The sequence below is a fragment of the Heloderma suspectum genome, chromosome 1, assembly GCF_057233095.1.
Source record: "Heloderma suspectum isolate Gila_16-S chromosome 1, 16-S_ref, whole genome shotgun sequence".
Lineage (NCBI taxonomy): Eukaryota > Metazoa > Chordata > Lepidosauria > Squamata > Helodermatidae > Heloderma > Heloderma suspectum.
Window position 1 is genome coordinate 366,376,882 of NC_139458.1, and position 451,063 is coordinate 366,827,944.

The 451,063-nt window shown below is 42.8% G+C and overlaps 7 protein-coding genes, 2 long non-coding RNA genes and 1 other non-coding gene across 29 annotated transcripts; 4 read left to right on the forward strand and 6 right to left on the reverse strand.

Moving 5' to 3' along the window:
* Positions 1-16,624: 16,624 nt before the first annotated feature.
* Positions 16,625-68,465, forward strand: LOC146359814 (uncharacterized). Of its 2 annotated transcripts, XR_014786792.1 has the most exons (4): positions 16,625-17,310; positions 27,929-28,053; positions 53,641-53,748; positions 67,029-68,465. It is a non-coding gene; the product is annotated as an uncharacterized LOC146359814 (long non-coding RNA). The 2 variants fall into 2 exon arrangements; XR_014786793.1 differs by lacking the exon at positions 27,929-28,053 and having other exon boundaries at positions 16,625-18,618.
* A 35,030-nt stretch (positions 68,466-103,495) lies between these two features.
* Positions 103,496-118,020, reverse strand: TOMM20 (translocase of outer mitochondrial membrane 20). Its single transcript, XM_084828160.1, has 6 exons — positions 117,847-118,020; positions 115,366-115,412; positions 114,670-114,751; positions 112,520-112,662; positions 105,950-106,885; positions 103,496-103,690 (listed from the first exon to the last, which is right to left on the reverse strand). The coding sequence occupies exons 1-5, from the start codon at positions 117,968-117,970 to the stop codon at positions 106,841-106,843; spliced, it is 441 nt and encodes a 146-aa protein (XP_084684286.1). The 5' UTR covers positions 117,971-118,020; the 3' UTR covers positions 103,496-103,690; positions 105,950-106,840.
* Positions 116,194-116,333, reverse strand: LOC146359816 (small nucleolar RNA SNORA14). The gene has a single exon (XR_014787067.1). It is a non-coding gene; the product is annotated as a small nucleolar RNA SNORA14 (small nucleolar RNA).
* A 5,602-nt stretch (positions 118,021-123,622) lies between the features above and the next one.
* RBM34 (RNA binding motif protein 34) lies at positions 123,623-138,935 on the reverse strand. The gene is made up of 11 exons (XM_084828161.1): positions 138,863-138,935; positions 135,340-135,511; positions 131,580-131,719; positions 130,745-130,970; positions 129,563-129,622; positions 128,363-128,406; positions 127,524-127,607; positions 127,262-127,325; positions 127,121-127,163; positions 126,019-126,137; positions 123,623-124,052 (listed from the first exon to the last, which is right to left on the reverse strand). Exons 1-11 carry the CDS (start codon positions 138,901-138,903, stop codon positions 123,771-123,773), a joined length of 1,275 nt encoding a protein of 424 aa, XP_084684287.1. The 5' UTR covers positions 138,904-138,935; the 3' UTR covers positions 123,623-123,770.
* Positions 138,936-146,430: 7,495 nt separating this feature from the next.
* Positions 146,431-279,294, reverse strand: ARID4B (AT-rich interaction domain 4B). 7 transcript variants are annotated; one of them, XM_084828167.1, is made up of 24 exons: positions 279,049-279,294; positions 277,579-277,641; positions 233,095-233,205; positions 230,117-230,182; positions 225,197-225,287; positions 214,574-214,653; positions 212,069-212,160; positions 208,659-208,797; positions 206,506-206,585; positions 201,467-201,540; positions 200,119-200,261; positions 197,008-197,080; positions 195,397-195,491; positions 190,701-190,798; positions 188,911-189,166; positions 186,373-186,536; positions 175,524-175,760; positions 170,021-170,105; positions 168,569-168,761; positions 163,592-164,782; positions 154,621-154,731; positions 153,644-153,859; positions 151,723-151,869; positions 146,431-148,193 (listed from the first exon to the last, which is right to left on the reverse strand). In XM_084828167.1, exons 2-24 carry the CDS (start codon positions 277,582-277,584, stop codon positions 148,063-148,065), a joined length of 3,879 nt encoding a protein of 1,292 aa, XP_084684293.1. In that variant the 5' UTR covers positions 277,585-277,641; positions 279,049-279,294; the 3' UTR covers positions 146,431-148,062. The 7 variants fall into 7 exon arrangements, with proteins under 7 accessions (XP_084684293.1, XP_084684290.1, XP_084684288.1 ...); XM_084828164.1 differs by lacking the exon at positions 279,049-279,294 and adding an exon at positions 278,780-278,997; XM_084828162.1 differs by lacking the exon at positions 279,049-279,294 and adding an exon at positions 278,729-278,997.
* A 109-nt stretch (positions 279,295-279,403) lies between these two features.
* On the forward strand, positions 279,404-290,344 carry GGPS1 (geranylgeranyl diphosphate synthase 1). 3 transcript variants are annotated; one of them, XM_084828170.1, is made up of 4 exons: positions 279,404-279,524; positions 282,556-282,659; positions 288,283-288,353; positions 289,325-290,344. In XM_084828170.1, the coding sequence occupies exons 2-4, from the start codon at positions 282,590-282,592 to the stop codon at positions 290,084-290,086; spliced, it is 903 nt and encodes a 300-aa protein (XP_084684296.1). In that variant the 5' UTR covers positions 279,404-279,524; positions 282,556-282,589; the 3' UTR covers positions 290,087-290,344. The 3 variants fall into 3 exon arrangements, with proteins under 3 accessions (XP_084684296.1, XP_084684297.1, XP_084684298.1); XM_084828171.1 differs by lacking the exon at positions 279,404-279,524 and adding an exon at positions 279,711-279,899; XM_084828172.1 differs by lacking the exon at positions 279,404-279,524 and adding an exon at positions 279,711-279,823 and having other exon boundaries at positions 289,325-290,338.
* An 11,345-nt stretch (positions 290,345-301,689) lies between these two features.
* Positions 301,690-342,118, forward strand: TBCE (tubulin folding cofactor E). Of its 6 annotated transcripts, XR_014786794.1 has the most exons (18): positions 301,690-301,810; positions 307,424-307,561; positions 311,132-311,216; positions 312,434-312,629; positions 317,635-317,719; positions 322,109-322,208; positions 324,179-324,281; positions 325,224-325,300; positions 327,104-327,196; positions 328,114-328,178; positions 328,258-328,322; positions 335,290-335,442; positions 336,131-336,284; positions 339,303-339,371; positions 339,735-339,794; positions 341,194-341,266; positions 341,510-341,601; positions 341,849-342,117. XR_014786794.1 is itself a non-coding variant. In XM_084828173.1 (17 exons), the coding sequence occupies exons 2-17, from the start codon at positions 307,462-307,464 to the stop codon at positions 341,939-341,941; spliced, it is 1,590 nt and encodes a 529-aa protein (XP_084684299.1). In that variant the 5' UTR covers positions 301,690-301,810; positions 307,424-307,461; the 3' UTR covers positions 341,942-342,117. The 6 variants fall into 6 exon arrangements, 4 of the variants coding, with proteins under 4 accessions (XP_084684299.1, XP_084684301.1, XP_084684300.1 ...); XR_014786795.1 differs by lacking the exon at positions 322,109-322,208 and having other exon boundaries at positions 324,226-324,281; XM_084828173.1 differs by lacking the exon at positions 341,194-341,266.
* B3GALNT2 (beta-1,3-N-acetylgalactosaminyltransferase 2) lies at positions 334,657-391,870 on the reverse strand. Of its 3 annotated transcripts, XR_014786796.1 has the most exons (15): positions 391,532-391,826; positions 378,930-379,077; positions 378,075-378,175; positions 377,394-377,587; positions 370,265-370,360; positions 362,640-362,750; positions 359,168-359,246; positions 357,815-357,998; positions 356,622-356,747; positions 352,483-352,642; positions 351,118-351,174; positions 342,936-343,288; positions 340,616-340,726; positions 336,102-336,137; positions 334,657-335,353 (listed from the first exon to the last, which is right to left on the reverse strand). XR_014786796.1 is itself a non-coding variant. In XM_084828177.1 (12 exons), exons 1-12 carry the CDS (start codon positions 391,641-391,643, stop codon positions 343,154-343,156), a joined length of 1,503 nt encoding a protein of 500 aa, XP_084684303.1. In that variant the 5' UTR covers positions 391,644-391,870; the 3' UTR covers positions 340,797-343,153. The 3 variants fall into 3 exon arrangements, 2 of the variants coding, with proteins under 2 accessions (XP_084684303.1, XP_084684305.1); XM_084828177.1 differs by lacking the exons at positions 334,657-335,353; positions 336,102-336,137; positions 340,616-340,726 and having other exon boundaries at positions 340,797-343,288; positions 391,532-391,870; XM_084828179.1 differs by lacking the exons at positions 334,657-335,353; positions 336,102-336,137; positions 340,616-340,726; positions 370,265-370,360 and having other exon boundaries at positions 340,797-343,288; positions 391,532-391,809.
* Positions 391,871-391,972: 102 nt separating this feature from the next.
* LOC146359822 (uncharacterized) lies at positions 391,973-434,855 on the forward strand. Of its 2 annotated transcripts, none has more exons than XR_014786798.1 (4): positions 391,973-392,159; positions 415,127-415,169; positions 417,505-417,564; positions 431,694-434,855. It is a non-coding gene; the product is annotated as an uncharacterized LOC146359822 (long non-coding RNA). The 2 variants fall into 2 exon arrangements; XR_014786799.1 differs by lacking the exon at positions 431,694-434,855 and adding an exon at positions 417,865-422,584.
* Positions 399,721-424,686, reverse strand: GNG4 (G protein subunit gamma 4). Of its 3 annotated transcripts, XR_014786797.1 has the most exons (4): positions 424,423-424,686; positions 415,014-415,122; positions 405,155-405,418; positions 399,721-404,396 (listed from the first exon to the last, which is right to left on the reverse strand). XR_014786797.1 is itself a non-coding variant. In XM_084828180.1 (3 exons), exons 2-3 carry the CDS (start codon positions 415,110-415,112, stop codon positions 405,290-405,292), a joined length of 228 nt encoding a protein of 75 aa, XP_084684306.1. In that variant the 5' UTR covers positions 415,113-415,122; positions 424,423-424,686; the 3' UTR covers positions 399,721-405,289. The 3 variants fall into 3 exon arrangements, 2 of the variants coding, with proteins under 2 accessions (XP_084684306.1, XP_084684307.1); XM_084828180.1 differs by having other exon boundaries at positions 399,721-405,418; XM_084828181.1 differs by lacking the exon at positions 424,423-424,686 and adding an exon at positions 416,014-416,315 and having other exon boundaries at positions 399,721-405,418; positions 415,014-415,946.
* Positions 434,856-451,063: the final 16,208 nt, after the last annotated feature.

Consider the following 451,063-nt stretch of genomic DNA (forward strand, 5'->3'; position numbering starts at 1 on the left):
AGCTCCATGCATAGTAAAAGACAGAGGAAAGAAATGGTGGTTCAGCTATTAAATAAGGATGGCAAAATGATAACAGAGGACAAAAGGCAGAGGCGCTCAATTCCTGCTTTGGCTCAGTCTTCTCCCAAAAGAGGATCTATGATGCCCCCCCCGCAGCAAAGGCGAAGTACAGGCTGAAGGGGCAGGATTGCAGCTTGAGATCGATAGGTATATGGTCAAGGAACACCTAATTACTTTGAATGAGTTCAAATCTCTAGGGCCAGAGGAACTGCATCCTCTGAGAAGAACTCTCAGAACCACTGTCTGTTCTCTTTGAGAAATCTTGGAGGACATAAGATGTGCCAGATGACTGGAGGAGGGCTAATGTTGTCCCTATCTTCAAAAAGGGCAAAAAGGAAGAACCTAGGAACTACAGACCAGTCAGTCTGACATCAATCCTGGGAAAAATTCTGGAGCAGATGATAAAGCAATCCATCTGTAAGCACCTTGAAAACAATGCAGTGATTACTCGAAGCTAACACGGGTTTGTCAAGAACAAATCCTGCCAGACGAATCTGATCTCATTCTTTGATCAAGTAACCTCCCTTGTGGACTGTGGGAATGCTGTACACATAATATACCTCAACTTCAGCAAAGCTTTCGACAAAGTGCCCCATGATATCCTGATGAGCAAACTAGCTCAAAGTGGGCTAGATGAAACAACGATCTGGTGGATCCACAGTTGGCTACAGGATCAGACTCAAAGAGTGCTCATCAGTGGGATCTTCTCAAAATGGGGAGAGGTAACAAGCAGGGTACTGCAGGGCTCAGTCCTGGGCCCAGTGCTCTTCAACATTTTTATTAATGACTTGGAGGAGGAGGTGCAGGGAATGCTGATCAACTTTGCAGATGACACAAAATTGGGTGGGATAGCTAATACTTCGGAAGACAGAAACAAAATTCAAAATGATCTTGATAGACTGGAGCGCTGGGCAGAAAACAACAGAATGAAATTTAATAGGGATAAATGCCAAGTTCTGCATCTAGGAAAGAGAAACCAAATGCACAGTTACAAGATGGGGGATACGTGGCTCAACAACACTACAAGCGAGAAGGATCTTGGAACTGTTGTCGATCACAAGCTGAATATGAACCAACAATGTGATGTGGCTGCAAAAAAGGCAAATGCTATTTTGGGCTGCATTCATAAAAGCATAGCTTCCAAATCCCAGGAAGTACTAGTTCCCCTCTACTCAGCACTGGTTAGGCCTCATCTGGAGTACTGTGTCCAGTTCTGGGCACCACATTTTAAGAAGGATGCAGACAAACTGGAGAAGGTTGAGAGGAGGGCAGCAAAGATGATCAGGAGACTGGAAACAAAGCCCTATGAAGAGAGACTGGGCATGTTTAGCCTTGAGAAAAGAAGACTGAGGGGAGATATGATAGCGCTCTTCAAGTCCTTGAAAGGTTGTCACAGAAAGGAAGGCCAGGATCTCTTCTCCATCATCCCAGCGTGCAGGACACGGAATAATGGGCTGAAGTTACAGGAAGCCAGATTCCGGCTGAACATCAGGACAAACTTCCTGACTGTAAGAGCAATACGACAATGGAACCAATTACCTGGGGAGGTAGTGGGCTCTGCCACACTGGAGGCATTCAAGACAAGGCTGGATAGCCATCTGTCAGGGATGCTCTGACTTGGATTCCTGCATTGAGCAGGGGGTTGGACTCGATGGCCTTGTAGGCCCCTTCCAACCCTACTATTCTATGATTCCATGATATGTGCTTCTTCACACAGCACATCATTAAACTATGGAATTCACTACCACAGGATGTAGTGATGACCACCAATTTGGATGGCTTTAAAAGGGGGTTGGACAAATTCCTGGAGGAAAAGCCTATCAATGGCTGCAAGACCCAATGGCTATGTGCTACCTCCAGTACCAGAGGCAGTGAGCCTATGTACACCAGTTGCTGGGGAACAGGGGTGGGAGGGTGCTGTTGCGCTCATGCCCTGCTTGTGGGTTCCTGGTCGACAGCTGGTTGGCCACTGTGTGAACACAATGTCGGACTAGATGGATCCTTGGTCTGATCCAGCATAGATCTTCTTATGTTCTTATGTTCTTAATACTCAGATAGGTGAGTCCAGCAAAGGTGGAGGGGTTGGTGTCTTTGGCTTTGACGGCTGATCACCGACCCTCTTTTTCTTTTGTTTCTTTAGGCTATCAGATCCTGACTTTTGAAAGAGCTAAAGAGCATCCTGGAGTCAGAGGGTCAAGTCACTCTAAAGCTCTCCTCCACAGCTCTACTTTGAATCTGTCAGACCTGTTCTTCTGTGCCTGTTTGGTGAAAGACTGGCACAAACAGCAAGTGTCAGGTAAATGACCCTCACCCAAGCAAAAAAGGCAAAGAGAGTGAGGGTCCGTGGGGGGCAAATTACTCCCACATTTGACACATTTATGAAACAGGGCCTTTGCAGCCATATGAAGACCACAGCCACAGCAAATGACAAAAAGATGAATGAACAGACGATGGAAAAAAGTTTTTTTTTATGGTAATGACCAAAACAAGAAAAAACAATGAAAATACAAAGACAAAAAAGAAAATAAAGGACCTTGGCACCATTGCGAAAAACACTGACAAAAGTTCTCCATGAATTGAGGAAGCTCGTGAAGAGGCTACCGCTAGGCGGTTGAAAGAGAACTGAGGGAACAGGCAGGAACCCATTGGTGACATGCACAGTGGACAGTAGGGGAGGGTTCCAGCTAAAAACGTTTCGGCTTTAGAAGTTTCCCAAATGAGGCTCAGCGTGAGTGCAGAGCCCATATGTGTGATGCACAGAGACTATGAAGAAGAAACTGAGATTTGAATAATTTTTACAAAATAGACAACTATGCAACAAAGACCATAACACACACAGTTTACTTTTTTGCTTTTAAAAAATATTGAAATAATATATGCAGACAACCTGTGACCCAATGTTATAGTGTATCCTCCCCAGCCCATAACAGGAATGTTACTTCTCAGGGCTCCAGATGCCCTTCCTTCCTTCCTTCCTTCCTTCCTTCCAAAACCAAACTGTACAGTTTGAGGATGGGAGTTTTAAAATTCCATGAGGCACATTCCCAGCCTTAATGCCTGGCTCTAGGATATTAGAAGCCAACACAAGCAGGCCAATCGGCACAACTAATTCCTTCAACATGCTGTTGGACTTGGAAGCCTCTGTGCATCATACTTGTTGGGCTTTGTGTTGGTTTCTTATTTTTCCTCTCTGCTTTAATTTACAAAAAAACTATACCTCTTCACAGATGGGGACTCTCCTGAGTATGCAGAGACCAAGACCTTATCTTTGAATGCCCCCATTTTGATACCAAACTGATCAGCAAAGGCTTAACCTCATTCAAGGCAAGCTGTGGGATGCTCATTCATCCTTAGTTGGTGACAGTCTGACCTTCCTGCCCCACCACTGCTTCCTTCACCTTTCTACACTTTGTACAGTGAAACTGTCATGGTCAGGAGAAAGCCTCATCCATTTCATTATCCCACATCAGTCCTCCCAAAATAAACATTAAAGCAGCCTTCCCCAACTGGTGCTCTCCAGATGTGTTAGACTACAACTCCTGGGAGTTGTAGTCCAACACATCGGAAGGGTACCCGCTGCATTTTTGCCATATGTGTGAGGGTGGACACTTACATCCATACTACACCCTGGATTTTATTGCATGGCCACTTAACATGTGATGAGACAGCCCCATTAAAACTCCATGTGTAGCAGCTCTAACCATTTGGAGGAACTTGTTGCTTCCAGATATGTGGTGAGCTATATGCACTGAGCAGGGGTTTGGACTCAATGGTCTTGTAGGCCCCTTCCAACCCTACTATTCTATGATTCTATGGTAGCAGGCTTTTTGCATTCCCAGATTTCTAAGCAGTTGAGGGAGACTAACCTGGGCGCTGTCTTCATGAGCAGTTTGGTGCGAAGTTACAGCAGTCTGAGGTCCTTCGCGACATATGACATTGTCATCAATCTGCTGCCAACCAGCCACTTCCCTCTTGAAAAACTGCATTTTCTGAAACTCCTTTTACTCTGCCTTTTTTTTCACTGAAAGTGGCTCCATGGCGGTTTTACCACAGTGTGCTATGTCCCCCTGCATTAAATCCTGGGCATGCCTCTGCGACCTAGCCGTGATGTGGTCAAGGAGGTGGGATGTCCCATTCCCTCGTTTCCCCAATGGAAGTAGTTTTTCCCATTGAGAAAATCCCCAGGAGCGCAGCAGCAACCTTGCACATGACCGCAGTAGTGGGGACACTCCTTCACCTTAGGTAGCCTGATTTTAATCTTTAACATATCCCCCCTTCTGTGCATGTTTACTCAGAAGTAAGAAATAAATCTTGCTCCCCTGCACTGAAAGGGTCAAAGGCTAACTTTAGTAACTTGCTCTAAAGCGCTCTTTCACTTCTCTGGTGCTCTCTTAAATTGCTATTGCGATGCTGTGTTTTGATGTTCTGTAACTTCAAGTTGTTTCTCTGTTGTTATGTAAAGTTCCTTCTCCACTTTATTGCATTAACGCAGTAACAATCTTTTGGATTTACGGGAGCTTCTCATTGTGGGCAAGGAGAAGGTGAAAGGGGGGGTTAGAAGGGGGGTTGGAGGCAATAGGTGAAAGTGCACACATGGGAGGAAATGGGGTGGGAGCAATAATTCTGTAGATTGCTTGGATGCAGTGAAATTGGGGTGGGGAGAGTTCTCAGGAGCCTTCAGATGGTGCACTGGAGACCTGGGGATTTTGTTTTTTTCGGGGAAATCTGCCCACACAGGAAAAATTAGTTGCTCTCCATTCATAATGTAGTAGCAGCGGAGAGCCTGGACAGGGCTAGGAAACAAGCCCCTCTCATGGGTTGAGCAGTCCCTTCCAGTTTGATGATGTTCAGTTCTACTCCCCCCACCCCACCCGGAAGTATGTTGCTTTCAAGTGTGTCCCTGACGGACCAAAGCTGCTTCCATGAAAATCCAGGTAATACTCCAACACACTTCTCATTCCATTGTCATGAAGTCCCCCCACCCCAAGTAGTGAGTTGTATCCATTGGTAGCCCTACTTCAAGTAGGCCCATTGACATAATGGGATTTCAGTTAGATTAATATTGGATACAACCCATATACTTAATATTTAGTTAAAACTAACTGCACACTTCACATTATACACATTCAAGGGCATAATGTGGCATTGTATCCCACTTTAGAGACACTCACAGGCACCAGTTCAGATTTCAGAAGGAAGAAAGAGATTTAGTAAGAGGCTAATATTCAGCAAGGTTCAAAGTTCTGCTCATTCACAATTAAATTTGGAAGAACATTTGGTGTGGTTATTTTCTTTGTTTATATACTTCACAATATTTGTAGCAGACTTATCAATATCTGACAAGCCCATTATTTTTTTTAAAAACAATAGTCAGTCAATGTGTAGGACCAGTGAGGTGGGCAGAGACAGAAGTGCTTCTGGGAAATAATCATGTGTGGTCTGAACTGGACCATCATGTGGAGATTCTGTCCTTCCTAAATAGAACCCCTGGCTACACATACTGTCTTCTTTAGAACAAACTCATCACCTCATTACCTGTCCAGGTCACTGAATCATGAAGAGCTAAGGATGTATGAGGAATTTGTTTCAATTTGTTTTTGACCAGAATTTAGTCAGTATGCACTTCCTGGAACTGAACACAGATCTGAACATAATGTGCAATCCAAGTCCATACATTCCAAACTTTCAGTGTGATTTGCAGAACAAACCAAAAAACATGTTAGAAAAATGAGTACTTTTGAAAAATGCAAACAAACACGCTTTAATCAACGGGAGAAAAATACACACTTTAAAAATATGGAAAACGGATGCATACATTTGTGGAAATGTGTGTGAAAATATACACTATTTTTTGTGTGAAAAAAGTGGGGGGGGACAAAGCTCACAGTCTGATATGGACATGAACCTGAATGAGCTTTGGGGTGGAATTTGGAATCAAAATACCCTTTTTTAAAAAAAAAATCATTTTTATTGCGAGTTTCAACAAAACAAAACAAACAAAAACATTACAAAACCAAAAAACTGACAGTATGACATTATTTAAAAAAATTGCAACATATTTTACACAAAAACTTCAGTAAAAGCTGAGCAGATATCCAAATGTAAGTCCATTTGCAAGTGACGCCTATATACCACTCTTTCAAATGTTGCTAGCATTGTTAAGTCTTCAATCCATTGCATTATAGGTGGTGAACTTTTATCCTTCCAGTATCAGTCTTTTAGCAGCCAAGAGGGCACAAAAATCCATTTATGCTGATGTGTTACATTCCAAAAAGCAGGTAAATAGTTTAAGAGAACATGTACATCAGTAAATGTGAAAGAGCTTTCCAATACAAAGTTTATCAGAATGAAAACTTCCTCCCAAAAGGAAAAAAACTATTGGGTATTTCTAAAATATATGAATAAAAGAAGCATTAACTGCATTACACCTCCAACAATTAGCTGAGTTTGACAAACCTTTGTTAAAGAGATATTGTGGCATCCAATAGACCTGAAACAAAATTTTATGCTGAATAAGATGCAACTGGCGGTCCATAGAGATATCAGATACAGGTGTCAAAACAGCAGTCTAACAAATAGACAAAATAGGACATTCCAATTCCCTATTCCATTGCTTCTGTAGACTCCATGTATACAGAATTGTATTTATAAACATGAATCGTGGGTTGATATACCTGTTCAGCTTCAATAAGTGTTTCCAATAGCAAAGGGGACTCTAAGACAGTAAAAGCAGCAGGACTGAATCCAGATACTAACAAATGTTTCAATTGCAAATACTGCCGTTCAGCTGTAGCAAGCAACTCAGATTTATCTCACAAAGTTGAAAATGGCAAAAAATAGCTTGATTAGCCTTGGCTGATATGTGCCTTAAAGAGTTTGGAAGTGTGTGTGTGGCGGAGGTGCCATTTGCTACTCTCCCTGATGCAGCAAAATCCCTTGGACCATCCCTGCTTACACTTACAGGTTTTAAAACTGAACTGAAAACTGAGCTTTTGGGCTCTTCTACATGAGACTTTTAACCCACACCTTTAATGAGGCTTCTGCTTCTAGATTCTTTGTGGGATTAAGATCAGCTCCTTTAGCCGTGTTTTTTTCCAGGGTTTTCTTCTCTGCCTTTCTATATGTTCCATTACACAACCACTAGGTGGCCCTGTGATATAGCAGAATTGTGCAAATACACAAGGCTTCAATAATGCCACTGAGAAAAAAACAGACTTTCCTCATGGGGGACACACACACACACACACGCAATAATGGTTGCAAAGCATGGAAGAGGCTCTGGAGAATGATGACATCATGTAAAGGATCCACAAAATAGGGCTGTACAGGGACCCCCCCACACACACAACCCACTTAGGAGGCTGATTCGGAGCTTCTGAAAGCCTCAACCCAAATTGGCCCAATTCGGACCTGGTACAACCCGCTTCGGACTCTGGATCTGAAGCGAGATCCAGACATCTGAATCAGGGGGCCTGCCCAGCTGCGCAAGCCTGTAATGTTGTGTTCATGATGGCCTTACAGCTGCCATTTGCATAAGATTTAATTTCCGGAAAAGATGAGCTGCCATTTTGAAAGAAAATGGCAACTCCTCAAAGAGGGCAATAGCTGCGGGTGCTCCCCACGGGTCCAGGTAAGGAGCAAGGGGCTCATGCAGCTGGGCTGGTGGCTGTCTGGATCGGCCTGAAGCACTCGAAAGCACTCAGATTGATCTGACCCATTTTGGACTAATCCTGGCCCACTCCAGATCCAGACCAAAGTGGACCGAATTGGCCTGCTTTGGCTCAGAATTCGGATCTAGAGCCAAAGTGGTGCACACCCCTACTGCAAACTACCGAGACTGAGGAATCATGAGTGCACAAGAAAAGCCTCCTGTAGAAAGGCTCTTTAAATGGTTCACCTACACTAGCTTATACACTGCACCGAGTTTGAATTAAGGCCTATACCGAGTTTGCACTGAAGGCTAAACCTACACTTTTTGTTTACAATCTGACTTTTCCCCAACCAGGTCTGCACTGTAATTCATGTCACTGCAGAAGTGCAGATTATTATTTTACCCCCTTTCCACCATTAGGTTTAATCTAGGATTCTGGCTGACATTTAATTCAGACACTCAAGACATCACTGTGAGAGTGGAAAAAATTAGGTTTCTACAAGATTGTCCCCTATAGGATTCAGCTCCCTTTTGCTTAGTTACTACAGGATTCCCACCCACCCACCTCAGGATTTAGCTCCTAGCACACGATGCCCTTTCTGTGACCTTGTTTCAGCTTCAGCTGATGATGAATAAATAAAGTAATCGGTAGTTCATAGGGATGGATGAATCTCTCAGTTTCTCTTTCTCCCACAATCAAATGTTTTAAATCTCAAGTTCTTTCCATTCCAGATATGAGGAAATGTGTGAATCATGGTAAATTCTTATCAACAGCAGACTGAACAAAATCCTCATCCATCTGCATCGCCCAAATTCAACAGGTACTGCTATTCCCAGTATGGATACGACCATGTTGCACCTGCCTGACATGTAGCTTGTCAGAAAAAAGAGCACCACAAACATGATTGAATACAGAGGGATTCATACCGAGACTTTTAAGAGCCAAGCACTCAGGACAGTGGACCTGGGTGAACGAACCTATCAAATTTGCCATCTCCAACACTCAGATTCTTTAAATCACAAGTTTTTTCTGTCTCAAATATGGAGAAATTTGTGAATTTTGGTAAGCTCTTGTCAAAAATGAACTGAACTGAAATTCTCTACTACCCCAAGCCATTTTCCACTTTGGGGATATAAAGACACGCTGATGGCAAAATCAATATATTCTGAGGATATCTTGGGGATATTTTATGCCTTGGGTGTGGTTTTGTTTCCAGAAAGTAAACAGTAAGTAGGAAGAGGCTGAAATTTGGGAACATTATGCAGGTGGCTGTCGTCCCATGACATTGTTGTCTACTGTGTTGTATGTCTTGTTGTTGTTCAGTCATTCGGTCATGTCCGACTCTTCGTGACCCCATGGACCATAGCACGACAGGCCTTCCTGTCCTCCGCTCTTTCCCGGAGCGTGCTCAAGTCCATATTCATTGCATCAGTGATGCTATCTAGCCATCTCATCCTCTGCCGTCCCCTTCTCCTTTTGCCTTCAATCTTTCCCAGCATTAGGGTCTTTTCCAGGGAGTTTTCTCTTCGCATTAGGTGGCCAAAATATTTGAGCTTCAGCTTCAGTATCTGTCCTTCCAATAAGCAGTCAGGGTTGATATCCTTTAGGATGGACTGATTTGACCTCCTTGCAGTCCAGGGGACTCCTAAGAGTCTTCTCCAGCACCACAGTTCGAAAGCATCGATTCTTCAGCGCTCAGCCTTCCTTATAGTCCAGCTCTCACAGCCATACGTTGCTACTGGGAAAACCATAGCTTTGATTATTCGAACCTTTGTCGGCAATGTCTACTTCTGGGTAAATTCTGCAATGTAAAGTGTACTTGGGGTACTTCTGTATCCCCACCTTATTGGAACACGGTTCAGTGTTCTTAGTAGTTTCTTCTCTTTTTTTTGTTAGTCATAGAAATATATTGCATGAATAATATTGGAAATGCCTAAAATGTGGGCATCATAATCCAAGGCAAGTGGAACCACTGTAGAAATCAATAACAGGTTGGGATGTGAAACAGGAGGGGGGAAAAACCCTGGTCCAACAGTCTTGAGAAAAAGGGAGTCTGCTGGAGAACAGACCCATGGTTAGTCTTTGCTTTGCATCTTGTCACACAGGCGTCTTCTGGATTTTGTTTCCCTCTCTCCAACTTCTCCTGCAACTCCCCAAGTAGGAATCATTTAGGGGAGATGAGATTCCTGTGCCTCCCATCACCCATCAGTAGTTCCTACTTCACCTTCTCAGGTCTGATTTAGGACTCAACCCACACAGTGTAAGGGGTGTGCACACACGTGCATGTGTGCATGCAGGCAAGTAATTCCTTTTATTTTATTTATATCCCACCTTTCTGCCCAAAAATGGCTCTCAAGGTGGCCAACAATAACACTGCGATTTAAAACAAAATCTTAATTAAACATAACATTAAAAAGTAAGTTAAAACACAATTAAAACAACAAGAACAAGAACGAAATAAGCAGCACCAACCAATTAAAAAAAAGCTTTCAGCAACAGACCAGCTTATATGCCAAAGGCCAATCTAAAGAAAAAAAGGGGTTTGCCTGCCAGAGGAAGGACAGCAGAGAGGGGGCCAACCCAGCCTCCCTCAGCAGGGAGTTCCAGAGCCTGGGAATGACCATGGAGAAGGCCCCAGGTGGTAAGAAGGTTGTAAGACTCAATCAGCCCCAGCTAAGACTGATGGAGGCAGTTTTCTTCCTCCCTCCCTCCCTCCCTCTTTCTTACTTTGGCCTTTCTCCCTACTTCCAGATCCACTGCCTCTGCCCCTGCTCCACCTCATCTTGCTGCCTGAGATTTCCACCTGCTTTCCCCTCTTGCAATTCAAAATGTCTTCACACTCCTTCTGCCTAGCTACATTGCTCTCCTTCCCACTTCCTCATCCCTATTTTTTTCAGTTCCTTTGATCTTCTCTGTTGTCTCTCGCACCCCAGCTCAGTTTTGTTGGCTGTATCTATTTTCAGTTTCGTCACAGAAATGCGATCCGAACTCTACACAAGGAGGTTTTCCTTTCTTGCTTTCTGCTACATAACCTCTAGGTGGCGATGTGCTATTGTGGAATAGCATAATTAAACAAGTGAGAGAATGCTTTTTTTCTTCTTCACAAACATTACTGCATATTCCCCGCTCCTTAAAAAACCCTGGAAAATGCTCTTAAAAACAGAATGGTAACAGGAGGGTCACAACATTGTTTAAAGAACCCATAAACAACCATGAGTAAGGAATGACAAGTGCACAATAAATGCCTTGTGTAGGAAAGCTCTGAGGTTAGTCAAAGTGCACTATGGTCCAGCATCTTAGGTAGGCAACTGAAGGAATGTCTTCTTCCACACTAGCAAAAGTGGGACTGGTGACATTTAAAGCAGGAAAATCATAACTTGTGAGTGGTGGCATAGCACCTTAAGTGCAGGGGAGAGAACATACCTAAGTGATTATCAGAGAACTTAAAAAAAAACACAACACGTGTGTTTTTGGCCAAGGATAATAGTTAGTAGGTGAACTTGGGCCAAATTTCCTTATCCAAACATTCCAGATATTAAGAAAACTCTTGAACCAAACTTTATGGGGTTTCCTTTCTGCACTGGATAATAAAATATATCTGTTTGTATGTGTTTTTATGATACCTTTTCTATATCTTCTGTGCACTGATTCTTTAAAAACAGACATTTCAGTGAGCCTTTACACCAACCTGGTAGTTTGTTTAATCATAGATGGCTGCCTATCAGTCACACTTAGATGCTTAGATGTCAATCTACACAAGAGTTCTGCCCTCAGTTTTCAGGTGCTATTTTCCTTAATGACCCTGTCTAGGAGGGCAATGCAACCCACATCCTTTTAGTGGAAAAAAAAAGATCAATCAAGACTTGGAAAAGAGACTATGCGGAGATCAGTATTAACTAGAGATTAAAGGCACCTCATTTCTCAAGGAAGGGACCAACACTTTCAAGAGTCCATCATGAATGCTTTAAACTTCTTTAGCAAGTTTCCAGCTAACAAAAATGAGGCAGTAAATCTCAAAGATTCTTGAAAGCTTTGGGCAACAATTTGTTTTTAAAAAATCCTTTTTAATGGTAATTTCCAATAATTTCTGCATTAATCCATTTCAACCACACACACACTGTTTAACCCCAGAGGGATTTTGATTTCTCATTTCTTCCGAAAGCACCATGGCCTGTTTTAGAACTTTGTCATCATAACTGTTGGGGTTTGTGGTTAGCAGGACTGCTGTCCCATGATGCTTAGCATCACTTAAATCATTATACTAATAAGGAAGTAGAATCACATAACCTCAAAGTCAGTTTCTTTTTTCAAGTCCCTAATGTTGTCTCAGAAAGTAATTTTTTAAAAAATAAGGCTCTTTCCTGTTTTTGAGACCAAGGCATCTGCATGGCTGGCAGGCTACTCAAATAAGCTTATCACTTAAAATAACATGGGCATAAATTTCAAAACTGCTTACACCAGATGCCCCCTCCCCTTTCCACATATATATCTATTTACTCACAGGGATCCTTATTTACAGTATCCCCTTGCCAACTGCTGACACAGAAGAAACACAAAACCCGGTTACACATTAAGCTTTATTGTTGAAGCATGCATGCCAGGTACTGTCTAAACACAGTTTTCTGACTGACCTTAAGCCAAGGTAAACCTGAAAAGGAGAGCATTTCCAAATGCAATCTCAAACTAGTCTTTCTTATTGGTCATTCTCACCATCCTCCACCCCCTCATATCTTTTAGCTAGACCGAGACAGTCGAGTTCTTCATGGGATGCACAGTTTCATTTTTAGAAAGTGAAATAACACATAACCAACTCCTTCTAAGGTCACCCTGGAAGAGTTGACTGCGGGGGTGGGGAGCAGAAGTTGTCTTAGTAAACATCTAAAGAAGACATGAAACTGTCCATGGTATGAATCTTGACCTTGAAAACTATATGCAATCTGGAAGTCAGAACATGTTTTTTTTTTTTCCATTTCAAAAGAGAAGGGGGGGGGGAATCCCAAGGATAAAAAGTATGCATCTAGTAAATCCAGAAATTAGCTTCAATATGTCTGTTTTGCACAGCAGCTTTGGGGAAAGCTGCCAAATATAACAGCTTTGTTTGATAGTCATCTCCTGGCTTAACTCCTGAGCTGGCCAGTAGCCATTTGACATTGCACAATAAATGCCTGCAAAATTAATCGTAAGCTCTCTGCTTGGAACTTAGAGTGCTGTTTTCCTGGAGCGTACCTCAGTCCATGCAAGGGTTCTGCCAGCAGTTCTCAGATGCTGTTTTCCTTAATGACCCTGCCTGTGAGGGCAAAGCCAAACCAACTGGATGAAGTTTATCTTTGCTCTTCTGCTTTGCATTAAAAAACAACCCGAGGTGCAAACACTCTGCAACAATCCACATGGCAAGAGTTAAGACAGCAGATATCTAAACTTCACACTTCCGCAGTCTTTTTTTGGCAGAATTAACACTTAGCTCAGGAAGGGAAGAACATGTGTTCTTTAAAAAGAATTGTTGTTAGAAGTGTTTTATTCTTTGCCCACCAGACAAACTTATTACCAGTGCAGTTTAAAGTTCTCAATGTTCTTGTGCTTTTAAATTTATTTTTATGATATGTCGGTAGTGCTGAAGTAGGAACTGAACTGTCCTACTTTATGAACATGTTCTTTTATAAATACACTTGATTCTGTGGCATCGCAATGGAAAGGACCCACTTCCTTCCAAGCAAATATGCTTAAGACTGGAGTGTTGTTGTTCAGTCGTTCAGTCGTGTCCGACTCTTTGTGACCCCATGGACCATAGCACGCCAGGCCTTCCTGTCCTGCGCTCTCTCCCAGAGCGTGCTCAAGTCCATATCCATTGCATCGGTGATGCTATCTAGCCATCTCATCCTCTGCCGTCCCCTTCTCCTTTTGCCTTCAATCTTTCCCAGCATCAGGGTCTTTTCCAGGGAGTTTTCTCTTCGCATTAGGTGGCCAAAATATTTGAGCTTCAGCTTCAGTATCTGTCCTTCCAATGGGCACTCAGGGTTGATTTCCTTTAGGAAAGATTGGAGTGTAAGTGTCCCTTAATATTCACAGCTACTATAACAGCTCATAAAGTACCTAAGGGAAATGCATCAATTATCCCTTCACATATTTTTCATAACACAAAACCGGCCACTTGCACAACTCGCTCGCAAATCTTCTATTGCTGTGTTCTGGGGGGGGGGTGTGCTTCCAGATGAGGCTTTTATGGCACTATCGCCCCTCCTCATCTAAGGAATATTACAGGGGATCCAGATGCCATTGTGCCCTACTCGTAATCCTCCTGTGTTTCCCCATCTTTTTCATTACTGCAGGAAAAAGAAAAAAGATGGACTTGTTGCACAACGCCTTCTGGTTGCTTGTGCTAAGAGTCCTTCACCTGAAAGAACCCTCTTCCTGTGAGAAATTGCCCTGGCTGATTGTGGGTAAATCTCTCAGCAAAACCTTCTTGACAGAGTTGCTAACCAACCTCCCAAAACATGGCCTGGCTCTGCTGATTTGTATGTAGGGTGGTGGTGATGTATGGGGCCATTTATCAGAAAAGCAAGAGGTACAGGACCTGGCCATATTATTCCCCTCTGAGTTGTATCCTCATAGCTGTAGACCCTCTTCCCAGTTTCTTTTTCAAGTAGTTTTATCCCTAGAGGGCCATAGTAACAAAGAAGGAGAAAAGAGAATGCAGGGAAGAGGAAAGAAGACAAAGGCTGGAAGAAAGAGTATGTAAATAAACATTCTGTGTGTGTTCAAGCCTTTCCTATTGTGTCCTCCGTACCAGGAACAAGAATTCAAACAGTTTGTAATGATCATCATCACCATCATGATCAGTACATCTTAGGTAAAACAGGGTGAGTAGAAAGTAGTTCTCCAGACGTTTTAACTCCCAGCATTCCTGACCATTCGCCATGCTGACCAAGGCTTCTGGGAGCTGAAATCCAAAACATCTGGAGATCTGCCCACCCCTGAGGTAAAAAGTCAGCTTTTGTGCTGGCTCCGCCTTAAGACCCACTGGGCTCCACCCCCAGACTGACTAGAAACCTGCTGGGCTCTGTTTTTGGCTTCACCTAGAGATTTTTCTTTGGGCTCTGCCCTTACCAGGCCCTGCCCAGATACTAGGATGTTGTTGTTTTTTATTTCAAGAGTTCACACCTATTTTCTGACAGGGTTGACATGAATCTTAATGAGATAGGAAGCATTTTGTTGATTAAAAGAATGCTGTTAGTACTGATGCAACAGACATTGCACAAGTTATATGGGTTCTGTACTGCATTGCTTCCTTCCCTTCATAAATCCATGGCTGTCAAAAATGACAATTTAGGTTCAATATGGCAGCTTGAAGAAAAACTTGATTGCTTTCTCCACACCTGAAGGTTCTTTGGGGAATACATTAAAGGCCTCACTCTCTGTTGTTATGCCTTTGCCTTTCATTCCAAGTATGTGTTGTTGTATGATACAATAAAGGATTTATCCTTTATTGAAAGCATTTTTACCCTACTCTTCATCTGAAAAGGCTCCCAGAGCAGCTGATAGACCAATACAAAACAGGACAGTCCCTGCCCTCAGGTTTACAGTCTAAAAGATATGACACAAAAGAAAAAAAGGGATGGGGAGGGAAGATGGAAAAAACCAATCCAGGCACCAGCTTTTAAAGTTATAGAGTTCTTATAACAACCAACGAGGATGGAAACTGTTCAGGGAGGAGAGCCGAATGAAGCCGGTCTCTCAGTACAGGCAATGGGGTGGCCCTGCTCCCATCTGTCTCTCTGTTTTACATCCTGATGGAATAGCTACTGCTGGGTAGGGTGGCCACTTAGGCATTGCCAAAAAAAGAGCAACACTTCACCAAAAAAGAGGACAAAAGAAGACACTAATGTACACAACGTTTCCATGTGCAAATGTATATGTATAGGTGCCAATTTAGGAACAATAACTATAACATTAATAGAAATGCAATACATCTCACCATAGTGGAGAAGAGTGACCAGGAGACCTGTTTGCCTGCTCAGTCTGCTGTCTAGGAGCTGCTGATGGGCAACTTCAAGACCCCCCTGCTCTCCCTCCTTATGGTTCTTGGACTTTAAACCAGACTTGGACTGGAAAAACCTCTTCAAATAGAGGACACTTTCAAGTAGAAGGTTGTCCTCTGCCAGCTCTCCAAAACAGAGGACTGTCCTCTGTAAAGTAGGACACCTGGCCACCCTCCGTGACAGTCAAAATATAGATTTAGTTGTAATGATATAGAAAAAATGTATCCAACAGTCATGAGAAAGACATAAAAAATGAAGTCACATTTTCAACCTTTCTTCTGCCACCATGTGTACTGGAAACTTAGCTATTAAAACCCCTCAGAGATGAGTAGCTTTAAGGCAAAGACTACAAAGAATACAAACCAATTCATCCAAATGACATCATGGGTGCCATTTAGTCATTCACATAAGCTAAAGTTCAGATAAATGGGAAAGGGCGGTAAATCCTTAAGAGCATAATAGACAAACATATTGGTAAAATGCACATTATTTGAATAGAATAAATTATTCATTTGGATATTGGTAACAAAATAAGCAGGAATAAAATAAATTTGATTGAATCTAGGAGACATAACTCAATAAGCAACTTGTTACTAGTTTTCTACTTTCCCCCCTATTTTAGCTGAAATAGGCTTTTAATTGAGCACATTCAGCCAGGAAGTCACTGAGACTTTGAACTCTGCCATCTGGAGAGTGGAATCTGTGTTTTCATAGCCTCGGGTTACAGGTTAACTTTCCAAATTGGGTTATTTGCGTAGATAGCTGGGCTCTCTCAGCCTTTTTGTAGACTTTGTCACTGGGAGGATTTCGGTGGCGTAGTAAAGCAGAGAAGGTTATCATTGCCAGGATGTTTGGGGAAGGGGTGGAGGTATAGAAGGGGAAAACATCAAGGCAGTTTCAGCTAATCTAAAATTATCCATTTTATTTCACGAACAGAGGTTGCAACATCGGCTGGAAATTTTGCTTCACACTGCAAGTCAGCACAGACAGGGAAGCGAAAAGCTCTGAGCTTAGAGGCGAAGATCAAGCTGGAGCATGCTCAGCAGACCAGGGCAAGCACGTGATGACAACACAACCCTCTTCCATCTGTTGATGCATTCCTGGCCCCCCTTGGGCACTTTTCCATACAGCCTCACCAGCAGCCGGATCAATTTACTCTTGCCTACAGTGCACTGCACAGGCATGGCTTGAATAATTACTCGTGGAAATCCCCCTCTTGTTTCCACCTTTGAAGAAGGAATTGAGTTGCTTTCAATCTCCCGGCAATTAATAGCCTCTTTGGTTGAGGGGAGCGCAGCGCAAACATGAACTCACAAGCAGCTCGCGTGGTTTCTAGCAAACTGGAGGGACTGGGAGGCTGAGGGGCAGAGTCACATTAGCAGGTACAATGTGGACCGCACTGATGTCAATAGACTGGCCTCACCGTTCTCATCTCTCTTCCTCTCCTAACGTTCGTCACCAAGATGCACGGGGCGCTTGGTTTAGAGACGGAGCTACGCCTCAGACACTTAAGAGAGCCTCTGCTTTTCCAAGAACCTGGCTACTGTTTACTCAGTCATACTGTGAGTTAGAACCCCCCAAAATATATTTTTAAAAATGAATCATTTTAAATGGAGGAGGGTGGAAATCAGCTGGAAACAGAACTTTGGAACCAACTGTACACATTTCTCCCCATTGGTATGATTAACTGCTGTGACTAAGGAAACACTTTTCCTGTGGCTAGGAGCACATCCTCATTCTCAGATTTAGCTAGAAACAGTTGGTTTGTAGATGACCCCCCCCCCCCTCGCCTCTTCTACTCTGGCATAAGGTGTTTAGGATTCAATTTTTATAGCCCACCAGAGATTATTGTTCCCCTTTGATAGCAACCTTATTCAGAACTATAGTCAGTAGGCGACGCATACATGACAGGATACAAAGAGCTGTGGAGTTCCTGGTTCCGTGAACCCAAAAGGTCTTCAGACTGATTTTTTCCTCAGACAGCAGCCTTTCATACAAAGCATGGCAAACTGCATTTGAAACTGGGAGAAGTTTCAAAAAAAAATTGTCTGATGTGGGCAGGGAGATCTGTAATTCAAAGATAAAAAGTAGAAAATTCCACTGGGCTTACGCAACCTGTAAGCCAGCCTAAAAACTCTTTGGGTCCCTGCCAATGGGTGGGGTGGGGGAACCCCACCTCCAAGTTTAACAGTTCAGTCCTATGCATGTCTATGCAGAAGTAAATCCTATTGAGTTCAATAGACGTACTCCCGGGCAATAGACGTACTCCCGGGCAATAGACGTACTCCCGGGCAAGTGTGTATGTGTGCGTGTGTGTGTGTAGGCTCACAGCCTAAGTGTACCTCTAGCAAAATGTTTATACTACTTATTTTTCAATATATCATTAACATAATGCCAGTAATTCATCATGCGCCATAATGCTCCGACAGAAAATAATTGAATTTACAATAATGTACAATGATAGTTACATAACATGGCCTTTAAGAGGAAAATTGAAATCCTGCCACAGCAACATTACAATCCAAATAAAAACTTGCATTTAGGTGAGCATGCATCAACACTCCTGCACTTTGAGCCAAGGTTTTCCAAACCACTCAGAGACAAGACAAACAGGAGCAGCTCGCCCTCCTGATACCACCAGTCACCCGGGTCTGAGGGAGAAGAAGACTGAGCTGCAATTCCTAGGCAATGGCAGGATGCATGTTCCCCAGCTGCAAGGTTAGCTTACGGGATGAACAGGAATGAAGCGATGTTATTAGTTATGGCATACTACGTAGACATGTAATGTGAAGAAGATGGCCTCAGCCTCAGGAAGTGCAGATCCAGACCCAGTCCACAGTGCGTGCAAGCCTACAGAAAGCTGAGAAGACGTAAGTGGCTTGGTCCGTACATCTTTAAGACAAGTTTTTTTCTGCTACATATCTTCGCACCAGTTTCAGTAGTAGCAACAAGAGTCTTGGTGGCAGTGGCTGGAACAGAGAGAGGCCTTGGCTTGGGCTGAGGATATTTATATCAGCCCCTCTGCCTCTCTTTGACACTACCACCATAGGGAACCAGCTGGAAGCAACTAACTGCTGAGTGAACTGAGACTCAATCCATAACACAGGTCATGTTAGTGGGTGGTTTGATTAGCCCTGGCTGAGTGGGGGTCAGCCTGTTTTGAAGAGGGTTGCCCTCCCTCTATAGGATCAGGTGTACCATTTGGGGGTGCTCTTGGATCTAGCAACATTACTGGAGGCACAGGTGGCCTCAGTGACACAGAGCACTTTTTTCAACATGGAGTCCTCAACCTTTGGGGGCTGGTGTCCACATTTGGAATTTTGAGGGAGTGTTGGGGGCACTGTCACAAAATGGCTGCCATGGGATTTGTCTATTCATAAAATGACTACCTTGGTGGGCATGGACAGTCACGAAACACTCATTTCCCTGAAAGGGAACTGTTGAGGCTAAAAAAAAAGGTAATTTGCTCAAGAACCTAAGTATAAGACAGAGATGGGGTCTGAGTTCCAAAACATAAAACCACTGTTTGGAACCCAAATAATGATGGCATTGGAAGATGGCACTTTGATTTGAAGCATGCCAACCTCACCATTATTTTTTTTTAATTAAAAAAAGAACTTTAAGAAATAAATAAAAATCAGAAGGCGCAGAGAGCCTGGCAAGTGCTGAGAGGTATTTCCAAGCATATTGGTGGACACGGGCACCACATTGGAGACCTCAGGCTGGTTTATCAGCTATGACACTACCTGGACAGAGATAGCCTAGCTACAGTTAGCCATGCTCTGGTAACCTCTGGTAACCTCTCATTTGGATTACTGCAATGTCTCATAAGTGGAGATGCCTTGAAAATGATCCAGAAACTTCAGTTGGTTCGAAACAGAGGAGCACGATTGTTGACAGGGACTGGTTGATATGCTCATACTGCACCAGCACTTTGTGATCTGCACTAGCTTCTGGTCCATTCTTAATTCAAAGTGCTGGTATTAACATTTAAATAGGGATGTACGAAACGACTCACCTGTTTCGTTTCGTGACATCTGCGGTGGGGGGGAGGCACTCCTTCGCTCCCCCTGAAATCCTCGCTGGCCAGCTCCACTCCACAGTGACTCTGCGGAGCCGCCGGCCGGCCGGAGCCGCCCACAGCAACATCTGGCCGCTGCTGGGCTGCATAGGGACGCAAATGGTGGCCGCCATAGCCGCCATTTGCGTCCCTTTTTTTCACCGTGATAGGCTATGTAAATATTTACGTAGCCTATCACGGCGAAAAAAAGGGAACGCAAATGGCGGCGGCTACGGCAGCCGCCATTTGCGTTCCCTTTTTTGCCGTGATAGGCTACATAAATATTTACGTAGCCTATCACGGCCTCCGCAGGGACGCAAATGGCGTCCCTGCATTAGCTGTGATAGGCTACGTAAGTATTTACGTAGCCTATTATGGCAAAAATAGTGAAGCGAATGGTGGCCACAGACACGGTCGCCATTCGCAAAGCAGTGCGAACGGCACCAGGTAGGTGCTCCGTTTTGCACAACTTTCACAGGGTGGTGGGGCAGGGGGGCTTCGTTCTGCTGCGGATTTCGGGGGGCCGAATGCACTGGCATTCGGCCTCACTGAGATCCATGGCAGAATTCTCCGCCATCCCTACATTTAAAGCCCTAAACAGGTTGGGGCCAGGTTACCTGAAGGATTGTCTCTTCCCATATATACCTGCCTAGAACTTAAGGTCATCTTCAGAGGCCCTTCTCCAGGTGCTCCTGCCAAATGAGGAGAGGCAGGCAGCTACAAGAGAGAAAGCCTTTTCAGTGGTGGCACCCCAGTTGTGGAATGCCCTCCCCAGAGAGGCTCACCTGGCACCTACGTTGTGGTCTTTGGGGCACCACTTGAAGACCTTTTTATTCTCCAAGGCTTTTTAGTCATTCAGTTTTAAAAACATATGCTAAGTGTGTTTTAAGATCCTTGCACTGCTGCTGGCTTTTACTTTTGTTTTTTTAACTCTAGTTTTATTGTTTTCAACTTTGTCATGTTTTAATATTATAGTTCTTTATGTTATATTAGAGACTTCATTCTAGATTTTTAAGGCTGTTTTATCGATTCCTCTGCTGTTTAATGTTTTGTACTATATTGTATTTTATGATTTCAAATATTTGTATTGTGTTTTATATTTTTAACTGTTCTATGGCATTTTAGTTTTCCATAAGCCATGCCATGCAGGGCCACCCAAGACGGATGGGTTATGGCAGAGAGTTCTGACAAAATGTGGTCCACTGGAGAAGGAAATGGCAACCCACTCCAGTATTCTTGCCAAGAAAACCCCATGGAATGTATCACAAGGCTAAAAGATATGACGCCGGAAGATGAGCCCCTCAGGTCGGAAGGTGTCCAATATACTACTGGGGAAGAGCAGAGGGCATTTCCAAGTAGCCCCAGAAAGCGTGAAGTGGCTGGGCCAAAGCCGAAAGGACACTCAGCTGTGGATGTGTCTGGTGGTGAAAAGAACATCTGAAGCTGTAAAGAACAATATTGTTTAGGAACCTGGAATGTAAGATCAATGAATCAAGGTAAGCTGGAGGTGGTCAAACATGAGATGGCAAGACTGAACATCGACATCTTGGGAATCAGCGAACTAAAATGGACAAGCATGGGTGAATTTAATTCAGGTGACCTTCATAACTACTACTGTGGGCAAGAATCCCTTAGAAGAAATGGAGTAGCACTCATAGTCAACAAAAGGGTGGGAAAAGTAGTACTGGGGTACAATCTCAAAAACGACGGAATGATCTCAGTACGAATCCAAGGCAAACCATTCAACATCACAGTAATTCAAGTCTATGCGCCAACCACTGAGGCCGAAGAAGCTGAGGTTGATCGGTTCTATGAAGACCTACAACACCTTCTAGAACTAACACCACAAAAAGATGTCCTTTTCATCATAGGGGATTGGAATGCTAAAGTAGGAAGTCAAGAAATCACCGGGATAACAGGCAAGCGTGGCCTTGGTGTACAAAATGAAGCAGGCCAAAGGCTAATAGAGTTTTGCCAAGAGAACACGCTGATCATAGCAAACACGCTTTTCCAACAGCACAAGAGGCGACTCTACACATGGACATCACCAGATGGTCAGTATCGAAATCAGATTGATTATGTACTTTGCAGCCAAAGATGGAGAAGCTCTATACAGTTAGTAAAAACAAGACCTGGAGCTGACTGTGGCTCAGATCATGAGCTGCTTCTTGCAAAATTTCAGCTTAAATTGAAGAACATAGGGAAAACCATTCAGGTATGACCTAAATCATATCCCTTATGAATATACAGTGGAGGTGAGGAATAGATTTAAGGGATTAGACCTGATAGACAGAGTGCCTGAGGAACTATGGACGGAGGTCCGTAACATTGTTCAGGAGGCAGCAACTCAATCCATCCCAAAGAAAATGAAATGCAAGAAAGCCAAGTGGCTGTCTGATGAGGCTTTACAAGTAGCTGAGGAAAAAAAGGGAAGCGAAAAGCAAGGGAGAAAGGGGAAGATATATCCAACTGAATGCAGAGTTCCAGAGAATAGCAAGGAGAGACAAGAAGGCCTTCTTAAATGAACAATGCAAAGAAATCGAGGAAAACAACAGAATGGGAAAGAGTAGAGATCTTTTCAAGAAAATTGGAGATATCAAGGGAACGTTTTGTACAAAGATGGGCATGATAAAGGACAAAGAAGGCAGGGATCTAACAGAAGCAGATGAGATTAAGAAGAGGTGGCAAGAATACACAGAAGAACTATACAGGAAAGATCTTAATGTCCCTGATAGCCATGATAGTGCAGTCACTGAACTTGAGCCGGACATCCTAGAGAGTGAAGTCAAGTGGGCCTTAGGAAGCATTACTAACAACAAAGCTAGCGGAGATGACAGTATTCCAGCTGAGCTATTTAAAATCCTAAAAGATGATGCTGTTAAAGTGCTGCACTCAATATGCCAACAAATTTGGAACACTCAACAGTGGCCACAAGACTGGAAAAGGTCAGTTTATATTCCCTTCTCCGTGAGCCCCTGCCAAAGGAAGTGAGGCGGGTGGCTACTTGGAGGAGGGCTTTTTCTGCTGTGGCACCCCGGCTCTGGAATGAGCTCCCTAGTGAGGTTCGCCTGGCACCTACATTGTATTCCTTTCGGCGCCATGTGAAGACCTTTTTATTTTCCCAGGCATTTTAGCTTTCTAAATTTTTAGCTTTGCTGTTTTAAATCTGTATTTTAAACTCCTGCACTGCTGCTAGGTTTTATTGTGGTTGTATTGTTATATTGTGGTTTTAGTGTTCTATATATTTTAAATTGTTTTATTGTGTGATGTTTGGTTTTAATTTTTGTGAACTGCCCAGAGAGCTTCGCCTAGTGGGCGGTATAGAAATGAAATGAATGAATGAATGAATAAATAAATAAATAAATAAAATTCCAGTTCCAAAAAAGGGCAACGGCAAAGAGTGTTCAAACTACCATACAATTGCGCTCATTTCACATGCCAGCAAGGTTATGCTCAAAATCCTACAAGCTAGGCTTCAGCAGTATGTGAACTGAGAACTACTAGAAGTACAAGTGGGGTTTCGAAGAGGCAGAGGAACTAGAGATCAAATCGCCAACATTTGCTGGATCATGGAGAAAGCAAGAGAATTCCAGAAAAAGTCTATTTCTGCTTCTTTGACTACGTTAAAGCCTTTGATTGTGTGGATCACAACAAACTGTGGCAAATTCTTAAAGAGATGGGAGTACCAGACCATCTTACCTGTCTCCTGAGAAACCTGTACAAGAGACAAAAAGCAACAGTAAGAACCGGACATGGAACAACCAACTGGTTCAAAATTGGGAAAGGAGTACGACAAGGCTGTATGTTGTCACCCTGCTTATTTAATTTATATGCAGAGTACATCATGAGAAACGCCGGGTTGGATGAATCATAGGTCGGAATTAAGATTGCCGGGAGAATTATCAACAACCTCAGACGATATCACAGACGATACCACCCTAAGGGCAGAAAGCAAAGAGGATCTAAAGAGCCTCTTGTTGAGGGTGAAAGAGGAGAGTGCAAAAGCTGGTTTGAAAGTCAACATTAAAAAAACTCAGATCATGGCATCTGGCCCCATCAGTTCCTGGCATATAGAAAGGGAAGAAATGGAAGTAGTGACAGATGTTATTTTCTTGGGCTCCAAGATCACGGTAGACGGTGACTGTAGCCATGAAATTAAAAGACGCTTGCTCCTTGGGAGGAAAGCTATGGCCAACCTAGACAGCATAGTAAGAAGCAGAGACATCACCTTGCCGACAAAGGTCCGTATAATCAAAGTTATGGTTTTCCCAGTAGTAATGTATGGCTGTGAGAGCTGGAGTGTAAGGAAGGCTGAGTGCTAAAGAATTGATGCTTTCGAACTGTGGTGCTGGAGAAGACTCTTATGAATCCCCTGGACTGCAAGGAGGTCAAATCAGTCCATCCTAAAGGAAATCAACCCTGACTGCTCATTGGAAGGACAGATACTGAAGCTGAAGCTCAAATATTTTGGCCAACTAATGCGAAGAGAAAACTCCCTGGAAAAGGCCTTGATGCTGGGAAAGATTGAAGGCAAAAGGAAAAGGGGACAGCAGAGGATGAGATGGCTAGATAGCATCACCGATGCAATGAATAGGAACTTGAGCACGCTCCGGGAGAGAGTGCAGGACAGGAAGGCCTGGCGTGCCTTCGTGTCCATGGGGTCATGAAGAGTCGGACACGACTTAACGACTCAGCAACAACAACAAATTGTAACCTGTGTGTATGTTGGCGTTAATGCAGTTATTTCTTACATTCATACCCCCTCTTTCCTCAATGAAGAGAAAACTCCCTGGAAAAGACCCTGATGCTGGGAAAGATTGAAGGCAAAAAGAGAAGGGGACGGCAGAGGATGAGATGGCTAGATAGCATCACCGATGCAATGAATATGAATTTGAGCACACTCTGGGAGAGAGCGGAGAACAGGAAGGCCTGGCATGCTGTGATCCATGGGGTCATGAAGAGTCGGACACAACTTAATGACCGAACAACAACAACAATCCAACCAGAGAACAATAGTTATTGGGCAGATTAGAAATGTAATAAATAAATTTTAAAAATTGTATTTTATGGTTGTAAGTCTTGTTTTGTGAACCGCCTAGAGAGCTTTGGCTGTTGGGTGGTAGAGAAATGTAATAAATAAATAAATAAATAAATTTTCTTCGAAGGAGAGGGTATATTTCCCTGACCCCAAGGGAGCAACACCAAAGAAGGGATGACACCAATGGGGATTAAGCCTTTTGGGCTGTTACCTTCAAGGCTGTGGCAAGGGTAAGGGCGACTCCTTGAAAATCCTCCAGTCAAACCATTTTGGTCCCCATGGCAAGAGGGTGGATGCCATCCTAGAGACAGAAGTATTTAGGTCCCCACCTTCTTTAAGTGTTCAGTGGGGGCTAGATTTTACATATAGCCTTGGTAAAATGGTAGTCTGTGCCTAAGAATCTTTTTTCCTCCTTTCTGCCTGGAGAGTGAATCTGATTGGAGCACCTTATAAGTAGGGGTGGGGGAGAAATGTGTTCATAATGCAAACTTACCAAATTTCATACCTTTGAATCAATGCATGAACCAAAATTCAGTTATGCTTCAAACTTTGCACTTCTCCGAATTTTGCAATGGAGTTTTCCAATCAAAAAATGCATACAAAAATGTGTGTGGGAGGGAAATGTGCACACACAAAAGTGTATATGAGTGAAAATAATGTTCAAAATGCAATACATTAGGAAAATTGTTTGCAAAAACTATGACGATTAGGCAACGTTGCATACAAAAATGCATGTATTGGGAGAAAATGCACACAAAGACGTGTACATATGAATTTTCATGGAATAATTCTTACTGTTTGGGATGAACCAAATGTAAGTGTGGAAAAATGAGCAACTGAAAGAAATCAAAATTAACAGATTTGTCCATCCCTAATGTGAATTCTTTTCGCAGACTAGAGTTAGAATCTCATGAGAGGAGAGCTTCCTTTGGGGAAGAAAGGAATCATATCAATGGAAGAATGGGGGCTATTCTGTCTTGCTGATTATGGTTTAACCTGCTCACTGGAGGTTGCTGCTGAGAGAAAATTTAGTGTTGGGTTAGCCATTTATTTCCCATGCTAATTTTGAACTTGTTTATATATTCTATTGTTGTGCATTAATTCATCAGTTATGAACTGATTAGTAGATTATGTGAGTTTATTTAAGGTAAGGGAATGAGATATTGAATGGTTGATTCTGTGTTTGATGTGAATTTGCTGACATATTTTTGAATAAATTGTTAATTGGATTGTTTTGAAATATTCTGGTATTTATTGTGGTTTTCATGATTTGATGTTATTGTGAGCCACTTTTGGCACAGTACAAACATTCAGCATGTAACAAATTTGACGACCATAACGGGGAGGGGTTGTAGCTTAGCGATAGAGCATCAGCTTTGCATGCAGAAGGCCCCAGGTTCAATCTCCAGCATCTGCACATAGGAGAGCTGGGAAAGAATCCTGCCTGAAACCTTGCAGCACCACTGCCAGCTGATGCCAACAATACTGGGCTAGATGGACCAATGGCCTGACTCAGTATACGGCAGCTTCCTATGTTCCCATGGCTCTCAGACTACCATTTACATATAAGAAAAAGCATGTACACTGTCATGTGGCAAAGATGTGGTCATTCTATACCCATCATTCTCCAACTTTGAGCAGCTCCTCCCCTCCCAAGGAGGTTACTAGGTGGAAATTCCTTTCTGATCCCCCTCCTCTTCACCCATTTGGTGTTTGTGGTGATTCCTTGGTGCTGGATGCTCTTCCAGGTGCTGCAAAGGTGACTGATGGTTCTGAGAGGCTGATGGATGCCTCTTGTTGCTTCATGCAGTCTTTGCTTCCTCGGTTCTTTAGCTCTTGGGCCTAAAAGCAGGGCCGGCCCTCCCATGAAGCAGGGTGAGGTGTCTGCATCACGCAGCGGAGTGGGAGGAGTGGGAAATTGCAGCAAATTGTGCTGCTACCCTCTCCCCCACCAGGAGGGCCCATTGCCGCTGCCCCACCTCCAATGGGTACACTGGAGAGCCTCGCCAGCTGCTCCACCACTGTGGCATTTGCCGTAGTAAGAGAGTGTTCAGCAGGCTTTCTGGAGCAGCCACCCACCCTCTATTTCCCTCATCATGTGCACACTGCCCTCACTTTCGCCACTGCGGCATTGGTAGCAAAGGTAAGGGAAATTTGGCGCATGATGGGGGAGGGGGCACGATGCAACGGCAAGGATCGCGATGTGGCAGTGGTGCATGTTCTCTCGTTCCTCGGGAAAGGATGCCACATAACTCATGCTATGTCCCTGTTCTCTCTTGCATGCACCTTCTCTCTCTCTCTCTCTCTCTCATATCCTCCATGCTTCTGAATCTAAAAGGAGAGCAAATCATTAACAGTTGAGCCGCCTGTATTCCATGTCTCTAGATATCGCAATGATGTACAGTCATTGCGTGCTTGTCTTATTTATGAATTATTACCAGCATCATTGCCAATGTTTACTCCATCAGCCTTCATAAAAAGTTCCTAAGATGGAATCTTTTGCGACCAAACAAAGGTCAGAGTTTCGCCTGTGATAAATCACTGAGAGCCAGCGAGGAGGGAAATTCAGCTGACAGTGTCATCTGATCTGTGCAGCTGTGTACCAAATCTGAACTAGTTCCCCCTGTTGTATCTCTTTCAAGTTAAGCATGAAGCCCGGACATCTGTTAGTTCCTGAGTTGCAGTGCACAGTGCACTTGCATCAGTGGACATGCCCTGCCCTGCTGAGCTTAGATTGTTTCCCAAATTTTGCATCAACTTCAAACATAATTAAACTCTCAACTGAATCACTAAAAGCAGCTGGAAGTTTTGTTGCAAAAACTAAATTGTCGTTTCAGCTCCTCCTTTCCTCTGCCTAAGGTTGTGTGTACTCTGTACTAAAAAAAGAAAGAAATCATTCAGTGTCAGGGTAACCCAACTGTTTTTTGCCAGCAATCTGAATTTTGCACCCAGTAACACCTCCTCCTCCTCCTCCTCCTCCTGTGCTTATGCAGAATTATGGGATTTCTAGAGACCCTGTGTATTTTTTATCCTGCTCTTTAAGGTTATATCCAAACCACCTGGCTTTCTTTTTGTTTTTAAGGTCTGATACTGAGATCTGTGTCAGGAAGCACACAATTCACACCACAACCTGTGATCTGTCGGTGATTAGCACTCCGCTACCTGCTTTCTTGCGCATGTCAAAAAGGTAGAACCCTCAATAAATAGGTACATGTTTTTTCCACATTTGTCCTAGAAAGTAGTCTGGGGTTCCTTTTCCCAACCACTGGCATACCATTTATCCAACATTATTGGACCTATTTAAAATGTTTTATGCTGAATTTACACCATCACAGACATCCAACATTTTTTAAAGCATAATTTTGTGGTCATTCACCAAATTAATTTTGAGACAAAACCTGCTTACTCCATGACTCTAGAATTGAGCTGCTGCATGCTTTTATCTGAACCCACTGTATCAAATTGATTGGGTATTTATGGACACATGAGTGCAATGGTGCAAATTCAGCATGATTTCTGTAACACCGTTGTACCTTGTTCTGTCTTCTCAAGAAAAAGTTTACATTAGTAGGCCACAGTGTTAGCATTCATCATGCTATGGCTGATTTAAATGGGCATAATATAACTTTGCATTCTTCCTTTCATTTTTGCCTTGAGCTTTCTGACTATAAGGGCACAGTCCTATCAGATCCACCCTGGGTACTTGTAAGCCACCGAACTTGGAGGCCTGAGAGTACCCAGAGTAGAGCGGGAGGCACATCACACATCCCACTCTACATTTTCACCCATCTAGCTGAGGATCCAAGGAGGGAGGGAGGCTGGGGGCAGCTGGGGAAAGCTCATATCCCCATGTCCCCAGTCCCCTCTTTTCCCCGCCCACAGGCATGGCCGATTTCATCCCTCCACAAGCTCGTGTTTCTGAACTTGTAGCAGCAGCCAGTACAATTCTCTCTGTGCCAGGTGTGAGGGGCAGCAGGAGGGGTGGGGAGTGTGGTATCTTGGCTCCAAAATGGGAGCCCTGTCTCCAACCTTGGAGCCAGGAAACCAAACCATCCTATGTCCCCCAGATGCTGCCTAGGTGCCATAGGATTGCTCTGCCCAGTGGCAATCCTATACACAGTTACCTGGGACTTATTTCTGAGTAGACAAGTATAGGAGTATGCTCTCAATGTTCATAATAAATAAATAAATAAATAAATATATTAACTCAGGCTCCTGTTCACCCACTGCCAAAAAGAAACTGTTGGGACTCTTGGGCATGAGCTATTTGTACTTCCTCTTTTCATACATCTGATTCAGTGTACAAAGGGGGAACTTGTATAACCATGTGCAATTCTGCAAGCAGAGTTTCCACATATCACCACTGGGGTGTTGAACAAGTTGCACCATCAAAGATGACAGGAGATTAGAAGAGGAGATCTGGCAGTCAGCTTTGTGCAACCTTTGTTAATATGGCTGAAACTGCACCACTTTGAAGATGGGTTATCTACAATTTATCATACTCCCCCCCCCCCGCCCAATAAAAGTTGTTCAGCCATTGTGGCGATTGCTCCCATTTTCCCCTTGCTTTTCACCCTCCTGTTTAGTACTGCAACCAGCTAGTTCTTGGTGTTTAATTTGTAAGCCTGCGTCACCCACAACACAGCCCAGTGAGCCTCATCCTTCTGGGGCTTTGTGCCAGCATTGACTCATACAGCATCACTGAATCATCGGGACCACTTCCTGTAACGTTTCCTTGAGGGCCTCACATTTAACATACACCTAGCTAGCAATTATGTCTAGCTGAGGTTGTTTGTTTGTTTTCTTCTCTAAAACGTGTAATCTCAAGATGGTTCTCTCATCCATCTTCATTTAGCTTCTGCTGGTTTATTTTGAATTTTTCTCCAAAGGAGAAAGTGCCCTTTTCGAAGCCCATGGAATCATCCTCTCTGTGCATACATGACCATCCAATGGACCAAAAAACAACATGTCAAATTTAGAATTATTAGTGGTTCCAGGGCATAGTCTGAAGGCACATGAGGTAGCCACCTTGCTGAAGCTAAGCAGGTCTGGGTCTGGTCAGTGCTTGGAGGGGAGACCACATGGGAACCACATGTAGTCATGATGAGTTCCACAGTGGAAGAAAGGTGGGTTATAAATGTAATACATACATACGTACAATTATGTATTATGTCCCTAGGGAACTCCGTCATGCCCCCTCTTTAATGAGCTTCCGTCGTGCATTAAAAACGTGGTTGTTCAGGCAGGCATTTGGGGTGGGTTAGGGTATTTTAAAAAAAATGTTTATGGTAAAATTTTATTGTTTTAAATTGTTTTATGGTGGGTTGTACATCGCCCAGAGTGGCTGGGTGACCAGTCAGATGGGCGATTAATAAATTTAATAAATAAATAAATAAATTAAATTAAATTAGCATAATATAAGACTGTCCAGCCTCAGTATTCAGTGTAGAGTAAGATCCATCCAGGCCTATTGACTGAACAACAACTCTGGCAGGTAGAGAGTACCCCTGAAATATTAAAAAGTTCAAGCAAAACATTTCATCCACTGTCAGCACTGATCTCACAACAGCATAGAACAGCTGCCCCCACCCTGGTGCCCTCCAGATGTTTTAGACTACAACTCCCAACATTCCTGACTATTAACCATGCCGGATGAGGCTGATGTGAATTGAAGCCCAAAACATCTGGAGTGCACGAGGTTGGGGAAAGTTGCCATAGAAGCTCTGGGGAAATCCACTATGTAATCCACTTTCTTCCCAAACCAGTATTTTATTTTTACTTTTGCATCCAATTTGCTACTAATCTTTATGCAAGAAAGAGGTCAGAGTCCTACACCACTCTCCAGTAAGGAAGATCTGTGTCTTCTCTTCTCTCGGGCATTTGGCAGCGTATAACGAGTCTCCTGATTGTCTCTGGCTGATTGTTTTAAATTGTTTTAGATATATGTTGTTGTTGTGCATGTTATTTGTTTTTTATGTCATTATGTGAATCGTTTTTATATTTTATATATTTTAATTTTTGTAAATCACCCAGAGAGCTTTGGCTATGGGGTGGTATAGAAATATAGCAAATGAAAAATGAAATGAAATAAGGAAACTTCCATAATGTGGATGTAGATGTACATCTGGAAGCACATCCACATCTGTATTGCAGTGTTTGTCCAAACCCTTCTGAACTAGCTGAAGCTGCTGCAAATGGAGATAAATATGCATCCACTTCTGGGACCACCAGCGGTTTTGCCTGGAGAGTTGCGTGCAACTATACCTGGATAGGATCTTTCCTGCATCCCAGAGCCTGCTGCCACCCTTTGGTTCCTCTTATAACCCTCCAATTTGGGGTTTTCTCATGGAAAAGCTTGTATCTCATGAAAGCAGTAGAAGCTTTTTCATGTTTATTGCCTCACCATATCTTGCATTCTCTCTTTTTCTGGCACAACTCATGACATTTATTGGGCTTGTATGTGTGCACAAATGCAAATGTGACGCATCACACTACCACCATCACCACCACCACCACAACCAAGCTTCAAATTCCAAGAGGAGGGAGTGTTTATGAACAGGTCGCAGGTGAAAATAAATGCTCAGATGATAGGGGACAAAAGGAAATCAATTACAAGGGTGCAGGTCTGGAAACAGCCTTATGTATGTCAACAACCAGGGCCAAAGAAATAAATTTCAAGACAACATGTGTCTTCTGTTCTGTTATAATCTTACCCTGGTAAAAGTCAGTTTCCAGCTGCACAGGGCTGTACTGCTTTGATCTTTTCAGCATTCTGTCATTTGACTGCCTGCCCATCTTTGTTCTCCTTTTTTCCAGTGCCTCCACCAAGTACAGGTTGGATTGACCAGTTCATCTAAACAGGGTCTGTTTCAAAAGATCAAACGGCATCACTTGCAACCAACTTTCATGGAACCAAAACAAGAGATGCACCACTGCCTGATGCCATTGGCAGAGGAGGCTGGGGGCTCTGATCTCAGTGGAGCAGTGAATCTGCTCTGGGTTTCAGTCAGAACTCTAAAAGAGCTCCTAAAGACACTTCACACCTTGGATAGCTCCTTTAGAGTTCTGAGTAGTTCTGAGTGAAACTGGAGTGGATTCACTGCCCCAGTGACATTGGAGCCATCAGCCTCCACTGGCCACCAGGGCAGGACCTGGGGGCAAAAATCAAGGACCACAGTCAACAGTCTGAGCAGGAGGGGCCCAAACACAGCATGGCTGGCTTACCACAATTTGAAGCAATGAAGTAGTACCCATTAACACCTAAAAAGCCCCCTCCTCAATAAAACCATTAAGTTCAATGAATAACATTACCTTGCAGTAGCACTGCCTTACCTTGCTGTAGCACTCTGCATGAAATGCAATTCCCAGTAATATAGCCATTTTAAAATGACAATGAAAGACCTGGATGACACTCTTCAGAAGGATCTCAAGTCACATGTTTCATAAATTCCTTACTACGACAGATTTGGGAGCATATTTTTCAAGCCGTCTTTCATTAATCCACACAAATTATTATGCTTTTCATACAGCTGAATTCTTCAGCTCATAGTAAACCATTGGGTCCATTTCAAACAAGATCAGCCATGCATTTCAAAGGCAGAGCAAACTACTAAAAGACACCCACCCATTCCAGTGGCTGACAAGAACCATCCGTGTCTTGCTGGAATTTCAATGAAATATTCTGGATATTTCACAGGAGATGCTAATGAAAGCCAGTGCCTAAAGCCACTAGGACCTTACCGAAATCATCCACGTGCACTTGGCTTAGTGTCAGAGTAGACTTCCCCAACCTGGCTCCCTCCAAATGTTGTTGTCTACAACTCCCATCATCTCAGTCACACAGCCAATAGTCAGGGATGGTGTCATTTGTATTTTTCTCTGGAAGCTACCCAACACCCTTAAAAGTAGTCTAAAAATTGTGTGTGTGTTGCGATCTGGTGGCTTATTCAAACTCTTTGGCATTTAGTGAAGAAAAACATTAGTAGTCATGAATTAATAAAAAGCTTTAAAACATACACTACCCACGGGCACCAAATGCCCAAGAATCTCAGGGGGCCTTGGATAGGGCTTCTGTTGTGGTCAGGTGGCGCTGAAGGCCTCCATCACGCCACACAGCTTGTTCTTTTCACCACAAAAGCTCCTGCCTTTGCCTTCGGGCCTTGTATCATCACATAGCACAGCCATCCCCTCTGGCACCCCTCCCTTCACCTGGGCCAAGCACAAGTCTGATTGCCACATAGTACTCAGCTGCATCCCAAGAATCCCAGCTTTTATTTAAAACAGCAAATGTCTTGTCCAGTTCTTTTATGACTATGGAGAAATGCTAGAAAAGTCATGACAGGGCCTGATGAAATCTCAGAAGCAGAGGGGATTTCCAGTGGTTAGAAAATGTACACTTCAGTGCTCTGCATAGTTCCGTCTTCCTCCCTTTGGGTTAATCAATCAAAACAGATGATTCAGAATGAGCAAACTCCTGCATGGGCTTGGGAATTATGGGAATTGCATCCAAATACATCTGGAGGGACCCAGAGTGAGGAAGGCCAGCCTATAGCTTAGGGTGGCCAGGTGTCCTACTTTATAGAGGGCAGTCCTCTATTTGAAGGCATCCTCTATTTGGAGGGCTGTCCAGTCCAAGTCTGGTTTAAAGATAAAAAAAATCATAAGAAGGGCAAGCAGGGGGGCCTTGAAGTTGCCCATCAGCATTTGCACCTGGGTAGCAGACTGAGTAGGCACACAGGTGGTCACCAGGTCATAGTCATCCCTATTATAGAGATATGAATATTGTTTCTATTAAAACTATAGTCATTATTTCTAAATTTGCATCTATACCTATACATTGCAAAAGTTATGCAAATCAGTGCTCCCTTTGGTCCTCCGTTTGGGTGATGTGTTTCCTCTTTTGGCGGGATGCATAAGTGACCCACCCCATAGCTTTGTTTTGAACTCCCTCAGTCTTGTTGTATGTGGCTGAAGGGAGGGGGCATGTAATGGGAGGGAATTATAAAGGTCTATCCATTTTTTTTCTTGTGCTGTTAAGGGGAGTTGCCCTGTGGAGTAGAAGATTTGGGTTCTAGTCCTGCTTTCCCCTGCCCCCCCACCCTCCTCTTTTTGCATCTCAAACCATGATTGTTGGCAGTCTAGGCAGATGGTGAGGTTTCCTTTGGGAGGTCTCCACCGTCTCCCCAGTGAGGACTTGAACCTTTGTCTTCTGTTTTCCTACTGGGCAACTCCTAGTAGGGCCTGCTCTGATCTTGCGGTTGAAACTTCCATTCTTCCTTGTGGATGCAGCCCTCTCCCTTGCAAAATGTTTGTCCCCCCACCACAATGGAGGGGCATGAGGTCTCCATACAGGCCTTCTATTCACAAGTTATGATACCAGCTGGATATTAAGATTGGAAAACCAGTCCTTCCATCCTTCCGTCCATCCTTCCTTCCTTCACTGTCTTGCAGTGACTTTCTGCTGATAAAAGGGCCATATTTTTTGTTTGTTTTAGCAGGCTGCTAATGTACATGCTACCAGGAGATTCAAAAAAATATTTTTGGAGGGGGGGGGGAGTCGTAGACCTTATGAATGCAGCTGTCTATTGCTTTTCCAGTCTCTGCTGCACTGAGGACAGAAGGCATGGTTGTGTCTCCCTGTCTGACTGCCTGCTTGTATGCTACGTATGTAGAGGGGATGCATAATGGATATGGGGTGTTGACTGGTACTTTTCACAGTACATGGGTATTGTGGGGGCGTTGCTGCACCACATGATGATTGACAAGTGGCAGCCAAGTTGCCATGAACTCAACGGGAGTGTCAGTGTTGCTACATTATTTCTTGTTTCTACTGGTATTGTTTTGCTTTCTGTTTTGCTGCCAGGAATGGATAGGACTGTGACTACATAATGCTGATGTAACACCAATATTAACTCTGGCATAGCAGGGACACAGGATTACTCAGTCCATCAGGAGGCAAATATTTGAGATTTTCCACTTTTTCAAAGCATGCTTATGGGTGAAGTGGTGTTTCTAGTCAGCATTAAGCAATTGTGAGAATGGAACAAAGCGGATCTGTAATTAATTAGTATGGAGTACAAGGACATTATTGTGTGTATGCAATGCAAGGGTTTGTGGGGAAAGGCTCTTATAAAATGATAGGGGTAATTTTGAACCAATGCAAGACTGATTCCTTCACTAGCTCAATACTGATGTCATGGTAAAGAAGGAGGCTTAACCATGCTTTGTTGTGATGTTGTAACTGACAAACCATGGTTTGTAAATGGTCAGCAAACCAGAAATAGAAACTGTGATCTGAAGCAGATTTGTAAATCGTGGTTTGCCTTAACAATAGCATGATGCCAGAATTAACAATCTGCCCCTTCCACACTCCGATAATTTAATGCTAAATAAACAGGGTTGTTAACCTCTCTCAGAAGCTTTGCAAAACTTGTCAGGGTTGGGAACTTGTCTTCTTCTTGCAATACAAATATGAGTGCAGAGGACAGGACAGAGGAGAACTGGCAGATGGGGGCGGCGGCGGAGGTGCTTAACCCTTTCCCCAACTGCTGCTTCTCTGCACACATCCCTGCCAGGCATTTTTAAATAGTCACTTCCCCCAACCAGGCTCTGAAACCAGAAGTGATCCCAACCAAGGGGGAAACAGCATTTGTCGGAAAGCATCAGCAGGTGTGGCAGGGATTACACACGTGGGGGTGCGCGCGCGCGCACCCTCCTGCCAGTCCTCCCCTGCAAGCGCCCCCTTCACATTTCCATGATCTCTGCAACCTGGCGTTTGGATCATAAATTTGCCAATATAACATCCAGCTCTGAGCCGCCCACCCCCCACCCCCATGTGCCAGCTCAAAAAGTGTTAAGGAACTTTCAAAGGTTACACACGCTGTGTAAGTGCCATCATGTGGACATTTTGGACAGCCCCACGAAGGCAGGGGTGTGATGTTTAAACTAGCCTTTCAGCTGAGCAAGAAGAGAAAGTGGGCGACTGGCAGAGGCTTTTTCCGACTAGCCCCAAACTGGCTGTGTGGCAACCTTGTCAGCCTATTTTGTTCCACCCCAGAATTGACTCAGAGGGAAAGCGACACTTATTGCATAATCAGTACTGCTTCCTGTAGCACTCGGGAATTTCCTCGAAGACCTCCTGCCCAGATACGAAAAATCACACTGAAAAACGGCTCGCCTGACTTTCAGGCTCACACAAACACGGCCCCCTCTGCTCTTCAGTGGGCGTGGCTGGTCTCGCTGCAGGCACGATCAGCGAGGTAATGGCCTGCGGTGCAGATGAAGCCTCAATGTGCAACTCATTGCGACAATCCTAAAATAGTTTTAAAGTGGTTAGTCATCTGTAACTTTTATGAGGAGACAATCAGCTGCATGTCACCGAGTGCTCTTTGATTTTTGCCTGCACTTTGCAACGGGGCCATCCTCCTCCGAAGCTAGCTGAGCTGGGTCACACCAGCTGGCTGAAATGGCCTACACCTTTTATGCCTGCCAGTATGGGTTAGAATTGCTAGCTCATCCGTAAATATGTATTTAAAGCAGGGGTGGGCAACTTTGGGGGCTGTAAAGGGTACACTTTTGCCCCCTTGGGCTGCACTCCTGCTGCCACTGTGTCATTGAATGTGGCAGCAGCGGCAAAAACAAAACAATGGTTTGCTGCTGAATTTCAGCAGCGAAGTGCTACAGAGCATTAAAAGGCCAAATTTAGCTTGTTCTCAAACTGCCTGTTTTTTGGCTGCCACAAATTTCACTTTTGAATTTCCTGGATTTTAAGAATGGAAAAGGTACTTAGAGAGCAAAAATGATCCCTTCCCCTAACTGTCTGCTCCCCTACTATCAAAATTCAGACTGTAAGCTCTTCAGGGGAGGAAGCTATCTCTTTATGTCACTTTATAAAGTGTCAGATGGATGGATGGATGGACGGACGGACGGACAGACAGATATGCACAGGCACACACACACAGGAGTGTCATTATGGGTAGGTTGGGGGTGGCTGTGCCCCAGATCTTTTGGGCTGTACCCCAGGTATCACGTGGGAACCAAGGAAGAGAGCAGGGCTGCACTGCTGATCAGCTGAGGGTGCTGCATTTGCCCCCAGCATGAACTGATGCCTCAGATGCCACCACAAGGAGAATGAGAGCACTTAGAAAGCTGATCACAGAGTCGATCATCTTTCTAAAGATGTCGAACATCTTTCTAAAGGGTGCTGTAGCTGCCACATGCTGTGTTCTGGTGCTCCTCAGCCCTGCCATTGCCAGCTTCCCCCACCGCCCCCCACCTTTCCTGGACAGGGGAAGGGCAGAGGGGGAGTGTGATGGGACTGTGGGTGTGTTAGGAAGGCTTGAGGTCTGGAGTCTCTTGCCTTACAGTAGTCCTCATGGGAGGAAAAAAGTGATGGGGGAGAGGAGGGCTGGCAACAGTTGCACTGCCTTGCCTGGTCCTGCTGCCACCACAAAAAGGGCCCTGCCTCTGTGTGTGCGTGTGTGTATAACGTTACATGCTATGATCTCCTCTATCATATTGCATGCATAGCAAGGAGGCATGCTAATTGGCAAAGATGATTGGTTGATGTTTCGTCAATGGGAGCAAATGATAAGAGATGGATGCCGATAACTGATAATCTCTCCCCATCTGTTGGAATGAGATATCCAGGAGAATCTGAGAAGTTGATACCCTTCAGCTAGTGATGGGGTGGGTGGCAGAGAAATAGTTTCTAGCCAGTTTGCAGTTTGATATCTTACCATTTGGATATGTGAGCAGCAAGGAATGATATCAGCTACCAAGAAATCTCATATATGTATGAATTAATGTTAACGTGTTTATTAAAAAAATGTACCCATGTCAGCTTCAGCTTCAAAAATGACTTTTAGATCCAGCAAAAATGACTCTGAATACTGCACACCTTGGATATTTGTGGCCGCAGCTGGAACTGAGGTGGCTGAAACTGAACAAATTTCCACAAGAGCTTCGAGTCAAGTCAGAAATCAATGGTTGAATTCTGTAGTGAAATTCAAGCAGCTACTGTTGAATTTGGTATGTGAGGGGGCTTCAACTTTCACACAGCTTTATATCCTAGCACTCAAATTCAATAGTATCTAACTTTTTCTCTTTCTAATTCTTGTATAACCTACCTAAAAAAGCTAATACTAGATATTCTGGGAAAATGCCCTATTAATTTCTTAATTTAAAATCTAGTCTGGACAAGGCACATACAAAAATTCACTCATGAGTCATGCTGACACAGTGTTATAGAAATAGCAAAGCTGGGCAGAAGCCAAAACATCTTCTGAGCAATGAACATCTGGATCTTGAAGACCTGTGTAAGAGTTATAGTTGTGAAAGAGAATGAGGGCTTCTGAAAAGGGCAGACATCTGGGTGGGCATCTCAGGAGTTATTGCTTTGATATCCGCCACTTCCACAGAGGTCACTTTTCTTGGAAAGGCAACTGGTGGGAAAGGCAGATGCTCCGTTTAAGATTGCTGTGGTATGGAATGACTATTATTATGTTTTAAAAGCCTGGTCTAAATTATGGGCCTGGAGTTCCAACTTGGGCTTTAGACAATGATGTTTTTCATCTTTTGGTTTTATAACACCAGTGTAACTCTTCAATAGAAATGCACAGAACAGTAGGACCTTAATAGCTGGAAGTGATGCATGGGTCACCCAGGCCAACCCCTGCTGTGAGCCAAGAGGCTCCAGATTTCAAACCCTCCTGACAGGAACCCATAGAGCTGTCAGACTCAGCTGTGGGGAGGCTGTGGCCCAAAGGCTTAAAGACTTAAAGTTTGGCTCATTACCACAGGGGTAGCAGCCGGACTGGTGGGCAAGCAGAGTTCATGTTCACTTGTCATGACTTAAATTCAGAAGAATCTATAGACACAGAACAGGAAGCAGAGAAACAAGAGCCCTCAAGGGGCCAGGCTCACTCAGGAAGCAGTGGGAAATTCCAATATGTGTAGCAATAATGTGCAAAAGAGGAAGTCAGAGAAACGTGGCAGTGCAGTGGTCCCAGACAAGGCAAAATTAACTGGGGCTAAATCTATGGGTCTGGGAAGCGAGTGGCCAGGAAATAAATTGCTTAGATCAAGGAGATGTTATAGGAACTTCAGGTCAGCAGCTAGATGGGGATTTGCCTAGCTTGAGTAGTCCTTTGTAAGCAAATCACTGCTGGGACTAAAGTAGTATAATAAGTTTGGGTCCATATTTTAAGAAGATAACATGGTGGTTTTATTATATAGAGTTACAACAACAAACAGTTCTTGGCTGGAGCTCCCTCAGCCAGTCCTGGCTCCACCCCCTCACTCCACTCTTTAGGGATCATCTCCAAATTCCCAATGTTTCTTGTAAGGAAATGTCTCTAAATTACTACAATCACTACATCTCCTTTTCTCTCAACCAACAGTAACAAACACCAATAGTCAACTATGAATTAAATTCTGTAGAGGAGAAGTTACTAGCACATCACTCTAGAATGAATCTTTACCACTCACTTCCCTGCTCTATACCAGGCTGCTCAGCAGGTTTCTATAAGTCTCTGTGGAACTTTCACCATGCTTCCTGACCACTGGGGCATCTCACCTTCCTTCACCTTGTCTTCCATAATGTCATGCTGAGGAACAACTCCTTTTTCATCCTGCTCCTGTGAGCATGCAAGTGGTGCCGATGGACAGCCTGCTCTGTTCTCAGCCACTGGAGCAACTGGATAATTTTTTGGGAATGCTTGGAGATCCCGACAATTATGCCAAAAAGACTCTCCCTGATCTGTCTGCACTAAATGCACTAGCTGCTGGACAGTGCCCCTTTGACCCCAGGTATTGGATTGGAGCTGTAATTTCTCATGCACACTTTGTCACCTGGTTGCAGACCAGGGAGCGCTTTTGCTCTTTTATCAAAATGTTTTTGCAGTTGCTTCAGAGCTTCTTTTCTTTCTTTCTTTCTTTCTTTCTTTCTTTCTTTCTTTCTTTCTTTCTTCATACCTCTATATGGTCATGCCTTGTAAGTAATTCCTCAGTTATGGGTAATGTAGAGTGTATTCTTCCTCCCATGAGTAACTGTGCAGTGGACCAGCCATTGTCCAGTGATGTACTGTAGTAAGCCAATAATGCTTTACATAAATCCCCTCTACTATCAGCTGCCTTTTTCATCAGGTTTTTAACAGTCTGGATGGACCTTTTCACAAGACCATTGGATTGGGGGTAACGGGGACTGGATGTACTGTGATGACAGTCCCAATCCTTTGCAAACTGCTTAAACTCTGAACTGGAAAACTAAGGTGCATTGTCACTAAAAAGTTCACATGGAATTTCATGCCTTGCAAACACTGCCTTCAGTACAATGCTTGTACCATTCAGATTGCAAATCTCTGGATACAGAGAGTAATAATCAGTAGCGGTCAAGTATGTTCGTTAATTCCAAGTGAATAGGTCAGTGCCTACCTTCTTGTATGCCCTCAATGGAACAGGGTGCAGATGCAGAGAGTCTGCCTGCTGGGATGGCTGGAACTTTAAAGAAGTGAAACAGCTTGCTACTGTGTTAGTAATATCCTGGTTGATCCATGGCCAATACATGACCTCCCGCGCCCTCTTCTTACATTTTTCCGTTCCTAAATGACCGTCACGGATCTTTTGGAGCATTTCATGCTGGAGGATCCTTGGAACCACTACCTTGCTGCCTTTGAAGATCACCGCATCTATTACTGAGAGGACATGCCTGCAGTTCCAGTACTCCCATAGGCTTGGATCACAGCTGCAGTGGTCCTGTGGCCATCCGTCAAGTATATGGTCTTTTAGAAAACCCATGGCCTCATCGTTCTCTGTTTCCACTTTGATTTGCTGGAATTTTCTATCCGATATGGGAAGTGACTGTACTATCAGATCCATGTATGCTTGCACCTCCATGTCAGAAATATGCTTTGGGTGTAATGAAGGCTGTATGGGCCTGGACAGTGCATCCACTGTGAACATCAATTTTCCTGGTGTGTAGTCAAGTCATATTTTTATAGTTTGAACATCATCCTTTGGATTCTCAAAGTGCAGTCATTTAATGGCTTCTCAAACAATAGTATCAGAGGTTTATGGTCGGTTTTTACTTGCACTTTCTGTCCATAGATAAACTGGTGAAATTTCTGGCAAGCAAACAGGATGCCCAACAGCTCTTTTTCAGTCTGGGCATACCTGGTTTCTGCCTCTGTCAATGCCTTGGGTGCATATGCCACTGATTGCCAGTTAACACCATGGTCCTGCATAATCACTGCACCCAGCCCTGACTGTGAGGCATTACAAGAAATCTTGAGTGGCTTGAGTGGGTCATGGAATTTAACACAGGGGCTTTGCTAAGTTCATAGAATAGAATCATAGAATAGTAGGGTTGGAAGGGGCCTAACAAGGACATCGAGTCCAACCCCCTCTTCAATGCAGGAATCCAAGTCAGAGCATCCCTGACAGATGGCTGTCCAGCCTCGTCTTGAATGCCTGCAGTGTGGGAGAGCCCACCACCTCCCTAGGTAATTGGTTCCATTCTGTAACAGTCAGGAAGTTTTTCCTGATGTTCAGCCGGAATCTGGCTTCCTGTAACTTGAGCCCATTATTCTGTGTCCTGCACTCTGGGATGATGGAGAAGAGATCCTGGCCTTCCTCTCTGTGACAACCTTTCAAGGACTTGAAGAGCGCTATCATATCTCCCCTCAGTCTTCTCTTCTCAAGGCTAAACATGCCCAGTTCTTTCAGTCTCTCTTCATAGGGCTTTGTTTCCAGTCCCCTGATCATCTTTGTTGCCCTCCTCTTAACCCTCTGTTTGTCTGCATCCTTCAAGTGTGGTGCCCAGAACTGGACACAGTACTCCAGATGAGTCCTAACCAGTGCTGAGTAGAGGGGAACTAGTACTTCCTGGGATTTGGAAGCTATGCTTTTATTAATGCAGCCCAAAAGAGCATTGGCTTTTTTTGCAGCCACATCACATTGTTGGCTCATGTTCAGCTTGTGATCGACAACAGTTCCAAGATCCTTCTTGCTTGTAGTGTTGTTGAGCCATGTATCCTCCATCTTGTAACTGTGCATTTGGTTTCTTTTTCCTAGGTGCAGAACTTGGCATTTATATCTATTAAATGTCATTCTGTTGTTTTCTGCCCAGCGCTCTAGTCTATCAAGATCACTTTGAATTTTGTTTCTGTCTTCCAAAGTATTAGCTATCCCACCCAATTTTGTGTCATCTGCAAAGTTGATCAGCATTCCCTGCACCTCCTCCTCCAAGTCATTAATAAAAATGTTGAAGAGCACTGGGCCCAGGACTGAGCCCTGCGGTACCCCGCTCGTTACCTCTCCCCAGTTTGAGAAGGTGCCATTGATAAGCATTCTTTGAATCTGATTCTGTAGCCAACTGTGGATCCACCGGATCGTTGTTTCATCTAGCCCACTTTGAGCCAGTTTGCTCATCAGGATATCATGGGGCACTTTGTCGAAAGCTTTGCTGAAGTCGAGGTATATTATGTGTACAGCATTCCCACAGTCCACAAGGGAGGTTACTTGATCAAAAAATGAGATCAGATTCGTCTGGCAGGATTTGTTCTTGACAAATGTGTGTTGGCTTTGAGTAATCACTGCATTGTTTTCAAGGTGCTTACAGATGGATTGCTTTATCATCTGCTCCAGAATTTTTCCCAGGGATTAATGTCAGACTGACTGGTCTGTAGTTCCCAGGTTCCTCCTTTTTACCCTTTTTGAAGATAGGGACAACATTAGCCCTCCTCCTGTCATCTGGCACTTCACCCATCCTCCATGATTTTTCAAAGAGAACAGACAGTGGTTCCGAGACTTCTTCTGCCAGTTCCTTTATTACTCTAGGATGCAGTTCATCTGGCCCTGGAGATTTGAACTCATTCAAAGTAATTAGGTGTTCCTTGACCATATGCCTATCGATCTCAAGCTGCAATCCTGCCCCTTCAGCCTGTACTTCATCTTTGCCAGGGGGGTCATAGACCCTCTTTTGGGAGAAGACTGAAACAAAGTAGGAATTGAGCACCTCTGCCTTTTCTTTGTCCTCTGTTATCATTTTGCCATCCTTATTTAATAGCTGAACCGCCATTTCTTTCCTCTGTCTTTTACTATGCATGTAGCTGAAGAAAGCCTTTTTGTTGCTTTTTGCATCCCTCACTAACCTCAGCTCATTCTCAGCTTTAGCCTTCCTGACACCATCCCTGCAATTCTGTGCTACCTGCCTGTACTCTTCTTTTATTGCTTGGCCTTCTTTCCACTTCCTATATGTGTCCTTTTTTGTTTTCAGGTCATCTCTAAGCTTTTTGTGAAGCCACATTGGCTTCTTCTGTTGTCTTCCACCTTTTCTTCTTGTTGGAATTGTTTGTAATTGTGCCTTGAGAATTTCCTTTTTTAAAAGTTCCCACCCATCTTGGACTCCTTTTCTCGCTTGCCATGGGACCTTACTTATCATTGTTCTGAGTTTATCAAAATCAGCTTTCCTAAAATCCAGGGTACGTGTTCGGCTACACTCAGCTTTTGCTTCCCTTAGAACCAAGAACTCAAGAATAACATGGTCGCTTTCCCCCAGAGTTCCTGTAACTGCTACTTTATCCACTAAGTCATCTCTGTTGGTTACGATCAAGTCAAGGATAGCCAATCCTCTAGTTCCTTCCTCTCCTTTCTGTAGGAGGAAGTTATCCTCCACACAAGTCAGGAATTTCCTGGAGGGGCCATGTTTTGCAGAATTTGTCTCCCAACAAATATCGGGGAAATTGAAGTCCCCCATTACTACTACATCATGCTTCCTTGAAACATTGGCTATTTGCTTTTCAAAAGTTTCATCCTCGTTTTCTCCTTGATTGGGTGGCCAGTAGTAGACTCTGACCACCAGGTTCCTTTTATTCTTTGTTCCATTTATTTTGATCCAGATGCTCTTGATGGGGCTACTAAGCTCATCCTCCTGTATTTCTGTGCAGAGATATGTATTTTTCACATATAGTGCAACTCCACCTCCTGTTCTGATCCTCCTGTTCTTTTTGAACAAGTTATATCCTTCAATTGCTGTATTCCAGTCATGAGAGTCATCCCACCAAGTCTCAGTTACACCTATCAAGTCATAATTTCCCTGTTGTATTAAGAGTTCAAGTTTGTCCTGTTTGTTTCCCATACTCTGGGCATTAGTATATAGACATCAAAGACCATGTGCTTCATAGTCTGGCTTTCTTCCTACATATGTCTGAAGACTATTATTGGGCTCTATTAGAGCTGTTCTCTTCATTGCGGTGCATGAGCCTTTGTCCATTGTTACCCCCAACTTTACATCTCCCTTCCCCATAGGATTCAGTTTAAAGCCCTCCTGATGAAGTTCTTCATGCTGTGGCCAAACACATTCTTCCCACCTTTGTGAGGTGCAACCCGTCCCTTGCCAACAGCCCATCTTCCAGGAAGTATAGCCCATGGTCCCAGAATCCAAATCTCTCGTGCTGGCACCACCTTTGTAGCCAGTCATTCACCCAGAGTATTTTTCTTTCCCTTTCTATCCCTCTTCTAACTACTGGAAGGATGGATGAGAAAACTATCTGGGCCCCAAAGTTCTTGAGTTTCCTTCCCAAAGCTTCAAAGTCTGATGTGATTTCTTCGTAGCTCCGCTTGGCGGTATCATTTGTTCCCACATGGATGAGAAGAAAGGGATACCTGTCAGTGGGCTTTAAGAGTGCAGGCAATCTTTCAGTCACGTCTCTAATCCGTCCTCCTGGAGGACAACATACCTAGCGAGTTCATGAGTCTTCGCGACATACTTGGGTTTCCATCCCATGCAGCAAGGAGTCTCCCACTACTACTCCTCTTCTCTTCTTCTTGTTGTAGGCCTGGGTTTCATCGCCTCTGCTTGACTGACCTTCAGCCTCTTGCTCACTCTCATGTAGGGGTGGACGAAAGTCCCTTACCTGTCCTCGAAGGTTGTTCACGGTGGGGGGGAGGCACTTCGCTGCTCCCCCCGCGAAGTTCAGGCCGGGGGGGGAGGTTTCCCGCCTCGCCCCGGCCGAAATTCAGGCCGGGGGGGAGGCTTCCCGCCTCACCCGGCCGCGAACTCGAAAGTGTGTGTGTTTTTTTAAACGCCCCCTGATAGGCTACGTGACGATTAATGTAGCCTATCACGGCTAGATCTGCAAAGTCAGCCATGATAGGCTACGTCAATCGTCACGTAGCCTATCACGGGTGACTTTAAAAAAATTTTTTTTAAAAGCGCGTACGCTAATGGCGGCCCCCATAGGGAGCCGCCATTCGCGTTCCTTATTTGGTCGCTGTAGTCTACGTAAAGATTTACGTAGACTACGGCGAAAATAAAGGCAACGCTATTTGCGTGGCCCTTATTTTCGCCGTAGTCTATGTAAACCTTTACGTAGACTACAGTGACCAAATAAGGAATGGGAATGGCGGCTCCCTATGGGGGCCGCCATTATCCGTAAGCGCTTTTTTTTTTTTAAAGTCACCCGTGATAGGCTACGTGACGATTGACGTAGCCTATCACGGCTGACTTTGCAAATCTAGCCGTGATAGGCTACGTTAATCGTCACGTATCCTATCAGGGGGCATTTTTTTCTTTTCTTTTCTTGGAATGGCGGCGGTGGCAGCCAGTCGAAAGACCAGCTGCCACTCCCGCCCCGCACGAACACCCGACGAACCGCCGGCCGGACCCGCCGCCGGGAGGGACATTCGGCAAAGGTAAGTCCTGTCCCGGGGAGGTGTGGGGGGCGTGGTGTGTGTGGAGGATTTCTCCCCGAAACTTATTCGGGGGGCCGAACACGTTGGCGCTCGGCCCCCCGAAGTTTCAGGGAGAAATTCTCCGCCATCCCCACTCTCATGTGGGTTCCCGTGTAATTCTTCCTCTGCAGGCTGTCCTCCAGTCTCATCCTCAAGTACCTGGAATCGGTTCCACAGCTCCACTGCTTCCACTGGTGCAGAGTAGCATCTAGTTCTTCTTCTCCTGTCACCCTTTTCCAAGGAGTATCCTCTACTCCATTTTTCCTCACCTCAGCATTTCCCTCTTCTGCCTCAGCTTGCTGCTGCTCTGAAGAACCTTCTGTTCTTCACTTTGCTGCGGTAGTTCCACCATTCTGTCCAAGACCTCTTATAGAATCATAGAATCATAGAATAGGGTTGGAAGGGGCCTACAAGGACATTGAGTCCAACCCCCTGCTCAATGCAGGAATCCAAGTCAGAGCATCCCTGACAGATGGCTGTCCAGCCTCGTCTTGAATGCCTCCAGTGTGGGAGAGCCCACTACCTCCCCAGGTAATTGGTTCCATTGTCGTATTGCTCTAACAATCCGGAAGTTTTTCCTGATGTTCAACTGGAATCTGGCTTCCTGTAACTTGAGCCCATTATTCCATGTCCTGCACACTGGGATGATGGAGAAGAGATCCTGGCCTTCCTCTCTGTGACAACCTTTCAAGGACTTGAAGAGTGCTATCATATCTCCCCTCAGGCTTCTCTTCTCAAGGCTAAACATGCCAAGTTCTTTCAGTCTCTCTTCATAGAGCTTTGTTTCCAGTCCCCTGATCATCTTTGTTGCCCTCCTCTCAACCCTCTCCAGTTTGTCTGCATCCTTCTTCAAGTGTGGTGCCCAGAACTGGACACAGTACTCCAGATGAGGCCTAACCAGTGCTGAGTAGAGGGGAACTAGTACTTCCTGGGATTTGGAAGCTATGCTTTTATGAATGCAGCCCAAAAGAGCATTGGCCTTTTTTGCAGCCACATCACATTGTTGGCTCATATTCAGCTTGTGATCGACAACAATTCCAAGATCCTTCTCGCTTGTAGTGTTGTTGAGCTATGTATCCTCCATCTTGTAACTGTGCATTTGGTTTCTTTTTCCTAGGTGCAGAACTTGGCATTTATATCTATTAAATGTCATTCTGTTGTTTTCTGCCCAGCGCTCCAGTCTATCAAGATCACTTTGAATTTTTTTTCTGTCTTCCAAAGTATTAGCTATCCCGCCCAATGTTCTTCACGTTCTCTTATTCCCTCAGGGGTCGACAGTCGCTGCTCCAGTCCTCTTACTTTTTCTTCCAGCAATGTGATCAACTTGCACTTGTTGCAGGTGTAGACCATGTTGTTCTCAGGCAAGAAAACAAACATAGCACACACCTTGCAGGTCACCACCACTGGAGAGTCTTGTCCTTCCATAGCCTCTTTTCCCTTTTTGTGTCTAGCTTTCTGATTGTTCTAGACTAGCCTGTGCCTGCTCCTCTACTCACTAGAGGTTAAAAGCAGAGTCCAACTGGTGTGGAAGTGTGTGTTACAAGAAAAATATTTTTTTAAAAAAAATGTTAGGGGCCTCCCCCTTGACCTCCCCTACCAAACTCCCCTGGCCAATTCCTGTTTGCTCCCCCTGTTCTCTCACTCTGGTCACTCACTCTCTGAGAGCTTGCTTGCTTCTGTAGTCCCTGGACCAGCTGGAGCAGCTTCCTCTGCTCTGCTCTGCTCTGCTCAGCTAGGAGACAGGAAACAGACTCATGTTTTAAGATAGTCCACGCTTCCTCCTGTATTGCATCCCAGAACCACTCATGTTTGTTATCAAGAAGTGCCTGGAGGGGTGTTGCTTTAGATGACAAACTTGGCATAAATTCCCCAAGGTTAGGGGAACCATCCTTAGGAATTGTTGCACATCTTTCTTGGACTGGGGCTGTGGCATCATTTAAATAGCCTCAACCTTCCTCTTGTCAGGTTTTGCCCCCTCAGTAGAGATCACATCTCCCAAAAATGTCAGCTCAGTGACCCCAAATACACGTTTTCTTTATTTAATTTCAGATTTGCTGCTCTTGTTGCATCTAAGACCTTCTGAAGCATCAGATCATGTTCAGGTTTGGCAGAACCCCACACAGTCATATCATTCATTAAGATGTCAACTCCATCAGTGTGTTCACATATCAAGTGTATAGTTCTATGGTACACTTCAGATGCTGAAGACACACCAAATGGGAGCTGCAGAAAACGATATCTCCCAAAGGGGGTATTAAATGTGCAGAGTTTGGAGTTTTAACTGCCAAAAGCCAGAGGATGCATCAAGTTCACTAAGAAAACAGGCATTCACAAATTGTGCCATGATTTCCTCCCTAGTGGGAAGTTTGAAATCTGTTCCGTTTCTTTTTCATAGCTTGTTAGGGATCTTTCGTTCCATCATCCACAGTGATTTGAGAAAGTGTATTGAATCCAGTCCACGTTTTCCGGTTCACTGTTTGCAAACTCCGAAGGTTTGCCTGTGTCTGCCTCTTTTCAAGGAGGGAGGGGAATCCCATTGAAAGCCTTCTGATTTGGAGGTGACTGCCTTCCCACCCAAGCAGTGCCCTAAAGCAACTGCTTTAAAAAAATATCTTAAAAGATGCCAAGCTCTGCCAGATGGTACAATCCTATGCATGTTTAAAAAGTCCAGGAATGCTAGGAGTTGTAGGACTTTTTTTCTGTCTAAACATGCATAGGGTTGTGCCTTAAATAGCCAGTGAAATCCAAACTTTGAAGGCTTTCTCCTGCTTGGCTGAAAAAGAAGACTCCCCCATTCACCCAGGGAGCCAATGTGTTGGGAGGTAAAAACATGGGTACATAAAATAAAAAAGGGATCCTCATACTTTCATATGATTTTTAAACCCACAAAACCAGTATCTAATCACAGAGCACATCTCCCACCACTGACTAAAGTAAAAAAATATGCATCTGCCACCAGTCTACAATCCTGCATTTAAAATGGGGTTTTCTGCTTCTGTTTTAAATGCAGGATCACAACTGACTGCCTTTACATACACTCCCTTACCAACCTCCCCTTCCCGCCCCCTTTTCTCCCTGTAGCTTAACTTCTGCTGTAGCATTTTTCTCAAGGCCCCAATCCTGGGCACTTACTTACTTGGTAGTAAGCCACACTGAACTCAAATGGACTTACTTCTGAGTAGACATAAGACCTGTAAGTCTGCAACCCTCAAGTAAGCCCCTTGGAACTTAATAGGGTGCTCTGAAACAACAGAGGACATTGCTTCTGAGCTTGGTGGGGTGGGAGATCAGATGTGTCTCCCTTCATTGCAGGGAGGCATTTTACCCTCTTCTCCCTCCAACTGAGAAATGCGGAGGCAGGAGACACGATCAGCAGGCATTTGTCTGTATTTGTCCCAGCGATAGGCTAATGGCAGCTGCCATTAGGGTATCACCTTCCAGAGAGCCACTTCGCAGGAAATCCTCCAGAGCTGGAGGTAAGTGATGCCGTTCCATTGCGGAATCCGGAGGTTGGATTCTCTGGAATCTGGCCTCATTTGAGTCCGCAGTGGAATTCTCTGACATCCCTACTCTTGATAGCCTTGTTGAGGCTTCTATGATCAAGACATACCTGTAACTTGCCATTAGGTTTCTCTACAATGACTAGAGAGCTCACCCATTCTGTGGGTTCCTCAATCTTCTCTATGACCTTTAAAGCCTCCATTCTCGAGAGCTCCTCTCTGAGTTTGTCACGAAGTGTGAAAGGCACTCTTCTGCATGGATGGATCACTGGGGAAACTTATTTTTTTATTTGGATGGTACATTCACCTGATAAACAGCCAAATCCTTCAAATATATCTTGATAACACAAAAACAGTGTCTCATATTCTCGTTGCCCATTGGTTTGTATGGCCAGTACCCATTTAACCAGGTTCAGCTTCTCACATGCTGCCAAACCTAGAATTGGAGTCACCTGTTTAGGAACTATAATATACAGCACCCCTTTATTAATAAATTTACTCCAGAATACCCAGTTAGTTGGATACCTGCGGGATGTATTTTCAGCCTTATTGGAGTCTTTCATAATCTTCTTCAGGCAACACATTAACCTGAGCACCTGTGTCTAGCTTAAAGGGCACCATTGTTTAGGGATGTCAGAGAATTCCGCCACAGATCTCAGGGAGGCCGAATGAAAGCGCATTCGGCCCCTTGAAATCAGTGGTGGAACGGTCTGTCCCCCCGCCCCCCCCAGGACGAGACTTACCTGGGGCGGATCTTCCTGGCGGCGGCGGCTCCGGCGGCGGCTCGGCAGCGGCGGGTCTTCCGACCGGCTGCTGCTGCCATTTCCAGGTTAAAAACACCCCCTCCCCCAAAACGTGATAGGCTACGTAAAGATTTATGTAGCCTATAACGGCAAGATTTTTAAAAAACACCGTGATAGGCTATGTAAATGTTTACGTAGCCTATCACGGCTGACTTTAAAAAAAACAAAAAAAATGCGCGTATGCAAATGGTGGCGCCCATGGGCGCCACCATTTGCGTACGCACGGGGGGGGTGTTGTTTTTTTTAGTCAGCCGTGATAGGCTATGTAAACATTTATGTAGCCTATCACGGGTGACTGCAGGGACGCAAACAGCGGCAGCTACGGCCGCCGCCATTTGCGTCCCTGCTAGCCAGCGGCCGGATGTCCGGCTGCTGGCAGAGCCGGCCGGCGGCTCCGCAGAATCGCTGTGGAGCACAGCCGGCCGGCCAGGATTCCGGGGGGGGGGGGGGGAGGAACGGAGCACCTCCCCCCCTGTGAGGATTCCGGGGGGAGGGACAGAATGCCTCCCCCTGCACCATCAGCATAATCCCCGAAAGGTAAGTGATTTTCATACATCCCTACCATTGTTCCTTGTACTTCCACTGGCAGATTCCAGTCCTTCCATTCTCTCTGCCTGATTCCAGGACATCCACACAAAAAACTGCTTCTCCTGCTCAACAGCATGTATTTGTGTTTTTGGGACTTGTGACCTGAAATATTTTGCAAAGTGGTTGTGCTTGCCTCAGTTATAACAGACCTTCCCAAATACAACACACTGGTTTTGCCCATGCTGCCTGCCACAGTTCCTGCAAACTTGGCTCAACCCTCTGTTTCCTTTCCCAGGAGCTTTGCGAGGTGGCTGCTGCACTCTCTCCTTTAGCTTTTGATGACCCTGTTGATGCCTGCTTAATGCATGGACAGTCTCTTCAGCTGGCCTCAGTTCTTTTGCTTGGTCCCTCACTACCTCTGCTGCCCTACATATCTTGAGAGGTTTTTTTTCTAGTGTGAAATCTTCTTCATGCAACAGCCTTTCTCATATTGCATTCTCCCTAATATCACAGATAATCCTGTCTCTCATCCGGGAGTCTGTTAGGGTCCCATAGGCAAAGGTCTTGCTGAGAGTTTTTAGCTCCATAGCATATTGCTCTATGCTTTCACCCATTTTCTGCATCCATGTAAAAAAATCATGCCTTTCAAAGGTCTTTGGAGGTATACAATACTCTTCAAATTTTAACATTACTGCACTGAACTTCATGTTTTCCCATTCTGCAAATTGGAAGTTATTGTAAATCTCTAATGCTTCCTCCCCCACATGAAGCAGTATTATTTTACTTTATCAGGTTTCCCTTCAGCCCCCTGCGGCTGCCAGATAGAGTTCAAATCTGTGCTTGAATTTTCTCCAGTTTTCTGCAACATTCCCAGACATTTGCAGGCTGGATGGGGGTTGTAACAGCTCCATAGTTATCTTTGTGCTGTAGAAGCTGGTTCTGCTGCTAAATCGAGACCAGGCCATAGGCCTTTGGGTAGGGCCCTTCTTGCCCACAGTACTCAGCTGGCCCAAGGCAGAAGAAAACTACACAGCTTCAGAAGCCTTGTGGCCTCCACTTTTGACACCCTGTAATAACCTTGGGTCCATATCTTGAGAAGATAACATGGTGGTTTTATTAAGTAGAATTATCACAAGGAACAGTTCTTTGCTGGAGGTCTCTCAGCCAGTCCCGGCTCCACCCCCTCACCCCACTCTCTAGGGATCATCTCCAAATTCCCATCCCAGTGTTTCTTGTAAGGCAATGGCAGAGAGGTCAGACTAAATACGATCCCTGGGGAAGGAAACTGCAACCCGCCCCAGTATTCTTGCCATGAAAACGAAATGGATCAGTACAACCAGAGATATGCCGGTATACCATCGGAAGATGGGACTCCCAGGTCGGAAGATGGTCAAAATGCTACTGGGGAGGAACAGAGGATCAGTTCAACTAGCCCCAGATGTGATGACGCAGCTAGCTCAAAGCCGAAAGGACGGCTAGCGGCCGACGGTGCTGGTGGTGAACGACGAATCCGATGTTCTAAAGATCAACACACCATCGGAACCTGGAATGTAAGACTGATGAACCAGGGCAAATTGGATGTGGTTATTGGGGAGATGTCAAGATTAGGTGACGGACTCGACCTTGGGGGAGCTAGGGGTGGCAACGGCCGACAGGAAGCTCTGGCGTGGGCTGGCCCATGAAGTCACGAAGAGTCGGAAGCGACTGACCGAATAAACAACAAAATGTCTCTAAACTACTACAATCACTACACTCACCACCTTTGAGCCCAGCAGTATAGTAGCAAAAAACTGAACTGTCAATCCTGAAAAACAAAGCGTGAAGCATCTGTGAAGTAGATCCACAGCCAACCTTGGCTAATCAGTTTTTCAGCATATCTTGGTGCTAATGAATTTACAAATAAGACATATCATCTGATCACTTCTGACTATTCACAAGTAGTTAGCTTAACAAAGGCTTTAAAAAGCCAGCATCCATAACTGTATTTAAGTTATGTGCCTCTTCTGTGTATGAGCCATAGAGAGCACAAGCATGGTATGGCTCGTCTCCAGAATAGGCGCTAGTCTACAGTGGGTGAGAATCCAGGCTTTAATTTTCAGTAAACTCCATGTTCAACCCTGGCACTGGCTAAATGGTGGCCTGTTGGGTGTGTATCAATGTGGGGCCCTCTTGGCTTGGATAAATCAGAGTCATCTCTTCCATCACTGGGCAGTATCCAACTGTGTTATTCCACTAGTGCAACAAATGACGTTGCTCTAGCAGAAACTAGCTTTTGAACTATTTATTTATTTACAACATCTGTAAACCACTTCACATCTAAAACAGATTCTGGAGCAGTGAATATAAAAGGTAAAATGATAAAAAGATAAAAAGAATTAAAACATCATATTAAAATTGTTCTTTTAAAAACAGAATACCAATAAAAACTGTGGCTGGTCAGTTAAAGAATGCTTCCTGGAAGACAGCTGTTTTCAGGAGGCACCAGAAGCCGCAAAGTCTTGGTGCTTCCCTCCAGGGGCAGGGAATTCCAAAGAAAGGCAGCCACCGCACTGAAGGTTCTTCCCTGGGTGGACTCCAAGTGGGCCTTGAGTCCATGTGGAACCATGCGCAAGAGGAGAATTCAACTAAAGTTATGTTTTGCAAGCGTGGTTGAGCACTACGCTTGCTCAACCTGTTGCGCAAGCATAATGTGCAACCGCTTGTTGAATTTGTGGAATGACACCATTGGATACTACCCCTTATCTGCATTTTTCCCCTCTTCAACAATCTGGGCGACGGGCAGTTTCCCCTCATTGTAAGTGCTCTTCCTCAAAACTTTGTTTCAAAGTCTTTTTTAGCACCAGACAATTTGGGATTGCAGAGAGGGAAATGCATCATCTTCCTCCATTCGTTGAAATATATTTGGGGGAGGTGGGAACCAGTGCTGGGCAGGGAGACATTTTTGAATGTGAAGCAAAAAATAGAAAATGCTTGGGAAGCTGGATGCAGGAAAATGTCCTTTGTAAACTTGAAACCTCAAGAACTGCCTGAGTTTGGTTGTGATAGTGAGCTTTTCTACATGAGGCTGTTAATCACTGTATCTACTTTTGGTTTCGTCGCAGAATTCAGATCCAAGTTCTACATAAAGAGCTGTTCCTTTCCTGCTTTTCTGCTATGTAACCTCTAGATGGCACTGTGCCATGTGGAATATAACAATTACACAAGTAGGAAAATATCTTTTATTTTGCTTTCAGAACTAATACCCGATTTTCCCCGCTCTAAAAAACCCTGGGAAAGCACTCTTAAGAAACAGAAGCAAAACTGGAGGATCACGACATCATCTAAAGAACCTGTAAACAACTGTGAGTAAGGATCACGAGTGCACAATAAATGCCTCGTGTAATACAGCTCAGTAAGGCTGGATTGGCTTTAACTCAGATAGCAAGAATTAATGGAGCAGCAGCCCCTAAGCTTGTGGTTTCACCTTCGGTTCAAAAGACATGCATTCAAAGGCAAGTTACAATGAGCCCACCACATTAGTGCCATCCTGAAATACACCCTATTTGCATTAGGTTTGTCTGCCTAGTTGGTTTGCAATTCAATTAAACTGCCATCTTCAACTGAGATACAAAAAAAAGTAATGAAATCATGTAAAACAGACACATACACACACACACACACACACACACATCTGTCTTTCTAGCAAGCCAGCAGTACCAACGTTGGATTCTATAGTTCACACTATTGTTAAGTGGGAATCACATCTGTGGGGTTGCTCTCATATACATTGTAGAGAAGAGACTCTAGTGGAGGTGGAAAACTGTATTTGGGATGTACAGGGAAAAAAAGAAAAAAAAGGGAGACTGTTTCTGAGCTAAGCTAGTTCCTTGTGACTGAACCTACCCCTGTGAGATAATACTTTCAGCTCTTGTTGAATCAATGACTGGGTCTGCATGACACAACAATCCATCATGGGTGGTCATTTCAAACAAGCCATGGTGGGTTGTCACATTCCAGCTGGACCAGTTCCCACAGGATGGCTTATTTTTTGCAAACTAGCCATCCTGAAAACACGTGGCTTGTTCAAGGGGTTGTTTAACCCACAGTGGGTTGAAGTGCTGTCCAAACCTGGCAGAGCCAACCTATTGTGGGTTGCTGCAATTGGGTACAGAGCCTCTTGGTAAGAGCGGCAACCCCCGCCCCCCCCGCCGCTCTTCCCGAACGATCTCACCCATGCTGCAGTGACAGCCCTTCCACCAACGTCCAAATGACACTTTGGAGGGGCTGTCACTCATTCGCCAACCCCTTAAAAAAAATCAGCCTCTGAGATTTGCACAAATGGGACATGCATATGCGCCCCAGGAATTTGTGCAAATGTCATTTTTTATTATTATATTATTTGTCAGTATTTCACAGTTGCGCAAATGAGCACTTGCAGCTGTAAGATATATATAGCCTTGCCTTATCAATGCCCTTGTAAGTTTCATCTGTCAAGGGGAGGAAGTGCAGTAGGAAACATACAAGGAAACTCACAAGGTGAGACTGCATGTAGATTGATTTGACAGCCATTGACAGTGACAGGTCAGGAAAAGGGGACAGGATCAGCCACTTAGCCAGGCGATCCTCAGTAGGGATGTCGGAGAATTTCTCCACGAATCTCCGGGAGGCCGAATGCCAACGCATTCGGCCCCCTGAAATTGGTGGGGAAATTCTCCGACACCCCCCCCCCCCAGGATGGGACTTACCTCACGCGAATGTCCCTCGCGGCAGCGGCAGGTCCCAGCGGTGGGTCCCAGCGGCGGGGCGGCGGTGGCGGCGGTGGCGGCAGCCAGTCTTTTGACCGGCTGCCGCCACTGACATTTCCAAGTAAAGTGTAAAAAAAAAAAACAGTGATAGGCTACATAAAGATTTACGTAGCCTATCACGGCTAGATTTTCAAAGTCAGCTGTGATAGGCTATGTAAATCTTTACGTAGCCTATGACGGCTGACTTTGGGGGAAAAAAGCGCGTACACAAATGGCGGCACCCATGGGCACCGCCATTTGTGTTCCTTATTTGGGCACGGGTAGTCTACGTAAAGATTTACGTAGACTATGGCGAAAATAAGGGCAATGCAAATAGCGTTGCCCTTATTTTCGCCGTAGTCTACGTAAATCTTTACGTAGACTACCCGTGCCCATGTAAGGAACGCAAATGGCGGCACCCATGGGCGCTGCCATTTGCGTATGCGCTTTTTTTTTTTTCCCCAAAGTCAGCCGTCATAGGCTACGTAAAGATTTACGTAGCCTATCACGGCTGACTTTGAAAATCTAGCCGTGATAGGCTACATAAATCTTTACGTAGCCTATCACTTTTTTTTTTTACACTTTACTTTTTTCTTTCGCGGCCGGGGAGACCGGGCGCTCCCCCCCGGCCAGAATTTCGGCGGGGAGGGATGAGGCGCCTCCCCCCCGGCCAGAATTTCGGCGGGGAGGGGTGGGGCGCCTCCCCACCCGCCAAGAATTTCGAGGGGAGAAACGGAGCACCTCCCCCCCCGAAAACAGCTGCGGGACCAGGTAAGGGACTTTCGTCCATCCTTAGTTTTAAGTATTGGGCTGACACTTGTGGGTGTCCTGCTTCCATTTCACACTTCCCTGAGTCTCAGGCAAGTCCTGTTAGGAGAGATTTAACCTCCCCCCCACTATATTTATATAACAGCCTGATTTGAACAAATCTTGAGGGCCAAAAAAAAAAAAGCCAGGGAACGAAAAGGTGGTGCGATTGGAGCAGAAAGCGGGATGGGACAGGCAGACAAGATGGGCTCTGCAACTCTGGGATACCAGGTGGAGGACTGAGGGGGAAGGACAGGGAGAACAACCCACCGTGAGCCCGATCGTCTGTCGGGTGCTCTGTGGGTTGTTCCGAAAATAACTCACAGCATGTAACTTATTTGCAGGGTGGGTTGTCGTGTGGTGTGAACATGGCCAATGTAATCTCCATTCTGGAAAAGGAATGGTTCTTTCTTTCCTTTCAGTTTAACCTGTTACAGTTTAAACTGTAATTGTTTGCTTGAACCAAATTAAACTGGGAAGTTAAATTCAAAATCTTGATAGAAAAAAGAAAAGGAGACAAGCATTTAACATCACAAGGGATATATGGCAGATGCTGCCTTCAAAAGAAAGAAGGCCCGCTGGCACAAAAACAAACCCAAACCCACAGCACACAAACCCCAGACACTAGTGTCTCACAAGGGACACTAATGAAGCCGATGAGGGTTTCCTATATTTATAATTTAAAATCATTTACTGTGATGGATGTTCAGTTACAAATAGCTCTTTACCAGTTTCTTCAGCATAAAAAGGTAAAAGGTAAAGGTGTCCCCAACCAGTCGTGTCCGACTCTAGGGTGCGGTGCTCATCCCCGTTTCTAAGCCGAAGAGCCAGCGCTGTCTGAAGACGCTTCCGTGGTCATGTGGCCGGCATGACTGAACACCGAGGTGCACGGAACGCTGTCACCTTTCCCGCCGAGGCGGCACCTATTTATCTACTTGCAATTTCTTGCTTTCGAACTGCTAGGTTGGCAGGAGCTGGGACTGAAGACGGGAGCTCACTCCGTCATGCAGCACTTGGGTCTCGAACTGCTGAACTGCCGACCTTCCAGTCTGCAGCTCAGCGTCTTAACCACTAAGCCACCGCGGCCCCTTTTCTTCAGCATAGCCATAGTGAAATAGGTACATATGCAATCACAGTATGTGATATAAAGTTTTTCCCTACATAGAAGTGCTTAGGTTGTATCCCCTTAATTCTCATTTCCTTCTAAAATAAAGCATATAACTATCGTTATGTATTTGGGCTCAGTCTATATTACCTCCATAGGTCATTTATCATTCTGTGCTGCTGAATACAAAGAGACTGAGGATTCCCTCCAATGTAGTCTTTTGGGCAAATTACCCAAAGGTTTTCTTGAATTGGTAACCTTTGTTCTACAAGGCCTGAGGGGATAGGAGGAAATGGATCTGGGGGGAGGGGTGAATCCAAGACTAAAGGAGAGCAGCTTTTGTCTTGCAGAAGAAGATTGCTGGTCAGGGGGTTGCTTGGAGTTGTGACACAGGCCTTCATCCTGAGCCCAGTATAAATAAACCTTTATTAAAAAACAACACCACCACAAATCTCCAGTGCCCTCCTTCCTGGAAACCAAAGCCTGAGTGAGTGCTGTATGTTTACCCCTCTTAGAACTGGGGGGCAGGAGTGTAACACTATATTTATAATGTATATTTATATCCCTTGTATCTTGCTCATCCTGTAGGAAACTCAGAGCTGCTTCCATGGGTCTTCCAGGTAGCCTCTCATAAATGTGCTCAACAGGCTGAGGCCTGCTTAGCCTAATGTGCCCCCATATATACCCCTATCAAATGTATATACCATCCAACTGGCAGATCACCATCATCATTTAATTTATATGCCACTTTCCCACAAAAAGTGCCCAAAGCGGCTAACAAAACAGCAATACAACAGCAACATTATAATAGGACCTCATTACAATCATAAACAACTCATTTCACTAATGCTAACATAATAACATTTCAGATTAATTACAAAATAGGCAAAATCAAACATCGCTACACAATATGGAAGGTCGGCTGGTCAGCAGTTCGAGACCCGAGTGCTGCGTGACGGAGTGAGCTCCCATCTTCAGTCCCAGCTTCTGCCAACCTAGCAGTTCGAAAGCAAGAAATTGCAAGTAGATAAATAGGTACCGCTTTGGCGGGAAAGGTAGCAGCGTTCCGTGCACCTCGGTGTTCAGTCATGCCGGCCACATGACCACAGAAGCGTCTTAGAACAGCGCTGGCTCTTCGGCTTAGAAACGGGGATGAGCCCCACACCCTAGAGTCTGACACAACTAGTTGGGGACACCTTTACCTTTACCTTTTTAGTGTGTAAACCAGAGCCCAATAAACTAAATCTTTCCTATGCATTAAGGCTTTAATAAATAAACGCTACAACCAGCAACCCCCTTCATGGATCACTGCCTTGTTGTGGCGAAGGGGCTTGCGTAATTCAGTGAAGCCATAAGCTATCCCGTGCAGGGCCACCCAAGACGGACAGGTCATGGTGGAGAGTTCTGACAAAATGTGGTCCACTGGAGAAGGAAATGGCAACCCACTCCAGTATTCTTGCCAAGAAAACCCCATGGAACGTATCACAAGGCTAAAAAATATGACACTGGAAGATGAGACTCTCAGGTCGGAAGGTGTCCAATATACTACTGGGGAAGAGCAGAGGGAATTTCGAAGTAGCGCCAGAAAGAGTGAAGCGGCTGGGCCAAAGCCGAAAGGACACTCAGCTGTGGATGTGTCTGGTAGTGAAAAGAAAGTCCGATGTTGTAAAAAACAATATTTAGGAACCTGGAATGTCAGATCAATGAATCAAGGTAAGCTGGAGGTGGTCAAACAGGAGATGGCAAGATTGAAGATCGACATCTTGGGAATCAGTGAACTAAAATGGACAAGCATGGGCGAATTAATTCAGGTGACCATTATATCTACTACAATGGGCAAGAATCCCTTAGAAGAAATGGAGTAGCACTCATAGTCAATACAAGGGTGGGAAAAGCAGTACTGGGGTACAATCTCAAAAACGACAGAATGATCTCAGTATGAATCCAAGGCAAACCATTCAAGATCACAGTAATTCAAGTCTATGCCCCAACCATTGAGGCCAAAAAAGCTGAGGTTGATCGGTTCTATGAAGACCTACAACACCTTCTAGAACTAACACCAAAAAAAGATGTCCTTTTCATCATAGGGGATTGGAATGCCAAAGTAGGAAGTCAAGAAATCACCGGGATAACAGGCAAGCATGGCCTTGGTGTACAAAATGAAGCAGGACAAAGGCTAATCGAGTTTTGCCAAGAGAACACGCTGATCATAGCAAACACTCTTTTCCAACAGCACAAGAGGTGACTCTACACATGGACATCACCAGATGGTCAATATCGAAATCAGATTGATTATGTACTTTGCAGCCAAAGATGGAGAAGCTCTATACAGTCAGTCAAAACAAGACCTGGAGCTAATGGTGGCTCAGATCATGAGCTGCTTCTTGCAAAATTTCGGCTTAAATTGAAGAATGTAGGGAAAACCACTAAACCATTCAGGTATGACCTAAATCATATCCCTTATGAATATACAGTGGAGGTGAGGAATAGATTTAAGGGATTAGACCTGATAGACAAAGTGCATGAGGAACTATGGATGGAGGTCCGTAACATTGTTCAGAAGGCAGCAACGAAATCCATCCCAAAGAAAAAGAAATGCAAGAAAGCAAAGTGGCTGTCTGATGAAGCTTTACAAGTAGCTGACGAAAGAAGGGAAGCGAAAAGCAAGGGAGAAAGGGGAAGATATATCCAACTGAATGCAGAGTTCCAGAGAATAGCAAGGAGAGACAAGAAGGCCTTCTTAAATGAACAATGCAAAGAAATCGAGGAAAACAATAGAATGGGAAAGACTAGAGATCTTTTCAAGAAAATCCGAGATCTCAAGGGAACGTTTTGTGCAAAGACGGGCATGATCAAGGACAAAGAAGGCAGGGACCTAACAGAAGCAGATGAAATTAAGAAGAGGTGGCAAGAATACACAGAAGAACTATACAGGAAAGATCTTAATGTCCCTGATAGCCATGATAGTGCAGTCACTGAACTTGAGCCGGATATCCTAGAGAGTGAAGTCAAATGGGCCTTAGGAAGCATTACTAACAACAAAGCTAGCGGAGTTGACAGTATTCCAGCTGAGCTATTTAAGATCCTAAAAGATGATGCTGTTAAAGTGCTGCACTCAATATGCCAACAAATTTGGAACACTCAACAGTGGCCACAAGACTGGAAAAGGTCAGTTTACATTCCAGTTCCAAAGAAGGGCAATGCCAAAGAGTGTTCAAACTACCGTACAGTTGCGCTCATTTCACATGCCAGCAAGGTGATGCTCAAAATCCTACAAGCTAGGCTTCAGCAGTATGTGCACTGAGAACTACCGGAAGTACAAGCTGGGTTCCGAAGAGGCAGAGGAACTAGAGATGAAATCGCCAACATTCGTTGGATCATGGAGAAAGCAAGAGAATTCCAGAAAAACATCTATTTCTGCTTCATTGACTACGCGAAAGCCTTTGATTGTGTGGATCACAACAAACTGTGGCAAATTCTTAAAGAGATGGGAGTACCAGACCACCTTACCTGTCTCCTGAGAAACCTGTACGAGGGTCAAGAAGCAACAGTAAGAACCAGACATGGAACAACCGATTGGTTCAGAATTGGGAAAGGAGTACGACAAGGCTGCATATTGTCGTCCTGCTTATTTAACTTATATGCAGAGTACATCATGAGAAACGCCGGGTTGGATGAATCACAGGTCAGAATTAAGATTGCCGGGAGAATTATCAACAACCTCTGATATGCAGACGATACCACCCTAATGGCAGAAAGTGAAGAGGATCTCAAGAGCCTCTTGTTGAGGGTGAAAGAGGAGAGTGCAAAAGCTGGTTTGAAACTCAACATGAAAAAAACGAAGATCATGGTATCTGTCCCCATCACTTCCTGACATATAGAAGGGGAAGAAATGGCAGCAGTGACAGATTTTATTTTCTTGGGCTGCAAGATCACCACAGACGGTGACTGAAGCCATGAAATTAAAAGACGCTTGCTCCTTGGGAGGAAAGCTATGGCAAAGCTAGACAGCATAGTAAGAAGCAGAGACATCACCTTGCCAACAAAGGTCCGTATAATCAAAGTTATGGTTTTCCCAGTAGTAATGTATGGCTGTGAGAGCTGGACTATAAGGAAGGCTGAGCGCTGAAGAATTGATGCTTTCGAACTGTGGTGCTGGAGAAGACTCTTACGTGTCCCCTGGACTGCAAGGAGGTCAAATCAGTCCATCCTAAAGGAAATCAACCCTGACTGCTCATTGGAAGGACAGATACTGAAACTGAAGCTCAAATATTTTGGCCACCTAATGCGAAGAGAAAACTCCCTGGAAAAGACCCTGATGCTGGGAAAGATTGAAGGCAAAAGGAGAAGGGGACAGCAGAGGATAAGATGGCTAAATAGCATCACTGATGCAATGAATATGAACTTGAGCACACTCTGGGAGAGAACGGAGGACAGGAAGGCCTGGCATGCTATGGTCCATGGGGTCACGAAGAGTGGGACACGACTTAATGACTGAGCAACATCAACAACAACCAGCAACAGCTATGCCAGGATAACAAAGTTCAGAAAATAGCAGCCAGGTTTCTTACAGTCTGCTCTCTCACAGTGGCGCAGTTCTCAAGGCTCCAACAGAACCAAGGGTGGTGGTGTTCAGCCTCTTCCCCTGTGCTCTGGATGTTTCTGCTGCTGCTGGCAGTGTTTAACTAGATGTTGCACAAGTGCTAGTGGGATGATTACCGCAACTAGTGCAAGCCACATCTAGCATAATGAACTCATAACGAGTCGTGAAAATGTTTGCACAATGGCTTGCACAAGCAGAATCAATGTATTGGATTTGACATCATGCAGGGATGAAGACAGGTTTTCTGCAAGTAGCAGAAGCTTTGCAGAATGACACCATTGGATTCAACTCAAACTGGTGCCAGGGCTCAGTGTTATTTATCTAACATGCAGTTAGCCTCTAAGCATGCATTAATTGTGCACCAGATTGTGATCTATGGAATGTGACCTAAGCTTCATTAGGCCTTGGTGCTGCTAGACCTGGGCCTGTAGGACTCAAGCCCCCAATCTATTTCCAAGAGCCTCAAATGTCCCTTTGCAGCCCCCTTCCCCCGTGTAACCCAAGTGCCCCCTCTGCCCCACCAATTTCATATTCAGTCAGAAGAGAGAGTCTGCAGTGGTTGCTGCCACCCAAGCACACTAGAACCAGCAAGAACCTGATCAGGCAGCAGCCACACACAGACTGAGGCCAGGGCACTTGGGGAGAGCCCCTCTCATCTGAAGGGCTTCTCTACATGAGAGTAAAACCCCGCCCTCTTACCAGGGCGTCTGCTTCCAGATTCTTTGCAGGATTAAGATCAACTCCTTTACATGGGCTGACAAAGGCTGTTTTTCAGGGATTTTCCTTCTCAGCAAGTTCTATATGTTTCATTATACAGCCAGTAGATGGCACTGTGATATAGTGGAATTGTGCATTTTCATGAGGCTTCTATGGCAGAATATAGCAGGATAGAGAGAAAACACTAGACTTTCCTCACCATGAAAAAAAGCTGTGATAATGGTTACAAAGACCAGGAGAGGTCCTGGAGGATGGCAATGTCATGTAAAGGACCTGCAAACTTCCATGAGTAACCAGTCTCAATCGCAGGATAAAAGCCCCATGTGGAGAAGCTCAAATTCTGTTAAGATTTCACTAAGTGTCATGAGACTTCACCAAACCTTGCAAAATTTTGCCCTGCTTCCTCACACCCGCCCCATGCAGTAAATATTTTTCAGGAGGTTCATAGTGTATAGGGAGGGGAGGGTGAACTCTTTCCTCTCCAACTGCAACTCCCCACCCACCCACCCAATCACTACCGTCCATGGCATTTAGGTGTAGGGTAAAAAAGTTCCCATCATGGAATTCCATACAACATGTAGTTTGGCCCTAAATTAGACTAACAGGAATTCTAGCCTCCAACTATTGCACTATGACTGCTTGCATATATGCATGCTTGTGATGCATCTGTAGAAGATACTATTGTCCTCCCATCTCCCCTGCAAATCCAACACTCATCATGCCTTCCTCAGTATCATCCCTGTTAGGAAAATCTAGTGTGCTGGAGCCAAACTCACCTGAGCAGACCTCTGCAAGTGGGGAAAGGCTTTCCTGCCTCCGCCTTCCTGCTACAGCCCACCAAGAGCCACTGAGGTTTGGGGACTGCTGTAGGATGGTGGAATTGGCAGAAAATTATTGGGGGGGGCGGCTTTGCGTAAGCTTTCCACTCACTCAAGAGCAACTTTGGTTACAAACCAGTGTCTTCAGTTAAAAGTTCTTAGTGCCTGGGCACCCGTCCTCCATCACGGCAATCTCTAGTCATAGGAGCTAGTGGGTGTGGGTGTGGTCTACACTTTAAACAATTATTATTATTATTATTATTATTATTATTAATATCCCATCTTTTTTTTTTTAAAGCAGCTTACATGATCCTCCTCCTCTCCATTTTTATCCTCACAACAACCTTGTGAGGTAGGTTAAGTTCAGAGTGAGTAACTGGCCCAAAGCCACCCAGTGAGCTTCATGGCTGAGGGGGGACTTGAACCTGGATCTCCTGAGTCCCATCCCAGCACTTGAGCCGCTACACCACACTGGCTCTTTAGAATTTATACAAATTAAGTACCTAAACCATACCAAATCATGTAAAATAAACAAAGGATATAAACATTCATAGTGCGAGACTGTACATGTCTACTCAGATGTAAGTCACATTGAGTTCAATGGGGCTTACTCCCTGGTAAGTGGGTATAGGATTGCAGCTTTAATTGGTAAGAGTCACACTAATGCAGATATGTGCATAGATGATAGATAGATAGATAGATAGATAGATAGATAGATATAGATATAAATTAGATATAGATATATATAGATATATAAAGATGGTTCCCATGTAAAATACAAATATAACGCTTAGGCTGCAGAATCCACTGCAGATATCTGTAATCTTTTGTTGATGGAGGGAAGAGAGGAACAAAGAGATTGTATCAAGCTTTTATTCATGGGTACAAACCTTTGATCAATAATAAATGAAACATAAGAACCTTTCAGAAATGCTGGGGCTGGCACTTATGCACAGTGACTGAGGTAAACAGTGAGTGCTGATTCACGATGCAGCATGCATCATTTGCCAAACAACTTGTATAACTTCAAAATAAGCATGCAAGGTGTAGCAGTTCCTTGGCAAGTGATCCAAGTGCATCTTTTACACACACACGCACGCACGCACGCACACGCAGGTCAAGAAGCAAAACAATATTGACAGAATAGGGTTGCCTCCTCCAACTTGGTGCCTTCCAAATGTGCAAGGCCATACTGGCTGGGAATGATGGGCATTGCAGTCCAACACATCTGAAGGGCACCAGGTAGAGTAAAGCTGGACCAGGGAATAAGCAGAGGGGTGGGGCGTCCCCAAGAAAAATAAGACACTCTATGGAACATGCTTTTTCTATGCAGTGTTGTAAACCTGGTCCAACTATTCGATGAATTGGTTATTGGGTCCAGGTATCTTGGCAGGGCTGCCAGGCAACCAACATCTGAAGTGACCTAGAGATGGTTGATGAATGAGGAACACAGGAACATGGGAAGCTGCCTTATATGATCTCATTTTTTGATCAAGTAACCTCCCTTGTAGACCGTGGGAATGCTGTAGACATCATATACCTCGACTTCAGCAAAGCTTTCGACAAAGTGCCCCATGATATCCTGATGAGCAAACTAGCTCAAAGTGGGCTAGATGAAACAACGATCCGGTGGATCCACAGTTGGCTACAGAATCGGACGCAAAGAGTGCTTATCAATGGGACCTTCTCAAACTGGGGAGAGGTAACGAGCGGGGTACCGCAGGGCTCAGTCCTGGGCCCAGTGCTCTTCAACATTTTTATTAATGACTTGGAGGAGGAGATGCAGGGAATGCTGATCAAATTTGCAGATGACACAAAATTGGGAGGGATAGCTAATACTTTGGAAGACAGAAACAAAATTCAAAGTGATCTGGATAGACTGGAGCGCTGGGCAGAAAACAACAGAATGACATTTAATAGGGACAAATGCCAAGTTCTGCATCTAGGAAAGAGAAACCAAATGCACAGTTACAAGATGGGGGATACGTGGCTCAACAACACTACAAGCGAGAAGGATCTTGGAACTGTTGTCGATCACAAGCTGAACATGAGCCAACAATGTGATGTGGCTGCAAAAAAGGCCAATGCTCTTTTGGGCTGCATTAATAGAAGCATCGCTTCCAAATCCCAGGAAGTACTAGTTCCCCTCTACTCAGCACTGGTTAGGCCTCATCTGGAGTACTGTGTCCAGTTCTGGGCACCACACTTGAAGAAGGATGCAGACAAACTGGAGAGGGTTGAGAGGAGGGCAACAAAGATGATCAGGGGACTGGAAACAAAGCTCTATGAAGAGAGACTGAAAGAACTGGGCATGTTTAGCCTTGAGAAGAGAAGACTGAGGGGAGATATGATAGCGCTCTTCAAGTCCTTGAAAGGTTGTCACAGAGAGGAAGGTCAGGATCTCTTCTCGATCATCCGAGAGTGCAGGACATGGAATAATGGGCTGAAGTTACAGGAAGCCAGATTCCGGCTGAACATCAGGAAAAACTTCCTGACTGTAAGAGCAATACGACAATGGAACCAATTACCTGGGGAGGTGGTGGGCTCTCCCACACTGCAGGCCTTCAAGATGAGGCTGGACAGCCATTTGTCAGGGATGCTCTGACTTGAACTCCTGCATTGAGCAAGGGGTTGGACTCGATGGCCTTGTAGGCCCCTTCGAACCCTACTATTCTATGATTCTATGATATTGAGTCAGATCACTGGTCCATCTAGCCCAGGATTGTTGACACTGACTGGTGGCACTGGCCCTCCAGGGTTCCAGGCAGGAGCTTTTCCTGTCTTACCTGGAGATGCCAGGGATTGAACCTGGGACCTTGTGTATGCAAAGCAGGTGCTCTACCACTGAGCTACAGCTGTGTCCAGCAGCAGTTTAGTAAATGAAACTTAACTTCCCCTGGAGTAGGAACAACCTAGGCTTGGCCAGCTACTGTGTCTGTTCCTACCTCAGAGGAAGCCAAGTTGCATTTACTAAGGTGCTGCTGGACATATTGTTTAACCACCTCCAGGTCACTTCAGAAGTGTTGGGACAGAAGGGCATCCTGCCGTTTCTTAGCAACCATGGTGTGCTTCTCTCTCCCACCAGACCAAGCAGCCTAGCCATGTGACAGGCAAAGGAACAGAAGAGACTGGCAGGCAGGGGGAAACAGAGGACCAGCAGTAGAGATGGGATGTAGTGTGTAAGAGGATTGGGGGAAGCAGGGCTGACCTTGAGTCAAGGCAGAAGAGATGGAGGACTGTTGGGAAGGGAGATGCCCCAGGAAAGAGGAGGGAAAGTGGATATTGCGGCTAGGATTGTGCAGGGTCCTGGAAAGTTGTGCAGTTCCAGCAGGAAGGAGGAAGGAATGTAGATTTGTGGGGGAAAGGACACAGAGCATGGGCCCTATCAAGGACCCCCACCTCTAAGATCATCTCTGGTTGACATGAACATATCTGCAGATATGGCCCAAGTCATTTTGGTGTCTGAGGCAGAAAATCTGTTCCAGATGGTGCCCCTCTATGGTGATCCAAATATAACAATAAACTAAATGAACACTTTGCTGACCTTTCAGTGTGACCCCAACATCTGATTCAGCAGGACTAACCTGGCAGGTACACTCGAATGAACTACTATCCTTTCAAATAAAACATATTTCTTCAATATGCACCTGTCACCTAATAGAATAAGATGCTTTAAACACGTTGACTAGTTAGCAATAGGAGGCATGAGGGATCATTATGTGTTGGGCTATTCATCTGTATTTTCTCCACCTCACACCACCCTGTTTTTTTTTCCTGTTTTTTTTTTTGGGGGGGGGGTATTCCTCAGTTTATGAACTTGAGCATGCTCCAGGAGAGAGCGGAGGACAGGAAGGCCTGGCGTGCTATGGTCCATGGGGTCATGAAGAGTCGGACACGACTGAACGACTGAACAACAACAAATTTCCTCAGTTTTGTTTACTGTTAATATTCTAAGATTAATAGGATAGTATGAGCAGAAGGGTTTGCTTTCCCTGAGAACCCACTATCACTTTTGCTCCTGGCACATTTGTTCTGCTACAAATATGCAGGAATGCTGTTGGCATTTCTCTAGCGCCCATGCAGTGCCAGCTCCAGGTGTTTCAGGGCCCTTGGGCAGGATACCCTCAATGCCCCCCTCCCTCAGTGAATCTGCCTTCTCACTGCCATGGTCACCAGCTGCGATTGCTCCGCCTTCTCGTTCCCATCATCGCTGCCACTGGCTTGCATGACAGAGAGAGAGCCAGTGAGCAAGTAGGCGGTGCCATCTACTGCTCCTCCTTCTCACCACCACTATTGCAATGGCAAAGAGGAGGAGCAATTCCGGGGGGGCCTTGTCAGAGGGCCTCTGACCATGCCCACCTTTGATGCCGGCCCTGCGTCCATCCCATCTTTCCCCTGTAGCGCCCCATGAATCAAGGCCAAGGCAAGAATGCAAGATGCTAGGACAAGCAAAGGACATTCCTCCCTACCAATCAGGGCGCCCCCTGCAAGTTGGATTGACACATGCAATAGTATGAATCCCATAGTGTCCCATGACCCGTATCATGGGGCCCTACAGTCCATAAAACCACTTTTCAGGTGAGGCAAAATCAACAGAATGAGCCCTTTCCTCCCTGCCCACCACGTCTTCAGTGGGAAAGCTGTCGTGTGATGGGTTGTATATGAGGCAATGATCAGTGATGAGTCATCACATGATGACTGGCAACAGCAGTGTCATGCTTTTGGGTTACTAATTTGTACATAATTGTGCAGAGTGCAAACTGACCCAGATGTGCAGAAAATCCTGTGGCCTGGTCTTTTGTACACCATCTTGAAATCCCAATAGGATGGAGCATGGTATATACAGTAAATATATTTTTAATAAATAAAATATTAAAAACAACAGGGCCTTCTCAGTGGCCTTCTGTATAAAGATGAACAAAAAAACTGATTATATCAGCACTATGTGGACACTGATATAGATAGAAAGCAGCACATCCCTGTCTCACAAAAAGACTATACAGCTACATATAGCCAAACTGCTGTAATACTACCATGTTGAGAGCTGTAGAAGGCACCTATGGAACACATTAGACCTGTGAATAAAGAATATTGGTGAGATCATAGTCCATTCAGATTCTAGTTGCTGTCCCCATGTAATCAAGATATTTTGCTAAATATTCAGATGACAAATCAACATGGGCAATATGTTTGGCATGCACTGCTTATTGTGAGGTGGGGGGTGTTAATTAAATGTGGAGTTTCCAAACCAAGGCGTTCATGAGAGTTTTGATGTACTACAAAAGTTGGATTTTCCACTAAAGCTGTGCAGAGGAACTCTCTTCTATCAAGCTCTCATATACCCAGGAGGAGTTGTGTGGTTAAATCGAACAGCATGGGGGTTGCCTCTGCTTGCTAGCAAGAAAGCCAAATCAGTTTCAGCTGGAAATAAGTGCTTCTCTCTTTCCCAGAACCAAGCCTTAATGGAAGGCAAGATACAACTGCTCTGATGAAATCACTAATGTTGTTATTATACAATCGTTTGGAAAGCAGTTGGGGATCCTAAGGGGTGAAAGCAGTGATATGCATGAGAAAGTGGATATCTATTATGATGACACTAAAGGAATGGAAAGAAATCCTCATATAAGATATGAATGGTGGTGGCTGCCAAGAAATGTATCACAGTGTTGGCTTAAAAAGATTATTTAAGTTCTCAGCCATGGATAAAAGCAATTTTAAAGCTACAAAATGTGGTAAGGATTATGCTAAAGCAGGCTTCCTCAACCTGGTGCCCTCCAGATGTGTTGGAATACAACTCCCACAGCTGGCTGCGGGTGCTGGGAACAGCAGTCCAACACATCTGGAGGGCACCAGGTTGTGGAAAGCTGCTCTGAAGAGTTTCACCACTTCTTAATTTGAAAAGATGATCCTACAGGCCTAGTCCTCTCTTACAAGAACTCGGATTGACTTACTTCACTGTCAACCCCCAGAAATTACGTTGTTTTCATTCGGAGGGCTCAGGCAAATCCCCTCATGCCCAGCCCCTCACCACTGACACGCACGCTGGCCATGCCCCCTTCCTGGTCACACACTTGACAGTCTTGGGAAGGAGCTGTGCATGTGCACTGATACATGTGCGTCAGGCTCCTCCATGCAAGCAAGAATCCTGGGCCAATCAGAATTCTTCCTTCTGTGGATGATCCCTATGGCCCTTTCACATGGCCACTGAACATGCAGCCTGCAGGTGCATCAACTAACCTAGCAGGACACATTCTTTGACCATGTGAGGGTGTAATTCAACCCATTTTTCCAGTTTTCTCCCAGGCACTTTAGCTCTGTGAAGGGAGGTAGTGATCACTGAATGTGAACTCTTTGTCCCCTCACGAAGCTATGGCAGGTCTACTGCCAATCAAAGGCGGTTTTAGGGCTCGGGGAGCTAGAAAACCTTAACCCAGCTTTCCCCAACATGGTGCACTGAATTACAGATATGTTGGGTTACAACTCCCATCATTCCCTATGCTGGCTGGGGGTGATAGGAGTTGCAGTCCAACACATCTTGAGGGCATCAGGCTGGGGAAGGCCAGGTTAACCAGATGGCATTGGTTCCCTGCCGCAAGATGCTTTCAAGCAATAAGCATTTTTGTATTTCCAATCTTCCCTGCCTTTGTCGCATGGTTCAGCAACATTCAAAAAAGCAAGAAAGTTAGCACGTTGGGCCTTGTTTGTTCCTGACTCCTCAGCTGTTGGAGCTGTATGCAACATTTCCTGCCAGGAATCCTTTGCATATTTTAATGTATCCCTCTCATTCATTTCCAAAGACAAAATAGGACTGTTCTGCTTCTACATCTGCAATGATCATCCTCAAATTATGACCATTTACATGTTGAGTTTTAGCTCCTCAGATCTTCACAGAGATATACAGCTTCCATATCCAGACATAGCATAATGTCATATGAGTTTCTGCTTGAACACTAGTGCTGTTAATGTAATAATCTTTCTGGTGCGCCTGGCAGAATTGGGGGATTGCTGGCAGTGTCATGTGTAGGAGAGGATAAAAGAGAATCCTTGGCCTTCACTTTATCCTAACCTACTTAGCTCAACTGTGGCTCCCTGCGCTTGCTAACTCATCCTGTGCCTGTTGCCATGGCAACCCTGCAATAGACCATGCAAGGCGGTAGCTCACCAGTGAGAAACACAAAGCACTTGATGAGTCATGCGAGGTATAATAAGTCAAAACAAAAACCAGAGACTGATTAAAGGGAGGCCATTTTTCTGATGCTTTAGCAGGAGTCAATTAATGGCTCGCTTTTCCTACTTCAGTGAGGTAATTTGCTCCCCTTCCTTTCGTTGTGCTTTTTCAAAACAAGACATTGTCCTTGAAAAATATTAAGGCATTTTAACACCATCTATAGAAACACCGCCTTCTGGCACATGAGCCTCTCCGAATACTATGGTCACCTTCAGACCTGTCCAAACCCAGTGGTCATCTTCAGAGGCCATTATCTGGGTCACCCCATGTTCTGAGGCTAAGCAGGTGGTGACTGGAAAGAGGCCTCCGTCCCCCACAGGGCCGTTTGCCTAACACCGATTCTGATGCTGTTTCACTTGAGCATCAGGCAAAGATGTTTTTATTTGCCCTGGCTTTTGGCTTTTTGACCACCTAGATTAGGATAACTCTGCACATATCCCCATCCTTCTTTACCAGGAGTGGGCAACTTTGTCAGGAACGGAGACCCATTTCCCACCCCCAGAACCACTGGAAGCTGCACCCCGCCAAAATTGCCGTCACTGCACTGCCAATTTTGGTGACACATTGGCAGCCAAAAAGGGCCATTTCCCTTGAAAGCAAGGAGTGCACACCTTGTTTTCAAGGGAAATAACCCCCTTTTTTGCCACCGCCCTCATGCCACCAAATTCTGGTGGTGATGGCAGGGCTTGACAACCACAAAAAGGGCCAGTGGGGGCTCATGTGTTGTCCATCCCTGGCCTGTACAGTTGTAGTTCCTTGATGCAGCTGAAAATTCCATGAACTTCATACATTAACCCACAGATCAAGACTCACAGTGATCGGCTTTTTGACAGCAAGCATGCTAGCTGAGATTTAGGCCATTGATGCAAGATAGGATGAGGGCAACCGCCATTTTGCTTAGCTGGTAGCCAAGGAGATGTATGTCATAATAAGGATCTAAGCTGCATGCAAACTGATGTTTGCCACAGTCACAGGGCTGCCATCCTAAGTATATTTACTAGGCCCTGTTAACCCCATGGGACAAGCTCCTGAACAAACATGTTTAGGATTGGACTCATGACTCTGTAACATCACTGAAGTCCCTTCCTTAAGGGAAACGTCATGCATTGGCTGAACAAAAAGATCAGAACCTTAAATTGGGGGGGGGGGTAAAAAGAATTTCTCTAGGAATGTTGGGTATGCTCTGAATGAAGGATGGGGACTTGTATCTTTAGGTTTCCTTTTAAATTACATTTTTAAAAAATTGTTACACCAGCTTGATGATAAAGATCTGCATGGGTAATGCATTACCCTTCCATCTTTACAAATGGTGGCTGTTATAGCCAGATAGGTCAGACAATTTGAAACGACAGTGTAAAGTCCACATTAATGAAAAATGCAACAGTTGCACAGACATGGGCAGAACAGGAGACAAGACATGCCAGAAGAATTGTAGATAAATAGAAGGCAGTTTCTGCATTTGGGAATTTAGCTATTTTTCCAAATATGAAAATACATATGGGAAATATGGTGTTGGCAAGTTCATCATGGACCACGCATAAGATTTATGAGTTTCAAGTAATGAGTCATTTGCAAAGCAATGTGTTACACAAGGTAAGCTGCAAGGAAAGGGACATTTGAATAGTGTTCACCATCTGTCCCCAAATGGGTGTGTTACATTTTCTGTGTCCCAGATCTTACTAGTGCCTCAAGCAAAGAGTTGCCAGTTCTGTCAAATCCAGGATCATGATACCTGTTTGCCTGGTGTTGCTCAGTTCCGCCCTCCATTCTCTACATTTCTAGCTTTGAACTTTATCAAATGATGGCTATCAATGGGGAGGTGTATTCAAGGTCCTTAAGTTCTCATCTAAGTAGGGAAAGTGGTGTTCTGTTTACGTACCTGACAGAAGAAAGTTGCAGAAGAAACTATGAAGGAAACATATGAAGAAAAGACAGGTAGAGAGCAATTAAAGACATGGCCAATGTTAGCTACTTGTCAGGTATCAGAGATAGCTATAAGTTTCTACAGAGAAGGTATCGCTATCCCTGAAACATTGGTGGGCTGAGTGTGTTACTTGGTTTCATAATAATTGTTTAAGTAATACTGAGCACCACATGATATGACAGTCCAGAGTAAGTTGCGTGTTTTTCAAACCATAGATTTATCCTGGTTGGAAGGACAGACAAGCAGACGAACAATAGGTCTGAAATTCAACCATACCAGGAAGGGTAATGGAAAGTTTGCCATATTCATATGTCATCACAAATACTAGCAGAGGTGGGACTTAAAATGGATTCACAATACAGGAACTGTTTGTCAATGGAATAGAGACTGCTTTGGAAAGTGGTGTTCTCCTTCATTAGAGGTTTTTAAGCAGAGGCTGGATGCCTAGGTGCTACTACCAGGGGTACTGTAGTAATGGATTTCCTGCATCAGCAGGAGGCTGAACTGGATGACCACTGGGGTCCCTTCCAACCCTATGATTCTGGTATTCTAACTAATTGCAGCCATCCTGAAACAGAATAGAGCAGGAGAATTAAAAACATAGAGCTAGGCAAGCTTTGAGCAGAAGGACAAAGAAGGTAGTAAGCTCCCTTTTCTCTGACTGGGATAAGTAATGGACCTGTGTAGGATTTCTGCAGAGGAGAAGAGATATTCTGCTGGGCTTTGGTCCAAATTTTATTCTAATAGTGTTTAGTACTACTTACATAACCTGTTGGGTCCATGTAGACGACATGGCTAAGAGTACATTCAAAATTCTTGTAACCAATATCAGACCTGAATTATCCAGATAAAGTTTGTGATCTTGCTGTGGACCCATAAAAGATCATATAACCAGTTTGGGGTGGTGGGAAGGATGGGACACCTGAATGCTCAGGTAGCATCTGTGGATAGGAGTTCCTTTGATCAATTTACAGCATAATCCTATGCATGTTTCCTTAAAAGTAAGTCCCACAGTGTTAGGTGGGGCTTACTCCCAGTCAAGTACATATGGAATTACAGCCACTTCTAGAACAGGGTGTCTTGGCTACCATGATACATGTCTCGGTAATGCCTGGATTGGACTACTGCAATGTGTTCTACCTGGGGTTGCCTTTAAAGACTACGCAAAGGCTTGAGTTGGTTCAAAACGCATCAGATTGCATGCTGACGGGACTGAGCTAGAAGGAGTATATAACCTCAGTGCTGAAAGCTTTGCAGTGCCTGCCCATTAGTTTCCAACTACAACTAAAAGTGCTGGGGTTGACGTTTAATGGTGCCATAGGCCTGAGTACAGGATATCTTCCCCCCTATGAGCTCCCCAATACGCTGCGGTCATCAGCTAAGGCGCTGCTCCATTTACCAGCCTTGCCTGAGGTTAGGAAGGGAGCCTTGGCGGGGTGTGCCGACTCTCAGCTCTCAGGCCAGCCTTCCCTCTTACACAGGTTAGGCTGATTGCAAAGCTCTTCTGTTCTGGACAAACTTACAGGGAAAGCAGTCGATCTGATTTTATTTACCTGGGGATTGGTTTTATTATCCTCCTGCTGTTTTAAACTCATTGTATTTATTGGGGGTTTGTTTGCTTGCTTGTCTGCTTTCTGTTTTGTTTCTATTTTGTGTGTGTGTGCGGGTGTGTGTATGTATGAGAGAGAGAGAGAGAGAGAGAGAGATTGCTGCTGTTTCTAGTGAGCTGCCCTGAGGGGCTGAGTGACCCACATGGCTGGAGATCAAATAAATAAATAAATAAAATGCCTTGCCTTTTCGTTGTGCCATCTCTAATCACTACAGCCCAACATGTACAAAAAGCACCATGTGCTTGAAGAAGTGAAATCTCCCATTTGCATGGGCAGAGCAAGTTGTTCCCAGATAACGTTCATGCCAGGGCTGGCCAATTATAGCATAATCATCCTGAACTTGCCCTCCCACAGGCTAACATGACATTTTTCAAAAATAAGGCAGCAAGCATTCTGTGGAGGTGTCAGAATCTCCACCTACCTATCCTCCAACAATGGTTGCTCCGTTGTTTCAACCCAGTATTTATAATTAAGATTCCTCCTCACTGGTCAGTAGAAGCAGAGGTGAAACAAAGCATGAAAAGGTACGATGAGCAGAGGCAGAACAACAGTAGTGTTTTGCTGTTGTTGTTCTTTAATTAATGGAGTTGGTGCTGTTTTAAAGTTTTTTAATGGTTTTTAAGGTTTTAAATTATTTTTTAAGTTTTCAAATTGTTTTGAAGTCTTTTTTTAAAAAGTACAGTTTTTAACTTGTTGGAAGGTTTAATTGTTAGTCCCTCCATAGGGGCCCCTATACGTTTAAAAATAAATAAAATAAAATAACGGTAGCTATCATCTGTCCTAGGGGGAATGGCACTTGCTAACTAAAGCTGCAGTCCTAAACCCATCTTCTAGGGAGTGAGTTCTACTGAACAAAGCAGAATGTATTTCTGAGAAACCTTGCATAGGATTGCAGTGCTAGTAGACTTGTTAGGCTGCAATGCTATACTCACTTACCCAGGGGTAAGTCCCACTGAATCCAGTAGAACTTATTTCTGAATAGACATGCATAGGATTGTGCTGCATGGATTCAAATCCAGTGGATGTAGCAAGCAGGCTAGGTTCATAGATTCAACCAAGAGTTCCCAGGATGGCTTCTACCCTCAAAAATCAAGGAGCTATGTCTCTGTTGTTATTATTACACATTTTAGTTACAAGTAGACTTAGGGCTTTTCTAGACTAGATTTTTAACCAGCCACTTTGCCGCCACTTCTACTTCTGGATTCTTTGTGGGACTGAGATCAGATATCTACACACAGGTTTCTTCAGGGAGGGGGGTCCTTCTCTGCCTTTCTGTACATTCCACTACTTAACCTCTAGGTGGCACTGTGGTAGAGTGGAATTGCACTACTACACTAGCATTTCATTCCTCCATTCCCCAAAATGTCAGGTTTTCCCCAGTCAAAATGCCCACGAAAATGGTTGGAAAGCACGGAAGTGGCCTGGAGGATGACAACATCATCCAAAGCACCTGCAAACTACCATGAGTAAGGAATGGTGACTGCACAACAAACGCCTCATTTAGAAAAGCCCTTTATTATTAAATAGTGCTGCACTTACCTATGGGTTGTATCCAATTTTAGTCCTACTTAGAGTAGACCAATTGAAATGAATGGGACTTAAGTCCCATTCATTTCAATAGATCTACTCTGAGGACTAATTTGGGATTTAACCCATTATGCCCTTCAGGCATCACTACCTGACTAACCCACATGACTGGTGGGCACTAAAACTGGAGGCAGAAACCTGCACATAATTAATTTTAACATCAGTATCACCACTCTGGAATCTGTTTAGATTAATCTGTGCCAGGTTTTTGCCCCAATTCTAATGCTATTGGTAGGTCTGAGACTAACTGTGGTTTATGCCAAGAAAGTACATGACTAATTATACTTATTTACAAGTGATGGTGACCGATAAGCCTCTGCCACACACCTAGTCTGGCATATGGGAGCCTTTGTATAAGTGGTTTTCTACCTTTATTGCTCTGTGGGAAGATTATCTCATCTGGTGGTGTGTGTGTCTTGGCCAGACTTCATTTACTTGTGGTATAATACTCTCCTCTCAGACATCTTGCCATTTTTCTAGAGCTCCAGAGCAACTTCTCCACTGTGAGTCCAGAGTGGCACCATGCCTAGATTTTGCCAGAAAACTGAAGCAAATGTGACCTTGTAACATGGTAGGTGTGGCTATTAAACAATACTGTGGTGAAATGAAGCTCTTACAAAGGCATCTCCCTCCAGCTCCTTTAGTTTGAAATAAAGGGTGCTCTTCAACAACAACAAAAGTTGTTTCTTTTCCTCATGCCAGTGGTGTACTGGTAAATTGTAAAGTGCAGTTGCTGTAAATTGTAAAGTGCAGTTGTGAATTGTAAAGTGCAGTTGCTCATCATTACAGTCGCTATAGCTTCCCCCTCCCCAAGGAGAGTCCAGGAATGCACGCAGCTGTGTTCATCCATATCAACAAACCAGTTCTAGCAGTTTTAATCACCACCAGGAGCAGGATTTTGTAAAGCTAATGGGTCTTAATGGCCCATTCAACACCAAGCCACCCCAAAATACTGGGAACTTCACCTGCCCTCCTTCTCCTTGTAATAGTTTCTGTTCCATTGTTGCTTCATCTCTGAGCTGGGAGGATGCAGAGTGAGATACATCGAAAGGCTTTCTCAGCTCCATCTCAGTTTTTCACTGAAACTGTAGTGGGACTGGTACACGCAAACCAGACGTGAAGCAAGGCACAGCATATAACAGCCTTCCCCAACCAGGTACCCTCCAGATATTTTGGACTACAACCCCCAGCATTCCCAGCCATTGGCTGGGCAGGGTGGGGCTGATGGGAGTTGATGTGAAAAACATCCGGAGGGCACCAGGTTGGGGAAAACTGGCATGCTACATATTTTAATTACTTTAAAGTGAAATTGACAAATTATCCCTTCATCTCTGCGGTCCAGCTACACAAGATGGGTGGGGCAATGATGAAATTGAGATTTTTTTTCAATTTCACCTCATTTTTGCCTTCAAACTGGTGTGAGAGTTGCAACAGTTTCAATCTTAAAAACTCTATAGCAAAGACAAGGCATTTAGGTGACAGTGGGAAGGCAACCAGGTAATGGAGAGGGGTGGGGTCACATTCTACCATCAGGCACATCACAACCTACACCTCCAAACCAAGTGAGGCAATAGCGCTAGGTTGGTTCAAATTTCAAAGGCCGCTAGTGAGAGGGAAGCTCCAAAAAGAATCCCTTTAGGATAGAACATGAATGCAAGGAGAGGAACAATATCTTGCTTATGAAGAAGAAGGAGAAGGAGAACTGAGTGAATGGGTATCAATATAATAGCGGAGAAAAAGGTTTGTGTGGGATTCAACGAACAGTGTCTGCAGTTGTAACACTGTTGGGACTTATCACACACTGCCACAATAAGTGGGTTGTGTTTTTTTATGAAAGCAATGCATCCAGGAACAATGAATAAAGATGAAATCTTATTATATATTATTTCCCCCTTGAAAAGACACCATGAGTGCAGTCTACTTCTCTGACTGTAATATTCACACAACGCTGAAATGTTTGTGAGATACCCTCTTGTCTACATTTTGATCTAATTGGCCCAAATGAAGATGCAGCTCAGAAAAAAATGTCAAGAGAGGTTTGTTTGTTTGTTTGCTTGTTTAAATTGTTGACTGCTTAATGATTTGGCCTACAAGTACTTCACCAAAATCATTGTGAGCTGAGGATGCTTAGAGCATCTCTGTATGTGAAGAGGACATTAGGAAATCTGAACTTTTCTTTTCTGTATTCACCCAATGTTCTGCAAATGGTAGCTATGCTAGCTGTTTTTGCAACTGGCTTTTTCAACTGAAGTAAATGGAACAGCTTAAAAATCTGCCTTCTGGTAAGGTTGCTTTCTTTGCGGTTAAATAATTTGTGGTGTTCTCATAGCAGGAAACCCGGGAGACACCGGGGGGTGGGGGTGGGGGGAGACAACAAATGGAGTGAATGTGACTGCCTTTCCTGGAAGACTGAAGCAATTGATGGCACACTGAGCTGTGGCACCGAAAGCCATGATGTGCTTTGGGCCTGCAGAAGGCAAATTGACTGAATGTAGCCAAAGATAATTCCCAAGTGCAGTATGTCTAAACGAAGCACAATTTCTCCTTTACTTATCATCATTTTTCCCTCTGTGAAAGGCACCTTATACCAGCCTTTTGTAACCCAGCACCCTCCAGAAGTATTGGACTACAACTGCCATCACCCCCAGCCACAGATGATGGGGTTGATGGGAGTTGTAGTCCAACCAATGGTGTAGTGGTGAATTTTGACGTGCAGGTGCTCACCATGACAGCCCTCATAGCCATGCCCCCAAGGAGAGTCCCAAAATTCAGGCAGGTCATATCAATACACCCATTCTAGTAGTTTTCATCTCCACCAGGAGCAGGTATTCTGTTAAGCAAAATGAGTCGCAATTGTCCATTCAAGACCAAATGACCCCAAGATACTTTGCATTACAACAGGGAGCAATATATTGTTGCTGGGAATGTTCATTTCCTCCTCCTCCACCACCACCACCACCACCACCACCACCAGTTCCTGTGAGGACTGCAGCTAAGTTCAGAGGGAGCCAGGAAGCCTGAAGGGGGTGGCAGATGACCTCAGCGTCCCTGCTAATCAAAAAGTGCTGGCGCTGCGTCCCTGGGAGCCCTGGCTCCACTACACCACTGAGTCCAACACATCTGGAGGGTGCTGGGATGGCGGAAGGCTGCCTTACACATTCCAATAAAATGGAAGCTAGGGTCTTGGAGTGAGTCAAAAGGATTTGTTAAAGCAGTGTGCTGGATATCCATGTTGACACAAGCCAGTTGCTGGAGATACTCTGAGATAGGGAGAATCTCAGAAAGCACAAGTTGTGTGAAGTGTGCGACTTCATGGGAAAGGGACATAGCTTAGTGGCAGAGCACTTGTTTTGCACACAGAAGGGCCCAGGTTCAATCTCTGACATCACCAGGGCCAAATCTACATAGAGACGGGTTTTGAGGCGATTCTGTTTAAGTACGGATTTTCATGAAATCAGGTTGGCTCTTCCTGGGGCAAATGGTAGCCAGTAATGCAGTGTATTCATTAAAAAAAATGCTTGCATGGGGCAAATGGCACCTGAAACCACATTAGCTCAGGGATTGGAAGGACAGAGCGAATGAATGGAGGCTTGCCCTCTGCTCTCCCCATGCCCCTGCCCCACACAACTTTCCCTTCCTCTAATCAGTGCCACTTCCACCAGCCTGTGCTGAAGCCAGCTGAGGTCACACCGACTCCCAAACTCCATTGAAGCCACTGTGATGGCTGGTAAAATCCAGGTTTTGTAAAAAAAAAAAACCCTGAATTTAGGGGAAGAAATGCCACACTACCTATGCGGAGGGGTGTGTGTCATCTGACATGATCATCTTGGGGACAGAGTAGAAAGCCCCATGTAGATTGGCCCCAGGTAAGGCAGAAAAAGCTCCTGCCTGAACCCTTGCAGAGCCGCTGCCAGTCAATGCCAACAGTCAGGTGGACAATAGTCGGACTCAGTATAAGGTAGTTTCTTATGTTCCCAACATTTCCAAACTTTCCAAATAGTTCTTTCCAGCACATCAAGTTGATTCTCTAAGCTGGGGTGAAACCTGCTGAAACATGAACATAATGATTTTGTTACATTGTTGTGGATCTCATTTTAGCATGATTTGGATTTCCTGGATTTTGAACAATCCAGAATAGATTCTTCCAACATGCTCTATATGGAAAAGTCTTTGGAAACTTCATTTATTCCAGAATGTAGCTGCAAGGATGTTGCTGGGATCATGTTACACTAATCCTGTTACAGCTGCATTGGTTACCAATCTGTTTCCAGGCACAATCCAAAGTATTAATGAATATCCTTAAAGCCTTAAATGGCTTCAGCCCATGATACTTTAAGGACCGCCTCCTTCCATATCATCCTGCCACTCCCCAAGATCAGAAGGAGAAGCCTTTCTTTGTGTCCCATCTAGGGTGGAAGCATACTTGAGTGGAACAAATGACAGGGCCTTCTCAGCGGCTGCACCAGATTAGGGAGCACCTTGCCTTTGAAGAGTGGTTGGTCCCTTCCCTTGCTGTTTTTCACCAGTTGTTGAAGAGTATTTTATTATAAAATTTATTTTATTTTATTTTAAAAGTAGACTTTTGTTGTTTGTTGCAGATAAAGTTAATTAATGGGATCTACGTTTACACAGGGAAATGGTGAGGCCCGATAGAGCTTGGCAATGCCCTGAATGAATTGGTGTGCACGCTAAAACCCACTCCAGAATCATCTGCATTACACTACTTTCCAAGGTAAAAAGAGTTATTCAGCAATGGATCAACATAGAATGGGTTTCCTGAAGGTAAAATGTGAAAATGATTGTATGAGAAAAAGTAAGGTGAAGGTAAAGATTCATTTCCATGACCGATTGCATTCATGTTCATCAGGAGTGGGCTACTTGTGGCCCTCCAGATGTGGTTGGACTGCAACTCCCATCAGCCCTAGCAAATGGTGAAGGATGATGAGAGTTGCACAAGTTGCCCACCCCTGATGTACATCTTTTCTTTATTAATCCTTACCCATCTGCCATGCACAAAACTGTCATTCAAGGACCTTTGCATGTGGTCACTCTGTCTGAGGCCAACCATTCATTTCACAGAAGAACTTGAGTTGGACTTTCTCGTAATCTGCATTGACTTCAGAGACTTCCTGTACTAAATCTCAAGGCTGGCCCAAGACATTTTGCTGCCTGAGGTACAGAAAAAGATGGCACCCTCTCCCATTCCATGTACAAAAGCCAACTGAAGTGGCCGTTGAATCTTTCTTCAACACTGGCAATGGGACAGTTTCCTCCAATACACCTGAAGATAGCAGGCTAGGTTAGGGAGCACATGACAGGGCACTTGGTACACAGCTCTCTCCTCCAACATTTTGTTGCTGCCTCCTAGCATCTGCTGCCTGAGGTAACTGCCTCACTCTGCCCAATCATAGGGCCGGCCCCACTAAATCTCCTGCCTCCAAATGAGCACTCTTAGGTTTTCAAGTTTAATCTTTTTAAGGAGCAATCTTATGCATGTTTAGACAGAAAAAAGTCCTACAACTCCCAGCATTCCCAGCCATGGAATGCTGGTAATTGTAGGACTTTTTCCTGTCTAAACATGCATAGGATTGTGCCCTTAATCTCAAGGAACAGCTTCTTTAATCTCAAAGTCCCGCTTCTCTGCTGAGTTTTGCTTGCAGGGACAAATTCGAGCAGGCTAGATTTGGACATAGGCTCACCGTCCTACTTCTGAGCTACCTTCTCACAGTTGTAGCACAACACCATCTAAACAGCTGCAGGGAAACTTCAGGCATTTTATGCATAAGGTAACTTAAACAGCTAAATTGCCTGTTCTCATCAAATAATCCAGACAGGTGGAGAAAACCCACCCCGCAGCATATATCCCCACATCCTGGTCTCAAATTCAGTTGGAACAGCACCCTGAAACTCAGAGACAGCCACATTGCAAAAGAGGCTAGTGGTACAGGTTTGGACTCGGCAAGGGATGCAAATAAATACATACAGACACACATACAACATTGAATAACCCTGAAGGGAGGATTAAAGCTGTCAACCTGTCTCATAATTTAGCCTGCTTTCTCAATGATGCTCTCTGTACAATTGCATGAGTGTAAGTTCGAAGCCATAAGCCATAAGCTATGCCGTGCAGGGCCACCCAAGACGGACAGGTCATGGCAGAGAGTTCTGACAAAATGTGGTCCACTGGAGAAGGAAATGGCAACCCACTCCAGTATTCTTGCCAAGAAAACCCCATGAAACGTATCACAAGGCTAAAAGATATGACACCGGAAGATGAGAGCCTCAGGTCGGAAGGTGTCCAATATACTACTGGGGAAGAGCAGAGGGTATTTCCAAGTAGCGCCAGAAAGAGTGAAGCGGCTGGGCCAAAGCCGAAAGGACACTCAGCTGTGGATGTGTCTGGTGGTGAAAAGGAAATCCGATGCTGTAAAGAACAATATCGTTTAGGAACCTGGAATGTCAGATCAATGAATCAAGGTAAGCTGGAGGTGGTCAAACATAGAGGTGGCAAGACTGAACATCGACATCTTGGGAATCAGCGAACTAAAATGGACAGGCATGGGCGAATTTAATTCAGGTGACCATCATATCTACTACTGTGGGCAAGAATCCCTTAGAAGAAATGGAGTAGCACTCATAGTCAACAAAAGGGTGGGAAAAGCAGTACTGGGGTACAATCTTTAAACTGATAGATTGATCTCAGTACGAATCCAAGGCAAACCATTCAAGATCACAGTAATTCAAGTCTATGCCCCAACCACTGATGCCGAAGAAGCTGAGGTTGATCGGTTCTATGAAGACCTACAACACCTTCTAGAACTAACACCAAAAAAAGATGTCCTCTTCATCATAGGGGATTGGAATGCTAAAGTAGGAAGTCAAGAAATCACCGGGATAACAGGCAGGCATGGCCTTGGTGCACAAAATGAAGCAGAACAAAAGCTAATAGAGTTTTGCCAGGAGAACACGCTGATCATAGCAAACACTCTTTTCCAACAGCACAAGAGGCGACTCTACACATGGACATCACCAGATGGTCAATATTGAAATCAGATTGTTTATGTCCTTTGCAGTCAAAGATGGAGAAGCTCTATACAGTCAGTAAAAACAAGACCTGGAGCTGACTGTGGCTCAGATCATGAGCTTCTTGTTGCAAAATTTCAGCTTAAATTGAAGAACGTAGGGAAAACCACTAAACCATTCAGGTATGACCTAAATCATATCCCTTATGAATATACAGTGGAGGTGAGGAATAGATTTAAGGGATTAGACCTGATAGACAAAGTGCCTGAGGAACTATGGACAGAGGTCCGTAACATTGTTCAGGAGGCAGCAACTCAATCCATCCCAAAGAAAAAGAAATGCAAGAAAGCCAAGTGGCTGTCTGATGAGGCTTTACAAGTAGCTGAAGAAAGAAGGGAAGCGAAAAGCAAGGGAGAAAGGGGAAGATATATCCAACTGAATGCAGAGTTCCAGAGAATAGCAAGGAGAGACAAGAAGGCCTTCTTAAATGAACAATGCAAAGAAATCGAGGAAAACAACAGAATGGGAAAGACTAGAGATCTCTTCAAGAAAATCGGAGATCTCAAGGGAACGTTTTGTGCAAAGACGGGCATGATCAAGGACAAAGAAGGCAGGGACCTAACAGAAGCAGATGAGATTAAGAAGAGGTGGAAAGAATACACAGAAGAACTATACAGGAAAGATCTGAATGTCCCTGATAGCCATGATAGTGCAGCCACTGAACTTGAGCCGGACATCCTCAAGAGTGAAGTCAAGTGGGCCTTAGGAAGCATTACTAACAACAAAGCTAGCGGAGATGACAGTATTCCAGCTGAGCTATTTAAAATCCTAAAAGATGATGCTGTTAAAGTGCTGCACTCAATATGCCAACACATTTGGAACACTCAACAATGGCCGCAAGACTGGAAAAGGTCAGTTTACATTCCAATTCCAAAGAAGGGCAACGCCAAAGAGTGTTCAAACTACCGCACAATTGCGCTCATTTCACATGCCAGCAAGGTGATGCTCAAAATCCTACAAGCTAGGCTTCAGCAGTATGCGAACCGAGAACTACCGGAAGTACAAGCTGGGTTTCGAAGAGGCAGAGGAACTAGAGATGAAATCGCCAACATTCGCTGGATCATGGAGAAAGCAAGAGAATTCCAGAAAAACGTCTATTTCTGCTTCATTGACTACACTAAAGCCTTTGATTGTGTGGATCACAACAAACTGTGGAAAATTCTGAAAGTGATGGGAGTACCAGACCACCTTACCTGTCTCCTGAGAAACCTGTACGAGGATCAAGAAGCAACAGTAAGAACCAGACATGGAACAACTGAGTGGTTCAAAATTGGGAAAGGAGTACGACAAGGCTGCATATTGTCGTCCTGCTTATTTAACTTATATGCAGAGTACATCATGAGAAACGCCGGGTTGGATGAATCACAGGTCGGAATTAAGATTGCCGGGAGAATTATCAACAACCTCTGATATGCAGATGATACCACCCTAATGGCAGAAAGCGAAGAGGATCTCAAGAGCCTCTTGTTGAGGGTGAAAGAGGAGAGTGCAAAAGCTGGTTTGAAACTCAACATGAAAAAAACTAAGATAAGGGCATCTGGCCCAATCACTTCCTGGCATATAGAAGGGGAAGAAATGGAAGCAGTGACAGATTTTACTTTCTTGGGCTCCAAGATCACCGCAGACGGTGACTGTAGCCATGAAATTAAAAGACGCTTGCTCCTTGGGAGGAAAGCTATGGCAAACCTAGACAGCATAGTAAGAAGCAGAGACATCACCTTGCCGACAAAGGTCCATCTAATCAAAGCTATGGTTTTCCCAGTAGTAATGTATGGCTGTGAGAGCTGGACTATAAGGAAGGCTGAGCGCCGAAGAACTGATGCTTTCGAACTGTGGTGCTGGAGAAGACTCTTACGAGTCCCCTGGACTGCAAGGAGGTCAAATCAGTCCATCCTAAAGGAAATCAACCCTGAGTGCTCATTGGAAGGACAGATACTGAAGCTGAAGCTGAAATATTTGGGCCACCTAATGCGAAGAGAAAACTCTCTGGAAAAGACCCTGATGCTGGGAAAGACTGAAGGCAAAAGGAGTAGGGGACGGCAGAGGATGAGATGGCTAGATAGTATCACCGATGCAATGAATATGAACTTGAGCACACTCCGGGAGAGAGCGCAGGACAGGAAGGCCTGGCGTGCTATGGTCCATGGGGTCACGAAGAGTCGTACACAACTGAATGACTGAACAACAACAAAAGTTCGAAGAATGTAAAATATGCAAAGTAGTATCAGTGCTCCCTAAATCTCTAAAAACTGAACCACTTTTCAAAAATGAAAAAAACCCTCAATCTTCTGTTGTGTGTTGTTAAAGCCAATCCACTTTAGTAATGAGCCTGGCCAAATATTCCTCTGAGACTCTTCTCTGTGAGTTTCTCTGCCTTCTGAAATGAGGTGGATGGGGACTGAGAAAAAAGCTTTCTTTCCTTCTTCAAAAAATTCTATCCCACTTTCCTCCTCCAATGGACATGCCCAAAGCAGCTAACAAGATGATGATGATGATGATAGATAGATAGATGTTAGACAGACAGACAGACAGATGACAGACAGACAGATATAGCTTGAAAATGACAATGATCAAATCATTAAAACAATTACATAAATAACAAACACATCTCAAGACTAAAAACAGCATTTAAAAGACCCTGGAGAGCCTCAGCTTAATAATAGTTTAAATAGCAACCGAATCAATGGCTTGTTGAGAAGGAAAATTCTTCAAATGCCAGCAGGACACAAATACAGAGGAAGATGATCTAATCTCTTGGGGCAGGGGGCTCCGCATAGGGGGTGCTGCCACAGAGAAGCCCCTTCTGCAAGTTGCCACCCAATGCATCTCAGAAGGCAATGCCATGTGCAAAAGGGTCACATCAGTTGATCTTAAAGAACAGGCAGATTCACAAGGCAGGAGACGGTCCTTCAAGTAGTTTGGTCTCAAGCTGTTGAGTGCTCTAAAAGCAATAACCACCACCTTGAACTGCACTCAGAAATGAACCAGCAGCCATGAACTGGCTCTTCTATTCTGCAGTTGTGGGATGCTCTCCCCCAAAAGGCTCACCTGGCACTGCCTCGGATACCTTCTTGGCACCAGGTAAAGCCTTTTTTATTGTTGTTGTTATTTTCCCACAGCTTTTAGGGTCATCTTTTGGGTCTTTTTATTCTGGATCGATATGTATTTTTACTTGATTAGCGCTGCTGCACTGGCTACTATATTTATGATTGTGTTTTATGTATTTGCAGCTATTTCAGAAGCTGCTCTGAAAGTCTTTAAACTAATAGGGTGGGATAGAAATAACTATGATAAATAAATACAGACACAGATACACATGTCCCACACTTCCAAGCCTTCTACTATCTATCTGAAACAGCTCCCTGCAGCCAGACCTGAGTCAGACTGTCCTGGGTTCAGATCATAAATTATATCTGTACATTTCCTGGAGTGGAGGGCAAAATAATTCAGCTAGAGAACTTTCAACTTAAAGTAAAAAGTACTTCTATTTTTAAAGAGAAGCTGCAAACACAAGTTTAAGTGGGTAAGGGTGAAAACAACTTACAAAGGTGTCTGGGAAAGCAAAAGGGGAACAGCCAATTTGAAGCAGGGAGAGGAGAAGCAAAGGAAAAGAGGACATCCAGTGGTGTAGTGGCACAGGGGCACAGGGTCGAAGCACCGGGACCTTTTGCTTAGCAGAGAACTTTGGACTCCCCTTGGGGGTGTGGCTGTCGGGACTATCATGACGGGTGCCTGCACTTTAAAATGTACCACTCCACTGGGGATATCAACATTTGATTCTAAGATTGGGGGTGTTTCCAGGCGAGGCTTTTGTTGTGCAATCACCCTGCCTCCTCCACGGAATTCTATGGAAGTCCAGTTGAGAACATCTTCCATTTGTAACCCATCTTTTCCCATGGGTTCTTCCAACCTTTTTCGTACCAGAAAAACAAATTTCCATTATGCAGGGAAGGACGACATAGCTGCCCAGTGCCGCTTGACTAGGGATGTATGGATTTTGTTAAATGCGTCACGTCTGTGTTTTGCAGCTGGTCAGGCATCTTTCATTCTATCGTCCACTCATTGATGGAATCAGATTTTTTTAACCAGAATGTCATTCCACTTGTGCTAATGTGTATTAGCGCTCATTTGCATTAACTAATGCACATTAGTACATTTGTGCATGTGCGTATTAGTGCTAATGTAAGGTAAAGGTGTCCCCAACCAGTCGTGTCCGACTCTAGGGGGTGGTGCTCATCTCCATTTCTAAGCCAAAGAGCCAGCGCTGTCCGAAGACACTTCCATGGTCATGTGGCCAGCATGACTGAACACCGAGGTGCATGGAATGCTGTTACCTTTCCCGCCGAAGCGGTACCTATTTATTTACTTGCAATTTCTTGCTTTCAAACTGCTAGGTTGGCACTTGCACTAATGTGAATTAGTACTAATGTGCACTTGCACTAATATGAATTAGCGCAACCCCCTAAAAGAGAAAAAACGGTCCACAAGTCCATGGAATCCGCATTACTTGTGAAAAGCTGGTCCACTGCAGAACCCACAGGTTGGATTCAGAGAAATCTAAACTATTTTGAATCCTCTACAGATTTCTCTGACATACCTATTATTGATTGGTAGTGCTAGGAACTGTCCATCTGGAAGCCCCTTGGATGTGGGTCATTTGAGATGTGAAGGCAAGGCTAGCAAAGCTAATGTCACAGCCAGGGGCATCATTATAATAAGGCCCACCTTGGCATGGGCCCCGGATCTTTTTTGAGCTGTGCCCCAGATCTTTTGAGCTGTCCTAATTGCCTTTTTTTTTTTTTACATTTTCCCATTGACTTGCCTTGGAAAACAAAAATGGCCATAACTTTTTTAGTTTGTAAGATAGATTCATGACATTTGTAGGTTTGGTAGCCCCCATGGAGCTGATTTAACATGCCAAATTTCAGGCAGTTAGGTCTAGTGGCTTTTGTGCTAGTCACATGTAAAATTTGCTATTTTCAAGAAAATCTGTCAAAGCAAAGAGCTACAATTTTGTTGCGTTTCCACATATGTGCATGAAATTTGGGAACCTGGCAGTCCCCATAGCAGCTGACTGAGCCTGCCAAATTTCAGACAGTCAGGCCTAGTGGTTTTTATGCTAGCCACAGGTAAAATGTGCTATTTTCATGAAAATCTGTCAGAGTAAAGAGCTATAATTTCTTTGTGCTTCCACATAAATTCATGGAATTTGGGAACCTAGTAGGCCCTATGGAGCTGACTGAACCTACCAAATTTCAGACAATTAGGTCCAGTGGCTTTTGCGCTAGCCATGCATAAAGTTTCCTTTTCTCAAAGTCTAAAACAAAAAGTAAAAATTGTCAAGTCACCCAGGGGATTAGAGATCCTAACTGAAGGTGTTTAAGGTGACCATTAGGAGGTCACTATCCCTAATCTCTGGTGTAGGTTTGTTTGTTTAGGTGCAAAAAACCTCCCCCCCCCCCACTTTTCTTTTCTGCTCTTACATGCCCACTGTTGGGAGCTTGTCTGCAATGAATGAAGAGTGAGAAGGAAGGGAAGAAAGAGCTCCATGTGAAATACTGGTATTTCACAGAGCACCTGATTTTACTGCCCCAAACTGGAACCTTTGGCTTCTGCAGAGGTGTAGTAGCTTCAGTACAGCAAAGGATCCAATCAGCCTCCACAAACTTCTTTCCCCCCCCCACTTTAATTCCTCCTAAATAGCTGTAGAACTCAATTTATTCCAAAAGGAAGGTTAGGAATATGTGGCATCATGATCAAGGAACTGCTAAGGCTTTTAAACAGGTTCTACAGTTTAAAAAAAGCTAGAAAAAGCCCTCTACCACCTCACCTCATAAAGTTAATTTAAGTACGTGCAATCCTTGCAAACCCTGCACAGCCTCCTAAATTCCTCTGAAGTACTACCTCTCTGAAAGGAGCCACCTGGATTAGGGAATTCTCTCTACCCCACCCCCCACCCCCCGCCCCCCGCATTTCCAATCACCATTCTTCTTTTCTTCTTCCTTCCCCTATCCTGTTCTTTCTTTCTCTTCTTTATTCCACCCAGAGCATATCATGGGGAATTCTTAAAGAGAATTATCTTCGGCCGGCAAGAAAAGTTCTGAACAGTATTTGACTTTATCCAAACAGACAAGAGGGCTGGTTTTTCTCCTTCTCCTCACTCAAGCCTTTGAGAAAAGTGGGTTCACATGGTCGCAGAGAAACCGATCTGGGGCTGTTTTGTTTGTCAGTTGCCATTATCCAGCAACAGGAAGGGCTGCAGCTCAGTGGCAGAGCACCTGCTTGGCGTGCAGAAGGTCCCGGGTTCAATCCCCAGCATCTCCAGGTAGGGCTAGGAAAGACTCCTGCCTGAAACCCTGGAAAGCTGCTGCTGCCAGTCAGTGTCAACAATTCTGGGCTAGATGGACCCAGGGCCAGGGCCTGAGTCAGTATAAGGCAGCTTCCTATGTTCCTATGAACAGAAAGCTTTAATTTTTTAAAAAAAGTGGTTTATTTTTTCAGTGGAGGGGAGATAAATATTGCTAATTTATGCAATCCTATGTATGCCTACTGAGAAGTCCCATTATGTTTAATGAGGCTTACCCTCAGGAAAGTGTGCGTGGGATTCCAGCACAAGTTACTTTTGCAGGGAGGTTTGCACCTTGATGTTCTGCATGTTTACTCAGAAATAAGTCCTGAGTTGTGAGCATGGTACTGCAAGCCTAATACGATGCTTATCCAATTCTGTCTAATGAATTGACTACCCTTTCAGCTCAGTCCTACAGTACTCTCTATTTAAGAATATAAGAAGAGCTGTGCTGCATCAGACCAAGGTCCATCTAGTCCAGCATTCTGTTCACACAGTGACCAAGCAGATGCCCAGAGGAAAGCCACAAGCAGGACATGACTGCAATAGCACCTTCCCACCCATGTTCCCCTGCTGCTGACACTGGTGAAATATAAATTAATTCTAAGTAATTCTAAATTAGAATGCATATATATCCTTCAGAAACTTTGCAGGTTTCTTGCCTGGGGGACACCTCTAATGACCTGTGCATTTTCATACAAATTTACCCAAAAACTATCGGGGAAGGGGTGAAGGAAAGGGAAAGCAAATCACTCCCTCTCCCAAATTGGAGAACTCCCCGTCCACATGAACTGCTGCACCTATCCTTCTGAAACTTTGCTCATTTCTTACTTAGGGACAACTGTAGGCTGTCTGTAATTTTCAGAACAATGGTCCACAAGGAACATAGGGAACATTCGACAGAAAAAGTCGCAGTCGCATCTGTAATGACAAACCTAAAAAATGTGGTTTTCTGAGAATTTCTGAATGCTATGTCTCGAAGCACAGCCAGAAATATTGATCAGTCAATCAGACTAGGGCTCAGACACAACTCTCTTTGCTGCAGTTGAGGCAGTGGAGGCTGGTGGCTCTAAAGCTATAGCTGCTTTAGAGTACTGACTGGTTCAACTGAAACCCGGGATGGATTCACTGCCCCACTGACATTGGAGCCACCAGCCTCTACTGAGCATAGGCATCGATTTCATGCTAGACCAAGACTCCTCTGAAAGTTACAACCCATCTGAGAAGCAATTACCATATCACTGCTTGACCTGAGATTTAAGGTCAGACACTTTTGGGGATCTGAAATTTCTCAGTCCACCAGTGCTCATTACATTGGACTAGCAGGGATGACCGCTAGTGCAGCAGGAAGCTAGCATTTCCTAGAGCAACCCCGGAAACGAGCTGAAACTAGAGTTTCTGGAACGGGACGGGTCCGTGGAACTCCCTTCTGCAAGCTCTGCAGAGTTGTTCCAATCCATAATTCTCTAACCCAGGGGTAGGCAACTTGGAGCAAAATCCAACCTAAGTCCTACTTAGAGTAGACCTATTAAAATAAATGGAGCTTAAGTTAGTCATGACCAACTTAAGTCCCATTTAATTTCAATAGGTTTACTCTAAGCAGGACTTACGTTGGGTTTTGCCCACGGTGCCCTCCAGATGTTTTGGACTCTCCTGGGCCGTGTTTCCATGACAACAGAAGGAGAAGTGAATGGAGGAGTACTGGGTTTTTTAAAGGGAATCAGCTCTGCTGCACTTGGGTCCATGCAGGACTCCATGAGCAGGTTCTCCGCACCAGTAAAAATCACTTCATAGAGCATACTTGTTGGTGGGGATGGGGGTGGGGGTTGGAGTGAACATCATCTGACTGGCAGGGGCTGCTCAACCAATAAGAGAGGCTTCCCCCCCCCTTTTCTCCTTTCCCCTGAAAATCCAGATTAACCTGCATTTCAGGAGCAAGCCTCATTGACCACAATGGGAATTACTTCCAAGTAGACACACATATGCTTGTGCTGGGAAAAGGTGGGGGGAACACAAAGATGGGAAACCAGCCTCCATTTGAATCTGTGGGATCTCTATAATGAAGGGTCAAAGTAGTTACTTCCTAAGGCAATAAACCAAACAAAGGAGAATCAGAGCCTCAAGATCACATTTTAAAGCACTTAGGGAACTGGGCTTTAAACTGTGCAATGTCCATTGAGGGGGATCTCTGTACGTTCTGATGTGGGCATTCAGAGGGCAAGCCTCATTGACCGCAAGGGGAGTTACTTCTCAGCAGACACTAATTGGTTTGTGCAGACCAGGAAACACACTGGGCTCACAGTGAAAGGCACACCCCTGGGCAGGGCTAGCATACCAGAGGTACATGTGAGGGTTGGGGCACACAGCAACCATACCAAGGAGAACCTGACTTAAGGAAAAGAATCGGACTTCAAGCAGTCTCAGGAAATGCACTTTTTCCCTGACAAGCTCCAGTGTGGCTGCTGGATAGCCACAACATCATGCATCCCTATCAACTTCAGCACGCAACCAGCTTGGAGTAAATTTCTGGTGACAACACCCCCTAGTCCCTGACTGGTGGCTTTGCTGGCTGAGGCTTATGGAAGTTGTAGTCCAAAACATCTGGAGGGCACCAGGTTGCTTACTCCTGCTCTAACCACACTTATTTATACACCTGATGATTTACTTTGAACTCCATAATAGCTGTGCAACTTTTGAGACAGCCAGCCAACAGGAATACTTAAACTCACCACACCCTCACCATCACATTCTCCTCGGCGCAATACTCAGTACACTTCTGTCTTAATATGTTTAAAGCCAAGTTTTCTTTCTTCCCTCCCACTCATATCCTTTTTTAATGGGAGGGGCTTTTCCACAGAAACACACCCACTGTGCCCTGCGGAAAGGATGCCAGGTTGCTTGGAGGTATTCAAGCTCAGCTTATGATTTGATTTGATGGGATGGGCCCCATATTTCTGTGTCAGTTGGTTCGAACTAAAGAGTCTCCAGGGAAGAAAGCATTGACCGCAAGGGGAAAGCAACAGTAGGGATTGCTTCTAGGTCAACAAATGCAGAAAGGTGTATGTCAACACAGAGGAGTGCCATGTTCGGGCAGTTTACACAGGGTTATTCTGTTTTATGAGTGAACAACAGCCCTCTGAGGTAGGTTAGGCTGAGAGACAATGGCTGGTCTGAAATAATGCAGTGAGCTTCCTGGATGAGGAAGGATTTGAATTCAGATCTACCTGGTGCAAGTCCAACACTCTGCATCCACTACTCCACACTGGGGGAGCTTCCAGACAAGGCTTCTGTTGTACAATCTCCCTGCCTCATTCACGGAATTTTATGCAGTGGTCCAGATGCCACCATGTTTTCCTACCATCTCCTCCATCTTTTTTCTTACCACAAAAAATACGTGAAGGAGGGAAAGCCAGATTAACTGCAGGATGCCCTTGGATTGGTAGCACTCGGGCATCTCTACACCAGCCTAAAATCCTGCATTTAGAACAGGGCTTTCTGCTTCCGTTTTAAATGCAGGATCACTACGACTCCCCTTTTCACCAAATTCCTTTCCCCTAACCCCTTTCCTCCTCCTTCTCCCTAAATCTGAGTCTTCCATTATCTTTCATTGATCTTGCTCCTCTTCTTCCTGCTTTTCCTTTTTTCATGGAGGAAACTCAAGTGGAACACAACAGGGTAATTTGATAGCTCATTATCTGCGATCTATTTAAAAATGGAACAAAGGGCATTCAGTGCAGGAGATGCCCTGGGGGGACACGGTGTCATGTAAAGGGCCTGCAAATCCGTGTGAAGAAAGCCCTAGAGCACCCTATCTGAAAGCACCTTGGCTGTCAAGAGCAGCTTGTACCACTTACATTACAGAGGAAACCTGGGCTTGTCTGAATTGGCCACACTTCCACAAGCAAATTCCTCAAAGAAGATACCCCTATTTCACTCATCCAACAACCCTAAAAATATATGCAAATGTGTGTTGGGGTCATTTTACTTCCCCAAGCCATTTTCCAAAGTATTCCAGGGTGCTAAAATGCCTCACAATCTCAAATGTGTCTGTGGTGTCAAAAGAAGTGTGTTTTAAACTCTAAATATTAGAAAAGTATCATAAACAGTCAAGGCCAAAAATAATTATTACTAATATTTATGGGTCATGTGGTGTGTTTTTCTTATTCCATAAGAAATCTGTCTCTGGTGAGGTAAATGTTCCCCCAATGAAATCCCATGACTTGTGCCAACCTACTAACTCCCTGAGTACTACAGCTTGCTTCTCTAGAACAGTTTTCTTTGGGAAAACCCATGGGACCTTTCCACACCCTGGGGTATTGCTTGGATTTGGAGCTTAAAGACACCCCGTTGGCAAAATCAACAGATCCTGGGGACATTTTATGCCTCAGATGTGTTTTTGTTTCCAAAAAGAAAATGGTAAGTGGTAAGAGGCTGAAATTTGGAGAAATCGTGGTGGTGACCAACAATGGTGACCAACCACCCAACAATGTCAATAGAGGACTACGTTGTAGGTTTACTTCTGTGTACATAATGCAATATAAAGTGCACTTGGGATAGCTGTCACCCCACCAGGCTGGAAGAGGGTTTTAACAAAGCCACGTAAGGAAAATGAAATGGCCACCTTCATCTGACAGTATCAATTCACCATTTTTATTCTGTTCCAATGGGGGTGGGGAAAATCAATTAATTTGGGGGGAAATGTAAGATATCAGGCACACAATAGGGCACCTAGCACATCAATGGTGCCCCCCCCCCCATTGCCAATTGGGATAGTTATGAGTAGTACTGTTCCATTGTATTGGATTTTAAAAGGTGCAGATGAATCAGAAAGAAACAGAAGAGTCTTTTATTGTGGTAGAAATAGATGGATATCACCTGAGGGTACATGTAATGCTCCACTGGCACTCCATGACAACAGAAAACCTAACCACTCAGCCAAGCCCCCCCTCCCAATCTAATGATCTTGCTTCTGGCTCAGATTTTCTACAACTCATTGAGTGCAAAATGACCATGAGCATAAAAGTAAGTCTCTTCTCAATATCAGTTTTTAAAGAGACCCAAGCATGGTTCATACAAAAAGGTCTTTGAAAAATCTGTCACAATGATTTAAAGGCAACCCCTCAGCAAAATTGCTATTAATGCTGCAATTTTATGCACACTGACTTCACATGGTTTGTGTTGGGTTGGGGAGGATGAAGGGAGAAGAGAGTTGCTTCTGAATAAACATGAATAGGATTGGGCAGCATCCCCCCACCCATCTTCTCCGACCCACCACAAACTCAGGAAAATAGGAAGCTGCCTTAAACTAAGTCAGACCCTTGGTCTATCTAGCCCAATATTGTTGACACTGACTGGCAGCAGCTCTCCAGGGTTTCAGGCAGGAGTTTTTCTTGCCCTGTCTGGAGATGCTGGGGATCTAACCTGGGACCTTCTGCCTGCAAAGCAGCTGCTCTACCCCTGAGCTATGGCCCCTTCCAAAGAATAGATAGCTTAAATCTGGGACAGAGAAACTTTGACCCTCCAGATGGTTTGTTCTTCAACTCCCAGAAGCCCAAGCCAGCCTGGCCAGTCGTAAGGGTTGTAGCCCAAAACATCTGGAGAGCCAAAGGTTCCCCACCCCTGGCTTAAATGAACAGGCATCACAATTCATTGTAATATTGTTACAAGGAAACATGCCCTAAGATGTGTCTGTTGGACAACCATACTGGGTGAGCAAAGAAGTAAGTTGTTATGGGAAGGAAAAGGAGAGGAGACTGGAAGAAGTAATTTTGCTTTCATATTGAATCACCTGGAAATGTACCACCATGAAAAATATACACATACATATAAGCTTGACTTAGCAAAAACATCTGGCTGCCTGCCTGCTTTATTGAGCAAGTGACCCTACCCATACCAAAAGGCGATCATCACTACCACCTCCCGTCTATGATGTCAGTTCTGGGGCCATGACATCAGGAAAGATGCTGAAAATTGGCGATGGAAATTGGGTTTCCAAAGCTATAAAACACAGCCAATATTCATTGGCTTTGTTTGTTTCCTCACCATCAGGGAAGACTAGACTAATTTTGAGGAGGGATGTCATTCTGGCAGGCAAAGGGATACTCGTCTCCAGCAATTACATGGTGTTGGATTCTTTTATGATATCCGTTAAAAGCTTAACAACACCCATTGATTTCACTATATTTATTCCCAATTTAGGCTTGGTACCATGGAACAGAGTCTTCTGCACTTTTTAGGGAAAGCTAATAGGAGTGAAAACGTCCCTCCTCACACAGTGAAGAACTCAAACAATTTTGAAATCAGGGCTCTGCCTCATTACTACCTGCCTCATTATTCTAGGGCATGCTGGACAGAACCAAATTCAGAACTGTAAAGTTATAAAGAGCTAATTCTAGGTGCAGATCACAAGGTGGCGGGGAGAGGCTGTTATTGTAGAATTAACTGGGAAGGAGCAGCTGCTCTTGTGGTTAAGCTTCCCCTCCAAGTCTTTCGTCTTCATCTTGAACACAGAGAACTTGAAACAGATTGATACTAATATTCTGGCAGTTCGAGTCATCCCGAATATTCAGAGGCTAACACTTTCATTTGTCAAATTTCTAAGACAGCTCAGTTATCACTGGTCCAAAACAATGAGGACAGAAACAAGTTTCAAACAGCTTGGTAGATGGCTAAACACACACACACACACACACACACTTTTTTGGATTGCCAAGTGGTTGTAGGAGAATGGAAATGGTCACCTCGCCATGTGGCCAGAGGTCAGTGATGAGAATAAACTGTGCATTTTACCATAATTCTTTGCAATGTCCAGTGATAAGTCAGGGAGGAATGTTTTTCCCAGACACTGGGTAAGAAGCTTGGCAAGCCTGATGGGAACCCTCGGAGGCTGCATTTGGCCTGCAGGCCGGAAGTTCTCCATGCCTTGCAAAATACTTTGCCAGTACTGTACACTTAAACAGTCATCTGCTATTAAAGTGGGCTGAAATGATCAAGTGATTATATCTGCTAGAAAAAAAAGTGGTCATCATGCCATGGATAGTCACTAACCACTCCCAAGGAAGGCACCACTCCCAAGGAAGGCACCAGTGGAAGCTTTAGGGGACTTAATAGTAAATACTGAACCAAATTCCATTGGGTGGGGGCAATTTCAAGATCTGTACTGGCTGCTCTCGGATCCCTGTGGGGAGGAAGAAAGGTTTCTACTAAAAGATGGTGCCTCAGTATCAGACTTTCCAAGACAGAGGGACAAGTCAAATTGGTATCAAATGCTGGGAAACTGACTTAAAAATACTGCTTCTGGTACCAAAACATATTGATTCTGTTTTTTCAAGTATTTAAGGGAGGCAATTCAGGCAGATAGTCCAGTAAACTCACGTCCCCTTGTGGCAACTTATCTTCTTCTTCGGGGCAAATCTTCTTTTCCCCTCAAAGGTCAGCAGCTGGGTCACTGCTTGGCTCAACTGCCCCTAACATGTGAAATGGGGGTGCCCAAGAGGCAACATGCAATATTTAACTATGGAGTACTGGCACTGCTGCTGCTGGAGACAGAAGAAATCCCCATTCCGTTCCATAGGGACTATTTACCTGGAAGGCCTACACAGTCAGGCCCCACATCACTCGTTTGACTTAGGATCACAGCACACCGGCCTGCAAGTTTGCCAGCATGCTGGAGCCCTTCCCAAGTCAAAGCCTCTAAAAGGACGATGACTTGGCTCAAAGGTATCAGATTACTTTGTTCTTTGAGTTACATTTTAACCAGGAAAGTTTAACAACTATGACTTATGGGCTTTTACAATTGGCAGCAGAAAAATGAGCAGAGGAAGTAATGGAAAATAACCACAAGCAAGGCCATTCCCTGCTATGCACAATTCCTGAGCTCTTTTGTCCAATTGTGTTTGGTGGTGGCGGTGGTGGTGGGGATTGGGGAAAATATTTTCCAGATACACAGGCCTGGCCTCACGAAGCACTTATTTATGCCAAGTTTATAAAAAGCAGCTGCAGACGGGGTTGAATGAAAGGATTACACTGCTGTCTGCTTTCCAGAATGCGCTTTAGTTCACACCCTGTCCCAGGGAGCAAGGCTGATTCCTTAGAACTCCATAAATTTACTTTTACACATGTGTGCATGCTCAACAATAGAGAAAAAATCCCCTCCCTGGCCAGATCGCGCTCTCTCGCTCTTTCTGTATGTGTGTGTGTAAGAGAGAGAGACTATCTGTGTCATAGTAACCACTGTTTCTGCATAAGAAAACTGTAATCAAAATACATTAAGCAAAGACGTGTCAATTTATTTATTTTTTACTAAGCCCTGCTCCTGTGCCTTTAACAGCAGCTTGATGCACAGAAATTAAGCAGATGAAACATTCTCTCAGCACTTGAACTCCATACTGGAAAAATGGCTCAATAGGAAAGTTATTAACGTTATGAAAATGAATGCAATGTACATAGATTTGCTTAATAGTTCCACACTGTGCACCAGAGGCAGCATGCATTCAAATATATTCCCATGTCATGAGGTCTAGAAACATGCTCTAAGGAAATGGGGCAGGGGTGGGGGCAGGAGATAGAGACTAAAGCCAAGACTGCACCAGATGTTTATGATACGCATAGCCAAAGAGAAACCATTCATTGTTCCTTACCTTTTCACTTAGGGCATCTCTACACCAGCCTAAAATCCTGCCTTTAAAATGGGGCTTTCTGCTTCCATGTTAAATGCAGGATCACAACAACTCCCTTTTTTACTTGTTTCCTTCCCCCCTCCTTCCCCTGTATCTGAGTCTTCCATTATCTTTCATTGATCTCACTCCTCCTGTTGCCACTTTTCCTCTTTTCACAGAGAGAACTCAAGCAGAACACAACAGAGTAATTTGATAGCTCATTATCTGAGATCTCTTTTAAAATGGAACAAAGGGCATTTAGTGCAGGAGACGCCCTGGAGGGTCACGGCGTCATGTAAAGAGCCTGCAAGCTTCCATGACGGCGCAATCTCAATCACAGGATAAAAGCTCTGTGTGAAGAAAGCCATGGTGTTCACTTAGCCCACAATTTAATCCAGATTTTCTGAGACTCTAGGAGTGAATGGTCTTGCAGGACTGCAACTTTAATGCCAAATTTCCAACACATGTAGTTATATTATATGTTAGTGTAATGTTTCTTCCTTTTTATGTTTTTTTGAAATTCACAATAAAAAATCAATTAAAAAAGCGTTAATGTTGAACGTGGGGCTGTGATGTCTGCTACGGGCAACAGGCTCAGCCGTGCATTCCCTGGGGTTTATTTAACAGATCTGAATGCAAGTCCAGCTTAAAACATCAGTCCTGAATCCTGGCTGCAGTAAGCAGAGTATGGCTGTTGTATATCACAGGAGATGTCAGCACAAGTGCCTCTCCAGCACCATAGTTCCAAGTTCCAAAAAAGGGAGAGAGTGTGCTGGGGGTGGGGGCAGATTCCACCCACTTTTATTCCCCAAAGGCCAGGAGTGAGCAGTCTGTGGCCCTTGACGTAGCTTCAAAAGCCCTCTGCACACATTTGGTTCAGACCACTGGAAAACACCATCTTTCCCTTCCCTGGTGGCAGGCAGCTTGGCAGAAAGGAAGAGGGACAGAAAGGGGATAGCAGAGACAGAAAAGGAGGTGACAGAAGGGGAAAGGGGGTGAACCGCCTGCTTTCGGCTCTGGTCCGCCCACCAGATGTGGCCCTCCACAGGTCACCCAGGAGGCAGCCCCTGGAGAAAAAGGGGTTGCCTACCTTACCCCTGCTATGCTTTACTGCACAGGGGGTAGGAAGATGCTTGGGAAAGAGTGAGGGCAGGAGGTAAGATATTTTAAAGTGGGAACCCATGTTATTGTTTCCAAAGATAAAGCTACCTGTGTTCTAACCATTGCTGCCCAGTGTTTTAATATTTCAGAACTTGGTGGGGTGACAAAAATCCTCAGTCAGTTTCTGGTCTGGCCCTTTGCAGAACACTGAAATTTCCCCAAGGGATCTGGGTAGTGAAAACAAAACTTTGTGTCTCTTAATACTGACTTGCCAGGGACTGGTAAACCCATTCAAGCTGCCTGAAATTCTTGCAAATATCATGACTTTTCCTAAAACAAATAATCATGAAAGGGAGGAGGGTGAACTGAGGATTAGTGTATGGATCCAAAACCCTGCTGCTTTTGAATGGCTTGGAATAACAATGCTGAGAAAAAGCCAGCATTGCATCAGAAATATCGGTCAAGACAATATTTCCTGGCAATTGTTTTCAGAAAAGCTTTTCTCAGAACTAATTGCTCCTAAAGGAGTTGTATTTACCTGTTTTTGGAAAGGAGGAATTTTGAGCCAGTTTCCTACAATAAGACATAAGAGTGGGAATGGGTCCAGAAGAACAACACTTGTAATGGATCATCAAGCCATTTTTTCCTCTCTCTTGATGGGGTGGTGGGCAAAATTATCAATTGGTGGGGGATAAGTACAGGGGGAGAAAGTGTTTTACAGGAAAGCTGGGGGAGAAATTCATTTCTCTAACTGCAAGAGTGCCACATTGCCATCTAGTGGCGATACTTTAGAACGCAACCACACTTTGCACGGCTTCAGACTACTGATGTGTTCTCCAAAATTCAGGTATTCATGCATATTATTACAGCTCCAAAAACAGGAGAGAAATAATATTAACTACTGGAGTTGAATCTAGGTTTCCCCCCCAATCGCTGATCATTCCGGTGGTTTCCAGCTCTGTGCAGATTTTTCCACATTCTAAAAGGTTGAAATGCTTCTCCTGAGGCTTAGATAGTGCCAAGAAGAGCTTTAAGCCACAATTGGGGGGGGGGGGGATGTGTGTAATTTTTGGCCCCACCCATTTGCCTTTGGCTTCCAGCCCTACCTACCGCTGGAAAGCTGCTCCCAAGGGCTTCCACAAAATTGTGTTCGGCCCTCAGGCTGAAAGAAGTTTCCCACCCCTGGATTAATGGATATTTGGAATCCCTTAAAACGGTTTGAGTCAAAAAGTTGAGATTTGTGATGGGGGGGACAGGACTGATATTCTCTAGCGATTCCTTCTACATAAATATAAATTCCTTACAACCCCCCCCCCATCTCAAATCAACTTTGGGCACAATCCTATGCATGTTTAGACAGAAGGAAGTCCTACAACTCCCAGAAAGTCCTACAACTATCAGCTATGCTGGCTGGGGACTGCTGGGAGTTGTGGGACTTTACTTTCTTCTGTCTAAATATGCATAGGATTGCACCCTTTGAGACCAAAAATAGAAGCTTCTAAGCCCATAAACAGTCAAAAGAGTTCAGTGACTGGATCATAAAACAGCAAGGATAAAGAATTTTAAAATAGAAAATATCTTCAAGCTAATATTTTTAAAAAATAATGAGGTGCTGTAAGCACACACTCACCCCTATATGCTATGGATGTTTACTCTGAAGTTCAATGGGACTTATTCCCGAGTAATTGTGCATAGGACTACAGGGAGGAGAAATGCCTATTAATGTTGTTGTTCAGTTGTGATCTGCAGAAAGGAGGGAGGAATGGGATGGAGTGCCTCGCAGGAATGCGGAGGGCACCTGCCGGCCCCGCCCTGACCTCCTCCACGCAATCCTAGTGCCTGGAAGGAGGCGTGTGCGTGGGGGCTTCCACTGCATGATCAGAGCCTGTGCATGCTGGGGTACAAACACATAAACCCCTGTGCAGATGTTACCAATCAGATGTTATCAATTCGCGGAGGTCTGGGTGGGGCCATCAGGTGCAATCCTGCAATGCCAGTCACAGGTCAGCCAGCTAAATAGGTTAGCAACTTCCAAGAACGCTTCCAGGTGAAATTCATCGTGAAATTCATAGTCTGAACTACAACACCAAGGATTTCGCCCAGAAAATGTGGGTAAGCCTTGCACACAACAGATCTGTGAAAGGAACAACTTTTTCTTTCTTTCACAAGGGGGAGGTCCACAAGAACCAATGGGAACTAGATCAGGGAGTGCCCAGCAGGCCTGGTAGCTCAGAGGGACAAAGCTATACACAAGGAGGAAGGTCCATCCTGAAGGCAAGTGAGATAAATAAGAAGTGAGGGGAGGGGGAGAGTGTATCTGCTAACCCTCATCGGAACAGAAATGCAGTTGAGGCAGATAAGGTTTTTATTGTGCAGCATCAGTGGCTGAGTTCTGAAAGCAAGACATTGAGAGGGGGGAAGCTTTTTGTTCCTGCAAGGCCTCTGTGCCTGAAAAGACTGCACAACAGATGAACAACAGGTACAGCTCCCTAGATGACTGCATCTCCATGTGGAGCACTGCTGTACCTGTAACGTTACTGTCTGTTATAAGCCATGGAGGCCAGCGGCTCTGATGTGTGTGTGTGGGGGGGGGGCGAACCCACTCCAAGTTGCAGTCAGAATAAGTCAGAACACCGCCCCACTGACATCAGAGCCACCAGCCTCCACTGGTTATAAGGCTACAAGAGGCACCCTGCTAGAGCAGCCTAAATGCCTGTCTCGGGGATGGGTAACATGCGGTCCTCCAGATATTGTTGGACTGCAACTCCCATCATCCCTCACTATTGGCTATGCTGGCTAGGACTTGGGGGGAGCTGCAGTCCAACAACATCTAGAGGGCCACACACTCCTCATTCCTGTCCTATGGAAGCAAGCATCCTGTTTCCCCACAGTGACTGACCAGGTGCCTATAGGAAGTCCACAGGCAGGGCACGAGGGAATAGCCATCTCCCACTGTGGCTTTCTAGTAATGTTGGAAGCAGCACAGAAATAACCCAAAGGATTAAATAAGCACACAGTTGATATATTGATACACTGCAGTATGTATGCAAAAGATCACGTGTATATTTTATTCCAAAGTATAGCCAGATGCATCTCACATGGGATCGAAACATGCTGTGCTTGAAAGCTGATTTATATTATACCCCAAGAGATCCAGCAACTACATTGCACATGTATGCTGTACTTAAGGGCTAGTAGATAATATGCCCCAACAAGGGATCCAGAAACTGCTGTGCACACATAGGTTGCTTGATTAGAAGGCAGTGAATTCAAATTCAAGGGATCTACATCTTGTGGCAGAAATTCCGTAGAGTAGCCCGTGTGCTGTGTGAGGTAGTACTTCCCTTAGCGGTCCTGAATCTCCCACCGGTCCACTTCATTGTGTTCTAGTATAATGAGAGAAACATCTCCCTATGCATTCTTAATGCTTTTATACACTCTGTCGCATCCCCTTTCAAAGAAAGGCACAAGAGCCCTGCTGCAACCAAAGGTGGCACCCTCACAGAGGTACAGCTGGCTCTGCCATTGCTGCTGCTGTGACCTGTGCAATGGTGGAGGGGGCAGGGGAAGAAAACCAAAGCCGAGAATGTGCTTTCCTCTGCACGCAGGGGATGGCTGCAGGAAGGAAGATGGGGCTGCAACGAATCATGATTAGCAGATGTAACAGGTAGTTCCTGTGACCAGGCTTTGTTGTGGGGTGGTTTGCAAGTACATGAGAAAAGGTGTCACCATCTCAATCAGAGGTGGGCAACTTGTAGGCCAAAAGATCTTTTGGCCTACAACTCCCATCAGCCCTAGCCATCATAGCCAATGGTGAAGGATGGGAGTTGTAGGCTAAAACATCTGGAAGGCCGCAAGTTGCCCACCCTGCTGTTCCATTTTTGCATGTTTTAGCCTAACCTCCCTTTCCCATTGCTAGCGCCCCCTCCCCCAACTGCTTCTACCTGCTCAGTAAGGGACGGTTGATAGTTTTATTCTACTTGAGGGAAATACTCTATGGTCATAGGTGTTTTGAGTGCTTTGTACATCCATCTTTTTTTTTCTTTAAGTGCTTTAGAACACACTGTGGCATAGTCTCTCCCTCTGGTCAGCCATGTTTACCTGTGCAGGGTGCCGTGTGTCTTTGCATCCAAAATTGCAGCAGTGGATTGAAGATCCCTGGTTGGATCTGGTCTGGACTCCTGCGGCATCGTACCTGTAAAGCACATATGGCCCTTGGCCGCTCCATGGCTTGCAGAGCTGTAGGGTGCCCATCTGCTTTTCCTCACCACCCAGCTGACCAGCTATCAGCTGAGAACAGGGAACAGATCGCTCGGTCATCTTCAGGATCATGGAGGCAGGGGGAGAATAGGCTTAAGCCTCTCCAGGCTCCACCTCCCTAGCAACTCTGATACAGAATATGGGGGCAGGAAGAAGAGACTTTTAAATAGCAACCCAAACCACCACCCTCTCTCCTGAATTCACTAGGGCAAGGTTTAAACTTCCCCATCATGCTAGTCCTAGCGTTTGTTGTGTGAAGCATGCTTTTTACCAGCGTCCCCATAATCAAAATTCATCACTTGTGTACCCCAAGTTGTCTAGACATAAGAAAATGGAACCTCATGGCACACGCCTTAATACATTATGTTTGTTCCCTGACTGGAGCAGATACATGCCTAGGGGTGTGCCATGACTGGCTAGAGTGTTAATTGGCTCTCCTGTAGCAGTGGAGCAGGCAGGAGCTCTCCATTTACTTTAGTGGGAGTGCTTCAACAGTCACTTCTTTTGCAGGCATAACCTTCCACCAACATTGGAGGTGGGACCTACATCTCAGGGAGCCCAGGACTCCAAGTAATCTCCACTCCTTCCCCCACCATAGCCCAAACTCATCTCTTTTTGCCCCTCATACTGGCGGGCACCACCACCAATGCAGCAGCCATGAGAATATAGCAAATCTGGGTCAGTGCCTACTACACCAAACAATGTTTAAGGGATTTAGTAGTGATCCTATCCTCAGGTCTATCTGTCAGACGGTATTGCAGTTAAGTATGACTAATTTTAGGTAGATCTGACAGATGAATACCGAGTCTCCATTCAGGGAATGAGATTAAGAGCAAGATGATTTAATAAAATAATCTCCAAATTCACATACATACATTCAAGATAGTAGGTCGCATCCAAGCAGCTGTCGCACAAGAGAAGTTCCACACATCCTCCTCCCCAATGCAGCCCCATATCCCAAGCTTTTCCTGAGACACCCCCCCCATCTCCAGAAAAGGCTTTTCGGAGGGCACAGGGAGCTGCGCGTGGGGTGGGTGGCTGGGAAATCCCCATCATGCAAGCCCCACTTTGGATGCAACCCAGTATATTTTAATTGATTACTCTATTATAAGCAGAACTCTCATTTTAAAAGCTAATTATGTATAGATGCTAGCATGTCAAACTAATGACAAAACATTCTGAAGGGGAGTGAGGTACATAGTGCTGACTCTATGGACTGGAAATTAATTTCCTAGGAAAGAAGCTTGATCAGCATCTGTCATTTTGCCACTTCTTTAAGATACCGCACTGTAATCTGTCCTGTCAATATTTGGAAAAGTTGGTTCACAAAACAATATAGAAATTTAGTAAGAGCTGCAGGATTTGGGACAAGAGCCCTATTACTTGCAGTGGGTAGTCAAACTGACAAGGGCCACCACAAAACATTTGTCCTTAATCTCCCATTCTCTTAAATAATTCAGCATGCCTGACATTTTTACCTACATAATATAGAGATATTTGACCTATATTTTTGAACTTTACTTTTTGTATGTTAAATGATGCATAGGTCTTGAGGTCTGTTGACTGCACCAATACATTGACTGAATTACCTACAGAAGTTTATTCCCATAACTGTAAACCAGCCACACTCAAACATATCACTACAGCAAATATGAAAAGACAAAGATAATGATGAGCGGTCATGAGATTTTTAAACACTTTTAACAAGGTGATTCTCCAGTAGACTTGAATTCTCCATTCTTCTCTGCCTGTTCCAACTTAAGATCCAAACTTAGCTCCATGTATCTCAGCTGCATGAATCACAAACGTTGCTGGCAGACTGGTGACCATTCTGCAAGGATCAGGTGAACAGAGCTCTTAAACCTCCATTTGATTAAAATACTGGGTTAGAAAAGAGATTTTCATTTCTATTCAACCCTAGTGAGATTTCCCCAGGAGTGCAGTTCTAGTAGATACTGAGATACTTCAAACTGATACACCATGACTGCTGAGGAGCCAGCAGGTGATAACAGCTTTCAGTTTTAAAGAATTTATAAAATAGGTGATTGCATCCATATTTAATCATTTAAACACAACACTATCAGGGTTTTGTTAAGTATTATTGGTACCACCTGCAACATGTTCCACAGATTTTAAAAGAATACTTGGGTCTCACTGATTTGGGAAACAAAATAGTTAATGTTCCTCTCTAACAGCAGATCACTTTTCTTTATTGCAATCCAAGTTCCTGTAGGGAAAACTAATAGACATCAACTATCAACTGAAAGTAGTTAACTGAAAGAACTGAGTTTCCTGTATGAGGTGTATATACAAGAGCCATGATAGTCTCGGGGTAGTTAATGGAGCAATCAAACCAAAAGAAGAAAGGAGGGAACTGAGAGATGGGGACAGAGAGATCTATGGGCTGGTGAAAGGAGGAGACAGAGGAGGGGAAGGATAGTACAGAGAGAAGACAGTTAGTATGGAGAACAGACAGAAAAGGATGTAACCACTTGCAGACACACCTGTGGAGTGGGGAAGCAAAGAGAAAGGGGAGTAAGGGAGCAATCCTATAGCTGCTAGCCAACGGCTAGATGGCCATAGGATATGTGGGTTTCTGGGAACCGACCTTCCCCCCCTTCCGCGCTGCCTTGCAGGCAGCACAGAACGGTCCCACACTCAGAAGAGGAGTGCGGAGCAGCCAAAACAGGGCGTTCTGGGGTGGGCGGAAATGCTGGTACAACACACCCCATGTGTCGTCCAGCAGCCTCCTCCCACAATCCGCCTTCCCATGGCTAGACAGCCAAAATTGGCATTCTAGCCACAAATGCAGGGCAGGAGAAGCACAGAGGGAACGATCCCCTCTGTGCTTCTCTTGCCCTGCATTGGATAGGCAGTCATCTGAGTTTGGAGGCGGCCGCCTATCCCCATAGGATTGCGCCCTAAGAGATGACGGTCTGGAGAGGCATGTGATGGTGGAGAGAGAATAGAATAACCTATAGTATACGGCAAGAAAGAAGGGCATAGCAGATTGGGGCATGGGCTTGTGGTGTTACATGGAGAGGGAACAGAAGGAGCTGAGACCTAAGGTGGTGTGGAGAAAGAGTCAGTGCTATAAAGAACAAAAAAAAGTCACAATTATAATAAAAATGTTTTTCTGTGGTAAACTTAGTAGTGCAGTCTTGTGGAATTAATAATAATATGAAGTAGCCCTCAGAGTGACACAGGTTAACATCCTCCTTTTAATATGATTGTTTTACTTTGGGGTTTTTTACTCATTGTAAGCCACGTTCCATGTATGGTGTACTTAAATGTACTCAATGAAGTTAACAACTTGTACTGAAGTTTCCAACATGATTAAACTCCTTTTAAAAGAATAATCATGGGAAACTTTCAGGACATACTGAAATTTGCCAATAGCCCCATTATACTTCTTTGATATCTGAATGAGCACGCAGACACATGGGAGCACAGATAAGTCTTTAATGCCTTAGCTTTTTGTTTTTCGAAAATGAGCACGGGATACTTTTATGTTGTAGCTTTACATCTTTTATATGTACAATGTTACAACTGTATTGGTAATAAATGGCATTAATGATACTTTTTATAACTCAACATGGTGTATTTATAAAATGAATTTATCAAAATACACTTTGCACTAGATAATAAATAAAGTCCAGCCAAACCAACCTACCTAAAGTTAAAATTAACTCTGGCAGGTTCAAATGTGGTATACAGTCCATTATGACTATTATGCTTGCTCCTTTACCCTGCTCCTCCCACCCACTCCCCATGATGCTCATCTTTTGGGCTAAGGGAACACTTATTTTTCCTGCTGAGATTTCTCATTCCACGTCGTCCTCAGCCAAGCACTGTGCACTTACAATTCTCTGTAAAATAAAATATTTGAACAACCTTAGAGCAATACTCTGAATAGTATACTTCTCTTGCCAGGTGAATTACTGAAATGAATTGTAACCTGAGATTTTCCTCTGAAAAACAACACAGATACTCCTTACCATACTTGGCGCCTAAGAAACTAATAATCAAAGTACTGATAAAAAAATGAAGTTGTGCAGTATTTGGTCAAGCCAACTTCTGCTAAACATTTACTTGGGATCCAGCAACCACCCTTGCATATATTGTCACTGTTAATATTTTACTTCACTGTGTTTAGATGATTTAAAATTAACTGAATTAAAAATACCAGGAAGTCTTAATGATACAGGTCTCTTATGTTAGGCCAGATATGAAGGCACTGAAATAGCCCTTTGCTGAAAGCTAATGGTTTGGGAGCAATTTCCCAAACTCCAACCACAAGATCTTGAAAATCCCAGATTTGATTTGACGTTAAAAAGAAGCAAACGCGCAAGTTTCTAGCCCTTACTATGGCAGACATGGCTGAAAATGTACAAGTAGTGGTTCCAACTTAGGAACCCCTTTGTGCAAATAAGGATTTTTATAGTTTCTAACAGCTGCTCTGCATGCTGTCTTAAAACTATTTTTGAAACTTCTGACATTCAAGAGTAGCTTGTCAATCAGCATCTGAAGCTGCTCTTAAGAAAGAAGTTAAGGATCCTCTGCCTACACAGACCTAGCCACAAGCTTAAAAAAAAAACACAGGACTGTTAATAAGAACATCTAATGAAGTAAAAAACAAACAAACCATGCACATATAAATGCACAATAGCAAAAAAAAAAAATCACTTAGAACAAAATTCCCTTCCCTAAGTGCTTACCTGTCAAAACTGTATCGACCAGCCTCCCCCAAGTCAGTGTGCTCCAGATGGGATGAATTACAACTTCCATAATCCTCGATTAGCATGGTTAGTGGCCATGTTGGCTGAGGGATAGTGGGAATTGTAGTCCAACACATCTGGAGGACACTGGGTTAGGGGATACTGGTCTAGGGTTGTTCTATAACTAGGGCATAACCACCATCAACACCCTGCCCTTGATGCCACTCAGCCTACTACCAAGTAACACCAACACTTGGAATAGGGCCCTGTCTGATTATCTCAGCATGGGGGGAGGGGGAAGTTAACACGGAAGGTTTCTCAGAGGTATTCTGGACCCAAGCCATCTAAGACTTTTAAGATCAAAATGAACACTCTGAATTGTGCCTAAAAACTAATCAGGGACCAAGTGAGACCTTTAGCATAGATGTTATGATCTTCCTCTACCTATTGGTGAGAGTCAGGTGAAACAAGAACTTAGGTGGTTGCTGAAATGCAGAGATATTTTACTCTGCTACTCACATCTATTGCGATATGGTGCAGCACAGGCAAGAACCATTTTATGTATAAATTCTTTATATCCAAATCCATCTGGAGTCTCCTTAGGTCTCCTAAATCTGCCGTCAACACCCTTCAAATGCTTTGGCGGTTTTCTTCTACCTATGTATTGTTCTTCATTTCTGGCAGACCTCCAGTCTTATCCTATGTATGTTTACTCAAAAGTCCCAATGGGTTTGGAGACTTCCGGTTGGAGCCAATGTCGCCCTGGCAGCATTCTGCAGAGCCTCCACGGGACGCTATCTCAAACAGTTTTTAAAAGGTTGAAAAACCTTTTCATCTTCCCCTGGAATGAAAGGGGAGGCAAGAGCAGCATCTGGATGAAGTCTTGGAAGAATAGCCCTCACTGCGAAGCAGCAGGGGGGCTGGGCTCCGAGACTAGCCTGCCAGAGCTTAATCATCGCTCAAAGTTGTTTTGAAACTCCTATCTAATTAGGAGAAATCAGGGCTGACATGTTCCAATGTAATATATGGATTAAGAAATACCAACAATATTTGAGGACCCGCAACATTTGTTTGAAGAGAAGGATGGCTATGTCAAGGAGGAAAAAAGGAGCAGGATCTCCACCTACCCCCCCAATACCTCCCGTGGCAAAGCCTCCGAGAGGCGAAAATACAGAGGAGTTATTTGCTCTGATAAAAACTTTGTCTTTGCAGTTTGCTGAACAGGCTAAGAGGCTGGATACAATTCAAAATTCCATCACCGCACTGCAAGGGGCTTTGGACTTAATTAACACTTCTTGGCAAAAAATGGAGGTGAAGGTTAATGAGCTGCAAGATCGGGTGGCAGCGAACGAAACTGCGTCACAAGCTTTTTATAATAATTTATCTGCCAGAATCTCCCAACTTGAAGCTCCCACGTGCAGGGCAAATATACGCATTATTGGTATTAAAGATCTAGCTACTGATATAAATTTGTCTACTTCTGTAGATAAGCTTCTGCCCTGTGTCATCTGATTATTTACTTGATATTGAGCAGGCATTCCGTGTGCCAAATGCCAAAGGGACTGGTTATACGATTATAGTCCAATTTGCAAGAATTGCCACAAAAAAATTATATCCTGTGTCTGGCAAGAGGGGGTGGAAGTCTTGTTTGGGAATCAAAATGAGAAAAAATCATGTTATTTCCGGATTACACCAAGGAAGTTGCTGATAAAAGAAGGCAATTTACCAAGACGAAAAACCTGGCAAAACAAATGAACTTACAATATCATTTAAAATATCCTGCTACATTTTGCATTTTTTCTAAAGGTCAGATGAAGAAGTTTCTAAATCACGAAATGGCGGAGGCATGGCTAATCGGAAAAACATGCGAGACTTCTGTTCCAGCCCCATGAACTGGAATTTATAAACATGTTTTGTTAACTGGCTATGTTTAGTCTGTAAGATCCAGGCTAGGCCAGAGATAATCGCTCATATATATTCGTCTTTTTTTCCCCTCTTTTTTTTCCTTTTCTTTTAAATCCTTTCTCTTTAAATGGATATGATATACTGTACTTAAATTTACTGTTTGAGGGTGTATAGAAATGTACACACACATTTATATATCTAGTACAAAATACATTAGTGATTGTTGTAAGGTTGATTTTCAGCTTTATTATCATACAACAATATAAAATTTATTAATGATTTCTTATTATTTATCCTCTAATTTTCTTCCTTTATTATTATTACTATCATTATAGTACTAATAATAAAAACTGGTTAGTAACATTTTAAGTTGGTTAAATGGTTAAGCTCTACTATTATATGTTAGGAAAGTAAAGGTTCCTCCTGTGCAAGCACCGAGTCATTGCTGACTCCTAGAGGGGCGCCGCTTTCGCTGGTGTTTTCATGGCAGCCTATAGCGGGGTGGTTTGCCATTGCCTTCCCCAGTCGTGACTACCTTTCCCCCAGCAAGCTGGGTACTCACTTTACCGACCTTGGAAGGATGGAAGGCTGAGTCGACCTGAGCCGGCTACCTGGGACCCAGCTTCTTCTGGGATCGAACTCAGGATCAAACTATTATATGTTAACTGAAGGGCAATATATGGTTATTGGAAATGAATTGTAGGCCTACTTCCTTGCTTTAAGACTGATGATATGATATTGAAATGTAAGGTTGATTATTGATTATTATTATTATTATAAGGTTGATTATCTATGCTGTACTGAATTGTAATATCGCCAATGGTATAGATATAACTTTTAAGTAGAATGGTATTTGAAGTTTGTGCGTAATGGAGTTTAAATTTAATCTCTTTAAGTAACTTTAAAAATATTTTTTCATTCTTTCTTGCTTTCTTCTTCCTGCTCCTGCTCCTTCTCCATTTTCTTTTTTTCCTCTCTTTTTCGTTATTGCTGTGTCCTCTTATGAATACTGTATTGCTGGGAAACTGTAGATACTGATTAGGTTGCTGGTACTGTTTATTTCATTTATAAAGATAAAAATAGAATAAAAAGTGATGTTTTTTTAAGTCCCAATGGCTTCAACAGGACTTTCTCCCAAATAAGCACATATAGGCTTGTAACCCATGGTTTAGGCACTGAATCAATCTAGTTGGAAGAGAAAAACTTGTGTGAAAGCTTATCTCAGTTAGCCTTTCATAGCATATCCATTCAAAGGTTGGTCCTTGCTTGTCTTTGAGGCTAAGAAACAGCCAGAAAAAAGAAACTTTTTTCTTCAACAAAAACCAAGAAGACTCAAGACAGGGCAGGGGGCTGTTTGTCATATGGAACAGAAACAAACCTGGTACCAGAAGGTTAAAGCAAAACACAGTTATGTCAAGAGGCTATAACTCCATTCTATGGTTATATACAGTAAAATCAACCGACTGAAAAACTTTCTGTCAAGAAATCTTTGAACCCTGTTTTGGTTTTAACTGTTTCTCCAAAATGAAATCAGAAGAGAGTATGCATGATAACTGAATGCTCACAAAAGGGTCCAAAATGAAGTGCTGAGTGTGCAATCTCTTGATTTGTAAACTGAAGATTAACAGTTCTATATATTATAAAAGCATCCTTCTGCATGTAAACAAACACTGCCAGTTTCTTACTACTTTAAGAAACCAATAATACGAAATCAGAATAACTACATTTCAATTATGACAAGCAGCCTTACAAAAAAACAAGTTCCCTACTTAGTCAACAAAGCCTGAAAATGCATTGTGCAAACCAAAGTTTGGTCAGAGTAATTTTTGTTCTCTATCAGAAAACATCAATAAAAAGTTTATTTCACTTTTGTGATGGGACTACAATAGTGCCCTAGAAGTAGTAGTTGCCTCTGAGAAGAATAGTTTGGCAGGAAAAAACCCTGACCCACACATTATCTGCTCCAGTCCTGGATTTGATCCCGGGGACAAGTACTATTAGGGTTAGTCTTTGCACCACCATGGTGGCCAAAACAAACAGAACCTAACTAGATGTCAGGTGTAGGATGTGAGAATCTGTTCCTTTGTTCTTGGGTGGAAGGTCTACACAAGGGAATCCACTCCTTCTGAGACTGAACTATATTCATACATACTTGTAAGTCACCCTGAAGGCCTCAACGGTGGAAAGGTGGGATACAAATCCGTTAAATAAAGTAGGACTGTGCACCCTCCTATCCTTTCATTGAGCTCTGGAAACATTTCATTACTATTTGATATCACTCTAGAGCTGGGCTGAGCTACATATGGCTTGCCAGAGCCTAGTTCATTGCTCCCTGGTGTAAGCAACAGACTTGTCAAGGGCAGGCTGCATTACTCCTCTTTGTGGTCCATGTGTCTTAGAGAACTCTGTCATTTTGGCTCATATCTACACCAACTGGTTAATATTGACACCACACTACCAAAAGTGCTTTGATTGCTACAATGTTCCCACTGACAAGCAGTCCTTGGTCCCAAGGACAGCAAGTAGAAATGCAATTGGCACAGCTGCCAGAAACATCTCAGCCTGAACTTTGAGAAATGTCAAACCCATACCACAACAAAGCCATTATTTGCCTGATCCTGACTAGAGTATGTTCCTAATTTTAATGCCACAAATGTTTCCCAATGTGATGAATTAGATACTTGTCATGGTATCAGCAACAGTACCATGCACTAAAGTAAGTATGAGGCTGCAATCCTCTGTACACTTATTTAGGAGTAACCCCATTAAAATCAATAAGACTGCGTAAACATGCATAGTAGCAGGCTGTTAATAATGTTGATACTGACTAATTTTATTATTTCAAAGTGTGAAGAATAATGTAAAATTAGCTTTTCATACCTGGCTAATTGTTGGGAGTTTAGTAAGAAGCATCTGGAAAACTGGTGGTGGAAGGGTCTGCTGTAGAACCTGTAGCAACTGCTGTGGTTGTCCACAGACAGCAATGGCATTTGTCAAGTGATCAACACCCTTTTCATATTCTCCTGTATAAATAATAAGGATGTTACATTGGCTTTAAATTGCATGTCATGAACTTCACCATCAAACTAACTTTAGAACCACCAATAGTTAACAACCATATTTTACCTCAAGTGAAAATAGATTTCAGCAAATGAGGCAAATGTCCCTAAACCATGCTACCTCCACCTCCTCCATAAACTGGTCAATAGAAAAAAAGCCCATCCAAAGAGCAAGTCAATAGCCTGGAACTTTTAGGTTTAACTTGTTGCCCCTATTCGGTTAGTAAGTTTGCTTTTCTGTTTTCAAAGGGAACTGAAATCAAAATACCAATACAGCAACCCTAATCAGGAAACTACAATTTTATTTTCTTGGGCTGTTTGGATGGCTTAGGGAGCAATCCTATAGCCACTAGACACTGTCTAGAGGGCCATAGGATATGCTCTTTTCTGGGAACCGACCTCCCCCCACGTCCACGCTGCCTCGGAGGCAGTGCAGAGAAGCCCTGTCCTCTATGCCCAGAAGAGGAGTGCAGAGTGACTGAAAAGGGGCGGGGCTAGGGGTGTTCTGGGGCAGGGAGAGCGGAGCTGCCTGTACGACACATCCTATACACGCAGCCTCCTCTCTTGGTTGGCCCCCACGGCTGAAAATAGCAGGGCAGGAGAGGTGCAGAGGGAACGATACCCGCTGGGCCTCTCCTGCCTTGCTTAGGATAGGTGGTTGCCTCCGGGTTCGGAGGCAGCTGCCTACCTTGATAGGGTTGTGCCCTTAGTATCTGATAATCTACCAGGATCTCCATTAAATTTACTAATTACTGCTAGAATAGAGAAATGGAAAAAAATGGAAAGCCCTCATGTGGGGAACTGATTAGAGAAAGCATGGAATAATTTATATATGGCAAAGTTAACCCACTTAAGAAAAGGCAGGAAGACACCTTTAAAATCAGGAACTTTTACCTGATTTGGCATCAGTTCATTCAGTACTGAATAGGCACTATAACCAGAATGTACCCTGGGCCATTTTATTATTTTACTGGGAATTCATACCGTGGTGCCTCTACTGTTCCTAACTACATATTCCTAAAGTAGGGTGGTTGTGATAACACTATGTCTTTGGATAGTTAGTAATTTTGGGATTTCTGACTCTTAAGGCATTAATTCTAAATATAATTCATTTTTGATAGTCTGGATAGTATACTGAGTGTATGTTAGATCTTTAAATAATAGCAGGTTATTTTAAAAAATAAGAGATAATTCCTAAGTTTCTGTTGAAGTGTGATAACTTCAAGCAGACGGCTACAAGAACAAAACCTTTCTAAACACAATTTGGACTGCAATCCTATACCCATTTATTTGGTAAGTGCTACCAAATTCAATTGAACTTACTTCTAAGTGTATAGGATTGCACTGTTTACTTATTTGATTTGTATCCTGTCTTTCTACCAAGAAAAATGGCACTCAAAGCAGCTTACAATCATAAATAAAACTTGATTAAAACAGTAAGAAAACAAATAAATTAAAACAATTAAAAACACATAACAGAATAAAAACATCCAACACAACAGACCTGTGTAAATGACAAAGGCCAGCTTGAATAAAACATTATTTGCCTGTTGGCAGAAGGACAGCGGAGAGGGAGCAAACCTAACCTCCCTTGGAAGGGAGTGCCACAACCTAGAAGTGGCCACCGACAAGGCCCTTTTTCGCATCACCACCAAACATGCCCCTGAAGGCGGCAGTCTTGAAGGAAAGGCCTCTCCCGAGGATCTTAAGACCCGGGAAGGCTCATATGGGAGAAGGTCGTCTTCTAGGAGGCCTGGTCACTGTTGGAAGCTGACTAACATTGCAATCCTATATAATCACAAGGGAGTCAGCCCACTGAACTCAATGAGGATTATTTCCAAGTAGACATATATAGGTTTGAGCTACAAAGGACATGTAGATTCTTCAGCTTCCTGGATGATGATTTCAAGAATCAGTATGTAATGCCTTTTACTCCTCCCCTACCCACGAGGTAACAAAATTTGCAACAACCTTGTGCTAGTAGTTCCTCGCCCAGCTGTATCTCTTCAAGGAAGAACTTCTGAACTGCTTCAGCATCTTTTAGGTCAGGCAACTGTAACAATTACATTTATCCAATCAGCCATTTAGACATCATAACAACACATCCACACCACACCACTTTTGAACACAGTACTGTGGAACATTTACATGTTTGTGGGTCTATAACATTAAGAGCTGTCCAAGAAGAAAAACATTTACTAGAAATATTACATATGCAAAATGTCCAACATCCCATGGTTCACTATCTCATCAGCTTATGAGCACTTATATTTGCTACAGAAAGGAACTGCAAGTTGTGAAACGTTATACACAAGAAATATGCCAAAGAAATACAGGCTTGGATCCAGAAAAATACTGGTGGAAGGGGGTTGGCAAAAGTGACTTTCCTGCCCCCTACCAGGCAGCCCCCCGAAAAGTCTCTCTTGGGGGTTGGGGGCCCTTCCTGAATGGGATGGGTTGTGGAGCAAGGGGAAGGGAGGAATGCAAAAAAATCAGCTGGATGAACCTTCCACAGGGGAGGAAGTTGCCTTCTACTGCCACTTGTCCAAGCCAACAAATGTATACTGGAAATGTTGTTAGCTTAATCAATTCAAGCCCAGACTCAATTTGTATACCATGTATAACACAGCACAATAAAAGTCAAACTAAACACAATAAGGTTAATACCTTTGAAAGTCCTGCTCTCTCTTTGGCTAGCTTTTGTTTCTTCCTTCCTACGGATTAAACACAATACACACTTCAATTTATATATTCTATGATAAGGATATATTGTTTTTCAAATCTTAATACCATTTGCACTCATGCACAATGTGAAACATCATATAGATACCCACTTGCAAATTTGTTTCACATTTGGGCAAGGAACAACCTATGTGCTTTTTGCACATAGAGCAATTAAGAATGTATATACAGTTGTATCTGGTGCTGAATGGAACACACTTCTGAGGCTGGCGCTCTTCCCCCCCCACACACACACACACATACACTGAAGGACCTATAAGTGCAACAGCAGGACCACCAGGAAGCCAACCAGAGTTTTTAATATTATGCTCTTCCTGCATCTCTCTTAGCCAGGAACCACATTCCATCTGGCCTATGTGATAAGCTCTATCCCCTAGGGACAGTTAAATCCCATGCTGCCTTGAAGCTCACTTTGGTGGGGGGTGGGGAGCAGGGGGTATTTTGCCTCAGACTCTATAAGAATAGCATCAGCATAGAAGGAATACCAGGTAACTGGAGAGAAGCTTTTAACATCACATGCACCAGCATTTCTTGACTGCCCCACAACCAAGAGACAAGAGAATTGCTTCATGTTATTATAACCTGTTGTAAACCTCCTTGGAGAGATAAATATGTACAGCGCTTGTATAAGCCTCTGAAGAATCTCAGCACAGAGAAAGTAATCAGCTCAAATCTGAGAACACATTTTGCTATCAAGAACAAGTTTATACAAGTATGCCTTGTTAAGAAAGGAAGCTCATATTAAATGACACAAGTACTTGTTGAAGAGGTGAAATAATGCAGAACAACGGGGGAATGTTCAGCATTTTGGATAACGCTACATTTTTCTTTTGCATTCATCCTTATCCTGGAAGTTATAATACCAACAGTACCAGGAGGGTTTGAGAATGCATGATTAGACAGTATATTGAGTAGCTAAGGCAGGGTTGAAGAATCTCAGGCCCGAGGGCCAAATCCAGCCCTCCTGGGTTCCTCAGATGGCCATGCCCTTTCTCCTGACCACCAAGCATTGGGTGGTTTCCTGGCTTTTGTGACGTTCACTTCCCATTCTAAACAGTGGAGATGCCTCTCCTAAGGCTTAGTGACTGATAGTAAGAGCTCTATGCTAAAGTGTGCTGATATTTGTGGCCCTTTTGCCTTCAGCTCTGCCCAGCAATGGAATACAGCCCCTGAGAGCTTCTCCCAAATGAACTCGGTGCTCAAGCTGAAAGAGGTTCTCCACCCCTGAGCTAAGGAGTCACATAGATTAATTTTTCTAATGTCCTCCCCCTATAGCTCTATAGATCATCAACTACGCAGTTTTACCAAGAAGATTAAAAATACAGGTCCATCCCAACACATTCAAACACCCAGATTATATTATCCTACTAGTGGGGCCTGTAACAAAACATTATCATTATCATCACCACCATCACCACCACCCCACCTTTTTCCCAGTAATGGGACGCAAGGTGGCTTACAAAATTAAAACATATACAATTAAAGGGTTTGACTAGTCAGTCATGGCCTGCCCCAGGATACTGTAAATAAGCAGTCCAATTCACTATTTGACTCACCCCTCACTGGCTGGGGAATACCATGAGTAGGATTTTTTTTTTTCTGTCTAAACATGCATAAGACTGCAATCTAAGTTACTTAAAATGTTTTAGAACTCCATAGAATTTTTAAACAGGCACCTAAAGCATACATAAAGCAAAGCCTCAAATGTATAGCAAGCTTATGCAATCTCAGGCTGCATCACACATTATACAGTGACAGGCTCGTGTACACCACTCGGCATACCCACACCAGGAAGCCATAGGCAATGCACTTCTAGGGGGGAAATAAAGTCACACAGTGGTGAACACGTTTGTTCCACTGAAGCATGTCTTGTGTGTATCCAGCACAGACATATACGTGTGTGCACGCGCACATGTTAGGAACGATGTGCAAAGCAGTCCTTATTCCCACACATATCAAACCAAGGAAACTGGGCGAAGGAGGCCTTGGTGATGCACGCAGCCAGAGAGATAAGCCATCTTTCTTAAGCAGAGACAGCAAATGCCACCGAAGGCGGGAACAGGGGGATGTCCAGTTCGAGGCCTGGGTCGCTTTTTGTTCAGGCTCTGGGCGGCCACAAAAAAGCCCTCCCCAAAGAACAAGGCGCCCTTGGGCAGGCCCTTACACCGCCGCTCACCTCCTTCTCCGGCCGCCCTGGGCCTGGGAAGTCTCAAAACGGGGCAGGCACCAGAGCCCTGAAAGCAGACTGGAGAGAGGCGGAGATCTGCTGCAGGCGACCCTCACCCACCCACCGGTGGAGAGAGCGGCAGGCGAGCAACCGGGTTAAAGGGCTCGGGGAGCGGGGCAGGTAGAGGGAAATCCGGCCCGTGACTGCCGGCGCACGAGGGGAGCGGCCGAGAGACTCACGTTCCCGCAGCCGGTTCTTGAAATTGGGGTCGCTCCTCCTCTTGCGGTCGAAGTAGATGCAGTAGCCGATGAAAAGGGCCCCGCAAAGGCCCGCGGCGATGGCGCTGCTCTTCCCGCCCATCATCCTGCCGCGCCGCAGCCCGCCTCGTACTTCACAAGCACCTTGGAGCGGGCAGAGCCGGAGACGAAGGCCCCGCCCACCGCCGCGCCGCACGCGCTGGGGTAGGCGCTGCACGTCATCAGTCCGCGACGGCGAGCCGCTCGTCAAGCCCGCGGCGAACGCCCGAGGAGGACGGGCAGCGCGTCTCCTCCCTGCGCGGCGCACGCGCGCAGCGCGAATTTACTCCCCCTCTCTTCACCGCCTCCCCCGCATCGCGCATGTGTGGCACGCTCGCGCGCCCTCCCCTTGCCCGCCCCTCCCCAACCTATGTGGGAAGCGTCACGTCTCTTTCGGGGCCCTTCGCAGACCGGGCGCGTGCATGTTTCCTCAGAAGCAGTGGAGGCTGGTGGCTCCGATTTCGGTGGGGGGGGTGATTCCGTTTTCGGTTTCACTCGGAACCAGCCAGTACTGTAAAGGAGCTATCCAAGGTGCTGAGCCTTAGGTTCGGAGCCGCCAGCCTCCACTGCTCAGAAAACTCAGCGGTACTTACTGAAAGTGAGAGTTGTGCGACCCTCACCGCACTTAGCATTGCCTGCTATGCTGCTCTTATCTCGGCATAAGTCCAATCTAATGCTGAATGAAGCAAAACAATGGAAGTCTTTTAAAATGCAGTCCAAGATTGCAACGACATACAAAATCCAACAAAAGTGGGTCACCCAAAAGCCACTAAGACAAAACAACAACAACCAAAGAGCCCTACTGTTCCAACGCATTTAGTGTTGGGGGTTAAAGAGCAAGAACTTGAAAACAGGATTATACAGAATTTCTCTTTAGGCCTTCTGTGAGGTCCGAAATGCATTGGAACAGTAAACCTTTTAGAATAAAATACTTCTTTGTCTACCCCATCGCTTTAAGATTAACAGCAATAACATAATACTGTGCCGATAGCCACCAAAGGAGCAAATTAACACCATTCATAGAATAGCGGGGTTGGAAGGGGCCTATAAGACCATCAAGTCCAACCCCCTGCTCCATGCAGGAATCTAAGTCGAAGCATCCCTGACAGATGGCTGTCCAGCTTCACTTTGAATGCCTGTGGTGTGGGAGAGCCCACTACCTCCCTAGGTAAATGGTTCCATTGTCGTATTGCTCTTACAGTCAGGAAGTTTGTCCTGATGTTCAGCCAGAATCTGGCTTCCTGTCACTTGAGCCCATTAGTCTGTGTACTGCGCTCTGGGATGATGGAGAAGAGATCCTGGCCTTCCTCTCTGTGACAGCCTTTCAAGGACTTGAAGGGTGCTATCCTAATCTCCCCTCAGTCTTCTCTTTTCAAGGCTAAACATGCCCAGTTCTTTCAGTCTCTCCTCCTAGGCTTTGTTTCCAGTCCCCTGATCATCCTCATTGTCCTCCTCTGAACCTGCTCCAGCTTGTCTGCATCCTTCTTAAAGTGTGGCACCCAGAACTGGACACAGTACTCCAGATGATGCCTAACCAGTGCTGAGTAGAGGGGAACTAGTACTTCCAGGGATTTGGAAGCTATACTTCTATTAATGCAGCCCAAAATAGCATTGGCCTTTTTTGCAGCCACATCACCATGTTGGCTCATATCCAGCTTGTGATCTACAACAATTCCAAGATCCTTCTCGCGTGCACTATTTTTGAACCAAGTATTGCCTATCTTGTAACTGTGCTTTAGGTTTCTTTTTCCTAGATGCAGAACTTGCCATGTATCCCTGTTAAATTTCATTCTGTTGTTTACTGCCCAGTGCTCCAGCCTATCAAGATCACTTTGAATTCTGTTTCTGTCTTCCAGGGTATTAGCTATCCCGCCCAATTTGGTGTCATCTGCAAATTTGATAAGCATTGCCTGCACCTCCTCCTCCAAGTCATTAATACAAATGTTGAAGAGCACTGGGCCCAGGACTGAGCCCTGCAGTGCCCCGCTTGTTACCTCTCCCCAATCTGAGATCCCATTGATAAGCACTCTTTTGAGTCTGATCCTGTAGCCAGCTGTGGATCCACCAGATTGTTGTTTCATCTAGCTCACTTTTAGCTAACTTTGCTGAAGTTGAGGTATATTATGTGTACAGCATTCCCACAGTCCACAGGTGAGTTGACCTGATCAAAAAATGAGATCAGATCCATCTGGCAGGATTTGTTCTTGACAAATCCATGTTGGCTTCGAGTAATCACTGCATTGTTTTCAAGGTGCTTCCAGATGGATTGCTTTATAATCTGCTCCAGAATTTCCCCAGGGATTGATGTCAGACTGACTGGTCTGTAGTTCCCAGGGTCCTCCTTTTTACCTTTTGAAGATAGGGACAACATTAGCCCTCCTCCAGTCATCTGGCACTTCCCCCGTCCTCCATGATTTCTCAAAGAGAACAGACAGCGGTTCTGAGACTTCGTCTGCCAGTTCCTTTTTTACTCTAGGATGCAGTTCATCTGGCCCTGGAGATTTGAACTCAAAGTAATTAGGTGTTCCTTGACCATATGCCTATCGATCTCAAGCTGCAATCCTGCCCCTTCAGCCTGTACTTTGCCTTTGCCAGGGGGGTCATAGACCCTCTTTCAGGAGAAGACTCGGCTTTTTCTGCTGTGGCACCCCGGCTCTGGAATGAGCTTCCTAGCGAGGTTCGCCTGGCACCTACATTGTATTCCTTTCGGCGCCAGGTGAAGACCTTTTTATTATCCCAGGCATTTTAGCATTTTAGCTTTTTGAACTTTTAGCTTTGCTGTTTTAAATCTGTATTTTAAACTCCTGCACTGCTGCTAGGTTTTATTGTGGTTGCATTGTTATATTGTGGTTTTAATGTTCTATATATTTTAAATTGTTTTATTGTGTGCTGTTTGGTTTTTATTTTTGTGAACCAGAGAGCTTCGGCTATTGGGCGGTATAGAAATAAATAAATAAATAAATAAATAAATAAATAAAGTAGGAATTGAGCACTTCTGCCTTTTCTTTGTCCTCTGTTATCATTTTGCCATCCTTATTTAATAGCTGAACCGCCATTTATTTCCTCTGTCTTTTACTATGTACATATCTGAAGAAAGCCATTTTGTTGCTTACACATCTTGTGTCTGTGGGTGGGAGAGAGGAGTGTCGCCAGAAAAGCAGAGGAGATACAAACTCAAGGCATTACTTGTTTTCGTCAAGAGAATTTTAAAACTGAATGAAAATACTACTTATAAAACACTTCCAAACCAAAGCACAGTATAGGGGAAAAAAAGTAACTACTGGCCCACTGACATGGTTAAACACTGTAAAAGGAATAGTGATGATATAGTATCACTGCAGACTTGGTACTAACTTCCTATGACTTTACAGGCATCATTCACTATGCCACCTTTGCACTATAAATGTTGTAAATAAACATAAAACCCTGTTCAAAAAACAGGTTGGATCCCACATGTCAGTCTTCGTATTCTACATCCTACTGTAACTGCTAAGCTTTAGGAAATGCCTGCCCAGCAGAACAAATTATGAACCAAGCTTAGAGGCATTTTCAGTAGTTTTGTGGGAACTTCCAAGATTTGAGTATATTCTAGAAGTGTATGCCCTTTTCTACTTGAGCTGGCATTTGGTTATTATATAATAACAGTGGGATCAGGGTATTTAATACACTATTGCCAATAAAGTTCCTTCCATGAGTAGTATCCCTGGCTAAAGGAAGAAACAACCTCAATGAGTACATGATTCAAGCATTTCTTTAGCCATATTTAATTATTGTTTGGCAACAACTGTACCTCTGAGAGAAAAAGTGCTGTGGCACCATATTCACTGATCTTTTATGGCAGGCTGAAGACACCATGTGTTTAGTAAATACCAAAATAGTTGCTTGAAATGGGGAGAGGGGAATTTTGGAGGTGAATTGCACCATCCAGGGCTTTGCATGTTGAATTAAAAAAAATTGTTATTAATAAAAACAAAGAGAGCTGAATGCCTATTTTCTAGAAAAGAAATCAAGAAGGTAAAATCATGACAACTTCTACATTCTAGCTTGGCATAGATAGTAGCTGGAAACTGGCCTAAAATCTTTGGAAGTTACTAAGCCAAGTAGTAAATATATCTCAGTATCATAATGATGAAGTCTCTACTCAGGATGAGTAAGGTCTGCCCCTCCATAGCAGGGCAGGGGGTGAGGAAGCGCCTCTGGCCTGGAATTCTGGCACCATCAAGTCTTAAGGAGTGGAATGTCGCGCGCAAGTTTAGGATCAGCCAATGTGAACAGGATTCCTATGAGGTTAGTAAAAATAATATCCTCCAGATGAGCCTTCCCAAACCTAGTACACTGCAGATATTTTGGACTTTCATTCCCATCAGCCCCAGCCAGCATGGCCAGTGGTCAGGAATTCTAGTCCAAAACATCTGGAAGGCACCAAGTTGGGAAAAAGTTGCTTTAGACACTAGAGTCAAACTTCACATATGTTGCTAAATGGTAAAGAGAATCCCCCCGATGGAGTTTCCTATATCAGATTAGAAGTCAAGCAGACAAACTTCAACAAACAGGCAGGGCACCAAGATAGTCCACTAGATAAACTTTGTTTACACTAGACAAATGCCTTCTAAAGTTCCCAAGCCAGTGATATTTAATTTTAAAAAGAATTAATTAACTGGCATTCATATTCCCCAAGTGTGCAAGGCAAGAATGAAGTAAATTAATGCCATTTAGTTATTTAGCGTATTTTTATACCTCCTTCTGACTTAGAAAGCTCTTAAGGTAGTTTACAAAACAAATCACACACAACTTGGATCTGCACTGCTTTTTTTCAAACACCAACAGAGTGTGAACAAGTAGCAATCACAATGCTGCTTTATCAACTGGTTCAAGTTCAGGAATTCTATTTTAAAAATACTCCCAAAGTGGGAAGTTAAACTTGTGTGGGTACGCACCTTCTTTCAAAATGTGGTGGCTTTCAACTTTAAGACCTGGCTTGCACGTAATGACAATCCATAATATGGGTTGTTGAATTGTGGGTTGACTTTATGTGCAAACCTGGAACTGTGGGTTAACAGTGGGTTGTTAACCATGAGGGTTGTGAACTCACTATGCTTCTGTATGTTCAGAAACAATCACAACAAATGCACACACATCTCCAGTAGAAAGGACAAATAATGTTTTGCAAGAACAGGCTTGTAAATAACCCATTGCCTGTGATGAATAAACCTCCTTTAAAGAAAGCTTTATATGAAGGTGTTGCCTTTTTTTTTTTTAGGTTAAGACCCCATGTAACTAACATAGTGACCTGGTTCACACGTAACGACAACCCATCAGTTTAAAACATCTGTTTAAAAACTGATGAGTTGCCAGGGATAGGGTAGGCATGCTGCCTGCAGCATACCCGTCTCTCACACTTTTACTGCACAACCCACAATCAGCTCCTTCCTAGGTTGTGGAGCGTGATGTGCAAGTCCGGACCACTAGGTTATTTAGGTGCTAAATAATCCAGGGGTTAACCCATGGTTTGTTGTTGGGTTAACTGCTAGTTTGTTCAGCTCCCAAACAACCCAGTGTCCAGTTCACACAACATGCTCCACAACCTACAAAGGAGCCGATCGTGGAGCGCGTCCCCAACAACTCACTGGTTTTTAAAACAATGGTTGTCACCCACAGGGCCAGTGGGTGAAGATGGACTAGCAACATTGTTTTGAGTTACTTTCATTGAACTTTCTTTGCTTATCTTCCATTTTTAATATCATTAATTAATCCAGCTAAGCCTGCAATTTGTAACTGTGATAACAGAATATGTAAAAATTACAAAGCACTGCCTATGCAATAAATTTTATTGAAAAATACAATTCGAAATTTGCAGTATAACAGTTTCACTTTGTTTTTTTCAGAGTTTTCTTCACGTTGTTTTTTGACCTTGCTTTTTTCCTCTTTTTTACCGTGGTTGCTTTTTCACCAGCGAAATTACTGGAGTATACTTTTGCATTTTTCAGCGAAGAGCCCTTTGTATATTTCAGTCCAACAGGGCTCTTTACATTCTTGTCTAAACTTTTCTGTTGTGCTTTTTCTCTCTCAACACAGCGTTGTACTCTTAGCTTTCTTCCTTTCAGTTCAGAATTGTTTAGTTTCAGTGCAAGTTGAACAGCATCTGTAGTCTTTAAGGAAAATAAAGTGTTAAATATACAGTGGCACTGATCTAATATTCTACCCATTCACATTCATTCATTCATTCATTCATTCATTCAAAGCCTCCCTTTTAGGAAAACTCCTTACAAGATGGTTTCCTTGTAAATTTAAAACAATAAAACATTGCACCATCAATACAAACAATAAAATCACAACAAAATATAAAATAGATCAGTTTAAAAGTTCTCTCAAAAATCCTATCAGAATACCCAGATGAAAACTAATCATAAAAGGCCCTTTGTTCTATATAGCCATATTTTAACCAAAAACATATAAAAGAGACTTATAGTTACTATGATTAGGAAATACCAGAGCAAACAGTAGCTCCAGATTCCCAGTTCAACATAAACTCTGCTACATTTACCCCCATTTTAATGGAACTTTTGAATAGGAATTCTGATTAAAAATTTAACATGGCATACCCACTAGGAAAGTGACCCAACTGCTTACAATAATATTTTCTTTTCAATTATTTGAAGCAAGACAGGAATGTAAATTTGCTGTTCACAGACAAATCAACTGTAGTTGAGTTTGTGCTGAGGGGAGCTAGAAGTATCTACACAGAGCAGAAATTCAACGTACATCTCTGGCTTTCTAATGCAATATTCTTGACTACTGCAAATGAGAGGTTGGTGTTTTTGACTCTGATCCTGTAATCTTTTTTCCAGGGATGATTCCAGAGAAGGTTTTTATTGGGCAATCACCCTGCCACATTCATGGAATTTTACAGGGGGCCCAAATGATGTCATCTTCAATTTGTAACCCTCCTGTGTTTTCCCACCACTTCTTCTGTCTTTGTTTTTACCAGAAAAAGTCCGTTAACAAAGAAGAGATTGAATAGTTGCACAATGTCTTTTGATTGGTAGCACTAGGCGCCATCTGTCTGGAAGCACCCCTTTTGACCTTTTCACTAAAGAACGACTGTAGATGCCATGTATATCAGTCTTGGATTGTCCTAAATACACTGTGTATTAGAAGTGAAAGTAGTGACACCATCTGCCAACAGCAGGATTTGAATACTGGTATCCTACAGAGTAATTCTAAGTGGAGTTGAGCAGGGACGGGGCGGGGATGAAGTGGCAGATCTCTGGCCACTTCTAAAGCCCTACTGGTTTGCACCAGGCAAGGTGGATGTGGAAGGGGGTGCACTTATCTTTTTTTCTCCCCTGCTGGCATTAAAAAAAAAATCTTCCCACTGGTTCCAACAGGAGGGAAAATACTTTTGCCAGTCTAAGGCTGGCATAGGCTGTGGGTCTGATCCAGGGGCCTCACACGAGGGCAACGGAGGGGCCTTGGATCCAGCAGATCAAAGACGGCTTCCACTCCGACCTCCAGAATGCCGTTTTCAGATCGCCCGCCAGCGAGGACACCACCGGTGGCAAATTTACACCCTCTGAGATTTCCACAACTATACTGCGGGCTTCTGCAATGGATACACACCCCTGCCAGCAGAGCTCTTCTTCACTGGGGGAGGGGCACTTCTGTCCCTAAACTCCCTGCGAAAGTTGTCTGAGGGGTTGGGATGGCTCTCGTATCTGCTGGGCTACAGATTCATGTTTATAGACATTTCGGAGGGGATGGTTGTTGATCTTTATCCTTGCAGCACTCGGTGGCCACATCATGGAAGACTGCCTGCTTTGAGAACAACTTGCATGCTTTCAACCTTGCAGCGGGAATGTTTCTACATGGTGTTCTTCCTTACGCAATTTTAGGGGAGGTGTCTGGATATGATGTCATCATTAGTGGAGTTGGGTGCAGATTCTATTAGCTGTTTAGTGCTTACATTATTATAATTGCAGTGAGAACTTTAACATGGCCACTGGGTTGTTGCCAGGTGAACATATAACACCGGCTACCTTCAACCACAGCAAGCATTCAAAATAACGTAATGCCATGTCAAATTTCTGGTAGAACAGAGAATGACTAGTGACGTACCTCAAAAAGAACATAACCAAATCCTTTGCCAGCGCCTGTGTTCCGATCTCTTACAATTCGCACACCCGCAACGTTTCCACATTCAGAGAAATGGTTTCTTACAAGAGCATCATAAATTTCTGAAAATAAATAATATTTGAAAAAAGTGTACTGGTGTTAAAATCATTGTTTTAGGTGTATGGCCAAAATTCTAAACATTTTCCTTTAAGATTTAAATGGAAGAAGTTTTTACTGCCTGCAATGACTACTTCATCTCTGAACTTGTGGAAGAGTATGGTTGTGTCCACATACAACACTAAGCCAGGATTTAGCATTACATACAACAGCCTCTGTGAGCCTGAGCAAACCTTGGACCCATGCGCTCCCCCTCCCATGCACTTGAGAGGAAGACTCCAGCCAAATTTAGTTTAATTCTCCCTGAGTCTTGGCTTATCGTCATGTATAAACTGAGAAGCATGGTTTAATAAAAATCTGGTCAGTTGCTAAATAAGCCAACAATCCCAGATTGTTTTTCTGCATTTAACGAACTAGAGCAGGGGTGCAAAAAGTGTGGCCTGCCGAGCCGTTTCTGGTGACCTGCCAGACCTCCCCGCATCTGCCGCTGCCAAAAAAGTGTGTGGTGGCACTGCCCTGGGTTTCCCTTGCTAGCACTAGCAAGAGAACCCCTGCCCTTATGTTCCAAATCCAGGCTCATGTTCATGAGCCTTCACAAGAGTCCTCCTCCCAGCCACACAGAAAGAGGGGAGGGGAGTAGGGAGCACACAAGGCAAAGGCTTTGTGCAGACTTGCAGATGCTCGTGCAGGTAATGCTAAATCCTGGCTTAGCCTTACATGTGAACTGGCCCTGTATCTTTCCTAAACTGTCACAATATATAATGAGCATCATTTAACAGTTTGTTGCAAAGCATACAGTTCTTGATTTTGACAGTTTGCCTTTTTTAAAAAGGAGTATACATTTAAGCATATTGCTTAATAGTCTAAATCCATTAATCTGCAAAAACTACAAGAAAATGGATTTCATCAGGCTCTCTGAAATAGTAGCATTTTTGCTAGAATAGTTTACATACGTTTGATGGAGTGTGACATTTCACCTAACACTTACCGTAAGGGAGATTTCCCACAAATACAGATCTCTTGTTATCATGCTATAATAGAAGCAAATGAAAAGATTTGAATCAATAGCCTAAAGAAGAAATGGGGGGTAGGGGTGGGGGTGTCTTCCTACAGCATTTCAATTACTTACAGAAGTGGATTTTGAAGCAAGGTCAACTCTGATGTGGAATCCGCTGGTAAATTCTGTTCCATTGCTATTAAAGCCATAAAAGGAAAAAGTAATCAGAACAATCAACTACCATTACATTTAGGTGGCACACTGCATTATTTTAGGTGGGGGGACCCTTTACAAGTTAAGATTGATATGCTTTCAGTTCTTAAAATTTGCATAAATAAATGTGCACCCTGACATTTTATAAAATCAGACATCACCCGTAAATTAAAAAACATACCGTTTTAAGGCATTATTAGCCGCACATTCCTCCTTGAAAACGACGTAAGCATTAACATACTTCATATCAGGATGCACCTTTCGCCTGAAGAAAAAAGAATTTTTTCTGTACATTTAATTGGAAATTATATTTACACATTGGTAAGACTGGTCCTAGAAGGCTTTAGAACTTACAGCACCATCTCATACTTATTTAGATGCAAATTCTACTGAATGCAATGGGACAGCATACTTTCTAAAGAATGGCCAATTCTTACACTCCAGAGCACATAAAGATCAATCTCTGCTGTACTTCCTCCAAGCCCAAAAGTAGGGCAGTTTTGTTGGGCTGAAGGGGACAGGGTCTCCCTCCTAACCCAGTGGGATGCATCCTATTTGCCTCAAAAGCTATTCTTGCACCAGATCTATGTAATAGTAAGGGACTGGGCAGAAAGTTGGAACTGCTTTGTATTTCCAGAGCTACAGTGCAACGCATATGCAATGTTAGTCTAACTTAACTCCTATTCATTTCAACTGGTCTACTTTAAGTAGGACTAACACTGGATACAACCCACTACTTGCTGCTCTGCCATTTATACTGATCTACAGAACTAGGAATTGAAGAATATCTTCAGTTCCCACTTTGGTCCAGAACAGTCGAAAGGCCACCTGATCTTTAGCAAACTACATTGCTAAGGGTGGTTTTCACAAGCTTTTTGGTTTATTATACATATTTTATTTTGGAAATAACACTGATTAACAAAATGTAACAGCTAGGAAGCAAAATGTTTAAAATATTAAGTTAAAATTTGTGTATAGGGGGTTCCTCCCAAAATTGAAACACAAAGTTATATAACCTACTTTATGGCTGCCATTTTTTTGGATAAAGACTCCTCTGCTGGAATCTTAAAGGGAAAAAAAATAGAAATGCGTTATTTAGTAGGCCTTGTTCAGCTATATAACATATTATGTACGTTTTGGATTTGTTTTTAAATCACAGGTGACAGAACATCCTTATAACTGGATCAGGGATGTTTCCAGCTATGCTAGCACCCAACCTATAGAGTAAAAATAATTACCAAATACTTCAGGAATAAATTAGGAAACCTAGAGCGCAAGCCTAAGATGTTGACACTCAACAGAAAGAGTTTGGAGCTCTCTGCCTATCCAAAGCCCTTCCAGCAAGAGCTGGGCAGGGCAGGGCAGGAGGACAGAGGCTTTGACAGCCTCTCCATCCCCTGTTTTAACAGTTTTCAGCTCAATAGGCCTCTCATACTGTTGTTGTGTCCACTCCTTGATACAAACCCTTAGGATAGGATGAGTAACAAATAAAATGGAGGAAAATGTTTACATTATTAATGTTTGCCATGTTACAGAAAACATTTGCCCTATGACATTTTCCATATTAGACATTAAATTTCTCATTTTAAATCCAGTATGAAACAACCTTAATATGCTTGCAGCTATGATGTTCAATGAATGAACACAGTTCTATCCGATGCACATTTCTGCAGTCAGATACACCAAGTTCTTAACAGATTTGGCAATTTATCGCACCCAAGTTCAATTTCCTATTTATCTGGGACATCCTCTTTTTGATTTAGCAGATAAGTAAAGGCAGTATCATCCAACTTTAGGACAAAGCTTGTACGTGTTTATACTTCACTGAGACTCCACATCTAGATGTATTTATTAAGAAGCAAAGCCATCTAAGTTCTGTGGGACTTGGCTCCAAGTAAACATGAGTAGGATCGGCCAACAGAACAAATCATTTTATTGCAAACCACCACAAAATGGTGAATATTCTTCAATAACTTCCATTGAATATTTGCCCCAATTTAAAACCAGTATTTTTCCCATGAAGAGAAATTTCCACCCAAGGTGATATGACCCAACAACCTTTGCCCAAGGGAAACTATGAAAACAGAGCAGCACAGAGGTAGAAGGTGATAGAGCTGCTACTCTCCCGCACGCAGTGCAATTTTGGCCCTGTCCAGACATTGGAGGCTCTTTCCCCATGAACAGTCATACAGCTAATATGATAAAAAATAACAAACATACCAGAGAGCGGAAGCGAATTGATTCAATTTGTCCATATTCTTTGAAAAATGTCTTCAGCATCTAAATTCAAACAGACTTTTGGTTAAATTGGTTGATACAAACACGACAGATCACAAACAAGCTACGAATATTTTACCTATACAGAGTAAGTGGAACCCCAAGGCCTCCACAGAACTTATTTGATTTACAGTATAAAGAATAGAAAGAAAAGGATATTCCAGTAATTTAGTATTTGTTTTACTAGCAGAAACAATACTAAAGACAACGGGAAAGCTTGGCTTTTCTAAAGCTACGCTTGATCTTAGCCAAAATGCCAAGAAGTGATTCTTCTCTAAAGCTAAGTTATATAGTCTGCTTTAAGATAAAGAGAGAGAAAAATCTATGATGTAACTTGATAAATCAACACAACAAAACTCAAATTTAGGTGCAATTTACCATATTAATTTACTTATACCAGGGGTGGGTAGCACATAGGCCATCCAAATAAATATATTCTTTCTTTTTAGGGTGAAAATGGCATCCATAGCCCTACAGAGAGCCAAAAGGGTCACATCTAACTTGTTTGCAAACAAACGTTGATCCTTTTAGTGCTCTGTAGCTGCTACAGAGTGCCAAAGGGGTCAAATTTTGTTTGCAAACAACCTAAATTTGACCTTTTGGGCACTTCGTAATGGATCCCATTTCAAAAAAATACATACAGTACATTCAGGAGTGTCACATGGACTGCAGTCTTTCCCAATGACCAAGTCAAAATGGCCCCCCGAAATGACCTCCCAAAGTTGCCCACCCTTGACTCATAACCTTCTCCTAATTTACAAGAAAATCTCACTGACGTCAAAGGGTACTGAAATCAGTGCGTCAGAGCGCTGCAGTGGTTAGCACTAGATAAGGACTGAGGAGACCCAGGTTCAAATCTCCACTCAGCCATGACGTATCATGAGTGACCTTGGACCAGTCACTACATCTCAGACTAATCTACATCAGAAGGTTGTTGTGTGGATATAAATGAGGGTGGGGGATGTATACCACCTTGGACTCCTCGGAAGAAAGGAAGGATATTAACATATTAAATAAATAAAAATACTACCTAGGAAGTATGTTTGGTATCACAGCCTTATTTCTTTTTTTAAAAAAGAGATAGATTCCCTCAAAAGATAGATTCCCTCAAACTTACTTACTCACCTGTGCTGTACAACTAACAGGTAAATTCCCCACAAAAAGAGTCCTCTTATTCTTTAGCATCTCCTCAGCCAGGCTGACTTGTGTTTTCTTTTTTTTAATCCCAGCGTCTTGAACAGAAGCTGAAAAATGTTTGGCAACCAACTGAGAATGTCTATTTTTCAATTTTTGTTTGATCTGTATTTCTTTTGTCTCCTCTTCTTCATCTGCCTGATCCAAAGCGCATTCCCTTGATGAACAGTGGAAAAATGCAACTAAGTTGTTAGCAAGGTTTTTTTTAATATAATCACAGAAAATTCTATATTTCAAATCTACCTAGTTACTTAACAAGACCATCCATTGCTAGTGACGCTGGAAAGAACTATATTAAAAGCATGCAATTACTGTCATTCAGTATACATGCAGTCAACGAAACTTTTGAGAAAAATACGTATATGTATATAGGCAGATTAAAGCTATATTCCTATACACAGTTACCTCGGAGTAAGTCCCATTGAAGTGCATGGGGTTACTTCCAAGGAGACATGCACAACATGGAATCCTAGGAGCCACTTCAAATATTACATGTTTAATAACTGTGGGCCTTCAACTTGTTTGAATCTAAGATAGAGTGCATTTACTTTTACAACAGTACCATTCATTAAAGTGTATACTGGCCACAGAAAGAGGTAAATCTCATGCTACATTTCTAAAACTTCTAACTTGCCTCATCCCCAGAGAAGGTAATGAACCAAAAAACCACCAGTTTTTAGACCAAGGCCTTAAGTCCGATCCTGGGGGAGGGTGATGGCTTTCTTTAGTAGATGATATTGAGCTAATTTTGAAGTATTTCATTTACCTGCTCGCCACTCTTTCATCTGCTAGAGAGAGACCTTTCTTGTTAGCTTTCTTTATTTTTTTTAAAGGCTCTCTTTTAATAGATGAACTCTGACCGTCTGTGGCAATTTCCTCTTCTGTATGCTTGCGTTTTTTATTTTCCTGTTAGAAATGAAAGGTGATTTTAAGCAGTTTGTTACGAAGTGTTCAAACATTTTAAAAATGCAAGGCCACCCATCAGGCAGCAAGAAAATGACATATACATTGCAGACAGCTTCCGTTTAATGTCCCTCCCCACCCCCACCCCAAATCCCTTCATGTTCATGTAGTTTTTTATGTTAAACTGCTCACATATGATCTCTAATGCAACAACATGCACACGGAAGTCCACTCGAGCAGCAGGACCTCCCTGTCCTCTCCTTCCCACTGCAGCCCGCAGCACCTCCAACCCCCAAACCTGCTCTAGAGGGTCCCCCAATCCTCTGAATCCGATTTGGAGAATGCACACGGGGGACTGTGGGGGGGAGGGGAAATTTGTTCCACCAGCAGTTTCCCTTCCATTTGCAGAATGACACCACTGGATCCAAATCAAGGTTCATTTATTATATACCAACAATCTTGGTGCCACGAGGTGGGATTACAGGAACCCCAATCCTTCCGGAAAAGACACAGTCAGTGCACTGCTGAATCAACCCATGTGGGAACAGATTTCAGACTTCAGTGGTAAAGTACAAATTCAGCCTCAAACAAAACAGATGATTTTATCCGAAAATCCGAAATATCTTTTATCAGTAATCATACATTTCTACAGACTGTATCAGTAGAGAACACATTTTTATAAGGTAACCTTTTTGAAAGTAAAAAAACTGAACCTGGCTAAAATGTTAATTTCACAAGTTAGATGACATAAGTTGTATATAAATCATCCACAGGGGATTGTTGAAGGCTTTGTCTATAATGCTTGTTGGTGACAAGGGCTGTGCTAATGCCTCTCTGTCACACAAAAAAGTTATTGCTAAGCATTGCTAATGACAGCTGACAAATATATTGCAATAGCACAATAGGTTTTGTGGGCTTTCAGCGAAGCAGCCATTATTAAAAGGTTTTATGGCACTGCAGACTTATCAGCATTAAACAGCTGCTATTTTTTTAGGTTCTGCTAACATTGGCTCAGCTGGTACCACCAAAAAGGATGTATATTCTTCTCACAGATCAATAGCTGTAAAGAAGAACATAAGCATAAACAATGAGAGGGCTATTACCCTCCTTATGTTAATAAAATAATCTGTCATATTTCAATGTCTGTAACATGAATGCAAACAATAGACAAACTCTAGACTCACTTAGAGGCTTATCATGCCAATGAAATATTACTGAACTATAACTGTCACTTACATAGTAGAAGTAACACCTTATGTGAGCTTATAATTGGAGTAGAAAACATATATAACCTTTCACTGAATTCTGCCAGATCTGAAGCTGAAATAGAGAAGCAGCATATAGAGTTCATGCCTGGGGAAGGGAATGGAGCAGTGGCTCTCTCACTCCTTTTAGCCCCAACGACGCCAACAAGGCTAGAAGGACTGTGGAAGAGTCAGACTTCACTCCCCCCTTCACACAGACCTCTCATGGAGAACAGGACATTGGCCAAAGTGTGCTCCAGCAGAGCAGCAATGGGAGAGTTGTACCTGCGAGGGGAGATACTCATTTCAGCAATTCTGTCTGAAGCGTCATACTCTCTGGGCTGTGGAGGCTCTAATGCCAGTGGGGTGGTGAATCCACTCCGGGTTTCAGTCAGAACTCTAATGGAGCTATCCAAGCTGCTTTGCCCCATTGACATTGGAGCCACCAGCCTCCACTGCCTGCAAGGGGAGGTGCCACGGGCACAAGCCCACCTCTTGCTGAGATAAGGAAGTGCTCTCCCTTCTCTCTCAATCAAATTGATTAAGATTCAAACACACTGATCCAAGGCTGCAATCCTAAGCCTACTCTCTAGGGAGTAAACCTCAGTGAACTCAATGGGAGCTACTGTAGAGTACATTCTTAGTACTGTGCTGCAAATCCCACTTTCCACGGAGAATGGTTTTAGTATTAGTACTGGGTAAGTCTCAGTCCTACACCAAGACAAATGGCTATACACATCCGCATGACATAAACTGCATTTTCAGGGGGTGGGGATTAAAACATTCCGTATTTTCCAAGAGTCACTGGATGCCAGATTATTATTATTCAGAACTGGTGAGGCATCCCAAAGATGAGAGACTCAACTGGTATTTTCTATGCTGGAGAGAAATACGGCAGAATCCAATGGGGCACTTACACCTCCACCTATTCTTTTTGGCCCCACTGATTCCCTTTCGCAAGTGGTGGGACCCGCCAACTGCGTTGCGCAAGTGGGACCCACTGCTTATGGAAGGGAGATTTAGCACTTCCTAGGAGAAGCCTCATTTCTGAAGGAAGGTGGGTTGGCAGAGCTCCCTTATGCAAACTCCACCTGCCTGCCTCTTTCCAAAAATCACCAGGGCAGAAGAGAATTGGTTGGGGCGTAAGTATCCCATTAGATTCTGCCCATAATGTACCAAATTCTTAGCGAATGTGTCATTCAGTATTATATTTATATATATTTTAAACAGAATTAAGCACTTTGGTTTTATGAATATGCAAATTTAACTGACAGATTTGCCTAAAAACTTGTCAGTTCTTTGATTAAGATGCAGCCAATTGGGTTGCAGTCCCAGCATATGCTGACAGAATTTGTTTATATTTATATTTTAACCTGCTTCTCAGTCCTAGGCCCTTTAAGGAGCTTACAGGAAGAAAATAAAAATATAACAATAGCATGAAACGGCAGGGTAATAATAGCACAGCATATATTGCAAGCAACAACCAGAATATTAAATTTAAAAACTCAAAGGAAGCAGCAGGGCACTAAGATCAACCACCAACTCCTTAAGCGCAAAAGTCTTGTGGGGGGAAAGACATTTTCAATAACTGCTTGAAAACAACCATTGAAGCAACCTGTCAGGGCTCAGGGGCATCACCAAATTCAACAGTAGTCATAGTTTCTCCCAAGCTTAAATAAGAGGCTTCCCCAACGTAATTTCATGCAGGACCTACATATTGGTTCCAACTCTTGACAAAAACATATAACCCCTCAGCCTCTCTCTCTTCTGCACCAGTCAGGACCGGGCCTAGCATTAGGCAGAGTGAAGCACTTGCTTCAGGCATCAGGCACTGACAGCAGCAGCGAGGTGTTGAAGGACTGGGTGCCTTGCTGGCCTGTGCCTCCTAAGCCAGGGGTGGAAAACTTGTGGTCCTATGTTTTGGCCTATGACTCCAATGAGCCCTTACCATTAGCTATGCAGACTAGGACTGATGGGGGTTGTAGGCCAAAACATCTGGAGGGCCACAAGTTGCCTAAGCCAGGGTGAGCAGAAAGATCTCCAGATGCTTTGGACTTCAACTCCCAGCCTGACCACTGGCCATGCCAGCAGGGGCTTCTGGGGACTGAAGTCCAAAACATCTGGAGATCTACCTTCTGCCCACCCCTGGCCTCAGCTATCCTGCTGCTTGATTCAACTGCTAGTCTGGTAGGCGTCTGTATGTAGAATGTGGCAGGGGGTACCATCTTGTCCTTCACTTCAGACAGAAACATGTCTTGAGTTGGCCCTGTTGCACTCATTATAAACAACCTGGCAATCTGACCACAAGGTTCCAATGGCTTGACACTGGATATTGAGCTCACACGTTTGGGAACAGCCTAGGAAAAGTAATGTACTTACTCTTGGCACAGGAACATACACTGGCTGGGTTTCATCCCCAGGAATGCTGAACAGTTGCACCAGGGAACCTGTACCGCATGCTGTGGGTTTATTTTGAAACAGACTGTTGGCCACTTGCCCCACAGTGTAATCTTCATTTGAGGCAGCAACAGCATCTCTCTCGCACACTTTGCTATTAAAAAGATAATGTTGGTCATCGTTTACTATTTATACTGCTAATGATTTTACATAAAAACATATGCTATGCGACATAACATTTTAAGGAGTTACTAACAGTGTAGTCTTATGTATGTTTATTCAGAGATTAAACCTGCCTGTGTTTAATGGGGCTTACTCCCAGGTACATGTGTATAGGATTGCAGGATAACATTGCAATCATATACATGTCTACTCAGTTGCAAATCCCATTCAGTTCAATGGGATGGCTAGGGAACACTGGGAGTTGTAGGACTTTTTTTCTGTTGAAACAGGCATAGGATTGTGCCCTAAAATGTGCATTTTTAAAAAGGGCATCCAAAATTAAAGGACATTGTCAAAAAGGAACAAATATAAGTAACAGCTTCTAAAAATTATGCTTTTAGTCAACTAAAACTTCTGTTTCCATTACAGCTGCAAAAATGTAAAGCAATAAGGCTGACAATATTAGTTTCTTCAAAATGGTCTTGTAATAACAAGTTCAAGGTAAATTAAATGATATGGCAATACTGAACAGACTTAGAGAGAGTAGACAAAGCCATCCATAGATTCTGGAATAATAACATTCCACATCATATTACTAGTGATGTCATAGGATCCTAATAATCTCATATCCATACAAATCTTGAGAACACTTAAGTGCTATTCTATTTTAAATGTGTACCTTGGTTACACACATTATCAATGTATCAACCATGTATTACATAACTGAAATGTAATGGCCCTGGAAAAGGCCACTGCATAACCAGGACTTGATACTGAAGAAAGGGAAAATATGACAAATTAACTTCAGTTTGCCAGCTCTCAGTAAAACATCAGTATTCTTATACTTGGTGTGTGGATATTTTAAACCTCATGCATGGGATGAGCTTCAAAACATTTCCCAGGCTTGCTTCACACAGTGGGAGTGTTTGCACATAATGACACAACAGGAATCCTAGTTTAATGAACTATGATGTGAACCAGCTGCATGCTAGTGCAAGCAGCCCATTCACTCCTGCTTCGCTCCTCCCTTCATGCGAGCAGGAAACCAAACGAGGAAGGTGATAGCCTTGTGTGACATTTGAACCTTGGATTATGGTTAAATATGCCCAAATTACCAGGATTCGTAAGCCAACAACAAATCCTGGGAGGGTTCCACCTTAAAGGCAGCCTAAAAATACTTTTAAATACATAAACAAACATAAAGCTAGCTCACATCCTGGTTTATATGGGTACACATAGCCATAACCTCGGGTTAGTATGTCACAAGAAGCTCTCCTGGGTTGGTATGTCACGGGTCTGTTTATCTGCTTGCTCAAAGTGGGAGGAAACAGCCTATGTACTCTAGCATGCAGATTGTTCACATCATGGTTTATTAAGCCAGGATTCTTAGCATATTGTTATGTGTGAATGCTATCACTATATTTTTCCTACACAGGGAATGGTCTGCTTCAGACTCAATCCTGGTTTCATATCCTGGTTAGTAAACTAAGATGGAACTACAGTTTCTCAGTTCAGATGTAATGGGAAAGAATGGCTTAATAAATGTTGGAAGTCTTCAATTCCAGCAAGCAAAAGGAGGATGGAAGAGGAAGGAGTGAGCAGGCCCAACACTCTGTCTCAGTTTAATAAACCACAGTTAAGTTGAAATTGTTATGTCTGAACCAGCCTATAACCTCCAAGTAAAACAATCTGTGCATCATTACTTGTAAAGTATCAGTGCACCATGAGTGTTTAAACTGTTATAAACACACAGACTGGGACATGTATGAATACACCTACCTGCTTCCTTATCCAAGTACTTGTGCAAAATAAATATTGAACTTTACAAGTGAGGGTGTACTAATTTTTTCCTACATTTATTTAGCTATTTCTACCTCACCTTAATAAGATTCCCAAGACAGCTTATTAAGCAAAATATAAAAATCATTGCAGAATATGTGGACATTATCTCTATGTAGGTGTGGAAAAAAACACACAGAAAGCAGTCCACAGGTTCTTGCATGATTGACTTTTATATGATCAGAAACAATTTTCAGATATACAGTTGAGAAAAAAGTAATTATCTTGTCTTTCCAAGGGTTGGCAATACTGCAAGTGGTTATTTCTTTTTTATTATTACACGACTATAAAGATACATTGTCATGCCGCAAAATTAAGTTCAAGGGGCACCAAGCACAAGATGCAATGCAATTCACTAGGAAAGAGTCATGCACCATTTGATGCTGGAAATAAATAACAGCAAACATTTTCCTATTAGCATTTATTGCAGATAAACTGGAGAAAGTGAGAATCTAAAGGCCTTCTAAACCAGGGGTGGGAAGAAGGTAGATCTCCAGATTTTTTGGACTTCACTTCCCAGAAGTCACTGCAAGCATGGGCCTACGATTAGGAATGCTAGGAGCTGGAGTCCAAAACATCTGGAGATCTACTTTCTGCCCACCCCTGTGCTAAACATGCTAAATTGAATCAGTATGACAGATTCCCTCTTTTTACTATTATATGAAGTTAATTTATTGAAATAAAAACGGCAACCTAAACCAAGAAATGAAGTTACCCACTTCCACAATTACTCAGTGAGAATCTGTGAAAATGTCATAATTTTACACACTCAGAAGTCCCATAGAAGTTACAAGTCCTGGGAATAACAATGGAGCAAACTAACCATACAGACAACCGGGGGGGGGGGTCATTTTTAAAGACTCCTAGTGCATGTATGCACGATTTTAGATCAAATTTGATATGTGTCTGGAAAGAACCTTTGAGATTAGGTACTATCCAGATATAATTAATTTCAGTGGGGAGAGGGGGCAATGGAGCCCACCAAACCCCAGAGTTTGCCCACCCACAAGATACATTACATGATAGCTCCCATAAATGAGGCCAAAGCTAACTTGCAAACTCTGTAGAGGACTGGGGCCATGGTTTAACTCCAACTTTGAACTAGCCCTAGATCACGTTTTCGATGCTAGGGCTCCGCTGTAAGAGGTGAGGCGCAATTCTAAAGAAAAGAGCCAGTCTGAGCATCTGCAGAGTGCTTTTCACTCAGCACTGAATAATCACCACCAGCGCTCCCACTGCATGCGGCGGCGGCGGGGAGTTTCTAAGGCAAAGGGAGGACAGCCTTCGGGAGGACAGCCCCGAGCCCCGGCACCTCTCCTTCTCGAGGGTGCGCGTGCACACCACCGCGTGCAGTTGGCTGGCCGGGGCGGACGGGGGAAAGGGGAACGGCGCAAACAGACGGCGCTCAAGGGGCGCCCCAGACACGGCGCACGTCATTCCACGGTGGCCACCAGAACGGGGTCGAGGGGGAAGAGGAGGGGGTAAGGTCGGCCGCGTTCCTCACCCTTTGCCCGCACGGCGCTGAGCCGCCTTGGATGGCTCCATCTCCGCCTGGAGCACGCTCCCGCCGCCGCAGCGAAGCACAGACGTCATGTCCGCAGACTAACGCTGGAGCGGCGCTTCCTGTTCCGCAGACTGCTCCCCCCCCCCGGTCCTTCAGAGCAGCTTGCCCAACCTGGTGGCCTCCAGATGTTCCGAAGTCCCATCAGCCTCAGCCAGCACGGCCGACGCTCAGGGACGCTGGGAGTCGTAGCCCCAAACCTCTGGAGGGCACCAGGTTGGGGAAGGCTGCCGTAGGGCGTAGGCCTCGGCCTGAGAGTGAGTCAGACCACTGGCCTGCCTAGCTCAGCATTGCCCTGCCCGGACTCAGGATTGTTTATTTATTTGTTTGTTTGTTTGTTTATTTATTAAATTTATTAATCGCCCATCTGACTGGTCACCCAGCCACTCTGGGCGATGTACAACCCACCATAAAACAATTTAAAACAATAAAATTTTACCATAAACATTTTTTTTTAAATACCCTAACCCACCCCAAATGCCTGCCTGAACAACCACGTTTTTAATGCACGACGGAAGCTCATTAAAGAGGGGATTATAAGATAATAATAAGAGATCAGACAGACTCAGAGCCGCCCCAGCCGGTGCAGTCAATACTGAGGGATATGGCTTGACTCAGGGTAAGGCAGCCTTCCCCAACCTAATGCCCGTCAGATGTGTTGGACTACAACACCCAGTATGCCCCAGCCAGCATGGGAGTTGCAGTCCAACACATCTGGAGGGCACCAGGTTGGGGAAGGCTGATACAAGGGCTTCACCCACACTTACCCGGAAGTAGCTGTATTGAACAGAGTGGGACTTCTGATGATGTATTTATTTTATTTATTAATGATATCTGTTAGTAGTAATATATTATAAATACGCATAGGATCGAGCTGTTTAAAGCACGGGTCTGCACACAACAAGCCTCCTGTACCCCGAGGCTCCTGTGTGCAATTGAGGACTCGATCTGGGCCGAGAGGGGACAATTTAAGTAGACAGACCTTGGCGCAACCTGACGGGGTGTTTGGTGTGAGGGATTTGGGGCTGGGAATCCAAACCAGTCTCCGGCTCACCTCTAACCTATGAATTAACACTGCAGCGGATTACCTGCAGGTCAGCTGTAAACTACTCTCTGCCAGCCACAGCCTTCCCCGCCCCCAAGCTGCAATACGGAGAATAAATTATTGTATTGGTGTTGTCAGGACTTAAAAGAAATTAACCTCAAATTAAAAAAAAAAATCACCGGAAACACGATGTAAGTTAGGGAACTGCAATCATTACTATGACCTTTTGTTTCTGGGTGGACACCGGGCTGTCCAGTCATCGGTGTGCTAAAATCCTGGATTTCTCCATTGAGTTTGATGGACAGCTCTCACTTCCGCCCTGGGGGAGAAAAAGAAAGATGGCTTCCAATGCAAATCCGGAAGTTCCCCCTGCAGACCATTAGATTGGCTACTCTAAATTTCTTATCTCTGTAGCATGCGGCCACTTGGCCCGCACCGCTGGCGCTAAGGGTCGCACACGTGGCTTTAACTTCGACGATGCTTTCGCCTCAGCCGTTCTACTCAAATGTAATAAAAAGTATCTACGATTGCGGCAGCGACGCAAGAGCGCCCCCTGCCGGGGAACGACCGAAACATCAAGTAGACTCAGCCGCGGCATCTCCTCGCCGCTGCGTTGGTACCCCCGCAGTCCGGCGCTGCAAACAGATGCTGCGGGCAGAGCTGCAATACTGGGTCATCTGTAACCCACCCATCCCGTGTACTTTTCCCGCTAGTATTATGTTGGATACAACCCAAGGGACTTCTCTTGTTGTTCAGTCGTTCAGTCGTGTCCACCTCTTCGTAACCCCATGGACCATAGCACGCCAGGCCTTCCTGTCCTGCGCTCTCTCCCGGAGCGTGCTCAAGTCCATATTCATTGCATCGGTGGTGCTATCTAGCCATCTCATCCTCTGCTGTCCCCTTCTCCTTTTGCCTTCAGTCTTTCCCAGCATCAGTGTCTTTTCCAGGGAGTTTTCTCTTCGCATTAGGTGGCCCAAATATTTGAGCTTCAGCTTCAGTATCTGTCCTTCCAATGAGCACTCAGGGTTGATTTCCTTTAGGATGGACTGATATGACCTCCTTGCAGTCCAGGGGACTCGTAAGAGTCTTCTCCAGAAGGGACTTCTCTGGTGCACCCCAAAACACGGAAATTGAAAGCTGAAGCGATAACCTTTAACTTCTGCATCATGGAAGTAGCAAACAAATTCTCGTTTCACGTATCCTACCAACGTAGCCTCCTTGCTCCTACAATTTTCCTTTGGGGTTTTCAGGCCCGGTCCTTTTCTTCTGCAGCTTCAGGACAACATGATGAAGAAGGTAGTCGTTTGTCAGTCTTTAATAAGATAGATACTTTTAATTTCTAAACTTTTAACACTAACAACCAACCTTTTTCAAAGCTTACTTTAAGCTGCAGAATGCAATCTTTTGCATGTTTGACCCCTAGTAAGTATTCAAACATTATTGGGCTTGCAGACTTACTTGGCTTTGTAAATTCTAAAAAAGGTAATTGTTGAAAATGTAATCTATGCATATTTGCTCATACCTTGCTCCTTTCTCTTGCTGACATACGTTGCTCATGATTTGATGCTTGCCTCAAAACTAATGTGGCCTGATGTTCTCTTCAACCTCCATCAGCTTTATCATCCCATATACAGCATGCCTCTATTTACAGTATCAATTAATGCCATCCTCTCTCACTCAACTGAAAGCATATTAAAGTGAGAATAGGATCAACATGCAGCTGGTGGCCACTGCCTTCCTAGTGTCTTGACTTTCAGTGTTCCTTCAACCTGCAGAGGAAGAGGTTTGGCTCAAGGAAAGTGGGAGCTAAATTGCAAGTAAGCACAGCGACTGGGTTCACACAACACGCTAACCCACACTCAGTGGTTGAGTGTGGGTTGTTGAACCGAGAGGGGTTGTGTTTTATCTGAACCCAGGACATTTTCTGCACGATGGCTTGTTAATAAGCAGTGTGGCTTATTTTTCTCAAACAAGCCACGAGAACCTGTGGTTTGTTGTTGGGTTGTTCAGGGTGGTTAACAAGCCACTCTGCAGAAAATGTCCTGGGTTCGACCATTGAGTGTGGGTTAATTAGCATATTGTGTGAACAGCCCCAATATGAGACTGCCAACTGTATGGCCACCTCTGTCTCTCTGTATGCTTATGTGTGAATGGGGTGTTTATGTGCTCCCTGATGACATGTAATTTATCCCCTGGAATGTGAGTGTAACATACCTCATCTAACCAACTTATGAGTTCTGGAATTCAGCTGCCTATATTATTTATTGTTGTTGTTGTTCAGTTGTTAAGTCGTGTCCAACTCTTCGTGACCCCATGGACCACAGCATGCCAGGCCTTCCTGTCCTGCGCTCTCTCCCGGAGTGTGCTCAGGTTCATATTCATTGCATCGGTGATGCCATCTAGCCATCTCATCCTCTGCCGTCCCCTTCTCCTTTTGCCTTCAATCTTTCCCAGCATCAGGGTCTTTTCCAGGGAGTTTTCTCTTCGCATTAGGTGGCCAAAATATTTGAGCATATTATGACAACCCCTAAATTATTGCATCATGGACAAACATCCTGCTTAGAATTTATCTCAGTCAAGTATTATTAGATGCCATAGCCAGTGGTGGATAGAAGGAAATGTGGGCTGAACTGTAATGACTAATATGCAATACAATACTGTTTTGAAAGTAAAGGGAGTTGGATCCTCATGGACTCTTCATACAATTGCCCTTTTCTGTCTCCTCCATCCTTCTACATCCCTAGAAAAGACACATCTGAGAGCCAGGGGACCAACAAGCCCATCCCTTGATGTGGCGTGTTGGGGGCGGGGGGTGGGTGGGAGATGGGGAGTTTACAGCTGGGAAGAATTTATGGAAATCAAGAGATACCCCCTTGCAAAGGCAGACATGAGGGAGAGGCTATGGCTTAGTGACCCATAGCATATTAGAGGGATGGGCTGTAGTTCAGTGGTAGAGAACCTGCTTTGCATGCAGAAGGTATCAGGTTTAATCCCCAGCATTTCCAGGTAGGGCTGGAAAATTCCTGCCTGAAATCCTGGAGAGCTGCTGCCAGTCAGTGTTGACAATACTGGGCTCCATGGACCCATTGTCTGACTCGGTATAAAGCAGCTTCCCATGTTCCTATGTGTTTTTCCTCAAATAGGGAACTGGTAAATCCAATCCAGATTTGTTATATTGGTAAAACCGTAACTTATGTGGTATCAGATCCAAATTTTTAAAACCTCTTGAATTACACGTGCAATCCTATCCATGTTTAGACAGAAAGAAGTCCTACTGCCAGCGTTCCCCAGCCAGCCATGCTTTTTTCTGTCTAAATGTGCATAGGATTATACCTTTAATTGCTACTTGTATGTTTCTCTAGCAACCCTAAGAGGTTACTGTAGGTCCTTCTTCATAAAATGCATAGCTTCATCCGCCCCAACGCTCTTGTAACAGGCTTTAAACAGAAGTGTGCTAGGAGAAGCAAAGGTGAAATCAGAAGAGGATCTGTAACAATTTTTTCAAAGGTGGCTTTTTACATACCACAATGGTAAACAGATGCAATGAATAAGTAGGAATTCGAGAGGGTGAGAAGTTAACTTTCCATATGCTTTCTGAGGCTCCCTTTGAGTTTCTGATTTCCCAGTACTCGAACTGTAGTATGCTGTCATTCGAAACACGTTTCCCACCCCTACATTGGCACATTTTTTTGATGACGGGATTACTAGGAGTTGTATTTCTGCTCAGAAGGTCTGTCTACACCAGTCAACACTGGTGCAGTTCTTTGTTTGGGGTTATCTCTTACAGGTCTTTCCTTTAGTTCAAACAATATTCAGCTGGTAGTTGTTAGAAGGATCTAAATTGCACTTTCCTTGATGTAGTGCAGTTAGTTGTACGGAATTCACGAGTTTCCTGAAGGAGCGCTCCTGTTGAGGGAAAATTGAACTTTTCTAGCAATGATAAACCACAATAGTTTGCTGGAGGGGAAAAGCCATTTTGCCTTCTCCCACTGCTAGTACTTCCATTCAAACTGTGGGTGCTTCCTGACAGAGGCCTCCTAGCACTACCAATGAGAAACCACTGTGCAACTCTTTTCTTTATCAGCTTTTCTGAGGGAAAAGCCAGAAGTAGTAGTAGAAGAGCATGGGAGAGTTATGAGTTGAAGACATCTGGACCCCCTGTTAAATTACATGACTAAGGCAAGACAATGACCCTATAAAAGCCTCATCTAGAAGCACCTTGTATGTGCTCTGTGGAATATTACAGGCATCAGTTAGAATAGTCATTATTCCTGTGTTCCTTGTTGCATTTCAGTTGACTCTCAAATAGGCAGAAAGCATACATATTTAAGAATAGGGGGCACTGCCATGAAATGAGTACCTCTTCAATAAGGTACTAAGTATCCTGCAACAAAACTGGTCAAGTGAGTCCTATGTAGCAATCTCATTTTCGATGAGGTGCAGACTACACAAGCCCTTTATAGTATGTGGTCTACAAAATTATGTATGGTGTGGAGAATGTGGATAGGGAGACATTTTTCTTCCTCTCTCAAAATACTAGAACCTGGGGTCGTCCTATGAAGCGGATTGGTGGGAGATTTAGGGCGGATAAAAGGAAGTACTTCTTCACACAGCACATAAACTATGGAATTTGCTACCACAAGATGTAGTGATGGCCACCAATCTGGATGGCTTTAAAAGGGGGTTGGACAAATTCATGGAAGAGAAGGCTATCGATGGCTACCAGTCCTGATGGCTATGTGCTACCTCCAGTACCAGAGGCAGTGAGCCTATGTACCCCAGTTGCTGGGGGACATGGGTGGGAGGGTGCCGTTGCGCTCATGCCCTGCTTGTGGGTTCCTGGTCAAGAGCTGGTTGGCCACTGTGTGAACCGAATGCTGTACTAGATGAAGCCTTGGTCTGATCCAGCATGGCTCTTCTTATGTGAAGGGACATATCACATGAAAAGCAATTGGTGTAGGTAAACCCTGAATCCAATTTTCCATCTATATTCAGTTGCATTAGAGAGCTCAACACCTAAACAATGCAGTCTCAGATACAAATATCCAATCTAGCTTTGCTATTGATCTTTCCAGACACCACAATTCTATACTCCATAAATATCTGGTTGGTGTTTCTGCTAGCAGCAGCATGTACTGAAATTACTAAACACTGGAAATTGCAGTTTGGTTTCATGCTACAGGGGTGGTATGCAAAGGTGTGACTAATTGCCCTCTTTGAGCAGCTAACAAAGAGCAGAGGACTCAGAGGAGAATTGATGTTTGATGAGTTTATTGAAACCTGGTTCCCATTTATAGTGTTTATGAATAAAAACCCACAAAACAGCCACTTGGTCTTTTGGAAGGATTTAGTACTGCACTAGATGAATAATAATAATAATAAGAGACTGCTACCAAATTGCCTTTATTGTTGCCTGTTCTACAGATTACGTGTATCTGACATAGTCATGTGCTGTGCATACTTAAGTGTTTGTTATGTTCTTGTTGAAAACAATTGTATGTATATGTACACACACACACAGTTTGCTGGGCTCCTCCTGCTCTGGGGCATTCCAAGACCTGGTTATGAGGAAAGACTGTAGTGAGTGCACACTCTGAACAGAACGGCATTCAGTAGCTGCTCTGGATATCATCAACCATTGAGGGAAGGAAGGCTCCAGCCCATTTTGCCAACACCGTCTTCCAGGGTCAAAGGAAAGGGTAGGCTCTGCTAGGGGCATTGCACAAGCAATAGCATTTCACAGTACAGGAGATATTTTTACACAGTAAGGACCCATTTAGGTGTTGGTGTAGCAAGTACAACAGCAGTGACTGCATTGGAATCCAATTCAATTTTGCCAACTAATAACGAGGACTGTAGCTATAGAGATCACCAAATACTTTTTAAAAATCTAACAATATTTTAAGAAGCATACCCCAGCACTGATGACAGAAATCCCTGAATGTGCCAGAGGGCTTGAAAGAGTGGCAGAGTCTTAACTTATTTGTGCTTTTTGGCTGAGATGATAAAACAGGGGGGAACCATAGCACAAATAAAAGCAATCCTTCCTTCTCCTACAAACCCTCTGTGATTATTAGAGGAATTGAGGAAGGGGGTTTGGTGGCAAGGATAATAGTAGCTAGCTAGTAAGCCTAGATCATATCTGTGGAACTTGGAGCAGCTTCATTGATGTCACTGGGACCAACATATTCTTAGATTAAGTGCGCAATCCTATGCATGTTTAGACAGAAAAAAGTCCCACAACTTGCAGCATTCCCCACTCAGCCATGCTGATTGGGGAATGCTATGAGTTGTAGGACTTGTTTCTGTCTAAACATGCATAGGACTGTGCCTTAGATTAACCTAAATTTGACTCAGTTACATTTATTCATCCCAAAAGTGATTGTTGTTATGAGCAAAACTCAGTTTATATCTTGTACTGTTGAATACACTGAAATGCCTTAATTAAACTGGTAGAAACAGAATCCAGTATTCACAAACTATGGCATTTTATTTCAGAGGCCTTTGCTTACATTTGTACAATATATTACATAATTCAATTGTCTGCAGAACCTAATATATATTTTATAGCTTTTCTTTATATGCCTTTCCTTCAATGTTTGTCAACAAATTCTTTTTACAGTCCTGTACATATCTGAATAGCTTGAAACCATTTTCAATAAAATCAGTTACCTTTAAGCACACACTACTAAGACTGAAAATGCTTTTCTTAGAAAAGTCAAATGTAGAGATTCTGACACTCTAGCATGTACAAACAGAATGTTTGAAATTCTTACATATTGTATTGCCAGAAAAAGAAAAGAAAAAAACATGCCAGCCCCCTTAAGTCCAGCCAAAAAAAGTACACAGAACTACAATTAAAACAGTAAAACAATCTGTACAATAAAGTACTGTGTATTAACAGTGCCAGGTATTAAATAGCTTGAATGAACACTTCCGCAATATACAAATGTCTTACAAAGTTGTGTAATTAAATACAAGTGCCAAACAAAAGAGGGCTTGGGATCCATACAACATAAATTCAATAGAAGTGAAAACAGCTGAGTTGATTTTGGATATTGTACAAGGCAATTAAAAAAATCATCTCTACCACTCAGTTAGCTATTTATATTATAAACAACTATCCCTTTGTGGCAATGTTCTTCTCAACAACCATGACTTAATATTAACACAGTTTACTCCTCCTTGAAGACCTCTCAGTTGCAGCTCATAATAAAATAAGCATTACAAATGAAATATTTGTTGCTTTAACTGAAAAGAAACTTTTACAAGAAAACACAAAAATATAAGTGTTATAATTCATTATGAATAAATATACACTTTAAACTGGCTAAATACAATCTTTATACATTAAGATTTAATACAGTTTGTTAGCCATTTTCTGCCTTTTTTCACAATGTATTTTATCAAAATTAAAAAAAATACTGATTCATAGAAAAATGGCAAAGTACAGTAGTTTCATTCCAATTCATGGGTTATTAAGAACCCATAGTAACCTATTTAGCCTAATTCAAACCTGTAAACATTAGTCAGCCTTTTAAACAGAATCCTTATATTTGGTTGTCAGGTCTGATGAGAAACATCCTATTAACAGCAGGTTTGGAATTAAATTACATGTGCTTGACTTGTACAGTTATAGCCGCTGTAAGGCGACTTAGTTAAAAAACAATTATCTTGTAAAAATGAAAATAGGTTCATTTTTCCTAAATAATGGGAAAATATCAAATGCTCCAGCTTTAACAAAATACCAGGGAATACGTGAACAGTAAGCCACTTTTAACACATTAATTAGGCCTACCCAACAACTGTATGCTTACCATACTGGTTCTACCGGCAGTGAACAGCCTCCATTTGCCACAGTGGAAGGCCTTCAACTCATTCAACATACAATTCCCAGACAAGTTGGAAACAATTATTGCTTGAGGAAAAGCAGTTTGTTGTACTTTTTCTTCATAAAAGTGCACTTAAGTGCAAAGTTAGCTTGTCAAGAAAAATTTTAAATACAAAATAGTGCTTGTCTGAATATTGTGCCACTGTGCAGTATAAAAAGTGGCTCTCAGCAGCCATTAAGTGCAAAGTGCATAGGCAAGTCTTGCTGTCACCTGCACTCAACCGACATTCCATTTTGTGATGAACTTGACATGGGTGGATCCGCTAAACTTAACATAACTGCTGCTGTAATGGAACTGGAGGAAGGTGAGGAAGATGATGATGATGTGGTAGCAGCACCTGTAAAACAGAGTGAAGAGTAAAAAAACACACACATCACCCCTGAAAATCATTGTTACTGAAACCAAATAGGATTTGGGACATAAATGTGTATTTTGTAAAGACCTTCAAAGTGCTTTCCTAGTTGCTATTGCCTCTCCAACAACTGTAATCCACTAAAGCAATCTTAAGGTTATTTACAGTATAACCCTATACATGATTACTTTGAAATAAGGCCTACTTAGTTCAGTGGGGCTTATTCCCAGGTAAGTAAGTATAAGATTGCAGACTTAAATCTGGTTCGTACAACACAATAAGCCACAGTGGGTTGTCACCGTGGGTTGTTTAAGGGTAGCTTATTGTGACATCCAAACCTGGAACGGATTTTCATTCTGTGTTGTTTTCCACAAACAAGCCACCCTGAGAACCCATGGCTTGTTGTTAGGTTGTTCAGGGTGGCTTGTTGTGACGTCTGAACCCAGGTGATTTCATCATGGATTTTCAGGAATGGCTAGACAGCCACCTGGCAAGAGTGTTGAAACCCCTGCAGCTCCTTGCGATCTCGCTAGTGTCAACGCCATCCACCCTCATCCCTTGTCAGTGCCCTTTGCCCCATGCTTCTAAAAATCAAGAAGAAAAGACACCAGAGAGTGTCCTGAATGTGATCTCAACCTTTTCTTTTTATTATTATTATTTTCAGTCCTGCACAAGTGCACACATTTAAAAGTCCACTGCTATGAAATTTGCGTAATTTTCCCCTCCGCTTTATTGCTCTGCCATGAAATTTATGTATATTTACTGATCCCACTCACTGCTCTGCCTTGAAATTTGTGTACCTTTACTGATCCCTCTCCCTCTCTGCTCCGCCTTGAAATCTGCATATCTTTACTGATCCCCATCACTGCTCTGTACCTTATATGTATACCTGACAGCTAAAACGGAGAGCAGTGGAGGAAAGCAACAAATGCGATGGGGAGGGGGGAGCCAAAAGCAACTGGCGGCTGCAAGAGGAAGACGGGTGTAATTACTTTGGAAGTACATGAAGCAGCCTTTAAAAAAAAAGACAAAATTGACAAGGACATTGACAAGAGGGAGATATCAGTATGCTGGGCTAAATAGCGGGCTGGCGGCCTTGCGCTCCTGCACATTTGCACAAGTCCCAGAGTAATTCTTTTTTTAAAGGTTTGCAGACGCGTTACCGTGTTCATAAGGGCTCATAAAATTATATGCATTTGGTGACAAGATGTGGGTTTCCCTCATTACATGAGTGGGTAAGAGGAATGAGCGGGAAACAACCCATAGAAAACTGCAATGTGCCCGATTGTTGGAATAACATGGGTTATCAAGCATGGTGGCTTATCTTCAGGGTGGCTTAGCATGATATGCAAACTTGCCCTTAGTGTTGCACTGCTCTACACAAATTGACCCACTTTAGGAAGGTGTATTTATTCCTTGTATTGGATCCATTTCTGTTGCTAAGTGCATGTAAGTTTTCACATTGAAGAGCAGCTCTATGATTCTCAAAGTCTTACAACAGAAGCTGGACCAGTAGAAGATCATCATCTTGCCTATCTATTATATCTAAAGGATTTTGCCTTTGATCCTAAGTCCAGTTACAAAGTGTAAATTCCACTGAATTCAGAAGGGCCATATTTCTATGTAGAGACTTTAGGTTCAGAATGTTTATCAGAATTTATCTCCCAAAGTTTTGCTTCCTTCAGAATTCATTTACCACGTGGGTTTAAGATTGCAGGGTTGGGTAGATCCCATGTTCAAATAATTGCGGCATCTTCCAGTTCAGGCATTATGTTTGATACATGGCAAGCAGCGTGGATAAGAGGAGTATGACTCTCAAGACCTGATTCCAATCACACACAGGGTCATCTTAAGTTATTCTACAGCCCTCGGTGAGGTACAATTTTGGCAAAGACACCCACACCACCAGTGTTAGTTCCTAATCCAGCAGAGCAGTTCTTACTTCAATCCTGCCTGTACCAGCACCATTTTTGTTAATCAACAAACTACCAAGCAAAGTATTAAAAAATGAGCAATGCCTGTTTAGACAGGTAGGTTTTTTAACAGGCACCAAAACACCACCACGATTGGTGCCTATAGCAGGGAAAGAATTCATGACAGGGTGCCACAACACAAAAGGCCCTCTCCTTGGTTAATATCAGATGTACTTGTGCAGGCAAAGGAACAACCAGGAGGCCCTGATCTGTAGATCTCAATGAACAGTTAGGATGATATAGGAGAAGGTGCTCCCTCAGGTAACCTGATCCCAAGTTGTTTAGGGCCTTATATGTCAACATCACTTTGAACCTGGCCTGATAACATATTGGTAGCCAAGGGCAGTATTGTGAGCAAAGGCCTAACACGCTCGCAGTAGGCTACCCCACTCAGCAACCTAACTGCTAAATTCTGCACAAACAGAACCAGTGTCAAGGGAAGCTCCACACAGAGTGCACATTGCAGCGATCCACTCTTGCAGTTACCAATGCATGGATCACTGTAGTCAGACTATCCTTATCCAGGAATAGCTGTAGCTGGTCTACGAACTGAAGCTGGTAAAAGGCACTCCTAAGCCTCCACCTAAGCCTCCAGTGACAAAGACGGTTTGAAGGGTACCCCTAAATTATGAACCTGATCCTTCAGGGGAATACAAACCTGACCAGAACAGGTAACCAGTCTAATTCCTGGACATGGGAACCACCCACCCACAGAATCTCTGTCCTGTCAGGATTCAGCTTCAGTGTCTTGGTCCTCATCTAGCCTTCTACTACTTCTAGGCACTGATCTAGGACATGCACAGCCACACCCGATTCAGATGTCACAGAGAAATAGAGCTGGGCATCATCAGCATACTGATGAAGTGTGCCCCAAATCTCCTAATGACCACTCCAATGGCTTCATATAGATGTTGAATAGCACTGGGGACAAGAAAGTACCCTGCGGAACCCCACAGTACAAATGCCAGGGGGATGACACATAGTTACCCAATGCAGTTTCCTGAAACTAACCGTGCAAGTAGGAATGGAACCACTGCGATAAAGTGCTTCCCATCCTCAACCCATAGAGCTAGTTCTGGAGGATACCATGGGGAATATTATGAAAACCTGCTGAGAGATCAAGGAGAATCAACATGGTTGCACAGGAGGGTAATCCATCAGGGAGACCAAGGCTGATTCTGTCCCAAAAACCAGGTCTGAAAACACAGTTGAATGGGTCTAGATAAAATGTTCTGGAACTAGCTCTGTGCAGGTGAAGTCCCATGTAGGGGCAGATGATGAAGAAAAACGTAATCCCATGCAAACATGTTAAGGACAAGGCATAAGGCTGTGATCCTAAGTGCATTTTCTTGAAAGGAAATTTCAACAGAGATTAATCAAATTTAATTCCAAATCATTAGACCAGGATCAGAGTGCAAGAGTCACCAAAGATTCACAAAGAAGACCTAATATTTTAAGAGACATTCAACACTCAAATTCTCACTTCAGTAATTCTGTTCAATCTTAATAAATGAGGGCAAAAATAAGGCCTAATTGCTTACTTTCCCGCTCTTTTTTCTTCAAACGCTTTCTTCTTCTGTCAATGGAAGCTACTTCAGATTTTAAAGACAAGTAGTGTTTCCTGATTTCTTGAAGCTTTTCTTGAAGGATTGCTATGCGCTCTGCACTGGTCATATTTTCTAGGTCCGCTGCAATGAAAGCAACATTTGTTAGTTTAAGCCAAAATCTTCCTCCTACTTATGAAGAAAGACAGCAAGGGAGAATAAAATAACTTGAAGGGGAAGCAACAACTATACAGTATTACACCTTTTCTAGCTTTAATATTTAAACAAAATCAAACATGCACATGGAGCACTTCTATAATCTGACATATAATCATCAGGTTTTGGAATGTTATAAAAATGCAAATGAATCTTTATAGGCAACTGCCGCAAACCCAGATGAGCCTTGGGATTAAGTGTTTTCCTTTAATTCTTGCAATTGCAAATATAATACAGATAAAAAACAAAGACAGCTATACTGGTCCACAAGAAAAAAAGAATTCAAAATCCATAGTTGGGCAATACCTTTATTAGGACCAATCAAAATGCCACAAAAGACTATGCTAGTTTTCAAGTTCTCCACAAGTCTCCATCAGGCTAAATGGTACAAAAAGCAGGTGTTGGTTTTGTACTTTTGTGTCCTCCCCCACCCCTTCCTGGTTTTTGTACCATCTAGCTTGATGAAGTATTCTGAAGATCTCAAAAGCTTGCACATACTTTTGTGGCATTTTGGTAGGTCCCAATAAAGGTATTGATCAACTGTGAAATACAATGCAGTACATTCAATATGCAGCTACTTCTAGCAAGCAAAAAATGAAGCCAAAACTGAACAAAAACACCACCACCATCCCCGGAGTCTTGTAGCATCTTAAAGACTAACACATTTATTATGCCAAAAGCCAAAGATGGGGAAACAAATTTCATCCAGCCCCCAGGAATTTTCAGGGGGGTTCCTGTCCATCACTATCCAGGAAGGGTCAGTGAGGAGAGCAGCTGATTGATGATTGCTACTGGAAAGTGCTTGCAGCACCTTCCAATAGTAGTGCCCAATGCCTGTTGTCCTGAAGGAAGGGCCACTGAGGAGAGTGGCTGGTTCAGTAATGCTGATGGAAGGTGCTCCAAGTATCTTTCAGCAGTGATGTCCCACCCCCTTTCCTGTTCTGGAGGAAATATTTCCTGATAGACTAAGCAGTCTACAGCTGCCTTCCTCTCCAGGGACAGTTATAGTATTCTTCATGTTAGTCAGTCAATCCCAACCTGAGTAGCCAGAGCTTCAGGAGATGGCAACACCTCGGCACTATCTTTCTAGGCATTACAACATTATTCATTTAAGGTATGTCTACTACAATTAAGAACATATAATACAATTAAGGCAAATTAAAAAAACAGAGATAGCTGATCTGGGCGAGGCGGGGGGAGAAACAGATCTGAGTTACAGCCAGGCTTTCTGTTTTCAGACATGGGGGGTCAGCCATTGCTTCTTTGTCCCAGAATGCTAGGTGTAATTGGACACCTGCAACACCTTCTAGTGATGTATTCATTCTGTCTGCAATCTCCACCCTGAAACCTGAGTCTAAGCTGCAGACCTCATCACCACATCTGGCCTCATCTGTGTGCTTTTTGTCTCCCCTCCCCTCCCCCCAATCCCTTTCTTTTTTTTGCACCATTTAACCTGATGAAGAGTTCTGGAGAACTCGAAAGTTTGCACACTCTTTTGTGGGATTTTGTTTGGTCCTAATAAAGATGGATTTTGGATTAATACAGCTAACCAAGTAACCATTGTGTGGCCCCCTGACTGATATTTTCTGTGAGTCCCTCTTGGTTAATTTAAAAAAAAATGAAAAAAAATTGCCCCTCCCTCTAACTTTGGGGCCTCAATATACTCAAGAGTGCAAGCACAGCAAAATAAATCCATACTTACACATTTGAAAACTCCATTTATACAGTTTTGGCAAACGATTGTTCTGTTCCTTGAGATCTGAATCCTTCTCTCCATTTTTCCCACATTTTCCTGGAGACTGTGTTCTTGCTGGAGATTTCATATGCTGAGACTTCATTCCTGTAGAAACTGATTTTGCTGGCTGAGATTTGGCAATACTTTCTCCAGCAGAAAGTTCTTCACTATCACTGCTGTTTGCTGAAGAAACACACAACAAATACACTGTATAGGTTTAGCTTATTCCTAAAAAATCTCAGCACCTGTTCAAGTGCTTGTCTCCACTCAAAAGAAACATTCCCTCTTAAATAAAAAAACAACAACCCTCCAATAAAAACAAAATGGCAAATTTCAATAGACACATGGAAAGGAAAACTTAGACTTGTACTGCAGAGATAAATGAGAATGTGCCTTGGCTCTTCAAATGGTGAAGGGAGAGGAACTGCATAATCTGCTATGGGTTGGCAACCCTTTAAAGCTATTTTAACAATTTATGAAAACTGTTTTTGCAAGGATGTGGTGTTCTCAGTACAGAGTCCATAAATTCTTTACTTAAACAATAATGTGACATTCATTCAGTTGGGAAGAACTTGAAGAACATTAAAGTTCTAAGCAGACTCCAAACCGGTGCAGCAGTTTAATACGATTCCACAAAACTGGAAAAGCTATTTGAGTTTCATGTACGGAAATTTGCTCTAGTATGTTATATGAAGATTAGGTTTGGTTCCACCAGAAGAAGTGTTCTCTGAAGAGTTCCACTCAGGAGACTCCAGCTGGCAGGAAAGGGGAAAGGATGAGACAATTTTCACTGATACCCCCTGCAAGGAGGGGGGAAATGCTTAGCTGGACCAGAAGCCTTACACAGATAAAAAGAAGCCTTCTTTCTATGGGAGGCAAACCCATTGTACAAATAATAAAGGTCTAAGCCCAAGTTTTGCTCTCCATCTAGTTACCATACTTACTATTTTTGCTCTTCTTTTTGTTGTTCACCACAGACGTTTTGTGATTTCTTTTCTGCTTTTTTGAGGAACCACCTCCCTGGCCATCTTTAAGCCTTTTCTGGCCTGTACAAGCTTTATTGAAATAATAGGAAGAACAATATATTTTACAGCCTGTATTTTACATACCAGAGGCACTAATGTTTAATTTTAACCATCCTACACCATTTGTTTTGACAGTATAAATCTGCTATAAAGTCTTAGCTGGAAATAAAGTTATGATTGATTGCAAAATTATTCCAGTTTAACATACATTTATTTTATTACTATCACACATTCCAAAAATGTACATTGCACCCCACAGTATTGACTTAATTATTTTTACACCAGTTAAGCAATCCTAATTGGAATATTAGGAAGTCCTGGAAGAGGACAGGGGAGAAAAACCAAAACCAAAATATGCCTAAGTGAAATAATGGGGTTGTTTGCATGACACACCACGGTGTGTCATGCAATCCCAGTCACTGTTTGGGTTCGCACAACTGGAGAAGGAAAATAAGCCATGGCTTGCTTCAGGGTTGTGGGGTGGTTTGTAACCCAAGCTCACTGGGTTTGGACAACACAGCAAACTGCACCTCAGCGAGGTAATTATGGTAACGACGCAGCGTGCGACTGGCACATGCAGGGCGGGAAAATAAGCTACGATGGCTTATTTTCCTTCCCCGAATGTGCAAACCCAGTACTGGGTCATAGTACTTAAATGAAAGGGTTCTATGTACCACAATAAATTAATAGGGGTTTTCCCCCTTCCCAAAGAACATTACAAATAAAAAATGATTGCTGCAAGTTTGTACTGTGAGTGTTAACACCTATATAAAGTAAGTCCAACCTGGAGTAGAATTGACCTCTGACAGTAAAATGTACTTCTGTGGTCTCAATGGACCCCTACTGTGTTCTGTAATGGTTCTTTTTGGTGGGAGTGTTGGTACTCACAAGAATGTACAGATTTACTTATTTACAAAAAGAGAAAAAAATGTACTTGAAGCAAAATGTTGTTTTCCCAGTTCTACTTTGAGAAGTTGCTAGGGAGAGAATGGACTCCTATTACCTTGGCATGTGGTAGTTTGACTTCCCCATTCATTACAGTAAGGGTAAATAGGACCCCACTAGCTTAGTTAACTAAACTTTTTTTAAAAAAATAATTGAAACAGTGGGTGGAAGAAACGATGAAACACACATGACAACTGGCCCGATAATTGTTGAGTACACAGAGTATGAAATGGGTTGGATTTGCTAAAAATGTTTTACAAATATTTCAAACAGCCGCTAGGGCTGACCAAATGATACAGAATCTAACTATCTGCTTCTTGGTTCAATGCAAATTTGATGAAATAAATAGCTCAAACTAGGGACATGAGCACGTGGGGGGAAATCACAACCTGAACTCTGCTTCTTCTTTTACCACAGCAGTCTCTACTAAAGAGGTAGGGCATGTTCAGTTCAGAACAGAACTTGCCTGCAAGCTCTGGAAACTAATGTGGCAAAAGCAGGATATAAAGCTATAGCTTTGTGCGTGGTTCTCTCCTGCACACCTATAACCCTTCTTTGGATCCCAGCCATAGAAAATATGAATTTTAGATACTATGAATTAAACAAGGATTTCATTAGGTTATTTATTTATTAAATTTCTTAATCGCCCATCTGGCCGGCCACTCTAGGTGATGTACAGCAATACAAACAGTTTTAAAACAATAAAATTCTACATTAAAACATCATATTTCTAAAAATACCCTAACCCACCCCAAATGCCTGCCTGAACAACCACATTTTTAATGCGTGGCAGAAGCTCATTAAAGAGGGGGGCATTGTGGAGTTCCCTAGGGAGGGAGTTCCACAGAGTGGGGGCCACCACAGAGAAGGCCCTCTCCCTTGTCCTCACCAGCCTAGCTGTCCTAGTTGATGGGACAGAGAGAAGTCCATCTGAGGCTGATCTTGTTAAGCGGCCTGTCTGATGTTGCTGGAGGCACTCCTTAAGATAGGCTGGGCCGGAACCATATAGGGTTTTAAAGGTCAAAACCTTTAATCAGGCGAGCCGCTGCATTCTGTACCAGCTGCGGCTTCTGAACCGCCTTCAAGGGTAACTCCACATAGAGCGCATTACAGTAGTCTAGACGAGAGGAGACCAGGGCATGTACTACCGATGGGAGCAGATAGTCGGGAAGGTAGGGGCGCAGCTGCCGTATCAGATGGAGTTGGTACAGCACTGTCCGGCTCACAGCTGACACCTGAGCCTCCATGGACAGCTGGGAGTCTAAAATGACCCCCAGGCTGCGGACCTGGTCTTTCAAGGTTAGCCATACCACATTCAACACCAGGTCAACATCCCCCAACCTCCTCTTGTCTCCCACCAAAAGTACCTCGGTCTTGTCAGGGTTCAGCTTCAGCTTATTCCTCCCCATCCAGCCACTCACTGTCTCCAGACATTTGGACAGGGATTCTACGGCCAACCTTGGTGAAGATTTAAATGAGAGGTAGAGCTGCATGTCATCCGCATATTGATGACACCGCACCCCAAACCTCCTGATGATAGCCCCCAGCAGCTTCGCATAGATGTTAAATAGCATTGGGGAGAGGATGGAACCCTGTGGCACCCCACAAGTGAGCAGCCACGGGTCCGAAACCTCCTCTCCCAGTGCTACCCTCTGGTGCCTGCCAGAGAGGAAGGTCCAGAACCACCGTAATACGGTGTCTCCGATGCCCAACCCCTCCAGGCGGTCCAGGAGGATACCGTGGTCAACGGTATCAAAAGCCGCTGAGAGGTCGAGGAGAACAAGGAAGGAGCATTCGCCCCTATCCAAAGCCCTCCTCATATCATCCGCCACGGCGACCAAGGCTGCGAAGCCCGACTGAAATGGATCCAGATAATTGGCTTCTTCCAAGCGTGCCTTCAACTGCATCGCCACCACCCGCTCAAGCACCTTGCCCCAAAATGGCAGATTCAAAACTGGGCGAAAGTTGTTTAGGACTTGGGGATCCAAGGAGGGCTTTTTAAAGAGCTGTCTTATCACTGCCTCCTTGAGAGCTGATGGCATCACTCCCTCCTCAAGGGAGGCGTTCACCACCCTGATCCCCTCACCCAGCCTCTCTCTGCAGCTCATAATGAGCCAAGATGGGCAAGGATCAAGTAAGCAGGTGGTCAGCCTTACAGATGAAAGCACCTTGTCCACTTCATCAGAAGGAAGAAGCTGGAACTGATCCCACAAAACCGGTTTGCCACAGACTGCCTCTTGCTTGCTAACTATATCCACGGTGCACGGAATAACACTCCTAATGTGATCAATGTTATCCGCAAAGTGCCTTGCCAAGGCCTCACAGGAGGTTTTAGAATGCTCCAGCAGTTCCGGAGCAACTGGACCGACCAGGCTCTGGACCACTTGGAACAGCCTCCTGGGACAGCACTCTGCAGACACGATAGAGGCAGCATAATATTACTTTTTTGCTGCCTTCATCGCCACGTGATAGGCTGAAGATACAGCTCTAGCCCGTATCTGATCATCTTTGGAGTGAGACTTCCGCCACCGGCGCTCTAGCCATCTCATCTCCTGTTTCAGAGCTTGTAACTGAGGATTGAACCATGGTGCAGTCCGAGCCCTGTTCAAGGGGAGAGGGCGTTTCAGAGCTACCCGCTCTAAGGCCCCAGTGATTGCGGCATTCCACCCACCCACCCAGATCTTGACTGAGTGGCCGTTTGCATGCTCCAGAGAATCCCCAAGTGCATTCAGTAATCCATTTGGATCCATAAGACGCCTGGGGTGGACCATTTTAATGGGTCCTCCATCCCTGCTGAGGGGTTGTGGAACCGAGAAGTCCAACACCACCAGATAGTGATCTGACCATGACAAGGGGTGGTGGATATACCCCCGACTTCCAGATCACTCCCCGCTTCTCCAGAAAAAAGCACAAGGTCTAGCACATGACCGGCTACATGTGTGGGCCCAGTTGGAATAGGGTGCAGCTCCCAGAAAGCTATTTTTCATTAAAACGGAGAGAAGAAAGAACAAGACATATATTAGGTGTGTTAACTAAATATGAAGTATTCTACTATAGTCTTCCCCTTCATGGATCACTGCCTTGTTGTGGCGAAGGGGCTTGCGTAACTCAGTGAAGCCATAAGCTATGCCGTGCAGGGCCACCCAAGATGGACAGGTCATGGCAGAGAGTTCTGACAAAATGTGGTCCACTGGAGAAGGAAATGGCAACCCACTCCAGTATTCTTGCCAAGAGAACCCCATGGAACGTATCACAAGGCTAAAAGAGATGACACCGGAAGATGAGAGCCTCAGGTCGGAAGGTGTCCAATACACTACTGGGGAAGAGCAGAGGGTATTTCCAAGTAGCGCCAGAAAGAGTGAAGCGGCTGGGCCAAAGCCGAAAGGACACTCAGCTGTGGATGTGTCTGGTGGTGAAAAGGAAATCCGATGCTGTAAAGAACAATGAATCAAGATAAGCTGGAGGTGGTCAAACATGAGATGGCAAGATTGAACATCGACATCTTGGGAATCAGCGAACTAAAATGGACAGGCATGGGCGAATTTAATTCAGGTGACCATCATATCTACTACTGTGGGCAAGAATCCCTTAGAAGAAATGGAGTAGCACTCATAGTCAACAAAAGGGTGGGAAAAGCAGTACTGGAGTACAATCTTAAAAACGATAGAATGATCTCAGTACGAATACAAGGCAAACCATTCAACATCACAGTAATTCAAGTCTATGCCCCAACCACTGAGGCCAAAGAAGCTGAGGTTGATCGGTTCTATGAAGACCTACAACACCTTCTAGAACTAACACCAAAAAAAGATGTCCTCTTCATCATAGGGGATTGGAATGCTAAAGTAGGAAGTCAAGAAATCACCGGGATAACAGGCAGGCATGGCCTTGGTGTACAAAATGAAGCAGGACAAAGGCTAATAGAGTTTTGCCAAGAGAACACGCTGATCATAGCAAACAAGCTTTTCCAACAGCACAAGAGGCGACTCTACACATGGACATCACCAGACGGTCAATATCGAAATCAGACTGATTATGTCCTTTGCAGCCAAAGATGGAGAAGCTCTATACAGTCAGTCAAAACAAGACCTGGATCAGATCATGAGCTTCTTGTTGCAAAATTTCGGCTTAAATTGAAGAAAACCACTAAACCATTCCGGTATGACCTAAATCATATCCCTTATGAATATACAGTGGAGGTGAGGAATAGATTTAAGGGATTAGACCTGACAGAGAGAGTGCCTGAGGAACTATGGACGGAGGTCCGTAACATTGTTCAGGAGGCAGCAACGAAATCCATCCCAAAGAAAAAGAAATGCAAGAAAGCAAAGTGGCTGTCTGATGAGGCTTTACAAGTAGCTGAGGAAAGAAGGGAAGCGAAAAGCAAGGGAGAAAGGGGAAGATATAGCCAACTGAATGCAGAGTTCCAGAGAATAGCAAGGAGAGACAAGAAGGCCTTCTTAAATGAACAATGCAAAGAAATCGAGGAAAACAACAGAATGGGAAAGACTAGCGATCTCTTCAAGAAAATCGGAGATCTCAAGGGAACGTTTTGTGCAAAGACGGGCATGATAAAGGACAGTGAAGGCAGGGACCTAACAGAAGCAGATGAGATTCAGAAGAGGTGGAAAGAATACACAGAAGAACTATACAGGAAAGATCTGAATGTCCCTGGTAGCCATGAGAGTGCGGTCACTGAACTTGAGCCGGACATCCTAGAGAGTGAAGTCAAGTGGGCCTTAGGAAGCCTTACAACAAAGCTATAACAACAAAGCTAGCGGAGATGACAGTATTCCAGCTGAGCTATTTAAAATCCTAAAAGATGATGCTGTTAAAGTGCTGCATTCAGTATGCCAACAAATTTGGAACACTCAGCAATGGCTGCAAGACTGGAAAAGGTCAGTTTACATTCCAATTCCAAAGAAGGGCAACGCCAAAGAGTGTTCAAACTACCGCACAATTGCGCTCATTTCACATGCCAGGAAGGTGATGCTCAAAATCCTACAAGCTAGGCTTCAACAGTATGTGAACCGAGAACTACCGGAAGTACAAGCTGGGTTTCGAAGAGGCAGAGGAACTAGAGATCAAATCGCCAACTTTCGCTGGATCATGGAGAAAGCAAGAGAATTCCAGAAAAACGTCTATTTCTGCTTCATTGACTACACTAAAGCCTTTGATTGTGTGGATCACAACAAACTGTGGCAAATTCTTAAAGTGATGGAAGTACCAGACCACCTTACCTGTCTCCTGAGAAACCTGTACGACGGTCAAGAAGCAACAGTAAGAAACAGACATGGAACAACCGAGTGGTTCAAAATTGGGAAAGGAGTACGACAAGGCTGCATATTGTCATCCTGCTTTTTTAACTTATATGCAGAGTACATCATGAGAAACGCTGGGTTGGATGAATCAGAGGTTGGAATTAAGATTGCTGGGAGAATTATCAACAACCTCAGATATGCAGACGATACCACCCTAATGGCAGAAAGCGAAGCGATCTCAAAAGCGATCTCAAGAGCCTCTTGTTGAGGGTGAAAGAGGAGAGTGCAAAAGCTGGTTTGAAACTCAACATTAAAAAAACTAAGATCATGGCATCTGTCCCCATCATTTCCTGGCATATAGAAGGGGAAGAAATGGAAGCAGTGACAGATTTTACTTTCTTGGGCTCCAAGATCACCGCAGACGGTGACTGTAGCCATGAAATTAAAAGACGCTTGCTCCTTGGGAGGAAAGCTATGGCAAACCTAGACAGCATAGTAAGAAGCAGAGACGTCACCTTGCCGACAAAGGTCCGTATAATCAAAGCTATGGTTTTTCCAGTAGTAATGTATGGCTGTGAGAGCTGGACTATAAGGAAGGCTGAGCGCCGAAGAATTGATGCTTTCGAACTGTGGTGCTGGAGAAGACTCTTACGAGTCCCCTGGACTGCAAGGAGGTCAAATCAGTCCATCCTAAAGGAAATCAACCCTGAGTGCTCATTGGAAGGACAGATACTGAAGCTGAAGCTCAAATATTTGGGCCACCTAATGCGAAGAGAAAACTCTCTGGAAAAGACCCTGATGCTGGGAAAGACTGAAGGCTAAAGGAGAAGGGGACGGCAGAGGATGAGATGGCTAGATAGCATCACCGATGCAATGAATATGAACTTGAGCACACTCCGGGAGAGAGCGCAGGACAGGAAGGCCTGGCGTGCTATGGTCCATGGGGTCACGAAGAGTCGGACACGACTGAACAACAACAACTATAGTCTTAAGAGCACTCAGTCCCACTTGTACATTTCCAACAGCTTAATTATTTTCAACTGACTACCAATCTAAGACTTACTATTATTTATTCCATTTCTTTACTGCCCGATTGCTGAAACTCTCTGGGCACTTCACAAAGATTAAAAACCATTATATTACATTATACAAAGTGTGTAAAACCATTTACATAAAAATATATAAACAGACAACACACACACAAGCAACATATATCTAAAAACAATTTTAAAGAACCAAACATAAGACAAATCTAGGACCTGGTTACAAACTCGACATATACTCCCAAATGCCTGAGAGAAAATAAAATCTTAACCTGGTGTCAAAAAGATAATGCTGGTGGCAGGCGAGATCATTCCAAAATTAGGGGGCTACTACCAAGAAGACCCTCTCCTTTGTAGCTGCCTTCTGAGCCTCCCTCAGAGAAGGCACTTGGAGGACGGCCTTAGATGCTGAACGTAGTGTATGGGTAGGTTTACGCTGGGAGAACCGCTCCATCAGGTGTTGCAGTCCCAAGCCGTGTAAAGCTTTATAGGTTAAAATTTTAGGCAATTTTATCCTTGCTTCTAAGTGTGTAAGGGCACAATCCTATGCATATTTAGACAGAAAAAAGTCCTACAACTCCCAGCATTCCCCAGTCAGCCATCCTGGCTAGGAATGCTGGGAATTGTAGGACTTTTTTCCTATTTTGAACAAAAGATAACACAAACGGAGCTAAAGGAGGCAAACTGAGTAGAAATGGAAGAATGGGGTGACAACTGGATAAAGAAGATTTGACTATGCAGTCTGATAGCCTCTCCATTTCTCTCTGTACCTCTCTGCACGGTTTTTTAGCAAAATATATCAATAGTGTACAGTAATTAATATTGTATTGAAATTTGAAACAATTTCATTAGGTTCCATGAGCAGCTATAATCTATTAGATCGTAGTCAGTAAATTGCATTTTGGGGAAAACATTTGAGGGAGCAAAATACTTTCATTCTTATTTATGAATTTTGAGCATAAAATAACATTCTTAGATTTCAAACCCTAACATAGGTCAGTATTAGTGTTCCTACATACAGAATAAGAGACACTGTGAAACATATACAGGGGTGGGAAATTTGTGACCCTCCAGATGTTTTGGCCTATAACTCCCACCAGCCCTCCCCATTGGCTATGCTGTCCAGGGCTGAGGCCAAAACATCTGGAGGGCCAGAAATTGCCCACCCCATACATATATTTATTTATATTATTTATTTATTGTATTTATACCCCGCCTTTCTCCCTCTTGCAAGGAACTCAAGGCGGCTTACATTATCCTCCTCCTCACCAGTGTATCCTCACAACAACAACCCTGTGAGGTAGGTTGGGCTGAGAGTCTGTGACTGGCCCAAAGTCACCCAGTAAGCTTCCATGGCCAAGTGGGGACTAGAACCCGGATCTCCCGGCTCCCAGTCTGTCACTCTCACCACTACACTACACTGGCTCCTACTACATATAAGATTTTTAGATCCAACCTACATATAAGGTTGGATCTAAAGGTTTCTTTATGTTCATGGAGGGGAACCCTTGGGTACAACCCACTGATAACTATATTTCTGAACTGTACAGTTTCCATGAGGTTTAAGGCATCTTTAAGACAGAAACATCTGAATTCAACTAATTTGGAGAACGGATAAATGCGAAATGGCACAATGTTTACCTTTCTCTGTGTGTTCTGGTTGATTGCTGCTGCTGGAGCTGACACTGGCATCGAAGCCTGTAGGAGATATATTTCCTTCAGACTGAAGGTCCTGCAGTTCCCCTACAACACTGTCCACCTCAATTGTACTATCTGTTTCACTTTTGATACTTCGTACTTCTTCTTGATTTGGTGCCAGAGTTTCAGAGACAGATGCAGTCGACTGATGTCTGCTGGATTCTGCTACAGTTACAGATGGGGGTGACTCAGGTGTAGTGGGAGGGGTGTTTAGCACTGAATTACTGCCACTACTTGGGAATTCAACTTTCTTGTCATTCATTTCACTGGGTTTTTCTTCAACAGGTTTAGTATCAGGGTTGACTGGCAAAGGTCTTTCAACTTTAGAATAAGACAAAGAAGTCTCCTTTTCTACAAGGGTTTGCAGGTGCTCCTCTGGTGCTGCATCCTCAGGAGAAGCATGTGGCGGGGAAGCTGCTGCTTCTGTGTCAGAATCTGAAAAAAGTTCCTTGAGGGTTTTTTTAGGCCACTGCCCCTGAATACTTGACCACACGTCTTTACGGTCTTTAGCTCTAGTATTTTGAAGCCTTTCATCAGAGTTTGTTAGAAGCTTTACTCTCTTCTCTGCCACTTCAGAGAAACCTGGATAAAAAGCATTTGTCCGTAAGGATTTCCTTTTCTCGTCCAACCCATTGTACTTCTTACTAGGTGTTATTTTTAATTTATTTTTTACTTCATCTTCATCTGAGGAGCTGTTGCTACTGTTTTCCAAGCTAAGTGTGTCTTTGCCATTTGATTTTTCATCCTTACTATTAGGTGAGCCAGTTTTAAAACATTCCTCTGGGACACAATACCTTCGTTTGCCACGTTTTACTGGTGGCTTTGTTTTATCCACTGCCTCCTTTTTGACCTCTTTCCTCTTCTTGGTGGCTTCATTCTCTCCCTCATAATCAGTATCATCAGATAGTTCTGCCAATTCTTGCCGCGGTCTTTCTGGAGTCTTTGATAACAATTTGGATGCTGTGGCATCTGCAAGAGTTTTAACATCTTCTGGAAAAGAGTTCTGCTCTTTTGGACAGAGTTCATTATTGTCTTGGCTCACAGCCTCATCTTGAGGTTCTTCCTTACCATTGTTATAGACACTTGGAGCACTTTGGTCATCATCTTGCTCACTCTCATCAGAACTTTCAGAAGCTATTGCAGGTAAAAAGACAAGAATATAAAAAACCCACCATCCTCATCACATTTCCAGATATCTTACAAGTATATTGCTACAGAAACTACATTTGTGTTAGGCTTCAAATCATTTTTCTCTATCTGAATTAAAAACAAAAAAAATAAAATGAAGAAAACTACACGGCAGTTATCTTCCAATTAAACATGTTTTTTAATTAACTATTACAGCTACACTGGTGGCAATTCTTGCTTACCTACAATTCTCTGTAATAAAATGCCTCTGCAGAATTATATTAAGAAACTTTATTCTGGAACTCTAAAGTGATTGAGGCCCTGATCCAGACACCTAAACTCACAGAAGCCGGTTGCATGAATAGATGCAAAGATTGTCCTTGTTAAGCATACAGTTGACATCATTCTCTCTTATAGTATTGATCACCTGCTTGACAGAATGGGGTGATTCTGTTCCCAGCATGCAATTAATACTGTCAAACACTACACTGCTGATCACAGGGGGTTTCCTTCCATGTACCACCCTTTTGTATATATGCCAGATGTGAATGAGAACTGTGACCCTTGTGCAGAAGGCTTGTTTCTATATGCAGCTTGCACTTGCCAGACTGGGAAGCAGGCAAGTAAGGTTAGTATTATTTATTTAAACATAAAGTCTGTATGACTTAAGTTGTCAAAGATTTTAAAAATCTGAAATATCAATATAAAAGTTTAATGCACTAAAGTTTAGCTTTTATACCTCCTGTTATTCCCTAGAGCTAAAGCATATAAGTAGGAAAGATAAGCAAAGTATTTTACTACAACAAATTTCAGCCTAATGTTTGTGTTTATTCAAAGGACAAATGGTTTTTGCCATCATTTGCCGACAGGAATCTTTCCCAGCCCTGCCTGGAGGTGACTGAACCTGGGGCCTTCTGCAAGCAAAGTGCATGCTCTTCCACTGATCTATGACCCTTCTGTGGATTCAGTTGGGGTGGATCCAAAGGTTCTGCTCCATGGACAAGCTTTCATTCATGAAATAACCCTTCCATGAGCAGAAGAGGTGCTTCTGTTCATGGAACAGTTCTTTTGGATCTAACCCAGTTATCTTTAAATCAGGACTTTGCATAAAGTACCAAAATGTTATTCCTCTCCCAAATCTTTGGATCAAAAATGACACTTGTTATTTTTATTAATGTAAACTAGACATTTGCATAAGAGTAATAAAAATATTTACACAAACACCACAGAAGGAAATATTATTTTATCAAGCAGTCTAAGACAGCTAATGGATAACACAAATGATGAAACAGACTCAAGAAAAAGTGCAGTAAGGCAAAAGGCAACCCTTCTGGAAGGGTTTATCAGAGACATGGCTTCAAAGAGGAAATGCAATATTCTTTGGAGGATAAAAGTGGATACACATCAAGTGTACTAAGAAAGTGTTGAGTGACAAAAGAAAGGAGAAAAAAGGCCCCCTAAAGGGGCAAAAAAGCTTAGGGGTGAGCCCCATTGTGAAAAATTACAAATTGATAACATATTATATGGGCCCATGTCCAGCATTCAGAGAACTGTGCAATGAATTCCATGTGCCCAAAGAGCTTTAGACTTTTATCTTCTTGATCAGCCGCTTTCTGATCAAGACTGCTTTTAACACTATGAGGAATTTCATGGAGTCTTTCAGATAAATCAGGCAAGAATGCCATTGGGCAAACACAAGCTCTTCGACTCACCTAAAGCAGCTCTTTGGATTCTGAACTAGGACTAAATCCAATTGGTTGGTTTAGGGAGGAATGGAACCACTAAGATGAGGATGTGATTAAACAGAAATGTAAAATGATAATTCCAATCTCTAGTAACAGACAGCAAATCAGAATTGTCTTGATGTATATTTAAAAGCAAACAGGTGAGTACAAAACAAGGAACAGAAGAATGTGGAATGGTAAGAAACTAAAGAAGAAAAAAAACAAACAAGGAGAGAACAGAAGGCATAAATAAAAGTTAACTAGTGAAGGAACAGGAAGAACATGCTTTTATTCTGAAATCAGTCATATTGGCAAGAAGCAGAAGAATAACCATTCATTCTACTAAGAACAATTAACAGATATGAATCTAGTCTAATTAAGAAACAGAAAAACTACAGCAGGCCAGAGCAAGTAATCATGTCTTCCATGATGGTGGAATGATGTTCTAGATCAGGGGTGGAGAATCTTTTTTAAGTTGAGGGCTGGATTCTTTGGGGGGGAAATCTCTTGGGGGCTGCATACCAGGAGTGAGTGTGGCTGGAGTGAGTGGTGGGTAGGGCTGAAGCCAAAGTAGGCAGGCCAGAACTGGCATTGAGCCACCTATTTTCTTTCCACCACCCCTTTTTCTCTTATATCTCTCCCCTTCTCTCTCATTCCCACTCCTCTCCCTGCTTAGAAAAAAGGTCCCATTTGAATGAAAAGGCCCTTCTTTTCCTAAGCCTAACTGCCAAGGGGAGAGGAGCTTCAGCGAAGTTTGCAACACATGAAAAAGGGGGACTTAATTTAGAATATTCCAAATATTGCAACATTACATAAATGTGTCAAGAACATAAAAACCTCTATTAAAAAATGAAAATTCAATCTAGATCAAATGGCAGACTAACATTCTTATGCACTATCCATTCACTGGGGGATGGGGGTGAGAAATGTAACGTCACTGAGCTGTGGCTCAGTGATAGAACACATGATTTGCATGCAGAAGGTTCCAGGTTCAATCCCTTGCATCTCCTGGTAGCACTGAAAAAACCCTGCCTGAAACCCTGGAGAGCTGCTGCCAGTCAGTGTCAACAATACTGGGCTAGATAGACCAATTGTCTGATTCAGCGTAAGGCAGCTTCCTATGTTCTTAACCATTACCCCCAGCTCCCCACCCCGTACTCTGCCCCCCACACCCAGTGCCAATTAGGCTTAGAATAAAAACTCCCATTTGCACAATTGGGCACTTTTTTGTCAGCCTAATTGTTGTAGTCTGTGTGTGTGTGTGTGTGTGTTTATGTGTGTACACAGGACAGTTTCAAAGGTGCTGCCAGCCAGTGGTTTCCCAGCCCTGTTCTAAATAGCTACATTAAAAACAGGCCAGATCAGAAGGGATAGCTTCCTTGAGCACTGTAATCCTAAAGACATGCTAGGGAGGTTTAAGTATGCTATTTTGAAGCAAAATAGAGAGAGTTCAATTTTACTGTTGGGTTACACACATGAAATATAGGGATCAAAAATGAAAACTTGAAAAAAGGTGTTTTTTCCAAGAAAGCAAACAGATGTTGCTATTGGAAATAACTCTTATACAAAATATCATTTCACTGCAAAATGCATGTCGTACACACACACACAGTACTAAAACATTATGTACCAATTACAAGGTAAAAACCAGGGATAGGCAATGTGTGGCCCTCTGGGCATTTTGGCCTATAACTCCCATCAACCAACACAGCCAATGGTGAGGGATGATGGGCGTTATAGGCCAAAACATCTAGAGGGCCACAAGTTGCCCACCCCTCGTATAAACAAACTTCCTCAGCTTAAAAAGAAATTTTCTTTTCTGTGCAACTCTTTAGTTTTGGTTTGCAAAACTTCTTTGCCCACAAAATCAACAACAGAAGGACATTACTAATATGCCTGCCCACACATCGATGCATTAGCCATTTGTGGCTCTTCAACAGGCTCACAGAAAGATTTCTTGCCTGGCTGCCTGAAGATTATTCTTACTCATTACAGGCTATTGCATTCTTTCCCCTAATACTAGAAAAATATTATTCACAGAATAAATTAGGAAGCTTGTGTACATTACCTTGTAGTCCATTAAGGATAGAAATAATCTCTAAAGATTTATTTGGAGCTGGTTCAGAAGTTTTGGCTTCAGTGTTGTCTGGTTTGGATGACATCTCAGGTGATATACTGGCATGAAAAGGTGGTTTTGACGAGCGTCGCAATTTAAACGTTTTAGGAGAGTATTTCTCATCTTTCTCTTTGTCAGCTTTGTTCTAATTTAAAAGAAAAACCCATTCTATTAATTAACCCATACAATTAATCTTATATCAGAGTTAACAATATTTTGAGCATAAAACAAAATCAAATGACAAGATATCACACATGAAAAATAAAATCTAATGGCAAAATTCCCAAGTTTCTGAGTAGAGTTCCATGAGTGGAATTTTATTGTTCTTTGATAATACATTTCCGCCAAAAAACAAACAAAAACATTCAAATCCCAGCTATATGTGCACAGACATGTTTATAGTTCTTGTTGTTGTAAAGAATCCTTTCACTTCCAGATGTATATGTCTAACTTGTTGTTAAGTCGTGTCCGACTCTTCGTGACCCCATGGACCATAGCACGCCAGGCCTTCCTGTCCTGCGCTCTCTCCCAGAGTGTGCTCAAATTCATATTCATTGCATCGGTGATGCTATCTAGCCATCTCATCCTCTGCTGTCCCCTTCTCCTTTTGCCTTCAATCTTTCCCTGCATCAGGGTCTTTTCCAGGGAGTTTTCTCTTTGCATTAGGTGGCCAAAATATTTGAGCTTCAGCTTCAGTATCTGTCCTTCCAATGAGCAGTCAGGGTTGATTTCCTTTAGGACTGACTGATTTGACCTCCTTGCAGTCCAGGGGACTCATAAGAGTCTTCTCCAGCAACTACAGAATGCTAAAACCTATTGCCAGAGACACAAGATTATTATGGCCTACAGATGAGATTTGCTCAACCCGTGGAAATCCGTGATCTAACTAGAGGTGGTTAATCCTAGGCCCTATTCAGGGAACACCTCAAAATATGGTGATAACTATAGGTAGGGGAATAGCTTCTTTATATACCTGACAGTGGAGATGGTCACAGTATGGTCCTAAATACATTCCAATTGTTTTTGGAGTTCTTGTTTTAGATAATGGGGTACTTATATTTGCTTGAAGAAAAACAGTGATGCTGCAAAGCTTGAATGTTAGCTCACTAAACAGTACAGAGGCAGTAAAAACTATCAAGGTGCCTCCTTGAGTGACTTAATAAATAAGATGGTAAACACAATCATGTGGGTCTGATGTAGGACTATTAACTTTATTCACAATCAGCAGAGGAAGCTTGAATACTCTCAGTGAGTTACATAATGATAAGTAAATATGAAAGTATGTCCTTGTTTTACTGACTCTCCCTCCAACTAGAATAGCTGCTATCATATATAAGTCATTATGTAGCCTTATCTCTTCCTCCTATTCATATGAATAAAACTTAGTAGTTCAAAGTGATCTACCTTTATTTTCTTTCGATGCTTTATTTTTGGCACATTTTTATCTGCTGGTCTCACTATTTTGTCTGCTTTTATCCATTCATCATACCTACAAGGAAATAAAATACATACACTTACATTGTGGGAGATATTCAAAGCACGACCTGTAGGACTAACAAATATATATTTCATAATATCCTATGTTCTACAACAATTGAGTGCACTTTTGCTATTTTGTTATATAGTAACAATAATTATTACTTTAGAGCAGGGATGGGCAGACCAGATTTCTGGAATCTACTTTGTTGTTGTTTTACTAGAACTCCAAAGGTGTAGCAACTGGAATCAGGTAAAAAATAATGGGTGCGGGTAGAGAGCCAAGCAAATGGTGGGTGGCTCAGGGAATGGGATCAGTTATCTACTGCATTCTATGACAAAAACTAGGATAGCCTGCAGATACAAGTACAAATCTACATCTGAGTTACTACAGATCAGGGATTCTAAACCAAACTCTAGAACTGGCCAGCAGAGCTGCACAAAGAGTTAGTCAAAGGCAACCTATTAATATTCATTTTAGAGGAACCCTGAAGGCTGGGAAATTAGCAAGCAACACAAAGCCAGCCATGGCAGATTTTGTAAAAACTTGCAATTGTTAAACTACTAGGAATCAGAAAACCTTGCTGATCACACATCACCCAGAGATCTACCAATAGGTACCGGTGTAACTTCTGCCTACCACTGCTTTAGAGTATCCAAAGTCCTTCAGGTATGTTTTTATTGTACATCACCACAAGAATTCACTTAGTGGAGGAGAAATCTAAACAAGTTCTAAATAAATAATCTAACTGACATCCTTAAAAAAAAAAATATTTTAAGGAAGGTCAGTATTATCCCCGTACTGCAGCTGGGGGCTGTTGTGGCTTGTCTACAACAATCAAATTACTTCAAAGGTGATGAAAGACTCAAACTGGGGAGTTACTGATTTGTACATCAGTCTCTAAGCCACTGTGTTACACTAGCTCCCGTTGTATTCCACTTTATATTCTTGGGATACAGAAAGAAGTCTTCTCATTTTGTGACTATTAATGCTCTGGTCTCTCTCCAAATATAGAACTGAAAAAGCCACTTAAATTTGGCATGCTGACAATTGAAACAAAAATCTATGGAGGAATAAATTATGCAGATTTACATATCAAGTGCTTAGAATAAGAATAAAAATCTATTATTAGTAATTTAATACTATCAGTAGATTATCTCCATGAACACAACCATAAGACCTGAAAAGTCTGTTTGAATTACTGTTAATAATGTCTAAGGATACTGATAAAAAACACCTTATAAAATTTATAAAGAATGTTAAATCATTTAAAATTATTAATTTAGATCTTATTCTGTGCCAATTACCCTACCTGTTCTGTGGTTTTACCAATGACATACAAAATTCAAGGTAGTGCGGCAATCATTATAGGTCATTCATTATAAAAGTGCTTCATGATAGCATTTTCTATTCAGAACCTATTTCATACTTTCTTTAAAAGAAAACAACTTTTTCAACTCTTATTGGATCACATATTCATACTTTGTCTTTGTTAAACATAAAAAATAAAAAATGCCCATACTCATTAACTATTCATCAGCACACAACAGTAATTCAGTCAAAATAAATAAATTTTGGGTATGATACTCAGCAGATACCATCCATTCAAGTGCTGTATTCTGGAAAGACCTATTGAATTCTATGTACTGAGTGTACAGTTAGCAGGGTACTGCAGCCAATCCTGACGCTCTGATGAGTGTATCTGTCTGTTGCATTCACACATATTTTTACTCTTTAAAAAACTAACATGTGAAGTGGCTTCAAAAGAAGCCTGTGCAGAGGCTGGTGGCAAATGTGCTTGTGCTGACTTGTCCACAAGGAGATGGAATGCTGTCTCTTTGGGAATAATTTATTGATAAGATGCGATAATAATTTATCTTCATCTAATTAAAACAGATAAATGTCTTGCTCTGTGGTAGTTTAAGAGACCTCAAAGCAATCCAGCACAAAGAGCATTACAACAGATTAGCCTTAAATGTATGAATGATGGAGTTAGACTCAGAGACCTCTTGCCTCGGGCCTCATCAGCAATGGGACGTGTCAGGTGGTAACCCCCACTTATCCTGGCCATTGCCACAACCAGAATAAAGAGGAACATTCCAAGATCTGAAGCTAAATGAGTCACTGCCCCATCTACTCCTCACTGTATTTATTCAAATGAATTATTGCAGTTTTAGCTCAATCCTCTTCACCTACTTCTAACCAACATCAGTTCAGACTCTGTATAACAAGGGGTCAGTGGCAGACAACCAAAAAAGACAGCAAAGTGGTCACCCATGTATAAGTGACACCTGACTAAATTCAAGGAGTTGAACCATTAAAAACATGGGTTCCACTGAGGTTCTGGTTCATCAGTATATTCAAACTCTCTGGTTCAGTTCCAGTTTGGATGTTAACCACAACAAAACAACTTCGTATCCCCACTTTGAGCCACTTCAGATACCTTCCATGTATATTAAATATAGCTTTTCATACTAAATGAATAATACAGTATTTAACCTGAGAAAAAATGTAAACATGTTATTTGAATTTATGAATAGCATATCCTCCAGAATTCTGGCATTCATCTTTGGCCCACTCGGGGAATAGAATGGGCATGGCTTGACATTCAAAATTCAATAGAAAGAGGAAGCATGAGTGAGTTAAATGTTAACACTAGCAGTGTTAAACACATAGTGAATTCCTGGCCCAGGCTAAAGAGGGGTGCATTTCCCCACCTCAGAAACAAAAGTCTGAACAGAAATTGTATGAATCAGGGTTATTTTGTCTTTTCACTTATCCCAGAAGAGAGGACTGCAAGATCTACAATTTATAAAGTAGAAACCCCTAGTCGTTTCTTCCCTCCGAACTACTCCAATCACTAAAGAATATACATTTTACTATTACTGGTACCTCCTAAAATGACTGCAATCCCCTCAAAGCATTCTAACACTCCTAATGCACAACTTTACGGAAGTTGTACTAGAGACCCTCCACCCCTTCAGTCACAGATATGGTGAGAATGTAATTCTGATTATACAAAACTGACAATGCTTTGACTTGATTAGAATTAACACTGGCTCCCCAGCCTAAACAACTGTATAAGTAACAATAAAAAATAAACTTGTGTAGTCTATCCAAGGGTAAAAAACACACCCCACTCCAAACCAACAGTGAAGTGTCTATAATCATGACATTTCTAACTAATATTGTATAATCAGAATGATTATACAAATATATCTGTCTGATATAAGACATGCATCATATATTATAACTCAAGGAACATATGCAGCCCTCCTCAACGCACTCTGGTGTGTTGGACGGAAAGGATACAAAAAAGCACAACAATATGGTTTCACCATAAAGCTGCTTGCCCTTGGAAGATTGAGAGAGCATATAGCAAAGACAGATGAAGCAGTTCAAATGCTGATTGATCAAAAAACACTCTTTGCATGAATACAACTACCAAAGCAATCTCTGTCTCTGTCTCTCTGTCTCTCTCTCTCTCTCACACACACACACACACACACACACACTCACACTCCTATATGGCTAGATTTCAGGATGAAAAGCTCCATTTCATTCTTGGAGTTGGTAATCTGAGGCTGAAAAGCCCAAGCTATACATTTAGGATTTACTTGTAGGAGTTCTACCAGAGCAACATGGCATGACCTTGAGGAAAAATTTAAATTATAATCACACTGGCTTTATATTGATGGCCTACATCCACTGCTGAATATAGCATTATCTCAGGATCACATTCAAAATTAAACAAGTGTAACAGAAGTCCTTGTAAACTCTAGTACTTAATTAACCATTATGTGAATTAAGAGGATTCTGAAGACAATATATTAAATATTATCCCAATATCTCCCTCAAAAGCTAAAGTTTCAAGTCAAAATACATTTAAAGTTCAACAGGAAATACCCAAGCCAACCTCCTAACACCAATATCAATTCAAAATTCAACTACAGCTCTTCTTATATGCCTTTTACTGGCCTATAAATTAAATTGCAAACTCCACTAGTATCATACAAGGCTTTGACTTTTCTTTCACAAGAAAGAAGTGAAGTCTGCAAAATTGAGCTCAAATTTCAACTTCTTCCTAATAGTAGGGAGAAATAAGACTGTTGCTTGAACAGTAGTCTAAAACATACATCCTAAAGGAAACCCCCCTAAAGCAAAGGAAATAAAATAGGATAAAATCAATGGCTTTATGCAAGTTCATTCTGTTAGTATGCAAGTTACATGCTGCATATTCACCATTTATACTCAAAAATAAAACCCAAGATTTCATTATTTTGTAGTACATACACCACTTGGGTTAAAGATGCATGTTAGTCAGGGAACTGCTAAAGAAACACAATACTATAAAAAGCCTAAAATGCAGAATTGTCAGTCTCAGTCTTTTCTTTGATTAATGGTAACTTCATTGAACATAGCTCCATTATAAAAACAGAGAAGGTAGCATGACAAGGTTTTCCAACTATGACTCATGTCAACTGCCTCTGCCAACACTAGAAAAGACTGACATGGCCTCGCTTCAACCTTCTCAAAGTTTACTACAAAAGTAATGCAGATCCTAATGGCAAGCAAAGATGATACGGAGTCCATATGAGTACTAATGAGAAATATGGGGCCTGTTACAAAGCCTTTGCAAAGCACATATCTCTCAAACAAACAATGGAAAGAGCCTGAGGATACAGCAATATGGAAAATGCACAGAACAGAAAACTCAGTTAATGGCATAAAAGACGTCAAGAATATTTTTGGCAAAAGGTTAAACCCACCATTTCCCAAAAGTACTAAATTATGGCAACAAGCCATAATAATAGGAAGATGCTCAGACATTAAAAACAGTAACTCAAATAACTATGCCAAGATGAATCTTCTTCAGAAATATATGGCCCCAAGAAACCAGGTCAGGCCAAGTGAAAGTCAGCTATTTACTGTCCACTAAGATCCACATAATGACCCTGGGTGCTAGGAGAGGCTGGTCGTCTGCATTAATACTAAAAATGAACTCTAGATTCTTGCATGCAATAGTCCAGAAGGAAATCCAGTTTTTCCAAATGAAACCTCACCTCACCTCCAAGTCTTGTTGAAATGTACCTTTGTTTTCCATGCTAGGTATTGAGAAATGTGTAGAGATCTAGCTGTGTTTTGTCCAACATTACAAGACTGAACAAAACAAGGATCTACATGCTATTTCACTGTTTGGTAGTAATTAAAATAAAGCTGCGGCAGTAGTGTGAACAAGATTATTTTTCTTGATATATAAGCTATGAAGCAGCTGTGGTTATATCCTATAATATAAATAATGTTATACAGTACAATGATCTTCATAGAGTAGCAATATTGAAAAAGTTCAATATTCAGTGTGTTTTAAAATACACAAGTGTATTTTAGAAGTATTTTTAAGGAAGTAATCACTAGCTAAATCTCAGTTACCTCACATTCCATCCGCAGTAGTGCACCAAGTAAAGGACTTCTCCACCTTCAATATCAGAACTTTTAATACTAGCTTCGTACATTTTTTGATTTTTCCCTCGTCCATACCGCACTTGGACTTTCATGCCTGGTGGATAACACTCAAATTCTTCCTCATTGTTGTCATCTTCCTCTTCTTCTTCCTCCTCCTCCTCCTCTTCTGCTTCTTCTTCATCTTCCTCCTTAATGGTGTCATCGCTTGAAAGGTTTAAAAAATGTCAGTTAATAAAACTATTGAAAAATGTTCAGTGCCAAATGGCGTATACTGATTAATATTGTGGATGCAGAGGGTGAAGAACAGCAGGCTCCATATATGTGTGTGTGTGTGTGTATGAAATCCGTTAAAGATGAGAATTTTTAAATTAGTATTGTCAACTGACAAGAATATAGCCAAGCAACCAGAATAGTGACAGAAAGATGCTTTAAAACTAACAGAAGATTTTAAAAGATGACTTGGTTTAATGAAAAATGTCTACCACCATCTATGAAGAATAAAGAGATCCTTATATGCCAAGAAGCTATTGGAGCAGACTAACCTTAGCTGAAATATCTTTGCCCCCCATCTCAGACCTATATTTCTCAATATAGATGTATTATCCAGGGTGAATTTTTCACTGTGTGCTTAATACATGACTAGTCTTGAGAGTATAGTATATATTATTATATACATTTTGTTGTTGTTACAGTGGATTAATTTTAAAAAGACGGCTTAGAAAGTAGATACTCTTTGATTGCTAACTCAAAAGAACTGTACAACTAGTTCCGCACACTCAAAGAGGCTTTGGGCTTGTGTTTCTCAAACCATAGCATCACCTCACTCCTCATGTCCAATCTTTTTGAAACTGAAAAGTAGTTTGTGATATGGTGTCTCTTTGGCTCAAAGAAAAAAGTAAAAAGAAAATGTCAATGGGCACACACAAGCCTTTGGGCATGCCTAAAGTAGGTCTTTGGATCCTAGTCAAGACATAGAAAATATTCAAGTTGTGGTAAAAATTTGCAGATTAAAAACTCAATCCAACATTTATCACATTTTAAGACATTTTTAAGACATAGATTTCATTTTGGGTTTCTCCCTCTAGAAGCCATGGACAGGGAGGTTGTCATATTTTCCACTGAATTTAGACCATGGTTTTGAAGAGATGGGCTTCCAAAATTAAAGGATATTTTTTAATGCATAGGCCAGAGTCCAAAGAGGGGACAAACTGGGTGAGAGCAAATCACATGTGCAGCCAAAGCTGCCTAGTTGCTTCTGCCACAGCAGTTTCTGCTGCTGAAGAGACAAGCCTTTGTTCAATATAAAATGCACTTTGTCTCTTAACCAGTGGGAACTGCTGTAGATAGGAAAGCTCCAGCCGCACATGCAGTTCTCTCCTATATTGTGCATGTCCCTTCACTCTACCTTGGCCCTAGCCATTAGCTTCTAATCACAAACTGAATCTGGCAATGTAACTTGTTCATAGTATGTTAAAAACATTTATGATTAATAACTGAGCACTATTTTAGAGAAAATCTCAAAACCACAGTAAAATGTTTTTGACCAGGTTACAACTATACAGAGAGATGCTCTGCTAGGAATATAAAATCTAAACTTTATTTTTTAAATATTTCATGGAAAGAAAAGCCCTTTCTTGCAGAAAGAAATGCAATCGAATCCCCCCTCCCCCCCAAATGGTGAGTGATACAAATTCATTGTAATACAGGCTCGTTTCCCACATAAAAAGGGATTAATCTCCCAGGAACACCAAAGTAAATCTTAACATGACTTTATGTCTTCAACTGAGTTGAAGGTATATATAAAACAGCCTATTTCAGTAACCTGGTTTACCCCTGATGCCGTCATTTGGTGGCAAAGCGTGGGTTAATTAACCCACCATTTGCAAGGATGTGCACTGTGCGCAAGCTGTTTCCAGTTTGCAGCAATAACGTACAAACACTGGGTTCTTGTTAGCATGTCATCCAAACCTGGACACTATGGATTATTTGTGGGTTAAACAACCTAAAGTTAACCCACAGTGTCCAGGTTTGGACATCATACTAACAAGTTAGTAACAACCTACGAATGGGGTTTTGTACATTGTTTTGTGCACTGCAAACTGAAAGCGGCTTGTGCACAGTGTGCATCCCCACAAATTTTGGGTTAATTAACCCACAATATGCTGCTGTGATGTGCCAACAGCCTGTATGTCTGTTATGGCCACTTTCCAGAAAGCTCTTCTCAATTTTGCCAAAGGGATTTGGGGCTCACCAAGCTTGTCTTTTTTTTTTCTTTTCGTTTTTACAAGCCGTCGCTTAAATAATGGCCCCTCATGCTGCATATACAGCTATACCAAAACAATTATCTCAGCAATGATTTGCTGTGCAGCACAGATGGAGGCAGGAGAAGGGGAAAGTAAAAAAGGGGCAAATACTTTTAAAAGCAAACAGAAAAGTGCTATTGGGTGTGCGGAGTTAGTCGTATGATTCTTAGCGTTCTGGAAATTGTAAGAACTGTTATCTAAAAAGGCTCCTTGAAAAACTTCAAGGTTGCAACATTTCTCTCTCACCCCCTTCCCCCACACTTTCTAAACCGCTTAGAGATATTTTTTTTAAATGGTAAGCGGCATATAAATCTGTTAAATAAATAAGAACAAGTTTACATCATCAGTGCTTTCCATTCCTACAAAAGAAATTGATCAAATATAAGACAACACACTGATGAATGAGAGAGATCTTATTAAACAGATAACTCTTTTATATTATGTTTTATGAAACCATTATTTAAACTGGGGTAGGCAAAAGTTAGATTTGGAACTACTGGTAGATCTCTGGGTGACTTGCAGTACATTGGTAAGGGTTTCTTACTTCCAACTATTTAACAACAGAAACAACTAAAAGTCTCTCTCTCTCTCTTTCTTTCTCTCTGGTTGTGGAAACAAAGAAAAGTTAGGGGTGGAGAACTAAGAGTGGAAGCTTGCGTGAAAAGGCTGAGAACTCAGTTCTGGCAGTGAAAACAAATTCCTGGGCTGTGCTCGGAGATACGTTTTACCCTTTCTTTAATTCTAAGGGTATGTCTGCCTCACGAAGCATACACTTTGTGGATCTTGGGGTTCTAGAAAAAACAAAAAACAAAAGTAGATCCCACAATCCTGATGGTGCCCACCCCTGTTTTAAAATCACAAAAAGGTGGAACACAGCCATTATATGTTCCGCTGGCTCTCTTCAGTTCTCTCTCATTTCTTTTTAAAGTGAGTTTTTAACCTTCATTATTGCAAAGAAAAGCTTGCAAAATTATGGAAGTGTGAAAGCTCAGACTAAAAAGCAAATAAAATAATCCTTAAAGCCTCAGAGCAGACTGTAACATCTTCTGGAAGCAAATACGAGGATGCATAAGGAAGTTACAGCAGAGATCATTTTTATGTTTTAAAGTGGTGAAGAGTGATCTGCAATCACAGATGGAAGATACAGAGATGCAACTAAAGTCAAGGATATTCACTTCAGGGAACAGCAGAACTGTCAAGAATAGCAGAACTGTCAAGAATACATGTCTGCATGTTTTTCAATAGATTTTTGTAGATCTGTACTATGAAGACCATAGCATTCTATTCTCAGATTGAAAATCTTGCAGTACAAGTAAGAAGCAAAGCACTGAACACCATGAAGCAGAAGTCCTTAGGAAAATGTAGACAGGGTAGACCAGTATGCCTTTGAGAAACCTTACTTTGCCATGTCTGCAGATAGGCAAAAGCTAGATTTCTTGTATTCCAACTTTGGTAAACCTAATACAAGGAGTATTTGCATAGCAGATGACACCTTTAAGGTCTTAAATAGATTTCGCAAAACTGTAACAATGTGAAGATTTTGGCTAAATGGCAGTAGAAAAATGGTAGTGTTGTAAAGCTGACAACTGAAGGCCCAGAGCGTTAAGAGCTCTAGAATCCAAAGTACATCAATAAGATGACAAGATAAGATGAAGATGTAAGCAGTTCCCACATGTAAACTACCTCAAGCAGTTAAAAGTAAACATGTTCCAAAGAACAGGAGCTTCAACCTTTAGAAAAGGAAAATGAAAGAAACCAGCCAGCAACAACACAAGGCAGCAACTACATTAAAATGCTTATAGGAAATAGACATACTTGACTATCATAAATGTAAATACTGTTAAAAGATCAACCTGAATATCAGTTAAGGTATGTAATGGGATTACTATCCAACGTAGTATGCATTCCATTTATATATGAAAGAAGAAAAATATAAATTGCTGCCAAATCCCCCTCGAGCGTAAATCCCCCGTGTAAATTCCAAACTAGCCTGCTACATTTACATTAGTGGCCTCTCCCCATAATGTACAACATTTAATCAGATAATTTATCCCTTCAGAAACATATTTTGCAAGTCTCCAAGAGCACAAACCAGAGAAAGGAAACGCTTAACTCCTATATAAATCAATGGAACAAGCCCACTGAAGTATTTAAATCCATGGTATTTCAATTTGACAACTAACTTCCTGAGATTTTTTTTTCAAAAATCCACTATGAGAGTAGTATAATATCTCCCATGATGTTTCTTCAGTTCATACTAAGTACACTCAATAACAGTATTTGGTAGAAATCAATGGGACTCTACTAGCATAAGTCATCAGCAGATTGTTCCATTTAATATTGCCACTTATGATATTCATATCTTAATGTGGCCCCATAAATGCGTCTGTGCAAAATGTTTTCCTAACCGAAAAATATTTTGCATTCAGTAACAGTGAAGGTTAAATTTGAAAAAGTATTTGTTTTGACTACCTATGTGGGTTTTTTTTAAGTACACATATTCACAAGGAAAATGCTATTTTAGGACAGAACAGTCTAAATTCTTCTCTTAACAGGAAGACAGTTACAATAAACTCTGCATCTCTATGTCCTTTAAAATGTCCTCGTTACTTTAAATTCTGCCACCACATAATATTCACCATAAAAACATCTAAGAAAACTGTTAGCAAATCCTACTTTCAAAACTACTTCTTTTAACAAATCCATTTTCATAAAACAACTTAAAAGCTATCTAGACAGAAGAGATGGTTAGCTTGGTTCTTATTTCTCTATCTGAAAGTATTACTTCACATTAAAAGTAACTCCATTTGATGGAAAGGAAGCATACTAAATAAATAAAAATGCAGTTCTTTCTGAAATCCTAAATGAACCCTTGTGCCTTTAATTTAAAACCTGGGATTTGATGCAAACACATACCTGAAGGACATTTTTCTGAACACAAAATGAAGAGACAAATTGATTCAAAATTCTACTCATTGTTTTTCTTAAGTTCTACATGAACAGATATTTGTTTTACGACTCCCTATAGCATAACCCAAACTCTCACCCTCTATCTGAGAGATTAATGCAGCAGTGGTATGTCTGCCATCTCTTTCAGCATTAAGGCCAGGACAAAGAGAGGGCATCCACCACAATTGTACTGCCCTGTGATTCAACATGGAAAGTAGCATTACACTATTTGTAATGCTAATGAGCACGTCCTGCTTGGGAAAAGCTAGTGCTACACCATGGCAGTGGGCAAGACAGGCACCAGGAGTGGAAAGAAGACACCCAAGCAGGTGAGCAGGGCAGAGAGACTCTTTTTTTATACAAGACCCTACTGAAGACATTACTCTCCAATGACTCAACCAGCCCCCGCTGCAGTCAATTTAGAATGCAAAATGCTTTATTACACTATTTCTAAAGGTTTAGTGAAGACATTAACTCTGGCACTTTGGAAATCATGACTTGCAATCAGAAGCCAGCTTCTGGAAAATGCAGCACCTTTCTCTCCTACCTCCGCACAAATTTCCCTCCCTTTGTCAGGCTTAACTGCATCTGTGTTGACACTAAATAGTGAATAATCAGGGTTTGCAGTCATCTGAAGTAGGTTTCCAAATTCTATTTAGTATTAACTATGATTGGCGTTGGTGGGGATACAGTGCTAAACTACAGTTAAGGCTGGTAAGGGAAAGAAGGATGGATTCCATGCTGAAGACAGGCTGAGGGATGGGGAGGGGCTCAAGGCTAACTTCCAATTTGCAAACTGTGGTTGCAGGGAATCAGCGTTACATCTGTACAAGTAACACAAAAGTTAGCACAGAATGACCAAACAGTAGCAGGATGTTTCCTATACTTTAAATATAGCCCATGAAAATTGAGAAAGAGAGAGAGAGAGACACTACAGCTACACAGATTCAGTCAGTTTTTGGACACTGAACTTCCTCAAAAGATAGTGGTGGGGAACAGGTATAGTAATTTCAACAACTCCTAATAGTTACAAAGTAACTAACTCCACTTAAATAATTTCCTTTAGTGCAAGAATACCATAAAAATGAAGTACTTATGAAAGGATTATAGTGATAATATATTATGTTAATATTTCAATTAAACATTCCACGGGTTTCAATTATTGCTTCATAGAATTGTTCCTAACATCCACTTAGTAGACTGTCATCCTTCTAAACATTTAATGTCTAAATATGTGTCCAAGCATTACAATATCACATGAATCACAGGAACAAGACATACATCCTGCAAAACATTAAAAGTCGGTTCTCTAGGAAAATAAGGCACACATCACTAAATTGTATAGATTACTAGTCACAAATATAACAGTTCCCGGCAATACATTAATACACTCACTGATATATAGACTAAGGAAGAACCTGGGGATGATGAATCAGAGCTTTGGAATGCTAGAATTTAATGTAGAATAGTGAACAGAATAACACTGTCAAATTATGCGAACACAAGCATTGGATATGTGATATATGCATTATTTTAAAACCATCTGTAAATGTGTGTGTGTGTGGTGTGTGTGTATAAAAATATAAATGTACGTACTATTTGCTTGATTATCATAATATAAGAGCATTTAACATGGTGGGAAACAAAAGGAGGCATTTATACAAGTTCTATTGTGTTTGATAATAGTACGTATTGCTCTTTTTTACAATGAAATCCAAGTTCCCTTTGCTAACTTAGCATGCTATACTGACCAATATGTCCATAAGGCACAATTACGTAGTAGCCAAAATGAACATAAGCATGCAGTTACCTTTTATCAAGTTACGGTATAAGTCTCACCTTGAATCCCCCTATATACTCTAGAACCTACTAGGTTCTAAATGTCAAAAATGTACAAAAAACAGTAAAACCCTACAAATCCAAGACACTGGGGGGTGGAGGCAGTCTGAAAGACCAGAAGCCTAATAACAACTCACACAATAACACAATAGCTATTTTATGTTAATATAACAGTTTGGCTAATAGTTCTTAACCTGTTTATTTTTTAAAAAAAAATACTATACCTCCATAAGGTTTTGATGAAAAAAGAACCACACAAAAGACTATAGTGTCTGCTCTATATTTTTCAATAGTAGGGTCATTACAGACCTCTGGATACAATCTTTGGATATAGTTGTACCCCAGATCTTTTTCTACTTTATGTATAACATACTATAAATTAGATCACAATATTTGTACATGGAAAGTGTTTACTAAGCTGAAGGTTATCTTCAGTTGTTTGTTATAAGTACCTTTATAATACATGGGATCAAACAAGCTCACTTCAATCCTGACTAAATGCCACCAGGGTAATGCATACTACTAGGAATGATCTCAAGCCATGAAACTGAAGCCATGTTATCTCTAAACAAAAGAAGGCTAACAGTGCAAGGCTGCAGGTTCAAACTCAAAGCACTAATGCTTTCTAAGTCATGAAACTGAATTGCTACAAGCTATTAGCTATAGCAAGTGTTAAAAAAAAAAACCAGAATCATCTCTTCAATGTAGGAATATCTTCAGATAAGCCTGTGACTAAGGGCGCAATCCTATGGCTGCTAGACAGCGTGTAGACAGCCATAGGGTTTTTTTGTTCCCAGAAAACAGACTCCCAGCCCCAGCCCCTGCCGCCTCGTAGGTGGCACGGTTCATCCCCAGCTGCATGCTCATAAGAGCAATGCGAAGCGGCTGAAAAGGGGGAGAGGGGACTGCGTTAGTGCCATTACAATGCTTCCTGTGCGTTGTCTGGCCTCCCTCCCCTCCTCCTGCTCCAAGGTCCCACAGCTACACAGCTGAAATCGGCCATCTAGCCATGAACACAGGGTGGCCGGAGCATGGAGAAGATCCTCTCCGCACTCCACCTGCCGTGCACTGGATAGGCAGTTGCCTCCAAGTTCGGAGGAGGCTGCCTATCCCAACAGGATTGCTCCCTAACTCTTAACACATAAAAATGACAAACAGAAGAGCTCTTGAGACATTCCATTGCTCCTGTACCAAAAATCAAGGGAGTGGGAACCAACACTTTAATCACATCACTACCATAGACTAGATGCACAGAGATATTATAGTTGTTTGCCGTTAAGAGAGCAATCTTATGTCCCTTAGACAGCACCTGAGATAGGATGTTTTGGTTTCCCAGCTCCGAGTTTGTAGACAGCACTATGAGCTCATAGCCAGGAAACCATGCTCCCCTCCCACCCGTAGTCAGGGTGGAGAGAACCACAGCAGCTAGCCCTCCATGCCTGTCCGTGCTCATAATATGGACAGGGTGAAAAGGGGGTGGGGAGGGGAGGAGACTGCGGAAGCTGTTTTAGACAGCTTCCTATGTTCTCCAGCCCCGTTCCCACCCACTCCCCGAAGCCACGCTTAGACGCCCAAAATCAGGTGTCTAAGGAAAACTGCAGGGCAGCCAGAGCACAGAAGGAATCCTCTCCTCCATGCTTCAGCTGCCCTGCACTGGATAGGCGGTTGCCTCCGACTTCAGAGGAAGTCAGACGTGACCATCCATCTCTATAGGATTGCGCCTAAGTGAATCAAATCAAAAAGTTTTTGATCGCAAATCTTCTCTGAAACTATGATGGGTAGAAATGTAATTTTAAAGTAACAATATTTGGGACACCCAATTTCCCCTAATTTCAACATGATAGCTTTTACTATTCAAAAGTCACATCAGGCCTTGGGCCACAATTTGCTGATCCCTGAAGTAGAAGAACAAATTATTAATGTTAGGAGAAATTACCAACTGAATGCAGTAAATACAAATTTATGAGGTGCTACTTTCTATGGGACAATAATGTGCATTAATCTTTATAACTGCATCTTTTAAAACAACATTTCTATAGTCAAAGGTTGTAGTACATGCTTATCTAATTCCACATGCAAGAAAAGAGAGCATGCATATTCCTGCTTTCCTTCCTACATAGTTTTTCCAAGGTTCTCCTCAATGATGCTCTTCCCCTACAGTGCTCCCCTTCAGCTGCTTTCTAGAATGGCTCTTTTTACTTCGTTTCACCGCTTTCCTAGCAGCTCCTCAGTACAACCCAACCCAAAACCTCCAACAACAAAACATGTGAAAACATATAATACTGAACTGGTAATAACAGACACAATTCTCACTGTAGTCAAATATACAAATCTAAGGTAGGTACAAACTACTGGTATAAACTGAGAAGTGTGATGAACACATTACACTTCTAAAATCTGAACTGAAAAAAAGCCTATACATTCAGCTCCAGTATTCCCCCTCCTCCTCAAAAAAACAGGTGCCTGAAAGACAAATTCACAATAAAGAAGCATACAAGCTTCAATATAAAAGCAATAAACTGCTTGATAACAAAACATGAGAAAACAATGGGCCAATTCCAACATATTTTTCATGTAAATTTGCATTTAAAACAATTGGTAGCATAATTTTTAAATACAAAATTTATTAATCAATCACCTTATTGCCTGAAAGGCACTCATGCATTAATGCATTGCTGAGTGTCAATTATTCAGATAGGCCCTTAGATTAAGACCAGCCACTTGCATATGATATTCACATTTCAGAGGTAGAATGGCAATACAATAATTTCATCTGGATCTTCAACATTGTTATCAAAGTCTGCTAGCAAAATCAGGGAACTGCTGACAGGATTGATCCAACTACTTGATCAGATGCTTCAGTTCTATTGATGATGCCACCATCATGAGAATCAAATTATGGAGGCTCAATTTACACTCAGTTAATTTCTAGTTATGGAATTGTCTCCTTTATTCTGGCAGATATCAGCTAAGGCAAATCTGTGTCAGTGCCATCTCTGACAACACATCTAAAACCTTTTCTGGCAATAGGGTCTTTTTTCCTAATACCTTTTTCTTTCAACTATCTTCTAACTTTCATTTCTACTCCACACATATCCTAACTTCCCCAGTTCAAGGAGCTCTTCACAACTATGTGTTTAAAACTATAGCCATGCCAGCACTCTAAGATGTAGGCCCAAGATATCATTCCTGGTCATTCTCCAGTTCTCCAAGACTGAGATCTCAACGTTTCTAATTCCCCTGCACACCTCTTTTCTCTACTGACCTCCACACATTCCTCAATTTATCAAACCCTCTACTTTTCTCTCCAAACTTTTGAATTTACACTACTATTTTTTAATATACTTTTGCAATAGCTCCCCAAAGCCACTTCATCTGCTTCTCTCACCCTATTGGTCTTGGCCACCCTAAACATTTTTCTCCAGCTTTCATTTCATCGTGTGTCCCCTTCACTCCTATTGATCTTCTGTTAATCAGAAGATAGAAGATAACTTATCTTACACGACCTCTGTTGCCTTTAGAAGGGTGCAAGTGACCTGGACAGTTAGGCTAATTGCATCCAATAGAGACTCCTAAATAAAATGGAGAGCATCCTAATTAGAGACGTTAGGCGATGAATACATTTCCTTTTTTTAGTTAAATTTTTCAGTGATCAAAGCCAACTCTGATTTGAAACTCAGGATTGCTTCCCTCATGTATTTAAGCTGAAAATAAAAGCTTCTTACTTTGATTTCTCCCTCTCTTCAGTTTCTAGACTAGTGTTCTGATTTTCCAGGTCTTCACTCTTCTCATCCTCTTTATGTTCCATTTTGGCTTCTTCATCTGTTTTTGTTATTCTTAATTCCTTTTCCAGTTCAGTGTAAGATTCTTGAAAACCTTTTTTGCTTGCCTAAGAGATATAAAAACATTGTTGTAGCTCACAAGTGTTAAAAAAAAACTGTGAAGCCATGGGGAAAACATATTTTTCTTTTTCTGGAAAAAAAACCATGACAGTTTGGGAAAAATTATAAAATTATGTTATGTTATTATTTATTTAGTTTACATCCTGCCCTTCCTCACAAGGACCTTTCTTATCAAACCTAAATTTACTGTATTACCCTAAGAACAAGAAATGCATTATGAATAATGGGGCAGATAAAAATGTACTGTATATTTATGTATTTTTTTCAAAATAAAAATAATAATGTAACCGAGGTTTGATAGGAAGCTGCAACTTCTAATCAAACTGTTTCACCCTAACAACATGCTATACATGTCTACTGAGAAATAAGTCCCACTGAGTTCAGTGGGGCTTACTCAGATAAATGAGTATAGAACAGCAGCCTTAGGAATCTAAATAGCAATCAAAAGGAAGTTTTTATTATCTGGGCTTTGAAGTATCTCTGTATTACCATGCAAAACCATTTTTGGTGGAAAATTTCAGAAAGTAAGCATGCCTATAAATTAATTACAGAATCAAGTGCTAGGAGTGCTGTTTGTTTAGCATCCAGTTAAATGCATCTGCAATTCCATCACAAATAGTACTATTCTGGATCCAAGAGATTTGCAGCGGTGAATTGGCTGTAATAATAATGCTTTTAAAACACTGCTTTGAAAAATGTCTCACGCAGTCTAAGAGATTCCCTATTCCAATTTCCCCCCAAATGTCATTTCCCCCCCATTTAGGGCCTTTGCAAATGACAAATGGTTTTTCTTGAATTTTCCCATGTTTCTCCTGGGTCTTTAGATCTGTGTGCAAAGTTGCAGTTTGGAGCCCTTCTCACTACTGAATCTGCTTGTGTGGAAGGTCTCCAGCATGTAGCAACCCAGAGCAGCCTGGAGCCTTACCCACCAAGGGATCTATTTGCAAGGATACAATATGGTGCTTTTTCTTGAGTAATTAATTTCTGTACTGCTGTTTCAGTGAGTTTAATGTACCAGTACAAGGATAGACTTTTCTTGAACTAGAAAGAAATCAGCTAGTACGTACCACAATTTTACTTCAGTTATAATGTCATCATCATTAAAGCTATACATTATTTGCTGTTGTTATCAAGTAATCATGCTGTGATATGAATGGGGCTGTTCGCATGACACAGCCCACCATGGGTTATTTATTTAACTCATGGTGAGGCTGCAGGGCGTGTGCGACCAACATTTTGGATATGCAACCATGCTTGGGGGTTGTCATGTCATGTGTGGGTTATGGCATAACCCATGGTCTGTTTTATGGATATCCAAGGGATGTTTAACCTTTGTGTAACCCACGCACGCCAGGTTCACACAACATGACAACCCCCAAGTGGGGGTTGTATATTCAATTTGGTGCAGCGCAACTCATCGTGGCTTAAATAACCCACGACCAGCCATGGTGTGTTGTTCGAACCTGGTCATTATCTTATAAGTTTTAAACAGAAACAGTAACTGCAAGGTTCTTATGAAATCTAATCCATGCTCCCAAATAATTTCAAATTTTAAAAGGTGTACATTTAGCTTCTCTAATGTTTTCAATTTGAATACAAAATAGCTAGTATACAAGATGAAAACATAAATCTTTACCATCTATCATAGAACTATGATATTGGACCAAATCTAAAATCCTCAAAGTGAACTACATAAAAATTTGCTTAGGTATACTATCTACATAAGTTGCCCAGGTAATGTAGAACCACAAATAAAAGTAAAGGGCATTTAAGAAGAACTAGAGGTGAAATAAGCAACACAGAAAGCTCTCTTATGTTATAGGGTCAAACTACACGATTTTTTTCATGCGATTTGGTCCTTAGTGGCCATTTCTTTTTAAAATGAATAGCCGGGGGGGGGGGGGGGGCTCAAGCTGATTTGGGATCACAGCATGCAGGAGGGGGAATTTAATGCACTGGGTCTGCTGTAGTCCTGATGAAATTGAGGTTGAGGGCTGTGTCTGCTATTTGCTGTGGGAGGAAAGTCTGCATTTGCTCCAAGGTGATCCCAGCATTTTATTTCAGCCTAACAGAACTTTTACGGGACTTTGTTTGGAACTCTGCAAGACCCCTACAAACATTTTGCCTAGTAAATCCTCCAAAGATCCATCCAGGTGAATCAGGACCAAAACAGGTTGTGGTCATGTTAACTCTGCCATTAATACCTTGAGAAATGTAATAAGATTAACCAATAGTACCTTAATGCTAGAATAAAACATATTACTATAGGAGGTTTTACAGTCACAAAGGAGATTTTAACTTGATTTAATAGTATGTAAGATTACATTTTATAAACCAACAAAACAGAAAGTCAGCTCTTACCAAAGAGGAGGATTTATCATTTTCTTTCCTTTCATTCTCATTCTCTATTGGTATGACTTGCTGCTTCATAACTGTTGTTTCATCATCTTTTTCTTCAGTTTCCACTTTTATTTCTTTTATATTTAATTCAGCTTCTTCATACTTTTTCACATCTTTTTCATGGTCTTTACAGGGCTTGCTTGCTATTTTCTCCGGTAATGCCATTTTAAATTCAACACTAGCTGAAGTGCAGTACTCTTCAAAGCCATAGAGGTATCTAAAAAATGACAGCAACATGCAAAGTTCAGTTAGCACTGGTTTTCTTTATGAGGCAACTACTCTTTTTAGAATATAAACAAATTTGCTAAATAGCAATGGTTCAAGATTGATTTGTTAAAAACCTGGTACCACAGCAATAATTTATATATATTTTTAAACTGCTAAAAAGGTTAAGTTGCTCTATAAAGGAAGTATCTGAAGGAGTAATGAATCTGGTCAGCCATACAACATGAAAGCTCAAGAGTAAAATGTAATAAACTTATAGATATATTAAAAAGAGAGCTTACAGTTGCAAGTGGCATTCTCTGAGCCTCTGCAGGAACAGCAGAGTTGATATGCGTAATTACTTACTACACATGGCATGATACAGACAAAATGGGGAAAAGTCAACTTAGTTAGAGCGAATCCTAAAGGGGAAGAATGTGGAGGATGGAGCTCTCTGATCTCAAAGGCTCAGTTCTATCCAAAGCCCTGCCGGGCTCTTGCCAGAAAGGCGGAAGGAATCATGGAAGCTTATGTTGTCTGTTTTTCCCCTCCACGAGACTCCCCCTGCCTTCCCCAAATTCAGTTAGACCAGCCTCAGAGCTGGTCTAATATCCCCTGTGTGTTGGGGACCTGACTGGGGGCTGTAGATCCTTTGAATCCATTTCCACTCCCTCCCCACCCACCAGCATACCCCCAACATTCTCCCTTCCTCCCTTCAATGAGGTTAGAGTTCTGACCTTGAATAGAAGGGGTGCAAAAACTCAGGCTCAGGGGCCCTTCGAGTTCCCCAGATGGCCATATCCCCGTTCCCTGGCTCCACCCCATTTCCCCCAACCACCCATCATTTAATGGTTTCCTGGCTTTTGTGCTGGTTTCCACCTATCCTAAAAGACTGAAGTGCCTCTCCTAAGACCTAGTTACTGGCAGTAAGAGTTATAAACTAAAAAATACTGGTATATTTGGACCAATCCCTTTCGTCTTTGGCCCTGCCCACCACTGAAAAGCACCCCCCAAATGTTTCTCTGAAATGGAATTCAGCCCTCAGGCTGAAAGAATGCACCCGTCTTAGAGGATGTCAATGTGGAAATCTCCACAGCAGCTGGGAGGATCCAACAGGGGGGCTCCAACATCAGGAAAAACCTTCCAAGCTGACTAAGACCTCAGAGGGATTTTCCTGAAGAATCCTACGGTCTCTGGGATGTGTCTAGGGAGCATGGGATTGCTCTCTTAGGGTATTATCTTTAAAAAGAATCACAATAATTTTTTTTAGCTACATTAAATTACATTACATACCTCTTTAAACCTATTGATTTCATTAAGGCTTACTTCCAGGCAAATAGGCTTAGGAAGACAGTTTTAAGAGTAGTAAAGGCCTAGAAATGTGTATAGATTTTTAACTGAGTGAAAAAGCACTTCATGGTATAAACGTTTTTATTTTAAATGATGACAGCTAGAATACATATGCAATGCTCATTTTGGCTGAGATGAAGAACTCTTTTGAGTACCAAAAATGAAACACTGAATGTCATATATACAGAATTACTTACTTTTTGTAAGCACATTTAACATTATATCCAGCAGCAGAGTTCAAGACAGGGATCCCAAGATCCTGGTACACTTGCTTCCAGACTGCACCGCTTTCAATCTATAAAACAGAAATAATTTTATCTTAATTAAAAAACTTCATGTTTATGTTGAAATTAATGATTCTGTGCTGATTAAATAAAAATTTATTCTGAAAATAAAAGGGCCTAAAATTGCACAAAAAAAATATTCAGATGCACGAGAAAATTCCTCATTCATACAATAGTATATTGTTTTATACTAATTTACAATTGCATTTCAAGATTCAAGCCCTATTCCTACATCCTTTCAGTGTGTGCAGATCCACTTCCATCTGCTCTGCCCTAAGGCCCAGCTCAGCTATATACACTAGGTGTAACATTTACAGTATCATGTGAACAATTGGATGAATCTGAAACCAATAAAGTGCAATCTATAGCTGGCAACATCAGAAGATGAGGATTATGCATTACTGCGCTTCTGTACACTGGAGTGTTCCTGTGGCAGATGCCACACATTATGTCCAATCAGCCTAGGTGAGCTGGGCCCAGGGCCATAACGTGTAAAGAAAGGCAAGCTTGGCCTGAGCCACACACAGTTCCATTGCACCTTTGAAGAAACAGCCCTCCATTTTTTAAATTTAGTTTGGTTTTAGAATTTTATGGGGTTAAAGTGTGTGTGTGTGTGTGCTCCTGTGCTAGTCGGTTTCAGAAAAATGGTTAATAGTTTAGAGGTCAAAAGTTTAGCTAGAATGTCTGGGTCAGGAAGTTTGCTCAGGAATCCAAGAAATTACGAAGTCCAACATAAGATTGCGGGGGGGGGGGGGGAGAGAGAAGTATTAACTCATGAAACAGAAGATTGGCTTAAAGAAATGAAGAAGAAACTACCCTCCTGATGGGTTGAGACTGGGGAAAGGAAAAACTAATTTTAAGAAATAAAAGCCTAAGACGAAAAGGAAGAGGAAGGGTTTGCCTACCCCAGGTCTAATAGCCAACCTCCACACTACCTAAAGTAGATACCTGAGAGTTTTGAGGCTGGTTTGGTGGAAGAAGTCAGAGAAATAAAGATTTCCACCTGGTGGCAATGGAAAAGGCCACAGGAAGGAAGGGCAAAGAAATGTGGCCACACTATTTTGCCTGTTCTCCTTTTCACTCACAGAATGGGTGTTACTGGTCTGACAGTAACTATTGGGCTGTTGCCAGTCCACGACTACACCACAGCACGTGGAGACTACACATATCTAAATTTATGGGGGAATAGTGCTTCAATGGGTCACAGTCCAGACTGTCTCAGTCTTTAAAAGATAATTTGATGAGGTTTATAAAGAAGCAAAAAATAGTTATTTACAGTGGTTAGAGTCAAACTGAAGTACACTTGATTCTGCGTATAGAATCCTTGCTCCTTCCTCCCAATTAATTATTCCATTCAAGAGACACAATTCCAACTTTTTGGTTTCAATTTTAGTAGCAGGGGGAGGAAGCTGAAGAAGCTGAATACCTTTCAGAGGCACAATTTCTGAATACCTTTCAAGATAATCTCCAAAACATTTCAGGAATGAATATCATATACCCAGGTTTCAATCATTCCACCTGCTACAGCCGCCTTCCCCAACCTGGCGCCCTCCGGATGATTTGGACAACTCCAAGCATTCCTGACCATTGACCATTCTGGCTGGGGTTGATGGAAGTTGACATCCAAAACATCTGGAGGACACCAGATTGAGAAAGACTGTGTTATGGTAAGTATGGTGGCACTGCCTCTGGCGAACGTAACAACCAACCAACCTTCTGCCCAACTTTTAATTTGCAGAAGTGGGTGGAGCTCCTCTTGGTAGTTGCACAGGGATCCCTGCCACCTCCCCAGCTCCACAGTTGGGAAGAAGGCTGAGAACTGTTTGGCAGCTATGCAGGCAAGGCTTCTGGAAACCCTTAGCCATGCAGGACTAAACTGCCAACCCTCTCCCTACTGGTCTTTCCTGCTCTAGAACAGAAAGGTAGAGGAGTTGGACACTGCAGTCTGAAGGCACTCAGGGTACTACAAGTAGCTGCACTCAACCAGTTACTCTCCCCATCCTCTCCTTCTTTTGTAAGAGTAAGCAGAGTGTTTGAGTTGGATGTTCCTGCCTAAGGCAGCTTAAAGCAGTGGCACTCAACCATCCACTCTCTCCCTTAGGAAGGGCTAGTGGAGGTGTTGCATGCAGTTGCTTAAAGGTGCTCCATACGTCTTCAAGAAGCTGCACCGAACTATCCTTTCTCCCAACCCAGCCTTCCCTCAGAAAGGGGGAGGGGGGCTTGCCTAGGTAGGTGGGGCCGGTGACTACAATTTTTGGCTTGGCCAGCAAGACCAACCAAAATTTGTACATCCCTGCATATACCCTCCTAAGGTTGTATTATTAGGCCTTTTTTTGTTCTTCTGAGCTAGTTCCACAATCTCTGTAAGTTACATTTCAATTGCGGGAGTACAATTAGACTCGTAGATCTGGAGACTTACTCATTTGTCTACTATTAAGTCTTTGAAAGATCAGCAATATTTGCATCTTGGGAACAGTCCAGATTGTACATCACTTGTCTAATGAAGTGGCACACACTGGCCCAGTTCACACGTAACTACAAATCTTGGGATGTTGAACGTAGGAATTGTTGGGGGCCCCACATACTCATCGCTTCTGTTTTTAGTCAACAAACCATGGGTGATTGTTGGGTTAACTCTGAGTTGTTTAACCCCTAAACAACCCAGAGTTCCAGGTTTGGACATCATGTTAACAAGCCAGAAACACGTGTTTCTGGGTTGTTGATTGAAAGTGGAAGTGACAAGCACATGAGAGGCAGTGTGCTTGCTGTTGCTTGTCCCCAATATTTCCTGGGTTTAACAACCCAGGAACTGTCATGACATGCAAACCAGGTCTATAAAGACTCCCTTCTTGCCAAATGGAACAATAATTTTACCATTGTCAACAAATGTGTATTAGTTGGGTCTAGGGGTACTGCAGTGGTTATTGGACCCCTTTTTGAACTGCACACAAGGTAGTCTAGAGGGCTCAGTGGCAACTTTCACTTAGATTTGTTTCAAGCAAATATTTTGTAAATAACTAAATTGGATTTCCATTGTTAAAGGGTATAAGATGACTGTAATAATACCCAAGTCCTCATTTCAGATTAGCCTAATGAAAATTAGATGTGATTTCATTAATACTGAATACATTATTGTAAAGAAGTAGGTCAGCACTTTAGCTTCAGTTTTAAGTACCAGTGATCAGTTCACTCTTTTTGACAATTAGCACCATCCTGTGAAGCTTGTTTCATATGTTACGCTGGCAGCATGGTTGCCACTGCAATACCAATGTGCATATGCTGTTCTGTGTGGTAAGTCATTTCCACTTAATCTGGACCATTTTTAACCACACTTATAATAACTTCCCCCAAAGGTTGTTGTCAGTTTGGAGATTGTTATTTCCATAGACATGTGAGCAAGTTCCATCTTGTCAACTGAGTTATACATCTATGGAAAATCACCTAGAATCCTTCTGCTATAAGCCTTGAATATTAAACATCTGGATTCAGCCCCGAATATGGTTCAAAAATGTAAGTGCTTTCTGCCTTTTCAATAAACCTGCAAATGTATGGGCATAATTTCTATACAACCCTGGGGCAAATGACTTACATTATCTACTCACCCTGGTAAATATTTCTAGAACTTCAGGAAGAGCAAATGCGCCACATGAAAGTCCTTTGGGGGCTATATGCGGTCCATGTTGCTTACCCATTTGACATTTAGCTATAGCAAGCATTCAGAAAAAGTAAACCTAGATGTTACTTTTTTTGAAAGTTGTAACTATTTTCCCAGTAACTAGAATACATTATTGAAGTAGGAGTAGGACAGCACTGTAGCTTCAATTTTAAATACCAAGTAACTGCTTAGAGATGTCTTTCGATATGGTAAGTGTTACAGAAATTAATTAAATTAAATTAATGTAAATAAATAAATCTAACAAAGTATGTATCAGATATGCATTCTATCAGCTATTTGCTTAATAATTTTAATGAAATAACTGGGAATTTATTTCCATGTATGACAGATATATTACATTACATGCAATAAGGGACTGCCCACACATTTTCTAAATCTTTGCTATCATAAGGGCAATGAATTTTCTTTGCAAACAAAAAAATGAAAGTTTATATTCTCAGGAAGCTCTATATGTATTACCAAATCCTAAGATTTTGCTGTTCTTACAGGGAATCACAGAATATATACAACCCAGCTAATATCTCCATACATTACAAATCAAAACTTCATTGTGTGGATAGGTAAGAGGATACATGTGTTAGCTTAGGCACAACTCTTAGGACTCCTTTATCCATTAGTTTTTTTAATGATGAGATTCTTTTCCATGTTAAAAAAATGCACCTTGTAATATTCATTGGCAGATTGAGCATCTTTTTTGTGATAGATACTTTTATCTCCATAAAAGGACAATCTGCTAATCAAATATGACGTCAGGTGCATTCTCTTTTACATGAAGAAGAATCTCAGCATTGGAAAAACACTAGTATGTCAAGGAGACCTAACAGCTGGGTCCATGTCATCTTCTACGTATCTCTTTCCACAGTTGTTTTGAAACTGCACTAAAACTTTTCTTCAGATTGTGAAATTCTTCCTACCCTGATTTATAGTACTTACATTATCAAATCCTCCAAGCTTATGTACAAGTCTGAATAATTTGAAGAGATTCAAGTTTCTGTATCCAAGTACAGGTCGTTTATTAATAGGAGTCCCTGTGAAAGAAAGTGTTTTGAAGTGTGGCTTTTTAGTTTGGCAAGGAAAACTCCTCATATTGAGGTTAATGCACATAAATCAACTCAAGAGTTTCAATCCCACAAACAGACTATACCACATGTATGCTACATGTATTCACTCAGAAGTAATTCCAACCATTTTCAATGGGATTTATGCCCAGTAAGCATGCATAGGACTGCAACCATAGACTTATCTTCCTAGTTAACAAACATGTAATGGAGTGCAAATGAGACAGTTTTATTTAAAAAGATAATTTCCTCTAAATAATGAGAAAAGCCATTTTCAAATATGTGTGGACTCCTAAAGTAGCAAAATAGTGCAAAGGCACATGAAGACTTATCTGATATAAAATGTTTCAAAAACCGATGAATTAATTCAATCCAAATTTCTTTCCAAATAACCCTATGACTAGCAACAAGCAGTTGAGCAAATGACATTATAATACAATTCAAGACCATAACATATTGAATCGCCGATATTCATCCTACAATAATTTTTATCTTCACGCCTGTACAACATGTAACTCACCAAGGGACTCGCACAACCCACCAGCCATGTAGGAGAGCCACCAGGGGCTTAATAAACCCCCTATTTTAGCTGTCTGCTTTGGATTGCAAAAATTGCAGTGAAGTCAAGCACCTCACAGGCTACAACACTTTTCTGGTGGTCTGTCTGGTTTTGGTGGACTACATGTGGTACAGGCCTATTATATTATGCATTATACAAGCACACACAAACGTTTATTGTGCTCTGTTGATCTTTTAAGCACTCTGTTTTTAAATTATTATACTGTTATTCATTATTACATTCTTATATTCTTACATTGATGATAAGTTGGGAACACTATTTGTGTTGAAGATAAGGAATACAAATGGTAGACATCAGTGAATAAATAATGGGTGTAATGCACAGATAATTCACTGGCTATACCATATACAACCAAATTATTTTTTAATGCTAAGGTAACAGCTATGAACACTCTTCTTAAAAGGAACAACTTTCAACTGGCAAAAATGAAAAAAGACAGGGCTGTACTTAGGGATGTCCATCACCAGGAAATCCGGCCCATTGGGGCTCACCGGATTTCCGCAGAGGCGCTGACTCGGTATTCATTTGCGAGCCAAGGCGTAGGTTTCTTCCCGAAAGCTGGGAACTTTTTCTGTGTTTTTAAACGTAAATTGCATAGTTTGCGCAAACTGTGGCCATAAACTGCATAATTTGCACAAATTCTGGCCATAGATTGTGGAAATTATGCAATTTAGGGGTGCAATTTATGCAATATACTTAAAAAATGCCTCCCCAAAACAGGAACTGGCCTGACCCGATCCAGCTTGAGTTGGGCAGCTCACAGGAAGGTGAGGCGAAGTGCAGGGGGCCAAACTGATGAAAGCTCGGCAAGCTCTACCCCGCGGATGGATTCCTCCGATATCCCTAGCTGTACTACGTTCTCGTACATTAAAACAAACTATAAAATGATCCTAACAAAATGCTCACCCCTGTCTTCCATGAATTTATAGAGCTGTTCTAGGAAGTTCTCTCTTTCCTCAGGAAAGGGCTCTACTTCTTCCTAATTTAAATAATGCAATAACAAAGAAAATGTTAACATACTCAGCCATGAAACTTTTCCCTAAAAAAAACTAGTTCAGGGAATAAAATGCATATTTTAGAAGGAAGTTCAGTCACCATCACAGAATGCTTCAATATTTTAGCTGTAAAATCAAATATAATATCTGTATAACTTTAAACGAATGACTCTTATTTTTAAGTTTATTTAGGGAGCAATCCTATGGCCGCTAGACACTGTCCAGAGGGCCATAGGATATGCTGTATTCCGGGAACCAACCTCGGTGCCTGCTCTCTGAAATCAGTTCCCGGAAATCCAACCTCCCCCCTCATCCGTGCTGCCCCGGAGGCAGCGCAGAGAAGCCCTGTCTCCGTACTTGGAAGAGAAGCGCAGAGCGACTGAAAAGGGGCAGGGCTGGGGGCGTTCTGGGCAGGGAGAGCAGAGCTGCACGTAGGACACATCCAATGTGTAGTACAGCAGCTTCTTCTCTCGGTCAGCCCCCTGCCAATAGACAGCCAAAAATGGCTGTCTAGTGAAAAAGAGCAAGGCAGGAGAGGTGCGGAGGGAACGATCCCCCCATGCCTCTCCTGCCCTGCTTTGAATAGGCGGTCACCTCCGAGGTTGGAGGCAGCCGCCTGTCTACTTAGGATTGCGCCCTTAATTGCAACATGTTCACAGAGCTTCACTGTGGGCAGGTATAGAAAATTTAATACATACATACAACACAATCCAATGCATCTTTGCTCAGAAATAAAGCCCCTTGAGTTCAATGGATTTACTCCCAAGAAAGTGAAAATAGCAGGGGTGCAGTGCCTCCAGCCCAAGGGCCAAATGTAGTCCACAGAGGGTTACAATCCAGCCCACAGAGGTTCCACCTGAGGACCCACACCCTTTCCCAGGCCCTGCTCCCTGCCAGGGAAAGAAGCCCCACTGTTATCTACAAGCACTGGGCCATGATTTGGCCAGCACTTGGAGGAGCAGCCCCTCTCAGCACAGACCAAGTCCTTTTCTCCATGCCTCTCTCTGCATTGAGAAAGATAAAATGGGTAAGGCATGTGATGTGGGGGGGGGCCCCCGCTGGGAGGACGAAAAAAGGTTCTGGTGTATAGGATTGCAGCCTTAAAGTGCCACTATCAAAGCTCAATTGGTTTGTTATCTGTGATTTGATTAAAGCAGTCAACTGGAAATTAAATTCTCTCTCCAAAGCCAAAATATCCCACTGTGGAAATGGCAGGTTTTGTTGACCAGCAAACCAACCCCAGTTTCTACCAAAACATGTCAGGCAACTGACATTTTTAATGAAATTTCTCAGATATTTGTGCACTGTTTTCAAGCTCACTTTTTTTTGCTACACTTTTTTATGCAGCTGACTTCTTTAACTTTTGCAGACCAGAAAACCAACTCCAGTAAAAACTTAGAAAAGAAGCAGTGATGCACTCTAGAGGAAGGATTTAGGAAAGCACTATGCTAATATTAAGGTGAGGATTTTTAGCCAGTCACTTCTGACCTAAGTGTGCAGTTTGCAGATCAGGGGGACACACACAATGGATCATTTCAGAACAGCATGTGATTTATTCCCCCACCCCCAGTTACGCATCTGCTGCTAGTTCAAGGCCCAAACCCAAAGGTTATTTGCCGAAATTTATGAATTCCTTACATAAAAAAGAAATCCCTAAGTGATATGCAAATAATACAGTATAAAACCATAATTAAATACTGTATAAAACTTGGAAGAAACAATGGATGGGTTCACAGAACATGACAACCCACACTCGGGCCAGGTTTGGATAATCAGTGTGGAAAACAATGCAGCATTGGTTGTTTCCCCCGCCCCAGCACATGCCAGTTGTACAATGGGCATTACCCTAATTACCCACGCTGCACTGCAGGTTGCCGTGTCATCTGAACCCAGCACACAGCACGGGCATAGTAACTTTTCACTCACCCTACTACCTATGGCTTACAGTTGGGGTTGTAGGGTGGGCCATGCTGCACACTGACTTCAGACAACATGGCAACCCGCAACGTAGCACAGGTAACTAGGGTAATCCCAGTCATGCAACTGACACTGCGTTGTTTCCCTCGTTGACTGTCCGAACCCAGCCTCAAGGTTAAGTATGGGTTGAGTGTGGCTTGTTCTTGTAACGTTGTTTTGTTATGTCAACCCAACTGTGCTAAAAAACCATGGTTTGTTAACTATGAACAACCCATGAAGAGCCCCATGGTTTGTTATTGGGTTGTGAACTGTGGCTTTTCTGTAGCTAGTGCAGCTGGAGTCACAGAATACAACAACCCATGGTTCGATAACAACCCACACTCAACCCATACTCAACCTTGAGCTTGGGTTGTCGTGTTGTGTGAACATAGTCTATAACATGATAGTAAGGAAAAGACAAAATCGTCTTTCTAGGAAAATTGTCAGAACAAGAAAGGTTTCTGTAGCTGCCGAAAATCCAAAGGTTTTGGCAAAGGTTATGACATCAATGGCATGTTTAGTTTAAAAAAGCCAAGTGAGAAATAAAGGACACTACATTTTCGTCCTTTATTCTGGCCAACCACGCTCATTGTTTGCATAGTTTTGTACTGTTTATCTAATACATCACATTGAGAGAGTTCTGCTGTTCAAGGCAACCTAAAAATATTTTTGTATTATTTATATAAATAAATAAATATATATATATATATATATATATATATGCTAATTACTACAACAATTCTACCAACGTCTAGAACTTAAATAGAATTTGGGAGAATGGGTACATCAGGTTGCTCCTTCGCTGACAGAAATACCCATGGTATTTTTTGTTCTGCAGAAGTTCACCTTGATCTCACACTAGTTATCTTTGCTGTGTATATATAAAGCTAACTTAATTCACTAATCAGGGTCAGAAATATGGATTATATGCTAGGAAGATGTATGCTAAAGATAATGCAATATAAATGTTGATATTTTCTGTTCCACCACTACAATTTATGTATCAATATATTCCTAACAGGAGGCGCCCTAACATGAAACCACTAAATGTTAATGCTATACTTGCCTCTTCTTCACTGCTGTTATCTTTTTCTTTTTCATCTTCCTCCTCCTCTTCTGCTTCACTACTGGAGCTTTCCTCTTTCAGCTCAGTCTTCCAGTTACTGGGAACAGTTCTGTTTTTATGGAATTCTAAAGCTTGATCAAAAGCTGTAAATGGAGTTACGTTTATTAATACTGGATTAATAATGCATTAGCTTTGTATACCTACACGCAACCCCTTCGCTCTTGCTTTGTTCCTCCCTTTCCCTGAATGAGCAAACAAGCCAGGAAGCCAGTTAATCATAGCTTACAGACTATGATTAAGGGCTTCCAAACAAACCAGGAAAAAAAGGGGATGTGTGTGGGCATACAAAGCTCATACATACCTTGGTTTATTAAGCCAGGATTTTATTTTTGACATGTGGCCAATGTCAAAAATTAGGCAGCTTGGTGAAAACACAGGGTAGGATCCAACTGAGCCCCAGCACTAGTGCTAATGGTGTTGCACTAGCATAAACCAATGCTTGCACAACATAACTAGTGCTTGCTAGAGCGATGGGAAAAGGGGACAATAGCAGCATGGCTGTTAATTGAATCCAGCAGCTGGGAACATATCTTACCATTACTTAAACAGCTTCACTAGCTACTGATTTTCTGGGTACAATTCAAGGTGCTGGCTTTGACTTCTAAAGCCCTATGTGGCTAGTGACATGAGTATCTGAAGGACCACATACTCCCATACAAACCTACCAGGCTATTAAGATAAAAGGCCTTCCTCGGAGAGCCCTTGCTTCTTAAAGTGTGGTTGACAGCAACATGAGACAGGGCCTCTTCCACTGCAGCATTTCATTTATGGGACCCCCTCTCTGTCCATCAGCCATGCAAGCTCTGATGGCTTTCAGATGCCAGCTGGAGGCACTGCTATTTGCACAGCCTTTAGCTACCACTGGTTTTAAAACTGTTTTAAAAGCTTTAAAATGGGCTTTAATTAGCTTTTTCTATTGATACTCGTATTTTATGATGTTGGACTTTGTTGTTCTTAATTTAATTATATTGTAATTAAATTTCTGTAATGCCTCAGAAATTATGATTGAGAGGTGGGGTATAAATATATTAAATAAATAAAATGAATAAATAATGAAAATTCTGTTGACCGCCATTTCCCCCCTTCTCAAACATGTCAGTTTAGGGGAGGTTTAAGACTCCAGCTGAGCCAGTGTACTCACATAGGAGTTCAAAAAGATTTACAAGGTTTGCTTCATGTCTGCCTCTACAGCAGAAGCCAGAGAGTGGCCATGTGGTTGTTAGGTGGAGAAGCCAATTATAAGTGAACTGAAAAACATTCTCTTTTCTTATTTCAAGGTTATTTATACCTTGTTTTAATGCAGCATCAGGTTTTGATGAAGAGTCACTAATTTCTCGAACATCTTTCCTTGGTACTGAAGAGCTAAACAAAGAGTGATAAAGCATTAAAAAAAAACCTTATAAAACACAAATATGTGTTTAAACATTTGTGCTTTGACTATGGCTTAATTTAAATAAAGTGATTCCTTCTATTATTAACTATCCATGGATCAAGAATCTATTTTCCATACAAAAGAAAAAGGAATTTAAAATCCTGATAGTATTTTGACAAAATGATATCCATAACCATCACATTCAATGTGGGTCTTGTCAAGTTGTTATAATGTTAGCTTAGCTAGAAGCATCAAGAAGATACTGATATAGAGACTGAGGATGTGAAATTAAAAAAAATACTACCAGCTTCTGCTCACAGCTAGCAGAGGTTAAGCTCTCTAATTCAGCATAAAGTCCAGACTGATTCCTAATCATCCAGCCACAAGCCATCCCAGGTCCATTTCCAGAGCAGGTTTAATTCTGCACAGGAGCTTTTAATCTAAACTTGCTATGAGCAGAAGTTAGTGGGAACAGACAATTTTGTCAGTGGTGGAGCATGAGTAGCTGCCTAACAGCACAATCCCATACATGTCTCCTCAGAAGTAAGTCCCATTATGTTCAGTGGGATTATCCCAGGTAAGTATCTATAGGATTGAACCCTATGATTCCAGGCCATTGTTATGTGTTTTATTAGTTAAACGTATAAATGGAATAGGGCAAGCTATGAATAAAAATAAATGAGAAAACTAATAGAGTTCTTACCTGGTGAACTTCTGCTTTTCTCATAGTTATGAGAACATTCCTAGATGAGTTAGGTCCTGCCTCTAGGACCAGGAAGATAGGGCTGAAGAGCCATTTCCTGAGAGGCAGGAACTACCCACAAATCTCCAGGATGGCTAAGCAAGGAGTCAAAAAGGAACATCTGCAATAGACACAGTAACTACAGTAAGGTGGCCAAGACCACCAGCGAACAAAAAAATACAAGAAGGGTGAACCGAGACCTTGTGGAACATGAAGTGCAAGTGAAAATGACCCCCAAACCATGTACTGAAAAAACATGGAAAAGGTAGAGCAGAGTTCCTCTAACTATGGTCCGTGGACCACTGGTGGTCCACACAGTCCATTCAGGTAGTCCATGGAAAGACTGTGGAACAGTCGAGAATATCTGTACTTGGCTCTGACCATGATTTTTATAATATGATGCTGGTGCAGTCTACTAATTTCCATACAGTTTTATTAGTTAAAGGGGCCTTTATCAGTGGCCTGGCCTAGGCCCCATGATTTTCATTACAGAACGCTGGTTCTGACAATAAGATCAGTGAAGAAAAAAAATATTACAATATGAGTTATATATGTGCTTTGATTTGTAGAACATTTTTTTAATTAAGTGGTCCACTAAGACCCCCACCAATTTTCAAGTGGTCCACAAAAGGAGTTTGAGAACCACTGGTTTAAAGAAAAAGACTGTGAAGAATCATAATTTGAGTAAATGACATGGGCAAGTGGAATGTCCTCCAAACCACAAGAAGAACAGTAGTTCATCAGGTAAGAACTTCGTTTTCTCCCCTTCTGGCCTGAAGGATATTCCTAGAGGGGATGCAGAAAGACGTACACCTATGGGAGCGAGAACATTCTGGACCCAAATACACTTGCAATTCCCAAGTCACAGGACTTGAGGACTGTCTAAAGGCCAAAGGCTGCCTCAGCCAAGGTGTCAGTTGCAGTACCTCCTAGAGCTTTGAACAGAGGTCCATGTAGCTGCTCTACAAATCTCTCAAGAGGGTTTTTTTCCCAAGAAGCTGCAGAGGTAGCTGCATCTCTTACTGAATTCACTAGAATATCTTCTGAAACTAGCAGAGTAAGAAGGAGAAATGCACTCCTTCAACCAGCAAGAAAGGATAGCTGTGGAATTTTATTTTACTTTACCAAGGGAGGAGTGCTTAAAAGAGACCCCTGTGTTTATGCAAAGGCCTACTGTGGTCCACAAAAAAGGTACGAGCATAATAGACATCCAAGAAGTGCCACTCTCACTCTCTAAGAGTGGATGGATGACGACAGAAGGATGGCAGAACCAACTCATGTGCCCTCTGGAAGGCTGAATTCATCATAGGGACAAAATGACAGATCAACATGGAAGGTAACTGTCATTTTGAAAGATATGGAGTCCATGTTTTACAGATCGGGCCCCAATCACTGAAACCCTATGTGAAGAAGTGACTGTTACCAGAAAAATGGTTCTAAAGATGAATAACTTTAGAGAAGCAGCTCCCAGAGCTGCAGCAGACTACAGGGGAGTCTAAGAACCACATTCAGACTCCAAAACTATACACTGCAGACTGGAGGAGAAGAGAACAGAAAGGAGGCACGGAGGAACTTTTTGGCCAGAGGGTAAGAACAGATAAGGGGATCTCCAGATGCTGCAAGGATAGCAGAAGAATGCCAAAGCTTGTCTTTTAAAGTTATAGAGCAGCGGCCAGAATCCAGGCCATCTTGAAAGAAAAGCAGAACATGGTTAACCAAAGTGCCAACAGCTGATACATCAGGTGGGCTGCACCACTTCAAAAAGGTGCATACCCACTTTCTGACTAGTATAACTTTGGCACTACAAAACTGAATGTGGATGTTTATACAGTATAATAAGCTCTTGTACTCTATTGTTAAAAGTTTTGTTTATATGTTTAATAGAAAAGTAATAAAACATTTTTAAAGGTGGATATACTAATAGTGGAGTGCTTGTACGAGGCTAGCAGAGTAGAAATTACTCTTGGGATGGCAGCCTAGGTCTAGGAGTGTCTGCCTTTCAATCTCCAGGCATTCAGATGAAACAAATGAAGTTGAACATGCAGAAGAAGATTTTGCTTAAGCAAATCCAGGGACTTCAGAAGAAGCCACGGGTCCTGGACTGAGAGAGCCACAAGGTCTGAAAACCAGGGGTGCCTGAGCCAATGAGTAATGCATCTGCCACCTCCCTAGACGTAGCCTTGTCCAGAGGTTTTTGAAAAAGTTCTTCTTTTTTTAAACAACAGTTTTTTAAAAGTCTATTTTGGGGATGTCTGGAAGGTTCCCTTTCAGACCATTCACTTTCCTCCCTAGAGGGAGAATTGGATCCCAAAGAGGCCACAGAGGGAGATTAGAATCAGATCAATGGGAAACCGATAGGGGGAGAAGGAGGCAGGCCCTTAAGCTTTTTAGAGGCTTGTCTTGGAACACTCTCATAAGAAGCACACTATCCATTTTAAGGGGAGAGGTGACCTGGGAGACCATGAGCATTGGTGAGGCAAGGGTGAAGATGCAGGATTCCCAACATGGCCTTTCAGTGGGGCCTGATGACTAGCCCGACTCCTTGTACTTCTACCACTTGTGTGACGTCTGCTCTAGGAGCAAGACCTTTATTCCACTGGAGTTCCCTAGAATGTGAGGAATAATGGCCATGCTGCTGCTGACTGCTAGACTTCCTCCTCTTGTTCCAAGAGCTAAAAATAGAGGAGAAATATCTAGAGAAGCAATGTTTATCAGATGAGAGCTGGCATTATGAGGGTGATGGGCTATAAGAGCAGGACCTTTCATTCTTGTAAGCCTTGAACAGGCAATATTCCAGTGTGGCTTTTAACCATCCCAGAAATTCATGGTGTACAGTTTTCCCTTCAAGGGCAGGAGGAGGGGGGACATACAGCTGGAACAATTCAGCACCTCACTGTGGCCACCAAAGTGGCAGGGATGCTACCCAGGATTGAGTCAACTGACAGCTGCTCGGTCCCTGAGGAGCAGACAGAGCAAAGGCACATGCCTAGCTTCCTGCAGAAAAGCTTCACTGTGCCACAGAAGGCTGTAGAAATCCCCCAGCCCCTTGATTCTGCCTCACAGAGAGACAGCAACAAAAGAAGTGGAAAAATGCCTGAGGTGTAGCATCATGCCATAGCAAAATCCAGTTCAAGGTTTTCTTAGACCCTTCCCCACCAACCTGGTGCACAGGGGTGGGGGGAGCAAGGTACTGGGAAACTAGAAATGCTGGAGTTGCTCTCACTGTTCCTCAAAACAAGGAATTTTAAATACATTTATTTCTTGCTCCCCCCTGCCCCTGAGCTTTGGGGAGCTCTGCAAAAATACTGTGTGTCAGGCAGGAAGACAGAATGGAGACTGGTGGGTAACTCCCTGCCTCTCAGGAAATAGCTCTTCAGCCATGCCTTCCTGGTCCCAGAGGCAGGACCTAACTCATTGAGGAACATCCTCCTAGCCACGAGGGGAGAGGAATTATTTTTGTAAAACAATTTAATGAAAATCTATAATTACTTTATAAAGGACACCAAACTGATATCTCCTTATTTCAACATTGTTTAAAAAAGAATTACATTCTGCTCAAGTTAAAAAGTGGCATAAATCAGTTCAGAAAGAGGCCCATTGATTATACCATTTTGAAGCCAGCTGAAATAATAACGAGTTGTCATGACGAACAATGATACACAAGCATTAAAACGTAAGAAGAGTCATGCTGGATCAGAGCAAGGGTCCATCTAGTCCAGCATTCTCTTCACCACATGGAGGCTAACCAGCTGCCTGGGGGAAACCCACAAGTAGGACATGTGCATAACAGCACCCTCCTGCTTGTGTTCCCCAGCAAATGGTACATCTAAGCATACTGTCTTTGATATTGGAGGGAGCACTGCCATTAAAAATAGTAGCCATGGGTAACCTTTTGCATCGATTAAGCATGTAAATGCAAAAGCAGACTGTTTAGAAATGCTCAATCATAAAACAAGTCTGTTAAATGGTTATCCCTCCACTCATAGAGCAGCACAAAATTGCAAACTGTTTCCTAACACATATGCTATGCACTCTAGGCCATTTTGACATGAGCAGAGCAGAGGGCAGGATGCACAAATGACTTCTTCATCCTGTCCCTCCCCATTATTTGCATGTGTAAAACAGCTCTGCATCTGCCATCTCTGTCAGTCACCGTTACAAATTCTGTATGACAGTTAGATAAGTAATAACTAGACTGAGAATTTCCACTCACAATTTGCCATCCTTGAAAGACCGAACAAGAACATTATCTTTTTTCACCGCAATTTCATCACTACAGTCTGGACAAACAACCTGCATAAAAAGAAAGGAAATAATGACATTCTCTTAGACTGGTAGCAAATATTTATTGGGGGGGGGGGGTCCACTAAAGCCATTTCTTGCTCAGATGCCAGAGTCCACAAATTTTCTTCCTCCAGGCATGGATGACCACTACAAAAATCCCCTCCTCTGAGTTTTCTGGAAATTGCAGAGAACTTGGGGGAAGGTGTCTTCTACTGTGCCACAGATGAAAAAGAAGAGCCCATTCTTTCCTGGATGCAGAGATGAGGGGAGGGGAAAGGAGGGGATGGTCTCTCATTCTGCAATGGAAACAGAAATGGCAAGAAGACTGGACTCACACTGCTTTTACCTTCTCTGAAGTCCAATGCTAAATGAGAGAAAAGACACAGACATACACCTTTGCTGGACACCTCTGCATGCACAGAGGATTGAAGGAAGAGTTTTTTATCTCACTTCACACTGGGCTTCAGAGAATGAAACAAGCAGCATCCCTCCGAGCTGATTTTCCCTTCCCTAGTGCCTGCTGCAAAGTGAGAGGAGGCAGAAGTATCTTGCTGCTGCTTCTCAGCAGGAACTAAGACACAACTGTCCCCCTCTTAACAGTTTTCTGGAGGACTCAGAAAAGGGGAGGGGTCACAAATAATGGCAAGTTAATAAGCTATGCCAAAATTTGTGCACTGCTTTTATATCTGATCTCAGAAAGAGTTTAAACTGCTGAGAAGCTTCAGCAATATATTATGTACTGCAACGTCATATCAATTGAACCAGTAGTTAAATTACCTTGCCTATTTAGAATTGGCACTTTGTTTCTAAGACCTTTATTTGCCTAATTCCAGCTTCCAAACATGTGACATTATTATGGGTTGGATCCAGGATCTATTACCATGGAAAGAAGGGCTCTGTTCATGGAAGGTGCCTCTGCCTGATTTTCTGGGATGCCCCGTCATCCCCTGCAGTACAACTCAGCCCATTCAGCAGGGTCCCCTGATCTTCTGTGAAGCATTTCCATGGACTGGAGGAGCAGTTGTGGGGAGGAGGGGGTGGGGAAGCCCCCATTCACAAGCACAGTTGCACATGCCTAAGTCATCTATTAGCAGTCAGATCCTTATGTAACCTTCTTCCAGATCATAATCAATTATTCTTTCATACCTTTATCATATGAAAAAAATAGAATGAGCTTTTTAAACCTAATTATGGAACTATTTTTCTGGACCTCAAATAATTTTCTATACCATGAGTGGAAAGGGACCTGCAATTATTCAGTCACTGCTGGTGGCTTAAAATTGGGCCTGGTGACATGAGCAACTGCCACCTGTGGGTACTAAGACTGCTCAGAAAAGAGCAGGGAAGACGTTCTGCTTAGACCTTGCTTGCCCCATAGCAACTTCTTCCCAGCCCTAGTAGCACTGAAGATGCTGATTTGACACACTCCCTTTCCCCCATCCTCTACCAGTGACTCCCCCTCAGTTGTTGGTGCACAACAACTAAGAACGTAAGATTAGCCTTGCTAGATCAGACCAAGGGTCCATCTAGTCCAATACCCTGTTTGTAACAGTGGCTAGCCAGATCCTTCCAGGAAGCCCGTAAGCAGCACATGAAGGCAACAGCAAATCCATGTTGTTTGTTCTACAGCAACTGGTTTACAGAGGTACATCACTTCTGAATACGGAGGTTCCACCAATCTATATGCTTCATGGCATAAGACAGGAACAATGCAGTAGCTGTTGCCTTTGCCCTTTAAAATCCTTCTTCTATGCAGCTGGAAGTGGGACCAATAGCAAGGTTATTAACAGGGATCATGAAATAGTTGAAAAGAAAAAAACAGCTCCATTTTACTCTAAAAATATACTCTATATTATTGTACATACACATATACACTGACTTGGAGTGTCCAATTCCTCTTATCTGGTGTTAGACAGTTTTATAGTAACATGGGCTTTATGGAGTTAGTGTCCTATCTGTACAAATAAACCAAATATAAAAATATTTTGACCCTATTTGTCAATGTGATCAGTGTGATTTCCAGGGCTATTATGTTTTTTTTCAAAACAAAGCTTCTAAATAGTATAAAACACGAACACTTACCAAAGCTGGGAACCAAAGATTTTTCTTTTTATCCACACTAACATAGTCTACGCATACAACTTTTCCTAACAATTCATCAGTTTGTTTCCTGTCATCTTCATCTTCATCACTTGAGGATGAGGAAGACTCTTCCTCTGGGCTACAAGAAAAAGAAGTACCATGTTAAACTTTACTGTATAGTTTAGAATTTTGATTAAGGTTCAGCTGGAAGTGAATGTGGGAAGGGGGTGGCAAAAGGGGAGGCAAAACTCTTCTTCCTTTCTTCCCAACCAGTTTCACAGTGACAACATAATGGAATCCAGGCTGGCAGCCATCATCTTCCCTCTATAATGCCCCTGGAATGCTGCTACATCATTGTGTATCATTGTTCTGAGGGGAATTGTGGATTAAAAAAATATATGGTGGCTACCACTGATAAAAATGTGGCCACTATTTTTTTTAATCCACATTTCACCTCAAAACAATGCTATATGATGATGTAGCACCATTCCAGGTGTATTAAGGGGCCTTTTCAACTCAGCCCTAATTCCAATGTAATAAATTATATGAATTTTAAAATAATGTTATCTAATATCTCTGTTTGCTTCTGGCTTATTTTACTGATGCTGTGTTTTTAACCCTGTTTTCGTATGGATATTGTTTGGACTTTTTGTTGTGAGCCACCTTGAGCATATTTGGTTAGAGAGGCAGGACATAAATTGACTAAAGTAAACTAATCTGAAGCACTGATAATATTTCTTTGAAATGGTTACTGGATTCAAGACAAATCTAGAAATATAGGAATCTAACAAAAATGCAATGCAAATGAGATGTTATTTCTAAAAAATAACATACTGTGATAAAATCATGTGCATAACCATCCTACCACATGATCAGCTGACCTTCAGAAGTATCATGTGGGTAGGCTTTGGGTTATGCTCACCATGTGGGAAACACTGGATTAAAGATAGAGAAATGGGAAATTTTGTGGCTATTCTGCCAGGCTAATGACAGGTGAGGACAGGGATGCCAATGAGATAACTGGGCTCCTATTCTAAAGCCCTTTTCTGCACAGCTGCCAAATAAGGACTTTTAGGAAAGAAAATCTCCCAGGCAAACTCCACACAAATCTAATTTACATTCCATAATTTCCTCCCTCCTGTGAAGTCTTACTTACATGTACCCTTTCATTAGATTAAAATCAATCAATGGAATAACGCACAATCATGTTGCACGAGTGCACTGAACAACTATTTAAAGCATTCAATTTAAACAGTGACAAACATATATCCCACAGAGGTTTTTTCTAGCATTCATCGACTCTGCCTACCCTGCTCCACTCCACTGTCTCCCAACAAGTTTAATTATCTCCTAAAATGTGCTAGCAGGGCCCTGATCAGACTGCCACTGTAAGTCTGATGGAAATGGAGAGCAGAACTTTTCAGTTTTGACTCTGACTTTGTGGTACAGCTTTCCATGGAGACCTGCCATGTACAACTCTACAGAAATTTCACAAACTCTGCAAGACATATCTACGATGCAAACATCCTGAGGTTGTTTACTGGGCTGGGGTGAGTAACTGGACAAAGTATATATGTAGCAATGTTTTAATGCGTTGGAAGGAATGGATTTGTTTGATTCCCAAAGCTACACAGGCCTCATTAACAATACTCATATAAACAAAGACCAAAACCAAAGAACGCTGTAATTTCAAATTCTGTTAAAAACAAATCCAAAGCCATGCAAGCGGACATCTGCTCTTGCAATGGGACTTCCTCCTCCTCTCCCCCTTGCACTCCATCCCCTGAAATCTCCTCCAGAGGGGGTTGGGTCCCCCAACCCTCCAGAACAGATTTAGGGGGGGGGCTGCAGGAGGAGGGGGTTTCTATTCTGCCAGTAGTGTGGTTTATGCTAACCGACAGACACAATTGGATACAACCTCAAGTAGAGGGAATAATTTTATCTGCAAATAAGGGAAGAGTACAGATGAAAGAACACACAAAAAAGTTAGTGCTATTAACAAGAGTTAAAACTTAGTGTCATATAAAAGACATTATCTAAGTGCTGGTATTCAAATCAAATTTGACAGGGATATTTCAGTGTTTCTTGTTCATGTTGCAAAGTAACTCTTTTAATCTTTTCTCAAACAGTGTTTTGCTGCATGCACACACATAAGTAAAAGTATAGTTTAAAACATTTGTTTCATTACACTTGCATTCATGTATCTATTTCAATGTTTGAGCAGCAAAGTTAGAATCCACAGCAAAGATTTCTATCACCTTTCATTCTTTTTAACAACATATAACCCCCTAACTTTAAACAGATGGTATCTATAGTCACCCCTGCTATTTTCTGAGTGTAGACAATGCCCCCAGAACAAATACAGAATAGAAGATAATGGAATAACAAAAACATTTAAACAAAAAGAGCAGCTTGATGCAATCCCCAACTTCTAGATTAAGGGTGGGCAACACATGGGCTCCATGCCCCCTGCTGCCCCCCGGTGTAGCCCCTACCACCTGCCCCAATTCATTAGAAATTGTTTAATGGAGTCTGTAGTGGCTACAGAGTGCCCAAAGGGTCAAAATTAGCTTGTAATCAAGCTAATTTTGACCCTTTCGGCGCTCCGTGGCCACTATGGACATGATTATAAAACATTTATTTTTCAGCACCCATGGGGAGGGGAGCTGTGTGGGGAGTGAAAATGGCCCCCAAACCTCCCCAAATTGCCCACCCCTGTTCTAGATGTTGCAACGCAAGCATCCTGTGCAAGATACACAAGGCAGACATAGATACTTCTGTTCTATCCACCTGTATTTTCACTAGGCTACAACTGCAATTATCCTGCACAAAACAAGAACCTGCATTCACTCACAGAAACTGAATGGCAGCAGATTCAGGACTGACTAAAAAAGAACTTCTTCACACATGCATAACTAACTTGTGGAATTCACCAGCACAACATCTAGAGATGTCCACTGGCTTAGATGTCTTTAAAAGAGGTTTATACAAATGTATACAGGATCAATGGCAGAACCTCGAGTTTCAAAGGCAGTGTGTCACTGAATTGCTAGAGTGAAAAACAGTGCGGGAGGGTTGTTGCCTTTATACCCTGCTTGTGGACTTTCCAGAACAAAACCGCTGTCCCCTATGGGAAAGAGGATGCTGGACTAGATGGCCCTTTGGTCTTATTCAGCAGGGTTATTTTTCTGTCACCCTTAGGCACAAGAGGTCAACGGTGGCTCTGCCCAACTCTGTTCCCAACCTTACAGGATTAAAAAAGCTCTTAGGTTCTGCTCCTATTCCACATAGGGACTTCACAGCAGCACTTTCAGCTTAAAGTATGAATTATATGCTACTTTTTTTTATCAACTTCAAATAATCTGTTGAAAATTTAGATAACACATTAGAAAACAAAAATAAAAACTTACATGTGATTAGATCTCCTTCCTCTATTTGTTTTCTTTCCTATAACAGGAGTCCCAAAATGTTCAGGGTTGGTAAGAGGGAGTTGATCTAGTGTCTGTTGAAAAGGCATTACATGTATTACCATTTGAATTGTCTCAAGAAATTTCACTAATCAAGTTTGTCTGAATATTAATAAATACATTAAACTGAAAAGTGAACCTGTGGAGTAGGCTCTATCACTTACACAGTCCAAACTTGCAACTTACAAGCAGAATGCAAGCAAACGAAATCAAACAGAACTGAGTTCTAAAGCAACCCACCTGTGTAAAGACGTTTATTTATATAGGTCAGGAATTGGCACCTTGACGCTCAAAAGTTCAATCCTGTACATGACTCAGAAATAAGTCCCTTTGAGTTCAATGGGGCTTACTCCCAGGTAAGTGGGTATAGGGTTGCGGCTGTAATACCACTCCTTGCTACCAGTACTCTGTGGCCCAAGAAATATCTATGGCCCCCTCAAGCACATTTTTTTCAAAATAACCTTTGGTCTACATGGAACATTTGGATTTTTAGGCAGTTTCTTAGAGGACTGGACATTTAAGACGTGCTAGTTCAGCACTCAGCCCTTAAAAACACTTAGCAACAGCTTAGAAACAAATTTGCAACAACAGATATACCTCCCTTCCCCCACATTTAACTGGTCCTTCCTCAAAGCCAAGATGCACTTCTCTCCAAAGCAACAGCTGCTCCCTGTATCATCAAGGGGAAATAATGAGGAAGCAAGATAAGGCCATGCTCCTAGACGTTCAGTGGATGCAGAGAGTCCTGGGTGCCATCTTGGAGTAGCCTCAAAATAACTGCTTCTCATTGTGCTAAATTGAAGTTACTTGGTTGTTATTATTAAAGGAAATACTTGCTGCAGAAATCCTAGATAAAATGTGAAAGCAAAACATGACATAAACTGCATAGAATTAGTATTTGGGAACAGATAGGGACGAGCTGTAACTCTGTGGCAGAGCACACACTTTGCATGCAGAAGATCCTACGTCCAATCCCTGGCATCTCTGGGTACAGTTAAGAAAGAATCCTGGCCAAAATTCTGAAGTCGTTGCCAGTCAGCGTTGACAATACTACACTAGATGGAGCAATTGTCTGGCTCTGTATAAGGCAGCTTCCTATGTTCCTACATTTAAGGCTGCCATCCTATACCCACTTTCCGAGGAGTAAGCCCCACTGAACTCACTGGGATGGACTTCTAAGTAGTTATTCATTCATTCATTACATTTCTATACCGTCCATTAGCCAAAGCTCTCTGGGCAGTTCACAAAGCAAAACTTAAAACCATAAAACACAATAGCACAGTAAAACATAATCTAAATTCCTTAAATTTAAAACAGAGTAAAATAAAAATCAAGATAAAAGCCAGCAAAGATTTAAAAACACATTAACACAAATTTTAAAACTGAAGGATTAAAAAGCCTGGGAAATTCAAGGAATTTTCACCTGGTGCCAAAAAGACTACAAACCAGACAACTGGCGTATGTATAGGATTGCTCTGTAAAGGGAGGAGCTCTCAGTTTTTTATGCATGCTCTGCTTTTGTGAAGAAGTGGCTACATGGGATACCAATTTTCAGTTGAAAATGTATAGGCTGTGGAGTTATTTACCAGGTGACCAGGGTGCAACGTATACACAAAGAGTGCATTTTAAGAATAATTTAAAAAATCATCTCACTAGATATCGTAGTTTACTAATTAGTTTGATCTGTTGAACATCCTGTCATATAATTCAGTTATAGTTAGGTATTTGTTTTTACCCTGATTTACATGTGTTTGTATACTTTTAACACACACTGACCTGGTTCAGATAACACAACAGCCCATTGTGGGTTAATTTACTTCTGAGTAGCTGTGGTGCGTGCCATCCACCATTATGAATATGCAAGCTCCAGCCCAATCATGTATTGTCATGTCATCCAAACCCAGGTGATAGGAGCTTTTTGGAGATTAAACAACCCTCACATAACTCATAGTCTGATTTAGGGTTAGGCAAGGATTGTTTAACCCTCAAATAATCCCCACCGCCTGGGGACACAACAAGCTACAGAAACCCCCAGGTTGGGCTAGCATATTCATAATGGCAGCCGGCACACGCCACAGCTACTCACAGGTAAATTAACTCATGATGGGCTGTTGTATCGTGCAAACTGGCCCACTATCACCACTGAAACAGAATGTTAAGTATAAAGTTTGTTAAAACATGTATTTTAAAAATGGCCTTTCTTCTTTGCCTCACTTTCCATTTACAGAAAACTAACCCTGAAGTAAAAGGTATGTTGGCTCAAGCCATGAACACATGAGCATATTTTCAATTACTTTCAATGAAGTAGTGTTTTAAGTGTCCATAGTTCCTTTTCTTTAATCACTGGGTTAACTCAAGTGTGCCAAATTTAAATAGCATAACTAAGTAAAATTCATAATGCATGCTTCTATAAAACTAAGGCACTTCTCACTGATCAAACATACTTACTTCACTTTCAGCAAAATGTCTTTCTCCTTTCAGGCAAAGTGAAGAGCGTCTAAGAGTTTTCTCATCTCCATCATCAAATACTGTTACCAAAAGTAAAAGGAAATACGAATTAAATTTATTTGTCCCATCAGAATCTTTTTAAGCACCTTGCCTTATTACTTAAACTGCCAGTTAAGCATACAGCCAAGTATGCTTTGTACGATTAATTTCACTAAGAATTAACCATTCCTAATTATGCTTTGGCTGCACCCAAAATACGCTAAAAGCTAGATACATATCCATAACAGTGTGCTAATAAAAAAAACAAATGCATTGAAAAGAAGTCTAATTTCTAACTTAATGCCTAGTGAAATCCTTCACTAGGCAAGGTTTAATACTTCTTTAAAAGATCAGTGGCTGACTGATGAGTAACAAGCTATTAATTAAAATGAATGAACAGAAGAGAAACAGGGAAACTCAAGGTGTACTGCTTCACTTTAAAATAGTTTTTGCATATTACAAGAAAATCATTGAAATCTACCAAGCACAATTTGTGAAGTTTTTAAGAGCTCAATCAAGTTAGTTATTAGCATTGCAATGGTACAGCTTAAAACAATGCTTTTGTCATCTAGTAGTATCTTTTATTAAATTCCAGGATTCAAAATGCTAAGCATGCAAGGCCTTTTCCAGTTCCTCATTCTCACTATACCTCTCCCAAGTCCTCCAAAAGTAACTCATGTCAGTCAGGGATCCCACTGGAGCAGAATTTGTCTTGGTGCAAGTGGATGCATCCAGAAGGGAAAATCAGCAAGCCACCTTTGCATGCATGGAAAGGGTTCTTGACATCCCAAACAATATTTATATCATGCAATTAAACTTTGCTTTAACAGCATCAGAAGAAACCAAAGAAGTACAGTCCATTTATTCTTACAAATGATTTGTGGACTTGCAGTGTATTTTGAAGATTAACTGTAATTCCAATTTATAAAATATTATAGCTTCCAAAATAAAAGCAATACTCTATGGAGTCCATAAACGTATCTTCTAGACTTTCTAAATAGTTCAATATTTGTATATATCCTTAAAGTGGGAGTTACTGAAGAATAAAGAGTAGTTTATGCAAAATACAACTGATTTACGAATGTATTATAACAACACATTTGTGTATTTACTATGAACTCAAATACTGTGTTTACTAGGGCGAACATTGAGCAAAAATTTCATAGAAACTTATTACCTCCTTCTTGAATAGTACCAACCAGAACAATTTTCAGATTTTGGGAAAAGACAGGTAGAAATTTTCTTTTCAGTGACCAGCACCAATAATAATTCTCCATATTGTTCAATCAGGGCATTGAGCCTTCACTTTATCATTCAGTCTTTCAAAAAAGGAGAAACTTGTCAACTGATAAGCAAGATTACATATGGGAGGAAACTCCTGTAATCTTAATGTTCATTAGGAATTGTATTCTAGGTAGATATGCTCTGTAGATGTTTTTCCTCTTGAAACACTCTGTTACATTAAAGGGTCTCTTAAATGACAGCAACAAACTGGGATTCTATTTGGTTTATCACATCTTTCCAATATGCTCAAGGGTTGATTCCTGTATTGCATTATCTTTCTGTAGCCCTTTGTATCAGCAATAAGAAAGGCAAAGATTGCTTAAAATTAAGCCTATCCATTTAGATTAAAGCTAAAATGTATTACCTTAGCAAAAATTCCTTGAAATTAAATTGTCAGTTTCATACTCAGTGATTATTTTTAGCAAAATTTCCAGCTAAATGAAATATACGTAACGTTGATTTAATAATACAGCATATATCAAGCTGTAATGCATTATACATAGTGTAATAAGAAGTGAATTTTTATTCTTCTTGAGGGAAAGAGGGCAGTTAGTGTGGGGCCTAGGCTCCTCCTCCAGGAGACAGTCTCCAATCATGTTTCCAAAAGAGGAGTGGCCTCTCTCCTTAACCCCCAGACACTTTATCTAAAGACGTATGCCAGGAAAAGAGAAACTCTAAAGAAGGAACTAAAAAGTCTTGGAGGTAAATAAGAAATTTGAATGGGGCCCCTGAATGAAACTGGCTATAACACAGTTCGTGAGGTTAATGTAAGAAAATATTAATTTCCCTTGCCCCAAAAGGGATACCCCTCACAGACCTAAGAGGGATGTGAAGAGGAAGCAGGAGTGGATGGAATGGAGAGAGTCCCAAACCTTCGGTCACAGTAATTCCTACTGAATGTAAGAAAGTCAAGACAATGACAAGCCCCAGAAAGAGCCAGTCAAAAAGTAGGCAGGCCTAAGGAGCTGTCCTCCTTCCCCTGAGAAGAGCAGACATTCACTGGTAAGTACAGAATTTCCATTTCTCTCAAGTGGAGAAGGACAGCTAGTGTGGGGATGTCCAAAAGCAGTGTATCCCCAAGCCAGAACCATCGTGACAATTCTCCAGAGTTGACTCTCTCCATGCACATACAATCTTCTGCAGCACACACCTCCCAAAGACACCCTTGGGGAACGCAAAAGGAAGTGAGGTTGGTGGCTACTAAGAAGAGGGACTTTTCTGTTGTGGTACCCCAGTTGTGGAATGAGCTTCCCAGAGAGGCTCGCCTGATCTCTACATTTTATGCTCTTTTTAGTGCTAGGTGAAGACCTTATTTTTCCAGGCATTTTAGTATTTGAGCTTCTGTTGTTTTAAATCTATTACTGTATTCTAAATGTTTGCACTGCTGCTAGGTTTTATTTGGTTATTATTTTTATTTTATAGTGTAGTTTTAAACTTTTATATTGTATTTTGTTGTGTTGTATTTTATGGCTTTAATTGTTGTGAACCACCCAAACAGTTTAGGCTGTTGGGAGGTATAGAAATGTAATAAATAAATAAATAAAATAATAAATTAATCTTATAGTGTTTGGTGAAGGTATGAATAAAGGACCAGGTGGCTGCTTTATGTCTCTCTTCCAAGGGGGTATTTTCCTAGAAAGTGGTTGGCGTGGCACCCCTCTAACTGAGTGTGCTACAATGCACTTGAGAAGGCTGCTTGATATGAGGGCTTGAAATAAGCTACAGTGGGCTGTTCAATCGTGTGAATCAGCCTATTGTTGGTGATGTGTTCTAGTCCTGTCAAAAGAATATTTGATTCCTCTGCCCACATCTAAGGAGTGCCATCTCCTTTTGATTGCTGTGATCAGAGGAGAGAAGTATCAGTTCTTGCACTCTATGGAATGCCAAATTACCCTTTGGAATGAAAATAGGGTCTGGATAAAAGGATAGCTCCTTTTCTAAAGAAAGGGCTTTGAGTTTACATTTCTAGTCAGGGTCACCGTCAATAGAAAAAAATTGCAAACTTTTACAGATGCTACTCCCAAGGTGTTCAAAGGGGGGGGGGGTGAGTTCTGGATGTGTCCCTTCAAGATCACATCTGCTCTCCAGGTGGGTATTCAATGGACTGGAAGTGGAATGATTAGGACCGCCCACATGAGGAATCTTTGAACATGAGGCTTGGTAGGGAACCATCTAGAAGCTAGGAAAGTTTCTACTATTCCTGATGGACTAGTATCCCCAGCTCAGTCTCCAGATAGTCAGGCTCAGGAGTCCTGGGTCTTGATCATAGAATAGTAGGGTTGGAAGGGGCCTATAAGACCATCAGGTCCAACCCCAAGATGAAGAAGAGGGCCTTGGTATAGGAGGTTTTTGTCAATAAGAAGGAGCCACAGTTTTACTGCATGCAGGCTGACCAAGTCCAAGTACCTTGGTTGCCTTGGGCACTGTGGTGCTATTAGTATTACCTCTGTCTTCTCTTCCCAAATCTTCCTGATCACTTGGGTGATAAGGGGCAGAGGAGGAAAGGCGTAAGTTCTCACTCCAAACCCGAAACCTTTTGTTGAATCTTGGAGTGAATCTTGAGAGAAGTTCTCTACCTGAGATTCATTGATGTCATCTTTATTATCTAGACTTATGGACAAGAGGCCCTGACAAATTCCACCAGGACTTCAATAACTTTCACCCCATAATCAAACAGTCCACACAGCAGGTAAACTTTCTGGATACAGTGGTACGACTATATAATGGTCATATAAACACCAACCTGTATTGGAAACATGCTTCAAGCTTCCACTCAGAACACACCTCAAAATCCATTATCTATAGGCAAGCCCTAAGATACAACCACATCTGCTCTGACATATCAGACAAAGACTCAAAGTATAAAGATCTAACTCAGGCATTTCTTAGACTACAATACCTACCCAACAAAGATAATGAACAGATCAACAGGGCCAGGCTAATATCCAAGAGTAATATACTACAGACTCAGAAGAGAAAACAGTAGAACACCACCTGTCACTTATGCAGTTAGGGCCAGAAATATTGGAACAAGGATAACTGTTTTGGCAGTTGGCCTCTGTACACCACCACATTGAAGTTGAAAGGAAACACACCCAGACGGGAGTGAAGTCAGGACTTTCAGCTGTAATTCAAGGGGTGTGACAAAAGTGGGGCACTAACCATTCAGGAAGGATAGCCAGTGGCATACACACACACACACCCATCGTTGGTGGCTCATAAGTAATGGAACGAATGGCTGACAAGCAGCTGCCTGGGTATCCCATAGCCAATCAAGTAGATAAAAGGCCTGGAGATGGTTCTGAGTGTTACATTTGCATTTGGTAGCTGTTCACTGGAACTCCCAACATGAGGTCCAAAGAGGTGTCCATGCGAGTGAAGGACGCCATCGTTAGGCTGAGGAAACAACATAAACCCATCAGAGAGATAGCAAAAATAGTGGGAGTGGCCAACACAACAGTTTGGAACATCCTGAAAAAGAAGGAATTAACTGGCAAGCTCAGCAACAGCAAAAGGCCTGGAAGACCACGGAAGACAACTAAAGTGGATGACCGCAGAATTCTGCTCATGGTGAAGAGGAACCCTTTCACAACATCTAGCCAAGTCAAGAATGCTCTTGAGGAGGTAGGCATGCCATTGTCAACATCTACAGTCAAGAGACGGCTTTATGAATGTAAATACAGAGGCTTCACAACAAGGTGCAAACCACTGGTAATGTTCAAGAACAGACAGGCCAGATTAGCCTTTGCCAGCAAACACCTAAAAAAGCCTGCCCAGTTCTGGAATAAGATTCTTTGGACTGATGAAACCAAGATTAACTCGTACCAGAATGATGGGAAAAGTATGGAGAAGGAAAGGAACAGCTCATGATCCAAAGCATACCACATCATCTGTCAAACATGGTGGAGGCAGTGTTATGGCATGGGCATGTATGGCTGCCAATGGAACCGGGTCACTGGTGTTTATTGATGACCTGACTGCTGATAAAAGCAGCAGGATGAATTCTGACGTGTATAGGGCTATACTTTCTGCTCAGATTCAGCCGAATGCTGCCAAACTGATAGATCGCCACTTCTTATTGCAGATGGATAATGACCCAAAACATACAGCAAAAGCTACCCAAGAGTTTCTCAAGGCAAAGAAGTGGGATGTTCTTCAATGGCCAAGTCAGTCACCTGATCTCAACCCAAGAAAGCATGCTTTTCACTTCCTGAAGACAAGACTGAAGGCAGAAAGACCCACAAACAAGCAGCAGCTGAAGGCAGCTGCAGTAAAGGCCTGGCAAAGCATCTCGAGGGAGGAAACTCAGCATTTGGTCATGTCCATGGGTTCCAGACTTCAGGCAGTCATTGACTGCAAAGGATTTTCATCCAGGTATTAAAGGCGATCCTTCAGTTTGAAATGATGCTGGTTTGTTCCATTACTTATGAGCCACCAATGACTGGGGGGGGGGGTAATGCCACTGGCTGTACTTCCTGAATGGTTAGTGCCCCATGTTTGTCACACCCCTTGCATTACAGCTGAAAGTCCTGACTTCGCTCCCGTCTGGGTGTGTTTCCTTTCAACTTCAATGTGGTGGTGTACAGAGGCCAACTGCCAAAACAGTTATCCTTGTTCCAATATTTCTGGCCCTGACTGTAGTTCCCAGCAAAGTCCACTCAGATGTAGCATCAGTGATGTACAACCCATCCTGAACAATGACACATCCCTCTCACAGACCTTTAGCGGTAGGCCTGAACTTGCTTACAGACAGCCATCCAAAGATTTCTCACCAACAACAGACCTCGCAACAGAGATAGCAACATAGGAACCAGACCCTGCAGCAGCTCCAATGCCATCTCTGCCCCCTTCTCTGCCCCTTTATCTACCCTGACAACACTATTACAGGACCTAATAATATCATCCACAGTATCAGGGATTCACATACCTGATGAGTCTCCAATGTGATATATACCATTATTTGCAAGGAATGGCCAAATGCATTCTATAGAAGACCAACAGGCCAGTCTCTGTGACAAAGAATAAATGGGCACAAATCTGACATAAGGAATGACATTGTTCGGAAACCGGGGGAGGGGGGGATTTCAGCCTCTAAGGACATTCTTGTCAAGGGCTTCTTGGTGGCCTCTTTCAGTCTAATCCAGTAGCCAAGTCCAGACACAGACAAAGGGATTCTTTTCAAAGCTTTATACCTTTTTTTACAACTTAACAACTCTACTGTTAGCAACTAGCTATGAGCAGCAGAGTACCTATGCCCTAAGTTGGAACAGTTGGTCCCCGTTTGAAGGAGAATCACTGGCAGACCCTGAACTTATGGGCTAGGGAGAGTCCCTCCCCTTTTCCCTTGGATCCTCTGGGCGGAACCGTTGTTTGCGCGCCAACCGGGCACTACACCTCCTTTCCGCACCCTCCATTTGGCGCCACTCCCTGCATCGGCGTCACGCATCCAGCAAGTCTTCTTCCCGCGCTCTCTCACTCCCGGGTCCGCTATCTATGTCAGGAATGCTGGTGGGAGGAATCTGTGCCAGCTGTTGGCCCTGGGAAGGATGAGCGCGCTCCTCTCCCAGGAGCGGCTGCTCCACCTCAGAATCAGAACTACTCTGGGATTCTATGGGCTCAGTGTCCACCCTGACAATTCTATGAATGACGTTAAAGTGGCCATTCTTGAACAAAGGAATTTCAAAGAGAGATGTCAATGTGAAATCACTGAAGGCGTGGGTTATTTGAGGGCTGTCTGACTCTCAAACAACCCTTGCCATCTGGGTTCAAATGACATGACAAGACAAGGCAAGTCCGATTCCTGTGGGTGCCATGCAAAAATGGCACCCAGCACGACGTGGCAGCCCCCACAGGTAAATTAAGCCACAGTGGGATGTTGTGTTGTGCGAACCAGGCCACTCTGTACCAGAATGATTATTCAGTTATCTTACCTATGTTAATAAGAACAAGTAGGGGTTCCAGTTTAAAAACCAGGCTGGGGGAATGGAGAGTTGAGCTAGATTCTCTCCATTCTGCAAACCTTTGGAAAACTCACCCAGTTCTAACACTTCAAAATACTAGCTTGATCTGCAAGGAACTAAATGCCCCCAAAACAAAAGCTAGAAATAAAAAAGTGAGTGAAGAAGTAACAGAACCTGGATACTTTTCTTCTTTTGTTTGAGTGGGGTTCCTAGTGTCTGGACTCAGGAATGGGCTGGGTGAGGGCTAAATTGTGATACTGTAAGTAGGTAGTTCCAAGATCCAGGAAGTCAGTGTACAACCTCTTTTGGATGGGGTTGCTCTCCCTCTAAAAGAACAAGTACACAGCTTGATGGTACTCTTGGGTTCAACACTGTCACAAGAGGCCCAGAGTACCTTTTACCAGCTTTGGCTGGTTTGCCAGCTGCAGCCTTTTCTGGACAGGGGATAGCCTGGTGATCCATGCTCTGGTAAACTCCAGGCTAGATTACTGCAATGTGTTATACGTGAGGATGCCCATGAAGGAGATCCAGAAGCTTCAACTGGTGCAGAATTCAGCAGCTAGAATTTTGACCAGTTTGTCTAGGTGGAGTCATAGAACACCAATTCTGAAAAAATAACATTAGCTGCCTATTTTCTTCTGAGTCCAATTCAAGATACTGGTGCTTACCTTTAAAGCCCTGGTACCCAAATACTATAAGGGGCACCTTCTCCCATACCAACCTAATCATGCATTACAATTGTCAGGAGAGGATCTTTCCACTGTTGGTGTCCCAACTCTGAAATCTCTTCCTGAGGGAGTTCTGCCTGGCACCAATGCTGCACTCTTTTAGGCACACTGGCATTTTAATTTGTTTACAGCTTAATGTGGTTTGTATGGTTTTTACTGGTTGATGAGTTGCTGTTTTACTCCTCTCAGTTTATGGACTGATGTGTCTTGCTGTGCTTTACTGTACTGTTGATGTGTCATTTTCTCTTTGTACACGGCCCTGGAACCTCCTTTTGTGGGTGAAAGGCAGTTTAGAAAATTAAATAAATAATAAATAATTTAGACGAGTGGTTTGAATGGTAAAATATCTTTGTAGGATTGTTTGCATTTCTAATTAAAAGTGAAAGGTTGCACTTTAGCTGGTTGAAGACGAACTTTTGTTAAATAAATGCTCAGTGTGTTTTACAAGTTGAATCTATGCATGCTTACTCAGAAGTAAGCATAACTGAGTTCAATTGTGTTTACTCCCAAGTAAATGCATATAGGATTGTAGTTTTATTATCAAATTATGTAGCTGGGAACAGTTGGAAGTTAGGCAGGGATTTTAAAGTGGAATACCACAGATTTCGCCTATTGCTTCCCCACCCCCTTGAACAGAGATCTTTAAGCATTTTTTAAAATAACACTTAGAAGTGTTAACTAACTCTTAACAATCCACGCAAATACGTTTTGTATCTTGAAATTTTGGATTTTCTCACTGGGCATTAAGAGCAAAGTGGTATCTGCTTATGATAGCATGATGGGATCAGATAACTTGTCATGGAGGAACTAATCATCATTCTGAAGGCCCTAAATGAAGGAGCTTACATGTCAAAAATGTGGTTTCATCATGAATTCTGATTAAAAATAAATAAATCCCAATGTAGATTTTCTAAATCCCCATGGGCAAAGAATTTCAGTGATTCAGCTTGGAAAAAACTGCATCTGAGACATAAATTCTAGCCTAAGAAAACTCATGCCGCACAAGAGTTTAGTCTTTAAGGTGTGACAGGACTCCTTGAAAAACCAGTAATTCTTCTTTCATTTTTGTAATAAAGACATCTTAGATAGAAAATAAAAATAAGTATTGTACTGGTCTACTTCTATGCTTTCCCCACATTTTGTGGTTGTCCCAGAAAACAGCAATATAAATATTGTTTAATATTGGAATGTACATAAAACATATATATTTGTGCCTGTGTGGGACAATAACAGTCTTAAAATAGTATCTGAAAGGGAAGAAATCCCTGTCAAAAGCTGTGGGATGAATCTCAGGTTAAAAGGAAAAGATATCATCCTACATAAAGCCTGAATTTCATAACTTTAACTGACAAAATCTGTGTTGATAACTTCATATAATATTGTTGCACTATCATGATTGAACTGGAATTCACAGCCAGCTAGCAAAAACTAACACTGGGCTACTAAGCCCAGACCTGATTTATTTATTTTTTAATTTATTGACTTATTTATATGCCTTCTACATCCAATAAAATTCCCAAGTGGTAAACAATAAAAAGGAAGGAAAACAATCAATATACAGAGTTATTATCTTTAAAATCAAGTTATGCTAATAAAACCATGACTGGTGAGTCAGGGAAGGCTTGTTCAAATAAAAATTTCTTCAACAGGCACCAAAACAAAATGTTTGTGCCTGCCTGACATCAATAGGCAAGGAATTCCAGAGAGAGGGAGCCAATACTCTGAAGGCTCTACTCAGAGTGGACTGCGTGGGGGACACAGTGTGTATACAGTGTGGGGGAGGTCCCCATTTGCAGAAGCAGTCTCTGTACTATTTGAAAAGATGACCCCATATATGAGAAAGCAACTGAAAAGCAACCTTCAGCACAGCACAAAAATGAGTTTATGAGAACAAAAAAGGCTTGCACCAGGGTGAGCAACATGTGGGCTTCCAGATATTTTAGCCTATATCTCCCATCACCCTTCACCACTAGCTATGCTGGCTAGGGCTGATTAGAGTTTTACACCACAACATCTGGAGGACCACATGTTGTCCACCCCTGCCTTACACCTAAAAAAACTCTCTGGAGTTTTGAGTTTTAGCTTTTCTAACTTTTCTAAATTAGAATCAACATCTCATTTAAGATTTGTTACACACATTTCAGAGACATTTTACACCTCTCATTTTTAGATCTACTGAATATGCATCAGGTTCTAGAATCATAAATTTAACTTAAACTGAAGTGAACCAGTTATATGTATGAAAGCAAACATTTTTGCAAACTTTGGGAACCAGGCCAAGGATGCTTACTTAGCCCTACCCCCTTCCCATAACTTTATTTAATTCCTTTCATTTTTTCCAAATTATTCTGCTACTATCTTTTATTCTTTTCTTCCCATTTCCATCTCCATGCCTACTGTTTTTTCCTGTTGTTGTTAAGCAGCTTCTGTCCAAGAATATTGTTAAGCAGCCATATATAGATTTCAATTAATGTGATATTTTGAGACCAAGAAAGTGCTCAATAAATTAAAAAAACAGGCCTACATTTCACTGGTTATTATGAAAGAAGATACATTGTTTTCTGACCTGTAAGTTTTGGATGGGTGAAAAATAAAGTTAGTTTTTTCCTTACCTACAGTGTACCAACTAGCATCTGTTAACTTGTTGATGACAGCCTCCTGATAAGTTCCATCTGGATTCCTGACGTCCACCACAGTTCCTACCTAAAATATAAAAGCCAGTTAGATAATTTCCAAGCAGGTACTCATTTAGAAAATAGTGAACATTTCATTTTTTTATTTTATTACATACAATTTCGATTTTCAGAAATCAATCTAATTAACTAAGGGCTCAATCCTATGGGGATAAGCAGCCGCCTCCAAACTCAGAGGTGACCACCAATCCAATGCAGGGCAGGAGAATTGCAGAGGGAATCATCCCCTCCACATTTCAGCTGCTCTGCATTTGCGGCTAGACAGCTGATTTCAGCTGTCTAGCCGCGGGCAGGCAGAGCGGGGGAAGCGGCTCCTGGACGACACATAGGATGTGTTGTACTGGCATTTCCGCTTTCCCCGCCCTGAAACACCCCCTGGAATGCCCCGTTTTCACCGCTCCGCACTCCTCTACTGAGCGCAGAGCCATTCTGAGCTGCTTGGAAGGGAGGGGGGCAAGGTCGGTTCCCAGAAACAGACATATTCTATGTCTGTCTATCCACTGACTAGCAGCCACAGGATTCCTCCCTCTGTATGTAGCTGGATTTCTGAAAAAAGATCTGGAAAAGAACACCAAAGGGCTTTTGGGGATAAAAGTTCGAAATATGGCTTAACTTAATTAGGGAATACCAGTTTTAAAATTACATGGCTTCCAATTTGAATGTTGAGTATTTGGCATAAAACTGGCCAAAACTAAAGCTTCCTGTCCACCTTCGATCTTCAGAAGGGGATAGGTTTTTAACATTCCTTTGAAATAATCTAAATCGAGTAATCTGAATGCCACATTTTACCTTCCAGACTTTTAATATCTGTATTATTTGTACTAAGATGGTGTCTTCTAGAATTACTAACAGGATTATTTTATACATGAATTGTTTTCACTTAAACTAAGAGCACTGTATGTCTTTGGAGGGTGGTCCATACAAAACTGTATACTCCGATGTTACTATGTATCTACAGACTTTTAAAAAAATCTAATGATAAAGTATGTTCTGTGATAAACTTCCAAAAAGGAATGCTTATAAAGCAGTTCCAGGTAAAAGTGGGGGATAGCAGAGTTTCTTTTCTGGCTGCAGAACCTCACAATTCACTGAATGCTAGTCAAGAGGGTAAAAATCTCCAGATTTCCAGGAGTGCCACTTCAGGGTGGAGGGGCACAAGGGAGGGATGAAAAGCCTGATGCAACCCCAGAACATTTTGCATCCCAGCTGCCTGGGTTGCAGTTTTTGTCATTCTGGCTCAGATTTTATCCTGGGCCTGGAAATACATTTAAACATAACTATGTAACCAATGTTGCTGGAAAATTTTCTGAATTCAAATGTTGGGAAACAGTGGTATGGCACAAACTTGCTATGTGCACTACAGGAACAAAATGAAAATCCACAAGTTGAAAAATCATCGGAGAAGCAATCCAAAGAGAAAGAGAGTTGTAGCAGTAGCACTGCTGCTGATGGAATCTGCCATACACCAGTGATTTCTGCCCAAGTGAACATCTAATAATATGACTGTTCAGATGACTGGAAGCAGGTTCCACATCTGGTCCCCATCCTGTCACACACGTTTTTCAATACAAACAGTAAATGGCAATGGAGGCATGTATAACGTACCTGCCCATACATTCAGTGAAACTATAGAGCAAGCAGTAATTTATGAGCATATCTCAGTATATAGAATTATAAATACTGAAGTATGAAAATAAAACAAATCCAATTTGGTTTGATTGCTAGCAATTAACAAATACCATCACATAACTGTTATTTTGGACTAGACCAGAAGAACTTCAGAATTCTGCTTAGAAACAGTGGATTTAAAAAAAAAATAGGGCAGCATGCCCAAAGTATTTTTAAAAGCCAGGTTCTCAGTTTTTAGCCAAAAATGCCCCCCAAAGGCACTTTTCAGATATGCTGATATGCCTACTTACTACTTTCTTACTGCCAGCAGATGGTGAACAAGAGCTAACGGTCAAAGCTGTACACTATAATAGGTGTTTAAAACAAAAGCCAGACAAACTTCTTAGTTCTGTGTCCTAAAAGCCTGAACTTGTATGCACTGCTATTCCAACTCCTCTGAATCTCCAAGAAGATTAAAAGAAGAGAAAACCTCTAATCAGTGTAAAAGCTGTTACATTTTGTATGGGGAAGGGAGAAAATTGCCCATTTTAAAGCTTTCTTTTAAGTGTTCCATTTAAAATTAACATGCTTCTTTTCATTAACCATCATCTTCCCTCTCTGTTGTCTCCACTCTTATGCTCTCTGTAGAGTTCACAGGAAAGGAGCAATTAATATGATAGACAACAAAAGGAAAGGCTACATTCTCTCCATCATAGGGACCGCTCTTGCTTTACATTGTAATGGTAATGAGGAAACATTACTTACCACTCATTGTTTTCAATGAGATAATATGTTTCTTCAGTGTGCATTTTGAATTATTAGATCGACCACTGATGCATTCTATTCACCAACTTAAGGAAACAGCTAGTGGGATACACACCAGTTCAGTAAAACAAGTGGTCATACCTACACTGCTTAGTTCAGGGGCAACTTCTGCCCACATTCCTGTCCATGATACACCGTGAATCCCACCACAATACTTCATATCCAACCCCACACATTCTTTGCATCACATTATGCAAAGTGGAAAATGTTACCAAAAACGTTATAGCAGACACTATCTAGCTGGCATGTTTTGAATTGGAAAAGAGACTGGCAATTCTTGGACTAGGTGATTGCTAGCGAAGATAGGACTGGGCTTTATGAGAAGTCTCTGTAAACTACTTACTATTCTGGACTAAACCAAGTGTGTGACGTGGTATAACCAGCAGCTGCCAGTGAATCAGTGGACTGGGTAGAACTGCCAGCTGCAGCTGCAGGGACAATGGAAGAAGAATTCCTGATGCCTATAAACACTAGGAGGTAATGTTCAGGCAGTGACTGATGCTGAGAAAAGTGCAAATCAGCTGGGGTGGTGGTGGTGGAAGAAATAAAGAATTGTGATGGAGAAGAGATGTGTGGGAAGGGTCAGTCCTGCACACCTCCTCCACATCACATTCCCACACACCCAAACCTAATGAATAATTAGGGGGATTGGGCACCTATAACAGGCTCCAGCCATGACATCCAAAGGCTAGGCAAACTATGCACCATGGGTTGCTCACCTGCGGCCTACATCTTTATTCACCAGAAGGAATGGCTTACGGTGTGGGAAGATATTGTAAACAATATGGGATCCCAAGAGCCCCATGGGTGAACAGAAGGCATTTCTACATCTGTACTGTGGTGCATGTAGCCAATGCCCAACACACAAATTGCACCCCATTCTGTAGTCTCTCTAGCCTTCAAGAGTGGTCTTTCTGGGGGGTGGGGCAGAGGATTCAAAAAGCCTGTAGTGAGAAGGAGAGGCCTGGTGCACTCTCAGAACACCGTGAATGGGTTCGTACAACATGACAACCCATCATGGATGACAAGCTGCAGTGGGCTGTCATGTTGTGCAAATCCAGACTGGTTACCACAGGGTGGCCTGTGTGCAACAAGCCACCCTAACAATGCATGGCTTGTTGTAGGGGCTGTTGAACCCACGATAGGTTGGCGTGTCATCTGAACCCAGCACTGCCAACCCATCATGGGTTGTGAGCATTGGAAAGAGAGCTGCTTGGCAAGAGAGGAAGAAACCCCTACTGCTCTTGCCCATGAATGAGTGACAGTCCCTCCAACGGTGCCCAAACAGCACTTTGGACGGGTTATCACTTATTCAGTAACTCTTTTTCACACAGACTCTTCTTCACAGAGATCTACAAGCAACCTGCTTTTTGGTCCCCTGCACACTAACCAAGGCAACCTGACAGCTCCTTTGACTGCTGTCAAATGTAGTCGTGGCTAAGGTGAAAGAGTGCAAAAGGTGGGTTGGTTTGTACTTCTCTACTGAAACAACATGCTGGGGGATCAGGCAAGTGGGGATTTGAGCCACAGCTCCCCCAACGGCTGGAGCAATACTTTAAACCCTGGGGATCACCCTGCTAAGGGGATGATCTACACCTCTTTCCCCCACCTGTCAATTGTCAAAAGCTAAAAAATCAGCCTATATACTTTGTCCTCTTGTAAGTATGTTTGACAGCTGAAACATACAAGGTACCGGACAAGGGGAACCTATATTCTGGACAGTTAAAGTTGCGCACTTGCACAACTCCAAAAATGCAACAAAAATTATAACAATTTTTAAAAGAGAGCATTTGTGCACACTGCAAGGGCCAAATAAATAAATAACTTTCACCACTGTTTTTGTGCAAATGCCCAAATGCAAAAAAGAAAGAAGCCGGGAACTGCAACATGGTTCCAGTGGCGAGGGCATCTTGGCGGCAGACAAGACAGGCCCTGCTGCTAAGTCCCCTGGAATATCTCCCAGGGCCAACAGGAGAACCAAGGGGAAAGGAGCGGGAGAACAGTCCTCATTGAACCCAATCGTCTGTCAGGCTCACTGTGGGTTGTTCAGATGACAACCCGCACTGCGTGGCTTATTTTGCAGGGTGGGTTGTAGTGTCATGCAAACGCAACCTGTGTATGGTACTTTGGATCCCAATCCATATATTTTCAGAATCTATTCTAATCACTCATGTACTGTGCCAGATACAAGTTACCTCTTCCTAAATTCTACAGCTCCAAACAACTCAACCTCATTTTAATACTATGCAAACTACACTCTATCCAGATTAAATGAAAAATTTTCAGGCTCCAGAAGATAATTTTGATGCCTAGTAAATGAACTGTTCAGTAAGTACAACCTTCATATACATTACTATAAATATACTGATGTGTCAGGAAACGCTTATTATTATGCAGCTATATTACCTTTAAAGGGCCTTTTATATGATCATCCTGAACTTCCACAGTTGACGAATCATGCCTAAACGTTACCTAGAATACACAATTCAAAGGACAATAAAAGCATTGCAAGGATAAGTACAGCTACCATATTTTTGATCTTGAGTTTAAGCAGTCCACAGAAGCTGCAGATTATGCTACTACCAGTCTAATAACTATATCTGGCACATCTCCTCCCATCTTTCTCCTCCCATTCTTCCAGTTTGGAAAAACTCCATTCTGTACTAGTATTAGAGTTTGTAGCAAAGTGTACTAAATAGTGCTTGAAAAAGAATCTGAAATATTAGAATTACCACCATTTAAAAGGTCAATTAAAAGGAACATGAGAGCTAATGTAAAATACAGACTGCTAGACTTGGACTGAGGAAACCTTTCTTCAGATCTCTGCTCAGCGACAAAGTAGCTTTGAGTAAATCACTCTCAGTCTAATCCAGAACTAATTGCTCTAAGAATAAATGGCATTACCACATGTATGCTCCTTTAAGGAAGAATGGCACAGAAATATAATCAATAATAACATAATTACATAGGACTTTACTATTACACACACCCCAATTACAGGTTGTTACCTATACTATGTTATCTTTATGGTGATACTGTCCATACTGTAGGGAAGTGAATCCCTGTCATGGCCCAGAACTGGCATCCCTCAGAGACTGAAGCTTCCAGTGACAGTGACTCTAGGGAGGCATCAGAATACATTTCTGGTCCTTCTGAAGTGGGGACCACTGCCTTGGACTTCATATCTTGTCCACACCACTCCCAGGAGGCTCCACTACCCTCTGAGGAATGGACTTCAGACTCCTCTCGTGATCAGGGAGACCCTGGAGAGCAGTCTTCAACTTGTTCCCCCTTTCTCCACCCTTCATTCCCTAGGAGAAGTCAATGCCTGCAGGAAAAAAGGCTAGTAAGGGGAGACATGATAGAAGTGTACAAAATTATGTATGAAAAAAGAGGATAGGGAGACATTGTTCTCCCTCTCTCACAATACTAGAACCTGGAGTCATCCCATGAAGCTGATTGGTGGGAGATTCCAGACAGATAAAAGGAAATACTCCCTCACACAGCACATAGATAAACTATGGAATTTGCTACTACAAAATGTAGTGATGGCCACCAATTTGGATGGCTTTAAAAGGGGGTTAGACAAATTCCTGGAGGAGAAGGCTATCAATGGTTCCTAGTCCTGATGGCTATACGCCACTTCCAGTATCAGAGGCAGTATGCCTACGTGCACCAGTTGCTAGGGAACGTGGGCAGGAGGGGGCTGATACACTCATGTCATGCTTGTGGGTTCCTGGTCAACAGCTGATTGGCCACTGTGTGAACAGAATCCTGGACTAGATGGACCCTTGGTCTGATTCAGTATGGCTCTTCTTACGCTGGCCCTTTAACAGCCAGATGCAGCACCTAAAGGGGTGGAGTTTCCAGTAAGACTCTCTTGGCCTGACTATAAAAACCTGCCAGTTGTTCTCAGAGTTTGCTGGAGTAACTTGTTATTTCCCTAGCTCCAGGATTGCTGACTAAGGCCCTGAAACCTAACCTTAGCTCCACACGTGACCTAACCATCTTGATCACACCAAGCCTCCTCACCTGAGCTGTTGCCCAAGACAGAAACAGATTCCCTGATGGAGCACGAGAATCCCATAGAATTTGGATGTTTTAAGTGGAATCATGAAAACAGGACTTTAAATGCTTTATCTAATAAATGAAACCATAAGGGCTGGCAACCAATTAAACAGACTTTAGAAGATCAACTGATTTGGATTTAACTGATGAACTAAACTGTTTAAACAAACAGTACTGTATCTCCATACAGGTGATATTTTGAAGAAAATGGAACTAAACAACTGTATCTATGTATTTATACACTGACACAACAAATTATTTCTTCCTAAAATACTTTTCAGAAACAATTAATCCATAACACCAACTGTTCTGCTTATCTTCAACATCTCTTCCAGCTAATGCCAAATTCACTCTTACCTAGCCCACCAAAAGTCCTAAGTGTGACTTCCAAGACAGTCCTGTGAAAGCCAACCAACTGGACAGCAGCAACAAGCTGGAATCAAACTTAACATCTCCCATCTATCAGTGATCCCTAGTTAAAGCCAATTTGGGATAACAGTTGCATAGCAGATATAGCTAGCCCATTACTGCGAGCCATGCTATGAAATGATATGCTAAAAGTACACATGTTGGAAATGTTGGCACTATGGCCCAAACCACAGAAATCCCATTCTGTTAAATGGAAGACCACATGCCTATGAGCTAAAATTAAACAATAAAATATACAGATAGGTGTGTATTGTTGTGCAAGCACTGTATAACAACTGATTTTGGTCCATCTCAGTAAAGTGGCAGGACTCAGAGACATGAGTGTGTGCCATAACAATCCAATCCCACCAATTTCCACTTTATGTGCAATAATACTAGACCACCATACTTAGTAGAGAACAAGCAGCAAAAACAACTGGTGGCTGGAATATTTAAGGATTGTGGAAAACTTTACTTCAACATATGGTAGATCAATGGGGGAGGAGAATCTCTTATCAAACAAATTCTCATGACACAATTTGGTTTGCAAAAATTCTAATTTATGTCTTCCTAATTTGATGGTTACAATTACACATTTTCAAACTGTGATTACTGAACTGATAACATTTTGGAGTTACTGTTAAAAAACAAACAAACCCAACACTAATGCTATGCTGATGCTCTTTACATTTGATGCCCACCACTCGAATAACTTTAAACTTTTATGAGTTCCCAGCTGATAGCAGGTTAATCTATTAGAAGGCAGCTGGACACTCAATCTTAGGGAATAAGTTCCTCCAGCTCTCTCTCTCTCTTCCCTCCCCCTGCTCCGCCCTCAGAATAGCTCAGCATTATACTCACACACTGGACTGCTTTGCAAGATTTTTATTTTAAATATACATACATACCTTGACTTTGACGAGTCTTTTGGCTGTCTTGATCTTGGCCTCACAGAAGGCCCCTCTATATTTTGCACTCACATCAGTACCCACAGTCAAATATGGAGGCTCATCAAGGGCCTAGAAGAGAAGAAAAAGAAACACACTTGGCTTTTAAATCCTTCACAGATATTTTACACACATACCGTCAGTCCTTTACAAAAATGTTGTAATACATTTGTAAAAATAAATTATACAATACTAACTCCAATATGAAAATGTTTTCCTGGCCCAAATTACCACAGCTCTTATAAGTGGGGAAAATCAAACTACTGATCTTTATCATGCCAAAACAATCCATACATGCATAAAAATAATAATAGAAGTTCAAACACAAGATGAATTCTCAAGGTCTTTGTAACTAAATCTAACAGACTTTAAAAGTATATATCAAACAAAGACTTGTGAAATAAGTCATTACATTATTCCAAGTAAATATTTAACCTCATGTAATTTTCTTGGGCTCCAAGATCACTGCAGATGGTGACTGTAGTCATGAAATTAAATCCTTGGGAGGAAAGCTATGGCACACCTAGACAGCATAGTAAGAAGCAGAGACATCACCTTGCTGACAAAGGTTTGTATTATCAAAGCTATGGTTTTCCCAGTAGCAACGTATGGCTGTGAGAGCTGGACTATAAGGAAGGCTGAGCGCCGAAGAATCGATGCTTTCGAACTGTGGTGCTGGAGAAGGCTCTTACGAGTCCCCTGGACTGCAAGGAGGTCAAATCAGTCAATCCTAAAGGAAATCAACCCGGAGTGCTCATTGGAAGGACAGATACTGAAGCTGAAGCTCCAATATTTTGGCCACCTAATGCAAAGAGAAAACTCCCTGGAAAAGACCCTGATGCTGGGAAAGATTGAAGGCAAAAGGAGAAGGGGACGGCAGAGGATGAGATGGCTAGACAGCATCACCGATGCAATGAATATGGACTTGAGCACACTCTGGGAGAGAGCGCAGGACAGGAAGGCCTGGCGTGCTATGGTCCATGGGGTCACGAAGATTCGGACACAACTGAACAACAACAGCAACAAAATTATGCTCATGAACAGTTCTCCAATTATGCAGTTTTCCAGCCATTATCCAACTTTCATCTCTTGCCATCCATGTCATTCAGGACCTGATGTAGCAACTGTTACAGGAAAGTGTATATTATTAGCACTCATTTTTTTATACTAGATAATTTGTTAATTACATCTGTATGCTGCTCCCTGTACATGGAACTCATTACAGAACAGATGGAATTCTCAGGTGGACTTCCACTGAGCCACTGCTCCTCCACCTCCTTAACTTCAGAGCCTGCCTTATACTACAAGTATCACATCAAAAGTAGCCACATATCAGACAGTGTCATCATCGAGCTGGATCCCGACCCCAATTCTGAGGAAACCTCCTCTGGGTGGGGTGGAAGAGTATGGCAGCCCCCAGTGCAGAAGAAGATCTCAAGAAATTCACAGCCCAAGAACCCGCCAGAACCCACCACCCCCAACAGAATCCTATCCAAGGAAACAGGAGACCTCACCGCCTGGGCCCTCACCCTGGTTCTGGAACCCCCCTCCTTGCCACAAGACCCTCAAGAGCAAAAGTGATGATGGACCACGCTTGAAGCTCTGAACCTACAATGAAACACCTGTCTTAATGTCTGTGGTATCCCTTCCTGCAGTGTTACTTGGGAGCAAGGGAAACCAGTGTAGGTGTAGGCCCTTGATTAGGAGCCAGCTGAGAACCAGGAAGGGGTGGAGCAGCCTGTTACTATAAAATTCTGCAGATTCTGCCTGACATGGAACAGATCCTATTGGGCTCTCCTTAGGAAGCCAGTTTCTAAGATCTAGACCAGTGATGGACAACTTGTGGCCCTCCGGGTGTTTTAGCCTACAGTGCTATCAGCCCTACACAGCATAGTCAATGGTGAGGGATCATGGGAGTTGTAGGCCAAAGCATCAGGATGGCCACAAGTTGCCCTTCCCTGACTATTTATTAATTACTAAAATTTATATACTGCCTTATCTGCTAAAAAGCCATCAAGGCGCTGTGACTAGACTGTGTCCAGATCACAACACTGAATCTCCTCTGCATCCTGGGAACAAGGAACCTGAGAGCCAGGCTTGAACTGTTCAGAATCCTGAAGTTCCCGAAAAATAGACAGAAAAGGCTAGAGGGGATCACAGTGAACACAGGGAAGCAAAAGCCCCTGGTGCCCTTCTCCATCTATGGCAGGGATTGGAAATTTGTGTCCCTCCATGGCTTTTGTTTGTTTACTTGTACAACTCCCACAATCCCTCACCATTGGCTATGCTGGCTAGAACTGACGGGAGTTATAGGCCAAAATATATGGAGGGCAACAAGTTGCCCACCCTTGCTCTAAGGATAATTAGCTGTTAATTTGGAGGAGCCCAAAAGTTTGACAAACACTTTCTTAGTAGGTATTAAGAGGTTAAGCGACCATTTGTTGAAAATGTTTTAGATGTGGGACATCCTGCCTTCGGGAAGGTTTTCAGATGATCCACTGGGTCTCTCCTGATCATACCCTTTCCCATAATTTTGTCCAGGGATAGAAAGCAGATGCTTTAGGCAATGTGGGCTGTTTTTCTAATAGCAAAAATGAAGAACTTCTCTTTCCTGTTTAAGAATCTATAAACGTACTGCAAGTTGATACTTCAATTGCACTCTTTTACATTAAAAAAAATCAGAAAAGTAGTCGGACATGATTTAAATCAAGGGACTTGCTTGTTTCAAATACCTGAACAGACTGGACATATTAGTACACCTTTTTTTAAAAGACAGTCCTTTCCAATCTCTCCTTCTCATTTCCAAGGATGGAGGGGATTGGTTTTACAACTTAGTGAACAACACAGCAATCCTAACTTAAAAATCTACTGGCTAGAGGGGGTTAGGATGAGGCAGAAACTATTTTTACCACCAGAATTCCAGATACACCACTTCAACTGTGCTGCTATGCCACCAGAACTCTGCCAGCAATCTGCCAGAACTATGTCAGAAAAATTGCTCAAAACAGGGTGGGGACAAAGGAAGGTCATGGTCCAAAGCCCACTCATTCCCACAACATGCTCACAATGGCAACATAAACTTGTACCAGGACAAGGACTAGTGTAAGTATTTTCTAGATATGCAAAATTTTCAGAAATGTTGAAGCCATTGGGAGGGAAAACATTTTTTTCCAGAGTTTTTCAGAAAAAACCCAGAAATTTTGGGGAAAGGTAGGGGGAGAAAAGCAATACTTATATTTTTAGTGCTCTTTACAGATCTAAAGTCACTTTGTTGCTTTAGGTCAGCCTTCTCCAGCCTGGTGCCCTCCAGATTTTTGGGAATGCAGCTCCCATCAGCCCCCGACAGCATGGTCAATGGTCAGGAATGCTGGTGTTGTAGTCCAAAATATCTGGAGGGCACCAAGTTGGGGAAAGCTGCTTTAGGAACATAAATTATATTGTGTATAACTTGCTTTGCTCATAAAATTATTGTTAAAATTAAACACTTTAAAAATAAACTCAATTAATAAATCTGTCATGATTGTCTGAATAAATATACTTTTAAATTTAATATACCAAACAGGATAACCTTACGAGCAAAGCAAGTTGTACATAATACATTTTAGGTTCCTATTTTATGTCTGATTAGGCATAACTTCAGCAAGTAGTCCCTGAAGTTCTGAAGCATCCTAGAAGCCAGGAGGAAAAGGAAAAACTGGAGGCAGTGGAACACTGATGTACAGCATCTGTTCCTGTTTGTATGGAAGTTTAGGGAAATTTATGAATTTCCTGTTCCTGTTTCTGCGGACGAGTTTAGGTAAACCTGGTCTGAAGGAAGAGCTACTGGGATTTTATTTAGCTGGAAAAGACTCATCTTAGGAATGGTAAGCAACCGTAATTAATTTAAGAACTTTTAAGCAATCTCAACCTATTATTAGGAGAGTGACATTTTATTCACTTTCATAAATCATTTCCATTAATGAACATCGTTTTTTGTTCATTTTGAAAGGTTGTCTCTAGTGGTGGTGTCAATCCCAGGCCTATGCCAGAGGAAGAAAGCTACTGAGTTTCTTTTAGGTACAGAGTGTTTATTCGAGTGGCAGCAGTTAAAAGGTTTTATAGCTGAGGCAGCATTTCCTAATGCTGGGGTCAAATTGAGAACTTCATTAAAAATTGTGGCAGCGAGTTCTGTAGATCCAAGCCTCAAAGTTAATTAAAAAAACATAGGTGGAATAACCCACATGCTGTTCAGTGGCATATGGTGGCAGTGGCAGTGACAGGATAACCTACAGTATTTGTTTCACATGTCGGTTTTAGATTAGAACTACAATGACTGCTGCAGCATCTCACCAGAACAAGCCCAGAAACACAGGACTCTATAGAACAAGCCAAACTGTCAATAATGCACATTTTCTTCCTTATTATGTTATGGTGACCCTACTCACATGTTAGGAAACTGAGCATGACTTGGAGTATCCCTACATCTCTATCAGTGAAAGATATATTAGATCAATAATTTTAATAAGGAATGGAAGAAATAACTATGCTGGGAATTCTTACAGAGAGGATTAGAAAAAACATTTTCCCCCAATGGCTTCATTATTTCCAGAAATCTTACATCTCTAGTCTTTCTATAAAAGTTTTCATAATACATAGTTTTAAAAACCATTTGTGGGGAGTAAAGGCTGGGTAACAACTTGTCATAAATATTTTATTCATAATCCTAAAAGAAAATATTTCACAATCCAAAACAAAAACAGTCCTTGGGGGGAAAAAAACCCAGGGAAAATGTTTTTTTTTCCCAGGCCTTCATATCTCTAGTATTTTCCCTCCCATTTAAGTTAATGGGAATGGAAAACCATTAGGAAGCAGCTCACCACCCACCATGGAATGATTGAGATTAGCATGTGATAGTAACCCAATCACAGCACACCACCAGTAGTATCTAAATTCCACAGAGGCAAAACTCAAGTTACATGACAGGGCACAGAGCTCTATCTCTCCACCCCCATGTTGCATACACGGAGGGAGCAACCCTACGGCCACTAGACACTATCTAGAGGGCCATAGGATATGCTGTTTTCCGGGAACCAACCTTGGAGCCCGTGCTCTGAGGTCGGTTCCAGGAAAATCGACCCCCCCACCACCATCCGTGCTGCCTCCTAGGCAGCACGAGAAGCCCGTCCTCCGTGCTCAGAAGAGGAGCGTGGAGCAACTGAAAAGGGGCAGAGCTGGGGGCGTTCTGGGGCGGCGAGAATGGAGCTGCGTGTATGACACATCCAACGCATCATAAAGTAGCCTCCCCTCCTGGTCAGCCCCCTTGTGGCCAGACAGCCGAAAACGGCTGTCTAGCGGAAAATAGCAGGGCAGGAGAGGCGCAGAAGGAACGATCCCCCCTGTGCCTCTCTTGCCTTGCTTTGGACAGGTGGTCGCCTATCCAAAGGTGTACTCTGGAAATGGATGCTATGGAGAAAGGGCACTTCCCTCATCGCTCGAACAAGGGGTTTTGGCACTTCTAAAACTATCCAAAATGAACAAAAACACTCATTTCCAGAACAGGACAGATCAGCGGAGCTTGCAGAAGGGAGCCCCACTGACCTGTCCCAATCTGGAAACAACCATTTCAATTCGTTTCTGGGTTATTTTTAGAAGCTCCAAAGCCCCATTGTGCAAGTGGTGGGTCCCGCGAGCACAACAGAACCAACGGAGGCAGAGCAGGCCCACTGGATACTACCTAGTACCTGTAAATGTTACTTATGATTACTAAAATTAGGAGCAGAAATTATCAGACGTTATATAACTTAAACAAAAATCCATTATTATAATTAAGAAATCATGTAATATTTAACCAGGTAACCTACCTGAATGACTTTTTCCTTGCTTTCATTTTGGCAAATGTACCAAAGAAATTACCAAAAGAGTAAAAATAAGCCTAGCAAGCTTATTTTCTGCTGATAGCATAATACATTGGTTAAGGGCGCAATCCTAACTAGATAGGTGGCCGCCTCCGGCCTCGGAGGTGACTGCCTATCCAAAGCAAGGTAGGAGAGGCACGGGGGGATCATTCCCTCTGTGCCTCTCCTGCCTTGCTATTTTTCACTAGACAACCGTTTTCGGCTGTCTAGCGGCGGCGGGGGGTCGACCAGGAGAGGAAGCTTCCGTATGGCACACTGGATGTGCCATACACGCAGCTCTGCTCTCCCTGCCCTGGAACACACCCCAACCCCACCCCTTTTCAGTCACTCTGTGCTCCTCTTGCGAGCGTGGAGGATGGGGCTTCTCCGTACTACCTCCGAGGCAGTGTGGATAAGAAGAGCGGTTGGTTTTCCGGCAAACAACCTCAGAGTGCAGGCTCCAAGGCTGGTTGCCAGAAATGAGTATATCCTCTAGCCCACTAGATGGTGTCTAGCAGCCATAGGATTGCTCTCTCTGCCTTTCTTGACCTGTGGGAGATTTAGGATGGATAAAAGGAAGTACTTCTTCACACAGCACATAGTTAAACTATGGAATTTGCTACCACAAGATGTAGTGATGGCCACCAATCTGGATGGCTTTAAAAGGGGATTAGAGAAATTCGTGGAGCATAAGACTACTATTCATGCTGTATGCTACCTCCAGTATCAGAGGCAGTATGCCTCTGTATACCTGTTGCCAATAAACACAAGCAGGATTGTGCTGTTGCACTTATGTCCTACTCGTAGGTTTCCTACAGGCAGCTGGCTGGCCACTGTGTGAACAAAATGCTGGACTAGATGGATCCTTGGTCTGATCCAGCATAGCTCTTCTTAAGTTCTTACGTACATCTTAGGTGATCCTTTACCAGTTTCAGTTTAGTAAAGGAACATTTGCCTGATGTAACCAATGTAACAGAGCATTCTTCTTTATTTTTATGTATTCCATTTATATCCTGTGTTTTTGTTTTCTCTGAAGAGCTCAAAGTAGTGTTGGGGCCTAGTCCTCCAACCCCCAATTCATAGATATTGCTTGTCCAGACTTACAGTCCTCCCCAAGGAATCAATGCAGCACTGCAGCTAGCCTGCAGGGAATACTGGCAATAGGCTACCTATTTGACCCTGTAAACCCACTCACTGCCCTAAAAGTCAAAGGCAAATATCGGATAGGCACTACTGTATATAAGAGAACAGCAGCATAATTTGATTATTTATTATTACAATGAATTGGGAAAACTAAGGGCAGAAAAAAGTGGATAGCAAGAAAAGAAACAAGTACAACTTAACCAAGAATTATCCATGGTTCCATCAGGTTTGGAGTGTTCTGGTCCCGGAAGAGATTATACAGGCCCAACCAGTCACCAGGCTTCTGCTGCAAAAGTGAAACTGTTTCTTCCAGTTCACTCACATACCCTACATGCTGGATTGCCTATTAAATAGTTATAATACAACATGCATAACCCTTTTTGTCCAGTAGTCTTAGAAATATGAACCAATATACTGGGGACCCTCAACCTTGTGAGGCCCTGAGGGAATTTGCCTCTAACCCATTCTGCACCCCTGGCCAAACCTGCAAAAAGGTGGGTATGGGCTTCTTAGAATGTTCAGAAAAGTTAATTGTCCATGCAGAAGCAGCCATAAGAAGAATCAATAACAAACTCACAACCTTTTTTGAGCAAGAATGCACTCTAAACTAGGAGTAAATCAAGTGAACATAGTGGGACTTCCACCCTGAACAAACTTGCTTTCCAAAGTTTCCAAAGCAATGTTTATTCGGCCTTTGATGGGACTAACCATTTTTAATTAACGTAGATGTAGAAGTTTGGTCACATTTTTGCTTGTAAAGAAAAAGGAAACATATATTTAAGTAAGATGACAAGGAAATAGACCACTATAAAGGTGCAATTCTATGCATGTTTAGACAGAAAAAAGACCTGCAATTTCCAGCATGGCTGTTTGGGGCATTTGTCGGATTTTTTTCTGTCTAAATATGTGTAGGATTGAACCTTAAAGCTCTTACTTTGGTTAGTCAATCAAAGAACCAGTACTCTGGACCTGCAGCAAGACAGGAATAGCATAAAAGAGAATCAGATACAGTAGGGAACTAGCTCTAGTGACATACAGGGGACCCAGGGAGGCTTGTGTCAAAGAGGTAACTTGGAATATGGTGACTTGGTAGCAGTAGTGCAGCCAAGCTGGACAGCGACAGATAATAAAAGTTGAAGGATAGAAAGATTAAGAATTTAACGCAGATATTAACACATCTCAGCACACATAGCAGAAGCAAGACCATTCTTCAGGGAGAGGGTTACCTGGATTAGGATGCCTTCTGCTTTGTCATGCTTTGACTGACCTGAGTGGGTTGGAGCTTAGGTTTGGAAAGGGACTGTCCCCTGCCCTAACTATACTGAGGGCTCAAAATAACAAAAAAAAAAAAATAAAGAAAGGAAAAGCTAACTAGAATTAGGTTCTAGCAAGGTTGGAACAAGCTCCACATGCTGGGTCCTCGTCTGGTAGTCATTCTGGCAGAAACTAAGCCGAGGCAGAGTCTAAACTGAGGCCAAGTTGGATATGGAGATTACTCTTATAGGGCCGGCTCACCTAGGGGAAGGATTTTCTTAAGCAATTGAATGATAGCTCAGAAGATCAACACATGAGTTCTCCAGCTAGTTACTCACAAAGGAAGCTATATGCAGATAAGGGTGTTGCTATCCTTCATAGCTTTTAATGAAGGCAACAAAGAAGAGAAACTTGGCAACAAAGAGGAGAAACTCAAAGTTTGGGTGAGATCCCCCTCAGTGGTTCTAATTGGCCAATCTGATCAGGTATCCCTTGGATCTGATAGACAGCATCTCTGGCATGAGGCAGAGAGGACAGCATTTGCATTTTTCCAAAAGCAATCCCTTTGTGACATGGAGAATCCTAAATGAATTGATTAGTCATGCTGACTCCACTAGTGTCCTAGAGCCATCTTGTCCTTTAGTGCAACTGTTGTTGAAATTGAGAGAAGATAGAAGAGCCCATGTGTGAGCCCATCACATAAACCTTCCTTTACTGCCAGACTGGGGAAATCCAGAGGCGGTCTGAGCCACACAGCCCTACCCCCTGAACTTTAAGCCCATGCCACACACAGGTAAGCATCAGACCGGGGAACACATGCTGGGATGCAGAACTGCTGCAACCATCTCCCTTGTCTTCCTCTCAGCTTGTCTTTGCAAGGTATGTATACTGACCCAGTTTGCATGATCAACATAGTCCACCATGGCTTATTTAAGTCATGGTGGGCTGCGGTGCATGCCAGGCGAGATTTGAATATTCACTGCCCGGCTGCAGTTTGTCATATTGTGCAAACCCACACAGCGAGGGTTGTGCAAGAGTTAAACAACTCTCACATAACCCTAGAACAGGCCATGGGTTATGCGATGATTGTTTAACTCTTGCACAACCCCCACCACCTGGGTTTGCATGACATGACAAGCCGCAGCCAGAAAGTGAATATTCAAAAGGGTCACTGGCACAATAAGCCATAGTGGGCTAGTTGATTGTGTGAACCAGTCCACTGTGTCTTCTCTGAACTGAAGTGCAGTTCCTCTTCCAAACAGAAGTACAGAGAATATTCTCCAAGACACACCGGGGAAGCACTAGTCCCCATTGGGATGTCAGAGCATTGCACCCCACACAGGTAAAAGATAGGGGGCTCTGGTAGAAATGTATACCTGCTGCAACTATCTCCCATGCCTCCCCTTTCCCGCTTTCCAGTAAGTGTACATACTGACCAGGTTCAGATAACACAACACAGCTTGTCGTGCATTATTTAATCCATGATGAGCCACACTGCCCACAGGCACCAGAGTGCATATGCAATCCCTGCTCAGTTGCCTTGTGATGCAAATCCGGTGAGCATGGTTATGCCAGGGTTAAACAACCCTTGCATATCCCTAAAAAAAGAGACCACAAGTTATGTGAGGGTTGTTTAACCCTCACATAAACCACAGTTATCAGGTTTGCACGACACAACAACCACCAAGCGGGGTTTGCATATAAAAAAATGGCAGCTGCATGCACCCCGCACACGCTGCAGCCTGGGCACAGTCATGTCATGTGAACAGCCCCTGTTCTTATTTGAACAGTCATGCACTAAAACTCTTCCCTCCCAACAATAGGATGAGTGTCCCTCACATGCAGCTAAACTCTGGCTGCCAAGGCCAGGTGCTCAGCTACATACATTGGCACTGTGGTATTGGTGTGTGTCACAGAAGGCAAACTGGTGAGACTAAAGAAAAGGACCTTGTCCAAGAACGTAAGTAAAAGGCAGAGATAGGATGTGAGTTGCAAACTGCAAAACCATTTTTTGAACCCGCAGAGTAAAATAAAAGATCCATTTCAGAGAAGGCAATCTGGCAAAGACTGCTTTATATTCAAGAAGGCCTTTGGCCTGTAAGGTCTGTTGGGCTGGGTGCTGTTTTTTATTTTTTATTCTGTAATTACTATGTTTTATTGTATTTTAATGTATTTTATTGCCTTAAACTATTTTAATTATTACTATAAGCGACCCTGAGTGCCATTTTTGGGTAGAAAGGTGAGGCACAAATCAAATCAATCTGCTCAAAGACAAGTAATGTGGCCAAGAAACTGAGAACAAGGCAGAGGTAGGGTCTGACCCTCGAACGCCAAATCATGTATTTGCCCCCACAGAGTAAAACAAAATATCCATTGCACAGAAGGCAAACTGGTGAAGCAGAGCACCCATGTATACCATCAAACCCCACCCCCAGGCAAAACACACATACACACGCACTCAACACCCCAAGCAACACACATTCACACACAAAACAGGCAAAACACACACCAAAACAAATAAACAAACCAGCTAACACACACAGTACACCGATCACCACACCACACCACACCACACCACCGCCAACAAAAAAACGCAAAGCACACACACCCAGCACAAGAAAAACTTTACCCCTAGCTACCCAGGATGCTTCCTACCACACCCACTCTTTCTTTTTTCTGGATGGCTGGGCATGGTTCAAAATAAAGCAAGGGGCTGCAGTCACCCACCATTTTAATCTGACATGTTTGGAAATAAAAGATGGCACTGGAGGTTGGTGCTCTGCTTTGTAGCATGGGGGTGCAAAGGCCAGTAAGCATCCAAAGTAGACCCAAAAGGGAGGGAAACATCTCAGGATGCAAAGATTTTATTTATGGAAAGCCCATTTTCCATAAATAAAACCTTTGCATCCTCAGACAGTTCTCTCCTTCTGGAGTTTGCTTTGTAGCATGCCAGCCTCCAAGTTAAAAAAAAAAAAGGTAATTACCTACCTCACCATAAAAAACCAAACCAGGAGAAGCAAAGAGCCTGCTGGGTGGCAAGGGAGTTGTTTGTGAGCACAATGGTGCCCATGGGCAGCACACTAGGGAGCCCAGATCTACTGTGATATGTCATCTCTGCCCAAAACCTGAGAATTATTATCTTTTAAAAAACATTTTTTCTGGTTTCACAATCATACAAAAGATTAAGGATCAAGAACAAACATTTCATAAGTAATCAAGGCAATTAGAAAAAAGTTACAAAGTAGCATTTAAAAAGAATTATTTTTCAAAATCTTAACTGAAGGGTATGGTTTTGAACACTGCGGATTATTACCACCAGGGTACGTGGAGATCCCAGCTGGCTGAAAGACTCAGCTGGTATGAAGGAACTCGTCACATTTTAACATGCCAGGAATTGTTTCTGCAAATGAAATCCCACAAAAAGATGCAGTTAAAAATATATGGCTTATGGAGGGAAACAAATGCTGCTAGACAGCAGCTATATATTTTGCTGGTGCCCTTGAATAATTTCAGATAGATCTTATTTGGTGCACAATATCTATAATAAGCCTCTTTTTTGGCAGTGCATACACCTGCAAGCAAACTTAAGAACATAGGCTGAGAAATCAGTGTACTATCATCTCCAAGGCATCCTAAGAACTGATGTGATAGAATACTGCATATCACATAAGAAACACAGTAGGGCAGGTGAAGAGAATGAAAAAAACCCTGTCTTTTACCCTTCCTCCCCATCCCCCAAACCACTTAACCCAGTTATCTGTCAAAAGTAACTTTCCACATACACAGAATGATCAGAACCCAGGTTCAATCCCTCTCCTTTCTAGTTATAAGGAACAAGTAGCAAATGGTAGGAAAGGGCTTTGTTCAAGACCGTGTGGGTTGCTGCCAGTCAAAATAGGCAGTACTGGGCTAGATGGATGAATGGTATCTGACTCAATATAAGGCAGCTTCATATAATTCATATATTCTTCAAATGTGCATCTGAGTGCAGATGCTGTCTATCATTGTGCTTTTAGTGCAACTGAATATGCATCCAACTTACATGAGGAGAAGCCTGCTTTTTGCTCATGGACCTCCTTAGTTGCAGTGGTGAACCTGGTTCAGTGTTTGAGCCATGTTCAAGCAGAGGGATTGTGTCAGTTCTCTTAAGGGCAGGGTAAGTACCCCCATGGACCAGGAGAAGCTATAGTCAGCATAGCTACCTTTGCTGGTGAACACCTCCACCTACTACCACTAGTTATGTGGATTTCCAGAAAAAAAAAAACTGGAAAATTTTCCAGAAAATGTTCCTCTGCAAATTAATTGGGTTAACACATTAATAACCCTATGTAATTAACGCATAGAGTAATTTCCATCTGAAAATTTTCAGCTTGCATCTGAACATTTTCTGATGCCCCAGAGAGTGATCTAATGTAGCATGTTTATCATACTTGTATTTAGTAAACAAAATTAAAACAAGTACCCCATGTTAATTTTTTGTCTCAATGCATGACAAGTATTACCCTGCCTTGAGTGCCATTTTTATGTAAATATATACATAACTATTTGACCTGAAATATTTAAGAAGGAAAATTAAAGCACATTTAATGCAATTTAAATGTTATATTATGTTGAATTTTTTTTACTGCAATACTAAACCTCTTCCATTGAGGTTGTTGGGGCACTGTCAATTTTGCTGTCACAACTTATGAGTTCCATTTCACACTGAGACATATATGTATTTCAACGACTTATGTGTTCTATCACATATTTGCTAGGGATAATCACCTGAAAACATTAATTACAATTTTGAAACTACCAAGCTTGCCTAATATTTTATTTTCAAGTGGCATCCATCACTGTTACTAATGAATTTATAAAATGGAAATATTTCCATGGAGAAATAAAGCAATGGAGAATTTTCCATTTTGGAAAAACATCCACCCGATATCACTAATTGCCCTGCTGGCCAAACACTCCTGACTCATTTTGCTTTGGAGGGACACATGGACAGAAGCTGGATAGAGTTCCTTTGAAATTCACTACACCGGATAGGTGAGGTGTCTTAATGACTACATGTCATGCAGCTCTCCAAGGCACTGGGGATTTGCATTAACAAATAGGTTGACCATCCCATTCCTGATGCTGTCAGAATCACCCTGCCACTAATATTTTTAAATAAAAGCTGGACTATTTCAGATGTCAATGAAAACATGCTGTGTACAGTGTTCTCAGCATTGTCTGTGTAGAAGCACTGGCATCACACTTGGACTCAAACCATACTTCTGAGGATCTGGGGCCTATTGCAGCTATGTACGGGCTTCCTAATTACTGGATATGGAGCTGCCTGGTTACTGTGATTGAAACTGTACTTTTTCCTTTCCTCTCTGGACTTGGCTATTTCTCTGCCAAACGTTCTCTTAGTAGCTGTGCTTGGAATGCCATGGGATTTAAAACTGCCTGAGGGGAGCCCTGGCCCATGGGGCCACAGGCATAGGCTGCTGGCTTCCTGACCACTTAGCTCTACTGCTATACTGGCAGGAGACACCGTGAGTTCTTCCTAGAAGCATTCCTGGGCAGTGTGTGTAAGGAGGGGTATGGATTGTGCTCTGTGATCTAATCTTGGTGTTCCTGCCAACACCACTTGTTGATTGGTGACTTCTGTACATGGCTAATGTAGAAGCACCATCAGTGAACCACATTTGATATTGACAATGGGCAACAGAGCTACTAGGGAGTCCCTGAGATGGGCTCCACTGCTGCTATATCTTTCTATATCTATATTATATCCATAATCGCTATTATTGTGCTCCTGCCATTTCTGAAAAGGAGCATAAGTTCTCATGTTGTTACACCAAAGAACCTCCAGCAAAAGAGCAGCTATATTTTCTGGACCATAAGATTGCCCTGCTAGCTTCACGTTCCTTGACTGCTCCTCTCTAATCTTAAAAAAGAAATATTGAGGAATGATCTCCAATTTTAAACTCCACTGATTTCAAGGAAAGAGTTCAGAAAGATTATAGTTCTGTGCAGATGCTGGCTCCTTGCAAACTAGGGCTTGCAAACAGGAAGCCGGCCTCAGGAATGCTCCTCTGCAGCAAATACACCCTTCCCGTTTTTGCCCTAACCATGATTTAGCACATTTGCATCAACACCATGGATGTGCTAACCAAGGTTCTCCTCTTAACCAGGAATTCCTTACAAAATCTAGTCAACAGCAAACTTGGTTAGCCTGAATCATGGTTATAATCAGTGCGGATTAAACAATAAAACATGAGAGCCAGTGTGGTGTAGTGGCTAGAGTGTTGGACTGGGAGTCAGGAGATCTGGGTTCTAGTCCCCACTTGGTCATGGAAACTCACTGGGTGACTTTGGGCCAGTCACAGACTCTCAGCTCAACCTACCTCACAGGGTTGTTGTCGTGAGGATAAAATGGAGAGGAGGATTATGTATGCTGCCTTGGGTTCCTTGCAAGAGGAAAAAAGGAGGGATATAAATGCAATAAATAAATAATAAAACATGGTAAGCAAAAACAAGGGAAAGGAAGAAGAAATTCACTCCAGAGAGACACGGTAAGAAGGGGAGGATGCACTCATTTCCGAAGCTGGTTCCTGTTTTTCAAATCATAGTTTGTTGAGTATGCACATGACCTAAATTGCTTTCACTGAAACCGATGGAACTTGAAAGTTGGATCATACTGCCCTCCAGATCGTTTGGACTTCGACTCCCATCAGCCCCAGCCAACATAGCCAATTGTTAGGAACCCAGGGAGTTAAAAGTCCAAAAGATCTGGAAGCACCAGGGTGGAGAAGGCCACCACAGATACTTGCTTCTGTTATTAATTTACTAAATCTTTAATATTCAGTCACACAGATAAAGAAAAGGAAATGAAAGAAATATTGAAAATAAATACTCAATGCAGATTTTTTTTCAAACATTTTGATTCAATTGTACGATAATTGTACTGTTGTACTGTACCATTTATTGCACTGTTATCTGTACAATAAACAGCCCATGCACCTTAAATTGCACTTAACTTCATGCAGACAGTGTGGGTGAAATCTGACGATGTCCATCAACCAGCAGAATGGACATTGTTGACAAAAAGGATACCCCTTCTCCCCTGCAGCCCCCCACATTACCCCCAAAATTTGGGTGGTGCATGGGAGCAGGGAGGAGAGGAGAGGGAGGAAATGCTTTGCTGTGTGAGAAGAAATCAACGGGAGGTTGCACATAATGAAGTAATTGAATTATTCTAATTGCACCTCAAAACCAAATTGGTACACCAATTTAACCAGCCTGTAAAAACAGTAAGTGTAATTTCCAAGCAACTTTTAGGATTACTACAATTGATATAAGTTTATTTGATTTAGGCCTATATCAATTTATTGTTGCATGTGCTGTAGTTTCTGGCAGGGCTACTCTGCTCTGCCATCAATACAGGAAAGTTACAAAGCTGGCCCACAACAATCTGCCAAGATACAGGCAACCCACTTACCCAAGCAATCAGCATGTCTAGGGCCTTCTGAGAGGCTTGCCTTTCCATGTTTCCCAAGCTACACATTTCCTCCCACATGACCTCTGTACCATCACACAACCTCTCTAGATGCCCCAAATCTTCTTAGAGACAGTACTGGTCACTTCCAGTCTCCAGAGCAGCCTTACCCAACCTGATGCCCTCCAGATATGCTGGGCCACAACACCCATCATACCCACCCAGCATGGCCAGTGGCACCAGGTTGGAAAAGGCTGTTCCAGAGCATACCATAAGTAGCATCAGGATGGGTCAGCTGCTGTGAGACCACAGCTATCTTCAGGGGAACGGGGAAACCATGATTCTCCTCAGTAGGACTGCTGGGTTAGCAATAATTATTTTGTGTGAATGGGCCCAGGAGTAAGTTCTCAAACCCCACCTCTTTACACAGGTGTTTCTTGAGTATGTGGAAACCTTCACTGAACTAGGAGCCAAAAGACAGATCTGCAAGAATTGCTGAAAGGAGAAGTGGAACATTTGCATCTAATGCAAATGTTAATGGTAAAGGACATTATGTTCTTAGGGAGCAATCCTATCTAGATAGGCAGCCGCCTCTGAACTCAGAGGCGACCACCTATCCAAAACAGGGCAGGAGAAGCACGGAGGGGATCATTCCCTTTGCACTCCTCCTGCCCTGCTTTTTCGGCTAGACAGCTTTTTCCTGTCTAGCCGCAGGAGCACAGAGCGGGGAAGGAGGTTGATGTACGACACATAAGTTGAGTCATACAGGCAGTTACACTCTCCCCACCCCAGAATGCCCCCAGCCATGCCTCTTTCCGGCTGTTCTGCGCTACTCTTGCGAGCATGAAGGACAGGGTTGTTCTGCGCTGCCTCTGAGGCAGCACAGAATTATGGGGAGGCCAGAAAACAACATATCCTCTGGCTGTCTAGCCTCTGTCTAGCGGTCATAGGATTGCTCCCTCCATTTCCTTTACCAAGACACTATATTTTTCTAAGATAGAAGTGGAACTGTCCCAACTACTAAAAATGCAATGCTGGTGCCCTGACATTTAAGTATTTCCTCAGTTCTGTATAAAGGGGGCTCCTATTTGAAAGTTTTTAGGAATGTTATTTTCAGATCTGTTCCTAAACTATGCTCACTTATCATAGCATATAGAATGAGTAATGACAGTGAAGCTATGGGGCAGTGCTGGACTCAGTGAAGTTTGACCCTTGAGTGCAAAATGGCAGTTAGGGACTTGCACACATTATTACATTCTCCTGTGACTCTCATAATTCAGAAGAGGCAGGGCAGATATGAAGATAATTCACAAAAGTCAGTGGTGGAATGAAGAGAGTAGATCCTAGCTTCTCACCGTAAATGTCCATTGGCAACATGAGCAAAGGAACTCCCATAAGCTTTGCTGTATTCTGCATCCTCTATAGTAGAGGAGATGAATAAAAAATTGATGATTAAAAAAAAATTAAATAGGGTCAGATTTTTTATTTTTAAAAAACATCATAAATAAAATCCTAAATTTCTCTAACTTAAAAAAAGAACACAGTTACAATTAAATTTAATCATACACATATTAAACCTATACTGGCACTCTCATAAAAATGGAGTTACCTACCAATCAAACATGGACAACAATTTCAGTTTTTCATCTCATGAAAATGGGCAACAAAGATGGTCAGGGGACTGGAAACACAGCCCTATGAAAAAGAGACTGAAAGAACTGGGCATGTTTAGCCTTGAGAAGAGAAGACTGAGGGGAGATATGATAGCGCTCTTCAAGTCCTTGAAAGGCTGTCACAGAGAGGAAGGCCAGGATCTCTTCTCGATCATCCCAGAGTGCAGGATATGGAATAATGGGCTCAAGTTACAGGAAGCCAGATTCCATCTGAACATCAGGAAAAGCTTCCTGACCGTTAGAGCAATACGACAATGGAACCAATTCCCTAGGGAGGTAGTGGGCTCTCCCACACTGGAGGCATTCAAGATGAGGCTGGACAGCCATCTGTTGGAGATGCTCTGACCTGGATTCCTGCATTGAGCAGGGGGTTGAACTTGATGGTCTTGTAGGCCCCTTCCAACCCTACTATTCTATGATTCTATTCTATGGCTCTGTCCAACCTAACAGCTCTTGCTTCTTGAAAGTTCTGGGCTTTCAGTTTCTCTAACTAAATTCACATGTGCAAAGGCACAGGCTAGATAGGATTGTTGTTCTGTGCTTATGTGGTGGTGGGGTTGGGCCAAGCAAGATAGAGGACTTGTTAAGACAGAAAGACAACAACCTGGTTCTCACATGCACAAGCGGGAGTGGGTTGTTTAGGGGAGTGAGCCCCTAAACAACCTAGTGCCCTGGGTTTGCACATCACACTCAACAACCTACGACCCAGCCAATCATAGGTTGTTAATAAAAGCGATGCGATGCAGCAGCGTATCTGCTCTGTCCTGCCTGTGCATGGCAAATAATTACGTGTGAATTGACCCAATATAGCAGGGCGAATAACAAATTAATGCTTTAAAAAAATTAAATAATTGGATTTTTAAAAACTCAAATTGGATTCTTTTTCAACCCAGTAACTATCAAACCTTCCTTTGACCTATCAGTCATGGGCATTTCATTTTTGTTCGCTAGTTTGTTCTTGTGAGGATAAGGCTGGGCGAAGACAGAGAGAAGCAAAAAGGAGTAACACAAGAAAGAAAGAAAGAAAGAAAGAAAGAAAGAAAGAAAGAAAGAAAGAAAGAAACAGAAGGACGAACAGACACAATTGTCCAGTGTGCATCTCCCTGTATTCTCACACTGTTGCTCCATCCTATACCCACTTACCTAGCAATAAACCCCATTGAACTCAATGGAACTTATTTCTGAGGAGAGATGTTCCAGGGTGTACTGTTAACCTCAAACTGTCGTGTGTGGGTCATAAAAAGACCCTATATGAGAATTTGTTAAAGACATTCCCTTTATAGGTAAGAAGGAAAGCATGCAAAATATATACAGTGAAACAAAGAGATGCAAAGCCTACTGGTAAGAATGAAACAGTGTAAATAATACTTTATTTAGTTGTAAATTAACATGGCTTAGTGGTCAAATCTGCACCATTGTTCAGGAAATCCATGCAAAGGTTTCAAGGGAAACTTCATTTAAATCAGTAACCATTTTTCTTGCTGATTTAAAGCATCTTGATTTAAATCAATCCACCCTGGTAGTAAATTCTCTATGGAGTTTCCAACATGGGACCTGTGAAGTAGCATCAACTGCATGTAATTGGATCCCATCTTTCCACTGTGCTCTGCATTCTGATGTACAGTTTTCTCACAATGCTATTAATATTCTAGCATCAGAACACTGGGATGGCATTTTATTATTACAAAATCTAATGTGGCAAATAAAGAGGAAACATGGCCTTGTCATTAAAGAGCACAGCCTGTAGACAAAGGATTTGTTTTATATTCTTAGCATCACAGTGAACTTCCTGTATGACCATAAGGCTCACTACTATGCACCAGCTTTACATCTAAAAAACAGGAATGTTAAATTTCACAAAGCTCAAGATGGTGTAAGTATTCTTAGATCCTTGGATGGGAGGAATTCGAGATGTGATATATTCTGATTTGTGTAACAGAAAAAAGTATAGAATCAAGAACACAAGAACTTTTAGTGTGAAATAATCCTGCTATCATGTAATCTGCTCTATCTTCAATCTAAAAGGCTGAAAAATGAATGGAGCTATTGCTGTTTATATTTCTCCATTTACGTCTATGGTCCAGTGTGTGAAGCTGTAATTCATACTATGCATTATTCATTTCATTATCAGATCATTTGTGTACAACTTACCAGGTCAGTGATCTGAGCAGAGTCCTGAAAATAGTTTAATATTACCTGTACCCCTTAATGAGAACTGTATCCCTTGTGAACTGCACACACTTGCCCTGCCACCCTTCAATGATCCTAAATGGCACACAACTCCTTCCTCTGCTGCCGCTATTATTCCTTGGCCAGTATGTTCAAATCCTCGCTCCCAATTCCTCACTGCCTATCAGATATCCCAAACCCCAGCTAGATATGCCTAAATCCCGGAAGATTAGATAAATAATCTCTGCTCTGACTCTCAATCCCTCCACATAATCCTTACCCTCATGTGTTCTCACCTCCCCTTTCTTCCCTTACCATAATCACAAGCCTTTGCAAGCGTTCCCATTCTTTGGGAGTGCTTGTTAACACACTTACTTAGCCCCCCATTTACCATTTTAACTAAGCAACTGGGAGAAGAGAGATGCTGAGTCAGCAAACATTCCACCCAGTGTGGCTGAACCTGACAGAACTCGCTGGATAATATCATAGAAGACTAAGATGGGTCCAAACGACAGAAAAAGTACAGATATACTGTTCATCTCCCCACTCTCTTGTTTTTCAAGTGGAAAATTCAGGGAATTATACAGAGAGGGAATTTGACTATACACATAGGAAGATACTGGGGAAAGTAACACAAATCATTTGTAAGAACTGTTAGCTGTTGTCATGGTTTATCAGTCAAAGAAAATATATTTCATCAAATATCCCTGAACTTCAGCAAGATTAATCAGACAAATATTTTTTTCAAAACCAGGTATGAAAAATGATGGCTTATGATGGCTGAAAAACTGCAGATACAATAGTAATGAAACAGCCCACAAGTCCAAAAAAAGGTATCTAGTGCTGTTCAGCAGGGCTGCTTAATATTTTGAGTATACTTGATGACGGAATGGACCATATAGTTAGCATTTCAATCAAAGATTTCTAACAAATACCCACAACTCTAGAACACCCTCACTTTCTGTGACCATCCCTCTGTCAACTTTCCCTCTAATAGAATTTCAGGGGCCCTGGCTCAGTGGTAGAGAAAATGCTTTGCATGCAGAAGGTCCCAGGTTCTATCCCCAGCATAGGTTTTGTTGTTGTTGTTCAGTCGTTCAGTCGTGTCCGACTCTTCGTGACCCCATGGACCATAGCACGCCAGGCCTTCCTGTCCTGCGCTCTCTCCCGGAGTGTGCTCAAGTTCATATTCATTGCATCGGTGATGCTATCTAGCCATCTCATCCTCTGTCGTCCCCTTCTCCTTTTGCCTTCAGTCTTTCCCAGCATCAGGGTCTTTTCCAGAGAGTTTTCTCTTCGCATTAGGTGGCCAAAGTATTTGAGCTTCAGCTTCAGTATCTGTCCTTCCAATGAGCACTCCGGGTTGATTTCCTTTAGGATTGACTGATTTGACCTCCTTGCAGTCCAGGGGACTCGTAAGAGTCTTCTCCAGCACCACAGTTTGAAAGCATCAATTCTTCAGCGCTCAGCCTTTCTCATAGTCCAGCTCTCACAGCCATACATTACTACTGGGAAAACCATAGCTTTGATTAGATGGACCTCTGTCGGCAAGGTGATGTCTCTGCTTCTTACTATGCTGTCTAGGTTGGCCATAGCTTTCCTCCCAAGGAGCAAGCGTCTTTTAATTTCATGGCTACAGTCACCGTCTGTGGTGATCTTGGAGCCCAAGAAAGTAAAATCTGTCACTGCTTCCATTTCTTCCCCTTCTATATGCCAGGAAGTGATGGGGCCAGATGCCATGATCTTCGTTTTTTTAATGTTGCGTTTCAAACCAGCTTTTGCACTTTCCTCTTTCACCCTCAACAAGAGGCTCTTGAGATCCTCTTCGCTTTCTGCCATTAGGGTGGTGTTAACAACACTCAGCTAGATGGATCAACAGTCTGACTCAGCATTAGGCAGCTTCCTATGTTCCAAATTAAAATCAGACTTGTATTTAAACACTAGCCTGATCGCCACAGGAGACCTGGGATTGTATGAAGGCAAGTGCATGGAATTCCATGAGGGTGAGCAAATGGGCTGGCTGAGGAGGGATGAACAGCTCTGTCCCTTCTTTGCACCCAGCACAAAAACATTGGTGGAGGGAAGCTTCTTACTCTGCACTCAGCACAGAAATGCGGTTGTCCTAGGCCAGTCCTCAGATGGCTAGTAAAAACTTTTGCAGACTTATTTACAAGGCTGATTTGAATGTGTAAAAGCAAGCTTTGGGAATTTCAAACCATGTAGAACAGAGCAACCTGATGGAAATGGGTTACCGTGAGCAAATTATGTTGTTGCATCACCTGTTTTATTGGCTCTCTGTGATATTATGGGCACATTTCTAGGTTCTTTTTGGCATCTAAAACCCTAAGGGTGCAATCCTATTCAGACAGGCGACCGCCTATCCAATGCAGCACAGGAGAAGCACGGAGGGGATCGTTCCCTCCATGCTTCTCCTGCCCTGCATTTTCAGTTAGATAGCACTTCCAATATGCACCTTCACAGCAAGGATGGGCAGAAAGTAGATCTCCAGATGTTTTGGGCTTTAACTCCCATGATTCCTTACCCATTGCCAATGCTGACAAGGGGTTTCTGGTAGCTGAAGTCCAAAACATGGGGCAATCTACCTTCTGGCCACTCTTGTTCTACACCCTGCCACAAGTTTTGTAGCCACAGATGCCACTTCCTCCACGTTTCTTCTGCCTCATATCTTCTTTTGGTCTGGATTTGGTCCATAAACCCATTGTTACTAATCCCTAAACTGCTCTAACTGAATACTTTTTGTACATGTTTATGTTTTTGTTATGGATCTCAGACCTTCCAACTTCAGCATATTAGATATTTTTCAAAAATATGTAGGGCTAGACAGCCGCAATTGTTCTATGGAAAAAAATGGAAGGGCACATGGATGATTTCCATATCATTTCAACTGTGATTTCGCCTTGAAACAAGCTATTAGTACCAGAAAATTATCTTCCAAATGCATGTATTGTTTACTGTGATGTGGGTCTCAAATTGTTAAGAACCATGTTTGTGCAGACAACCGCAATGTTAACAGCCAGAAAGGCTTGGAGTTTGTTATGTGACTGAGGATGTGAAGAGGAGAGAAGAAGAAGACAACAAATTTCAAAACCTCTTTATAAAAAAGTTTACAATTCAAATATACGTAAACGACCAAATGATTACTTTACTGGATCAGGTAAGAGGCCCATCATTTCACCACTCTCTTTCCAAAAGTGGCTACCCATGTAGCCCAGGATATATGGGTAGCACAGTATGATTCCCATATCATTTCAACTGTGATTTCTCCTTGAAACAAGCTTTTAGTACCAGAAAATTATCTGGTAACAATCACAGTATGATGGTGACAGCCACCACACATCTGGAAATGGGAGATACACTGCCTCTGACTATGCAGTATCCATCCTTAGCTATCACAGGTAACCATGACTGATAACCTATCCTCTATGAATTTGCCCTTTCCTTTTAAAAACTATATAAGCTATTCGCAGCCAACTGGTGAGTCAGGCATGGGGATGATGGGAGTTGTAATCCAACACATCTGGAGGGCACCAGGCTGGGGAAAGCTGTGTGATGTGAACGCTTGCTTTTATTTGCCTTGAACCTATTGTCAGTCGATCAATTTCATTGGATGACTGCAAGGTTTTGAGAAACAGAAAATAATTCCTCTCTATTCACACTGTTAAGTCTCTGTCATGCACCCAAATCTTAGTTGTAGAGTGAGTGAGTGCGAGTGTGTGTGTGTGTGTGTGTGTGTGTGAGAGAGAGAGAGAGAGAGAGAGAGAGTGTGTGTGTGTGTGTGAGAACAAAGCTGCAAATTCTTTAGATGGCATTGCATATGCCTTCTCCACTTCTTTGATATTTTTTTTGAGATAGAATGATGATTATTGTATAGAGTGTTCTAAATATGGACTTCCCATAAAATACATGTAGTATTACAATACTTCATTTTATTTGGAATCCTTTTCTTAATAATTCCAAACACTGGGTTTGGTTTTCTGTGCAATAACAGCTAGTTTACACCACATCAGCATATATGTAAAGGCAAAACTTCCATTTATAGGGAACATGCAAAATCCGGCAGTAAGTCAGGCATGACCAAAATTTATATCCTTACAAGGTGTTTATATAAATATGCACATGCCTGAGAGATTTTACTTTATGAATGCCATCATTTCCTCTCTGCTCTTCCCTGCTAGGAGATTCTAGTCTAGCAGAACTGCCCCATACTACTGTTTCTCCATCATTATCTTTTCACCATTTCCACAGCCTTCCACATTCCAGCATTCTGCCTTGTTCAGTTCCTCCTCTCAAAGCAAATACTATCTGCCTTCCTAAACGAGCAAGGAAGGAGAAAATAGCTGCTGAGAGCAAAACAAATACTTCTGAGAGATCAGCTCTGTTACCTACAATAATCCATAAAAGACCTTTCCATTATGTATGTATATCCTGCTTCTCCATTCAGAGATGTCCAGGTCAGCTAACAAAGTAAATACAAAAAAAATACAAACACTACTTAAAATTACCCAGCAGCCATAACTATTCACAAGTCAAATTTTGCCACACCTAGGCGAATAAGAAGGAATAGCGATAGATGACATCATGAGATGAAGGGATCAGGAGATAATCTCTGCAGGCAGTCCATCAGGCCCCATCTTTCCCCACGCCTGGGCTTACTGAGGTCTTCTTCCTAACCAGAAGGACTGTTTACTTGGATGTACACACATCTAGCTAGCTCTCTACAATCTCAACTTGAGTGCTGGAGGGTCAGCTCTAGGTTCTGTTTCTTTGCCATGGACCAGTGATTTAAGTGAACCTACTGCCAGGCAGATCTTCGGTAGACCAAAGTCCCACTTATAAATTAGTGTGTAATCTGAAAGCTACAAATATAACCAAAGTGGGTGTAGTACCTTGCTAAAAGAGCTTCTTCATTTCCATTTGTGGGAGTAACAAATTTAAATTAATCTATATTGTATGAAGTATATGTTTGTAACTATATCACTTGAAGTATTATTATTAAGGGTACTTTTCTCCTCCAGATGATATTGTTTTGCTGAAAGTTGCATTGAGAAATATTTCTGTGACTGGAGAGATCCTTCAGGTATTTAGGAAGTGGTTAATACCAGTTTAGTACATATATTTTATAATTTTTGCAATTGTTTCTGGAGAGTTTCACCAATTCCCCATTAATTATGTAACGTAGTAAAATGAATAAGAACTGGTAGAACTTGAGAATTCTTTAAGTTTGGGATCAGCAAATTATTTCTAATTTATAAACCAATGCAGTATCTAGATTTGTGCCACTAACTGAAGGGATAGGTGCAATCTCTTGGAATTGTGCAATTTAAGAGAACTGTGCAATTTATTCCAGGGAAAGAAGTATTTCTTATTTATTTGGTGGAATAAAGCAACTTTGTCAGGAAGGATTGCTTGGAGAAAAAGGTATGACTGGGTAGCAAGTTTGGAGTGCAGGACGGGAAGGTAATATCATGGACAATTTGAACTGGACACAGGTATCTGTCATTGTTGTTGCTTACACACCACATATTGATTCTCTAGCAGTTTACAGATCAAATGACAGTATCAAAAGTGGTGTACAAAGACAGCATAAGCACTGCCAATATGTTCACTTAAATCCTGTAAAATCTTTCAAAGAATTTCAAACAAAAGTTAGTTTTGAACAATTATTGGGATATACAAATCTAAATTGTGTAGTTCTGGTTTTGGAGATTAAATAATTTATCCTCCAAAGCCAAGGATCATTTTTTTTAAGCCTCTACCTATTTACTTTAAAATATGAAAGAGGATCTTATCTCCTAGACAAAAATAAAATTACTCTTGGATGGGATGGGTTTCTAATCACACTGAATCTGTTGCCAAGTCTAAAAGTTATATTCCAGAGGCTTCCAAAACTCTTCAATGATGATCATTAAGGAATGGCACATAATGCTATAAACGATTTGTCTTGGATGATAAAAGAAAACCCTGTAGTTCATCATAAAACTCTACAAACTACTATAACTGGTGGAGACAGTAGACTCATATTTAAAAGGATGCTCTTTCGCTTTTAATTTGAGTTGCATAACATACTTGCTTAAAGCAAAAGTGAACCTTGGATCAAGTTAGAACAGGACAGTATTCCTTTACCACTACAGTATTTCCTACAGATAAAATGAAAGAGATGGAGCACATCTGCCTTGCAACATATTTTATCCAAAATATTACTAAACATCTGGGGTTAGACCTTTGAAGCCAGATGTTCACATATAATTTCAGGTGACATAATTCTACGTAGATTGAAATCCTACTTTCTGTTTGGGTAGGTTTACACAGTATAAGAACCAAAGAACTCTGGTAAGTACAAAGACTTGACAAATACTAAGAAATATACTGTCTCACATAGAGATTAAAGAGGAAATCGAACGGTAACTTGTTTTTGAATACCTACAGATCAGATTAGACTCTGCCCAATTTCCTGCTTAAGGGAAATCATGCAAGACAGTAAACAAAACACAAAATCATTTCGAAAAGTTGCATAATCTGAAAATATATTACATTCTTTGTAAAACAAAAGCATCAAATCAAGATTTGGGTGAACAAATTCCAGCAAAAAATGTAAAAATTCATTTGGGAAAATGGACCAAACCTTGCATGTTATATTAACAAGAATCCTGCCATATAGTGGTAAAAGTATGAAACTGTTGAACAATGAAAGTAGTGCATAAGATATTGATAGCAAAATAATGGACATTGAGGATATTTCAGGTCCACTTTCTCCGTAACTGCAGAGAAACTGCATATGATTTAAAGCAAACAGCTTCTTCATCAGATTTTTAAATACACACACCTAAAATATACTAGGTACTATGCATGAATAAGATGTACAGCTCCCTGCCCACAGGCTCACAATCTCGATAACACCACAAAACAAAAGAAAGGGGACTTGGAGGGACAAAACTTTGCAATTAAGTGAATATAATAAGAACCAAAAAAAGATATTCAGTGAAAAAGAACCAAAGGAATAGAAACAATAATCAAGAGTGAAGTGCAAAAAGAAATACAAATTTTAAAATAATTTCTTAAAGGAGGGCAAAGGGGAGGCCAGGCAAATACCAAAAGGGAGACAATGATACACGCAAGGACCACAAAAGAGGAAGGTTAAAGGTATCAGTTGCTGCATCTCTAATCAATGAGAGAGAGGTCACACACTTATCAGGGACTAGGGTCGCCTGAGAATGTTGTTGGGTCCACATTTGGAAGTGAACCAACATGATTTGCACATTCTGGATTAACATGCTGATTGGAACAGTTATTCTTCCAATTTCTTCTCCAAATGTTTCAATGCAGTTTTGGCCTTTAAAAACATACCAAAAGGGCCCAAGATGTTTATTTCATGTTAAAAATGCATATATGTATTTCTTTTATTATTTATTATTAATTTTATTAATCGCCCATCTGGCTGGTCACCCAGCCACTCTGGGCGATGTACAACATACAATAAAACAATTTAAAACAATAAAATTCTACAATAAAAACATTTTCTAAAATACCCTAACCCACCCCACATGCCTGCCTGAACAACCACGTTTTTAATACACGACGGAAGCTCATTAAAGAGGGGGCATGACGGAATTCCCTAGGGAGGGAGTTCCACAGAGTGGGGGCCATCACAGAAAAGGCCCTCTCCCTTGTCCCCACCAGTCTAGCTGTCCTGGCTGATGGGACAGACAGAAGGCCATCCAAGGCTGATCTTGTTAAGCGGCCTGTTTGGTGCTGCTGGAGGCGCTCCTTAAGATAAGGCTGGGCTGGAACCATATAGGGTTTTAAAGGTCAAAACCAACACCTTGAATTTGGCCCGGAAAACAACTGGTGGCCAGTGCAACTCCTTCAGCACTGGAGTGATGTGATCTCGCCGGCGGCTGCCTTTAATCACGCGCGCCGCTGCGTTCTGTACCAGCTGCAGTTTCCGAACCGTCTTCAAGGGTAACCCCACGTAGAGCGCATTACAGTAGTCTAAACGAGAGGCGACCAGGGCATGTACTACCGATGGGAGCAGATGGTCGGGAAGGAAGGGGCGCAGCCGCCATATCAGATGGAGTTGATACAGCGCTGTCCGGCTCACAGCTGACACCTGAGCCTCCATGGACAGCTGGGAGTCTAAAATGACCCCCAGGCTGCGGACCTGGTCTTTCAAGGGTAGCCGTACCCCATTCAACACCAGGTCAACATCCCCTAGCCTCCTCTTGTCTCCCACCAAAAGTACCTCGGTCTTGTCAGGGTTCAGCTTCAGCTTATTCCTCCCCATCCAGCCACTCACCGTCTCCAGACATTTGGACAGGGATTCTACGGCCAACCTTGGTGAAGATTTGAATGAGAGGTAGAGCTGCGTGTCACCTGCATATTGATGACACTGCACCCCAAACCTCCTCATGATAGCCCCCAGCGGCTTCACATAGATGTTAAATAGCATCGGGGAGAGGATGAAACCCTGTGGCACCCCACAAGTAAGTGGCCACGGATCTGAAACCTCCTCTCCCAGTGCTACCCTCTGGTACCTGCCAGAGAGGAAGGACCGGAACCACCGCAATATGGTATCTCCAATGCCCAACCCCTCCAGGCGGTCCAGGAGGATACCGTGGTCAACGGTATCAAAAGCCGCTGAGAGGTCGAGGAGAACAAGGAAGGAGCATTCGCCCCTATCCAAAGCCCTCCTCATATCATCCGCCACGGCGACCAAGGCTGTTTCTGTCCCATGCCCAAGCCTGAAGCCCGACTGAAATGCGTCTAGATAATCAGTTTCTTCCAAGTGTGCCTTCAACTGTACCGCCACCACCCGCTCAATCACCTTGCCCCAAAATGGCAGATTTGAGACTGGGCGGAAGTTGTTCAGAACTTGGGGATCCAAGGAGGGCTTCTTTAAGAGCGGTCTTAGCACTGCCTCCTTGAGGGCTGATGGCATCACTCCCTCCTCAAGGGAGGTGTTCACCACCGCCTTGATCCCCTCACCCAGTCTCTCTCTGCAGCCCATAATGAGCCAAGATGGGCAAGGATCAAGTAAGCAGGTGGTCGGCCGTACAGATAAAAGCACCTTGTCCACTTCATCAGGAGGAAGAAGCTGGAACCGATCCCACAAAACTGGTTTGCCACAGGCCGCCTCTTGCTCACTAACAGTATCCACAGCGTGCAGAGTAACACACCTAATCTGATCAATTTTATCTGCAAAGTGCCTTGCCAAGGCCTCACAGGAGGCCTTAGAATGCTCCAGTGGTTCCAGAGCCACAGGACCGATCAGGCTCCGGACCACTTGGAACAACCTCCTGGGACAGCACTCTGCAGATGCGATAGAGGCAGTATAATATTCCTTTTTTGCTGCCTTCACCGCCACGTGATAGGCTGAAGATACACCTCTAGCCCATGTCTGATCATCTTTGGAGCGAGACTTCCGCCACCGGCGTGCTAGCTGTCTCACCTCCTATTTCAGAGCTCGTAACCGCAGATTGAACCATGGTGCAGTCCGAGCCCTGTTCAGGGGGAGAGGGCGTTTCGGAGCCACCTGATCTAATGCCCCAGTGATTGTGGCATTCCACCCACCCACCAGGGTCTCGACCCAGTGGCCGTTGGCGTGCCCCAGAGAATCCCCAAGCGCGTTCAGGAATCCATTTGGATCCATAAGACGCCTGGGGCGGACCATTTTAATGGGTCCTCCACCCATGCAGAGGGGTTGTGGAACTGAGAAGTCCAACATCACCAGATAGTGATCTGACCATGACAAGGGGGTGGTGGATATATCCCCAACTTCCAGATCACTCCCCGCTTCTCCAGAAACAAACACAAGGTCTAGTGCATGACCGGCTACATGGGTGGGCCCAGTTAGAATATGGTGCAGCTCCCAGGAGGCCATGGTCTCCATGAAGTCCCGAGGTGCTCCTGTGAGAATGGCCTCCGAACGTACGTTGAAGTCCCCCAACACCAATAAGTTAGGGGACTGTACACGCACATGTACATGTACACGCAAATTCTTCCAATTTCTTCTCCAAATGTTTCAATGCAGTTTTGGCCTTTAAAACATACCAAAAGGGCCTAAGATGTTTATTTCATGTTAAAAATGCATATAAATGTTCATGTGATTCCCCCCCTCAAAAAACCCTTTGCAGATTAATGCAGCCATGGGATTGAATTGATTTATGAAGGAATACATACAAAACTGGCATGTACCAAAAACAGACACATTCATCCATCTCTATCAGAGACTCCTACTTGGCAGCTCCACTTGCATGTAAGAGAAGTGTTTTGTGTTTATTATTGCCATCAAAAGAAAGTGTAATATGTTTCACTGCAGAAAAGCTAAGTCCCCTATTCTGTTAGAAAAAGATCTGAAAACAACTACAGAGCATAATCCAACTCTTTAGGCTAGAGGCTGTGAGATGGATAGGATTCCATGCCTCAGGACCCATGCCTGCAGTAGGTCTTGCATCAGGACGATTTCTCATGGGAATTTAACTTATCAGCCACCACTGGCTAAAAGAGGAAGTTACAGGATAACAGGCGTGCAAGAAAACTTCAGGGGGCCAAGGCAGATCACATCACAAGGCTTGACTCAACTCATCTTCATTTCTCCTGTCCGTTCCCCATACTTTATCTCTACTGACTTGGCAAAAGCTAGATCTGACATGCTTTCTCACATGTCCAAATGTCCCACATTAACTTAAAACCCTTAGATAACACATTGACACAATACAGGAAAGCATAGTAGCTGTTCCTCTGCAAGGTAACTTGATAGTGCACTGGTCAAAATCAGCTGTACCACTCAAGAACTTGCACAGTTCACATAAATGGAGAAGGGTCAAGAGAGTGATCATTTCACACACAGATGTACTTTGCACTGAGACAATGTTCCATTCAAAAAATGTGAGTAATTAATAATGACACTTCTCCATGTACAATATACAATTGCATAAGGAGGATCATTTCCTCTCATAAACATCTGCCTGGACCCTAAGCATCTTCAGAGGTCCTTCCCCTGCCAAGGGAAGTGAGGTAGGTGGATGGGTATTAGGAAGAGGGCCTGTTCTGTTGTGGCACCCCTATTGTGAAATGAGCTTCCCACAGAGACTTGCTTGGCACCTACATTGTACTCTTTTCAGCACCTGATGAAGACCTTTTTATTTCCCCAAGCACTTCAGTTTTTTAAAAAAAATCTGCTACTGCATTTTAAATCTTTGCATTGATGCCAGGTTCTATTTGATTATTATTTTTATTTTATATTGTAGTTTTAACTTTTAAATTATATTTTATCATGCTGTATTTTATTATTTTAATTGCTATGAACTGCACAGAGAGCTTTGGCTATTGGGCAGTATAGAAATATAATAAACAAAGGAAGGAAGGAAGGAAGACAGACATCATCTAAGGAAACCTTCCCCAACCTGGTGACCTCCAGATATTTTGAACTACAACTCCCACTAGCCCCTGCTAGCATGGCCAGTGGTCAGGAATGGTGGGGGTTGTAGTCCAAAACATCAGGAAGGCACCAAGCTGGGGAAGTCTGATCTTGGGAGATTGAAGGACAGCATTACACCTAGTCAAGGGCCAGTTACAACACAGCACAGCACCACATACAGAGAAGGGACCTTTCATCTTTCCTTCCAACAGAACTGCAGGGGCTGTAGCTCAGTGGTAGAGCACATATTTTACATGCAGAAGGTCCCAGGTTCAATCCCTGGCATCTCTAGGTAGGGCTAGGAAAGAATCTTGCTTGAAACCCTGGAGAGCCGCTGCCAGCCAGTACCAACAATCCTGGCCTAGATGGACCAATGGTCTGACTCAGCCAGTTCGCACAACACAAGGGTGGTTAATAAGCCATGGCGGCTTGTTCACCACCCTCGTGGGTGCCAACTGCTTTCCCTAATTAGCTTCGCCGGGCACAGGTTCTCATGATATCTGAACCCAGTGAGGGCAGGTAGCTGAGGTGGTTAACAAACCACCCAGCAACCCTACAATGGACCATGACTTCTGGGTGGTTTGTCAACAACCCATCACAACAACCCATGTCCAGCAAGGGTAATTACAGAAATCAGCCAGCATGTGTGGGAGTGGTTAACAAGCCACTGTGTCATGCAAGCCTGTTGATTATAAGGCACTTTCTATGTTCCTATGTAGAGAAGCTCAAGTCATGTCACACTAACCTCCAACTCACAGAACTGTGGCGGGGTTTGGGAATAGGGAACAATGATAAAGCACCAAGCCTAAATGGGAGCACTGGCACAAACACCAAACACCCAAGGGGAATCCAGTTGCACAGCTGCACAACAGGTGCATACCAAGTCCCCGCTCACCCAGACTCATGTATATGAACACTACTTTAATGCAAATATAAACAGCCTTATACTGTCAGCCCATTGATTGTCCACCCCAGTACCATCTACTTGTCCAGTCAATGGCTTTAAAACAGTTAAAACAGTTGCTGCACTGCAACTCCAATCATACCCCACCATCAGCTATGATGGCTAGGGCTGATGGGAGTTTTGGTCCAACAAAATCTGGAGGACCACATCTTTCCCATGCATGCTTTAAACTTTAGAGTCTCAAGTAGATATCTTTCTGCTTCCTGAAATCTTTTTACATGAAGATGTAAGGAACTGAACCTGGGACTATCTAAACGCAAAGCAAGATCTCTGTCGCTGAGCCACGGGCCCTGCAATTCTATGGCTCTCCCCTGAAATGCTGGAGGTGCCATACCCACCTACCTCCCAGCACCAGGTCAAAGGCAGCCTTGGAAGGGTGACTACTGGACCTACGAGGCCTATGAAATGTAGTTCTTGTATTAAAAGCAATAATAAGCATAACTAGCTAGCAGAAAGAACCAGTCTTAACCCAAGGAAATTCCCAAGAACTAGTCCTCTGAATTCATATTTGAAGCAATCTTTCAGTCAAAAGCTATGGGTACCAAGGCCATTAACTGAAACTGGTCTTATCTTAAAGAAATATATTAATTGACATTTTAGGCAGCCATTTTATTAGACGAAATTAGGTATGCAATTTTGCACATGCTCTTCTCACCCCTAAGAACAGAACATTTTTCATCATTAGAAGCAAGCAAGAGAAAGATATTCCAAATCCTAAAACAAGGTCAATAAAAATTCTACTTGTCGAATTTCAACCTTTTATGACTTCCTGACAACCACGGGCTTTCAATAAACTCATAAGTACTTATTCATGTTTCTGAGCCATATTTTCTTTTATGTTCTTCTGTACTTAATTTGTATACTTGTACAGAGATGTGAAAACTAAATATAGTTCATAGGAATACTAAAAGGAACTAACTTTAGCCACCTCCATGAATTTGAAATGGGGGAAGAGGGAAGAGAGAAGAAATAACTTCAAGAAATTTGCTACAGCAAGTCTCTTTCGTCAACCTCTTGGGTTGTATCCAATGTTAGTCCTATTTAGAATAGACCCATTGAAATAGAGCCAGTGTGGTGTAGTGGCTAGGGTGCTGGACTGGGAATCGGGAGATCCGGGTTCTAGTCCCCACTCAGCCATGGAAGTTCATCACTGGGTGACTTTGGGCCACTCACAGACTCTCAGCCCAGCCTATCTCACAGGGTTGTTGTTGTGAGGATAAAATGGAGGAGGAGGAGGATTATGTATGGGAGGAAAAAAGGCAGGATATAAATGTAATAAATAAATAAATGAATGAATGGGACTTAAGTTAGTCACGTCTAACTTAAATATTCATTTCAATGGATCTACTCCAAGTAGGGCTGGATAAACCCCTTATTTATTTTCTTACAGATGTTTCTTGCTGAGGTTAATCTAAGAAAAAATTCTTCTATCAACCAACTGACAGCTTACTGCAATATGCTTGGCTTTGATTGTTCCAAGAGTGAAAGTAAATATGCAGCACTGGCCACATTCACACATAATGGTAAACCATAATTTAGGGTTAGTGTGATAAGATGCACTAATGTATAAGGCTGATACAATTAATAAATGTGTGAATCAGTTCATACATAACGGCAAGCCATAATTTAGGATTACATGGACAAGCAGAAATGCACCTGGACAAAGCGCCGGGCTTGAGTGCAGCCCCTTCCCATCTCCTCCCCCCATGCAACTGAGAGGAGTAAACTGGGTTTCAGTTTTGCTTCAGCAGATTCTTCTTTGTCGTTACGCACAAACCTGGAATTGTGGCTTAAAATAAAGTCTAGTTTGTTAATCAAGACAGCAAAGCAAGCCCAGGTTTGTTGCGGGCCTGTTTAGCAATTAACTACAGTTTATTTTAAACTACAATTCCTGTTTCACAAGTAATGAGAAGCCAGGAATCTGCTAAAGCAAAACTAAATTCTATTTTATTTTCCCTCCCAGCTGCGTGGGAGGAGGCGGGGGAGAATGGTCAACCCCAGCTCTTTGCACAGACATATTCCTACTCGTGTATGTAAACCTAAATTATGATTTACCATTACATGAAAACTGATTTGCAAGTTTATACTACTGCACCACTCTTATACACTTACTAGATCTTCTCACCCCTGCAATATAGAAACTTAATTGTTTGCCCAATTGTCTCCAACTATTCTTGCACCATTTATTTACCCCCTATACCACTCCAATGTTAACCCCACACACCCACTCTTAACTCAACCTAGGATGGCCAGAAACAAAAGAGAACAGGACTCCTGCATCTTTTATAACTGCTGTCAAGAGGGAATTTCAGCAGGTGTAGTTTATCATTCAAGTTACACCTGCTGGAATTCTCTCTTCTACACAACTATTTCAAGAACCCTGTCCTCTTTTGCATCTGGCCATCTTAACATGACATGTAGCAGTCACGGACTTGAAGTTTTATTCCTGTTTTCAGTACTTCCAGTGAGCTACGAAGTGCAAACCAATAAATTGTTAGGAGATGCTTCTTCATCTTTTCCTCATGGTAAATTATAATGCTAAATATATCACTAATAATCACCATAAAAAAGGTAAAGGTAAAGGTGTCCCCAAACTGTCGTGTCCAACTCTAGGGTGCGGTGCTCATCCCCGTTTCTAAGCTGAAGAGCCAGCGCTGTCCGAAGACGCTTCCGTGGTCACGTGGCTGGCATGACTGAACACCGAGGCGCACGGAACGCTGTTACCTTTCCCGCCGAGGCGGTACCTATTTATCTACTTGCAATTTCTTGCTTTTCAACTGCTAGGTTGGCAGAAGCTGGGACTGAAGACGGGAGCTCACTCCGTCACGCAGCACTTGGGTCTCGAACTGCTGACCTGCCGACCTTCTAGTCTGCAGTTCAGCGTCTTAACCACTAAGCCACCGCGGCCCCCTAATAATCACCATACCACTTCCTAAACTATATTACTACACTGTTAATTAATTGTGAACATGTTAAGGACCAGATTCCAACTAGACCCTTGGGGCATTCCTTTGTCTCTTCATTAATTGAAGACACTTAATGCCAGCAGTAGGATATGACTGGATAACTTCCTAGTAGCTCTGTGTCTCTAGCCATTTGCAGAGTCAGAATACTAGGATATTGTTCATGTTTACTGAGACAATCCTTATGTTCTGCTTAAGCAAAATAGAAAAGAGAGGAGTCATGACTACAAGGCAGTGACCCTGATTTTATGTCAGGAAACTTCAGCAAGCACTGAGAGGTAGCCAACCTTGCACAGCCTTGAACAACCAGCACTTACTTAATGAGCAAAAGAAAAGATTAGAAGGAAGCTGTTCCTTATCTAGGCTTAAAAGGCAACAAGAGTTGCACAAATTCCAATGAGCCTCAATCCCAATTTGAAGAGGACCATTCATCTCACCTCAACATACTATAAAGGCTCTACAGCCATTCTATATTTCTACAAAATATATTCATTTTTATGAACTTGCATTTGCAAGCCTGATTCAGACACACTACTGGACTAGGACTGGCGAGATTCAGGTTTAAATCTTCACCTTGGCCATGAAGCTGGCTGGATGATCTTCAGCCAATCATCAACTCTCAGCCTAGCCTACCTCACATGGTTGTTATGAGGATAAAATGATGGGAGAGAACGGTGTACACCCCCATGAGCTCCTTGGAGGGAAGGTGGGATATAAATGTAATAAATAAACAAACAGGCCACAGGATGATGTACACTTTTCCCTCATCCCTTTAACTCAGGTTCGGTGTTATATGTGACTGCTGTTAAATCTAGAAAAGTAGTTCATGCATGATCCTAAAATCAATCTGAAACACCTGATTAAAACAAGGGTAAGTTTAAGAGCAAACTCTGATTCATTTCACCATGGTTAGCAGTAGTTACACACATAATGCTTAATTCCAGTGGAGGGTGCCTAGCAGTGATTTGGGAGGGGCAGGGAAAGAATTCATTTGTGAAAGATCAGGGGCCATGGATTCCTGTAGTCCACTTCCCATAATATCTAAACCGCTTGTAGCTTTTTTAGTCTTTTTTATGTCTTTTAGGGCACAATCCTATGGGGATAGCAGAGGCGGCTGACTATCCAGTGCATGGTGGGCGGAGCGCAGAGGGGTCTTCTCCTCAATGCTCCAGCCGCCCTGAATTTGCAGCTAGACAGCCAATTTCAGCTGTCTAGCCAGGGTGCATCGGAGTGGGGGGTGGGGAGAGGCCGGACAGCACATAGGAAGCATTGTAATGGCACTAACGCAGTCCCCTCCCCTCCCCTCCCCTAGGAACCCCCCCCCCCTTTTCAGCCACTTCGCACTGCTCTTATGAGCACAGAGCTGGGGATGAACTGCGCCACCTACGAGGTGGCAGGGGATGGGGCAGGCAGTCATTTTCTGGGAACCAAAAAAATCCTATGGCCATGTACACAATGTCTAGTGGCCATAGAATTGAACCCTTAGTTTGTGACAGTTATGAAGGATATTGTTTTATTATATTTGCATTTTATTCAAATATGTTTATTGTACACCAACCTGGAATTCACTGGATGAAGGATTGTTTAGAAAAAAAATAAATAGTTCTGCAAGATTTTTGTATGTTCTGTACTACTCTAGAGAGGAAAAAAAGCGCTTCATGTGAACATGAATGTACAATGATGCCTTCATCCAAATTCAAGTTCAGTTGCTTTACACTAGTGAAAGGGATATTCCAGGTAGAAAGTGCCCAGGGTATCACATCACTGTCCAGACACAGCATAAGGGGAAAGTAAGATAGAAAACATTTTATTGGCTTTGCATATTTTGTGTCAGTCTGTCATTTTATTTAAATTCACATATATATCTACTATATATAATTACTGCATCTCTTACACTAGATTCTCACTCCTAGCCTAGTCATTCAAAATTACTATGTCATGGTATCTAAAAAATGAGCGTCTCATTTGGATGATCACGCTTCACAAAATACACCTTAATGCAGGTGTTTCTTCTTACACTGGGGCTGACAACAAAGATCTTCTTCCTGGTGTCTAGTTCTTGTTAGCTTTTTCTGTAAAAACCCACATGAATAGGATGTTACAACTCCTCTAACCAACCATTTAACCATTTGGACGTTTTAAAATAAAGGTTAACAAATCACATGCTTGCAAACTAAACCCATTATTTCTTGACCTTTTAAAGCAAACATAATTCCAAGAGTTAAATAGGGATCAATTTCCTGATTAAATCTGCATAACAAACAGAGTTCCATAAATTCACTTGTCTGCTTGTCCACAGCGAGCCCTTGTCCCCCCTCTAGTGAGGAACCCTGCACTTCCAATAAAGCCCAGGTCACAGGACAACCTCCCCTTCCCTCTGCACCCAAACACTCCACTGGACTTTTGCAGGAAGTGCCAACAGTACTTTGCTGCTGCTGCCGATTCTGGGTTGTATCCAGTATTGGTCATGACTAACGTAAATCCCATTCTTTTCAATGGGTCTACTGTAAGTAGGACTAACATTGGATAGAACCCACTGTCTAAGACAAGGGAGAGATTTCTTTAAATAAGTGTATATAACATTTTAAAAGTGCCCAATAACCAAACTTCTCTGGGTGATGTACAGGTAAATTAAAAACACAAGATACCAATAAAACAATAACAGCCCATTAAAAAGACCCAAAAATAAAACCAGCAGCAGGGATAAAACAGTGTGGAAACCTAAAAGAACTAAAAACAGTTCCTTAAATGGCCTGGAAAGATAAAAAGATCTTCACCTGGCACTGAAGAAACCATAACATAGGTACCAGTGGAGCATCTCTGGGGAGCGTGTTTCACAGACCAAGTACCACCACTGAAAAGGCCCTTTTTCTCGTAGCCACCTGGAAGAGGACCTCAGATGATAACCTTTGGGTTTGGCTAGGTAAATATGGGAGGAGACACTCCTTCATGTAACTTCGGCCCAAACCATTTAGGGCTTTAAAGATTAAACCAGTACTTGGGCACAGAAACAGACGAGCAACTAGCGCAGATGACACAGCACTGGCATAATACCCCAGTCCCCATTAACAATCTAGCTACGCTGTTTTGGACTAGCTGTAGTTTCTAGACCATTTTCAAAGGCACATATAACACAGTGCAATAATCCAAAGTAGTAGTTACCAGGCCATGAATAACTGGCTACCTCTGTCCAGGTAAGGTCAGAGAGAAGCCACTATTTATTTATTTTTCCATAGATGTATATACCGCTTTCCAATGGGCTATCAACGTGTTTTATAGAAGTGCTATAAACATAAAATGTAATATTAAAAACACAGTAAAATAACCACTAGTCAACTATAACCATACTGGCTGGCTCACACATCTCACTATGAAGAGCTCTATGAAGAGGAAAGGAAGGGTGGTACATCTTCTATGAGTTGGGATCTTGCTAGAAGTCCTGCAGTGCCTCACTACTACCACCACTGCTTACAAAATCCCAGCATGAGTGAGAATAAAATCCCTCCTCTCCTCAATGGAGAAGGAAATAATTGTTGGTTTCTCTCTCTTCCCACTGGGCAGCCAAGGTACTACTTGCACCACTTGCAAAGTCCTAATGCAAAAGCAATCATTTCTTCCTTCTCTCCACTTGCCAGTGGGATTGGGAAAGTGTGTGGTGGTGGCAACCACAAATAATATATTGGCTACTAAGCCAAGCCAAGATTTCTGGACACCTGATAGTAAACAAACTATACAAAGTGATTTCAAAAATGTATTCATCACAATTTCCTACAATTCAATCAGATATCTAAACCCTTCACTTAGATTATTCTTAAAATAACAGACCTCATAAATTCCCAGAGGAGTAGCCATGTTAGTTTGCCCAGCCAAAAACAACAGAGTCTTATAATACCTTAAAGATTAATAAATGTATTATGGCATAAACTTTCATGGGCTAGAGTCCACTTCACTAGATCCAAGCTTTCATGGGCTAGAGTCCACTTCACTAGATCCATGAAGTCTTATCCACAGTTGACAAGTGTACTTACATAGGGCTGCAGAGGATTCCTTGCTCCCCTGCTCCCAAAAAGGTGAGCAGAGATGACAGTGAAATGCAAAAAGTACAGTCTGTAACAATTCAATTAAACTTTAACTGGAAACACTGTGCTTATTTTGCATAAAAGTAAGCTTTAACTGGATTGCCACAGACTTTTTGAATTTTGTTCCCATCTAACCCCAACGTTTACCAAAAAAACCTGTTCTCTGCAACCTTGAAGATACACACACACACACACACACACACACAACCTTGAAGATACATATATATATATATGCGTGCGCGTGCGCACACACACACATATATATATATATATTTATATATACACACACACACACACACACACACTTCCCAACTATATATGCATCTGATGAAGTGAACTCTAGTCCACAAAAATATATGCCATAATACATTTGTTAGACCTTATACAAAGTTTATTGTGGGGTATTTTGTTTGTTTTAGTTACTGCATTAAGAGTTATGCAAGTATGAGGAAAATGAATAAAAAGCAAGGACCAATGACAGATTAGAAAGGGTATGTAAGCAAGGGTTTCTCTCAAGAAATGTTATTTTCACAACCTAACGATTATTTCTAGAGATAAACATCCCATAAGCATTTCCTTTCTTCCCCCTTTAACTTACTTCTAGTTTCTGCGCTCCTGAAAGCATTCCTATTCTAACTCTATTTGCTTCTGCACAGCTGGCTAGAAAAGTGCAACGTTACTTAGTTCTTAACTAGCTTATGGCACATTGTCTGCAAGAACAACTGAGCTTTCAACCAATGCATGCTGCAGCCAGAAAGTTAAAGCCACTAAGGGAGCAATCCTATGGCCACTAGTCAGCGGCTAGACAGCCATAGGATATCTGGTTTTCTGGGAACCGACCTTCCCCCACTTCCAGTGTGGAACAGCCCCGTGCTCTGCGCTCGCAAGAGGAGTGCAGAGCAGCCAAAATGGGGCATTCCCAGGGGGCGTTCTGGGGCTGGGAGGGTGAAATGCCTGTACGACACATCCCATGTGTCATACAGCAGCCTCCTCCCCTACTCTGCCCTCCCACGGCTAGACAGCTGTAATTGGCTCTCTAGCCAAAAATGCAGGGCAGGAGAAGCGCGGAGGAAACGATCCCCCCGTGCTTCTCCTGCCCTGCACTGGATAGGCGGTTGCCTCCAAGTTCGGAGGCAGCTGCCTATCTGCATAGGATTGTGCCCTAAGCTTACTATTTCACTTCAGGCCATTTGTACAGAAACACCACCACAAGTAACTGATAAAACTTTACTATATTATATTACAAAAGACAACCCTAAAAATAATTACAAATCCTCTTACTCATTGCAAGTGCAAGACTTATGAGTGCATCAGTGATAGGAGGGGACATCATTAATAGTGGGGAGAACAACAGATATAGATATACACAGATATATATAAAGAATGAGTGTTAGCATACCCACTTTCATAAGCAGGCTTAAAGACATTCATGCAAGCAATTTCCACCTTCAACTTCTGTGTTATACTTGGACAATACACCTTTCATCATATGAAGTCTGCATGAATCTGCTGCCAAACTGAGCTTTTTGCTAAGAGTTAACATGGCCCAATAGATACATTTGTGTTGGTCACGTGACAGTGTACTACAGCATACATATAGGGTTATTTGAAATTAACCCCTCTGGCCTACAGAAAAGCTTCCCCCTCCTCGATAAAAAGATCAATACATCTTTTTATTGTATTATCACAATATTTTAAACAGATTGCATTTTAAGTCAGGAGCAAGAACGCATGACAATTTGGAGGCTTTATTTTCTAACATTTTCTAAAGGCAGATGGGACTATATTATGGAGCATAAATGACCGCTAGCAGGCAATTATGGAGGCATCAAGTACAAATTAATCTATTTATACTGTATCAATTTTACCCTAGATAGCTGCACATACTGAACAAAAATAACAATTTGACAGAAAGGGCAATGACTTAATACTGCTGCTTAGATCAACTACTTCCTATACCTCCTATACTGGAAGATAAATTTGGCATTTGATAAACAAATTTCACATGTTCATCAACAAAGAAAATAATTCTTTAATGTATTGAGCTACTCTTAAAATCTTGCACAGTTGACTATTTGTGAGGACCAAAGGAAATGAGTAATAATTCCTATATCACACAAATTACTTAGCAGTTCAAGCTGGCATACTGTGCTAAATGACCTCTAATTATTATGCGTATTATATGGTTAAAGTGGGAGAGGGCATATTTAACACCCAAAATGCCAATGTTTCAGGATTTTTAGTTCATCACAGTTATATAGTTTATTAGTTTCTGTGCCATATAATCGTTTACACAAAGGGACTGTCTTCAATTCACTAGGGAGTATCAATGCATTGTAATAAAGGCAATTTACTAAACTATAAATAGCAAAGTGTACCTTTGTTGTATACATTTTATGATGCTTACATCCAAGTATGCTCAGTCTGAGGGGAGAAATTATATTTATCCTCAGGTTGCTGATAAGGCACAAGAAGAGTAATCTGGGCAAGTTCAAACAGGGGTGAAAAAGCCAAATAGCAAGCTGGGAACAAAAATTGAGTTTCCAGACTGATAGCTTTGAACATGAACCAGCTAAGAAAACACTGCCTGCTTCACTTGAGGGAACAGCCAGTATGTCCATCAGTCAGAGCTTAGGGCATTGTTCTATAATTAATTTCATTCCCATATAAGTGAGTCTGTAGAGTTCACTCAGCTAATTAAAAATTTCATTGCTTATTCTCATCTGTGTAAGCACTACCTTCCACATCACTTTACTGATCAGGTTCACTCTAGTAAAACATTACATTACTAGAACAAAAATAATAATCCTTGCTTACTGTCTTATTCCCTTGGTTAGTGTTATCCTTACAGTATTATGGATATACTGTAACACACTCCTTAATATGAAGGAAAGTAGTATGTTCTTCTCTAGAAGTTTAGAGCAAAAGTTTTAAACAAAATTTTATGTCTGTTTCTAAGGTATATTAGTCATTTACAAATAAAAGGCAAGGTACAATGGAAGAAAAGGCAGCAGAGGGCAAATTGTAGAGCCTATATAATAATTCCTTCCACAGTACAGGACAAAAAGGAGTTTCTTGATGAATCACAACACTAACAGTACTACAGGCTGAGCTTTCAACCAGCCATGCTCATTTTTCCTCCTTGCACATGTATCCCAGCTATTACTCAAAGCCTAGACATTCAGCAGAATGAGGTCTGGAGCAGGACATGTGGAATTAACCTCTCTTCAGTGCTGCTTTAGTGTAAAGAATGTACGTTTTCTCTCTTTTCTCTTATACCACAGCTGTCAGTAACCAAAACCTTCTGCATTGAGGATGCTATCTTTTGACAGCAACTTATCTTTGGAGGAGCAAAAGTTTGTTTTAGCCAAGCATTCACAAAAGAAAATAAATTTTTGACACCTCTAAGCATTTCATCTATCCAACAATCTAGGTAGAATAAAGTGGGCATTATCCCAATAGCAAGTTTCTGCATGACTGTCCTTAAAATCTGTAAACCCCCTTATACATGACTGATCTCTTTCTTTCAATGAACACTTATTGGGATTAAGCCCCCTGGACACAGTGGGACATGTATGAGTAAACATGTATAGTCAAGCAAATTTTATGTGGTGAAAATGACTGACTGGTCATTACAAACAGAGTTAACATGCATAGAATAAGCCTGTAAAAGTAATTTCCAAGATTAAGGGTACAATCCTATGCATGTTTAGACAGAAAGAAGTCCCACAACAACCACGGCTGGCTGGAGAATGCTGGAAGTTGTAGGAGTTTTTTCAGTCTAAGCATGCATAGGATTGCACCCTTAATCTTGGAAATTACTTTTACAGGCTTATTCTATGCATGTTAAATATGTTTGTAATAACCAGTCAGTCATTTTCACCACATAAAACTTGTAGCTAAAACTACAATGTTAATGGTACTAAAATGCTAAATGGCTGAGTATACCCTTTTCTGAAGTATAAAGCGGACTGAACTTTCATTTCATGGATATAATAACTAAAAAAAGTTGGCTAGCACTTTCATTCAAAAGTATTTACTACATACAACACAAGTAGGGGTTTTAAGTTGTTACAAAGCAAAGATGGCATTATAATACTTCCTATTTATGACAAGTTCTTCAGAACTGCGTAGCTACATATTTCAGAACTGTATAGCTATTTCTGTAATAATAGCATCTGATCATGACTAGTCTTTCATCCTCAATAAGTCCAGAACTTGCATGTACATGCGGGAATGACAGTTGTATACGTTTTAAAATAAGCACTCTCTGTGGACTGAAAAAACTTTTTTTTTTCATTTATCACAAACAAACAATATAAAATACAGGTTTTGATACAGTACTTAACTCACTAGTTATTTTTTCAGAAAGAATGATTATTCAGTCAAAAAAGATAAGGTGCATGATGGTGCTTGTTTACTGAGAACTACCAACTTGATTGTATGAAATATTTAATTTTATGTTATTCCTAGTGTTTCCAGCACAGCTGATGTATAACTGTAGCTGTCCACATCCCTGAAGGGCCTTATTCAACAGATGAAGTAGCTTACAATATTTAATAACAAAGATGGTATACACTGCATATCATTCAAGTACTCTCCAATGTTCCATTTTCAGTTATTCAGGAAATGCCTTTAATGGGTTTTATAAAGCCTGAACACCAAATTTTTCACAGCAGAAGAAGCCTTTAATTTGGAACTTAGTCTGGATTTTTAAAAAACATTCTACACCATGTTCTGTATTCAAGGACAGTACAAGTTTAAAAATAAGGAACACAGTATTAATATTTCTCCCATCACATTTGCTTTAAGACACAGACTACCACCTGTCAGTGCCTTTCAGTAAACAGGCACATGCCATGCAACTACTCGCTGCATCCAATCGTGAAAAGCTGTTTAAAAAAAACCTTTCTGCATCTTGCAGCAATATTTTTGCTGCAATCTACTCTCCTATAAGGGCATTTCCAGAAGCTCAGAAATATTAATTCAACAGGGCTCCCATAAACGGAAAGTAAATTAAATCTATCCTTTAACTTCAACAGACAAAAACACAACTGCTTGAGGAAGCTCCCCCGCCCCCACTTCGTACTTTCCAAGAGAGAGAAAATGCCCCCTATTCCTCCACCAAACTACCAAGGCTGGCCCAGGCAGCCATGTCCTCGTTTCCCTTTGAAAGGCTGTTGCAGAAGAACTCTAGCACACTAGATTTACATTATGCCCTCAGCACTGGCATCAGAAGAATATACAAAAACCAAACCAACACACACGGCTTCGTGTAAGCGGAAGAGAGGAAAACAGCCCGCAGTCTGGATTTGGAAACCGCTCCAATCCTCACACTAGGGAGCAGAGCTAGGGCGGACATAACCCTCCGCGGCTCCCCATTCCCCGCCCCCCCCCCCACCCATAAGCGGTTTACCTTCATGATGAACTCAGGCTGCAGTAGAAAAACCCGAAAGAGGCTGAGCTGCCGAGGCTGGACCTGAAATTTAAAACAAAGCACTGAGCCACTGCACCACCCCCTTTTCACCGGGGCGCGCTCTTGCTAATGTGGGGAGGGGGTGGCATTCTGCAGGAGCTTCTCCCCTGTTCCCAAGACTCCCCCCTCAGCCTACCTCTCTCATTCCCTCTACACAGACCCCCTTTTCTCCGCCGCCGCCACCTCGCCAATCCAGCTATCGCAGCCGCTTCCTCTCGGAGCTTCACACACCGCGGCTTGGCTTCCCCCTCACTCGCTGCCTTTGACGCCATTTCTGTCAGCGGAGAAACTTGCCACAACAACCGCTTCTTAACACCCCCCCCCCCCCGTTTCCACAGCTGCCCTCCTTGCAAACCCCTCTCTTGGTACCGCCGGAGGAGGAACAAGCCCTTCGCCTCACTGGGAGCGGCTCTTATCCCCCCAAGTAAATGGGGGCTTGGAGGAGGGAGAGACAGGTTGCGGGGCGTCCAGCCTGGCCGGAGGCGCTTTCTCGCCCATGCAGACACGAGCGCACACACACTTCCCTGCGGGTGGGGAGGCTTCTCCATTGTACTAGGACAAGGAGCGAAGATGGGGGCGGCTCGTCAGGCAGCTCTCCTCCTCACCCTCCTCCTCCTCGTCGTCGTCCTCTCTCTCCATCCCGTGTTAAGAGCTGCGGCTTCCCAGATCTTCCCAGCAACCTGTCTCTCGCTCCTCTCCCCCACCCCCCAACGCTGACTCCGCGGCAGGAGTTTCAGCAACAGCCGCAGCTCCCTGCTCGGAGCTGGTCAGCGATCGAGGAAGCCGGGAAGGCGACGGTCATTAGGGAGAAACACGGGGCGCCTTTCCTCCAACTCGTCCTCCACTGGCGGCTCCAGGACTCCCCACTTCCCTCCCCCGAGACCCAAAGGCTTCGGATTCGGGGGGGGGGGGGATCGCCGAGTCCCGCCGCAGCCTCAACAAGGAGAAAAACAACAAACCAGAAGCGCTTCTTTCCTTCTCTCTCTCTCGCTCTCATCGCCCCTGCAAACGACTTCAGCCTCCACGGAGGAGCCTCATTACTCACTTAGGGCCACGGGGGCCGGGAAGGTCTTTCCCGGGGCAACGTTACCTTTGTTCCACGGCTGTCGCCCACCCGCCCGCTCGCTGGTCCCCCCCTAACCTGTGGGGGGGGGGCGAGGAGGATGGAGACTCCTCCCAACGCTGGACCCGATCCCTGGGCCAAAAATCCCGCGACTATCGAGCAATCGTCTGCCTGGCTTTGGGGACAGGCGAGGGCTCTCGCCCGGCAATAGCGGGGGCCAATCCCTCCCGTCCGAACCCCGCTGGCGACGGCGACAGCGGCGGCTCCGCTCCAAGCTGTTCACTCCCCTCCCCCCCAAAATCCGAAGCGTGACTGACAGCTCAAAGCCCGCCCTCTCCCCGCCTTACCTGCCCACCACTGGCTGCACAGCCATAAAACCCGCCTACTTCCTAACGCCATTAGCCTCTCTATCAGAAACACTGATGTAATTCTCACACCACTTCTATGGAAACAGGGACTCGGCGCCGCGGGGGCTTCTGGGTAGCAATGTTTGTCATCCGCCCTTTGGTCGCAGTTTGCGAAGGGATTCTTTTTCATCCGTACTACAGTTCCCAAGATGCATCCCGAGGCAGAGAGCCGACTGAGAAAATGGAGGGGGAGAGGGCCGAAGAGAGCTTATTAAAACGGCTGTAGGAGGAGCTCGCGCCTGCGCCAAGAGGCCCTGGTGGCGCATTTTCCCCCCATCAGGCGAAGGTGGCGATTGAGGCGGAAGGGGGTGGGGCGTTGTGGCTGCCGCTACTGGGCTGAGGCGAGCCAACGGGCGCCTGAGACCCCTGGAGAGAGCTTGGACTGGGCCGGCGGAGGAGCCGCGGGGGACGCCACAGTAAGTTGGGGCCGCCGCTCTTGAGGGCTATGCTTGAGAAGGAGCCCCTTTCGGTCTCCGCCCACTCTCCCTGGCGGTGGGAGGGGGTGTCGGGTTTCATTCCTCCTCTTCCCCCCGCCTGTACTCATAGGAGGCTCCGCCTTCTCGCGCTGGCTCCTATAAAGATGCGGGCGCGGCACGCGTGAGGAGGAAGAATAGCGCCTTTCTGGAGGCGCCCGTGGTTGCCGGAGAAGCCCCTGGAGCGCTTCCCTCGGAGCTTGTCTGTGTGGCTCTTCCTCTTCGCGTCTCAGCCTGGTGGAGTTGAGTGCGGGTGTATGGGAGAAAAAGGGATAGTTCTTGCGTTGAAGGGTATTTGCGTGTGTTTGTCTTCCTAAGGTATACCTTTGAAGTCACTTAATGAAAATTAATGACCTCTTAAGCGCGCATAAACATCCTCTTTGCGAGAATTGGGTCGCTGAAAGGGCATATTTTTCCACTTCTATAAACTTCATGGTGATGTCTGTGGTATTGATTTATTATTTTGAGGGTTAATTTCGTTTGATTAGACTTGAAATGTTGTTGTTAGCTGCCGTCATCTCTGGCACAGGGTAAAATAACAATTCTAGCTGCTGTCAAAAAGTAGTGAGATGTGTGTTTTCGTTGGGCTTCCCTAGGGTGCTTGTAGTGCTATATCGAAACGTTCTTAATTTGGAGACTGAGCTTTTGCCTCCAATCTGATAATTTCCTGATGTGGAAATTATCCATGTGAAAAAGGAAGATGAGGCCTGTTTAAGTAGGCTTATAATCTCATATAAACAAAATAAATACAGAACAATTTAAAAGTTAGGGAGAATTCCAGAATTAAAACTTGGTCATAGGCTAGCTAAAATAGATGTCCTAAACAGCAGATAATTAATTAACCAAAGATCAGGGTTAATGTACATGATAACATTAAAGGTGTACTGGAAATGTGCTCTGTTGTGAGAATACCAGTCAGCCCTCTGGTATGCCTTGATTAAGCTGTTAAAAAAATGTACAACTGGAAGATTAGTTTCTGTGCTTCTGCTTACATGTTTCTTACATGGAGATTGCTTAAGTAAAGTGGAGTGGTCTTCATTGCTGAAAATGTTCTAACTACTTCTGGCAGTTTAGCAGGTTTTCAGGAAAGGCTGAAGTAAAATGATTGCTATTGATTTATCTGCATTTATGGTGCTCTAGATTTTTACATACCAGTTGTTAAGGAAATATCCAAGGCAGGTTAGGTTCAACATTCAGGAATTTATTAAAGCACAGACACAGCTGTGGTGAGTCAATCGGAACTGAGTCTCCCTAAAACAAAGAAACAGGGTATACTTATACATGCTGAAAGTTGGAGAACAAAGAAAATACAGTGCGCATACTGAAGAGCTAATTTAGCTCAGCAACAGTCTTATTAGCACAGCTTCATTCCTGTCTTCAGGGATGAGGCAACCTGGTGGATAGGAATTTCCTGCTTATAATGAGAAAGTTTCAATTATCTTCTCATGGTGGGACACGTACGCATTCTTTCAATCCCATCAAGTACCTTGCCAGAACCAAACTACTTACAAGGCCTAGTCAGGCCTACCTTCACACATTTAAAGTTTAGAGACTGCTTATGGTTCAACCAAAACTTTTGCATGGTCCAACCAAAACTTTTGTGACCCTCTGTAATCCTTTATTAATAGAACAATAATACATTAGGATTGTGAAGTGCTGAAGTACGTTGACCCAAAGTGATTCAGGCTTTAATTGGCTATCTGATAAATTGTTGATTAAACTGTAGTGATGAATCACTTATCAAAGAAGTTCAAACCCTCACTTGAAAATCCAGTTCAAGATTGACTCTCATATAGGCTTAAAACTTCTACTAAACTAACAGTGTTCAGTTACATTGCAAACCCTTCACTGAGTTTTATAAGTTTTATGCATGGACTTTACAAAAGTCTTTTGTAACATTGCTATTTTCTTGATGCATACAAATTGCATTATAGTTCTGAAAATGCTATAATGCTGTTGGTGTTTCAGGACTGAACAAATGTTCAAGTCCTGTATAAAAGAAAGGGGAAATTATCTCGTAAATGTAAGTATGCTAGCCAGCACTTGTATGTTAGGATCCTGCTTCATTGAATAGCTGTGCACAAAATAGAATATGTTTGAAATCAAACGTGTCTAAGAACGCAAGGCATTAATTTCATTTAAACTTCATTGATCTGTTTGAGCTTAAGCTAACTGAAGTCCTAACCTAAGTATACTCTTTCTGGTGCTTTGTGGGTTTGAATTGGATAGTTAGTATTTATCAGCCCAGTCCTAGATGATGCTTTTTCTGTTTCACTTCCTGCAATTAAAATGTTGCGCTATTCTTTTACACAGAACATCTGTGAAGCTATTGGGAATTGGTTAGAAATTACATGCTAGAAAACAACTTGTTAAATGTTCACCAATTGACAGTGCAATTGCTGAATTGGCATGGGACCATGTTATGACTGCAGTTTCTGTATTTAAATTGCATGAAATGAATTGTTTCAGACTGAAGCAGCTGCAGTGCAGCAAGAAACAGAGGTGAGAGGGAGGGGAAAAAGTTACAGGGAAGTGCACAGGAAAACAATATGTGAAAATATAGGTTTCCTAAACCGAGAGATATATGGATGAGGGAAACTGTACAAGATATGAGAATGAGGGTTCTGAAATGATGCTAGGGAAATGTTGGGCGACACTTCTTTGCCAACACAAGTTATAGTAGCATTTCAGTGTGCAAATTCGTACATGTTCAGGAAGTTTTCATACTGGCACTTTATAAGAAATATGGTGGTCAACTGATCTTTAGAATTTTGTGGAAATTACATGAAATGACATCATGGAAAAATACTGTAGTACTTACTTCAAAGCTTATGGTGATGGTTTGCCCTGCTTCATCTGTATGTTGAACCACAGCCTGTATTTTGCTTGCTTTCCAGTTCTGTTTTCCTCTCCCTGCACCGTATTCCGTGGTGGGTGTTCCTTTAAACTATGTTGTTAATTTGTTTCTAAACAGATTGAACTACTCTTCAGAATTTTTTTTTTTTAAAATGGAACAAGTAGAAGAGACATCTAAAAGAATTCTCTTGGAGCCATACAACTACTTACTTCAACTACCAGGTAACATCTCATTCTTTGAAGTGTAGCAGTGTCTGATAAACTAATATCTGAGTGTTGGCCATAGCAATCCTTTGGTCTGGCTGAGCTTTAAAGCCTAGGATTAATGCTGTTTTATATCACCAGTTTCTTTGCTACCTGACTGTCATTGTGCATGCTTCTCTTTTTTTTAACTAACTTAGACCCTGTCACGCACTGATACTTACGCCCAATAACAAGGGACTAAAAAGCAGACTGAGGCTGTTGGAATTTGCCTTTTAGAAGTGAAGGATTGGTACCATTCTAATCCATTTAAAGTGCTGTTACAGTGTATATAATTTTTTGGCAAGTATTGCTATCCAAATCATACTGAATTTATTTTGTGTTGGGGTGGAATTCTAACTTTTGATCTGCCATTATGGCTGATTAAAGCTGATACTTTAGGAGTTCACCCATCATGGCAGTGCTTCCATGTTTAACCTAGGAATTATGGGCATGAGTGTTTCAGTTCTTAATTAACAACTCTGGGTTGTTTGACATGGGAACCAGAAACTTTGGGTTGTTCATAGGCTAAACAACCCAGAATTAACCCAACAACAAGCCATGGGCAATTCCTGGATTGTTAATTAAAAGCAGAAACAACAAGCATGCAACTCTCATGCTCTGCTCATCCTTACAATTGCTGGGTTAAACAACCCAGCAATTGCCACTGTGACATGTGAACCACCTTACTGTTTCCTTACAAAAGCCAGACCTTAGTTGATAAGGGCCTGATTAGCTAATGCTGAACCATAGCACTAAACCATGCAAATGAGCTTGTTCAGGCCCTTTTCTACTCTGGTATGGCCACAAGGGGACTGGAAGCAAATGACTAGAATCATTTGCTTCTGGGTTTAAACTAATTACAGTTTGTTAAGCCCAAACTGGGCTGAACTGTAGCTAGTTTAAACCAGGAGCAGGCAACCTTTTTGGGCCACAGGCACATTTGCTATTTTGGAAAGGTGTGGTTCCACAACAAATTCCCGTAGGAGTAAAGTATTCGGACCAACCCAACTTCTCTGAATTCTCTCTTGTTCCCACACACTTTTCTTTCCCCATACCCAGTTGGTTTTGGCAGGGGACTTCTGTCCCCACCTCTGCTAAAGTGTGGGAAAGGGTCCCCTGCCAAAAAAAAAACAGCTGGAGGGGGGAGGAAACCCACCCACTGTATTTGGTGGGGGGTGGGCTTCCCCTTAAGCTATTTGGCAGGACCCTTTCCCCCCCATCTGTTATGTTTTGTTGACTTTAATAGAGGTAGGAAAAAGTGGCCTTGCGGTCACACTGGAGCCTTGGCAGGTGCTCTTTGGCTGGCCCCTGGTTTAAACTATGGTTTATTGAAACAAGCCAGAATTAAATTGTGGTTTCTGCTTCTGTCTTTCTTCAATAAACCAAAGTTATACCATGTAATGACAGACTACAGTTGCTTTAAACCTAGTGACAGATGCTTCCAGTTTCCTTTTTGTAGACATGCTGCAGGAGGAAAGGACAGGGGTATGTGTGAGCCTGAGGCTTGTTCGTGTACCAATAAACTGTGGTTTAGTGATGGATATGAACCAAGCCAATAAGTCTTAAGGTTGGTATCCAATTAACCCCTCCTGTCAAGAGAATAGCTTCCATCAGCAGGACATGGAAGGGAGTGATTTCCTCTACAGTTTTTATCTAAAAGCTTCATTCAAGTTCCTGAGTTCTATTGGCTGTCCTTTTTTAATTAGATTGTCTGAATTATTGGAAATGAGACTGACAAAATAATTATCCTGCATTTGCAATAAGACTAGCACATGGTATAATATGGCCTTGCTGCCACTGTGCCATAAACTTTAATAGACCTACCTTTGGGGTCCCTGTTTATGAGTGGAAGCTTGGTTAAATCTCAGCATAAGTCTCCATAGTGCCAATTTTGTTGACACAAGGTAGTAATGGCTCCCATTCTCTTCTAGCCCAAAGACTAGTAGCATCATCAGATATCTGTCATGGCACTTATAGTTCCAAGTTGCTTTATGCAGCTCAGATTAGTAATTATGTGTAACTCTAGGTAAAAACTTAATTTTAGGTTATTTTCCTTTAACTGTAAGAGCATTGCATAGTTATCTGGGTAACCATACCTCAATCTAATTAGCTGTTATGAAATGCTAGCTAACTACTTTCAAGGAATGTAATGAGCTACCATGGCTCTTGAACAGTCTGTTTGCCATCTACTTTTTATTTGGACCATTCATGATTTTAAAGAAGCTATAATAATGTAAATACAGAAGAGATCTTATTATGCATTTGAGGTAAGGAAATGTCAGTGCAATTTTAAATGCTTTAGAACTGAGGTAGGCAACAGTTTGGGGGCTGTGGGCATATTTGGGAAACAGTCCTTGGGACCACCACAAAATGGCTACCATGGAAGGCGTGGCTTGTCACAAAGGACAATTAACCTGCCGAACAATGATTACAGTGCAGAGGTGGCAACTGAGTCCCAACTCACACAAATCTTTTGAACCCACAGTTTTCAGCGCCAACAGAAACCCATTTCGCAAAAGGAACTGCTTGCAGAGCCTCTGCAGATGGAAGAGGTTAAGGGTTTCATTGAGAATATGAGGAATAGAAAAACTCCAGGGCCAGATGGTTTTTGTATAGAATTGTGTAATGTGCACTTTTGACTCCTACACTTCTCCGTCTTTACCGTGAGGCTTTTGAATCAGGAATTCTGTCTCTTTATCCGATGCTTATATCAGTTATCCCTAAACCTGGCAAAGACCATACCAACTGTGCAAATTTATAGGCCATTTTCCTTAATCAATGTGGATGCTGAAATGTTAATGGCAATTCTAGCAAATAGACTTCAGCATTTGATACATACATTAGTGCATCTTGATCAAGTGGGGTTTATTTGCCAGAGACGGAGCAGATAATCTGAGGCTTGCAGTAAATCTGATTGCTTTTCATTCTAAATGAGCGCACTCGGCTGTGATTATTTCACTTCATGCTGAAATATAATGACAAATTATATTGGTTGTTTATGTTTGTGACCTTGGAAAAAATGGATTTCCACAGGAATTTTTAAGATGGATTAAAAAAATTATCTTCAAGGTTTTTTTTAGTTTGGAGTGAGGTACAAGGCAGGCCTGTCCTCTGTCTCCCTTGATATTTGATTTGTGCTTGGAACCCTTGGTTGTGCAATTAGGCAAGGTAGAGGCATTTCCAATTTTGTGCATGAGCAGGTTGAATATAAAATGGCTTTATACACAGAAGATTTGTTGTTAGTTATCAGTAGGTTAGTCTTCTATACCAAAATTAATAATAAACCCCAGAAGTGTATGAAAGGTATCAATTAAACTTAATAATAGGTCAAAATCTGAATTAATGCCTGTAGGTAGTATCAAGGCATGAAAAGTAGTTACTAAATAGCAATTTTCTTGGTGTTGAGAAGCAATATAGTATCTTGGAATATTGGTGCCTAGAGACATTTTGCAAATGATTAAATTGAATATAGGTCTGTTACTGGCAGAAATATCTTTTGACTTGAAACATGGGCATCACTTAAGTTAGGTACTTGGAGTAAGGTTAACATACTTAAGATGAGTGTCTTGCCATGGGTAATTTATATACCACATTGTATTCCTTTATACATTCCCCAAATGTATTTTCAAAAACTTTATGCAGCATTTCGGAAGTTTATTTGCAGAGCAGGGGGGAGGACATCCTCCCTATTTTTCACTGAAGAGGATGCAGTTGTCAGAGGATTTACTTTTCCAGATCTTAGTTTATATCATAAGGCTTGTTAAGTTGTACCAATGATTGGAGAACAACCTTTAAAAAAAAAAAAAAAGCTTCTCCATGGCTTGTTTTGGAGTCAAATTATTTGGCACCTCTTTCTGACTGGATGGTGTTAGGATCTCAGTATATTAAAAAGAAAAACGGCTCCACTCAGTTTTAGCAGCATGAGTGGTTTGGTATGTAATGTCTCATTAGCTGCAGAATGATCCATTTGTTGTTCAGTCGTTAAGTCGTGTCCGACTCTTCGTGACCCCATGGACCATAGCACACCAGGCCTTCCTAGAATTATCCATATTTGCATGCTAAATAAACTTTAAGAGAATCCAGTCTTTAAAATAGAGAGGCTGCCTGTAATGTGGAGTTGGGCTGATAGTGGAATTTATACTTTAGATGAGTTAATAGGATCAGGTGAGTTTTTACCACTTTCAGTATTGCGGATGAGGTATCATTTACCATCTAGCACTAGTTGGCAGTGTATTCAGCTGCAGCATTTGCTGGAGTCTATATATGGGCCATCAGTGGCATGTGCTTCATCGCTTTCTATACTTTTGGAAGAATTAATTGGTTCTTTACAGAAAGCTAAGCCTACAATAGTTGTTTATAAAACTCTTTTGGAATGCATGAAAGTAGATGTTCAGAATGTCAGAGGATTGGAATAAGGAATTGGAACGCTCTATACAGTCTAATCAATGGAAAGTGCCCTAGCTTCCATTTGTATTATTTCCGTAGATCTAAAATTGAGGCTGATTCAGCAGAAATTGATGTTTTGCCTATACTGGACACCACCAAGGCTTTTTAAGAAGAAGCTAGCTAGCTCTTTGTGATGCTGCAATGTAATGAGGATAATGCCTCATTGAGGCATATGATGCGAGCATGTCCTGTAGTGGCTTCCTTTTGGTTGGAAGTCATTGCTTATATAATGTTGTTCTTGAAAAATCTGTGATAATAACAGATGTGCTTGCACTCTTAAATTACATCCCTGTGATGTGGGGATTAACAGATGAACAGCAAGGGTGGATACAGAGAGTCCTTACAGTTATAGACTTGTACCTGAACCTTGGAAGGCTAAACACCCACCACCTATCATTCAACGAACTGAAGATCTTACTGCTCTTGCTACATTTGAACACACCTCCTATAGCTGTCAGTCTACTATTGATGCCTTATATATATGGGCTACTTATGTTAACCTGTATATTTGACATGGAAGTGTTAAATCCTTCTTTCCCCTCTTTATCTTTCTCTGTTAAGGGTGATGTAAACAATTATTGTGTATGGATATGTTTTATGATCTTTTTCTTTCCCCCCTCTTTTGTGGTTCCCCCCATTGTTGTTTGTAAATACAGTAACACCTTTTTCTTTTCTAACAGCCAACTCATTCCCTGCTGCATCTTTTTCTCTCTGACTTTGAATCACCATCCATACACATTCTTTCACTCAAGTTCACCACCCATAGACATGTATGTGCTCTCTCATATGAGCTGTTAATTTAGTAGTTTGCCTGCCTACTGCCTTGGATCTGAACATACTAATTAAAGCCACACCCTAATAGCTTAATGCTGAAATCAATGTATGTGTCTAAAGTAGCATTAGGATTAGCTTTGGTAGAACTCAGATGGTGAAACGGTTGAGCAACATGCAATCCCAGGGCAAGTACCCTAGCGTAGAGACATGATAAGCATATCTTCACAAGGTCCTGAAGTAATTGGAGACTCAGTTCTAACTAGGCCATGAGAGCATGTACTGTTTACTCCACCCGATATTATGAAAATATCCCTTTGGGAATTTCACAAACCTTAATACTCTGTCCAGGTAATAATGCCTTCATTTTATTTTTAAATGGCAGGTAAGCAAGTCAGAACCAAACTTTCCCAAGCCTTTAATCACTGGTTGAATGTTCCTGAAGATAAGCTACAGGTGAGTTGTACTCTTCAAGTTATATATCCCTTTTAAAATGTAATCACATAGTGATATGAATGATGACTTAACTCCCTTTTTCTAACTCTGCTCCTATATTTTTCTAACTCTGTAAAAACATTATTCTGGCCTGCACCAACATACTGTGTTCTATGCTACATGTAGAAATACAGCACCTCAAACTTTTTTCCAACAGGATAGAGCCTCAGGCTCACACATTATGCTTTGGGAGCAAGGTGGTAAGCAATGTGAGGGCTTTTGTACTTCTCTCTGGGTATATAAACCCCAGTATTTTATACCCTGCCATTCAAGAATTCACAAAGTGGCTTCCAATTATAAAACAGAGCAATAATAAAACATCTCTGATGGTTTTACCAATTCAGTTAACACCACATTTATAAAGCAGTAAAACATTAGCAGAAATAAGTTCTTACTTGCCCATGCAAATAAGTTTTGATTCAGTGCTGAAAATTCATCAAAGTTGATGCCAGATGGACTTCTGCTGCAGAGGGTATTCCAAGCTGGGTTGCCACCACAGAAAAGGCTTTATCTCCAGTTGCCACCTACCTAACAACTGAAGGCAGGGATGGCCATAGAATGGCTTCTGAAGATGATCTTAATGACAGGTCATATAGGAGCAGGTGGTCCTTTATGCAGATATTCATTCACCAGGGGCAGATGCCTCAGGCAAGGAAGACACCCAGTGGCACATATACCCTCCCCTGCACCCTGACTTGTGCTGTAGGTTGGAGAAAGTAAGTCTTTCCCACTGATGGTTCACCATCTTCATGCCTGTATGTCAGTGCAGAGAACTTAATAAAACTAATACATTGCCAGGAGAGTTGAGAGCAGAAAAGGATCAGAAATTGAGATCTGCTAATTGGATAAGGGCAAGTCTAAAGGTAGTTGTTAGAAGAAAAATAGTGGCATAAAGTGGAATACAGGACTTAATTATTTCTCTCTTTTATTAGGTTATCATTGAAGTGACAGAAATGTTGCACAATGCAAGTTTGCTTATAGACGACATAGAAGACAATTCAAAGCTACGACGAGGTTTTCCAGTGGCTCATAGCATCTATGGAATACCATCTGTAATAAATTGTGCAAACTTTGTGTATTTCCTTGGGTTGCAAAAGGTTTTAACTCTCGATCATCCAGATGCTGTAAAAGTGTTCACCCGCCAATTGCTGGAACTCCATAAGGGCCAAGGCTTGGATATTTACTGGAGAGATACTTATACCTGTCCTACAGAAGCAGAGTATAAAGCCATGGTTCTGCAAAAGACAGGTGGCCTTTTTGGACTAGCTGTGGGCCTCATGCAGTTGTTCTCCAGTTATAAAAAAGATTTAAAACCACTCCTTAACACCCTTGGGCTCTTCTTCCAAATTCGAGATGACTATGCAAACTTGCACTCCAAAGAATATAGTGAAAACAAAAGTTTTTGTGAAGACTTAACTGAAGGGAAGTTCTCATTCCCAACTATCCATGCCATATGGTCTAGGCCTGAAAGCACACAGGTGCAGAATATTCTGCGACAGAGGACTGAAAATGTGGACATAAAAAAATATTGTGTACATTACCTTGAGAATGTGGGTTCCTTTGAATACACCCTGAAAACATTAAAAGAACTTGAATCTGAAGCTTATAAACAAATTGAATCACTTGGGGAGAACCCCAAGCTTGTAGCTTTACTCGAATATTTAAGCAAAATGTTCAGGGACAATGAAAATTGACACAATTGCTAATTATGTTTTACTGGAAACATCTTTGAAATGATCACGAAAACAAAACTTAATTTTATAGTATCTTTATCCTTGCTGCTTAGGAACTGCTCTAAAGCATACTTTGAGGGGCAACTGGAGGTTTTGTATGTGCCCTAAATGATCTTTGAATTCTTACTTTCAGCTGCTTATGCAAAATTGCATTATGCTACAAACTTCCAGTGAAATAAAGCTCCCAAGTCTTACTATGGATCTTTCATATATTACCCCATTTGATTGTGGTTCTATTTTAATTCTGGCCTTGAGACACATTTCCAAATATGGCAAAGAAAGGACATGTTCTGGCTTGGTTGTTAATTTTGCTTTTATCAAGTTCTAGTTTGTCTAGGCAGGTATTCTTAAATGCTCTTGCATTTCCCTTTAACCTTGGGGCAGTGGATTAATGTATGCTTTAATATGAAAATGTTTGTTAAGCAGGGTGTGGGAGGCAGGTAAATCAAACCAGAGCCTAAGCCGTAATGGGGAAGAGCCATCAACCTTCCAACTTAGTAATTAAGGGCGCAATCCTGACAGAATAGTCGGCCATCTTTAAACTCGGCGGTGGCCAGTTGTGGGCAGAGCATGGAGGGGATCCTCTCCTCCAAGCTCCAGCTGCCCTGCATTTGTGTCTAGACAGCAGATTTCAGTGGTCTAGTTGGGCACTTTGGGGGGGGGGAGGCCACACGGCACATAGGAAGTGTCATAAAGATGCTTCTGTGGCCCCTGCCCCCAGGACCACCCCCTTTTTGGCGCTGCATTTACCAGTGCAGAGACAGGGAAGAACTGTGCCACCTACGAGGCAGTGGGGGAGGGAGCACAGTTTCTGGGAACTGAAAAATCCCATGACTGTCTAGACAATGTCTAGCAGCCATAGCATTGCTCTTCAATTGGTTTTGCTGAAGCATGGAATCAGTTGGACTATATTGTGTAAGAGGATGAACATGGTAGCCATGCAGTTTCAATATCTGCCTTCTCCCTCTTTACTTGCATTTAAGTAAAGAGAGAAATTAGGTATTCAAAATTCGCTTCTGCTTATACAGTGGGATCTTTAGGTCCTACCCCTCTTGTTTTTCTGGCATGTTGTCAAGCCACTTAAATATGATAGATGAGATTGTAAATGGTTCATCCTAAAGCCTTTCAAGCCAAAATGCTCTTTACAACAAATGTTAGCCTTCAATCTGGTGCCCTCCAGATATTTTGGACTATACCTCCCTTCATTCCCAGTCAGGCCATGATGGCTTGTGCTGATGGGAGTTGTAGTCCAACACATCTGGAGAAGGCTGTTGTTGTTGTTCAGTCGTTCAGTCGTGTCCGACTCTTCGTGACCCCATGGACCATAGCACGCCAGGCCTTCCTGTCCTGCGCTCTCTCCCGGAGCGTGCTCAAGTTCATATTCATTGCATCCGTGATGCTATCTAGCCATCTCATCCTCTGCCGTCCCTTCTCCTTTTGCCTTCAGTCTTTCCCAGCATCAGCGTCTTTTCCAGGGAGTTTTCTCTTCGCATTAGGTGGCCCAAATATTTGAGCTTCAGCTTCATTATCTGTCCTTCCAATGAGCACTCAGGGTTGATTTCCTTTAGGATGGACTGATTTGACCTCCTTGCAGTCCAGGAGACTCGTAAGAGTCTTTTCCAGCACCACAGTTCGAAAGCATCAATTCTTCGGCGCTCAGCCTTCCTTATAGTCCAGCTCTCACAGCCATACATTACTACTGGGAAAACCATAGCTTTGATTAGACGGACCTTTGTCGGCAAGGTGATGTCTCTGCTTCTTACTATGCTGTCTAGGTTGGCCATAGCTTTCCTCCCAAGGAGCAAGCGTCTTTTAATTTCATGGCTACAGTCACCGTCTGCGGTGATCTTGGAGCCCAAGAAAGTAAAATCTGTCACTGCTTCCATTTCTTCCCCTTCTATATGCCAGGAAGTGATAGGGCCAGATGCCATGATCTTAGTTTTTTTAATGTTGAGTTTCAAACCAGCTTTTGCACTCTCCTCTTTCACCCTCAACAAGAGGCTCTTGAGATCCTCTTCGCTTTCTGCCATTAGGGTGGTATCGTCTGCATATCGGAGGTTGTTGATAATTCTCCCGGCAATCTTAATTCCGATCTCTGATTCATCCAACCCGGCATTTCTCATGATGTACTCTGCATATAAGTTAAATAAGCAGGGTGACAATATGCAGCCTTGTCGTACTCCTTTCCCAATTTTGAACCAATCGGTTGTTCCATCTCTGGTTCTTACTGTTGCTTCTTGACCCTCGTACAGGTTTCTCAGGAGACAGGTAAGGTGGTCTGGTACTCCCATCACTTTAAGAATTTGCCACAGTTTGTTGTGATCCACACAATCAAAGGCTTTAGCGTAGTCAATGAAGCAGAAGTAGACGTTTTTCTGGAATTCTCTTGCTTTCTCCATGATGCAGCGAATGTTGGCGATTTGATCTCTAGTTCCTCTGCCTCTTCTAAACCCAGCTTGTACTTCCGGTAGTTCTCGGTTCACATACTGCTGAAGCCTAGCTTGTAGGATTTTGAGCATCACCTTGCTGGCATGTGAAATGAGCGCAATTGTGCGGTAGTTTGAACACTCTTTGGCGTTGCCCTTCTTTGGAATTGGAATGTAAACTGACCTTTTCCAGTCTTGTGGCCACTGTTGAGTGTTCCAGATTTGTTGGCATATTGAATGCAGCACTTTAACAGCATCATCTTTTAGGATTTTAAATAGCTCGGCTGGAATACTGTCATCTCCGCTAGTTTTGTTGTTACTAATGCTTCCTAAGGCCCACTTGACTTCACTCTCTAGGATGTCCGGCTCAAGTTCAGTGACCGCACTATCATGGCTATCAGGGACATTCAAATCTTTCCTGTATAGTTCTTCTGTGTATTCTTGCCACCTCTTCTTAATCTCATCTGCTTCTGTTAGGTCCCTGCCTTCTTTGTCCTTTATCATGCCCGTCTTTGCACAAAACATTGCCTTGAGATCTCCAATTTTCTTGAAGAGATCTCTAGTCTTTCCCATTCTGTTGTTTTCCTCGATTTCTTTGCATTGTTCATTTAAGAAGGCCTTCTTGTCTCTCCTTGCTATTCTCTGGAACTCTGCATTCAGTTGGGTATATCTTTCCCTTTCTCCCTTGCTTTTCGCTTCCCTTCTTTCGTCAGCTACTTGTAAAGCCTCATCAGACAGCCACTTGGCTTTCTTGCATTTCTTTTTCTTTGGGACAGATTTCGTTGCTGCCTCCTGAACAATGTTACGGACCTCCGTCCATAGTTCCTCAGGCACTCTGTCTATCAGGTCTAATCCCTGAAATCTATTCCTCACGTCCACTGTATATTCATAAGGGATATGATTTAGGTCATATCTGAATGGTTTAGTGGTTTTCCCGATGTTCTTCAATTTAAGCCGAAATTTTGCAAGAAGCAGCTCATGATCTGAGCCACCGTCAGCTCCAGGTCTTGTTTTTACTGACTGTATGGAGCTTCTCCATCTTTGGCTGCAAAGGACATAATCAATCTGATTTCGATATTGACCATCTGGTGACGTCCATGTGTAGAGTCGCCTCTTGTGCTGTTGGAAAAGAGTGTTTGCTATGATCAGCATGTTCTCTTGGCAAAACTCTATTAGCTTTTGTCCTGCTTCATTTTGTGCACCAAGGCCATGCCTGCCTGTTATCCCGGTGATTTCTTGACTTCCTACTTTAGCATTCCAATCCCCTATGATGAAGAGGACATCTTTTTTTGGTGTTAGTTCTAGAAGGTGTTGTAGGTCTTCATAGAACCGATCAACCTCAGCTTCTTCGGCCTCAGTGGTTGGGGCATAGACTTGAATTACTGTGATGTTGAATGGTTTGCCTTGGATTCGTACTGAGATCATTCTATCATTTTTAAGATTGTACCCCAGTACTGCTTTTCCCACCCTTTTGTTGACTATGAGTGCTACTCCATTTCTTCTAAGGGATTCTTGCCCACAATAGTAGATATGATGGTCACCTGAAAGAAGGCTGGTATATGCTAATAATGTCTATCGGTAGTATGTAAGCCAAATTTTAATATCATTAGTTGAAGTAAAAATTCAGAACTTCAGGAAATTTCAGATTTAGATGTCCAAAGAATGGAGCTCTATAGGTTTGGAACACTTGTGTCTGTCATTTGCAGTGACCTTCTAAGGCCTTATATGTCATCCAACATTTCCTGATAATTGTATTTTATTTCGGACTAGGGTATAAGGCAGGGATGTCAGAGAATTCCGCCACTGATCTCGGGGAGGCCGAATGCCAGCGCATTCGGCCCCCCGAAATCGGTGGCGGAATGGTCTGCAACCCCCCCCCCCCGGGGCAGGACTTACCTTGGGCGGATCTTCCTGGCGGCGGCGGCTGGTCTTCCGACTGGCTGCCACCGCCATTTCTAGTTTAAAAAAAACATGATAGGCTACGTAAATCTTTACATAGCCTATCATGGATAGATTTCTAAAAAACATCTTGATAGGCTACGTAAATGTTTACGTAGCGTATCACGGCTGATTTAAAACAAGAAAAAAAAAACATGCGTACACAAATGGCGGCGCCCATGGGCGCCGCCATTTGCGTTCCTTATTTTGGCACGTCTTAGTCTACGTAAACATTTACGTAGACTAAGACGTGCCAAAATAAGGAATGCAAATGGTGGCGCCCATGGGCGCCGCGATTTGCGTACACGTGTTTTTTCTTTTAAATCAGCCGTGATAGGCTGTGTAAACATTTACGTAGCCTATCACGGCTGACTGCAGGGACGCAAATGGCGGCAGCTACGGCCGCCGCCATTTGCGTCCCTGCTAGCCAGCGGCTGGATGTCCAGCCGCTGGCGGAGCTGGCCAGCAGCTCTGCAGAATCCCTGCGGAGGAGAGCCAGCTGGCCAGAATTTCGGGGGGAGGGACAGAGCGCCTCCCCCCCAGCCAGAATTTCAGGGGGAGGGATGGAGCGCCTCCCCCCACCACGAATGTCACCCTTCAAAAAGGTAAGTGACTTCTGTACATCCCTAGTATAAGGTGCCTTGTTAACTTCAAGAAGTTTGCTGGAGGTCTCATGCAATGGCCTGAATAGCTTCATGCATATACCAGTGCTAAATGGTTCCAGGGCATAGTCTGAAGGCACGTGAAGCAGCCACGTGCTGAATCTAAGCAGGTTTGGGTCTGGTCAGTGCTTGGAGAGGAGACCACCTGGGAACCACATGTAGCCACCTTGAGTTCCACAAAGGAAGAAAGGTGGGATATATATAAATAAATAAAAATAAATACATTGCATAAGATAGGATTAGGCAAGGAGATAACTTGTTTATAAACAATCTGGAGTTTCAGATGAGCGGTAAGGTGGCCAGCTTTGCTGAAGATGCCAAATTATCTGGGGTAGTTAAAACAAAACGGGATTCTGAAGAGCTCCCCTCTAAATTGGGGAATGGGCATTAAAATGGCAAATGTAGTTCAACATAAGCAAATGTAAAGTGATGTACACTGTGGCAAATATCCCAATTTCACATATATGGTGAAGGGAGCTGAGCTGGCAATTTTTCCTAAGGGCAGAGTACATTTTCTGTTCGTTCAATATGGTTTAAAAAGATTCCTCCTCTTTTCCTTTATCCTTCTGTCTCTCTGTCCACCCACCTGTCAGTCTGAAATCACATTAATATTTTTCCTTCCAAAAAGCACAGGATGGGGGGGGGGGGATATGGATGGAATTAGCAGAAGCTGGAGTTGCTGTGATCACAAACTGTAGCAGCAGGCCCAAGAAAGTGAGACAGCAGTGACTTCTCAAACCTTCTAAAATGCAAATATGGTTCTGTTCACATGTATTTGTGCTATGGATTTATTGGATATTACCTTGACATTGTGGCCAAGTACTCCATTTTGTTCCAGAAAGCACAGCCTGAATAACTACCAGGAACATAAGAGTCTGGAATGCTGTGGAGTTGTAGAAGACAGTGTGTATGCAACTTTTCCTTGATTTTAATTAAAGAGTGCTTCCTTGTGGCCAGAGAACACATGCAAATGCCTACCTAACTGCCATGTCACCACCAAGCCAGCTAACCTACAACAGTATCTTTGAACTTGGCTGATCAAATGCCTTAGTAGGAAAAGCCACTGGCCAGTGCTGAAGCCTACCTACCAGTTCAGCGAGGTCTGAATATTGGACTATGCTACCATGAATAGCTAGCTAAATGTAAAAGTAATCAATAGGCAAGAGATCTCCCTGAACCTTTTATTCAGTAGTTGGAACCCAACCTTTTTTCTGACCCATCCTGGTTCCAGCCTCTGAGCAAATGAACCCTTTGTAATCCTGGTGTGAAACCCTAAATAACTAGGTAGGAGTTCAAACAATCAGTTCATTATTTCTCCTTGGGCATCCTTCAAACTGGTGTGTCTTAGCTCTGAGAATAAATCCGAGGGTTTAATTACCACTCTTCATGACTTCTTACTAGATACCATTAAAAAACAAAGGCAGCCATGTTGGCCATAAGAAAAAATCCATACAGTGTAATAACTTTATTAGGCCAATTCAAAGATCACAGTAATGTGCAAGCTTTTGAAATCTCCTGACATCTTCATCAGGTAAGAGATACAAAAAGCAGGTTTGGGAGGGGGGAAGGAATGCAGGAGGGAAAGGCTGACTGCTGCTATCAGGATGTCTGCATGGTCAGAGTCTTAAGGTGATATGGAGGAAGTGTTACAGGTGATGTGATGGTTTCAGTGCCCCCTAAGACCACTGAGGAAAAGAATCATAGAGAATTGTAGGGGGGGTGTCTATATATGTGTGTGTGTGTGTGTGTGTGTGTGTGTGTATAGATAGATACACACACACACAGTATATTGAAAAAAATCAGTCTACTCAAAACTGCCTTCATCCTGGGCAAATCAGACTGGTTCCTTGGTGGAAGCAGAGACTGACTAGGCAGTCCTGGAGATAAATTTAGAAGTTATGCTGGTTAAACTGAGTCACTAGAAGTCTAATTGGGTAGTCTTACCTAGGAATTGGAAGGGATGAACCCCCAGAGAATAAAGTCCCAGCTTAAGTGGTATAAAATCCTGTTCCTCTGCTGTAGGTTTCTGCTGTTAAACGGCAGAATTCTGTATTCTACAAGTCATCCAAAACAAAGGCAGTTGAAATCCACATATGGATACCTTCAATGGAGGAAAAGGACTTTACTCTGAGCCTTTATTCTGGGACTAAACTGGGACTTTATTCTCTGAGGATTTTGGAACATTTAAAAAATAAGTTGGGTCTGGCTCAAGATGGTGCCTCCCACACCACTCTTGGCAGTTGAGAGGATCTGAAGGGCTCTATATGGTGAATGAGCCTCCTCTCTTCAGCGAATACAGTCTTTCAAAGGGAGTCTGGAAAAAACAGGAACATTTTTGCTTTCAGGAAAGATGGCTCCCTTTTTGCTTGGTGCAATGGGAGAACAAGTAAACATTGTGAATGTCACCAGCCACAGCATGCTGCATTCTCTTGATCTGCCAGACAGTTTGCCTTGAATTCCCTCCAGAGAGCAATGTCCTGGTAGAATGGTAGCCCTATGCAACTGCAAAAGATGGTGCAGCAGGGATGCCCAGCCTTCAAGTTTTTGATGTGAAAACTGGGAAGTGTTTAAAGTCATTCATCCAGAAAAAGATGCAGAACTGGTGTCCTTGCTGGTAGGATGACGAAAGCTTATGTACCAGGAGCGTTAACCATGAACTACACTTTGAAAACAACTTCAGTACAACTGCAAACTTCACTTGCAAAAACTCATCGTTTTGTGTTGTGTTTAAAATAATAATCCTGTCAGTGCAAAAGCAGTCCATTACCCCTATACTGCTCTGGCTGTAAAAGAGCATTTAATAACACCAGTGTAATTCACTTGGAACATTTCAGGCTGGGCTGATGCTGAGAGAGTATAAATTATTCCCTCACAAAAACCTAATTATTCTTGCCTTCACCGAAACCTAATACACATTACCGTATACTAGGAGTCAGCAACTTGTGGCCCTCCAGATTTTTTGGCCTACAGTTCTCATCAGCCCTAGCCACCATAGCTGATGGTGAAGGCTGATGGGATTTATAGGCCAAAACATCTGGACGGCTACAAGTCACCCATCCTTGTCATATACCTTATTGTAAGTAAGCCAAACTACATGCAATTGAAATAATTGGAGATTCTTCTCCTACCTACCCATGTTGCCATTCCCACCTCCCTTCTGTTGTTTCTTGTGTGTCTTTTAGATTGTAAGCTCATACTCGTTCTTTGTAAAGTGCCATATACATAGATGACACTAACAGCTGCTCTCTAAATAAACAAAATACTATATTGCAGGATGGGAGTTGAAATGAAGCTGAGAGTAGCTTAAAACAGTTCTGCATGGATATCCAGTCCTATTATCCCCACACTGCTGGTTAGGAGGTCAGAAACTAGGAGTAGCATACAGCAACCATGCAATGTAGGCCACTGTTAAATCCCTATTGCAGATAGGGACTATGACTGATTTGGCCCCAAGGTTTCATGACTAGGAAATGACAAGTCCAGAGATCATACTTAGTTTTCTGCTCATTCACAATTTGACTGATAAATGCTGTTAAATGTGAGCTTGGGACAGCAGTTCTTGTTCAGTGTTGGAGGGGGGATGCTGGAAGTAACCAGTCTATCTCAAGAGCCAATGTATGGATTCAGCCAATTGCTGGGATGTGTTTGAGCTCTATGTGGTACCGACCTTGCTTGCTTTCAAATTTGTTTTTGCAGTAACTATAGGGGTTTTAAGCCTCTCATTTTTTATAGTCAACACAGTGAAGCAATTTTTTTAAAGGCTCTTTAGAGAAAAGATGGGATACAAATGTAACAAATAAGGATAGAGTGATGGTGTAGAATACTAATTCATAACAACTAATTCATGGTATTCTGAAAAATGTAACACGGTGTAGCCTTTTTGTATAACAGAATTAAACAAATATAATTGATCCATCCAGTCAACTTTATTTTTAATGTACTTAAAATAAACAGGTCTATTTCCTGTTTTTGATGAAGTGGTGGCATTGGTAATAACTATTATACGGAACTTTGTATTGGCCAGTTTACCGGTTGCCTTTTATTGTAGACTGCTGTGTTATAGACGCTTTGTGAGAGCAGTTATACGAATGGTTTAGAACTAAACTTTTACTACAGAAAAAATGAAAAAGAATAGGAAGTGAGTGGGAATTGAATTACTATCATTGATTCACTTGATCCAGCGCATGGCTTGCGTTATGATCTGCTTTGCATGGATTTTGAGTGCGTTCACATTCCCTAATTGTCTTTGTTCCTGTGCTCATTGGTTTGCTTTACGTACTTGTTCATGTCTTGCACTTACAACTCAGATGAAGTCTAGAGTATATTACAGTCCTATGGCACACTCACCAGAAAGCAAGTCTCAATGAGTTGCATCCAGACTTCATCATGCTTAGAGTAGACTCACTTAAGCACAAATTGATTTCAATGGGTCTACTTTAAGTATGACTAAATTGGGATCCGACCCATTGCAACCAGCGCCACTTTTGACTAAACAATATGGACTGGTGGGGCGGGGAGAGCAAAAAATGCATAAACCCATAGGATATGTTGATTATGGCAAATATTTATCTCTGGCCCTGCCTTAGTTCCTGAAAGTTTTGGGAGAGGAACCATGCAGCATAGTATGGATTAGATTTGCTCTACCTGCCACTGGGGGCATTAGCCACCCCTTTGTACAGACACAAAGTTGTTTATAGTAGCTAAAAGTGCTACACATTCCTCACCTCTCCACCAGATCACTTTCTAGTAGGGCCTGTTTGGGGTGTCATGGGGGTGGGGAGAAAACTCAATACAACCCAGGTTATCCCCAAAGTGAATCTAGTTAACTGTGCGTCCTCTCCGCCCCCGTTTTATGAGCGCATTGTAGTCCTTATAGCTCTCCAGGTTTCGAAGGAGGTCCCAAATAACACCAGAAACCAGCGAGAGCGTGCTATTCTACTATAACCATTTTCTATATCTACAGATGTAGCCCCTACGCCTGACAGAATGGCTTTCCTCCTTCTGCATATGTGTCCCATCAGCCCTTGCGGCGCTCTAGCTCTCGTTTCCAGAGCTATCGTGAGCACAACTGCTGCAGCGTTTCCGGTGGGGGAGGAACGCAGAACGTTGTGAGAAAGGGGGCGGGATTCTGGAAGGCCTGCCCACTGTGGAGAGGGGACGGAGAACAATAAGGGATGATGTCATTGTTTCCCAGTTCTGAAAAAATAAATGCTTCGCGGCAATTGAACGCAACCGTTTTAACAGGAGATCCTAGCGCTGAACACGGGCCAACCTTTCCACACCAAAAGAATGTGGAAGGTTTCCAGTTCGTCAGAACTCTTCATCAGGCTAGATCACAGGTGAGCAACTTGTGGCCCACCTGATTTTTTAGCCTACAACTCCCATCATCCTTCACTATTGACCATGATGGCTAGGGCCGATGGGAGTTGTAGGCCAAAATATCTGGAGAGCCACGAGTTGTCCAGCGCTGGTCTAGATGGCACAAAAAGAAGAGGATTGTTAACCGTTGAACCTTATACATGACTATTCAGAAGTAAGTACAACTGAGGTTCAGTGGGGCTAACTCCCAGGTCAGAGTTGCAGCCATCCCCAATCTAGGACCCTCCAGATGTTTTGGCTTACAACTCCCAGTATTCCTGACTGTTGACCATGCTGGCTAGGGCTGATGAGAGTTGAAGTCAGAGAAGGATTACAGCCCCAAAACACAATCCTATGTATATCTACTTAGAAAGTTCCATAATATTCAACATGACTTACTTTTAGGTAACTTTAAATCTCAGCCCATGAATACTTATAGCTATGGAGCGGGTAAGGTGGAGCACCTGAGCTCAGAGTAAACAGCGCAGTCCTCTACATGCTTACTTAGAAAAAAGTCCCATTGTGTTCGATAAGACTTACGCTCAGGTAGGTTGGCACAGAATTTCAGCTCGTTCTCTCTTCTCCCCCATCTCCTTTTTGCTTCTTTCAGGCTGCTGTAAAACACAAAGAACTCAAAAGATAAAGAAACGAGCTGAAATGCTAAGTGCACTTACTTACTGGGGAGCCGGCAAGTTGCTGTTCTCCTGCTGCAATGGGTGGGAGGGGGAGGGTGTTCAGGGAATGGACTAGCATACTGGGCAGAAAAACACCTCTGTCATCATCTATAGCTGAGCCAGCAAAAAGCTGCCAAAGACCACTATTTCACATTATCCACATACTCAAAGTCTACATTCTAGCCTTAAAATGCACATCTTCTATATGCCTCTATCAGAAACACTGATGTAATTCTCACACCACTTCTATGGAAACAGGGACTCGGCGCCGCGGGGGCTTCTGGGTAGCAATGTTTGTCATCCGCCCTTTGGTCGCAGTTTGCGAAGGGATTCTTTTTCATCCGTACTACAGTTCCCAAGATGCATCCCGAGGCAGAGAGCCGACTGAGAAAATGGAGGGGGAGAGGGCCGAAGAGAGCTTATTAAAACGGCTGTAGGAGGAGCTCGCGCCTGCGCCAAGAGGCCCTGGTGGCGCATTTTCCCCCCATCAGGCGAAGGTGGCGATTGAGGCGGAAGGGGGTGGGGCGTTGTGGCTGCGGCTACTGGGCTGAGGCGAGCCAACGGGCGCCTGAGACCCCTGGAGAGAGCTTGGACTGGGCCGGCGGAGGAGCCGCGGGGGACGCCACAGTAAGTTGGGGCCGCCGCTCTTGAGGGCTATGCTTGAGAAGGAGCCCCTTTCGGTCTCCGCCTTTCTGGAGTCGCCCGTGGATGTCGGAGACGCAGCTGGAGCGCTTGCCTCAGAGCATATGCAGCGCGTCCTCTTCGCGTCTCCTCTCTGGTCCTGGCGGAGTCGAGTGCGGGTGTGTGAGAGAAAAAGGGACGGTTCTTGTGGTTAGGAGTTGCTGCTGTCCTCTAGAGGAGGGTGGGCAGAAAGTAGAACTCTAGATATTTTGGACTTCAACTCCCAGCATTCCTGACCACTAGTCTATGCTGGCAGGGGTTTCTGGGAGTTGAAATCCAAAACATCTCGAGAGCTACCTACTGTGCACCCCAGCTCTAGGGCAGCCTTCCCCAACCTGGTGCCCTTCAGAGGTACTGGGCTGCAACTCCCATCATCCCAGCCAGCAAATGGTCATGCTGTGTGGGAATGATGGAAGTTGCAGTCCAATGCATCTGGAGGGCACCAGGTTGGGGTAGACTACTGTAGGACTTGCTTGTGTGTGTTTGTGCCTGTTTGTTCTCCCTAACTATGCATTTAAAAGGGACTGGGTAAAACGAGGATCCATAAAATCAAAAGGGGATCCTCGCATATGATTTTTAAAGGGGATACCTACAAAACCACCATCCAGTCACAGAGCTCATCTGCCTCCTTGGAGTGAAACAGAAAACGTACAGATCCACCACTTGTGGGTGCAGCCATGATGCAAAAACATGGATCCGAGACAGGGATCCTCTTGATTTCATATGAGTTTTGCAAAGCAAATCCTCCAAACTGCAATCAAATCAGAGAGAACTTCTGCCTCCACAGACTGAACCAGAAAAATCAAGAGATCCACTGCTCGTGGGCACAGCCATAGCACAAAAACATGGATCCGTGGCAAGGATCCCCATGATTTTTACAAGACACCCCCAAACACCATCATATCACAGAGCACATCTATGCCCACAGATTGAGTGACAAAAAACAGATTTGGGGCTTCATAGTACTGTCATGTTATAAACTCATGGATAAGACACCCAATTCAGTATGGACCCTCTAAGTGTTTACATTGGGTCCCCCCTCCCCATCAAAGCACAGAACTCATCTTTGTCCAAGTATGCACACTAAGAATCCCAGATCTGCTGCTTCCTGGCAGATCTTAGATCTGCTCCACCTCAAATGTTGTGAACCATTTATGTGAGGCATGGATCCTGATAGATCATCTGGATTTTATAGTGCATCCAAAATCACAGCTGAATCACAAAGCAAGTCCATGTCAGTGGCATGGATCCTATATTTCTCAGATCCAGGATGGCAAGAAAAAAAATGGATTCAAGATGCAATTCCTTATGGGTCCTCTGGTTTTTAATATAGTGTTCCCACAAATGCACCATTACATCACATCACATCCATGGCCACAGAGGAAAGTGTTAAAATTATTGATCCTGTACTTTATGGAGCAAGCGTGATGTAAAAATATGAATCCATAAGAATGACACTCCCATGCTTCACGGAACCGCCATGGCATAAAAATATGGATTTGGTTCAGTGCATGGGCGTCCGTGTGATCTATGATTTCACCATGGTTTCACGTGGTTCCCATATAATTTATATTTATTTATTACATTTCTATACCACCTAATAGCCAAAGCTCTCTGGGCAGTTTACAAAGATTAAAACATTTAAAAATACAGTATATAGATTTTAAAAGCCAATTCCATAAGACACACACAAACAGAACAATATACAAGAACATATATCTAAAACAACTTCAACAAGCAGTCTCAAAGCAGACAACCATAACCATATGCCATTCCAGGATCAATTAAAACTCATCACATGCTGCCAAATGCATGGGAGAAGAGAAAGGCCTTAACCTGGTGCTGAAAAGATAACAGTGTTGGCAACCAGGCGGGCCTCATTAGAGAGATCATTCCATAATTTGGGGGCCACCACCGAGAAGGCCCTCTCCTTTGTTGCCGTCTTCCAAGCTTACTGATGACAACGCACTCCAAAACTCTGGATGACTGCACTCAATGGTTTCATGTAGATGTTGAACAATGTGGGGGACAAAACCAACCCCTGTGGAACCCCATACTGGAGAATCCACAGGGCCAAGCAGTGTTCCCCAAGCACCACCTTCTGGAGCCAACCCTCCAAGTAGGAGTGAAACCACTGCAATGCAGTGGAATGCCTCCCACTCCAAGCTCAGACAATTGTTCCAGAAGGATACCATGGTCAATAGTATCGAAAGCCACCAAGAGGTCAAGGAGAATCAACAAGGTCACACTCCCCTGTCTCTCTTCTGAGATAGGTCATCATACAGGGCGACCGAGGCTGTTGCCATGCCAAAACCCGGCCTGAGCCCCGACTGAAATGGATCTAGATAATCGGTCTCATCCAAGAGTGTCTGGAGTTGGTTGGCAACCACCCGCTCAAGAACCTTGCCCAGGAAAGGAACATTTGCCACTGGCTTAAAATTACTAAGATTTTCCAGGTCCAGGGAGGGGTTTTTCAGGAGTGGCCTCACTACTGCCTCTTTGAGGCATCCCGGGACCACTCCCTCTCGCAAGGAGGCATTAATCGCCTCCCTGACCTAGCCGGCTGTTTCTCCCCGGCCAGACTTTATAAGCCAAGAGGGGCAAGGATCCAGCACAGAAGTGGTTGCACGAACCTGTCCAGGCACCTTGTCAACGGCCTCAAGCTGCACCAGCTGAAACTCATCCAGAAGAACAGGACAAGGCTGCGCTCTGGCTACCTCACCAGATTCACCTGCTATAACGCTGGAGTCTAAGTCCTGGCGGATGCAAGAGATCTCATCCTGGAAGCGCCTAGCAAATGCATTACAGTGGGCCTCAGAGGGGTCTGCAGTGCCCTTGGGGCCAGCATGTAATAGCCCCTGGACGACTCTGAACGCTGGGCGGCAGACAGAAGATTCAACAGAAGCAGCAAGATTATGATTTTTTGCCACCCTCACTGCCCCTGAATATACTTTACTGTAGGCACATACCAGCATTCGATTGCACCCCCTAGGAGTTCTTCTCATCTGTACTCAAGCCATCTCCTATTTTGTTTCATCGCTCTCAGCTCTGGGGTATACCATGGAGCAGTACGAGCTCTACTCAGGAGAGGGCGCTCAAGAGCAATCATGTCAACCGCCCCAGTCATTTCTGCATTCCACAGATCAACCAGGGTTTTAACAGGAGAGCCCGCCATATCAGCCAGGAACCTTCCCAGAGTCCTCTGGAAACCATCCGGTTCCATTAGCCTCCGGGGCAGACCATTTTAATAGGTCCCCCACCCTTGCAGAGGGGAAAAGCTGCTGTAAGTCTAAACCTCAGCAGGTAATGATCTGACCATCACAAGGGGACTGATGCAAAGTTCCCTACCTTCAGACCACCATCTCCATGTCCAGTTGAGAAAACCGTCTAGAGTATGCCCCGCTACATGCGTCGGGCCAATGATATGTTGGGACAGTCCCATGGTTGTCATGGAGGCCATGAAATCCTGAGCCGCCCCAAACAAGGTGTCCTCAGTGTGAATGTTAACAGCCCCCAGAACCAACAGTCTGGGGGATGGCAACAGCGCACCTGAGACCACCTCTGTCAGCTCAAATAGGGAGCCTGTTGAGCAGCGGGGTGGGCGGTACACCAACAGAGTCCCCAATCTGTCCTGCTGGCCCAACACAAGGTGCAAATGCTCCAGACCAGAGGTCACATGGACAGGGAGCCTGCAGAGGGAGATGGAACTCCTGTAGACCACAGCAAACCCCCCTCCCCAGCCTTCACATCTTCCCTGATGCTGAACCAAGTACCCTGGTGGGCAGAGCTGGGAGAGACCAACTCCTCCCTGATTGCCCACCCAGGTCTCAGTTATTCATGCCAGATCGGCCACCTCATTCACTATTAAATCATGGATGATGGAGGTCTTATTCTGAATTGATCTGGCATTTAACAGCAGCATCTGGAGACCTGGGGGAAGGCTGATAGGGCAACCACCATGCCTGAGGCTGGAGGGAGGACTGGAACATGGCACAGCTGTTAACTGTCTGGGCCATGTTCCCCTAACCTGGCTAGCCGTCCTCCCAATACCATATTTCCCTTGACCCGTAACCACACTAATTGGGGCCCCCTCAAGTAGCCCGACTTGGCCATATGCCCTCTCTCGCAGGCACATAACAGGATCCTAAGCAACAACCAACCCCCACACATAAATGCTGCAAAACCAGTCAACCTCAGTGTAGAGGGGTGATCCTTGCCCTTGCGTCTCCCCCTGAAACGTCTCCCCACAAAGCAGCAACCCCACCTTTGGCAGAGGTGCTGCCAGAGCACTGCCGCCCTGCGTCAGAGCTGGGCTGATAAGAGTGTTCCCAGGGAACTCAGGACCAGCCAGTTCGAATCAGCTGTAATTAGCCCGGAGGAGTTTTTTCCTTCCCTCTTCAACTCCAGATCCAGCCAGGGGGGTGGCTTCTCCTCTCCAGCAGCAAACACAGTCCCAGGCAGGGCCAATGAGATGGTAAGTTGGTCCACCTGCCTCTGTTCAGTGGCCCAGCTGCCATCCCCTCTGGGTCCAGGCTTTGAATAAAATTCCGATCCATGTTTTTGTGCCGTGCCTGTGCCCACGAGTGGTGGATCTGCAATTTTTCTGTGGAGGCAAATGTACTCTGTGAGACACTAGTGTTCTGGGATATCTTTTTTGTAAAAATCATGAGGACCCCTGAGGATCTCTGCCTCGGATCCATGTTATTACGCCGTGGCTGCACCCATGAGTGGCTGATCCATGAATGTTCTGATTCAGTCCCTGGAGGCGAATGTGCTCTGTGATATGACAGCATTTGGGGGATTTGCTCTGTAAAAATCGTATGAAATCAACAAGATCCCTGCCTCAGATGCCTGTTTTTGCACCGTAGCTGTGCCCACGAGTTGCAGATCCGTGATTTTTCTGGTTCAGTCCACGGAGGCAGATGTGCTCTGTGATAAGATGGTGTTTTGGGGTATATTGTAAAAATCTTGGGGATCCCTGCCTCAGATCCCTGTTTTTGCGTCGTGGCTGCACCCACAAGTGGCGCATCCATGATTTTTCTGGTTCGGTCCACGGAGGCAGATGTACTCTGATATGATGGTGGCTTGGGGGATTTGCTCTGTAAAAATAATATGAATCGTGACAGTCCTTTTTGATTTCATGGATCCTTGTTTTACTTTCTTCCCATTTAAAATCCCTTTATGGATTTTTTTCTGTCATGGGCCATTGACGCACAAAAAATATCCCACTGGGGGACTGCACACAATTATTAATTGCTTGATTGTGATATGTTATGAGGTATTGCTCTGGCTACTTAGGCAGGAGTCAGTGGTGGCTGGTGAGATGAAGGGCAGGACAGCTTTGACAGTAGGCAGAGCCAGTAGCAAAAACGGACAGGCATACTCTCTCTGTCACACACAGACACACACACACACACACACACAGGGGTGGGGTCTGGATCTTGAACTCCTTAGGAAAGGTGGGATAGAAAATCTATCAAATACGCACATACTGTGTTTGTCGATAACTCACACATGTTGATACGGTAATTTACCAAAACTTTTTTTTCCATTCCCTAGATCTTTACAGAAGTGTCTTGAACTACTGTTTTCTCTTGATGACTGACAGTATTCCTCCTGACGCAGTTGGTCGAAGAATCCTCTGTAATGGAAATGTTGGAACTGTGCTTTATGTTGGCAGTGTTCCTCCCACAGCAGGTAGAAAGAATTGTTTTACTTCATTGCATACCATCACTGAATGGCAAGTCAAAGGAAGTAGCAAAGCATGAAATCCTTCTGGCACTGCTTCCTAAGTTGAAATACAGAGAGTTGCCCAACTTTCTTGCTGAAGTTTTGCTTTCTAAGGAGTAATTCTCTCTTTACAGTTTGGACTCAGATTTGGATGTCTGATTACAAAATAGCATTCTCACTTGATTATGGTGTGTAATTTGAAGTGGCAATGAGGAAAGATTGCCTTTGTCACAAACATCTTGAGTTTTTAAAAAGTTCATGCCAAACTTTGCAGGCATGTTGCCGTCAAACTTGATGATAGGATTGTGTATCATTCTGATATCCCTTAGAAAAAGAATTGCAAGTCTTCTGGTTGTTTATGTTCTCAATGGAAACATATCTCCAGCGGGCCAAGGTGCATAATCAGACCAGGCAGACACTGATAGCGATGCTGTGTCTACGGCAGTTAGCTAATTGATTGAAGGGAAGTAATGGTCACTCTTATTAAGTAGGTGTAAGTGAACTTGAGCACACTCCGGGAGAGAGCGCAGGACAGGAAGGCCTGGCGTGCTATGGTCCGTGGGGTCACGAAGAGTCGGACACGACTGAATGACTGAACAACAACAAGTGAACTAGCAGTACAATCCTGAGCATATTTACTTGGAAGGAAGTCCCATTCATTTTAAGGTTTAGGATTGCAGCCTAAGGCAAGTAGTTGCTCCCAATCTTAAGATGGAATGCACTGCAAAGGAAAATGTAAGTCTTTTAGGGAGCAATCCTATGGCCGCCAGAATCCGCTAGCCATAGGATATGGTGTTTTCCAGGAACTGACCTCCCCCGACTTCTGCACTGCCTCAGAGGCAGCACGGAACAGCCCCTTCTCCGTGCTCACAAGAGGAGTGCGGAGCGGCCAGAAAGGGGCGTCTGTGGGGGCGTTCCAGGGCGGGGAGAGCATAGCTGCCTGTATGACACATCCTATATGTCGTTCAGCAGCCTTCTTCCCCGCTCCGTTCTCCCATGGCTAGACAGCCGCAATCGGCTGTCTAGCCGAAAAAGGGCAGGAGGAGCGTGGAGGGAACGATCCCTTCCATGCTTCTCCTGCCCTGCTTTGGATAGGCGGTCGCCATCAAGTTCGGAGGTGGCCGCCTACCTCGATAGGATTGCACCCTTAGTCTGGTTTATTATAAGTGGTCTGAGCTTGACTTCTAGTTTTCAGGAAAACATCTTTGAAAATCCAGCTATTAACTGCTCCTAGTAGGTTGCAGTTATACAAATAACATTTATTAATTACCAATACTTCAGAAATGGAAGAAAGCATTTAACTTTCTACACAATAAGTTTTGATGCCCACATTACTAGACTGATTAGCTGTAGGAGTTCTTGATAGTTGGATTATTTTGATTCCTTGGTCAATACCATTTTTAATTTAGTCTTGGAATTTAGCGGTAGCATTTTGTGTCAGCTTTGAAGTGAAAAGCACAAACTCATCAGAGGGCTTTGTCTGTAGCTGTAAACCCCTGGAGGGCTGCACAAGCTCAATAAAGTTGAAACGGCCTGCTAAAATCTATGTACTAATTTGGGAACAACCAATTTTGGAACAAATAGTGCAGATGGAGCACTGTTCATGGGTGGATTCAGGCCTTGAGCTAAGTCCTTAAAAGTGTACAGGAAAAAAAACACTTTTTGTAAAGGAACTGTTCTTCCACAGCAAAAACAAATTCACCAAAATGCAGATTTGTCAATACTATGACATCTATAGCTTTTCATTTGCTTTGACAGTGTAACATTTTAGAATTTAGATGTGTGTCATGCAACTTCTATCAGTAGAAAATAGCTACAACAGAAACATGCAGGTTAGGTACCTTTGATTACAGAGGAGACTGGGAAGCAGCTTCAGGTCATCAGAAGCCCGATCTTGGGCCAGGGTCTGTTAACCCTATTTAAGGGTGCAGAGCAGGCTTTGGGAGACTTATATAGGGTTTCAAGTGAGTGTAACCCTGAGACCTCCAGATGTGGGGTGGAGAGCGGTCAAAGATCTAGAAACCTGCCTGGCATATTTTCTAGGCAGCTTTCTACATCCGTGTCCTTTTGTTCTATGTGCCCTTCCAAAGTCTCTGGAAAGTGGATTGACAGAATACTGTTTGGAAGGACACATGGAATCCTTTCCATGTGGTGTGTGTGTGTGTGTGTGTGTGACTGATGTAAAAGCATATGTATTTGCATATGAATGCAGTGAAAATGTGTGTGGGGGGGAGGTGAAGAGTGTGGGGGTGTATATGGTAGAAGGGTGTTGAGTAAGTGTGCATTGAAATGTGGGGTGTACCTCCTGATGTGGTGGCAGTGTTTGTGTGTGAGTGTGCGTGCGTGCGTGCATGCGAGAGAGAGAAAGAGAGCGGGCGCAAGATGAAAGTCTTATGGGTACAGAGGGGGCGGAAAGAGGTGAACACAAAAAAGGCAGGTTCGGGTTTTTACAAAGCTTCTGCTGAACTGTAAGGGCTAGAAACTGAATTTTGGTTATAGTATGAAGTTCTGCAAACTCTGAAGCTACTTTTAACTAGAAATTAATACTGAGTCACATGCTGGTTTCAGGTTACGTACCACTCTAGTACTTATTATGCCAAATACCAAGTCTCTTAGGCAACAATATTCAAAGCACATTTACTGATATTATTGAGTCCAGCAATGTAAGTGACCTGTGAATACTCAATTTTATGGAACTAAACATTTAAATGTTCTTTTTTAAATATTTGGTTACATTATCTTTCAAACTAGATTTGAGAACTGTATCTTTTGCTTCAGCCTAATTTGAATAGGTGAATGATGAGTTAAACTATGCCGATTATTTCCTATGCTGCCACACATGAAACTTTCAGTAAATACTTTCTAGTTGTATACATTTTTTTACTTATAGCTAATACAAACTTCCCCAACCTTCTGCCATCCAGATGTGTTGGACTACAGCTTCCACTATCCCCAGCCACATGATCAGTCCAGCACATCTGGAGGGCACCATGTTGAGCAAGGCTGAGTTAATGCATCAGTGTAAAGAAGTAGTCAGTTATTTGTCATACAATGCAAAACTTTGAAATCCTCATAGAATGGAGGATTAAACTTAGAGTTTAAATGAACATTTAATCGCCATGTAAAGGTAAGAGCTCCAGACATTGTAATGTGCATTCACAGTTCCTGTGTAAGCAAGCTTTTTCATTAACTAGTACTGAGAGCAGCTCCATATAATGAAGATGCATGAGCAAAGTTTCTTGTGGCTAAACGTCATGCAGAAATTTATTTTATTTCATTTATATCATCAGCAACGTTGATGCATCAGGTGCATGTCCTGGCATGCCCAGAGTTTAATAAAGTGTATTGCTCTAACCTAAGATTTTTCTCCTCCTTCGCACAGTAGAGTAAAAATTGCAATATTCAGACAGCGTGGCTTGAAAGGAGTTGCAGGCTTAGTGACTTGTGGCAGTTGTATTGCTTCATATAATATTCGCAAATGATTTTCCCCTCATTTCAAATCTTGCATTTGTGAAGCAGAGTTTATCATTGCATTAGGAATTTGGCTTGGAGTGGAATGGGATGACCATCAAAGAGGAAAACATAATGGCAGTCACGAAGGAATACAATATTTCAAATGCAGGTGAGTTAATCTTGAAATACACAGGACGTTTTGAGCAAATAAATGAACGGCAGGGGCAGGGAGAAGATGAAGAGTTAAAAAAAGTTTTCATTGGATTCTTAATTATATCTCATTGTAATAATTCTGAATCTCTGTTTGGTATTCGTATGGCAAATTCAACAATTTATTGGCTTAGTAATTCAAGTGCCTTTACTCTAAGACAGGGGCACACAACCCTTGGCCACTCCAAGTGCAGTTTGCGAAGCTGGCAGGACCCTACCCACTTTTACCTACAGCCCAGCTGGACAGCAGAGGGAAAAACACTTTTCTGGCATTGCTATTAGCAACTCTGGGACAGCAATCTCTCTGGTGGATGGGAGAGGTCAAAACCTTTCCCAGCTGCAGCAATCCCTTTCCAGGATTGCTGCTCTCTGTAGTGGCAGAGAGTCAGCGGTCTTGGTGGCAGTCGATGCAGGGTGAGAGAGGCTTTCACTTCCACAACCTTCCAGCAATCCCTGGGTCTCAGCTACCGGGATAAGAGATTTAAACCTCCCCATCCCTGCTTGCTGAGAGGGGGTGTGTGTGTACACATGCACAGCCACTCAGCCAACGCCAGATGCGGCCCTCGGAGCCAAAAAGGTGCCGCACCCCTGCTCTAAGTGATAGGTCTGTGAATCTTCTTGGGGAAGGGTTGATCCAAAGTAGTCCAGTGTCTCACTGCCCCTGGACAACAACAATTCCTATGGCATTGCACAGCTCTGGGAAAGCCAGGAGAGCAGGAGCAAACGGAGGCTAACTCCCACCACCATCACCACGACCACCATCTGAAAAAAAATAGGTAGCTCCCACCCCACAGGGAAACAGAGGGATCACAGCTACCCACTCACCCTCAGTTCGCCTTCAGAGAATGGTGGGAAGTGGGTGCTTAATTCGAATCCTGCAGAAGAGCCCAATAGGATGTGAGCTAAGCACGTGCCTTACCTACACACACACATGACACATGCATAGGCCCTGTAGTATGGAGATTTATAATACTGAAATCTTGCAGGGCTATTCTAAATATTATTGAGGATCACAGCACTGTACTTATTTATTGCGGTTTTATCTCTTCTTACCAGAAGCTTAAAATGTAATACATAATTTTGGTACAAAAATGTTATAGAAGTTTCAAAAACAGAAACTTTTTGTTAGGAGAGGGTTCTAAGTTTATTTTATTCCCTGTATTGTTTTCCTTCCAGGCACCCCACGGGGGGATCCTTCATTCGTCCAAACAAAGCAAATTTTGGAGTAGACTTCCTTTCTGCTGTCAAAGAGAAGTATGGATCGAATGAAGATGATCAAGATGCTCAGCGTGGAACAGAAACATTATTAGTCTTTAGAAAGAAGGCCGTGGAAACTGTTGGGTTTGATTCCATTAAAGAAAAACAAAAGCAAGTATGCTTCCTTTGCAAATGAGCAGCCTCAAAACATTTAATATGTTTCTGTCTCTTTGATCACATTTATTGCTGTGTATATGCCTGAAGAACTGACTTCTGTGCTGTTGTTGTACATGTATACTCCATTCTTAGAAAGTATATGCTGTTGCCACAGCAAGTCTTATGCACATAGAGAAGGAAATTGGATCAGGTAAAGCTCAGAAGTTGCACTGAGTTCAGTGTGGCTTACTCCCCAGAAAATCTGCATAGAATTTTAGTCAATATCTTGACGAAATCATGCAGTCTCAAGATTTGTCTGGTTATTTCAAATGAAAATGTGAAGTTCTTTTTTTCCCCACATCTGCAGCTCCTGTCCACGTGCAGGACTTCTGCCCTTATTCGCCTTATTTTTCAGACTCACCTCTGGCAGTTGCTGGGGTACATGAGCCGGGGGGTGCTATTTCACAGTGCATTTCACTGTGGGCTTCCCAAAGGCAGCTGGTTGGCCACTATCTGAACAGAATGCTGGACCTGATGGACCATTGGTCTGATCCAGCGTGGCTCATCTTACGTTCTTATGTTCGTCTTTACCTATGGAACACACCCTCTTTGAAATCGCCTTTTTCTAGAAGTGATGGGGTGGGACAGTTCTTTACTTTTGGAAACATGCTGCCTCTTGGGCTTGGGCAGAATCGGCTCATAATGACAACAGAGAGAGGGGCTTTTCCCAGACTGGCTTTTCCCAGTTTGTTTAGCAGCAAGCAGCATCTCAGCAGATCTCTGGTCAGAAGACCACAGTGACTCAGTATAATGTTTTTGAAATACTTTTTCTTCATCTAACGTGAGTGGATTGGGAGAGAAAGCTTTTATGTTAGGTTAGGTTTTCCTCTTTCCTAGAGATATGCTATGCTTTGTCATCTCCCCCTAAAGGAGTTGGCCCAAGTCTGATCACCTCTCCCCTTTTCAGGGGAGGAAAGGACAATAGTGGGCCTAGGCCCCAATGTGTTTTAATCTGGATCTGGATTACATCTTCGTCTATCCCTTCTTTACCCACACCAGTTTTCACCAGGGCATTAGGTTGCTGTTGACCATATTACATTCTTTCATAATCACTAGTTTGTAAATCCAGATGAACATCTCACTCTGAATTGGAAATTCTGGGGGATTTCAGCGTTCACATTGAGGCTGCTTAGTCAGGAGTAGCTCAGGATTTCCACCATGGCAACCGTGGACCTGTTCCAGTTAGTATCTGCCTCTATGCATGTAGTAGGGTACACCCGTGATTTGGTATTCTGTTCTGGTGAAATTAGTGCTCTGAAGGAGGAGGAGTTACATGTGGCTCCATTGTCATGGACAGATCACTATCTGGTTAGCTTTGGATTGACTACCAGTATGGACCTCCACAGGGGTGGTGGACCCCAGACACCTGATGGATCTGGATGGCTTCCTGAATGACTTGTGGAATGTCTTGCCTCATTTGTCAAAGCCCTGGTGGTTGACACTATTGCTCCTAGGTGCCCTCTCCTCACTGGTAGACTCAGGGTTTCATTGCCCTCGGCTGAGGGAAATGAAACAGGAGAGATGACAGTTCGAGTGAGGATGGAGGAAAAAAGAATCAGACTGAATGTGAAGTTAAGAGTCCAATTGAAGATGTGCTGTGGGCAGCAAAGAACACTTGCTTCTCCACCACCATCATATCTGCACAGAATACACCAGCAATTCTGCTCAGCACTGTGGGATGCATTTTTCACCAAGATGCTGCAGAGGGGAAGCCAGAGCGGTCAGTGGCTTACTGTGAACATTTGCTTTATTATTTATGGATAACGTTACTCAGATCCACCTTGACTTGGACTCCAAAATTGGGGCAGGTCAGATTGTTGTAACTCTGGAAACTGCTCATCCAGATGTTGGAGATAATTTTCATCTTGTACCTCTCAAGAATGTGGACAGGCTGTCTGGAGCAATGAAGGTTACCACCTGTTTACTTGCCCTTCTTGGCTCCCTAAATCAGCCAAGGCAGGACTGATGCCATGGCTAAGGGGAGATGTTGAATGCCTCTGTGCAGGAGGCATTCATCATCACTTTGTTCCCTTTGCTTAAAAGAGGCAGTAATAAGTCCTTCCCTTGACACAGTAGATTTGACTCATCATAGGCCAATCTCAAGTGTACCATTCTTGGCCAAGATTATAGAGAAAGTGGTGGTGTTGCAGCTCCAGACACATCTGGATGATACCGCTTATCTGGACCCATATGTCTTTTATTGTGTTTTTAATGTATGTTTTGTGTTTTTGGGCTATGTTTTAATTAAGATTTTGAATCTAGATTTTATTATTGGCCACCTTTGAATGCTTTATTTTTCTTTGTGGAAAGGCGGGGATTGAAATGTATTTAATTTCTATTGGGCTTTCAACCAGGATGTGGAACTGAGACTGCTTTGGTCGCCTTGGTGCATGACTTATGCCAGGAACTGGATGGGGGGTGCACAGCCCTATTAGTCTCTAGGAGGCTTTTGATACCATCAACCATTGTATCCTTCTGTACTGCCTGGCACAGCTGGTCTCTGAGGGCACTGTTTTGCAGTGGCTCCAGTCCTTTCTATTGTGTCATGTCCAGGAGGTGGTGCTGGGAAATTACAGTTCTGCCTCATGGGAAGTTCATTCGGAGATTTGGAGTTAGGTGTCACCGATATGCTGATGTCACCCAGCTTCATTGTTCCTTGTCACCTAATATCAAGGAAAAGGTCAATACCCTTGAATGTTGCCTGGCTTCGATGGCGGGCTGGTTGTGAGTGAACAAGCTGAGGTGAAATCCAGACAAGACTGAGCTGCTGCTGGTCATTAGAAAGCCTGTTGTGGGGATTGGGGTTCAACCTGTTCTGGAAGGGGTCGTCCTCCTCCTGAAAGTTTAGTTCTGTAGCTTGGGAGTACTTACTTATCCTATGCTGGCCCTGGAGCTTCAGGTGGCAGCCATGGCAAGGAATGTGTTTGCACAATTATGTTTAGTTGCAACTTTTCCTTAGCTGGTCTCATTTGCCAACGGTTATCCATGTCTTGGTGGCATCATGCTTAGACTACTGCAATGTGGTCTGCGTAGTGCTACATTTGAAAAAACTTCAATTTGTGCAAGATCTAGCAGTAGGCTGCTAACCACTACCAAGGCCTTATTACATCATTATTGAAAGACCTGCACTGTTTGCCCGTTGTTGTCCGGGCCCAGTTCAAGGTGTTGGTTTAATCTTTTAAAGTCCTAAAATGTCCAAAATAAAGTCCATTTACTAAGAACTGCAGGAGAAGCCCTCCTGAGGCCCGTTTGGCATGCAAGAGAGGGTTTTCTCCTGTGTTGCTGCCAAATTGTGGAATGCCGTCTCTCTAGAATTACAGTTGGGGGCCCTCTTGGCTTTCAGAAAGGATGTTAAGATACATCTGTTTATAAAATAAAAACAAAAGATTGGCATCACTATTAATAGATCATAATATAATCAATAAATGGAGATATGTTAACCCCTAGGACTTGCCCACACCAGGGAGAACAACCACTCTTCCCCACACACGTGAATCCCACCACCTCTCATCCCTGCTGCTATCTGTTATTTGAGTAGCAGCAGGGATGCAAAGTGGCCTTGGTCAGGGTCCCAGTTCTGTGCCTCTTCCCAGCATGGAGAAAAAAGGGGGTGATGTCATGTCAGTTGGTGTGGCTCCACCCCTGACATCAGGGGTGAGGCAAGGCCAGGCCACCTGACATCATCCGGCCTATGGTGGGCCTAGTGGGGGGCAGTGTGGCTCCTCCCATCCCTAAACAGTTCTGCATCCTGTATTGCAGCATCAGACCACACACCTTTAGTCACCAGACTCCTGTTATTTGAGAAACAGGCAACATATGCATGGAGACTAAACCAAATATTGTTACAGAGACAGCCCACAGCAAACACTCTGGAAGAAAATATAAAACATGTTTTAATTCAATACAGAAGAAGAATAATCCTTTGCAACTATCTGGCATACTATGAACATTGTTGTTTGAGAGTTGTTTTCCACTCCAGCAAGCTATGGAGTGGCTTCAGACAACATGACAAGCTGTGCCCAGGCGGGTGATTAGGTAAATGGCGCCCAGTATGTGCCATGGCTTAAACAAGACACCATGGCTTGCTCAAGCAACAGTGATTGTGCGAACCAGGTCACTGAAATTGTCTAAATGCAATTCCTTCTGTTTTCAGCTAAAAACAAAAATGTTTTTTTAGAAGCATTGTGCTGTGTGAAGAATTACTTCCTTTGTCTGTCCTGAACTCCCACTATTCAGTTTCATTGGGTTCTACTCACCCAGTGGCAGTTAGAGATGTGTTGGCCTGAACGGCCCTTCCCTGGTGATATGAAATGTTTTATCATTATCACAGGCTTCTCTGTCATCAAACCCCTTATGTATTACAATCTAGATTTTTCAGCATCTCTTGGCCCAGAATTGTGTATTTAAACTCACAGCTAACAACATTTCTGTAATTGTTTCAACTTTAAAAAATCAGTAGCATATTGATATGCAATATTGGGTAGCTTAACCTTTTTATCTGTGTAAGTAAGTTTGAAAATAAGAAGGCAACGCTATGTAGTAATGGAGTATTTTAAGTCTTGTGGCGAGTGTTCATTTAAAAAACAACAGACTAATATTTGACAATGCAGAAAGGGAACTCTGTTTCTACTTATTAAAATTGTAGGAACATGAGTTGAGGCAGACATGTTCGATTCCCCTGCGCCATTTGTATTAGATTGTTCTTTGGGCATATCCACACTGCTCTGCGGTACTGTGCTGTTTTCAGTTTCTTCTGTTTATATGATCCCAGTAGTATGAGCATAGAGGTCACATTATGGATTCTTCAGAGTGATTTTTAGTTCTTCAAAAATCATTTTAGATATATTCTTTCCAAAAATAATTATATTAGTTGATTAATTTTTTTAATGTCTGTACTTTCAGATCTCTGTACCCTTTTCACTATTATGTACTATATCATAATGAGACACTTCTCTTGTAGGCAGTTGAGTACTTTGAGTGACATCTCGGTAGATGAATGTGCAGTAAGTCTTGCTGGTCAAGAAGGAGAAATCAGAAGAACATGCCCCAGTATCCTTTTTTAAAAACTGTGCTAAATTAGGTGCCATTAATTCTTACAAGTAGTTTTTATTTTAGAATTCTATCCTGAGAGCCCTATCCATTGCATAGGCTGGGTTCACAATAATGCTAACCCATGGTATGGGTTGTTGAATTCTGGGTTGTTGTGATATGCAAACCCAGCCATGCTAACAAACCATGGTTTGTTAACCATGAAAAATCTAGAAAGGGAACAGATGGTTTGTTGTTGGATTATGAACTCTGGGTTGTTTAAGCCATGGGTTGTTGTTATATGTGAACCCAGAACTGTGGACTGTGCATGAGTTGTTTCATCAGGCTACAGAAGCAAGAGTGGTTAAAGAAAAACCCAGCCAGTGTACATGCCAGTACTATTGTGCTGCAAAGGCATTTGGGATATAGGCAGGGAGCAGGCGAAGGAGGGAAACACAACCCAGGGATTGAGAAAGCAAACCACGGTTTGTTTGATTGTCTGCCAGACAAACCCTGGATAGGGCAACAAACCATGGGTTAAATAAACTATTTGTTAGCATTATGTGTGAACCAGGTCATAGTGTTGATTGCAAGCATTGTATTTGGTTAGGAACGTAGGACACTTCCTTATACCAAGTCAGACTGTTTATCTATCTAACCCAGTATTACAACCTAAGCCCACAAAGTATATTAGTCTTTTCTTTTCAACACCTACAATTACCACTTAGCATTGTCTTTTGAAAGAAACTGAACTGTGAATTATGGAGGACAAAGGAGAATTAAAAGGAGCAGATCCTTGCTATTTTGATCCCAAGCATTTAATACAGCTTCATGAACGTCATTGCAACATTTAAATTTGTGATACAACTTAACCAACTAAGGCTGCAGTCCTAGACTCACTTACCTGAGAGTAAGCACCACTGAACTCAATAGAACCTACTTCTGGGTAGACATGTATAGGATTGCACTGTAAATCCAAGAGTACAGCAGAATTGGTTTTCAGCGGACTTCATGTGGGACTGTAACATGAAGCTGCCTTAGTCAGTTCTACTGCTGCTCTAGTGCATGCAACAAATCCCCAGTAAGAAGTTGTATTCCCACATATGAAAGGCAAGGGGCCTGAAAGGTAACAGCCAGTTTGTCCTTTCACTTGGCAATCTGAATTTAACAATATTATGAAGCTGTTCTTGCTGCTTGACCAAAGTACTTTTTGCGTTTGGGATGTAGTGCAACATGGCTTGAGCCTAATTAGAATCAGACTGGGGCTCATATTTGAAATCCCTTGAAAACAGTAATGGTTAGAGGTGGGTTTTATTTGATTTGTTCTATTTCTTAAAAACAGATCGACTACAGAAATTACTAATTTATTAAGGAAATTTGGTATAATCTCAGGATATAAGGTGAATTTCTTAAAAAGTGGATGAGCTTGAATTTAGAGGGGAAAAAGTTGAAGACCAAACTTCTGAGAAATACTTGATGCCCTGGAGGGAGTCACAAATTAGAGATCAAAATAATACCTACATTGGAGGATCTAGTAAAAGCAAATCATGAATGTTTATTAACTAAGCTGAAAAGCTGATTAGATGGTGGTCAGGTTTAGGAACTTCATGACTGGAGGAAATGTCAATCTTACAAACGAATGTCCTTCCACCACTATTATTATTATTTTTATTTTTATTATTATTTTTATTATTTTCTAAATATCCCTTTGTTAGCTCCTGTATCGCCCTGGCCATGGGCACTGAACTCTTAGGTTAGAAGTGCCAAGATAGTGATAAATCAGACTCAAAGGTTTGCTTACAAGGAGACTTTATTGAGTAACTTACAGCACACAGGCGTATCCAGTGGTTGGATCAGACAGCTTCTCTGAACCCTGAGCCACTGGGTACAATGGGTCTTATACTCTACAGGTTAGCAATAAGCAGCGTAGCAGCAGCACGCGCCCCTAGTATTCATTCTCAGCATAAACTAAGAGCACTTGGTTCTCAAGCATAGCCACCTGCAGCTTTAAGGTAAACAAACTCTGCTTCTCAGGCTCATCAGTGATAAGACATTCTCGTCATTAGCGAGGAATGTTCTGAGAAGGCTGTTATCGGCCTTTTGACTCATCTGCACAAGCTCAGAGGCTTACTAGCGTGGGAATTACACCAATAATGAACTTAAGCAAGCATTATGGATCTCTAGGCCCCTTTAACACTATAAATGACTTGACTACGCGCCTGGGGCCAATACAGCTCCTTGTTAAATAGCTGGGGTAAGTTATTACTTGATTTTTTTTACTTGTCCAAGAAAAAATAACACATAGCAGGTAAAACACTTTATATAACAATTGGACATGGAGGATTGGAGTTTGCTCCCACTAAAAATTATTATTATACAGCTATGTTATTGTATATTATTGCTTGGTTTATGCTGGATACAAAGCTAATATTGGAAGAATATGAAATAGACATTCCTTTAGAAAAATATGCTTTAGTATTGTAAAAAAAGAGGATGAGGGAAAGTTAAAGTCCATTCCATTTACAGAGAGTATACAGTATTATGATTAGGTATTAAAAAGAAAATTATTGCCATGTTTATCACCAATGATGGTAATATTTTATAATAAAGAGATACAGGGCCAATAATTTTAGGCAATACACAGATATGGAAAGAAGCTGATAGTAGAATTGATGATATGGTGCAAAACTGAAAAATAAATATGATGATTATGATTCTGTGTTAATGGGTAGATATAGATTACCTTATTTTTAGTTTAGGGATATTGTCAATTCATTAATTACATAATTACAATTCATTAATTACAGTTACAATTCATTCTGTAATTGAATACAGACAGTTCTGAAATTGAATGCAGACATTCTGAATTTCCAAAATTAACCTCTGCTAAATAAACAAAGGGCATGTTAGGGAAAATGTACAAATTATTAATGGAACAAAGTGAAAAATGTAGTTTTATATCAACAGAAGTGAGAAAGAGATCCAGGGCAAGAGATCTCAGAGGAGGCCTGGAAATGGATCTGGGGAAAAGTTCCATCAGAAGCTGTGTGTTTAAATTTAAAGGAGAATTTGTATAAACTTTTTTTTAGATGATATTTTAACACCCCAAATTTTAAGATATATCCTGAAGCAGAAGATATATGTTGGATATGTGGAGCAGTGAGGTAATACCATGTATTCTTTGGTATTGCCCAGATATTAAGATCCGTTGCAGGAGTGCAAAAAGCGCAACCCATGGACCAATCCTGGTGCCCACCCCCATGATCTCCAGGAAAAAACGGGGGAAAGAAAAATACTCTAGAAACAGGATTTATGGTTCCTGCCATAAAAGCCTCATTTCTAGAGCGTCCCTATAACACCCATAGAAGCTGTGCTGTAAGAACAGGGCTTCTGTGGCAGGAACTATAGAGCCTGTTTCTAGAGCATTCCCCTGTTTTTTCTGGGGTTTTCTTAAAAAGTTCAAAGTAAGAGACTGTAGGATATCGGGATCCTTCAGCAAGAGAGTGGATTCGCCTCTTAAATGCTCTTGGGTAGAAGGTGTGTGTGTGTGTGAGAGAGAGAGAGAGAGCAACAGAGAGAGAGTGCGAGAGAGCTGTATGTGAATGTGTGTGCGTGCATATGTGTGTGGCCCCCACTGCTCCAGCAGACACCCAATGCGACCTTGGGGCCAAAAAGCCCTTGATCTATTGGAAAGGGGTATAACCTGACTTCCAGGTATTGTTTGGAAAGGTGAAGGATGAGGTGACTTTGCAATTCTACCAGCCATTAACATTTAATTATAACTGGAAATAAAAGGGGATGGATTTGAGAATTAATATATCTGTTAAAACTCACAAATATTAGAATTAAAGAGGATAGACAGGGAAATAAACGTGTTATTGAAAATTGTATATTTTTGTTATGTGCTACAATAATAAAGAGCAGGATAATGTGCAACCATATATTGTATTAGGAGTTTTGTAAAGGAAAACAATTAAGTGGTAAGGTAATTTTAAATGATTGGTATAATAATATGGAGAATTGTATAGATTGATATGTGTATAAAATTTGATATGAAGTTGTATAATATGTAATAATAAAGTTCCAGGGGAGAAACCCCTCCATAGTACTAATGTTCACATCTAAAGTCACCTGAAGTAGGAAGCATACAAGAATGCATAAAGTAGGAGTGAGTCTCAGGAATGATAGAATTAACTCAGATAATCTAAATTATTTGCACTTAACTTCCTGACTGAGATGTTGGGGGAGAGCCATACGTTTAACTTAAGCACTACCTCTTCTCAGGATGTGGCAAGCTGTACTAATGGCTCATTTAAACATTGGTTCTAAAAGCAGCAATATACAAGCTCCCTACTTTTTGAACTCAATTTTACAAAATTTGTATACGCTTTTCCTGATATGTATGCTCAGATATCAGGCGAATAGATCTATCAAAAAATCTTTTGTCCTCTTGGAAGGAAGTGGTAGATATTGCGTGCCAACTTGAAAGACTAGAAACTCTTAATCTCAGGTACTTACAAATATTTCATGACTTTGGGGTTGAATCTAGAGTTCCACTCAGGATATGCTTCCAGATCTCTGCCTATTCCTCCTCCTCTTCCCCCCCCCCCGAAACGTTGTACCAGAGCATGTGGGGTCCCTTGAACACTGTGGAAGATGGTGCAGAGGGAATCAGCAAAAGTCCCCTTCCCCACCTTCCTTCAATGGAAGCCTCCGCTGGTTCTCAATCCCTTTTGAGAACAGAAGGAGCTCTTCCATTTTGTGGATAGTCTGGACCTAGCCTTAAATCTTTATCTTTGCATCTTTCTTCTAATACTTGCAAAAACCAAGAAGAGAACCATTCAGAATGCTCCTTTTGTTAATGTTTGGAGTCAGCTGTTAATGGGGACTGCTTGTAGGCCCTACTAGAGTCTGAATACTTTCCAGATCATTTGCTTCTCGGGTACAATGACATGCTTTTCAACTATTGGTTCTTTGAATTAAGATTATCGTATGCTAGCAAACAATATGTATATGTTTGAATCCAAGTGTTGCAATAGAGAACTTCTTAGCCTTAGTAGCAGTAAAGGAATTTGAGTCCTTTAAAGGCTTTCTAATGCTTCTGTGTAAAAAGTAAGAACCTTAAAACTATGTATTTATCAAATCAAATTTGACAGTAGTGTGAAGCAGCATGAAGAACTTCATATGGGTTGGGCAAGGAAGCTGGGCTATTGCCAGAGGAGTGTCACTTCATTGCTTTCACAAAAATCTTAAGACTCCTGAACCGAAGACCCTAAGGGCACAATTCTATGGCCGCTAGACAGCGGCTAGACAGCTATAGGATTAGTCAGTTTCCAGGAACCAACCTAGGAGCCTGTGCTCCGAGGTCAGTTCCTGGAGAACTGCCTCCCTGCCCCCACCGCCTTGTAGGCAGCGTGGATCATCCCCAGGCTCTGGGCTTGTAAGAGCAACATGGAGCGGGGCAAAAGGGGGTGTTCCCAGGGGCAGGGAGGGGCGGGGACAGTGAAAGCCTCTTTACAAAGCTTCCTATGCGCTATCCATCCCCTGCCCCAAACTGCTCCAGCTAGACAGCCGAAATCAGCCATCTAGCTAGTCATGCAGGGCGACCAGAGTGCAGAGGAGAAGTTCCCCTCCATGCTCCACCCACCGTGCATTGGATAGGTGGTTGCCTCCGACTGCAGAGGTGGCTACCTATCCACATAGGATTTCTCCCTAAACCAGGGATGTCTACACAATACATAGGAAATTCTTGATCAGATCTCTCAGCATTTTGGTTTTTAATTAAGTAGCAACCGGGGGCTCTTCAAATCAGTAGTGGTAGAGGAGGGTTTGGGGGTTTTTTTAAACCCTTTCCCCTGTGCTGTTTTCCTGCACTTAAATCTAAACAAACACAGACATGCTGATCATGGCTGTGGTTTTTAGATAACGAGAATGGTACAAGGGAAAGGATTAAGCCCAGAGAGCTTTGGCTAGTGGGCAGAATTGAAATGTAATGAATGGATAAACAACCCCCCTCCCCTCTGTGTGTGGCACAGTTCCAATCAAACTGGAACCCCTTGTAGCTGCTCTTTAACTAAAAATAGAACCATTAGGAGACACAATAATGGATCTCTTCTGTGGCTTAGCCCTTAATTTGGAGACTTAAATCCTAAGATAGTATCTTAGCACTAGGTATTACTTGCAAGTTTGTCACTTTGTGGTGGGTTGGAATCTTTGGCCAGGCGTAAAAACATTTTAGCTTAATCTGTTTCTGAAATGCAACGTTTGCAGAAATATGTTCAAATACATCGGACTGCTTCCAATTAATAGTTAAAATATATTTAATGTAAAACCAGCATAAATAAGAAATGATAATTTACATAAATTTAACAGAAGGGATATAAAACCTTTGGGGAGGGCCTTGGGCCTAAGATTTAAAAATTGTTGTAAACTTGTTCCATTCACTAAAAATGAGAAACTTCTCTTCTGTTCTTGGCATAGTGACAACAAAATGAGATTTCCATCTTCCTTACCACCCACTTCAACAGTATTTTGTAAACTGAGGGTTCTAGCAGTTAATCGAACAGGGGTGACATGGACTGAGGTAATTCACTTTCATTCTTTGAAATAGTTTGCAGCTATATGTTAATCATATAACTTTCTGCCCAACCCTGGGTTAGAACTGCTTAAAGCAGCCATATCACTCTCCATATTGACATCAGACCACCTTTGCTTACGTTTTGCTCTGGCAAAATCAATAGGAGAAGACTAAAGGTTCTGGACAACTGATCCCAGTAAAATGATTTAATTGTATTACCATTGCATACCAAGAGGAAAGATATAAGCAAACCAATTATGACTGTTCCTTTTCCAGTGTAGAGATATCCACATGAAATTTACTTGAGAAAGATCATGGGCCAGTTCACACGATTCCCACAGCCCACTGTGGCTTCTTTAAGCCACAATGGTTTGCAGCACGTGCTGGCTGCCATTTTGAAAATTAAAGCCGTGGTGAGTGGGTGCTGTGGCTTCTTATGTCATGTGAACCCGGCAAGCGGGGGTTTATACAAGGGTTAAACAACCTATGGCCACTCAACATGATAAGCCACGGTGCCCACGAACCATAGCTTGAATATTCAAACGGATGGTTGGTATGCACCACAACCCATCTTAAGTAAGCCACAGTGGGCTGCGGTGATCAGGCCTAACAACAATAAGGCTTAATCTTGAGCAAGCTTCAAGGAAAATGTTTTACACCAAAGTAAAGGTCTACCACATATTAAAAACTGAAATCCCAGCCATTAAAAGTTGACTATTTTCTTGCATTTTTGATGGAAGGTTAAACCTATATTTGGCTAGGCTACTCTGCTGGGACAGCAGAAAGTGGCTTGCAGGCAAGACACTGAGGCTGAGAAGGAGCTTCCCCAGTCCTGGGACTAAGGTCTGGACCAGCTCTGGAATTAGTGAAGCTGCTGCTTTGTTTGCATGTGTGCCTATCAAGGTACAGGAATTGCAGTTCTTGTATTAAATGATGTTTTCCCATTAGGTTCTTGTATGTGCTGTAGGATGGCCAGCTCTTGAAGAACTATCCCTTGCTTCCAATGATATTTCACTTTTAAAAAGGTATGAGGGTACCTGTACATGCTTTGGCGGTATGTCTGAACCACTTTATTGCCTCTGTTTGGTTAAAAATAAGTCAGTTGGCTAGCCAGAAGTTATTACATCTAGAGAAGCTTTGATCAGTTACGTATAATCATTACTACACAAAGAAATAGCAAAACACTTTAGGACAGTTAAAAAAAAAGGGGGGGGTGAAAATGTTTACAAACAGCTTTATTCTTGCCACTGGCAATTACAAGTTCATCCAACAAAAGCTGTGTGCAGTATTTAACTGTTACCCCTTCTCATGAAAACTGAGATATTTTTCATCTCATGAGGTGATTTTTTTTGCCCCAGAGTTGTTATGCTGTAATACAAAAGAACCCTTAGGAGTTTTCCATTCATATTTCACATGAAGTTAGTATGGGTCCCCATACTCTCAAAGACCTTGTCCCAAGGGGAAAAAAACCATACATACAACTAATGCCCTGTGCTTTTAACCCATGACCCCAGAAATGCGTCAAAAGTAAATAATTCCACGTATATTTTAATAAAACAATGTTTATTGAAACATGTATCAGACTTTAAGTATATTAGAGTTGCTAGCTAACAAAAATAAACATTTTAAATTCAACATTAATGAGGATCCAAACCTCAGCATTTCAGTTCTCAGTATTTCGACTCAAAGAACTGACCTAAAGGCAATTATCACCAGTCTGGTAGCTGGTGAGGTGCATTTTACAAACCGTCTTCCCACAATTGTTACATTGTTCATGTGTTTCCCAGTTGTGGGAAACTAGTTTCCTTGCACAAAGGAAGCAGCACTCAGTTTTGAGTCCTGTGCTACATTCTGCAGCACATGTAAGATGGTAGCCCAGGACATTTCGTGCTGCTCTTAGGTGCTTGTTGACGTGCTGGACATCCAAAATTTTTTTCTTGCGTTGGCATCTGTGAATTCTTCCCAGACTCATAGATGTCAACTATGGAAGGGAACAAGTACCTTTGGAAATGGTTATCTCCATTCTGAATTGTTGGACATCCAGACAGTGGAACGGGCTGTAGCAGCAACATCTGTCATGTTGAAAAACAACGCCAATCGCCACTGTTGGTCTTTCATTTGCAGCTGTACACTCTCACTAGGTGGTCTAGATTGCCAACACCACTCCTTGTTACATTGTGACAAAACTTAAGTCTCCACACCAACTGATTTACATTGGCTGGGTAGAAATTACCGTAATCTAGAACGGTGAGTTTGTTTTGCCAGGCTATAGAGGCAGCGTGCAAGAGCAGTAAAAAAGAAAACAGCTGGTCTTCATGCCAGTGCTACAGTGCTGCAGAGGCATTTGGGATACAGGGAGGGAGCGGGTGAAGGAGGGGGGAAACAAACAACCCAAGCATTGAGAAAAGAAACCACAGTTTGATAGTCTGCCAGACAAACCATTGGGTTAAATAAACCATGGGTTAGCATTATGTGCAAATTAGATATTAGATAATGCTAATAGATAATGCTAATCTTTCCTAGCACCTTAGGAGACATTTTATTCTACCTCTAAGAGCTGGTAAGACCTTTTGGTTCTTCATCAAGTACAAATGAAGATTGTGGTCTGTGGTCATTGAGCTCTGGTGTAGAGCAGCTACAACATCCAAATAGTATGAGGAGCTCAAACAAGCAAATCAGAAATCAGCAAAGCATGTAGTAATCAACACATATTATAAATTGGCAGACAGATAAGAACTTCCTTTTTTGTGTTTTTGTTGTAGAGAAGTTATAATACTTAAATTTTTTAAAATGATCTTAAATATGGTATTTCTCCCCCTGCACCCCAGACCTATTGATGTCCTACATAACCTGAAATGGTTAGATCTTTCATACAACCAGCTAGATGAAAATCAACTTCAGCTGATTGCAGATCTCCCCCGGTAAATACACAGCAGTACTGTTAACTTTATTGCCAATGAAACACTTAAATCATGGTTAAGGCCAGCAGGGAGAAGTTGTGCTAGAGAAGAATGGCTGGGAGGTGGGGAGTATGCGATTCTACAGCCCTTTCTGATCTCTTAGATGTAGAAATATTTCATCTGCAGTGCACCAGCTCTACATAAAGATGAAGCAAGAGTTGCAGTTCTCTGCAAAGCTGTATTGACCAGTGCTTCAAAGAACTGGTGTAGAGTTCTGCCACAGGGCTCTACCCTGTGGCCTTTCCCATTTTTCAGACTTTGAATATCTGATGCTGCAATTCTATATTTATATCGGAATAAGCCCCATTGAACTCACTGGGGCTTATTTCCACATAGACTTGTATAGGATTGAGCTGCTTGTTTTTATTTTATAGTCATTGTTCCTTTTCTCTCTTTTTTTGAGAATAATTTTATGGAAGCTCAAATAAAATGCTGTTGTGCACAGAACACAAAATCAGGGGAGGCAAACTATGCAAACTATAAATGAACTATGTTTGTTTATACCAGGCAAAACCTCCACTATGTCTCCAGTCAAAATGAGTTTGCATCTATGCTTTGAAGCATTTGCTACTGAAGACCTTTTTTGGATACTCTTTTTTTCCCCTAGAAATGCATTTGGTGCTCTTACCTTCAGCTTCCTCAAGTAATTTCTTGCCTTCCCCTGACGTTTATTCTGGGTGTGTGTGGGGCCAGGAGTGTTGTACGTTTCATTGTACCGTTCTATAGAAGAGCCTCACTTATTAGCATGTATTGCATTGTGATTTGATTAACTGTATCACAATGCCTGTTCTGATGAACGATTTCGTATAAGTTGTTGCCTATGAAATCTAAATATTAGCTCATATTTTAACAGCTGTACTCTGACTCTTAAATTTCAGGTTAGAAAGACTAATACTTTTAAACAATGGAATTTCTTCTATATGCTTTCCTGATGCAGGATTTGGTATGTAAATTGAACAGTTATATTTTTCTGTATTTTAATTCTTCTTTAATGTCTCATCAGTTTATTCTCCTTTTTGCAGGTTGCAAGACTAGAATGTTTCCTTCCTTAACACATCTTGTATTAAGCGGCAATAGAATTGCAGAAGTAAGTAAAATATCAGCGTCATGAGATTGTCAATAGAACCCACCTCTGGAATGTGGATACTCTTGTATCTATTACAGGGATCTGTAACCTTTTGGGGCCCATTTGGCAATTTGAGAAACTGTACTGGGCACTACCACAAAATAGGAGGCATGGGTAAGTCATAAAGTACAACTAACCTGCCCAAAAGACTGAGTATAAGACAGAGGTGGAGTCTTATCCCCAATTCATGGAACAACTCATTTGAACCCACAGTATTCTGCTCCAACAGAAACCTAGTTCACATTAGGCAAACTTTCTCTTTCCCCTCCCCTCTGTCAGCCAGCTCATTCTCCCATCTCTTTTTTCTCTCTCACCCCAGATCACCGTATATACACACAACAGAGTGCGTGCACGCACTCTGTCTTTCACCCTAGATCACCATGTTCTCTCGCTCTCAACACACCTCCCTTCTCACTGCAAGCACATGAAAAACCAGTTTCTCTCTTTGTGGATCTCTCCAAAATATCCCTTTTCTCTTTGGATCACCCCAAATCTTTTCTCTTTGTCTTTCTCACACATGCAGCCCACATCCATTCAGACATACAAGCACACTCCCTGACCCCCCTGCAGTCTTACCCCTGCCCTTCCTAGCCCCCACCTCACAAGATTACCAGACAGTAGCAACAGGAGTCCCTTTTTCTTCCCCCCTCCTCCTTCTTGGTGGCTGAGTGTGGTGCAGACGAAAGCGCCAGCCTGCAGCTGCCAGCCATCTTCATTTGCTAAGAATATCTCTGAGCCCCATGTGTGGCCCAGAGGCATTCAAGGGAAATGAAGATGGTGGCAGCTGGAGGCCCTCCCTTTGCTAAGCAGCGGTCCCAGCTCCCATTGAGAAAGTGTTTTTATTCTTTCTAAGTTGGGAGGGGTACAGTGCCTCAGTGCATGCCAACGAAGGTATCCAGGGGCACATTGGTGCCCACAGGCACCACTTTGTCTTCCCCCAATCTATAACCTATCACAGCCCTTATGCTTTTAAACTTCCAATCAATTGAAATTGGAGAGTGGAAATTGTATAATGTCAGGTTAGGCCATTTGGTTGGCAAGGTTTTGTGGCATAGATGATGCAAGTGGTCAACATAGTCAGGGTTGCATCCTCTGAGTGACTTTCTATCACAGATAATTAGGTATTCAGTTGTTGGGAATTGGGTGTGGCCCTCCAGTATGAGCAGTACTTGTATAGCCAGATTGAAATATTAATACAGCATCTTCAGAATCAAGACCTCGGCTTTTATTGAACATGTTTTATTTGATTTCTTCATTGGTAATATGTTAATCTCATACATAGCCTTAACATAGTGCAGGGGTTCTCAAACTCTACCCTCAAGGACCGCTTGAGAGAGCTGAAAATGAATGAGCCCCACCAGTCACAAGATGGTGACAGATGGAGGCGGAGTTTGGCATAATCTAGACACATTTCAATCTGGGTTTCGTACTGGTTACGGGACTGAATCAGCCTTGGTTGCCCTGAAGGATGACCTTTATCGAGAGAGGGACAGGGGGAGTGCAACTCTGTTAATTCTGCTTGATCTCTCATCAGCTTTTGATACCATCGACCATGGTATCCTCCTGGATCGACTCTGTGGGATGGGTATTGGAGGCACTGTGTTACAGTGGTTCCGGTCCTACCTATGGGGCTGATTTCAGGGAGTAACACTGGGTGACTATTCCTCGGCCCTTGGCAATTGAGCTATGGGGTGCTGCAGGGTACCATCTTGTCCCCAATGTTGTTTAACATCTATATGAAGCCGCTGGGAGAGGTCATTAGGGGATTTGGAGCTAAATGCCATCAGTATGCTGGTGACACGCAGCTCTATCTCCCTGTGACATCTGAATCAGGAGAGGCTGTGCAAGTCCTGAATCAGTGCCTAGACTCAGTAATGGGCTAGATGAGGGCCAGTAAACTGAAGCTGAATCCTGGCAAGACGGATGCCCTGTGGGCGAGTGGTTCCCAGGTCTGGGAGATAGGCTGATTACCTGTTCTGGATGGGGTTGCAGTCCCTCTCAAAGATCAGGTCTGTAGTCTGGGGGTACTCCTAGATCCATCATTGTCGCTGGAGGCCCAAGTGGTCACAGCAGCTCAGAGTGCCTTTTGCCAGCTTTGGCTGGTTTGCCAGCTATGGCCTCTCCTGGACAGGGATAGCTTGACCACGGTGGTATAGGCATTAGTAACCTCAAGACTGGATTACTGCAATGCGCTCTATGTGGGGCTGCCCTTAAGGCTGGTCCAGAAGCTGGAGCTAGTGCAGAATGCAGCAGCTTGGCTGTTGTCAGGAGCAGCCCCTTTTCAGCATGTAACTCTTCTGCTGAGGGAACTGCACTGGCTGCCTATTCACTACCGGGCCAGGTTTAAGGTATTAGTACTAATGTACAAAGCCTTAAACAACTTGGGACCAGGATACCTGAGAGAGCACCTCCTTCCTTACCAACCTGCCCGGTCACTGAGGTCATCAGAGGGCATGTTCCTGGTGGTTCCACATGGAGCTATGGCCTGGTTGCAGTCCACCAGGAAAAGAGCCTTCAGTGTGGTGGCCCCCTTCCTGTGGAATTCCCTGCCTTTGGAGGTCAGGCAGGTGCCAACATTGTGTTCCTTCCAGCGCCTCCTGAAGACGTTGTTCTTTCAAGAGGCCTTCCTTGCATGACCAGCCGTGGTTTATTAAATTCCACTTTGTTGGGGTTTATCTTTTTAAAAAATGTTTTAACTCTTTTAACCTGTTGTTTTATTCTTTTACCATAGAATAAAATCTATCGCTCCGAAATCTTCTGATGTGGAGCAGTATATACATATTGTAAATAAATAAAATAATCAGCTGGCAAACGCTGATATTTTATATGGCTATCTAATCCCTCCTTGGAAATTCCTAAATTCTTTGTCACCGCAATTTCCATGTAGCAGGGAGTTCCATAATTCGGCTTTCCTCAAGTTAAGTACAGATATCAGCTCTGGAGATAGCATTACTCAGCCTCCCCATTTTGGGGAGAATTTCCTGACCAAGAGGTTCTGGGTTTCCAACATAGTACCGGAAGTACAAGCTGGGTTTAGAAGAGGCAGAGGAACTAGAGATCAAATCGCCAACATTCGCTGCATCATGGAGAAAGCAAGAGAATTCCAGAAAAACGTCTACTTCTGCTTCATTGACTACGCTAAAGCCTTTGATTGTGTGGATCACAACAAACTGTGGCAAATTCTTAAAGTGATGGGAGTACCAGACCACCTTACCTGTCTCCTGAGAAACCTGTACGAGGGTCAAGAAGCAACAGTAAGAACCAGACATGGAACAACCGAGTGGTTCAAAATTGGGAAAGGAGTACGACAAGGCTGCATATTGTCACCCTGCTTATTTAACTTATATGCAGAGTACATCATGAGAAATGCCGGGTTGGATGAATCAGAGGTCGGAATTAAGATTGCTGGGAGAATTATCAACAACCTCCGATATGCAGACGATACCACCCTAATGGCAGAAAGCGAAGAGGATCTAAAGAGCCTCTTGTTGAGGGTGAAAGAGGAGAGTGCAAAAGCTGGTTTGAAACTCAACATTAAAAAAACGAAGATCATGGCATCTGGCCCCATCACTTCCTGGCATATGGAAGGGGAAGAAATGGAAGCAGTGACAGATTTTATTTTCTTGGGCTCCAAGATCACCGCAGACAGTGACTGTAGCCATGAAATTAAAAGACGCTTGCTCCTTGGGAGGAAAGCTATGGCCAACCTAGACAGCATAGTAAGAAGCAGAGACATCACCTTGCCGACAAAGGTCCGTCTAATCAAAGCTATGGTTTTCCCAGTAGTAATGTATGGATGTGAGAGCTGGACTATAAGGAAGGCTGAGCGCCGAAGAATTGATGCTTTCGAACTGTGGTGCTGGAGAAGACTCCTACGAGTCCCCTGGACTGCAAGGAGGTCAAATCAGTCCATCCTAAAGGAAATCAACCCTGAGTGCTCATTGGAAGGACAGATAATGAAGGTGAAGCTCCAATATTTTGGCCACCTAATTCGAAGAGAAAACTCCCTGGAAAAGACCCTGATGCTGGGAAAGACTGAAGGCAAAAGGAGAAGGGGACGGCAGAGGATGAGATGGCTAGATAGCATCACCGATGCAATGAATATGAACTTGAGCACGCTCCAGGAGAGAGCGCAGGACAGGAAGGCCTGGCGTGCTATGGTCCATGGGGTCACGAAGAGTCGGACATGACTGAACGACTGAACAACAACAACAACCATGGGCAGGCACCTCTTGGTGCCCACCAGACTTCCTGCCTCTCCTGATTTTAATTTTATTTCTTAAGATTATTTTAATATTTTTTTTAAACTGGGAAATTGCCATGTTGCAAAGCAAAGTGCTGCCCTTTGTGTTTAAGGTCTTTATTTGAGTTCAAAGGGGTGGTTTTATATTTCAGAGCTCAGACCCCCACCTCTGCCTTGTATTTAGGTTCTTGGGCTAGTTACTTTTCTATTAGTTTCATCGGTTTGCCTTCTGGGAAATGAATGTTTTGTGACTGGCTATGCCTCCACTATAGGAGCCATTTTGTAAGAGTGCCCATGACACTATCAAAATTCCTAATTTGCCCACTGATCCAAAAAAGCTAGGGACACCTGCTCTAAATAGAGAAAAATGTTTATTTTATATTGTTTTTCTTCTCTCCCAACATGCCTTTTAAAGTCTTACCCATCTCGTCATTTCTTCTCCCCTTATTCTTTCATACTAACTGCCCCTGTCCCCAGTTTCTTTCATCCCTCCCTTCTGCTGCTTTTACATTCACTTCCTCCAATAACAGCTTCCCTTCCTCTTTATTCCCAGTTTTTAAAAAAATTGTCATTGTTTATTATGTTAAAAATATTAGCCTGGGTATCTAACCGACGCTTTTTGCAGCATCTGACTATGCAGTGTGCGTGGTGCGGCCACACAACAGGGTGGTCAGTCAAAGAGGCACTGAGCAGTCTGCAGCACTGAGGCCACCCGAAGGTTGGGGGGTTGGACTCGAGGGTCTTAAAGGTCCTTTCCAACCCTACTATCTTATAATTCTATGAAGGTTGGCTGAGACCGCTAGTGGGTCCCAGCCCACAATTTCAGAAACACTGACATAGCGAAATGAACTATGTGCAGTAATATATAGAAATCTTATGCTCGCTGTTGCATCTGGGCAAACAAGCATTAAAGTGTCTCTGCTGTTGTTCTTGTGCATCCATTAAGTCTTTGTTATGAGACAAGGATCATAATGTACTCTGAAGAATGAACTGACAGTTAAGGAAAGCCATAAAAATGAAATCACAACCACTACCAAGTATAGTGCCAAGCCTCAGATAAATCTATTGGGACTTTCACCTCCTGATTATTGCAAGTGGCTGTTTTAGGTTTATTTATGCAAAATCTGAGAAACTCCCTGATTTAGTCCCCTTTGCTTGGAGCAGATGAATAGAGTTAAAGTTACTCAAAATTAGGGATGTACGAAAGTCACTTACCTTTTCGAAAGGTGACATTCGTGGGGGGGGGAGGCGCTCCATCCCTCCCCCCGCAATTCTCTCTGGCTGGCTCCGCTCTGTGGAGATTCCGCGGAGCCACCGGCCAGGGCCGCCCACAGCCGGACATCCAGCCACTGGGCAGCCTGCAGGGACACAAATAGCGGCTGCCGTAGCCGCCGCCATTTGCGTCCCTGTATTTTGCCCTGATAGGCTATGTAAATATTTACGTAGCCTATCATGGCAAAAAAAACCCAAACAGCGAACGCAAATGGCGGCGGCTACGGCGGCCGCCATTTGCGTTTCCTTTTTTTTTTTTTGCCATTGTAGCCTACGTAAATATTTATGTAGGCTAAAACAGCAAAAAAAAAGGGAACGCAAATGGCAGCTGCCGTAGCCGCCACCACTTGCATTCACTGTTTTTTGTTTTTTTTTTTGCCGTGATAGGCTACATAAATACTTTATGGCGTCCCTGCGTTAGCCGTGATAGGCTACGTAAGTATTTACGTCGCCTATCATGGCTATATGGAAGAAGCGAATGGCAGCCGCAGACGCAGCCGCCATTCGCAAGTCAGCGTGGACGGCAGCAGGTAGGTGCTCCGTTCCAGGCCCATTTTGCGGGGCGGGGGGGGCTTCGTTCCACCACGGATTTTGGGGGGCCGAATGCATTGGCATTCGGCCTCACTGAGATCTGTGGCGGAATTCTCTGACATCCCTACTCCAAATTTTGACGCTTCACCTGTGTTGTAGTAGCTGAAATAAATAATGAGACCAAGAATGATTTGATTCCCTAGCATATAGACTTTGTCAGGGTCAAGCCACAGTGACTAAACAGCGTGTAAATTGTTAAATGAATCAAAGGAATTTATTTATTCATTCATTCATTTAATTTATTTATTACATTTATTAATCGCCCATCTGGCTGGTCACCCAGCCACTCTGGGTCATGTACAAATATTGTATGAATATTCATTCATTTCATTTCTATACCACCCAATAGCTGAAGCTCTTGGGATGCCATTAATTCATTGTGATAAACTGTCATTACAATGGTGGCCATTATAGGAGTAGAGCAGGGGAGAGGAACTGAGTTGGGGGTGCAGACAGGTGATGTAATGGGTGCCATTGCCCCTGGCATCATTGAAGCTGGTGCCTCGTGTTGAGATTGCTTTGCCCGTGCTGCATCATCGTTGATGGGGGAACAAGGGCAAAGCAATTGGGAGGGTGAGTGGCATCCTAAGGGGAATCCCTGTTGTCTCCAATCATTTATAACAGCTCTTGGTAAGGGGGAAGGGAATTAACAGCCCGTTCCCAAGCCCCCAGTAGACTCCTAGGAGTGGGCCTCAGAGGGCGCCAAAGCCTCTGTGGGCCAAATTAGGCCAGCAGGTTCCCCTCCCTTGCGTAGAAGGGTGTGTGTGTTTTGTTTCAGATGTTGGTTGTTCAGTGCCATGCTTTCGCATCTTCTCATTTCAGTGGTCAGTTTTCAATGAACTCGATAAGCTACAAAGGCTTCTATCGTTGGATTGTCGGAATAACCCTGTAATGGATACAGATGAAAATAGAGAGACTGTGAAACAGCTTATTATTGCCAAAATAGGCCAGTTAAAGTTTTTGAACAAGTCTGAGGTATGTCATTTGTTTTCAGTCAATATCACTAGAAAGGCATGAAGGGCGGCGTTTTCTGAAAACGTCAGACACAAAACATTAATATGGTATGGAATTGTTTTATAGCATAATCAGTTTTCCTAAACAACTACAAATGCGATTGCAGACAACAGCCATAAAGAGTAAAGTTCTGCTTTTGACAGTGCTGCTGAGAACTTGGGTCATATAACCTTGGATACTGGAAAAGCATCCTGTTCCTGAAATTATGTGTAACTTTTGACTGTGTACAGAACAACTTGCACCATGTAGGAGCAGTGAGACGAGTGTTGCTTGTTGAAATGCACACAACTTGGCTCCAGTACTATTCCAACCATGCTGTCTCTCCATGTATTTCCAATTCATGTAATTCTGTATCTTTCACTAAACTGGGTAAGGTGGCAATAAACCATCCTGGCTTTGACATCTGGGTCAGCAGTTGTTATATCCTATCCTGGACTTCTGCTGTTGATGCTCAGGACTTGGACTTAAAATAAGAATTTAAGATGCCTATTTCTATGGTAAACAAATAGTGTTTAAAGGTACCTCAAATGAAGTTAGTTTGCAGAGAAATGCCATAAACATTTTCTAAACATCTTTTGATCAAATATATTGTCCTTATATAAATTGGTTTGGCTACTCACCAGAGCAATACATGCTTGTTTTTCCACAGATCTTTCCTGAAGAAAGGAAGGGAGCAGAACTTGATTATAGAAAGAAATATGGACTTGACTGGTTAAAGGCTGGTGGTAATCAGGATCCAAACAAAAACCACCCAAGTGAGGAATTTCTTGCTGCCCATCCCAGATTCCAATTACTCTGCAAGAGTAAGTATAGTGCTAGTAGAAGGAAGATGTATTTTCCTCCTAGCATTTTGTCTTAAGTTTCCAGCTGGTTACCTGCCTTGGTGTAGGCCTTTCACAGATTAGTAGGAAAAGGGAAGTGTTACCAGATTTTGGGAAGCCCCCTCTACCACCTTGGCTGCTTTCTTTCCCTCCCTCCGTAGCTTACCAAGGGGGATCAGGAAGGGGTCCCTTTTTTCTTTTTGAAAAAACTCTTCTAGAAGGGTTGGTTGTACACTGCAAAGTGAAGCACTGGCCAAGGCTCCAGAGCAGCTGCCCACCAACTTTATTTCTTTTTTGCTTCTGGGCTCCTGGTGGCAGCTGAATTGGAGTTGTGACTGGTTCACTTTGCAGCATGCCATGCTGGGTGCTGATGGTAGGCCTTTTTGCTGCCACCACCCATCATCTGCCACTCCTTCTGGAGTTTCATTTGGGGGCCTCCTGGATTGTGGGGCCCCAGACTCTTGGAGGTGGAAGAGGAAGTCAGTCATTACATCTTGGAATCGCACCTCTTCTTGCTGCAAGCAAGTACAGTTTGCTAGGACCGAAAGGGGGAGGGACTACTAAACTTATCCAACACAATACATTTCTAACAAAACACTCGGGAGAAAATATCGAGGACAACATGATAGCACATAGATGGAAGTTAGAACTTCCTAGTTTTCAGAATTGAACATCTTTGTTCAGAAAATTTAACAAGTTGATTGTCTTCCCCTTGATACTGCCCTGGAATGGGAATTTACAGATAAGAAAAAAAATCCCTTTCTCCTGAGGTGCCAGAGGGAAACCGTATTCATATCTGGGTTGTACAGAAGCAGTGTTAGTCCTAAGTGAGTACCATAACCAGCAGCTCTCAGACAATGTAGGCACCACTCTCTGTCACATTCCTGTAAAATCCTGCTTCAGCTAAGTAAAATTTGTCTATTCTTGTAAAGGTTTTTGTGGGTACATTGTTATATATTAGCCATGGGTTTCAAAAGAAATTGAAACAAGGCAAATAGCACCCTTTTTAAAGTTCTGTTGAAGTGAACCTGCTAGTAGCTGAAGACTTCGTTTTAAACAGATAAACACACACATTTTTCAATTAAAATGTTTTAGGGGGCCAACAGTATAAACCAACAGCAACATATAAAAATCCAGCTGATAAAGTACACAGCTGGTAAAATAATTGAAAATGGATATCCTGGGCATATCCATTAAATTAACAGCTCTGCAGGCCAGATACCCGCCAAAAGAGAGAGGTTTTTACCAAAGGCCATCTGAGAGGGCACAGTGGGCCTCCCTTAGTAGCGAGTTACAGAACGTAGGTTCAGCCACAGAAAAGGCCCTCTCCCACATCTCATCCCAACTTGGATATTGGTGGGACGTGAAGAAGAGCTATTGACCCAGTTTGCAGATAGTGGCTGGGTTCACACAACATGACAACCAATACTCAGGACTGAGTATGGGTTGAGTGTGTGGGTTCTTGTCGAACTGTGGGTTGTTGCATTGTGTGAACCCAGCTGTGCTAACAAACCATGATTTGTTGTCTACAAACAGCCCATGAAGAGAACCCCTAGTTTGTTGTTGGGCTGTGAACTTTGAGTTGTTCGTGGTTAACAAACCATGGCTTGTTAGCACAGCTGGGTTCACACAACACAACAACCCATACTCAACCTTGAGTATGGGTTGTTGTGTTGTGTGAACTCAGCCAATGACCAACTATGGGTTAAGCAACTCATAGTCAGGGCCACACATAAGTGAGCAGGTACACTGCCTCCCTCCCACCCACTTGCCACTTCTGTCTTCATCATCATCATCATCATCACCACCATCATTTAAATTATATGCCACTTTTCCACAAAAAGTGCCCAAAGCGGCTAACAAAACAGCAGTACAACAACAAAAAAGCATACCAATACATCATTATAATAGGACCTTATTACAATAATGAACAACTCATTTCACTGATACTAACATAATAACATTTCAGATTAATTACAAAATAGGCAAAATTAAACATTACAACACAATATGTTTTCCATCTGCTTTCCTAAACAACTCGGGAACACCCTGTTTCTGGGTTGTTCGTCATGATGTGCAAACCCAGAACTCTTGGCTGTTGAGGGAGAAACAACACAGAGTTTGAATGAGGAATTCCTGGGTTGTTCACCAAAGCAGATGCAAAGCAGAAGTGGTGAGTGGGTGGGAGGCAACTCACTTGGGCACGGCCTTGACTAACTATGGTTGTTTTAACCCATAGTTCGTCATTACATGCAAATTGGGTCTCTGTAAGATGATCTTAATGAACTACTAGTGGCTACTAGTCCTGATGGCTATACACTCCCGGATCAGAGGCAGCATGCCCATGTACACTAGTTGCCGGGGAACGTGATTAGGATGATCCTGTTACCAGAAACATCTAGAAAGCTCCTCTTTTTAGTATGCAAGCCACTTGACCCTGCCTGTAGCCAAGAGAAGATACTAGCCTATATGTTTCTACCTTGGAAAAATCCTTAACTGGGCATGCAGAATAGCAGAACTAAGTTATTTTTGGCTCAGCTGTTCCTCATGCGAGATGTTTTACTAAGCCTCTCTGTCATTGGTGGATGAATCTGGAGCTATTCTTCTGTTTTCAGTATATTGGCACTTTTGTATGTAGATTTCTTGGAGTTTTGAAGGGGTTTTGTACATTCCTACTGTGATTTGCAAACCACAGCATGGCTGTGCACTCCCAAAAAGACTTGCCCAATTTCCCATCCATTTGCATGTCAAATGGGAAAATGGGACACTGCAGGGCTGCCACAATCTACAAAGAAAAGAACAATGCCACATCAGACCTTTCTCTTTTTTGTGCCCCTTATGCAACCATCTAGGGATATGATGCCTGCACCAGTAGGAAACGTCTGAAAAGTTTAAAACAATGTAGTTCTGGCCCTTCCTTTATTTGCCAGTATCAGCAAACTTCCACACTGGTTCAATAAATGTATCACTTACCTATTTCTGTTATTTTTTCCCTAACAGAATATGGTGCCCCTGAAGATGGGGAACTGAAAAGAGAACAGCCTTTTTCCCTAAAAAATCAGCTGCTGAGTAAGATATAAAATTATACTAATTGATCTAAACATATATTTTCTAGAAGAATACAGTGAAGTATAATGTAAGTGTTTGTATCCAGGTCTGGTGAAGTTTTAAGGATAACTCAGTTGTGATTCTGTGCACATCCCTAACAGACCTACAATGGTGCCTTGATTTTTCAGCACAGTGGTCATGGTTGGAAACATCTTTAAGCCTCCTCCCTCAGCTTTAGTTTTAGTTTTCAGTGCCAGCGCACCAGGAGTTCAGTGGAAATACTCATACTTTTTCACTTGCCTCTAATAAATATATATTGTGTTTAGAGGATTTTTGAATGTTTGAATTATATCAGCTTCTCACTCAATTTTTTCCGCTCCTAAGCTTTGACATTTAAGTGTCCTGACAAACCTGAACAGAAGCCCATACAGAAGAAGCTACCAGGTAAAGTGAGGAATCAATATTGCATGTCATTGTTTCTGTGTGTCTATATTATGCGAATTATCCCCTTCACATATTCTATAGTAAAATGGGTACAGTTTTTAAGGGTGCAGTTTTTCCTGTCTTGGTTTTTAAGTTTTTAACAGCTATCCTCATTCTGATATTGCCATGTCTTTAAAAGCATCTTTAAAAGAGCGTTATTTTGAAGCAGAACAAGAAAAATAAATTAATAAGCACTGAATACTCTAAAATGCTATGTGCTTAATGGAGGGAGCTTGGAATAAAGCTAGATGAAATTGTTTACGAACAAGACATCAATCTGTATACGTATTTAACATGTTCTCCACCTCTCTGTATATGAGGTGGCCACACTACAAAGACAGTAACATGCATCTGCAAAGTTCGAAAAGATTAGTCTCTGCTGACCACATTAAGCTCTGGTCAAAGGCCTAGTTCTCACTGGATTGGTAAAGTTGGGTCTAACCTGTACCACTTCAGACTGCAGATGGAGGCTCACATAACTTAATGCTCTTCCACTAAAAAAATCCTCCACATAGAAAACTAGAATATCAAGTGAAAAGATTCTAGATTTCTCTCCAACATGCTACTGTTCAGTGAGAAATAGGCCTCTTGTCAACTGAGTTTGGCAGAGCAGTACTGAATATGAGGAACAGCAAAAGCGTTTTAGAGAATCCATCTCTGGATCTCCCAGTTTCAGCATTACTTTCAACAAGTGGGGGAAGAAGCTGCTAACCCAAGACCCATTCCCAGTCTCATCACTCATATATGCTTGTTTGTACCATATAAATACAAGTGCAACTGACCTCGGGTGTCCCTTCATGTGAGATGGACAATACATTTATTCTATGGATATAAAGCCCATCATTTTCCGTAGGAGTTTCTGGTGAAGAGTAGTATCTTCTCTGCTTTGTTATCTGTGGTAATACAATACATGATCCATACAATATTCAGATATTCTTAATAAGACATTTGACATTGTATTTTGAAAAGTATTTATTCTAAAATAAAAATCACATTTATCACAAGTTGCATAAAATGATACAGCTTTTTCAAAAAAGTTAATAGAAAAATATTTTTCTAAGTACATTTTGTGACAATAGAGGAATAACTCACTATTGCTGTGCCTTCAGATAAAGCTTTAAATGAAGTAGGGGGAAAATTACCCAGAATCTTGTATTGTTCGAATTTAGAATAGAGATTTTTTTTTAAAAAAAAACTAACTTACTCCTTCAAATCTTACTACAAAAATACACCTTCAAGTTCATATGTATTGGTTCATAATTTAAGTGCATAAAGCTAGTGGTAATCTGGAACTAACTAGCATACACAGTTTTTGGGACCTCATGATAAGAAGTCCTAGAATTACATTCATTTTCTGCAGGGGGAAGGGCTCCACTCCTAATGTCAAAGTACAAAAGAGCAATGCCACAAACTAAGTCCTGAAGGTCACTTAGGTAAGTCAGTGTGTTGTATACATAAACTGGAAAATCACCAATTTGGTTTATAGTTTTGTTTTGTTTAGTATTACTACCCTAATGTCAGATTGAGGTGCTAGTAATTGTTTCCTCAGAGCTGCAAGAGATAGACTCAAACAAATCTAATTTAATATAAGTGTTTGCTAGAACTGAAGTTGCTGTGGTATAAATGCATCAAATGGTAACTATTCGTAGTTGAACAGTTTTCTTTTTCTTGTACAGATTCTATGACTATTCAGAAAGTCAAAGGATTGCTGTATCGGCTACTTAAAATCCCAGGTTCAGAACTGAAATTATCCTATGAGAGTTCTAAAGTAAGCTCAAGTTCAGTAATGCAACAGTACATGAATTCAGAATACAACTTGTCACACTGCTAAAGTCAACACTGCACTCTAACACTATTGAATGAATTGATTCCTTTAAAAAAGAGCAATTGTACCATAATTTTGGGCATTGTTCAGCTTCCTATGAATAATAGTGACTTGATCTTCAGTCTTTTTTCAAAGGTATACAAGATTAAGATGCAAGTCTAATATCTACCTGAATCTGTTCTTTTCCTAGATGAAAGGCAAAGAATTTGAACTGGACAATAACTTAAAGCCCTTGCAGTTCTACTCAATTGAAAATGAAGACTGCATTCTAGTACGATGGTAACAGCTGCCTTTAATGCATCTTTTGGAAAGTAGTTTTATGCTGCTAGCAGAGCCTCTACAATCAAGTTTATATGTTGATTTGTAACTTATCTGGAAGAACCTTGATATAAAAAAAGATGAAAAGCTATTTGCTAGACAAACTACTAGATCCTGCACTTTTGTTAATAAATAACTTTTAAAAACAGTGCCATGCCTCATTTTTGAGAAAAGGAAAGCTTTAACCAACTTAATGAAAATAAGTTTAATCTCTGCTTTGTGCTGCACTGCTAACTTATAGAAGTCAGTTAAAAGCTGAGGTATTCTCACTGCCCACCCGCCCCAGTGGCCATACACTATGAGCAACCATAAAATTGCTTCACTAAGAGAAAAAACCCATAGCGTTGCACGGAGAAAGGGCCTACTGCCCCTGGACCCTCCAGTTGTTGGTTAAAAGTACAAAGATAATGTAGAACTACTGCAGCATTCAACACCTCTCTTTATAGTCAGTTGTATGATAGTGCACTAGTATGTATTTCCACCCTGAGGTACTATCTATTCCCTCCCCTCTGCATTTGGGACACAGCCTGAAATTAAACTTCGGATAGTAACATAACTCTTGATTCCTCAGATCTTAAGAAGCAACTGCATGTGTGCTATCTGACCTATAAAACACGGCATATTGGCCCAGAATTGCAGGCTTAATTACACAGTTTTTACAGTAGTACACCTGCCTTCCTAAGCCTACCCTCAAGTCCTTATTGGTTTATACACTAAATGCATGAGAGGGTCAAGTTCATCTACCTTTGTAGCTTACTAGTAAAGGAAATTGCTTTGCATTCATATTTGGCTTTGTAAAACTACTCTGGTTGAAAGTATCCCTTTATGAAAAAGAAGGGGGATGTGCAAACACTGCTCTAAGGGCTATTTCACACAAGACAAATTACCTACATGAAGCACTTCTGTGAAGAATGTGTGAATTCCATCTGTAGTTTGCCACCCATAGTAAGTGTACATACCTGTCTCATTGCATGTAAGCAGTGGGGTAAGCACACACATTTGTCACAAGCAACAAACTACAGGGGAGATTCATGGGGTTTCTTATGTAAGGAATTTCTTTTGTTAGAAGCTGCTTGGAGACTTTTCCCTTCATTTCTTCTCCAGTGCATGACTGAATACTCCACCAGTTTTCCTATGGTGGTGTTCAGATGATGCTGTAATTTGTTTTGTCAAGCCTTCATCTTTCTTCACATTTGCAGGGATCTCCACATCGTTCCTTTATTCTCCAGAGTTCTTCAAGTTCCTCTGGAGAATACTGAGGAGAGGATAGCATACCACTCTCACATGTCTTCTCACACAACCAGAGATTGTCCTGTTTGAAAGAATTATTTCAAAGGCTCTTTAAGAGCAAACAAAATGCTGCAAACACTGATAAACAGTCACACCCCCAGTAAACCATAGTTCCAAAGGCAGCTTCAGGGGGAACTGATTAGACAAATGTTCTCTTGCAATATGCAATTTTAAAATACAGATGATGGGGTAGGTTGGTACCTGCACTTCCATCTATACTGAATATTATTTACCTTTGGATTCCTGCATTGAAGCAGATGGCCTTGTAGGCCCCTTCCAACCCTACTATTCTATGATTTACATACGGACTGAGCTGGGAACAGAGGTAGTGGCAAATGCTGGTTTAAGATAGGCAAAGTATTCAAAGAAAGCTGGAGGTGAGGGGAAGACCTCTGAATTACTCCATTGATTTTCACCATCCCTATCAGCCAAGTTTAAACAGCAGAATATAACAAAAAGAAACAACTGTTTACATTAGTTTCTTATGGTGTAGTTAACATGGTAAGAGCTCTCTACAGTTAAAGAATGAACTCACAAGTGCTGGTTTTTTAAACATCAGCCATCAGGTTATATGCTACCACCTGAGCGCAGATCACTGGCCAAGAACTTTTCAAATTGCTAACTACAGCGGTGACCTCAAACCACTGGAACCAATGGATTTGCCATCCTGCCCCAGGGAACTGGGAGGTATAAAGCTTACACACACAGCTACACCTGTGTCTAGTCACAAGACATGATCTGGGGAAACATGTTGAACACAGGCTGTTGCACACCTTGCGCAACAAATTAAAACCAAGAACAATAATAAAAAGGAAACAGCATCAAAATTCCAAAAAAGCAGCAATGAAATGCACTATAAAGCCACAATCAAGATTCACTATCAGAGAAGCTATAACATAGCTAATTCTAATTTAACAAAAAGAACAGAACAAATCTCTCCAGGAATAAAATGGGTACTATCATTGAAAAGCCCTGCTTCTGATCCAAAACCTTCCTTCCCCACAGTTTGGATTTGTTGAATTGCAATGAAAGTTGCCCCGCTGACATCTATGGAACTTACTTCCATAAACAGTTCATAATAGGAGTATAAGATGACTGGCAATAATGCAAGTATGACACCTTAGGCACGCTGTACACTGCTGCATCATTGTTGGTTTCCCTTATATTTTCTTTCTGAATGAGAATCAGGTCCCTGATTTACTTCTAATATTGATACAAGCCTAAAAACAGCAAACAACTTGCATAACAAAGTTTTTCTACCCCAACAGGTCATAAAGCTGTTCCTGAGAGTTAAGGGATGCTCCAGAAGAACTGCTGCTTAAGGAGAGGGGGGATCTGCAGAAACTGAGGAGTTTCCTTCCCCTGCACTAGCAGAAGTGCCTTCTAATCATGCTAGTGGCTCTTTAGATACAAGCCATAATCTATGTCTAAATTGAATATATTGCCCACTTGGAGAGCTTATCTATTTACCTCACCCTTGAACAATTAAGATGGGGTCCCCAACCTTTTTGGGTCTGTGGGCACATTTGGAATTTTGAGTGTTGCAGGCAGTCTCACCAAATGGCTACCATGGGAGGCCTTGTCATTCATAAAATGGCTACCATGGTGGGCACGACCAGGCACGGTCTTGAAACTCAGACTTCCCAGAAGCCAAACTGTTGAGACTAATAGAAAAATAACTTGCTCAAGAAGGCGGGGGGGGGGGGGGGTGTCTGAGCTTCAAAACAAGTCATTCTTTTGAACCCAAATAAAGAGGGCACTGGAGGCAGCACTTTGCTTTACAGCATGCCAACCTCCCAGCTAAAAATATGTATTTTATTTGTTTAAATCTTAATAAAATAAAATCCGGAGGTACAGGGAGCCTGGTGCGCACAAAGAGGGGTGTGTGGGTACACTGGTGCCCATGGGCACCATGTCGGAGACCCCAAAGTTAAGGAGTTTAAAGGAAGTATACTCAACACTGGAAAACATAACCAATTGTGATGACTAGATCAGTGGTTCATAAACTGTGCGCCAGGATGCTACTCTATGCCTACATTGTGGAGTCCTCATGAAGCACTGATCCTCCCTGCTCTCTGCCAACATATAGGCACAGACATTGTCCCAAGAGACAACAGGCAAATTGCACCACAATTATTCACACAAGACAAGCACAGCTGTAATTAGGATGCTTGTCCATTTTTCAGGATGCTGAAAAAATAAATCTGTCTTTTTGAGTGCGAGAGTGAAGTATGCCTCCATTTTTAAATCATGGAGAAAATGTCACTAGTCATTTTTTGTGTCATTTTTTGAAAATGTCAAAAATTTTGGAAACAATGGACCAAAACAAATGCAGGTGATATTTAACATCTTACAAGAAAACAATAATGGGATTCAGTATGAACATTTATAGTACGATGAAACAAACATGACTACACAAATATTTATTTTATACTTAAAGAAAAATAACCCTCTTTACATTTGGCCAAGTGTGTGTATAATTAATTTATTTGTGCTTGGTGCTTTTCAGGATTTTTTTCTGGTCACAAGTTGTTTTAAGGTTACCTTTTACAGAGTTCTAAACATTTCTAAACTATCGTTAAACTGCTTGTGCATCTTATGGCTATTTAAGGGCGATATAATATCACCAAGCTTGCTCTCCTCTAGATTTTTTGGAAGATGTATTGATCCTTTGGAAGTTTTTTTCTACAAGCGCATTTGCTTATCCTCCCTAGACACTGCCTTGTGTAGGTGTTTGTCCTGTCACAAAAATCATTGGGGGAGCTTGTGCCAGTAAGGATTTTATTTTTTATTTTTTTCCTCCATTGCCATGTCATAAATTCTTCATGGTCTCTGTGCATCACACATCTGAGTTTCTGCACCTGTGAAGGGCCTCACTTGGAACGCTCTAGAGCGGAGTTTTTTGATGGGAAGGCTGCCCACACTTCCCCTGTACATGCACAAAGGGCATGGCTCCCACTGTCCCTGGGCAGTTCCTCCTTCAGTGCTGCACTGTTTGACATGTTCTCTCCTTGAGAGACAGACTGAGTCCTCCTCATCCCTTTTCGTTACCTTGTTCCTTTCATGTTTCTCTCTATTTGTTTTCTTCTCTTTTCTTCATTTTTGCATTTTATTTTGGCTCCTGTGCCCTCAGGCGCTCCCCTTGAAGGCTCCCTTCTACAAATGTATTACGGATGGGAGCAAGCTACCACCCACAGAGGGGCACTCCTTATGCCTGCTCTGCCTGGGAGATGGCCATCTCATGGAACCATCCCCTCATGGTTAGAGCTTTACCCAACAGGCATGCCATGATTGGGTCATCTAGACCTTGTGGTAAGCTTCTGGCACCGTATCTATGAATTGTCCGGCTCAAAAAATTGAGTCTTTGCTCCACACTGGCGCCAGCCATGTCATCACCGAGTAAGCACAATGGCCTTTTTACCAAGTCACCTTTCTCTGTCTTTGGGAACAGCTGGGACCTCAATACTTATAGATGCCTGCTCAGCACTGTCTGTGGTATCAGTCATGGCCTTGGTACCTATGGACACGCCTCCAGTACCACCACAACCTAGAGTTCTTTCTCACTCTCCTTCATCTGCCCCAGATCCTCCCTGAGCTCGAGGCAAGCAGCCCACTTTGGTATAACTCCAGGGAGGTTTCTTGATCTCGGTAAACTCAAAAAACCTAATCTCAAGTGCATCAAGTGCCAGATGACCGTCTGTTTAGCACGAGGACAGATGTATTATAGAGTTCGGAAAATGAAAACTACGGCACATTGCATGGCGATCACTGCCCAACAATATTTTTCCCTCCATTCTCGAGCTTAGCACAGGTGTTCATCTAGTCCAGAACACAGCCACTAGGTCTTCTCAGACATAGTCATCTTGTGATTCCAAGAACTCTCTTCAGCACCAAGTTCCGTCCTATTTACCACCATTAGCCAGCTGATTCATCCAAGCAGCATCTTGACCACCAGCCATCACTGGGCCTGATGTTTGGCAGCACACATTGCCACTTCATGGTGGCCTAGTACACCATAGCAACAGACAACTGGGTCCTTACCAGGGTGCACAAAGCCTATGCCATCAAATTCCACTCCCCTTCATCTTCAGGAATTGTCCAGGTCATCCACCTTCATTTACTCTGGGGGAAAAGGGCATGATAGACCTGTTCTGCCAGGGGAGACATCCAAAATGTTTTTCTCAAGGTTTTTCACTGTCCCCCAAAAAGACAGTGGCCTATGCGCTATTCTAGGTTTAAGGGGTGTAAATACATTTATCACCACCAAAAGTTGGTTCCCTTAGTGAATATTATTCCCCTCCTCAGATTGGGGAGATTGGTTTGCCTCTATAGCTCTCAAGGACTCTTACTTTCATATTTCCATCAGATCATACCATCGATATTATCTCAGCCTTGTTGTAGGTCACCAGCCTTTCCAAGTCTTACCATTTGGCCAGGCCTCCACGCTGAAAGTTTTTACCAAGTAGTTGTTGCTCACCCATGCCTTCTAGATACAACCACTTTTGCCTAAAGAGACAACTGGCTACTGGTGGCCCATTCCCATGGTATTCTCTGACGGTGAACCAACTCCCCTTGACCTACTGGTAAAGTTTGGTTTGTATGTCAACAGGAACAATCCCACCTTCTCCCATCAAAGAATCTCCAAAGCAAAGAAGCCCATTCGGATTCAAACAAGCTGCAGGCTCCTCCCAGCTGACCACGGCTGGCAGCAATAAATCACTGGCTGATAATAGGGTCGTAAACCTGTCCAAGGCTGGGGGAGTGAAAAAGCATCTGTAGCAAGGAATGTTTTACCCGGGCAGTGAATCCAAAGCATTGAGGCAAAGAGAAGTCCATTGTCCAGACCGAGGTCCAGAACACACAAGGGAACACGAGCAAGGCAGTGTGTCAGGTTCGAAGGCCGGCATGCAACACAACGTTGTTCTTCAGCAGTCTTGCCCAAGCCTGCTTTCCACTTTTAACGGTCACGACTTGAGGCAGCTGCATCCAATCAGTCCTCCTGCCTCTGAGAGCCTGTCTTAAACATGCTTCCAGGCATGCAGCTGACTTCGCTCTGCAGGGATCAGTGGCGTTTTGCCCTCCGAATCCTCTGGGGGGACTGCAGCTGGGCATGGAACATCCACAGGGGGTAAGGGGGCTCGGGCTCCTTCTGTGCAGGTCCCTTCCCCTGGGTCTGGAGCCTGCCATTCTCCTTCATCCTCGGAGGAGTCCGAGGGAGGCATGACAGCTTACCTCCCCATCAAGACAGTCAGTGCCTTGCTGACCTTGGCAGCCCAAGTATCTCGTGCTCCTGTTATTACAGCTCACCAAATCCTGTGTCTCCAAGGCCTCATGGCATTCACTGTGGCAGTAATACCATTTGCCCACCTGTGAATGAGGTTGTTCCAGCAGTAGTTCATCAAAGCATTACCCGCAGGAAGAGACCAGAAACTGTTTAGTCTTCACATACCTACATATGTAAGGCACTCCTTGGGTACTGGATACAACACTGCAATCTACTGAAAGGTATGACTTTCATTCCATTAATGCTGTCCATTGTAGTCACTTTTGATGACTGGATGGAGCACTCATTGCTGTCTCATGTGGACCAAGAGGGAAAAGGATTTAAATATCAATATGCCTGAGCTGCATGAAGTGATGAAGGCCCTTCAGGTGTTAAAAACTACAGTGTGGAGCCTGGTATGTAAATTAACAAGGGGAAATGCATTTATGCATTCTGCTTCACCTCACACTGGACATATGGGAGTGCTGAATCCACCACCATACCTTCATCACTGCAATGTGGCAGGACAACTCCTAGTGGACTGTCTGAGCTGTACTCAAAGCTCTTGCCATTAGTGGACGTTGAAATGATCAGTAGAATAGATGCTTTTTCAGTGATGGATCTCTTCACCATGACTGCCAACTGCCAGTGCACCAGAACAGGGGAAGATGCAATCCTACGGGAAATGCATTCCTATTCGCTTGGGACTATTCTGCCTCCCACCTGATTCCCCTGCTCACAAACATGATCAACAAGCTGCAGGGGATCTCAACTGCATCCTGGTGACCCCATGGTGGCCTTGACAGCCTTGGTTTACTGTTCTCCTCATGTTGCAACACATGTACATCCAGCAAGCCTGGGCCTTCTCTCCCCAGACAAGGGACAAATATGTCATCTGGACCTATAGGCTCTTGGACTGATGGCATGGCAGATCCATCCCACTTGGCAGTACAACCAAAGATACAGGCAGTGACAGAGACAGTCGTAAACTGGCCACTAGAAGGTCCTATGGGGCTAAGTGGACCAAGTTTGTCCATTTTGTAGCCCAGCATGGAGTAGACCAGGCTACTTCTGTCTTACTGACAGTGTTACAATTTTTGTTTTCAATACATTTTATTATTTGTTTATTTATTTAAATATTTCTTGGCCGCCTTTCAGGGCAGAAGCCCTCCCAAGGCAGCTTACAGCAATAACAACTGGAAGTCTTTGTAGTCTCCTCTTTAAAGGTTAGCAGCAATTTCAGTATTTCACTATCTTGTTAAAAGGTTTATCTGTTTTTCTGCCAAAAACTTGAGCTCTAGAATATTTAGACTGAGGCTCTGTGGAGGGACAAAACCCATATGTCAACATCCTAGGGCAGTTCAGAGGGTGGCAACAAGGGAGAGAGCCTTCTCTGTGGTAGCCCCCCGACCATGGAATGATATCCCCACTGAGGTCCACTTGGCACCAACATTGTCATCTTTTCAGCACCAGGTTAAGACTGTCTTCTACTCCCAGGCATTTGATAAGATATGATGGCATTCTAATGTCGGTAGTCTCCTCTTTAAAAGTTAGCAGCAATTTCAGTATTTCACTATCTTGTTAAAAGATTTATTTGTTTTCCTGCCAAAAACTTGACCTCTAGAACATTTAGACTGAGGCTCTGTGGAGGGAGAAAACCCATATGTCAACATCCTAGGGAGGTTCGGAGGGTGGCAGCAAGGGAGAGGGCCTTCGCTGTGGTAGCCCCCTGACTGCGGAATGATATCCTGACTGAGGTCCACTTGGCATCAACATTGTCATCTTTTCAGCACCAGGTTAAGACTGTCCTCTACTCCCAGGCATTTGATGAGATAGGATGGCATTCTAAGGTCAGTTGTTTTATCAGTGCCTAGTATCTTATTGTAACTCTTTTAGCTGTTTAAATTGTTTTTAAATTTTGTATATTAAAGTTCTGATACTATGTTTTGTAATTTTCGTGAACCACTCAGAGAGCTCTGGCTATTGGGTGGTATAGAAATAAATTATCAATAATAATAATTTAAAAATGTGAATGCACAGCTGACCACTCAATGAACCAGTTACATGTGAGCAACCTGACCTCAGTTTTAAAGTCCTCAGATTCAAAATCAGATTGCCATGAACATGGGGGCTGGGCTGGGCTGGTGTTTGAGGAAAAACAAGTGCAGAGCCCATGGAAAACAGTTTCTTGGTTTTTGGGATCCTAGCCTAAATTTTTACTTGATTAATCACTGGGGGACTGTTTTAAGTGGTAAGGCTAAAAGGGAATGCTTCCTTACAGTTTGAGGCTATTTTACTTTCAGTTAGTGTCTTAGAGAACAAAAATATGGCATTCCTTCTAATGATGTGTAATTGCTTCTTTATTAAATTGTAAGTTTTCACATATTTCTTTCAATATCTCTAAAAAGACACCTTTTATTGAGGTTTTAGTAATATGCACACATTTAATTGATAAACTTGTTAAAGTGACTGAGTAAAAATATATATTTACATTGCAATCCTACAGATTTTATTCAGAAATCCCACTGAGTTGAATGGAGTTTATTCCTGAGTAAGTGTGCATAACATTGCAGCCTAGTAAAACATACCTGATATCGTTTTGGCCCAATGGCTGCCATCCAAATACCCATACTCACATCTTCACCCTAAGTGTACAATTTAAATCAAAACAAAAACAAGGAAAGCAGGTTAGTCTCAATGAAGACTCAGTGAAGCAGGTTAGTCTCTCCCACACTGGAGGCATTCAAGACGAGGCTGGACAGCCATCTGTCGGGGATGCTCTGACTTGGATTCCTGCATTGAGCAGGGGGTTGGACTCAATGGCCTTGTAGGCCCCTTCCAACCCTACTATTCTATGATTCTGTGATTCTAAGACTCAAAAATTAGGGCTAAAATTGGCTGCCTAGCCCACATGCTTCATGGGTGAACTCTGTGCTATGTTTTATAAGTCAATCAATCTTTACAAGACTTCTGTAAAGTATAGATACCTTGACATCTACATTTTAAGCAATGGAAGCATCGTTGGAGAACCTGAATATTTGCAGACAACTAGAAACCTCCAAGCTAAGTATAATATTGTGGAGCTTTTGGCTTCGCTCCAAAACTCCACATGCATTCCAGTAGACTCATAAACTGTCCCTCCACATGTGCAAGGGTTTCCCTATTCACTTAAATTTTGGATAGTCAACACTGAAGTGAATGAGGGAAGCACTTACAAACCTGGGAATTGGGGTACACATCAGAGTACACATTTGCCTAAAAGCTCCTGGACTAAGCTACTTTTTATTTTTTATTCATTATTACATTTATATCTCACTTTTTTTTCTCTCTTCCAAGGAATCCAAGGCAGCTTACATAGTCCTCCTCTCCACCTTTTTATCCTCACAGGTTTGCTGAGAGTCAGGGACTGGGTTTGGATGACATGCCTCAGCTTGTCGCGGTTTATTTAATTGCATACTGACAGAATCCCTGTTGAGTATGCAACCCCCATTTGGGGGCTGTCATGTCGTGCAAATCCAAAGAGCCTGGGGTATGCAAGGGTTAAACAACCATCGTATAATCCTACAACAGCCCCTCACACAACCCACGCTCACCTGATTTGCACAACACAACTCCCGAGTGGGGGTTCCATATTCTGAATGGTGGCTGCACACACCCTGCACAGGCCGCAGCCTCACCATGTGTTAAATAACCCATGGTGGGCTGTTGTGTTGTGCAAACAGCCCCAGTGACTGGCTGAAAATCACCCAGCGAGCTTCATGCCAAGTGGGGACAAGAACCCAGGTCTCCTGAGACCCAAACACTAACCACTATACCACACTGGCTGTCTTATCTCCAAACAACAACTCAGCCCCAATGCTAGAATGTTAGGCACATATAATCAAAGTTATTCTTTAAGTAGACATCCCAGTTTTTTCCACCCCATCTCCATTCCCTTCCGTCAAAATACTTACCTGATATATCTTTAGTCTGTCTGAGTTGCTTGCAAGCCATTCTACAATGTCTTTGGAAATAACATAACCAGATCCACAAGCAAAGGCCGGATATGCAGGACTTGGATACTCCAGTTCTTGCCACTTCCCAGTCCGGTCGACTGCCCAATTTAATCTGAAACTTAAGACCAAAATCATCACATAATTCTCTAGCCCATCTGTGTAATTTAGGATTCTTTCACATGCTCTCTGTCAGTCGCTTGACAAGGAGGTCAGTGCTATCAAACAGACAATTTAATCAGCTTGTCCATTTCCAAGGGAGACATGGTGCACTCCTTCCACAGCTGGACTCCTGCCTGCTGATAACACAAGAAAATAGAACTTTTTAAGTATTAACCTTCAGAAGATTTGTACTACATTTGCCATAAGCCCCAGCCAGCATGGCCAATGTTCAGGGATTACGGGAGTTGTAGTACAAAATATAGGAAGGGCACCAGGTTACGCAGCCCTGATTCAGACAGTGGCTCTTAATTTCTAGTGGCGAACAAAAGTTTTTGAACCCCTTAGGATTGTCACATATTTCCAGCCTAAAATGTTATTAGATCTTAATCTAATCCCATCATCCTAGATAAAGAACAGTAGATAACCTGATTAAATAAATGACACATAAATATGATGCTTTTTCAACATTTATTTATCCACAACCAGTTCAACATTTAATATCCATGTGTGAAAAAGTATGTGAACCTTTAGATTCAGTACCTGCTGGCAGCAATGACTTCAAGTAAGCATTTTCTGTAACTGTTGGTCAGACTCTCATATCGGTTTTGAGGAATTTTGGCCCATTCGTCCTTACAGAACTGCTTCAACTCCATGACATTTGAGAGCTTCCTTGCATGAACAGCTCACTTCAGGTCCCACACAACATTTCGATGGGATTTAAGCCCGGACTTTGACTAGGCCATTCTAAAACATGGAATGTTTTCTTCCGCAGTCATTCTTTTGCAGATCTGCTTCTTTGTTGCATGACCCACTTTCAGTTCAGCTTCAGCTCACAAATGGATGGCCTGACATTCTCTTCTAGAATCTTCTGATACACTGCAGAATTCATGGTTGTGTCAATGATGGCAAGCTGTCCAGGTCCTGAGACAGCAAAGCAGGTCCAAACCATCACACTCCCACCACCATAGTTGGGATGGGGTTCTTCTGTTCGAACTCAGTGTTTGTTTTTCACCAAAAATAACATTTCTCATTGAGGCCAAAAAGTTCTACCTTTGATTCGTCAAAGGTATCAAAGTCTGATTCGTCTGTCCAGAGAACATTGTTCCAGAAGTCTTGGGAATCATCTATGTGATCTTTAGCGAACTTCAGACAGGGAACAATGTTCTTTTTAGAAAGCAATGGTTTCTTCCTCACTATTGTCCCACGAACACCATTCTTGGTCAGTCTTTTTCTGATGGTTCAGTCATGAACACTCATATTAGCCAAGGCGAGAGTGGCCTGCAGATCCTTGGATGTTACTCTGAGGTTCTTTTAGATTTCCTGGATGATGTGCTGGTTTGTTCTTGGAGAAATTTTGGTAGGACAACTGCTCCTGGGTAGAGTGACTGTGGTCTTGAACCTTCTCCATTTGTAGACAGTGGATTGGTAGAACCCCTAATCCTTAGAAATGGTTTTGTAACCCTTTCTAGACTGATGAGCAGCAATAACTGCTTTTCTGAGGTCCTCAGATATGTCTTTTGATTGTGGCATGACATGTTTCCACACAACCGCACGATGAAGACCAAATTCACGTTTCTGATCCTTTTATAGGGTGGAGCCTCCCAAATGCACCCCTGAAGATATAATTACTTAAACACCTGATTCTAATTATTCCCTTTAACTGAGCTGATGCAACCAGGGGTTCACTTACTTTTGCACATACCCTGACTCTTACGTACTCATTGTTTGCCTAATTTAGACATCGTTTTATTTCACAAGACAGGGAGTTGGTTAATATAAACTCTACTGAATAAAAAAGGACTGGGTTTGATTCATGAAGACTATCATGGTAAAACTATGGAATTTTTGTAATTATCATTAGGGTTCACAAATTTTTTCTCACCACTGTATTTGGTTTTTTGTTCCCATTTTTGTTCCATTTTTCAGAATACAAGAACAGGAGAGCCCACTCCACTTCTTGGATTTGGCTTTTAGAATTTCCGTATATACTTTTCTTTTCCTCATTTTGGTGGGTCTTTTGGCACTGTGAAAGGGATCACCTGAGCAAGTTGACAGTAGTCACTGGCATAAAGAGTTCTGGGGACCATGGAAGTATGCATTCACGAAAGCCTCAATGCTCCCAGTCAAATTCTTCCTCTTCCCTGCATGCTACAATTGCAATCTCGGGAGTTTCACGGAAGGTCAGTTTTTTCCTGCTCTGTTTCCTCTTAAACTCCAGGTATAATGGGGCAGTTGCCTGGACACTACATTTTAAGATCAGAGAAAAGCCCTATACTTAAAATTCTTCACTTAAGATTGACAATCCTGAAGAAGACAATCCCGAGGAAGAAAAAGATGATCAACAAAGCTTTACAGGAACATAGTGAATGTAACTGGCTACATCAAACTGACTTTGAAGGCCAGTAGAAATCATTTATTTATTTAAATTTCTTTTCCACACTGTTCCAGGGCAGATAGCAATATATCCTAAGCTTATTTTGAGTGTCTAGCTTCCCAATCGCACTCTCAGGAATATGGGTGAGCCTATGAAATCTGGGACCCATATGGATTTTGCAATATTCCCCAAAGGCTATATAGGACCAGGAGCCCACACAACTAAGACACACACACATGCACACACAAGTTCTAACCCTCGACATCACTGGTGTAATTTGTAGCTTAGTTCCCTTCCAAAGAACTTTAAAGTACTACGAACAGACAAGAAAACTACCTGTCCATTTACACTGACCTGGTTCACATGAAATGCCAATGAATGGGTTGTTTAATCCATGATTTGGCAGGTCCACACTGGAGCAAGCAAGCATGCTGCCTCCTGCATGCTTGCTGTGCATCTGCTTTGCACCAAATGTCATCAACGACTTTACTGGATTTATTTATTTATTTCTTAAATTTATTTCACTTTCCTCCTTAAGGAACCCAAGGTGGAGTACACGGTCCTCCTCCTCCTCCATTTTATCCCCACAACAACGCTGTGAGGTGGGTTGGACTGAGAGTCTGTGACTGGCCCAAAGTCACCCAGTGAGCTTCCATGGCCGAGTGGGGACTAGAACCTAGATCTCCTGACTCCCAGTCCAACACTCCAGCCACTACACCACAATGGGTTGTCTGATGCAGCATGGAGAACCCAGAACTCTGGGTTGTTGAGGAACAAACAATTCAGAGTTTTAATTCAATAACAAACCACGGGTTTAAACTCTGGGTTGTTTGTTCCTCAACAACCCAGAGTTCTGGGTTCACACATCGCATCAAACAACCCAAGAACTTCCTGGCTTGTTGATGAAAGCAGATGCAAAGCAGAACTGTTAAGTGGGCAGGAGGCAGGGTGCTCGCTCACTCCCGTGTGGCCCCGGCAACTCATTGCTTGTCGTTATGTGCGACCTGGACCACTGTTTCCTTTACTCACTCCCTTCAGCAAATTACAGTGAGACGGTGTGTGTTTCAGTGTTCCAAGTTCACAACAGTACAGTAGTTCTGTGAGAGTCTAGGTGGGCACTAGGGTGGAGGAGGGGGGAGAGACAGCTATCTCCTCCCCACTCCATGACTACCCCACCATGTGATAGGTTACTAGTACCTACCACCACAGCTACCCAAGATAGCTAAATGGAACCTCCATGTTCAGATACAGTATACATCTGAATATCTGTTCCTATGGGGAAAAGGGTGTGTATGAGAGAGAGATACTACAATCGACATTCGTGCTCTGCTCAACAATCCAGACTGCTTCTTTGGGAGAGTAACCAAATGGGGTTCAAGCTCTATGGTGTCATGGCTATGTAGGCATGAAAATGAAGGGCTGCCACAAAGACCATCTGCACTTCAAAATTTACCACTACACCACTGGCAGGGACCCATCTATTTTTCCCTATGAAACCCTGTACAGTGCCACATATACTGATGGTGCAAACAACAACACAGTTATAAAAAATTATGATGCTCACTTTCCCCACCAAGTATTTGGTCTGACCAAGTTTTTCAGCTTTATTCTGTTGAACACAGACTCCAAATCTATGTAGCAGTCATCATCTGTCTTCAGCAATACGTCGAAACTTGCTGCTTCTACTGTCCTGTAACCAAATCAGAAACAATAAGAATGTACTAGAAAAGTTTCTCTTAACATGCATTATAATGCTGTCATGTCCACACTGAAAAAGGCCTAATGCAACGATGATCAATTATTAAACATTTGAGCTTCTATGCCTTTAACAGTTGCATAGACGAAGGAACCTTTGCAGATGCAGCTTTCCAATTCCCTGTGGCACCATGGCATAACAAGCCATACTATCTGAAAGTTCCTTTTAGATACAAAAGTAATGAGTCCTGATTTTGAAAAGTCTGTCATCCTTAGCCTAATGAGAAAGGCTGCCATTTTTCATATTCCTTTTCTGACACTGGGAGGTAACTGTTCTTCCTAATCAAGTCTTTATTGAAATCCATACTAGCAGAAAGGGCTCCAATTGTATTTTATTCTTAGTAAGGTACTATACTACAGTACTAGAGAGGAGAAACACACAGAATGTAAATACTGTTTAAAAGAATTCTAAAAGGGTACGTTAAATGGAGGAGCAGGACAGCAGAGGTAAGGAGACTGCTCGTTAACATTTTTAATGGTCCTAGATGTGCACTCAAGCACTGGAGTTGCACAGGAGGAAGTGCACAACTATCAAGGACATTTAAAAACTTAGAAATAAATAGTACAAGTTCACACAATAATGAAAATGTATGAAGGATTTGGGGAGGGCAGATGTTCTAATGCTTGATGATAGTGATATTGTAGACAATATGCAACGGGTGCCTATGACATGTGCCACATTCTACATAGCAATCATAACAGCATGGGATGCTCTAATTTGGAGGAGGAATCTCATTTTAATATAATGTGCATTCATTATTGGAAAAATGTGATGGCCCCACAAGGAGTGCAACCAGGAAGACAGACATGAACTATGCAGAGAAAATGGGAAAACATGCACATTCTTTCTACTAAAATCTAATTGTGCAGAACGGACCTCAGTCATTTCAAGGTATATTTCATTCAGACTTGCAAATACCTTCAATATAAATATCAATGCCTTTATAATTTGGCACCAGAAATAAATCGGGCAAAAAACCCAACTTCCCCCCCACAACCTACCATCGATAGAAATTCAGTAATTTGGCTGGAACATTTCTGTAGGTATCAACAACATCAACAAAAACAATATCATCATAAGTGTTGCTTTCTTCCTTCAATAAGGCATCCTCCTCTTCAAGTTTACTTATATGATGTATGAATCTTTCAGAGCGACTCTGCAGGCTGTGTAGGAGCACGTCTCCTTCTAAAAGGGAAGTAGGAGAAGCTAGCATTCACATAACAGTGATATACAGTCCTTATTCTCTCAGACCCTTTAATATACTCAGTATATCAGCAAATGGGTAACCTGATGGTTCAAGAGACATAATCTTCAAAGGCGTATAAGTGAGTCCAAAATTAGGCAGCAACCAAGCATTAGACGCTCAAATATTTTGGCCACCTAATGCAAAGAGAAAACTCTCTGGAAAAGACCCTGATGCTAGGAAAGATTGAAGGTAAAAGTAGAAAGGGACAGCAGAGGATGAGATGGCTAGATAGCATCACCTATGCAATGAATATGAACCTGAGCACACTCCGGGAGAGAGCGGAGGACAGGAAGGCCTGGCGTGCTATGGTCCATGGGGTCACGAAGAGTCAGACACGACTTAACGACTGAACAACAACAACAAGCATTAGACACATTAGAAAATCAATGGGTGAAGTCCAACGTTGTGCAAGCGGACTTCCGCTTGCACAATGGGACTTTCCCCTCCCTTCCTCCCTTCTACAGCCCCTGCCTCCTCCCCAAATGTACTCTAAAGGGTCTAAATGTACTCTTCTAAATGTACTCTTAACCCTCCAGTAGATTTAGAAGGCATGTGGGACACTGCATAAGGGAGGGAGAATGCCCGTCCTCCGAATCCACTGATAGAAGACTAATTAGATACAACGTGCTGGCCCGGTTCACAGGTAACAACAATTCCTGGGGTATTTATCACGATGTCCAAACCCAGTGCCAGGAACACCCCATTCCTAGGTTGTCATCATGATGTCTGAATCCAGAACTCTGGGTTGTTTAGGGGTTAAACAACTCAGAGTTAACCCAAGAACAAACTATGGTGTTCCTCTCTACAGTGGAACACAGGTAAACCTCCTAGGCACACCTAAAAACTGGGGTACTGCACAGCCCAGTGCTTACGCACCATCTGCCATGGCTATCTGTAAGTGGTGAGAGCAACAGCTCTCAGTCAGACTGGGTGCTCTAGGATTGTGATAGCTGACTGGAAGGTACATAGCCACTGAGCCATGCAGTATCCCAGACATATCTGTCAGGGTTCAGCTACCTGTAAAGCACCAGAGGAAGGAAGCATCAGCACAGCAAAGCCAGCAGTGGATTACACCTTTTGATGCTTCTTGAATTTTTTATATTCTTACCTTGAATTGTGTAAATAAAGCCTCCTGCGATCCCCTCCACACCTTGTGTAAATTCATGTGGCAACGACCCTTCCCCTGCCTATTACACAGACAGATTAAAAAGAAGAGGATTAGTTAAACTTTACTGCAGTCATATCTACTCTGCAAAACCAAAATGTGTGAAAACCGGTTATTACCATCATGATTTCCTCCAAAGAACAACAACACATTTCTTAGTGCCCTGTGAATTATTGGTTGGCAATCCCTAGCTCCTTCACAGAAGTAGAGTTCCCAGGGTTCTTTAGTACAGAACCAGGAGCCAGTGTAGTGTAGTGGCCAGAGTGCTGGACTGGGAGTCGGGAGATCCATGTTCCAGCCCCCACTCGGCCATGGAAGTTCATTGGGTGACTTTGGGCCAGTCACTGACTCTCAGCCCAACCTACCTCACAGGGTTGTTTTTGTGAGGATAAAATGGAGAGGAGGAGGACCATGCATGCCGCCTTGGGTTCCTTAGGGAGGAAAACGGCGGGATATAAATGTAATTTAAAAATCAATAAAAATACTGTTCAGTAGAGAGAGGTATGTAGACTTGATTGGATCAACAGGTGCCTTGTGGGAGCAGAAAGGCACTTGTAGTCACACAAGTGGGGAGCAATAAGTCGATTAAATGTTACTGCCTTAATCCAAGTGGAATTGCTCAGAGTAGTCTGTAAACAGTTACACTGAAGCCATAAAGTCACAAGTTATATCAGGGCTGCAACAGGTTCAGTTCTTTGGGCAATGTGTTGGGATCCAAGAAGAAAATGTAATCCATGACCTCTGCACTTACAAGAGTGCAGATCATTTTATTTCCAGCAGGAGGGAATGAACCATTTGGTGTTATCAGCAGCTTAAAAGGCAGAGACTAGAAGATGGATTCCATAAAGATAAAGTAAAGTAAAAGAGAGACATCTATATTTTCTTGGTCTGATTCCTTTTTTTCCAGACGACTCTGGGCAAAGTTAGACATAAACCTGGTTCGCACATAGCGTTAACCTGTGGTATGGATGGTTGTGATGCATGAATGCAGCTGCTCTGACAAGCCATGGTTTGTTAACCATGAACAATCCAGAAAGAGATCCCATGGTTTGTTGTTGGGTTATGAACCCGGGTTGTTTAAACCAAAGGTAGGCAAAACATAGATCAGGATCTACTGGTAGAGCGCTGGAGAATTTTCAGCAGATCAGCAAGGATTTCTGCCTCTCAACTGTCTGACAATAGCAACCACTAAAATGTCTCTCCCCCACCCCCCAAATTACATTGCTGAAAATGAATGCTTGGAAGAAAACTAATAGAGGATTTTTTTGTGAAAGAACTTGTAGGCTTGGTTCTGGTACTTTTTCAGAAATTCCTTGCCTGAGCTCAGAGGCACCCTGTTCCTTAATCCTTAGCATATGTTTGCCCACCCAAACCACTATTTTGCACTATTTTGCACTTGGCTCCAGTTGGTGGATCGCAGGATTCTAGGAAAAAACAAAATAGATCCCACAAGCCATGGGTTGTCATTATGTACATACCCAGAACTATGGGCTGTTCATGGGTTGTTTGTCAGGCTACAGAGGCGGCAGGCAGGAGCAGTAAAAAACCACCTGCTCCCAAAGGCATTTGGGATACAGGGAGTGAATGGGTGAAGGAGGTAGGAAACAAACAAACAGGGATTGAGAAAACAAACCACAGTTCGTTCAATCATCTGTCTGACAAACCCTGGGTAGGGCAATAAACCTGGGTTAAATAAACCACTGGTAAGTGTTATGTGCGAACCAGGCCATTATACTAAATATGCTGTTGCTGCTGCCACAAACACAGCAGCTGCACACCTAGCTCCTCCCACACCAGAACACCTAGCAGCACTTAGATCCTAATGTCAAAACTTTCTGTGTTAACCTTTTCCACATCAATTATCATCACTGACAAGGAAACACAGATTATTATGATCAGGGCATGGAGCGGAGTAGCTAAACACACTGACTAGGTTTGCATGAAGTTAGCAAGAGTTAACTTGGGGACAAAGTAATCCTTAAACATGTGGCTTCTCTCAAAAACAGTGGGCCGGTTCGCATGATCACCACAGCCCACCGTGGCTTATTTAAGCCACTATGGGTTGTAGGGTGTGTCAGAAGACATTACAAATATTCAGCCCCCAGTGGGGGATTGCCATGGTTTGTCATGTTGCCCGAACCTGGGAGGCAAGTGTTGTTTAACCATCAAACAACCTCCACCACCTAGGTTTGGACGACATGACAAACCATGGCAACCCACCGTCAGGTGGGGGGTTTAAAAATTCAAAATGGCTGCCGGCACACTCCACAACCCATAGTGGCTCACCGTGGACTGCGGTGATCATGCAAACTGACCCGGTTTTTGAGAGAAGCCACATGTTTAATGTAAGGATTACTTTGTCCCCAAGTTAACTCTTGCTAACTTCGGCCTTACTTCTACATTTAGAAACGAAGTTCTCTGTTATTTAGTAGATCACTTATCAGTGCTTAAAGCACTGCTTTGGACCCCAAAGAGTTGGGAGGGTTGTACTGGTGGGAGAAGTCCTCAATATGATACAACAGCAACTATTTTGTTCCCTGACTATTTATACATACATTTTACCAAAACACAAACATTTGTTCCCCATCTTGATAAATACTCAACATTTTACATATCTGTACCAGGTTCTTCTTTGCATCCACTCAGTATCCATTCAGAATTATTGCATGATAATTTGTTACACTTTTATATAGCTTTTTCAGTTGACATGGTATTCAAGATGTAGATAACATTTATTTATATAGGGGAATTATGTATTCTTATTTTATACTCCATGCCTAGAAATTTCACATATTGTTATAACTATTTTGGTATAATAGTTCAGAACAATTTTTTTCTAGGCTAAAATGTGACTCACAGATCATAAGCTAAGACAACCACACCCCAAAGTAGCTTTTAAATGAAGTATTTGGTAGGAAGCCACAATAGGGTAGGAACATGAGCATTTCACTTCCGGAGGCTTTGGTTTGTATCCAAAATTTGCCTTCCATGAGAGAAAGGGAACTTATGCAAGAAGGTGGGCTCTGCTCAAAGAAGTCCATCCACCCAATTTTTGAGGTTCCTCCCCACTCCACAGCTCACTCCATTCAGCAGGTCTCCTGACCCTGTGTAGCATTTTCAGGGAATTTTCAGGTTTGCCATGGGAAAGAGGGAGCAGGGAAGTCCACTTCCAACAGCACAGTTGATCCAGCTTATATCTGGATCCAACCCTTTATTTAAATTGTGAATTGATACAGTTGCATAATGCCAAAAATACCAAAAATTGTTAAAAGACAAAGAAAAATGACCCAAAACTGACATTTTGTTTTCAAGTAAGACAAAAAGGTATAATAAGTTATTTAACAATCTGACATGTTTAACATATTCACCAAAGCATTGCCTTATTATAAACATTATTTGAGGGACTAGGACCGACCGTAGTGATTCTGAAGACACCTCCGCCATCATTCACCATCACTTTATGAAGATTTCTGGAAACAAGGCCTTGGAGATCCTGGCTTTCCCACACAATAGTGCCTTCAAAACTCTGTCAAAACAGTCACCACTTACTATTAATACTATATCTGTATGTGCACACTCTTGGCAAATGTTTTTTTCAAATCTTTTAAGACTCTCTGGAAGATAGAATGAAACTGAAGCATTATGGTTTATTTTTAATGGACACAACCTTTCCTACACCAACAGCTGCATAATGTATAAATATTGTATTTGGAGCAGAGTACTGGAAAGTCAGAGATAAGACAGAACATTTTACCAAACCATTTAATATTTTTAGCCTAATGTTTGTTCCTCACCAGGAAAAATACCTTTAACATCATTCTTGAAAGTTTTAAAACTGTATTTAAAAAAATTTAGCCAAAAAAACCTATTATATCCAAGATAATAAAGCTCTTCACATGACACAACAGGCCACCAGGGGTTATTTAACCCACAGTGAGGCTGTGGCGCATGCAAGGCATGTATGGCCGCCACTTTGAATATGCAACCCACCCACCCCTCAACAGCAGTCATGTCATGCAAACCCAGCAAGAGTGGGTTAACAACCCTCACATAACCCACAGTCTGTTTTAGGATTATGCAAGTGTCATTTAACCCTCGCATAAGCCATGCTTGCTGGGTTTGCATGACATGGCAACCCCCAAGTGGGGGTTACATATGCAATCTGGTACCCATCAGTGTCGTGGCTTGTCGTACCCATGAGCTGCAGCGTGCTGTCAATACGCAGTCAACAAGTAGTGGAACATTTGAGTTCTTTTACATGTCTATCAAACATACACATCATAGATGTCTGCTGCTCCTGAAATACTGTCCCCACCAAAGATCAACAGGGGCCCAAGAAACTAGCCCTTCTAGGGTCACCAGTATGTAGGGGTGCCAAAAAGATTTTCTGGGCCCAGTACAATTGCACCCTCTGTCCCACCCATAAACTATTGGCAAGAACCCAGATTTGCCACCACATAATGTGTGAAACAAGCTTAGCCAAATGCTCTGGCTGCAAGCCTCGTCCACTGTGTTAGTCCAGAATAACAATCACACAGCTGGCATCTTTCCCTGCCAAAAATCACTAACAATGATTAAATAATCTCCATTTCCTCAAGAAACAGCACTGGATGGAGAAAACCGAAACAGACAAACCTACATTTCACACACACCCCATTTCATGGCACACCAATTAGTTGCTCTTGGAGAAAGGAAGTGGTACAGAAAGTTAATTCAGTAGGGCTCTCCCCTTCCTATTTACTATCTTTGGACTGGGATAGCGCAACATTTCTAGTTAAACAGAGGTTGCGAGATACTGACCTCCAAGAACTCTATTGTGCAGCACAGGGCCCGGTTCCCCTAGATTGTGGGGTTTGCCAGGCTCCTTCTCCAAAGGCAGAATGGTTTATTTAAACAGGCTATCAATTCTTAAATATAGGAAAGCATTCTCTTTGGCCCAGCTTAATGTTTTATCTTCTAAACTCTTACATGGAAGATATTCCAAAACACCAGTAAATGAGAGACGTTGCCCTTGTGACAATGATGCAGTGGGGTCTGTAATACATATTTTGTTTAACTGTTGTTACTATCATGGGGTCAGAGATGCCCTGCTACTTCCAATTACTCAATCTTTTCCAGGTCAGTCTTTAGAATCTCTTATGTGTCTCTTGCTCGAAGGATCCAACAAATTAATTACCGAGTGAGTTGCTAAATGTTAGAATGTTATTTTAACTAGATCCTCTATGGCACTGTGACTTAATTTTATGATGTAAAACAAGATATTTTATTGTTATGCATTTTTGTATCCTTTGCTGGTGGTCAGCTGATTGTAAATAAAGGATTCAATTTGCAATTAGTTGCTCATTAAAGGAGCCAACTAATCTGCATTAAATAACATTGTCAGGCAGGATTAGCCATTTAAAAGAACTTCTCTTTTCATTTCAGCTAAATGGGAGTCCAGCTGTCCCACTCCATGTCCTTGTATGCGGTTTTAGAGAACAACTCTAGCCATTTTCAAAGGGGTACCATGTTAGTCTGTGCTGCAGGGAAAAAAAACCAAAGTGTCTTGGGGCACCTTAAAGATTAACAAATTTACTAAGACATTAGCTTTTGTGGACTTGAGTCTGCTCCATCAGGTGCATGGAGTATTATCCTCAGTTGCTGGTATATATAGACATCGTGTGTGGGGAATTGTGAGTAGTGAGGTCAAAAGGAAATGAAACCCATAAAGTGCAGATAGTGTCTATTTAATTAGAACTTGAATAGAAGCAAAATAAGCACAGTGACCCTTCACAACAGCAGTGATAGGTTATAACACAATCAATTCACCAGTGCTAGGTATACCCACTGTCTTTAATGAGATTTACCCCCAGGTAAGCGTGCATAGGAAGACTGCAGCCTTATGAAACCCAGGTCAAGAGAGAATGCAATGAGGTGAAGGGCAGTTGGGCAACAAGAGCTTGGCAACGAGCAGGGCCCTCTGAATATCAAGCCCAGGGGAGGTGTCTTCCCTGTACCTCTGCTTAGCAGGCCTGCCAGCACATTTTGGAGAAATCACTTGGTAGTTCAGATTCAGTATGTCTCTTTTATCTTATTCTTTGTCACTTTATCATATGTCCAAACTACTATGATAGAGACTTTTAGAAGGTTTTAAGGGAAAGGGTATAAATATGGTACCATGGAAAATTTCATCCTTATTTTTCATTTCTAATCCACTCTCAAACATGTAAAGGTAATACAAGTCATTCCCACACAAAAATGTATTGTTGTAAGGCAATAAGCTTTAAAACAATAAGGGTACAATCCTATGTGTGTTTAGACAGAAAAAATTCCTACAACTCTCAGCATTTGCTTGCCAGCCATGCTCGCTAGGGAATGCTGGGAGTTGTAGCACATTTTCCTATCTAAACATGCATAGGATTACACCATAAGTTTGCTATGGTTTAAAATGTTCAAAAAACCACCAGATGTCTTCCTAAGGACATAACTAGATGCAAAGGAAATACTGGGTTCCCAACAGCATGTTTTCTTCCTAACACTAATGCAGAGGTCGGGCAGGGAGGGATACATTTGCAGGGGAGAGTCATCAGGCAGGATAGCATACTTAAGCTTTCCCCTGAACACTTTTCTTCCCTGTCAGTGCCCCAACAGTAGTTTGGGGGATTTCTCCTTGTGCCTTTCTGTCCTCCCATTCCTCATTATCCATATTTCCTCATAAGGAAAATGTTTGTGTTACACCTAAGACCAGATTTCTCCATATTTAACTGCCTTAATGCAACCTGAGTGCCTTTCCATTTACGAAGACTGTACTTCCATAATGCAGCTTGCTTAAAAATGTACAGCAGTGCAATGTGTCATTGTTCTGACTATTGCTCATTAATAAATATACAATAGACATGGCTGAGTCAGGGACAAATCAATGCTACTTTAAATTGGTCTCTTACAAACTCTACTTGTTTAGCTATTTACTTTGGCCATAGGCTTTCTTGTCCTTAATCAGTCGAAGGCTTTCAGAGGCTGAAATCAATCTGGCCTGACAACTACTGTTCTGAAGCTTCCCTCCTCCCTTCTGTCACTCTTAAGAGCATCAAAAATACAGCTGCATTTCAACCCAGAAGATGGATAAACCTCACCCACAGTTTGCCGAATCCACTTATTTATGTTGTAATTTCTCTTCCATTATATGATTCCAGACACACTCAATAGAAATTCCAGTACAATTACAATGAATACAGACCTACACACAAAGAAAATATCAACAATTTAAAACCAATAACATTTTTTATAACAAGTTCACATAATCTCCTGAATATAAATATTTTATAACATCTTCTGAATATCTGGAGTCATAGGTTGAGATAGATCTGTAAACAAATCTGATTCCAAGGGTGTGGGAAGACAGTCATAAAAAAAACTCTGACAAGAGACCCTGGCAACTTCATCATCAATTGAAGAGAAACTAAGCAAGGCCTCCATGTCCTGCTCTCAAAAGACAAGTTGGGAGGAGTAATTCCTAAGGTATGCTGGATCTAGGCCTTTTGGGCTTTATAGAGGAAAGCCACTGTATTCTGCAGCTTCCAAAGAACTCCATTAAAACCTCATTAAAATTGCAAAGACAAAGATGGTAATTGCTAGCTCCCCATACTTCAGAAAAGGGGATCAAATTACTTCCTAGATTAATTCCAGTGAGCACACGAATGTTTCATACATTAGAGAGGCAAATATGTTTGCCACCTTGTTTATAAATGAAAGGGAAATTCTCAGTTTCTGGCACATCTGTTTGTACAATTTATGCATTTGCTCCATACAAAAATTGATGTTTTTAAAGAAGACATAAAATATTGTGCATAAAAGTATGACGGGTGAAACAATCCTACAAATATTAATTATGTCAAGTATTAAAACTGTCCAAGTATTTCTAAAAACACATAAACCACCTTTCAAATCAAATCTCAAACGAATTCACAAAACAAATTCAAACAATTCAAACCATTTTTAAAACCTGTTCTCGGCTAGGGCACAATCCTGCGTAGATAGGCGGCCGCCTCCAAACTCGGAGGCGACTGCCTATCCAATGCAGGGCAGGAGAAGCACGGAGGGGATCATTCCCTCCATGCTTCTCCTGCCCTGCATTTTTGGCTAGACAGACGATTGCGGCTGTCTAGCCACAGGAGGGCAGAGCGGGGGAGGAGGCTGCCATACAACACATTGGATGTGTTGTACAGGCATGTCCACCCTCACCGCCCCAGAACAACCCCCCGGGAACGCCCCATTTTAGACACTCCATGCTCCTCTTGTGAGCACAGAGCTTTTCCGCGCCACCTGCAAGGCAGCGTAGAAAGATCGGTTCCTGGAAAACCAGATATCCTATGTCCATCTAGCCGCTGACTAGTGGCCATAGGATTGGTCCCTTATTTAACTATATTTCTTTCTAGTTTCTCAAAACAGCCCTCATCCAGAAACTGAAGTATACATACTACATGGGTTCCATATTATCTGAAATATGAAATATAACTGGTATAAATATTTATTTAGCACTCAGATATGCCTTAACTCTGGAATGCTCCTATCTACCATCCTCTTCTTGCCTGTCTGCCACCCACAAGTCTTATTCACAGAATGACTTGGTTCACATGACACGATAAGCCACGGTGGGTTGTGAGCCTTGTTTGTGTCAACGTGGCTTATAATGATAGCCGAATCCAACACAGATGATTCAGCGTGGTTTTGTTAACCACACACATGCGACCCTGAGAACCCATGGCTTGTTGTTGGGTTGTTGACGGTGGCTTGTTCTCAGGGTGGCTTATTGTGACGTGCGAACTCATCCAATCTGAGCAACTGCTATGCCACTACCACAGAGCAGGTGCTTTTCGTCAGACCAGTCAGAAGCTGTGTATTCTGAAAAATGTCTTTTGTGTCCACAACTAATAACACAGTTTGAAAGACGGTTTCTCCTCAACACATGAAGACTTAAATTCCCCAGAAGAAAAGGAAATGTGCTTTTTCTCTAAAGCGCAGACATACATTTTAAAATCAGTTTTTCATTTTTATACAAACAAAACATGTACAAATGTAATAGCAGATGTAGCATACTATGAATATACAATAGTCAACATTAAAACACATTGAGTGTTTTCAGATACAATGAGAAACTACAGTTTAGTAGTTTGCATGAGCCTTGAACTCACATGATCCCCCTCTTGCAGAACTAGAAAGAGATCAGAAGCTTTTTAATCTAACCAGAATTCTACATTACAACTGAATTAAAGGGAACTGTGATTAGTTTAAAGCAGGGGTGGGCAACTCCCACCAGCCCTAACCAGCATAGCCAACGGTGAGGGATTATGGAGGTTTAGGTCAAAGCATCTGGGAGGCCACAAGTTGCCTGAGCCTGATTTAAAGCAGACTTCCCCAACGTGGCGCTCTCCAGAAATTTTGGACTACAACTCCCAGCATCCTTGACCATGAGCCATGCTGGTTGGGCTGATGGGGGTTGTAATCCAAAACATCTGGAGGGCACCAGGTTGAGCAAGGGTGATTTAAACTATAATTTGTTCAAACAAACCAGGATCAAAACGTGATTTGGAAGTATCTGCTTCTGATAAACAATCTCCTCACAGGTGCGTCAAAAGAGGAAAAGGGAGAATGGAGCCCAGGACTCATTCACTTAACACTAAACTGTAGCTTTATGTTGTATCCAAACCCAGCAGTTCACAGAAAAGCTTCTACTGTGCCAGTTGAACATAAGTAAGTAAAGTTAAGACTATAACTGAGAAGACCATATCAAAAGCATCTATGGAGGGGAGGGGAGATTAGCAAAACAGGAGGACGAACCCTAATACATATTTAATGAAAAGGTTTTAACAGATAATTCTTTCTACACTCTTTGCCTTCAAACAACCTAGGCATACATTGAATAGTACTTTTCACATGGTTTCTTGCATCACGAGTAACAAATTAACCTATACTCTAAATGTCAGTGTCTACACGCCATTTCACACATTACAAACTTTCTACACAGAAGGTACTGCCATATAGGAATTAACTTGAAGCCTGCGTGTGTGCTGAGGCTAGACGTGAGTTTCTTGTTATCCCTGTAGCAATGTACATGCACTAGAAAACCAAGAGCAATTATGGCTTCACAGTGTGCATAGCTGCAGCAAGAAACCCACATCACAATCTACATATATGGTTCACGTTAATTCCTGCATGGAACTTGATAACATGAGCACAGTACTAAAATGATCTGTGAATCTCAAAACCCATTAAATTTTTCTTGTATACATCTCTGTTCATTGAGGGTTATTTCCATAATGTTCAAGAAGTGGAATTATTTCTTCTCTCATTCATTCTCAGAATAGGTAGATGATGCAGGTTTCTAGTGTTCCAATTTTACAGCTGGAAAATTGGCTGTGAAATAGAATTCTGCTCTAGAGCTCTGTATACATACTCATCTGAGCTACGATTTGATCCCAAGTCTAAGACTTGGACTCCACTCTCTGGCCCAATCTATTCACTCTCCATTGTATTAATAGTGAAACAGACTTTAATCCACAAAATCCTGGAATATAATATCTCCTCTTTTCAACCCATGAACAAAAGCTGCCTAATCCACTACCTCTATACCATGGCTTGGAGAAAATTCTCATGAAAGCTTACAATGCCACCCTCCACCACACGCACACACGCTCACGCACACACACATCATTAAAGGCACACTCCTATGCACATTTAGACAGAAAAAAGTCCTACAACTCCCAGCATCCCTCCAGCAAGCCATGCTGGCAGGGGCATGCTAGGAATTGTAGGCCTTTTTTTTCTGTCTTAACATGCATAGGATTGCGCCCTAAGTCATTATGATTTTGGTTACTTACAGAAGAGCAGAATCATCAATCTTTGAGCTACAAAAAGAAATGGATGTGTGACATTTCACAGTCTCAAAGCTATTAATAATTTAATAACTACAGAAAAAAGCAGAATGATTCTGAACAGATGAAAAACCCAAGTGCCGATGGTAAGAACCATTTTTATATGTCTCAGTTTATATGCTGCACATACCTCAGGCAGAATGAATTGTTCTACAGGTTTGTACCAAAGTCTGTTCACTTGTACTCCACAGCTAGGTGGACTAAAACGAGCACTGAAGAGTGCCTCCTATGAAACAATAAGCAACACATTTTGTAAGCCATAAACATCATTAATGTAATATATATTTACACTATTGGCTAGTTTACAACAGAGAAATGTAATAATCTTAAAACAAAGGAGAGCATGCAATCACCTGCATGCCTTTTGTACAGCCTGAACATTCTTGATAAAATCCCATATAAACTCCAGCTTTTAAAGATTCAATACGTAATTGTTGCAAATATACACTGTTAAATAATTAAGCTCAAAAAGCAGCTAGCAAAAAAAAATGAGCCCATTCAGTTTTCAAGCCCCTAAATCCAAATTTCAGGGCCTCAGTCAGCTACTTCCACACTTAAAGGTACCCATTTCAGAATAAAAACACTGTAAGTATTTTTGGAGACCCAGTGTGGTGTAGTGTTTAGAGTGCTGGACTGGAATTTAGGATATACAGGTTCCAGTCCCCACTCGGCCATGAAGCTCACTGGGTGACTTTGGGCCATTCGCTGACTCTCAGCCTAACCTACTTCACAGGGTTGCTGTGAGGATAAAATGGAGAGGAGGAGGAGTGTGTAAGCTGCCTTGGGTTCCTTGCAAGAGGGGAAAAAGGTGGTATATAAATGTAATAAATAAATGTAATAACAAATAAAAATTAAAAATAAAACATGTCTTCCAGGCACATGTATCTCAGTACAACATCTGCCAGGTTCATGCCAATGATACACAATGTGAATTGCATGCAAATTAGCCACAGGCTTCCAGTTCAGGATATATTTCCAATGCAGTCCTCAGGGTGGAATAGCCTGTCCCTGTATTAACTATATTTTTACCATTTTAAAATCCACAACTCTTTATATCATTTTGAAATGTTATTAGTTGAGGATTGGGTGGGTGAAGTGGTCATGCTCATTTACCAGCCAGCCATTACTTGTGACCCCTTCATGGATCACTGCCTTGTTGTGGCGAAGGGGCTTGCGTAACTCAGTGAAGCCATAAGCTATGCCGTGCAGGGCCACCCAAGACGGACAGGTCATGGCGGAGAGTTCTGACAAAATGTGGTCCACTGGAGAAGGAAATGGCAACCCACTCCAGTATTCTTGCCAAGAAAACCCCATGGAACGTATCACAAGGCTAAAAGATATGACGCCGGAAGATGAGCCCCTCAGGTTGGAAGGTGTCCAATATGCTACTGGGGAAGAGCAGAGGGTATTTCCAAGTAGCGCCAGAAAGAGTGAAGCGGCTGGGCCAAACCCGAAAGGACACTCAGCTGTGGATGTGTCTGGTGGTGAAAAGAAAATCCGATGCTGTAAAGAACAATATTGTTTAGGAACCTGGAATGTCAGATCAATGAATCAAGGTAAGCTGGAGGTGGTCAAACATGAGATGGCAAGATTGAACATCGACATCTTGGGAATCAGCGAACTAAAATGGACAGGCATGGGCGAATTTAATTCAGGTGACCATCATATCTACTATTGTGGGCAAGAATCCCTGAGAAGAAATGGAGTAGCACTCATAGTCAACAAAAGGGTGGGAAAAGCAGTACTGGGGTACAATCTTAAAAATGATAGAATGATCTCAGTACGAATCCAAGGCAAACCATTCAACATCACAGTAATTCAAGTCTATGCCCCAACCACTGAGGCCGAAGAAGCTGAGGTTGATCGGTTCTATGAAGACCTACAACACCTTCTAGAACTAACACCAAAAAAAGACGTCCTCTTCATCATAGGGGATTGGAATGCTAAAGTAGGAAGTCAAGAAATCACCGGGATAACAGGCAGGCATGGCCTTGGTGTACAAAATGAAGCAGGACAAAAGCTAATAGAGTTTTGCCAAGAGAACATGCTGATCATAGCAAACACTCTTTTCCAACAGCACAAGAGGCGACTGTACACATGGACGTCACCAGATGGTCAATATCGAAATCAGATTGATTATGTCCTTTGCAGCCAAAGATGGAGAAGCTCCATACAGTCAGTCAAAACAAGACCTGGAGCTGACTGTGGCTCAGATCATGAGCTGCTTCTTGCAAAATTTCGGCTTAAATTGAAGAACATCGGGAAAACCACTAAACCTTTCAGGTATGACCTAAATCATATCCCTGATGAATATACAGTGGAGGTGAGGAATAGATTTCAGGGATTAGACCTGATAGACAGAGTGCCTGAGGAACTATGGACGGAGGTCCGTAACATTGTTCAGGAGGCAGCAACGAAATCCGTCCCAAAGAAAAAGAAATGCAAGAAAGCCAAGTGGCTGTCTGATGAGGCTTTACAAGTAGCTCATGAAAGAAGGGAAGCGAAAAGCAAGGGAGAAAGGGGAAGATATACCCAACTGAATGCAGAGTTCCAGAGAATAGCAAGGAGAGACAAGAAGGCCTTCTTAAATGAACAATGCAAAGAAATCGAGGAAAACAACAGAAAGGGAAAGACTAGAGATCTCTTCAAGAAAATTGGAGATCTCAAGGGAACGTTTTGTGCAAAGACGGGCATGATAAAGGACAAAGAAGGCAGGGACCTAACAGAAGCAGATGAGATTAAGAAGAGGTGGCAAGAATACACAGAAGAACTATACAGGAAAGATCTGAATGTCCCTGATAGCCATGATAGTGCGGTCACTGAACTTGAGCCGGACATCCTAGAGAGTGAAGTCAAGTGGGCCTTAGGAAGCATTAGTAACAACAAAGCTAGCGGAGATGACAGTATTCCAGCCGAGCTATTTAAAATCCTAAAAGATGATGCTGTTAAAGTGCTGCATTCAATATGCCAACAAATCTGGAACACTCAACAGTGGCCACAAGACTGGAAAAGGTCAGTTTACATTCCAATTCCAAAGAAGGGCAACGCCAAAGAGTGTTCAAACTACCGCACAATTGCGCTCATTTCACATGCCAGCAAGGTGATGCTCAAAATCCTACAAGCTAGGCTTCAGCAGTATGCGAACCGAGAACTACCGGAAGTACAAGCTGGGTTTAGAAGAGGCAGAGGAACTAGAGATCAAACCGCCAACATTCGCTGCATCATGGAGAAAGCAAGAGAATTCCAGAAAAACGTCTATTTCTGCTTCATTGACTACGCTAAAGCCTTTGATTGTGTGGATCACAACAAACTGTGGCAAATTCTTAAAGTGATGGGAGTACCAGACCACCTGACCTGTCTCCTGAGAAACCTGTACGAGGGTCAAGAAGCAACAGTAAGAACCAGACATGGAACAACCGATTGGTTCAAAATTGGGAAAGGAGTACGACAAGGCTGCATATTGTCACCCTGCTTATTTAACTTATATGCAGAGTACATCATGAGAAATGCCGGGTTGGATGAATCAGAGGTCGGAATTAAGATTGCTGGGAGAATTATCAACAACCTCCGATATGCAGACGATACCACCCTAATGGCAGAAAGCGAAGAGGATCTCAAGAGCCTCTTGTTGAGGGTGAAAGAGGAGAGTGCAAAAGCGGGTTTGAAACTCAACATTAAAAAAACTAAGATCATGTCATCTGGCCCCATCACTTCCTGGCATATAGAAGGGGAAGAAATGGAAGCAGTGACAGATTTTACTTTCTTGGGCTCCAAGATCACCGCAGACGGTGACTGTAGCTATGAAATTAAAAGACGCTTGCTCCTTGGGAGGAAAGCTATGGCAAACCTAGACAGCATAGTAAGAAGCAGAGACATCACCTTGCCGACAAAGGTCCGTCTAATCAAAGCTATGGTTTTCCCAGTAGTAATGTATGGCTGTGAGAGCTGGACTATAAGGAAGGCTGAGCGCCGAAGAATTGATGCTTTCGAACTGTGGTGCTGGAGAAGACTCTTACGAGTCCCCTGGACTGCAAGGAGGTCAAATCAGTCCATCCTAAAGGAAATCAACCCTGACTGCTCATTGGAAGGACAGATACTGAAGCTGAAGCTCCAATATTTTGGCCACCTAATGCGAAGAGAAAACTCCCTGGAAAAGACCCTGATGCTGGGAAAGACTGAAGGCAAAAGGAGAAGGGGACGGCAGAGGATGAGATGGCTAGATAGCATCACGGATGCAATGAATATGAACTTGAGCACGCTCCGGGAGAGAGCGCAGGACAGGAGGGCCTGGCGTGCTATGGTCCATGGGGTCACGAAGAGTCGGACACGACTGAACGACTGAACAACAACAACAACAACATTACTTGTGATTACCACAACCTGCTCCTGGTTCATGCAAAGAACTCTTCTGTCATTCATTCTTGGGTATGGAGAAGACAGACAGAGCTTCTCATACAGTTCAGAAGAGACTCCTGCTGTTTCTTAACCTTCTCGAAACTGCAACACAAATGAGAGCTTTGCAGAGGGGGACCTGGGCACTGAGGGCCAGAGGCACTCAATCCTGGAGAGCTGGCATGTTGATTTCAGGCCACCTGGCCATGGAGACATGGAAGGAAATGCCCAAGGATGGTGGAACCAGTTCCCAAAGCACACCACCAAATATCTCAGTTGTGTTGTGCAGTAAACACCCTCTTCTACTGAAAGGGTAGTTCTATCCAAGCTCAAGTTTGTTACACTTCAGTCTCAAACACCTGTCCAGGCAGTATGGCAAGTTAGATATATGTCACAGGAGAGGTCTCACAAATCATTCCTAAATATTAGGGCCATTATGTTGTAAATGTTTATACTTTTGTCTATTTCTAATAAAGAAACTGGTATGCTGAAAATTAAAGGTGAGGTGAACTGCATTGCTGAAAGATTTAATTTCATGTTGAAATTTGCATGTTTGATAAAGAACAACTGGGCAGGGCTAGGACAGAGTTCTTGCAAATCATATGGGGGCAGGGGGAGAGCGCTTACAGAGATTATGCTGAAGGAACTCTGCCCAAGCTTTAGCTCAGTGAATTTCTCTGAGGTTTGTCAGTCAAGCTCAGGGACTACACAGCTCTCTGGCTTCCAAGGATCAAGAGTCTTTGTAGGCTACTAGAACAGGGACTGCAGTTTTCTGGAGACTGTATGGGTTTTACACACTTCCTTCCAGAGTCCAGCATTTGGACAAAAAACAGACAAGATCTCTAGGGGGCACTGAAAAGCACACCAAAAATAGGCTGTTGGGGATTTTTACAATAACTAAAGCAAAAAACAAAGTAAAACACTTTAGTTCAATTCTACTAAAACCCTAGCAGTGGTTTGTCACATCCATCATCACCATCCCTCAAGTAAACCGAAGTGTCAACCCACATATCAAAGCTTCCCAAGTTGCTAATTAAGGCACTGGAGTGCATTGCAAAGTGAGACACATACCTTAAGCATGGACTTTCCATCCCTCAGTTAAAATAGCTACTTTAAAATCCACAACAAGTATTTTGCCTTCCACAACACGTAATGCTTATTTACCGCAACCTTCTGGAAATCCATTAAACTGAATATCTGGTTCACACATAACAACAACCCATTGGTTTAAAAACCAGTGGGTTATCGTGTAGGAAAGGGAGAGAGCAGATGTGCTGCCTCTTCTGCTTTTCCTCAGCAATCCACAATCAGCTCAGCAACCAATGATCAGCTCCTGGTCTGTCACTGGGTTAACCACTGGGTTGTTTAGCCCTTACACAACGCAGCAGTCTGGGCTTCACCATCACACTCAGCAAGACCTGACGGTTCGTTGGTGTGCTGATTGTGGGTTGCTGGGTAAAAGCAGAAGAGGCAGACACACTGTCATCCTCAACAACGGATCCATTTTTAAACTGATGGGTTGTCATTATGTGCAAACAGCACCTATGTCTGCCACTACAATGGATTCAATGAATCAGTAACTACAGGGGATTCACAGAATCAGAGCTGGGAAGAAGCAAAATAGCAAAATAATATCTTGCATTAACGCTCACTGCGAGATATTATTTACACTGCAATTCTATACACACTTACCTGGGAGTAAGTCTCATTGAGCTTAATGGGCCTTACCTCTGAGTAGACAAATATAGGAGTGCACTGTTACTGTATCTATCTCCCAACATTTAGGGTGCAAACCCTTGCAAGGCAGTTTACAAACCATCCAACAATTATAAGACATCCACCCAAAAGTACAATATAGGAAAATCTATACAATCTTCTAAACCAAGTACAGGTGTAAGATGTATGATCCTGTAGAGTATTAGCTCCATATAAAACAAGCAAGGAAGGGAGCAATCCTATGGCCGCTAGTCAGTGGCTAGATGGCCATAGGATACGTCAGTTTCCGGGAACAGACCTTGGAGCCCGCGCTCTAAGGTCAGTTCCTGGAGAACCGACCTTGCCCCCTTCCCGTGCTGCCTCGCAGGCAGCTCAGAACAGCCCCACTCTCTGTGCTCGGAAGAGGAGCATGGAGCAGCCAAAACAGGGCATTCCACGGGGCGTTCTGGGGCGGGGAAGGCGGAAATGCCAATACAACACATCCTCTGCGTCGTACAGCAGCCATTTCCCCCGCTCTGCCTTCCTGCAGCTAGATAGCCAAAATCAGCTGTCTAGCCGCAAATGCAGGGCAGTTGAAGCGCGGAGGGGACGATCCCCTCTGTGCTTCTCCTGCCCTGCATTGGATAGGCGGTTGCCTCTGAGTATGGAGGCGGCCACCTATCCCCATAGGATTGCACCCAAAGCCAAGCTATGCCCTACAAGAGATGGACAACAGAAAAACCCCAGAACCAGCAGCCATTTTGAGCTGAACAAAAATTAAGTTTGATGGCCTAATAAGAAAAGTATCTGTGTTCCCTTTTGCTGTGCCACAAGCCTCTTTATTTTAGAGCAGACAGAAGCCTGCCAGAGATCATGATTTAGTCACCTTCCTCAATATATTGCCATATTTAGAGCTCCAAATGTTCACAAAGCATACAAAAGACATAATACCCACCCTGTCAATACTTCCTAGCCATTTCTAATTACCCAACAACATTTTAAAAAACCGTTAAGAAAAAAAAAAACATATGGTCAAATGATTGCAGGTCACAGCATTACAACCCATTCTTCACAGTTACCTGTTACCTCTCCATCAATCTATGCTTGGTTTGTACTTGCCGAAAAAGGCCATGAATTTAATCCATTCTATTAAGATAACTACAGCAGCATACCTCCTGTTCTGCCTGGTATAGTTTCACTGTGATGTTTCTCTGGAATCCTACACCCTTAGCATCGTAGAACACCCCAAGACTGGTGATGACGATCGGGTAAAGGACTTTGAAATGCACACTGACAACTCTGTCTTCTGAGAGCACTGAAGTATCATCCTCTGGCAAAGTGAATGCTTCAATTTCTTGATTCAGAACTGTTGAAAAAATAATAATAAAAAGCACAACACAAGCCCACCTAAAGTAGGAAGAAGGCAATCAAGACTCAGTAACTCTGGAATACTCTTATTACACAGGGCATGGAATGTTTCCACATTCATTACCATCACTGGCAAGTGCAGTGGATAATGTACTTAGAAACAGCTTAATCCTTAACACATTTACTTGAAAGTATATCCAATTTATTTCCTGCTTTGCAACAATTAAGAAGTGGGGGGAGGGATTGTAGACTACTTCCTAGCTCACTGTAAAACAATAAAGGGGTCAAATGTAATTTACTAAAACTGTCACAACTGCCTGAAAATATCTGACCTTCAGTTTGAGAGCGTTTACATATAACAGTACTACAACAGGCAATAACTTGCGGCTGCTACAATGTTTGCAACACTGATTAGCTTTAAGCACATACCAAATAAAAGGCAAACTCATCTAATACAAAATATTGTAAAAGCTTGAAGTTCTTACCTGGGTTAGTGATGTTCAGAAGTCTGCACGAATAAGGATCTTCTCTATCTTCCACTGGCACATCACATCCATGTGCACCAATTATAAACTTCACAAGGACACTAAAATATTGTTATTAACGATATTTACTGATTTCTATTCCATCACCTACAGACTACTAATTCTGCATAAACATGATTTTTCCAAAAATGTTATCTGGGATGTGTTCTGAAGATTGAAATTAAGTTAACCACCATAGCACACATTACCTATTTCAATCTTTACAAAAGTGTAAAGGGGAGTGGGCAGGAGAATCCCCCCATGCAACTTTTTCAGTACTTGTTTCTGTAGAATTACCACTCCAACTTTCCTCAGTTATTTAAAGGACAAAACCAGAGAGTACCAGTTGTTCCAGATTACTACTATTAAAATGAGAAGAGTGATCTTCTAAATGTTTTCTTATAATAAAGGATTAATAATCACAAACATAATTTGTTAAAAGTTGATAATATTCTATCTACTAGCCTTATTTTGCTGCCTTTTTCCAACAGTAACGTATATCTTAATATGCAATAAACTGTCATCCTGGAAAACTCCAGCTATAGAGACCTGTGTTATGAGAAACTCATCAAAAGGATAAAGAAAAGCAGCGTCTAGCAGGTGAACACTTTAATTTAGGTCAGGACATTTCTTGTTAGGGCATTCAGAATCAGGCATCAGAATTCCCTTTAAATTAAGGTTGTTGGGTTTTGTTTTTTTTAAGTGATTCTATTTTAACCTAATCCCACTTAAACCAATGGGGGCTTCTCATAGATAAGCAAGAATTCTAGGTATTAAGCTTCATGAGAAAAGGGGCAAGTAAGTAATGAGAATTACCGTTGGCTCAGTCCTGGGTGCTGCTTCAAATGCCTGAACCAAGTGTTCCTTATAGCATTCCGCAACCCATCATTATTTCGTGCAGACAGTACCCCTACGATGACATCATAATGTTTCGGTTTCCAGTGAGGAAATAAAGCCAGTAGACCTAGGAAGTATAAATAAATTAACAATGCCTTACTAGAAAAGCAAACAGTGTAGTAGGCTGGTCATTCAAATGACAGTGGAAGTAAAAGCTTAAAACTATGAGCAGTAACCTTTTTTTAAGCTAGACGTTTCTTCTATTATGCAATTTCCAGAGGGTAGCAAACCAAACTATTATCTGTGAAAGCTTATGCCAGGATAAATTTGTCAGTCTTTAAGTTTCCACAAGACTCTTTGTTGTTTTTATTATGCAATTATTTTGTAAAGAATTAGCCAAATAATGTCTTATGAGCTAAACAAGCCAAATCCATGTGAGAAGCAAACTTCAAAAAGAAAAAGTTATTTCTTAGATTTAGAGTTGGTAAGGAACATGAGGATTTCGGAGCTGCAATTTCACATATTTGGGGAGTTGAAAGATTGGCAGAAGAGTAGCTGAAAGGGCACCAACAGGAAAATGTCAAAGTAGATCAACTTGCTATATTACAATGGCAAGCCTTCAATTGTAAAAGATCATTTACAATGTTTATATGTTTTCTGTCAACAAAAACTTCTAAAAGCTCTTTACATAGTAAAACAGTTTACGTGTGATTGAAAGTCTATCATAATAAGAAGAATAAACTATTATTCAGTTAATACAAACACAATTAGCAGTTAAATTAACTGTGGGTTGTTTGACCCACAATTAATCTATAGTGCCCTGGTTAGGAGGTCATGTAGCAACCCCTGATCAGGAGTTGAATATTAAAAAAGGCCGCAGAATGCACCCAGCACACACCACAGCAAATCACAGGCTAATTGATTTGCCTCCGTTACAGGCAAGCAGCCCCACTAATTCAATCTAGTGGCAGAATGTGAGTAGTCTCTATACTCTAAAAGTTTCAGGAAGGAGGCAGTAAAGAATCACATACAAGGTATGTATTTTTCTCCTGCATTCTCAGCTATGCGTATGGGGGTATTCAGTCAATTTCAGGGGTACAAGAAGCCATCGTGGCTTCCCCCCTTCCCTGCCCATCATTTGCATAATTATCCACACTGCAGCGTGGGTTGGCATGTCATCTGAACTTGGTGCATGCCACGGCTGGGGCTACTTCATACCTACCCTACAACCCCTACTGCAAGTCATGGGTTGTAGCGTGGGTATGAAGTTACACCCGCCACTTCTTGCGCCAGGTTCAGATGATTCAGCAACCCGCGCTGCAGTGTGGATAATTATGCAAACAATGGGAGCACATGCAGAGCAGTGGGAAAAGCCACAATTTCTTCTTTTATCCCCGTGAGTGTCCAAAGCAATTACTAAGAAAAAAAGTTTCATTAAAAATGAACTGACAGTAAACCCATTTCCTTTAAACTATGGTGCTTTCCTGAAATGAAATGCAATAAACATAGCCAGAATCTGATAGCCAATAGGGGAACATAGAAAGCATGTATCCCTGACGTATTTTCAATCAGCTATTCTACAACGGAAGTACTCAGACTTATATTTAGCATTGGCAAGAGATCCAACTCATCTCATCTCACTTTGCTTAATTTGAGAATGAATCCAAAAATTTAAGATGACAAACTCAACTAAATGTGAGGACAGTTTAGAACAACTGCTGCACATAAGGCAGAGGAGGTAATTTCAGAAATCTAATTTTAGTATGTCCCAAAAGATCTACAAATTTACACTGCATGTTTTAGATATAGTGGTCTGGTGATGTTCCATAATACCACTGTCTCCTACTGATAACTTTGCCTTAGATTTATGCAAGATACTGTTGCTGACACACAGTTTCAAGACTGGAATCCTATAGTCATAAGATTATACATTTCTTAATTAAGAAAAATCACATTTAATTAGAGGTTCAATTCTAATGGGGAAAATACTCTCTCCAGTATACTATAGTTCACACAACAAAATCCCATGTTCCTGATTAGCTGAGCAAAAATGCCACAAGTATGGATGGAATAACATGTAGAGTGAGTTGGCATTATCAAGTCACGGAAGGTTTTCCTTGGGGTCAGCTATGTGGATGGAAACTGCTTCACACTCCAGATCTCATTTGTCAAGGGTACACAATTCAGGTCACCACGCTCACCATGGTCACCCACTGGCAAGAGTGATGAAGGAATCCCCAACCTTCCTCTCTGCCTTTTTGTTAGAGAGGGGACAGGGATTGTACCTGCAGTTGAGCTGCATATGGAAGCACACTTCAGGGAAGATTCCCCACCACCCCACTTCTGTTCCAAGCTGGAGAAGAACCCAGGGCCACTTTAGCCCTGAGTTGTCAAGACACTCTGAGAGCCTCAGCAGTCCAGCACCAAAGTAATCCCCTGCTTCCTACCCAACTCCAAATCTGGAGCTGGACAGAAGAACAGGGATCAATGTACTTCACTTCTTCATGAGGTCAGAAACTAAGTGATGGACAGGAACCTGGGTACCACAATTTTGGGTCCCTGACAGCTTATCTTGTTGCTGGTTTAAGATGTATTATAAACTTACCCTGAGTTTTCAGGATAGAAATCCACCTAAATAATGAGTCTGCAAGTCTTACACCTATATTTTAGTACCCATATCCCTAGGCTGTCTCCTGATCTGTTGAGAGCATGCTTCTACTTATTTGTTCGGAGAGATTATGCAAGTGTTTGAAAGCCAGCGGTAGAATAAAGCAAAACCCACTGAATATATCTGGATTCTAATGGGGTGGGGATGGCAGCTAACAACTGTGGATGCCTGGATGTAGAGGCTTTTCTCTGCTTATCTTAGGATTCCCTGGAATATCTGGGTCACTTATTCAGTTATATTGTCTACTTTTTAAATGGAAGTAGAATTGATTTGCCCCTTCATGGATCACTGCCTTGTTGTGGCAAAGGGGCTTGCGTAACTCAGTGAAGCCATAAGCTATGCCGTGCAGGGCCACCCAAGACGGACAGGTCATGGTGGAGAGTTCTGACAAAATGTGGTCCACTGGAGAAGGAAATGGCAACCCACTCCAGTATTCTTGCCGAGAAAACCCCATGGAACGTATCACAAGGCTAAAAGATATGACGCCAGAAGATGAGACCCTCAGGTCGGAAGGGGTCCAATATACTACTAGGGAAGAGCAGAGGGTATTTCCAAGTAGTGCCAGAAAGAGTGAAGCGGCTGGGCCAAAGCCAAAAGGACACTCAGCTGTGAATGTGTCTGGTGGTGAAAAGAACATCCGATGCTGTAAAGAACAATATTGTTTAGGAACCTGGAATGTAAGGTCAATGAATCAAGGTAAGCTGGAGGGGGTCAAACATGAGATGGCAAGATTGAACATCGACATCTTGGGAATCAGCGAACTAAAATGGACAAGCATGGGTGAATTTAATTCAGGTGACCATCATATCTACTACTGTGGGCAAGAATCCCTCAGAAGAAATGGAGTAGCACTCATAGTCAATAAAACTATGACTATGAGTAGCACTATAGACTACAGACTATAGACTATAGACTATGAGTAGCACTCATAGTCAATAAAAGGGTGGGAAAAGCAGTACTGGGGTACAATCTCAAAAATGATAGAATTATCTCAGTACGAATCCAAGGCAAACCATTCAACATCACAGTAATTCAAGTCTATGCCCCAACCACTGAGGCTGAAGAAGCTGAGGTTGATCGGTTCTATGAAGACCTACAACACCTTCTAGAACTAACACCAAAACCAGATGTCCTCTTCATCATAGGGGATTGGAATGCTAAAGGAGGAAGTCAAGAAATCACCGGAATAACAGGCAAGCATAGCCTTGGTGTACAAAATGAAGCAGGACAAAGGCTAATAGAGTTTTGCCAAGAGAACACGCTGATCATAGCAAACACTCTTTTCCAACAGTACAAGAGGCGACTCTACACATGGACATCACCAGATGGTCAATATCGAAATCAGATTGATTGTGTACTTTGCAGCCAAAGATGGAGAAGCTCTATACAGTCAGTAAAAACAAGACCTGGAGCTGACTGTGGCTCAGATCATGAGCTTCTTGTTGCAAAATTTTGGCTTAAATTGAAGAATGTAGGGAAAACCACTAAACCATTCCGGTATGACCTAAATCATATCCCTTATGAATATACAGTGGAGGTGAGAATAGATTTAAGGGATTAGACCTGATAGACAGAGTGCCTCAGGAACTATGGACGGAGGTCCGTAACATTGTTCAGGAGGCAGCAACTCAATCCGTCCCAAAGAAAAAGAAATGAAAGAAAGCAAAGTGGCTTGCAAAGGGCAATGCCAAAGAGTGTTCAAACTACCATACAATTGCGCTCATTTCACATGCCAGCAAAGTGATGCTCAAAATCCTACAAGCTAGGCTTCAGCAGTATGTGAACCGAGAACTACCGGAAGTACAAGCTGGGTTTTGAAGAGGCAGAGGAACTAGAGATCAAATCGCCAACTTTCGCTGGATCATGGAGAAAGCAAGAGAATTCCAGAAAAACGTCTATTTCTGCTTCATTGACTACGCTAAAGCCTTTGATTGTGTGGATCACAACAAACTCTGGCAAATTCTGAAAGAGATGGGAGTACCAGACCACCTTACCTGTCTCCTGAGAAACCTGTACGACGGTCAAGAAGCAACAGTAATAACCGGACATTTTTTGAACCGAGTGTTTTCAAAATTGGGAAAGGAGTACGGCAAGGCTGCATATTGTCACCCTGCTTATTTAACTTATATGCAGAGCACATCATGAGAAACGCCAGGTTGGATGAATCACAGGTCGGAATTAAGATTGCTGGGAGAATTATCAACAACCTCAGATACGCAGACAATACCACCCTAATGGCAGAAAGCAAAGAGGATCTCAAGAGCCTCTTGTTGAGGGTGAAAGTGGAGAGTGCAAAAGCTGGTTTGAAAGTCAACATTAAAAAAACGAAGATCATGGCATCTGGCCCCATCACTTCCTGGCATATACAAGGGGAAGAAATGGCAGCAGTGACAGATTTTATTTTCTTGGGCTCCAAGATCACCGCAGATGGTGACTGTAGCCATGAAATTAAAAGACGCTTCCTCCTTGGGTGGAAAGCTATAGTAAGAAGCAGAGACATCACCTTGCTGACAAAGGTCCATATAATCAAAGCTATGGTTTTCCCAGCAGTAATGTATGGCTGTGAGAGCTGGACTATAAGGAAGGCTGAGCGCCGAAGAACTGATGCTTTCGAACTGTGGTGCTGGAGAAGACTCTTACGAGTCCCCTGGACTGCAAGGAGGTCAAATCAGTCAATCCTAAAGGACATCAACCCTGAGTGCTCATTGGAAGGACAGATACTGAAGCTGAAGTTCAAATATTTTGGCCACCTAATGCGAAGAGAAAACTCCCTGGAAAAGACCCTGATGCTGGGAAAGACTGAAGGCAAAAGGAGAAGGGGACGGCAGAGGATGAGATGGTTCGATAGCATCACCGATGCAATGAATATGAACCTGAGCACGCTCCGGGAGAGAGTGGAGGACAGGAAGGCCTGGCATGCTATGGTCCATGGGGTCACGAAGAGTCGGACACGACTGAACGACTGAATGACAGAATTGATTTGAATTGCCTTCATTTTGAGAATGTCTATATAATGCTCAATCAGTTCAACTTCTGCAGGTCAAAACAAAAGGAAGCTGTGCTCTGCATAAAAGCATGAAGGCAAAGGACATCTTTAACACACAGCAAACAATCCCCACCCAACTTTCAGTGTCTTCATAAAGACTTGACTGCCAAAATTGTCAAATATTTCTTGGATTGGGAGCAGTTGTAACTGATGATATTTGAAGATTTGCTACCAGGTATTGGGATGAATTCTGGAGGGTTGCCTTCAGCCACTCAGAACTAAGAAGCAGTGCTGTCCACTTCTAACAACTCCCTAGCAGAGGTGGATGAACATAAGTTCTCTTATACCGAGTCAGACCATTGGTCCATCTAATCCAGGTGGCCGTGGGTCTCTTAAGGCCTTAGGCACAGACATCTCTCTCAGCCCTACTATCAGCGATCCTTTTTAACTGGAGATACCAGAGACTAAACCTGGGACTTTCTGCATGTGTAGCATGTCCATGATGTGTGATGGATTTCTCCCTTATGAGGCTCTAGCTAGGGAACCTGCTTTGCACAGCAAACTGCACTTTCTTACTGACCACAAAAACGTATGTTTAATGGAGAAACACAAGAAGTGCATTAGAATGGTCTTGCATTGTCTATTTCTTTTCAAGGGATCTTTGGTCAGAAGAATGATTAATAATTCTCTGACCACAGTAACACCAATAAAACTGAATGAAATGGCAGAGTACAAAACCAAAAGTTGTGTGGTAAGTTCATTTCTTATACATGTCAGTGAATCATGACTTGCATCTAGGTTTACATCTTGGAGACTTAGACCAGGTTTGCATGTAACAGCAAAACATGGGTTAATTTGCCATACACAACCAGAAGCAAGCGAGTGCAACGCTTCTAGCACACTCCTAATTTCTGCTATCTGTAAACAATCAACAATTGGCCCGTTCCAAGGGTTGTGAGCATGACATGCAAACCTGAAGCACTGGGTTGTTTAGGGGCTAAACAACCCAGCGGTTAGCCCATGGTTTGTTGTAGGGTTAACCACTGGGTCGTTTAGTCACTAAACAATAGGATGTTTACAGAAAGCAAAAGTGAAGAGTGCACCAGAGACAGCATTCCCTTGCTCCTGCATGGCAAATTGTGAGTTAATTAACCTACAATTTGCCGTTATATGAGAACCGGCCCTTAGGTTCCAATCTCATCTTAGCATGAATGCAACTAACTTTCAATTTGCTACCCAAATCTGTATGTAGATTATTATAATACTCTACCTTATAAGATTATCTAGAAAAAGCTGACCTGGCCATACTGACACATGCCTTGGTTACATCCAAGTTAGATTACTGTAATGCACTCTATGTGGGGCTGCCCTTGAAGGTGATTCTGAAACTGCAACTGGTACAGAATGTGGCAGCTAGAATGCTTGTGGGAGCTAGACCCTCAGATCGCATTACTCCTATTCTGTTTTGTTTACATTGGCTGCCTGTATCTGGGCCCAATTTAAGGTGCTAGTTTTGGCCTTTAAGGCCCTAAATGCTTTGGGGCCAATATCTGAAGGATCACCTACACCTATATGAGCCTGCCTAAGCATTAAGATTACATCAGAGGTCCTACTCTCTGGCCTACCAGCAAGCACCATTGGGGTGGTGGGTACTAGAGATACAACTTTCTCAGTGGTGGCCCCATACCTTTGGAACTCCCACCCCAGCAAGATACGTATGACCTTATCACTTTTTTAAAAACCTTGAAGACAAATTTATTCCAGTCTGCATTTGGTACTTAAAAATTATTAGCTAATGCTACTCTTGAGTGTGAACAAGTGAGGGGGACGGGGGGATAACTGTTATTAGGGGGGGGCAGTGCATCTTGAAAGGTGGGCTAAAAATGTTCTAAGTAAAGGAAGAATAGAATCACAGAATAATAGGGTTGGAAGGGGTCTATAAGACCACAGAGTCCAAGAAGGTGGCAAGCAGCTAAGCAGAGGTACCTCAATACGTTCAGCATGAACACACTGAAGTTTTCTACTACACTTGACTAAACAGGAACACAAGGGAATTGGAACCCAACTCCCTAAACCACTAACGGAGCAGATCTAATGAATAATTAACTCCCCATTCTAGATACTTTTTCAAGCTAAAATGCTACTTTACTACAAAGGAAGATCTTATAAGGTGGGAGCACCTGCCCGCCACAGCAGGGAAGGGATATAGCACAGGGGCAGACTGAATGACATCCAGCTTGTTAGCCTTGCTGCATCCTTACAAACCTGAAAGACAGGAACCCGATATCCTAGCTAGGTGGGCAAAATTGTAGACAGACTAGGCAAAAGAAGATCTGAGAACAAGTCGGAGAGCTCTTCATATCGCTTAAATATTTCACGCCAAAAGTTTAAACATTCCACCAGTGCTCTAAGGACAGGAACATTAGTAGTGGTTTTTACCCTATCCTAATTTATTATTCTTACAGAGCTTAGATGATATTGAAGGTAGCATGTTTCCACAGTTGCTCAACAGAGCAAAAGGATGGAGGTCTAATTTACTGAGCCATTTTCTTCCCTCAGCACCTGAGACACAAATACATACTAGTTCACTGAATGATGACAAATAATTTCCTCCAAAGCATTACAGCAGTTAGCGTCATTGAGCCTTTATCTTATGATCAGCCCTGTAGGTGGCCACATTCTATTCTGTCAATAATTAATTTGCCATTCTTCCCGCTCCCCAACAGTTCTTTCCAAGTTTGTTAGTGCTTTTCTTATTCCCTTATTTTAACAGCTTTACTCTTTGCCTATCTGTGGTCTTAGAGATCCCTAACACAGTGGCCCAGAATGACACTGAAAAATTAAGACAAATATTAAATTTTAGAAAATAATCTTTAATGATCCTCCCCTCAAATCTTACCTACTATAGTTGGTTGGATGAAGAATGCCTGACTTGACACCCCCCCTCCTCCACACGCACACATTTTTCTTCCTATATAGATACTGTGGTTCTTAGCTTGAGTGCCACTAACTGGCCCTTACCCCAGTCCAGATGTGCATCACAGGCCACATCACTTTCTCTAGAGGGGGTAGCTGTGTTAGTCTGCTATGGCAAAAACAGAGTCTTGTGACACCTTAAAGACTAACAAATTTATTATGGCCTACACTCTTGTAAACTAGAGCCCACTTCATCAGATGCAGGAAATGTTATCTTGAATTGGTGATGTTCCATAATACCACTGTCTCCTACTGATAACTTTGCCTTAGATTTATGCAAGATACTGTTGCTGACACACAGTTTCAAGACTGGAATCCTATAGTCATAAGAATTAATCTTAATTAAGAAAAATCACATTTAATTAGAGGTTCAGTTCTAATAGGGAAAATACTCTCTCCAGTATACTATAGTTCACACAACAAAATCCCATGTTCCTGATTAGCTGAGCAAAAATGCCACAAGTATGGATGGAATAACATGTAGAGTGAGTTGGCATTATCAAGTCACGGAAGGTTTTCCTTGGGGTCAGCTATGTGGATGGAAACTGCTTCACACTCCAGATCTCATTTGTCAAGGGTACACAATTCAGGTCACCACGCTCACCATGGTCACCCACTGGCAAGAGTGATGAAGGAATCCCCAACCTTCCTCTCTGCCTTTTTGTTAGAGAGGGGACAGGGATTGTACCTGAGGTTGAGCTGCATATGGAAGCACACTTCAGGGAAGATTCCCCACCACCCCACTTCTGTTCCAAGCTGGAGAAGAACCTAGGGCCATTTTAGCATGGTTTATTTATTTATTAGATTTATTCGCCGCCGATCTGGCCAGCTACCTGGCCACTCTAGTTGGCATACAATACTAATAACAACATGAAATACAACAAATTTACATAATCAACTGAACAAAACTACATAACAAAACAACACTGATCTAAAAAACCCTAACCAACCCCAAATGCCCTCCTGAACAGCCAGGTGTTTAAAGCCTGGCGGAAGCTCATCAAAGAGGGAGCATAGCAGAGGTCACTAGGGAGGGAATTCCACAGAGTTGGGGCCACCACAGAAAAGGCCCTTTCCCTAGTCCTCACCAGCCTAGCTGTCCTGGCTGATGGGAGACAGAAGGCCTACCAAGGCCGATCTCATTAAGTGGCGTCCCCTGGTTTGTTGGAGGCACTCCTTAAGATAGACTGGGCCAGAACCATATAGGATTTTAAAGGTCAATGCCAACACCTTGAATTGGGCCCAGAAAACAACTGGTAACCAGTGCAACTCCTTCAGCACTGGAGTGATATGGTCTCGCCAAGGGCTGTCTTTAATCAGGTGGGCTACCACGTTCTGCACCAGCTGCAACTTCCAAACTGTCTTCAACAGTAACCCCATATAGAGCATATTACAGTAGTCTAGGCAAGGGGAGACCAGGGCATGAACTACTGATGGGAGCAGATGGTAAGGGAGATAGGGATGCAGCCGCCGTACCAGATGGCGTTGGTACAGCACTGCCCCGCTCACAGCTGATACCTGAGCCTCCATGGACAGCTGGGAGTCTAAAATGACCAACAGACTGCAGACCTGGTCCTTCAGGGGTAGCCATACCCCATTAAACACCAAGTCAACATCCCCCAACCTCCCCTTGTCTCCCACAAAAAGTACTTTGGTTTTGTTGGGGTTCAGTTTCAGCTTAGTCCTTTCCATACAGCCACTCACTGACTCTAGATACTTGTAAAGGTTTCTACAACCAACCTTGGCGAGGATTTAAATGAGGTAGAGTTGCATGTCATCCATATATTAGTGACACTGCACCCCAAACCTCCTGATGATAGCCCCCACGGGCTTCATATAGATGTTAAATAACATCGGGGAGAGAACAGAACCCTGTGGCACCCCACAAGTAAGCAGCAAGGGTCTGAAGTCTCCTCCCCCATAACTACCCTCTGGTACCTGTCCGAGAGGAAGGAACGGAACCACTGTAATACGGTATCCCCTATGCCCAACCCCTCCAGGTGGTCCAGGAGGATACCATGGTTAACGGTATCAAAAGCTGCTGAGAGATCGAGAACAAGGAAGGAGCATTCGCCTCATCCAGATCCCTCCCCACGTCATCCACCACGGCTGTTTCTGTCCCATGCCCAGGCCTGAAGCCCGATTGAAATGGATCCAGATAATCAGCTTCTTCCAAGTGTGCCTGCAACTGCAAAGCCACCACCCGCTCAATCACCTTGCCCAAAAACGGCAGATTCAAGACTGGCAAAAGTTGTTCAAGTCTTCTGGATCCAAGGAGGGCTTCTTTAACAGTGGTCTTATCACCACCTCCTTGAGAGCTGATGGCATCACTCCCTCCCTCAAGGGAGGCATTCACCACCACCTCCATCCCCTCCCTAAGTCTCTCCCTGCAACTCATAATGAGCCAAGATGGGCAAGGATCGAGTAAGCAGGTGGTCAGCCTTAAAGATGAAAGCACCTTGTCCACTTCCTCAGAAGGAAGAAGCTGGAACCAATCCCACACAACCGGTCTGCCGCTGGCTCATTCACCACTCATTCACTAACTGTATCCACAGCGCACAGAATAACACTCCTGATCCGGTCGATTTTATCCGCAAAGTGCTTTGCAAACTCATCACAGGAGACCTTAGAATGCTCCATTGGTTACAGAACGACTGGATCCTTGACCAGATTCTGGACCACTTGGAACAGCCTCCTGGGACAGCACTCTGCAGATGCAATAGAGGCAGCATAAAGATTCTTTTTTGCTGCTCTTATCGTCATGTGGTAGTCTGAGCTACAGCTCTAACCCATGTCTGATTGTCTTCAGAGCAAGATTGGGGGGTGAGCAGTGAGATCAGAGGGAAATGAAATGCAAAAATGTCAGTTTCTAAATCTAAGGCTTCCTTGGGAGGAAGACTCATTGAATTCACTCACTTCTGAGTAAGCATGCAGAGGATCAGGTTCTAAACCACCTTTTTAATATATTATTTATCCTCTATAAGGAATCTTTTGCTGTCATTCAGTTCTCCTACAAATCATTTGCTCTCAATCCCTACCCCATGCCTTACTTTATGGCACCCATGTGCAAACGGTAGATCAGGTTCTACTGGTAGATTCTCTGGGTGACTTGCAGTAAATTTGCAAAAGGGGTTTTGAGTTCCAACTGCTTAAAATAGCAAAAATGTAAATGCTTGCCCCCGGTTGATAGATAGGGATCTAGTAAAAACACACAGAAACACAAAACAAGTAGATCCCACACACCTGAAACCCACCCACACTTGCTTTACAGCACGTGAGAGCCACTTCCCTCCTACCCTTACCCAACTTCTCCCCAATCTTTGGGTGAATGATGTCCTACATCCTCTACTCCCTTTCTCCCACCTGCTAGTTGAAGGGTGCCTTCCCAATGCCTATTGAGCCACAATCACCTGTCTACATTTCTCACCAAGCCGCTAGATTCACTTCCCATCCTTCTCTCAACTCCCCCCAAATGAAGAGTGATTTTGTCTAAATCCCCTATCCGAAGAGTGAGAAATTCCCCATCTTTCACGTACCATTTCATTTTATTCCCCTCTCCCCAGAACCTAAAATGAGAGGCCACTACCTCAGCCTCCTGCCGTTCTTCCCAACACCCCAGGGTGCCAGGAACCCACCCCACAGACAGGGTGGAAGTGCGAGGTTAACCAAACCTTCCTCCTCTACCTCCTCCCGTCTCTCTTGCATCCGAAACCTAGGGCGAGCCGGGAAGTGCGGAGCCTTCTTTTCCACACTTGCAGCAAAAGGTGCCTTACCCCCCCCCACCACCTTTTCTCCCCCGCCCCACACAGACGCACGCTTCTCGCCCACATTACCTCACGCGCGCGGCGGTGGGAGGCTGAACTGCCCCCCAGCACCCACCCCGCTCCCTCAGGCAGGCGGGCAGGTTGCCTGGCTCGGTCAGTGCCGCTCCCTCTCTGCTTCCCCACCTACCTGCCGGGTGTTGCTTGCCGGGGCCGCTAGCCGGGCAGCTGAGGAGAAGCAGCCAGAGGTGCAGCACGACCCCGACCGCACACGGGCACAGAAGCACCAGCCAATTTCGCATTGGCCGCCGGCAGCCCCTTCCCAGCCGTTGCGGCCTCCCTCAGCAGAGACGGGGTGACCCGGAGGGACAACAGCGGGCTCCCCGCTTCCCCCCTGCTTCAAGGCGGCAGCGCAAGGACGTGGGCACCCCCCGCCGCTTCTTCCCCAGCCCTGCCTGCGGCCGGCCCGAAGCCAGAGTCCCGCCCCGAACGAGGCACGCGTGTGGGCAGAGCCGGCCCCGCTGACTACAATCCCCAAAATGCCTGGCCGCATAGGGGAGGCTCTTCGCCGGCGTTGCTCCTCCCGGGGGCTGCCCCTCCGCGAGCTAAGAGGAAGAGTGAAGCCTGTGGCAGTGCTGGCAAGGCGGAGCAGCCCCCGGCCTAGCTAGTGCCTGTGAGAAGGCCGGTGTTGTGTTGTGCATGACTACGCGAGAGGGATTTATTCCCATTGCTCCCCGTTCCCTGTATGTGAAGGGAAAACACGTATTTAATACGAAGGCATCTTTAAAATCTGGCGCTTTGCATCATGTCAGCAAGAGGTACGCCCTTTTAGGCTCCCCCTCTCCGGGTTTTAGTCGTTTCTGGAGCCGTTTTTCTGGCGGGGGAGGGAAGGCGGCGCCTATTTCAGCAGCACCAGGGCCCCCCGAAGCGGTGTGTTTCGTGCCAAAGCAAAGGCCCCTGCGCGGAATGCCGGGGGCTGCTAGTACGACCACCCGCATTTGGTGAGGGGGAGTGTACGACCCCTTCGGCGGGTCGTGTGGATTGTAAGGGCGCGGCGGCCTCTCCGAAGCTTTCCGAGCAGTTTCTGTGTGGGAGGGAAACCGCTCTCAATTTTTTAAACAGGAAGAAATGTAACGTGTATTTGACTGTTGGGAACAGGATTTAAAACCTTTCGACGGTTCAGGCAATAATCCGAAAAACGCTTCTCCGCGTGAACATGCACGTTGGGGAATGGAGAGAAAATCATTCGTCTCCACCAAAGCGGGAGACCAGCTCTCGAGGAGAGACTGCAGAACACAGAAAAGGAGAGAGCCCCACTTTTTTTTTCTGGGCTCCCGCTATCTTATACAGGGCCGAGAACTTGTTCTATCATTCCCCTCCCTATTCCCGCCCCCAAATCTGCCTCTGCTTCTACCCTCTTTCCTAGTCTTCCTTGCTTCTGTCCCGCTCTCTCTCCTTCAGCCACTCACCGGACGGAATTGTGTACCACTTTATTTTATTTTGAATTTAATTTATGGAGGTAATGATTTGAACGAGGGCGATTAATTAAAAGTGAATTGATTACACTTTGAAGCAGGACCTGGCTGGGAAATGGAAAAATAACTGATTTGTTACCCTCTGATTTGCTCTTGGCTTGCTTTTTAAGTAGCATGGAAAATATTTAAAATTTCCATTTTGGTGAAAAAGTTGCAGGAAGTGGGCAGGGTGTATGCGTGTACACATTTTTCACCTGTTCATAGCCACTGCAAATTGTCTGGAGTTGCAGGACTTTTTTCTGCCAAAACATGCATAGGATTGTGTCTTTAATTGTAACTGAAAGAGTAACTGATTTAGGATGATCTTGGGGTGGGGTGTAAATTAATTGAATGATTTAACTTGGTAAAAACGAGTCTTCTGGCTCCTTAAAGCAGGGGTCCCCAACACAGTGCCTGTGGGTGCCCATTAAGACCCTGATGCTGGGAAAGACTGAAGGCAAAAGGAGAAGGGGACGGCAGAGGATGAGATAGCTAGATAGCATCACTTGATGCAATGAATATGGACTTGAGCATGCTCCGGGAGAGACTGCAGGACAGGAAGCCCTGGCGTGCTATGGTCCATGGGGTCACGAAGAGTCGGACACGACTGAACAACAGTGTGGCACAACAATGTGGTACACCAAGGTCACCTGCCAAGCTTTTATTTTATTTTTTAAATATACATAGATTTTATATACATATATATATATGTATATTATATATATGTATGTATACATGTGACATATATGTATACATGTGACATATATAAAATATACATATATATATATATATATGTATACATGTGACATATACAGTGAATACATATGAAATGTATATGAAACCTTCTAGCATTATACATTGGCTTCAACAAAAGCAGACCAAATATCCAAATAAGTATCCATTTGAAAGTGGCATCTATATACCACCTGTTGAAATATCAAAAGCATTGTAAGGTCCTCAATCCATTGCATTACAAGAGGTATGTGTTTATCCTTCCTGTGTTGTAATATTAGTCTTTTGGATCACAAAAGTGCTCAGAGAATCCATTTACACTGACCATTTGTTCATTTCTGTGAAGCAGGAAAATTTTAAAGAGTGTGTACATGTGAATATTACAGACTGTTCCAGCACAAAATTTCTGTGTAATAACCTCCTCCCAAAAACAAACTACTGGAGATTGCCAAAATATTTAAAAGCAGCGTTAGCTATATTGCACCACCAGCAATTAGCCAAATTAGTCAATCCCTTATTAAAGAGATGTTGCGGTGTCCAATAGATACAAAACCAAAGTTTTTGTTGAATAAGATGCAGCCTAAGATCCACAGACAACAGCTAGATGCCAAAGCTGCAATCCACTCATTAGGTATTTTGTAGTGGTACCCACAGCAGTTTCTAAAATTCCCAAATGTCCCCACAGGTCTAAAAAGATTGGGGACTCCTGCCTTAAAGACTAACAAATGTGTTATGGCATAAACTTCTGTGGATTATAGCCCACTTCATCAGATGCAACTGCAACAGAGTTCATCTGATGAAGTGGACTATAATCCATGGTAGCTTATGCCATAATAAAGGTTATTATTCTTCGAAGTGCCATATAGTTTATTCAATTCAATGGCATGTGCCAGGTGTTATTTGCCTACGTACCCATCCTGATGTGGCTTGTCTGAATTCCGGTAGCATGGCTTGTTTGAGGGGGAAACAACCGTCAAATAACACCAGGCCTGTTATCTGAGGATTGTTTCCCCCTCAAACAAGCCATGCCACCCAAGTTCAGACAACACAGGCAGCACCTAGACAGGTAACTAGGTATGCGCTGCTGATTTAAACAAACCACTGTGGCTTATTTGATGTGCAAACCAGCCCACTGTATTCACAAATTGGGAAGCCTTGGTCAATCCCAATTTCCTAGCACATGTATATGCAGTGAAAAAACATTTGCAATCATCACATGTATCCATTTGCATTTCATTTACACACTTTTTCCTATGCACTCGCTCTTTCTGTGTAGGAAATGTATATTTGAAGTGGCACTGTGTGTGTGTTTGGTTCTTGTAACTCAGTCTGAGTCTCTAGAAGCAGGCAGGATAAATTACCAATGGGTAAATAAAATTCCAGTGTAAATTAAAAAAACTTGTTTTTATTTACAGTTTTTAAGTGTGAAGGATTGCTGGTTTCACCCCAACAACCTGCAAGGTAGACCAGGCCAAACTTGGCCACAAGTTTTCCCCAGATTAACCCGGTAGCTCTCTTCCAAGCCAGCAGGCACTGTATTTAGCACTGAAGTTATTCAGATCACACCACACCAATTGAAAGTTGGGTAACAGTTTATTAGGGGAAAGGAACAAAGAGGAAGGAATAGGGAGAGGTGGTAGATTGTACAGGAGATTACAAGCAAAGTACAAACTCTATCAAAACCAGAAACACCCAACACCAAGGCACCCACTCCCAAGAGCAAAACAAAGCTAGCTAGTCTATCCTATACATACCAAAGCTTGGGCCTCCCAGGATAGCCATCGACCAGCAGCACACTCTAGTACCATCAGAGCCATAAAGAGACACCCACCTCTTTCTTGGCCTTTTTATTGCCCAGCCCTAGCAACCCAAGGCAGATTTGAGGCACCCAATCCAAACTCAGGCCCAGGACACCCCACCCCACCCCACCCTCCAAAGAGGTTGTATCTTCCCACCAGGCACAGCTGTTATCATTTTCCCAATTAGTCGGAGCAAACCATGGCCTTGAGCTACAGGGCTGAGAAACAACTAAAAACAATCAACCTCCAGGTGGCTGCTTCAGACCTGACTACCCAGCTGCCCTCATGGCTCCTACGCTATTAACCCATTCTTGACATTAGGTATTATAGATTGTTTAAAAAAAATCTTTGTGTCATAATAAATATTAGTATCCATGAGAGTGTTTGCTTTCACAGAAGAATAGCAATGACTGTTGCTGGGAAATCTGGCTCTTTTTGTACTCACTGGACTTCTGTGGCACACCTGACTCAACTTGCCTTTGTGAACTAAGCCACACGGTTTCTCTGAGTTCTGGGGACTTTTTAACGGGGGTGGGGGGCTCAGCCATAATTTGCTGGCTTAGTCTAGAGGTCCTGCTCCTCTCAGGTCCCAGTCAAACCAGATTCATGGGTTGCCAAAGTGAGACAGTCACAAATGGATCAGGTTAACAGTTTATTGATTGCACAAAAGTGATAAATGGATGCAGAAAGAAATGCAAAGTTAGCTTACACATCCCTTCAGCAGATCAGAGCAGTCCTCTTTCACAGCTGATTGTGCAGTGGAGTATCCACAGTGCACGAGACACCATCCCATGGACCAACAGATTTCTCCAGGTTGATAGTGCACATTTTCCCCTTGGAGCAAGACCAAAGAGCAAAACCAGCCTGCTGGATTTTATAAACATCACAGCCTGTCATGAGAAACACACTCCCTTCTCAGGAGAAGGGGGTCTTCTCTTTCACTTTTCACAGGAGAGAAGAACAACATCCTTATCTCAAAGGATAAAATCACATAGGCCAAACAGCTGTGGCTGTACCAGCTTGGTACTAATTACCAAGGCCTACTAAAAGCTGCCTGTTATATTAGGCTATGCAGATCTCTATGCATTACAAAACAGCATACAGGACACTGTGTCAGTTCAAACCTGGCTCCTTGCAATTTCTTCCAGTGTTGAACTCACTACATTTGTACAAATAGAAATTTGCGCAAATTATGGCTGCAAATTCACAAATTTGCATAATTTGCACAAATTAGAATATGATCATAGAATCATGGGGTTGGAATGGGCCTATAAGACCATCGAGTCCAACCCCCTGCTCAATGCAGGAAGACTGATTCCCAGTCTCCCATCCAAGTACTAACCAGGGCTGATCCTGCTTAGCTTCTGAGATCAGGTACATCCAGCCCTTTACAGCTGCAAATTGTGTAATCTGTACAACTTGAGGCCATAATTTGTGCAAATTATGCAAACTGCAGCCATAGTTTCCACAAATCATGCCATTTATGGCCAGAACTTGCACAAATGTCTTTTATGCAAAAAATAATTTACAGATATTCCGCCAATTGTCCCAACTCATTGTGCACCGAGTTGGGCCAGCTGAAGGAAGACAGAATGCAGTCAGGGCAGGTCAAGCTAATGAAGCTCATCAGGCTCCATCCCCCAACTGGATTACTCCAACATCCCTACAGAAGAATAATCAGTGAGGGTTGTTCGAGACACCATTACTATTTTAAGATCAATAATGGCTGAGAAAACAGGTAAACTTTTCAATTCAGTAAATCCTGTAAGCAAGCTTGAGCAACACTGAGTAAATCAGAGATGTGTAGCACACAGTGCCTCCCGCCACCCCCATGGCCATTTTTACAGGGACCCTTCATTATGACTTTTTTCTTATTGCCACCAGAAGTTTCATCTTGTCCCATATAGCTGCTATGCCAGCTCCTCTTCCTTTTCTCATGGACAGTCTTGCCTTGACTTTGTTTAATGGGTACACTAATGTCCAAAGTCCTCCTGATACACCTTGTCAGTTGCCTGTTATGTATGAATCTGCACTGGTCTTTATGTATATATTCACCAAAGAATGTGTTCAGTTTTAAAGCCAGAATTGGAGGAATGTTTACATCCTACTAAGAGCCTCGTGTGGCGCAGAGTGTTGGTGGCAGTATTGCAACTGAAACTCTCCCCACGACCTGAATTCGATCCCAGCAGAAGCTGGGTCCCAGGTAGCCAGCTCAGGTTGACTCAGCCTTCCATCCTTCCAAGGTCGGTAAAATGAGTACCCAGCTTGCTGGGGGAAAGGTAGTCACGACTGGGGAAGGCAATGGCAAACTACCCCGTTACAGTCCGCCATGAAAACGCCAGCGAAAGCGGCGTCCCTCTAGGGGTCAGCAATGACTCGGTGCTTGCACAGGAGGAACCTTTCCTTTCCTTGCATCCTACTCTATTGGCCTGTATGACTGAGTTGTCTTAGACAACTATGATCTTATACACAGATGGAGAACCTGTGGCCCCCTATATCTTGTTGGACTCCAACTCCCATAAGCCCCAGCCAGCATGGCCAATGGCCAGGGATGGTGGGAGTTAAAGTCCAACAACATATGGAGGGTCACAGATTCCCCACCCCCTGATCTTGGACAAGAATCAGGATGCTGGTAACACACGTGTGGGAAGTGTTTTGTTAAATAACTTTGAGGTATCATGTTGGGTTTGGAAAACTTGTTTAGGGAAGCTGAAAGGTCTGATCTACGAACTCCCTCAAAAATTGCAGGGATTGTCATGGCTTTTAATAGATTCTGTTCCACAAGGCAGACATGTAGGAAATAAAGTATATCCTCATAGTTTGCTTTTTCACAGTAGCCTCTAAAGTAAATATTGTTCCTGGGATAACTATTTTTGAGATAGGCCACATAATCTCTTGTTTTTCAGAATTCAGAACCTTTTGCAATTTAGTGTCCATATCAATGTTGCTCTGTTCCATTGCATCATTCCCAAAATTAACTCTCTACCTTCTTCAGGGCACAAACCTATAGCTGCTAGTCAGTGGCTCAACAGCCATAGGATAGGTTGGTTCCTGGAGAACCGACCTCCACCACCTCCTGCACTGCCTCATAGGCAGCACGGATTGGCCCCGCGCTCTATGCTCATAAGAGCAGCATGGAATGGTGAAAAGGGGGCATTCCTGGGGGCAGGCCAAGGTGGGGAGGTCAGAAATGCTGGTACGACACATCCCATGTGTCATCCAGCCACTACTTCCTGAGCTCCAAGGTCCCATGGCTAACCGCAAAAGCAGGGCAGGGGGAGTGAGGAGATCCACTCCTCACCACTCCTCCCGCCCTGCACTGGATAGGTGGTTGCCCCTGGGGCCGGAGTCGACCATCAATCCACATAGGATTTCTCTTTCAGTCTTTTTTCCATAGGAGGGGGCACTAGGTTCAAGATTTCTTGTTTAAACCCTGATATGGTCTTGCCCTTAAAGCTCTACATGGCTTGGGACTTCGGTACATGAAGGAACGCTCTAAGATCATCTATGTATTATGTTTTTAATCTTGTCTTATATTAGCTTATTGTACATCACCTAGAACATTTGTATTATGAGTATCTGAAACATAAATCAATCAATGAATCAAATGAAAATATTTGAATTTGTCCCAGTATATATGCCCTGGTTGCTGGCTCTGCCTCTCCCTTTCTGCCATGTTGTTTCCCAATGCGTTTTCTGAAGCCTGCAGAGTGGGAGAACAGGTCTCTGAAGTTGCTTTTTTCTGCTTCATATGGAAGCATACCTAGAGGGATTTATTTACATGAAGTAAATAAGCAAGTACTCAGAGCCTTTCTTGTTGTGGAGCTCCCAAAATCTGGTGTCTCTGAGGAGCTACATTTTAAAACCTTCCAGGTGGGAACAGAAGTTATTTGCTCAAGCTGCCATTCTTAGCATAACATCAATCTTCCCCTCCAGTCCACCATTTCTATTGTTCCTTGAACCATAAGTCTCCCTTCAGCTGGTGTGTGTAAAGGTTGAAATTTTATTGTAGAGGTAATGTTCTGCAAGTACTTAAAGTAAAACATTCTGTATTTAGCTACTGTTTTACTGAATGCTTAAGTCTATTTTTATAATATTTCACAACATAATTCAATTATCAAACCTTCCCCTCTCCCTTTACTTACCACATATATAATTTTATATCTTCATCCAGCAGGTGGCAGCAATAAATCAACCTACCAAACATCTGAAAAACAGTTTTAAGATGAATACAGTAGCTGTAGAATGGTTGCTTAATAGATAACATTTTTCTACCACACAGAAATAATTGCCAAGTAGGAAGAAACATGTACACACAATAGCATATGCAGCAAACTTTGAGAATTTATTTTGTTGCGGCTACAGAGATCAGGCAGCTGTAATCATTTGGTACTAGACTACAGGACAGATAGAACTAGTCAATAAAATAGCAAGTAAATATATAAATGGTATAATGAAATCATTAGGAGCATGAAGAACATCTATTAACTTGCTAGATGGTCTTAGGGTTGTTAGCCTCTTTATTGACCCTGTTCTTGTGTCTAACAGCAGCAATTTCATCTGGATTAAAGCCTTCTCCCTGATGCACATTTTGTATGGGGAGTCAAGCTTTGTTTTCTTAATATTGGAAACTATTCAAAGCAGAGCTTTTCCAGGTGGTACATGATCTTCTCCATCTGTGCCAGCAATCAGATAGCAAAGAACTTTCTAAGCCCCACTATTGTTTGTTTGCTAAGCATTTTAGGGATAAAGTCATTTAGATCTGCACAAACTTGGATTCCACTTTAGACACACCCACAGGGATGTATTCAGAAAACTGCTGAATCAGATTTTATTGAATGAGTTTCAGTTGTTGAGGGTCAAGGACATGAAAAAGGTGCTCAGGAAAGATGGCCCACCACCTGTTTGCTTAATTCTTGCCCCTCCTAGAATCCAATGGGCTGGCTGGGTTCAAGGGGCTATTAATGCCAATTTACTAGAGGAGGTGATTTCTACCCCCTTAAAGAAGGTGGTTGTGTCCTGATTATTACTCATTGTATCCTGATTATCATTCTTTCTATGAGTTGGTTGGAATTTTGGTTGGCTGACTGGCCACACAACCCCCAATCGTTCTTGGATGACATCAGTTTGGTGGATCTATTTCGATCTGGTTTCCAGCCTGCTTTTGCACTGAAACTGCTTTGGCCACTCTGATGGATGACTTATGACAGGAAAAGATAAGGAGTACAGCCCCATTAATTCTCCTGGACCTCTTGGTGACTTTTGATACTGTTGACCATGATATCCCCCTGGAATGGGTGTCTGAGGTGGGGATTGGGGGAGCTGTTTTGCAGTGCCTACCTGGATATCCATTTTCCAGGAGGTTGTACTTGGGGACTATGCTCTGCTCCATGGCAGTTGTACCTCAGGAGTACCCCAATCTCTGTTTTGTTCTCCCATCCTGATCAATATATGAAACCACTGAGTGAGGTCATCTGAGGATTTAGACTGCAGCGTTATTGGTATTTTCCTTTCTTTAGTTCTTCTAATATCAATCTGTTTGGCTTAATATATTGAAATATGCTACTAAATTGTTTACATTTGCATTTAACTTAATAGGTTCTAATATCCCCAGAATCGTAAATAATAAAAACAAGAGAAAGAAAAGCACTTGGCCTACATTTTCCATGTTCACTGTCCTGGTTAGACCTACATCAATTGGAAAAGGACAAGTAAACATGTTGCCATAGTAACTGGTGCTGCCTTGTTAAAATTAAATCAATCATGATGTAGAAAGGGTACCCTAGTGGAGCTTATTATGAAGGAAGCAACTGTTTCTCTTGCTTTCAGAAAACATTTTAAAATGCCGTATCTGCTAAAATTTCCTTTAAAATGCAAGTCCAGATGTACTGCGCATATCATAGATGTAAGACGTGGAATATTTTATTTCATGGCCCTAGGAACTGAAGCTACTATGTTTATGCTTTTTCTCTTGAATTTCATATTTAGGATTCAAAGCCTGATACAGAACTTATTTTTCATTAAGATAGAGCTATTGTAATTTTACTGCAGTATCCAGGGGTGGTAAAGGAAGGGGAATGGCATATTATGAAATATTAATTTCTTGTGCTATCTGGCTCCACCCATCCATCTATCCACCCACAGTTACAGGTAGACAACCTAATCCTTTTTCTATTTACCTACACACACACACACACACACACACACACTTGACCTACCCACAGCTGTTGAGAAGGATATATTCAAGAGTAGAAGCTTTCAGAGATTACTTGGGGGAAGGGATACTGGACAGTGTCCTACGCTGCATGCGCGCCATGCAGCATAGGACAAAGTTAACGCTTTGTAAACGAACGACAAATGAGCAAAAACGCGCCTTTCCAGAATGGGACTGGCCAGCAAATCTTGCTGAAGGGAGCTCCACTGACCTGTCCCTATCTAGAAACAAGTTTTTCCGCTCGTTTCTGGGGTTCCTTTACAAAACGCTATCTCCCCATTGTGTTAGCAGTGGGTCCTGCTGCCGCAATGGAATGAGCAGGAGTACAACCACAGTATAGGATACTGCCCACTATCTTTTGGGGCTCCTAGGCAGTTGGCAAGGTGTAAGAGTGTGGAAGCGCCACTGATTAAAAAGACAGTCGGAAAATTCAAAGAGGTATTCACCTACTAGTTATATCAAATTTTCTTCTTTCCGTATCTAATGTAAAGTCTTTGGACAGGGACCCATATTTAAGCAGCACAATTACGTCATGAAGAACCTGTGCGTAGCTCAAAAAAGAAACCAAGTAACAAGTAACCTAGGACATTTGCCTGTTATATTTACCTCATTCTTCACTGGACCGATTTCCATATAATGTGTTTATGGTTGGGCTGCAAGTCTAGTATGGTATCCACCAGACTAAACAGGGTCTGTCTCATTGGTTATTAACATGTTATTGATTATTTACACTTCATAAATCAGCTTTTCTAGTATAAGGTTCATTTGAAATATGCCAGGTTAATATCCAAGGAAGTAAGGAAATGATTAATGTCATGACAACTGCTGCTTCTACTACCACTATTAATTAGGCATATACCATCTTTAAGATGGTATCCTTTACCATCTTTACTGGATTTGTCATCACCAATAGTAAGACAGTCACTATTATTCTATTATGGGTAGTGTTGCCATGCAGCCCAGTTTTGCCTGGATTCTGGCCATGCCACCTGGTGCCCATTTGCTGGCCTGGATCCCCAGCTTTCATTCAAAACAAACACAGAAGTCTAATCCTTATATAATCTGACATATGAGGCAAAATGTGCAAGCAGTATTCTGCCTCACTGGTCTATGCAAAACAAGTCCCCTCCCACTTTCCATCATTGTAGCCATTAAGGCAGGAATGGTGGATCTTTGACCCTCCATCATCCCTGACCATTGGTCATGCTAGTTAGGGCTGATGAGAGTCCAATATCTGGAGGGCCTTAGATTCCCCACCTTTGCAAGGGAAGTCACAGCTAGGATTGACATATAAGGGAAGCAGCAGAGTTAGGAAAACTGCAGTCATAATTCCATTGTCCAGAAATACGGAACTTTTTATTTCCCCCACACCTCAGGACAGAACAGAGCTGACCATAGAATACAATAGAGAAATCTCGGATTTTAGTATACTTATGTTTGGACTGCATCAAACAAAAGATAGCAAAGGCAGACATTCATGTTCTTTCCAGTGGAAGTCTTTTTTCATGTGAAAAATGTGATTAAAAAAAAAAAAAACTTTATTGCCCTGCCAACACCAATATAGTCTATTATCCTCAGGTCGAGCAGTAGACAGATGGTCTGCTACTAAAGGAAAATGTCTTACAACAGCCCTGCAAAGTAATCCACTGTGAATGTTGCAGGTTAGAGGTGGGGCTGAGGACAGTTCGGATTTCTAACTAAAAATCCCCTTTATGGTACAGCCCTCAGGTTGCAGTACAGGTCAATTTAGTTTGGCTTTCAACAACCAGGTGCCCACTAGGTATTTTGGACTACAGCTCTCAGCATTGCTGACCATTGGCCATGCTGGCTGGGGCTGATGGGAGTTGGAAGTCCAAAACATCTGGAGGGCACCAGATTGGGAAAGGCTGATCTAGTTCAACTGCCCCCTCCAAACCCACATCCAGCCCTCAATTTCATGCGGAACTGTTGTGCTCCTTTGACTTGCATGCAGATGAGCTGCATTTTTAATTCTTTAAAAACAAAACAAATCATTTTAAATTTGTGAATTAGGCAAAAATTTTGCATGAAAATTAGTCTGCCCAGATGTAGGGAATTAGAATATGACAGCCCTACCTATGACAGGGAACTCAGGCTGACAAGGTTTGATTTGCCCAAAGTGACACAATGATTACACAGCACCAGTGCAATTTAACCCCGGGTCTGTAAGAACTATGCATATCTTTTACATCTTTGTACAATATCACTCAAACAGGAAGACAAACCATTACAAATGCAACAATCACAAATCAAAATAACTTTTATTAAAATATTAAAAACATAAGTGCAGAGAAAAGGATGGAGGTCACACAATAACACTGTTGATCACATAGCATAAAAACAAATTAGCTGTATAATTTAAATGTGCTACCTGACTGTCTGAAAGGAAAAAGCATGTTCATCCTTTTGCCCCAGTTTAGAGACATAAATATTTAAAAGTAAGAGCCAACATAAAGAATGAACATAGAAAACAGTTGCTCAATGCATGCTGAACTGTACTAAGAACATGCACATTACCAAGACTGGTGGTATTTGGTATGTAATCCAGGATAAAACCAATTACTAAAGGCATGTCTAGGCGATGCCATCCTGCACTGCAGGCTAAATGTGAGAATCAGTGCCTGAAAAAACTACCACCAAGATGTATAGAATTTTGAGCAAGAATTCTTCATTGGGACTGTGTTCCACAGTGGTCCTGCTAATCTTCCAGTGTGCCATTTTGATCAGTGGGATGAGATCACCATGGTCTCTCAGTTTGGCTTGCAGGTTTTGAATGTCCTGAAATAATATATTTTTTAAAACATCTCCATCTGCAGTTGCTGTTCATGCAATCAAAAACAAGGGGAAGGGTCACAGCTCAGTATTAGAGAACATGCTTTTCCTGCAAAAGGTCCCATGTTCCATCCCTAGTATCTCCAAGTAGGGCAGGGAGAGACTCTTGTCCAAAACTCTGGAGAGCTGCTGCCAACCAGCAGCATGGGGAACATGTGGCCCTCCAGATATTGCTGGACTACAACTCCCATCACATCTGACCATTGGTCTTTGTAGCTGGGGCTGATGGGATTTGGATTCAAACATCTGACAGGCCACAGGTTCCCCACCCCTGGCATAGACAATACTGAGCTAGACGGACCTGTTTTCTGACTTGGTATAAGGCAGCTTTGTATGTTCCTAAGGTGCAGCAGCACAGCAGATTAAACATCTATCCACAAGGTAGTCAAGAAAAAATAGTTTTTTAAAAGCTTCAGTGTTTGAAATGTCATCAAGCACAACCCTATCTGTTGAACTCCCTTTTTCTTAAATGAAAATAAAAGATTTTAAAAAGTTGAGAGTAGGTATTGCTCATCTTGGTATCAGTTTCTCTCACAAATATACGTATTTGCACAAATTTAACTGATAAAATCTAATTCACATATCTGAAACCAAATGCAGTTCCTTCATTACAAAATAACAAAGGAATAGTCAAGAGCAGAAATGTTTAGTACAGAGCACTGATAGAAAAATTGACATTAGACTATGCCATGTAAAATACTTACATTAACATAAAAATGTATTGTTTTCTTAGAAATAGTCACTTTTGCACTAAGTTATTGTACAGAAGAAGTCTCCAGGAAAAGCATGCACCATCAGTATTGTATTTTCACAAACGACATATTTAATTGCAAGGTGATTTAAAGGATAGTACACAAGAGCTTCTTCTCCCTGAAGGGATTTTCAGATGCAGGCACTGGTATAATAAGGGGATCTTCTCCCATATGAGCATCACAGTATGCCAATAAATCAGCAGCAGCCTTGGATACCTAGAAGGGGTTTAAAAAACCAAAAAGCAGGGAAGAAGAGATACACAAACCTAAGCTTAATCGCTATTGCCACATTGCCTATGAAATTATTCAAGCAGTTGGAATATTTCCATAAAGTATCAGTTTGCACCAACAAAAGCAGATATATATCTCAAGCACATTGGTTTTTTATTCAAACTTGGAAACTGTGCAGCAGCTCGGTGAATTAGGAATGCCCAAGGAGCACAACATGCCATCCCATGTTCTTTTTGATAAGTGGGCAAAGCAAATCTACATGTTCTACAGTTCAGTATGACTTCTCATTCAACTCTCTATGATTATGTTAAGTGCCTGAAAATGGCACACCACAAACTGATAGAGAGACCAAAACAGATTAATTTCTAATATGAAGAATATATTTTGTCTTTGCTACATCTTTCATCTGATATTTTAAAACACTGATGTGAGAAACTTCAGGAGAGTTCCATTAAAATCTCATATAGTTAAAATGAAAAGGAAACAAAAGAAAGACCATTACTTAAGATATATCACATTTTATCACTCTTTGTCTTGTAAGATGTTTAAGTGGCTTGTTAGACTTTGTATTCTGGGACTAACTGTGATGCCTCTCCAATAGGTGGTGGCTCTGGGTTTATCCACATTGCACCTTCTCACAGGTCAAATAAATGCAAGATTTGTTATTTGGCCATCTGCTTCCAAATGAAGAGCCTCTTCGTTTACAGAGCAATAGGATATTCCATGCCCTGGGCATGATTTTCCATGAGGGCATGGTTTTCTCCACATGCTGTCAATGTGTAAAGATTTTATTCCATGTATCACCCCCATATATCGACTTTTGGTTTTATTTTAGTCTCATTGAAACACTATGTGGTACATTCTGGCTTTGTCCAAAAAAGCTCACTTGGATATGTCAGTCACCTTTTGCACTAGCAGAATGGAGAATGGCAAAGAACACAAAGAGAAGCTAGCTAATTCCACACAACTCTAAAGCTTCAAATTAAATTTCACTTGGGAGACATGCCCTCCACAAAACAGTAAACTTGGAACCACTCAGCTGGTTTACAAATCTTCCCGCCCATCACAGTGTAAATGCAGCAGGACAATTATGGGCTAAATCTACTTACTGACCAAAAATAAACTAGACTCAGAATGTGGCAGACTCTTCTTCATTAGAGGCTTTTAAGCAGAGGTTGGATGGCCTCCTGTCAGGGATGATGTAGCAGCAGGTTTCCTGCACTGGCAGGGGGTTGGATTAGACGATCTTTATGGATCATCTAATCTCTAATTTTCTATTCTCTTTGAGAAATCATCGAGGACGGGGGAAGTGCCAGATGACTGGAGGAGGGCTAACGTTGTCCCTATCTTCAAAAAGGGTAAAAAGGAGGAACCTGGGAACTACAGACCAGTCAGTCTGACATCAATCCCTGGGAAAATTCTGGAGCAGATCATAAAGGAATCCATCTGGAAGCACCTTGACAACATTGCCGTGATTACTCGAAGCCAACATGGATTTGTCAAAAACAAGTCCTGCCAGACAAATCTGATCTCATTTTTTGAGCAAGTAACCTCCCTTGTACACCGTGGGAATGCTGTAGACATCATATACCTCGACTTCAGCAAAGCTTTCGACAAAGTGCCCCATGATATCCTGATGAGCAAACTAGCTCCAAGTGGGCTAGATGAAACAACAATCTGGTGGATCCACAGTTGGCTACAGAATCGGACTCAAAGAGTGCTCCTCAATGGGACCTTCTCAAACTGGGGAGAGGTAACGAGTGGGGTACCGTAGGGCTCAGTCCTGGGCCCAGTGCTCTTCAACATTTTTATTAATGACTTGGAGGAGGAGGTGCAGGGAATGCTGATCAGATTAGCAGATGACACAAAATTGGGCGGGATAGCTAATACCCTGGAAGACAGAAACAAAATTCAAAGTGATCTGGATAGACTGGAGCGCTGGGCAGAAAACAACAGAATGACATTTAATAGGGATAAATGCCAAGTTCTGCACCTAGGAAAAAGAAACCAAATGCACAGTTACAAGATGGGGGATACGTGGCTCAACAACACTACAAGCGAGAAGGATCTTGGCATTGTTGTGCTGAATATGAGCCAACAATGTGATGTGGCTGCAAAAAAGGCCAATGCTCTTTTGGGCTGAATTAATAGAAGCATAGCTTCCAAATCCCGGGAAGTACTAGTTCCCCTCTACTCAGCACTGGTTAGGCCTCATCTGGAGTACTGTGTCCAGTTCTGGGTACCACACTTTAAGAAGGATGCAGACAAACTGGAGAGGGTTCAGAGGAGGGCAACAAAGATGATCAGGGGACTAGAAACAAAGCTCTATGAAGAGAGACTGAAAGAACTGGGCATGTTGAGCCTTGAGAAGAGAAGACTGAGGGGAGATATGATAGCACTCTTCAAGTACTTGAAAGGTTGTCACAGAGAAGAAGGCCAGGATCTCTTCTTGATCATCCCAGAGTGCAGGACACGGAATAATGGGCTGAAGTTACAGGAAGCCAGATTCCGGCTGAACATCAGGAAAAACGTCCTGACTGTAAGAGCAATACGACAATGGAACCAATTACCTGGGGAGGTGGTGGGCTCTCCCACACTGGAGGCGTTCAAGACGAGGCCGGACAGCCATTTGTCAGGGATGCTCTGACTTGGATTCCTGCATTGAGCAGGGGGTTGGACTCGATGGCTTTGTAGGCCCCTTCCAACCCTACTATTCTATGATTCTATGACCCTTCCAACTTTATAATTTGGAAAACCCTCAAAGTGATTTTCACTTTTTGCTGTGGAATGTCTTAGAACAAACTTCCTTGTTTAAGGCATAATGGTAGGTCTTAAGTCCTATTCAAGCATTCAAAAAAACTGCTTACCTCAACACAGAAAAAGGATAGACCTGCCCCCCTCGAGGTCGCACGTGTTACATAGGCCATCCCAGGCTTCCATCCGTACAGTGCAAATGTCTGCAGGGAGGAGGGCCTATGTGTGTACAGCTGCAGGCGCATACCCCTCCATGTGACCCAGAATCCTGCATTATTGTGGTTCCAGTTTGCTATGTGCGTAGATCCCCTCCCCTGCAGATGTTTGTGCTCTACATCTGAACGTCCAGAGGCGATGCGATGTGCTTGGGCAAAGATGTTTACGTACACACTTTTTAAAATGCCCAAATAGGGCTTCATTCAAATTATCCTTTACCCTTCAAGTACTTAACCATGAGCTCTTTCATTCTACCAACTCCCGTTTGTTCCATTAAAATGTAGATATATCAAACACTGAGTCATTCCATTTTACTGACTAACATTTGAGAGATGGTTGTTGGATGTGAAGAATGTTGCCTGAATGAAGTGTGGGGGGTGGGGGGAGATTTCCCATGACACCTTCCAGCTCCATCATTAATTGAAAGTTGATACTCATTCCCTTTCTCCACCCCCTTTTATATACTGCACATGTATATTATCACAATCTCCACCTCCTTCCCTCGATGAAATAAGTACCCAGAAGCTTGAGTTATCAAACATTTGTGATTCAAGCGGGAGAGAGCTAGTGGCCTTTAGAAGAACTGTGGAATTTTACCATTACATTTCAGAGTAGAGGAGGTGATTAAAAACAGCCCAAGTTAGAACATAATCCTGTTAGATACACTATAATTATAAGATTCAGTGACAAGAGAAAATGCTGCAATTACTACAGTCACCTTCCATGACAAGACAGACATAATTACTATTCTTGCAACGACACCCACTCTGCTTTTGCTTTGAGTCTAAAATGAGCACATCCACAAACATCTCACTACTGCCACTGTTGATCTCACAACACTGTTTTAGAAATAGTTAACCATACTTTTGTGGCTTCTTTAAAAAGAGATAAATACAATATCTGATGTACATAAGTCTTCGGGATCTAACATTTCTATTAAAAATATTTATTGATCAGCAAGCAGCAAGATCAGCCGCAGTTTTGATATCCCATAGGGTAGGGATAAGCAACTTGTGGCACTTCAGAAATTTTGGCCTATAACTCCCATCATCCCTCACCATTGGCTCTGCTGCTTAAAGCTGATGGGAGTTATAAACTAAAACATCTGGAGGGCCACAAGTTCCCTATCTCTGCCACAGGGTATCTCCAAACATTAGTTACACAAATTACTTCTTCTACTGTCATGTCTAATTCATTCAAATTCCACTAACCTTAAAGAAAGGAATCTCTTACAGTAATATTCAATAGTGGTGCATTAGTTTCTGCAACACAGCTATTGCTCTTCTCTTCTGAGCTATATATTTTTTAAAATTGTGCAGACTATTATTAATGTACTACACTTATACCTCACTTTTCCTCTTAAGCCGGTCCACACTGGCCCAGTTTGGAGAAAAGTCTTGGCTTATTAAGCTAAGATATAAGTGAGCCTTCTCCTTGTGCATAGAAGCCCTTTGCATGGATCACAATTAAACCAGAAAGCCCATAACCATATTTTCCTGTTTGTCCAAGTGGGAAGCTATGGTTATCAACTTGGAACAAACCAGGATATTAAATTATGGTTTAATATCCTGGCTTGTTTTGAAGCTGGTAACTGTAGGTTCCTGTCTGGGACAAAATGGAAAACAGTGACCATAGAATCATAGAATAGTAGAGTTGGAAGGGGCCTATAAGACCATCGAGTCCAACCCCCTGCTCAATGCAGGAATCCAAGTCAAAGCATCCCTGAAAGATGGTTGTCCAGCTTCATCTTGAATGCCTCCAGTGTGGGAGAGCCCACCACCTCCCTAGGTAATTGGTTCCATTGTCGTATTGCTCCAACAGTCAGGAAGTTTTTCCTGATGTTCAGCCGGAATCTGGCCTCCTGTAACTTGAGTTCATTATTCCGTGTCCTGTAACTTGAGCTTATTATTCTGTGTCCTGCCCTCTGGGATGATCGAGAAGAGAACCTGGCCTTCCTCTCTGTGACAACCTTTCAAGTACTTGAAGAGCACTATCATATCTCCCCTCAGTCTTCTCTTCTCAAGGCTCAACATGCCCGGTTCTTTCCGTCTCTCCTCATATGACTTTGTTTCCAGTCCCCTGATCATTCTCATTGCCCTCCTCTGAACCCTCTCCAGTTTGTCTGCATCCTTCTTAAAGTGTGGTGCCCAGAACTGGACACAGTACTCCAGATGAGGCCTAACCAGTGCTGAGTAGAGGGGAACTAGTACTTCCCGGGATTTGGAAGCTATGCTTCTATTAATGCAGCCCAAAATAGCATTTGCCTTTTTTGCAGCCACATCACATTGTTGACCAGTCCATACGATAACCGCAGCCCACTGTGGCTTATTTATCTGTGCACAAGGAAAGAGGATCTTTGCAATTCTTAGCATAATAGACCAAAATATCATAATCTGAATGCAGCCATCTGCTTACATATGATCCCCAGGTAGCCTACCATCCAAGCAGCATACAAGACTAGACCTGCTTAGCTTTAGAAGTAGAACTACATCACATGGTTTCAGACCATCTTCTGCAGTGGTGTGGTGGTAAATTATAACATGCAGGTCATCATGACAGTCCCCAAATCCATGGCCCCATAGCCATGCCCCCAACGACAGTCCAAAAATTCAGGCAGTTGTGTTGATCCATATCAACAAACCAGTTCTAGCAGTTTTCATCTCCACCAGAAGCAGGTCTGTAAAGCTAATGCATCTTAATGGCCCATTCAAGACCCAAAATACTTTGCAAAACAATACATTGTTGCTGGGAAAAGCCATTTCTCCACAGCTAATGAGAAGATTGAAGCTAAGCTCAGAGGGAGCAGGGAAGTCTGAGGGGGCTAACAGATGATGTTGGCATCACTGCTAATAAAAAAGTGCTGGTGCTGTGTCCCTGTGAGCCTTGGCCCCACTACACCACTGATTGTCTGGATCACGAGAGGAGAGTGTCCCGCCAACAAACTATATACTCTCCAAACCCCTTTCCTCTCCTCCATGGTTCATTATTTATTTATTTATTTATTTATTTCATTTCTATACCGCCCAATAGCCGAAGCTCTCTGGGCGGTTCACAAAAACTAAAACCAAACAACACACAATAAAACAATTTAAAATATATAGAACATTAAAACCACAATATAACAATACAACCACAATAAAACCTAGCAGCAGTACAGGAGTTTAAAATACAGATTTAAAACAGCAAAGATAAAAATTTAGAAAGCTAAAATGCCTGGGAAAATAAAAAGGTCTTCCCCTGGCGCCGAAAGGAGTACAATGTAGGCGCCAGGCGAACCTCACTAGGGAGCTCATTCCAGAGCCGGGGTGCCACAACAGAAAAAGCCCTCCTCCTAGTAGCCACCCGCCTCACTTCCTTTGGCAGGGGCTCATGGAGAAGGGCCTCTGATGATGACCTTAAGGTCCGGGCAGGCACATATGGGAGGAGGCGATCCTTCAGGTAACCTGGCCCCAAGCCGTTAAGGGCTTTGAATGTTAACACCAGCACTTTGAATCGGGCCCGGAAATGGACCGGCAGCCAGTGCAGCTGGAAAAGTACTGGCGTAATATGAGCTCGCAGGCCAGTCCCTGTTAACAATCTTGCTGCCCTATTTTGGACCAGCTGAAGTTTCCGGACCGTTTTCAAAGGCAGCCCCACGTATAACGCATTGCAGTAATCCAGACGAGAAGTTATCAGAGCATGGATAACTGTAGCTAGGCTATCTCTTTCCAGATAAGGGCGTAGTTGGTATACCAGCCTAAGCTGATAAAAAGTGCTCCGTGCCACTGAGTTCACCTGTGCCTCAAGTGACAGTTCTGGATCCAAGAGCACCCCCAAACTACGAACCTGATCCTTTAAGGGGAGTGCAACCCCTTCCAGAACAGGTTGAATATCACCTAGCCGGGCAGACGAACCACCCACTAACAGTACCTCCGTCTTGTCTGGATTGAGTTTCAGTTTATTAGCCCTCATCCAGTCCATTACCATGCCCAGGCAGTGGTTCAGAACAGCCACTGCCTCACCTGGTTTTGATGAAAAAGAGAGGTAGAGCTGGGTGTCATCCGCATATTGATGGCACCTCAGCCCACACCTCCGGATAACCTCCCCCAGCGGTTTCATGTAGATGTTAAACAGCATGGGGGATAAAATAGAGCCCTGTGGAACCCCATGGCACAATTGCCATGGCACAGAGCAATAATCCCCCAGCACCACCTTCTGGAATCGGCCATCCAAGTAGGAGCGGAACCACTGTAGTGCAGTGCCTCCAACTCCCAACCCAGACAACCTATCCAGAAGGATACCATGGTCGATGGTATCGAAAGCCGCTGAGAGGTCCAGGAGAATCAACAGGGTCGCACTCCCCCTGTCCCTCTCCCGGCAGAGGTCATCCCACAGGGCGACCAAGGCAGTTTCCGTTCCAAAACCAGGCCTGAAGCCCGATTGAAATGGATCTAGATAATCCGTTTCATTCAAGAGTGCCTGGAGCTGTCCTACAACCACCCACTCAAGCACCTTGCCCAGGAAGGGGATGTTGGCCACTGGCCTATAATTGTTAACATCCTCTGGGTCCAGGTTAGGCTTTTTCAGGAGTGGTCTAATTACTGCCTCTTTTAAAGCAGCAGGCACCACTCCCTCTCTCAAGGAGGAATTTACAACCTCCTGGACCCAGCCAGACAACCCCTCCTTGTTTGATTTAATAAGCCATGAAGGGCAAGGGTCAAGCACACAAGTGGTCGATCGGACTTGGCCAAGCACCTTGTCCGCATCCTCAGGCCTCAGTAACTGAAACTCATCCAATAAAACTGGACCAGACGGTGCTCTGAACGCCTCTACCAATGGAACTGCATTAATGGTGGTGTCCAATTCATGACGAATCTGAGCGACTTTATCCTCAAAGTGCTGCGCAAACTTGTCACAGCGTGCTACCAAGGGTTCCACCGTCTCTCTCCCTGGCCCAGAATGTAACAGGCCGCGAACCACTCGGAAAAGCTCTGCTGGACGACACTGAGAAGATGCAATGCTGGTGGAAAAGAACTGCCTCTTTGCCACCCTCACCGCCACAGAGTAGGCTCGATAGTGGGCTCTTACCTGTGTTCGGTCAGACTCAGCACGAGTTTTCCTCCACCTGCGTTCTAGCCATCTCCCCTCTTGCTTCATTGCCCTCAGCTCAGGTGTATACCAAGGAGCTGGCCGGGCTCTGCTCAGAGGGAGAGGGCGCTTGGGCGCGATCGTGTCAACCGCCCGAGTCATCTCTGCATTCCACAGAGCGACCTGGGCTTCGACAGGAGCACCAGCCATACCAGCAGGAAAATCCCCCAGAGCCCTCTGGAATCCATTGGAATCCATTAATCTCCGGGGGCGGACCATTTTAATAGGTCCCCCACCCTTGCAGAGGGGAAAGGCCGCCAGAAGTCTAAACCTCAGCAGGAAGTGATCTGACCATGACAAAGGGACAGATGTTAATTCCTCCACTTTCAGATCACCATCCACCTGCCCAGTCGAGAAAACCAGATCAAGCGTGTGTCCTTTTATATGCGTTGGGCCGATGACTTGCCTGCTTGCTATCTGTCCCTACTGTTCTCTTTGTATGTTTTGTCAGCCAGGGATAGTATTTCCAAGGGACATGGGAGTTTTGCTGCCCAAGGAGACGCATTTCTGATCGCTGGTCTTTGTGTCCTACCCAGCAGCAGGTTTCGCAGAATTTCATTTTTAACATCTGTTAATCCACAGTGTTTTATGCAGGGAATGACTTGCTTCTGTTTGTGTTTATGCACGCATAAGAATGTACATGTCTGTGTGGGGGTTTCCTGAGAAAAGCATGAAGTATGTGCATATGTTTAACATGCCCCTCCAGTCAATGTAAAATTGACCATTTCACTTAGCAATTTAATTGAATTTCTATTACATCCAAAGCCAAAAGTTTCAGATAATTAACAATATGTTAAAACCACAAGTACAGATCTTCAAATAAAATCTGCTCAGGTATGGTCTTAACATTTTCATGAATATGTGCTTATGGAGGTGCTTTCACAGACTACTTCTGCATAGTAATTGAATTCTTCCAGTTCCAGTTTCTGAAATGGAAAGACTCTGCAAAGGGGGAACCAGCAGATTAGGTATTTGTGGGGGCTTTTTAAACATCGTTGGACTATCATTGATTCAGCTTGTGCCATCATTTAGCCTACTACTGCAAGCAAAGTGCCCTTTGTGTGGCAAACTGAAAAGAACATCAAGGCTTTAAAACACCTTCAATTACTATTTTGTTCAATGTAGCAAAAGTCAATTGTACTCTGAAAAGGATGCATGAAGTCTGACATTTAATAAATCTGCTAACTCCTCTGGGAATGGAAATAATCTCCCTTTTTCCTCCGTTAAGAGAAGGTCTCTATGGACAGAGAACAACCTTTATGTACAGGAAGAGGTGGCTACAATGCTTGTCAAGAAATAATTTAGGTGTAATCTGATCCTCCTCAAGTCAATGGCCCACTGATTTTAAAGCATGAGTACTACACCCTGTAAATACTAGCAATATGCCCTTCATTTCAACATAACCCGACCAAACATTTATGCCCCTAAGAATAAGTATATTATCATGAAGTAATAACTAAACATCAATATAATTTAAATTTACCTTTATCCTATCCAGATATGCCTCCATTTTTAACTGCTCCACTGCTTTTCTTGCTTGAGATATACTTGTTGTACTGTTGTTAGACATTACCTCTTTCATTCTGTTTTTCCTAGAAAAGTAAAAATCAGAGCATTGCGAAAAAGTGGTTTTTCAAAGGTAAATTCATATAAGCACATTCAAAGCCTTATTTTCTTCTGTAGAGCTTTTCTTTCATTTCACAGAATAGTCCTTGGTAGCATGGCAATTTCTGCTCAATTCTCAAAGTCACAGTTTATCTCTATAGTCACTCTTCCCCAAAGTCTTTCAGTACATCCAGTATGCAGTTTGCCTAATAGCAACATATCACATTTATACTTATAAGCTGCTGTCATTTCTATGTGCAAGGGTAGGTTCTATCAAGCAGGAATGGTAAGGTATTGTTAGAGGCTCAGATCCCCATCTAGTCCCTAGCGGTGGCTAGAGTGAGTATCAATAGCGACCACAGCAGGTTACCACCTGAATTTTCCAGTAAGGCTGCAATCCTATACATTCTTAACTGGGAGTAAATCCCATTAAACTCAATATGACTTACTTCCAAGTAGACATGTACAGAATTGCACTGTACATCTCCAGCTCCAGCCACAATGCAATTCCTTGAGGGGAGTGGGGTTGACTTGTTTTTATCACCTTATACAGAATCTACCCCATACTATAGAATAGTAAATCAAATTACACTCTTTCTCTCTTTTGAGAAAGAAAGAGAGAACTCTATCTTGTGACTCTCTTAGGATTTGTCTTTGGGTTTCCTAAGTCTTTGAATCATGCATTTGTCTTTCAAGTGGAGTCTCAAGCTGTGTAGAGATACTGGGTAGTATTCAATACTGCCACTGCACTAATGAGAACAATCACTAGTGCAATGAGAAAGTAGAACTTGCTACAGCAACTGAATACTAACTACCCAACACTACTGCTTCCGGAATGGGACAAGTCAGCAGAAGTTGCACAAGGGAGCTCCACTGACTTGTCCCATTCCAGAAGTGATAGTTTGGGGTCGTTTCTTGGGTTGTCCTAGCAAGCACTATTTCCCCACTGTACTAGTGATCAATTCCCGCTTGCGCAATGTGTTTAGAGCTGGTGGATTACCAGCATTGGATATTGCACACTGTAATTTATTTATTCAAAATATTTGTAGGCCTATTTTTAGGGGGAAAACCCTTCCAAGGCAGCTCCCAACTTACCAAAATGCAATATGCAAATAAAAATACATTTCAATAGGAAACCGTAATACTAAAACTAATAATTTAATAATTTAATATTAATAAATTGCATCTCTGCGCCATTTTGCACCTTCAGTTCAAAAGCAGTAATGTAAGTCTTAGGGCCTTAGCATCAACAAAATATTGCCTAAATTAAATCAGACTAACTAGTTTGTATATGCTTTCTTCCCCCTAGTGCTTTAATTCTGGGCCTGCATTTCTACTACCGCATTAAAATATAGGATATGTTCAATTTCTTCTCTCCGTTTTGCCTGAAGTCTCTATACCAGAGTTGGGGAATCTGTGGCCCACCCTCCAGATATTGTTGGACTCCAACTTCCACCAGGCCCAGACAGCGTGTTCAAGGGTGATGGGAATTGCAGTTCAGCAACATTTGGAGGGCCACAGGTTGCCCACCCCTGCTATACCTGAATCTCCTAATCCTTAAAATATCAGCCTTTACCACTGCTAAAAATATTCTGTAGCGCTTAAGAACTGTTAAGGTCTCTGGGTTTATAGTACTAAAACTCATATCTAGACTTCAACACCAGCTTTGCCACAGCAAACACTGACTGGCTTCGCACCATCAGGGAAGGAGAATAAGCCATTATAGTTTATTATCTTACCCTACATATGCTGGTCATGCACCATGTCATTACCATAATAACCAGGTGGGGTTTCTCGTGTTGTCTGACCTTAGCAAGGGTGCATAGCAGGTGGGTTTACAAACCACCCCACAACCCATGGCTTGTTCTAGGGTTGTGGAGGGGTTTGTAACCCAACCACGTCACACACCCTCACCGGGTTCAGACAATCCCGGCAAGGGTAATTATGGTAATGATGGGGCATGTGACTGGCACATACGGGGCCGGAAAATAAGCTACAATGGCTTACTTTCCTTCCCTGATTGTCTGAACCCAGCACTACATAAAGTGTGAAGATGTCTAGTGGTAGCTGAAAATATCTAGTTTTAGGGATCAATGTACTTATTTCTGGCCTTTAAAAAAAGTACCTGTCACAACCAGTCTGAAAGAGAAAACAGGTACTTCCTAAGAATCAGTGGTGGACTATAATATGACCTGGACCCATGAAGTTTGGCTGGTCCCCTTTCTTGCTGTTTTCTGCTGGTTAATAAATATCTTTCTATTCCGGCTGACTTTTGCCTTGCTGGTAGGATAAAAACAATCTTAAAATCAAAACCTTATCTGTCATTCCTGACTGTATTGTGTTTTACTGATGCTGTGATTTTATTGCAGAACTGTAATTTTAACTGATGTAAGCGGTCTTGAGTGAAGCACAAGCATCAGAAAGGCAAGGTAATGTTTTTCTTATCAATAAAAATAAATAAAATAGAGCAAATCAAGTTTAGAATCACAATTTACCATTTCCAGAAATGGGGTATTTGACCTCCAAAGGGGTTGCAGGAAATTTTTATCATGCTTAAGATTTCGCCCTTAGTCTGATACACTCGCATCAGATTTGCTTCTTTTCTTTTTTTTTTAAGAGAAACTACTCTATATTCTTATTTACTGCAACTGCAATAAATTGAGAAGCAGTTAATTTATATTTAAAAAGTTAAAATAACCAAATGAGTTTTGTTCTTTGTTTTCTTTCAGGCAACTTGAACAAAATTTATATGTAAAATATTTATGCATCTATTAAACAGAAACAGAGTAAGATCACAACTGTAGACAAGGAATTTGGACTTCTTCTTTAAAAATATTATATTGTATGTCTTTCTTTTTATTAATTTTAATTAATTTTGTGAGGAAAAAGAACACAAACAGCACATAGTGCAATCCTATGCATGCATCTCTACTCCTCTGCGTGCATGTTGTCTTCAATGAGACTTACTCACAAGTAAGTGTATATATAAGATTGCAATCTTTGAATACATTTAAAAGAATAGCACTGTCATAAGTGGTTACTGCACAGGTGTAAAGGTGTTTGGTTTGGGTGGTGTTTTTAATGGGAGTGACAAGTACTGATTTTGTTCATGTAAGTGTATCTGTCTAAAAAGAAGTTTGAACTCTGGAGATTGAAGACCATTTGTCCCTTTACTTAGGGATTTCTATAAACTGATCTTGCTTCTCTCATCCTCTAACAAGTCTGCTATGATAGGTCAACTTCTCTGCCAACCTTATTTGCCAAATTCCACTGTACCAGCCTCAGATGATATACCCTGTTCAAGATTCTTATTTCTATAAGCCCACAGTCATGCCGAGATTAGAAGTTTTAAGTGTACAAAATAAATCCACTTCTCCCTGTGTTCCTGCCCCCGTCCCAGTACATGTAAAACCTTATTGCCCTGAATGTCTGAATCAGCCCTAAACTGGTGCACATGCACCTAAAGTACTACTGAAGCACCTAATTCTATGAAACTACTCATTCTCTTGCCCATTTCAGATACAGAGCAAACAATAACTAATGTATCTGTAACCCTACTGTAATGCACTGCTTGGGAGAGCTATCTTTGATGCTTGTTTAGAAGACGTAACTGATACAAAATATGGCGAACTGGTTTCTAATGGTGCTGGACCCATAGGAACCCATTGGTGCTTAAGGACAGGGACCTGGTTCTTTCCTATACCGCTCAAGCATAATTTAAAGGACAGGTTGATCTATAACATTATAAATTTCTAGGATCATAGAAAAGGTAGGAATATCTTCCACAGAATGGAACAATTCACATATGTGCACTGGCTACTTCTTGTATTCCTACACACAGTGCTTCCTACATAACTGGGTTACTTGGAGAAACCTCACTGCTAGTGCAAACATAGAAATGGCTGGTGGCCACTGGAAGCTGTATCTGTGCACACTGCGGTTTCAGCACACGATATCATGCCAGTGAGGGACTGAGCAAACAAGCGGCTGGCTCACATCTTTGAACTGCCTTTTGCCATATTACCATCTTAATGATAAGCTTCAAACTGCATCTAGTTAGTGTTCTTCCTGCCACAAATGTAAATTGTGAGGGCGTAGAGAGAGGCATCCCACTATTGCTATTATTATTTAAGTTTTAACACCTAAAAGCCCAGTTCAGTGGTAAAACCATGGTTTCTAGCCTCAGGCTCACACAGTCCCCACGGTCCTCTCTTCCTTCAGGGCCACGAGGAACTTGGAAACATCCTCTTTTAAACAAGCCACAGTTCCCCATTGCATCTGAATATGCAGAACTGTGATTTGTTTTACCTCTAGTTAATAAGAACAAAGAGTTTAAACAAACCACAGTTCCATTCATTTGGGCATAATGGGGAACTCTGATTTGTTTAAAAGCAGAAGTGGATACTTATGATCTCTTCGCGGCCGCAAAAGAGACAGGAGGTGAAGGGACCTTGAGGCTCACCACAGCTCATTCACATAATGGGAAATCATGACTTGGGGGGTATTTCTGAGAAGTTTCCTATTTTGAAATTGGACATACTGGACTCTCTGGGCAACTTTCATCTGACTTGTTGATTTTGATAGCACCATGTTCAGTGTTTCTGAGGGGTTTGTTAACACTTACATCTCCTGCCAGATCCTGGGCACCACACAGGATTAAGTCCGGGGTTGCTTCCGCAGGAGTCAGCTCCATGAATAAGGCACATTCACTTACCATATCCAGAAATGCAGTGTCTTTGTTACAACCTGAGAGTACCTTTGTTCAGTCAATATAGGGTAGTTGAAGTCATTCTTTATTACAACATTTTCTCCTTTAGCGACTCTCTGGTTTCTTTCTCCATCTCATGGTTACCTCAGGGTTTTGATCAGAGAGGTGTAAAACTGTAGATAACCCTTATAGTCTGACAGAAACCAACTGCACCATCTCTAGAGTGTTTGGGAGTCTGGCTCCCTTGTGGGACAAATATCCTTGTTCTTCAATCCAATCCATGTTCCCAGTTTAATCCCTTTTCCACAATAGCCAACTAGTCTGAACTGGCTATCACATTTGCCATGGAAGTTCAAATCCATTAGAACGGATTTCTGACTGGCTACAGTGAAAAGGGGTGTATTGAAACTACACTCCATTCACAGATCATAGAACAGTAGAGTTGGAAGGGGCCTACAAGACCATTGAGTCCAACCTCCTGCTCAATGCAGGAAGCCTGATTCCCAGGCAGTCTCCCATCCAAGTACTAACCAGGGCTCAAATGCCCATGAATGTATGCATAGGTGTAGTGCTTGGTCTTCTTTGGAAACCACATGCTCTGAAACCCAAGACTTTACTCAAACAGGAAGGGAAATTTTGAGCTTTCCTAGCAGCTGGTTTCATGTTTTGCAATTCCTATTTGGATCAGGTACTGCAATACTCGCATAGTCTTTGAGGAATTACCAGAGCCTGCTGTTGCCACCTGCTGGTCTCAGTTTTTACATCTTAGCAGAGTAGCTGAAAGATTCCAGCTCACTGACAGCATCTTTGGATTAACCATAAGGCTCAAGGACATAGGCTGTCATTGACACATCTAGACCTTGGGAAGAAGTGGGAAGTTTTAAAGTTGGGGATATCTTTTTTCCCCTGTTATTGTTTTTGCTACTGCTGCTGTTTGGACATTTGAATACTATCTGCCCATAGCTCAGGGTTGTGTGGGTGTGTCGGGGGGGGCAGTTTGACAGCTATGCTGGCATTCAAATTGGAGTCAAATTGGCTGGGGGCTTGAGCCAGAACTTAATGTAAAAGAAAATGACCCCTGGATGCTAAACCCAGCTTTGGGTTCTGACCCAAGGGTATGACCCCAGTACGAAATTACTTTTTTGCCCTGGTATATCCACTTTCAAAGATTATGTGAGCAAGTTTATTCCTCTTAAATTTTCTAGTTTATTGGACTGCATGGCCTCTTCAACATATATAGAGCAACACCACCCACTATTCCCTTTCATGTATTTTCTGTAGATCTTATTTTCAGTTATCGGAAAACCTGCCAGTTTAAGACTAGATCTAAGGCTATCTTGTGGTGACTCAAGCTCTGCGAAGCCAGAAAATTGGAAGCTAAGAGATGTACATATATACCTGCTTCTCTCAGCTTTTCCAGGTCATCCTCCACCAGCAGCCCAATGCACTAAGCACACACTCAACAACTTCTTACCCAGCAAATAGATAGTCATACATGTGACACTGCAAAACATCAGATAGCCCTGACTAGAAAAAAAATTTTTCCTTGATAGAAGATTAAAGTATTGATTTTGGGAGAAGTCTGTTAAATGCAAAAAATGGCAGGAAATTGACAGCAGAAAGAGGGCCTTATTATGTAACTACAGCCTTGCAGTTCAGCTGACAACTTCTTATTTCGGACAAAAGAGGCTGGCCAATATGTGCATATCCATCTATCGCAGTCAGAGTCTATGTACAGAATGACTGTGAAAAAATGTGTGTGGGGGTGGAGCGAGAACGCAGAGTTGGAGAGGGTCTTCACACGCACAGTTGCTAACAGTCACCTACTGATACACAGAAGCAATCTGCATCTGTGCATCAATTCACAGTGGTCTTGGCCAATTAATCACAAGGTCTTTCCAACAGCAAATAAGGGACTGCTCAATGGGCACTAAAAAGATCCTAAAGGTGGGGAATTGAGCATCCATGAAGCCAATTCTCTCTCCTCCCAATTAACAGTAAAAGTGGAGCTCAGGTCCCCTTTGCTGCATGATATCCCCTGTGAATTTTTACAGGTCCTCAAGAATTATTAACCTTTTAGGTTTCCCTCCTTCTTTTAATGAATTTATTCAGAACAGGAATTACATGTAGCTTTAGTTGTACAATAACGGAGGGAGGGGGAAACACTAATAACTGAGCATCGCAGGTCCTCATTTCTCTTTTTGATGAGCTTAATTAATTACATAAGAATGTAAGAACCCTGCTGGATCAGACCAAAGGCTTATCTAGTACAGCACCCTGTTTCCTACACTGGTCAACCGGATGCCTCTGGGAATGCCACAAGCGGGACATAAGTGCAGTAGCTGTTCTGCCTGTTTGTGTTCCTTGGCAACTGGTATTCAGAGGCACGCTGCCTCTAATCCAGAAGTAGCATACAGCCATATCCTCCATGAATGTGTCTAATACCCTTTTAAAGTCACCTAGGTGGGTGACTATCACCACATCTTGTGGTAGTGAATTCCATAGGTTCTAGGCATTGTGTAAAAAAGTATTTCTTTATATCTGTCCTGAAACTCCCCACCATTCAGCTTCATTGCATGGCCTAAGTTCTAATATTATGAGAGAAAAACTTCTGGCTATCCACTTTTTCTATACCATGCATAATTCCGTAAACCTCTACCATGTTCCCTCCTTAGCTGTCTTTTGTCCTTCCCATGTCTCATAATTACTCTTTTGTTGTGCCAGTTCTGTCTTTTTCATCTCGCACAGGGCATCATAATACCTATTACAGTGCAAGTTTCTATTTGCACTCCAGCAGTTACCAAAGAGGATACTAACAGGCTGCCTATATGTTAAACAAGTTTATTTGAACAAGCCTTTCAAATACAAGTTACGCAAGACATACCTGCTTTCAGGATGAGTTCATCTTGATAAGCATTTTAACATAGCTCAAAGGGCTGGATGTGCCTGATCTCGGCTGATCTTGGAAGCTAAGCAGGGTTCAACCCTGGTTAGTATTTGGATGGGAAACCGAATAGGAATCAGGCTTCCTGCACTGACCAGGGGGTTGGACTCGATGGTCTTGTAGGCCCCCTCCAACCCTATGATTCTGTGATTCTATGTAAACACCTGAAGAATTTTGGAAGATGTATGCCAAAAAATGGTTTATTGCCTTTTTGACTGTTTATGCAGTTTCTGCTGTCTCCGTATTCATAACATTTAAATTCTTCTGAACAAGTATTCCATTTCTTTCATGTAACTGTCTCCAGCTGTTTATTACAATAGCATCTAGAATCTGGAGTGATGATCTGGGTGGACAAAAGGGCTATTCTCATACACAGACTGGGTTGCAGGCTGTCTATGTTGAACTTTGTAGTACTGAACACATTTTTTTCTTGCTACCAGACTAACCAAGATTGGAAGTTGGGGAGATCTATGTTTTTGATGATTTTGGCTAACAAACTGCACAGGGTTCATCAACATACAATACTGATACACTTTCTCAGAGTGGCATCGAATCCTCTTCTTCACCTCCCCATCTCTCCTAACCTGGAGAACACTTAAGAGCTTGATTTTAGACAGGGTCTGTAGATTTCAGTCCTGGGATTTAACAGCTCAACCACAGGAGCATGGGAATATTGGAAGATTGTGTATCTTGAGCAAGTATGCAGTGCACACCACAGAATAATCACAACCCATCCACCAGGAAATGGGGCTTCAAGATCAGGCACGCTTACAGCCCACTATCTTTTTTTTTACTGTCGTAACAACCCACGTGCTCCTTTGCGAATACCCATGGGGTGGTTTCCAGAAGATACTTTTATTGCACAATCGCTCTGCTTCATTCACTGACTTTTACGGGTGGGGTGTCAAAACATCATCTTCCATTTGTATCCAGCGTTTTTCCACTGTTTCTTCCACCTTTTTTTCCACCACAAAAGAATCCGTTAAGGAAGGGAAACACAGAATAACTGCACAAAGCTTTTGATTAGTAACATTAGGGCCATCCTTCTGGGATGCTTCTATATGAGGATTTTATCAAGCCATCGCCCTGACTCACTAACAGAATTTTACAGGAGGTTCAGACGATATCACCTTCCACTTGGAAGCCTCCCGTGTTTTCCCACCTCTTCCGACTTTTTTCTTACCGCGAAAAATGTGCCTTAAGGAAAAATTACAATAGCTGCATTGTGCCTTCTGACTGATAGCACTAGGAGCCCTCCGTCTGGAAGTACCCCAAGAAGAAGAAGAAAGGTGGAAGTGGAAATATCGTTCTCTTCTGGGATGACTAACACTTCTCCCCTCACTCAAGAATTGCTTCGTAACTTGCGGGTATGCCGCGTTTTTCTGAAGTCCACCCTATAACGTGCGCAAGTAATACGTGATGATTTTCTTGCCGGCAGAACCCAGGGCCAACAGCAGACGTGTGTATTCGGCAAACACGCATCCCTTCCAAAGATATTTTGTTCCCTCCTCGCCCATTACTGAGACGTCTCTTACTCCCACCACCCGTCGCCCAGCCCCAGCCGTGTGGCGTTTTCCTTGCTTCCATACTTCCCCGTTACATCCCCGCCCACGCGCACCCTGCGAAAAGACTCACCCCTGCAGAAAGTGCCCGAGCGCCTACAGCAGCCAGAGAGACCGCGAAGCAGCAGCAGCGAAGCTCACGAGCCGGGGACGGACAGGGCCGTGCGGAGGCTGCACATGTCTGGGAGGCTCCCCAGCCCTGCTAGCGGCGCGAGGGGGGGAAGCAATGCAGTGGGGGGCGCGAGAGCATGACCTGCCCGCCACGCCCCCTGGACGCGCCTTTCTCCCAGAAGGAGCCTGGGAGACGCTGGCTGGCTGGCTCGCGCGCTCCCTCCCTGCCGAGCCAGCCACGCCGCCCCCTCTTGCTGGGGCTGAGCCTGGTCGAGCTCTTTCCAGGCTTTGGGCGCGCGCGCGTGCCCCGCTTCCCCGGCGAAAGGAATTCCAGCTCGTGACGTCAAGGGGAGGGGGAGGGGAGAGCGCGGGCTGCTCTGGACTCTTTTTTAAATTATTATTTTATGTGCGAGTGTTGCGTGTTCCAGCCTAGGCAGTCTTAAAAGCGTTGGAGAATGAGAGAAATGCGCGTGCATTTGCCTCACGCTCGCTCTCCCATAAAAGCGGCCAGCGGCTCCCCGCCCACTCAGCAACTGTGTCAGCGAAAAAATTCGGTAGGTGATGCTTTGGAAATACGTACGCAGTGCCAGAAAGAGGGAAATGAATCCTGGAATGGCCTCAAATCTTGGACTTGTTGAGGGAGGAGGGGGTACGAATGCAACAAATCACTACATTAACGCCAACATACACACAGGTTACAATCTGTTGTTGAGTCGTTCAGTCGTGTCCGACTCTTCGTGACCCCATGGACCTCAGCACGCCAGGCCTTCCTGTCCTGCGCTCTCTCCCGGAGCGTGCTCAGGTTCCTATTCATTGCATCGGTGATGCTATCTAGCCATCTCATCCTCTGTCGTCCCTTCTCCTTTTGCCTTCCATCTTTCCCAGCATCAGGGTCTTTTCCACGGAGTTTTCTCTTCGCATTAGGGGGCCAAAATATTTGAGCTTCAGCTTCAGTATCTGTCCTTCCAATGAGCACTCAGGGTTGATTTCCTTTAGGATGGACTGATTTGCCCTCCTTGCAGTCCAGGAAGACTTGCAGAGTCTTCTCCAGCACCACAGTTCGAAAGCATCAATTCTTTGGCACTCAGCCTTCCTTACAGTCCAGTTCTCACAGCCATACATTACTACTGGGAAAACCATAGCTTTGATTAGACGGACCTTTGTCAGCAAGGTGATGTCTCTGCTTTTTACTATGCTGTCTAGGTCTGCCATAGCTTTCCTCCCAAGGAGCAAGCGTCTTTTAATTTCATGGCTACAGTCACCGTCTGCGGTGATCTTGGAGCCCAAGAAAGTAAAATCTGTCACTGCTTCCATTTCTTCCCCTTCTATATCCCAGGAAGTGATGGGGACAGATGCCATGATCTTCATTTTTTTAATGTTGAGTTTCGAACCAGCTTTTGCACTCTCCTCTTTCACCCTCAACAAGAGGCTCTTTAGATCCTCTTTGCTTTCTCCGATTAAGGTGGTATCGTCAGCGTATCTGAGGTTGTTGATAATTCTCCCAGCAATCTTAATTCCGACCTGTGATTCATCCAACCCGGAATTTCTCATTATGTACTCTGCATATAAGTTAAATAAGCACGATGATAATATGCAGCCTTGTCATACTCCTTTCCCAATTTTGAACCAATCGGTTGTTCCATGTCTGGTTCTTACTGTTGCTTCTTGACCCTCGTACAGGTTTCTCAGGAGACAGGTAAGGTGTCTGGTACTCCCATCTCTTTCAGAATTTGCCACAGTTTGTTGTGATCCACACAATCAAAGGCTTTAGCGTAGTCAATGAAGCAGAAATAGACGTTTTTCTGGAATTCTCTTGCTTTCTCCATGATGCAGCGAATGTTGGTGATTTCATCTCTAGTTCCTCTGCCTCTTTGAAACCCAGCTTGTACTTCCGGTAGTTCTCGGTTCACATACTGCTGAAGCCTAGCTTGTAGGATTTTGAGCATAACCTTACTGGCATGTGAAATGAGCGCAATTGTACGGTAGTTTGAACACTCTTTGGCGTTGCCCTTTTTTGGAATTGGAATGTAAACTGACCTTTTCCAGTCTTGTGGCCACTGTTGAGTGTTCCAGATTTGTTGGCATATTGAGTGCAGCACTTCAACAGCATCATCTTTTAGGATTTTAAATAGCTCAGCTGGAATACTGTCATCTCCGCTAGCTTTGTTGTTAGTAATACTTCCTAAGGCCCACTTGACTTCACTCTCTAGGATGTCCGGCTCAAGTTCAGTGACTGCACTATCATGGCTATCAGGGACATTAAGATCTTTCCTGTATAGTTCTTCTGTGTATTCTTTCCACCTCTTCTGAATCTCATCTGCTTCTGTTAGATCCCTGCCTTCTTTGTCCTTTATCATGCCCATCTTTGTACAAAACGTTCCCTTGATATCTCCGATTTTCTTGAAAAGATCTCTACTCTTTCCCATTCTCTTGTTTTCCTCGATTTCTTTGCATTGTTCATTTAAGAAGGCCTTCTTGTCTCTCCTTGCTATTCTCTGGAAATCTGCATTCAGTTGGATATATCTTCCCCTTTCTCCCTTTCTTTTTGCTTCCCTTCTTTCCTCAGCTACTTGTAAAGCCTCATCAGACAGCCACTTGGCTTTCTTGCATTTCATTTTCTTTGGGATGGATTGAATTGCTGCCTCCTGAACAATGTTACAGACCTCCGTCCATAGTTCCTCAGGCACTCTGTCTATCAGGTCTAATCCCTGAAATCTATTCTTCACCTCCACTGTATATTCATAAGGGATATGATTTAGGTCATACCGGAATGGTTTAGTGGTTTTCCCTATGTTCTTCAATTTAAGCCGAAATTTTGCAATAAGAAGCTCATGATCTGAGCCACAGTCAGCTCCAGGTCTTGTTTTTACTGACTAGTATAGAGCTTCTCCATCTTTGGCTGCAAAGTACACAATCAATCTGATTTCGATATTGACCATTTGGTGATGTCGATGTGTAGAGTCGCCTCTTGTGCTGTTGGAAAAGAGTGTTTGCTATGATCAGCGTGTTCTCTTGGCAAAACTCTATTAGACTTTGTCCTGCTTCATTTTGTACACCAAGGCTATGCTTGCCCGTTATCCCGGTGATTTCTTGACTTCCTCCTTTAGCATTCCAATCCCCTATGATGAAGAGGACATCTTTTTTTGGTGTTAGTTCTAGAAGGTGTTGTAGGTCTTCATAGAACCGATCAACCTCAGCTTCTTCGGCCTCAGTGGTTGGGGCATAGACTTGAATTACTGTGATGTTGAATGGTTTGCCTTGGATTCGTACTGAGATCATTCTATCATTTTTGAGATTGTACCCCAGTACTGCTTTTCCCACCCTTTTGTTGACTATGAGTGCTACTCCATTTCTTCTAAGGGATTCTTGCCCACAGTAGTAGATATGATGGTCACCTGAATTAAATTCGCCCATGCTTGTCCATTTTAGTTCACTGATTCCCAAGATGTTGATGTTCAATCTTGCCATCTCATGTTTGACCACCTCCAGCTTACCTTGATTCATTGATCTGACATTCCAGGTTCCTAAACAATATTGTTCTTTACAGCATTGGATGTTCTTTTCACCACCAGACACATCCACAGCTGAGTGTCCTTTTGGCTTTGGCCCAGCCGCTTCACTCTTTCTGGCGCTACTTGGAAATACCCTCTGCTCTTCCCCAGTAGTATATTGGACACCTTCTGACCTGAGGGGCTCATCTTCCGGCGTCATATCTTTTAGCCTTGTGATACGTTCCATGGGGTTTTCTTGGCAAGAATATTGGAGTGGGTTGCCATTTCCTTCTCCAGTGGACCACATTTTGTCAGAACTCTCTGCCATGACCTGTCCATCTTGGGTGGCCTTGCACGGCATAGCTTATGGCTTCAGTGAGTTATGCAAGCCCCTTTGCCACAACAAGGCAGTGATCCTTGAAGGGGAGGTTACAATTTAGAAAGATAAAAATATAAATAAATCCAAAGCAACACGGCAGATGCGCCATGCTTTGAAATGGGGTTCTTCCAGATGAAGGACTCCTATGGCTACTCCAAAGGCACTGGTGATTCCAGAGAGTGGTTTCCTAGCGTTACCACTCAGAAGGCATCGCAAAGCTGTTCTGCCGTCTTCTCACTGGGTTTTCTGTGGTAAGAAAAAAGACAGACACATGAAGCAGTGGGAAAACACAGGGTACCAATGGAAAGGGACATTGTCTAACCCCCCATAAATTCCGTGAATGAGGCACAGTGATGGCATGATAAATTCAAGTACCCATTGTGCAACTTCCTCTGCTGAGGATGAATTTTTCTTCCTTAACAGAGCTTCCTGGTTAAAAAAAGGGAAGCAGCAGCAGTGGGAAAACACAGGCGGATTACAAACTGATGGTGTCATCTGGATCCACTGTAAGGGCTCCTTCACACCAGGCTTTTATCCTGTGATTGAGTTTGCTCCTTCACGGAAGTTTGCGGGCTCTTTACATGATGTAGTGACCCTGCCGTGACCCTCCTGCATTAAATGCCCTTTGTTCCATTTTTAAATAGATCGCAGATAATGAGCTATCAAATTACCCCCCCCCCTTGTGTTCTGCTCGAATTTCCTTTGTCAAAAGAGTTAAAGCAGGAAGAAGAGAAGTGAGATCATTGAAAGATAATGGAAGATTCAGATACAGGGAAAAGGAGCGGGGAAGGGGAGTGCATGTAAAGGCAGTCAGTTGTGATCCTGCTTTTAAAATGGAAGCAGAAAGCCCCGTTTTAAATGCAGGATTTTAGGATGGTGTAGAAATGCCCTAAAATTCTGGGTGCTTCCAGATGGAGGAGTCTTAGGGCTTCTTCACACTGAGCTTTTATCCTGCTATTGAGATTGGTTACTCACGGACGTTTGCGGGTCCCTTAGATGACTTAGTCAACCTCCAGGGCATCTCCAGCACTAAATGAACTTTATTCCATTTAAGAGATCAGAGATAATGAGCTATCAAATTACAACGCTTGAGTTCCCTCCGTGAAAAGAGGAAAACTCGCCTTAAGAGGAGCTAGAGCACAGTGCCATCTAGCAGCTGTATAATGAAACAGATGGAAGACTCAGATGAGGGTGGAAAGGAAGGCGGAAGGGGAGGGTGGGAAGGAAGTGTGAGTACAGGGAGTCTGTAGTGATCCTGCATTTAAAAGGGAAGCAGAAAGCCACGTTTTGAATGTGGGATTTTAGCCTGGTGTCGATATTCTCTTAGCATTAACTGTCAACAGACATTGCACATCTATTCTGTTGTTTCTTCCTAACAGAGTTTCCACAGTAAGAAAAATGACAGGAGAAGTGGTGGGAAAACAAGGGAGGGTTATGAGTGGAAGGCTATGTTGTCTGGACCCTCCATAAAATTGCTTGAGTGAGGCAGTGCGATTGCACAGTAAAACTTCTGTTTGGAAGTTCACAGGTTCACTTTTGTACATAAAAGAAAGAAAAAAGGATGAGCTGAAATTGTGGGCTTCAATCTTTCTCACAGTAACTGTGTCACAAACAGATCTGGATTTGATTAACAGGGAAAGGTCATCCAATCTCAGTCTATAATTTAATATGACAAGTGAGGAGTGAGTAAGAGCTGCTTCACACTTTGGTAGGAATCATGTTTGCCAGAGCTATACAGATGGTTCCCATATTGAATACAAAAAGTGTGAAGGACAAATGTTCCTAAACACTTCATAGCAATACCCAAAACCCAGGGCCCTTAGCACATATTTAATATGTGTGTTTTTTTAAGTGCACCTACTTTTCACACTTACTACAGAAAATACTGGCCAATTTATATAGACATGGCAGGAAACTTAGTCCTATCCTGAAGCATCCTCATCTCAAGATAGATTAGCGGGTTAAACACCACCTGGGCACCTCTGTGGTTCTCTTTCATTCTGTTTAACTCTACCTGCCTCTCAGAAGCATGGCCTTTGTAATGCTTAGTCAGCTCTCTGTAACTTAATCAAGTAGCCAGGCACCTCCTTTGAGGTTCCCTTTCACTCCCCAGGGACAGAATCAAATGTTTGCTGCCTTTGTTTTACCTCATTCTGTGCCCACCCAAAGCCATTGTCACTTTGTTTTAAATTAATAACTGCCCTTCAGCTATTGGGCACCTCTTTCAGTTGTGTGGGACCCAGCCTAGACAGACTGTCCCTGAGTTCCAAAATCAGCCTGAGGTTCACTTGGCTCCCAGCCCCTTCCTCACAATTCCTCCTAGCCTTCTTCCTATCCTACTCTGGTGCCTAAGCCACATTTCTAGAGTTCCTTTCTCCTTCACTTGAACACTTTGCTGCCTTGCATGCCTAGAGAGAGATTTGCACCCTGCAAAGCACTCGTTGTTGTTGTTTTGCCCACCGTCAATTCAGTATGGATCCCCCCTCCCCTCCCAAAAAACCCTGTGGGCCACTTGCTTGTCACAAGGAGTGCACAAAGGAACCAACACTCGATCCACTTCCATGGGACCGTGGACCTGAGTCACCAACTCTCCCAGACCTATGGCATTGAGGTGACACTGTTGGGGTTGGGACCTTCAGCTCAAAGGGTTTTTCAGTAGAGAAGCTGGGTGCGTAAGGCATTGAGCAGAGGTCTTTCAGGGTCTTGAGCCAAGCACAGCCACACTCTCCCACTCACACGCTCTTAATCAGTTCCTCCTTCCCCCAACTTCCCTTGCCTCTCTCCATGTTTGTTATTTTTCTCAGAGTAGTCAGGATCCACGGAAAAACCTTGCTTCAGGGTGCTCCATTCCAAATTCTAATTTTACAGCCAGATTAGGTTTGGCTCTGGAAGTCCTAATAATGGCTTAGACAGCTGTTTAGTCTCCACATCACCAGGTCTCAAGACGTTAATGATCCTTGGATAGATCAGCACTTTGGGACTGAAACAGCCTTGGTTGCCCTGGTGGATGACCAGGGAATGGAGAGGGGGAGCACAACCCTGTTAGTTCTCCTAGACCTCTCAGCAGCTTTCAGTACCATGACCATGGTATCCAAGATAGCCTGGCTGGATCAGAGTTGGTGGGCATAGTATTACAGTATGTCAGATCCTACGTGGGAGGTTGGCTTCACAAGGTGGTGCTGGGGGACTTCTTTCCCATGGCCTTTGGCCTGTGGAGTACCACAAGGTTCCATTTCATCCCCCATGCTGTTTAACATCTACATGCAACCGCTGCAGGGAAGTAATTCAGAGGTTTGGGCTGCAATGTCATCAATATGCAGATAACACACAACTCTATCTCTGTTTTCCACTTGCTAATCCCAGGGAGGCTGCAGAACTCCTGAACAGGTGCTTGGAAGCAGTTTGCGGATGGATGAGGGTGAATAAGATGAAGCTTAATCCAGACAAGGTGGAACTACTCTGGGTGGAGAAATCTGATATGGATGGATGGATTAACTGGTGTTGGGCAGGGCTGCGCTCCCCCTGAAGGACCACGTTCATAGCTCGGGGGTGTTTCTGGACCCAAAGCTGTCTGTGGAAACACAGGTGGTAGCCAGGAGTGCCATTAACCAACTTCAGTTGGTACATCAACTCTGACTATACCTAGGGAAAGCAGACCTAGCCTCAATTATGCATGAACTAGTTACATCCAGACTGGAGTACTGCAACGTGCTCTATATGGGGCTGCCTTTGAGGACAACTTGGAAACATGAGCTGGTGCAGAATGCAGCCGCTCAAGTCCTTGGTGGGGCTAGACTGATGGATCATATTACACTAATTCTTTATCAGCTGCACTGGTTGCTGGTATGTTTCTCAGCCCAATTCAACCTTTAAATCCTGTTTGGGTCCAGGTTATTTGCAAGACTGAGTACATCAGTATGATTCTGCTCATGTGTTGAAATTGGTGATCCTATTTGCTGGCCTGCCATTAAGAACCGTCAGGTTGGTGGGCTGTGGAGATAGGGGCTTCTCAGTGGTGGTTCTGTCCTATGGAATCCTTTTCCAAGGTATGTACACCTGGCTCCCTCTGTTATTTTTAAGAGGGTTTTAAAAACTCTTCTTTGGCTTTTAACTGAAAAGATTTTATTATATATGCTGGTTCTGTGGTTTAAGTTTTGGATTTGGCTTGTCTTAACTGGTTTACTCTTAAATTTGTTTAAAACTGATTTATGATTCTATGAACTCGTTATATTGGTATTAAATTGTATGTTGTATTGTAAGCCGTGTTGGGAAGACTGCAGTCCTGAAATGCCTTAAATAATTAGTGTAGTGTAATAGTAATAGTGTGTAAAACATATATCAAACGGAGCAGTCTTCCAGGGATTTTCTGTTGAGGTGTTTTCTTTCACTAACATTTTTTTACAGATGGAGTGGTTAGAATGCCGGAATGCGACTGAGGAGATTCAGGTTCAAGTCCCCTCCTGGCCATGAAGCTCACTGGGTGACTTTGGGCCAGTCACTGATTCCCAGACTAGCCTAACTCACAGGGTTGTTGTGAGGAGAAAATGGAAATGAGGAGGACCGTGTAAGCTGCCTTGGGTTCCTTGCAAGAAGAAAAAAGGCAGAATATAAATGTAATAACAAACAAACAAATAAATATTCAACACTGATCTGGTTCTCACAATTGCCCCTTCCTCCAAACGTCAGGCTGTCTATAGCCATTTTTTTAAAGTGTCAAAATGTTTATACAATAAAAAAGTAGGGCCATCTAATTTAAAAAGTTTTAGTTGATTAAATGTGTACATATTTCCATATGAGTAAAAACAGTTCTGAAAGAGAAAGCATTATTGGTTTTCAGATTATGCATATGTGTATCATACCAGACATCTTCGAAGCATTCCATCATTTCAGAGTGAAAATGGGGAATGCCTCTCAGATGGTATTTGCCATCTGCAATTTTTCATAAGTATGTTTTCAAGATACATTTTTTTAAAATTGTGGCCCATCAAAATTTTTAGTCTATTGAAAGTTTTTAAAATAGATTGATCTAACTGATAGACTAAATATTGCAGTCCTAATTAAAAGTTAATTTGGGATCCTTATTTTTAAAAAAGCAGAATCATTAAAATTGTCATCCCCAGAGCAGTTTTACAGTCAGCTAGGCACAGCTGGCTTCTGCTGCCAACCTACAGAAATAGTTTCCCTAAGCGCCATCCTGGAGAGGAATAGGTACACACAGCCAGGTGGTGAGAGTGCACTTCCAGAGCACAGCGACCACATCTGCTTTTATGTACATCTGTATTCGCCTTTAGAACTTTGTATTCTTAAAACAGATGTTAATCTGCAACAAAATATACCTGACCCATTTTTTATTTGCATTTCTTTCACGCACTAACTATGCTAAAAGGCAGTTGCTTCTAAGCATAACATATGAACAGTGACGTATTTCTAATGAGTAATATAATGCTGAGAAAACGTGATAATCTTTGTGTTTTATATTGCATCTTTGCAAGTGCAAATCATTTTTAAACGTGCCAGCATCTTCACATTTTTTAAAAACGGACTCATTATTGGTTACCTGCAAACCTTTTTACTTGACGTTGCTCATGCTATAAAAGGCAAAACATTTTTTTAAAGTGTCAGTCTGAAAGTATTTCTATTTTTAATTGGTGTTATTCAAAACCTTACAAGCAACTTGAGTTTTAGCCCAGGGACTTACCATTTCCATTTCTTAAAGCCAACTACTGGCCCAATTCTGTGAGATTCTGTGGACTGGGAATAGAGTAATGGACTTTAGACAAGGGCACAACTCGTGGACCATATCCAAGAAAAGGGCTTTTTCCAGAACTGCTGTATTGTAGGAATTTGGCCCAGCATCTCTGCAGATGTGCCCCAAGAAGATATGGGAGCCGATTCTGAGTCAGCTGGGGAAGGGGAGATGGAAGCACCAAGGTTTAGGCACCAAGGTTGTGGGAGCAGGAGGCCAGTGAGAATAACAGTGGCCAAGAGGAGGAAGCCCAGCTGTCAGCTCATAATTTGGAGGACAGCCAGGCTGGGCCTTCTGAACCCATGGGAATGTAGGCTCCTCATGAAGAGGAGGAGGGGGTAGGAATGAGAGACCCAGGAGTCAGGTGTCAGATACAGAGGAAGGAGCAACACAAGGCATTCTAAGAGGCTTCCAGCCAGGAGGCGACCGCATGGAAAGACCCACCCTTGATGGCAGAATTTGGTAGGCCCTCCAGGTTCAGAAGGGTAGCCTAAAGTAGCCAGAGGCAGTTCCTTAGCAACTCTCTTTCATAATGCCTTAACCCAGGTGACTACCTGAAGTCTACGGGATCCTGTATTAAGCAAAGTCTCTTAGAAAAGCCTGTTCCTAATGGATGTATGAGAATATTGCCTGTAGCCTGAGGCAATGCATGTTGGCTTGTAGTTTGCATAATAAAAGCAATTGGCTGGAAATAGGACTCCACAACTTGACTGCAAAGGAAGCCAGGGGCCAGGTGTGGTGTCTGAAGTGTATTAGCTGTCATTCCCCAGTCCATGCAGGGCAAACATCTTAGAAAGGTGAGCTGTGTGGAGAGAACCATAAGGGGCTAGCTACTCATTAAGATCTCATTTCCCATAAAACATGTGCTTGTTATTTTTTTTTTTGCCATGGAATGGTACATATTCTACTTACAACAGTAATTAAGGGCTCATTTTGAAGTTCAAAATCTCTTTTAAAATGTAGAGAGCTGTGTGCCAAAAATTAGCAGAAATATGTCCATTAAATTGACAGCCCAACATTTAGGAAAACTCTGAGGGTTTCTGGAATTTCCACAACCCACTTGTGTGCATGTAGACCCAGTAATGGCTTTATGTTAATTCCCCTACTAGTGGAATAGTTCACTCAGCACACTTCAGTATCATATTGTAGTGGCTAGATTGCTGGACTGGGACTCGGGAGATCTGGGTTCTAGTCCTCACTCAGGCATGAAGCTCACTGCGTGACTTTGGGCCAGTCATTGACTCTTAGGCTAATCTACCTCATAGGGTTGTTGTGAGGATGAAATGGAGAGGAGGAGGACCACATAAACCACCCTGGGCTCCTTACAAGAGGAAAAAAGGCAGAATATAAATGTAATTAAAAAATAATTAATCATGTGCACACATGTTTGGAGCTGCTGAATTTCTGAAATATGCAAAATCCCCCCACTTTTGTGCCCACCAATCAACACATCTGCAACATGCTATAATATACAAAATGCACTTGTTTGGTAATTCAGGATATGTTTAGCAACTCCCAAGAAATTTTTTCTTGATAATCTGATCCATTCTAAACTATTATTAATACATGCTGACATATATTAAAAATCACATTTTCAAAGGCATATTACTGAACTAAAGCATTCTAGCACTCAAGAAACAAGAGTACCTGAAACCTATTATATATTAACTTGAATGGAAGGTAGTGTGAGGAGCTCCAGCAACAAAGTGTCTCAGCCCCAGTGACAAAGCATCAGCAGTGCACACAAACAAGGTAAGCACACATGTGAGGAGAAGGAGTGCTATTTACTTATTTATCGATTAAATTACCTCAGAGAATCATTTAAAACGCATTTAAACTTGTATATCAGCTGAAGCCAAAACAAGAACATAGCAGAGGGAGCTAAATCTCAGAAGGGTAATCCTTTCCAAACTTCTAGCTGGGAGCTAAATCCAGCAAGGAAATCCAGCAGGAACTTAAAGAGTTCTTGCTGCCCTCTCTAACAGAGATTACTGAGTGGTTGAAGACAACCTCAACCACATACTTAAACTAAACCCAAGTTTAGAAAGGGGCGATAAAAGCAATACATAGCTCTAAATTGACAAGGGCCACTGTGCAGGCCTAGCTAGTGGAAGAGTCTACCTTTAAACGAACAAAAGAGTAGGCTAGTTTCAGTTGGGCTCAGTGTAAGCTCAGGCTTTAAGTCTTATACAGTAGCTCAAAAGCTAAAGTTCAGAAATAGACTCATCCCAAGTTCGACAGTTCAGCTTGTTATTTAGTTTTTTTAAACGTACAAAAGGGGACTCAGCCCTTGCAAACCATTGTTGTTGTTCAGTCGTTAAGTCATGTCCGACTCATCGTGACCCCATGGACCATAGCACGCCAGGCCTTCCTGTCCTCCGCTCTCTCACGGAGTGTGCTCAAGTTCATATTCATTGCATCGGTGATGCTATCTAGCCATCTCATCCTCTGCCATCCCCTTCTCCTTTTGCCTTCAATCTTTCCCAGCATTAGGGTCTTTTCCAGTGACTTTTCGCATTAGGTGGCCAAAATATTTGAGCTTCAGCTTCAGTATCTGTCCTTCCAATGAGCAGTCAGGGTTGATTTCCTTTAGGACTGACTGACTGGACCTCCTTGCAGTCCAGGGGACTCATAAGAGTTTTCTCCAGCACCACAGTTTGAAAGCATCAATTCTTCAGCGCTCAGCCTTCCTTATAGTCCAGCTCTCACAGCCATATATTACTACTGGGAAAACCATAGCTTTGATTATGTGGACCTTTGTCGGCAAGGTGATGTCTCTGCTTCTTACTATGCTGTCTAAGTTTGCCATAGCTTTCCTCCCAAGGAGCAAGCGTCTTTTAATTTCAGGGCTACAGTCACAGTCTGCGGTGATCTTGGAGCCCAAGAAAATAAAATCTGTCACTGCTGCCATTTCTTCCCCTTCTATATGCCAGGAAGTGATGGGGCCAGATGCCATGATCTTAGTTTTTTTAACGTTGACTTTCAAACCAGCTTTTGCACTCTCCACTTTCACTCTCAGCAAGAGGCTCTTTAGATCCTCTTCGCTTTCTGCCATTAGGGTGGTATCGTCTGCGTATCTTGATAATTGTTGATAATTCTCCCAGCAATCTTAATTCCAACCTGTGACTCATCCAACCCGGCGTTTCTCATGATGTATTCTGCATATACATTAAATAAGCAAGGCGACAATATGCAGCCTTGTCATACTCCTTTCCCAATTTTGAACCAATCGGTTGTTCCATGTCTGGCTTGCAAACCATATCCCTTTCTAAATCTAGATACCCAGTTTCAGCCCCTTACATTTAGAGGGGAGACGGAACCACATCACTTTCCTAATCACCTACCCACTATCTGTTGTCCCCTCCAATAACCCATTGACTATTGTTCTCTCCCCTAAATAGAACATCTCCACCCCTAGCGGGCTCAGCTGATCTACGTTTCCACTCACTGGAACCGCCTGCAGGACAGCAGCTGAGCCACAGCCTCCCTTGGTTTTTAAACAAAGCCTTCTAATAAGATTGGCTACAGCAGAAGTTGGGGCAAACTAGCTAGAGCTATATAAAGGGACAGGCTTGTAAGGGCACCAGCTTTCCAAATATGAGGAGTCCTAGTGAAGTGTCTTGGCCCCAGTGACAAAGTGTCATTGCACAAGTGAGTTAAGCACCCATGTGAGTTCAACAACAGGGTGAGGAGGCCAGAACAGTCAGCTTTTCCTTGCCTTCTCATAGTAAGTAACTTTAAATAAATATACATAAATAACTATAAATAAATTTTCCAACTTCTCCTAGTACGTTTTCCAGGTAAACAAATCCAATAATAGTAATAAAAAGACGAGTTATGAAGGTAGAAAGCCAGCAGGGGTGTGGGGGCTATCCAGTGTATTGCACTGAGTGGCACATGTATGACTCTCTGCCAGCTGGACAAAAGTCATGGGTGTGCTCGGTGTAACGAGCTCCTGGCCCTCAGGGAACACATTCTCTTGAAGCCAAGGTTATTGACCTGGAGAAGCTAAAACCTTCATGGACTTAATAACGGAGCTCCAATCCCTGACAGCTCCTCTGCTGTCACAGATAATGGAGTCTTAGGGAAAGAGGGTGTTATTCCAAGGAAGAGGGAAATGATCCCTTAGAAGGGACCCATTCCTTGGATGATGAACAAATATCCTATTGCACAGAGGCTGTGCCTTCAGGGTGGGTGAGTGGGGATTTGTGCTAGTGGGAGATTTGACACAGACAGCTAGGTTTGTGATGGGCGTGTAGACCACATGGTAAATTGCTTGCCTGGTGTGAAGGTTGTGGATATCACACACCATCTAGATAGCTTTGTAGATAGTGCTGGGCTGGAGTCAGTGGTCATGTTTCATATTGGTACCAATGACGTGGGGAAATGCAGTCGTGAGGTCCTGGAAGCCAAATTTAGGTTGCTAGGTAGGAAGTTGGAGCTTGAAATACAGGACTGGGTGGCTTTCTCTGAAATGCTACCTGTACCACATGCAGAGCCAGGTAGACTGGCGAAGCTAAGGAGTCTCAATATGTGGATGAGATTGTTGCATAGGGAGGAGGGGTTCAGATTTGTTATGTACTGAGAAACATTTTGGGACAAGCCAGGCCTGTACAAGAGGGATGGGCTCCACTTGAACCAAAATGGAACCAGACTGCTGGCACTAAACATAAAAAAGGTGGAAAGGCAGTTTTTAAACTGAATCCTGGAGGAAAGCTGACAGGAACTGGGAAGCATATGGTTCGGGTTCAATCATTCCTAGGGGATGAAGATTAAAATGTTTCCAAATGCCTATATGGAGATGGGGAGGAAAAAGGCCATGAGCATACAGTGAAACATGATAGCCAGTCAAAGAGGCCTAAGTGCCATAACAGAAGATGTACATGCCAGAGACATCTGGGGAAGGACATCATGTATAGCTGTTTCTATGTTAATATTAGAATCCTCCAAGCCAAAATGAGAGAGTTCAAGTACCTGGTTTTAAAGGAAAACCTAGATATACTGGGCATTATAGAAACCTGATGGAATGCAGAGAATCAATGGGATATGGTCATCTCTGGATATAATCTCTATGGGATATGGTAATCTCTGGATATAAACTTCTCTAACAGGGAAGGGTCTACTGGAGGAGGTGTTTCTTTGTACATCAAAGAGGGAATAGTATCCAGCAGACAAGAAAATCTATAGGGGCAGAATCCACTACAGAAGCATTGTGGGTGACAATTGTTGTTGTTGTTCAGTCGTTCAGTCGTGTCCGACTCTTCGTGACCCCATGGACCATAGCACGCCAGGCCTTCCTGTCCTGCGCTCTCTCCCGGAGCGTGCTCAAGTTCATATTCATTGCATCAGTGATGCTATCTAGCCATCTCATCCTCTGCCGTCCCCTTCTCCTTTTGCCTTCAGTCTTTCCCAGCATCAGGGTCTTTTCCGGGGAGTTTTCTCTTCGCATTAGGTGGCCAAAATATTGGAGCTTCAGCTTCATTATCTGTCCTTCCAATGAGCACTCAGGGTTGATTTCCTTTAGGAAGGACTGATTTGACCTCCTTGCAGTCCAGGGGACTCGTAAGAGTCTTCTCCAGCACCACAGTTCGAAAGCATCAATTCTTCGGCGCTCAGCCTTCCTTATAGTCCAGCTCTCACAGCCATACATTACTACTGGAAAAACCATAGCTTTGATTAGACGGACCTTTGTCGGCAAGGTGATGTCTCTGCTTCTTACTATGCTGTCTAAGTTTGCCATAGCTTTCCTCCCAAGGAGCAAGCGTCTTTTAATTTCATGGCTACAGTCACCGTCTGCGGTGATCTTCGAGCCCAAGAAAGTAAAATCTGTCACTGCTTCCATTTCTTCCCCTTCTATATGCCAGGAAGTGATAGGGCCAGATGACATGATCTTAGTTTTTTTAATGTTGAGTTTCAAACCAGCTTTTTCACTCTCCTCTTTCACCCTCAAAAAGAGGCTCTTGAGATCCTCTTCGCTTTCTGCCATTAGGGTGGTATCGTCTGCATATCGGAGGTTGTTGATAATTCTCCCGGCAATCTTAATTCCGACCTCTGATTCATCCAACCCGGCATTTCTCATGATGTACTCTGCATATAAGTTAAATAAGCAGGGTGACAATATGCAGCCTTGTCGTACTCCTTTCCCAATTTTGAACCAATCGGTTGTTCCATGTCTGGTTCTTACTGTTGCTTCTTGACCCTCGTACAGGTTTCTCAGGAGACAGGTAAGGTGGTCTGGTACTCCCATCACTTTAAGAATTTGCCACAGTTTGTTGTGATCCACACAATCAAAGGCTTTAGCGTAGTCAATGAAGCAGAAATAGACGTTTTTCTGGAATTCTCTTGCTTTCTCCATGATGCAGCGAATGTTGGCGATTTGATCTCTAGTTCCTCTGCCTCTTTGAAACCCAGCTTCTACTTCCGGTAGTTCTCGGTTCGCATACTGCTGAAGCCTAGCTTGTAGGATTTTGAGCATCACCTTGCTGGCATGTGAAATGAGCGCAATTGTGCGGTAGTTTGAACACTCTTTGGCGTTGCCCTTCTTTGGAATTGGAATGTAAACTGACCTTTTCCAGTCTTGTGGCCACTGTTGAGTGTTCCAGATTTGTTGGCATATTGAATGCAGCACTTTAACAGCATCATCTTTTAGGATTTTAAATACCTCAGCTGGAAGACTGTCATCTCCGCTAGCTTTGTTGTTACTAATGCTTCCTAAGGCCCACTTGACTTCACTCTCGAGGATGTCCGGCTCAAGTTCAGTGACCGCACTATCATGGCTATCAGGGACATTCAGATCTTTCCTGTAGAGTTCTTCTGTGTATTCTTGCCACCTCTTCTTAATCTCATCTGCTTCTGTTAGGTCCCTGCCTTCTTTGTCCTTGATCATGCCCGTCTTTGCACAAAACGTTCCCTTGAGATCTCCAATTTTCTTGAAGAGATCTCTAGTCTTTCCCATTCTGTTGTTTTCCTCGATTTCTTTGCATTGTTCATTTAAGAAGGCCTTCTTTTCTCTCCTTGCTATTCTCTGGAACTCTGCATTCAGTTGGGTATATCTTCCCCTTTCTCCTTTGCTTTTCGCTTCCCTTCTTTCGTGAGCTACTTGTAAAGCCTCATCAGACAGCCACTTGGCTTTCTTGCATTTCTTTTTCTTTGGGACGGATTTCGTTGCTGCCTCCTGAACAATGTTACGGACCTCCGTCCATAGTTCCTCAGGCACTCTGTCTATCAGGTCTAATCCCTGAAATCTATTCCTCACCTCCACTGTGTATTCATCAGGGATATGATTTAGGTCATACCGGAATGGTTTAGTGGTTTTCCCTACGTTCTTCAATTTAAGCCGAAATTTTGCAAGAAGCAGCTCATGATCTGAGCCACAGTCAGCTCCAGGTCTTGTTTTGACTGACTGTATGGAGCTTCTCCATCTTTGGCTGCAAAGGACATAATCAATCTGATTTCGATATTGACCATCTGGTGACGTCCATGTGTAGAGTCGCCTCTTGTGCTGTTGGAAAAGAGTGTTTGCTATGATCATCATGTTCTCTTGGCAAAACTCTATTAGCTTTTGTCCTGCTTCATTTTGTACACCAAGGCCATGCCTGCCTGTTATCCCGGTGATTTCTTGACTTCCTCCTTTAGCATTCCAATCCCCTATGATGAAGAGGACATCTTTTTTTGGTGTTAGTTCTAGAAGGTGTTGTAGGTCTTCATAGAACCGATCAACCTCAGCTTCTTCGGCCGCAGTGGTTGGGGCATAGACTTGAATTACTGTGATGTTGAATGGTTTGCCTTGGATTCGTACTGAGATCATTCTATCATTTTTAAGATTGTACCCCAGTACTGCTTTTCCCACCCTTTTGTTGACTATGAGTGCTACTCCATTTCTTCTAAGGGATTCTTGCCGACAATAGTAGATATGATGGTCACCTGAATTAAATTCGCCCATGCCTGTCCATTTTAGTTCGCTGATTCCCAAGATGTCGATGTTCAATCTTGCCATCTCATGTTTGACCACCTCCAGCTTACCTTGATTCATTGATCTGACATTCCAGGTTCCTAAACAATATTGTTCTTTACAGCATTGGATTTTCTTTTCACCGCCAGACACATCCACAGCTGAGTGTCCTTTCGGGTTTGGCCCAGCCGCTTCACTCTTTCTGGCGCGACTTGGAAATACCCTCTGCTCTTCCCCAGTAGCATATTGGACACCTTCCGACCTGAGGGGCTCATCTTCCGGCGTCATCTCTTTTAGCCTTGTGATACGTTCCATGGGGTTTTCTTGGCAAGAATACTGGAGTGGGTTGCCATTTCCTTCTCCAGTGGACCACATTTTGTCAGAACTCTCTGCCATGACCTGTCCGTCTTGGGTGGCCCTGCACGGCATAGCTTATGGCTTCACTGAGTTACGCAAGCCCCTTCACCACAACAAGGCAGTGATCCATGAAGGGGTGGGTGACAATACCAGGCTCCAAAACTAATTTAACACTAGGATCATGCTATCATCCCCCAGACCAGAACATTCAGAGTGATCTTGAGATGGAAAACAAAATCAGAGAGGCCTTCAAATGAGGAAGTGTTATCATAATGGATTATTTCAGTTTCTTCCACACTGACTGGATAAACACACGTCCCAGTCATGACAACGCGGTTAAATTTCTCAGTGCCTTAAACAACTGTGTCCTAGAACAGTTGTTTATGGAACCCACCACAGGGGAGGCAGCCCTGGATTTAATCCTAAGTGGTACCACCCAGGACCTAGTATGAGACATGAGTGTTGTTGAACCAACTGCAAACAGTGACCACTGTGCTATCAGATTTAATATATATTTAAGTGGAAAAATGTCCCAAGGAAGTCCAACACAGTCACATTTTACTTCAAAAGAGGAAACTTCTCTAAAATGAGGGAACTGGTAAAAAGGAAGTTGAAAAGGAGAGTCAAGAGGCTTAAATCACTTCTAAATGTTTGGAGGTTACTCAACACCGCAATAATAAAAGCTCAGCTAGAATGTATATCACAGGTTAGGATAGGTAGCACCAAGTCCAAGAGGTCACCAGCATGGTTAACGAGCAGGGTCAGGGAAGCTATTAGAGCAAAGAGGGCTTCCTTCAGAAATTAGAAGTCTTGCCTAAATGAGGAAACTCAAGGGAGCACAAACTTTCACAAAGAATGAGAGATGCAAAAAAGCATTTTGAGGAGGATATCGCTAACAACATCAAGACCAACAATAAAGAATTCTTTAAATTGATCAGAAGTGGGAAACCATCTAAGGAGGCAGTTGAACCATTTAATGACAATGGAGTTAAAGGAGTACTAAAGGAGGATAAGGAGACTGTGGAAAAGCTGAATGAATTCTTTTCATCTGTCACTGCAGATGATATAGGACAGATACCTATGCCTGAACTGATGTTTTCAGGAAGGAAATCTGAGGAACTCAGACAAATAGTAGTGACAAAAGATGAAGTTCTCAACCTTATTGACAACTGGAAGTTAATAAATCACTGGGCCCAGGTGGTATCCATCCTAGAGTTCTCAAAGAACTCAAATATGAAATTGCTGATCTTCTAACAAAAATATGTAACATCTAAGATGTTAGGGCTTAGCCAGCGGTCCTCGTCACCGCTTGGAATGAGATGACCCGGGCTATTGATATGATCACTCCCAAACATCTTCGACCTAGTTGTAGTGTGAAATATGGATTTCAATTTACCCAGGACCACTCAGTTGATCAGGCTGAGAGGTTTGAGATCTTATGAGTGTATTGGCCCCAGGAGCATAGCCAAGTCATTTGTAGTGTTAGAGAGGCCTAGAGATCTGTAATGCTTGCTTAACTTCATTATTGGTGCAATTCTCATGCTAGTAAGCCTCTGAGCTTGTGCAGATGAGTAAAAAAGCCGATTAACAGCCTTCTCAGAACACACGCCAGAGCATTTAGTACATGTTCCATGGATCGAGGGTACTGTTGGTATGTGCACATACCAACGATCCAGATGCAACGATGCCCCTCCTGAACAATGGAAATCTTGGGGGTTTCATACCCTTTTTCCTCAGTTGGGGCTCATGAGATCAAAGAGGGGTTCAGTATGTTCTTTGTTGATAATCCATCATGTTCCCAATTTCCAGGATTGACATTTGTTGAAGACAGACTAGCTCCTCCTTCCAACTTCCCGACATTTCTGTGGTCATGAAGTGTTAATTTCATGATGTTCTCAATGGACACTTAACCGTTTTGGGTTACAAAATACATTTCAGGAGGTTTACAATTCAGGCTTGTATTCAGGGTCAAACTTTGCATTCTGTTTCTTTTCACACCACATTTGTTACATTGCAAAGAAAACAAGAGTACACTGTGGTGCCTGAAGTCTACAAGGTTATCTACTAGTAGCAGGGACAGAAGTTATAGAGAGAAATAATCTTTATTGACAAAAATCAAGTAAAGGTGGATTTAGGAAATAAGAGAAATTAATAAAAGTGATAATATAAGATATAAAATTAAATATTGAAGGGAAATATAAGTGGATATGAGGAAACATTAGAAAGACAACTTGAAGAAAAATAGGAAAAATAAAAGCACACTGTGTCAGTAGAACCGCATCAGCTCCTTGGTATTCTGAGGGTGATGAAATGACTGCATTGATGATTACAGCACAAATGGAGGAAGACTCAAAATGAATACGATGGAACACAGGTAAGAATCCACTTGCGATCTTAATCTGTGATGGTGATGCCGGTGAAGAAATCCTAATTCACCACCACCATTGCATCTGCTCAGTGTTGTCCAGCAGCGCTCTTTCATGTGGTTAAAGGCCTGTTGGGCGTAGGCCTTAGAACACAAGAATCTGAACCCTCAAAAGCCCACTGTGAACAATTTCCCAGACACTTTGCAGATAAAATCGCTTGTATTCATGCTGAGTTGGATGCCACTGTTTTGTCAGAGTCTGATATGGACAGGGCTGGTGCACCATCTAGTCATGTTATGGATACCTTTCAGCTTGTGCAACCTGAGGGTGTGGACAAACTGCTTGGAGGACTGAGGCCTACTACTTGCCCTTTAGATCCTTCCCCATCCTGGCCTGTGAAATCTACCAGAGCTGGGCTGGATATCTGGACCTCTGAGGTGGTAAATGCCTCCTTGAGGGACAGCGAGGTCCCCACAGCTTTGAAAGCAACTGTGGTGAGGCCCTTGCTGAAGAAACCAAATTCAGATCTGATGGTTCCAGATAATTACTGCCCTGTGTCAAATTTGCCATTCTTGGGGAAGTGCTGGAACATGTGGTGGCCTCACAACTCCAAGACGTTTTGTATGAAACTGATTATTTATATCCATTCCAATCAGGCTTCAGACCTGGTTATGGGACAGAAACAGCCTTGGTCACTTTGGTTGATGACTTACACTGGGGAATGGATGGGGGGAGTGCAACTCTGTTGGTTCTTCTGGACCTCTCAGCAGCTTTCGATACCATTGACCATAGTATCCCTCTGGATCGTTTATCTGGATTGGGCCTGGGAGGCACAATTTTAAAGTGGTTCTGGTCCTTTCTGGAGGAGTGCTCTCAGAAGGTGGTGCTGGGGGACTTCGTTTCCATCCCATGGCCGTTAGCCTGTGGGGTGCCACAAGGTTCTATCTTGTCCCCCATGCTTTTTAACATCTACTTGAAACTGCTGGGGGAAATCATCAGGAGGTCTGGGCTGAAATGTCATCAGTATGCGGATGATACTCAGCTCTACCTCTTGTTTCCATCTGCACATCCCAGGGAGGCTGTGGAACTCTTGAACCAGGGTCTGGAGGCTGTTTTGGGATGGATCAGGGTGAACGAGCTGAAACTTTCTCCAGATAAGACAGAGGCACTGTGGGTTGGGAAACCAACTACTTCGGATGGCAGTTTACAACTGGTCTAAGATGGGGTTGCACTCCCCATGAAAGACCAAGTGTGCAGCCTGGGAGTCCTCCTGGAGTCTGAGCTAACTGGGGAAGCCCAGGTGGCTGTGGTGTCCAGGAGTGCTTTTTACCAGCTGAAGCTGGTACACCAACTGCAGCTGTATCTGGAGAGGACGGACCTTGCCTCAATTATCCACACACTAGTCACGTCCAGGCTGGACTACTGTAATGCACTATACGTGGGGCTGCCTTTGAAGATGGTTCAGAAACTCCAGCTTGTGCAGAATGCAGCCGACCGAGTATTAGTGGGGGCAAGCCAATTTGATCATATAACGCCTATACTGCGCCAGCTGCACTGATTACTGGTGCATTTCTGAGCCCAATTCAAACTGCTGGTTTTGACCTTTAAAGCCTTAAACGGTTTGGGACCAAGTTACTTGAAGGACTGCCTTCACCCACATCAGCCTGCCTGCACTTTAAGATCAGAAAGAGAGGCCCTTCTCATTTGCCCACCTGTGAGAACAGTCAGGTGGGTTTTCACACATGAGAGGGCCTCTTCTGCAGTGGCACCACACCTTTGGAACAAGCTGCCATGGAGGTCTGCCATGCTCCATCATTGCTGAATTTTAAGAAGGCCTTGAAAACATATAATTTTACCTTGGCCTTCTCTTGATATGATTGCTATTTTTGCTGTTACTGCTGTTAACATTGTTGCTGGTTTTATTGTTGGCTTTTATTGTTGTTTTTATTGTTTGTATGTTTTTATCACTTTTAATATTTTAACTGTTTTTATGTGTTTTATTATTGTACGCCACCTTGGGGGGCGTCTGCCCTGAAACGTGGCCCAGAAATATTTTAAATAAATACATAAATAAATAAGATCAGCCTTTGTACCAGAGGACTGGAGAATGGGCAATGTAACAACAATTTTTTAAAAGGGATCTGGGGGGGATCCAGGAAATTACAGACCAGTTAGCTTAACATCTGTTCCGGGTAAATTGGTTGAAAGCATTATTAAAGATAAAATTAGTAAGCATATAGAAGGACAAGCCCTGCTGGAAAAAAAAAAATCAACATGGCTTACACAAAGATAAGTCCTTTCTCGCTTACCATTTAGAGTTCTTTAAGAGTGTCTATACACATGTGGACAGGGGTGATCTAACAGACATTGTTTACCTGGACTTCCAAAAAGCTTTTGACAATATCCCTCACGAAAGATTCCTGAGCAAATGTAGCAGTCATGGAATAAGAGGAGAGGTCTTCTTATGGATGAGTAACTGGCTAAAGAACAGAAAGAGGGTAGGAATAAATGGTAAATTCTCCCAATGGAAGTATGTAAACAGTGGGGTCCCACAGGGATCTGTTTTGGGACCAGTGCTTCTCAACTTATTCAAAAATTATCTGGAATTAGGAGTGAGCAGTGAAGGGCCAAGTTTGTTGATGACGCCAAATTAACTTATATGCAGAGTACATCATAAGAAAACTCCCTGGAAAAGACCCTGATGCTGGGAAAGATTGAAGGCAAAAGGAGAAGGGGACGGCAGAGGATGAGATGGCTAGATAGCATCACCGATGCAATGAATATGAACTTGAGCACACTCCGGGAGAAAGCAGAGGACAGTAAGGCCTGGCGTGCTATGGTCCATGGGGTCATGAGGAGTTGGACACGACTTAATGACTGAACAACAACAAAACAAGAAGTGATTGCAAAGAGCTCCAAAAGGATCTATCCAGACTGGGAGAATGGGCATCAAAATGGCAAATATGGTTCAGTGTACACAAGTGTAAATGATGGATGTTGGGGCAAAAAATCCCAACTTTGCATATAAGCTGATGGGATCTGAGCTAGCAGTGACTGACCAAGAAAAAGGTCTTGGGGTTGTGGTGGACACCTCGATAAAAATGTTGACCCAGTGTGAGGCTGCTGTGAAAAAGGCAAATTCCATGTTAGGCATTATTAGGAAAGGCATCAAAAATAAAACAACCAATATCATATCCCCATATACAAATCTATGATGCGACCACGCTTGGAATACTGTGTCCAGTTCTGGTCACTGGATCTAAAATAGGATAAAGTAGGGTTGGAAAAGTGCAGAAAAGAGCAACTAAAATGATCAAGGGGCTGCAGCAGCTCCCCTATGAGGAAAGGTTATGTCAGGAGCACCCTAGCTGCCTCTTGCAGTCCCTTCCAATAGCCAACTCAGGACACAGACGACGAGGATTCTTTCCGAGGCTTTATTCCTTTATGACTCTTTCAGATACTAATCACTAGCGACTAAGCAAGGAACAGCACTGGGGAAAGATAGCAGAGTAGCCTAAGCTCCAGGTAAGGCAGTTGGTCCCCGTTTGAAGGGGAACCACGGGAAGACTCTGAACTTATGGGCTATGGAGAGATCCTCCCTCTTTCCCTTGGGTCCTGGGGACGTGACCGTTGTTTGAGCGCCAAACGAGCGGTACGCCTCCTTTCGGCGCCCTCCATCTGTCGTCGCTCCCTGCCTCTGTGCTGAGTGTCCAGCAAGCCCCCCTCCAGCACTCTCAGTGCCAGGGTCACTGATTACAGGGTCACAGTAATCCCAGGAATACTGACAGGAGGAATCTCTGCCAGCTGCTGTGCTTGTGAGAGATGAGTGAGCTCCTCTCCCACGAATTGCTGTTCCCCCTCAGAATCAGAACTGCTCTGGGGCTCTATGGGCTCAGTTTCCACCCTGACAGGTTACGACATTTGGGACAGCTTGGCTTAGAGAAAAGATGACTGAGAGGAGACATGATAGAAGTGTACAAAATTATGCATGGTGTAGAGAAAGTAGACAGGGAGACATTTTTCTCCCTCTCTCATAATACTAGAACCCAGGGTCATCCCATGAAGCTTATTGGTGGGCGATTCAGGACAGATAAAAGGAAGTGCTTCTTCACACAGCACATGGTTAAATTATAGAATTAACTTCCACAAGATATAGTGATGGCCACTAATTTGGATGGCTTTAAAGGGGGATTGGACAAATTCATGGAGGATAAGCCTATCAAAGGCTACTAATCCTGATGGCTATATGCTACCTCCAGTTATCAGAGGAATTTTTGCATGGTGCCTGTGGGTGCCCAGCTTGCCGTGGCTTGTCGTGTCATGTGAACCCAGGTGCCAGGGGTTGAGGGTTAGACAACCCTCAAATAACTCATGGCTTGTTTTAAGGTTATTTGAGGGCTACCTAACCTTCAAACAACCCCTGCCACCTAAGTTCACATGACACGATACAGCAAAAATGGCAGGTGCCTGGCATGATGTGACAGACCCCATGGGTAAATTATCCTATGGTGGGCTGTGGTGTCATGTGAACCAGCTCTGCTCAGTATGTGCTATGTCCCAGTGGCACTATTGAGTGAAAGAGATGTCTTTTGCACTCGCACAGTAAAAAGAACTGGCTGGTCTATTCAGTTTATTGGATGAGGAATATAATGAATATCCATATTTTCCACTGGAACATCAGTAACAAAAACTAAACACAATGTGCTGTCATATATGCAAGCAAGATAGGACAGCTTAACTCGATCAAGTGATAGTTTTCTATCACTTCTGAGGAAGAACACATATTTCTTGGTCTGAAGAAGCTGTGGAAACAGGACATCTTCATCTGGCCATCTTCCATAGGAAGAAAGCATTGGAAATTTCATGCTTGGGGAATGCGTTGGCTTGTTCAAACCTCTTTTCTAAGAACCCTTCATAGTCTGCTAATACATATAGTTGCCATAGCGTCAGTATTTGGTTATGTAGCGGTTGCTGTAAGCTAGCCTTAGTAACAAGTATCTGCATTGCCCCACTCACAATATCACAAGAAGTGCCAGTCTTGTAGGTGGCAAAAGAAAAGGCTTTTTGTACTTGCTGTTGGCTCCCACCTGAAAAGTACAATATTTTTCTGGTATGGTTGCCTTCCTCAAGGCATCTTTTGAAAGGAGTACACTGTTGAAGTTGTATGCTCCACCAGGTTGGAAAAAAACACTCATACTAATTACTTGTAGTTCGGTAGATGTCCCAAAAGTAATATAGGCAACAATGTGGCCTGTGTGGGTTTTCCTAGTGAAACCATTGTGAAGCGTTGTGGACAGCAAAACTACAATTTTCTCAGATATCAGCCAGAAGAATGCACATACCTTATTGAATCTAGTGCTTTGAAACCTTTAGATGGTGGGGTTGCTGTTTAACAATATATTGGTGGCCTTTCAGGTAATTCTGTTTCCTACAAATGTAGTCAATTAATTCATTTACAGGTTGACTTAGTCATGAGCACATCTGTCAGTGGTTAGCCATGCTTGTAAGTTATGCCATCAGGTGTTCCAGTTCTACAGATTCTGCTAGTAGCTTGCAGACAGAGACAATTCCAGAACATTCACCAAATATGTATACTCTATTTGTAACTGAACACAGAGTCGTCTCAATTAAGGATGTAGCACTTAACTTGGGATTTGTTTTGTTGATTTGGCAAGGAATGACCCAGCTTGAAAGTGACCACACTGCATCTTGACAAGGTGATCTCTGATGGAGGGATGCATTCAGAGAATGAAGTGTGTGCGTGTGCGCACGCACGTGTCTTGCATGTACTCTTGCTCACACGTGTGTGTGGTTGTGTAAGGTTGATCCTATCTAATAGTGGACCTTAGATGGTTGCTTCTGCTGAGAGCTGGGCTATTTCTCAGAGTTGTCAATAGTTTCAGGACAGAGAAGATTTGTCCGGTAACACTGAAGATCTATGGTATTCCATTTCATCCGTGACAGAATTTATTTTGTGCATCTAACTGATCTTAAAACACAGGTGGCAATAGAGCAAATGTAAACAAATCAGTTACGTAGGTGAGTTTGAGGAAAATACACTTAGAATGTAATACACTGCAATTATAGTTTTTATCTGTATAAAATTGATGCCTCATCTAAGTTTGTATTAAATAAATACTTTATTACTGAACAGTATAGGTGCAGTAAACATATACTGTAAATATATTATTTGCAGGGATGTTCAATATGATATGCATAATCCTCATGAGGTATGTTTTAATTTCAATTTCCAGAACAAGGTTATCATGCTGAATAAATATTCTTCTATCCAAAAATTTTATATATATGCATA

Bases quoted from the DNA above. Each gene is read 5' to 3' on its own strand.
- TOMM20 (XM_084828160.1), bottom strand. From the start codon at position 117,970: ATGATGGGCGGGAAGAGCAGCGCCATCGCCGCGGGCCTTTGCGGGGCC. The intron at 115,413-117,846 runs GTGAGTCTCTCG...TTTAATCCGTAG, and splicing joins CAAGAACCGGCTGCGGGAAC to GAAGGAAGAAACAAAAGCTA. The intron at 114,752-115,365 runs GTATTAACCTTA...TAATTGTTACAG, and splicing joins AGAGAGCAGGACTTTCAAAG to TTGCCTGACCTAAAAGATGC.
- RBM34 (XM_084828161.1), bottom strand. From the start codon at position 138,903: ATGGAGCCATCCAAGGCGGCTCAGCGCCGTGCGGGCAAAGG. The intron at 130,971-131,579 runs GTAAATGAAATA...CTGTTCATCAAG, and splicing joins GATGAAAGAGTGGCGAGCAG to GGAATGCGCTTTGGATCAGG. The intron at 127,164-127,261 runs GTAAGTAATTGA...CTTCTATTATAG, and splicing joins TTGCTTCAAAATCCACTTCT to CATGATAACAAGAGATCTGT.
- ARID4B (XM_084828167.1), bottom strand. The intron at 212,161-214,573 runs GTAAGTATGTTT...CCTTTTCAACAG, and splicing joins GACATTTTGCTGAAAGTGAA to ACACTAGATCAACTCCCTCT. The intron at 175,761-186,372 runs GTAAGAAGCTTT...AAACCTTTCAAG, and splicing joins GAAGAGAGGGAGAAATCAAA to CGATGACACCATTAAGGAGG.
- GGPS1 (XM_084828170.1), top strand. From the start codon at position 282,590: ATGGAACAAGTAGAAGAGACATCTAAAAGAATTCTCTTGGAGCCATAC. The intron at 282,660-288,282 runs GTAACATCTCAT...TTTAAATGGCAG, and splicing joins CTACTTACTTCAACTACCAG to GTAAGCAAGTCAGAACCAAA. The intron at 288,354-289,324 runs GTGAGTTGTACT...CTCTTTTATTAG, and splicing joins TTCCTGAAGATAAGCTACAG to GTTATCATTGAAGTGACAGA.
- TBCE (XM_084828173.1), top strand. From the start codon at position 307,462: ATGACTGACAGTATTCCTCCTGACGCAGTTGGTCGAAGAATCCTCTGT. The intron at 336,285-339,302 runs GTAAGTATAGTG...TTTCCCTAACAG, and splicing joins ATTCCAATTACTCTGCAAGA to AATATGGTGCCCCTGAAGAT. The intron at 339,795-341,509 runs GTAAAGTGAGGA...TTTCTTGTACAG, and splicing joins CATACAGAAGAAGCTACCAG to ATTCTATGACTATTCAGAAA.
- B3GALNT2 (XM_084828177.1), bottom strand. From the start codon at position 391,643: ATGCGAAATTGGCTGGTGCTTCTGTGCCCGTGTGCGGTCGGGGTCGTG. The intron at 357,999-359,167 runs GTAAGAATATAA...CTTCCCTTTTAG, and splicing joins CTTTATTTACACAATTCAAG to AAGGAGACGTGCTCCTACAC. The intron at 343,289-351,117 runs GTATGTTTTACT...TCTTTCAAACAG, and splicing joins TTGGGCCAAAACGATATCAG to GACAATCTCTGGTTGTGTGA.
- GNG4 (XM_084828180.1), bottom strand. From the start codon at position 415,112: ATGAAAGAGGTAATGTCTAACAACAGTACAACAAGTATATCTCAAGCA. The intron at 405,419-415,013 runs GTAAATTTAAAT...AACCCCTTCTAG, and splicing joins CATATCTGGATAGGATAAAG to GTATCCAAGGCTGCTGCTGA.